At 44.0% G+C, this 408929-nt stretch overlaps 29 protein-coding genes across 32 annotated transcripts; 18 read left to right on the plus strand and 11 right to left on the minus strand.

Moving 5' to 3' along the window:
• Positions 1-1572: 1572 nt before the first annotated feature.
• LOC126559409 (iron-sulfur cluster assembly 1 homolog, mitochondrial) lies at positions 1573-349318 on the minus strand. The gene is made up of 6 exons (XM_050215562.1): positions 349125-349318; positions 348973-349026; positions 348816-348891; positions 348536-348610; positions 348344-348469; positions 1573-1582 (listed from the first exon to the last, which is right to left on the minus strand). The coding sequence occupies exons 1-5, from the start codon at positions 349206-349208 to the stop codon at positions 348366-348368; spliced, it is 393 nt and encodes a 130-aa protein (XP_050071519.1). The 5' UTR covers positions 349209-349318; the 3' UTR covers positions 1573-1582; positions 348344-348365.
• LOC126559437 (uncharacterized) lies at positions 23451-25923 on the plus strand. The gene is made up of 5 exons (XM_050215597.1): positions 23451-23664; positions 24105-24318; positions 24582-24879; positions 25564-25688; positions 25805-25923. Exons 1-5 carry the CDS (start codon positions 23509-23511, stop codon positions 25921-25923), a joined length of 912 nt encoding a protein of 303 aa, XP_050071554.1. The 5' UTR covers positions 23451-23508.
• On the minus strand, positions 87915-98645 carry LOC126556773 (mitogen-activated protein kinase kinase kinase 11-like). Its single transcript, XM_050212259.1, has 10 exons — positions 97884-98645; positions 97647-97809; positions 97400-97566; positions 97154-97329; positions 96035-96232; positions 95806-95953; positions 94299-94481; positions 89585-90140; positions 89167-89513; positions 87915-89094 (listed from the first exon to the last, which is right to left on the minus strand). The coding sequence occupies exons 1-10, from the start codon at positions 98563-98565 to the stop codon at positions 87980-87982; spliced, it is 3735 nt and encodes a 1244-aa protein (XP_050068216.1). The 5' UTR covers positions 98566-98645; the 3' UTR covers positions 87915-87979.
• Positions 100382-126062, plus strand: LOC126556702 (protein PALS1). 3 transcript variants are annotated; one of them, XM_050212141.1, is made up of 16 exons: positions 100382-100615; positions 100761-100940; positions 101055-101112; positions 105979-106109; positions 106255-106914; positions 107088-107212; positions 117886-118016; positions 118097-118890; positions 120218-120421; positions 123547-123727; positions 123813-124027; positions 124091-124384; positions 124444-125329; positions 125399-125530; positions 125605-125786; positions 125870-126062. In XM_050212141.1, the coding sequence occupies exons 1-16, from the start codon at positions 100556-100558 to the stop codon at positions 126047-126049; spliced, it is 4413 nt and encodes a 1470-aa protein (XP_050068098.1). In that variant the 5' UTR covers positions 100382-100555; the 3' UTR covers positions 126050-126062. The 3 variants fall into 3 exon arrangements, with proteins under 3 accessions (XP_050068098.1, XP_050068099.1, XP_050068100.1); XM_050212142.1 differs by lacking the exons at positions 100382-100615; positions 100761-100940; positions 101055-101112; ... (1 more) ...; positions 106255-106914; positions 107088-107212 and adding an exon at positions 113570-113658; XM_050212143.1 differs by lacking the exons at positions 100382-100615; positions 100761-100940; positions 101055-101112; ... (1 more) ...; positions 106255-106914; positions 107088-107212 and adding an exon at positions 113570-113658 and having other exon boundaries at positions 118097-118233.
• On the plus strand, positions 129054-129962 carry LOC126558942 (breast cancer metastasis-suppressor 1-like protein). The gene is made up of 3 exons (XM_050215032.1): positions 129054-129260; positions 129328-129572; positions 129654-129962. Exons 1-3 carry the CDS (start codon positions 129062-129064, stop codon positions 129918-129920), a joined length of 711 nt encoding a protein of 236 aa, XP_050070989.1. The 5' UTR covers positions 129054-129061; the 3' UTR covers positions 129921-129962.
• On the minus strand, positions 130247-130903 carry LOC126559873 (probable 39S ribosomal protein L49, mitochondrial). The gene is made up of 2 exons (XM_050216048.1): positions 130800-130903; positions 130247-130736 (listed from the first exon to the last, which is right to left on the minus strand). The coding sequence occupies exons 1-2, from the start codon at positions 130887-130889 to the stop codon at positions 130269-130271; spliced, it is 558 nt and encodes a 185-aa protein (XP_050072005.1). The 5' UTR covers positions 130890-130903; the 3' UTR covers positions 130247-130268.
• On the minus strand, positions 160653-231965 carry LOC126557500 (uncharacterized). Its single transcript, XM_050213295.1, has 6 exons — positions 231714-231965; positions 230749-230959; positions 229920-230108; positions 229480-229848; positions 228638-229407; positions 160653-160664 (listed from the first exon to the last, which is right to left on the minus strand). Exons 1-5 carry the CDS (start codon positions 231963-231965, stop codon positions 228650-228652), a joined length of 1779 nt encoding a protein of 592 aa, XP_050069252.1. The 3' UTR covers positions 160653-160664; positions 228638-228649.
• LOC126560059 (uncharacterized) lies at positions 207065-219287 on the plus strand. Its single transcript, XM_050216221.1, has 6 exons — positions 207065-210918; positions 211264-211360; positions 214487-214708; positions 214796-215343; positions 215712-215878; positions 216541-219287. Exons 1-6 carry the CDS (start codon positions 207106-207108, stop codon positions 219233-219235), a joined length of 7542 nt encoding a protein of 2513 aa, XP_050072178.1. The 5' UTR covers positions 207065-207105; the 3' UTR covers positions 219236-219287.
• Positions 222549-223727, minus strand: LOC126558255 (E3 ubiquitin-protein ligase Hakai-like). The gene has a single exon (XM_050214232.1). The coding sequence runs from the start codon at positions 223725-223727 to the stop codon at positions 222549-222551; it is 1179 nt and encodes a 392-aa protein (XP_050070189.1).
• LOC126557272 (ATP-binding cassette sub-family B member 10, mitochondrial) lies at positions 224432-227025 on the plus strand. Its single transcript, XM_050212983.1, has 8 exons — positions 224432-224831; positions 224911-225117; positions 225178-225662; positions 225741-225972; positions 226035-226221; positions 226290-226389; positions 226460-226684; positions 226750-227025. Exons 1-8 carry the CDS (start codon positions 224432-224434, stop codon positions 227023-227025), a joined length of 2112 nt encoding a protein of 703 aa, XP_050068940.1.
• LOC126556851 (potassium voltage-gated channel protein eag) lies at positions 259177-278283 on the plus strand. The gene is made up of 17 exons (XM_050212382.1): positions 259177-259412; positions 261853-261973; positions 262222-262334; positions 262882-263013; positions 268715-268821; positions 269437-269580; positions 269650-269746; positions 269833-269987; positions 270081-270272; positions 270658-270816; positions 271586-271658; positions 273674-273873; positions 274970-275120; positions 275315-275624; positions 275699-275903; positions 276878-277159; positions 277312-278283. Exons 1-17 carry the CDS (start codon positions 259334-259336, stop codon positions 278152-278154), a joined length of 3363 nt encoding a protein of 1120 aa, XP_050068339.1. The 5' UTR covers positions 259177-259333; the 3' UTR covers positions 278155-278283.
• On the minus strand, positions 283143-285082 carry LOC126558295 (cathepsin O-like). Its single transcript, XM_050214287.1, has 3 exons — positions 284613-285082; positions 284121-284495; positions 283143-283449 (listed from the first exon to the last, which is right to left on the minus strand). Exons 1-3 carry the CDS (start codon positions 285080-285082, stop codon positions 283143-283145), a joined length of 1152 nt encoding a protein of 383 aa, XP_050070244.1.
• On the minus strand, positions 286092-289355 carry LOC126558246 (tryptophan 2,3-dioxygenase). Its single transcript, XM_050214224.1, has 7 exons — positions 289301-289355; positions 288921-289078; positions 288675-288808; positions 286802-287161; positions 286481-286730; positions 286324-286417; positions 286092-286248 (listed from the first exon to the last, which is right to left on the minus strand). The coding sequence occupies exons 1-7, from the start codon at positions 289327-289329 to the stop codon at positions 286092-286094; spliced, it is 1182 nt and encodes a 393-aa protein (XP_050070181.1). The 5' UTR covers positions 289330-289355.
• Positions 290892-292585, plus strand: LOC126559297 (odorant receptor 13a-like). Its single transcript, XM_050215430.1, has 7 exons — positions 290892-291047; positions 291192-291354; positions 291428-291629; positions 291698-291955; positions 292028-292127; positions 292194-292454; positions 292529-292585. The coding sequence occupies exons 1-7, from the start codon at positions 290892-290894 to the stop codon at positions 292583-292585; spliced, it is 1197 nt and encodes a 398-aa protein (XP_050071387.1).
• Positions 293352-293962, plus strand: LOC126559217 (uncharacterized). Its single transcript, XM_050215343.1, has 2 exons — positions 293352-293503; positions 293570-293962. The coding sequence occupies exons 1-2, from the start codon at positions 293363-293365 to the stop codon at positions 293960-293962; spliced, it is 534 nt and encodes a 177-aa protein (XP_050071300.1). The 5' UTR covers positions 293352-293362.
• Positions 297914-299192, plus strand: LOC126560060 (mucin-5AC-like). Its single transcript, XM_050216222.1, has 2 exons — positions 297914-298393; positions 298461-299192. Exons 1-2 carry the CDS (start codon positions 297914-297916, stop codon positions 299190-299192), a joined length of 1212 nt encoding a protein of 403 aa, XP_050072179.1.
• LOC126557074 (serine/arginine repetitive matrix protein 1) lies at positions 299628-313720 on the minus strand. The gene is made up of 5 exons (XM_050212724.1): positions 313495-313720; positions 313177-313403; positions 302675-303055; positions 302458-302600; positions 299628-301299 (listed from the first exon to the last, which is right to left on the minus strand). The coding sequence occupies exons 1-5, from the start codon at positions 313687-313689 to the stop codon at positions 299663-299665; spliced, it is 2583 nt and encodes an 860-aa protein (XP_050068681.1). The 5' UTR covers positions 313690-313720; the 3' UTR covers positions 299628-299662.
• Positions 331465-332286, plus strand: LOC126560061 (larval cuticle protein A3A). The gene is made up of 3 exons (XM_050216223.1): positions 331465-331488; positions 331599-332033; positions 332120-332286. Exons 1-3 carry the CDS (start codon positions 331465-331467, stop codon positions 332276-332278), a joined length of 618 nt encoding a protein of 205 aa, XP_050072180.1. The 3' UTR covers positions 332279-332286.
• Positions 333613-334220, plus strand: LOC126560062 (uncharacterized). Its single transcript, XM_050216224.1, has 2 exons — positions 333613-333642; positions 333720-334220. The coding sequence occupies exons 1-2, from the start codon at positions 333613-333615 to the stop codon at positions 334218-334220; spliced, it is 531 nt and encodes a 176-aa protein (XP_050072181.1).
• LOC126560063 (uncharacterized) lies at positions 334383-335063 on the minus strand. Its single transcript, XM_050216225.1, has 2 exons — positions 335025-335063; positions 334383-334947 (listed from the first exon to the last, which is right to left on the minus strand). Exons 1-2 carry the CDS (start codon positions 335061-335063, stop codon positions 334384-334386), a joined length of 603 nt encoding a protein of 200 aa, XP_050072182.1. The 3' UTR covers position 334383.
• On the plus strand, positions 335565-336586 carry LOC126560064 (uncharacterized). Its single transcript, XM_050216226.1, has 3 exons — positions 335565-335673; positions 335738-336079; positions 336150-336586. The coding sequence occupies exons 1-3, from the start codon at positions 335565-335567 to the stop codon at positions 336584-336586; spliced, it is 888 nt and encodes a 295-aa protein (XP_050072183.1).
• On the plus strand, positions 337314-339483 carry LOC126558427 (probable isocitrate dehydrogenase [NAD] subunit alpha, mitochondrial). Of its 2 annotated transcripts, XM_050214443.1 has the most exons (4): positions 337324-337435; positions 337804-337944; positions 338338-338502; positions 338604-339483. In XM_050214443.1, the coding sequence occupies exons 1-4, from the start codon at positions 337409-337411 to the stop codon at positions 339474-339476; spliced, it is 1206 nt and encodes a 401-aa protein (XP_050070400.1). In that variant the 5' UTR covers positions 337324-337408; the 3' UTR covers positions 339477-339483. The 2 variants fall into 2 exon arrangements, with proteins under 2 accessions (XP_050070399.1, XP_050070400.1); XM_050214442.1 differs by lacking the exon at positions 337804-337944 and having other exon boundaries at positions 337314-337435.
• On the minus strand, positions 343146-346771 carry LOC126556967 (ras GTPase-activating protein 1). Its single transcript, XM_050212549.1, has 7 exons — positions 346565-346771; positions 346086-346205; positions 345019-346004; positions 344597-344943; positions 343609-344521; positions 343372-343528; positions 343146-343301 (listed from the first exon to the last, which is right to left on the minus strand). Exons 1-7 carry the CDS (start codon positions 346734-346736, stop codon positions 343150-343152), a joined length of 2847 nt encoding a protein of 948 aa, XP_050068506.1. The 5' UTR covers positions 346737-346771; the 3' UTR covers positions 343146-343149.
• Positions 349319-349924: 606 nt separating the features above from the next.
• Positions 349925-352102, plus strand: LOC126558004 (protein prenyltransferase alpha subunit repeat-containing protein 1-A). Its single transcript, XM_050213936.1, has 3 exons — positions 349925-350007; positions 350765-351246; positions 351324-352102. Exons 1-3 carry the CDS (start codon positions 349925-349927, stop codon positions 352097-352099), a joined length of 1341 nt encoding a protein of 446 aa, XP_050069893.1. The 3' UTR covers positions 352100-352102.
• An 11586-nt stretch (positions 352103-363688) lies between these two features.
• LOC126560065 (uncharacterized) lies at positions 363689-379691 on the plus strand. Its single transcript, XM_050216227.1, has 8 exons — positions 363689-364365; positions 370828-371028; positions 371985-372146; positions 377436-377641; positions 378239-378342; positions 378439-378832; positions 378910-379313; positions 379404-379691. Exons 1-8 carry the CDS (start codon positions 363689-363691, stop codon positions 379689-379691), a joined length of 2436 nt encoding a protein of 811 aa, XP_050072184.1.
• A 4252-nt stretch (positions 379692-383943) lies between these two features.
• Positions 383944-384867, plus strand: LOC126560067 (uncharacterized). The gene is made up of 4 exons (XM_050216228.1): positions 383944-384136; positions 384217-384339; positions 384402-384663; positions 384723-384867. Exons 1-4 carry the CDS (start codon positions 383944-383946, stop codon positions 384865-384867), a joined length of 723 nt encoding a protein of 240 aa, XP_050072185.1.
• A 272-nt stretch (positions 384868-385139) lies between these two features.
• LOC126558040 (methyltransferase-like protein 17, mitochondrial) lies at positions 385140-386595 on the plus strand. Its single transcript, XM_050213975.1, has 3 exons — positions 385140-386075; positions 386142-386422; positions 386490-386595. The coding sequence occupies exons 1-3, from the start codon at positions 385140-385142 to the stop codon at positions 386593-386595; spliced, it is 1323 nt and encodes a 440-aa protein (XP_050069932.1).
• Positions 386596-388821: 2226 nt separating this feature from the next.
• LOC126556557 (serine-rich adhesin for platelets-like) lies at positions 388822-398786 on the minus strand. The gene is made up of 7 exons (XM_050211856.1): positions 398213-398786; positions 397779-398140; positions 397627-397713; positions 397452-397552; positions 397053-397359; positions 395156-396983; positions 388822-394977 (listed from the first exon to the last, which is right to left on the minus strand). The coding sequence occupies exons 1-7, from the start codon at positions 398762-398764 to the stop codon at positions 388828-388830; spliced, it is 9387 nt and encodes a 3128-aa protein (XP_050067813.1). The 5' UTR covers positions 398765-398786; the 3' UTR covers positions 388822-388827.
• Positions 398787-401653: 2867 nt separating this feature from the next.
• Positions 401654-406968, plus strand: LOC126557191 (uncharacterized). Its single transcript, XM_050212876.1, has 10 exons — positions 401654-401710; positions 402826-402904; positions 403175-403275; positions 404304-404559; positions 404718-404928; positions 405058-405272; positions 405341-405505; positions 405567-405919; positions 405999-406729; positions 406800-406968. Exons 1-10 carry the CDS (start codon positions 401692-401694, stop codon positions 406953-406955), a joined length of 2286 nt encoding a protein of 761 aa, XP_050068833.1. The 5' UTR covers positions 401654-401691; the 3' UTR covers positions 406956-406968.
• Positions 406969-408929: the final 1961 nt, after the last annotated feature.

The following is a 408929-nucleotide window of genomic DNA, read 5'->3' on the forward strand; positions in this document are numbered from 1 at the left end:
GTACGCGCGCGCATGCAAAGTTCGACGAGAATGAAATGCAATCTAGGGGCAAGCGAAAAACATTCTGGATTCTGGATGTTACTTTCGCTATGTAGAATATGTATGTTGCATTTTGGTGGTAAGATAATCAGATAGATTTGTTCAACTCATTTTCTGATCACTTTTGCTGAAGAGCATAACTTTTTGTTTTTGTTTGAATATGCGATAGGCTTTTGTTAAGCCACTCTGTTAAAGCTTATAGAAATTCGTTGACGAGTTATTATTGGATACATTTACAAAAGAAGCTTAATGTAAGGCCATTGCTGTGTATCGGACTCTTTTTGGCTCGATGTAATCAGCATTGTTACGGAGATTGGTGGATTGAATTCTTCTCCATTACCGGTGCGAGGGTTCGGGATTCACGTTCGATAGCCATATTTGCGTAAGCTGGTTAACGCATCCATTTCATCGAGCTGGTAGAACCACATCATTAAGGAGATAAATGGAATTTTGTCGTGCCGCTGGCTGTAGGTCAAGCTCGACGTTCAGCCAACGGAAAGGAAAATGCGTACAAAACACGGCCAGCCAGTGCCGAAACCGGATCATTGTCGGTTGACCGAAACGACAGAATACAGATTGATGTGAGCGCGGCGGGAACCGATATGGGAAATTGGGCCAAAAAATTATCATTGCTTACCGACGTTTTCGCAGGGCTCATTGTCGTCGGTCGTCGCCGGGAACGAGTTGTGTGGACATAATGGGTGCCCAGGGATGATTCTGTGATTGATTGATCGGTTGATTTATATCGTTTGCAATATTTTTCATGCACATAAATAAGCCGAGCTGTTTGGTTCGGTTTGTCATGTTGATGGGGTGGGTGCCTGTTGGATAGTGCCTTTTTTGCGGGCTTATGAATATGTGCCGAGAAAGGCAAACAGCTTGAAGTTTGGGAAGAATTTGTTTTCATTAAAGATTTACAACTTCGAAAGAAGTTGCTTTGCTTTTTTTTCCTTGAAAGGAGTAAAAAAAAGCATTCCATGTTCCGTGTAAACTGACTTTTTTACTTAAACATTAAATTTAACTTATGCCCAAAAGTATGCAAATTGAAAATTATTTGTTTTACTTCAATGGTTAAATGGTTGACATTTTGGTCATTTAACTAAAGAATATATCAATTTTACTTATCTAATACCAATAAAAAAAAATTTCAAACAAAATGTTTGAAAAAGGGGAAAAATGTTAGTTAAATTTTCACGGTCTACAAGCATACACGACTTGAAATAAAAATTTCACAGACTATAGAATTGTACTCCATCCTATCTATCAATCATTCACACTTACCAATCATGCACGGTTAGCTGTTCAATTTCCGTTCGCTGAGATGAACGTTTCAAAATCACACTAGAAAAATCATAACGGTACGATGCTTTGGTGAAGCAAGCATCCTTAAGGCATCCGGAAATTGTTCACCTTGTGTTCAACCCCCGTAGCAGGAAGTGGAACATAGGAAATAGAACTGCAAAAACATGTTCTCTTTCTTTCCTGCGATCTTCCATTCGCGTCACATTCCAGGAAAGTGAGCTCCATTTTTTTCTGTCTAGCTCTTCTTTAGAACAGGTTTTTTTTTTTGTATTTGCAAGCGATTTTATCCACACTTTACCCACGCCTAAATCTACAAGATTGTGCACGTCATTGCGGTTAATGGTGAAGCCAAGACGATAATCGTGCTGGGAAGTATTCACCGTTTCTGCCTACAAGCCCGTACATTGTTCGGTTAACAATCTTCCAATACAAGACCCGTTATCGTTTAATTTCCTTTTCGGCTTGGATTCATTTCTTCACTGACCTGTTGAGGTAAAACTGGGCTACAAAGTGATAAAGTGAGATCAATATTGCCGGTTTTCCGACGCTGTAAATGTAACCGGATGTAAAAGTAATCGCCCTTGGGGATGGGGAGGAAAATGTGTTTTTTTCCCCTGTTTCTGCTTTCTGCCCTTTCACTAATCCATGCCACATCTCTATCAACTGTGGACCGGTGGACGGAACCGAAGAAAGGCAGCAAAAACAAACCTATTTGTTACAAAATCGTTTTCCTTTCGCCGCAGGTCGCTTAGGGTGCTTTTTCATCGGGTGTCTGATGGATGCCCGAGTCGGTAGCAGAAGCCGGTTCAGGAGGAAGACCGAGAGACGACGACCTGGTGCTAATTAATACCGTCATCTTTGTTTCGTCCCGGGCAGCTTATCCCTTAATGGGTTCATCATTAGATTTGTTTGCCATTGGTGATTGAGACAAATTAGTGATATAAATTTTCGTGATTCTACCAACGTTCCGAGGGGGTAAAGGTTTGTGACCGGTACGACTTATTGATGTTATAAACGGTTTACAAAAACAGTAATTATATACCTGATGTCCGATCAGCATATTAGACCGGGGCACTAGCATATGATGCGGATGGTTTAGTTCTATAAATGAACCAAGCATGGGTACAGTTTTAGGGGAAACAGAACGATACCATCTTGCAGCCTTCGTTTGATCATCGTGTTCCTTCCTGTACAATTTCTGCCCCCGGATCTCGTTTGCAATTGGCTTGATTTCAAATTTTGCTGAAAGGTTTCGAAGGAGATCAACGCTTGAAAGACGACTGCCATAACATTCACCAATATGGCTCATCGGTCTAAGCAAAAACCTATTCATGTGAATTCCGTCACGTCCGGCTGCAAGAGAACCCTGATTGAAGCAGGAAGGACGTGATTCGTAAATTGCCAAGTTCCTGAATTGAGTATTCCAGGGAGGAGGGAGGTTTTTTTCTTCACTCTCATTCGTTTGCTTAAACCATCCCATAGGTTTTGGAGGTATTTATCGCTGTGCAGCCAAACGGATGAGTGATCTTTTGCGTGCGGTTACCTCTGTTTTTAGCCTTTTGCGGTTCCTGCAGGAATGAATGGAGAGATAGTTTGAAACCGAGTATGCCGGCCACGATAAACGATGGACCGTATATGATGAAGGGTCAAACAGGGCAGACAATTAGTTGCATGGATTTTTTTTAATCAGCGCAAAATAAAAATTCATGCTGAATATTTTACAGAACAGGCTATGACTTATCAATGTTCAAATGAAAGGTTCTACCCCTTAGGTAGAACAAACTATTGTGATATGAATTTAATATTTTTAATTTTTGCTCTTCCGTCGATGGAGACGCCCAGTAGAATTACTTCTAATGGCTAATGGTTGTAGCTGGAACGCTACGATGTCATACAAAGTTTACCTAAATTCATTTAATTAAATTTTCAATATCATCTCACATCAAACGCCACTACAAGAATAGTAAAAAGCCGTGAGGCTATGGTGATGCATATTTTATCATCAAGGGACATATTTTTCCAAAGTTAAATCTCAAAATATCAGTCCATCGCTAACTTCCTCCCCATTGCTGTGCTACTGATGTGCTCCGTGTTCTGTAATACCTGCATCACATTATGCTGAGGTTTAGCGTTCCTGTGAAACCACTGGCACCGAATCCGAACATCATCGTTCTACCAGAATTATCTGGAATTATACGATAATTATGTTGTCACAGCCACCGTCACTGATGAGACAACGAGCCGCTTTTTTAACACATAAAGCAACCGATCTTGTGCGAATCTCGTTTGCGTAACAGCACTCGGGTAGGGAGCATTAACACGACTCGAAAACGAAGCAACGGTTGGTGGATATGGATAATGATATCAGTTAACTCTTGGTGTGCCGTTCTGCTCGTTATGTTTCCTCTAGAAAAACTCTTCCTGGAACATGTGTTTATATAATTTGATCTGGTGAAAATTTAACTAAATGTGTGTTTGTTTTAAAGTGCGCATAATATATAAAGGTCTTTTAACTCCTAAACTGTATCTAAAGCTAATGCTGCTACTTACCTTACATCGCAATATTCACACTAGTATTCTGTTGTTCGAATATCAAAGCAAAATGATATGCAATTTCTCAATACTAGAAACCATGTTCCAGGGTTTCCTTTTGATACAAGCCAACGACATCAATAGCCTCCAGCACGTTAGACATATCACGGCAGTAATACGAATCATCCGAGCCACTTCACTAGCAATGCAGCGTAATTCCTTTTGCAATCTCCGTCCCAATTCACGCCCGTTTCAAGAGCTCTTCGCTTGAAATGCACCGTACAAAACACTTCAAACAGCCCGCACTGGTCCGTGAGGACACTGGGACAGATTTGGGATCAGATTTGGGACGCGTTTTGAAAAGCGTATCCAGTAAGTGGCTTAACGTTGACGGGTTCCTGCACCACATATTTATACGGGCAAATGAGTCGATGCTTCATGCTTGATGCAGTTCGTACCGTGGCGATAAACAATTACGGGACACGATGATTGTCAACCGGAAGTAGCTGCACGGCAGCAAAAAGCGGCATTATCTCTTTGAAACGGGTTGCTTTGTGGCACGGAAGCCGCCCTGCAGGGTTGCAGTGACGCGTTTTGCGGTTGCTACGCGACAAATATCTTCTCATTGACACAACAAATACGGTACCACTTCGCTGTGTGGGTGTGTCCGTCCGTCCTGGCGTGTCCTGACAAAAGGGTAAGTCTTTCGAGGATAATGAGCAAAGACGAGCTATTGGGTGATATGATTCTACATACACACACGGGCGGCTGTTTAGTTCAAACACTGAACACATGTCTTGTCAACAAAGCCACTTATGAAGTAACGTCACCCTGCACAATGCTCAATTAGAAGCCCGTTGTGAAGCGGATGGCATACTTTGAGGCGAAATTGTCGACACTGATTATCAAGTGTACAATCTGTATTTCTCATTACAATGTAATGTCTTCCTTCGATAACTATTTAGCCTTGGATACTGTCTGTGAAGTGCAAATCTGTACAGCAAAACTACAATCTACCGGGAAAGGTCCGGAAACTTTTAATATGCCTCAATTTTCCACGGATGCGTTCCCGTGTGAGATTGATTAACATGTTACATTCAATTCAAAATTGCTTGCTGTTTGTAGTCTCATGAAATGCTGGGGTTTGATTAAATCTTTTTGAATGTTCTCATTTGATTAAACTATAAAATAAATATTGTTTCATACATGAGGCTTGCTTGAGGTCAGCTGTTAATGAGAATTTTTAATCAAATTTGTATTTTTTATCACTTCATTCTCGTTCGTTGAGAAGAATATGGCCCATTGACATAGGACTTGGCTTTAGTTAGAATTCTTTTTATTTACATAATGCGTCTGTATATTTACATAACATTATTAATCTGTTTTCTCAAAGTAAACATTAAACAACTGATGTTTTGAACTGCACGGAAGACAACAGACGCTCTTTTCCTTCAACAGAGCGTTATTCGAACCATCGACCTGTGCAAGCTTCGTCGTTACCAACCATTTATTGACTCTGGCCACAAAATCAATCAATGTTCCACCGAAACCATTTTTCCTTCCCACTTCCCATCAAAAGCTTTTAAAGTGATCCTTATGTTTGATTTATGGTCCCATCCCGAACGGAGAGTTCCTATCCTACGAACAGTATTTTTCTGTTGTTCTCTCCACATCCACGTTTTATTGAGATTTTATCGTTTCGAAGTTCACTCGCTTTTGGTTTATTCTTTGGTACGCTCGTTGCTAGCGTCTAAGGTGGAATTAACACTGAAACGATATAAATCTTCGTTCGGATTAAGACACGTTTGATGGTAAATATATAAACTTAGAGAAAAACAAACAACAAGTGGACGCTTCAGTTGTGCTCGATGTGCCGGATCAAACGGACCGAAGGTGCCGCCTTGTGACCTTCTAGCTTACACATTTAATCGGGCACTGAGGCGGAAATGAGCTCAACATTCACCCGGAAAATGGGCAGCGATGCTTCCGAGTGAAGGCGGCATGAAAGAAATACATTACTACGATGCTTTGCAAGTGCTAGCCGATCTTTGAAGTAATGCAAATGCCGTAAGCGTTTGGAATGCGGCTCTCGGCTAGTGGGAGATTACGACGGGAAAGTAAATACGACAAAGAGACAGGCGTGAAAGACATTGCAGTCGTCAACATCTCCATTGTAATCTACCCGCAACGCAACGCGAGCACAATAGAGGCACGATTAGGCAGTACTGAGCATAACGGAACAGAAATAATGCGGCGTAGTTAGGTGGTGTTTTGTAACGGAGATCGTACAGCGTTTGGAAGTAATCAGTCATTCAGTTCACTTTTTTCCATTTTCATCGGGCTCACACCAGTTGAGCAGAACGGGGTTACAAGGAAGGGGAAGAAAAGTCACTGAATAAATCAAAATCATCCAAAAAATATTGTCTTCGTGATAGCCGCGCTCGTTTTTTTGGGTCTTAAGTTAATAAAGACGTAACAAACAAGCGTGAATTTGGCTGTTGTATTTTTATTCTGTTAGCGAATAACTTAAACCTTTTAAAATGTTACCAAATCAAATAGGAAAGGCTCCATAAGATGCTCAATCTCTACAACATTGCGTGTACCAAAGTAGTGCTACAATCAATTATACTTTGCTGTAGGCAATCCGTAACACAAATAACTTAAAATTTCTGCTACTCAAATTCCACTACAGAGTTCGATTTATTCAATTCATTGACATTTTTAGCACCAACATAATGCACCTTTGAACACACACAATGAAGCATCATCTCACCCAAAGAGTTCATACCATTTGATCATTGACCCACACACCACAGGCACTAAAAAAAGTACCTTTCACCTTTTGCTCTTACGCCTTCACCAAAACTACCCGGCGCCAAACATGCAATGTTCAAGAAAGATAAATTCATTTTACGTGAAAATGACGAATTATGGGTAGGCCTTTTTACCGTCTACGGGAGCAAACACGTGAGCCAAACATATCCTACGAAAACTCTGAACAAACTCTCTCCAGCATCATCAGTACAAATCAGATAAAACTTGTGAAATATGGGTCGAAAGCGGGCGAGTTAAAAATAAAACCAAGCTGCAACCTTCCACCAGCGAAAGAAAGGTGTGTGAGTGTGTGTGTGTGTATGCGCCTTTTGGCCATTTCCTGTGCCTATCGCAGGACAACCAAACCAAACCACCGTTCTAGCTCGGGCTGACCGAGATTTGGTGGTGAGCGGACGAAAAATGGTACGGAAAGCACACAAGACAAGAAGCAAATGCGCCGCGTTCCGTTTGCTGGTGCGCGTTCGGGTGAAAAACTTTTTCAATTTTGCTCAAGCCTTGCTACCGTGCGCCCGTTTTAAAGCTTACCAGAAGAAACAGATGAAATATTGTCAACAATTTCCGCCCATAATGGTTTGGCAAAGTTTTGCATATCCTTCAAACAGATGGCACCCGAGGATAAGAGTTGAGAATGCAAATTTTAACCCCTTTTTTCCTTTCCGGGATCGTTTCTTGTGTGTTGGTGGTTGGCCGAGGATCGGGATGGGGTAGGGCAAAAGTTTGGAGCGAATAGATGGTAAGAAACCTTTCGGGAGGATCTAGTGCTGGGTGTAAAATTATCAGGATTGCATGTTTCGGTATGATGTTGTTTCTTTCAAATTTTGTTTAAACTTGAAATTGTATCTTTTTTGTGATATGGAAGAAATAAACGTCTTCTTTGCAGTTTGAAACCACTGAAAATTACTATTTCACATTAAAAACTGAACACTCACTTCAAGAAAGATTCGTTTAAACGCTATTTTCAAGGAAGGCTTGATCGGTCCAAGCGGCCTGTTCTAACTATAAGGCCCCCAGAACTCGTAGTTTGATACTCAGGCAGCGATCCGGGCACTAAATCACCCCATCAATTACCAGTACTAGTACCATCGACCAATTCATCGGACACAATCGCTATCCACAGTGATGGAGATTTTTGCAATGGTCGAACCATACACAATGGCCGATTGCATACTTTCGGGCGGTTTTTTTTTCTTCTCCTTCCTTCATTCTGCTCTTTACAAGCTTCCTTTCACCCGAAGCAAGCGAACGACGGGGTTTGTATCGTTTTGTTGGATGACCGTTGAATTGATTTGACCCGGGACCTTTCGCTCTCCTTCTCTCCCGCCTCCGGAAAAATCCAGCGTAGCCCTTTGCACCGAACATCGAACGACATTTTAACGACCGAACAATTTATTTCCTAGGACCACTTGGCAATGCCCGCATGCACCTTCAGATCCTTTCTTCGGCAAACAATCGCCAGATCCAGAACCCTGAAGCGATTATCCTCAGTCAGGCACCGGGAGCTTCTGGGAGTACCTTTATGCTCCCGTGTAATTGTGCCGGCAAGGCTCCTTGCGGCACGACAGCTTCCACACTCAAGACATTCCACAGTTTTGGCAACTGGTCAGCCATGGCCGCACGGTTCCCGATTGCGCAAGGAGTGAAAAAGATTAAAAATAAATAACTACGAGACTTATTGGTTCGATCAATTTACGGAACAAAACAGGATTATGTCGATAAACCGTTTTTGGGGGGAGTGGTTTGTTGGTGCTTTTGTGTGGGCGATTCACTGTGGTTCATTGTGGTTTTCGGTAAATTTACGACACAGGTGAGGATGAGGGTGGAATAGAGTTTAGTGGATGAAATAATTATCCTCACTTCACAGGGCGATTGTTACCGGGGGTGGCGATGCTTGAAAGGAAAGCGAGCAAGGGCACGATATTAACGAGCAACTGCAAGGTAAGTGTGTTGCTTCAGGTGAGTTATTAGTGATTTAAGAAACTGCATGAAAAGGTTGATATTAACATTAGTGAGAATGCACAGCTGTGTGGACTCCATTTACTCGTAATTGTTTTGGAAAAATGCCAAAGCACTAAACAAGAAAAGGAACTCTTTATTTTATTTGCAAAGTGGTACTTCTTTCATACAGCTGGGCATAGTGTTTGATCTTTCCTCCATTTTATAGACAAACATGACATCTCACAGTCTAAAACACACTGATCACGCGCTCAATCGCCTAACGCTGTGAGATTTATGACGCAATTCCGGTCAAACGTGGGCATTGAACCAGCATCGAACCGGACAAAAGCGTTTTGACCATCGCACTGGAGGGTGTAGTTTTGTCCTGCCCGGTAACCAGCATTCTCCCCATCGTTAGCGACTCGCTGAAACCAACTCCCTGATGGGACACAAAACCGCACGATTTTATAAAGCTGCTAAACCTCAACATCCCCTTTTCGATTCGTACCTTTCCGTAGCAAACGCCCTCCGGGGGTTAAATAAACCGGAGTCAGGGGATGATGTTTTTTGGTGTGCTATTTTTCTACATCTCGTTCTAGTGATGCGAGATAAAAATGATTGCAAACCCAGCGTGTGTGAGTATGTGATGCGGTGCGATGCAATTTGTTTGTCGGGTTATGCCACCCGGATGCAGTTCATCACTTTGGTTGGTGCACTTGTGCTTGGGTATGACTGGATCACCCTTGAGCCACAGAACGCACCGGACATAACTCACGCGCTTGCAACCAAACAGGAAAATGTATTTCTTTCCGTGATAAAAGAACATTAGAGGAAAATGGCTTTCACAAATAAAAGAGAAAAACATAAATTTCATTTTCCCTTTAGATTATTATAACTTTTCCTTGGTGAAAAACTATTTCTAATCTTCTTTACGCTCCAATAATTTTTACGAACTAATTTCGATCGTCATCGTCGCTCCATTCTTTCGGGAAATAACTTGCCCGCTGCTCATTAACCAGACGCATTAATCATAAATTCTGCACACCAGATGAAGCGTAAAAATTGCTTCTCACTTTCACTTTCCCGTGAACCGAAACCCAAATTAAACGACAAACGAAATACCCCTTTTTCGGAGAAACTGTTTAGCCGATGATTAGCTGGCTACTTATTTTCTCAGCCTTATTTCCTTTCGTTGAATAATTTGCCGCCGCCTGAGCGTTCGCTGTTTGGGGCGAGGTTTTGCGAACCGAGCAAATAGAAATGTGCCACTGGAGCCGTTACAATATTCATCATAAATATTTAATGGTTATTTGATGTGATAATGATCATATGGTGTGGGTGGGTTTTCCTTTACATTGCAGCACTAGCGCTCTGGTACGGCTTTGAATGTGGTTTCGATGTGCCGAAAGCACTCACTACTGATGGATGCTTTTTGGCTGTCAGATTGTGAGTTTTCCGGTCAATGGTGTTCCCATTTCTTATGCTTTATCGACATCTAGGGTTCGATTTGTCAGCTGGCCGATAAATATTCATCAGCCGTACGGCAATATTGACAAACGATCGAAATATCATAAAGGTAACAGGTTTTTTTATGTCTATTTTCGTTTTTGTTGCGTGAGGCACACTTTTGTGCTTGAGTTGTGCTGGGAAAAGTTATTCGGTAGGTAGGTTTTCACTTAAGCAGAAACGGTAAATCAATTAGTTAGCAAATATTAATTTTCAAGAGGAAAACAAATCTAAATGGTGTAAATGGTACATTTCAATAAGGGCTTTTATCACCGGAAAGTATGCAAAAAAAATGGCTAAGAATAAATTGTGATGAAAAAAAAAATCATTACCCCTTTGAGTAGCTTAATTAGACTTCAATCCCCTTTTTTCGTCGAATACGATGGAAGAATTCCTAATTGCATACCTTTAGGCACGGGTGCTCATTTTATCAACTCTCATCGGAATTTGAAAGGATAAAGAAACGCTTTTTTCCTTCAAAATGGATCGCATAAAATCGAGAACATAACTAAACTTTTTTCCAAAAATTTACGACTTATGTACTCACAACAAGTGACTGTTGAACGTTTTTGGATACAATCCGAATTCATATCAGCAATGCGAAGGATCACACATCATTTAATTAAAGTTGTTCCCCCTGCCTTTGCAGCACATTTCATTTGCTTTAATCTCAACTCCTTGTACCGGACTTCAGTAGAAAACGAAGCAGAGCACATCGTACATCCGTCCTCAAAACATTCACGATGGCTGCCAATTTTCGGAACCAAACCTCCAAACCCCAGCCGAAAACTTGTCCCAAAGCCCTCCCATTCCTTCCGGGCATGATCCTTTTTGGGAGAAACCCGTTTCGACAAAGTCATTTGTCCTCTCGCATGGTAAATGAAACGGACAGACCGATGCAACCACATCCGTTTTGCTGGCACACATTTCTTGCACACGCCAATCGGATTGAGCTTCGTGCTTCCGATACCAGAAGGACCGAAACCTCGTTCTGCTCTACAGCGCGCCTTAACAGGCCACAGCCTGGTACTGGAAGATGAAATTCTAAGCAAAGGCGAAGAGCACTAAAAAAAAAATAAAGAGACCAGAGAAACAATGAAACGATAACCACACACGCCACACAGCGCACTCTGGCGGTTAGTGGGTCGAAACGAACCGTATCCCAGTGCCTTGCCTGTCTACTGAAGCCGTAGCGCAAAAGGACATGCAAATTCACAAGTTTTCGTATCGTTCTACGCTGTCACACTCGAGAATGTTTGGTGCCTGGCAGCAAGGACAAGCACCCGTTGATGGAATGCACAAAATGTTCGTTTGTTGCTGAGTTACTGGACAAAAGCCCACCGCGGTCGCATGCGATGCTGATCAGTTTTGATGACACGTTAGACACTCATCGCGCATTCTGGAAGTGCCCGCGGCGGTACACTTTTATTCTTTCGGAACTATCGCTACTATCAAGCCAGAATAAAAGTGCACGGCGCACATGTTTGAACGTGATATATTGCCACATTTTGCTGCTCGGGGTAGCAAAAAGGGGGCCGTAGTGAAACATATTTTCGAAACAATGTTTGAGAAGTGTAACATAGTTACGCTACACTACGTTAATAAACATTCCAATTCGGTATTTTATTCCGACTCTGGCAACGAAAACGAAATAAAAACTAGCTTTTTATTGCTGTTAATGAACAGTACTTTGAACGTTGGGTCGTGCTGGTTGCATACTTTCAGGCACTTGTCAAAAAGCAGCGATTTATGCTACATGTCGTTAGGTAATGTTTCTGGCAATATAAACTTCTTATCAGTTTAATGCACACAGTTGTACTAACCCTACATATGTGCACAGCATGATTGTTTGATCTTAATTTTCCTAGCATAACAGCACGTATATGTGATTAAATTATTCTCTTTTAGAGACTCTGCCACAGACTCTTACACCCAGTGACCTCAACCCAAAACATAACCAAAACTATTTCTAAGCATTTATGAAGACAATACGAAGCGTCTCTATCTTTTATTGTGCTTCACCCTTCAATCCGTTCAACAACGCTATTATGACTGCAAGCAGAATATTATGGGACATCGCTTCATAATAAAATGGACATTCTTCTCATGCTTCCCGTCCGGAAGAGTATATTTCCAGCAAATGGAACAAGAACAATGGCGACTGAATAAATTCCAAACGTCCGGCTTCAAGCCTTCATGTTCGCATGCCTGTGCCTCAATGTTTGTCTATAAATCACAATTATATCCGATAACTCTTCCCAAAATATGTGCTTGGTACAACACACTCTCCCTCTCTCACTCTCTTCCTCTCTTTCCCTTGTTCAAGGCGACATGTTTCCAGCGATGAAAATCTGGAAATGTCGCGTGAACTCTCTGCTTTAGAAAAACGACCACTAGCCCCGGCAGCGTGGAACCTTTCAGCATAAAACGATTAGCAGAGAAACTAGAAGCAAATGTGAGATCACATACACACACAAACGAACGCATGCACACACTCTCACAGTAGCGTCGGTGTCATTCCCGGTACTTTGGCCACAAGCTTTTGCGTTTTTTGGGGGGAGTGTTGAAACTATTCTCACGTTTTTCGCTTATCACTGGTCCACTGTTCCACCAGCTGAGGCGCTACCTCCCGGAGAAAAAAAAACTTCCTCCTTTACCAGTGGAAAACACGAAGGAAACCGGATTAGGCGTTGGGAAAACTTGGACCATGGTTCGGGATTTCTGTCCGCTCAGCTCAGCCATCGGAATCCCATTGCAATGGAAACACCTTCCGCGTGGTAGTGGAATAAAATATATGCGAATAAAATCCCATCCCACCAAAACGCCACCACAGCACTGCACAATTGCACAATGAAAAGCGCGTGGACTTTTCGATGGAGGCGCCTGGTGGTTGACCGGAGCCATGGGTAGGTGCGACGGTGTGGGGGTCAGAAATATGGCTTTGATTGTTTTGAAGGATTAGGCTTCTGGTGTGCTCTGTGTGTGTGTGTGCTTGTGCGAGTAGTTTTGGGAAGTTTTGTGTAAATAATTCATGGCTAGTTTTGGTGAGACCAAAGGGAAGAACATCGGTGTTGGGGAGTTTTGGTCAAGTTGCGGTCAGATTTTTGTTTTGTCAAGCTTTAAGTCTAAAGTGGAATTGGAATATCCGAATATGAAATGGAGACTGAAGAGCTGAACAACTGGACCATTAAAAATCACATACCAACAGGGTAAGGCGTCGTGTGATTTTTCATAGTTCTCTCTCTCCCTTTCTCTTTTTCTGGCCAAAATCCATAGCAACAATTCTTTCCGTCTGTGGGTGTATGACATCGCGTGGGAAAAGTTTTCCACTTACCAATGGAGGGTTGAAGACACGAGAGGGCATGTGGGGCAATAAATATTTATGCTGGATGTGGTTCATAGAATCGACATATTTCTAGTTGAAGATGGAGCAAGATAAAGAAATTTTTGTGCATGGAAATGCAATAAAATAAATGATCATCGCAATAACTTTCGCCTAGCTGCACATCTACAGCTACCATTGTTTTCCGACATTGAGTTAGAAATATTTAATTGCTAGTTATCTGGAACGTTGCATGGCAAAAGTTGATTGGAAGTTTCTATAACAACCCTTTTATTGTAACTCGGGATAGTTCATCTTTATTTACTAAACAATGCACTTGATCCGGGCCAAATGTTCAACATGCTCCAATAAACATAAATATTCCCAAGAAAGCCAACGGCAAATGCTTTTACCAACGACATCCAGACTTTTGCCACCACACCATTGAAATTCGTTTTCCAATTAGGAAGTGTTATAACCAAAGCCGCTTTTTGCAAAAGCGTCCGTGCAAAAGTTGAAACTTTCCCAAAACATGCGCTTCGTTACCGTTCTCGATGCTCTGGACTCCGGTGCCTGCCTGCCGGAAGTACCGCGTTCGGTAGGAAATGCGATAAAAATGTGCTGCTTATGTTGCGCTGCTACTGCTGCTGCACTTTGGGTTGGGTGGAAGAAAGGATTCCAGATCGTTGCCTCTGTTTGGACGTTCGCGGCTTCCACAAAACGAAACTGGTTGAAATTTTACCCTGACGCCTGAGGGTTGCATTTGTGCCACAGAATGCACCTGGTCGCATGAAGTGCAGTGATTTTGCTTGAGATGTTTACCAGCTGTAGTATGAAACGGTTCTTGTAGTTTTTTATGTCACTGTATCGCCTCTGTGTTGGTGTGGTGTGGTGGACAACCTAGCGAATAGCAAGGTGTAATGCAGGGTCTCTCGCACACGACCATTTAAACAATTCTACATTTTATGCTTTTTTGTTAGTTGAATGAAAAAGTATTATACTTTTCTTGAAACTTGTGGTATAATTGAAGTCCCAAAAATAAATGTTTTCTGCATTTTTGCACTAAACACCCTTTCCCCTACTAAACATCCTTTCCCCGAAAAACCCTGCAGTCCTTCGTCGGTGGACGAAACCTAAAACAAATAGCGAGAAGATAACCTCAGATCTGCTTTTCACCAATGGCCTTGGCAATAATAGTTTACTGCATCTCATTGTGCTACCAGAGCAATGTATCCAGCAACAGCCGGAAGCCACCCATTCCCATCACTTTCCAAATTCAGTGAAAACTCCACTAGTGGAGATCATTTAGAAGCGTTGGATAAGAAACCAGCATTAAAAACACGGGATCATCCAATAAAGTGAAACGTATACACAATTTTTGAAAATGATGTCAAACATGTAAAGTTTGATGCTTTGCGCCGTGAAACGTTCAGCAGCGGATCGGTAGACGAAGTGCAATAAAAGCTTAAAATGGCTAAAACACAAGGAAATGTCTGCATCACGAGCTGCACGAGATAACAACTATTATTGCTCGAGTGCATGAGACGCTTGGTTTCAGTTTGGTTTTTCTTTTCTTCTTACACTCCCCATGGGCCATACATTTTGTCGAATGACAGTATTTTTTTTTTTTGGTTGCGCCTTGCAAACCATTCCTTCAAATATTTCACCGTGTATGGCCGGTTCGTTACCGTGCGCTATCAACAAGACTTTGCCAATTTAATTCCATTGCAGTCGCTGGGGAGGACACTGTAGCCAATTGTCATCGGACCGTGAAACACGATTGCGAAAGGAACAGCTCAATGTCTGCTTTCCCGACATGTTTCGCGTAGTTTCACGGCGCATAGTGCTCAAATTGCAGGTTCAAAAAGTGACAAAGTTTGTTGGGTTCTAGGAAAAGGTTTTAATTTTGTTTCGATTTACCCACACTTTACCGAGATTCTTTGACTTTGAAAGTTGATTTATCAGTTTAAGGATGCGAAAATGCCAATGTTACTTCAAAGGGTAGCACAGTTTATCCACCATGTACCCATAGTCCTTTGCCAACGAGGTTATTTTCAAGAAGCAGTTCGCTTCTCAAAGCTCTTGTCTGTTGCAATATAATACCTGAGCAGGAAGAAAAACACATCTCTCTTACCGGCCTAGAACAAGGAATGAATTTCAAATACTTTCGTGTCTTGAAGACGAATCGACAATAACAAGGGGCAAGAAGAAAAAAAAGCCACTCGCTAGAGGTCGAACGCTTTGAACGGAAACATCTTGCCGAATCATTGCTGCTGTTGCCAATGATGAAGAAAAAGGTACTTTGGCTCGTTTTTCATCCTTTTCCCTAAGACTTGCTGAACAACGTTGAGCTTTGGTGCAAAAACTCCGAGTCCCGAACAAGCGAATTGGAACATTGGGCAACACATATCGACAGCCTGATGTAACCGGATCCCAACCACCTCCATATATATATGTGTGTGTGTGTGTGTGTCTTCTGTGTCTGATACTGTTTGCCCGTACTACTCGAACATGCTTTTCTTTTGCACATCTTCGATTGGAAAATCGTCGTGGCCTTAAAGCTGAACGGACGCTTTTCTTCGAACACAACTGTGCTAACAGAGTGTCACGTTACATATGTAATAACAATTTACCACACGTTACCTCGTGTGATTCTTGCACACACCATCGAGGCTGGAGGCGTCGTGGATGACGACGAGTGGCATAAATATTCAAACTTACTGCGGTGAATGTATCATACCTTTAATTCAATTCCACCACGTTGAGCGCCAAAGACAACATTTACGAAGACGAACGCAAATTTCGGTTCGAAGGCTTCGGATGTTTGCCGATGTAAATATTGAACGTGTACGGTGGGGTTCTGAGAGTTATTAGAGATGTTCCTGGAAGGTGTCATATGAACGAGTTGCTTTATATACGCTGCGTGAAATACGCACTACAAGGCATTAGGAAGTTTCTCCTGTAGAACTCCTTAAATTACCAAAACCGCTTCCAAGCGATCTCTAGAGTGAGCTCTTATACATGATGATATCAGCATAAAATTATCGCCCATCTCAGTGTCCTCTTTACGGCTATACCAACAGATAGGTAGGCTCTAGGAAGAACACATTCCATCAAAATTCCTTTACCCTTATTCCGATAGACTGCATCACCTCAACTGTCTCCACTCCAGTCGTTGGTGACATTTTGACACTCTCATCGACTTATTGAATGATATCATGTGCTTTTTGTGGATGCTCTTCACGTTCCAAGAAAACAACGTGCAACACAGTTGGTCATCGTGCTGCAAAACGGTTGCTAAAGCACTCAAGCAGGAAAGCAAATGCAATTCTTACTTAACTCAAGGACAACGGAAAGAAATCAGCGAGACTTATGGCCAAGATAAAGGAGTGACCCGTGGGAAAAGACGACCAGAAAGACATGAAGCGATGCATAAATGACAGTTAAGAAGAAGGGATGCTGGATGAGGAGAAACGGAACTCAACAACAACAAGCTGCCATCAGTTACTCAGCGTCCCACAAAAATGCGTCTGAAGGAATGGAATGACTCTTCACCCCATTTGGGATGGGTTTGAGTTCTTGCCGGAGAAACACTCAGAGGATCAGAGGAGGATGTTCATCAGAACTTCCGAACCATGCACACACACACCGATCGCGCAGACTCCACGAGGTCACTCCCTGAGAGCGAGTGAGTGTTCCGGTTTCAGTCCGCGAGATCTACCGGATGCTGGAGAAGTCATCTGGCCGTGAGCACCGACCGTTGTTTGGAGTCGGTTCGGCATGGCCTACAACAGGCAACGCTGGAAGGTCAGTTACGATTGAATCGTTACTGAGAGTGGCCGTTCACGTTGCGTTTCCATAGTGGGTCAACGTTCGCGACATTGCCAGTGTGTTTGATGAGTCCGTTACGGTGGTGTTGTTATTCGTCTTCTTCGGCACAGTGAGTTGATTTACCGATCGGTATGTTTGAGGAAGGATCGTATGCTTATCGACCAATAGGTTCCGTGCTTAGTGACAACGCTCTGCCAAAAGGTCACGGGATCGCTTGGGATTGTAGTTCTGTACCGGTTGATAGTTCGTGATCTCATCGTCATGACGTAAAATCCCTCTTGACCTCTTCGGGGCACCATGGCTCATCCCCATTCGCTTGTAAACGTTGGAATAGAATACTTTCACACCTCATGCAAATGAACAGCCAGGTAACACTCGTGCCCGACGCTCCACAGGGAACCATCAAAACAGTTTTGTGGTAGCTGTATGTATATGTGTGTGGGGCCTACGGTTGAGCTCCAGCGAACAGCCACCATTGCCATTTACATATCCTTTGGGGCTCTTTCGTTTACTTCTATGTGAGCAGGAGTGCGTGTTAAAATGCCAAAAAATGTTAACGATTTTCTTGAAATTCTTGATGAACTAAGCCAGGGTGTTTCATTTTATTCCTTAACGGATCACACCTTAAGCTGAAAATAATAGTACTTTTTGGATAAGAATGTAGTTGGTGGCTTTTCTTGTGAAATTTCAACTCACTAATGGTTTAACAAGTTATGCTAAACCGAAGAAAAATATGATTTCCACACTTTTTTTTATACCTCAAAGAGTTTGGTTTTCCGCATACAAAGAGCGTTTGGTGTCTTACAAGCAATTCAATTTCAAAACTAAATGTGTCTCAAAATCGATTTTGCTCGACAAATTGCTTGTAATCTTCACCAAATTCAATTTCCCATCTTTTTACTACTTCCATCACACTTTGCTGTCGTCTGGTAAGACCATCATATAACCACCATTCAATCCCGCTTGCTTCATTCGACACTTCATTGTATTCTTTTATATTTCACTCACCTTGAAGCACACCCGTAAACCCTCGTAAACCCGATAGCTGGGCCTTAAACCATCGAAGCTTCGAAAGCTTTCCCAGAAGTTTCACCGATTTTAACCGGTAGCACACATGGAACATTGATGCGCAGAGCAGAATGTTTGCTTTGACTGAAACACAAACTGTTTTGCTTGTACGGTCGGAAGTTTGCTTGCCAGCCAGCGAGAGGGAATGTTTTCTTACCAAGGTGTTGGTAAAATACACATCCACACACATACATACAGATACACGCATGTGGGTACAATCAGATGAGGTGAAATATTTAGCCTAATAAGGTGATGCTTTGAAACGTAACAAGCTCATATACGCTGTACTAAAAGCAATAATCTTTTTTGAAATCGATCAATGTTTGGAAAAAGCTAGATGAAACATGCAATTCAAATTGCACTGGAGTATGCATAATACTTGTGCCCTAAAGTATGCAATTCAAAGTTTAATTGAAGACACATCATAACGAGACTACAAATGATTTTACAAGTTTACATTAAATACTTTATTTAAGCATCTTTCTCTGTTCATTTGCCGGCGTTTATCGGAATGATCTTTTTTCTTGGAAAGGTCTTTTTTTTACCTATCCGAATGAACATCACGATTCCTTCGCCAAAGACACACATAAACGAAACGACCCCCTATCGATCGCATTGTTGGCGTTGATCATTTATCATTATCAGCATCCGACGTGTGGATGCAGAGATTCCCTACCGGCCTGCCGGTCAAGCTGTGACAACCAACCTAGCTCGGATGCTACAGAATGCGCACAAAGTATTCCGGCCAATGCTGACGTTAAATATTTCGCTGTAGGTTGTTTCACATTTTCTTCTACCGATTTCTTTCTACCACTAGCACTACCACTTATGGGTTCGATAAAACGTCCCGCATTCAGGGACGAATAATCAAGCCCAGGAGAAGCGAGAACACTAACCGTGCACGGTACGATATTCACGCCATTGTGGATAACAAGAATTTATGGTGGCGATTTATTTATGGAAGTGTGCGCCTTTGTCCCGATCGGGTATCGAGAAACCGCCCCATGAAGTTTGGCGAGTAGAAGGAAACAAATTTTTTGAAAACATTGACTTCCGCTATTTTATTAAAGTTTTGCGCTACCAAGCGGTTACATACACAACGGTTTGCAACTTTTCTCGCAAATTTTTTTCATCTCATTCACACGTCCGCGTCAGGGTGTGTATGTTCGCGCTACCATGCTTCACCACGGGAGGAGAGTGTGGCTCTTTTATCATTTTAATGTGTACCATTTCTTGTGGCATAAGTAACACTAATGCTCGCCAATAAAACAACGACAAGATGACCTACATTGGCGAACCACCCACAGCTTCCGCGACACCGCCGACGAACCGTGCACGCGAACCGTGAAAGGCAAAGGGCAAGCTTCCAAATTGTGAGTAAAAACGCGACCGGAACGGAAGCGAAAAAAAAAACACCCCCGCTAGCAAACCGGTTAAAATAAATGATCTCATCCTGTGACTAAAACTTGTAAACTACAGCTCCGACGTTTCGAGCAATGTGGTTGGAACGGAAAAGAGGAAAAATCCAAACTAAAAGCACAAGAAAAAACACAAAAACAGGAGCAAAGTTACCGTACTGTTTGTCGGTTAAGCAAAATGCATAAAAATGAAAATCCAAATGCGGGTTTCAAAGTAGACTTGCGAGAAAAATCACCTTCCATAGATGTTTTCCGATAGCAAAAAGTTTCAGCAAAGCAATGTATTTACCAATTTCGAGTTAAAGTAACATCTTCTTTAAAAAAATAGTCGCAAGTTGATGCTTCTTTTACACTTTCCAATGAGTTGCTTTATTTGCTGACGAAACGGCTTTGTAATGTATTCGGTCGATTGCTGTAAGTATCTAACAAAAATGTTATCGACACCATTTTATTGCTTGCCCCCGATGATAATTGGTCGATACAAAACGATCGTGCTCCGTGGCGGAACTTTTCTTCCTTAGGGTCATATAACTGTAGCCGAAAGCATTTTGCTGACCTTCTTACACGCTAAATTTTACCATGCAAAGTCGAAAGCAATAATGCTTTTATAGCGCAAATTCACTCCAAATTAACATACAGTTGCTCGACCCCAACGCCCAACATTTCACTTGCTGCTCATTTGCCCAGCATGAATATTCGTTCGGACCTAAACATGGTTGTAAGCGTATAAACAGAAATTGTCTGTGTGTGAGAGAATACATTCTCCATTCGCTAGTAAAGAAGCGGCCCTGAAAGCTGCGAAGAAAAGTTTTTCCCTATTTCCCCCACTCCTTTGTGTTTGCTGAGTGTTGGTTTTTCGTCGGAAAAGTTCCGCTAACATCTAAACTCCATACTCAGCTGTATTGTCCAAGCTTTCCGGGTTTCGCTTACTGCTGAAGCACTAAGGAAATGAAGAAATTTTCAACAAGGCTTAAAATTGCTTCCTGAGGCATTAGTAACTGATTGTCCGAGTGGTGTATCGGGCAATTGGTACGTTCAAACCTTCACGAGCAGAAAAGTCCATCCAACTCCAGAACGAGTTCATTTCCGGTTTCGCTTAACCTTTCTCGTGCGGCTGCTGTATGCCACGCGTATCATATATTATTTTCCATTGATGCAATAATAATCTAAAGAAGGTCATGATTGGGCGCAACCGGTCAAGAGATTCTAATAAAATTGGATCTTGTTTGCCAGGCCGCATGAGACCGACGAAATGTCTGAAAGATTGCTTCCATTAGTAAGGTGGCGCAGGTCCATCAGGGAAGATTGGAAAAGTTTCTCCAATCAAATGAGAAACGCTTTATTTTGTATGAGTGTTGATGTTTCTTTCGATGTTCTGGAACCACTAATGAGCCATCTGGATTGTGTAATAAATGATAAACAAACACATTTTTGCTAGAGTAGGTTGTAAATTCTGAAAAAGTTTAACATTCGAAACAAAAAATTCTTACAGCTCAGCCAACATAGCATCATCGTGTACTGCTTATTGCATACCTTGGGGCATTATCTCTTCAAATACTCCCGTAAATGTTTGCGAAACTGTCTACACCAGCTCGATACAACCTATTGTGAAACATTCTGTCATGTGACGATTCACTAGGCTAGTTTCATAAACTTTCCCTACACGACCATTTCGCCCAAAACCAAAAACACTCTCGGTGCGGTTGTAACTCAAAACCGGTTATCGAGTTGTAGAGAAAACTAAGTTTAATTTGTTCGCCTTTCTCCGGTTCCGCACCCCTAGATGCGGGCCGGCGGGGCAGACTTATGAGTGGATATGCTTCCTAAGTGGCACCAATCCCATACGCATCGTTTAGGGAAACCTAAAACCGTGTCCTTTAACTTCGCACACGTCCAAGAACGAGATGCTGGGATATGTAAACGTACAAGAAGTGGTAGATCAAAATCTGGGCGCCTTGCATCGTTTCAATTTCTGATGCGAGTGGCAAGCATCGGAAGGTTGTACCGTACCCGGGATTATCTGACATGTTCATCGAGAAAACTAATTGGGTTCCAATGGTTGGCAAGTCGAGTTTGGAAAGGCTTGCACTGCTCGGTAAGGCACACTCCACATCCGGCTCCCCAGCCGCTCTCTGTATGCATAAGATCCTGGAGGCTGTTCTTCGTCTGCTCGGTAGCTAATCGTGTCTTTTCATCGTACCTTTGCGAGTGCCACTGCCACTTCCTGGCGGAAGAGAGTTTTAATGGGCGAATGAGTAAGGGCAAGTTTTTGGAGGTTTTTGCCTCGGAGCGTACCGTAGCGTTGAAAATCCCACATAAGCCATTTACAAAGTTTTTTTTTTTTTTTACTGAAACGAGGATCTTTATCTTGTGCGTTTAGACGAACCTTCGGAAGTTGTGACAGTAACGAGGAAATGAGTCCATGTTGTTAAATAAATCATGTCACGCTTCGGTGTTGGGGAGTATAGCACCGAAACATAATTTAAGTGCACACAGACACATCTAACTGGAAGTGGAAGCTCTTTTGATCTCGCAAGTCTTTGTTTTAAATTATTTGTATCATAAAAACATGCGTGGGTTCATTTGTTTCCTCTAAACAATGGGGTTCCGTAGAAAGCATAACCCTTGCTAGAATTCAATAATGCACCAAGACTTCAAACGATGTACAAACGACCCTTCTTCCAAGAAACGCCATCAATGCAAACCATTTTCTCCTAGTCTCGCTTGCTGGACTCGTGGTAAAAGTTAATCTGCGGGATCGTCCAAGAGACACGTGAATTCATTTTGTACGGTCAACTACCTTTTTTTACAACCGCTAGCCATAAGGATCCGCAAACAAACTTAACCCAGGAAGGGCTTCTAGGGCAAATTGCTGCCAGTCTAAGAAGCTATCACTAGACAATGAGAGAGTGTAGTTTCTTTGTATTTTAATGACTCTTAAAAGGCAGATAAAAATGTTTTCTGGTTGTCGTTATCCTTTCTACGTGATATACCCTTAATATATTCTGCACGTGTTATACGCAAAAGGAGCGTACTTCTGTTATTTATAAACCATTTGTTTCAATCCTTAATCTCAGCAACCGGCCTTTTTGGGACATCTCGTGGCATGTCATTGACCCTTTTGGTATTTTCATGATTTAATATCGAAGACGTAAAGTGGAAGACAAGACAGTCCGCTGGTAAACATGATGGCTACATTAGAGGAAAAAGAGCACCTTCTAGTTCAACAAACGCAGGTCTATTTACACTTTGCACAACATAGCCCAGACTGAACCTTGTTGGCGTGGAACAAATGATTTAAACTGTCAAATAATAAAGACTTCGATGTCTTCAGCAGGTAAGGATCAAATAAATTATTGTTAAATTTATCTTATAAATATAAAATTTATATTATATTTTGTTAATTAAATAGCATGCCTCGAAACATCTACTTCAAAAGAACTAAATGTAACCTAAAAGTATGCAATTTGTTCCTCAAAACCAAGCCAATCGTTACTGAAAAGCGCCCTGCTTGGAATAGAATAATTTTCTTTTATTTAACATCTTGTATTCATTTGTACGATCTTATCTATAAAAGAGTTGCCCAAACAGGATCTAATACATTCGCTCATTAACATTTCAAACACCTTCAGGCAAACGCCTGCCCTCTTTACACACTTCTGCTTTACAGTGACAATACCTACCTTACCTGACGTGCGGTGTAGTCGAATTGTTCATTCGATGCCTTATCAAAGCAAGCATCATCACGAGCGTCACTGGGGTCCTTTTTTCGAGGAACCGGTCAACGTGACTTCCGGGGCGGCCTTGCAGGTTGGATATCATTTATCAACGGAGGCCATCCTCAACTGTAGGGTAGGAATGCTTAAAGATAAAACGGTAAGCATCATCGCCATCGCTCCGTCTACCACTCATTATTCATCCGACCATCCGACCTGTCCGCCATTGTCCGGCATCCGGATCCCAAACCCCAATCGCCCAAAAGCAGAAGGAAACAAAGTTATATCTCCCCGAGACGTGCCTACATCTTACCATATGAAATCGTGGCAATATTCTGTTTCTTAGCACCTGACCTATTTGCTCGCTGCTGGTGCTTGGGTTTGGGATCCGATGGTGGGATTTATGCGAAAGAATCAGTTCCAACCAGAGCATCGCTTCGCACGGACGCAGACCTGGTGGACTGGCTAAAATTAATCTTATCCACATGCTCGTACCCTTCTCAATCGTCTGCAATCGGTCGGTTAGTGATGGTGTGTTTTATCTCTTGTCCTTTATTTTCCGACAACGTTTTTGCCCTGTGTTTTCGGCCAATGCTGCAGGTGATGTGGATCCGACGAACCACCGATAAGGTGTCGTTACTCACCGTGGGCAACAATACGTACAGCGGGGACCCAAGGATAAAGGTCAAATTTCAATATCCCAATAATTGGAGGCTACATATCAACCCGTTCAAGTCCGATGACGCTGGCCTGTACATGTGCCAGGTGTCGACGCATCCTCCGCGGGTGTTTGCAACGAATCTCACCGTCTTGGGTAAGTGGAATCACTCGGGCTACCTTCTAATGGCCAAATAGCTCATCGAAAGATTGCTTTGTTTATAAGCATTCAAATGAAATCATCAAAAATTTAACACTAAAATAACCCGCTGGAAGGACCCGAAAACAACATCAATAAATTCCCTGCAAAACAATAAAATATTCATTGTTTAATGAACTCTTTCAGATCACATCTAACTCTTTTTCACACTTTAAACGACTTTCCCTTCTGTTGTCCATATTTTTCCTTCTCCACCAAAGAACCAGCCGTAAGAATAGTGGACGAAATGGGCTACGAGTTCTTCGACCGATACTACAAACTGGGCAGCACGATCGAGATATCGTGCCAAGTGTCGACGTCGTATCTGGCGAGTCTTCCGCCCAACTCCAAGTCCAAGTCCACCGTCGGTCCTCAAGCGAACACATTGGACGAGACGTCGAAGCAAGGCACCAAAACCACCAAAGACGATAACAAACTGTCGGATTCGACGGAAAGAGGATTGATTAGCTGGACCAAGGATGGCGCCGAGTTGCCGAAGGATGTCAAGATGAGTTTTAGGTGAGTTGCGACCAAGTATGTGTGTGCCTGCGATAGTGTTTATGTGAGTAAGGGTGTTAATAGGTTCGTAGGCGCTACCATTTTCCTAGGAGTTGTCGATAATTTGAATGTCTTATCATGTATTCTGATGAATCTCACATGGTTAAGCGATATTATACTTAAATACCACCCATTTTGTATAGATTATTCCGCAAGGGGATTAAGCAAATCATAACGATGATCCATACAAGGCTTTATTTAAAGTACAACGACTTATTGCCTGTTCTCTACTGGATTTATGGGACGTTACTCCGAAAACCAAACCTTCATGCACGTCCATTGCACGGCCATACAATTTGCTACTATTGATAAATGTTCACATCTGCAGTCCCCGTTCCAACTGCCACAAACGAAGCGCATTTCGACCGTACCGACAATATCTCCATCGTGCAGCAACGCGGCATTCGCTTCCGCTCCATTCAATTGCGTATAATTTATCGTCGGTAGCAGCTTCAAATGAAAATTTGTCCACCATTTCCTCGGCAGCAGCATGACGAGGTCACCATCAAAGCGTTTGTCGGTCTCAAAAACGGACCCATCACACGTTGCGTTCCACTATTACGGAACCGTTCGAACGTGTTCTTGTCCAGAGACCCTTTCTAACACAGCCCTTTCCTTCTCTCACGCTTTCCATCTTTTCCACAGTGGCACCAAGCAGTGGCTCATCAGCCGGATATCGATTCTGCAGGCAAATCGTGTCCACAATGGCGTCTACAACTGCACCGTAGCCGGCAAGCAGAGCCGATCGGTCCAAGTACAGGTTCTGAACGGTACGTATGCGTAATAGGATTACTCGCTCAACCTCGGGTTCGTGTACCGATGCGATAATGAAAATTTTATTGTCTTCGGAATCTTGCGAAACGGTTGCGGACTTTTTCAATCACAGGTGAAACTCCGGCCGCTGTTCAGCATAATATTGGGCATCGCAAAGAGGAATTTGTGCTGCTAAGCGTTCGTTTCACGGTGCTGGCCGTGAGCTGGTGCGCGCTGCTGAACCTGACCTGAACCTGGTCAGCCGTCTGATTGTGGCTGTTTTATGTATGCTAAAATAGCTATCAAAGATTTTTAGATAAAGATTTAATTTTGTATTGTTTATTGTGTACAAAAACCTAATAAATGTTATAACCAATGATCAAAGTTGTAATGAATTGGCATACATATCCGAACAAAACTGGAATGTCACATTCAATTTCTAAGAATTAATTGCACGAATTGCCCATTAACCAATACTTTGAATAAATCAGTCTGCTTCCTGTACTCAGAATTTTAATTTCACAAAGTTTTCTCATGAAAATAATTGGAATAGAAAGCGAAGTTTTCAAATTAAAGAGAATTCCCACAACGCTACTAGTGCGATTGATATCTAAACTTCATGTTTTTTGTTCAAGAATCCAACTGCAATAAATTTCATGCGATATTTCTCTTTTCCAAGAAAGTCTATTAAATAATCATCCATTTACAATTCCAGTAAAACATACCGACTGTGTCATCCAAACTATTCGTTCTACTGTCGTCTGTTCAAGCAATCCTTCCCAGCTTCCAACGCAACCATACGGAATGAGCTTGAAGTGGAGTTGGACTTCTTTTATTGTTGCCGTTGTTGATCCTGTGGCTTGCCAAAACCTTCTGCCTGTCGCCTCACTATTTTCCGCTATTTATACCTGTTTCCTTGCCCCAGAGTTGTTTCAACTCTGGCTGTTGTCGGCTGTTTCTTCTAATGGATTGCCGCGTGGATGCTACACTACTCCCCCTCTAATTAGCGGAGCGTAAAATGAACCCTTTTTGATATGTTATCAATGTAATGCGCGGGCTTCAACCTATCGACGGAGATGGATTCATGCCTTCCGTTTTTCTCTATTACAAAATATTTCCTTAATTTTCTTATTACCTCATACGGCCCTTCGTAAGGTGGTTCGAGGCCAGCTCTAACCCTATCAACTCTAACATATACTTTTTTACAGGTCTCCATATTCTTATCTACGTATACTTTAGTGTTCGATTGCCGTGGTGAAGTGGGAGATATTTTGCTAAAAACATTTTTCAAACGCGTTACATAATCATGTGTTTCAGGCATAGGTGCTAACGATGGAGCTAATAAATCTGCTGGTAGCCGTAAATTCTGTCCGTAGACTAACTCGGCAGGAGTACATTTAAGATCTTCTTTGTACGATATTCGTATTCCTAATAGTACTAAGGGTAACTTCTCAGTCCAGCGTTCAGAGGTGTCATTTGCCATCAATGAACCTTTTAATTGTCTGTGAAAACGTTCTACTAATCCATTTGCCTGTGGATGATACGCCGTAGTAGATATATGATGACTACCCAGCAACTTAGCTAATTCCGCGAATAGTTTGGACTGAAACTGCCTACCTCTATCTGTAGTAATGTTTACGGGACATCCAAATCGGGATATGTAATGTTGTACTAACGTTTTAGCTACTGTCTCAGCTGTTATATCGGACATGGGAAACGCTTCCGGCCATCTAGTATACCTATCAATTATGGTTAATATGTACGCCATATTATCGGAAAGTGGAAGCGGCCCAACTATATCGATATGTATGTGATCGAATCTACCTGATGGAAGGTCAAAACGAGACAAAGGTGTGTGCGTATGCCGATTGATTTTAGCTTTCTGACAACTATCACAAGCTTTGGTCCATTCATTAACATTTTTGTTCATACTGGGCCAAAAATATTTTGAAGATATAAGCTTTCTAGTCGCTCGGATTCCGGGATGAGATATGTTATGTTGTTCCCTGAACAGTGAAAATCTAAAATGCTCTGGAATGTAAGGGCGATTATTTCCGGTTGACATCTCAAAATATATCTCTTGATTGTTTATGTTTAATTTATCGATTTTGTATTTTGATGTTGGAGCTTGATTTTTTAAAAGCTTTTCTAATTCCGGGTCAGTCTTTTGACTTACAGCTAGGGAATTGTAATCTAGTCTGCCAATTTCACAATTTTCCCCAATCCGTGATAATGTATCCGCTACAACGTTACTTTCCCCTTTAATATAGCGAATATCGGACGTGAATTGTGAAATATAATCCAAATGTCTGTATTGCCTGGGAGTTTTATCTGCTTTAGAGTGAATAGCTGAAGTGAGAGGCTTATGATCTGTTAGGATAAAGAAATCTCTACCCTCGATGAAGTATCGAAAGTGTTTGATGGCTAAATAAATCGCTAATAACTCTCTATCAAAAGTGGAGTATTTCTGTTCAGCCTCCGACAGTTGTTTAGAAAAGAATGCTAGCGGTTCCCAAGTACCATTATTGTCTTGTTGCAACACAGCTCCGACTGCTATGTTTGAAGCATCCGTAGTTATGTTGTAGTTAGCATTATTATTTGGATGTTTGAGTAAAGTGGCCTGAGCAATACTAGATTTCAATTTTTGAAAAGCTATTTCGCATTCCGGAGACCAATCCCAAGCGATTGACTTTAACTTGGTGTGGATGGCAATGTGTTTGTGCAACGGTTTCATTATTTCGGCGATTCGTGGAATAAACCGATGGTAGTAATTCACCATTCCCACAAAACGTTGTAGCTGCTTTAATGATTTTGGCTGAGGAAAAGTATTGATTGCTTCAACTTTATCCTTGGTTGGGGTAATACCCTTGCCATCAATATGATGCCCTAAAAATTCGAGCTGGGGTACTCCGAATACACATTTGGAATGTTTAAGTTTAACATCGTTCTTCGCCAACCTTTTCAGGACTTCCCTCACATGTGTAATGTGTTCCTCTTGAGAAGTGCTTCCTATTAAAATGTCGTCGATGTAAACGAAAACATAGTCCAAATCTTGAAAAATTGAATTAACGAAACGTTGAAAAGTGGGTCCAGCATTCCTAAGACCAAAAGGCATTCTTAGGAATTCAAAAAGACCAAAAGGTGTGGTTATCGCGGTTTTATACACATCTTCCGGGGCAACAGGAATCAAATGATATGCCTTTATAATGTCTAGTTTGGTAAAGTGTGAACAATTATGCAGATTCATCGCAAAATTTTGGATATGTGGGATTGGGTATCGGTCAGGGATAGTAACCGCGTTCAACTGACGATAGTCCCCACATGGTCTCCAATCACTATTGGTTTTAGCAACCATATGTAAAGGTGATGACACTGGCGATGAAGAAGGACGGCAGATGCCCAGTTCCAGCATATGCTGAAATTCAGCGTGGGCAGCCTTATGCCTAACTGGGTCAAGTCTCCTGGGTTTTGAGATAGGAAGTGTTCCCTTGGTATGAATGTGATGCACCACTTGATGGTTAATTGGTTTGTTGAAATCCGGGGAGTCCAATAGCGAAGGAAACTCCTTCAACAAACCTGTAAACACATCGTTAAAAGCAAATAATTTGGGCGATGGTGTATCAACCTTTGCTATACTTGCTTTTGTGGAGAGATTGGTAAGTGGATCCACCAATCGTTTGTTGCGTAGATCGACCAATAAACCATATCGCTTAAGAAAATCTGCTCCTATTATTGGATGGTTTACTGCAGCAAGCACAAAAGAATGAGGAAAAGATCGTCGCAATCCAAGTGAGACATTTAGAAACTTTACTCCAAACGTTGGAATAGGAGTTCCGTTTGCTGCAACCAAAATATCACTAGACTTTGTTAATACTCCGAAAACTGAATTGGGAATCACTGATACATCGGCACCACTGTCTATGAGAAAAGTGAGTTTAGAAACTTCATCATGAAGAAAAAGTCGGCATGAATATGGGAATTCTCCAACAGATTCGGTATCCGTGGAATTTATTCGTTTCTTGTCAGCCATATTGGCTACAAAACTGCAAGGCTTAACACATTTCGTTGCCGCACTACCATATTTGTTATGATACCAACAAAAAAACTTTTTCCCTTTCATTTGCATTCTTCCTCGCGAGAGACTACGCTTACGGAATTCTTTACGTGGAACTGATCGATCGCGATCGCGTGAGACATGCATTTGCTTAACAAGGTTTTTTAGTTCTGACAATTCACTTCTAAGCTCCGAGATTTCATTCCGACCTGGCTTTAAGGCACACGCACTAACCGATGCTCCCTTCGACGCTTCCCATATTTTATCAGCAATGGGTAATATTTCCGCAATGTTAGTTTTAGCCATGGAAATAATAGCAATTTCTATTGATTTCGGTAAACGCCCTAACCATAAACGAAAAACCAACTTATCTGAGAATTCGGTAGCTCCGGCCAGCTGCATCAGTCGTCGATGAAAATCTGAAGGGCTGCTATCTCCCATCTCGGCGTTGTACAGCAGCTTGGAGATCCGTTGTTCTTCGCTGATCGACAGGCGTTGCAGCAAAGCGTCCTTCAAGAAGGTGTAGCGATTGTTGGTCGGAGGATTTTGGACGATGTCGATCACTTTTTCGAGTATTTCAGGCGACATCGCAGTCAGCAGATGAGCGTATTTGGTGCGCTCTGATTTCGTTCCGGCGTTCTCAAACTGAGCCTCCGCCTGTATGAACCAGGTATTTGGCGAGCTGGTCCAAAATGGCGGCAGTTTGACCGAACTGATGACATCGCGGCTAGTCTGTGGCTGGACGACGGAACTTCTCTCTCTTGGTAGTGGCGTCATCGGCGGCGTGGTGATGGTTGCTTCATCATAACCATCGAGTAGCGGGAAGGTTTGCGTGGGCTGATTTTCGTCGTTGGTTGTCGCCATGGTTTTTATCGGGGTTCTTAGCATCGAAAGAACTTACGTCCCGATTACTTGCTGACGGTGTAGCAGGTATGGCAGGTAGACGGTGTGGTGCTGTGCGAATCAAGCGTCCCAAGGTGTGAGTGACGACACTGGGATAAGACGCCGATCTGGAGTGTGGGAGATGAGCGTTGTCCGTATGCTAGATACGTCTTTACTTGCACACGCGCGTCGTGTTTAGTAGCTCACTTTTGCGCAGGAACTTTCTCACTACACTCTTTGAAAATGTCCACACACTACACAAAATTTCTACACGTTCACACTTCACACGCGTCCACCGAACGACAAAAATTTTCACGTTGCGTCACGAAACTTCACGTGTTTGACTTGGCCGCGGACTGAGAAGGTTGGCAACCGGGTGATATTCTGGAACGATGCTGTCTCCGTTGAAACGTCTCCAGAGGGTGATGATAACCAAGACGGGAAGGACAATGATCAAAAGGAAGCTTGAATTCTAAAAAGAACTCTGAGTAGCGTATAAAGTAGCTCGAGTTCTGAAAAGAACTGTTTTTGCCGCCTGTCTTTGGTTTTTTCTGTTTCCCTTTTGCTCGCTGATTCGTGATCCTCAAACGGCAGCTCCTCTCCGAACACGTACGATCACGTCGGGGTCACCAATGAAGTGGAGTTGGACTTCTTTTATTGTTGCCGTTGTTGATCCTGTGGCTTGCCAAAACCTTCTGCCTGTCGCCTCACTATTTTCCGCTATTTATACCTGTTTCCTTGCCCCAGAGTTGTTTCAACTCTGGCTGTTGTCGGCTGTTTCTTCTAATGGATTGCCGCGTGGATGCTACAAGCTTTCTTTCTACAGATTTTACACATTCAATCTATTTCTGATTCAGAACAGATAAATCCTTCACCTAGCAGTGGGTTCCTGGGAATAAGAGAGCTTTCGTAGCAAGCATGCGAACGTTCGACGACAGATGGATGGCTTTTCTTTCATTGGTTTTTTCTTTCCAAGGCACCGTTCCATTCAAGCTTGCCAGTTACTTTGTGGAATAATTGAAATAGAAAATAAAGCAAACGGACAAAACGAAACGGAACGTGGAAAGAACAATCCCAAATCCTGTAACTAAATGCAACTGTTCTCACCGGTTTTGTGGTATTGCCGTAACTGCTGCTGCAATGTTTCTAGTGCTTTGGAAGCGTTTTTTTTTTTTCTTCTACCCGCAGCGGGCGCTTTTCTTTCCTTCAAAATTGATATATGCAATCTAGCGACGACTTTTCTTAATAGCTTAAGTTTCTTCATTTGCTTCCCCCTCGCATGCCGGAATTCTCTTTGCCCAATCGACCATCGCCACACCACAGTTCTGCAAACCACCGAAGCGTGGTTTAGCTTACAGAAGCGCATTTACTCGACTGGAGCTTTCCTGTAGCCAACGAATGGAGAAGAGCGAATAAAGAATGAACAACCTGCTTCACGACTCCGGTGATCCGGGGTGAAGTGGTTCTGCACATTTCATTTGCGATCGATTTTCAAGCAAATCGGTTGAGTGGGTTTGCATCATTAAATTCAGCATTCGTGCGCCGCGCAAATCTTCCCGGAAAGGTAAACCGGATGAATTGCTCTTTTGCTCGGAAATTGGAATCAGCTGAAAGAAGCTGATAGCCGTAAGTCTTCACTCCTTCACCGATCGCACGGGACGGGAACTAACGGGCCAAACGAGAAAAAAAAAAAGAATCTACAAATGAATATTGTGCATTTTCACGATCTCAAGTCTCGGGTGATTTTATCATCCAGCACATCGCACAAGAAAGCGATACAAGCAAAGAAAAGTTTCCTCTGCCCATTTCTTTTTCCAATTCAATTTTCTTCTGGTTTTGTTCTTTCCTATCCTTTCGTGCTTCATTGTATCACGCTTAAATCAAGCTTTTATCTCCTCACCTTGATCGCCATCGCACTTTGTTTTGCATAATTTTTCATCGATGTCATGCCTCATCAGCGCTCCATTACTGTCCCGGTTCGCCACACTTTCCTCGCTAGCTTCGGATTCTTTCGCACTTTCTTCACGCAAACATTGCGATGTGGGTTTGTCAATGGCGGTGAAAACCCACGAATGGCTGGCACGTGACCGTTTACCACCCGCAACTGCGACCACATTTGAATGTCACAGCAAATGAAGAACAGAACAAGAAAACTGCTTTATTTTCTTCCTTTTCCATCTTATATTACTGTCAGGTGAGCTGTGTCTGAAGTGAGACACAGGAAGGAAGGGAAAAGTTTTTCCCTCACTTTTCTCCCAAACGATCGATTTCCCTGTCTCTACACCCCTAACCCCGGACAGAAACGAAACGGGATGGATGAAAAATTATATCAAGCAAACTTTTTCTCGTTCCTTATCGTCTTTTTTTGCTGCTTTGGGTGCTGATTGCTCTCAAAGAAGGAAAAATATTGATTATTTCGTTTTCTTTCAGTTGTTTTTCTCCATTTCTGGTTCCATTCGAACGGTTTTGCAACTACTTTCCCCATTTTTTCCCTCCGTTATGGCGTTGACAGTGATCGAGATACAGACATAAATATCCAAAGCATTCATCCTTACCCACAGCGGCGTGATTGGATAAAATCTTTTACTTACAATTGTCGTTTAGCTTGTAAATATGATTGATTGAAGGGTTGGGAAAATAGTGCAGCTTTTGTTGTATTGGAATCCTTTCCCAGAAATCCTGCAAAATAGAGATGACAATATTTCTGAAAACGAGTATCGATGTTCGATCGTTGGTCAATATGATGGGCAGATGTGTTGGTTTAGGTACTGTTATGATTTATGTTTGACCAATTTTCTTTATCTGAATGTCTGCAGTACCTGGAAAAAACCTTGTAGAAAACCACGACTTGGATAATCCATTCTTTCGCAAATCTTTTGTCTGTAAAGTTGAGTTGCAGAACTACTATTGCTGAAAAGGAACGTTGCTCAACTGGGCCTTCCAGGTCTACCTTCTCTTTTTTCTTTTCTTTTCTGGAGCCTGAGTTTACAGTGTCGTTTTTCATCATCAACTTAACAAAATCATGGATGAAAAGCATGTGCCCTTCGTACAGTTTGCATCACTTTAGGTTTATGAAAGAAGCCCTTAAAGCTTCTATAGGCTTTACTCACCCATCTTTGTATGCGTATTGTTGCTTCAAATATTCAACCTTGATTGTTGAATGGATTTAAAAGAAGGAAAAAATATGAAAGCATAGTTAAAAGGAAGAACAGCCTAAATAGCCGAGGTGTCTTAACGACAAGGTGTACTCAAGAAGTACTTTGTAACACGAGATCCAGCCTAGTCAAGTATCGTCATACAATGGATGATTTTAAACGCAACACACAAAGCTTCTAGAACGAGTGGTTTTCTACGAACATGCTCATACCGAGGAGAGGTTTGTAGATAATCAAGGATCAACTCAAAAAGAGGAGACCCTGGTGACCCCAGGAAGAGAGGTCAATCTTATTCATCTTTCAAATATGTTCATGAGAGAGTAATTCCAGTTTTTATATGCTCAATTATTTAATCCTTGTTTTGTAACATTTTTTATTAAATTAAATTTATCTCTAGTAAGGCTCCATGCAATAAAAATCTAATTTTGAAACTTTTCTCTTCCCAGTATTCCCTTGAAAGGCAGCTCAGTTATAGTCACTTTTCTATCGCTTAAGCCCACTTTAAGGATTACCAAGCAAAAACTCATCCCTCCCGGTTGCTTTAACACAAACCATACCGACCGCTAAACACGTAACTATTTAATCGCCATCATGCGATAACTCCATTAGAGATACCAGTAACACCCGTAAGCGTTAAATTGCGTTCCGTTAAAACTTTCCTCCCCCCGCCCATGATGTCCGGCAAGGGCCAAATTCTCCGTTGAGCCAGATTGCAAGGGTTCCGGCAGTCCGTTGCAACAAGGATAATTCACCGTAACCGCAGGCATAATTCATCCAGTGCACGTGCACCGATGCAGGCGATAGATTGGTGCTGCGGCAGTGCAACTCACCGTTCGCGAAAAAGCCGCGCGTCCTGCCGGGGCCGGGAGGTCAACTAAAACCCAATCTCTAAATCCACATCCGCAAGGCGCACAAGCACAGCAGTTTCCGGCCAGCTGGTCAAGCACGTCCCGTACTGCAGATGGAGCTTTGGGGGAGCTTTCGGGGACGATGATCTAGTCCAAATTTGTGCACAGATTCACTGGAGGTTTTGTGTTCTGGGCAAGTGTAAGGTTACCCCCAAAATGTCATAAGTTTTTCCTTTCCAAACCGATTCGCGCTTGTATCGCTGTACCGCAAAACGCTCGCCATTGCATACCTTTGGGCGTATTGCGATTGAAAATCAAACCAGCAAAAGGAGCAACACAGCTCACTCACTCACTCACACATCCACCACTAAAATCCCATTGTAATGGGGTGTCATTTGGCGATAACATGCTCTTTTTCAGCATTACCATTAAACAAACCTCACGCTCAGTATGCTCACCTTCATCGGATAATGTGTGCTGTCGCTGCCGACCTAACCAAATGCCCATGCCGTCTCCTTAACCCATCCAATCCCGTCCTGGTGATGCTACATTAATCGCACAATTGCTCAAATTCCACGAAACTGACGCCCTCACACGCGCCTCTCCGCTCCACTCAACCTTATTGCCTTACCCAACGCACCAAAATGGCATTATTCGAGCACGTTAATCACTTGCTAAGTGCTTAATTTGCATACCGCTTAACTACCTGCGAGCCGCAGCCAACGTGCATGAAATGTGCTTCAATCAAGCAGCAGATTATGTGTCATTGTGTGTCCCAGGGAATGCGAAATGCGCCAGTCGAGTGGGTTGTGTGACCGTTGTACGCTTGAAAAGCCGCTCGAAAGCAACCACTACACCGGCCAATCAATTGTGTACGCTCCCGGTGTACTTTAGACGCTTTATTCACGCGTACGGCTACTCGTTGTATCGGAAGGAACACCGTCGGAAGATTGGGATCGCAGTGTTCGATTGCACTTTAGTGCGGGATTGCTGCAATCTAATGATTTATGGTGCAAGTCAAAGCACACGCACACACACATACGTCGATGCATCGCCGTTCATAGACAAACGGAATCCTTAAACAAGCACATTTTGAAGCTAGTGGCAATTGCAGTGACGAAGCTTCGATGACTATCCCGAAACAAAACGCACAAAAACCAAGGCCACGGTTTGCTCAAGCGAGGGTTTGTTTATGTCTTTGCTGTGGAAAATCCGCTTACGTTGGGCTTTGGGAACCCGTTCCCGGTTGGGCCATTTCATTTGTAAAACTCGTGTGAAAATATTTGTACAGGACGTGTGAATTTGCGCTTTTTACACCGTGTGGGAGCTAAAGCGTTGTGAAGGGGAGACCTTGAACCTGTAACAAAATAAAAGATTGAGCTAAAACAATCAATGCAAGTTTGATTTTGTTTTCGAGTAGAAAAAATAATTATTAGAGGAAATTTTAAAGGAAATAAAACAAATTAGCATCATTCGTTGGCTTCATGCCGTTATGGATGAAAATATTGAGTTCTTAAGAATACAGAAGATAAGTTTTCTTCTGCATCTACTGCTTTTTCTTGGTTTTATGAGCTTCCAAGTCATACTGGATGTACAATATCTGCAATCGGACTACCAGACCAGTCGATAGCAAGCAATCTTATCAAATTGCCTAATTTTTACCGTACAATTTATGGACCCTCCTTACCGACGAGTAGCCGATGCTAAACAGTATTTCAACATTATGTTTCTAAATAAACAAGTTTTTATATTTCCCCTGTATTTTTAATGCACAAAAAAAGTATTTCTTCAATCTCCAATTCCATTTCCTTCAACAAATTTACGCAGCAGCACACATTAGCTTCCCAAATTTTTCCTAATTGAAGTTCAATCTCATCAGCGCTTTCCACACGGTGGACCTAATTGAATGAAAATTCCAAAGAAAGCAAAACAAAAAAACGAAAACTCAAACACTCCAATCGAAATTAATCAGCTTCGAGGCAAAAATCGATGCGTCTTGCATTGCGTCATCCGTTCAAGGTGGGACAGCGCCGACATCGCACACATTAACACACGCTCTTCGATGTACTTTCGCGTCAGCAAACTCGTACCGGGCTGGAAGATATCGTCTGAGCTTTTTTTTTTTACTCAAAAACCTAACAAAGAGAAAATCCCCATACAACCGTAAGCGTTTAGTTTTTGCCTCCGAATCAGTTTGCCATAATTTTTACCAGAAGTGTTTCTTTTCTTCCAATCATCCCCGAGTCGTGTTCCGATTTAAGCCTGTTGTCAGCGTTATGAAGAAGCGCATTTGAGAGGAGAAAAAAGAGTCCCAGACGCACACACACACACACACACACACAATCCCCCCGATTAAGTGCCAACGCCCAGCGGAAAAGCATTACCCGAAGGGAAGGAGAAGCCGAAAGAAAAACGGCAATCACACTTCCGCACGGCAAGTCTCTACGCGGTTCACTTTTCTCTCAATAGAGCATGAACCCACCGAGTGCTGTGAAATGTGTGGAAGGTACATTATCTTTTCTGCCCGGATTTTCCACTACCCGCCGTTATTGAAGTGTGTATGCGTGCGTGTGTGCGTGAATGATTTTGTTATCCTTATCGTGATTAATTTTCCAAGCAAACTTTCAAAAGACAGCAACCGTGGGATCATCGTGGTGCGCCGGAAGAAGGAAACCCAAACCTGACCCTTCACTTCAACCTCCACCAGTAAAGCTACCGACGCGCTGGCAGAATATCTGATAATAAGCAAGTGAAAACCCACGAACGGCAACCGAAAAAAGCGAAAAAAGAAGGAAAACAACAAAAAATCACATCACCGACAACGAACCGTAAAGATGAAAAGAAAAATCTCTTAGACGCATGGAGGTGGGCAATCTGGAGCAAACGGGCATGCAAAAAAAAAAAACATTGTGCGCTTCCTTTTTCACTACCGTCCCGACGAAGCAAACCGGCCCAAGGAGGGCAAGACGTGAAACGAGCTAAATTTATCAAGCTGATAGATAACTTATGGTGGCCATGCTGAAAATGAGGATTGCTTGCCTTTGGAATGCTGCTGGTTGCCCTGGGAAGTTTGGAATCCATCGCATCGCCTTTATTAAAGCCTCCATTATCGTGCACTCTCTCCCGCTGTGTGCGTGCCTGTCTATGAGTGTACGTGTGTGTGTGTGCCAGAAGACCAGCACCTTTGCTTGCAGACCACATCGTGCTCCTTTATTGCTTAACCATCTCGACTTTATTGTCCAACTTTTTAATATGATAGATTTAGCATTCTTCGGCAAGACATTGGATGATGCTGGTGGTAGTGGTCGTGCTGCTGACTGCTACTGAAACTGCTAGTAACACACCATGATTGACTCGTTCGTTGGTGAGGATTGCCTTTCAATTTTGTCTTAATCAAGGCGCGTTTTGTCAGCAAAGCAAGTGTCACATTAATGAAATACAGCTCTTTTCTGCATTATTAAACACATTGCCTTCTGTTAGAATGTTTCAAAACAAAGGTAGTTAAAGTGCTAGGAAAAAAGAAATTTTCTTTCTTCTTTAAGAAAACCTTTTTAGAACACTACAAGAAGAAAATCTTCTTGGGAAAGCAAGCAAAAAAAAACAAAACAAACCCAACCAAAGCGTGTGAAAAGTAAGGCTAAGAAATATATGCAGGATAATGTTATACATTTTATGGAAGATTTCAAAATTTACATTTACTTGTCCGCTCCCACAAGAGTGATACTCTTCTGATCTCGTATGAATAATTCAAACCCTTGTCCATCTTCCCTACATCACAAACGGTCACAACGGTCATAATGGTTTCCCACTAGGCGGTGGGTGAGCTGGCAGCCCATAACAGTTCGCAAACAGTAACAAAACCCCTTGACATTGTCACCTCACTCGAAGGTGAGAGCTGGGCAAAAGGTGCGGCCAGCTAGCTGTTTGCTGTCTTGTTCCACATTTGCATGATTTATTTCCCATTATCACAGTCCCATATCATACACCCTGAAGGTGTCGTCCGATGGGAAAGTATCCCAATTTGTTCCCTGACAATGGATTTTTAAAATGCATTTGAGCTTTATTTTACTCAAACAAGAGCCGGAAAAACAATTTTTTGCATTAAACTTGATACTCCTTACTAATGCGCCTAAAGTTATACAATGTACAAAACGATTATTTTTTATTGAACAGATATGTTTATACATTTACTTACGGCGGAAAAAGCCTTCAACGAGCTACTCCTTTACTATTCTTGTCAGTTATCACATCGTTTTCGTATTTTGTGTCTTCAAATGATTGACTGATTGATCTACCAGCCTTATTACAGTGGCAAAGCGTTCAATGTACCCAAACCAGTCATAACTTCGTGTGAAAGTTTGTTACTAGCTTGGCGACCTAAAAGTCCCACAATTTCTCATCAGAAAAATCCAACTGTGCCTGACAATCCTTAAGATGTGGTAAATATGAAAAGAAAGTCTCCTGAAGGTATTCCATCACCATGCCACAAAGGAAGTGAATTTGGCGTCCTTTTATACTCAAACATTCTCGTGTGCCCCACTGTTCCGAGAATGCACACAGAATGCTTGCAAGGTTGTGTATATTTTCATCACACAGCACATTCCCTACCTCCCCGAAGGTCACCCATTTCTGCATTCCACAAATATTTTCCAAGCACTCCGCTTCACCGGCGCCGGGACACGCGCTGCTGCCAGCTCATCCAACATACCGTATAGGTGATGAATGTGTTCGGAGCCTTTCAATAGCAAACATTCACGTGGTTCGTTCACGAGACCGTAATGCTTCGTACTTCATATCTATTACGAATTTTCTCTTTTGCACATCTCCCACACACCCACACGGGGTACATCCCATTCTTGCTCGCTGCAATCATGCCGAGTTCGGTCGACTTTGACTGTACGGCGGGACGAAATCATATCTGTGCTAATTGAAAAAGATGTTTCATCCAACACGCTGGAGAGTCTGCACGCACGGAAAGTTTTATAGGGAAAATTATGAGCATGTTTCGCCCGTTCCCTGCTTGACCAGCTGAGCTTATCACTCAAAATCAGCCCCAGTGTGCTGTATCTTGACGGTTTGATTTATGGCACACTCGGCACAACGGCTCTATCTAATTTACTGTGAAAATACTCCGTCAAATCAAGTGTTTGTGTGCGTGTTTGTGATGCTATGTAATATGCTGGTTTCATCATCATTAAATGAGAAGCGAATGTAGTTTCACTGATACAAAGAAATCTTTGAATTATTGCTTCAATGGTTAACTACTGTATCCACAATAATGATCAAATTTGTGTTCTTAGTTTTGCTATTCACATTGATTGCCATTCACAATGAACATTTGCCCATCAATAGGTCCTCACATGATGGAGGCGCCTGGTACTTCAAACGATACGGGTCCATAAAATCCCTTTGAAGGTTTATACCTTTACGAGAGGGAAAAGTCAAACTAGTGGTTTGTCATAATTGAAGCGACATAAATTATAGCTTCTCCATTAGTAATGATCTCTACTTATTCCTCTCAAAACCCTCTAACCAGGACACATCGCTCAAACGATGAAGCAACGGTATACGACGAAGACTCACATCACTCATCGCTTGTGCACGTTATTCTGGCCACTTGCGTTGTTCTAGACGACGTTTAATTGATTTCTGCACACTCGCCGCGATTGCGTCGAGCTTGTTGAATCAAGCTTTCGCTTTTGCTTGTTTGGTCTCCTTTCAGACGAAAAATGATTCCCCATAATGGTCCAATGAATAAGCGTGAACGAACGAGATATTATCCTCCAATTAATTCCCCTAAGCACCATCACGCCAAAATAAATACCTCCCCGTTATTGTTCATCGATAACGCATGGAGCTAATGTATGGAGCGGGAATGATTTTATTGATGATGTAGAAGCTCGTGGTTAGGAACATTGTGTGTATGTGTGAGTGCAATTCGATTTTCCTATTTATTGATGGTGGCAATTACGATAGAGGTTTAGAGGAAATAGTCCTTTGAATGAGTCAAACAATTCGATTCTACTTGACAAATCATTAAAATCATCACCAACAGCAAGTCAGCTAAACAAACACTATTACTAAATAATTATCACAATTCCACATAAAGCAGCAAGTTATTTTCACTCCTGCTGCTGCAGCACCAATAAGTCATACACAAACGCTGGCAAGGTTGGGCTTGAAGATAACAAAAATTAATTAACAACTTCACCGATCCATCCCGGCTGGTTGTTTATCACGCACACATGCGAACCCAACCCCGGCGTGAGTCACAAAATATTTGTGAAATGTTCGGTGCCACTCACCACTCATGCACCCATTGCAATGCGGCAACCATTTTTGCAGTGCAGCATAAAAAGTAAGTTGGTTTTACTTCCTTTTTAGATTGACGTGACGTGGTAGAATTATTTCCACGACCGTCGTCGTGACTTTTGTATGGAAGCAAGTGCAGTTACCTTCAAATAGAGCAAACTATGCGAGTGAGTGCATATATATATATGTGCGTTCTGTGTAAAAACCGGGTGGTTTCCTTCCCGCTATCACGATGTTTGCAATGAAATCCATGTGAAAAGTTTTCGGTTTTATGCTTGTCGTTGGTAAGTGTAGCTGGAAATTGAAAGTTATGACCATGGTGAAAGTTGGCCAAAAGTGGCAGAGAAAGCGTAGAAGGTGTGGAGGATGTTTTCATTTGTATTTGTGGATTTTTATTCCACACAAAGTTGTGCATTTCAACTTAGAATAAGAAAAAATTAAATTACATAATTTAAAACATTCAACTTTCTAAAAGTTATACTTACAAGCGTAAGTCTTACGGTTTCCAGGCAATTATAACTACAAAACTATGTGTTACTAACTTTCACAGTAAATATTTAGGTTAGCTACCTCACAAACCCTTCATCTCAATTGGTTCACGTTTATGATATTCATCTTGACGTGGATTAAAAAAATGCAAATAGTTTCTCACAGCTCTTCACAATTATCGGAAAACTTAATCCACTCTCTCTCTCTCTCCCTCTCTTCGTTCCTCATGTCTAACTCTCCTATATAACCTCCTTTCATAAAGAAGGACATGCCTTCTCATTTCCTTCAGAACCATTCTTCCTGCTCCATCCGCACGCTTTCTCATCCTTCCGCATCCAGTTTAATTGCTCAATGCTAACGAAATTAATCGTCACCAGTCGGTGAGAAGTTTGCAAGAGGATGCATCCGTTTCCGGGCGCCTTGAAACCTGCCCTATTCATCGTCCACTTGTGCTTCAGCCTTTTCCTCAAACTCCGGCCGGAATTTGGAGAAGATGATTCGACCATTTTCGAGGTAGAGGAGCTGTTGTGGCAAAAACTGAACCACCAGTTAAACCTGAAAACCTTGAACCTCAATGATGATGGGGTGGTTTTCCCAGACCCAGCTGACCGACACCCTTCCAACCTTTGGATGGTTGGCAAGCCCTTCGGGAAAGTTTTTAATTATAATGACTCTTACACTTTTACGAATAGCTCGATGATAATCGTTTCCTTTTTTTGTCCGGTTCTGTTCCCGTGTCTGTTTCACACTCCTGGAGCAAAAGAATAATTCGGTGAGTAATCGGTGGTTCTGGAAGATCTTGCCCTGCGCATTCCGAAGACAACTACTTGACCTAAAGGATTATCAACGATAGAGAGGAGAAAAAAAATAGAGGAAAAAAACTGTTTGAAGCTTAAAATCCGATGTCATGCACGCGTAAGGAAATTTGCATTGCATTTAATTTATCGCACTAATATGAAGCGCACGACAGTGCGATCATACTGAATAAAAAAAAAAAACACTTTCAAGTCAATTTTGTCCTTTTGTTCGTGAATGTGCAAAAACATAAAAGAGTCAAGCGAATATTCCAATTAAAATGTTGTTAATATTTTTCATTTTTATTTGACCTACAATCTTAAAATATCTTTCCATGTTATCTTTTTCTAATTTCCCTTCCAGTGGAATTTATTTTAAATAAAAATTCTTTAGAAACTATTTTTCGTGATGCTTTCAAGGAATGCTGAAACGTAACATCGCTGTATCATTGTTAACTGACTATTTCCCCTCCCCGGCTAAGTCTGGTCCGGTTGCAAGGAACGCGACAAAATGTATTCCGATGCCCTTGCGTACACCCATTCGTCCCTAGCGACCCGGACCTGGACAATCTCGGGCAATTCGCAAACACACAAACCCCTGAATGTCACCAGCACCATCCGTGCCGTTTGTTCTTGTGGCCCGGCAGCAGCAAAGCGCTCGGATAAAGTGTTTGCTCGGTGGATTCATTTTTCATCCGTCCGTTGCAATCTTTATCGCTTGTCATTGTGTAGCTTGATCAAAAATCGCAAGGGCTCTTCTTTTTCTGCATCCTTTTCTTTTCGTTCTGTTTTTGTTCTGCTACTTCTGCGGAAAACAAACGAAAAAATAGGAAACCCCACACAGCATGAGCATCTTTTCTGCGCGGTTTACTTTTACAGCGATTTTCCGTAACAAGCCATCAGTGCCTGTAGACTGATGTAACGGTGTGTGATAAGGTGGAGGTGGGCGTTGGAGGTCTTAAACTAACAACTGCGCGTGGAAGAATCGTGAAATGAATGACCATGCAAAACAAATAACCCGAGGAAATGATAACGAAAACCCAGAAGCGGATAGAATCGAGTGGCAAGATTTTGAAACAACTGTTACAATATTGCGATTGCATGATAAGATGATGAGCATATTCTGGTGGTAAATGTTGCCCTCTCTACTTCTTGGAAGTAACTGTCGAAAACTCATTTTTGTCATTTTTGGGACACTTTGTCTGTGCATTACAATAAACTTGCTCAGTCTTGTGTGCTCGAGTGAGTAAGGCATTTTATAATAAAGTTATTGTTTTGAAGAAATCTCCGGTTATGAAAATACAAACCTTTTGCCAGTCCAATAAATTATGTAAGCACAATAATGTTTGAAAATTCGTTTACGAAGAAGATCCCAAATCTATACGTTTTTAAACCTACATCTAAAAGTGATTTTCAATTAATTTACTTTTCCTCTGTTCAAACATTAAAAGCTATTCAAACCAGACCTTTGGGGACATCCAAAACAAATGAAGACCTAGCGGCGAGTAGATTTTAACAAAAAATAACTCATAGTCTTTTATTTTGAGAAAATTATCTACTCCATGCGATGTTTATAGCCAAAAATTTTATGTAAAAGATAACTACTTAAAAATAATGATAAAGAATTGAGTGTACTTAGTATAAGGCTTTCGGTTTCTGGCTGTCTTTAGTGCTTGATTCACATTCATTAAAAGGGTCACATAAAATCAATTACACTTATCTAAAGAACCACTCTTTCTTAAGTACAGCTTCATACTTTTATGCATCATCATTTACATTACCTAACTACATGTTCTCAGCATCCTCTCTCTTCCACCATTTAAACTTCCTTCTGCCCCATGGCTCCATTTTTAAGGTCATCAAAATGTAATAAAATTCAATACTTCTCCTAAATGGATGAGTGATTTTAATTGCCAGCATAACCGAAAGTCCTTGACGCGTAAACAAATGCTTAGATGCTCGGCAAAACCCCTTGAACTTCACTTTCTTCTAAACAAGCAACGGCACGGTTTGGAACTGCAAATAGCAAACAAACAAAAAAAAAGGAATATTTTGTGGCTTTCTTTCAAGGCCTCACCGAAGGCAATAAAAATCAGTTAAACGATGGTGATTTCATTTCCAGCGCACCAAACCCTTTCAATGTTTTTCGGTAATAGCTCTTGAGAACAGAATTCTTTGTTTCCTTTTGCCGATTGCATCCTTTCACTCACCAAATGCTTCATTTTGCGTCAGCGCTCGAGTCAGTGTGCTTCGGAATTATTTACATAATCTTTCCATATGTTGGGATTCAATTGGAATGTTCAATACATTTGGCCCGTAATAAGCTACACTATCATCGTAGTTGTACCAAAATTGTAATCATTTTGGAAAACATCATTGAGGAAAAAAACCCAAATTTTCGCCAAGATCGATGGGTATCATCAATGAGGGAAAACATGGAAAAAGAAAATTTTTCGTCCTACAACGGCTCGCTCTGATGAGATTTCGCAAACCACGCCTGCTAGCAAAACGTTAATATTTCTTCTAAACAATAAAGCTTCCACTTGCCATCCGAAACGCAATCCATAAATGGTATCAGACTTGGCCCCCCGGCACTACCCGTCCATACACACACACACACTCACTCACACACACACTTGCACACATTTAAACAAATATAAATTATTCATCAGCTACACCCTGCACCGAGTGTGCCCTGCAAAATGACTGCGGCCACATAATGTTTACAGTTTTATTCACCGGCAAGCCATGGCCCAACACAAACTCTCACGCACGCACATACACCCGCCGGCCCCATAGCAAGCGGCAGGACATTTTGGTATTTGACTTCGACTCTGGGCAGAGCATTGCCAGTGCGTCCTGGGCTGAATGGAATGATAAGAAATCCACAAACTTTACGACGAGACATTTTACCACCTACATTTTCGACAATGTTTGCTGCTTGCGTGGTGTATGAAGTGGGGGGTTCTTTTCTTAGAGAAGCAATTTTGCTTTGTCGAAATGTATCAGGAAGAGTTCAGTTACAATATAATGTTAATCGTTTAGACGATTGAAAATGCATGCGAATCGATAAATTGTTCGTTTAAAACAGGAATCATTTAGGTAGAATAAAGCTCACACTGAGCCACGTGCGCCTGAAAGTATGCTTTTTCAAATAACTTGATGTTATTCTATGTTTTATGAGTTATTTTGCAAGTTTCCTGTAGCTATTAAGCTTAGAAAAATCAATTCTTCCTCAAATAATTTTTTTTTACATCACCCTAATAAAAGAAACAGTTTTACTTGCCGGTTTTTACTTCTTATTAATTTTCCAATACAAACTTTTGCGCTGGCCTTGACGCAATCTGTGCCCCACCCTTACATCAGTGTGTCGGTCGTGTACGTTTTCACACCGAGCTGACTGTTTACACCCGTCCAGACGTCTCCACCGTAATATGATAACAATGTCAAGAAACACATCAAATTAAATTTGTGTCCACAGCGGGCTTTCCATCCGCACGGTATGGGTTTCCCACGGTTTTCCGGCAGGGTGGAAATTTATTCTTCAACACACGAAAACAAAACACCACGAAGATGAGCCAATCACAACGGAACGAAATTGGCAGTGAAAACTTTGAAAGCACGCAAACCGGACATGCTGTGATAGCATGATAAGGCAAGCACAAACACACATACAGTAAGCTGCTTCCGGTGACTGATAGGTATTGTTTAAAATGCGTAACAAATTCGAATTTATGTCAACGGAATAACAATAGACGCCTGTTTCGGGCGGTTTTTTGGGAAACAAACAATACAAATCGTAGGATAAATGTTCACAACAATTGTTTGAGATTGAGATTGAGTTTCAGTCAATTTAATCGCTTTTACTGAAGCGATTGCTAATGATAGTGATGGTGTGTCGTACAGTAGGCTAATTTGTGAAACCGTTTTTACCAATAACCAGATCGTTTTAAAACGAAAAAAAGCGCCTATGCTTATGCAATCCACGACAAACATACTAAAAGTCAACTAAAGATTGCATTCGCTTTCACCTGTTTACTCCAATCGATTGAAAACTAGTTGAATATGTAAATATAGTATCAAACCATGCTTAAAAGGCAACAATCATCAAATCCGCTGCTTTACTGCTGCCATCTCATAGGGCTATACTTTGCATAGATGCCACCGGGAGTGATTCGTTCGACGAAAGTCCAGACCAGGTTGATAGGCCTACATCTCTAACCTTACCAAATCTATGGCGCTTGGGTTCCCGGGACTCCCTATGCATAGCCACAATTTATGTTGCGAAGAAACTATCGTTCAAGTTTCACCGTTCGCTACCACCCACCATTCCCGTCAGCGTTTGCTACCTTTGTCCGACCAGGAATCACGCTACTGTTTGGCTTTATCTTCATGTTTTATAGTCTAGTCGAAGCTTTCTTTTTCTCTCACTCTCTCTTCCATCCTCCTCCCTCTCTGACCGCTGCATGTTTCCATTAAGTGCGCTGCGCTGCCCCACGCTACGCAACAGCACGTGGCATCGATAGCTCATATGAGACCCTATGCCTCAGGGTCGCATAATTTCTTAATTATGAAACGACAGCGCCCCGAAAACGATTCTCTGTCGTCGGTGGCAATGAAGTCGGCGACTGTTTTGGGCAGAAAACTCGGTACGCAACTCCCAGCAGTGAGCGAGTAACATCCAGCCAGCGAGAGCCATAAATATGCGGACCGGACAAATATTGGACGTCGGTTTCGTTTGGGCAATTTCGCTTTCCTGGGCGAGCCAGGCGGGAATCAACAACGGTGACAACAGGCGGGTGTGAATAAATTTGGACACCGCTAAAGCTGAGCTACAGTTGAAGCGAGAGAGAAAGAGAGAGAAAGGTAAAAAATACGAGCCTTGGGACATGCACGTGAACGGCGAGGTTTCAGTCTTCGTGAACGCTTCCACTGACGGGAAGCAAAGACAAAATACACTTAATATAAACAAAATTGTAGCACAGGCTTTATTTTGCTCGCGGTGAACAAATGGAAACATTTTACTCAGCTCCAAACATGATACCATCATACCGATCAACAAGCCAAACGTTTGCATTAACCACCAAATTAGCAGCGCTCACCACTCAATCAATGTCGGCCAAACTATTGCTGCCATCGCGAGCCGTGTGGTTCGCGATGTGATCAAGTTTATTTTATCCTTGATGAAGTTTCGCTTTCTTCTTGTGTGTACCCAGGGTACAAACCTGTTTCAAATTATCTTAAATATATCAAAACACTCTTAAAATCGATGATTTTCAATTTGACTTGAAACAAATATTGATCTTAAACACATATATTTTGTTTCCACCAGCAATAAAACAACAAGAATCTCACTACCCAGCTTGCTTGCTTCACTTAATAAGGCTGTCTGCTGGGAACTTTGCCCATTCATCTATCGTTTTCCGAAGCTTTGAGCCGCTGATTGACTTAGAACCGGTGCAAACATCAACAAGACAGCCCCAAAATACCGCAGCTCAGCCACGCCCGCGGGGAAATGGCAAAACGAAACAGGCTCATCGTGATAAGTTTAATTGAAATATCAACCAGAGTAGCAGCAGATGCTTTGCATTTAAAGCTCCTTGCTAATAGGATTTTGACACGGAGTTGACAATCATCTCTCCGGAGGTTTTTGGATGGTGCGTGTCGATGTTGAGTTTTTGGTTTCGCCCGGAAGCAACTAGACTTTTCGCTTATTAATTTTGCCCTATCCTTCTCGTGTAAGGCCTTCCAGCTAGAGCACACAATCAGCGTGATTGCTATTGCCACGGGAGCTGTTGCAAATATCCGAAGGGAACGTATTCATTTGCTAATGCATTCGAATAGCAAACTGATACAGGGTTTTTCTTTTCATTCGCCGAAGCTCGCTATTCATACAGTTCCAAGAGCAAAACATTGCTTTCGTTTCCTCGAACGTTGTGAAACGATTAATAAATGATTATTTAGCATTTTCAGCATGATTTACAGCGCCCGTGCTCTAGCGCCCCGATATGAGCAACCGGAACGGAAATATTATGCAAATGTCGTTATTATTTCGATAACCATCGCACACCACAGTGTGCAATCGTCTTGCCCAATATTTCAATTTTCCCCAGCATAACATTCCGGCATAACGGAAATGAGGCCCAGCTCAAACTCGCCTTGGCATGTAATTCATTACATTCACTTAATTACCATCGGGCATAAATTGTTGTGCTTTTGCCAGAAAATTCCTAAACTTTCGCCCAGCATCAGTTGTACGCTGTGGAACAGGGTTTCGCTTTTGTTTTTCGGTGCCGCACTGTCATACTGGCATGTTCGAACGAATTAATTAAGAAAGTTATTCATGGTGGGGGAAGGAGTTATTCATTTACCCGAATCATGCTTCAGCCAGATAATCGTGCATTTACCCGTTCGGAACAAAAAGAAAATAACGGTTCATGCAAACCGATACAATCCCTTTCGTTTCTTGTTCAGATGTAATTGAAAATCGGTTCAAATTGTAAGACGAACGAATCGAATCTGGTAATTAATCATTTAAAAACGTGAATTCTCTTACTGGCGAGAAAGCCTAAATGTATGCAATCGGCAAAGCTGCTCTTCTTTTACATAGCTCGAAACTTTATAAGCCTTTTCTTCACTAGAATAAAATTCAATTCATATCATAAAGCTTCCCATTTCCCACACAAAAATGGATGTGCAAACAAACTCAATAGCCTATTTAGCAAAAACCCCATCCCAGCAATTACATTAGTATGCCACGTTCTGCAATAGTGCAGTGTTTCCCTTACAGCACGTATCATTGTTTGAACTGGTCAAATAAACAAACTTACAGTGCTGCTGTCCAAAAGTCAAACACAACCAAGAACACACATCCGTGCATCTTTTACCCAAAAACCCGAACGATGACAGAAGACGTCCGTGATAACGATCACAGTCTTTCGGGTGTGCACGGGAAGCCTCGCACCCTGCGGTCTTGACCAGCACGTTGACAACGCTGTCGATTTGGTGCGTGCTATCAAGCGAACACACAGAGCACCCGGATGCACCGGAGGTTACCAAACGAGGTCCGGCATGGCTTGTTGTTCGATGTAAAGCCAGACTTCGAATGACTCTGCACAAGCCACAAGCCACAGCCTTCGTCGCATCGCTTCAACGACTTGCTACCGAACGGCCAAGCTGCAGTCAAGTGTAATGATAAGCAGCATGCATACGGCAGAACTACTGATTTGTTCATGGTGCAGTCAATGCAGGGTACACACACACACACACACACACAGCTCATGCATACCTGCACGCTGCACTGCACGGGCAAGTGTTTGCATTCGCCTTCCGGGCACAATCCTTGGGTTTGGGTTTCAATTTCGAGACGGTAAGTAAAGATGCATCGATGCCTGTTTCAATTGCTTCGCACAACGGGTACGCCCATGTAGCTTCGCTGGGTCTAGTGGGGAAATCTCGAGAGTCTTCGCTCGATACAACATTGTTCTAGCTTTGTTTTCTCACAGGGGGCTTGCAATCCGACACGACACTGGATCTGGATGGCATACATCTTCAAACTCTTTCCGTTTGAAAAATGCCGTACGCTTCAAAGCATAACAGCTCTTAGCAATTTGTCTCGGTACTGGTCGGGCTGGGTTGAAGTGGTTGTGATTCGAGTGAATCGAATCGTACAATATGGTTGAAATGAGCCCGATTACTTCATGCTACAATAATTTTCTACAGGATTAACTAAGCACTAAAGGGGTGGTTCTTAGAGAAGTAATTTCCTATCCCTTTTTCGATTCCTCATAATATATCATCGCGCCAAGATGAAGCAGGGATTAGTAACGGATGCATTGCGTTGTTTGATCACCTTGTTTTCGTTATGGAATTATTTCTGATACAGCTTTAGCGAGCTCTCAATTTTAACCAGCTGTTCTTTATTTCACACTTAAAACTGTCTAATAAAAAGCGTTTCCTTAAAGCGTTTTTATGAAAAAAAGCCGAAATTTATGCAATCTTTGAACACAACAATTTTATCCTTATTTTGCTTTGTAAAACCAATGTTAAATTACACACAACTGTAAGTAAATTGGGCACCATAATAAAGTACAAAATGTAATATTTTTACAGCAAATATTACCTATAAATTTTCGTAATCCTTTACATCACCATTCCACACACAAGTCTCGTTGAGTTTTATGAGGCTTTGTAGGCCATCGTGCACTCATCGAGACAATCGTTAATCCCGACCGATGGAAGCATTTTTTTCACAACCGATATAAACCAACACACAAAAGCCCTGCATCGGGTTAGCTTACAAATGCTCGTCACTAAACCTGTTTCCTTCCTGGGGAAGAAAAAACACTCTAAACCGACAGGCCTTGTCAGAGTGAAGACTAACCTGCATTTTGTCCTTTATTTGCCAGCTCTTTTCTTTCTTTCACCGGCACTCCGTGATTCGTGGTCCGATTTGTTTAGTACCAATTGAGGATGAAAAACGCACACCAAGGGACAAACGCACACACACACACTCACGTCTTATCGTCGTAAAGCAAAAAATGGCGTACACATATGCTTTCGGTGCCGGGTTTTGGCTGTTTTGGAAAGTTTTTATTGTTTGTCGTAATCGGGACATACCATACTTTACGGCATCGATAATCATTGGCCATGATATTTTTTTTTTTTTGTGCTTATTTTTACTTCAGAGTTCCATTGTGCCAGGGAACTGATTTTTGTGAACGAGACCATTTTCCGGCGCACGGTACGGTTCAAGTGCCGCCAAGCCATTTCTTTCGCCCGTTACTGTGGGCGGGCGGGCGTGAGGTTGAAGGTGAAATGAGCATTTTATTTATGGCCAGCCTTGTGCCGCTAATCGTACCCCGTGTGTCGTAAATGTGTTTATGGCGCAATAACAATTAGTTTAAGGTAATTGAATTGTGCCAAATCCTAAAGATCAATTGCGAGACTTGTTATCTGTTAGGAAAGTAGCATAAAATGCGACAAGTGTAACGTTTCACGAGCATATGCACAGTACGTCGCTAGTTGTATGTGGCTTTTTTATAGCAGAAGCATGTTATTGGCAACGCTTTGTCATTTAAGTAGTACTGATTCAGTGTCACATTGTTGCGCCTTCGTGTTGCTCTTGTGTCTACTTGTCTGATACAGCAAATTGAAATAAGGACATAGGATTCGAGTCTCTTGCGTCATAACAGCAAAAGAAAATCAGTTGCATGTGCAATCCGATACGTGCCGAGACTTATACGCGATTCCTTGCTGCTGCAGCTATCTGATACATTCAATCTTGTTAACATTTCTGTGATCGCAAGCCAAAATAAAAAGCACGTATGTTGATTCCATAGTCCATGCCCTATTCAACAGAAAATGTCATAATCTATCGGATATCAAATAGATTACAGTTTTTTTTAATTTAATTTCAATATCAAACGTTACGTGCGACGCCACGATCGTACTTAACTTCGATTTTGTAGTGAAGAGTTAGATTTTGCTTCACTAAACAAGCTCACTTCTTCCCTAATGCAGTCAATCTATTCTTAATAACGCTTAGAGACATACTGTCAGTACAACTAAAAAGCATAAAATCTTCAATTTTATCACTTTTATACGACAGTTTAACGTAGTTTAGTTGAGTCAAATTTCTCGAAAACCATCTGCAAACATGCTGAGTATTGTTTACCACACAGCGAGGAGAGATTTCGTTGAGTTTGCGCTTGGAGCAGCGCATGATCCTTCTACCAACCCATGTTCATCCGAACTGTCCCGTGGATGCAAAAACAAAACACACACTCATGAGATCTTTACACGGGCAGCTCATTTTTATCGTGTCAATTGTTTTCAACTCCACACCCACTCCCACCTTGCCTTGCCCTTCCTTTTTGCATTACAATCGTCCGGTCTCATTTTCCCTCGTATCAGCCTTTCGCCACTTATTCCGCTGGCATTCGATGACAAATAATGACAAGAAATTGCCCACGGCTTTCATGTTCAATTTCACTGATCCCACCGTACAGCGAATGACGCCGGACCCGTGTGGCAGTGGTGCCGGGTTCTACTGGGGCGGAAAAAAAGGAGGAAATCACGTTCAGATCGAAGAGAGGGAGGAGTAGAGCTTTTAATTTTATCGACAGCAATAAAATCAATGCATACAAAACGGACAGTAATGAGCTGTCAGGTATGTGTCCGCTTTAATATGGGAAAATTGTTTCCTTTTTGAATACGTGAGTGTTAGTATTTTTTTTTTCTTTGGAGTTCTATCGTGAAGGTGACCAGTAAACTGTCTTGATAAGCGATGAATGCATTGTAGATTGCATGGATTAAAGATGTTTTGAGAAAAAAATGCTCTTAAGCGCCTTAAATTATGCAATAAGCGCAACTAATTCTTCTCTACAAAATTACACAATTAATTTTGCTCTTCTAAAAAAAAGAAGCGGTTTTAATACATTCAATTCAATACTTCAACTAATCGCTTTACATTACTCTCAAACACAATAAAGCTTTCCTACGTTGATTAAATTCACAGTGTCGATTGTGTTTACTGTCCTCCGAGCTTCTTTTGCCGAACAGCTGGATAAAATATTACAAAACAACATTTGAATATTCAATCTTGCTGGTGGTGAAAGATTGAATGGAACGATTTCATGTCTGCAGTGAGATTAGAAGCATCAAGTCAAGCAAAGCGAAAACTTCACATACACACACACACACACGTCGACCAAAACACCGAATGCAATAAATAAGTGACAGATGGTCTGACTGACTGCAGATCATCCATTCGAAGCTTGTTGAAGTTGTAATGTACGGTACACGGCGGAGCGCTGGAAACTGGACTTGGTGCGGGGCGGGCTGGTACATCTATTCGTAAGCTGGCTGGAACGATAAATTATGCATCCATCGAACATGGGTGTATCGGTGGGGAAAATGTTCCAAACACCAGGAGCATTGTTGTACGCTGGAGTGAAATAACAATTCAACCGACCGAGGAAGAATGGATCCAATTCCATGCCAACGCTTCTTTACATTTTTATTAGTAACACTATTGCTGGAAAATGTGTAGCGATTGAATTGAAACGAGTACTGCTGTATTTTACTGTCTTGCAGTTTGCACCATCGTTTGGGTTTGGTTTGTGCACTTTACTGCATTGACAATGATACATGTTGTGCAATATTATCAATCAAACCAGCTAACCTATTTTGTTTATCTTCTGCGCATGAAAGTAGGTATAATTTCGTATCAAAATCCATTTCATTCATATAGCCTGTTCAGCTATAATTACAAGCGACTATGGATAAGAATGAACAATTTTGTTGAAATTGCCCACATTTCAGCACGAAAGATTATTTATTAAAATAGCACAATTTAAACGTTTACGCATTAAAGTAAGGCAGCAATGTCAATCTTCCATTTCTTAAACGGCTAGGAATCCTGCCTGGAGCAATTCCTAAACGAGAAAAATCAATATGTTTTCATTCAACAACCTGTTCCTTTTAGTAGCGCCTTAAATTCCCAATTCAAAATCTATTAGTAGTAAGAAAGTTTATCGTCAGTATACAAATTATGACATTTCCAGGAAGCTTAGTTTACAAAAATCTTCAACCAAATCTTAAAGTTAGATCTTTTACAGTGTCTAGCCTTCCGCCAGTGTTCGACATCCTGCAAATGATTCATTTGTCGCTACACACTCCATCCTAGCGAACGTCCAAAAGTCCTCCATGTTAATAATTAAAATACGCTCCCACACAACCATCACCGTAGACATACGCAACCAATCCGGACGGTCATCAACAACCCAACAACAGCAAGCGCATCCCGAAGCGGCTAGCGGCATACCGTCACTGTCGGTATCTTTGCAGCCTGAACGACGTTTGTCAATCTCCCACATTGTGCTCGTCTACCGGTGGTGCAGTCTACTGGCTCATCATAACTGATTATACGAGTTCGAAAAGTTATTCGACGACATCAGCTTACTATCTCGGTCGCAGGAAGAATGCTCGTCACTCGTCGTCCGGATGCTGTCAGTCAGACGGCGAATGTAGCTGATGGCTGGGCAAACGAACACGAGTACCGTCTCAGTTTCGAAGCGCCCAGCACGCCGCACTGCCTCCGAACGACATACACAAGCAAGTCGGAAGCGTACTCTGTGCCAGCGTCAGTTTCGAGCACATTTCGATGCCATAGATGACGGAAACCCATTAATCTGAGCCCTTGCACAGATTGTCTAACATCGGATGCGTTCGTTGCTGGAAGAAACTATGCCAATCTCGTCGACGCCACACTCATCGGATTAAAAACACCTGGTACTAGTTGCTTCGAAATGCTGTTAGAGCTGTCAATCAGTCGGAAGGGCAGAGCTTGGTACATCTGTACAACCGATTGTTTCCCACCAACAAGCCGCTGCTCATTTATTGCATGATTTATAGTCTTTTATGCGTTGGTCGGGATAGACGATACGATAGCCGATAGCTTCAATGTTATCATGGTTTTGGGGAAAAAATTGGGGAAAAGGAAATGGATATAAGCATGAAACGTTGTTCGAGTTTAAATTTTTCAATACACAAAAGTTCATCCCAAATGTATGCAATCAATTTGTTTGACACACTCCCTCGAATTCTAACTTAAAATCAAAACCATCCTACAGTCTAGAACACAAATTCATTTTTACTAGCAAACTCCCTCGCCCCCATGTGTTGCAACACATGACGTGCCGGTTTTACACTACAATTCACATTTCATTGCTACCTTATTATTAGCCACTTTCGCCCAACCGTATTGCCCACGCTACTTCTAATCCTAAGGTAACACTTTCTCAACCTTAAGTCTGACAAACAACCAGCAAATAATACATTACGGTGCAATGCAACGTGTGCAAACCCCAACTGATGCTACCGAAACCGATGGGCCACCGGCCACGAAATACACGGAAAGCTGGACGACGCAGAAGTTCACACTGATTCAATTATTCTTCGCCTGTAATCTTTATAATGCTCATAAACGCTTTAACGAGAGCGAAATAACCATTACTTTCCCATTTGCGCACCATATGAGGACGATAATTATGGATCCGGGCACGAGTGTGTACATTCTACTAACGTTGGGCAAAGACCAGTTGGCCCGTAAACCAACCACGGGTCCGATACGAATTCGGTCCTCGGTCTTACGCTTACGGTTTGCAGCCGACAGTAGCAATAAGGCGCAAGCAGAGCGTTCTGCTGTGCTGCGTGCTGGATAAAGCTAACATTGATTACCGATTTCCCTATTTACTAGTTTATGGAGAGTCTTAAACGATGTTCGACATGGTATTACGGTACGGTAAAGTACCGTGAAAAATTATTATCCTCCGTTGGGGAAGATTTGCGATATCTGATTGCGTGTAATAATTGTCATTTGATGTGGATTTACCATCGTTGTAAAGCTCAGAAGTTAGTAAACAATATTAAGGTTCTATGAATAGCGTTCAACCACTCTACGAATGGAACAACTGAAATAGAACCATTAGGAGTATACCACTATAAAATACCATGGAAACAAGACAAACACTTGGTACAATATAATTCCCATTTCTCTTATCCGATTAGAGCAAGTACAACAATAGAAACGAAAACAGAAATCTAACACTCATGATGCCTGGAAAATGAACTCCAACACAATCACAGACACATGTAAAAATAATTTGTAGAATCGCAAAACTTGTTTGCTTGGATTTGGCTTAAATAGGATTAAGCTAAATAAATCTATTGAAGGCTAGATACAAACAACCAAAGGAAAAATAAACATCGGCTTGCGTATTTTTCTTTCTTGGAATTGTTGAATACTAAACACCGCATATAATAAGTAAAATGGGAAATATTTATGCAAGCTGAATTACCAAAGTGTTTAGAATTTTAATAATTGGTCTTTCTATCGACAAAAAACGTTCATCATTTTATCCGGAGCCTTTCTATAACACTTCCACTTTCACTAAACGGCATTTATCAGCCTTAACAAGCCTTTAACAGTGAAGCACAGGAGACTGAGCTTAAAGGATAGTACTAAATGATCGACAATAACCGCAATGTGGTTGTAATGCCTAATAAGTAAGTAAATAAGTAATCCTTCGATTCCATTAGCGAACCCAATCGTAAGCAAAGCATTTTTAGTTTTGCATGCTTACCTAATCCAACAGCTTTATCTCTTGGTTTATCTTCATTAAATTAACCTCTCTGTTTTTCTACTCACAATCCTAAAACCACACAGATCGTATCATCAACCCCACCACAGTAAACAAACTAAAAAAACACACTCCTTTTGACGTAGTTTTTGTCTGCTTTCCATTGCGTTTATATCTTTTCCGTTCCATTTATTTCGTTGCATAGCAAAAGTTGCTCCTAAAACAAAACGAACGGACGGCGAACGCTGAAACTAGCTCGAACAGCCAGACAGCCAGACAGCAAAAAGCGGCCGCATTGTCATATAAATTGATACTATGCTTTAAATGAAGCAAAAGTCACAACTGACCAGACGACCAGGGAGCGAAAGGACTCAGCGGCAGCATCTGCAAAAACAAACACCACACCCGCAACCGTAACCGTAACCTCAATTTCGGTGGTGTTGCAATTCGTTTTTAAAAATATTCCTATGCGCTTCTCAGTGCGAGCCATCTGTTCGGCGTTGTACCGGGCCACTACCGAACCTTGAATGTTCGTTTGCCGGTAGACAACAAAAAAATGCTTACATCGCACTGTACTATTTCTGTTCCTTTTCCCTTTTCTGTCCGATATGTATTGCCTGCTTTCGTTCACATTTCGCGCACATCCAGTTGCCAGTAAAGCAGTAAGCCAGCCGCACAATCTCATGCACCATAAAGATCGTGCGATAGGCTTCAAGCGCCAGAAAGAATACTTTTACGCTTCACGTTTGGAGCGGGCTCGGTACCAACTTCCCCGAACACGCCAGTTCGCCGGTGACAGTTTAAATTTGCATGCAAACAAAGCAAAAATGGCAAACAAAGCGTGCTTACATTTTGCTCGCAATATGAACCGCCCGGTCGAAGCACACGCACCGAAAGGCTTCGTTTGTGCGACTTTCCCAAAACCAAATGCCTAAACCTACGCGTTTTCGCCTGCCGTTATGACAGTTGTTGCATGGGAATGTTGTTTTCTATTCCGGGCCGGTGCTTTTCTCTCACCCCCCTTTCGCACACACATACACACCACGTTCGTTGATCCAATTCGCCAAGCCTCGTCCGGACGTCACTGTCACCCTGGGAAGTGACGCGCCCGGTCGAGGCATCATTTGCACAAGGATAAATTCCACGACACGCACGCCAGCCCGTAACGCACGCAAAAGCCTAACGATGGATAAGCTTTGACGGCGTGCGTTTCGCGAAATGCAAAATCCGAAAATGATGAGCACGCGTGGTTTGAGCCCACGGTTCTACAATAAGTTTAAAACGTAAATAATTTATACTCCTCTGGACGGAGCTTTCGTGTGCGAGTTTGGAAAGCACCCACGATGCGAATCCCGCGCACACACGCACACAACCGGCATGATACGATCAGGAGCGAAAGCGATTGGCACTGGTTTCTGGGGACACTAAGGTTAATTTAAATTCACTCTATAAATTCCGCACCAAACCACCGGTGGACATCGTTTGCGTGCGAAATAATGGACCGACTGCGATGGTTCGCTGCTGGTTCTGCTTCGGCTATGGGCGTATGTGGGATCGTTAAATATTTATCACACTCTGTCACAAGAATGTGACGGACGTTCCTGAAGGAATGCCTACCGCATGAGTAGCGTAAATGGTTCTAGAAAGACGATAACGCACTAGATGGGGGAAGGATCGTGAGTTCGCCACAGGTCTCATTCCGAGACATGCAAATGGACCGCTCGCAGAGAGGAAATGCTTTCATCTTTTGGTATCACTGCGGTTGATTTGATGCAAAACGTTTTTGCTTTTAATTAATTGGTTCATTGGTTAACATGTCAGAAATTACGGTCGATTGTATAGTATAAAAAGGAAGTGAATAGAATAAATTCCGAAAATATATTGTTTACGTTTAAGTCTTGATAATTGCCTACATTCAGGCTCTAAATAATTTACTGAAAATTCGAAACTATTCCAATTCTGATTTTTTTTTTCTTGTCCTTGTTTATGTTTAAGACAAGTTTCCCAGGAGCAGTACTACCAATCATTCACCCGGCAAAATTCTGGACCGTCCTTTAAGGGCAAAGTAAATTCAACAACAACGACAAAAGAATTATTAAGGATTGAGCGAGAATAAAAAATAAGGATAAAAAATTTAAACGAAGAGAAAGAGAGAGAGAGAGAAAAAAAAGAGAGAGAGGGAGAAAGAGAGAGATAGTGGGAAGAGGGGCATGAGGGGATAGAGATGAATACAATGAATGTCAATGCTGTTTCGTATAAGAATTTATGATTCGATGAAAATATTTCAACAGAATTTTCCTGAAAGTATACAATTGTTATAACAATTTTGCATTGTTGTAATTTAGTTTAAAATTTTGCTTTTGATTAACTTGAACAACTATTCCCATCAATTTTTCTATCTTAAAAATTGAAGAAATCTGGGTCAACATTAATAGACGATTAAAGATAGAAATGGTATAAAAATCCTTCCTTTCACCAATATTTAGAACTCCTTACGTACGTAAGACCGCTTCAACACCAAGCTGCTACCAGCACATGGTTCTTAACAAAATTAATAGCAATATTCCAACAGAAAACTTCTTCTCCCAGCTATCATCGTCATTACTTAACTTAATCCATTACCCATCGAAAGTACTGCAACATTCATTGCAACTTATACAGTCACCAATCAGCAAACGATGCATGTTGCAGAACTGTTTACCACGAAGCTTTAAAGCCACTTCACAGAACGGCAACAAGTCCCTCCTTCTTGGAAAAAAGTTTTACAACGCTACAATATTTATAGCATTGCACTTTTTTTTTGCACAAAACAGCAGCAGAACCAACGTAACCTGGCTATTCTGGCTATTCGGGCAATTTATTTTCATAGCCCAAAATCTTTCCACAGCCACTTTAAAAATAACACATGAATGAATGATTTGAATAAACTGTGCAAATCGGTTCAATACTCCTCGACGGGGAATTCTCGCTTCCAGAGCAATTTTGTACTTTGGTAGTTGTACAGGGTTTTTTGTATGCTGCTGCTGTTGCTGCCGTATGTATACTGCTGCAAGTACTTCTTCTGCCACCGATTCGGTTGTGACTATACTGCACAGTCTAGCTGTGTGTGCGTGGATATGTATGAACAGCAGTTTTCGTTCCGTTTGCCTTCAGCTCATTGAATATGAATGTGAAATAATCCGACCGGGAAACTTTACTCCACCAAACGAGTTTCTCGGCTGCTGCAACATCGGTACTTCGGCAATTGTCCCGCTGCGGCCCGTCTGCTGTCCACGGCTTGCACGGTGCCCATACACAAGTAAATAATAGCCGTTGTCGTTTAATTGTTGCCAGCAATAAACCGATGCAATGTGAGCCGAAACATTAGCATCCCCGGAGTGTTTCGAAATATGTACGTGTCCCGCATAGTGGTCGTATGCACTTGGCGCGATTTTCTTGAACGAGCGCCATTTTGCCAGTTTGTGGCACGATACTGGAACGCGTACAGTTTGAAGCTTACATGAAGTACCGTTTTGTGAGGCCGCTGTTGTTTACCCGTGGGACAGACGTGTGAAATATCAACATGTCGGTGATAATTTAATTATTAAATTCGGTCATCAAGCAGCGTTTTACTTTGGGTTTCTTCTATACATTTTACATTGATTTTCAAATGTTGCTTCTTATTATTCAAAAACGAATATCAATCTATAAAACCTTACCAAAAATAATCATTATCTCCTTGGCTTCTCAGCTAGACCCACAACTTTCGGTATACGCCTACAAGTATGCAATGATTTACATAAATTTCCTCATTATCCCTTAAATTACTTGGCGAGTTCGTCTCAATTTGCGCCACGAGCGGAAAAATCATGAAATCCGTCTTTGCACACCGCAATCCCGTTCGGAAATGGTTCCGGAAATATTTATAGCATATTGGCAGACATAGACAACGTCAAAATCAAAATACAACGAAATTGCACCGAGGGGAGCAATGTCAAATATCTTCTGCTACAATGTTCTGTGCGACTGTTTGTCGATCTCATCCACCTTACATTACACACCAAATGGTATCAAGTCAAAGGCTCGCTGCCTTAACGGCAACAAATAAATAATGACGCCCTATTCCTTCACATCCGTCGCTATTCTCCAAACAAAATTTCCTCCTCGAACGAAAACCCCTTGGGTAAACGGCACCTACCCACCCCCAGCTAGCCCATCTAGCCTTCGCCTCTCTTATGCCGCCGCGAATGGCTTGAATAAATCTCGTCCACTTCAAACGCTCGCACCCACGAGCATCTGGACACGCAGTCCGCAAAAGCCCTCACGGGTAGCAATCAACCTTCGCTTCCTTTCGATAATGAATATTTCCTCACCGAGCGCCAAATTGCTCCTCAGACGATACCATAAGCACACACATTCAAACAACTCGGGTGCCGATTTCAATTACATCGCAAATGCCAATGTCCGTGCCAGAAGAAACGATGCCCGGTGAAGAGGCGGTTCGGTCAGCAACGCTCTCAGCAACGTTTGCACATCATTTTATTTCAAACGAAATAATCAACCTTCAAGCTTCCCTGCTGGTTTGCTTCTCAGCTTCTCGTTGCTTTTGAGAACTTTGCTAAAGCCGCCGACCAACAAGACGAACGAGCTGCACGCTTCTATTATTTACATCCAACACTTGCTAATGATTTCTCCTGCCGGCACTCGAGCCGAAAGGCCGAAGGATCGTAGAAGTAATGCCATTGAAATCTTCGCCCGCCAGGCTCACGCTGGCTGGAGGGGTAACTTGACCGGGCAATAAAAATAACAGTGCAACAGTCATCATCACGTACCTTCACCAACCAGAATCTGCCAGTGGCAGATGAAGTACAAGCGTGACGCAACTGGAGACCTTACCGGCCGGTTCGGGCGTGCCAGTAACAAGCAAATGATTGAAGTAAATTGAAGCGATGACTTCAAATGGATTGAAGGACGTGTCTAATCTGCCCGGATCAAACTAAATGCGAGTCTGCTTGGTAATGCCCAATCGGCCACCATTTCGAGACCGGGAAACCGCAGCAGGCATGCTTTACGGCAACGGTAATAGCGTCTTGAAACACGAGCACTCTAAACGGATTACAACAACTCCCGTTAACCTCCGAGTAGTTCACACCGAAGATGCTTCACCGAAACAGACTATAAAGAGGCATCAACAACTGCACGGATTGCATGGTGCACGCATTTCCGGTGAACCTTTTAGCGCCTCAAGCCCAAGGCTTGCGATTTATCCACTCCGCAAGACACGTTTGTATGCGTGTCGCCGTTCGCCTGCCGGATCGGGTGGTATCAGCAAATCCTGCCCGTCGGCCAAGCGTAAGAGGATAATTATCACACAATAGCGTTACACTAAGTGATGCCTGTCCATGTGGACGTGCGGCGTAAGGAATTTGGTCACTAAACATGTAGCCATCCGCAGACACACACACACACACACACAGCATGTACCAGCTCACCAGTGTTGCCGTCAACGCTGCGGTTGCCTAGTTTATTGCTGAACATGCATCACGAAACACCGCAATTGGTTATGGTCGCGATTCGGATGCGGATTGCAGGACAGACGGTTTACGTAGGTAATTCATCATTAATGACTTGACAGCACACAGTCGGTGTATGTGTGCGCTGTGCGCGTGTAGACAGTGTTCGACGAAGACGAGACTCTTGAAATTCGGAACCACCTTGAAGGTGTATATATGCATTGAACGCATTCGATGTTAAATATTGCTTAACGTCGTAATTAGCTGATTTGCATAAGCAAGATTGTTTTGAGGCTGGATGACAGCAAGATCATCATTTGTTTAAATGGTTGTTGTGGTTTCCGTCTTTAATGGTTTGATGGTGCAGTATTTTGAATATACTTAGATCCAACAAATAATTAGAAAAGAGTTGTTTACGCCAAAATTTATGCAATACTTTTTATGCCACGTTAATGAACCTATTTATATAGATAACATACAGAAAGAGCTAAGATTTTTAACAATTATAAGGGAATTTTTACCAACAACCCTAATCTTAAATAAGGCGTACAATTGGCACTTGTAGTTTAAGGAAATATTATTTCTGTATCTAAGTAGTAATAAAGCGTATAGTTTTCTTACACATTCCAGATAATGGTTTAAAGCTTTAAAACTATTTCAAGTTAAGAATCAAAGAATCATTTATTACGCTACAAAGTTTTCAGGTCACTAAGAATAAAAATAGTGATTGCATACTTTCAGGCTTAACATAGTCCCTTTGGCGTCGTGAACCAATACAAATGGTGAATTATGAGCTTTGTAAGTATAACGAGATAGTAAAATCCCAATCAAGCACCCAATCAATGATCAACTTGCTTTCAAGCTTCCATCAATGCCTTCGTTTCGTTCGATTCTTTCTCCGTACTAATACGAAACTCAAACTGATGCAAGGAGCGACGAAAGCTGGCGCAAATTCATACACATACTTACCATACCTCGTTCGATAAGATGCACCCAGTGAAGGATGTTACAGAATTTAATAACAATAAGCATAATACCCGCTTAACTTCCTGCCACACGTCATCATACACTCTCGCCAAAGTTACATCCGCTATCGAAAGAAACGTAAAGTAATCAATTCAACGAAAGCGTCGCTTCCTTCTACCCCACAAACCGGACGCGTTTCAATGCAAAACTCGCTTCTCCGGTGCACCTGCTCGGATCATCATCCAGTGCTCGCTACCAGTTTAAAATATGGCACCAACAAAACGCTAAAAGTTGCATGTCTCGCTAACACCCCAAAGCGCAAGCATGTTTTGCCTTGGCACATTGGAAAATTGTGTCACCCGTGAGCTTTCTCCCCCCTCCTCCCCTCCGGCACGGAAACTTTGCTGTAACAATCTGTTTTTATTCTCATCCCTGCTGCTTTCCTGCAGCACTTTTTTGCTGTTGTTGTTTGTTAAAAAAATTCTTCATCTTTTACAGCGCTTCCAGTCTAACGTGCACAGGATGGTTTGATGCTTCCCATCGCCAGTCTGTGGTTTTGTGTGCTTTCTTCAAGCATTTATTTCTTAGCTAGTGGCTGATGGTTTGTACGGTAACACCGTGGTGAGCAAGCGGAAGAAAAGCGCTCTCAACCCACCTGAAACAAGCACAATCATCATCAACCCGGGAGCTATCGAGCTACACGACAAGACGCATCGTGCAGATTTCGAGTGTTGTTTTGTTTCCATCTGTTAATATGGTTTTGCCACACTGTAACCGAAGGAAAACAAACGCGAAACAATTGCAACGGTTGGGAACGGCCAGACCGTGGTGCTGGTGCGCTTCAACGCGTGAGCAACGTTCGGGCAAAGTGTCGCCTAAGGGGCAAGCGCTTTACTGCTGTCCAACAGCAAACGAACGAAAGAAAAAACGCACCCAAACTGGTTCCAGCTAGCGGGCAATGGAAAAAGACATCAATTATTGCTTGTGTTTGTAATTGGTTTGATTAAGTATGATGAAAAGATGTTTGTCTGTAGCCGTCGTGCTTTAAGGAACATAATAGCCTGAAGCCAAAGCTTGTCACATCCTTGTGTTCGTTCCTTCGACATTATATCTGTGAGCTTTGTTTGTTTTTGATTACGTTTCGCCTAACAGTAAGCAATCTTTATGCTTTAGATTGTGCTTTAACAATCGACCTAGTGTTTTAAGATTTATACACTGAGTAATTTAAACAGCAAATTGCATACCTTTCAGGCGTGAACAAAAACACAACACACGGCTCAACTCCCACTGCCAACAATTATTATTTAACACGCGCAATCATTTAGCGCAGCTGTTCAATTAACCATCAAACACGTTTATCTTTTCTGAATAAACTTTGTGCCGTTTTTTTTTTCTCTTCATTTAGCTCCACCTTGTAGCAGAGCATGAAAGCTTAACATTACATTTGATCTTCCACATTTCGCACAAAACACCGCATCAAACGGAACAACTAGACCGTAGGCGACCGGGGGCCGCCTAAAGTTTACCGCTGAAAATGAGCAGAGTGTAAGAACGAAACCCCCTGCGCTCCTTCACTGGGGGAGGAGGGCCTCTTACATATCTTACATTACAATCTATGCATGCTGCAAAACTTTCTTCCAAATCTTGCCCATCTACGGGGTAAGTTTTAAAGCGAACATCCTTTGCAGAAGCAACCGGAGCATAAAGGTGCAGTGAGACAGAGCGATAGAGTGAAACGGTGTCGGTGTGGAGCAAAACTTTCCAGTTTCCATAGCATTGCTGGCGTGTAAATGGAAAGTTTCTTCGTGGTATGTGTTCTGCTTTTTTCGTACTATTTGCTTTGTTTTTGTTTCGGCGAGTTTTGAACTCGCCTGGTGTGCTTTTCTTTTGTTAGCGCGTTCGGTACTGATTTACCAAAGCATAATATTCCACATTTCTCGTCATGCACACAAACACACTCAGCAATAGTCAAACTATCCTATTTGCTTCAGTGTTAAAGCGCAACGAGGGAAGTAAAGGCGAAAGCAACAACGACAACAAAAAAAACCCTCACCTCCCGTATGAAGATAAGCAAAGAATCGTAACCCAATCCACACCAACCACCGGGTGGGTTTCGCTGTTGGATAATTCAAAATGTCTCGGGCAGGATTTTTCGGTTTCGCATCCTAGCATCGTCGTTCCTGCAGTAGTACGGCGTGCCGTGGAATTTTGCGTAGTTGCCAGAGCTAAATTTCAATTAAATGATAGTTCTTAAGGTGGCTTTAACACGCTAATTTATGCTGACAATGATTGTGCCATTCGCGGAGGCAACAATTTCCATCTTAATTTTTATATCAGCTCTTTTATAGCGCAACGATACAAACGACCGACGCTAAAGGAGAGGCACAAACACCGGCAACGGAGCGAAGCAGATCCCGCTGTATTGTGGTAGACCAACTTTCCAACGAAAGAATGAATAACATAGTTTAGCAAACATATTTTCGCCCTCAGCATAGCGAAATGCGTACTGTGCACTGGGATAAGGAGTTTTGGAATGCATTGCAAAGAAGAAAAACAAATCTACAAATACAGTTTCATGACGGGAAAGGAGTGTGCAAAAGATTTTCGAATGAATAACTCAATTTGCAACAAAATAAAACCACACCGAGTGCGATTTGAATCCCTCACGAGCTAACGGTTCTATGAAATTTTGTCTTAAAATCAAACTTAAATCAAGCTACAAGTGTGTGTGTGTGTGTAGCTTGCAAAATCAATATTGAATAAGCAATCTGCATTTGGAAAACGATTCTGATAGGTTTCGTTACAGTCCACTTCAGACTATAGAAATGGTTTAAAGTCCATTCGCATTCATCCGAGCTGACGAGCAAATCTTGACGTAGGCCGAAGCCTTTGCAGCTGCTGTCTATTTGTCGAAATAGTAGCTGCCCTCCTAGTGGCTGACCTCCTGTAAGCCAGATTTGCATTTTTAGTCAATAGATGTAAATATATTCACATCGATTGTCCATCAGAAGCGTACATCTCATGCGTTCAACGAATAAGCTGTCCAACAACGATTTTCAATACTCATTCCACCCGTAAATTGTATCGGTTTTATAGCTACATACCATTCGACGAGTACAAAGTTTTGTGAAACTTATGTTTGGAATGAACTTTCAGATTTTGAAAGCTACGATTTCATTTCTAAAACAATTTCTGTCATGTGCCAACCATTTTAGCGTGATTTTGAAATTGCATATTGCATAATTTTAGGGATAAATTTTAATACTTTTTTATGAGAATTGATTTTATCACGTTAATTATTCCGTTCTACCAAACCAAGAGTTTTTCATCAGCCACAAGAAATATACTGAATCTTTTCAAACATCCCATCTGTAAAAACAGCAAAAACATGCTTCAATGCATTGTTGGCGTAATCATGAGAACTGTTGCACGTGCACTCTGTTCCAGAAACCCAATATACGCAGAGGATGAAATTTTGACACCCAAACGAGGTAACGGTCAGCGTCGGACCAACGGTTCAATGAAGCCTTGAATATTCACGATCATTCCCGGAAATCTTCATCCCCTAGGAGCACTTGGTTTTGTTGAAATTGAACTTTCAACACAGGTACTCGATTGTTCAAATTTCCTCGAATATCTGCTACCATTTTTTAAAAAGTAGTTTATCAAAACCCAACTTTCAATAACCAAACATACCATTTGATTGGAAAATATTTTTAAACTAACACACATTTTCCAACCAGTTTACACAACGCGAATTGGGCTCTCAAAGTAAAACGACTGCGAAATGGTACTTCTGCTCATCATCACCTCAACCATCGACGCCCATCATCTTCATCGGGAATTTAAATCATTTTGAAAAGCTTCCACCATATTGGCTCGCTGCCAAACCGGATTCACTCAAACCACCCCTTCGGAGACTTTCATCAACTCCCATCAACCATTGTTTTCGGTAGAACAAATTGTGGGAATTGCTCCGACTATTAAATGCATTTCAAGTTCATGAATTTTGCAACGAGTTGAAAAGTGCCATTTCGGGAACCGTCCACTCATCCTCTCCACTTAATCTATATTACACGTACACAGCGCTTCTTCGTACACTACGGATGCAAATTATAGCTTCATTTCAACCACTTTTGAGCTTTTACTGCGTGACGACACGTGCGTTCTGTCAGAAATCCTAGGAGAAATAAGCTAATCAAATTACATTTTATGACCGCACGGACCGCGGAGCAATATTTGCGTGCCAAAACCGTCACCAAATTACCGAAACACGCATCAGGAGTCATTATGTGCAGGAATTACTTCCATCAGCATTATTTATGTTGAAGAAATAAAATGAATAGATCCGATAGTTCAAAGGGTTACAAGAAATGGAGTTTGAGCTTTACCTCAACCGTAGTAATTGAAAATCAATCTTCCTTAATGTTGTGGTCGTTCAATACTATAAAATGGAATAACTGAAACCAGTTGTTTGATTCTTAAAACAAAATCAGGTCGACTAGTTGGTTTTGAAATTTTTCCTTTGTATTATACTATGCCCTTTCTCCTGGCTAATTCAATAAAATGTAAATTAAACTTTTTAAACTAAATTCAGCCTAAAGTTAAGCTAATTTTTAATTAGCCCCTTAACACTGTTCTCGTGTTCAATGAGCTTTACAAAGCTGAAATTGATAAATATTCAGTTTATTTGAAGACTCAAATAATCGTGGGAGATTCTCCTTCCTGTTAACTGACTTTTAACATTCATTAGTATATTTTTACCTTTTTCCTTGTTCAATAGCAATTTCTACGTTTCAAATAGATTCATCGGCTTTCAGATCTATTCGGGATTCTAATTTTGTTTTGCCAATTGCATAGCTTTAGGCTCCTGTGGTATTAAAATTGAATTCATTTAAAAAATACTCATTTTCCATATTTATGGTTCAGTAACTTTATGAAATGATTCTAGCAAAATAACAACACTAAAACGACCTTACATTCTACATTAAACCATCGCAATTAACTGCTTCGGTTCTCCACAGAGTAAACACTATCACAGCTCATCAATCACACCGAAAACCGCTAGAGCAAAACTTTTCCCCCTTCCCAACCGATAACTAATCACACCTTCCTTTTGCCGTACCGTAACCGAATTGCCTCTAATCTTTAAATGCCACACCACAAGTGAAACCACCCAGTTCTACCCAGTCACTCAGTAATTGTCTAATGGAATACCACATAATCGCACCACGAAATCGCGGTACCACCCGAAAGCTACTTTAAAACGGAAAAGAACCCAACCGCTACGATACTGTCGTACAACCGGGCCTTCTCGGGCGCCACAATCCGCCAACCAAGCAACATCAACACCACCACCATCCAGCACCGGTTTACGGCTTTGAGCTGATTAATTTTCTCGAACTCAATTACCTGTAACGAGTTTAAACATTTCCATCACACGGTAATCACATTTACGGTCGGGCGAATAGTGTCGCACATATCATCGACATGCCGGAGACGTCCCCCGACCCGACGCACACCTGCTACCCCAACACACCGTGTGTACCAACGAGGTTCGAACGTACAAAACTACGATCCCGACCGGCTCGTCTCACCGCTCGTACACAACACGCAGCATGGTTCGTCTTCCGTGAACAACGCGAATTTCCCACCATTGCCTGCGGGTGGCAAAACAAATCCTTCGACCCGGTTTTCATTATTCCATTAAAACTTTCGACTGCACTATCGTGTGGGTTTGTGGGTTTTGTGGTTTTGCCTGGGTTTTCCGGGGTTTGTGATGGCCGGTGGGAGCTTTTCGGCAATGGATGCGCTTTACCAGACACACGGTTAACGTGCCGAAGAACGAGTGTTTTTTGCCTCTGTATTCTACTTTCCCTAACTTGGGACGAAGACAACACGCATGGACAGGTTTGCCCCGGCGTGTAATTGCATTAACTGTCATCGGATTTTGAACAGGCGAATGGTGAAAAAAGAAACCTCCAAGCAAGCAATGGAAATGAAAAAGGTCATCACATCCGATTGGCAATCAATAGGCGAAGCTGCACGGAACGCTAAGCGGGATCTGAACCGGACTAAGGATTTTCAAACGCCTTAGCATCCCGAGCTATCTTCTCTAAGCAGACTTTAACGTCCTAAGCCCGTTAATCCTATAAATTAATGTCCTCACAAAAATAAAGACTCTTTTAATGGGAAAATTTCAAACACATAATCCAACCACTGTCGAAAAACGGGAATCTTCAAACAGCCTGCCGTTCGGCAAACGAAACCTCTTATCTGTTAGAGTCGTCGCTTGCGCAAAGCCTTATCCTTGAATTCAGCCTCGCTGCCCGATTCGTTGGCACGGTCGGGTTGGCCGTTCCGAGAAGTGGAAAACACTTTGTGAACCACTAGCACTATCCGGACAATGTTCCCGAGCGTACACGGAGGGCTTGATTTATTAGCATTCCGAGAAATGCTTCTACTCGTTTGGATTGAACGGCGTGAGTTGAAAGCCACTACTAAATCGTCAAAGGAGTGTGCCCCCCGTTCATGTTTGTATTTTAGCTTCTGGGTGAACATTAAACATCGGACAGTCGTTCGATTACAACGACTTCAGGTAAGGCTTGTCTCGATTTTTTTCTAGCGCAAGATAGAGTAAAAATTCATGGAACGATTTTCCATGCAAATTACATACTTTTAGGAGAATGTGTTCAACAAACCTAGAAATCGCCTAAAGCTATGCAATACGAGTTTCTCACATCACTTCTTAGCAGCTTAATTACTACGCTTAATAAGGCAAGCCAGCTGGGTAACTATGAAGGTGAAGTTTAGTTCAAATCTTTACCCTTTTTCTTCATCGGCGCTACTACACTTTCCGTAACTGCTTTTGTTCAGGTGAGCGATTTAAAAGCGTTGTCCTGCCCGGAAGATGCAATGTTCGGAATCATGTTGACATTGCCAGCATAATGCCATTGACCACATGACATTTAGCTCTTCCAACCTCACTACCAACTTTTTGTGCAAGTTCTTTTGCCAATCTCCATGTTTGCCTAGCTCTCTGGTCCCTTCAACCCCAAAAAAAAAGGGGAGGAAATATATTGCGCTGGTATTCTCTTTTGCCAGTTTCAGAGTACCGTAACGAAAAGCGGACGTGAGATCCTTGGGACGGTTGGAATTGGTAGAATCGTTTTCTGTCGTATCCCGGCATTGAATCGTTTTATTCTGCCGTTCTTTTATTATTTCGGTGCTCGAACGATTGTGCTGGTACAAGAAGGTGGTCTTCGTTCGTAGATTGGGTTTGCAACTGTACGCTTGACCATCCGCTGGTTGGAACTGGTTTAAGGTAGTCGTGATGGCGGTGATGGTTAAACACATAATGCAACATTCGTTCTGTGCTATCTTGCTAGCTACAATGAAGCAGCTTCTCTCGTACCAGGTAACAGGGAGCTTTTGGGAAATGGGAAGGAAGGCAATCCGGCATCGATGGATTTTGACATTTTCCGGCCACAAGCGGATTTAGCTCTTCACATTCGATTATGAGACATAGTCCGAACTCTAGGTGCGCTGCTGCTCAATCGAACCTTTTTTCGGGTCTTCTTTTCCCATTTTTACTCGAGCAATAGTCCTAAAAGAAATAAAACAAACTACCGTAAACTCGTGGGATGATACCGGGACTAAAGTCGTAAGAAACTTCAACTGTCAACACCACTTCCAAAAGGTCACTTTTGGAAACGAACTGTGCCTTTCACACACACACTACAAATCATTTACTATCAATCATTTCCTCCGAAAGCTACGATCAAGAAATGAAGCTACTGCACCTGACAGTGTGTTGAATAACCAGACTCGTTAAATATGGCCACCATCATCATTCGTTTTGACAGCGCAGGTTAAACAAAACACATAAAAAGCAGGCACCCTATTTCCATTAAATAAAAAAAAAAACCGCACCGCCGACCGCTGTCGGAAGAGTTCAACGTCAATATTATCATTAATATTGCACAGAGCCGAGTTCCACAAATCGCGACCCGAAAACAAAAAACTTACAACCAATCCACCACGCGTAGGGAGTCCTGTTTTGTTTACCTACAACCTCACTTCCTGCACAATCCAGAATCCAGTGGCCGGAACACAGCGCACACAACAATGCTGTCCGCGAATTTATTATCTTGCCAAACACGTGTGCTTCATCATAAAATATTATACGGTGATAAACATTTTCTATTATTCCGCCGCTCTTTCCTGTCTGTGGCTTGCGAGTCCTGCCCCTTTAGTACCGATTCCCCGTGCACGCCCAGCACAGTAGCCAAGCAAATGTGCACCAATTGTGCACCTGCGGAATCGATCGGGTGTGAACTAAGCCATGAATACTGATTCATTTGCACCCGGGCAGCTGGGTAATGAAGTCGACAATAAGGATCGGTCGGATTGTTGCAGGATCGATCATCAAACACGTGCGTGCGTGCGTGCATGTCAACATGTTGGGAATATGGTCACGGGGATATTGTTTTACGTGTGCCCTAGCAGTGCTCGTATGGAACGTCTCCCTTGTGACACTATCATTAACGGTGGCGAAGGCAAGCACAAGCACAACATAACTTCGACAGCGTTGCTGCTGTCGATGCGAATCGAATGCATTTCATCCGTATCTGTATCTGTATGTCTACTTTCCGGGCTGCATGGGTGGCAGAATACACATCCGAAGGTCATTAGAGCAGCAGTGCACGTTTATAATTGCATTGGCAGCATGACACAACATTATACACCCTTCATCTTGCACGCATGCATCGTTTGCTATCATTTACTGTGTACGTTTAATTGAGTGCTTTTTATGGACATCTTAGTGATGTTATTTTTTTGTTTATAAATGGGTCTAGAAATGTCTTAAGAATTGCTAAAACTTTTGCAGAGCATTCTTTATTTTGAATTATCCAAAGATTTTTCTAAATAAATATTTAGTTGAATGTTTGCACGTCATTAACTCGAGTCGCTGAGCTTAATGGCGTTATTATTGTGTTTTCTTTTACCACAATTATGTTAAACATAAATTCTTTACTGAGTCCAGTAGATCAGCTTACTTTGTCTTCTTAGCTCAACGACCTCCTAGAACACGCCAGCTATCTAACGCCTGATACCACGTAGTGGGGAAACAGTCCGAACGGGATTTTAACCTGGGACATCCTGCCGTGTAAAGACCGGCACCGCTATCGCATAGTTCAGCTTTATAATTCTTAAATTACTTCATATTTTTTCCATAAACGGCTTAAATGGATCTACAAATTGAACTTTGTGCGGCATATTAAGAAATTTTATGTATCAGATCAGCAGTTAAAGATGTGCATCAAATCATGTAATGTGATCTGATTTACAAATTTTCTTTTTCTAATTAGCCTACACGTCGTAGTGAAAAAGCCAGATCAACAATAAAATTGCACGAACCGTGATTCAAGGCTGCATTTCTCCAAGGACGGATGTATCCGAACACCGATACGGTCAGGTCCTTGAGGTTTCCTGACTCCCTGATACCTGACGGGTCAGAATTTGACGATTTAGAGGTCCTCCCCCTCAGCTGATACTATACATCCCAGTCAGCCTCTTTCAAGGTTAAAGCCTCAGGCACGTAAGTATGTTGTCTTTGTTGCTTTGATCTTCAATCTCATTCTAAGGAACTAGCACTCAGAGGACCTATAGTATGACTAGGCGATTTGATGCCTGACTGTTTTGGAATGCACCTGCAGCTGGAACAATAAATATTATTATTATTTTTATTGTTAGTTCTGTTGCCTCGCGGGTTTACAAAAATGACTTATTCGCTAAAACCTAAACCTAACTTTGCTAAGCGCCAGGGAATTAGGATATAAAGGTAGAAGAAAGCTGGGAAGAATGTTTAAGACGGGACCGGAAGTTGGATAAACTTCCGACGAATAGCACACACGAGGGGATCTTTGCGCCCTGCTGAGGTACGACGACTTAGGATCGCAAGAGGGGGACGATTACGAACGACACGGGAAGGGATGTAAAATGGAACACATGATAACAAAGCAGGAGCATCGGTATGACCGAAAAGGAGAGCTGCAATAAAGGTTGATTGGGCCTGGGAACGGCGAGTTTCCAACGAATCCAGCTTCAGCAACTGACGCCTGGACTCGTACTGAGACAGGGGGAGGGAAAGCTCACCAAGTGATTTGCGTATTGCAAACCTGGTGAACGAACGCTGCACCCGCTCAGCTCAATACGCTCATCATGAGTTTTCGCTAGGGGAGACCAAACTACTGAGCAGTACTCCAGAACCGATCTGACCAGCGAGCAGTACACAGCTTTCAGACATAAGGGGTCCGAAAAGTCGCCAAGCGAAGCCAAGAGAAGACAAGCCAAGCGTCTTCCAAGCTCTCCCAACCACGGAATCAATTTGCAGGTTAAAGGAGAGATCTTTGTCCAACTCTGCTTGGACTCTGGTTCTCAAGTCTTCAAAGACTATCAATAGCCGTGACTCGGCTAACAAACTGATTGTCAAGAGCATAAGAGTAGCTGATGGGAGTTCGGGATCGGCTAAAGGAAAGGAACCTTACACTTGTCGGGACAGAGGGTAAGGGAATGACGACCAATTAGAGCACCGCACCAATTAGAGAAACAGTCAAGAATGCCTTGAAGAGACTCGCAATCTTCATCAGAGTAAATAGGGAGAAAGATTTTTAAGTCATCTGCATAGCATAAGAAGCAATCATTGGGAAACGCCCGCAGAGGAGGAAAAATGGTAGGAGAATTCGTTATTATACTTAACATAATACGAACGATCACACAGAAAAGAACGCAACCAGGAGACAAAGAAGTGGCTTATGCCTAATTGGGATAGTTTATGAAGAAGTAAGGAGTGAGGGACGCGGTCACAAGCCGATTTAACCGAGTTGATCGATTTCAGAAAAGCACAAACTGTTTAGAGGAAATACCTCAGCTCTGCGTACGTATCCTTCACGTCGCCCAGTGCTGAATATGTTACCTTTAGAAACCCGCCACACTTATGCCCAGCCTGAGTCATCGCTCCCTTTCTCCTCCATTTCATTGGTGATGCTTTTCTGCTTTTCTCTATTAATGTTTATGTTCCTGTTTCTATAAACTTTGCTCTCGTCCTTTTCTGTACTTCTATTGATCTCTCTTCCGTAAATGTTAAGTGGTAAGTTAGTTGTTAACAAAAAAATAATGGCGTCATGCAGACAAATGAAATGGTAGACGTATAAATAGGAATACATTCCAGTCTTGGCCGATGGGCGATGAAGACAACTATTAGTTTAGTTTTCTTACTATTAAACCAAAGAGCTTAAGATTGTGATATAAATCTTCGGTATTTCTTCTTTAAGTACTTATTTTCCTATTCGATGGAACGTCATTTTCTTTCACCTAACCGTCTCACAAGCACAAGTTTCTCTTTGTCTGAGTTTCTTCGCGGCCACAAAAATTCTCGCTAGCTATCTAATAAAATAAGTAACCGCATAGTCTGCCACAATAGTACGCCATATGTTACCACGCACACGCTAGCATGTCAGTTAGCAACTATTGATGATCTGATTAAGCACACTCTAGTGCCATAATTTCTAAACGGCTGCAGCTGCTATAACTCCCGATAACAACGCACCCGTACAACGTGACTTTATCGCCTTCAGTCACCAAAAAAAAAAAACTCCCTTTTTATGCTTTTCTCAACGGCTGTATTTTCGATCAAGAACGCGATTACTACTTTCCATCATCAAATGTCAACATCGACTCATCGTTTCTTACGTTCGCCGTGTCAAGGAAAAGAAGTTTTCGAACCGCTTATCGAAAGGGAGCATAAAAAGGGGAACAGCAAACGCAAAACGCATCGAACTTTTTGGTTCAGATTTATGGCCACGCGATAAACGATCCTACCCGAGCGCGTACGAATCGACCAACGAGTTGAGTGGTACGATTCACCCACAAGGTTACTGCATTGATGAATTTCACCGTCAGATATATTACCGACATTAAAGCAAAGCCCAGCAAAGACGCGTGTGCGATGTGTACGTTCGGAGGGTTTTATGGGTTACACTCGAGTGCACAAGATAAGGCAAGTAACTACATCGCGGGATGTTGGATGACGAGGCGAACATTGAGAAAATCCCACCCAGTCACAGCATAAGCTTCCATCCATCACCTTTTACACTGTGAGAACGCGTGCTGTGACCTTCTGGAAGAACCGCTAGTGCAACGCTTTACGACCTATGCGCGTTCTGGTTCGATCAAAACGACAGCACGACAGCTTTTAATCAGTCTGTTTTTGCACACGATCTAAACGTAATCCTGAATATTCTATTATATTATTATATATTTGGTAACGACAGTACGGTGAAACGCATCAGGACTTATGGCGCGCGATTGACAGCACATTTTAAAGTGGATAGAGCAGCACCATCTAATCCTAACAGATTAGTGTTTAAGCCATCATTTCAAACGATAAGAGACGTGGGATAACGTGAAGTAAAACAAGATAATACGAGCGTTGGAATATATGTACTCTCCGAAACAAAAACATAATTTCATCCCATGTAGTTATCATTTGAAGAAGCTTTCTCACGCTATAGTAATTTCGATTTGCATTGAATTTTAAAGCCAACAAACCAAACAGCTCATGACTTTTCATCGCGCACTTTCTTCTAGGCTATGCATATAAAATATGCCGACAGCATTTTGACACTACCGGTTGCTGTGAAGCTGAAGAATGCACAGCTCATGTATGATAAAAACCATTTTTCCCACTTTCCATAACGAGAAACGGTTGGTCCATTATTTCGAACAGTTCCACGAAACACTCCAATTGTCTTCTGGCAAACGGGCACGATACGGTTCCGGTCACCAAAAAAAAAAAAACACTAACTGTTGTGACTTACATGGGGAAAATCCTTCCACATAACATTCCTGCATTCGCATTCATTTCAATGAAAATTCACGGAATTGAATTAAAGCATCGGGTGATGGTTTTGCATTCCATTTCGAGCACAATCGTTTGTTTCCCTACCGATGAAGGAGCAAAAAAATCTCAGCCACACATTACGTTAAAGTAATGTGGCTCAAGGTAGGTTTACTTTATCATTTAATACACCTAACACGCACCAAATAATTGATTTACAGCATTAACTTGCACATTCCACCTCGAAATAAATCAAAAAAAGGGGAAACACATTTTGGTGCTAAACTTCCCATTTGAACCATCAAACCAATTCAAACAGCGCTCGGGCGAAATCTTTTCACTATCACTGTCAACATCAACTTTCCGTACCGCAGGTGCCTCGGAAAATCTATCAAAAAATCGAAAACCACACGAAACCTGTACAATCCTTCGTTCGTGGGTTTTTTTTTTTGTTTCTCACCATTTTTTCCCTAAGCTTACGGCACTTTTGCTGGCGCGTTTTCCCTATCCATTCTGATCCAATTCCAATCGAACTTATCCTTCCCACCCTCGAAGGGTTCCAAATTGAGTCGATTAGTATTCCAAATGAACATTTACCATTTTGTGAGTGGGTTTTTCCCGTTTTTTTATTTCTTTCACTCCATTCCCAACCATCAATCTGTTCGAAACGCTCCACTATCGGTTAGTTTTATGAAAGAGAAGGGTCAGCAAAAGGGTAAAATGTACTGGTGCTTCTTGTGAGTGGGCGCTGCTGCACGCTAAATGAACACATCTGCGATTGAAGTGAAATACGTCGTTCGAAGTAGGGCGTCGAAGTGGCGGGGGATCGGCCCGAAACGTCGGTGAAAAGGATTGAACTTTGTATGCACTTTTTTAAAATGGCGAACGAGTTTCGGCATCGGCGCTATGTAAATTAGAACGCCCCAGCGTAACGTACCGTAACGAGTTGCAGTTTTCAAAATCTTTTATTGAATACCATTTTCCTCCCTTTTTTGGGGCCACATTCCTGGCGCATGGAAATGTTTCATTTGGGCAAAGGAAAAAAAAATTAGTAGAACGTTTCGTTCAACTTTAATTATAACCCATCGGTTGCAAGGGCAGAATAGGACATTTTGATTAGTTACATTGCAAACGGTTTCAAATTGGGCACCATTATCTGCACCGTTTCAATCTGGTGTCACGACCATTTTTAGGGTGCACCGTGCTATGTGGTGAATGTTGAATTTCTGCACTGGAGTATCAGAGACACACACAAATGTTTTACGGATTCAGTGAAATAGTGTTCTTCATTTTTCTCCAACGTAACTAATGACAATTCTTCACTCAATGCGTAGCTAATAAAAAATTGCATAGCTTTAGGCGTATCGTTTACTTTTAGTTCATAAAATACAAAAATAAATGTAATGAATCTTCACGCTTTAAGTGGTTTTTATTTCTAATATTTGATCTCTTCTACTTTTATCTGTTCAAACTCGCTTTCTGTGAGCGTTTTGGTGTTGAAATGTAATGAAAACAAGATAATTAAAAAGAAACCATTAACAATTTTTCAATCAAGCAAAGTTAGCAAATAAAAACTTAAATTAAATTTATCTTATTTACGTTGAATCTTTTATAAAAATCATTAAGATGTAGGCTTTTTCTTCTCTGAAATTAAATAATCAACTATTCTCAACTGCATGATAAAATCAAACAGAAAAATATACTTTAACAAATGATATTAAAGTGACTTCTTTAAGAAATTTATACTTAAAAAATACCCTTACAATTACGCTTCGTTTAGCATTATTGCTAATTTATTAGCAATTTTTCTGTTAAAGAAGGATGCCTAATTTATCAATTTATACGTTTTTTTTTTTCAAGAAATTATTTAGATAAGATCTCCACAACATATTAAGCCAGAAGCGTCTATTTCTCTTACAAATTGTTTTATTTCATATGAAATTGCGTGACTGTAGGCGTTTTCTTTTTCAAATTAAAACTATTATAAGGCGATTGCCTTTCAAATTTGTTATCAAACAACGTCATATCAACAAGTTTGAAAACTAAAAATTTAATTGAAGCGAATTACAATCATTCGCGATCAATCAATCATCAATCAATCAGGAGCATTCGAAAAAACCTTTTACTATCACATACTGTTTGATGAAGAACTTTGGATGGCAGAGTTCATAGAATATCATTCAAACCTCCTTTCAACCACATTGATATGATTGATAATTAAAAACGACATCGACAATACCTATTCGTCGATTAACTAGAAATTCCATATCAATTATATGGAAGATCTTTTATCTCTAACATTCGCAGAAATCACAGTATCATTCATAATGATCATAGAGCATGCAAACTAAAAAAACAATCAATTCGCTCGAATAATTTTACATCACATGATAAAACCGTTTCATTTCGTTTGTATGATGAAAAGAAAACAGAACACCTGTGGAAATAAAAAATTCAACTTCAACTTCATTCATGTAATAACGCTAGTTTTTCACTAGCTCGGCACATTTTCCCCCCACAATGACCTTTAACAACCTGTACTGCAAACCCGCTGCTGCCCCGAAACTAATACAAATAGCTCATCATCAGCGCACATCCTCGCTCAGCTTTACCTTCACCCGAAAATAAGTCCGACTTATCAACACTCGCATATCGCCGAACCCTAGCCGTACCTACCTAGCACGGATCATAATTCATAGCGTTTTAGGCATTTCATAAATTAATCTACATCGTTTGTTATCTTTCCATCCAGATGCTTCTGGTGGACGGTTGGTTGGCGGTTCACGCCATTTGTTGTCCGTCTCGTCCGTTCTCACTGTGGACACGGTTCTTCACATCGCCGGTGTAGTGGCTGTGGTTTGCGAAAATATACCCACGCTTGATGTTGATTCGGTGTGGCATATTGCTTCACCGCTGCGCGTCTAAAAATAAGCACATTATACAGACAATTAATAACAGCCAGCTACCGTCCTTTTATTTACGTATTATTGGATGAGCTTTTGGATTGGTGAATATTTAACTCGTTGTTAATTAAAGTGCTTGAGCGTTAGATAAACGCATCAACTTTGAAACCCTTTAATCTCTCCCCACGGGAGTACCGTTTCACTGTAAACTTCGCTTCAAATTACCCATCTGGATGGAGTGTATTTTATTTCGAGTTTTACACCATACAAATCACATATCCCTTTGGCCAGCAGCTTTGTGCAGCAGCAACACCCTATAATTAAGTTGCTCACAATTTCCCCATTACCAGTAGCTATCGACAATTTAACTTCTAGTCAACTTCTCGTCCTTACACACTTCCGCCATCACACCACACCGGGTCGCCTGTCACCATTCAACACAACCACACACTTCAATGTTTTCACAAACAGTTAATAATGTGTTGCCGAACGATGAAACGTTCGCAGGTAAGCTGCTGACTGGGCGAGAAAGTTCCATGGTGTGCGTTGAGTCAATCAGCAACAGTGCAAACAGTGGCGCAAACTTGTCTAACATGGGCAAAGTTTGACGCGTTTCGTATGAACAGCAAATTGTCACCCGAATAATTACCATATGCTCCTTCGTTACCATGGACCGCCCGGCCACCCGTGGGGTGGTTTGTAGCCTTTACCTCGACGACGTTACACAGCACCGATGGAGCTTTTGGCAGCTCGTTTGCATCGGTGTTGCTAATACGTACGTGGCAACAGACGTGTATTGTGCTAGTACATAGGTGGTAACAACTTTTTGTCAACTCAACTTTGCGAAAATAGTTATACTTTCCATTTCGGTAGTTGGTGATGATGATTCGTTGCTTTCGTGCGGTAAACTATAAGAAATGCTTACAGGTGCAATATTGAACATGAATATTTATTCCGTGCGATGATGAATGAAGTGCAGGGGAAAACATTTTGAAAGAGCAAGTCATCAAAAGTCGTTATGTGCCGGTTTTGATGCATTATCAATGAAGAAAGTCATCATAACTTTAACTCGTCAAATAAGTAATATTTTGTTCTGCGAATTGCATACTTTCAGGTAGAGTAATCTACGTAAGCAAGAGTTATGCTTTAAAACTAATTCGAAAGGGACATCTCTATTATGTACATTTTTTGAGTAGCTTCTTTAAAGGTGTAATAGTTAGGAGAGCAGTTGGCAGTATTTGTTTGGCAATTGCTCCATTTATTTTATTATTTTTATATTTTTGAAGATGTTATACTGATATATAAATATTTTTTTTGATGACTGAAGTTTTAAAAAAATATGAATAAAACATTTAACGCTGCATGAGAGAGGTTCTAAATGTAAAACCATGAAAACCTTTCATGATTTTGCCACCTTCACAGGATGTATAAATCGTGCCAGCTTACTGGGGTCCTGCAGATCCCTGTTTCCCCCGATAGTCTTCGCAGGACAGCAATTCCCAGCATTTTTGTGGAAAAGCCATTATAACAGCAACCATTTTTACACTGACGGATCCTCATGAAAGCAGGGCACCAGTTTTGGCGTACATAACACTCTATCCGAAACATACTTCAAACTAGCCAGCCATGGTCGATAGATGTAGCAGAGTTCGCCGTAATCTTTTACGCCTAGTTGATTGTAAGTGTTTGTCCTCCAAACGAATTGGTTATATTCTCCGACAGTTTAAGCGCTGTCGAAGCATTACCTTCTGTAAAGGACCAGACTACTTCGTAAAGGAAACACTAAATGTCTTAAGCTCATTGTTTGATAAATCTTTCTGTATATCTCTTGTTTGGTTGCCTGCCCATTGCGGTATTACAGCCAATGAAAAGGCAGACCAATTGCCTTAAAAGGACGCTTCGGAAGGGTCCTTTTTCGACAGGCTTGTCCTAACTCACGGGTATAAGCGTGCCCCACAGTCTCTCTGAAATTAAAAATCTCAATTTCACAGACAAATTACGAGAAATCAAACCAATTAAAACAAAGATTGTTACATAAAAAGAATAAAATTCTCTTCCTAGAAAAAAATAAACGCCAACAATGCTCTATTGTTCCCATCTCGCGGTACGATAGCAACAATCAAATGTCCTAAAATCAAGCTTTTACTTCAATCTCATTCACAAACGAATTGCATCAAATGCACAATATAGCATTCGTGCCATGACAAACGACGACGAACGACAGTCCACCAGTGTGTATGAACCCGTCAACCCGTTCCTCATGTACACACGGTTTCCACGGTTTTGCCAGTCACACCCAATGTCATCTCCCCAAAAACTTGCCAAACGGAAAGCCAGACACAAAGCAGAGAATCGAAACACACAACACCAACATAACATACAACCCCAATCAGGTCGAATCACGCGGTACAAATTGATTTCCAATAGAACCGTCATCAGGCACAAAACGGCAAAAGCCAAACCGGCGAAAGCGATACCCCCTGAATTGATTCGTGAGCGTTTCGTCCGGTGACGTACGATGGAAGCTTGCGACGGTGGCGGTGGTGTCGGCTGGCGGTGATTGTTGCAGCCCAACCACGGTGAAAAGTCTCCGACCCCTTTTCGGCTGACACGGCTGAGGGCCAAACGCAACAATGGACGGACGTGCTGTGAATGGAAAACGAGAACCGACCTCGGTTCGGGCGCACAGGCCTTTCCTCACCAGATGCCGAACTTCCCAATGAATTGTGGCGTTTCAGGAAGGACTTCGTTTGGCCTTTTTTTTTTTGGTTTGTGCAAGAAATTTAAATACTTTGGTTTACTAGCGGGTAAAGTTGGTTACCATGTTGAGTCGCTCGGGAAAAAAAAGAAAACTTTTGATAAACAAAAAACAATCTGGACAATCTGGACTACGATCGGTTTTTATGGAAGGGCGCTCGAGTTTTGGCTTTAATTTCCTGCAAACAGATCAGCTTTCAAAACGTCACAAAAACGGATTGTAAAATGTAACAACACAATTCACCTACCAAAGATGAGCAGCTAATTAATCTGGCTGCCAGCATCGTTGTACAGCAATTCAATCAATCCTCAAAAGTTTCCATTTTATACGCCTGAGTTGAAAATACGTGGAAAGAATAAAAATATTCGCTTTAACGCCGATGAGAATTAAACCGAAGCCTCTGAAGCAATCAGGGTGCGAGCTCAGGAAAATATGACTTGGCCCGTTAATTGATTCCGACAAAAAGTGTTTGCACTGAAAAACATGCTATTGTTACACAGTTCTACGTAAGCTTAATTGGCAAACAGAAACCGTGTCAGGTATCACTCCAAAAATGGTAGTCTCTTGAGAAGAATTCTTGCTTAAGACATTATTATTGTTGATGAAAACATAAGGATTATCGCCGTTAGAGAGAAGCTTCCAGATAAGAGCATTTGGCAGCTGTTATTTGCGATTTCTTGTGAATCAAACCCAGTTTAATTATCCATCCCGATAAATTCTTCCTACGTAAGGAATTACAGCAAAATGTGCATCCTCTGAAAATGTAAAAACGAATCGTATTTTTCCTGTAATTAACCACAGCACTACGATAACGCACTCTGCAATCCCGAATGCTGCTGTCACAACCAGAGGCTCAGCCACTTCCAGCGAACTTGTGCGTCCAATTTCCTTCGCCTTTACGGTGAAAACCGGACATGCTCAATTATTCAAACATCATCAGCAACCCGGAAAATCGCCCCCGAAACCTGGGGTGGCGCACAATTCGTTACACACATACACGCACACACTCGCAGCAACTTGCCGTGCAAACAGTGAGCCTGATTAATTCATTTAACCCACCATTCTTCCCTACTTCCTACTACGACGCTGAAAACCAAAGTTGCCAAATTCATTTAAAACCCAAACCGAACCGTTCCGAACCGATCCCGATTTTATGTGGAACTGGACCTTTACCTTTGGGCGAGAAGCTTGCCGCTGTAGCTGCACCGAAAACTCGCTTCGAAAGGTAAAGTAAAATTTGATTAGCCGAAATCGAAAGCGAAGCCAAAACGACACAAATTACCAAATCCCCACCGGGACCAACGGGTAGAATCTCGAGTAACGAAATTCAAATTTCAGGGAAGGGACTGGGAAACGAGCGAGGATCCGTTGACGTCTCGGAGCCGTAGAAAGGATAATGTAGGGCACCCCTATTTCTATGGATGAGTCGGACGACAGCTTACCTGCCACGTATCGGAAGGTGGATTCACTTGTGTGAACTGGTTGAGCATTTGTACTAGCAGCACACGGATGTCTGGGAATTGGGGTGAGGGCATGGTGCGAATTAAGCTCTTTAAAATTACACTATAATATTAATTTCATTGGTAGACGGAGAGTCTGGTACGGTATTGGAAATTTAAATTAATTGGATGAAATTATGTTCGCTTTCATTTACTAATTCGAGTTCGAGATGCCGAGCTACGATCAAAAAGATCAATTTTATGCATTTATTTAAATTGAGTTTTAATCGTACAAAGGAGAGAAAAAGTTGAATTTACCCCAACTAAACTCTATCTCGTTTGATATGTTCAGATAATTCATTAATAAAACATTGACATGGTTGCATTCTTGCTTCTAAATGTTTGCTAAAGTAAATTATGCAATAAAATAATATAAAACAAACAAACAACATGGATAAAACACTCGAGGATTGAATTTAATTTCACTCTGTTTTTGGTGATGAGAGCCTTTGCATACTGTTAGGCGTTTTGTTATTTCCATACAAATTTGAATCCTTCACTGATGGTGTGTAAGGATAATGTCTATTAGAGATGGGAAAAATTGGCATAAAAGCGAAACTGGTTGCCCACGATTACACAACAAAATAAAGCCAGTTTCGGTAGGAGCTTGTAGCCGGCAAAAATACTCAAATTCGTAGCCAACAGCTATGAGTGCAAGTATACACCCGGTACCACCAGCAGGGGTGTGTGCAGGACCGCTATATGTGTATTAATTTCCGATACGATTATGAACGACTTTGAACAAAAATCATTCTCAAAAAACATTTCATTTACATTCGTTATTGTAATGCATTTTGTTGTAATAAAAATACATGCAATAAAAATGAACACGTGACGTTCAATAAAAATGAACCTTTTTTTAAATTATAAACCCAGTAAAAACATATAAAATTACCGTCGCGCAGCGAAAGGTGGAGAATACGAAAGGAAAATCATCAAATCAAAGAGAAAAAAAAGCGCATATTTATACCCATGTTGGCCGACTACTATTCCGAATATTCTGGTAGATTCCGATGTTTTCGACAATGATTGATCCATGGCGATTCCGTACGATTCCTGAGGCGATTTCTTCGAAATCGGAACTGGAATCACACGAACTGGAACCGAGCCGGAGTTATGGATGCACTCCAGACAACCCATCCCTATTGGCCATTCATCGAAAATTCCGGCAGGATATTCGATTATGAAAGAGTGCCACAATTGTATTACAGATGACTGTGTCATTCGTTTGAGGTAAGGTTGATTAGCATTCAATTTTAATTCAGTGTACTGCTAATAATGCCCACCTTACGTTGCTATCTTATTTTTAAATTAACCTTAACAGCAATGGGAAAAGCCATTGAAAACATTGTAAAAGATGGTAAGGATATTAGCATAGTGCTTAGGACCAGGACCACTCGAAGCTTACTTTGCACATAAAGCTTTCTATCAGGCAAACAATTTTCCGCCTGAAAGTATGCAATTTTCAGTGTTTTAATGAGTATTTGGAATTCGTTCGACGCGAAATTGCATACATTTAGGCTCGCACCTTACAAGTCATCTAAAACATTACAACTTTGTAATTGATTCCTATAAAACGACCAATAGAAAATCAATTATACAGATCCGTGTGCCGAGTACAAGCTACCATTATTCAACCACTTTGTGAACGGGAACTTGTCCTTTTCCGCGAGTGATTATCCCGCTGTACCGAAGCCCAAAATGCTCCAATCCCTTTTTTAATTCCTCCCAATGATGCTGCTCGCTCCCTACAGACGAGCTACAGTATTTTGTATCATTCGGTCAACTTAATTCGTCGCATTACTGTGCCACAAAAGTGCTCATTAGCTTCCCATTGTAGCTGCAATTCGGTACAACTTTTCCTAAAAACTCATACCATTCCTGCTGCCGAACTAATTAACTCAATATACTTATCGCACTCACCACCGTCCGACGCCCGATGAGGAAATTGTTTGACGAGAGTAATAATTAACATGTTCCCGGATGTGGTGCCCAGGGTTTTTTTTACCCTCGTTTGGCTATTTTATTTGTTTTCATTTTTTCTTGTTTTGTTTTTGATGCTCTTTTTTTGCTCCAAGCTTCTCCCGATTCGGGCGACGACCGTTGCGTAATTTAAGCTCACTCGCCAAGTGACACTTTCCGGTCGACGGAAACCATTCAAAATTTAACAATTTTTTTTTTTGTATTTCTCGATCTCGTTTCAGGCACCGTTTTGCAGAATTTTTACCATCGGATGTAGACGGTTACAACGATGAAACAAGATACCAAAGTGCCAGTAACAAAAACGAGAAAATGGGCAACATTTTGTGTGTACAGCATCATTCTACGCCGGACAAACTGCACTGGTGCTGCACACGGGACGCTGTCACTGTAGACACCACCGTCGTCATAATTTTGGTGCGTTAATTAATTTTCCTCGTTTACACTTCATTAAAAAAATGGCTCAACGTCACCAGTGGCTACGCTACACTCACGTATGCAAATTCGAAACCGTGCGAATAAAAGTCACAACAAAAATGGTTCGCCAATGCCAATGGGTTTAATTGTGGCCTGCGGATGGATACGGAAACCGGGCAGGCCCCAGGAGCTTCCCTGGGTTGTTTAAACATCGATCTGTCAGCAGCCAAATGGATGTGAGCACCGCTTGGATTGTGTGCTCTATCGTATGTGACTAATGATATGAAACCATTCAACCTGAGGTTGAAATAAATGGTGCAAAGTCCGATGTTTCCGTGTTTGTTTCCATTTGATCCACACACTCCGTTCTTAATTTTAAAACGAAGGCATGCAATCGAAAAAAAAACGAAAAAAACTGCTGAGATGCACACCCGAAACAATGTACCCATTCTCAATTATCGACAACGGGCAATGCAGTTATGGAAATGAGATCAGAAAAAATGATTATTTATGAGGTAATTTGTTTGCTTTAATTGATCGCTTTATCTACACTACTTGTGAAGCGATGTCGGAACTGCGCGACATAAATTACAATGCACCCTCATAGCTTGTCTCATTATGTTTGCATGGCAGTATGGATTGATATTATGTTGAATTATGCGAGCGTAGTGAAACAAAACACATTTGATTTATATGCAATCAAAATACAACTGTAAGCCAAGTGACGCGTGTAAGGTGGTAAATTAAATATAAAACATAATTATTACACTCGCGGATGTTATTTTTAAGTCATTGTATATATTCGATTTATTTCCATTTCGCCTCAGTCTGAAATGAAAATACGATTTTTCTACATCGCTTTCCGTTAATTTACATGTACGTCCCAAGGAACTGTTTTGCAAACAGAGCGAAGACAGCTGTGGAAATCGGATTGCATAGCTTTCGGCGTTTTGTTCAAAAATGTGCCGTAAAGCATACAATTTGTGTTTGGAATCTTCTCAAATGTTTCTTTCACACCTTTTCCTCTTTTAATATTTAACCAAAGAGAGTTTTCCTCTCCATTTTCAATCCACGAAGCTCCCCAAAGTTTGGGAGAAACGCATAAACAATTCTCTTGACGCTAAAAACCAAGGAACAAAAGCAAACATATTAAATACTGCAGATTCTATGTCAAAAGCACTTGTTAGTACCGATTTTATACTTTTGTCATATACACGCTTTATACAATTCCTATGATTAATATACAAACACACACTCAATCAGGTGTGTGAGTTTAACGACTAGACTTGTGTTTAATACGGTGTGTTACGCACTCAAACTCACTTTTTACCATTTCGTTTGACTGTTTCGCACTAAAATTGGTCAAACCATTCATGCATTCTCATGTTGGCCATCTGTCCTGCTGCTTCTTGATTGGATATTTGGAATATTATCGCCGACTTTCTCGTTTTCATTCTATCTCCGTTGAGTATTCCTTTTAATGCATTGCAAACTTACTTGACTTGAATTTAACTTCTCCTACTGTCTCCGATAAATACCTTGATTCGTTCAGTTCCCGCACTGATTATACTGTTAAAGTTGTGTTGATTACACAGAGTATTATAGTACTCCTGTTTCTTTTTGTTACAAAGCTGATTATCCGAACTCGACCGGTGCCTTCGATAACATGTGATTGCTAAAGTTTGCTTTGGAGATAATACGTTCTGGTCTACTCTTTATCGTGTTTCCCTTTGCTTTTAGATCAGACTGTAGGCATGCATTTGCAATAACAACTTTTTTTTGTGCACGTTTAAATAGGCTAGATCAGTTATACCATTTTTGCAATACTCTAGAGCAATAAAATTTAATCAAATTATGTTTATACTGTCTCTCTTTTTCAGGGAATGTTTAGTAATTTTGTCACACTTCTATTTAAAACAACCGTAGTTCAAAATAAATGTTTCATTAGGAATATCTTAAGCTACATGACTCGTTTTGGACTCATATAAAATAACTGCATTTTAGCACGAACACAACTTACCTATACTATTCTCGACGCATTTACGCTGTGCCGTATCGGAAAGCCTGAAAGTATGCAATAGCTGTTACTCAATTTCATTTTTTTTAACTTTTGCATAGCTTCAGACGCATACGATCCTGACACAACGTTAAAGCAATCTAGAAATGTTATAAATACAAAAATCATTGAAAAGAGTTACATTATCTCATCAAATGCCAGCATTGCTGCGTTGTGCCACATAGCTACCGACGACTTGGTTTTGTTTGTTTGTTTTAGAACCATTTTGCATTTGTTTCACTTTTTTAGATTAGTTACGAAAAATAAACCCTACTTTACAAATTATCAGTGTATCACAGCCAATTTTATGGGTAACCCTACAGCGAACAAATGTGCAAGTTTTCGCTTCTCTTTGCTTGTGTATTAGATATCCATGCTTGATCGATAGTACGGGTTATATTAGAACCGTTCCTAACAACACTTTGAAACTCTTTTTGTTACACGAGTTATTTCACTCGTCTAAGAAATAACTAAAAATATATATAGATCTGGAATGATGTTGTAGATTACTGGGGTTAAACCATCACGCGATTAATATGTTTTCCCCTTACAAAAGCATTAGCTTCCAAACAGATGTTGACAAGCTCGACAGAGAGTGAGAAGCGTAGCGTGGTCGGTATTAGAGTGCCCACTACACCATGTAAGTTTTCACGTACTGCTAGGATTGGCTCGTATCGCAAGCATTCGATCGTCGTCCTGAAATCGAAGTCGAGGACGCTCCAGAACCGGGTGTGGCTGTCAGCATCGTACTACCAGACGATGAGCTGCGCCGATCCTTCGTACCATGTCCGGAAGAGGATCCAGCTGCACTTCCACCACCCCCCACAAAGCCCGTCGGAGATTGTAAAGGGGAATCTACGTCGAGTACAATTTCCGGTGTGAACCGTACACGGCTTTGAGAGGAAATTGAGGACGAATTGTCCTTCGCGCTCAGGTACGAACTGTCATCGCTAGTAAGGCTGTCGGGAGGCGTTTGATTGGTGGTACTAGCAGTACCACCGTGCGCAACGTAGCCAGCACCAGTTCCACCGTACTTCGTCTGGGAGCTGGCGGATCCTGCTTGCGACTGATGCGTCGGATGAGAATGGGTGTACTTCTTCATGCTGGAGCGAAGTTTCGTCTGTGGTCGGATGAAACTGGTCGCCAGCGATCCACCACCATCGCCATGATCCAAACCTAGCACCGTGTATGGACGCTCTTCCTGTTCGATCCCGCTCATAAACTCACCTGACAGATGTCCACCGTGACTACTTGCAGAAGGGTAATGTGCTTGCAGACTCGTCTGTCTACGGAAGAAATTCGGTATGTTTTCGTACTGATGCATACGACTCGTTGCCTGGAAGGCTGCCGGAGGTTCGTGCATTTTCGACGTGCTCGCAAGTGGTAAACGACCAGGCGTTGGAGTGTCTGTACCACCGCCACTTGCCAGATACATATCTCCAAACTTGTACGTCGCTTCATCTAACAGCCGTGCACTCATCTCGTCTCCCTCCATGTGAAACCCTTGGTTAACGTTGCTACTGAGCATAGTGCTTGAAACGTTCGAGTGTGTCCTTCGATGGCCCGTTGCGCTGATGCCCATCGTCGGAACACGTGTACCCGTTGATCTTAAACTTCCAGCACCAGCCGTCCCTGTAGATCCTTCGTACGCATAATCGTGGTACGAGGCACTGTCGTAATGGTGATCCTCATACACCGGTTCTCCGCCGTACGATTTCGTTTCACGCTCGAACGCAAAGTTAATCGCTGGCCGATATGGAAAGTAATGCGATCCTGTTTTCGCCGAAATTGGTAACAACATTTAGTTAGAAGCTCAATAAGCTGGACATATGCGACACTGCTTACCTAAGTAACTACTAGTAGCACCTCGATTGGTCATGTTAAAGATAGGATTATGCTGCGTATAGCCGTCGTACTCGCCCGGAATGTAGAGACCCGCTCTACTTTCACGTTCCTCCGGCAGGTCACCGTAATCCATGAAGGATGTGGCGCTAGACTTACGCCGAGGTGATGGAGTCGGTGGTTGCGTTCCGGCTCCGACACTGAATGAGGAGCTTGGTCCCGATGGGGTGTAGTTCGATCCGAGCCCGCTCGTTGTTGACATTGTCGAAGGTAGATAGTGTTGTGGTGAGTCGGTGTACTTCAGAGCACGCTCGTCCTGTCGTGGACTCGTCGATTGAGCCGTCATTTTCCTATACAAAGTCAAGCGGCACATCACATGAAATCGGTGTGGTGGTTGACTTCAAACTATCTCCCTACTCACCTTGTCTGCTGTCTCACCGGTTCATGGAACGGTGTACCGCTGTTTTGTGCGTACAGTCTATCCTCTTGTGCTTGAGCAAGCTCCTCCTCATACACTTCCTGACCCATCGCACTATCCAGTGTTGGCGCAGTGGTTAAGGGTGGCATCGACTCTAACCGATGCATACCTTCCAGGTGCAATGAGTGTGGATCATGCGCAGCCTGCAGCTGATAGTGATAAGGACTAGCTGGCTGTGAGTACGATTCGTACTGTTGCAATGGGCCAGGATGTAGCTTTGGATGTACCGGAGTAACGTTCGATACGCGAACATCATACCCGGACGCAACACTGGCCAACATCGACGCCATGTTGTACAGTACCATCTCGATGATCGATGGTTTAGGCTTTCGTTGACCTTCGGAAGCGTATAACGTTGGCATCGGTACGGTGCTCGGTAGGGAACCGAATCGATTAAGACTAGAGCAGAGAGGTGTTACACTCAGCGTGGACATATCCGCACCGGGCCCGGCACCCAGGTTTGCCGTCGTAGCGTACCACGCATCCTCGGAATCGTAATCTGAATTTAAAATAAGGTGATTGTAGCACACCAAACGTTACTATACCGTGAGCCCCTACTATTTGAAATGTGCCGTCCAAAAACGCCCGCTCTCATTTTGAACCCGCTAAACAACACGACGAGACAACGAGGAACATTCTACGACAGGAAGGTGTACACGAAGATATACTAGACTTTTTTTTCAACCGGATTCACGTTCAGCGCTACTTCTAACCAAGCAATAAGAGCAATTTTTGTAGAGTAAAACTAACATTACTTATCTAGCGACAAACACCAAGCTTGAAATAACTGAGTCTGTTTTATTCTAACTACTAATTTAGTAGGCAAGAGATTATTGAGTAGATTTCTTTCAAATAATAAAGCCTATGTTAATTAATTTTTAATAGCGTTAAAGAGGACCACTAACTAATGGTAATTACATTTACCAAGTGAGATAAAAATCATTCTTGTACTTTGTTTAGTGCTCAAGCAAACAATTTTTTTATTTACAAATAATAAAGAAGAACAAACATTGCCAAAACCGTTCGAATAAGCAAGCAAAGCTGTAAAATTTAATGAATTAAAATATAAAACGGAAACACTTTACTAGTAAAACCATCATGAAGCGGTATTTTTATATAAATAACATCAAGCAACGACAAAATAATATAAAAACGTAACAAAAACAGAAACCTACAAAACAAAACAGTCGACTAACGCAAACAATAGTAACGAAAGAAAACAACAACAAAAACACAACTAAAAAGGTTCATTCATCGATATCGATTGAAAGCTTAGGTTTTATTTGTCCAAATAAAAATATTAAAATTATAATCATAAACTGTGATTCGTTCTACACAAACTTATGTACTCAGTTGCTTACCGAAAAAATAAAAAAGAAGGATATGTTTATGAAAATAACGCAATTTATCGTTTTTATCGATCAATATAGACTACCAATATAATAGTAACATACAGTAAGACAATTTACTCCTAGTTCCAATTACTTCAAGCTTACAATTTCATTGTATCACTTAAAAGAAAACAAGACAAGACAAAGAGTAAAACACATTTACGTTCCCTACCGGCAATGGTTCTGTGTGTACGTATTTGTGAGTATGAGTGAGTGTATAAAAGGGTGTCTTTAACGAAGACGAGGCGCCCAAAATTGACGACGCAGTGTTCCATCTTCCCGAGCAACCATGACTTCATGTCGCGCGCACGTGACTAAATTCTTGTATCCATTCTATCGCATAGTTTACTTTCACTGTAAAACATCATTCCGACTACACGTACTTATTCCAGTTTACAATAATTTTGAGCGTATGAAGCGTGTATCGCCACACACCGGGAATCGTATTGATTCGCTATTTTGTCGCTACTGTTCTGTTTCGATTACTGTAAAGGATTGTAGCGAGGTTGTGAAAGTTTCACCATCACCGGGAAGATTTATGCCAGATTTTAAAGCTCTGTTACATGTTGTTTGGATGCTCCAACTCCATCTATTGCCTTAATTCGATTCCTCCACACACTACGATTTCTGGTTAAAATTGATTAATGACAGTGAACGCGTTCTTAACACTACACACCTGGGTAGGACCGGGGGTTATCGTTCCCATATATCCCAAACTGGCACATGCGACATTGTCAGCTGACCTAACAACACCTTCGCACAATTATACCGCCCGAAAATGGGTAAGTGGATGTCTCTTGGGGTTTATTTGTTTAGGTTGTAGGAATGGATTGGAATTTTGTATTAGATTTTATTTGCACGCTTAAAAGCGTTCTACGATTAGTATACAACCGCTGCAGTTAATGATCGTATCGGTTTTTTTTTAACGCATTCACAATTCGATTACCTTTCTCCAACAAACTGTGCAAGTTGTATTGAAATGAGTATCACAAGGACCAAGTTAATAATTAAACCAGGACCAATAAACAGGTTTTTCTTCTTTAATCAGCGTCCCGTACGCGCACAACATAGAATTTCTAGGTACTTTTTTGACCAATATTGACTACCGTACGATCTAAATCGATTAAACCTAGTAAAAGCAAAAACCTAAACAAACATACCAAATTGCATACTTTCACGCAAAAAGTGTTAACGATTGTAAGGAAAGAAGCCAAAAAGCGCCTGGTTTTACACACTTTGCCTACGTCCAAATGCCCATTACCCATGAGCTGTAAAAAAATGATCTACGGATAATGTCGTCCAGTGCGCCATTTTTATGACGTTCCGAAGGGTCCAAACTATTCTCGCTGAAAACCGAAATCATAAAACTAGAAATCTTCTACTGTGAATCTTCTTCTGCTTGGCATAACACGACCTCTAAGGTCACGGCGGCCATCGAATGGCTTACTAGACTTGCCGATACCAAGTAGTTGGATAGTCAGTCCTCACTACGGGGAGAAGATCCGGATGGGATTTGAACCCTGGTCCTGTCGTTTGAAGACCGGCGCCGCTGTCGCCTACACCACAGAGCCGCCCGGCTGTGAATAGAACTTATTGTAACAGAATAGAATATCAATATTCCACCACATTTCATACAAACATCGGCCTACCTCATCGATCAGCGTTCATCAAAAATCGATGAATATATGCAATCAACAATTAAAAACAATCGTCTCCAATGGGGATTGTCCGATTTCGCAATCGGTAAAAAAAAAACCTCAAAACTCGTCTAGTCTGGTGAATATCCTTGGACTATGTTACAATCTTAAATTCTGTCCTGCTGAAGGCGCTCGAAACAGATCATCCTGTCCGAGAACCAAGAAATGCTGTGCGTTGGCAGTAGTAAACTACAACATCAAGACAAAAGCAAAACACACCACCCGGTCATCAGTTCTGCGAATCACTAGGACGACGAATCGAGCCCAGATAGTTCTCGTTGCTCTGCACGATCAGATAGTTATCGGTGCGCCGGATCATGGCGTACGGAGACTCATTCTCGACGCCACCCGTTTCACCATCGATCAGCAGCAGCTGCTGGTCCTGTTCGGTTGTCGTGCTGCTATTGACAGCCGTCGGGCGTCGCAGATAAATACTGTTATTACGGTGCACAAGGCGCCGCTTGTTGGTCGTCTTGTTACTCGCATCGTTACGATCTGTTCCGCCAGCTCTGGAACGCTTGAACGGGAGCAGATTGCTTAGCTTGAGCTTCTTCTTCGTACGACCAAACTTTCGACGCAAACTATCATGCGGACGTCCATCATTGGTGGATGAATCTTCGCCCGCTTCAATCGCACCCGAACTCGGACATTGAGGCCACAGCAGATAGGGACCCGCAATCGATTCATACTCCGAACCGTGCACATCCACATTGGACCGGAACGTAACGACTGAACTTTTGCGTGAGGAAGGCTTCTGCTCGCTCTGTCCTTGTGTGACGAGTGAGGATTCTTCCTCTGGTCGTTCGGCAACGATAACTCCCCCTTCACTACCGCTCAAATCTAAGTTACCGAACGATTCCTGCAACTGTCCCACACTGCGCGTATCCGCAGTGCTGACCGTGCTGCTTCGACTTTCCCCAGCACTATCCCCATCGGTACCAACCCCATTAGCGTCCCGTGCAGCACCGACCAGATAGTTTTCGCGCTTAAACTTTGACCGGGTCCACTCTTGGCCCGCCCAGTACGACGTTAAATTGTCACTCGAGCGGGACCCGGACATCCGGTACGAATCCATCGTATCGCACTGCGAACCGGCGGACGAATGCGTATAATCGAACTCATTCGCATCGCTTTCCTTGCGGGAGAAAATATTCTCTATGCTTTGTTGCAGATTGTTGTAAAATACGCGATCATACTCGACCACGCCATCTTGCGGCGTCGCAGCTTTACACCCGCGACCGGGCCAATCGTCGCAGGCGCCGTCACAGTAGCCGGTACCGAGTACCGACGCTTCCGACTGTGCCCTACCATTGTTATCCGTGTGAATATGATGGGGATGATGAGGATTACTAGGTTGAGCATGATTACTTCTATTGCTACTACAGACACCGTTGTTGCTATCGACAGTACGGGGTACGGTGATGTGGTAGTGTTGGAAGGTATGATGCATACGATTACGATTAATATTGCTATTATTATTATCATTACTAGAACAAGTAGTAGTAGTATTGGTACGGCTATAGTTACGGTTCGCCTCGATGGCGTGCAGACCATCGTCGTGACTTTTACCTAGGATTTCGTGCCGTGACGAGCTGGCGGACAGTGCCGTCGCCCGGCCCTTGTCCAGATTTGGGGCGCTCTTGCTGAACTGTTGCGGTCGGGCGGTCGGTCGCATCGTCGGCAAGTGGCTTCGCTCTCGCTGGTGCAGCGTCGATGGGCCCCAGGTCTTACCCTTGATACCGTCGCCCGGAACTGCTTCACGGTTGGACATTCGTGGCATATTGATTGATCAAACATGATTTCGCATGAGAATACATTTCATCAGAAGAATCGGTTCGGTACACACGCATCAAGCGTACAATGGGTTAGAGGGAAGTGATTAGTTTGATAGCAAATGCACACAGATGCACGCATAATGTGGGCCGTGTGTTATTAGATGGGTTAGTAAATTGTAATTTCAGACATTTTTAGAAGAAACATTCTACTCCCTTAGCATCACGTAAAGATCACCCGGAAGCTAAAAACAACCATCCTGCATGAATTCACCACACATGATGAGGCATTAAGTTATTATAAGTTCTAAAACGGATACAAATAACTCCTTGAATATTCTTCAAAACGGTTCCTGTTGAAAACGGGTCTTACCGGCTAATCAGACAATCTTATCGGAAATGACAGAAATCCTATTCTGCTATTAATCAGCTTGTAAATCAAAAACTTGTACTCAAATGAAAGCAACCAATACATTAAAAAAAACGATACACATACACACACGCGCTCGCGCAAAACGCTTTTCCTAACACAAATTTAAAACGAACGATACGTTTGCAACACAACTAAATAACGCACTTTGGTATTAAAACATGCAAATTAAAACGCGACTGACTACTGTAGAAGTAAGAAAGAACGAATAAAAACGCCTCCGACATATTACGGTACAAGTCAATATTGTATTTCTCCACACGCCTACAAAACGCACGGACACACGCTGTGTTTTCGTTTGTGTACAAAGAAATCTAAGAAACCAAAAAAAAGTCTAATCTATGACGAAAGCGTCGTGAGTAGGCATAAGAAAAAAAAACTGGTGATTTAACTTAGCTAATCCGGAAAGTTAAGATAACAAAACCGGCGGAGCGGGGAGACAACGAGAGATAGTTCAGAGAATCAAACACATCGAGGTGTGTATTTTGTTGAATAACTATAGACGCTCCGCTTTGTAAGCTATCAAAGATATGTCAATAGACGTTACGATTGTGGTTACTGGGCAGATTGTGATAAATAGCGCCACAAATGTTCAAACATGGGATATTTGGAAGGTTTAAGCTTATCATAAGAATTAGAAAGAAAAGTCCGCTAGTTAAGCATTTCTTGCTTTCTCTCATGTCTTTCTCTCCAACATTTTATAGCAACATTCATAGCACAAATAAACTACATTTGCATTGTCCAAATCGACAAGAGAAAGCAAGAGCAATGCACGTTTTTTGGTAGATTAGAAAGAAAAACTCGACAAAGCTAAGGCAAAGGCTGTGTTAGTCATGTTGTAGCATAGCGTAACGAGTCGCATATGTTTACTTACACACAATCGTCCGGAAGCGAGTCGCCGGTGACCCGGGTGGAGTGTCTAAACGCTGACGGTTTTCATCACGTATGGCCGTATGCTGTATCGTGATGGTGTGACGAAAATCCGATGGCAACGAAATTTGTCCCGGTGCTTTTTTAATCAGCTAAAAACACATCCAATCCACCAACAAAAAGATCATTATTAACAGTTAAGCGTTATTTTTTGTACTTCAAACCGTACGCACCTTGATTCTACTTTTGCTAAATTTCCCCTTGCGCTTCTTCGGTGTCGGAGTATTTTGATTGATAAGAATTTTTAGCTCACGGCCCAACAGGTCGATCTCGCGGGCGTGCAACTCCTGTTCGCGTTTGGCTAAAGTTTCTTCCTTACAGCGCTGCTGCTGCTGGACACGCGTCAGTTCTTCCTCTTTGCTGCGTAGTTCCTGCATTCGGGTGGGTAAAAGAATCAATTGTACATGAATTAATAAGGACCGATGCTGCACTACCGCAGGTAAAGCTGAGTGAGCAAGAGCATTGTTGTAAGAAACATTCCATTAGAAGATGAGTAAATATAACACAAAATAAGGAATTTTATCAACTAGGCAAAATACCAACACAAAATAAAAAATCAACAACAAATATGTGGGCAGAGACAAACATTATTTACCACAATCAACGTTTGAACCTACTTATCTGCTTTGTTTGTGTACAAGCATCGACAATTCTATGTAAACGATATCACTTTTTGTTAGCAGTGTACTAGAAAGTGTCGTGGTACATACAAAACACAAGAAAAATACATCGTGAAATCGTTTTTCCACGAAAGCAACCCAAAAAGCACAAGTTTAGCCCAGTAAGGGCACACAGAGCACACAAAGCAATATCTCTAGTTTGCTCTATCATTTAGCTCAATCAAACCATGTCAACATAAACACAAACACAAACAAAAGTGTCAACAAAACTGGACAAATTGTAGCCAAAGAGAGAAGCAGCAAACGCATTATCATCGCACTCGAAAAAACAAAACAAAGCAGAAAACCATAATCATTCAGTGAGAGAGTAAACTAGAGAAAATACGCAGCAAATGGCCGGGAAAAAACGTCTTACCTCCTCGAAAGATTTAAATGCCTAATGCGGAAAGAAAGGCAGCAGAATGGAAGACATTAAATCAAAAAGAGAAACAAGTAATACGCAGGAAAGGAGTTCAAAATTACTACACTTCTAACGAAAACGTAAGTCTCAACTGAAACGTACAACAACTGCAACAATTGCCAAATATCAAACATGATAAATTATACTGATAAACCGGGAACCATAGTAAGGACACAATCAGTAGAAACGGTAACAAACGCACACTCGCTTACCTTTTCCTTTTTACGCAACTCTTGTAACACTTCCGCGATTTCCTTCTTCCAGCCGTCTTGCATCGTATGGAATGATTCGTGAGGCGTTTGAGCAAAACCGGACCTTGCGATAATGTCAAGATCCTTTTCAATCTCCTTAAACGAAGGCCTCCGATGCGGATCGATTTCCCAGCAGGCTAAGAAGTAGAAAATCGTCATATAAAAACGGAAAGTACGGGAGAATTAAATGCCTAGCACGAATCTTACATTTCATCAGCTTTCCCCATGATTCTGGGCAGGTTTTTGGAATTGGTAAGGCGAGTGTATTCACCGCCACACCGTACGCGACGGACAGTGAATCGAAGCCTTTGTAAGGCGTTTCTCCGGTGAGCAATTCCCACAGCAGCACACCGTAGCTCCATACATCGGACGCTCTGTAATAGCGGGAAAAGCAAGTGAAAGCAAGTGACCAAGTGAGGAAATAATAAATGTAGCGCCAATTCTATTTGCTTACTTGGAATATGTGCCCGATTTGATCACTTCCGGTGGCATCCAGGCGAATGTGCCGGCGGCAGACATTCGCGTCGTACGGTACGCTTCCCTTGCCAGCCCGAAATCGGTTATTTTGAGTGTTTTGTTGTGCAGATGACCATTTTGATTCGATTCACTAATTAGCACTGCAAAGAGATAAAGAAATTTAAAGAAACTCCTGCATCTTCCGCCCCTCTCTTTCTCATCCACACACTCTTACCATTGGAGCTTTTCAAATCCCTATGAATGACGGAGATTGGTGCTTCACAGTGCAAATACTTCATACCGCGCGCGATCTGTATCGCCCAGTCCACTAGCACGTTCGGCGGAATTTTTCTCCCGGCCAGTATCTTGTTCAGCGAGCCACCCCGTGCAAACTCCATCACCAGGCAAAGGTTTTTCGGATCCAAACAAACACCCTTCAGTGACACTATGTTCGGGTGCTTTAGGGACCAGAACAGTTTCGCCTCCTGCAGCACATTCTGTCGTGCTACCTCGAATTCTTCCTCCTGGCGTGACGCTTTCACCGCAACTTCCTCCCCGTTCAGATAGGCACGATGAACCTTGCTAAATCCCCCTACACCGATCACCTCCTTCAGCTCGAGCTCGTGAAACTGTATTTCGACCGGTTGCACCTTAAGCACAGCCGGATCTTCGTTTGTGACGAAGTTCGAGGGAAAGATACCCACACGGTCCCCGATCTTGCCCGTCCACCAACCCTCGTCGCCCGAGATACTGCTGTCGGTGGACAGCACGTACACGATTTGGCCCACTCGGAGCGACAGCTCGTCGTCGCCCTGCGCCTGATAGTCGTAACGGGCCGTCCACAGGGGCGACATGGTTGCCCAGTCCTCCCGCTGGTCCCGCTGGCTGCTCGACTCAATCCCCGACCGTATCAACATTCTTTCGGCCCTATACACATACTCCGCCACCGTTTTCAAAACAAAAGATTTTACATCGATCCCGTAGCGCCACTGGACAACGCGCTCGCCTTTGGTTCGACTAGCAACACCCGCGGAGTCGTTTGCGCACTAGTTGACGACACTGCACCACGAAAACGGTCCGTTTACCAGGCAGAAGTTGTAAATTTGTTCATTTTCTCGGAGAACAAATGCAACACTTGCAGACAATTTTCATGTTTTCAGCAACCATGTTTGACAGTGGGCCAGTGTTGCCAGAATCGACCTTTTTGGCGAGACGTGCTGATAGGAAGTTTTTCTCAATTTCATTGTTCCTGCCTGCAAAAAAGGAATATTAATATTATTAATAAAGAAACGTGTGGAACATTGTTTAAGAAAATATAATTTAAGTATCGTTAAGAAAGAAATTTTCTAAAAGATAAACGTTCCGCGAAATAACGCAAAGAAATACTGCTCACTTTCTACTGGCAGCACTGCTATGCTGTGGGTCGTCTGCTTATGTTGGAATTGCGAACAACATGACGTTTGACACGACCTCACACAGGGTGACTCAATGCGGCTAAACTTTTTATTTTTTTTTTCTTGCGTAGCATAAACGATTTCATTTTCATTAATTTATAAATGAACATTTAAAGTTTCTTGCTTATGTTTTCTTATTTACGGTTCAATTCACTTTCAGAACAATGAAAATATCACACACGAGCATTGAGTCTTTTTTTTAGGTGGATTTTCCACAACATTCCTTTCAACCCTTACTTGCTTACATGTGTGTGTTTCACACGCACACTTGCTCACACTGACAGAAGAACTTGCCAGCATCCAAGAATAGCAGCATCCCCCAGCGGTAGATCTTGTGTGTCCTGTACAATCAGGCACAAATGCTGACAACAAGAGAAAACCCACACCGCTCCGAGAGTACTACTCCGAAACACGCTGGGTGGAAAATCAACCAATATGGCTCTCTCTCTCTCTCGTTTGGGGGCTTCTGCACGGTTGAGGTATCTACAACCGTCCGCGCGAGAGATTGTAGAGTATTGATCTGCTGAGCTTTCGGGCGCACAACATCCTTCGAGGTTGATAAGTTTTCTCCGCGTATCTTCGCGTCGGGTGGAAAGGAAGTGTCGAAAGTAGATTTTGTCCGTTCAGGATTTTTTCCTTTCCAGTGGTCGGTCTGTGGTGAACGTTTTCCTAAAGTTATGAAAATTCTCGATTATGGATGGGTGATAAAGCTACAGAGTTAGCGACAGTTGTAGTGTGCAACAGAAAGTTGATCCAATAGTAACAAGGTCAGCAGGGATGAGTTTCGGTTCATTGATGCCACCAGGGCATCCGTTCCGTCCCACTTTAAAGTGACTCAGTACCAAGCCTTTTTAACGTAGCAATACAACCCTCAAGGACGTGTTAAAAGGTGGTCCTCACGGACGATTAATTTCCTTATTCAAAAAAATCCAGAATCCCTGTAAACCCTTCGGCAAGGATCTTGTGTTAATGTTAGAGAAGAATATATACATCTCAATTTACTGCTAGCCTAACAAGAAATCCATCATTTCAACCCGGGTACCAAGTTTTTGTAAAGTGTGTCTCGCACCGTAGGAAAATCCTGCACAGCTTCCCATTTCCAACAAGTGCAAATCTTCATTCCTTGCAAACAAAATCTTTCTACTTCTGTGTATAGGTGTGTGCGTGTGCAGGAACGGGCGGTATTATCAGCAGTGTTCATATGTGTGTGCGTACGCCGAGTGAGTAAAGCGAGCGAGTGAAAAGCTGAAAAAGGGAGAAGAAAAAAAAAGAGTATATATATCAGTGCAGTGGAAATGATTTGTTGATTTTGTGTGTTCCGCCTCGTTTTCCGTCTTCTGCCAATGTTCGAATGCATCCCGGGAGGTTGCATTTTACATCCATGTGAGAAAATCGATAAAGCATTCGCACCGACGAGCTGATACGGAGGCACATGCAAAGCCCGTAACTAAGTATGCAACAAAGGACGACCACGCCAGCTGCTGGTCCACCGGCCGCTTCATCCTCCGGGAAGGTAGGTGAACATTTGAACACAATTTTACCAACTGTTCTTGACACAAAACTCGCCTATCCAGTAGAGTGTATAAATAAATTGAAAAATTTCCCACATTGCTCACAACTTAACGCCATAAATCGCTGCCTCTTTACCAAACTTTCAGCAAGTGGTAGAGCTCAATGGGTACGTGATCATTCTCGTCGAAAGCCGCGATGGCAAAATCAAACTTTACGGCAGTCCGGCCGACAAGGACAACCTGGAAGTGGCGGACGAGATATTGGACGTGAACGAGCGCAAGCTGGAGGATTCGCCCCGTGCAGAGGTTATCAAGCACATACACGAGGTGAGAAGTTCACTGGGGGAAAGTGTGCCGAAAACTATCATATGTGGGGCAAATGTGTTTCCAAACACGGAGCACGGAGCATATACATTAATATTTCAATTTCTTCCCTTGCAGTGCATCCAGTCGTGCATGATAAAGCTGCGCGTCAAGCGGCGAAGTGATTCTCGCTTAGGTAAATTCTAATCTGATGATAGGCGTTTCCTTCTTCTACGCAAAATAGCTTCAGTGTCGTATGGAGACGCTTCGGGGGCGCATGGTTGAAGCATGATACGACCACGTTTCTGCGCTGGTTGGAAATTTCAAATTTCTTATTTGCGCTACTCCTCAATAGAGGGCGCTGCAACAAAACCGATCGCGATCTTCGTTCAGTTTTTCTATGTTGCTTTTCAGCGAATATTAGTTTTCACCTTTTTGGACGTATCACACTAAATTAATTAAGATTAAAAAAATCCCATTTTTATGATAAAAAATCCTAAACGCAAAAACATTATCAATAGGGCGATGTGTGAAGAATACGCTACCAACATGAGAGACAGCCAGACCGAAAGAGATAGAACGATCGAGCATAGAGCGATGAGGCAGTATGTGGAAGAAAACGGGTAGACTCCACCTATACGCACATACCACGATTGGGGGGTGTCTTCCATACGTACGACGAAAACGGGTTTTTCGAGCATATCGCGCGCATCGCGCTGGTGGTGGTTGTAGGCCAACAACAGGTTTTCCACCACGCATACACACACACATGCGCACGCGGATCCACACGAGCACTGTTTGATCGTCATCATCCGCTGACCGCTCCATCCTCGGCTCGGGGGTACACGGAAAAATGGTCCAGCGCTAACACAAACCCCGCCGGGTTGGAAGGGTTGGGGAAAGGGGATCGGGGTTGGTCGGGAGGGACAAAATTGACCAACAGCCTCACTGGTGGGGTTTTGCGGGTACGGCGCAACACAAGCCTGCCCGACTCTCCACACAAACAGTTTCGAACGTCAAAATAGGCACACCCGGGGAGCACGGAAGCGAACGGAAAGGGGTGAACTGATTGGTGGAAGGGCTGGCATGCGAGAGAGGGACAGCAGCGAGCGAAAAGAGCTGAACGTACGCGGAACGCGAACGCGTAACCTCAGCGCGCACACACCGCCAGTCCAGTCGTAGCCGTAGTCGAATACCGTAGTGGACGACGTGTCGAACTCCGGTTTTTTTTTCCGTTGTAAACGCGCCCTCGGTCACAAACGGGTAAAGGTCGGGCGAAAAAGCCTTTCCCCCCAGTGTGTATCCGGTTTGTTGAATCCGTGGCATATCAGCTTACGAAACTGATCCCCAACAATCCTCGAGCATCAAAAGCCAGTAAGCATCGAAATATACCCAGAATGTTCGTGTACGAACGTGCCCAGGAACGTCCGAGTTGTGAGAATACAGAGTAGTGGTTCCTTGCAAAGTGTGGCTGTTATTAGGCTATTCTGCCATTTCAACGTGCGGTAGCGCAATCAACACGCACTGCTACGTGCCTGTGCTTCGATTCGGATATGTGTGTGCAAATGTTTTAACGTGCAGTTGTTCTGGTGGTTCCTTCGCTGATGTTGCTAATGTGTAGCTTGTGTGTCTCGATCATATGCCATTTTTATCACCTCATCTCTTGTGGGATAATTGACAGAATTAATGAGATACAGGGAGAGAGCTCCAAACGCTCTGTACGATCAATTTAGGTCACCTGTAGCAACTTCCATCGAGGCTCTAATCAGTCGAGCCAAGCAAACGACGAATACTAGTGACAGCTCTAGTTCGTATGCAAATTCCTTCATTCCGGTCCATCTGTAGGGTTTGACGTTTTGGACACTGGTAGGTTCAAACTGAATGGGAGGTCCCACGAGTAAAACTACACTGTGTCCATCCAACAAGTGCAAACGTCACATTCATATGCTTGAGGCAAAGATTCTTCGTAGTGCTGGGCTCTAGAGATTCAGCCATATCTTCGCCTGTAATCTTGGAAGATCTTTTACGACCAACCTATCCTCCCCTTTTCCGGGTTGTGGTGGCCTAAACATACTTAAACTCGCACGCACACACACACATCAACAACCCAACACTCGGTGTGGGGTGCGATCGCACACTCTTGCGCACCGTGTCGAGTCATCAATGTCGGGATCGATGTTGCCGTCTTCGTCGGTTGCGGGTCAAGTTGTTGGCGCTTGCTGATGTTGTTGCTGATGCTGCCATCATCTGGCTGCCAACGGAGAGCTGTATAGAGAGAGGGACTGAGACATAGAGCATTTCCCTTCCAAGATAGATAGAGAGCGAGAGACAAAGACACTGGGAGAGCCTCATCGATATTGGGCGTCCCAATTGTGGTATCTCGAGTGGAGCCACAACAACAACAACAACAAATGTGTCGACGTCACATGTCTCTGCTGGCGAAGGGGGGGGGCTAGTTGGGGAAATGTGAAAATTCGTTCCACGTATGGGAGAGATTATTTTTCTCAGTGACGATCAGAGCGATCGGAACCTCGGAAGTCGTACAGGAAGACTTCAACGATCAACAAGCAGGGTAAACACAAAAAAAAAAACAAAAAACAACCAACTCGCAAGAAACGTGTTTACACATACACAAAGTCTTTGCATCAGGGGTGAGTCAGCATGCAAAGAATGCTACCAACGAAGTGCAGCTGTGTGGCACATTGGCGACGACTCGTATTTCGAATATCTGTTGCATGATTAATCCAACCACTAGGTAGTGAGCGTGTGTGTGTGTGTGTGTGTGCGGTGCATCACGAGACCACTCAGCACTGAGAGGTGTGTTGTTAACAGTGCAATACTTGCAGTCGTACCGCTTGCAGTTAGTGCATACAAAATATACACCTCTCTAAAGCTGCGCCCGATCAATCCTTGTGATCAGTATTTAAAGTGTGATGCGTCTTTGATTCTGTTGCGAATTTACGGGTTCCAATTTTTTACGCGTGTCCTCACAGTAAATTTCTTTAAGCGTAGCAGTCCCGAACAGGGAGGGGGAACCAATTGCGAACGTGACGTGCCGTGAAACGTGTACAAAATCCATCATTACGTACCACATGAACCTCCCTCTCCAGGGGGCTTAAAAAGAGGAAAAAAAGGGTGGCTCAGTTGGAGTACCGATCGGCAGCACTTAATGTTTAACGACTGTGTGCGGCCTATGCGCGTGTGTGTTTATGTGTGTCTACGTGTGTGCGCGATGTTGTTATGATCATCATCACGGTTGCATGGAAAGTGAAAATGTTATGAAATAGATGAAATATTTTTCAGGCCACCCTCACCTTCAATGCCGGTCGCGCAAGTTGGTGCTCTGAGAGCGTCTGATGCTCCGTTGTGAGGTTTGGTGTGTCTGTGTATTGTCACACTAGTGAAAGGTGTCATTTAATTACGATCGTTCGATTTTATGCGTTTACCTTGCGCCGAAAAGTGATGGCACCCGTGTACCCGGCACTGCTCGATTAAGTACCATATCAACCCGGTACTGCTGCTACTACTTGTCGGATATAGGTATGATAATTTTACCCTTATTTTAAACACCACTTTAGATGCGTTAATTGGAAAAGGGAAGCGAGCTGTGCCCAGGTGGTCGGAGTAGAAGATAATGATTACATTAAACATTAACCCAACTAACGATTACTGTAAACGTTCATGAGGATACTAAGCGTTGTAACGTATAAACGATTTAGCAACTTGCAGATAACTCACGAACTATTGCTCCAGGCTTCAATGCAATGCCTCATTGTACGGATTGCGGCAACACATTCTACCATCCACTTTACACTACCTCACGCAACATCTCCATTTTGTGGCATGTTCTCCAAGATAGGTGGCTATAAAAATGGCGGAAAAAATTCGATTGCACATCCCAAAACATCCGCACCGAGTAAAACCCTTTTTGTTCGCTATTAATAGTACAAATTGTGGCGAAAAGAATCGAGGTTGGATCGGTCACCTATCGACTAGTACTGGCCAGAAATAGTCAACGTAAAGATGGCAACAAAATGGTTACGGTTGGAAAGAATAGGTTAGCCTGACCGTTACAGCTAATCGATACAAACGACACGGTCACTGTCCCTCAGACGGTTAAGCTGATCGTTCAGGGAAAAAAAGTCAGCCCTCCCCTGTGACACCTTCTTTTCACCGGATGTTGTTAATTGGATTTCCCTTGCCTCTTGACTACAACACGTGGCTTTGTGTACTGTATGAAATCCACCCGAAAAAAAAAAATCTAGGGAAAAAATGCGTCCACCACGCGTATGCATTTTACTGCTCAAGCTTACGCTATAATCTCGACAGCATGTGTAAATCAAAACACCGACCCAATTGATGTTAATGCGATCGATAGTGCATTTGCAGGTCTCCCCCGTGCCGGTTCGGTGTAATTTCTCGGCTTGTTTTACAACCGATGAACGGTTTACCTTGAAACACAAATAAAATGTGTCCCCAATCATGGGTCTAACTTGAGGGCTTGGAGGGGGAAACGAGACACAGGCAAGGCATTCATCAGCATTCGTAGCATCGTGGTTGAATGGGCATATTACAATCTCCGCACCAGCATACTCTTCACAACTTCCCTGGATAAAATGGGGCTCCCACCAATCAAATGGGCCGTTAGGGTATTAAAATAGAACCCGATCGGAATCGGAGAGAAGCCATCTGCCATTTTACTGTGGTGCTCCGGCACCGAGTCCCCGGCGTCCAGAACAAAGGCAGAAGCAGTCGAGTGGAATGTGTCACATATAAATCAGTTACCCTCGGCACACACACACGCCTACGAGATCTGAGGTGGGTCGTTCTGACATCCACACGCGTCAGCAAGGGGGGCGTCACGTATCATATGCGCCAGATAACGGAGCTTCCATACGACACTGATGATAAACGGGCACCAGCCCTCGTGTATCCTCGAACTCCGCGTGTACAACATTCCGCCACAAACTGTCCGAGATATGATGGATTGACCAGTAGTGTATGTATGTGTCTTTTGGTTTACTTTCTTCCTGTCCACTTGTCTGTAACGTGCCGCTAATAGCGGGTGAGCTGGGAAATGCCGTACAGGATGCGTTTGTCATCGCGGTCGAGCAGCAGGCCCGGGAGCGTCTCCAGCGGTTGTCCGCGCTCAAGCGGATTACACCGGTCGACATGTCACAGCTTTCGATCAAAGCAAGTATCACGCCCCATCCGCTCTTAAGAGCGGGTGCCTTCGTCTTCGTACACTGTCGTCCGGTTGTAATCGGGTGTCTGTTTTGTCTTTTGTCTCCCTACTTTTGCTTGCCACCCACCCATCACCCTCAACGCCAAACAACAGCTCAATCAGCAAAGTCAAGCGAAGGGGGGTGCGACACAAGATTTAAGCTTCCTGAAGGAAGCATCCCCAATCTATGTGACGTCGCTCTCGAGTAACAGTGTTACGGGTACCAACACCAGCACGACGGTGACGGCAGGTGTAAAAACTACTTTTACCGCTGGGTCCAACAACAACATCAACAACAATACCATCAACAACAACAGCAGCAGTACGGCCGGTGTGCAGACGCAGCAGAACGCAACCAACAACAATGGCGGCGGCACGAATCTGGCCAGCACTACCGCCACTACCGGCAGCACCACTAGACCCGGAATGCAGGTGAACGTCAGCACGGACGGCAGTGCCAGCGGGTACGCGAACGTACGACAATCGTTCGGCCCAACGGGGACATCCTCCGGGGCGTTCAAGGGACCACCGTCTTCGACCGCTTCCGACGGCCAGCAGCCGGGCCTGGGCACTAACAACAATAACACCCTAGCACTTGGTGCGGCCGGCGTGTCCGGATCCGCGTCCGCTTACCATCTGCACCCCAGTCTTGTAAATAACAACAACCTCACCAGCAATATTGGCAAGCCGCAGGGGCTTGACTCAACCGCCAACAGTTACTATAGTAATCTAACTAACACCTTCCTAGCGAACGGTCATGGTTCCAAGCGAGAGGTAAAAACCGTCTTGCTACACTTTTCTGTAGATCTGTAACCGGTAGGGAATAGGGAACAGAAGCTGGGCGTAGTAGACTCGTATAAAACTAGCGTCCAAAATAGATAGCTTTGGATGCGAATTTGTGAGAGAGCTAAATTGACCTAATTTTTATCCAATTGCAATTTTCTCAGCTGGCTACACTGTCCGAAGGAGAGCTCGAGCCGCAGGACGAACCACAGTACGAGTCGAGCGGAAACATATCGCGCGGTGGTACCGAAGTTCTGCTGGGAGATCAAAATCTTCGCCAGGAAAATCGGTAAGTTGCACGCGTACACTATCTCTCTTGGGATGTTGCTTATCTTTACGCCTATATTTAGGATGCCAATGTTGTTGGGTTATTTGTTGCGCCAGGACCATTGCATAGGGGATTAATGGTGCTTTCGTTTGATTAAACTAGTGCATGGTTTGGGATAAGGATGTCTGAAGTGAATGTTACCCAATTTTTAGTTATTTTATCAGAAATCTTCCCCTACCTTACGACCTGCGAAGTTCATGCCCGGCCATTGTTCTAATTGCTCGCTAGACTTTTTTGCAGCACGTAGTTGGATACTAAGTCCTCACTATAGAAGAACTGTCCAAATATGATTATTCGCCAGACATGTCACGTGAAGACATCAGAATATTTAAATTTCAAAAATAGATCTTCCTCGAAATTTTGTTTTAATAGATATGGAAATAATTTAAAGCTTATGGTAAAAGAGCCTAAGTTCAGAAACCACTGCATTTTATATTTCACATTCAAAAAGCCGAATCAATCTTCACCCATTAGTGTCAATTTCTATTCACTATCGGCTAGCATATTCTTCCGCCCTTAAGGAGTGTACACTTTCCAAGCATCACCCCCCGAGACAAATACTGCCTTAATTGTGATACATCAATCCTTCGCAAAACAATGCCCCAATAATCGTGAATTTTAATGCGAAATCCTTTCCCGTACCTCGTAGGCTGGGATTCCCACTTAACCGATGTGTCAGAGTTATTTGTATACTTCATTTCTCAGACAGTTATACGATTCCTGAATTTACTCCGTACCCATAGTCGTCGTCGTCGTCGTGGGTCGTTGTTGTCTTAAATGGAAATTTAAATGCGAACAACGCACACGTCGATTCGTCGTTTGGTCGTAGGCGGTTTGGCTGAAGATTCCATTGACCGATTTCCGATCCCTTGGGCTTGGGTGAAAAGGATATAAAATGATTACCGCTTGAAGCATCTCCATGCGTCCCATGGGTTGACTTTACACATATTGTAAACCACGTACCAATAATATACACACACAAAAAAACGAATCAAAGACAAGATGTACGACCAAAACTATTTCCTTTCAATCGTCCTCCTTCGACTGTTGTCTATGTCCCGTTCAACGACGCACGACGCATTGGAGACATGACGGGAGAGGGCCCCAAATTAACTTGCCGCATTGTGTCGATGCGGTAACCGCCGTTTGTTGGAGATGGTCTGTTTGGGTGTTTTTGGTGGATTATTTTGCGTGGGAATCGAATTCCATCCACATCGGGGAACGAAGGAAAAGCCCCCGCTGCCGGTAATTGTTTAGTCTGAAAAAAAAAACGCAATGATGCACAACATCTTATTAAACGTCTTCCGCGGCGGGCACTCCCGTCTTTTTCCCGGAGTGCTGTCTGAGAAATGGGAAACGACACGCCAAAAGGTGTCATTGGATTCTCTTTTAAGCGGACAGGAAGCGGACTAGAGGTTTAGGAGCAAGGTGTTGTGGAGTGGTTTGAAAGCAAGTCAACGATGGCGAACCGGGCACAACGTACAAGGAAACAAACCTCTTCACCGAGGATGGATCACTTCACATACTTGACGTGCGGTGCCGGAACCGTTCCATGCGTTCGTCTCGAGTGGTTCTTCAGTCCGGGAGACCGAAGATCTCGAACACGTCACGATACATCATACAGCCCCCGTGCGTGGATATATAGGTGCGGGTAGAGAGCAACTACTCGATCGTCAGCAGCCACATTACTCTGGATCGCACTCGGTCGGAGCAGTCGGGCTCACGGGTAGGGCGCATCAATCATTTGCTGGGAAATAATCACTCACCTCGACTGTGTCGTTGGTTCTTTTCCACCCTCCCAAACCCCCGTCCACCGTTACCTCATTGCTCGTGTCCACGGCTCTTGCAAAGTACCAGCTCTACCGTAAAAAGCCGGCATCTTGGCCGGAGTGACATTTTTAATGCGGTTCGCTTTTTACGCTGAAACCATTCGCAAACAAATTCCCATCTAACCAAGCGTATCAAAGGCCTTTCCTCGTGATGTACGTTTGTGTGTGTACGCCTGTATGTGTACACATATTTCTGACTCGTACCATTCATGCGTTCGAAACGATGTTTGCCGGAGGTTATCTCTTATTCATATCGTCATTCCAGCGGTGGACTCGGAGCATCTCACACTGGCTCGACGAATCTCGCTACTGCACTGTGTGCTACCTGATGCCTATTAATTCCGCTGCTTTACCATACTCCGGCGACCCAATTTTGCCAGCCAAGCAAATTGAGTGTGCTGTGTACATCACCTTCCATCACCGGCACCGAAAAAGGATGTCACACTGGTCACACATCTAACTGTGAAGTCTCAGCATCTAGTGGTCACACATCTCGTAATTATCGTTTGCCGGGCCTAAAACGAAACTACCCAAAAACAAGGAGAAAAAACCCCACCAAAAACCCACACACTTCTAGCAGCTCACAAAACAGCATGTGTTTATTGCTGCCCAAAACCGTTGCTCCCTCCATAGACCGAACCAACCTCCGGTGCTTCGTCGTCTTCTAGGTGGATTAGGTGGTCGTTCCTTCTGTACGGTCGTGTCACAGGCGGGCGTTGTGTGTGATGATGATGTCGTTTGTTTGAATGTTTAATAGCCGCTGGGGCAGATCCTAGGTGACTAAGGATAACGATAAGAGGCCTCACGAGTGAGCTCTGGCCGACCGTGCAATGAGGATAAAGTAAACATTATCCTTCTGTGCCGTTTGCAACTGATGAAAAAAAACGTAGAAAGCAATCCGGCAATGGAATTGGTAAAACTAAATAGAAATACATTGCTCCGATCTCGGGAGACGGATAAGATGTGCCGCCACATTGAATGGAATGGACATGCGGGTGGTTTGAGTACAAAAAAACAAGAAAGCGTATCTTGGTTTTATTTTATATCATTTTTTATGCCAGAAGGGAGTCCCAATAACCCCAAAAACATATTCGCAACAGGGGCTCACAGCATCCTTTAGCCATCTTGACGTTTACAAACCATTGGCTACTTATTTCTGATTCCTCTCCAAAAACGTTCCATTGCTTTGCTGTGGCCTGCGATTGACAAGTGTGTGTAAACCGAGCACAACAGACGGTATCCCTGAGATCCCTTTGCTAGCCAGTACAGGTGTGAGCCACACAGTACGATTATATGCGTATGTGTGTGGGGCTTCCTCTACACGGTCGAAGACGGTGGGTCATATGGCTAGAGATATGATAGCTAGATGAGCATGAAGCCAAGACAAACCCGTCCAAAGGAGAATGGAAGAAAGTTGCCATGTTGCTTCCCTTTCTTGCACGTACACCGAGCCCTAGGCCAGTTGGTTATAAGGTATACAATTACGCTACAAATAACGTACGAACGTATAACATTGCTACCGTTGGATTTAAATTTTTGAAAGTGAATGGCAACTGACGTCTAGATTTTTAGTTGATCGAGCTGTTGAGTAAATGTACTTTTGCGAATTTGAAGCAAAAATGAACATTCTAAGCAGTCTTAGCAGATATAAAGCTCTCCCAAGCGAATAATTTTGACACTGTAAAGCAATCTAGAATATCCAGCATAGTAATAAGGAAGTCTTCATCTCTGCTGTCACTCTGCTCTGCCTTCTTCTACACTTCGTTCACTAACTTTAATCGTTTCCTGTAAGCAACGATTTTTCCAACGTTTCTACAAAACACGAATAGGATTATGAAGTCACATCTCCTTGAAATTGTAAAGATATTATCGTGTTTTTCTACCCAATAAAAAAAAACCCGACAAACTTTTCTTTAACGGCTTACACACCAAGAACATGTATCAAGTTTATGCCACTAATATAACTAGCGGATGATTTTACGGTGCAGGTCACGGTGTTGTCTTTGCCGTCTTCTGCACGTCTGCCCTGTCTGCGCTTCCGATGAGAAGGAACAGGCCGTCCCGCGTCCAACGTCTCGTGGAAGGCTTCGAGAGCCTTCACTTTGAAACGCACCCGTCATTTTACACAAGGGTTCGTACCATCTCTTTCTCTCACCTGTACCACACTCACCGCTTCCCGGGCAGGGAAGCACCGCATACCTGGTGCGGGGGTGAAGATGGCCAGCGTGCTATGACGGGCGTGAAAAGGGAGGGAACACAGGGTAAGGTAAGGGAAACTGGGTGGGGAAAAGCAGGCTCAGCAAACGCCCCGATTGCCGCCGGAACATGCACACAGGCTCACAGACACACGCATACACCTTCTTTTTTCCTTGTCTTCTTCGTTTCGCATGCCTTCCGACCCGTGGAGGGTGTAGCGTTTCACCACACAGCACCAGTCACTCATTCTTCGGCTTGGAACGAAAGTGAACGGTCGTGTGTGTGTTTGGTTTTGAGAGTCAGTAGTGTAGGGCAAAAGAGGACCTTGCGCCTATAGGTTGGTAATCGTTAGTGGAGCCCGCAAACGTGCCCATGCATTTGAAGTCTCGGTAGTGAATTGCCAACTGCCAATGTGGTCAAGTGTCAAATCGCACGTATCGTGCGAAACGATGGTCCCGCGTTTGAAGTAGTGAAGTTCGCGTTTGAAAGTGAAGATACCGAGGACACTACTGTGTGCCCATCCTCGGTAATTGAACGTTTGACAGCGGGTCATTACACAAAGTCGTCTCCGATGTGTGTGTGTGTGTGCTTTGGCTGTCCTGTGGTTAGTGTCCAGTGGCAGAGTAAATAATAACAACTGACTATCTCCTAGTAGATCTCCCCATGCAACCAATATCCCAAGACACTTCCCATCTGATCAGTTCCGATGAAGAAGTGAGGAGAAGGACTAACCTAAAAGCGGGAAACAAATAAATAACCGCGAGCCCCCGTACGGTGTAATTACGAACCGCTGCAAATACCGGTGCTTGACCTGCTCCTTTTGCCCGTCGACGACTATTCGCGAGAGACCGGTTTGCCAGCCCTCCCGATTGCGGGAACCGCCATACGCCCATATGCCCATGCATACATGTGTGTGGACGTTGGAATTTCACTGCATTTCCGCTCCAAGGTGTGTGCCTATCCCTGACCTGTCCACAGCAGTGCAGAAACCCGTAGCCCCAACGGTATTCGCGTGCGGTTCCTATAGCAACTGAACGGGTTTGTTGGATCAATCAAAGCTGCTACAACCATCGTGAGAAGGTTCACTCTACAGCACGCTACCGACGTAAACAAATCTCTTTCAAAACAATAACAAATTTTGCACTTCGATCCCCCCATGCCCTTGGCTGTGACTGTGAACTAGTTAGTAATGTCAATCCAAGCTAGATATATTGGCGTGTTATATTTCGAACATTGGTGCATTGATGGTGGCCAAGAACGTCAGGCGGGTGAAAGTCTGCATGGACGATATGTGATCACCGTTTGGAACGTAAGTGGACGCTGTTGAGGACCTGAACGCTGCCCAACGCTGACTTGGCGCGAAATTGGTCCATTTACGTTTGACAGCGTGATCGGTGAAAACGTTTGACATTGTGATCGTTTCCGCCTGAGTATATAGAGTCTCTCGACACAGGTGTGTGAAGGTGAACTTTGCCGTTGCTAGCATCGGAACGGATCGTCGTTCAATTGTTCAGGTTTTACGTTCGAGGCTTTCCATCGAAATAAGAAATCAATCGCATCAAAGCACGTCTCCGGTGTGATCATCAGTTCTTCCGTTACCATTGAGTTGTGGCCTGGCTTTAGTGAATGTACAAAAAAACGCCTTCCACACACTCTTTCTTGTGGCTTGAGGGTTTGGAATTTCTAGCTCAATCCCTTCTCTCTCTCTATATATATATATATATATATGTATCTCCTTCAAAAACAGTGTCTGTGTACGTACAAGTGTGTCCATTTACGGCGTGGAATGCGTAAGGAAATTGACCAAGAAGAAGCAAATTACGCTAAGCGGTCCGATTGGTAGGGGGTGGAATAGCAACAACAAAAAAGTGCAACGAATTGCAATCAAAACCTACCCCCGCAGAAGAAAGCGACCCAAGTGAGTGAGCGTGGTGCGAGTGTGTGTGTGTATGTCCGTACATGCAAACGAATGTGCAATCATCATATTCGTGTTGCATATACGATAAGTGCAACCAGAGACCACGTTTGTGGAAGAGTAGCAAAACAAAAATTATAATTATAACACAACGAGCGGTGAAACTGCACGCCGCAATTCACAGTGCCACTACACTATACGGCCGAAGAGGCAGATAAAAGCAGTGAAACGAAAACTACAAAATAGTCAAGCAGGCAAATTATCCAGACGGCAACGGAACGGAATCGGAAAAGTGCATCCAGCCATCGCTTAATGCACGTCACTTGCGACGGTAACGACGACAACGACAGCGTGGAACGCATGCAAGTGCAACGCGCACACAAGTGTTACTGTCTGCCTGCCTGCATGTGCGACCTCGTGTGACGGATCCCCGACAAGCGGCACAAAATGAGGATCCTCAAGCATTGGTAATTAACTGACGCCTGGCATACACGCTGTACGTGGTGCCATTTATTTTTTTCACTCCAAAAACTTCTACAAAACAGCGATAGTTCGGAGAGCATGCTTCATGTGCATTGCTCCATTCCTAGCAAAGCATTCCAGGCAGGGGCGATTCTAAGCCGAACAAAGCGCCAAGATGACTTTATGATCGAATCCGATCGGTGGAACGAGTGGAATCCATTATCCCTTCCATAACTACGACAGCCATCTTGTGCCCTTTCATTGTTATGGAGATGGCGTGACTCGTATGAAGCGATCAAGCCAAACAGGGCTCAACAGAAAGGCCTTAGAATGCTACCGGAGATGCTCTTTTAAGAAGATGCTACAAAGTAGGAGCTTCTAGTGAGATGTATCGTAAAGGTCTTTGGAGCCTATCCAGTCGGCTAAGTCGTCGTAAATTAGCTTCTTAGAGTCTTCCCATTGTTCTTGGGTGTCGTTATCCTCTCCGAGGTCACTGATGTCGGTCGGAAACAATCGAGAAGGTGTCACCAAGGGAAAGGATTAAAATATTTGTCGGAAAAAGGGAACAATATTCTGGGATTAGGTGTATGCGGTATTTCACATAACTTTATTGTTGAGGAACGATCTCTGAAGATGGAGGTTCATTTTTGGATGGAACAATGACTCGTATAATTTTCAATTTGATGAACTTCAGACTGACTGTATCAAAAATTTGGTTTTAGAATTTGGGTATTTACAATTAGAATAGAATTTGGGAGCAATTCAATTCAGATCAAATTTATAACTGGGAGTTTTGCTGGTGATCTCGTCAGAATTCAACGCTCGACTAGACTTCTTCCATAACTAGTACATTCAGAGTCAAAGAAAATTATTCTGGAAGACATATTTTCTCTCTTTCATTCTAGAATTTTTCCCAGCCATTCGAATCAAGTGAATTAATGATCGATACTTTCAATGTTTCAAAAGATCCTCGTTGTCGAATCAGGATGTTCATCTTCAATACCTTATGAAAACTCCAATTCTTTTAATCCTAATTGATGGAACCGTTGCCTTAAAAAACTTCAAATCTCACGCCACTTACATGCAATCTCACTGGCTAGCATTTGTACTCACTTGCAACGATGAAGGAACACACCTTTCTTTAACCATTACTAACAAAGACTCAGCTCAGTCCTATATGGTTGTCCTTCAAGGCAAAATCCTGCCCTGAATTCTACCGGTAAACTACACGAATGGAATGTCCGGACACAGACACCGATCCTCTTAATGGGGGAGGTAAATATTATTCCCATGGTTATTCGTCCCTTTTGTGTTTGCCAAAAAAAAAGGGGCGAATAGTACACAGGTAACTCTATACACACCAATCACATACCGTTCCGTTCGGCCTTCCTTGCACTAGGATTAAAGATCCTGCCATCGGTAGAACAAACAAACACAACGCACGCACACACAGGGCACATACTGATTTTGATTGTTTTGGTGTTTTCTTCGAGTCGAGAAATTGATCATGTTGTGGAAGTTTTGGAAAAACTCGGGGAAAGGAAATTGCGCTCTTTCATTCCACGCAGTTCCATTTCTTCTTACATCGTGTGTGTGTGTGTGCGTGTCAAATTGCAAGTTACCCTCCTATCCCGCACGGCTGAAGTCAACTGGGAGCGGTTTCCCAAGTCTATCGTTGTCAGATCATCAAATAAAAAACACACCATGATCTAAGCCTATTACTCCGAGTGCACACAAACACACAAAACCTCAGGGTGCCTATTATGTCGATCGATTGATGATTGATCTCGCGACCGGAAGTGGACGCCCCAATCGTACTACCCCCTCGTGTCCAATGACACTCCTCATTGCGTGATGACTTTTCCTCTCTGTTTCGGGTCTCTGTTTGCAATCTCCTTTCAGACAAACCTCCCTCCAGCCCAGTATTGTGGTGAATTGAATGCAATCCCACCACTCCCAGGGTTGCAACGATATCATGCGCGATCGTACGGATGCGCTCGTGTTCAAAATTTCCGCGTGATCTCGCACACTTCAAAACGGATGACTGCAAAAATACGATACCCTCCCCAACACGGATAGGAGGAAGTGTTCGATCGTGCTGCCGTTTTCCCTCCAATAACGCAAATGTGCGCATGTTTTGCCGCAGTTGTGCTTCCTCCGATCGTCACCGATTTCTGGTCCGCATTCATCCGCAACTAAAAACCCCACACCCTCGTATCTCTTTTTCTTCGTATCTTGTCGTTGTTTAACGTACTTCCGGTGTCCGGACGGGTGTGCACTCGATTCGACTTTCCACATGCTGAAAGGGGTTGAGCCACGGAGCCAATTCTTTGCCTTCACGAGCGCTACAACCTGCTCCGGTTGTAGCCATATTGGACACAACCTGCCTCTGTTGGTAGGCTCCGACAAAATAAAAATCTCGCCCATCGTGTTTCGTTCACATGGAGAGGAAGTCGATAAATTATTTGTGAACCGTGAAATTAATTTTGTCCAGCACCTACCCGTACACCCATCCTCCAATCTCTGTCTCGCATGGTGTGTGGCATTTTTGGAATTAGTTGGCTTCTTGGATGGCGCAAAGACCCGTCGCACACGATCAACCAGCGCAGATAACGCGTAGTGCAATCTTCAAAGTAGGTTCCGACTGTTCGGACAAAAACTGCCTGCTGGACTGGATCTTAATCCACAACCCTGGGACCTTGCGGCATTCCGCTACCGATCGTGCATGTCAAGCAGAACGGTACAAGACAATGGAATAGGTGTATTGCTTTATTATGGAAGACGTCCACCGCTAGCAAGTTGAATAACTTGAGCACGATCGGTCATTTTGTATTTCAGTTGGGCCGAAAATTTGCAGCCAAAATCGCCAGTTCCAGCTGAGCAGTAAGATCATGGTGGCAAGACCATCCAAACCTCCGCCAAGAGAACTTAGTTTTGGGAATTTTTCGTCTCATCCAGAAAACCCAACCACCATAAAACAATAAACAATCATCGCACTAGCGAGAGCTATTCTTCTGGGTCCTCCTGGTAGCACGGGTGGACGATTTGTTCCCATCAGCCGAAGGGAACGCTAGAAGTTCTAATGTCACTCTGGGATCTTTCCGCTACCAGTTTCGAGGTTTTCGGGATGGGAAGGGAACGCAAAAGGGAATCAAGTAGTCTGTTTGTCCACCAGAGCGAGACGGTGCGACACCACGTAAGGTCGACGGAACAAGTCGAGTAAGGAATAATTTAAAATTCCCACACCGTACCCTGCGTGGCGGGACAGGTAATGCAGGAGACAGGTTCATTTTGTATTCCATGGACCTATTACCACGCGAAGGAGGCGCTCACTCGCTCACGATACCTTTTTTCCTGCCTACGGACATGTTTCCGTCCCGAGATCTACGTATTGGTGCGATTCCCTTTGTATGTTCTACACACAGGTCTTACCCTTAGCGTAAGAACAGACAACAAGCGTTCTTAGACGTGCGGTCTTGCGTCTTCTTTGCGCATCTATCGTCCCTACCGAGGCGCAGTAGATTGCCTCATTGACCAAGAATGCGGTTGTTGTGTGGATTTGTAGCGTTGTGGTTTTTTTTTTCACTTTTCTTTCTTACACGTTTCTTTTGCCGTAAGAGTCCATAACAGAGCAAATGTAGATCGAGCGGGAGCATATGATGGAATGGCAGCATTGAGATACAGAAAAAAACAACGCTACAAAACACCGCTTAAGTCCCTTTTTCCGTTGACTCACAAAAAAAAAACAGGGATCGGGAAAAGGGAAGGAATGGAGTCATGCTGCATACCTTACAACATGGATAGGTACATCTCCTCCATGGGTCCTCTGTACCGAAAGTAACAGAACTTTCATTCATCATTTCGACGATTGCAACGATCATCCCTCCAAGTTTTGTTTTCTTTTGCTTGTTATGTCCCATACCAGGCTGGTGTCCATTTTTTCTCACACCAAAGAACTCTTATAGATAAATTAGACGGATATTAACCAGCAAGTGAATAAAGCTCCGTACAATGAATAATGTTTTGAGGAATGCTCAACATGTCGTTATCGTTCTGAGAAGGAGCGGAAATGAACTTTTTGAGAGTTTTTGTTATGTTTATATGACTTCTAGAGATTGAACAGATGTATATGGGGACAACACAGCTTTTAATGCTAGGCAAACGGTGATCCTCATCTTTCTTTGGTTCAAAAACTAATATCGCTTCCTTTGGGTCTTCTTGATCATTCGCAGGCCTCGCAGACGCAGTGGCTCCAGCATCGTGGTGCTGGGCGGTGATGACACCCTGAAGCCCTCCATACCTATTGATGACTATCAGGAGGACTTGGAGATGTACAATATGTTGGCGGCAAACCAGGACAATGGTATGTACATGGCAAGAGATCGCTCGCCGAAATGTTGTGGACCGAATAATCTAATGACTTCCCAACGTTCATAATTTTAGGACCACACCGGGAAATGGCTGTCGATGTACCTGAATCGTTCATAGCCAGAAACAAAACGCCTCCGCGCTATCCACCGCCACGCAGTACGACGGCGGTGACCGGTCCCGCAACACCCGCCACACCCGCGTCCGCCCAGGTAAATCACGTTTCCAACGCAATGCCTCAGGTTGCGAAGCACCACCAGCATCATCATCAACAACAGCAACATCACAACCACCATCATCTTCATCATCATCCTCCACCACCGGCCTCGGTGCACCATCATCACCCGGCGAACGGTGGCGTCGGTGGGGTATCCCTCGAGCTGGAACCGCTCGATTCGTACAGTGATCGGCACCTTTCCTCGCTGGACAGTAGCCAGGAGTACGTAAAGAAGGGGGGAGTCGGCGGTGGCGGTTCCAGCAAGGGTCCCTCGTCGCTCGGTTCGGTAACGAGCGAGTTCGAAACGTCCCTGCACGGGTACGGTGGTTCGCTGCTCGGGAAGCAGCACCACAACTCCACCATCAACACCGCCGGCGGTGTTGATCTGCGTGGTTCGCTCAGCACCGACCGCAGCACGTCGCCATCGTCGTCGGGTGATCTCGGACCGCCCGAGTACGATGATGTTGGGCCGCACCGGGAGCTGCCCGTCGACGTGCCGGATAGCTTTGTCGAGATCGTTAAGGGGCCACCGCGCTATCCGCCGCCCAAGCCCCTGATCATTAAAGACGCTATCCGAAAGAAAGAATCATGCTCATCCAGCGAATCCATTGATAAGCCCAAACCGCAATCACAGTCGCCGGCGCGAAACGAGGTATAATTTTGGTTTTTGTTTTTTTGGTTTGTCCGTTCCGTTTTTCTTTTCTTTTTTCCTTCCATCCATTTCACACACTTCCCACTAGATTTGGGGGTTTTACCGTTGTCGGTTTTTTTTGTGTGTTTATTACTCTTTTTCATTAGTTTACCATGTAAAACTATGTAAACTCGCATAAAGCAAGACACAACCCACACAACACACATTCACACAGGCGCATGCACCCATCTCACGTGTAGTTTTTAACCCATCGTACACGATCGTATGCAATGTCCAAATGGTAGAGTAACCGGACTTGAAGTTAAAGATCATGGGTACGTTTAGTTGCATCCTTAGACACGTAGTGCCACACACGATCAGCTTAATTAGTTTTGATTTTAAGAATTTAGACACCAAAAACATAGAAATAGCTAGCATATTATTGTAGTTCAAAAGTATTAAATTGTCGTAAAATTCCGATAAGAGTAGAAATAGTAAAATACCACTTGAATGTAATTTTTCATGCTTCAAAATAGTTCTATTTTTGTTTTGTTCAATTCTATCTCTATATTGGCTTGGGCAAACCGTTGCCACGATGATACCGACGCCGGTCTTTACACGGGTCCGGATCGAGGATCATATCCCATCGGAATCGTTTCCTTCAAAGACAACCTTTTTTCTATTTCCGTGCTGTACAAGTATCAGTAAGTCTAGCGGCATGACCTTAGGATATGCCGTTGAGCGAAGAGGAAAATTAGCTTGACAACAATCAGGAAACAGATAAGACAGGGTTTTTCATTAATTGCTTGTTCCATCTTGTTTTGAAATGTTAATTTCGATTGGTCTCATTTGCATCAAGAAAGCATACCGACAATCACAACATTATTACACTACGCACAAAATATCCTAAATTTCTTATTTTACATCTGGGTTTAAAGCATTCCCTTCTCACTATCCTCCTTAAGTTTCGCCCGGATTTCTTCCGACATGGATAATGCGATTGCAGAACGAATTACGCCAAGTTATGACACTCCTATACTTCCTCCGCGAAAGAAGTTCCTGCGTGTAGTTCTTTACAGTGCTCTTGAAAGCGAGCTCAATTTCACACGTCCGGGAGTTCTTGGGTGGTTTGTAACGTATTGTGTGAGGGTTTTTCCAACGATCAAGTTTTCGGTACGGAGCCCGGTTTGTTTTTGGTTTGGTGACGAGCAGCACAAGTATTATTTTAGAATATGTAGATAAAAAATCTTTCAAATCACCACAGACCGTACACCTATTGAAGATCAGTTTGATTTTAATCCTAAATTTTGTGACAATTTTGCCCCTCTTTCTTTCTGTCTCGGTGTAGCTTAATGGGTCGACGACGAAACCGGTGCCACCGCCACGGGATCATCTGCGGATAGAGAAGGACGGCCGGCTCACCAATCGCGCACCAGTACCAGCTCCCCAAGTGCCAGATCGTAAGATTGTGCCGAACGCATCACAGCACCAGCATATCGGCCAGGTCCTCGAACCGACACCGGATCAGTTAGATAGCATTAAGAAGTTCCAGGTGAGTGATATCGTGTGGTGCCGCACTGAGGGGGGGGGGGGGGGGGAACACCTGTTTAGCACCTGTCAGCAGCAACGTCGTCGTCGGTTTACGCCATTAAGTCTTCATTAGCACGGTGCCGATCTAATGACATCCGAGGATCGTCTCTTTCGAGAGGGATTTTTCCCGAATATTTGGGCTCGATAATCCAAAAACCCGTGCCCTAGTAAACGCAACCCCTGCACATCGGCTAGAATATACAAACAAAGTCGTCTGCACGCACACTACTACGCACGCTACGCATCGCATACCTGTTTCACCCCTTTTCGGACAGGTGAAATTGTTCACGGCGGCCATATGCGAGAATGTGTGGCTGTGTGGATGCATTATCGTACTGGAACTGGGATGGTGTGCGTGTGACTTCTACCAGGCACACCAGGCGTTCCCATGTCACCGATGCATTACAATAAGCAGCACCTGCATAATTCACCTTCCCAGCCGTGTAAAGTGAGAATGCAATCATCAGCCCAGTTTTGACCGTCGCCTCACTGTGTTTCAACACTCACTCACACACAAACAACACGGAGAACGGAGTGCATGTTTACATTTGCAGTAATCGCATGATTTAAGCTGCTCTGTTTCATCTCTCCATTTTTTTTCTGTTACTAAATTCCCAACTCTTTTGCTCAATTACAATGTTGTGTTTGAAATGGTTACTTTCATTATGTGACAACAAACGACGACAACGATAGCCACTTTTGCCTGAGCTTTATTATGGTTTTTTGTTTGGAAAAACATTGTTTGCCTTTCCCTAGTTTTTCCCCCGTCTTTTTATGTCACTCGGCACGCGTTTCCGGTATTCTTTGTTGTTGTGTTTGTAGCTTTGTTTTTATAAAACTACATTTCGTTGTTACGGTAAAGCAACATCAACAATCTGCCTCCGGGGTGTATCTGTTCCGCGCACGGGGGATGAAATTCAAATTCAATTCACCACCGCCGTATCGTTGGGTTGGTCAATTCCACTTTTCGGGTCCACCGGGTTTTTAGACGACACAACAGTATGCATCAAAACAAACCCTCGCTGACTCGCTTTCCTTGCCTGTATGTGTGTGTGTAGCAGTAGGGTGGATGAGACATAGTGGGGAAAATAAAACGCACAGACCAACCCCCGCGATGGAAATGCGCGACAGTATCACAACAACAGTGCTTGCGTAAAGACATGAAGTACGCGGGAATTGGATCGGCGTAGGATGAATAAAAAAAATTCAATATACACACACAAGTGATAGTTACGGAATGCGCAATGAATTTACGGTGGAAATGCGAGACGCTTAAATCGGAAACGAATTACCCGAAACAACCCTGACTCTTCCAACACCCCCATGTCCCGAGGGGCGTTCAATCGCCCACACTGCTGCTGCTTTGTGTGCGGAAAGTGCTCTCTAGAGTTGGTCGATAAGATGTGACTGTAAAGTGTAGTGTGTGCTGATTCACTGTTGGTTTGATTCTTTACAAGCGAACCCTACAGAAACAATCGAGAGATAGTGGGATGATATCGGGTTACGATCGTAATCGGTTGTCCATAATTGTAACGCGATAAGACATTGGCAGGGCTCTGGAAGTTGTACTAATGAGTGGTCGTTGACTAAGATCGTTCGAGGTGCGAGTTGTCCACAGGCTTACAATTGAGCGTGTGGTAGAATTCCCATTCTTACTCGCACATCCAAACGTAGTACCCTTCCGTTTTTCAGTGTCTATAAGCTTAAGTCCTTCAATTACACGTCCACCATCGATCGATCGAACGAATAGATAATTAAATTACCCATCGTCAACCACTTCTATTGAACCTGTGTCTCCGCCCGCTCAGAACTAGTCAGCTGTTCAGGTATCTTCGGCAAAAGGAAGACTTTGATAAGACAAATTCGCAACGGCAACATGATTTGTGGCAAGAAATTGGACGAAGACATTTTGCTTGTCGGACGACCACTTTGCATGTGGCTGCTGTGTGTGTCGGCAAAAGCAGTGACGCGGTGAGCAGTGAGGTGATGATGTAATTCTATTACCGGACACCGGTTTTTTGTTTTTTTTTTTTTTTGCCTATGATTCGCAGTGTCGCCTGCTTGTCCGCAAGCTCGCTTAGTCCGAGTGCGAGAGTTGCCCGATGAAGACAACCACCGATCGTGAACTTTCCGTCGCGTAACTGTGCAAAACCGATGCTTTGGTGACCTTCTTCTGCCAACTTGAAGCTCTATCGCTGGATTGACTTTGATTCTTCCACGCCACCCTCTTTTTGGCGGAATCCCTTGTCCGGATGTTATGGTGTGTGTTTTGGACGAATTTTGCAAACTGGTTACAGTGGTTACAGCGGCTCCGATATGCCGGATAATTGACTTTCTATTTCGGCACCGATACCCCGTCACAATATGGCGGCCTGATCCCGCCGAGACCAGTGTCGATCCTCCAAACCGTTCCCGTCACCTTACGGATAGAAACACCGATCGGTTTTGCAACTTTCAACCCACACCAAACGCTTCGACAAACCAGTTTGTTGGAGAAATTCCCCGATAAGGTCGCCCAATTCCCGAATCTTGCATTTTGCCGTGGCGTGAGCTTGGCATGGGACTTCAACTCTAGCCGGGGACCGTGTTTTGCGTTGAGAGACGTGGCCGTGGTTGCGCACTGTATCTCTATTGCGAATGTGCAACAGTACAAGGTTGTAACACACGTTCTGACCTTGTCTGAGTAGCTTTTAGTAGCAGCAGTTCGTGAGCTTCGTACGAATTCGAAACGTTAGCGTAAACTTAGTGTTACTCGTGTTCTACTCTCACCAGCCGATCGTATGCAGTAGATTGCGATCGTGCTCGGTTGTGTGTGTGTGCATGTTTCTGGTAGCCATCACGCGAGTTACATCTTTTGATCGAAAATGATCGCCCGTGCCCAACAACCGTCAACAGTCGGGGTGAAGCCGACGAATGGGGTTCCCCTAGCGTCTTCCAACTCAATTTACCTTCAAAGGCAGGCAAGTTCGCGGCACATTATCTAAGCATTACGTGATCACTGGGGACCGTCGTTTGATGATTTTTCTTTGACAAAGTCAACCTCATACTCAAGATTACTATCTCCAATAAACTTGGCTTTCATTGCAGGAGCAACTTCGACGGCGAAGAGAGGACGAGGAACGAATAGCAGCACAGAATGACTTCCTGCGCAACAGTCTGCGTGGTTCGCAGCGGCTTCGTGCTCTGCAGGACAATCCGATCGAAAAACCACCGGTCGGTGTCGACAATGAGGCGTACGCTGATGACGAAGTTGTGGAGAAGATTATCGGTATGTATAGAACACGCGCGACCTCGCTTTACCATCATTACCTGATCGTTGAATCTCTCGACGCTACTCGATCTATTCACACCAGGGTACAGTGAGCTGGTTGCGGCATTGCAGCGACTGCAGGGACACCTCAACAAGCACGGTCTGGCGGCACTCGCTGGCAGAGTGACGGCAGCACAAAGTCTACTGCTTGGTCCCGGGATCGCCCGTGCACTAGCCGTCCGGACGGCAGTCCTCGAACGGCGGCGTCCGAAAGTACCCAACCCGATCTGCCCCAATGCTCAAGCGTTAGCTAAGGACGTAAGTACTGAGGATTCTAAGTCTTGCAGCGTCACAAATTCTAACGACAACTCTCCGTTACAGTGCGTCGAATCGCTGGCTCAGTCCGGCTCGCCAACCGCAATAGAACTGTGTGATCTACTGTCCACGTACGAGATGGAGGGTTTGCTGCTGGCACACGATCGGATCGCTTCGACCACGGATCGGTCGCCGATCGCTTCGTACGGCGGTAGCCCAGTTACCGTCGCCATGCCATCGCTCAGCAACAACAGCATCAACAATAACACCTTGACCAGTGCGGTGAAACCGGCCACTGTCATGCCATCAATTCCAAATAACGCTAGTTTAGTGAACAATAACAATAACAATATCGCTAAGGTGAGGATCATAGCCTAGTTCCTAGAGAACAAGTAGCTAACCCGATTTTTTACTTCCAGAGGGAACCAATGAGTGTGCCTCTCGGTGTGCTGCGTGACGGAAGCCAGGATCACATCAAAATCATCCAAATCGAGAAGTCATCCGAACCGCTCGGTGCCACCATTCGTAACGAGGGCGAAGCGGTCGTGATTGGACGTGTGGTGCGTGGTGGTGCTGCCGAAAAATCTGGCCTCCTTCACGAAGGGGACGAAATTCTCGAAGTGAACGGTATCGAGATGCGTGGCAAGTCGGTGAACGATGTGTGCGCCCTGCTCGGTTCGATGACCGGTACGCTTACGTTCCTGGTAGTGCCGGCCGGTGTACCACAGATACTGCCCGGGCTTGGGATGCGTGATCCACCGGTACTACACGTACGGGCCCACTTCGACTACGACCCGGAGGATGATCTGTACATACCGTGCCGGGAGTTGGGCATTAGCTTCCAGAAGGGTGACGTGCTGCACGTGATTTCTCGCGACGATCCCAACTGGTGGCAGGCGTACCGGGAGGGCGAGGAAGATCAAACGCTTGCCGGACTGATACCGAGCCAATCGTTCCAGCATCAGCGCGAATCGATGAAGCTTGCCATCGCTGGGGAGGTAGGTTTGCGGACGCGCAAAGACATCAACGGTAAGGCGGGCGGTGGTTCGACGCTACTATGCGCACGGAAGGGTCGGAAGAAGAAGAAGAAGGCCAGCAGTGAGCATGGCTATCCACTGTACGCGACCGCCACGGCGGACGATCCCGATCCGGAGGAAATCCTTACGTACGAGGAGGTTGCACTGTACTATCCGAGGGCGTCCCACAAGCGACCGATCGTACTGATCGGGCCACCGAACATTGGGCGGCACGAGCTGCGGCAACGATTGATGGCGGATTCGGAACGATTTGCTGCCGCCATTCCTCGTAAGTTGAAAACGGGGTTTATTTTTCAAGAGCAAAACACTAACATTGAACGGTCTTACCACCAAACAGACACGTCACGAGCTCAGCGAGAAGGTGAAGTACCCGGCCAGGATTACCATTTCATCTCACGCCAACAGTTCGAATCGGACATTCTGGCACGCAAGTTTGTTGAGCACGGTGAATATGAGAAGGCTTACTACGGTATATATCCCAGCTTGAGAAGCTTCCTCCCTAGCAAGCTTAATACTAAGTCCCGCATTCTTTGCGCTTTCTAGGAACATCGCTGGAAGCTATCCGTGCTGTCGTTGCTAGTGGCAAGATATGTGTGCTAAATCTGCATCCCCAGAGTCTGAAGCTGCTTCGCTCGTCCGATTTGAAGCCGTACACCGTACTAGTGGCACCGCCAAGTTTGGAAAAACTGCGCCAAAAGCGGATACGAACTGGAGAGCCTTACAAGGTTAGTATTAGACGTTAAAGTGTTCCACAACAAGCGAAAGTCCTTTTCTAATGATCTTTGTACATATCTTTTCTTCTATTTAGGAAGAGGAACTGAAAGAGATCATTGCCACCGCCCGTGATATGGAGGCTCGCTGGGGTCATCTGTTCGATATGATCATCATCAATAACGATACCGAGCGGGCATACCATCAGCTGCTGGCGGAGATTAATTCCCTCGAGCGAGAACCACAGTGGGTTCCGAGCAGTTGGCTGCACAACTAGTAAGCTAGCTGACTCTGAAGTCCACCTTCAAGAAAAAAAACCCTTAGTAGATGAGATGTGCAGTATTCTTAGAAAGATTGTCGGTAAGCAACTCAAAATTTAAAGAAAGCAAAGATACTGTTGAACAAATTGGAACAGCAGACATCGTGTGTAGTCGGAGCGAATCACACCTAGAGAGGCCTGCCCTAGAGACCCGGATCTATAATCCTCCGCTCTCCAAAACTCAATAGATTCTTATTATACATATGCATATAGAGATACATATACATGTATGGATAAAAACTATACTATACTTTATCGAACTTGTTACGTTATTTCTGTTCTTTTTTTGTAGCTGTGCGCCCGTAAATGCACACGCAAAAACACACGAAACACACAACTTACACTTACGGTTCACGATTACACGGGACGAAGGGACCGTGTTAAGACGGTAGAGAACGACTACTTTATATACTTTTTTACTTTTTACCTAGGAACCAATTACGTGTGTACGTTGTAGTGTTTGTGTGCAATCGGAAGTAAGAATTCGGGTCGGGAAAGTTGAATTAAAAAACACGTTTAAGAATCTGCGATTGAGAAAAGCCCCGGAAGGTTTTTTTCTAAGGTGGTTTTGTTATACTTTAGTGATTTTTTTTTTTTTTTGGATAGGGAAGATATAGGTACCTGTTTATGCGCAGAGTACTACTACTAAAGCTTCCCTATTACTTAATAGTAGTGTACGTTTTGTTTTAGAATAATGAATGTTTTATTTATCTAGAGTTTTATGTGGCGGTGTGTGTATGTGTGGTGCAGAGCGGTGTATGTAGAACTTATGCGTTTAGGAAAGTGTGGTGTAGAAGAGGAACAAGGGGATGTGCAGCAGGGATGCATTAAGTGCACGAAGGAGGACGATACCCGATAAAGTACACAATAAAAAAGCAATTTCTAAATGTCGTAACAATACTACTACTACTACCACTACTATCAGCAGCAGCGTAGTGGTGAGAAATTGGGGAAAAGTTAGGAAACCGAAAAATCTAGGAACAAACAAAAACAAGCAAACCCCCCGAATAATATAAGAAGACAAAACACACAGCAAGAGCAAAAAAAAAACACTCAAAAAACCAATGTAATGTAGTTACGGAAATAAAAATACAAAAACAACAAACCCAACCACACAATGTACGTAGAGAGATATAAACTATACTTGATGAAATGGTTTAATGGGGGAAAGAGAAAATTAAAATAATCAGCAGCAAACAACCCGCCCACCCCCGTTGTGTCAGCGACAAAAACAAGCAGTGGATGATGATTATTAGAAGGTACACAACATGGATAGTGATTCAAAAAAATTTACACGAAAACAAATCAAAATAATTATTAACAAAAAAGAAAAAGAAAACAAAAATGCCTGCTCGGTGTGCCGCCTCAGTGCGCCGATGGCTCGATTCCTAAGAAAAATCTATTCGTGGAGAAAATCCTTCTTCTAGACAGAACAAATAAATTGCAATGAAAACGTGTGTAGTACCAGGCATGTTGTTGCATCGTATGTGATTTGTTTCGGTTTACTTTTATCTGTTTTGAAAAGATGACATTTTTCAGGTTTCCTTTAAGGCAGTTGTCAGATTAATACTTCGGGAGGAACTCTGTGGCCGATCAAGCTGTTTCAAGGCCCTTGGCGGAATAAGTTGTTGGGTTCCATCGCCATGAAAATTGAAGAGTTGGGGGGAGGGGGGTGGGTAGATGCTGATTGGTGGGTATGAGGGATTCTCCTTCAGATGGGCCCCAATTCGAACAACAAGGGCTACTGCGAGCTTCTCAACATGGGACTCTTGTCTTGCTCAGTAAGCCTCGTAACACAAGAGGGCCGGCATCACATAGCAGGTCGATTAGCCAACAAGAAGAAGGCGACTATCAGCAAATCCGTAGCATTGGCCTCTTGCATCTTTGGTAAAGACAAACCAGCAAACCGTCAAACATTTCTTGAAAAGTGCTTAAGTATGCAATAGCAAATTCTCATTCCAGCAGCCCTCAGCCCTTCGCTACTGGCCAAACTGCATGATAGACTTCTCACATCAGTCGGAAAGTTATTTCGATTAGTTATAGTGTACTCACTTTTCTGATTCGCGCTCTTGTCCTGGTGTTAAGTACCTCTTAGCTGCTCACGGTAGAATGAAGTTGTCCGCCAAATTAATATTGCGGCCTTTCTAGCGCCATCACTTCATCGCAATCGGGGTATACCACGACCGGACCCGTAGCTTGGTCCTCTTGCTCCGTTGACAAAAAAAAACTCTCTTCGTAAAATGTGCCATAGAACATTGGTGAGCCATGGCAGGTAGCAAACTTGAGTTTTCATTTTCTCAGGCGAAATGGTTCATAAGCCAGATCTGATTACCGGAATGAGAATAGAAGGATGTTGGCGGGGGGAGGGGTCCTGTGCTGCCTTGTTATTCAAATACTTCCTGCCAGTGGCGTTCAAAGACTCTGCCGGTTCCCTTTATACCGTGGTTTAGCACACCCCATTAGTTGGCTCTTGGCGGTGGCCAAACCGGTCAGTTCTTCGCTACGGGTCAGACCACGGCTTCTTTGTTTAAGAGGATAACCTAGTTGAGCTAATTCAATGTATAATAATCTGTATGGTTCGCAGAGCTCGTCGTCGTTGTAGATTCTTCTCTATTATCCTTTCACGCACTTGGTCAGTTTTAAATATTTATTTAAGCTAAACTTCAGGTAATCACTACTTTTTCCAGTTCTTTTCATATCACAGCCCGACACTTCGGTTATTTTGTTTTGAAACACCAAACAATCCTGTTGTGGCCCAAATGTCCCAAAGCACACGAAAATGACACTTGCCGCCAACTGCCAAAGTGACGTCATCCAGTTGTTTGGTTGGCGTGCTGTCAAAGTGCGCAAGACGTCTGGTAAACAAAGCAGCTTCTCGTGAATCAAGCAGATTTTCATCAAAACAAAAAAACCCGCCAGGAAAGGAGTAAATTACTGGTTTAGAAAGTTTGCAACGGCACCATTCCCATTATGCCTCCAGTAAAAACCGATGGAGATAGTGATGGGGATGGAGATTTGTCCGGTGGTGAGTCGGAGCATTCCGGATCCAGCCAGGGACAGGATCACGATTCCAGTGCAGAGGAAGCGGACGAACCGGATTCGGACGATTCGTCGGAAATGTCCGAAGGCGAATGCGAACGGCGACGTACCAATTGTCAAGATAATCTAAGTATGTATACAATTGGGCGTCCGGAAGCGTTTTCCCGGTCATTAATCCTTCCGTGTCGCATTTTTAGCGAGCCTCGAAAAACAGTTTGGCATCCTGAAGGAACAGCTGTACAAGGAGCGTATGGTGCAGGTAGACCATAAGCTGCAGCAAATCCGGGGTGGCCGGTTGCAGGATTACTTTATACCGTTGCAGCAACTTCAAACCAACATGGACAGCCGGAAGGAGGTGGCCGAAGTGATGAAGAAGTACCGTGTCAATAACATTAAGAACAAGTTTGAATCGGAACTGCAAGCTTGCTACCAGCATTTCGATGTAAGTTAAAGCCTCCAACGCTTACCCGAGTATGTGCCGGAATAATTCATCCATTAATTCGCAACTCCTCTCTACACGCAGAGTGAACAAAATCTCGCCAACGATGTCATTTGCGACGAACTGATGGAGAAGGTGCGCCGATTGGAGGAGGATCGCCACAATGTGGACATATCGTGGGCGGACTGGGGTACAAACACGCGAACGGCAAAGGTACGAGGCCCGGGACGCAAAAAGGCCGTAACCGTGTCCGGACCGTACATCGTGTACATGTTGCGCGAGGAGGAAATTCTCGAGGATTGGACCTCAATTCGGAAAGCACTGAAAAGGTCGACGGCTGCCGCTACCTGATATTCATTACCGTAACAACTTACTCTAATGTACAGTTTCGTCGGATCGCTTTTCTTCCCTCGGCGAATTTTGGTCCCGGGTGTATCTCGCGAAATCGTCAAATCGTTCTAATAGAAATCGTCAAGACTTATGTACCGGATTGTGTGTGTACACTCACTTTTTTTATAATTTCGTAGTTTCGCAGCGACTTGTAATCGTGTAAGGTAAAATATTAAACCTAAGATGTGTAATTAACCCGGTTGTTGCTTTCTTTGCTTTGTCCCAACTTCCCGAAACACTCAAAATAATTCAAATCGTATCGTGCTTCACTACATAACGACGTTTATTAACCATACTGACTAAATGCTCTTACATTCCTTTTTCTAGCAAGAATTTTTCCACGAAACCTACATGGTCACCTTTCAGCTCAATCTGGCCACTCATCTCATTCACCCGCGTGATTATGGGACGGCTTAGCTGCTTCTCGATCAGATAGCGTAGTTCCGCTTCCAGCTGCCAAATATCACCCTCCACGTGACGGATTGCCGTTATCCGACGCTGGCCACGGAAGGCACGGCGCAAGTACACCGGTAGCATGTGATTTTTCGTCCGTAGCACCACGTACTTTAGGTTGGGCTGTGGGCTAGCTGGTTTCCATCCGGATGGGTAGCTTTCCTTCGGTGTTGGTTTCGGTACGGTCCGGGGAGCTAGCAATCGTTCGACGTACTTCCATTCCGGTGGATTCCGTACAACTTCCACTTCGGGATACTGCGCCAAATCACCGACCGGTTCCGACGAGCGAAACGAGGACCATCGAACGGAGGTGGCTGTCACATTCTGGAAGGGAATATTGCATCAATTAACCATCCGGGCGGTAAGTTTGGATTGTTTCTCATTTACTTGCAACTGGTTTGGAAGCTGGTTTACGGAATTAAACGATACAAATCGACTTAAGCTCAATGTTTTGCTGCACACCATGCGAAGCGCCATGATTACGTACGAAAACAAACGATTGACTCGTGTCGGAAAGCTGGCAACCGATGGCTGTCAAATTGTTCGTGTCGGATGGTAAACAAAGGCGTTTTCCTTAGCAGAATGGCAGCTATTCAAATGGGCCGTTACAAGAGCAAGTGCATAGCTGAAATAAAAATAAAATATTATAATTGTTAATTCACTTGTATTTTTGAAAATTATGGTCACAAAATAATTGAAAAACGTTTTTAAATAAAGTTTTCATAATATTAACCATTGTCAAAAAAAAAAAATGTTTACTGTTCCTTCTCCTTCATTGGTAAAGCCAGTTTAACCGCCTTTTTATGCTGTTAATCAGTAATCGCTGCTCTTGCCTGAACCAAATAAGACTTTAATCCTAAATAAGAAAAAACTTACTCCTACACACACCGACAAATCTTTTCACTTAGTCTGTTTTTTATTCCTTGATTACCCTCCCATCCTCCGTTAGAAGGACTTGTACATTTACAACGACTACAATATTTGCCAAGATAGCAATTTATCTTTCCAACAGATTTGACGCTAACCATCAGCACCATTGTTGTGCGGTTGGCATGTCTTCAATTGGTGGACCCACCGAAGAAAGGCAGGGCATAACTGTTTCTTCACCAATTTCGTCACGTTCGCCGCGGAAAGTTTGGTCCAAAGTTTTCCACGCCATCAGCCATTGTCTTCTTCTTTTTCTTTTCTCGTTGTGTCTTCATTCTTAAATAGCCGGATTGTATGTAGCGAGCAGATAAGCATTATGTACTGTCTGTCTCAAGATGTATCCAGCAAGACAGCATGTGTTTGGAAGCTTTGAAGATATTGTGAACAAATTCTCACAACAGCAAGCTTTTGCCCATAGCCGGCTAAAGTGGTGCATATCGGACATTTCTATTTTTCTCCTGCTACATAATACATCCCAAAAGACCTCAAACTTTTCTTTCCTTCCTGTACGACACCCATGTCAAGGACATCGAATGGCCCAAAATATCTGTACATAATGTACTGCAGCAGCAAGCTCCAAAAACCCTCTGGTCGAAGCACGGTTTCCCTTTACACGACAGCAAACGTCGAAAGCTTCATTGCTGTGGTTCTCTATTTCCGAGGCCAACGAGGTGTATCGATTTTTATCGTAAATCGTCGTACGTTTGCACACAGACCCGAAGGGCAGTCCTGACAGTGGATAGACTGCGGTCCGGAGCAACGAAGTCGGTGGCGGCCGTCCTTCATCCACCATCGGAGAACGTGCCAGTGTACGTGCTGTCACGGTGGCAAATCCCTTTATGTATCAGTTATTTTATTATCTTCATCATTAATCAGTAAAAACGAGGATCGGTGACACGGCTGCTGGACGTGCTGGAGCTTCTAATGGAGCACAACACATTAGGTCGAGTGTAATTGAAATCAATAGGCTTGCGATGGCTGCGCAAGCAAACGAGCTTCATCATGCCTGCTGACGGGAGCCTATCCAATCAAATGTCGATTCCGTGCGACAGACGTCACTACAGTGGCGAGAATGGAACATTGAGTTTGTGAACTATGCTTATCTAATTAAGCATCACACGGTGCGTGTGTTTCTCTGTTTCGAGTTGATTGTGCACACCTTATCAGTAAATAGGACAGCTTTAATAGCTGCTGTGTTAGTGGTGGAGTCGCTGGTTGCACATCCACAGAGATCTATTTACAAGACGCAATCAAAAGTTCAAACAGAAACAGATCGATAATGCTGACTAAGCACTTTTGTCATGGGTTTGATTACACTCTTGTTGGAATAAGGAAATATTTACCCAGTGTTGCAGTAAGAAGTACAGAATTTATTAAAGTTTTTGTAAAAAAGAAGGATGTGTTCAATAGGCGAGAAACCTGAGTTTTTTATGTCTTTGTCAAAATGTACGCTAATTATTCTCGCCAAATATTTTACAAATTTATTGTGACGTTTCTTCTCCCTTTTAAAAATCGAGAAAAAGGAGACGCGCAACACCACGTTCGTGTGTATGTAATATCCATCTTTACGACTGCGTCACTCAATTGCGTTTTATGAATACTTTTCTTCGCAACCAACAACGAATGCGCTCCATCGTAACTCGGTAACTCGATCCGTTTAGTATATAGTTCGTTACAGCTAACCAAACACGGAAAGTGATACGCAAAAGTATCCACTCGGATGTCGACGGACCGAAACCATTGAAGAGGGTATGGGGGCATGGAAAAACTAAACAAAAGAAAAGCGATACGTATCTGCTGTTTTGAATAAAAATTGAGACATTTCTGAATGGCGATTTGAAATATTTCTATGAGAGTATCTTTCCTTTTTCTTTATTACATTGTTAAACTACATCGATGTACCTGGAATAATGTTGGATACGCATTTAGTGCAGATAAGACTTAGTGATTGCGACTAGCTGTATCGAGGTCGGTCAGTCGGTCGATATCGTATGATCGTTGGATAAGATTGTCTCAAATCCTTTCCCTTTCACGGGGTCTCCAATACGATATTTCAAGCACAAAGTTCCGGGACCCCTAAATCAAGGGTTCCTATTGTGAGATCCCACCTATGAGGCTCCTGACACGAGGTTTACCGTACAAGCCTCCTCAGGTTGTTGAAGCTCTAGGCGGCTTTAGCAGCCAGCGTGCTTCGAGGTTAGGAGGTTAAGTTCGTATCACGGAAAAGGACTTATTCTGGGAGATGATTAAGGTACAACTACTACAAATAACTATTTTTATGAAAATTTGGTAAATTCCTAAACATAAGAAGCTTTCCTTACAGTAAGTTTGGAAGTTCTTAAATTTTCATTTAGAAATGACTACAACAATATAGAAGTTTCGCACATTTTCAGGTATTTAGGAAGCTTTTTTAATGTCCAATGAAGCGATTTTTTTAGAGACTCATGGAACCGGCTGATGGATTCTGACTATCCACAAACCTTCTCGCGCCTTTCGTTAAGCTATCCCAAAATACCAACGATCGTATACCATTGTAAGCATGCTTTAAAGGCGCTTTAGCGATCAATTGATCAGAAGATCAATCACAACCGAGATTTAGTTATTGGAAAAATTATGATTTTTTTATGGAAGGATTGTCGGTCACTGCTGGAGGGAAACCTTTTTTGTTCGCGGTACACTTACCGTTGGCCGTCAGCAGCGCATTCTCATTGTTTGTCCGTTATTAAGATGTGGAAAGCTTCGCCAAGATATTTGTAAATTCGGGCCTCTGCGAAACACATAAAATCCAACAGAACTCTAGATTTTCCTCATCAGTTTCTCCAAAGCATCAGACAAGATTAACATGTGATCGGTATCTGACCAATATTTGGTTTTCTTTAGAATGGAGAAGTTTTTGTAGATGCAGATTAGCTATTGTGGTCATGAAGTGCCTTACAAACTTCTTCGTTTAAAAACATCGTTGATATTACAAAGCTCCACAAGCAGCTTCTCGACTAGATTGGTCAACGTTGCTCGAAATTGAGAGATAAAGCTATTTATTTAATTTTTTGTGACCATGTTAGGTAGGCCACAGAATCATCCTTAAAACCAGTTAATTTTTGTAATGATATGTGAGTTGTTAAAGTTACATAATTACATTCTGGAGATCGTGATTAAGAGATTAGCTCATGATTGAGAGTTTAAATATTATATATGAGCTATTAAGTTTGACTTTAAGAGGTATCAAAGGACACAGAAGCACCTTTTAGTAAACCTCCCGGCTTTCCAAGCAGCTTAGGCAGATCAAGGCAAGGCACGCAAACCACAAATATTACTTCATGTTACTTAAAAAATACGAAAAATACTGTTCAATTACAATCAGTCTTCAGCAATGTTTTGGCACAATCAAAAACATTCGAATAAATTTATTTAAAAAAATTCAAATGTTTCTCAAATTAAATATTCTCTAAAAACATATTATTTCAAGTACCTACTTGACACAAAATACTTCCTAAAAGCACAACATTATCGAAAAAGTCTCATCTTTAACCAAGAACCTTTCGAATAAGGTTCTTGTGAACTTTCTGATCAACAAAGCTTTAGGATTTAAAGAAATAAAAAACTTTCCCAATCTGTTCTTTCATTGCCTAGAAGAGAGGCTCATAAAACTAGTTTCAGAGCTTATGTCTCCCATACATAAAAAGTATTCTGAGGATTCCCCCAAAAACAAGCTTAAAACCACATTTCGTCTATAAAACAGATTCCTATCTTATTATTATCGACGATCGTAAAGTGAACAGCTTACATCTCTAGTTTTCACAAGGCCATAAAAGGAAAGCTATTTTTTGTTGAATGCGAGCGTTTATGTTGTGCAGATCGAATCAAAAGCACGACTCAATTCGAGCTATATTTTAGTGAATTTAACCTTTGGCAAGCGTGGTCGTATTAACGGATAAGAATTTTCATAAATTTTATATAATTAGCTTTTACGTTTGCTTCCAGTTTGTACAACTTTTCCATAACAAATCTCACGAAAACCTTTAAATTTCCCTTCCCAAAAATCAAAGATACTGAGGAAATCTATCGAAAATAAAACCCAAAGACGACGCAACAAGGTCCTTTCCAGTCTCGGAAACCAAAACCCATTCGCATCCGCGTGCCAGCGAGTGGATAATTTATCTGTTGTTATCCCATCCACCTAAAAAACCCCGTGCACCGACCCTTTTCCCTTTGTATTTATTTGGAAAGTCTTCCCTTCCTTCCGCCGCACAATATCCTTTAATTGCTTTCTTGTTGCTTCGGTACGTAGTAAATAAAGGTGATGCGATCTCGGTACGCAATCGGTTCCTGCTGGGGGAACAAAACCCGGGCCTACGAAATTCATCTTTACCGAGCAAGGGATTCTACTCCTGCAAAACGGGGACCAGACCAGCACGGGTATACTGCGTCATTTGTAGCCCCTTCTGGCAAACCGTAAAACATAACCTATCCGCCGCTTATGTAAAGTTGAACCGTACAACCGCATCATGTCAGTACATAGACTAGATCCACGCTAGACGGGACGGGATGAATTTCTCGCACCCTTTTTTTTTGGCTCGAGGCAAACGCACATTCGACACAGCTTCACAGAAGGGTGGGTGGGCTGCAAGATCCCCTCATAATGTTTTGGGATAAATTTTATGCTAGGGTGTCATCGGGCATCGTCCGTCGTGGTCACTAACACGCGCGCCTTACGAGTTCGATTTTGCCAACCGGGATAAAGAAGGGACTATAGAATGGATTGAATTTGTGCCTGTTTTGCAAGCATTGCACCTAAAGCATCAACCGTTGCAGTATCCGAGAATTCGGAAAGTGTTCACATTTATGTGAACGCTTTCTTTTGTGTGTTGGTTTGAAGAGTGTTCCTCTTATTGGAATGTATAATGTAGAATGCACATACATGTAGATGAATAAATTAGAAATTTCCACTTTGAAGTGTTTCCTTTTTTAAAATTCAAAAGTCTCTTTAGATTATCAATTAACTCCATCTCCGTTACCTCGATACTGTGAGCTAATTAAACGGCTGAAAACCTCAACAGCACTCGCATGAAAGCTCTTCAAGAAGCAATTAAAACTATTCGATTGGTTTTCTTAGAGTGAAAGTTTTGGGTAGCATCGGTAGCTGTTGATCTTCACGACTGACAGGGGGATGGTCACCGTTTGTTTGTGGTTTACAGGAAGCCACAATGTGTCTTTGCGAGGGTAAACTTTGTGTACTAGTTTCCTGGTCCGACTTATATGGGTCGACCTATAGACTTGTGTGATTTCAAGTAGTTTTCACACTCATATCACTCAATACTTATGCATTTCAATGATTTAAACCGCGCAGATTCGTAGCGAGGATCTACTATCCAACCATGAGTAAGTTGTTTAGAAGAAGACTTGGGAAAACTGAAAACGTATCATACCTTCAACAGCATTATCAACTAGATTTCTTTAAGTAGAGCTTGATATGCTTGAATGTGTCCTAATTTGACAGTAGACAATAGTTCTGTTTCTGTTTCAAGGGCGGAGTAAGCGGCCTCCTGGGCCTCTGACAGCTGTTTCGTGTACAGGGCCTCGTACCACGGACCCGTCTTGGGTACCTTGCAGTACTAGATCGTTGCAGGGAATCGTACTCGGGGTCCTTAATGTGCTTGCAGCTTGCGGACTGTATGTAAAAGCCCAGCAGCTCTTTCAGTCACGTAGCCCGGGACCTCGTTTGTCTCTCGTCATCCTTTGGCGCGCTTTTGTCGTTTCCTCAACTCAATCGGTGAGGCATTTGATCCGAGAATGTTAGCGACAATATTGATAGAAAATGATCGTGTCATACCTTACAAGAACTAACAGCACAGAAGAACCCTCATTGAGTACTTTGTGGGCAAAACTGACTTGAGATTGAAGGCTGAACTTTGTTTACTTGTAGGAGAAATTGTACTAAATCACGTGTCAATCTTTGCCACTTAACAGTAAGTATAAGTATAGTTCTATGAGACAACCGATGCAGATATGGAGCGACTCACGAAGATCTAGCTTTGATCTTTGTGTAACTTTAATCTGTAGAAGATGAGATCCCACCATGCAGCATATCATCCTCCAGGTTTTTCATGGAGGATAAACAGACACAGAAGCAACTGAGGTTGTTTAAGGGGCCACTTCAGATTTGCTGATACCAACACATGTTCGTCCACCCCACCAAACGACAAATAATTCAATGTGAAAAAAGTTTTCCCCCCAATTTCCTCCTACCTTAGGTGAAATATCTCCCCAGTTCTGATGATGGTGCGTATGTTGCTCGAAATAATAACATAGACGATACTAATCCGCAAATCTGTGCATTGTTTTCCACTTCAACAGCCTTTCCTACATCACAAGTCAATGAATTTGAACATTTCCTTTCGCTACGCTACGCACCGTCAATATTATTTCTTTGGAGCACTCGAATCCACCCAATTCCTTCGCAATCCACAAGCAGTCAGGGAAAACTTTGTTTTCTGTTACAGTACTCTGGCGGACTCCCGATGAGATGCTTCAAACAGAAAGCGAAAGTATGGAAAAGACTACTTGCAGGAGGTGGAGCGGATTGGTTTAATATGATTTTTGATTAATCTGGAAATCATCTTCAGCGATTGGGAAAGTTTTTTCCCGGGTGTGTATGTTCCTATTCTGTGTTTTTTCTCTCTTTCTCTGTTTACTGAGCTCATCTTCCTTCTGAAGATTCGATCTAAATTTCGATCGTCAAAATCGTATGATGCAGTAGAAGCAAAGAACAACGCAGACGAAACAAAACGACAACATTTACTTTGCTCGGTCTCGGTTTTTATCGGATCACTTGAAAAAGGTAAACACACGACCCAGTCTCGCAGTTGGCGTTTGGAAAGCTGCAAAGCAATATGCACAGCCCAACTAGCGCTGAAGACACAGATACTGGCAGGACCATCCTTCGGGGGAAGGATGGAGGAAGTTTTGGAACTCTCTTTTCCACGCAATAATACGAACTGCAAACATTGATTGCCGACTTATCAGAGGGCTGTTTATTTTTGTACGGCTTTTCCGTTGTCACCGATGGGGCACCCTCGAAGTGGAGAGTTTTGAATGTATTTTTCTTCTGTCGTGTGGTCTTCCGTTCCGGTTTCAGACTCGCTGAAAGCAATCTGTTCTAGTGGGAGAAATTGGGTCTAGGAAAGGAGGAAAATCTTCAAAAGAATCTGTTGCTAGCTAATCAAGCAAATAGAAATTAGAGATAAAGAATCAAGATTGAAGAGAAGCGTGATGGGCAGATTGGTATCAGAATCAATTTAATGTAAAAAGCTTTTTTATTTGTGCAAAGGCGACTGGAACGATTTCAGATGACAAACTGATAATATTAGTTTAACTTTTACTTATAAAAAAGAATTATTTTTTGTTTGAAAATATCTAACATTACAATGCCGAAACAATGTTCCATACCTTCCAACATCATTCGATCGTAACCAAATGGAATTAGCTCACGTCTGCAAATCCGTTCGGTCCATCTTACTTTACAGCCACGCTAAAAACCAACGCTACCGAAAGACAAGCAAAACGAAAACATTTACCATTCAAACGATTTCCGCAGCTTCGCAGAGCACATAAACACCCACAGGCCATGTATCCAATAAGTCACCCATGAATCATTTTGCTCTAGCATTCTCGTGGTGCTTTCACTTTCAACAACCAAATACAATCGACCAAAAAATAAAACTAAAACTTCCCCCCAGTATGTACCTTCACCGGTGGTAGCTACAAAAAAAAAAAATAAAGCCAAAACAAACCTTCGCGCACTTTAAATTTATTGCCCCGTCGAGTATAAATTTACTCCCTCCGGACAAGCGGAGGAACAAAGTCATACGATGAAGAAGAAAAAAAAACACATTGAAATAAACACACATACAAGCACACCCTCTGACATGGCGGGAAATTTGTGGAGGAAAGCGATGTGAGAGTAAAATGTCTGCCCAGGTTTTGTGTACATTCTATTAGCTCGGGCAAGTGTGTCTGCTGGAAGCACCCGAAAGTGGTACGTGATGTGGAATTTGGGTAGCATGCCGGGTAGTAGAACATTGCAGTGCAGTGTTTCTTAATACATTTACTAATTTCAAGGGACGAATCGAAAAGCCTAAATACAGTAAGGACTTAGGGCTTTTAATTTCAGACTTTCGGATTAGCTTTAATAACTCAGCTGTAATACCCTTTCCATGGTCCCAGGAGCACCTGTGATGAGATAGGCACCCGATAATCTAACCACTAAAATCCTTTTAGACTATCGAAATGGAACGAGCAAATTCCTTAGGCTCAGTTTTAGTGATGCCCGTCACATGCTATCCCGTCAAAAGGACCGGAATTATTGCATTAGTAGATGCCGACATTCAACCTGAGCAAATCTCTCCCAAAAACAACTTTTTTTTCACATTCTTAAATTTATGATAACCATCTCCAGAAGAATGTTAAGAACCTCTGCGTTGAAAGCGTTAGAAAAATAATAAATATAAAGAAAGCTACTTCTTTCATCACTGACAAAAAAAAACACCCTAAAGTAAAAGAACTTCAAAGACAGGTAGAATGGATGAAAGGTTTACAAAATGGTGCTACAAGATGCGAACTACAAGCTTCCATTTTTTGGGTGGGCTTTCTTCACCAAGGAATCCACCCTCTTCGTACGCAAGTGCTGATAAACTCCGGTGAAGCTTTCTCGCTTCAAAACCTTCCAAAGCGTTCCAAAAGTATGTTTATCGCCGTTCCCTGATCGTAATGCGTGCCAAGGACATTCGCGGAGATGCGGAGAACTTGTGAGGGTTTTTTTTTGTGTTAGTATCTGTGAACAACTCCTTCCTACCACGAGCAGGTAAACAGTCTGTTATGGACGGTCGCAAGAGCACAGAGCCAAATCCTTGCAATTACGCCAACAGCACGCCACCGTAGCGACAGGATGGAGCAGATCCTTTTGGACACACATCGGCAGGATGGTGCCATAAAATATTCTCTCCGCTGTTCACTCTGGCGTACCACCAGGATGTCGCTATCTGCGGGAGGACTATTCCGGGTGGTTGATTTATCGCTACGGTTCCGAACCTCGAAAGGGACCGTCAGGGGGTTCTAGTAGCAACTAAAAAAAAAAGACGTTGCTCCAATGTTGATGTACATCATATCATACGGAGCGTTCGCTGGTAAAAGTTCAACCTGACCAGCAGGGTCGCCTGTGGTCTGAGTGAGTAAGGGTGCGGTTTGCACATAATTCAGATGACTTTTGTGAACCTGTAATGGTAACGATGACAATATGTTAATTTCTCGGCAAACTTCCGGGGAGCTACTGCCCTACGGTGGGACGGGGCTTTTTACGGGGGGCGAGAGCCAGCGGAAGGTTGTGGAAGGTTTAACGTGGTCATAGAGTTGTTTGCCTGGGGATGATGTGGTTGATTTGATTCGTGATTTCTTTTTATTCTGCTATGTCGTCCTGGAAAGCGTCTGATGCAAATTGTTGGCAAGCTTCGATGAGTTATGTCTTTAGTTGAGACCACAATTAGGAGCCAATCGGCCATGACTGTGCCTCTGTTGGATGTAGAGCATCAAGCCGAGAGTCTCATGCTATCGAAAAGAGTTCACTTAGGAGTAAAAGCGAAAATATTTCACCCTTACGACAAAACACTCTATTGAAGCAAATCATATCAAGCATTCCAGGGTGTAATGAGCTTCAAAGTATATGTAAAAGAGTGCACTGCGAAAAACATCCACATCAACATTGTGCTCCAGTAAAACACTATTAGCATTTCCGCAGCCAAAGCGTAGCGTTGGTTTCTGACTGACGATCGGTACATCGGTCAATGAGCGAGCTGATGGAATGCAAATCGTGTCATTAAAATTCTACCAACGCGGCAAGTACTATCTGATTTTCCTCTCCTCCAAGCTATTCTAACGGTTATACCCTTTCATCGTGAGGGGCTCTGTTTCAGTAGCAGAAGAGCAACAAATTAACTGGATTGCTGTTGTTGACACAATGATTCAGTGTGCTGAAAGTTATGCTGTGATTTAAACTAGCACAAACAGCTGGCTGATGGAATTGATAGGTGTCGGTCAAATGATCGTACAAAATGACTTACATTTTTGGTTGATTGTAGGACCATATATTTATTTATTTTATTTGGTAGTGTTTAAGAACGAAGAAATTTTACGAGAAGGATGGCAGAAGATAAAAATAAGTCGATACCTTGACAACAAGGTGATTTCTATAGCTAAAAACTTGTAATAAATTTTAGACAGAATTCACAACTTGCAGATACATGATGCAGATACATAGTTGCGATTGCAACTACAGTGACTCAAACGAGAATCCAGTATGGCTGTGAACGATTTTCTTGACCAAGGGATTGACAATCATGATTTTTTACTTCACTGGTCTTTGTGAAGAACTTTTTTATAAATCATTCACAAAAACTCAACAAGCAAAATAAACAAAAAAGGGCAGAAGTTTGGGGTGGTCCAGCGGTGAAGCAACAGCGGTGACGCGGCGAGACCAATGCTCAGATCCCATCCGGACCTTTCCTCTGTGGTGAGGACTGACTATCCAACAACGCATTATCGATGAGTCCAGTAAGCCATTCGATTACCGGCTTGGTCAACTAGGTCGTTAAACCAAGCAGAAGTGTAGAAACCCCGATATTTGCAAGAATGTAAAAGAGACTTAAAGCCCCTTTTTTGACGTTAGTCGCAGCAAAGGCCCGTAAGAGTTTTCAATTAATATTCATATATGGCATGTGATGTTAGTCAAGCCTGTTTCTATATCTGACAGTAGATCAAGCCATAACATGCTAATGCTGGCTACTATATGGTGTGATGAACACCAAGGAATATCCACAAGAAAAGAGGTTTTCTTGAGAGCCAGTAGTTAGACTCCATGGCACGATGCTCCAAATAGCCGCTATAGGAAACAGTGAGGACAACATCTGAACCATGCCTGGCAGTAACAACATCCACAACCGAGCTCGCCCGGGATAAGCTCGGGATAAGGATAAGGGATAAGGTGCTTGAATTGAGGGAGAAGGAAATGTCTACCCTTCAAATAGGATATAAGTTTGATGAATTGTTAAGCTAGAATTGACATTAGATTTTAAGGAATACGACCTGGCCGTCATAACGAAATAAAAAAATAAAAAAAGTAGATCGAACAAACCTGAGAAGCTTTACCTCAATTCTGAAGGAGCTTTTGCTTTGTGATATGTAGTTTTGGTCTGATAATGTTGACATCCTCGTCTTCTTCTGCTTAATTTAAGGGCCTCCAAGGCCATGCCGATCATATAATGACTCGCTGGACTTATTGATACCTCGTAATTGAATAGTTTGGGCTCACTGGGAACGAAGGGTCTGGCCCTTGCTTCCGGCCCACCGAACAAATAATTCTGACATATGTGGCTTTAAAATCGATAGAAACTCTTTTCAAAAGAACTATTTCATTCTTCAGTCAACCTGTTTCAATGTTAATTGAAATTGGTTCCCTTTTTTCGACACTAATTTCACGCATTTTGCGCCTCCATTTCGCTTGTCTCCATTGTCATCGCCCTCGAAGCACTAATTCATTCTGCGTACCGAAGCGACGAAAAAAATATGTCTCCTAACACCAGTCACGTTCGTAGCCGATGGCACCATTAAAAACAATCAATTCGAACGATATGCTTTTCTCCCGAGTGCTACAAAGAAAACGCTTCGAGAACTCGACAAAGCGGAACGATTTAAAATGTCTTTTACTTCACTTCACACATACACACGCGCGAAAGGCGAGAAGTAAAGTATTTGTACTGGAATAGATTCCTAGCAGCATCAGCTTAACTCCCCCCGCCCCCCCGCCCCCCTCAACCCTCCATAAGGTTTACTGAAGCGGTGCCATAAAGCGTTGCCTCACTTCGCAATCGCCGACGGAAATGTCATCTAGCAAATGGAAATTGAAAAGCGAATCAGAATGGCCCGAGTGAGGCCACGGTCCGTGTGGACCAGGGTGTAAGCAGCATAAAAATGTAAATAAATTTTGACGAAAGCATCCCGAAACAGCTACACCGCGAAGGGTGTAGCCAGTACGAATCGAAGAAGCACCATTTGCCGACTAACCGAACGGTAGGACTAATGGTCAGCCGTAACAAGCGGCAAAAGGAAGAAGACGCCACGGGTTTAAAGTGGAAAATGGAGATGGTGAAAGAAAAACAAGAAACCTACCCCAAAATGCTTTCCAACTGTAAGGCAAATAAAAAAAAACTGAGATAATATTATGCAAATTGCGTAGAATTGTCGGCCAAAGAAAGAAGTCTCGGCAACAAAAAATGCAAACCCTCAGACCCTCCAGGGGTAAACAGGGTTGAGTTGGGTAAGGGCAGACCGTATTTCCATCCAGCGCCGTAAGACGTTCAAGGGCATTGGGGAGAAAAATACTTTAAAAAGACGCTTGGATCCGGTTATCTTCCAGCAGCGAAGATCCAGTCTGAGTGTCCTTGGCCATGGCTGACGGTGTCAAACCCGAGTGTGCGATCCTTGCAAGAGAAATGGAATATGCTTGAGTTTTTGTACCCCGGGTATCGTGGTCTCTTTGTGCCATTGGGGTGGATCATTTTTTTCGGTCAATTTATATTTTTCCTTCCACAGCGAAGGGTCTAGGCCTGGTGACCATGGCTAGGCCGGGCTCGTTACGGTTGCGAGACAACACGAAATCTGGTAGCGACAGATAAAGCAAACCAAATCTTAATTGCTCATCTGGTACAGTAATTATAATTTTTTTTTTGCCCAACACCACCACCGTCACTTTGGAGGCTGGATAGATGGGGCGCACTTTTGAAAAAAGTGTAAGCTCAAGTGTGCGTCAAGCTGATGATCGGTGGAAATTAGCGGTGACAGTGACAGCCAGCCGACCCGACCGGACCGATAACTAGCCGTAACAAATGGCAATCAAATGAAGCGAATGGGAGCAAATGGTGATTACAACGATGAAGTTGTTTGGCACTTTTTAAATCGATTGTTTTGGTGGTTTTATGGTTGAATTGAATGTCTTTGTCCGTTATGACTATGGGTAATACATATAATTACAGGGATATTATTATTTCATATGCTGCTAAAATCACGAATTAAGAAGCATACTTTTAACTAGCTTTTAGTTTCAAATGATTGAAAGAGCTAGAGAGTGTAGAAACCCCAAGGGCAAGAACTCTATGTGAAAGGAAGTTCCATTCACTTTTGGTGTCAAATCAAAAATATATATAAACCTTAAAGGAACTTCAATAGTGGTTATAGCGACTTCTTGATCAAGAAAGTCTACGAAACTGGCGAACCTCCTGTTAATACTACATGATACTAATTCTCTTCTTTCAATGGCAGCTTTAAATAGCGGATCGAAACGAAATAGCGTCCAGAGGTGGATTTAACTCCTCGGAGGATCTAAGCGAGTTGAAATTTGGGAGCTCCTATCACATTTAACCTGCTGACCGGGAGCAAAGATTCTTTATAAATTCGAGGCTGTTTATTAGCTCGGAGCACTCTGCGGCTGCTCACTCCGCGCACCGGAAGTCTGTACTTTGTTTTTTAGGAATTAAGAAGTCTTTTTTGGACAGTCAACATTCACTGGATATGAAAAAAACTACTCAAGGACTAGACTAGATAAGGGTGGTACAAGCGTATAAGAGATATAAGAACAAAGAACCAGATAAGTGGTTCTTTGTTCTATTCTTTGTTCAATGATCTACCAATGGATCCTCACTGTGTGGAGAATTTTCAGCATTGCGATCGAGAATGTTCTCGATGGTTGTTTTGAAATTTTGTTAATAAATTAACCAGATGGACCGTATTTTCCTTTAATTTTGGAATTTGATGATATTATTTTATAGACAAGTTTGTCAACTGGAAGCTCTAGTAGATGGCAGGACCGGGGTTCAAGTCCCACCAGGATCGTTCCCCCGTAGTGAGGACTGACTATCCAACTACGTGGTATCGGCAAGTCAAGTAAGCCATTCGATGGCCGGCGTGACATTAGAGGTTGTTAAATCAAGAAGAAGAAGAATTCGGTGGTGGAAAACTTTTTCAACCCGTAGATCAAAGAAAAAAAATAAAACAGAATAAAAATAATCGGAGCTTGTTTTGTCTTCATCAACTACGCACTAAAAAAATCCATGTTGTGTTTGTTTTATCTCCTCTTGCTCACCAGCGTGGGCTTTATTTACATTTAAACACCCCAACGAAGCAACGGTCCACACTAACAAATTCATTATAAAAGGCCCAGAAGCCCACGTGTAATCCAACGAACCGTTCATTAAAAATGCAGACTGTTTTCGGATCAACACAACAGCATAATTGTTCCCCGGATCGTACGACTTGCCCCTACCCAACCCGACTTGCCCCTAAACCTGTCCAGCCATCCGAGCCGGACGGGAAAAGCTTTCACTCTGAACTTTCCCCACCCCGAAAATCCCACTGTGCTTTAATAAATAGCCGCTTGATTATCTGCCTAATGGAGCTGGATTTTATTTCGCTCGAAACAGTAAAGCCAACTATTCACATTCAATTTCAATACAAGCGCCAAATGGCGGAACACTTCTACTGTTCTAAGACGCTTGCCAGCAGTCTTCAGAATAGCTCCAGTCGAATTGACTGACAGCAGCTTGGCAGAATGGTTTTTGTTCCAATTTTGCCCTTCCAAAATGGCACCGTCAGCTGTCGCCGTTCGATGATCGTCGTGGTCAAATTGAATGGTGCTGGAATGGGGCTGGAAGGGGGAAGCGCCACATGGATGCCAAAACGACGATTGACTTCAATTGACCAAGACAAATGGATGGAATTTCACCCTGCTTCCCGGTGCCTAAGGGTGAAGTGTTTTATGGTGCCTTATTGTTGGAGATGAATTTTATGATTCGATCTGTTTGGTGGAAGCTGTTGCTACTAGCTTCATTATGGACGGGCGGTTTGGCTTTTTGTTTTCTACTTCGCTTCTGTAGCTGGTGCTGATGGTGGTGATATTGATTTTATTACATCCGAAATGATATTCATGAACAATGATGGGTAAGTGAGCCATCGAAAACTGCAATTTTTCTCCCCACACAATAAGGATTGTGATTGATTTCCAATCAAACGATCTTGCTGGAGTTCTACTTTTCGATATCGTCAAGCGTTTGTCTAGTTTTGGCCTCAGATTAGTGACTAGTAGATGTCTAACAAGTAGCAAAATACGTAGTAATCTAAATATCTAGAAATTCATATTTATTTACAATTGATTATGACGGTCCAATGCCGTATTGTCATCTAGAAATTCATATTGTTGAAAGCAAAGTTTTCCAAGAAACCAAAGAATTGGTTAGAATTAAAATTATAACGGAATAAACTCTGTACTTTTGCAATTGTGAATAACTTTCCATTAATTTGGTATAGCTGAGACGATCCACCAGGAAGGTAGTCAGGTAGATCTGGAGCACAGCAAGCTCGGTGGCTGGATCAAGTCAAACCTATCGAAGATCGAATGCAGCTGAGGATCGGAGGACTACAGCCCCAGAGCGAATTTCCTGCAAACGGATTGGACACCTGGTTTTCTTATCCAGGCGTAGTCGATTCCAACCCAACCAACTCCCAAGAAGAAAAAGAAGAAGAAGAATTTAACCATAGTCTTTGATAATCTGCAGTGTAATGTCCAAGTCAGAGATCCTGGATATTGCCGGATTTTATATTTTATGTGTTTATCGATGTTGAATTCAATCGATAGAGCAAACTAAAAATACCAACTCACTCAACAACTTCCTTGAATTTGATTTTTATGTCCTGTTAGGACCCTCCAAGAGAGATAATTGAGACATTAGTTGTTGAGACGTTTAAAGTGTCAAATCAAAACAGAGCTTAAACAGATTTCTCTTCAAAAATTTGGATAGGACTGGAAAGCTCGTTCAGCATACTGAGAAACCCGAAAGTGATGCTGTTGTGCGAATCGCAAATTCACCGGAAATAATGATTAAATTACATAAAATGAACATCTCCAAAGCCCTCAATACATTCAAGATTGGGTAATTTCTAAGCTCTACTAGGTTTACTAATACGTCACCACAATTCATCATAACTTAAGACAGTTTGCAACACTATTTGAATAATCTTTCACCCTCAAAACCTTTCCTTCTGAAGCACTCCAAATCATTGTAATCGTTCTTACCCCCAAAGGCAAACAATTTTGCGTTTAGGTTTATTTACATAGTGGATTAGTAAAGATATGAACTTTTCGAACCGTGCTGCCTTCTGCTGAAACTGTTCCTCAATCCTTAATCGATCGATACCACATGTTGCATTGCATAATTCAAAGACAAATAGCTTCGTTGGGAGTACCAGCACCAGAACAAGCACTCCCAACCCATGAGAGGAGTAGAAGAAGCTAAATTCCAATATTGAAATTATGAGCTCATACTCTGGTGCAAACATTGCTGTTCGCGAGATGATTTTCGTATGAGAAGTTGTACGAAGGGCGAACGCTGAAATTGCTTCTCCTTCGATGCACGGGTGTGAAAGTAGTTGTTTCGAACGTGTTGTAAAACTGGTCCTAATCCATGTTTCCCTAAGACACGTTCTGCATCAGCCGGTAAAAACGCTAGAGCATCGGCGGAACTACACCTCGGTAAAAGTTTCCGGCAGGAGTTTATTTTACATCACTAGACCTTCATTTCCTTCGCGGTATATAGATGTTTGTGTGTGTGCTCGCAACAATTTTGCCGTTAGTCGTTAGGCTGGTTCTCTTTCTACCGGTTACCATCACCGGATAAGATGGATAGCTTCAATTATGTTACAATCCCGTACGACTTCACCGACAAAGTTCGTCCAAATTCTCGCGACATTCCTTGAATAGCTAATGTCGCGCAAATTTTTGAACCCCTAATTTCACGATCCGCACATTTCGGTGAGTGTTGGTAGTTTTCTTTACATATCCAAAGATCATTTATCTGTGCATTACTTAAAAGTTTATATTTAAGGGTAGATGACGAGAGATGGAGACGCATAATGTTTTACGAAAATTTTGGTATTTAAGATTTATTATTTCGGCTTAAACGAATTTCAACTGTAAGTTATGTGATTTATTGTAAAGAATAAGTCTTCAAGTACAAACAAAGTATACATTTTTCAAAATATTGATTTTACTTGTAATTTAATTCGAAGGTATGACACGGCTTGTAGATATACTTTTGGAAAATCCGTTACCGGAATTTTCCATGTTTTTATGTTTGATATTTCTTTCTCTATGTGTATAATTATTGTGAGATCTCCGAACGTGCAGCACAGTCTCAGTAAGTGAAATAATCACTAAACAATTTCAACGGTAGGGTACCCAAGTTTTACAAGATCGCTGCATCCTTATGACTCCCCATGAGAAAACGGCACGGCATTATTCGTCACGTTGATCGAAAAATTAACCAACAGAACGTTGCTAAAACTTTGTAAAAAAAATATAGCAGCACCAAGGAAGTTGTCATATGAAACTTCGACGGACTTTGACATCCGGGGCACAATTTTCACCCAATCTTTTCAATCCCTTTAGCTTCGTGTACATACAGAGTATGACATGACATCATCGGTCGGACATTTGAGGCGTAGATTCGATTGAAACGCGATGCCAAAAAGATTCATCCGAAGATGGTAGAGGAGTTCTGAGTCCTTCATCAAGGAAGTAGAGGATTTGGGCACGTAATGAGGATGACGGATTAATTTCGTTCTGCACGAGACGTAGAGCATCGTTGGGAGCTCTTTGATTGAATCAGGAAGAGTCCAATTTGATGGAAATCGCATGAATTTGTGGATGGTGATAACCAGCACTAGGCACATCACCAGTCACTATTAACTGCGATCATTATCTGCTAAGCACTAACACTCGTTCTACGATCTCGAGGTGCAAAGCAGCGAAATCCGTAGGAGCAGATCTTATTCAGGGGAATCATATCTACTCCATAAACTACGGATTCCACAAACTCCTGCGATCCAGAAGACTCCAACTAAGGACTTTCTTTGGCGGTGTTTGCGAGTAGGGCGTGTGGCGAAGGAGAATGAACTACGAGCTAGCTGAGCTGTTTGGCCGTGCTCAGAGCCGGTAAATGTATGCCAACGCTACGTGCTCAACCCTGAGCGGGTCAAGAAGAGAAGACTCTGGTAGTTCAAGTTGAGAAGAAGCTCTCAACTTGAACTACCATATAACATCACTCTTTCAAACTGTTTTTACCATGGCTCTGACGATATTACACACAGAGTATATGCACCTAATTTGCTCACCTATTTGGACAAGAATAGATGTGAATCCATGTCCATAAATTTGTATCTTTTTTCTGTTTCTCCTTCTTATCTTATGTACTAGAATAAATTTACTTTGAAGCAATCGAACAGCACAGAATATTTCCAAAATTAACTCCACAAAATGCCTTCTTCACCAATTCCCAATGAAGCTATTCATTTTCACCAACATTCACTGCCTGCAGTCATTACCACGCATTCACTCCACACAGCCAGTGGAAATTTGCACTGTTCTCTCCTTATGTAACGTTAAAGAACCCCCCCCCCCCTTCTCCCCCTCTCCCCAGGGCATAGTAAGGAATTTGCTACGAACTTACTTGTTGTCTGCGACAACGTACACGACACCACACAAGCATTGCCCGCAATGCAGAAAAACACAGAGGACCAACACGCTTCACCTATAACGCACGTACACGCCGTTAGGTTGTCATTCGTTTAGCTGGTGTCCCAAAAGCGCACGAAGACAAACCCCGAGAAGTGTTTCTTTTTTCGCAAGTCTCACTTGCTTAAGCCCACCGTAAATTTCCTTCCGCAGGACTGGTACGTAAAAATAATAAGAAAAGCCCTTCTTTCGTTTGGAGCGGCCGTCATCCGCTGTTCTATTCACTTCCTTCCCTGTGCACCCATTTTTGGGGTGTAATTTAAATTAATTTAATTAACTGTTATAAATATTTCAGCATACAGTCATTTGCGCACGTGCCCGTTTGGCTCACCGTGGGTATGCCAAACGAAACTGGGGAGGGAGAAACAATCATCATGGGTGGTGGCATCAAAATCACAATCTCCATTTCTCCTCACCTGTAGAGGTGGGCAGGGTTGGAAGGACAAGGACGGGGGAACAAATATTTACCCAAACATTCGCCACATTCGCATATCTTTCCGGGTGGCTGTGTACGCGGTTGTGTACATCTTTGCCGCTCGATTTGCAGTTTGGCAACAACGTTTCCGGTAACCGGTGTGAAGCGTCGCGTCGTGCCCTTGTGAGTCGCGAGTTTTTCACCCTTCTTATCCCCTTTTTTGGAGGCCGTTTCATTCCATCCTGTACCGGTGCAGACCGCGCTTTAACCAAGGCCGAGATTAAGTAATGAAAAGTTAATTTAAATAAAGCGACTAATTAGAACAATCGTAGAGCGCCGGTAAAGCGGCTATAGGGGGATGGCAAATGCGACGGCCTCATCACAAACGAAGACAGACTGAAATTTCATTGCCGCGCAAAAACCACGTGGAAATTTCTTAAGTTCGTCTGGCACGCTCTTCATTTTTTTTTTTTTTCGTCAACCGTTTCAACTTCTTAAAAACCCACTCACAGGTTGAGTCAACGGTTTTAAGACACAACGGTGCAGGCGAAAGAGGTGTCTTATCGGCACTGTTCGTCATGTTGCTCGAGGAGCTGGTGAAATAATCATTAAAATTTTAGACCATGATGAAATCAGCAAATGTTTCCCATTTTCCACCCGGTTTGGGTGGCTCGACGTGACGATTTTTGGGTCTGTGTACCATTCATTTCATCGCCAGCTACAACAGATGCTTGGTTAGGTGGGACTGAGCTCAGAGCCAGTCATAAAAAAACGTCAAAGTTCCAGGATGTTTGTACTACGTTGCCGGTGTTTTTCACCGGTGTTTGATAAATGGGTTGAATTTTATTAGTGTCTTTATGATTTCTTCTGTCAGGTGTTTGTTTCCCGAGTCTCTCCAGGTGTATTATTTCATGATACCGATAGTTAGGAATACTTTCCTATCAATAGTTTTGGTTGATTATTATTTCATGGATAACATCACTTCATTTGTTTCATATTTAATGATAGTTACGGCATAGCTTTAATTACTCTTTCCTGTTTTGATTGTCTGTTGAGGCCTTGAGGTAAGTGCAATTCTTAGTTGTACGGCTTTTGCATGGTAGATGGCCGATTGAAACACGAAACCCTTAGAATCGGATTGTAGATCAATTCGACAGTAAAATATTTGCTTTTACGCTGAGAACGATATAGGACAATCGGCATGTAGAATATCAGTTCTAAGTGGGAGAAGAACCTTTCGAATCGCAGGATATTACTGTCTGTCTCTTCGTCTTTATTGCCTGCGGGAAATCTCCGTGGCTAATTCGAATGTACGAAACGGGAGAAAAATCTGACGTCTGTAGTCATCGCGGCATTGCAAAGCGTTGTGTCAGCGCTAAGGTTATTGAGCTCCTAGGTCAGGAACCGAACTGGAACTACTTCAGCACTGCTAAACACGGATTCGTTCCTAGTCGATCAACCACGACCAACCTGGTTTACACGGTTCAAGCATCAAGTACGCCTTCAAGCATCTCTGATCTTTACGAAACCTTCTTCTTGGCTTAACGACCTCTCTTAAGTCATGCCGGCCATCTAAATGGCTCACTAGACTGCCGATACCACGTAGTTGGATAGTCAATCCTCCCTACGGGGGGACGGTCCGGATGGGATTTGAACCCCGGTCCTGCCGTTTGAAGATCGGCGTCGCTGTCGCGCGTACCACCAGGCCCCATCGTAATCGGAATCGTAAAGACCTAACAGGATTAAATTTAAATAAAGTATCGGATACAAACAATCAATTACTTGGACTATCATTCTTATTATGTGTCTAGCATAAGACTTAGTTAGAAATAATGAAAAAAAAAATGCAAAAAATCACAATTTATCTGCTAGCCACAACTTCAGTTTAGCAGATGAGATCTTGTTTTCATTTTATCTACTCAAGAAATCAATGATTCACGATGGGTAATGCATCAAAACATATAAAAGTATTGAGTGTAGCTAACACTATTGTAAAAAATGTTAGTTGTGCTTGTACTAAGCCTTCGGTATCATGTATAAAAAAACGATTCAATAAAATTTTTTGCATACAACTAACTCGTCACCCATAGCACCAACATCTCACAGCACCATTTAACAGCCTCACGTGGCATTTACAAAAATGTTAATGTAATATTTTACCTTCCAAAATGACAAACCGCTTATTCTACCACCGCGCAACATCAGCAGCAACGGCCTTACGCGGCTTCCAAAATGGTGCCAACAATTTGACCCCGACGGCCGTAACCTTGCTTATGCATAGATCATACAACCTGCCAGCAACCTATTTAACGTCCCATTGGAGATAGAAAAATGATGCCAACATTCTCCAAACAGCTGCCGAAAGGGAACGGAAAAAGCCAGGTCTATGGCTATTCTCGTGTTGCCCAGATTATCCCGAGAAAACATATTCAACCGGAACAATGGCGGTGGTACCCCAAACATGCATACTATTTTCATTCGCAGCATCCGTTCTCCGATGTGTTTTCCTTTTGGTTGAGGAAGAAAAACAGGAAGTAAAATAAAATAGAATAGCCAGCCAGCCAGCCAGCGCGTCAGTGCGTCTGATCAAGGAGACAAAATGGAAGCAAACTTTACCCCGCCACGCAAGAAGGCGACTCGGAAGGCGAAACACGGAAAAGAAGCTATTATTTTTCCCGCTTACCATAAACCATCATATGTGGATCGTATGCAAATGTAAGCAAATGTAAGCTTATCCGGAGAAAAAGGCCTCATAAAATTTCATCTTTTTGGAGCATCTCTGCCAGCTCGAAAATAATGTCACGGATGACCAGTGATCACGGGATGTTTTTTACACACTCCCCAGTTGCTGATCCTTTTCCCTCTCTACCACCAACCTATCGCACAGGAGATTGTAATAGCTTCGTTTTGTTTTGTGTCCAAAGTTAAATAAAGTTATCATAAACCCACATAAATTATCTCTGCTTGGTTGACTTTCAAATTCATTCGCCACTTGTTACGACTCTCCGTCGGTGTTCCCGGGATGAAGGTTAGCTTTTCACACACCAAGCATGCCACTGCTTTGGACACGGTCATCGGTGGTCATCTCAACTTTTTTTTTCTCAACACTGACTCCAATGCCCGACCCAGCGGGGCTTGATTTGGGTGCCCAGTACGCAAACACTCTGGTTCTGATTTATAAGCGCCGGACTTTGGGTGGCGAGCAAAAAAAAAAAAAAAAAGGTGTCGGATTGAGGATGTAATGGGCATCCTTCGCCAAGCCAAACATGGTCACTGTAATGGTCACATTATACGTGATTTGCGTGGTTGAAAATCTCGCACACACACTCGTTCACTTACAGGAGAACCTGTAGAGGAAGTCAAATGTATTTGTCTAGGGCCGGACACATGCTGGACGTGAGTTTTTTGCCGAATCCACCTGTCTTGGTTATCTCGATGACCCACGACGATTGGCCCTTCGAGATGGACGGCTTGGGACGGTGTCGGTAAGTCCCGGGACTTCTTTAACCTTGTGCCGTTGCTGAAGCGTACCGAAACGGTTGGGTAAATCGCGCCCTAACCGATGACCCTTTGGATTTCGTGCTCGTTAAACACTCACAGGTTCCGGTTGCGTTATATGGCGAGCTTTGCGTGATCGGAAATTGATTTCGACCAAAATGATTTCCTTGTGAGTTCATCGACGCATCGTCGAACGATGAAAGCTAGTACTTGTACATATGTTTTTCTTAAACCAATTTCAATCTTCAAATATCGATTTCGGAATCGAAATGCATCCTCAAAATCATCAAAATCTATTCCCCAAAAATTTCAAACTCTCCAAATAGAGTCATTCGTAACAAAACACCCGGTCCAGCTCTAGCACCGGAAGTATCGAGTCAACGCAAAAATTATCCCCCAAAACCCATAGTTAACCCTTTTTCGCTAACCCGTCGCTCGCCGTCGAAAGCGTACAAAAAAAAGGGGCAGCTGTGTAGTGCCAGTAGCACTTTTAATTGAGTTTTCCCCGGGTAAGGTCAGGAAATTTTAATTATTTGCTTCGTTTGCCGGTGCGATCCCTCGTGCTCCATCGAAGATCTTCGCTCCGGAAACGGGAAGTGAATTAAGTCGCTAGGGGAGTCGCACTCAAGCCAAGGTGCGGTGAAGTTGGGCGCGGGGGCGAACCGACGGGTGACACTAGAGTTGAAGTTTTCAAATTGTTTTTTATTTTACACTTCTACGTTTCCTTTCTCAGGTTCGTTTCGCGGGAAAAAGTGAAAGTATTGACCGGCGGGGTGTGTTCGGTGTGTGCCATGTCCAAGAACCTGTTGAAACTTTGTATCTCTTTACGGTGGACAAGATGATGGTAAAGATTCTTTTAATTAGAGTTTCTCATCTATTCCTTGGGATGCACCGATGCTTCTAGGTGTAGGAAAAAAAAATCTACGAAGATTAAAATTTGCTAATAGATCACGTTCTATCGTGCGGTCGTGACGCAATAGCGACTTCGTCGGTGGTTCATTCCGATCATGTAGTAAGGTTCGTGCTTAATGGATACACGTTAACTAAATTAGATCCTAATAGAAGCAGTGTTCCTAGTGTAAACGACTGAAGGATATATTTTTACAGAAAAGATTTTATATCACATCACCAAAGGATTGCGCAGATCTTCAGCAATGTTCCTTTTACTCTCGAATGATATCAAAAGAAAATTCACTAATAATTCAAAAGTGAGATGTAACTGTTTCAAAAACGACAATAAGAAGGGAAATACCAAGAATTGTGTCTATGCAGCTGCAGACTTGATCTTCGTTGGCTGATTGAAGGTATCCAAAATCGACACATAGGTCCGGAGGATATCCGAAGTCAGCTTTGCTGAGGTAAACTGGTTAGAGGGTCTGACGTAATGCTTTTACGATTCCCACCGTTTGAAGTTACAGTGATTTAATTTTACGAACTGTATTCCTGACCGCAGCCACTTCTCGCTCCGTCCAAAGAATTCCTATTACTCCACAGTTCCCTTTCAACGCTAAAATGGGCACGTCAAGGTTCTAAACTCCTAAGGAATACAGGATCATGTAGCATCATTTTGACATGAAACATAAAGTCAGCCATTCTTGACTATTCTTCATGGAAAGACGTCTTTCTGTGGCTTATTGGTAACAGATACAAATAGTAGAATTGATATCAACTACTCTTCGAAATTACTTCGTTGCCTACAATCTGTGCATTATCAAAAAATCATCATCAAATCATCATCAAAAAAATCTAAAGCCGATACTAGGTCCCGCCGGTCATCGATTGGTTTACAAGTCTTGGACTTGGAGTTGGCTAGTCAGTCCACTCACCAAAGAGGAACGGTCGGGATGAGCATTGAATCCCCGTCTGCCTCTCCTCTATACACGCATATTTCAAGTAAAAGCTTCTAAGTCACCTGACAGATGAATCAGCCTTCTTATTGGTATGAAATAATTGAAGAATCTTTAGCCTATAGTTCGATTAAAATGTAAGCAAAACTGACTTTATTTAACCCACCTGTTTTTCTGAACAGAAAATGCTGAACTCTTGCAACTCATTAGAATTTTCTGTGATAGATAGCCTTGCTTGGATAGCTCGAACTAATATCATTCGTCCTTCAAACATGCCTCAAAATGAAGATCAAACCTCAAGCACCGTCCAGGATTGCGCTGAAACCCTTCTTACTACCAATTAACACATCAAACCTCAGCCAATTGTTGGGAAAACAAATGCCAAAAGTCAAACACGCACTCGCGTCCGAAAGCAAGCGCGAGAAAATCAAATCATTTCATCTGGTGGTTCAACGCTCCTTAGCGAAACAAACAACCCAGCGAGCATATTCGCGAATTTTGACTCATCGCGAGAAGCTTCCCTACGGCTGGTCAGTACAAAGAGGAGAGCTAACTCAAACTCCAACGCCGCATACACACAACGCCCGTCCAGAAATCCTGTTTCCCCGGGGGGCCAAAGAATATACATCAGCGGCAAGCATGCAACCACGCCACCCTACATCATAATGCGTCTTCTCGTAGGTCTCAGCTTCTCGATTTTCTCTGTGCATCACGCCACACTCTTTGTACGTGGTTGTATGCGTGTATGACGCCCAGTATGCACTGTCTCCGTATGTGTGTATGGTGCGAGCTTGCCGCGTGCTTACTGCGCAATTTGTTCTTCTTTGTGCAATGCTTGCAAATCTTGACGCACGTTCGCGTATTGCCTGGCAGCTGCAACTGCTCCTCTGACCGGCCGTATCGAATGGGAAGCACAAGATCGCGTTCTTTTTCTCGGACGGACTGCACACGGACTGCTCGGGACTGCACCAAAGCGACGATGAATGAGCACACCGTGCTGATGGTTGGTCGCTTTTTTCACCTTGCACTTGCACACACATGGGGATATTTGCAGTGCATCGATGCACTTGGTACAATCGTTTTGTTCACGCGAAAACCGAACATTCGACCGAGGGTTAAATCAGTGCTGGTTGCCAGCTGAAAATTTCCCTGAATTCATCACAATGAGATCATCACAATGAGATTTCGTACGTGGCTTGGCACAAATCAATGCTAATTGGTTTCAAATGGCCAACGGGTGAATTGATGTTTCCTTCTGACACATGCATCACGTGGACAATAATTTAGTTTACGTTGGAAGCAAAAAATCATTTAAGCTACGACATTTTTTAAAATAATTGTTCTTAAACGAAATAAACATCAAAACTCTATCGAAACTGAGGGAAAAACTTGAATTCATAAATCAATTCAAATGAGAGAAAATTCAATTAACATTAAAGCAATGAGGGAGCACCATGCATAACTAATAAACTTATGAACAATCAATACAAATCAATCAACAATCAATACAACAATGTGTTTTTAAATTACTCAAATGCAATACTTCAACAGTAAAGGTTAACAAAACTAATTAAGTAAAAATACTTCAAACATAAAATCAAGCAAAACTAGTAAACTCAATTAAAATATATTAAATAAATTTAATAAAAGAGTACAACAAAAGATTATACATTTAAGATGGAAAATTCAACAAACATTATAGTAGAGGAATCGGACTGAACGAGACAAAGACAATAAATAAAAATTAAAAGTTAATAACCAAACTAACCAATTATTGGACAGGATCGAATTGGAATTGGATCGAACAGGAGCGTATGATCGACTATGCTTCTCCTTAATCTTGGTTTAAAGACCTGCTAGGGGTCTCTAATGGCTATAACAAAGATGAAGTCAGTCTTCTCATTGCGGTGGAAAACTCCAGATGGGATTTGAACGCCCGTCCTGCCGTGTGAAGAACGACTCTGTTATCATATGGGCAACCGGACCGTCCGCTGAACTATTCGTCTATTCTGCTTAGGGTAAAACCATGTCCAGGAAGCTATATGATGACTGGCCGAGAGCTCTCGACGTTGTAGAGCCATGGATGGTCATACAAAGAAAAGGATATCTGGGAGTTCAGAACTCACTGGCTTAAACTTTCATCTGTAACGTTTCTATCCAAAAGGATCCTTCTCATACTTCGAACGCTGTTTTCCACAGACCACTCACCCAATGCTCAACGACTGTCATTCGAAACAAGAGAGCGAGATTTACAAACGGTGATGTAAACCGTTGGCATTATATACATTCCAGTCTCTTTTAGTTGAGTTAAGTGCTATCCTATCCCCTATCCACGTTATCAAGTGCTTAATCGAAATCACCCCAACGGGATCGACACCCCACCCGATCCGGAAATTCTCCAACATATATAAAACGCATACGCGCTTGCATCGAAGCGCATTAGCTCGCACCATAAAGTGTAGTAGCATAATTTCTCATTCACACGCCTCTCACAATGATGCGCTTTATGATGGTGATGCACCAAACTCGTGCACATACACACACACAAACACACAGTGCACAATCCGTGGTGATCGTGAATGCATTCCCCCGGGGGTTCGGAACGACCATTCGAAGAAAATCGAACGCAAAGGGAGCTTCCAATACATAGAAGAGCCCTTCCAAGGTCCAAAATACCCGAAAGAAACTCCAGGAAGTGGTAGATGATCGCACGATGAGCGAACGTAACGTGTGATAAATAGCTCGCGTACAAGGGTCGAACTGATGGAAATGCCAAGTGCATAAATTGACTCGCTGGCGTATGTGTGTGCGTGTCTGTGGGCAATCATTGAACATAAGGGATCTATCGCATCTAACACGAACCGTAAGCGAGAAGAAATAGAGGCACAAGAAGCGCTGGCACCGTTGTACAAGACGGTACAGCGAAGAGAGAATGCAGAAGGAACCCGACAAGGAGAATGAAGGAAAATGCCAAAGAACAAGTTTCCAGCTTTCAAGCCATCTTGCAAAAGGCCCCCTTTGTACGAAGGCAACAAAAGGCCTCGCGAGAGAACCGACCGATAATTCGCGCGCATGAGGTTTTGTGAAGAGTTCTCAAATTTTCTTCCAAATATGTAGAAACAGCTCGAAGTATAGTACAACAACACACAAAAAGATGTTACAGCCATCGTATGAAAAGGCTTTTCGTTTGACGAATACGATATGATCCCGTGGCAGGGTGGGATTTGTTTTGTGGTTTGGCGTTGTGATGTTCGTTAGTACTAAATTGCTTATCTGTACGTGTATAAAAGCATTTCCGTCCGCTTCATTATACCCTGTTGGCCCAAGCTTCCCGGTCGCCCGGTCACCCGGTCGCCCGTCTTCCGTGCTGTCAGTAGATTTTGAAGCCTATCATTCCCGTCCCGGTCTTACTTCCCTTTCTGATCTCTAGCTATCTCGTATCACACTATCTCTCTCTCTCTCTCTCTCTTTCTCTCTCTTTCGTTCGCTCACTCTCCTGTTCGCTTACATTCCTACGCATCGCTTCCGCTGCCCTGGAGAGTGAATATGACGATCTTATTTATAACTTTTTTGCTTACCCATCAACGATTGTGTCGCCTTCGTCGCCTTAATCATTGTAAACACACTACTTTTGTAACGCGCCATTCTCTTCTTGCGCTGTGTTTCTCCCCAGCACCGATCACGATTTGATGAAGCTTATGTAAGTTGTTTAGGGTGAAAAATAAAGATCCAAAATGGGTTGTATTTTCATGATAGGAAATCAAATTTGCGTCCACCTCCTGTAGTATTTAGGGTGTGATACGATCGCGAGAAGGACATGTAACGATCGATCACAGGATTTTTATTGTTGCAATACACACGTCAGATTTGGGGCAATCCGGTAGTAAAGCAATAACGGTGCTAGTCTTTGCACGGCAGGACCGAGGTTCAAATCCTTTCGGAGCCGGTCCGTTCTCCCGTTGTTTTGAGGATTTTACTATCCAAATACGTGGTTAGTATCAGAAACTTCTTAGTATTTTTTAAGCCATTCGATGGCCGGTGTAACCTCACTAGGACGTTAAGAAAAGAAGAAGAGAAAGACACCACCCATCAACCGTCTCTTGGCTTTGTCTACGTTAAATCTGTAGCATTAAAAAAAACGCTTTTCCTTTTCAACGATCATATTGTGTGACCGCGTGTACCTTTGTACACGATTTTCCTTAACCCGGCAGTTTCCCGCGCGCGTAACAAGAGTGTGGCGTGAAAATTAATGACGAATGCGCGATGGAGCTTGGAATGAAGGTAGCAAAGAAAACGACGAGAACCGGATTGGTTTTTATACTTGTTTGTGTGTGTGTGTGTGCGCGCGTCCGTGTGCCGTCAACACACATACATCACCGCCGGTTTTGGCCTACGCGTCGTAGAGCGCTCGGTCGCTGCTTGAACGTTGCTACTTTGCAAAAAAAACCCCTCGACACGATCGGCGTGAGTGCGATCGTGAGATTTTGATAATTTTATTTCTACCACGCAAAACCAACACAACTAGGCACCGGAATTGGGTGGTGCAGAATTCAAAACAATGCTATTTTCCTACGTATTATAATATTAGGAATTAAACAGTTTCTACATTTGGCTTTGGTAAGTGTAAGTTGATTTTAAAGCTATAAAAGATCATTTCAAAGTAAATAAACGAACCATCAGGCAATGGGGAATAAATGATATTTTATTTTATTTTTTGCACCGTGTACCTAGCAAACAAAAATAACCCTGCGTTTCTTTGGACTTCGACTTGGTGAGGACGCGCCTCGATGGTTGAAAACGGCGATACGGTGGCAAAATGATGACGCGCTTAGGCCAGCCTGCCGTTGCTGCTGCTGCTGCTGCCGTCCGTAGTTTTTGCCAAGCGACACCATCGCTCACTACATAAGCCGCAGCAAACGCGACGGCCCAAAACAACAACGACAACAGGCGGCAGCACCGTCGTATCTGCGCTCGCCTTATGTACAGTTCGCCGCCGCCTGCCACCCTCCTTCCGTAGTGCCTTTCAACCCCTTACAACCCTGCACCAATCCACTCCGGTATGCGACGCTTATGTACTGGTTCGTCGTCCATCGCCGGCTTCAAACCACCACCCCCTCCTTCAGCTACCGTGCCCATAAAAGCGACCGTAGCAAACCACTTCGACTGCTGCTGACGTTGACGCTGACGTTTTGTTTCGGGTTTTACTATACATAGGAGCGCTCTGCTGCTGCTGCTGCTGCTGCTCCGTTGCTGCTCTCGGGCCACGATGTTTCGCTCGTTTTTTTGTTGTTGTTGTGTGTGTTGTGTTCGCTCGCTCGCTTGCTTGCTATGCCGCGTTCTTTGCGTCTTTTCCTGCAACACTACTACCCCCTGGCCGTTTCCGTTTGCGTGCGCCAACACCCGGGCTTGCCCCGTTTCCGTTTCGATTCGACCCTGACGCGCCCGTTTGCTCACCGCTCGTACGGCGTGTGTGTGTGTGTGCGTTTCTACAGCTGGATTTTTGTACAACGTCGCACTGGAGTGTAGAGGCCAAGAGACCCATGTTAGTTTTGTGAGCAAATTATAATACAAGCTTGTTTTATTTTCTCGAAAAAGAACCCAAAAACCATTTATCCATTATTTGGAGGCATGGTTTGACGGGCGTTTTTGAAGAAAAAAGGAGCAAAATTGACATTGGCCAGGGTCCAGTTGGGGAGATTTGATGCTTCAAGAGTAGTTGGATAATTAGGATTTACATAAACAATAGTAAATAAGTTCAATTTTTCCGTCTGCATTTACTCGCCCTTTTAACGATAAGAATATTATAAAAAAAATCTAATATAAGGCAAGCCAATAGTATTATGTACTTTTTTCTCTTCTTTCCTGGTTTTACGACCCTACAACAAGTCATGCTGTCTTGTCGATATACCACGTAGTTATAGAGTCAATCTTCAACTACAAGAGAACTGACCGAATGGGTTTTGAACGTTGGGTTTTAACCACCGGGCACCCCAGTTTATTATGTACCTCTAGACAAACTTTATCGATTGGAGGATGATGACTTCAAAACTCCAAATTTTCAAACAGGACCAAGAAAAACAAACCCTATTACGCATACGCTTGTCAGAAGCACCACCGCCTTCCAAACCGCCCGAGGGATGCATTTTTATTTTCCACCTTTTTTGCCCCTGTGCAAGCATGTGCAAATCAATGCCGTTCGAAAAACTGCAAACTGAATTCTACAATAAAGCGGGATCGAACCGACCGCTCGTTCGGCATGGGTGTACATTTTTCCTTACATGTTTGCGCCCTATTTGCTTCGGGCTGATTTACCATTTGAATGGGATTTTTCTTTCTTGTTTGGCCGTTTGGTTATACTTTCTTTTACCTGCGTCCTATTTCTGTCCTCTAAGAAATAATTGTCTCACTCTCTCACATATTTCTCTCATTCCGTGAGTCACTCCTTTGTCATATTTCTGCGTTTTCTGCGGTAGGTTTGTTTTGGCACAGAATGCATGCGTGTCATTTTTAGTTTACCACACAAAGGTTTTATTCCGAAATTGCTATTTCATTCGCAATAATTTCAGTTTGATTAGAGTTTGATAGATTTTTGTTAGTAAAATTAAGGGTTGTGTTTCAATTCAACTTTCCAGACTCTCCGAAAATCGTATCATACGCAGGTTTGAAAGCCGTAGCCAAAGACTAAACTAAACTCTTCAGCAGCTTAGATCATCGTGCCCTGCCGGCATGGTTTCCAGCCGATGAGACAGCATGGAAGAAACCGATTTCGTGTGGTTTATTGATTAGAGTGGCTGAAAACGATGGCAACAGCGACAAACCAACGTATGGCTTTACAAACTTTCGAAAGTTCCAAAACGTGCCGCTCGATGATTTGATGTGATGGAGCTGATGCAAGCTGTGTTGCGTTGCGTTACGAAGATGATAAAAGTTCGATTTATTTGTTTTCTCTTCAAAGCTTGATTTAGGAGGAGGTTCATGGAGTTAAAAATGGCTAATAGACCTCACTCGCGCATCAAGTGATTATTCAAACGCAAGCGACTTCGCTGTCAGAGCAGCTGAAAACACCACTTATTGTACAGAAAATTACACCCGTTGTCAACTTAAATAAAAATACCTTGTGTCCATGTCCCCGCAAAGTGGGAAAAACAGTCAAATGAAAAAAAAAACACGCTCTGGCGGATTTCCGTCACTATGTTGAACCTTTGTACATAACAACAATGCCAACAAAGTTGCCTAACGCTTTTCCAGCTCTCGATTCTCGCTTTTCCATGAAGAACTTGGTGCTTTTTTCCAAGCCACCCCCCCCCCCCCCCCACTGATCCCCGTAGAAAAAGAGACAGAAACAGAGAGAAAGAGAGTTAGAAACCTGCTTTGAAGCTTATCGCTTGGCGGCCTTTATTCGCTGAGACAGGCTGTGGCCCAAACGATCAATAACGGGTCTCTAAGCTCAGGGAAACCTACCCACTCTAAACGCCCTCGACCAGCGGTAAATACAACCACGGGTGGAAAACTTCCAACCAATTCCTTCTCACTATCACCTCCGCCCCCAGTACCACCCGTCTGCCATATTGTCGAGTACATATTGTGATAGTAGAAAAGTAGAACATCAAAATGGGACAAGCTTTGGCCGTTTTCTTTGCATCGCTTTTGACGCTTCAGGGAGGCCATGTTGTAGTGGAGGGAAGAACCCATTAAAAACACACTGACTCTCCCGGGATGGGGGGATATTTTTATGTAGTTGCTTAATGAGTATGTATGATGAGACAAAAAAATGAAAGAAATAAAGCTTGCTAATGAGGAAGTACTTGAGGTAAATCCAACATTGTGCCTCTTTCGAAATGGACGGTTCCATACAATTTAAAAGAGTCATTAAGGAGCTTTCAAAGTTAAATGGTTGTTATGAACGGTTGTCAAAACATCACAAATAAACAAAACTAGTGATCTGAGAAGAAAAATAGCTGTAGAACTGACACAACGAGCTTGGCTGTTATGAGGCAATCTAGGATATATGTACATTGTTTCTCATCGGAGATAAGCACCTAAAATCCACACAGCAGCAAATTATAAAAATAGGTTAGAAAAAATATCAGTTTTAAGTGAAAAATTGTTGAAAAAGCCTATCTGCATTCGAATAGACTTATTACATATTTAGAATGTTTTTAATATAACATACGCAGTGAGCCAGCAACAAAATCGAGAAGCTCATTTGCTCTGGCGAATCGTGCCTACAATAAGTTTCATAAATTCATATAATCCACCAAAATACAGCAATATCTGTACATGCCGTAGTCTACATTATGCAGAGGAAGCCAACTCTATCGCTTTACGTAAGCCAAAGTTGGGACGGCCCGGTGGTAGGGCAAAACGGGATCTTCACATGGCAGAACCGGAATTCAAATCTCATCTCGACCGTTCCTCTGTAGTGAGTGGACTGACTATCCAACTACGTGGTATCAGCAAGTCTAGTAACCCACTTACATTGCCGGCGTGAGCTTAAAAGTCAAGAAGAAGAAGCTAAATTTGCAGTCACAAGGAGTGATTCTAACTCGCCTAATCCCCTCCTCCTTAAGTTTCCTTTTTTCAGTTCAGTTTTATATTCAGTTTTTTTTTATATTCTGCTTAAACCTAATCCAGTCAACCGACTACCCGTGTAGAAAAACCAACTTTAATTGCTTATTCATCCGACTCTAGGAATCCAATTGACTTGAATTTTGTTTTGTGTGAGCAAAATACGGAGATCTTTCTAAGAAAATCTTGTTCGATTTTACTCGAATTGATTAAATCTCTTTTCTAGAACTATTATTCCCAATAATTGTTTTCAAAGCAAATGGAATACCCGTGTAACCAGAAACTTTGAGAGCTTATAACTTTTTAATAAGTAATTCCATATCAATTTCATGTTTTCATGAGAATAGGGATCATATCTCTTGTTTCTTTTGGTGTTAATAAGATTTTTTGATTACAAGCATTTTTGAAGCAACGATGTTTTTAAATTTTCAAGATTTTCGTTAAAAAAAGACATAAGAAATATTTATTTAAGGACAATACGGGGTAGAGCCGTCATACTGACTTACTTATTAACTTATCAGGCGCTACAACCGCTCTGCGGTCTTGGCCTGCCGCAGCAGAATCTAGAACTGCTCACGGTCCCGCGCCGTCGTCACCCAATCCATTATCCCGGCCTTGATGGTCGATGATTCCACGCCATCCTCGAACTTCAATCTAGGCCTACCACGCCTCCTCTGTCCGTGTGGACGATCTAAAAGGACTTTCTGTGCTGGCTCGTCCGGTGCCATGTGTATAACAAAGGCCAGCCCATCGGAGCCTGGCGAACCTAATTCGCTGCACGACGAAGAGGTCGTCATAAAGTTCTTACAACTCGTCGTTGTAGCGGCTCCTCCATTGTCCTTCCACACATACGGAGCCAACGATCCTTCTGAGCATCTTCCTCTCGAACGCGGCTAAGAGTGCTTCGTCTGTTTTGGACGGGGCCCATGTCTCAGAGGCGTATGTGAGTACTGGGACTATAAAGGTACGATGCAGTCCCAGCTTTGACCGTCGCGACTGGTTGTTTTTATCCTAGCGCGCAACTCCCTCTCTATGCAGTTTTCGGTGCTGACTTTTGACCCGAGATAGGTGAAGAAATTTGGACGAGTTCAAATTTGCGATCACCTATCCGTACATCACCCCCACGTAGTTCCGGATTTCTTAGTAGGGCGGCTGATATGTGTAGTGCCACCATCAATTTGGTCTTCGTTAATCTGCAACCTCCGTTATCTGCAACTCGAGGTTTTCTGCCGCCTGCTCGATCCTTTGGTAGTCCTCTGATACCTGGGAGAGCCGTATCAGCGTATGCCAGGATCTGGGTTGACTTATAGAAGATGGTTCCCGAAGTCTCCACCTCCGAGTTACGGATGGCCCTCTCTAGCGCCAAGTTGAATAGGAGACAGACGAACCCATCTCTCTAACGCAGGCCTTTGTTGGTTGCAAAGGACCCTGAGAGTTTTCCATTCACCTTCACCTGGCATGTGACGTTGGTCATGGTCATTCTAACAAGCCTGATCAATTTGGCCGGGATTCCAAATGAGCTCATGGCCTCGTAAAGTTTTACCCTGGCTGTACTATCAAATGCGGCATTGAAATTTATGAAGAGATGATACGTGTACTGCTGTTCAGCCATCTTCTCCAAGATTTGCCGCATGGTGAAGATCTTCATACTAAAATAAATAAAAATACAAAATCTTCTTCTGGGCTTAGCGACTTCTAAGGTCACGACCAGTAACAACATGCTGTAGCTTGTCGAGGAAACTCAATTTCTCATCAAGGAGCACTCCTAAGTCTATAAATATTGCATGTGCTCTACTATGCCAGATGTCTAGCGTATCAAAATCCCAGATTCTGCAGCGATCGTCATAGAATGGAAGAAAAGGTTTGAAGCGGTTCCATAGAAGTATCATAGCAATTCAGCTGAACCAACATTGAATTGTCTCGATTCTTGCTGTCGAGGTATACAAGACGTACAAGACTATGAGCGAATCATTTAACACAGCATTGAAGTCTACAAATTTTACTAATTAGACCCAATGTTCTCATTCCACCAGTATGGACATTGAAAGACAATCCATCGGGAATTATCGGGAAAAGGAGATATGCAATTGTTGGAGTATCAATTACTGAATGTGTCAAGGAGATTTAAATGAAAAAAAAAGAAAAAGAGAGTATTCGTTGGACCACAGCTGGGCAAAAAATACGTTCGCACATTTTAAGTGATATTCTGTGTGTTATGAGTACGAAAAAAAAATAAAAAAAATCACAAAAAACAGTCATGCTAGCTGTGATATCTCAGCGTATAGATACTCAAAATAAAAATAAAAACAGCGGACACGGTAGAAAAACTTTCCACGCACAAGAAAAAGGACGAATGCGTCTTATTGGGATCGCCTTAATCATTGGACTGACCCACTAGGTCGTCTTAATTATTCGCTCCAACTTCCCACTCCCCAATCACGGTGCACACCAAGCGATCGAGCCATCGAGCAAAAACAGCTGGTCCCGCTGTTCCAAAACGATAGCCTCCGATGCGCCTACCAAGAAGTTCGCCGTCTTCGTCATCCGAACGTCACATAAGAACACCCTGCTAATACGTCCCGGCAGCACACAGCACACACGTTCCAATTAAAAATGGATCACTAGCCGTAACGTGAATGACAACGACTGTTAAAATAAAGAGAATAGTTTGAAGATCTTCTTGAAGTTCCCCAAAGTCTGTAGTCTTACTCACAGGAACTTATTCCTTCCCCATCTTTTTCACTTAAACCAAAGTACGCGTACCTTTTTATAAAACTTATCTGACCTAAAAAGAACTCTCTACTATTGAATACATACTGTATAAGCTTACAGCGGTACAAAAATTTTACCAAGAAACCTGTGGGTGTCTCTTTTTTCGATAAGAATATCTCATGCGTCATCATCATACGCAGCAGTATGGAAAATGTTGTTTGTCTTACCGTCATGCATCATGGAAAACTTTTCCAACATGTGTAGAACACGAAATGGCCCAATCTAAAAATAGTATAGAGCTACTGTCTACAGGGAATTATTCTGCAATGATAGTCGTTCCAGAGCTTGATCGAAAAATGGGAACCAAAGCTAAACATTCTTGTTTTCGAAAGAAACTTTTATATAATTAAAATTTTATTACAATTCTTTGAAAAATATGATTCATAAAGAATATTTTTACGCTTCACAAAATCGTTGCACCCAACGTATCTATTCGAAATAAGCAATAACATTTTAATAAACATTTTAATGAAGTATATTAAAAACTTGTATTCGCACCATTTATGGCGGTCGTTAGTCATGTCATCACATCCGCCAAGGTCTTGCCAGTAAAAGCTTCATTAAAATGAAAACTACCATAAAAACTGGTCCCACACATCTCTGCGTGTACTATCCGATCTTGGGTTCCTTTCAGAATTTTCCCAAAACATTTACCCCCCTCGTTCGGAAGTCATATTCCACAGTCTAATGAACAAAAACATTTAAACGATTTTCCACTGAAGGAAACTGCGCTGCATGTGCGTTTCGCTCTCTCTCTTTCTCTTCCGGTTAAACACTTTGTACGTGCAATTATGCGACGTGTCGGCACATGTGTCAGGTGCAGATATGCTCGAATTTTCACCCCTCCAAATACCCCGAACAGGTAGGTAGGTAGGCGACATTACCATTGGTAAAGTTTTCTTATTAAAGCTTCTATTTCCGCCTAATATTGATGAGCGAGAGTATGGGAGTTGCTTGCTTCTTGCGGCATCCCATTCCGAAGCTGTCTGATTTTATGGCCGCCTTGGGGAAGAAGAGTTCTTGCCAGAGAGTATCGTACTAGTTTTGCAACCTGGTCGTAGAACAGACTGTGAACATTCTGCACGGGACAGACGGGATGAGGTTGGGCTGATAGACGAAATCTTCAAAGTTTGGTTTGTAGTGGATTTTCCACGCTTACCACAAGTTCTTGTTGCTATAGGCGTTCTACCGTCCTGGGCAAGGATCTCTTCGCCCCTCCAAGCTACGCGTAAGCTAGGCCCAAGCGAATCGTCTTTGGGATAGGAAAAACTCAAGTTCCATTATTTCAACCCGCACTGTCTGCGTCAGTAGCGTGGTCGGGAAACAATACTGCCGAACGTTTACAGATTAGGGGAACCGTACCCGACACTGCCTCGATATTTCCAACGATACAGCTTCCCAACCCAGCGAGCTCCGTGCTATTACTTGGTAACCGTGGAGTTGTCATCGGTTGGAGATGCCCTTGAACCTGAAGCTTCCCTTTTTTGAGGTGGGTTTTTTTGTGCATGTGCGCCCAACCAAATCTCTGGTCCTGCCAGAATGTCTGAAGTGAAACTGAAGCCACTGGAACGTGTTGCACATCGATTGACGGTACTGGTCGTACTGTCGTTGGTAAAATATTTTCTGCACCAATTCGCACCCTCGGCTTGCGCTGATTTCCGATTTCCGATTAATGTAGAATTCATTAATTTTACTCGCATTGTCGGCTTTTCTCCATCGCCTTGTTCTGGAAGGGCGTTTCTGCTTTCGAACCAAGACTACCGAAACGGTGACATCGTAACGATAATCGATAAGGCCAAACCGGGGAAAGCCAATGCAATAGGAGCATGGGAGATAAACAACCGGAAACAGTTGAACGGACTTTTCTGACAAGAAAATCAAGGTACAAACAGTGGATGGAAAAGGCCGATTATGGACATGAAGAATCGATCCTGATGCATTTTCGGAAATTTATGGACATTTTATTTACATTATAAACAATTTCAGACAAAATAATGGCTTATTTTCACTGTTGATAGTCAAATTGATTACAATGTTCTTACCAAAAAAGCAGTTACTTAAATATAAATATACCCAACAGTAGCTCCATCTTTTCCCACTATGCCCCATTGTCTAAAGGACAAAGCTTGAACAGAGACAAAAACCAAACTGTCGTCTTTAATCCCGTCTCCATCTTCAAATCCTCCAGCAAGAACAAGGGAAGATACATACCGAAAGAGGACACAAAAAACCACGATCCTGCCCCTAAACCCATCCTGCAGAACAAAACCACCGGCACAGACGGCTTAGCACCAGAGAAAAAACAGCATCCAAGCGTTCCACAAGACAGGAAGGAAGGAAGGACACACAGAAAAGAGAAAAAATAGATAGATTCGACAACCGGGACTTATTGATTTTTATTGATCTGCCAGAAAATCCCCTCCGATTGCGTTCTGCGACATTAATTTCGATTATTGAATTTTCTTGTCGTACACTTTGAGACGAATTTCTCTGCCGATCAGAGACCAACGGAAACCGGGCGAGCCGGGGTGCTCAGGTGGGAAGGAACGGGAAGCTTTTCCCTTCCCGCCCACGTCCAATAATTAGTCGTAGTCATTTGAGTTTTACAACTTGACCGTTCTGATGGGTTGCTTCACAAGAGCTGGAGAGGAGCTTGTCAACGAGAATGGATAATTTGAAACTCGCTTAATCGGGCGGATCGGTAACATCGAGAATGATCGATGGCATGTACGTGGGTAACGATCGAACGAGTATGGGAAGGTTAATGGCCTTCCGGGAAATGGGGAAAAGCTCAGAGCGGTTAGTGGAAGGAAGCCGTAAAGACGACGGATGTCAGCGGTTGCAAATTAATTAATTATTGTTGTACTTCCGGGTGTCATAATTGTATTACGCAGCCAAAATCGACCGTACTTTTGTTAACGAGCAAGGATGGGTGGGATTCTGGTTTATGTATTAGGTAATTTTACAATGATAAGAATGGATTTTCTTGGGAATTAATCCCTAACGTCTATAACCTTCTTTATTGTACGCGTTTTAATCATATTTAGGCCTGAAAACCTTAATAAATTTAGACATACAGTAAGACTTTCGGGCATCCTTTCAATTTCGCTCAGTTTGTTATTAAGTATTTAACTCATAAAATAAAAAATTTCATATTTAAAGCTATTTTGTTGACCGAGTACAAAGCTTTAGTGTATGTACAAGCCAATTGCAAGCAAAAAAACCAGCTCAGTGTTAAAAACTTTTTAATCTTTCTATGTGATATTTGGGTGAATCATTCTCATCCTAATACACCATCCTCGGGGATCACCTTCTTGGTGTGGCATGAATCCGGTATCCTCATAAAATACCCTAGTCATCATATACTGCCAGCCTGCAGAACCTGCTAATTGTCTGGTGCTCAATACAGCTAAAAAAAATCGTGGTTTATCCTTCACCTCTACACTCCATGCTCGAACACACTGCCATCCGGTGAATTAGTTTGCGATATACCACACATTTCGTGCGGTCTCGAAGTCTTCTGGATGTCAGCAGACGGTGAAGGTATGTATTCGGATGCACAATGCGTACGATTGTCCCAAGATAGCCGAAACCCTGCAACCAGGTCTTATCACGGGTTGAACTTCCGGCAATCAGGTACTTTGTCTTCGTAATGACAGACATAACCAGAAGGATAAGATGATTAGGTCATATGATGAGGATACCGAACGAATGCTCCACCAGACGATTCGTTCGGCAAGTGGAGTAGAGGAGCACAGCGAGCTCCTTAGCTTGGTGAGGTGGAATCGAACTCGAACAGAGATCGGATGCATTCGTGAACAGCAACCCTAGACTGAGTTTCCTAGCATCAGAATAGCGATCTGGTCATATAATCACGCCGTACTTGCCATACGCCCTGAGCAATCCAAGAAGTAAACTACTGTTTTGTCTAATTCAGCTTACATTTTATCCGTCTAACAGTTTTGCTTCCTTGATGTAACTCGCCCCTGTATAACCTCGCTCTTTGACAACATCGTTGTCCTAGCGAGAACTCCTTTTCATTGTGCTAATATGACAGCACGATGCGCACGATGTTGATTCACCATTACTTTCTTCCTGATTCCTGAGCTTCCTGATATGACTTTATCATACGGTTAGCTCAATTACGCTAGTGTAAATCAATGTTGACAAAAACAGCAGTTTTGGGAATAAGTTCCAATAGTAAACAAAGACTTCACTTTCTATAGGGCAACTTATCTATATAAACCTATATTTTTACTCTCTTAACCTTAAGAATATTTTTTCTTGTAGCACTCTGCGATTTATTCCTTTAACAAGACTTCACATAGAGCAGGCTCTTACATATTCACCGGAGCTTAAATTTTCAATCAACCCAAAGAACAATACCGTTAGAACCAGCATTCCAAAAGGAGAAAAACCCCAACCGGATAAAAATCTGCTCAGTTCAAGGAAGCCGAAACTAGCAAAACAAAAAAAAATCACCACACTCACCGACGCACCGCACCGAAAAAATAAATGGAAAGATTTATGGCTCTCTCGAAACGGATTGTGTTTGTGCTGGCAATATTTATGTTTGCCCCACAAACCGATACCGTTTGGAATTGGCTTTCTAATACGATTCGTTGGGGTTTTTTTTATTTTGCCTTTCCCTTCACAATTACTATTGGAAGTTCTCGCGCATACAGACGCCACAGCCCTGCATTGATGCTGTTTATCGTGATCCTTCCTAGACACTATCTTTGGTACTATATTTTAGCTGGCTGGCTTTCGGCTTAGTCTGCCTTAGTCGGTGCCTTTATACCACTGATTGATATTTTATTACGATCGATTAATCACAGCTTTAACATAAGGTGGGAAGTTCAGCATCGCATTTTTGTTCCTTTTGCGGTACTGCTCAATCTGCCGAAGGAGAAATAAGATGACTGACTCGCGAGAGGGAGCACTTGTGTGTTTTATGTAGTACCTGTCAACGGCAACAATCGAACATGTCCACTAACCGTTTGAACATGTACGAGTTTATTTGGCATACTGTTGTTTGTCGATGAATTAGTAGCTGTCAGTACGAATGGTCATGCACTCGAGTGGTACTCTCTCGATCTGGACATCCTGGACTGTTGACCTCCAGCACTGTTATATTAGCCACCGAAGGATGCTGATATAAATTGACGTACTTTAACGCTCTTCACAGACTGCCATACATTCACCACGAAGCACCCAGGAAACAGAAACATTTGTAATCGAAATGTACCTGCAGACCTTAAAACAAATAAAATCTAATGTAAGAATAAATCACTAGCATACAATCAAAACCACTCCCAGCATGTTATCGGTGCTGAGCAAACACACTTATCCTCAAGCATAAAAGGACACCGATGCTTGGGATGGATTGGGACCACTTTCGGGAGGACAAAAAAGCAATGAATGTAATCGATTTTTTACATGTAGCTATAACACCACCCGGTACACGCTTCCTCCGGCACATGTTTTGATAAATGTGATATATTTATTTGGACCAGCGTCCACCAAGAAAAGCACACCATCCGGTCCGTATCGGATCAGCCGGATCTGCCCCGAGATTCAATCCTGGGAGGGTGTTTCAAAACAGAAAAAAAGGTTAAGCTTCTTGCGAAAGGTACAAAAGGTGTCTCGAGTGCAGATGGTAACACAGCCACTACATTAAGCGTGCCAATGCCACAGGATTCGTGCATTAAGCGACAAAAAGCGGGAGCTAGGGAAAAGGTTTTGTGGATATAAATCGGTGGATATATTTTTATTATTTTAAGTCCCACTCTTCACCGGGCACGTATTTTGCGCCCATTACCTACAATCACATCCCATCCGCCCGAGGTAAGCAAAACACTCATGGCTCGGGAATGAGCAGTAAAAAAAAACAAAACACCGAAGAAGTCACCCAGAGCTCAAACGATCAAACACCGGCCCCATATAGTCAGTGGACGAAAATCGTACGTCCCATCACTGTGAGCATACTGACCGGACTTTTTTATATGACCAGAATGGTACCATACATCCTGTATGTATTGTGTAAATGGCTACCAGACAATGGCGAAGGAACGGTGAAGTCCTTCAGCGACATGTGATTAGGAAACCCTTCATGCGGTACAAGTCTTGCTATCGGAAATCGGTCTGCTGAGGACACGGTGTGTAAGAATGAGCTGCAAAAAGTGGACGAAAGAAGCCATGGCTTTCGCTTCACATTAGATATGACCGTTTGTAAAGAAATGTCATACTAGGGCTGAGGTTTAGGTTTTATTTGACCACGGCGTTTCGATGGAGACGCATGGTGCTGCACACATGCCGTGGGGTTTGGAACGAAATGTATCGCAACGAATGTGATAAACGAGAATGTTTTCTATGTATTTGGGTGGTGTTGATATTTTGAAGTATGATAATTAATAATACGCGTCATATTAATTAGCATTTTGATTATTATTTCAGAAGTTGCTCAATTATTTTAAAACTCACGAAGCTTCTGAAACATTTGAGTTTTGTATTTTGCCTTCAACGCGCAAATAGCGTTAAATTCTGGCACGAATATTCGCATTACCATTGCCATACGAGCTAATTATTCGTCTACCTCGATTATTGGGCATATATGCACGCTGCTAGAAATGTTATTTAAAATAGCAAAACAATTAACTGTATAACTTTTTAACTTGTTTTAATATCTCTATTGGTGTGTTTTAGGTGTGGTCCACTTACCTAAACGATAGTGACACTGATCTTTGCACAGCAGGATCAAACAGGAAGATCTAGCGATCGTTGAGCCAAGCAGAAGGCAAATCGGGTATTTTTCAACATATCCTTTAAAAGTCTAGAGAGGGTCGTTAACGTATTGAATGTAAGGGCAACCGAGCAACCAACAATTGTCCGCATAACAGTACAAAGTGTAAATGATCTCCGCTTCCTTGTGATATGATGAATCGTAGCAGACAGTGACCAAATCTCTGAACATAACTCCAACAGTATCCTGACGGTATGCAACGGTATGCATACTGGACAAGGTGCTGACAAAGAGCCATAAACTCAAACCTCATCACGGTCAGCAAATTCAAAGTGATAGGTTGGTCCTAACTATCACTAAGCTTAGGAGGTTCCGCAGAGCAAAATCCACCAACTGTTTAAGGCTTTCAGGATAAGTCGAATCGTAGACAACATGGAGGTTTTAATACTCCAAGCGTTTTTTGAGAATTGGTAACTAGGGAGAACCACGAAGAGCGTTCTCACTCCACCCAAGTTAACTTAGTTAACATAACTCATAATAACTCATAAATTATCCTTTATGTAGTTCAACCGGAGTTCACACTCTCAATAAAACCAATCTATAGCCCCAATCTGTTTCGTTTAATGACTCCAAATTTGATGATAAACTTTGCCTTGCTTACGAATGTAACAGCCAGTAGCGACAGCCGTTGGAACGGAGCCAACTGGTAACTTAATTTTTGTATCAAACGTTTCTTATTTATCTCTTCGATAGATTTCGCTCATGAAAACTAGAAAACGTAGAAAAATGAGGTTTCTATATTTACATAACTGCAAAACAAATGTTTATTGTCGGTATTGTTATCATACATTCTAACTATCATTACACTTATCATTACGATTCGCGTCCCAGCGACCACCATTTCAACCAAACCCTCGCTAATGTACAAAGTTTCAATCGTTTTTTTCAATTAATTTTTCACGTGATAACGACCCTCAGCCAAAAGTTGCCCCTCTTTCTTCACGGTGGGGTGTTGAGTTGAAAAGTGAGATGCCTTTCGGCGTTGTTTGGCGGTTGCTGCTCGTTAAAAGCTTCATTAGCTACCGGTTTAAGAAAGCTTCAGATGTAAGTCGGGGAGGACATATTGAACCAGACGGCCAAACGACCCGTGGCGACAAACGGCACAATATGGTTAGGAAAAAAGATGGAGCCCTCGAACAAATCTACAAACTGTCCACGCGGAACGACAATACTCGGAAGTTACGGCTCACCGTAGGCATCGCGCGTGTCGTAAAACTCGATTAAATTAACCTTCAGCGAAAATAAAGTTCCAGAACTTGAGGGGAAGATGGTTCCCAAATTTCACTCCTTAAAATATCTTCCACCACTCGTACAACACCAACCAACCAACAACGGCTCACAGATTGGAAATTACAATTAACAATTACGATTAATTGCAAAAGTTTTCGCACTACGGACCCAGCATACCCCGAAGAAGTGCGTCTTGAGTTGAACGTGGACCAAAAAAAAAAGAACAAACAGCATAAGAAGTGCAACAGAAGGAGGAACAACAGATCCTATTTCTTTATCCGACTCGTTACACTGGTTCTGCTGGAAAAGAAAGAACGATCAGACAAAGAAGTTACGGTCGTGTAAAAAGCAGCTTCTGGAAAGTGTATATTTTGAAAATTAATGTCCTACCGGTTTAGCACTTCATTTCGTTTCGCTTTGCATCTATTTCTTTTACACACAGCCGAAAAAGGTCTTACAACCAAATACAATTCCTTTCTACCATTTTCCTATTGTTCTTTGGATGTTTTTACATGTTTATTCCACTTCCTTCAGTATCGCGGACACTTTTTTTGTTGATATTTGCTTAAGAAGTTTCACACCGGGATGCTTCAATAATGCTCCAAAATCATTCAAATAAAGCAAGAATGATGATTTATGTGCCACCTCCATCCATGGCAATGGCAAGTATAAGTAATCACTGTTTAATTTTTAAAAGGAAAAGAAACACGACTCTTAGAGGGAGAAAAAATGTTTCATGACTAATTACTAGGCAGTAGATAACAATAAATTATGACGCATCGGTTGCAAAGTAATACAAAAAAATCAACAGCACATGAAGCCGATGAGCGAACGAATTCTTGAGCTTATGATTAACGTTCTTTGAATTTATGACTGTCAACAAAAATCATGGATTTAAGAGGGGATTTTAAAAACACTTTTTCGTTTTATTTCGTACTATTTTCATGTAAAATTAAATGCGTGTTTGATTCAATAAAGAATAGCCCAAAGGTTTTTGACACTTTCTGTTGTGTTTTTGGTTTAATTCCAAGATTTTTTTACGTAGTTTTGAACATTTTTGCTTCCGTTTCGAGGTCTGTCCTTGCAAAGAAAAACGTTTTGTATGGGATTGGAAGCCAGATTCTGCCAAGAGTCGCCTCCATCACCCGGCCAGCCGCTGTATAACCTATTATAATCATTAGCATGGCTTTAATTTGGCTGCTTCGTGGCAAGATGATGCCTTAGAGATTTTCCACTAAGTTCTTATAGTCGGACAAGCTTAAAACTTTGAATTTTGTCATCATTATTTTGAAATTGTCTTATAAAAAAGCAACTTGTGTGGATATGAGTTTGCTCAGTTATGATTGTGATATTTTATAACATCAAAAATCGCTATTTTCTTTTTCAAACTGCTTAAAGTTATTAAATAAGACAAATAATAAGACAATATAAAATTTAAGTTATTTAGTATCATTTAGCTTCCTATTATCAGAGAACAGTATATTGTTCTCCTTTATGTACCTTCCTTACAACACTATCCTTCAAATCGTAATAAATAAAGCCTTCCCAGCTCACCAATACATCCCTCCACCCAGTGATCGGCCTGCGTCCTGAGTGCGTAGCTACCACACTATCATGTCATTTTCTATCACTTCTCACCACACAATCTGCTGCTTACAGTGTGGAAAATGGTTGTGTAATTAGTAGTTTGCAGCAAAGTAGCATACACGTGTCAAATGAACGTGTCCCCCCAATGGTAGTGATCTCGTCTTTACACAAACTGTCCGCTAAAAGCCTCCTCTTGGCGTGACGTACCCTTTTTTGGGAGATGAGCAGATAATTCGAAGGTTGATCGCTAGTGTTTTCATCTCCCATAAACGGTGGCACATCGGTTCGAAAGAAAAAGTATGGCCACCGCACCACACTCGTGAGTGACTGTATGCGTGCGTACATATGCTTCGTTACCGATGATGACGTTTGGGACGCCACGAAATAGTTACCCGTACGGTGGACACCAACCCAACCCGGACACGAGCTCGAAGCGGAACGTCCAAAGCGCGAAGGAGCGCGTTCAGCGCGAAGGGACGGAAGATGGCGGACGGATGCAGAGGACAGTGCCAGCGCTGTTTGAACCGACGTGACGTGCGTTTGATTCGCGTACACTCTTAGCACGGCACGGCAGCAGTTGCTGGTCGCTGCAGGTTGGTTGGTGTTTGTGTCGTACTTCATTTAGAACGGACATTCGGTAGTGTGTGCGGTTACCAACCAACACGCGGTCTGCGGTCCGGTCGCTCTCGCTCTCCAAGTGCGGTTTCTTGAAGCTACCGACGTGTACGAGCTTACGTGGCACCTATGAAACCCATCGCATCGCGGTGAGTATTTTTACATCGACTTTTAAATACATCAACAGCAAGGTTAGTAGTTTTGCCAAAACATGGGGGTTGCAATTATTATATTAGACGAGAAGGATAGATTTTCCTAAGTAGCGAATCATTGGGCGAATCTGGGCGTAAATGTAATGGGGAAACTTGAATCACCTGATAATCACCACCGGTCCGGTGTGTGTGTGTGCCGGAATTTGTGACTCAACAATTTAATGATATTTTTAGAATCGTAAAGGTACTTTCACTAGATTAATGGTTGTAAATTATTTTTTAATGTGTTGGTCACATCGAAATGGTTGTTGGGAGGGTGCATAAAAAACTCCTCTCTTTTATGATCATTTCCTAGGCGATCGAAATGTATAAAATGTATTACATTGTTTGCAACAAATATTGATTTCATATTCATCCTTGAGCTCTCCGTTAGTTTTCTCTCATTTTCTTTCCTTCTTTCTCTCTCTCTCTCTCTCTCTCTCTCTCTCTCATCAATCCTTTGCGAAACAAACCGCATACAATAACCATCATCATCATCATCATCATCAGACCACGAGTGAAATTGAACCCCTTTGAACCCCTTCTATGGCTGCACGGTCATTTGTTAACCTTCCCCTGTTTGCATGTATTTGTACGTGAAATAATACGTGAAAATGTACTAATTTCGTTTAAGTAGCTTAACAAGCACGGTGCGCATACATACATAAAAACACACACTGTAATCGGAGCTTGTTACACGGCAACACCGATACACTACTGTTGCGATTGTTGTTGGGCTGTGCACAAATACAGCAGCGTTTCCCCCGTTGCTGTATGGACACACTATGGACGCACCTAAGCAACAACGGCTACGATCGGAAGTGATAAGAAAGAACTTGTTCCCGGAGGCCACATCACACCACATCATAGGTGATGTGAAGTGTGGGGCATGCGTGTGCAATGGACAACTGTCACTGCCTGGGAAATGGGAGTAAATGATAAGGTTACAGTCATGTACGTTGATGAGTTTTTTGTTGTTGTAATAATCGCTGATTACGTGGTCTTAACAAAAAAGCTTTGTTTGGATGAAAAAGTTTTATTTCTCTTCCAATTATACATTTGGCGTGTTTCTGATTGGTAATGCAACTGTACGATTAAGCAGAAAATTTAGAGGCGGCCTGGTGGTGTAGGCGACAGCGGCGGCGGTCTTCAAACGGCAGGATTGGGGTTCAAATCCCATCCGGGCCGTCCCCCCGTAGGGAGGAGTGACTAACCAACTACGTGGTATCGGCAGTCTAGTAAGCCATATTTCAATGGCCGGCATGACCTTAGAGGTCGTTAAACCAAGAAGAAGAAGAAGCAGGAAATAAGCTTCAGACTTTAATTAATTCATCAAGCATGTAATTTGTCACCAGACTCGTTGACTGAGACGATAAAGAGGTGCCTGTTTTCACGTTTCACGCTAAGTAAGGATCGAGAACTGACCATCTGGATTGGCGTTTAAATTAAGACAAGTTCTAAAGCCAAAAAAAAAGAAGATGAAGTAAAAAGGGGGTTGGCAATTTTGAAACTATTTTAAGCAATCAACATCGTTTTTTCCTTAAAACGTGATCAATTCAATACTCAATACTGCACGGAATTACATAGAGATATTCTTTTTGGATCAAGAAGAATGGAGCTAAGCAATCCATGCTTCAGCGATCCAAATCATTACGTGCTCGATTTATCAAAGGCATTCATCGAACTTTCCTATAGCTAGAAGCACGGTGAGACCTTCTCTATTCTGTGCAACGGATTGTTCTCAAGATTTTCGTTCCATCAGTTCTGACGATTTTAGTTCTAGCACCGGATCCTCAATACATAAAGGATAATTTCCTCGAATATAGAGCTACATGTGCTTTGTAGAGCTGAGTTAGGACGATATCCGGTGATTTCGAGTCAACTATGACAGTGGTTCCAACCGATTCACTGCTTCATTGTCATGGATGGTCTTTAGTTGTTTTTTTTTCTCTTTGTGGCAGCGGAAATATCCATCTTAATTGATTGTACCAAACGTACAAATGTAGGAGGACAAATTTTATGCCAAGGATAAGGATTGTTTAAAAGGTACTGGCCAAAAGAGGTGACTTTGATAAACATAAAAGCCATGATGTGCTCCAGTCGTATCAGCTCTTAAACCATCACAGAAACTATCAGGAAGCATTCTAGCGAAAATTTCGGCCTTATATTGTAACGGTAGGTATAACCTCTGCATCTAACTGGACTAGTATTCCAGCGGGATAGGCTATAGATCACCATTGAAACCTGGATTAACCCCATTAACTCTTCAAAGAGCAACGGTAGCCGTGAAGCTCAGAAGCCCGACAACCCTTAAGAAGTTGTCACAGCTCGACTGCTCTTATTCTTATTCTGTTTGGCTTATCGTCCTGCTAGGCCATGGCTGCCACATAAGGACTTATGAGGCTTGTAAATTTTCAATGCCATAGCTATAGGCACTCATTAGTAATCAGCAAACATTTGGCGAAAGACTTGAGGAGGTTTTATTTTTCGTGAGAATGGCCTGGCCGTATTGCTTTTGATTTTATTAATACCATGTAGTAAGGTCAGTCCTCACTACGAGGGTACGATCCGCATGGGATTTGAACTCCGGTCCTGCCGTTTGAATACCAGCGTCGCAGTCGTTTATACCACCGAACCGCCCCAACCCATCAGGTAGGAATGCTACAGTATGCTATTGTCTTATATGAAAAAAGGCCTTAACAAATTCAGAGACAGGATATTAAAAAGCCTTTGCATCTCTTCTTACATGAAATACATTCGAAAGTAATTTATAAAAAGGACAGCAAGTCAAAATTATGGTAAAGTGAAGCCTGCAGATTGTCTAGATGTCCCGAGAGGAATGAATAAAATTTTGGGTTCGATTTAGCCTAATCGAACACATTCACTCACACTTTTATTCGTAATAGTAGTTAGTTGGAGAGGAAAAAAAAATAATTGTTGAAAACTAAACCAATCCCTCCCTTCTGCTCTCACTCGATCCTGCTGCATGTTCTGGTCATTAAAAGTAGAAACATTAGGAGGAGATTGATTAAAATACAACAATAAATATTCAATACGGTACCAATTCTACAATTTCTGGTTGGTTAACAATAATAGCGATTTATTTAAAAAATTAAAACAGGAAAACTTAATAAAGGCAATAACATACCTGATGTGAATTTAAATCACAAATAAACCTTCACTAAGCAACAGTATTTCTTTTGACAATAGTAAGCTTTTACGCCATACAGAAAGCTTGTGATAGAGCTATTCCTTGATCAATAGTTGAATTAATTTTTTAAGGTTAGGTTTATCCGACCTTTCATTTAAAGGAACTAGAAAACGGAAAACATGTGAAAAACCAAAATTTAGTTTTATTTTACAATGCTATCTGCATCAAATCAAAGGAAAAATCAAAAGAAACCGAAAAAATAAAACTGTTTTTATCGATTTAAAATGTAAACTTTCGAACAAAAGCAGTGGACCAAACTAATGACTCATCGCATGATATCGTCGTGTCATGTGTATAATCTCTCATCAGGGTGAGCCTCGCCGCTCTGGTTGTGAGTTAATTTATAGTTTTCCTCAGCCAGCCAGCAGCAAAAGTTCCCGTAAAACATTGACACCTAAGGCCGGCTTTGTTTCCGAAATTAGTCGAAATCCGATTACAGCTAAAAACTTTATCCTGTTGTTTCCGGGTCGGCAATAGCTCCGTTGGATCATCATCCTATGGGTTGATAATGGACTGCATTTCGTCGTATGAATTCGAATTTATTTGAGTTATTCTTGATTTTGGTATTAAACAAGCTCTTTCCACTAGTAGTTATTTATGTTGCAAAAGTGATTATTGTTCCTTCAAAATATGTAATTTCGGAATCAATATTTTGGAACAATTTTGTGTGCTCTTAATCGCTTAATGTTTCACGATGAAGCATTAAGCTGAAGAATGTTCCAACGTCGTTTTTTTTTTTTCACTAGCAAATGCCACTGGTGAGGGCGTGAGTAGGTGTCTTATTTATCGTATTATTTTCCTCTATGCCTTTCTACCAATAGCCCAGCAAACGCTGCGTTACAAGCTTGAGTGTAGCAAAAAAGCATAAAAACAGGTTTTTCTATCGCGTTTGCTGAAATGCCGTTCAACAACAGTTCTGCTACTAAAGCATACTCCAACAACAGGTTATTAATGCGCTTCCAATATTATGTGGCCCTATTCTGTTTTAAACGATATATGCTGGCAGAAACAGAAGTACATGAAACGATGCTATTTATTGCTGCAGAAAGGTGGTGAAACCAAATTTCGTGCCCTGCCGTTGCAACGCAAAAATAATTTCGAAAGTCTGTGGCGCAGTAGCGCAGAGGTCAGCGAAAGTCACTAGCCTCGAATGCTCTCTGGGGAGCGCGAGCCAGATCGTGCCGGGCGGACGCCGAGAGCGAGAAATAATTGCAAAGAGTGATGCTATGTACTAGAAAAGAGCATAAAGCAAGCATCGTTTACTGAATCGCTTTACGTGGTTACGTGTTACTTGCTTTGGGCGTCAAATACCAAAATTTGTCCTTTATCTTTTTGTTCATGCTTTCTATGTTGATATTGACAAGTTAATTAATAGTACATATTTTATAACTAACTGTCTGCTAATGTGTTCCATTTAGAGTTATAAAATTATTTAAAAATAAATCATGTAAAATGATATGGAGGGCTACCTCACACTAATGACCTCAATTCTCGAACCAACACACCTGATATGGATTCATTTCCGATTCAAATAACGAGATTTATAGAACTTTTTTTTACTCTGAATAAAGGTTAGTGTTACTGTTTATATATTTTGTATTATGGTTACTTAATAATTGATCATTTCTATTAATTCTTAATATGTCCTTCTATCTGCATTTTGAACATCCTAAAAACGAAGTTTAGCGACGGTCCATTGTTCTAGAAGTTGTGTCATCAGTCATTCACACAGCTCACCTGGGCATCAAATCCCATCCAGACCGTCACCGTACGTACGTAGGACAGACTATCTAACTACGGGTCAAGCCAAGGAAATAAACAAATTTCAGGTCAAGACCTCGCGATAGTCACTAGGAAGAATTTTAGGGAACGAAGTGACTTTTGATGCTGCTTTTACATTACTACAATTTTAGACAAGTCGTGTTTAACTACGAACTATAGGCGATCACGGTGCCGGTCTTTACACAGCAGGACCGGGGTTCAAATCCCATAAGGACCGTACTCTCTGATTCCTCCCAGCTGGCTTAGAAGGCTAAAAAAAATAAATGAAAAATAAATGTCCTAGTCAAAGGTTGTTAATTCAAGAAGGAAGATCTAAAGTGTTATGTTAAAAAAAAAAAAACATTATGGGGCTAAATTTACGCTCATATAATTGCTAAACAAACACAACACATTCTTAAGAATGTTAGGATAGATTTGTTGATAGATAAGTGAACAACGGGGCCGTTCTTCACACGCTAGGATTGGACTCAAAACTCATTCGGACTGTTCCCCCGTAATGAGGACAGATTATCCAACTACTTGATATCAGCAAGTCTTGTAATTCATTCGATGACCGACATATTAGAACGGAAGGAATAATTCCTATAAAGTTTTATAAGCTCGCAGGCATTTTGTTTCATCTCACTTTAATTTGATTTGCCGATTGTTTCTGCTCTTTGATGGTGTTAGCTCTAAGTCATTTGAATGTAAATTTCTAATGTCTTTCGTATGCCGTTTACAAGGCTTCAAAGGGCTGATACTACGTCATGTTTATTGAAAAAAACAAATATTTGACAATTTTTGTAATTGTATAATGTACAAGAAGGAAGAATACTTAAGCAACCAGGCAAGACTAGATCAGTATTCACAATTAAACGAACAGTTTTTTACATAAGGAATAAAATGTTCTATCTATTTTTATATATTTTTTATCTAACTTTATTTCCTTGTATATGTAAAAAGTTTTGCAGAACTTTTCATTTCCATTTTCCCTTGAAATTATTGTTCCCCAAAAAAAAAAAAGTTGAACCACCGCTCCAAAGCATCGCAAAGGATTCCCCCGAATTCCGTATCCAAAAGCATCGAAAGCCGGCAAAAAGGACAAAACACATCGTTTTTACGGGTGCAAATTTGCTCGTTTCGGCTTCGTTCCCATCCGTACGCGAGGGCGAGGGTCTGGAACGGGGTTGCAGGCTTCGACAGCTGGTACGGTGCCACAACCGAACCCGTAAAAAGGGCCACCGCACACATACACCCACAAAGGGAAGCTCACCGTGCATGTGTGCATGTACGCCCGTTTGGCTGTGGTATATGTAGTTGTGCCGGTTTGTGCGAGGATTTGGTGCCCACTGTTGCGAAAGGTTCAGGATGGAAATGGCGCCGGGGTGCAAGCTTGGCGCGCGTGTGTGTGTGTGTGTATGTGTGCGGGAAGCATTTGATTTCCACCAGGCGCAGGGTTATCGAGACGGATCCGGTGGGTGGAAAGGAACCATTTTGGGAAAGGGCGCCCAAAAAGGGTAGGAAGAGGAGCTGTGCGGGGTGGGAGGTGCTCCAGGCTTTTTGTTATTTGTTTGCTAAAGCTGTATTGCACGAGAGCGAGTAAAAAAGGGTACGCAAACAATTTCGTTCCATGAATCTGATGCTTGCTTGTGTGCGTACGGAAGCAACAACCGGTCGTGGTACGTATGGCAAATGCTTGTGTGTGTGTGTGTGCGCGCGTGTGCTGCTCTCGGGATTTTCCTGATGCTGTTGTTGAGCGCGAGCGAAAAATGTATCCGCGCGTCCGCGTTCCCGAGGGTGTGCGGTTGTGTGTGTGTCATCGACAGTTCGCTGAGAGAGTGCGAGAGCGAGCAGGCGAGCGAGAAAATTGCACCGGGAGAGCCATCATATGTTGGCGGACGTGCGAGAGACTGCACACGCACCGTCAACACAATACACAACGAACGATTACTCGGAAAACAGCTTTGGCGTAGTGTTGACGCGCTCTCGGAAACGCGCCTGCCAAAACGGAGTGTGGAGTGTGTGTTTTGCTGCATCAAGAGGTGGCTCGCCATCGTCCATCACGCACAGCACAGTGTTTTGGGGAAGCAGCACCAATCTCTCGGTGAGCACGCACGCTGGCAAAGCAACCAGTGTATAGACGACTACGTCCAAATGGGATATGTACGCGACTGCTGTCACCTACGTTGAGCCGGTGTTGCCCCGTGTGTAACCGCGTGACTGTGTATACGCGTGTGTGTGTGTGTGAGCATAGAGTGAAGGAGGTATGTAGTGCGTGTTCTGAAGCCACCGATATCGCCATTCCTGGTGAAACCGGTCACGGTCTTTAGAAAGCCAGCCCTTACGGTTTGGAAGGGTGGATATGGCGGAGATTGTTGGTGCGTGCGTGCGTGAATTGTTATTTAGGCGAAGGGGGGGGGAAGAGGGTGAGGGTTTGGTTAGTGGGATGTGAAAAAGGAGAGATTCACTCTTTCGCGGTTTGCTTTGATTGTTTTTGCAGCCAAATGTACAAATACACACAGGGAAGCGAGCGAGCCCACGGATTTACTTTGTGGAGGCTTTGTAGCAGTGCGCGATCGCGCTATGTCACAGTGGAGTGCACCGTATTGTTGTTTTTGTTGGGGTGGGCGCTTGTATGGGGAAGAATCTCGGCTGCCTACCGACTTCACGAGCGAAAGTAAGCTTAACCAGCTGCATCAAACTGAACCGATCGCAATCGTCCGTGAAGCCTCGATTTTTCTTCCACAGTCAGAAGATCGAAAAACGCTCCCAACTGCATAAAGGAAATCAACGCGCAAGTTGTGTGCAGCGTCCGAAGCCAATCAAAACATACTACAACCCGAACGAGTCCTGCCCTTGTCCGGTAGTTCGTCGAATCGAGCATTTTCGCGCGGTCGTCCTGTAGTGTTAGGGGAAAATTGGCTCCATTTCCCCACGGTTTCGGGTACGTTTCGGCATTGCTCGCGCGTGGTGGTCGTGTTTTCGCTCCGAGGGTTTTGTTTTTTTTTTTTCGCCCGTACTCGACAGTTCGGGTTCCGTTTCCTGTTCCCGCGTGTGACAGCTTTTTCGCCCGTCGATTGTATCGTGCCGTGGCTCCGTCTCGCTTTTGCGCACACATTTTAGTACGCGTACGGTGCTGTGTCGTGGTAGTATACGTGCGGCGACGTGAGTGATTACTAAGAGTGATTTTAGTATTGTTTTTCTCGAATTGAAGTTTTTTAGCGTGCAAATTTAATTTAGTTCTGTGGTGAATTTTTGTTGCCAACCAGCGTCTGGTTCATCGTGTGGCCGAGAGTGGCCACGTGAAAGAGAAAGTGCGAGATGAAGTGAAAACGGGGTTGCGCTCACGGCAGTCGGATAGAGATGGAGAATAGAGAAACGTGTAGTATATACGGGGCAGCACACCGATTTGTACATAATATCGCACGGTGTGGGGAGTCCCATGATTTTTTTTGTTATTGTGCCGGGTCAAGTGTTTTTGCAAGCGCGTAGTGGTGAAGCTGAAAAAAGAATACCCCCCATATCTACTACTAAAAGTGGCCGTACATAAAACATCATTTTTGTTTTCATTTAACAGGATTTTACAGCAAAGTCGTCGATTTAAATAAGAGGAAGAATAAAGACATTCAGTGAATAGAGCAAAAAGTATAAGTGTTTTTGTTTTGTAAAACTTTTATATAAAAAAACGGGAAGAATTCAATCAAAACAAAAGAGTGTTGATGAGTTTGACAGAATGAATGACAGATGAAAACTTTAAAATTAGCGTCAATTCTATAGCAACGGATAAACTGGAGTGGGGTGGAGCTTTCCAATGGTGGCTTCAAAAAGCTCTCTACAGTGGTGGCGATTTTGCAGTATAATATGACCATATTTGGGCGATACCAGCCCCAAACAAGGATTACTCACAAAGTTACATAGTTTAGTCCGTTGTACGAAGAAGCTCAATTTTTGGTAAGTGATTTTGTTATTTTTATTCATTAAATACTACTACCTTTTGGTATACTAACCAGCATCATAACCATGTATATATTTCTTGTGGGATTTCGATCCATATAATGGACTAGTAGAAGCAATAAGGGGAATGCTGCATATAAATTGTAGAATATTGCAAGCTAGTAAATTCCCATCTCGGCTGTTAAATTTTACAATCATCTCATGTTTAAAAATGCTTTAATAAGAACAGGTAAACAACAAATGTTTGCGTTAGAGTCGTTCATATGTCATTAATTCGATGACATTTTTCATTTTACCGGTTAAAGACTTGTGGCACAGCTCCATCGTCCTGATTTTTTTTTTTTGCATGTTTTTCTAAGCAAAATATTTTGGTTCGACCTTCCGATAAAATCAAATTATAAATTCCTTTTTCTGTGAAATCCCATATAAAATTTGGACAGAACTATACGAAAAAATCGGAAGGATGCAGCAGCTGTGACACAGGCCTAACGGTGGATATTCAAAAGCTCGGCACAAACACCACAGCAAATTGCCACATTCAACAGCCGTTTCACATAGAAAAGTCCACTATATGATTGCAAAGTTCCACAAGATGCTTGCTATAATTCACTATCCATTAGGAAAAAATTCCACTGAGTGCAAAGTTCCATTATATAGATCGAAACCCCGTATTATAAATCGATTACCAAAGTGAGTTTACCAAACTATTCGTTGGTAAATAAAAAAAAACTCTTACTAGGTCGAATGAAACGGATTCAGTAGTTTGACGTTACATACATTTGTACATTTTTCGTTTATTTACTTGCGTCAATGTTATGCTCCACGCTTGCATAAAACTTACCCACCCATACACACACATACACGATCACACAACACGCACATCTGACATGCCGGTTGCATAGATTTCTCTGAACGTCACATCAAGCACAGAGCGAAGCGATTCCGCGTGGCTTAGTGTGTGTATGTTAGGGGATACTAAAAAAGTAACTACAAGCAAGTACACTGCGCCGTTTTCTTCGACAGCTTATTTATTTCTCCCAGCTGTATGTGCCGTCCGCGACTCACCGGGGCTTCGGCACATAAGTGTGAGGCTGTTGTTGTTTTTTTTTTTCAACCTCTATTTCGCCCCGCTTTGATAAACCATTTCAGTGCTGGCACGATTCAAGGCTATGATGGGTGGCGTAGTTGGTTTCGATACTTGACTTTGGTGGGTTTTAAGGCACGTACGAACACTACGGTAGAGCAGGGTTTGGTGGCTATCATATCGCATTGGCGATGAAGGAACATGATAATGATGATGACGAACGATGAAGCTTTCGAGGTGTGCGGAGTTACGTGAAAGCTTTTACCAACTTGTGGAGGCTTGGTTTCCGAATGCTAAAGCTGGCTCATATACTTTTTAAGCATTTGGGCAGTAAACTTAGTCCTTCTAACTCTCAAAGTATACATCCATGTTATTTTCCCTTAACAAAAACAAAATCCTTGATTGAGAAAAGGTTGCCTCACTATTGGCATAAGTAATCAGATTTACCGAGCGACTATGTTTACCACCAATTAGTAATGTAAATACGTGTTCCTCCTTTGGCTCATCTGCCCGACCGAAGCCGGAGGACTTCATCAAAAGAAACGACTTCCGAGAGGAAAAATCTGCCCCCAAAAACCGTCTGTTAATTTGTTCATTTCGAGGCGCAATGTGAAACATGGTCCAAAATCGATATCTTGAGTCAGCCGAGCGAGCAAGAAGAGGCAGCAGCAAAAAAAAAGGCCGGTAGAAAGTGGAAGGAAGTTCTTTCACTGTGTGCATACACAACGTACAGTTTTCGCCAGGCGACGTTACTTCCCACACTTGCTTGCCCCAAACGGTGCACATTTTTTTTTTACCATGTCAACCATGTTTTGGGTGGAAAACATTTTTCCACCCCTTCTTGGTTGAGGTGTGTGTGTGTGTTTGAATTTTTTTAAACTGTGAGGTTTTGTATGACTTTTACTTCAATGGCAGCAGACAAACGTAATTAAAATGTTGCTTTTGTTTAAAATTTTTGGGCGGTTGGTAACAAAAAATGAGCATTGAGGTTTATTACAACCCTCATATGTTTGCCTCCCATTGCTGTCGTTTGGAGTGCAGTTTATTAAGTCGAAAAAAAGCGGAACTCATTTAAGAGGGAGGCGAAAAGCAAGGTTGACAGACGAAGCATTACATGCTGGTAAATATTCAAAACTGAAACGTTATGAATATGAAAGGGTTAAGCGAAATTCGCCTCTTTTGATTCCATTTGGCGTCTCCATTATGTTTTGCAAATGAGGGAAGCTAACAGTTATCAGAAGAAGAACTGGATATGACTTGATATTGGAATTTTTCGAATGGATAGTGGAATATTGCAACCTTATTGTGGCCTATCTTATTGGCCTAGCTTATTGTGGGTTTTAACAGCAGAGCAGAGTGCAAAATTCCTAAGCTTAGTGCCAAATATCCTTTAACTGAATGCAAGTTTTCACTATTTGATTGCTAAGGTCCACAAGAAGCTTCTAATATTCCAATATCTAGTTCATTCCAAACGCAGTATGATTTCAAAAATGCCATCATCCATTTGAAACATAACCATAAGCGATTTTACAATTCCATTTTTTGGATCGAAGCCCTGTTTGCTTCATTATTTCCAATCAAATATCGAAATAAATTTTTAGTTATAACTACAAGATCCGAAAGACTTGACTAAGCCCAATACATTCCATTGTAATTCAATTTTTCCTTCATCGATGTGGATCAGTATTCAAGTCCAACTTGTACTTCAAGTTCGTCTGCTGCTCGATGCTTCCCTAAAATTTCTTTCCCTGGGTGAAAACCCGAATCCAGACGAAACATCTCTTTCCTATACACCATTTGCCACAGGAAGAACGATCGATGAAGATGTTTCCTGCTGCTTCCTTCCGTGCTCCACCGACAGATCGTTGGCAAAAACCGGGAGTTGTAGCATTAAACCATCCCGGGGATTAAGTGGTAACCGATGATAGTACATAAATTTTAAATTATCGACACCTGTTGGAGATGTGTTTTCTCCGGCTGGTGGTGTTCCACGCACGCGAATCCTGTCCGTAAATGAGGCGAAGAATTTACTCAACAACGGGAAGGTTGGTCGTTTTGCACAAGACAAGTTCTAGCACGCACATCGAATTGAATCGGAGAAGCGAGAACGATGTGCTCACGAGCGAAATGAGTTTTTAAACAACTTCTCGATGGTGGATTATGTTGCACGTTGCTATTCGAATTGGGGGATTTGGCATTTGGTTTTGGCAAACGGAAAATCTGGCGTTGGTTTTGTGGTGGGCTAGATAATTCACTTTCAATTAACGGATGTCGAATGAAGCTTGGTGAAATTTATGTGTTAAACATTCGGTGGAATAAAGAAACGTTTTTGCCTCTAGATAAAAACTTTTAAATTTATTCTAACTTTCGTTCTTGAAAACCTAATTTTAGAAAAATCAAATCATAAAAAATAACCTATCCTTAACATAAATCCTAGATCATCCTGAGGCAAGGTTACGGTTCATCACATCACACCGATCGCCGAGCAGCAAACAAAGCCTCATCTGCTTGTCTGCGCTTTCGTTTCGTTATCAGTTTAACAATTTAAGCACATCCAATATTTCATATTTCACCAATCATTAATCATCCCAATCACCGAAACACAACTCCACACCGGGTACCTGTGTTCAGGGATGATGAAAAGGAAAAAAACCGAGGGTCGTTGATTATGCAGTGAAACGACGTATCGTTTCGGTAGGAAAAGCTCCCGATTCTGTAAACGTCGTGGCCGTCATGATTTTCCATCTTCCGTGCGGAACGTGCTTTTAGTGCCGTTTTTTCCCTGAACATTCGATGCACAATCACTTCTTCCATGCTCAACAAGCTCGTTTTTTTCGTGCTTGGAAGATGGCTCCAGTCCAGAGGCCCTCTTTTCTATTTTCTGTAAATTCACCTGCCCAACGTCAATCAGTTCTCAAAGATGATTAATGCTTTTCTTCTGTTCTTCCGTGAGGCGAGGAGAGGTTGCTGAGAACGGTGGGAAAAGTATTGAAAATAGAAAACCAATGATCCTTTCCTTGCCAGGTTTCCCAAGCCGCCAGGCTGAACAAACAAGCAAAGCCGGGTATTACAAGGGGCACCAATTTAGCTTAAAACAGAAGAGGTTCGTCTGCTGTGCAGACGAACGCCCCATCATCAATAAGAATGGGGAAGAATTGGCACAGACAGGATTACATCGTAATGTTTTTTCGAGAAGGAATATTAATTTAAAATGATTGATACCACAATGGGCGATGGCTGGGAAAAGGATTTTTTGGGGAGAGCAAAATGCTTTCAGAAATGAATTTTTCGTCTGATGTTTCGTACGCTCTTTGGAATGAACCTTCTCAAATACATGAAGGATTAATTCAACTACGTCTTTGGGACAAAAAATGTAAACGAACCCGTCTTCCAGTGAAAGGAAAACCCCCCTTTTCCCCATCAGCGATTGGGCGGTGAAAGCGAGTGCGTTAAAAAGGATTACTTTTCCGTTGCGAGCTCGACCGGGTTCCGTTTTGTTGCTGCTCTCGATTCTTCAAAACGTCGGATCAGTGGGAAAAGCTGGAAAGCTGGAGATCTCACCCACGAAAACTAGACGATCGGCTGTGGAAAATAAAACAAAAAAGGAAAAAAAACTGTGCTGCCAAAGGCACACGTCCTGCAAAGTCTACAAAGGCCGATGATGATGATATGGGGAGGGTAAGGATCGAACGAAAGTGAGCGTCTTTTAGTCGTTTGCAGGACATTTTCGCGCGGTGTACGTGAAGGAAGCAGTTGTTTGTCTAGCTTAGCTTTGGCGTAACGCTGAAGGCACGTTTCGAGCCTGTGCAAGGACGACCTTCAGCTTCTTCTGCGGCATTTGTTCGGTTGCGCGCAGACACGATGGGGCCCCCAGATGCCAGTGGCCGGGTAGAAGCGTTTTGTTTACACTTTTAACTATGGGTGGCTGCTTAATCTTCGTTTGCCGAGTTTGGAAATCCGGTCTTCGTGAAGGTGGAATCATGCACAATTTTTCTTCTTTGTTTCATGATGGAATTTTCCATGGACTTTTCTGCAGTGGTTCGCGTTTATATAGTGTGATGGTAGATTATGCAGTGACTTTAATATTTGTCTGAATTTATTTTTTTATTGGATTTAACTTCGCTACCCAAAACATTTTTAATTTCAGGAAATTAAGCAGGAATTTTATCTTAAAAATCGTCAGACAACTGTCAGAAAGATGCCAGACAACGCCAATTAAGTGTATTTGAGAATACTTCTGTTTACAAAGACCTGGTTCGGGGATTAAAAAACCTCGGGTTGGAAATTGAAGAGTTCAAACTTAAAATGAAGGAGTAGCAAATTGAGCTCGTCAGGTATGGTACAGGACGACCCAAACCTTAAAGTCTCTTTAGGTTATCCACGTAGATAGTGGACACGATGTGTGGAGTGGAGACAGGCTAACACCGCTAAGCGATTGTTGCGCAATAGTGCAAATATTAAGGTTAACTGATTTTACTAAAAGCTTCATTAAAAATGATAATATTAATTGATAATATTAATAATATTTTCTGCACTTTTGCATTTAATATTTCTTTAAACATCGATGTCCATTTTTGTGGAAAATTCTATAGATGTTTTCGCTATTTAATTACCATATTTCAATCGCACCATGCTTGCGAGCATCGTGAAACATTTCCTTTCTCTGTCATAGGACAACACCCTCCATATTGTGCGGTGCTGTTGATGACGGTCATCAACTTTCTCTCCTTCTTTGCATATTTCCAACCACGGGGTATAACTTTGCTTCCGACAGGGTCCATCTTTTTTTGTCTTTTGTTGCCGTTTTGCGTGAAGAAAACCTTAAAAAAAACCGGGAAAGCAAAGATCGTGGAGTGTTTCGCTAAATCGACCATGAATTACCTGTTTATTTTCCATCTTTATTAAAAACTTTCCAGTTCCTGCAGGCAGGAGTGAGCGGGGGCGGGTGTGTATTGTCCCAAATCATCTTATCCTTGGTGAGCGTACACCCGACGCCCAATGCTAATGTGCCAGCTTCCCCGGTTTCTTGGGAGGAGTTTTTTTTTCTGGGGCGTCAGTTCTGTTCTGGTGGGAGAGCATCCTTCGCCGACGGTAGTACCTGTTGAGTTAACAAATTGAAAAATGTTATCAAATATTTGCCCAAGCCCCAACTGGTAGCTGTAAAGCACCGCCAGCCCTGCTCTTTTTGTTCGCTTGAAGCAGCAGTATGAGTCGGTCGGACATTAAAAATCCACCACCGCGAATCGAATTATGGGCTTATCGAGCACATTTTGGCTGGTGTGGAGCTGCCTCCCCTTCGATTGAGTGTGAAAAAAACTCTCGAGCGGAACCAAGAAAAAAGTAGCGGGTGAAAAACTTTCCTGGTAGAACAATCCACCGGCCTCGATCGAAGGAAAACGATGGAAATCAATCAATTTAATGGCATTCGAAACATTTACTCTCGGCGAATGGTGGTGTGTGGATGCTTGGCAATGGCTTTTTTTTAGAAAAGGAAGAAAAAGCACCCACTCACATACATCTAATATCGGCATTGGCAAGGACTGCACACTCTATGGGAGAAGGATCGGCAGTGAGGGTAAGTTGGTTTTCTGGCTTTAAATCGACTATGTTTTCCTTTGCTCAATTTCTTCCGCCGACAAGTCTTGAGATAATGGCATCCTTTTGCATTGGTTGGAATGTGTTTTTTCCTGCATTTTTTCCTTTCTTTTTAAGTTCATTGTTCACTTTTTGCATTGGCGTCTCGGACCTAGGACACATCGCACCGGAAAAGTCAACGAAACGGAACAGATAAAGTATCCCCAACGTTTGACTTATCGTTGTTTATCTCGCTCTGTCCTTGATCACTTTTTTTGTCGCTGGGAAACGTTCGCTCCTTGTAAAATGATGCTGGATGTTTGTTAGAGATGTAAATTTCGTGAGAAGAATTTACCATCTTCTTCACGGTGGATGACAGAGCAAAAGCCCCAGCGTACCTCGTTCGGCTCGTTTTCCTTATTACTATTCCACCCCGATTCCAACGCGCTATTGGCAGCAGTTATTCACGATCACGATGTTGTTGATTTTATTTATTTAACAATCTATTTCAATTTATTCGAATTTTGAGCTTCGTTTTCTTTTTCGCGTGCCTCTTTTTTTTTCGCACGACCTTTTTTTTCTCCACAGACAGCGCGTGTCGAATGGTGTCGTTGAAAGGTTTACTTCTTTGCGTGTGATTTGCGTGTGGGAAAAGAAGGGAGTATCATAAATTTGCGTAACACCCCGGCCCCAGACTTCACTGTTGTACGCACTAATCGAAAACAAAAAAGCGTATGGTAAAGTGTATGCGTGCAAGATTTGACAAGACAGTCTATGGTGACGCTCTGGAGCGGAGATGCGTGAAGTTGATGGATATGGGGAGGAAGAAGGTGATGATAAGAGCAGATGGTTGATTTTTGTTGTTGAGCGGTTACGGGTGGCAGGGTTTGGTGTTTCAACATTGTCGCGTTTCTGTTTAATCTTTACCCTTGCTCACTACAGCTACGTGGAGATATTTATTTTAATGATGAGAAATTGAAAATTTATACAAAGCTTTACGATCATCTATAAGCTTTTTGAAGAAACTTTTTCACTATATTAGATAGATGCTGCTCAGAATTTTCCAAAATTAAAGATATCGATTTATGCTGTGGTCAAAAATACTATTCGTGCTGTCAGTTGTTCGGTGTCATTCTCATGACGTAACATGCAGATAACAGTCTTTTAATTAAGTTGAAAAGGCGTATCATCTGTCCCCTACCTGAATTGTGTCTCTACAATTATGTTAGCCTAACTATCACCCGTTAAAATTCTCGGTGTCTCTATGTCTTTGTCCTCCTTTTTGGCTTAACGATCTCTAGACTAATTCTAGATCACTCCAGTCATCGAATGGCTTACTAGACAAAATCCTCACTACGCGCGAACGGTCCGGATTCGATTTTAACCACCTGTTCCTATCGTGTGAGGACCGTTGTCGTCTGACTATATGCCTGGATAGTCCAGTCTGAGTATGAGAAGGACAGTCCGGACGTGATTTTTTTTTTTCGTTTATTTATAGAGGCTTTGAATATTAGAGACTACATTCGACTCTCTACTGTGTCTAAAAGATGGTTTAATCTAATACAAAACTATCGTATATGTGGCTTAAATATTATGGAAAACTTTTGCGATTATGGCATATGGTATCGGATAAGTTTAAACTATTGCTTAAATTTCTTTGTATAAATTACTGATGCGTAAAAATCTAATGAGGCGGTTCCGCTGGAGTTTGTCGGGTGATAGGATTGTCGTTAAATCAGTTTCTAGTTGGCAGCTGGCTCGGTGTGTCGTGTATCCATGGCAATCGGTGAGGATGTGGCGGACGGTGATGTCAACACCACAGAAGCTGCAGAGTGGAGGACTGGATTTTACTAGGAGGTAGGAATGCGTAAGGCGAGTATGACCTTTACGAAGGCGGGAAAGGACTCGTTGGATGTGGCTGGATTCGATATCTTCCCTTGAAGAGGTGTTGTGCTTGATAGGACAGAGTTTGTTGCTGAGTTCTACGTTGTGCCATGTGGAGTTCCAGTGTTGGGAGATGATGGTGTTGGTGTAGCGGATGACATCACGGCGTTAAAAGGTGTTTCATGGTTCGTAAGAACGGAGCCGACCATTGTTGGCAAGTTGGTCGGCTTTCTCGTTTCCTTTGATTCCGGAATGACCCGGAATCCAACAGAAAACGATTGTCGGAGATGCAGGTATGGAGTCTAGGAGCTAGAGCTAGAACACTGGCACTGTCACTGAAGATGACGTTCGGTCGGTCAGTCTGTAGTCCTTCGTCGGCGGCTAGTTGAATTGCTATCGCTTCGGCGGAAAAGATGGATGTGTGATTAGGAAGTTTGATGGCGCAGTTGTCCGTGGTGGATTGGATCCCACAGCCGGCTGAGTTCAGATGAACGGAGCCGTCTGTAAAGATATGATGAAAAGGTTTGTATTTAGTCTGAATTAATTGAGAAAAGGTACTATTGGCGATGTGGCAGTTTTTTGCGGTTCCCCGGAGAGAGCTTTTAAGTTCCCAGTTTATGGCAGGTACGGAATTCCCCGGCGGGTGGATTGGATGATCGGTGGTAGTTGTTGGTTGGTGAGTGTCTGTAGTTCTGCTTTTGCTCTGGTGATGAGTTCAGTTACGTTGAGTCCTTTCCGATTCGAGGATCCGAGCTGCAGCTTCCACTAATCGGTGATGATATGTTCCATAGGAAGGAGGCCGCTATCGCAGAGGAGGGAGTGTCCGCCGGATGTGAATTCATACAGCTCTTTTTGGGCCTGGAATAGACATTCTTTTAGTCAAAAAGTGGTTTACATTACCTGTAATGAAGCGTAATTTTAAATGTTTATCTTCTTTCTACGTTTTCTAAAGTTTCAAAAGTTTTCTAAGAATTACTGATTGGATATGTTCGGATTTGAACCTAATTCTGGATATCGAATTGAAAAAAAAATTGCTTGAAAAATAAAGCCTGTGAGAAAAGTTCAATTTTTATTATGTATCAACCATCAATTTGCCGAAAAGATTCCATACGCACTGACACCGAAACAGGCTGCAGATAGTCGTTGTAGATAGACCTTCATTTCACGGCACCAAATGAAACACATCCCCTACCTTTCGGTCGATCGTAAACCAACACCGCACATATAATCACGAAGCATTCCCAACCACAGAAGCAGCATTCGTGTGAGCCCTTCTGCTTGCTCCTTCCGGTTCCTCCCTGCCCGTTAGAAAGGCGTAAAATACATTTTATCTCCGACAGCATCGGAGACGACCTTTGCACTTGGGCGGGAAGGAAGGTGTATCGCCTACACATCATCATCGTCCTTTTAATCCTTTTCACCTTCACCGGAAGACGATGTGACGGAGCAGCGTGTTGCGCAGCTGCTTGTGTGTCGAGTTGGAGGATCGATCGTTTCCGTGCTTTACCGACGAAACTGTCGCACTGTCGGTTCCGTTTCCGGTGCGCCTGATTGGTGGTCGTTCAAGGTCGAGTGAGAGAAGGATAGCGAGTAGGTACCGGGGTAGGTACAATGTTCCAGTTAGGGATGCTCTTCATTGCCCGAAGCGACGGCAGCGAAAGAAACCCCTTTTCACGGTTTTCCTCGCAGCAGCATTAATGTTGCTAAATTTCCATGATAAAGCTTTTTGCGAAAAGGATTCGCAATGCCCGACCGGAGTAGCATCGTTTTGCGTGCCGGCAAATGCAAACATTCGCTCGACGCCCCGCGTGGGTAATTTCATTCCCTCTCACATAAGCTCCCGCCATAATGGGAAGAGTTTCTGGAGCTATAGTGCTAAGTAAAATCACATTACATACATTACGCTGGTTGCGTCGTGTGGTGTTGGCGGTGATGGGTGCAGAAAAAGGGGTTCTCTAGTACCCAATTCCGTCGTTAATGGTAATGACCCGATAAAGACTTCTCCGTACTCCCTGAAATTGTGTAGGGAACCCACCATGAACCGGAAAGCAGTTATGGTTTAGCGCTCACTATTGATTGAATTCTCGAGTGGTTGTTGGTTGGTTGGGCTAACCCTTAGGCAAAGACTCTAGCCTCATTCCTTGTGTTTTATCGAGAAAAGGAAAGAAATTCTAGATCTAATCCAACCAAAATGCTCACAAATGAGGGCTTTTCCGTTGTTTGGTTTTGTTTGGAGAAAGAACCCGGCGAACTAGAAGGATGCTTATTTATGAGCAATGGCGATTGTTCTGCACGCCTAGAGCTCGTTGTCTATCCAGCAGCAAATGGTGTGAATTTTCATGTTAAAAGACATCTCCCTTTCGAAGGATGGAAGTGCTGTGTTAGGTTAGGTTTGCACTCGGTAGAAATTTGAATTCGTTTGTTACCCACAAGAGGGGTTTGTAGTGGGATTAAAACGTTTTTGGGGGTTGTATAATTTAGAACTAGAATCCTGCTCCCGACCGATGATTTCGGTCCTTTCTGACCCAAAGCGACACGAACGGATGCAACAGAGCGTCAGCTTTAGACCAAAACTATCAAGAGAATCGAACCGGCTAGAACCATAACAGGTTGTCCGTTGAGGACTCTTCTTTTCGGTGGAGTGTGACGTTCATAAATCACTACTCACTCCAGACGCGACGCGATTGTCCCCATCGCACAGGAAGATGAAAGCACGAACGACACTTTCCCTTGTACGGTTTCACTGCTGCAAACCATTTAAAGGAGCACAAAAATTTGACCATGAATTTGTTGCTTTGCCCCGAAAATTTTCCCTCCTTTTGGGTTCTCCGCATTTGGATTCATTTTTGCGAATGAAAAGTTTCTCTCGGTGCGGTTGGTAATAATCGTAAAACTAATTTCTCTCCACTCTTTTCTATTGTCTGGTATGGATAGGGTTGAGAAAAAGGGTGTGAATGTCCCTTTGGGATTGGATGAAAAAAAAAATGACAGGAACTTCCATTGGTTGGCGATATTTTTGTTTTATAAATTACAACTTTGGAAGTGCACCATCTGATGGAGGCCTTATTGTTTGAAAGAGGAAAAATGTAACTTTTCCATGAATGTATGCAAACATTTTTACCCGCAAAAAAATACATTCTAGTATCAAGGAAAGGTTTCTATGGAAAACCAAACAGTAAAAATGGTTGGAATGAGCTGTCGTAAATTAAAATAAAAAGTGTTCCCTACATGCTTTATTCAGCGTGTGCTGGAAATACTGTAATGCAAGGGAAAAACCAATCGCAATCAAATAACAAACCATGCGCACTTCTTTCACTGGAAACAACTTCAGCTTCAACTTGTAAACGTTCGGTTTCGATTGAGTTTCACTTTCATACGAAAGCTTCTCACAGGAGAAAAGTCATAAATCGAACTCTTACTTTTGCCATTTCGATTCGTTTGGTTGTGCGTGGCGTCAGTCTTTTTTTTTTTTTTTTTTGTACAATCGTGTGCTGTAGCATCGTCCTCTCGTTCTTATTTTATGCCTCATTTAAACGGCGTAAAGCAAGCACACTTGTATATACTGCAAACGATAAATTGCAGGGTTTTATCAAATAAATAAAATTTTATCAATTTATTTACTTTTTTTATTTACAATTGAATATGACGGTCCAGTGCCGTATTGTCAACACCACTTGTGTTGAAAAAAAAAAAAATTATATTGATAAGGCATTTCCTCCTTATTCTTTGCCTTATCCCGGGCATACTCGGTTATAAAATTTTATCAAATAAATAAATTTTTTGTATCATTTTACGATGAATTATTTATTCAACTCAGTGAGGACTGACTATCCAACTACGTGGTATCGGCAAATCTAATAAGCCATTAGATGGCCGGTGTCACCTAGAAGGTCGTTAATCCAAGAAGAAGAAGAAGAAAAACTTTATGACTTTAGAAAAACTTTACAGATCAACTGAACCTGTTCAAATTACTATATACCAAGTCAAACCAGAAGAGTATTGTAAAACTTCTTTAAAATCTTGGTGATATGTGTTAATATTTTTCGTAATGATTTATCAAGGAAGAGAGTGCACTTTATTCAAAAATGAAAATAACCAACAATTTATGTCTCATTTGAAAGAATAATCTCTTCGCACGGCAGGCAAGAGGATCAATTTCCATTCGAACCGTTCACTCGCATTGAAGACTAAACCTCTACGTTTACTATCAATAATTCTCGTAAGCCAACAGATGGCCGGCATAACGTACAGGTCTTAAAGATAAGAAGAAGTTCTCTTATTTATTTATCAGGCGCTACAACCGCTTTGCGGTCTTGCCCTGCCCCAGCAGAATCTGGAGCCCACCGGAGCCTTGCGAGCATAATTCGCTGTACGACGGTGAGGTCGTCCTAAAGCTCGTCGTTGTTGTGGCTCCTTCCACACACATTGTCCTTCCACACATACAGGGCCAACGATCCTTCTGAGCATCTTCTTCTCGAACGCGGCTAAGAGGCCCCTTGATCCGACGGCAGCTTGACCCGAGGTAGATGAAGTTTTGGACGACTTCAAAGAAATTCTCAGTCTAGTTTAATATTATAAACATAATTTTCCCTTTCTTCTTTGTGATTCTTTAATGCCTTACTGCTGTTTATAATTATTGTCCTTTCTACATTCTCTAAACTTGCCTGAATATTCGATGAATAAAAACCCTGCATCCTGCCAACAATTCGGCAAGCTAATATCCTATCAAGAAAGTAAATCGATGAAGATTTTTTGTTTCATCCTTTCCATCATCATCACACACATGCACACACTTGTGAACAATTTCCATTGGTCAGCTTTTACAAATATTTTATACCAAACGACCTGCAATGGTGCGCCACGCGCAGTGAAAGTCATTTTGTGGCATGGAAATTCACGCCTGAAAAGAACGGCACACAAACACATCCCATCCCCATGGTATGATAAAAGGGTTGAATTCTTGATCGTACTATCGTGCAGATGAAATCGAAAGGACAATAACCGCCCACCTCCCCCCGGGGACCCGACGGCCCGGCACAACACACAATACCATGGATGCGAATCGTGCCTGTGTCCCCGACCTTGACCCTCTCGAACGGCTGGCTGGCTGGCTGGTTGAGAGCAACCTGCAAATATGTGCGTGTTGCGCGTCTGGAGGACTCCCCTTTCACCGCTTGATTTCCTGCCCGGCTGGTGCGTTGTGCCGTAGGTTAGGAGGTTGCGATGCGACCGAAAACACGAACCCCGGGCAGTGAGGACGGGTGCGCATGTCTCTAGCGAAAAGTGTTCGTACGAACCTTGGGTACGATGAATTCGTTCTCCACCCGTCGAGATGAATCCGTCGTCATAGAGGACGGCTAGAACGAGAGAGAGACCATTTTTCACCCCTTTTCCTATTGCAATCATGGTCGTAGACGGGGAACGTTGGTGTCCGAAGGCTCGGAAGAAATACGCGGTGCGTTGTGTGCATATCCTGGAGCGATTGTTGGAAGCGATTATGTACCAACGGTGCCAGTCGGAAAAAGGGGTATTCATTTTGGGGAAGCGTTATTCTTGATGATGGGTGGTGGGTGTCAGTTTGGTTGGCAACCTGCGAAACTTAATCAAGTTCGCCCATCGTTCTTTGAAGTGTGTGGTTTTAATAAAGTGATGCCTTCCGGGGTTAGGGAAGTTTGTTGGTAGCGTTTGTTGCTAAAGGACGTTTAATTTATAATTCATTACAATGTATGATTAGATGCAATAATAACTCACATGTTAATTGTATATATTTACATGTAATCGTTATTATTAATAAAAAACATTAAGTATTTTAAATGTTTAAGGGAAAAACTTCAAACGGAGATCCATATGTGGGTCCTTGGGCAAAATTGTGTGCTTTTATGAAAGCTCACCTAGTCTTATTGAATTATTGTGCTCGATTGCTTTGGTTAAGAAATCAGTTTCTCAACAAATTTGATAAATCACCATTCATCACCACAATTCATCTTCATTTGGTGGGAATTTGATCCCGCAGGAATTGCTACAATCCAATCCAATTCATACCAAAATCCTCCCCAACACGCGCCGTAACTACATCCGCCGACAATAATCGTGTGGATAGACACGCTGGGGGAGACTGACTCACCCCATCAGCCTAGAGTGACAAAACATTGCCTAGTCTCGGGCGCAAGTGCAACTGTTGTTCTGTGTAATTTATCTTGCCATGTATGGGCCAACCATGGTGAGGGTGTCACAATCTGTTGTTACCACAAAATGGTTTCTCCCATTTTTTTTTTTGCGTTTGAGCCTCACACATATTGCCGAATCGATTTCTTCTCTCGCCTGGGTAGTAAAAAATATTAAAAAAGCTTTCCCTTTTTTTGCTGGTAAAAGAAAATAAAACGAAACAACTCGTCATGCGATGGTGAAACTTTTTCGGGGACATCTGTTTTGGTGCTTATAGGTCCCTCGAAAAAAAGAAATGGAACATCAATAAAAAGAAAGGGACCATAGCCTTTGGTTGGTTGGTGGCTCTGTATCTCAGCAATGCGATCTTTATTGCAAAATCGTTTCAAACATCGTTTCTGTTATCTTAATTGATTCCATCTGCAGTTGGCGCTTGCACATGCGGGAGAGTCTGGAGAAATGTAGTCATTTCGACTGTGGATAGGATGAAGTTATCCTTTCGAAGCGTCATTGATCCTTCTTTTTTTTTTGCTCAATGCAGACCGGAGTGTGAAAACCACATACTGTGCAATCCCTTTTTTAAAGCAAATAAGGACTTTTCTACCCTGTCTCGGGAAAGTCAAGCTTTGGGACAACAAGGAAAACTCGTCCGCAAAACTTTTCGAATACTGTGAAGGAGTGTGTGAGGGAAAATAATGCCAGCAAGCTTGATTTTACGTTTGGATTAAAGGGAGAAGCCATTTAAACATATTTGCTCACCGTTCACTAACATAGCTCTTATTTCTATAAAGTTTTGCAAGAACCGTGAAGCTGCCGTATTGTGTCCTGATGGCAAAAAGGGCTAAAACAAAATTTGTCCAAAACCATGGGCGTACTTTTTCGCTAAAGAAGCCATCTTTTAAGTGAACAATTCTGCCATAATGATGTTGTGGTGGTGTTTCCACGGGGTAGAAAATGGCAGCCATTCCAAGAGTCAGTGCCTTTTCTGGTGGCAACATACGCACGCACCCACCCACACACACACACAGATGCTCTAGCTCTGGTTGGTGTGTTTTATTTGAAATGTTTACCCTTTAGACCAAAACCGAGCCAAACGGTGGACACGAATTCTTTCGGACGTACGCTCATTAACCGACGCGGCGTTTGGTTAATTTGTAAGCAATGAAATTCAAATTTCAGACACGACTGGCACGAGCAACAAAAAAACACTACCCTCGGTATGTAATGGCTGGTTAAGGCAAACAAAATTACAAAACGTACGAGAGCACTGTACACCAGTTTTTCATCCTTTTTTTTTCCTCATAAGCTTTGCTGGTCGTTTGGTGGATGGATAGATGTCCGCAAATAATTTTCCCAGCGTTTGTAGAATTTGTTTTACCGCCACGAGTTTTTCCTTGAAGTGAGCAATCTCGTCTAGCGCTCATAGAATCCTTGGAATCCCAGATATTCTATTCTGTTGCTAGCAGTGCGTCCCGGAACTTGGCCAGCAATTGCACTTTTCAATGTCTTCGTATCAAGAATGAGTGTATGACGGCCTCAACTATGAGGCAAATTTTAAAACATTGTTTTCACTCTCCACTTTCGATGCTTGCAGACTGAGGGAACTTGGGATGGAGCAAAATCTCAAAAATCCCAACGCAAACAGACTAATATTTACCGACATTGGCTGCTCAGCTAGCAAGCAGCAGAGAGCCATCATTCGTGTCTATGCAGCGTGTTTCAGCATGATTAGACCTACCGGCGAAGGAGAAGAAGCAGGAAGCTAACCGAGAACACTTCGACAGGAAATCTGGGTTGTTGTTGTTGAAGAGTTTCAACGGGATTTTCAACATATTAGTATCAACCGATGGTCAGTTTGGTTAAGCGAAAAACACAGTCCTCGCAAGCAAAGAGGAACCACACAACCGTGATGCCTTCCGGAAGCTTTGGCAACTTCCGGTTGCAGGGACGATTAAGGTTCCTAGTGGAACGATTGTTGAGGTTTGCCTTTTTCTCGATGCTAAGCAAACATGGATCGTTGGATCATTGTCTTCTTTTTACCCCACCGGTCTCCTTGATGTCGTGTTATTTTGCTGACAGTGGACAAAGTGGACGCAACATCACACAGTAGAGCAAGTTTTTTGGGGCCGAAGGAAACATGTCGAAATTTTTCCCCCGCTGCTGCTACTTTCCCAATGTTTATTCCTTCCGTTAAAGAACTCTCTTGATGAGGGCAGCTATTTTGGCACTAAATTGGATCCATTCCGATCGTGTTAGTTTTAGGGGTTGTAAGGGAAATTGCGACTTCCGCTCGAATCGGAGTCGTTGTTTTATGTGGAAATAAAACTGGTATAGATTAGCCTATTGAATATGCTGACTTTGATGTAAAAAGCGATTTTAAACACTTCTCTCCCCATCGCCGAGCGGTTCCGGAGGTCGAGGTGACAGCTGCGCCGATTTTCACACGGCAGGACCAGAGTTCAAACCCCATCGGGATCGTTCCCTCGTAGTGAAGACTAACTATCCAACTGTGTGGTTATCAGCAAGTCTAGTACACCATTCGATGACCGGTGTGTTAAGCCAAGAAGAATAATGCTATCCCATTTTTTTTGCCCCCTAAAGCCTCTTTTTGGCAAATTTACTTTGCAAAACAGATGGCAGCTTATTTTCCAAGCTTTCTCACCATAGGCTACCGTCTGTAATTTAACGCGAACCCTCTCTTGATGTGCTTTTTCGCACCCCCTGTTTTGAAGCTGGTGTGAGTGAGTGTGTCGAGTATTTGTGCGCGATCGTGAAATCGAAAGAAGAAGGGTGTAAGTAAGTTTATATGGCGATTAGTTCGAATTTCTGCAGATAAGTTCTTACAATATCTCTTTTACTTTATGCTCTGGAGCATGCAATAAATGTATTGCAAATTTCCTTTACCCCTTTTGTGTAGTTTAGAGAGCAATGTCCCGCGACAGTAAGCAAATACGTTATGCTGCTTTTAGCCCCTTTCGTGCACACATAGTAAAGTTGAAAGCACCAGGCGGCAGCATAAATGCGCGAGACGCCATTCCACTGAGCGATGAGCGCACACACATCAGACAAGCGCATCCGAGAGCGAGCAGATTTAAAGTTACAAAAAAACATAAACCATGCGCAACACATCGGTGTGTGTGTGTGTGTTTAAGGTACCGCAGGGCGTACGTAGAAGCATGCGAACATATCCGGAACCCAGCAGCATTATAGCAACACTTTGTAAGGTTCGAAGCACCGAGAATTCGGTGTTGATAAGCGCACTTTCAGCGCACAGCTCAACGAGAGAGCTGCCGCCTCCGTCAAATGCGTGCGTTGGTTGTGTGCGTGTAGGTGGAATTGTGATCGCTTTGCTGGTGTTGTGCGATCGGCAGTATCGCGAAAGAAGGAAAATTCGGCGACGTGATGGAACTGCGGTGAAAAACTTGCTTGGAAAAGCGCCGCCGTAGAGTCGTCGTACCACGAATAATCGGGACAACACGGGTGCGGCATTACAGAGAGCCAGAGAGACTTAACAGCAAGAGAGAGAGAGAGTAAGGGAGAACAAAATGCAAGAAAATTTATACACAGCACCAAGTGTGTGTGTGTGTGTGGTTTGGTAAAAGTAGAAGATCAGAACAAAGGTAAATTCGCGCAGCATACGTACACGAGAGGCGAAGAAAATTCACAGGCACCGGCTGTGTAACGTGTTTGGTTGGTGTGCGTGCAATCTTTTTATGCTCCGTGTACGACGAGAGCGAAGCGATAGAGAAGAAGAATTTATCAAGAACAACAGATGGGAAAAAGCTGTATTTTCTACGAATCTGGGCGCGTCCGGCGTAGTGTGCGTGAGATCGCGGGAGAGTACGAGCGAACGAAAAACGCCACACGCGCATAAGCAAGCTGCGCCCGTATACCGAAGCGAGCAGGCAGGGTCATAAAGTCGCATTGACAGATTTGCTGTGCTGTGAAAAGTGCCCGTGCGTGTGTGTTTGTAAGCAGGAAAAACGTGTGAAAGAAAAGGCATAAGGGTAGATATTTGACATTTTAAGCTTCAATCGTGCGCGACTTCTCTCGGCGCGGTGGCTTTTTTGCGGAATCGCGCACTCATGTGTGTGCGTGCGATTTCTGCTGGCAAAGAAGCAGAGAGAGAGAGACAGAGAAAGAGAAAAGAGAGTTAACTGTTGCTGTGGGTTGTGCTGCAACGGGGGCACACACAAAACAGGCTGCCCGGATAGAAGAGCAGGTTTAATTCTCAGTCCGTAGCAAACCGCTAGTGTGAGCGCACGCGGTGATATGCGCGCGCGTGTGTTTGTGTGGCATTGTATGTGCGAATCGCGTTTTATGTTTTTATCTCCGCCATCATACCGTCCGACCCACCTTCCTACGCCTCCTAAATGGTACGCACAGAATCGTTGAGACGATCGAGATTCGTGTGTGAGCTGCCCGCTCGTCCGTCGTGACACTGGCGGCTGTGTGTGTGAGCAGTGAGAAAAGGCAGCAGCAGCAGCGAAGTGACAGCATTAAACACGGTGAGAAGCAACAGACAGTCGCAGTGTGAAGTTTGTGCTATCCTTGTGTACTGTTCCTTTCGGGGGTTTTGATTTTTTGTTGTTTATGCTGGCTGGAGAAATGATCGCGAGGGGAAAGCTTTTTTTTGTTTATGGTGCTTTTTGTGCTAATTCATGCTGTTATTGTTATTGTTGTGCTTCCGATTGATTGCGAGTAAGCCCTTCGCGCAAAGGTTATAAACGCACCAAATGCACACTCCACCATCATCATCATCACCATCATCATCATCATCGAGCGTACATCGATTACGTTATCCTGCGAGTTGGTTTCGTTGGAGTTTATTGTTGCAAAAACTTTTTTCATTGATTGTTACTCAAAGTAGCAACATTCTTCCACACGTTGTGCTTAGAAAAAAGCAACAACTTTCACGTTAAACGTTTGACGTTCTTCACTTGGGAAGAAAAGGAGCATTAGCCGAAGCAGTGAGCTAGATATGGGAATGTTTTTGCCCTTTCAGACCAATTTTCGCGATCGCTCATTAGTGTGGATGTATGTGTATGTGCGTTGATTTCGTGGCTCAGGCGGGTCGTTAATGTGTGTGTATGCTTACACGACGATCTGGTGGTTTAAAGTATTATGCGTAGAAGAAAAGCTTATCCGCAAATCATAGTTTTGTCACCTTTGGTGGCTATGCTTCACCCCGTGTCAGAGGTGGCTTAAGTTGGTGTTTAGATACACTCGTCCGTAGCCTACTAGTTCGATTATTGCAATATTTTTTTCGAAAAACTATTATACAATATTACATTTTATGCTGCCGCAATGCCAATGGACTCCTAATTCGGCCAGAATTAACATACAAAGCATAATTGTGGCAGATTCTGCAAATAGCATCAATTTGCATACGTTTTTGCATACTTAAGTGCGCTCAACTTACCGCACGCGCAATGTATGTGTGTGTGCAAGTGCGTATGATTTTTCACTTGTCTAGCAAAAGGAAAATGCGAGCGCCTACTTTTTCCATTTAAATATCCCTCCCTCGGATAGACCGTCTGAAGAACTCATTCAGTCGATCATTTTCCACTTCTGGCAAACGATGCACGAAAGCAGTAGGCGGTGAAGGAAAAGCACTCAAATGCAGCTTTGCACGAAGCTTTTTGCGAGACAAAATGATGAGGAGAGCAATTTCGAAATTTTCCTCTTATTTGATGCTTTGTTTAAATTATTTATTCATGTTTTTGTTTGGTCGCAATTTATCGTACAAGAATTCTTTTTGATTCCATTGCTAATCTTTTTTTATTATTGAATTTGTTTATTTACAGATAAGCCACATCAGCGTTTCTTTGACGCCGGATATTGCCCTCTAATTCCCGCGCTTGCGGGAACCCCATAACCCCGTACCCGGGCGGCACCGTCAACGGTGTTGCGCGCTTGGGGCCGGTCTCAGAACAACGCTATGGCATCCCGTGAAAAGAAGGCCCGCTCCGTGACCGCAGACTCTCCCACACCTTCCCTCGGTAGTGCAAACAGTGGTAGTAATAGTAACATAAGTGCCCAAGCCGGTGGAAACGATTCCGCTCCAACGACTCCAACGTCCACACGCAAAGGAATTGCCGCCGGAACAGGAAACACAAATTCCGCTATTACTGCCAGCGGTGGTACCGCTAGTGGTAGCAGCACATCAACAACACGTGGTTCGTTGAGTCGCCTAAAGTCCAAGCAACAGTTGCTACAGCTGAACGCCGATGAAACAGGCACACTAGAGGAGTCAACTGTCGTTGATACAATCGTAACCACTCCTTCCCGCACAACACGTGGTGGTGGCGTTACGCGGGAAGATTCCGCCGGCAGAGATTCACCCGCTACATTTGCCAACTCGAAGGACAAAGATGACACCACCGCACTGGTGTCGGTGAACGCGACAAAGGACGTGGCAAAATCACCCGCAATCGGTGCACGGCGTACAACAACATCAAAGCCAGTAGAAACAGCTTCCACTACTTCTACAGTGAACGCGCGTAAAAATCGTGTCGTCACGCTGAAGCGTACCGGACTGCTCAAACGCAAAGGGAAAAAGATTATCGGAAAGCCAGTTCTGGGTCGGAAGATGGTCGCCCGCCGCCAGTTGGTGGCAGCGGCCAAATCGACCGGTACACGTGGTGCTGCTGCCGCTGTCAAAAAGGAAGCCACCTCACCTTCGACTTCCACCTCCGTTGCCTCCAAAGAGAAGGAGGAAGAGCTACCCAGTACGCCCAGTCTGCGTAACGGCAAACCACGCAACTCGGACAGTCCGGTGGCAAAGCGCAAATCAGCGTCAGTACTAAAGCAGGACAGCAACAGTAAATCGCTCGACAGTCTGACTGCAATCAAAATGGAACGGAGACGCTCGGGATCGGTGTCGAAATGTTCCGACATTACGGAAGATGGCGATGGAACTGCATCCGGAGCGGACATTAAGCGAGAGCTTTTCGATTATGAATCACGCAGCAAAATGTTGGACAAAATGGCTGAAGCGTTTAATGAGCGTAAATCGGGTGGTGGTGCATCGCCGGTCGTTGGTGGAACGTTGCGGCGAAGCATGCGCCAAAGGAAGAGTACTGCCCGGGATAAGGAGGATTTCATTACGCCCCGCGGAAAGGCGGGTAGTGCGCTGGACATAAAGATCGAACCGGCCGAATCGTTTGAATCGTTGTCGGTTGATGGAGATGGGGAGCTCGCGACGGCGGTGGCTTCGGTAGCCGCCCCACTCACGATCGACACAACGGAGACGGAAGTGTCGCTCGGTACGGAACAGTTGCACAGTGACGGTGCGGCCAGTAGTTTGGCAGGTGCAAGCAGTAGCGGTAGTGGTAGCAGCAGTGGCAGTGGTGTAGTAGCTGGTGCAGGTGGTCGTACTGGGGAGGAGGAACTGGCAGTGGGAAAGGACCCATCGCTCAGTCCGGGCGAGCTGGTTAGTGAAGGTGTGTCGGAGCAGAGCGTAAAGGAGTGCTACAGTGAGCCTGCCTTCCTGGAGAACAATCTGGGCATCGAGAAGGATCCAAAGTTGGGCGAAATCGTACAGGAACGCTTTCGGTGCGACAAGGTTAGTGACGATGTGGACGCAAACGTGGATGAAGCGAAGGAGGAGAAGAATGCTACGGAGGGTGATGTCGCTAGTGATAATGGTGGTGAGGGTGATGATGCTCAGGAGGAACAGGAAGTGCCGACCAGTGCTACGGTCAAACCGGTTGAGGTAGAGGATGTTGAAATGGAAGAGGAGAAGCAGGGTGGCGTGGAGGAGAAAGAAACGCCGAACGATCAGGAGGGTGATATACAGAAGGAAAACGTGACAGAAAGTGTAAGTGATGAGGACAAACTGGAGGATGAAGAGGAGGAGGACAATTGTGTTGTGATAACGGGTGAGATAGAACAGGTTAACAAGAACAAAAGTGAGGAAGAAAAAATGGACACTACGGAAACGGAAGAAAAGGTAGTAGAATGTGCAAAAGAGTTGGAAAATTCCGAGCAGATAGCCACGAAGACAGTGGAGGTAATACAGAAGCTAGAGGAGAACGTTACGATAATTTTGGATGAAACGGAAGAAGTTGAAACTACTCCCCTCGCAAAGGACGTTGTGGTGGAGGAAGTGAAGACTGTCGAGGAACACAATTCTACTCCCACATTGGTAGATGAAGATATGGATCAAACAGCTACGCCAGAGGTGAGCCCGGAAGCCGTTGTTGAAGCATCCGATGTGAAGAAAACAACGGAAAATGAATCGACCGACACTACTGCTGTAGCGACAGTGTCCTGCAAAACAAATGGCGAGAGCAATGGGATTCCATTACAATCAACTCCCAATCAACAAACATCACGGACAGCAGCAGCAGGTCAGCAGAAACCGCCGATAGTTAGTGCGACGACTCCCAAATCCACTACAACCCCCAGCAGCAGCAGCAGCGGTAGCAGTAGTTCCAGCAAAGAAACGAAAGCGAAAAGCCGCACCACGAAAGAGAAAACGAAGGACGACGAAAAAACACGCGAGGAAAAGCTCCGACAGGAGAAGCTTCGGGTGGAAGAGAAGGTGCGCGAGGAAAAACAGCGCGCTGAACGGCTCGAAGCCGAGAAGAGACTGAAGGAGGAACGGTTGCAAAAATCCCGGCTTGAGAATGGTCTGGAAGGGGAGGAAGGCATCAAAAGTGGCGGCAACAGTCCGGCTGCATCATCATCCGGCGGCAGTGTTGCCGAGAAAGAAACCAAGACTGAGCTGAAGACGGCGGCGACGACAGCACTCCTATCGATTAGAGGATTAAATCTTCCAGCGATCACAATCGCCATCACAAAGAAGGACAGCAACAGTAGTGGCAGTAGCTCGGCGGATGAGAAGGAACAGAATACGGTGGTTGGTAATGTTGCAAAATCCGAGCTGGAAATATTGCCGATCAAGGCGGACGGGACGCCAGGGACACTGCCAGCGGTTGTGCTTCTATCGAAGGAGGAAAAACCAGCCAAGGAAGGTGGTGCGATCGCTCCATCGTTGGCCGATTCGGCCGAATCACGGTTGCGGAACATCTCACAGAGTGAAAATGCGGCCGCTGCTGTCTCGGTAAGCGAACCCCCGAAGGATAGCAACAAGTCGTTGAGCATAATCAAAATTGAAAACAGTAACGGATCGCCAGTAACCGTTGGCAGTGGTTCACCGACACCCGCCGCCGGCTGCAGCAACAAGAAGAATGACGCGGCTGAGGAACGAAAAACGGTCCTGCTGGATGAGTCGGATGATGCGGCAAAACGGAAAGAATCCCATCTGAAGCATCTGGGCTTGCTAACCATACAGGCCGCATCGGAAGAAAAGCAACGCCGTGCCGAACAGAAGCCAACGGCTTCGATTGCCTCCGAAGCCCTGCCGGATGGTGCAGGTGGCGGCACCGGAGCTAGCAGTGGAACAGGTGAAAATTGGCTATCATCCGGCACGAATCAAACGGCCGGTGGTCGGTCCAGTACCGGTGGCAATAAATCATCTCGCAGCTCGAAGGATGAATACACGGTTTCAATGAAATCCGTAACGAAGGGCAGCGGTGGCAGTGGGGCACGGGGCGAGAAGCGCAAACAGCAACGGATGCCGTTAAAGATGACGTTCCAGAAGGGCAAAGGGAAGGGAAGCGGTGCGCTAACAACGGGCCGTGACTCGTCGAATGGTTCTGCGGCGTCCAGCAATGGTAGTGGATACGCGACCGACACTGGAAACAACAACGGAGACAACACGTTCTACACCGCGCACATTAACGAGGTGAGCAAACGAGTAGCATTTCTTAGGGGTCTCTCTCTCTCGCTCTGTCTGTCTCTTCTTCTATGGTGGTTGAATGAAATGGCCAGGATTAGTGTTAATGGGGACCAATTTCTTCTAGCAAAAAATCTGTTGGATATTTCTTTCTCCGCAGAAGTAGCAGTAGAATTGTGTTGCCTCCTTTTTTTGCGGAGTTAAGGAATCGATAACATCATCAGGAATTGTGCACCTTGACATGTTGCCTAATCCTCACACCGAGCAAAGGGACAACACCTGTTGCGTTTACGTATCTTTACGTAAAATTGATTTTCTTATCCCACGATTTCTTTCTCTCTTTCTCCCCCGCAGCTGGATCACCATTCGTCCAACTCATCCGATGGACATTCTCATCGAGATTCGGGTGCTGGTTTAGGTCGAAAGGCACACAGTCGTTCTCATACTACCGGTAAGTGGCAATGTTTTTGTAGATCAGAAGGGCGTGTTTGAAACGACATTGTACCATGTTGATTGTTTTTTATGACTTCTAACAACTATTAGAGGGGTTTTTTGGGTCAGAATTCAATGTCAACCTAGGTAGGATTTAGAATAGCTGGTCAGATATGAAGCTCTATGACGCAGAATATTCTTATTGAGTCTGTCGTAAAGATATTTGTGCAGTAAGTCGGAATCTTATTCAGGTTTGATTACCTAAAATGTTCTCGTTTTGAATAAGAATTCAATGGAAGAAAGGCAGGGGAATACTCAGTCTAGGAGACTTGATGTGGGACACTTACTGTCGCTGGTAGGGAACCAAACATTAAAGGGACATGTCCCAGTCTTTGGTTTTAATCTTCGAATAGTTCGATAGGCCTATTCTTAGATGATTCTCATCGCCGCCAGATTCGGTAGATGAAAGACATCGAATAACCATCGGAAAGACATATTTTAGCCCGCGTCGTCTCTTCTTGACGGTCACTTCTTCTGTTGTCCATATTGTGTCCCATTGAGACTTCGACTGTTTTTTCACCGGTCACAGTTTTCTTTTGCTATATTATGCACCGAGTGATTTGGAAATAAAAATCCATTACCATTTGGCCTTTTTAACGGCAACGAGTTTCCCTCAGTTCTTTTACTTAGCACGGTACAATAAAAGGAGAAAAAGCTATCCATTCTTTACAACTCCTTCTCCATCCATTTCCCAAATGAAAATTCAGATAAGGTGTTGCCAAACAAAGAGTATGCCACAAGAGGACACTGGTCAAATGACAATGTTTGGATAGGATTTGTCATACATGCATCTGCTCCTCTCGGCTATCCAACCTGCATCAACAAGTCGCTTACTCATAGAGTATTCTCCCGATTTTTCCTACGCTTACCCTTTGCTAGTGAAAATGGTTAGAGAAACTAACGATGGTTCGTGTCTTGTTTGTTGAAATCTCAACGTCCCCCAACCGGACGTTGGATTCATCTATCGGATTAGGGCTTAAGTAGTAACGATGGTACGGTCTCATACTACAAGTCTCATACTCACAGACTCACCGCACTATTCTCTTTTTCTAAATCAAATTATGATCCTTCGCCTAACGCTAAATTATGAAAATACATATAAACGGGAGGAGCGGGTTTGTAATTGATTTTTTTGTTGCAAGGAAAGGTGAAGCATAAAAGATTAAGGTCCTTTATAAAGAGACGCATTATGTCTAATTAGACAATGGGTAGGATTGTGGGATTTAAATTTGTAACCACTCTGTTGTGTTAGTAGAAGCCGTGAAAATAAGTATGAAAGTTGACTTTGGAGACAATGGAGACGCATGGTGGCTCACACAAGGGCATACATTAATTTATTGGAATACAGCTCAAATCACTTCAGAATGAAGAAAATTACTATTTATATTTTGCTTCGATACAAACCCTTTCACAATTTTTATATTTATATTTGACTTGTTTTACGGTGATTATTAGAGAATTCATCTAATGCTTATATTACAATCCGCATTCGCTCAAACAATGTCAATCAAATCGTTAAAATCTCAGTGTCTAATTAGCATGCTCATAAACTTCTCAACAGTGCGACACTCGATTGAACCATCTGAAGCATGTCAATTAATTTCACATTTTAGCACGAAGAAACGGGAGGATGTGATGATGGTTCCAAAAATTTTAAATTAACAATTGTTTGTCCTCGGCTTTCAATTGGCTTACACCGCTAAGGAGCGTGCCTACATTCACTTCTCCTTCACCTTCACCCATTGAGCGGACAAGTGTGGATAGCGATAATAATTAAAATTGTTGTCATAAAACGAAGATGACTCTCCCGGCGTTGAGAATGTTGTAATGTAATTAAACTGCCGCTTTAACACGACTGCAAGATGGCCCAAATCTTGCCTTGCTTTCCAAAGAACCTTCCCAAAGACAGCAAACAAACGAAGAAGCAGCAAAAACAAAAACAAAAGTTAAAAGGCGCTACACAGTCACTAATTCCCTCTCCAAGGGTTTGTGCTACGTTGTCGAAGGGCAATGAGTTGGGATATTGCTTTTTATTTCAGACTAACCAGACCGGTGTTGTGATATCGAGAAGCTTTGACTGTTTGTATTATGATGAACCATTGATGGCGGACTCCGATGCGCGTTTAGCAAAGATGCCGAAACGAAGACGACGGACGGATCCTGAGACAACAATCATCAACGTTTCCTCCAGTGTTTCCCTCACCGTTCCGGTGAAAATTGAAACGCAGACGAACAATGGAGAAGAATTTGTCGTCTGGTGTATCTGTCTGTCTCTCCCCTCGCCGGGCGGTGGTGGTTCAAGTGTCGTTTGTTTTAGTGGGAAAATCGAAACCTTTCTCGCTCAGGGGATTGCTCAGGCTTCTTCTTTTGGCAAAATAATATAGACAGGGACGAGAAGCAGAATTGCGATGTTTCGGCATTGTTGATCGGATTTGTAAATCATCTGTCCATGTCCTTTGCTTCAGTGTGCAGAGCGAAATTACTGTTCCGCTATCGTTGTTTTTTTTTTTTGTGTGTCTGTGCTATTGAAGCGCAGCTTTGTTTCCTATCAAAATATTGAATTTATAGGATATTAAAAGCTGACCTTTTTGATTTTTGATCACGAGACACGGCGACGGACGACAAGGAAACGGCTAGATGGGTGACTTATTTAAACATTTCAATCGTAAAAACAAGCACAAAAAGTTGCTGCGGAAATATTGTCCACGGGGGTGGGGAACAAAGCTAGGGAGAGGAAGGTGAATTGTAATGAGCGCGACGGACTGGCCTTTTTTGTTCTGGTACTTTGGTGACGGTGAACGGTGAAAAGTAAATGTTGACGAAAAGCAGCGAGGGTCTTTCCGATGATGGGTTCGTCTTTGTTGTAGGTGCGAATTTATGTATATTACTTGAACCCTCTAAAACTGTTTGCGATGATGATGGTGGTGCACGTTGCAACCTTTTTTTTGTTGCAAGAAAAACTAATCACCATTTAACAAAAAAAACGAACTGTTTACCTTTGTTATTACCTCAAGTGTTTTAATGGATTTTAATTATTCGAAATACGTCTCATCGTTTAATGTTCTTCTTCTATTTCTACCATCAGTTGGCGTTAATCCAGTTGAAACGTGTAGCGAAAACGGTGCCTCGAAGGAAGCGATTCAAACATCGATCGTAATCCCGGAGAAAGCTTCCTCGTTCAATGTGCACCCAGAGCGTCTGTGCTGGGACCAGTGTAACTACTGTGGTGGCAAGTTTGGATTGTACGACACACCTTGTCACGTTGCAGCCATCAAGTCCACCGAGCGTCAGCAACGAATTCTGCTCGGTAAGTTATTAGCAATTGCAATTGCAGGAAAGGTCCAATGTGACATTCTAATCCTTATCCGGTATCCTCTCCCATATCTACTCACAGCTACCCTGCCCAAGATCACGCTTGACAGTTGCCTGTGCGATGCTTGCTACCGTCATGTCGATCGCAAAGCAAACTGTCCACCACAGAAGAAGAAATCCACCACCGTATCACAGACGAGCTCGTCGACAACCACCACCACCACCGCATCCGGCATTGTCTCAAACGCCGTCACCAACACCTCCAACACCCAATCGACCGTATCACCGCTAGTACTTAAGGTTACAACTAACAAGGACGGTTCAACGAGCATTGCCACCGAACAGCCAGCAACGCTGGACGATGGATCTACCGCGGGTGGAAAGGCACGGGAAATCTGTGCCGTGAGGCAGTGTAACGCACACGCGATGCAATCGTTGCGCCGCAAGTGGATGGTGAAGATGAGGCGCAAAATTGGCAAACAGTTGGACATCAATCTCGAGCAGGCGGCCAAATCGACCGCCGAATACATCTCCATCTGTAACAAACATTACGAGCAGATAAGCCACCTGATGATATGCGCCATGTGTACGAAACCGCTCCAACGGAACCATGTGTACCATTTGTACAATGTAAGTATTCCGGAAATAAATGACTATAAATTACGGGCGAGAGACCACCTTCTGACTTGCTGGAGACTGTTCCCCCCCGGTGGTGAAGTTGTCAGATTTTAGATGTGCGAAGAATTTGTGTCCCATTGTATTGTGGAGGGAGAGAAGAAGCCGCTTGCCAAACCGTATGTGTGTGTGTGTGTGTACGGTTTGGGGTTTCAGTTTCAGCTTCTTTGTCTCCTAAAGAATGTAGAACGCGACCACCATTATTGATGGTGGGACACAAGAATGCGCACCTCTACCAAATAATTTCGTTACCATGGTCTTTAAAGCGTTGAGCTGTAATATCTTTCTTATCCTTTTGTTTCTGGTCTTCTCATCCCGTACAGAACATTGTACAGCTGGAGCGCTTGATTCAGGATCAGGGCATTTCGTTGAGGCTGAGCAGTTCAGAGCTGGTCGTGTGTAAATTATGTAAATATTATGCTAATTTATTGATTAAGCCCCCGGAAGCGAAAACCAGAGGGGCTCAATTCGTTAAGGATTACAAGAAAAGGTAAGTGTACGTGCGTGTGTGTGAATGGACAAAAGGGTAAAATTGTTCGACCCGGTCATTAGCTTGTCGTTTCCGTGTCCGGTGCAGTGCAGTTGATCATCACTGCAACAACCTAATGGCGAGAGTTTTGTGTGAAACTTAGTGGCAGTTGTGTACAGAAATGAATGTATCTTAGATGTCCAAGTAATGCTTCCATTCGACAGTGTTCCATTTACCATTCGTATTGGTAAAAATTTGATTATTTGGGAAATATTCAGCTTGGTTAAGAATTTCTTTGGCTGTAAATTTTCAACATTTTTCATGAATTTTCCTCAAAATTTAATGTTTCTGAAATGTCGAAAAAAGCTCTTAAATATTATCTAGTAACAGAATTCCAAAATAATGTAAATGAATGAGTCATTATTTTCGTAAAAGTAATTTTTGCTATTACGTAAGATAAAAAATTTCAATTTCTTGAAATATTTGCCATTCATTTCTCTAAGTGTAGCATGAAATTTGATCGAATGGAAGCCGTACTGAGTGCTTACTCTAAATCCGTCCCTTCAGACGATAAATGAATGACCGGGCGTCTCCATTGTGAAGACGAACTTCTTCTACTAGTTGCCATTGAGTGTCCGCCAAACTTATTTGTTTCTTATTTTCCGGTACCATTGTCTTTAAAGATTGTGTAACTACCGTCAGCGGGCGGCAGAAGAGCAGCAACAGCAGCAGCAGCAGCAGCAGCAGCAGCAACAGAAGCATCCATTAGAGCAACTACAGCAAGAGCTTGATGCAATGCGAAGCATAGAACCGACTGCACCGCCCCGGCAACGGGCCTCCCTTCCGGTTACCGACATAGTAATTTCGGACGGTGACGAAGAGGAGGAAATGGCGGAAGAGGATGAAGTGGAAGAGTGTTCTGCACCACAGCAGCAACCACCGGTAGCAGTCGAAGCACGGTATCAAACGTATGGCAATTTGTTCTCCATCGGTGATAGTTCCGTGTCGGTGAGGAGACGCGTCAGCAACCAGAAATCATCCGATGTATCGATTGTCGAGAACAATGTGGCGTCGCAGATGGGTGAGCTGGAAGAGATCAGTATCATACCGACGACAAAGTCACTGACCGTGATGAACCAACAGCATCTGCAGCAACATACAGCGCAAGATGATAACTTCGACATGACGAAGGTGCTCAAATCGAATCCAAACATTTCGATGCGTGAACTGTTCCCGGGCGAAGAGGAGCTGGGCATACACGTGAACATTCCATTCAGCTCGTCGTCGATACGTACGCCGGAAGGCTGGACGAAGGTAACCTCCACGATGCAGTTCGACGATAGTACGCGTGCCCTGTGGGAAGAGTTACAAAAACCGTACGGCAATCAGTCGAGCTTTTTGCGCCATTTGATCCTGTTGGAGAAGTACTTCCGGAACGGGGATTTGGTGCTATCGCCGCAGGCGAAAAACAATGCCACGACATACTCGGAAGCGGTACAAAATCGGTTACGATCGTACGATAATATTCCATCGTCCGTTCCTACGTCACCACCTGCGTTAGCCTCGTTGACGCCGGTTACCGCGAATGCGGCACCGGATAAAACGAGCAGCATATTCCAGCAGTTTAGCAGCGCTACCATTACGATCGTCCCGGCTAACAAGGTTCGCCCAAAGACGGGTACAACCTCCTCCTCTTCTTCTGCTCTCTCAGCGGGTAGCTCGAACGTTAGCAACAATGCGTCGGACATTACTCCCGTATCGCCACCGGCTCCCGTCAGCTTGCTTAAGTCGAATAATCTACACCTAACAAACAATAGCGATCAGGCGGCGAAAAACAGTCTCAAACGGAAACTATCGCACGAAGGAGGTGGACGAACTTCCGGCGGTGGGAACATTTCGTTCGGTAGCTCGACCTCTTCACCCCTGAACAATAGTGGTTCGAATGTGTCGAAGGTGGTAAGGCTAGACGAACCGAAGGCACTGCACTCATCGCCACCCGAGCTTATCAGCATCAACTGTAAGCCAAGCGTAACCATCACCACCATTCCATCGGGACAAGCAGGTCCTCCAACCTCCACTGCAGCACTGACAGCAACTACTCAGAAACAGCTGTCACTGTTGAATCAATCCTCACAGCAATCCTTACTGCAGACGGCAACACCCGTTCTGATGGCGAAGAAATCCGCCCCAGCTACTACCAACACACCCGCCTCGGCCACCAACACGAATGCGGCTGGAAATACGACGCGAGATATCATCCAAATGCCAGAACAACTCACCGAAGCGGAACGTCGTGAATCATCCACACGCCCGTGGAGACCAACGCTACTTCCGATATCGCCTGGCGTTACGGAAAGTCTTAAATCTGGCCCACTGTACCAAACTGCCGATGGACGACTCCTACCGAAATTGGTACAAGTCATGTCCGGCGGTAAACCATATCACATCTCGATCGAAGACTATAACCGGATGTGCATCTTGAGGCGCGAAAAGTTGCTCCAACAGCAACACAACATGATACAGACGGCTAACAAACGGCAATCACAACTGCCACAGCCCAACAAACCCTCCCAGCAGCAAGTCGTCACACCCGTCATACCTCCAGTTCCAGCGCTACGCTTAGCTAGCACGTCGGTGGAAAACACACTTATCAATAATGTGCCCACCACATCCGGGACGAGCACTGCCGCCACCAAGGTGGTACAATTTCCCAACCAACTGTTGGAACAAAACTCACTCATACCACTTTACGGTGGTGGCGGAACAACGAGCAAGATTGGAAATTCGGCACCGAAAAACAGCAGCAGCCTAACCGTAATGGTGACTCCAACGGTCAACAATAATAGCCTTGCCAGTAAAACCGCCACGGTTGTCCCACCGACTATGAAGCCACTCTCCCTGCCCAACAGTACCACCGTGTTCCCGATGATGATATCCGCCAACACAATCTCCCTACCTTCTTTATTCAACTCCTCCTCCACCTCCGTCGCTTCTACGCTGTTTAGCGGTTATGGTGGTTCGACAACGCAAAGTTCATCCTCCTCTACCGCCATGAACAGCAACAGACTTTCTGCTGCGACGACTTCGATTGTACTGGCGCAACCTTCCACTCATCTTACCCAAACCACCAGCAGCAGCAGTACGACGACAATTAATCCGCTCGATCAGCTGCTTAAGGATGGTAATCTGGTGACGCAAGCGCAGCTGCAAGAGTTTGTGGCGGCAACCGCGGCGAACGGTGGTGGGGCGGTTTCACACATGGACAATTCGCCCGACAAGCTGCTGTCGAAAATACCAAAATCGTTAACTGTGATACCACAACAGAAACAAAGATCAATGTCGCGCGTTTCCTCGCATGAGGACCAAAACAGTGCCTAGAGAGAAAGTGTGTGTATGTGTGTGTGTGAGAGAGAGAGAGAGAGAGAGAGAGAGAGAGAGAGAGGGAGATGAAGAAGAAGAAGAGAAAAGTAAGTAATCGGAAACCAACAAACAAACAAAGTAAGAACAAAACACAACCAATTTATAAGGAAAAAAAAACATTACAACAGCAAGCTTAGTCACCTCTATATATAGGATATAACAAAACGAGATGAAATTTAGGGAACTTAACTGCGCGACGACCTGTGGTAGAAGCAAAACTAGAGACCTCTAGCGCAACTATTACCTTGCCTAACTGCCTAAACACCTACCTACCTGCCTCGCTGAGGCAAACGTTGCGATCGTCAGCCAGATATTTGGATTCGGATTTAGGAGATTAAAGTATATATAAGTTAATGCCCGCCACTCAAAAGCCTCCCTCCCAACCCCCAATACCACCGCCTATATGAATTGTGTTTTTTTTTTCATACTCCTCTAGTCATTAATGCTTTTGTTTTTTCAATCCATCAGACTTTTCTGCTTTCTTTTCAACAAAACCTCAACCTTTTTTATCAATTTAAGCAAGAAAACAGTTAGATAAGAGCTTAGAAACAATAATTCATCGTGAAATATTGAAGAACCAACACTGTAAGGAAGGATGCGAAGCAGCAACACTCTTTCACAGTAAATACGCTAAATAACATATCGTCTTTTGAAAAAAAAAGGAAAAATTATCCTTATTCATCGACATGATAGGTGAATCACTGGGAAGCTAGTCCCTGGATCCCTTTAAATATTCTTTTATTGGCATATCTGCGAACCAACCTTTTAATCTTTTGAATTCTGAAAAAAAAACTTGAATTTCTTGTCAACTTTTTTCCCTTTTTCTGTAACAAAAGTAGCGTTATTTACTCACCAGCATAGTGCATAATCAAGATAAAGCTGTACAAAAACTTTCGCGATTGAAACATCATATTCCCATCCCTCAAGAGACATCAATTAACATTCCAATAGTCACAGCAAGATGGGTGAACACCCTAAAGAGTTTCCTCCTACTTCTTTTAAACAATCATATAATGGCCGCTCTGGTGCCAGGTTTGTTTACCTTTTTTTCGATAGTGTGCCGAACAGAAGGGTACATCGTGAACTAAAAATAATTGATTTGAAATAATAATTGATTTGAAAATTAATTATTTGAATTGTAGAATTACCACCGGAAATAACATATAACTATTGAATTGAGTTAAATATGAACAGGAAATTTGTATGCAAACAGAGCGAGAGATTGGCCGATAACAGATTAATAGTGCAACACGAAATGAATATTTGTACAGTTAAGTAGCTTTATAAGCATGTTTTGGAGGTAAAAGAGTGTGAACTTTGGTTAGTTAACATGTTTTTTTTTTTCGGTTCATTTACGCAATCTGGTTATGTATTATATTTCACACACACACCATATTTTATCAAGCTTTATAGTACGTTAGTTTATTGATTATACGGAGAGGCGTCATACGCGAAGAATAAAAAAACACAGTTGTTCGGAACAGTATAATACGCGAATAATTGCATCCCTTTTTAATGGTACGATCTCTTCCTATAAACTGCTCACTTAGGTATGTGTGCGTTTCTGGTTTTATAAGTTTGCATCGTTATATTGTGTGTTTTTTTTTTTCTAAGTAAGAAAAGTTTGATTACATACTCACTTATCACTAATTGACCATTTTCATCCCGCCTAACGAGACGAAAAGCGTACATGGAATGCACATCATGCCAATTAACGAGTTCCCCTTGATACACGAATTCACAACAACACAAATAGTTGTTCTTAGTCGCTAAGCAGCTTACGATATGATGATATACGCGTGTGGGTGCATCTTCCTCTTAACATGGGGAAGAAGTTTGTGTACGATAAGATAGACCCGTAAAGGCGTGGAAAGAAGAATACATATTTTTTACGAAATTCATATATATATATATACACATACACATATATCTCTATACATATACAACAATAATGCAAAACTTATAGTGTAGTTAGTAAGGAACGCGCATACTTAGGAAGTATATTATTGCAACACACACAAAAACTAAAGTCGGACAGAATTGTTTGAAATGTCTTGTGCAGAGAAAGTGGTATATAGAATAAATAATTAACACAGAGCAAGTGAGCAAACAAAGAGCGAGTAACACAAAGTCAACCAAGCTCTAGCACTATTTGAAACAACAAATAAAGTTACGGTAAGAATGGTACAAAAAAGCATACGCCAACAATGTAATTTACCTTATTATAGTATCACAATTATCCGCTAACTTTATTCGTAAAGTTTCGCCCAGCTTAGCATACTATAAATTCATCTGAAACATGGGTTTTTTGCTGAGGCAAAAAGTTTTATTAGGACGATTTATTTAAATGAACTCCCAACAACACTTTTCGCGAGTTTCGCTCTGAGCCCGGAAATCGTGTCATCGTGGTTTGGTGAAAACTTTTCACTACTCATCCTACTGGTTGGTAACAGCTGGGGACTCGATAACAGCTGGTGGGGATAGCCGGTGATTGTAGTATCAGAGCAAATGTCTTGCAAGAACAGCATCTTCTTGTTGAGTGAATTGAGGATGGATGCGAGAGTCTTCAAATAATCGTTAAGGTTTGGGGTTTACTGCTGCTGTTGAGGGAGACGTTTTGTTAAGATGATTTTTGGACACTAATGGGAATAATGGTGCCTAATAGGATGTGTGTGCTGAATTCTCGCGCAGTTCCTTGTCACATCTTCAGATAGACTTGGGTCAGGCGAAATGGTTTTTTTTTCCTGGTTCGACAAGAAGGTAATTCCTACCGGTGGATCCGTGTATCTGCTTCGTTCTCCTGGACATGCCAGGAGAAGCAGTTAACTGTTAAGGGCGGCGCCGGTCTTGAAACGGCAGGACAGGGGTTCAAATCCCATCCGGACCGTCCTCCCGTAGTGAGGACTGACTATCCAACTACGTGGTACCGGCAAGTCAAGTAAGCTATATCTCATGACCTTAAAAGTCGTTAAGCCAAGAAGAAGAAGAATTCTAAAAAATTAACAAAAATTGGACGTAATCTGTAATTTGATTGAATTTTAAAATTGTTATACTTTATTCATGTCAGTTGTGTAGTGTTACTTTTATATTGGATTATAAACATTCGTTTTCACTATAAACTACTTCTGCTCCCTTTTGCAATCTATAAACTTCTTCAGCTAAGCCCTGTGACGCCTATTGGCAGGCTCTATCTGAATATTCAGTCCTGTGCATGGGGTAAAACACGGTCTTAATAGAGATTAGAAATCGCTCCGGATAATGCATCTGCCGTTTAGCGATAGTACTGGTTGGAAGATTGATTCCACAAAGACGACGATCCGGACGACGGTTGCTGCTGCTGCTGCTGTTGCTGGGGTGATGAAGTCTGATGTCCATACGGCGAGTAACCGGTACGGGACAAATGTTGTTGCGCTACGCTAGTGTTCCCGTAACCGTAATATCCTTCGCCCAGCTCAGCCTGCCGCATCATACCAGCCCGTGGTGAATTAAGCTGTTCGCTGGAGTTTTTGCGCTGTGGAGCAACTCCACCGGAGTTCACCTTGTCCGACAGCATCTTACTCATGGGCGACAGTTCCATCGGTTGAACCGGAACCGTTTGATGTCCCGCTGGAATAACAAGCGGTTGCATCGATGTTTGGGCGGGTGTCAGCGGAGTAGGTGGAGCAGGATTTGTCACGTGTCGGTGATTGATGTGTGCCTGCAGATCGCGCTGGGACAGATACGTACGTCGGCAGCCTGTATTGCCGTACCGTGTACCACCGTGTGTACACATGAAAACAGTTCCCAGTCGAGTCTGTTCCACTCGGACCACCTTTTCTTTGCAGCGAGGACAAGCCTTCAGCGTATCGGAACGGGCACACTGCAAACAAAACACATGCTTGCAAGGTATCATCCGCCCATAGATCAGGATCGGATTGTCGCACTGATCGCAACAGTAGATCATCGGATTGAGCACCTTCTCACCGATCAGATTGACCTTATGGTTCCAGTTGAGGCGCAACATCGGTTCCGGTGGGCCACGGCTGATCGTGGTGAAGGTGGGTGCTTCCAGCTGCGAAATGTCTGCCTCCATGTCGATGATGAGCGGAGCGCTGGTTGGAGCCGGAAGAATGCTCGTATCCGGTAATGCCGGTTCCGGATTCTGCTCGGCAGGTTGTTGTGTGGTAGCTGTTGGTGGTGGTGCAACCAGTGCCGGTTCCTTTACCGGTTCCTGCTCGACGCTCCGCCGTTTCCCGGAGGTAGCTGCAGCCGGAGCAGCTGATTTTTCCGGCTGTGCCGTGTTTTCCTTTTCCGGTTCTGGCGATGCGACCTCCTCTTCCTCGTCGGATGAGATTACACGGGTTGCTTTCTTGCCACGGCCACGTCCACGTCCCCGACCACGTCCCCGGGTGCCTCTTGCGCGTCCGCGCCCTCTGCCCGTTCGCTTTGCACCACCATCATCAGAATCCATGATACTGAGCTATTTCTTCTTGTAATTACACAATGATTATTCGGATTGTATTCTTAATTCACTGATAATGTAGCTTACTTCACTAGAAATCGGGATTAAAATCGTTTTACGTCCACAAAAGCACAAAAAGCTCGGAAGAAAATATCACCAGCAACACTGTTTACATGTTTACAGTACCGAGATAAATAAGGGATGACAGCTGAACTGTCAAGTAGGGACATGAGGCGTTGGTGTAGCAAAAAGCTGCTTCAGCATTTGTTTCGGGTCAGCAAAAGGGAGAAAATAATATTTTAGTTGATACTACAAACTGTAAGTGTAAAATGCACAAAACCCTTTTTCACTAAATTTAACTTAACCGCTCACTCTAAATTACGAGTCTCATTATCTGTCTTCAACGATAATTTCAAAATATCCACTACAGTAGAGGAACTGTCAAACCGAGCGGAACTGAAGAGGTAAACAAAACATTTCACCAATGGTGCTCTTTTTATTTTGATCCAATAATCTTGCAAGTCCGCGCTGCAGCTTGCCCTTTCCGTAGCTAGGCCCGTGTCCGGGAGCTGTGAGTAGATTAGTATAATTTTACCATCCTTGCACGATCATATTAACGTTCACACAAAATATAACTCCAGCGATTGTGAAGTTAGTTTTGTGATACATTTCTTTTACCCTCAATTTCCCTCACTTTTCCAGCTCCATTTACTATGTTTATAAATGTGATTAGAGGAAGTGAAAGTAAATTCCGACCGTGTACGTTTCACTCGCTTCGCTTCATCTCTAGCACAAATGGATTCGAAAGGCCGACAGGGAGCACGTTACACAGTTTCCGAAAACGATCGTATACCGTTGGCAGCAGTCACCGGTACGGTGCGGAAGGATTTCGTAATCAACAGCTGATAGCCGGCAACCTATGGTTAGGAGCATCGTCGGGCCACCGCTTTGCTAGCAGCGGTAAAGGGGACGCGAACCAAAATGGTGCAATTAGTGGGAGCTCTGAAAGCAAGGAGGAAGATTCGGTTACGAAACAATCCAAGCTGAAGCTACGTTCGTCTGATGTGAAGCGTCTGCTGGAGTTTGCGAAATCCGAGCAATGGAACATAACAGGTTGATAAACCGAAACCTGTTGATAACTGCAGAAGAAAGCAAATCTACTAACTTCTTTATGATTTACTTTCTTTTCGAGGTGGCATTGGATGTTTGATAATTTCATCCGCAATCACTATGTCGGTCCCGTTTGGGCTTGGAAAAATTTTGGACATCATCTATGCTAGCTCGGCTGAGACCGGTATGGCAAAGGAAAAGTTGGATCAATTTTGTCTACTTCTCGGTGGGATTTTTCTACTCGGTGGACTAGCAAACTTTGGACGCGTTTATCTATTCAGCAATGCTTGTATGTACGACAGCACGATATGACGCAGGTTTTATTTCTTTAATCCCCGTTACTTTTTAGCACTACGAATAACGAAAAACATCCGTGCCAAGGTGTACAGTTCCATGCTAAATCAGGAAGCCGGTTGGTTCGATCGGAAAGGCACGGGCGAGCTGGTAAATCGACTCTCCTCCGACACGTACCTGGTGGGCAATTCGCTCAGCATGAACCTATCCGATGGGTTGCGATCGTCGGCAATGATACTGGCCGGTACGGGGATGATGATTTACACCTCGCCCCATCTGGCACTGGTGGGTATGTGTATCGTGCCTTGTGTTGCCGGTGGAGCGGTCGTTTACGGCCGGTATGTGCGTAACATTACGCGCGAGCTGATGGACAAGTATGCGGAAATTATGAAAGTCGGCGAGGAACGGTTGGGCAATGTAAAGACGGTGAAAGTGTTCTGCAAGGAACGGTTCGAGAAGCAACTGTTTTCGGAACAGCTGCTAGATGCGCTTAATATCGGATACCGGGAGACGAAGGCTCGTGCCACATTTTATGGAATGGTAAGAGAAAAACAGATAAACGATTGGTAAGAAAATTTGCAACATTAATAATTTCAAATAATTTATCTTTGTAAACAGACGGGCTTATCGGGAAATATTATAATTCTTTCCGTGCTTTACTACGGTGGTACGATGGTGAATAATTCGGAAATGACGATAGGAGCGCTAACCTCATTCATCCTGTACGCCGGTTACACTGCCATCTCGATAGGAGGATTAAGCAATTTCTACACGGAACTTAATAAGGGCGTTGGTTCGGCAAGCAGACTGTGGGAAATTATTGACCGGAAGTACACAATTCCGATCGAAGGTATGTAGACGGAGGAATTCTTTGAAATCGCTGTTAAATTATGATTTTTCTGTAAAAAATAGGAGGAATTGAAGTAATCAAACCACCGGAGGGACAGATCCAGTTCAGTAATGTAGTTTTCCACTATCCATCCCGCCCGGATGCACCCATTCTGGACGGTGTAAACTTGACAATCGAACCAGGCACTTCGACTGCCGTTGTAGGGCGCAGTGGGTCTGGCAAGTCTACCATCGCTTCCCTAATGTTGAGGTAAGTCGTTAAGCATCCTCTTTTAATGTACTCCTTCACCTTCTTCATTATTCCTTACGCATTTCTAGGCTTTACGACCCGCAACAAGGCTCTGTACGGTTGGATGGAACTGATCTGCGCGATCTAAATCCATCCTCGTTACGCCGTCACATCGGCGCAGTGAATCAAGTAAATTCCTCCTATCATTTCCTTCTCGTTCGTAAAGGACGCACTAATCGTTTTGCTTTCTGTACCTCAGGAACCAGTTCTGTTTAGTGGCAGCATACGGGAGAACATTCTGTACGGCTTAAATATGGGTGAAAAAATATCGGAAAGTAGCTTCCAGCGTGTCGTACGTGAAGCGCACGTGGATGAATTCGTACGTAACTTCCCAGACGGTCTTAATACGCTCGTCGGTCAGCGCGGTGTAATGCTGAGCGGTGGCCAAAAGCAACGTGTAGCCATTGCACGTGCAATTATTCGGGTGAGTAGAAGCAGCTGGTAATAGCTGATATCTTCCCCTTACTTATGGCACTTTTCCTACGGTAGAACCCAAAAATACTCATACTCGATGAGGCAACTAGCGCACTGGACGCAGTATCGGAAGAACTGATACAGAACGCACTGGAAAAGTTGACCAAAAATCGTACCGTGCTAACGATCGCCCATCGGCTCAGTACGATCCGTAATGCGACCAACATTGCGGTGCTACAGGATGGCCATATCGTAGAGCATGGCAATTACGAGGAACTGATCGCAACTGATGGAGGTGTCTTTAGGGAACTGGTGCAGCGACAAACGTTTAGCTCCGCTGCCGTTAGTTAATAGGTTATTGTTTCCTACCTATCGTTTCTATATGATTTATGAGTAGATGCGATTTATTTACTGCTCGTTTTGTTGTTATATTACCAACTTTTTTTTAAACACATTATTTTCCGATGGTCTTTTGCACGTTGTACGGAGCGTCGTGAGCTAGGATAGGTATTCTTTGTTTAATATTTATTTACTTTGATTTTGTTGAACTTACACATAGTTCTTAGATGATTTCTTGTTACTCTTTAGTCATTTGTTGGATTATATAAGTGGATAGTCCTTGCTCACGCACTGTTTCGTATAGCCGTGTACCGGAAAACAAATGACACTATTAGATAATTAGGTGGAATGGTGAAAATAGGAATAGAGAAATATTGAACAATCAAACTGGATTTGAAAACAAAAGCATTTTTCTATCCTCGGCCTTGGTTTCCGTACCAAAATAGAAGTTGCATCCGATATAGAGTTTTAATTCACATAACCAGTGAATAGTGCAAGTTAAGCACAAAACTGAGCGAGTTGTCGCCGGTTTTCACTACGGAAATGCTGCTGGATGAACTCTCTCAGTTTTGGCCCGATCAGAACGTTCCGCATATCCTGGGATACGTCTGTGAGTCGCCTATCTTTTTTAACATCACCCCATCCCGACTCCTCCCATGGCATGTCTTAAGGGGACTATGTTATGTATTATAGGTGATGCAATGCAGATATGTAAAATTTAACTTGGTTTTTATCACGATAATCTTCTAACAAATATGCCACTTGCTCGATACCTTAGTAAGCCTTTGCTACATAGGAGATTTTTAAATCAGTGAAGGTATCATCAGCTTGTATAGCTTATATGGACTTCTTGAAGACGATCCCAAAAATCTCTACTTCCTCGTACCGGATAGACCTGTTAAACGCCAGATTGAAAAGAAGACAGGAGAGTCCATATTCCAGCTCCCAGTTCTAAGAGAATGCGTCTGATTATACTCTAACATGATGCAGATATAGTTAGTAATTAGCTGAAGATTCTCTTATGCTTGGAAGAATTGGTTGAATTTATCTCAGGCTCGAAAACAGTCCTTCCTACTGCTACGTAGAGTTGATGAAATCCCGCCATCGTTGCCGGCACTTAAAAGCATATGAAAAAGAGTGAAAAAGCGAGGATAATTTCCATTGACAGAGGCTTAAAAAGTTTATCCGTTTATTACAAATCATAAAAAAATGGTTGTTTCTTAAGTTTAGGCCTCCCTGTTCACGTGTACTCTTTCACATTGTGCTCTGTCGGACTCGAAGAAGTTTAAAGAAACGATACGACTACACACACACACACCGAGTTAAAAAAACGCACATTTTATCGTCCTATAACAAAACATACATCAAAGACGGGAAACCATCCACCGGTGGCTTCCGTTTAAATGCCACCGCCACTGTGCACCCTATCAACCTAAAACAGTCTGTCCGTGAGGGAATAGTTACGCTACTAAAACCAATCTTCGGCGCGAGTACGACCCAATCCGTGCTCCACATCCTTTCGAGCTAGCTTGACGGTGATGAGATTTTACAAAGTAGTGGACTGCCCACTGCTTCACATAATAGTAATGTAGGGGCTAATATCGTGGGGGGGTTTTTCTCCTACGCGGAAACTGTCCTAAGAGCAGTGCTCCAGCTTAATCTGCCGCCGCAAGATCTTGCCCGATGCGTTCTTTGGAATACTGTCCAGGAAGGTAACACCTCCATCGAGCCGCTTGTACACGGCCACCTTTTCCGCGATGAACGCCTTCAGCTCGTCTTCCGTTACCCGGGAGCCCGGTTTGGCGACAACGAACGCACGCGGTACCTCACCAGCGACTGGATGCGGCATACCAACGACGGCCGCATCAACGACCGATTCGTGCGAGCGCAACAGCTCCTCCAACTCAGCCGGTGGCACCTGGAAGCCCTTCACCTTGATCAGTTCCTTCAGCCGGTCGGTGATGTAGAACTGCAGATTGTCATCGTAGTGCGCGATATCACCGGTACGCAACCAACCACCCTCGATGATCATATCCTCCGTTGCCTTGCGATTGTTGTGGTAGCCCTTCATCACTTGTGGGCCGCGCACCAACAACTCACCGGACATGTTTGGACCGAGAGCAGTATTGGTGGGATCATTCAAATCGACAATCTTCGCCTGTGTGCGCGGACAGGGTGATCCGACTGAGGCGTAATTTCGAGAACCAAGCGCTCCCATCATCACAACAGGTGCCGTTTCGGTTAATCCGTAACCCTGAATGAATTCGGCGTGTGGAGCTCGGGCTGTGAAACGTTCCGCGTCCGGAGTTCCCATGGGGGCGGCACCGGAAAATACGTTCCGGATCGATTCCGTGTGCTTTGGTTTAACGCCTTCGTGGTGTCCAAGGAAAATGACTACAAATTGGAAAGAGTTTCTAAGTGTTAGCTCACAGAAAAAGGAAAGGTTTTAAGACACTCGGTACTCACTTATCGGGGGTACGAGATGCAGCACCGAGCCCTTGTGTTCGGCAAGAGCATTTAGGAACGTGTCGGGTTTGAAGTTGGGCAACGTTACCAGCTTACAGCCCAGCTGCAGCTTCGAGATCATCGTCACCGTCAACCCGTAAATGTGGAAGAACGGAAGCACACACGGCAGCACATCCTGGAAGGTATCCGTCGTCGGTAACACGACCGTTCCATTGCCAGCCTTCACACCAAGCATCTCACTGTTGGCCACAATGTTCAGATGCGTCAGCTCGACACCTTTCGGGAGACCGGTAGTGCCGGAGGAGTACGGCAGAAAGACGACATCATCTGCCGTGCGGTCATGTTGGCGCAGCTCACTATAGTGAATACCTGAGAATACACACGGACAAGAGGTTAGTACTAGGACACAGGAAAACAGTAGAACATTGTCCTTCTCGTACCTTTCGGGTTCGAAAGCTCGAAAAAGTCGATAGCACCGTCTGGAAGACTTTCGTCGTTAGTGCACCGGATGCAGACGATCGGTATGTCACGTTTGGCCTGCTCGGCTGCCTCTTTTAATACTGCATAGTTGGAAGCCAGCCCGATCAGAATCTTGGCATCACTGTCCACGAGCTGTCGAGAAATTTCCTCTGAAAAATGGACATTGTACAAACGAGATTAGTGTAAATGGACGGGACAGTTGAAAGGCAAAACAGTGATCGATTGCTGAGGACAGCTGAATGTTATCACCCTTGCTTAAGAAACGCTGACATATCATTAGCTGAATCACTCAGACAACCAGATCCCAAAAAAGGCAATATCAACGCTTATCGTGGACAATTGGCATAATTTACCACACACACTCTTTCTCTCTCTCCGGATAGATTGCCAAACAGGTCCCTGGGAAATACGAACCGAATCGTAAAAGCAATCGATACTGGTTCGTGGGCTCAATTTTGCTGACTTGCTACAACAAGCTTACGATAAAGAGAGAACCTCCGACACGATAAGCGATGATTGTGGCCTATTTTCTTTCCGCATTGTGACCGGTGTGTGACAAGAAAGAAGGAAGTGATCGGTTCTCGTTCCGCAAGCTCGCCCCCCTGCCCGATAAGAGCACGACAACATTCAATTAATGATCGATAAGGGCTTACACACCGTGACTAATAATGGCGCCCTGAGGTGGGAACTTGTACTTGATAAACCCTAGAAAGCCACCAGTCAATGGTCCTTCCATCAATCGTACCGTGTGACAACTCAGCATCGATGAAACTCTAACGTGACGCTTACCTGCCGTGTAGATCGGATTAATGGTCGTCACAATCAGACCAGCCTCGATAGCACCGAACGTGACGAGCGGGAACTCTGGAATGTTGGGCAGGCAAATCGCAAGCGTATTGCTGGATGTGAGCTTCAGCTTGCGCTGCAATCGAATCGCAAGAGCCGCACAATGATCGCGCAACGTTCCATAGGTATAGCTACGTCCAGTAATGCCGCAAACCTGCGGATGAAAGCATTGGGAAGAGCATAGGATTAGAAATATTATATCACTAGAAAGGCATGGTTCTTGATAAGCATTCTAAACGGCAAATTGCTGACGTAAAACTAGCTTTTTTCGGGATGTCTAACTAGAGATAGGAGATGTCTGAAGGCAACATTATTGGAGCACCCTAGAATCGTACTAGATTTGTCTACTGAATTCCGAATTCGCAATCGAGCCCCGTCCATTGAGGGTCATTCATTTAACCTACTCGTTCAACTGGTGTCTTGATCCGGTCCATACCGGAAAACTCATTCACTGATAACGCGCTTTCGGTGCGAGTTGTTTCCCATTCCCCAAAAAAAGGAACAAACCTAACTTCACTCAACCCCCCAATTGCCAAGTTGTGGACGAATTTGTGTGCTATCAAAGAAGTGTAAATTACTGTAGATAATGTTTCTCTGGCAGACATTTCGCACTTTGGTCGCGCTCGTCCACTGTAAACACACGAGGGTGCAACAACATCCTGAGAGTACATCAGATAACGCACTCAGACATACACACACCACCACCCTCAGGAAGGTCAGACGAAATCTTAATGATGAACCCCACTGGACAATGCCGCGACGGGATGCAAATAAATTATCTCATAAAACAATTGGCTAACGACTTGACAGCTTCACCAGGCGTACTTTGAACCTGATGCTCATTACAGGACCTCAGGTACCTTCGGAAGGTTGGCGAGGCTGAAGGCTGGCTAAAATCAATGTCTTACCACAGCAGTCTTGTTGGTCCAATTGCTGAACTGATCCCACAGGTACCGGTCCAGCGTAACTTGCGGTATCGGAATGTTATTGCCGTACAGTGAGTTCTGCTCCAACCCATTCTCCGGCGGGAAGATTGTGTCCTCGAGAAATTTCACCTGCCGCATGGTGCTCAGTAGGGCTGCGCGCTGAGGAAAAGCTGCCTGATTTTCCAACAAGCAACCGGCACGGGCCGCAAGTCGTGCACATCGTCCCATCCACATATTTCCGCAGGTACTAGTCTTAGGATGTTGATGACCAAAAGCGGTGCTGATAAGATGATGTGTTTGCTGGAGCTTGTCAAAAAACTTGCCGACTCAGCAGCAGTCAACAAACGATGTGATATGATTTTTTTGGAAGAATGTTTCCGCAGTGGATTTGTTTATGGTGGTTTATTTTGATGTACTCGCACTGCCTAAGTCTGCAAGAAAGAGAAAAGAAGCAAGAAGAAAGTTAACACACAAAATGGCGAACCAGAAAGACAAAACCTTATTAAGATACATTTTTAACCGTGGAACGCTTCACTCCCAGGAAACCACAGCCGTACGTTTAATCATTTAAATCGCACTCGATTGGTGGTGTGCGTGCAGCTTTTGTGTCGTTTGTGCCACATTTGACGGCGGTTGCGTGTGTCACGTGTACGGAGAGAAGATGGAGAAAAATCGAAAAGACATCCAAACCTATTTAAAGTAAATTCACAATAGTTTCTTCCCTTTTTTCAAGACACTCGAGGATATCTGCCCCATGTAGGGCGCGAGCCAGAGCTGCTTGTCCGGAAGCTAAATTTAGCCACCACCAGGGTGGATGTGTCGTGGATGTTTACAAACAAACAGCTTCAATTATTCAATGGGCCAAAGTCAACCTCCTCGAAGAAGGTGTGTGTTTGTGCAAAAAAAAAAAAACGGGAGCCTGAGCTTTCGAAGAAACAAAGACGAATCAACCAACCAAACAAACGACACACGGGCACAGAAAATGAGGTCAAGAAAGGTAGTTTAGTAGCAAAACCAAAGGACCTGGAGATGATGCAAAGGAACAGCTTCTTTTGACATATCTCTTAAACAGTTACCTGCTACTGCCACTGATGGGATGCATCCAACATCTCAGGATTGGCTTATATGCAGCACCTCAGCTGTCGGTTCGGCGTACCGAACGGACCCATCTGTTTGCGGCAAATGTTTACCCTAACCTTGAGGGGCCTTGAGAGATCGTTGTTTTCTCAATCTTGCTCTCGCTCTGCAGCAGCTAATATGGTCCTGGGGCCTTTCAATTTTGGTTGACGTGGCGCGAAAACAAGCGCTCGTTGAATAGGAAAGGGAACAGGTTCGAACGGTTTTCCTATCCTTTTTGCGGTCTTCTTTATTTTTTGTTGAAATGGTAGATAGTTGGGCCATCCCCGTTCAAGAGGAAAATGATGAGGAAGGAATGGGGTGTGTGAAATGAATATTTGAATTTTTAAAACAACTGTTCAGCCACATACATACACACACCTCCAGCAGGAGGCAAAGGATTACACCAGGTTTGTGGACACTAGCCAATCTCATTTACGTTGATGATGTTTACCGGCACTTCATGGACTTCCGAGGCGTTCCTTTAGCATGACCGAGCGGAGGATGACAGGGTCAGAGTGTTCCCGGGGTAAAGTAAACAAAAAAAAAAAAAAAACAGCCCCGAGTCCAGTGTCCAGTGTTAGTGTAGAGAATTACCTATTACACCTGAGGCTTTTGTTTTTCCCCTTTTGTGGAGCAAACGGTGCCTAAATTATGACAGCCTAAAGCTACCGGCGGAAATAAAAGGCGTCAACGTTATCAATCTTCTCACATTTCCATACTTTCACATTCGCTGGTCGCTTTGTAGTAAAAATGTAGTCGTCAAAGATGGAGGGATGAATCCTTGGAAGAACTCTTTCATTTCCTTTAGTGTCACCAGTATCACAGCATCTCATTATCAGTGCTGTCAGGAAAGGTGCCATCTCACTGGCTCACTCGAAAGTGTGTCCACAGCTGGAGGACTCTTGAAAGGCTCGTGCTGAAGTCTTCTTCAATCATGGCACACACTGGAAGTGCACTTCCGAACAGCGCAACAGGGTCCTCCGTTGCAAACGGGATGAACGATCGTGATGGGTAAAGTGGCGAGAAAATACTTTAATTACCCAACATCCAATTACCATCGGGAAGCAGAATGGCGCGTAGCGTACCGTTTTTGTTTGAGTTTCCCCGCGCGAAAAGCTTTGCCGGAAGAATGTGTATCCTTCAACGAGTGAGATTTTTTGTTGTTGTGTTCCATCATAAATTACAATAAAACGTGAGCTTCGGAACGACAGAAAAAAAGAAGAAGCATTCACGGCACGTGCTTAATCGAGCGCGAACGTGGAGAATAGTTTTCGATGAGTAGTAGCGCACCAACCGTGTGCCCACTGTTGAAGGAAAAGGGTGTCCCCATTTGTGTGGTAATGTTGGGGAGATGAGATGTGCTCTGCATGACATTAGGTGTAACCACTACACGGTGGCATGCTTTGCCCGACAGGCCTCGTAAGGACTTAAAAACGTAACTCTTCAAGAAGAAGCGAATGTTTATTTTTTCCCTTCACAACTTAGAATGAACTTAAAGTGCCCCTCAACTAGTGGCGTCGCGTGGCGAACAATGGTACATTCCGTTTCCGTAGATTCATTGTGACAGTGAGGATTATTTTGCGTTCCTCAGAACGATTCACTTTAATGTGCGGTTGTAATGATGAGGTTTGACGTGTCACATAGACACGCATGCGATGCTCGCTTGCCGGCGTTAGATAATCTCAAACAGACATTAGCAGACAGCAAAGTACACTTGCCCACTTGTTGGTTCGTTAGTTTGTTTCTAGAAAAGAACGTTCCAGATGATCGTGGGCTTTTTTGTTTAAAGTTAAAGCTGTTGATGGTTTTTTAACTGATGATCAAGTTTCTCTATCTGGATGAAGAATCTGATTGAAGGTATCTAGTTATTTAGATATCTATCAAACAGTGCCGGTCCCTGTGGAGGCAAAAAGCAAAATGGAAGTTACTTCCACTTTCCACTTTTTCTGGGACCCTCTAAATGTTCAATATTCCTCTGGACAAACAACTTCTTTTAAGGAGAACCGATTGGCTTAGTTTGCTTATGCTATGATCCATCCCTGCTCTCGAGTAGTTGATAGTCTTCTCATTTATAATTGGTCGAGGCTTCTCTTCGCTGATGGCTTACGAGACTTATTAATGCCAACTGGTTGGAGAGTCAGTCCTCAATAAGGAAGAAGAGTCCGGATTTGATTTGAAGCTGAAGTGTGAAGATCGGCACCGCTATCACCCCTGGCTCTGAACATTAACTGAGGCTCTAAACACCGAATAATATAAATGATGATGATTAGATAGAGGACGACCTGGTGGTAGAGAAACCCGTATTGGGGAATGTTTATCCAACTATCAACCAATCTAGTAAGTCCTTAGATGGCCGGCATGACCTAGCCATTTGACAGACGGCGTCGCAAAGTCAAGTGAAACAATTTCGCGTAATGTTTTAGGAGGCTTCAAGCAAAGACAATGGTCAGGTTTGAGTAATTTGCCACATTACACCTCACGAGAAATTCTTTATGATTCCGAATCTTTCCTCAACAACTGGTCCTCACTGTAACATACTTAAAAATCTTCATTTGCTTCATTGAACTTATACCCCAGCTTACCCTCTTATGAAGTGTTCAAGAACCCACCGCAAAAATTACACAATCCCAACTCGGTCACACTTTCAAGCGGACGTTTCACCGAAGCAATTCCACCGAAGTGCAAAGTCCGATTGATCCAATAAAACTGCCCACCACCGCGCTGCCGCATCGAGAGGCGCGCACTAGCAGCGGCCTCAGACTTCCATCAGACCCACTATCGGGATCTTATCGGTACGATCGTCTGTGTATAGGCCTATTCAACTTCACGCAATCAAATTAGATAAGAGCGTACATTATAGGGGGGCATTGTTGGGTGGCCCCCTCGCGTTGAAGTCGCTAATTTGCCGAATAATGTTTAATGATTTCGTGGAGAGCCCTCTGTGAGGGACCTCTAGTGCTAGTGTAGTTAGGGTATTCTGGAAGCTGGCGGAACTAGTTGTTGCGGTCCGGTGACCGCTTATCAATGACAGAAAACAATATTTGCGACCGACATTCTTATCGCGCGCGCGCACGCGCTTGGCAAGAGTTTAGTGCAGACTTGTGGAAATTTCCTTGCTAAACTACCGGACAAAAAATTTTGTTAGAACTCCCAAGCGGAACTAATGAACCAAGAAAAGATCGTCTGTCGTATTTTGTATTTGGAATTATAAACACGATACGACAACAGGTATTTGACGATACTATGGGCCGCTTGATATCCCACCCATCAGTGTGCACCCACCCCCTGGATCATTCTCCCTCTCTCATTGAACGGTCGCTGACACAGATTCGCGCGTTCATCCCCAACACACGCACACACGGCCAAACCACGCACTTAAATATGATTTTTTACCGGTTCCATCCGGCTCGTAGAATGTTGAGGGAACGTGCTGTGGAGCGTGTTGGGCGCTTGAGTCGCGAGCGCTTGAGTTGACACAAATGTTGCAGCAGGAAGCTGCGAGTGGAAACCTGTACCGTGCAGGGTGTTGATCTTTGGCCGATCAAAGTCCACCGTTTCTGTTTCTCTTGCATGCATTTTTATGACGGGAGGTGGGTATTTCTTTATTTTTGTGTGGCTTCAGTTTTCGGTTCTCTGTCTCGCGCTTTTGCCTTCATTCATGAAACCATATTTCGTGTATTATGTGCGTGATGATCATCGCGCGATCGCAACCGCGCTGGTCAAACAAAATGTTTCAAAATAAGTGTTGTTGTGCTGCTTTTGCTTCCCCAAGTTCTCTATCCATCAACAAGTAGAAGGGATGTTTTACCCTATGTGTGTGTGTTATTATTGGACGCCAAGTAGTCGTATTTTACACGATAATTGGAATCTACGGCTTTGCTAGACGTGTACAACCGAATACGAGTAGCTCGTTCCGAGTGGACGGGTTTTAGCAGCCGCAAAGCAAACTGGTTCCAGTGGGCCTATGTGTACAGGCCTTACTTCCGTGTACAGGTTTAAAAAAAGGCTTTATGCGCCCAGACACACTCTAGCTTGCAGCTAATGCAACATTCTTCTCAAAGCGAGATCATTCACCGAATAATGATAATGCACCCAAGGGTTAAGCCTTTATCAGGGTGGCCTTCACAGTGGGCTTCGAGCGGCGTACCAATCCCCAAAACATTGCCATAATTAATGTTCAGAAGAAAAAAGCGATCGCACAATCCGGCTCGATCTCGACATTGGGAGGAAAGCGAAACTCGTGCCGAGTGAAATTTATTGGCCTTGTGTGACGCTCAAACAACACGGGATGGATGAAGGGCTAATTTTAGCCGCCGGCCTATCAAGCGCACACGCTCGCACACTTTGCCCTCTTCATCACTTCATCCCTACCGAACAGCATCTTACGGCAAATCGGGTTGTGAGCCGGCAACGCGGAATGAAGCAAACGGCAGAATGCACAATGCGATCGCCTGTGGTGTGTGAAGAAATGATTATGCGTTTCGTCCAAACGGATTGGCGTAGGTCATGTATGTGCAAATGTGTAGAGAGATATCGACATGATGCCGCCAGTTCTTTTTTATCCAGACGCACGCCCTATAAACATGCGGTGCATACGAAATTTCAGCATCGCCGCACTACGGGCACACATACACACAGAGAGAGTACCACTCACAACACTGTCACAATATGCTGAGCTATTTGCGAAAAACATTGCGTACCTTTCTTATGCTTAAATAGATCACCTGCGACTGATCTGATTATGGAGTCTGCTTCGAACTGTTTAGGTCAGATATGTGAGAAAGTGCACTTTGCTGCTAGTATTGTTCACAAAATAACACCAAATAATACAGCAATACAACAACAAAACACAAGCAACACTCGCGGCTACCACACAATTGCTGCTGTTGGTTTGGAAATGATCACTTGGACGGGTTGTTGCGTATTGAAGCGGTCCGCGGTTGCGGCCCGGTGTAAATATAATGTATTGCCTATTTGCTAAAGCGCCCGATAGACGTGAGTAATGTCTGTTGGGATTTTACGACAACCGATTCGCAAGGGATTGAAGCTTGGTCAAGTTGTTCACAGCTCTTACGACGAAAATATGCTGCTACTAGTGTGACTTTGCCTCATAAAAAATATTCAAAATAGAACATATAAAGCAGAGATAGTTGCAGAATGATGGAACGTAAAATGAAGTCACGGAATACAAAACGAACAATTAAATATTACACCGCATTGACCGGCTTTCATTAGTTTAAATTCGGTAAAGTTGGATCGCCAGAAGCTGTGCCCGCGCTTTACTTAGTGCGCGCACTAAGTCGAGTAACTATGCGTTCTCAATTTAATACAAATTAATTTCATATAATAAAGTCTTTAAAGTGTACGACTCGTCCCAGTATTATTACAGAATTTAGCACAAAAATGTTATAATGTTAAATTTTTTCTATTATTAAATAAAGAATTGTTTTTACTTTTGTTAAAATAATAATTTCAAGATTAAAATTTTCTCCTTAATTTATCTAAAAGAAAGCATTTAACTTTACACAGTATGCTTTACATATTACATTGGCTATCGTGCACAAGCATCTGAACCTAAGAGCGCAAAGGCCACTCTCCGCGTTAATCTTGCGTGTGAGGCTCTCTTAATTGCGCTGATCGTCTCGCGCTCAACGCAACCCCCTTCTATACAGAGTAGAGAAGCTGCGCTAAAGACACAACTACACACGTGTAAATCCAGGGGAAGCAACTGCAAGCTATTTGCATAATGGTTGAATTTTGGGCTTAGTTTTTTTTCAACATTATTGTGTGTACGTACTGTACTGTTATATTCGCTTGAACACACAGTACTATAAGGATTTTTTTGTTTATTTATTTATTTTAAAATTGATTTCCTTTAAAATTAAACAACAATCAGGAAATATGTTGTTCAATACTTGCAGCGTCAAAATATCAAAGTATCATGCCTTGTGCCAGATTCTGTGCTTATCACTGTACCGATACGCACCTTCGCAAACACAACGATACACATACCATGCCTACATTTAGGGGTAAAACTTGTTGATAGAACTGCACAGCAGCATTCTGATTTTCATTCACTCAATTCTTTTTCATCGTAATTTCTTCTATTTACCCTAGTAAATCGTTCTTTCCCACGAGTACGTTAATTTCTCTCACACAAAGCACATACGCGCCACATGTCATTGACGTCGTAATAGAGCCTTCTTTTCTCACCTTAACGATGCTAAAAAGCAAACACAACTGCTCACTCTAAATTCGAACGAAACTGCACAATCGTACACCTTCAATCAGCACTATTTTAACTAGCAACAGTAGATCAGCAGAGTGGACAGATGCAAAAATATGTTTACCATACAACGGGGTGTAAGTGTGACACCTTTCGTTCGCGACGCTTGTTGACAAACAGCTTGCCTGGCAGTTCCTGTGTGCGTTTCGATAGGTGTACGAGAGGTGGCCGGGGTTGGTTCACCCGCGTTTCCTTCAACCGTTCAACCTACTTCGAGCGTAGGGTCGGGCTGGAAAGGATCACACTTGCTGCTTGTCTTGCTTGGAGGAAACGGACATGCGTAGTGAACGTACTCGCGCCAGTGTTTGCGTCTAGCAGTGGTTGTGTGTGATGTGTAATGGGAAGCTTTACAACACCGAGACACCGTTACATTGTGAAGACGGATAGATATCATGTTACTAGAAATATATTTTTTAATTTTTATTTTTACGTAAAAAAATGAAGAAAAGTGGAAAAATAAAATTTTAATTTTGAACATTTACATAGCACACATGAATTTAAGTATCTTATCACAAAATTTATTACAAATTTTTTGTTATGCAAAAACAAAAAAATCTTACTTCCAGAAGTGGTCATTCGGTGATGATTAAAAATCGTTACTTACATATTACATACATTCTATTCCCTTTCGGAACCAGCAGAGCTCGCGTAGCAGAATCTTTTGGCCAAACAAAAGTACCTTCGAGTTCAACACTTGCAGCTTGTAGATGCTTCCTTCCATATTTTCAATGTGGGGATGCATAGGACATAATGCTTGGTGATTAGATGAGGGAAAAAAATCTCATCGATATCAGGATTTTTTCGTCAAAATTTATCTGAGGAAGTTTGATAGAAAAAAGCCAGAAGCCAAGCGGTTTAATATTCTCTCGTCAAATAAAGACTTAATTATTAGAAAATAGACTCTTTTTAAAAGTTTGGATAAACAAAATATTGGGAAATATGTTGGTCTTATAAAATTTTATTTATTTATAATTAATTATGACGGTCCAGTGCCGTATTGTTCTTATAAAATTTTACTTCTATTGTTTTTTTTTTAATGAATAGGTCCAAATAAAATGAGGTGTAACAATTTATACATCTCAAGTACTTTAAAACATGTTTGCGCCCTCAAGTATACAATCCACATGTAGTGAAACTTGTACTTCAGCAATGTGCACTAAGAACAGTTTAATCACCTTGAATCTTACTTCTAATCAGCAGTTTTCATACATAAAAATTGAATTAAATGGACAAAAAACAGTTAAAGAATTACTTTTCAAGAAACACCCTGTGCTGCAAGGCACAAAAGCAACAGAAAGGCAAGGTTTTCCCAACGGCAGAAATGAAATGAAAAGTTCCCATATAGTAGAAACGCGCACACCTGCACACACACGCATAAAACCCCAACTACTAGTGCGATACCTCCTAAAAGCCGAAACGCATCAAACCCACCAAGTGCGCCTGCCCAGTATGACAGGCTTCCGAAGGATGTGAGTTTCGTTTGCGGCAAGGAAAGCCAACCAAGAGTGAAGGAGAAAGCCTCAATCGGAGGTAAGATGTGTCCCGCAGGATGTGGCTGACTCGGTAGGGGGGTGCTAAGGGGGGGGGGGGGGGGGGGTGCGCCCGAAGCGGACAGCAGCAGGTTCGTGTTGTGCAGTCCCGAACGGAAGTCAGTCTACGTTGAGGGCGCAGTGAAGCTGGGTTTTGCGAGAACAACTCTCTACCCGTCCCGTGGTGTGTGGTGCTTGTTGAACCAGAGCGAAGGCTGGTGGTATTATACGGATTTGTAGCAGCAGCAGTGTCCCGAGACCGTAAAAAAAAGTTGTGTCAAAACGTATAAAGCTCTCCACACACAGTTGATTGGTTGTGTTGTTCCGCGTGTTCATTCTGTTGGCGATGCTGAAGACATAATCACATCCGGCGGAAGAGCCAAGGTCTCATTAAAGCGGATTTCAGTGAAGTTCGGTGGTGCGAAAAGTGTTCAAAAATTATCCAAGGTAAAGGTGATAAAGTTGTGGTGTGCGCTTGTCTCTTTGTGACTGTGAAAAGCGTATGGTATGTTGTTGGGTGCGTCCTAACACTGCAGTGTGTAAGAATGAGCCTTCCAAAGGCTTCTTTAACCTCTAAAACCCTAGCTGCCGACGTGTCACGGTGCGCCACAATGGTCATTCTCCTAGGGTTTGTGTGAGTGGGTGCGAGTGTGTGTGTGTGTGTGTACAGAAGCCACTACATTGGGTCAGGTGCTGCGTGTGTGTGTGTGTGCGTGTATGTCCTTTGTGTGTCGCGGCCTTCAACGGGAAAGAAAAACTTTCGCTACGCGGATTTCGTTCCCAGACACACAGCCACACTATCGGTCGATCCTGACAGTCGGCGGTCAAGTTCTCCGGACGGGAATTTACAATCCCACCCAGACCTTCTGTGTGTGTATCTGTGTGGTTGTGAAAAGTAAGTTCCGAAAGCGGGCGGACGGTAATGACACACCCGCACACCCCACACCGGAACCGGAACACCGCACCGGAGCGAGTGAAACGATGATAAATGAAGGCAACACACTCATACACAAAGCGTGTTTGTGCGTGTATACTAAGTGGCTATCGGGTTGCGACTATCGCGACTATCCGTGTGTGTTAGTGAGCTCTGCCCGCATCTACTAGCAGTTATGCCACGCCACGAATTCTTAGTGGTACCTCGATGTGTGGTGTGACAGCTATCAGCACCTCACCGGTTACAGCTACATGTGGAAATTGGGGCGACTCTCAAGGAAGATGACGGGTAGCAAGTTCCTACCTGCTCCGGAGTATCTGGTAGCTTGAGCACCGAGTGTTCTGTGGTGCACTTATCCGCGAACGACCAAACATTTGCGTTCCGAAATTACAATTTCTCTTTGTTTCCTGCCCTAGACTGAGCAGGTCTCCCTTGTTGAGACCACCCAACGGGAGTGCGTGCGTGAGTCGGTGTGTTTTTGTGTGTAGCGTGCTTCTCATTACGCCCAAGGTGATTAGAGTTGGGGGCTCCAAAACTGGAGCTCCGGAGTGGCGTGTGCTCGACGCTACAGAGCAAACGAATGCTTCACCAGCGGATGGTGGAACGTTTCGTGATAAGGTCCTTAAAACAGAAGCAGAGAACTCGAGCAACGGATGCCATCAACTGCATGAAGCCGTCGGTTTGCTTCGTGTGCCTGCGTGATGATGACTTCCGTTTTCTTTTCTTCCAAGGTGCCATAGCTTGGTTGTCGACTGTCGAGTGCGTGTCTGCTGCTGCTAGTCGTTGTTGTGCTATGTGGACCAGAGCCTGTGCGCTCGTTAGAGTGTACGTGTAAAATAAGGCAGATAATCAGATTATAAGCAGCACTGAACGGTCTGAATCTTAATGTGGTTATAAAACGATGGTGGTGGCACACGTTGATGGTGGCAGGTTGGCAAGGCACGTTAGAAGGCGTACAGGTTTTTCCTTCCTTCACAACTTTCTTAGGCTTGTAACGGGCGGAACAAGCCACGAGAATTCGCTACGACACATCCGAGAGTGGTCTTAAATCGTCCGATGCACTACCGAAGGTCTGCCATGACTCGTTCGTTTACTGCAGCTTTAAAGATCCTTGTTTTTCTTCCTGGGCGATTTATCCCCCTCTTCTTATGTCCATTCCCAAAGTCCCAAAGCGTCTTTACACGCCGTACTTCCACAGCAACAATATATATCAAACACCCCTACCGGGAAAGTGCTTTTCTTTGTGAGCTTTTTTTTCTCGCGCACTTTCACACTGCATTCTATATGCCGTGTGTTCTATATCGTCGAGATTTTATGGGCACGTCTTTATGTGTCCATCCCCCTCCCTAAAAAAGCGGATGAAAGTTATTGAGCTTTATGCTCAGCCCAGAGGGTGGTCTGAGTCCTTGGTGGACGTCGACACCGTGGCAACCGCTTGACGGCAGGTGCAGAAACTAGCCGAGATCACTTACCGACCCCGAAAGCCGCGCGTGGGACTGCAGAAGAAATCATTCGCTATGACAAAATTAAACTTTCATTCGCCCTCCGCGCCGTGTCTATCAATTATGAACCGGCTACGCTGACTAGCGCACGAACCCGTCCGTCTCGTGAGATTTCGTGTGTGCGAAGAGCGTTTCAGTTTTTGGGTCACACGAGGTGCGGGCATGTGCTCGGCTTGTTATTTTTTGGGAGTTTTTTTTTCTTTTTTTCACGCGAGGTCAAAATCCCATACCCCGCAATAGGGTTCTGGTGGATGGAATTTGTACAAAGAGGTCACATAGACACCCAGTTCTATCGTTCCGCTTGGAAGCATTTGCTCCCGGTCTAGTAGCTGTGCTGCATTCGCTTCATTGCAGTTACTAAATTTTGAATGGGTCATAATGGTTTTGATTGCCCTGGTGGATTAGTTTTGCACACCAAAACAGGCTCACAACAGTCCAACAGAGTCTGTCGATTTTGACTTCAAAAAAGCCGTCTCCGTGAAGATTGGATTCCCGGCTATATGAATGTGTCCGGTGGGGGTGGGGGATTTTCTTTTTCATTCCTGTGCACCTGTCCACGTTATGTAAAGGGATGGTTTGTTTTACAGCAAAATGGAACGCAAATTACGCTGCTCGAACGTAATCTTGTACATAATTTACGAGTTACATGTGAATGTTGGAAAGCTTACACAAGCGAACGAAGCGATCGAAAGGAAATGGTTTAATGTTTCAGCTTTCCGGGTGCAATTGCTGTGTGCAAGTTGTTTAGATGTCTGCGAAAGCGAGTCAAGAACGTCTAATAAATGCGCTTGTGGGATAAACATTTTGGACTCGTAAAATATAAAGTTTGAGAGAATAATAGTTTCAATACTTTGTTGGAAGCGATTATGTTCTTAATTAAGCAAGTAGGAATTCTTATGCTGTGTAAGCCTATACTTTAAAAGTATTTAATAATTGGAACTCTTTCGTGTTAGGTTAGAGGGTTTTTAAGCGTACCTATTATAGCATTTAAAATGGTTCTAATTACTTCATATTACTGAAGAACATCTGAAGAATTCTAGTCTTCTTTTTCTTGGCTTAAAGACCTCTAAGGTCATGCCGGCCATCGAAAATGGCTTAGTAGACTGCCGATACCACGTAGTTGGTTAGTCAATCCTCACTACGGGGAGACGGCCGCCCCTATCTGAAGAATATTAATATGGAAAAAATCATTAGAAAGAATGCAATTGACATCACAACACTCCTACTGGTGTTCCTACTGGATTCTTTAGCATTCGTTTTGACGATAAAAAAAAATCTTTATGCACACGCTTCCCCGCTTTAGTACTAACATTTTGAGATGTTTTGTCTCGTCATTCATGACAGACCTTCCAAGACTTAGCTTTACCCGTAGCTGTGTAGACGGGGAGATGGTCCTCGAATTCGTTATCCGCTCGTATCGTGTGAGTACACACGTAGTAGTCCCCATAATGTAACTACCGCTGTGCTTTTTCTATAGTAAAAAAAACCCTTTAAAATATCAATTTTACTGAACGAAACCACTTCAAAAAATGTGAAGTTTTGAACTCATATTATAATGTATAATAATATTTTTTTATGCTAGATAGAAAGAGTCTATGTTTCTCAGAATATAGCTGAGATTATCTGTGATGTACACTTAAAGACAAAGATGCCATTCCATGTACAGTCCATATTTAAAGAGTAGCTGGGGGTTGAAAGTGTCTTATACAATATTTAACAGAGAATAATCAAACTCAATGATTTTAGGTAAAAAAGGGACTGAAATTTTCAGATTGAATTTCTAAAGCATTTTATAAGACACATTATAGAAAATATAAGAGGAAACTCCCGTACAAAATAACTATTACAAGTGAATGAAATTAAACGCCTAAAGCTATGCAATTTGTAATATACAAAATCAACTTGCTGATCTGTTGTTTAACGAAACGAGTGCCAGCTTGCTGGTCAACTGTTGTAATCAAATTGATCTCTCTTACCAGCTCAATCAATTCGAAGCCATTCATCCATTCATCGAGATCTAAACATCTTTGATTTGTGTGGTTCAATGCCTCATCGGCAGAAAGAAAAAAAACCGGCGATAAATCATCCAATAAACGAAATCTTCACAAGCATGTGGGGAGCCGACTAGTTTGTTGCCTTCCGTCGACCATCGGGGGCGAAAACAACGGAAAACGTACACTGGTCCCAGTTCAACATAATAGTTGTAATTACCGAAAACCACCCAAATCCATCCGAGCAACCGCCCTGGGATACTGTTAACCCACTCGATGATGTTTCTGACGATGGTGCTCGTGCAGTCTAGCTGAGAATACAAGCACAGCGCTTGGCCTAAAGCTCACACAGGTTGTAACCGGCAGTTTTGGCAGGAATTCTTCTCGTGGCAGGTGCTACGCGTAGGTGTGTGTGTGTGTGTTTGTGACATGGTACAAATGGTCGAAAGCAGCAACGGGTTTTGTACCTTGCGGGATAATGTATGATGCTGGCACACTGGTACTTATGCTAGCAGCATTCCCGTATGGCAAATTAACTGCCTTTTCTTGAGTTTTTGGGCGTTTCGTATGATTCCCCTTTCCTCGCAGCCTTTTTTTTCCCTGCAGGCGCCCAAAGAGAGAATTGAAAGTGACCAAGGTTTTCCTTTTTTCGTTCGTTTCGTTCCCGAACATACGTATTTTATGAAGCTCATCTTTCTACTATTCTGTGGCAGATCTGAACAAGAAGTGGGGCTAAAATTATTTCAGTCCCCTATCAAACACACTCACCAGCAGATTTGCTCGGGTTAGTTCACTGGAATGGGTCACCATATCTTCTGTGCAAAATAGACAGAAAAAAATGGCGTAGAAGATATTATGAGGCCTCTTTTGCATTCGATTGTGACGGTAGTTGGACGGTTATTATAAGTTTTTCATGAAACTTTTTGATGCTTTCATTAGACGATTTCCGAGAGAAAAACGTAACAAAATTCATTCCCTAAACCCTTCAAAGTATTTTCCACTAGACAGTAACGCGAAACAATCACTGTATTCTGGTTGGGAAGGCAAATCGCGAAACAATAAACGAAGCGAAGATAAACAGTGAGCAACTTTCCTGCAGCGCATTACTATAATTTGTCCTATCGGTCGGGCGGACATCATGATACAAATATAATTACGCACAATCAATCATGATGCCGCCGGTCGTGTGTCTGCGTCGTTCGGGGGAGAAATTATTTTCGCTACCGTGTTCCAATTTGCGATAACGGACACACGCGCGCAACATCCCTGACGCGAACGTGGCACGATCCAAACAATGTGCGATACAAGAATGTATCTGCCGTTCGGCGCCATCATCACAAGGACAAAGATCCGGTTACGGCTGGCATGTTTGCCGGACCTCTTCAAAGGTTGGCCAAAACAGTAAAAAACAAATGGCGAAACAAAACCACAGATGCACAGAAAAGAAAGCAGCCCCACACACACACACACACACAAGCAGCAAAACATGAATCGTATACCGGCTTAAGATGCGACGGGAACGGGGGAGTGATTAGGAACGAGAAGGGAGGAAAATGACCGTGTCGGGATCGTTTCGAGATGGTAGCGAGCGATACCCAAAGGGACCGGGGTAGCACTCGAACTAATTTACAAGATACGAAAAAGTTAAGTAATCTTATTTATTGCCATCCCTTGCAAACCGCACGACACAATAACATTCCCTTCAACAACAAAGCTTCCGCCAAGGAGCCGGCGGACGGGATTGGATAGAATGGGCGTGGATGTACACCCTCGGTTTCGAGTAAATTGCGCCGGCCAAAGTCGAGGTCGAGTTGAGGTGCAACTCGATTGCTAGCGGAGCCAGCGACAGCCTTGAACCATCAGCCACCCAATGCTGGAAGACGCAAAATGCTGACGTAAACGAGCGATCAGTCTGTCGCTGCTTTCGCCCACCAAACCGACCCACAGAACATCCTTGTGGCGTTTGGGCGGTGTACGAGAAAACAAAACCAGAAAAGAATGCGCTGCGAAAGATACGATAATGAGACACATACACCCAGCGTCCGATGGGATGTGTTGGGCGCGGATTGTGAACGAAAGGATTAAAGCACTCCTGGTAGTGTTCGAAACGGCTACACCCGGAAGTGTCCGGAGTACATAGAAGGTGAACATGGCATGGAAGAAGGTAAACTAGTTTACTGGATAAAAGTCAAGCGCAACGATTCTCTGAGCAGCAAATAAATCAAGTAAGTGTCACAAAAAGGCAACCCCGGTTAGAGATGAGCCGGAAAAGGTTAGGAAGTTCAGCACCGATAGACGATTGGCTTTGGCCTAGAGGGTAGCAACTGCCGGTGCGCCTGTTTGATTGCCTTTTTATCCGTTCGGAGACAGGGGAAAAAAAAAGAAAGATATCGTGAAGGAGTTGCATCGACATTGAACGGGTACATTGAGATGTGGGATAGAGGAAAGATATAAATTTAAAATAATGTCTCTAACCGGTTGGAAACTGATTTTTCGATGGAGGTGGTCGTATAAGAACGGGTTTAACCGAGTTGGAACATTAATTGAACGAGTGAAAAATGGAAGGAAAAATTTCCTAAGGAAGCTGAAGGGTGTTCAATATCTAATTTATTTCAGTATTCTGTGTTCAGGATGCCTAGAAAAAAATTTAAAAAATCGAAATTATTGTTTTTTTCAATATTTTTATTCAAAAACATATTATTTTTATTTCAGATGATTCGAAAATAGGTTGCTGTAGGAAAAATTACAGGCTTTATCTTTAATTTTGCTAGAAAATGAATAATTCAGCAAACGGCATCACATTAAGGTACAACAGCATCATTATAATTCAGAATTTCGTCAGTACCGCTACATCAGAACCTTCGTAACTCTGTAACTGTACACTCGTTTTGTGTTTAGTTTAGTTTTATCCTTGGTGTCTGTTCTTAAAGAAGCGCAATAACAGTTCCAGTGGACAACGATATCTACAATACTATCAACCGACAACGTTATCCTTCATTTCACCGTACTCGAAGCCCCCTGAAACTCAAAATACCTTACACAATACGCCTAAATGTATGCAATGCTCTTATCTCTTCACAACTCTGCGAACAACCTTGTGCAAGCCAGTAACATCACTCCTGCTCCACCGAACACAGTTTATGATAACCGCCCCGTACATCATCTTCACGGTTCAGATTGTTGCACATTACTCTCCACCGTGCACGCTGCTTACCTGAAGTGGCGAACAGCCATTATGTGGCAGGCTATTAATGTCCATTTTCATAAAACACACGACGCCGACGCTAGCGCGGTGCGCCTCAAAGCATGTTTTTGCGGAGGCTGGCGATGTCCAGCGATGCACTTTTGCTGGCAAAGCTTATGGTACGGTTGGCACGCTGCCAGCTGCCTTTTCACCGTGCTGAAGCGTCCATATGTCGGTGCCGGTCGGGCACGATGAACCGAAACCATTTGAGGAAGGCGCCAGTGACAGTGTTGAAGGCGGTAGTGCAAGGAGGAAGGCGGCATGTTTCTGGTTCGGTCATTAATTGTGGAAACGTCGTGCAGTTCGCAGTTCTGGGCTGCTTTTAGCTACCTTTTAGCAGCTCTTCATTATATGACAGCATGATAAATGTGAGTCGAGCTTCAGTACAAATGAATCTGGTTCCGATCGTCTAAATTGGGAATTTATACCTAAACAAAGGAGTATCGAATTGTGAGCCGGAGTGGAAACTGAACTTTTTAGTACTGTATTAAAATATGTTCTATTCATTTAGTTAAGGCAGCTGGCTCAAAAAAGCTTCTCATTTGGAATAATTAGGCAGCCTAAAAGTATGCAATGGGCGTATTAATGGGCGTATGGGCGGGCCGATCATCGAATTGCTTGCTAGACTTGGTGATACCACGTAGTTGGATAGTCAGTCCTCATTACAGGGGAACGGTTCGGTTGGGATTTGAACTGGTCATGCCAAGTGAAGACCGGTGGCACAACCTCTACCTTCAGACCTCCCCATATAATAGACGTTTTATATAAGTACATTACGCCAAAAATTCTCATCCAATATTTGAAAAAGAACGAATTGCACACCTGCAGCCGTTATTAAGCTTCCGAGAGCCAGCTACTGACGCTAGCAAAAAGCGAAAAATAAACGTTTCCACCAGCCTTAAACAACAGCAATTTCCCTGTTTGACAGTTGTCAAGTTGCGAATTTATTTGTACACAGTAAATCGTTCGGAAAAAGTTTTCTTTTAATTACCATCGAAAGAAAAACTTTTAGCCTGCCTAGCGTACCTTTCGCAGACAGGTCCACGATAATTGATGTTTATTCTTGAGCTCTCGTGACCCTCGACCCTCGGGGAACACTTTCGCACACGAAACATCCCACATCGATTAAAGCTGATCGATCGGAAATGCGCTGAGTTTGTGTGCTGCTTCCTTGCCTTATTGATAGAAAGCAAAAAAAAACCCCCCCGGTTGAAAAAGTTTTGCGCAAAGGCAGTATCTACAAATTTGTTTTCGTTCAGCCTATCTTGCATGAGTGTAGGATAACAAACGAGCGTTCTGTAGAGGGCTTTAAATTTTCGTTTCTGGTACTTTATCTGTTCGTTCGTAGTAAGCATGATGAAATGATTTCACTTAGGAGTAGGGTTTCGTAGAAAAGGTTTCGTTTTTTTCCGGCTCAACAGGATAATTCATTAATAAGCGGCTTTTTCCCAATTCCATACCAAGTTTTCTCTCTCTCTCTCTCTCTCTCTCTCGCTCTCTTATAATTGTATTTCGAGATGATCGTGCGTCAAGGACATAAATAGGTAGCGTGCGTAGTACTGTAGAACCTTACAAGAAAGCAAAGGGGTTCGCGTGCAAAATTCCAATCCGGCAAATTCCCGCTGCTTGATACCGATCTTGCACTAGAGTACGTTCCCGAGAGCGCACCCTGCTGCCGGGGCGTGGTAATCGATAAGCATCAACGCAAAAGTTTCGCCCTGGTGTTGATGGCGCTAGATGGAGCCGCTTTCGGAACGTCGCCCAATACCTTGACCTTTTTCGGAGGCCAGGACCATAGCAGCCGACGAGTGCTGTGTCTCGTGCTGCTGCACCTCACCAGAGGCTGCCGAGAGGCATCATTGGCGAATGAAAGTGGTGAAGGAAACGTTCAATCCCGTATGAGGGTTCGTGGCTTGAAATGAGTCTTAGAACCACCTCATTCGGGTCGTTTTCGATAGTGCAAGACGTTCCACTTATGGCAATCAGCTTCGAAACGAAATTCCCAATGACGTCAGTCACGAGGTGTGTGTGTGTGTGATTCTTCTACTCCTTCAGCAGTAGCCAGCGCGATACAAAAACATCCTTAGCAAAAGCGTTGTGTGAATATAAAAGACAATAAAAAATCAAGCTCCGCGAAACAAAAGCACACCAAAAACCTTTAAAGAAAAAACGGCTGCAAACAAAATGTCGACAAAAACAGTGGCGAAAGTTTAAACTAAGCGCACGTTTGGTTTGTTTCGTGAATTTATCCTTCTTCCCGATCCTTGCCCACCGCCCAAGAAGAGGAGTCTTGTGGACAATGAATTGTTTTTGCATGCAACACGGCTCTCGTGCTGGTCGGTGTAGTCGCGACACGTTATCAAAAAGCAAAGTTTGACAAACGTGTTTCGCGTGCTTTTTCTTAGTCATTTGTAAAATGGGTGTTTTTTCCCCCTAGGGATATAACTTTTTCCTAATAAGATTTAAATAAAGTGTTAAGAAAATTGTTACAAAGATTGATATATCACTGAGGTTTTTAAGATTTACCTCACACTTTGCTACCGCTTGCATACTTTCAGGCGTTTTGCTTCATAAAAATAAGTCAAATTTATTCAACACAACAAAACGCCTGCATGTGTGCAATTACAAAATGAATATTTTCATTTAGAAAAAAGCTTTTTATCACCTGGGATCGGTGACCCAAACCACACACACACTCTCTCTCATTTCGATTTCAATACAAGGGGCCCCAAACGGGTGCGTGCTACACCCGGTCACCATTAAAACATAAACTCGAGTTTTCGGGCTTCAATTTTTATGGTCATTACTTTTGCTTGCTTTCCTGTGAGTTTGTATGAATGAGTGTGTGAGAGTTACGAAATGTAATTGAAATTTATTTCCCTTCCTTCTCGCCCCACACGCCCCTCCCGCATCTACACCAGGCGTCTGTTTAGGAGCTCTCGTTTTTTTTTTTATTAATCCGAAACGAACGAACGAACGACACAGTCTGTCGGTGACTTTTATAATGTCCTACCGTACGGGTACGTAGCTAGAGCCATTAGTAAGGTGCGTGTCGAGCTGTCATTGGTTCGGTCGGTGAACGTAAAAATGACAGCTAAGCTCCCGATGACGCTGTTGTTTTCTAGTCGACATTTTCGGAGCACAACTTTTGGCCTTTTGCTTTGTGTTTTACACGAACCACACAACATATCGTTAACCGGTTTATTTTGTTTTTCTTTTGGAGTTCAGCCGTTGGTGGAAGAATTAGTAAGTTGAAATGAAACTGAAGTCCCAAAAACTGGTTGTTCTTCTGTCCAATTTTCAACTTCAGCCGGTAACGCCAGGCTGTCGACCAGCAGCCGGGTAGCAGACAGTAGAATAAAAAATGACAATGTCACCACAATCCATAATAAAATGGCGCGCCAGTGTGCGTTGTTGGGTGGTTGTGAGTAGATTCTTTCCAATTTGAGTGGAAAAAAGTCAAGAGCAAACATACAGACACGAACGAAAAACGACACGCTTGTTAAGAAGACAGTAACGCGCACAAATAAAACTTGCTGTATTTTGTATCGCTTCGCATCGATTCGTATCTTCACGATCGTCCTAAAGAACTGCTGCGATTAATGTCAGCAGTTTCCCTTGACCAATTGCACCTATCCACACGAACACACACACACACACAAACAGAGAGAGAAAACGGAGATAAAAGAAAGATAAAAAGAGTAAAACAAAAGACAAACAGTAAAGCAATGCGGGGGACGACCGTCTCACGGCGTCTTAAAGCACAGGAAGGCGCCCAACCCACACCAATTTATATGCGAAATGCCATCATTTTGAATGCTGCTGGTGCTGCTGAAATTGGTTTCCTTTGCGTTGAGACAAGCGAAACACTTCCGGCTGTGTGTTTGTGTGGGGTGGGTTGGCGAAAAAAAAAGAGACTCACGCAAGTGTGCGTGCGCATAACAATAAAAGAAAGGAAGACACACACACACACACAAACACAAACACATCTTTCTCTGCCACACAGTACCATTACAAAAAACGGTTATTAGCAAACAAGCCAAACTCTTATTAGCTAACGGTCGCAACACGAACGTTAAAAGGGAAGACATATCTTTATGTGGACACCAGTAGTTGGGACCTGTGGGACAAACGAAACTTACCACGGTGGACGGTGTGCGTTACAGGTTGGAACACATTAAACTACCCTAGGAGGCAACTGGTGGAAGGTTGATATTTGCAACGATTAAACATGTTTGCGGTGTAACAATCGTGCAGCACAGCACCTCAATTGCATTGATATGTTTTGCAAATAAAATTCTCTACATCACGCCAAACACAAAAATAAAACCAGTAAAGTGCTTAAGGAAGATTGAGGAACTTAAAAACAAAACGAAAAAAAAAGATACATTTACACAGGAAATTGACTTTTTCAAACAGTTTCCTGCTGGTGAGTTTACTTTGTATTGCTTTGTGCGTTGATACATCGTGGTTCAATATACGAAAACGACCAGGCGCCTCCATCGCGCCGAACACGTGGTAAGACATTGGGAGTAAATTTTACTTCTTTTATGTTTTCAAATATATGAATGTTTCAACCATTTTGCCAGATGCTGTACAACCAAAGGAGAATCAGATCACACACACTCGAGCAATGTGTGTGTGTGTGTGTGTGGTGTTAACATTAATTTCCTGATGCCGAGTGGCGATAAATCCTTGTGCGTTGCCGATGAGCCGACCGTCATCTTGTACCATCCCGACGAAACTGTTCTCCGGGGCGTTTTCATTTTACAGCTGTGTGAAAGAAACCATTCTTCCTCACCGAATCGGGGAAGCTCGTTCGAAGAAGCAAAAATTATTTATTCATTTATTATTTCGCGCAAACCCCGAAGATTCGTCGATCACGGGAAAAAGCTTCGACAGGCAGGAAGAGTACGCGGAGAATATAATGCGTTATGAAAATGGATTGCTTTGGTGTCGTTCGGCTTGGGTGGATGAGTGAAATTAATTACCGTGGCCGACTGAGGAATGAAGGCGAACCCACACTCACGCCTGTTTGTTGCCATACGCGCCATTTTTATTACAAGATTACACTCCACACTTACCGTGCTGCCCGGTGGGTATCGGTGGTTGAAAATTGGATTAGGACTGATGGCTCAAAAAGGGTGATGGTTGATTCCTGTTCGCGGTTTTTTAGGGTGCCCTGAAGATGGCGCCAAAGCGCCCTACCGACACTTCGTTCCATTTGGCGAAAAGCGAGTAATGAATATAAAATGAGCTTCTACCGTTTGAGAAGAGAAGATGAGTGCTTTCTCCCTGTTTTGTGAAGGACGCATTATTCGGCTCGGTCATTGATCATATCTCACCCCGATGAAAGACTCTAAGCGGGGGAACCCTTTTTTGTATGCCGCTGAAGGGTTGACGGGATGTCTTCTAAAAATAGGCTGCTTAAAATTGTGTGTTTCGAGGTGATAATTTGGCACCGGAAAGTGTCTTCTGCTGGTGGCCATCAAACGTAATAAACCATTCGGTTGGTTCGATTGGGACTCCGGCGGGTCCGAATTAAGCCTTGCTCTGATCATAATGCAATTTCATCTCCGTTTATACCCATTCGGGGCGGGTAGTCGGTCAACCGTACAGCAGCCACACAGACACACTCCCTTCATTAGTAAGGACCGATGAGCTGGAGCATAAAAGAAAGCTATGCTTTTATTTCTTCTTTGACTTTTTATGGCTTTTTCGAGTTTTTCGCCTAATGTTCGCCGACTGTTCGATTATGCACGCGCCTCGAAACAAAAGGTCAACGGTTTTTGCCTGTCACTCCTGCCATTTTGGGGGAAGCTCCGGGTGACAGTAGGGTGGCCTGGTGAATGGGGGTGGTTTTTTCCGTTTCGGTTTCGGATTTTGTAACCCATCGTGCCCGCATACACACCGAAGCACAATCAAGATAATCTGAATATCGATTTTCACAAACCCCAACCATACCAGCACTCACGAAAAAGTTGTACGGATTCATCCCATTTGTACTTTGAAAGAGTGTGCGTGTATTTGTGGTTATAAGCAGAGATCAAGTTTTTTGTTGCCTTAGATTTTTCTCGTGACTCTTTGTCACACGGGAATCGTTTTCAGCTCATCTACTCTTTTTTTATTTTTTGCTGCACTGCTTGTAGTAGGAAGCACCACACATTCTGCACGACGTGACCGTTGTCAGCGACCCCCGGGAACGGGACTGCACAAATTGATGGAGAATGAAATCATCCTATGATGCGATGACGACTCGCCTCCGCCTGGCTGAGAACGCATGAAATAGTCATGAGCTTGGTGGAATGGTCTGATTGAATGCAGAGACTTTGCTGGTGGAAGAAAACATTCCCACCGTCGACGAACCGGGTGGCGCCATTGTTGAACGTGGAAGATTTTGCAGGATTTATCATCGGTAAATAGCCGGAAAACCCGATTCTCGATCCCCTGTGGGAGATGGTGGTGGTATGCGAAGGAACAAGGAGTCTATCATTATACACTCCCGCAACCCCGGCTTCTGTTTTTGGGTGGATGGGTGGCCGACATGGCGACACCGATCGACCGTCAGGCGACAAGCCGAACGGCGACAAACGATTACCATGCCGGACACACAGATACGTATGTGTCGCTCCTTAAGCTGGCAATTAATTTTGCAATTATTGCAAACTCTCATCGTTCCCTTTAGGCGCACTGGCACACAAGCACACACAAGGCGGAGAAGCCTACGGACTTTAGTAAATTTAAGGCTTCCCGTAGTGGATGTCTGATTGGAAGTGATCGAATTGTGAGCATGGGCTTTAACGTTCGCTTTGCAACGTGACATCGGGGCTGGATGCATTCCATTGCAGTGAATGGTATTTGTCTTATGAAAGGATTAACATGTTTATCAAACTCGTACATCTGTTATTAATTCACTGATCGGACAGTTATTGATGGATCAAGATGAGGATGACATAACGTGTGCGGTTGATGAAACTATTAGATAATAGTTTAGCTGAGTGTCTTTTACCTTTTCGCGAACCTTTGTGTCTCATCATAGTCTTAAAATGTTAAAGATTTAATAACAGGAATATTAATGTAACGTTAGTTGATTAAAAAAGACAAAAAGAAACTTCTCTATCCATTTGGACTCTGGGCTGGATAGTTTGGTGCCATTCTCATGACATCACCAGCGCACCAGAGCTTGAATCTGAAGTCTAAATCGTTGTGAAATCACCGTGTCGATCATAGAAGTCATCGTTGTAGCAATACCTCCATGTTCCTTCTACAAACATGGAACCAAGAATTATTCTAGTCATATCCTTCTCGAAAATGTTAAGGAGACTCATCAGTTTTGGGAAGAATTTACGCCTCAGAGGTGTATGTGCGGATTTTGACTCTAAATGTTCTATACATTTACAGGTCTCGAGCTTTAATAAGATCGGTTGGCAGTCAATACTCTTACGTGATCTATGTTGCTTTCTTTGGCTGATTTAAGACCACCGAAAACTTCTTCGAGGTAGATTACGATGGCGCTATAAGCGGTAGCTAATAACAGCAGGATCGCTAGTGATACCAACCTTACTTTAGCGATCCTCAAATCTGATGCGGAACCATAGATGTTAGCAAATATAAATGTATATTAGTAACGGATTAGTGACTTGGATATGTCATCAAGAAATGCTCGATTATTCGATTGTTCCTAAGGCCTTCTTAACAAAGTACCAGTTGATTCGATTAGATTGACAGTTCTTAACAAATATCACAGCGATTCATCCGTCTGATTATAAGAAGCTACTCTAGATTAATCTTTCCTCTAAGAGTTAAGCAGTTAATGTTAATCGATTGCTCATTCCAAAGCTATTTATATTAAGGCACATGTCCAGCTATAAAGGGAAAACTATAGAAAAGTTTTAATAAATTTATTCCATTTTTACACATTACGTGACGCCTTGCTCCAATCCTTAAAAGCACCTTTGCACGTTGCTCCCTTTGCGTTTACAGAACCCTTCATAACTCAATAGCTCCTTCAGATGCATCCCTCTACCCAGCTCACCCATGTACGAACGAAAGGAAGTATATTTAGTCCATCACCCATCACCCACCACAAGTACGCTTTGAATAGTCCAGAGCAAAACGGAACACTCGACAGAGTATACTGTTTTATAAATAACGTAACCCTCTATTTATATCGCATCCTTGCGCTATGGGCGGGAACACAGGATCCATCACATCCTGACATCCCATCCCGACCGCTTTATGATCGCGTATTCTTCCTTAAACACACACATACACACACCGACCGACCTACCAACCCACCCCTAACCCAGACACACAGCTGAGCGGGAGCATTCAGCTTTGGTAAGATGAATAGAGGCGTGGATTTTATGCTCATGCTTGCACATTGCGCACACAAGGGGAGGCAAGCATCTCACATACACGGGACTGAATAATTCAAAAAACGGGCCAAATCCTCGTCCTTTTTTTGCTCCTCATCGCTCCTTTACCACCCGCTATTTACGGCGATCCATTAGAATCAGTTCCAACACTTACTTCATTTTGAGGCTTACCAAGAGCTTTAATGATATAGTTCGGGGCCGAGGCCGATTGTGTGGCGCAGGAAAGACACAGCCATTAAGGGCACATGGAACTATCCTTAAACTTTTCCCTCGGGTGGAAATTATTGCGGCGGGCAAGGTAGTGTGGCGCTTTGGCAATCTATTCCGCCACAGTAAAACTTCAATTAAAGTGTATAGCCTAGTGCTGCGAGGCGTTGATGTTGCTTAGTTTCACTCTCATTCGGTACATTTGCTGTTCCAGAAGGAACCCCAACTGAGCGTTTATGTGCAATCCGCCCCCCTCTGTGTTCGCTTTTCTTCCCTCTTCCAGCTCATAGACATGAGCGAGCAGGTTTGTTCTTGGGCAGGTGAAGGAGCAGAAATTTGCATAAATAAGCCTCAAGGAAAAATTTATGGCGCACTGGGAAGGATTTATGAATGCCTAGTAGTGGCGTGTACTGTTAAAGGACCAAGAACCGAAAAAAGGAACAAGCAGCTATATACACCTGCTCTTTCTCTCTCTCTCCCTTTCGCACTCTCCAAAGCGCCGTGTGCAGAGGCCAGGCGCAAAGCGGGATTGGCCCTGGTAAGTATTTGATTTTCAAATGACCGTGAGTTTACTCGCGGTAAGGTCGCCATGTTATGGCTTTCCGGTCACGGGGCCAGGTCACGCGGAAACCAGAAATGATTGTCCTTTTTCCTTCCTATGAGTGTGTGCATATTTGTGTGTTGTGGTGCGGCCCCGCAACACACCTCCACAAACGCACACACACAGCTCGGTGACCTCAATCAATCACATATGCTCTCATATTAACGGTTTGCATGTGTCGACCGAAGGATTTGTTGGTTGGCCTCAGCCCAGTACAGCGCCATCCCCGAACCCAGAGTTGTCGGAGGTGATAATTCCCGGAAGGTTTCACCGAATCGGGTTTCACTACAAACTTTTGTGAAGAAAAAAAAAGGGGAACACACGTGTGTGTATACCGTGCATACAATGAATGTCAACGAGATTGCTGTTCACTTTTAAGCTCACAGACACGGTGAACGGTGTATGTAAATTCAAATGAAGGACCCTCTAATTAGGTGTCCATTCCAGGCGGAGAGCGTTTTGTGGGGCCTTTTGAAATCGGCGATTGGCGAAAGTTGGCAACCTTGAGACCGTGTGGTAATGTTTATTCAATGTTTACAGCAGCCTTTTGCATACTGCTACTGGTGACACGTCGATGGAGTTGGGGGAACTTTTCGAGATTTTTAATAAAGGATCCGTTAGGGTGAAAGGGGTTTAAAAATGGCAACGGAGCATGACATTGACGTGGGCAAGCAGCGAGTACAAGGCGTTTTGTTCCATTAGAGTTTCGGTGATAGAAATCGTGGCTTGAGGAATACGTCCTAAGGGTGTGAGTGAATTCTTAAGCGTACTTTGCCCGAAAGTATGCAATGTCTTTTGAGATAGTTTTGGCGTAATTTTAGAGGCAAAATCTAAATACTGATACTTTTGCACCATTTTATCTGCAAACAAAAAAACCTCTTAATAATAATGAATATATTTTGTATTATTCTCATCGCAGAAAAAAAAAACAAAGAAGCTTTTTCAGCCAGCAATTGAAGGATAAAAATGGATTAACAAACCCGAAGTGGTCCGATCGTGGTAAAGATAGTGAAGTAGTGCTTATGTGCTTGTGTACGCGAGTCTATCCTATCCTATAGTGTTCGGTGCTCATCGCGTGCATCCTGATTCCTGGATCGCCACTGCCTCTTCCCTCCTTCCATTCACCGTTTGCCTGCCACAAGGCAGCGAGAATATCGATCAGTGTAATGTAAATCCGATGCAAAAGTGCACTATAAATTCAAGCATGTAAGAAAATCCAGCATACCGTTGTTATCGAGAGCATGTGCGTGTGTGTGTGTATGTGTGTGATGGTGTAACGGAAGGTATGATTGCGGAATAATTGCGCTACCCCGTGAAGTCCGAACATGTACGCGTGGGTGAGTGTCCTGTACAGCAGTGCCGCGTGCCCGTTCGCCGTCGGTGGTGCTACCGAACCGACCAGATCGTGGAGTGTCCTCGGTGGAAACGTGTGAGACACATATGCGTGTCTATATGTGTGTGTGTGTTCTAGGAGCGAAATTAAAATATAAGCAGAATTAACGAGCAGTGGAAAAGTGAAGCAAAAACGAACAACAAAATCCTTCAGGCAGCTACAAGCGGCGAAGTTGTAGCGAATCGGGTGAAGCAGTTCCTTTCAACAACGAAGTGTTTGGTGGTGGTGGTGGTGTTGGTGGAGGCGGTGGGAGAGGCAGTATGCTCATCCGCGGTGGATTGGGGTGTGGGCACTGTTGATAAGAATCGATCGAAGTGAATCGAGTGCTCATCGAGTGTGTGTGTGTGTGTGTGTAAAGGCAGCATAGACACGCTGGCAACACTGCATACCACCCGCTGACCGCCATTCCCCTGCCACGATGCCCGGTGGACGGAGGGGGCTCGTTGCTCCCCAGAACACGTTTCTGGAAAACATTATCCGGCGTTCGAACTCGCAGCGTAAGTATCCACCGCACGGCATTTGATTGTTCTCTTTCCCACGGACTTTTCCCCCGTCATCGGTTGTAATGATTTTCAATCGAGGAAGGACAAAACCCTTCCTTCTTCCCATGTCCAGACGAGGGTGAGGTTCGCCTCATAAGCGCCAAAGAGCAGTGTTACAAACGTAAGCAGCAGCAGCAGCAGCAGCAGTAGCAACATTGGTCAATATGTTCGTCCTAAATAAATGGCCACACTTTGTGTAGGTGTGTGTGTGTGTGTGTGTGTTTGCGCGTGGCAATATGTGTGAGAGAGAGAGCGGGCAAATGGTGCGTTGAAGGCCACAAAAGGAATGACAAAAAGGGGTAGAAAAGAAGGGGATGAGGGATGCATGAAACTCAACACCCCGCGAGGAGCTGTGCATGGTTTGCGATCCGGATCCGGACTGGCGACGAAAGCAATCGTGTTTATGGCATCGTATTTGGGGTGTGAGTGGGATGCTACTCTTTGCCTTTCGTCAGCTTTTCTTGTCATCATTCGGGAAAATCAAATCTTTCCCACTCTCCCTTCACCCATCCCCACTCAAAACTGCCCCAAAAAGCAATGATAGTGATACTGCACACTCTGGGGTTCTCTGATAGTACACAAGCGCATCGTTCGATTTTTCCCGCCTGCATTCCAATTTGCCCGGTGCTGCTTTTCCGTCGTGTGCAGGCTCTGTTCCGATTGCACGTGTTTGTTTCTGGTGTGTGTATGTTTGTTTGTTTGTTTAGGTGACGGATTGCCGTTAAGAAGCTCGTAGGATTTCCTGCTGAGTTGAAGCAAATGTTATTTCAGCTTCAACATATACACACACACACAAACACTGGTTCACGCCAAGAATGGCCAAGAGGATGGTAAATTTGGTGTAAAGTTTTTGGTGGAACAAGATGTTCTAAAATTCATCCCGTGTTTTATTCTTCGTTGGATCGAGCAGTGGATTGTGTGAATATGTTGGAAACAGGAAACTGTTGGAATAAGTTTCAAATGTTTGCTTTTCTAATAGGTTTTGTTTTATTGCCCTGTGGTTCCATCGTGGGAGTATAGATGTGCTTTTCATGTATACTTTTAGTAATTTGAGGGAAGTTTTTAGTATGTTCTAGTACTCAAGTATTTTTTAAAAATTTAATTGCATACCTTTTGGCGCTATACATTTGCAACTCGCTAAAGGCATTAGTATATTTTTCTCTAAAGCTTTTATCTCTTAATTGTGGATATTCTTTCAAGACGTATTTCAAGACTTCGTCATTTCACTCATTTCCAACTGATGGATGATTGATAACAAGTCAACAGCATGTTAATGTCACCGTAATTTGTAACTCAAAATTTCAAGAATCCCATCAGAACATTACAGTCTCTCATTCAATTACAAATAAACTGCACACTGCAAGCGAAAAGCTTACTGTAGTACCAGGTGAGCATTGGAGAGGCTTCGGAATTTATACTGTCTGACAGGATGATAATTTCCCGCTCGGAAGCGTACCAACCGTCTTCCAACTTCTAACCAGCAAGCAGGGCAACTCAACATTTTATGAACAATAGCGCTTTTTTCTGGACCCTGAGTTTTGCGAATTGAATGTGGGTGTTCTTTTATTGTTCGCTTTATTTGTATTAACTCTCATGCCTGTTACGTACGCTTCGTTTTTTTTTACTACGAACCATTCCATCATCATCATCATCATCTTTACACAAAAATATCGGGCCAGCGAGCACTGGCGCTTGGGTAGGAAGCTTTCGACGCGTTCTCCTGCTTTTCCAGCATTTCAAGTGGGACGATCCCATCGGCTGAAGGATGCTTGTGTTGAATGTTTTTGCATAAATCAATCAACGTGAAGAATGTGCTCGGCTCGGTACTTCTGGTACGGTTGATTTGGTATGCGCGGTGGGCAATAGTGATAAGGAATTTGCAAACAATCAACCTGCCGAGTGCTCTCTACCGTGTACCGTTGTTACAGTTTTGACAGCCAGCAGCATTTATTAAATAAATGCAATGAAAGTATGAACGCACGAGGGCGTGTTCCGTGGGTGGGTTGGAGATGAAGGATGGATTTTTAATCGTTAAAAGTGAATTAAAATTATGATGAAGGAATGTGGAGTGTTTGGATTTATAATTACATGCCTGTGGAGGGTAGGAAAGCATACACGGATTATGGTAAAATAGGCATTTTAGGAAAAAATTATTCGAACAGTAAGGCAGCTGCGTCTTTACAGTCCGAAAAGCGCCTAAAATGCTGCAATCCATTTGTCGCTTTGTTTAACTGACCGTTACTTACAAAGCGCTCCAAATATGGTACGATTCAGATGAAAATGATTTACGACTGGTTGATTAACATCTCTTTTTCATGCAATTTATCTAACCCTTAACACTTTATTTAGCACAACACAGTCTAACCTAACCCACTTTTTCTTCTTTCTCTTGCAGCGGATAGTTCCTTTCTGTTGGCTAACGCTCAAATCGTTGATTTCCCTATCGTGTACTGCAATGAGGCCTTCTGTAAAATTAGCGGCTATAATCGTGCTGAAGTTATGCAAAAGTCATGCAGGTAAGAGACAACCCTAAGCGAGAGAGAGAGAGAACGAGAAGGAGATTAAAAGTGACCAGAGCAGCAGCAACATCCTTAAAATACTTGCTAATGCTTAATACAGGCCGGTTCTTTGCTGTGTGGGGTGTATTACACAGGTGTATCGTGTTGTGTAGCCGAATGTGTATTGCAGACCATAAATCCGATTTACCACCCATATCTCATTCGCTGGGTTTCCTTCCCACTTGTTTTTTGTATCATCACATTAGGTGCGGCTTCATGTACGGCGAGCTGACAGAAAAGGAGACGGTGGCCCGGGTGGAGTACGCACTGGAACACCAGCAGCACGACCAGTTCGAGGTGCTACTCTACAAGAAAAACAGTACGTATTACTCACACACACACACACACACTAGTAACTACCGATCTTTGGTCAGCGGACAGCACATAGCCGCAGAGCTTAACTCTTGATCCAATTAAGTTCGGTTTTGATCGATATGCGCTGGAGTGTTTGGGATGATTAATGAAGCACCTCCGATGTTTCCTTGGTACTTGTTCGTGCACGGTTAGGCCAGGTGCGCGCCTACCGACCTGTCGTGTCATGGTCGATGACTATTGGGGAGGGGGAAAAAGCATTCCGCCGAACCTTCAAGGTTCGAGTGCGTTTTTCGTCCCAGAATCGATCGGTGTTTCTGGCGTTCGTTGGCGTTCGTCGTTCGCAGTCCTGCCCTACGAAACTGAAAGCCGGTAAATGTTGAGAGACGCGTGTCATTACCACCATTAGCGTCAACTTCTAATGACCATTTTTTGCTCTACCGAACGTCGGCGTGTTGGCGGACACGTTGGTGGTTTACGTGGTGACGACGGCTGTAGGCTGCAAGGCTTTACTAATGCGCCCTATTGCGCTTCTGTTCTTCTTTCCACCGCAGAAACACCGCTATGGCTCCTGCTCCAGGTTGCTCCCATTCGCAACGAACGGGATTTGGTTGTGCTATTTTTGCTGACGTTTCGGGACATTACCGCCCTCAAGCAACCGATCGACAGCGAGGACACGAAAGGTGGTAAGTATTTACAACGGGCGCCAAGGGCGAACGCAGCGGAGGTAGAGTGAAGAGGGAAGGAATGGGGTAAAGAACGGTTTGCTTCTTCATTGGAGCATATCCGTCAATTCCGAAGGGCTTTCTTCAAAATCGAAAGATGAAAAAAAGAAACCATCTACCAACATCATCCATCATGTGAAGCTATCTCCCTTTCACTCTCTCTCTCTTTGTTTGTTTGGAGAATGTTGAAATGGTTTTAAAAAATTGGAAAATATTCTTTTCGTACGACAAACCACGAGACGAAGACTGGACCAACTTTTTCGAAACAAAATTTGTTCTACTTGCACGGGAACCTACCAACTCGTTCCGATAATAATGGACACGAATCTTTCGTGCAGCCAGGCAAAGACTACCACAAAAGAAGCATCTTTTCTAATTGGAGCAAATTTTATCAATCAACGGACGAGCTGGGCTGTTCCATTCTGCTGCATTCTTCTATGTGTGTGTGTGTGTTTTTGTGTTGTTCCTTTAATTTTCATTAGTTTTTAATCGATCGTGTGCTGGGAAAAATGTTTGTCTTTTTGTTCTTTCGAGTTTCTTTCAATCTTTAACGAACGTGCGCTGTACCTAACTACTTTTCCTTTCTTTTCGAACAAACTGTTTCCTCTTCCTGTGCTTCTCGCTTCGGTTATTCTATTCGATATTTTCTCTCTCTCTCTTCTCTTTTTTCTTTGTACGCGAAAGCAGTTCTTGGTAAGTGTTGCATTTTGTGTTTTGTTTTTTTTTTTTTTGTTTTGCCTTTTATTTTACAACTTCCTTACATTGTTTTGAAAGTTGATTATCATGTTTATTTTCCTGGTGTCTTTTTTATCTTGCTGCTTGTTCAACCGCACTATCGTTACTGATATTGTTAAAATGCTTTAGAGCTGTGGAGATTACTCTTATTCCGTTGTGAAATAGTTCTTTGAGCTTTTAACATAAACGACCTTTCGCTTTTAGTCAATGGTTTGCGAAGTATTTTATGCTAATTTCATACAATTTCCCACACAAATTCGAACAACTTTGCCCACACTGTAATTATCTGCAACTTTAATTTCTATTTTAGAACAAATTACTATTTCCATCCAACGCCATTCAATCATGCTACAGCTGACAAACTACTAAAACTTTTAAGCGGTTTCTAAGAAATCCCGCCTCGATTTACATTTACATTTTACACACATAACACAACCGTCAACGTCCTTCTGGAACGAGAAGCCCTTTTTAAGAATTTTCTTTTCCTGCCAGCACATTAAGCATGGCATTAAATTAGCTCGGGCGAATAAATTAATTCGCCCGTCAAACGATTGCCGTACGGACGACGACGGCCAACACAGAGCGTTCGACATTTGAACTTCAACGGTGTCGAACTTGGCGGGCTAAAACTTTACACAAATAGGAAATTGGAGCTGAACCGTTTAAGGGAAACCATTCCGTACTGTGTGTACAGCTTCCGGGTGACTTTCTTGATTTCAGTTAACTTTTGCTTGGTGGAAAACTTACACCGCCACATTTAGCCTTCAACGGGTGGCATTGATTCGTTGAGCAGGAAGTTGAAACTATTCGTCTTGAAGAGGGGTAAAAGTAGGGAATAGGTTTGTATGAAAAGAAGTAAAATTAAGGCGAGCGATGTTTGAAGAACAAAGTTCGGTAAACAGATTTGTTAGAGGTGTCTAAGGGGTGATTTATACAGTCGTGGAAAGACATTTTTGAAACAAAAAATATATCGCCTCTCAATGTCCTCATAGGGCCGTTTCACACAAGTCCAAGGAATTGTTAAAAGCTCCCGAAGATTATTTTTTGCTTATCCTAGAACACTTCCTTGTCGTACTTTAGCTATTATTTACGATAGCCATCAGCATTGCAAGCGATGTTCTAATAGTTTGGTAGTAAGGTGCCTACAACTATGCAATTCGCATTACAAAAAATTATTTTTCACCAATTTCTTGTCCTGTTTTGGATCGTTCTTTCGCACAAACTTTGTTCACAATTCTTGCTTGAAAAATACTCTCCAGAAAGTGAATGAATTCTTCTATGGTATCAATAACATCAACAACAAGCTGCTCAATTGGTCCAGAAACAAAGAACCGAAACTTTGACTTGTGCGCGCTCCGATGCCACGTTACGAATGTTCTTTAGTCACAAATAAACAAAAAAAGCGCACCCATAAACAATAAGTTATTTTCCTTTTCCAGGCAGTTTCCAGCTCAGAGTTACTGGAAGGATCGGATTCTCGCTCTCGTTTGAGCAGTACTAAAAACGAAAATTTTGTAAGCTGCACCGTTAAACTGGTCGTGATTTTGGGCTCCACTTTTGAGTGGCATTATTGTGTTCGCAGTCGTATCCAACCTATATACGATTGTTGCACTCCGCTCCGTTCCGACAAGCAACAAGTTCCCCGACCAAGCCAAGAAGGTAACCGCGTGCGCGTATTGGCAATAAGTCAATATTTGATGGGACTCGGTTTTGTAGCGTCCTAGCGTCGGTACGCTTGATGTGTGTCGACGCTTTAAAACCACTGTCTAAAGTTGAGTGTGTCTGACTGGCACGTGGGTAACCGATGTTCAAATCGATGTAGAATTTAATTCCAGCACCATCACCGCGTGCCGCGGCGGTTGCACGAGCGAGGCATTTCCGCCGCACGGAATGTGCAGCAACAAATAAATCAAATTGTTTTCGGGCTGGCAGCTGACCAATTTATGCACCCGTCGGCTTGGTTTGTTGTCTGTTTGCAAATAAAACAAATTGCATGCCGTGGGGGGATGCCCGATGCAGTTAGTTATAGCGGGTGGAACATCCATCAGCGATAACAATACAAAAGAATTACATTTACATAAAACCATCCTCGCTTAGTCATTCACCTGATCCATATTGTAATGCGTTTTGCATTGATTTAGGCGTTATTTTGAAAATATGTTTTACAACGTCTATTTTTCCATTCGTATTCTGAAAACGCCTAAATGTATGCAATTCATGTACAAAATACTGTCCCTTTCTTCTAAATCCTTTTTATCAAACTCCTTCGCTATCGATGCGGAGGCAAACTATTTCCCATCAGCCATTTGTTGCACAACTCGCATGATTGTGCAAACTAACGCGCTTGGAGTATCAAATGAAAAGAGCGCATTAAAAATGGATGAATTGGTCGATTGGAACCCTTCCTTTCCACGCTGCTAGTAGTGCCTTTCCCGTACACTGTTGCACTTCCGAGCACACGCGTGACGTTTGCACGATTGCATAAGGATATTCCCCCATCAACGCCATCAAGAGGAATTGGGAACCATTTTCCAAGCGACCGCGTACCTCGTACCGATGAGTAAACGGGGTTTCTTTTCCGTTCTCCGAATGATTGGGTGGAAATGGAAATGATGCAACATGCTTCAACACACACACATAGACACATTTCGACGAAGAATCGAACCGTCAAAGCGAAGCAATGGAGAAAAATCGTTAAACTCCATTCACTCACCCCGGAAGCCTGATTTCTTTGTTAATCAAATTTGAATAAGCAATTCTTGATTTCCAACAACGCGCCACAGTTCGATTGGTGTGCGCAGTGAGGGCAGGCTTCGTCGAGTTGCCTTGAATTGCCATGATCAACAGGAAATTGTAACCTATCCAACCACTCTCACCCCCTCTGGCCTAAGAGGGAGAGTGAAGCGGTGTGATGGCGGCCGGAAACAAGAAGAAAAACACCCCTGATTGTTGATGGCATAATAGCGGGGTTTTTGGGGCATCTTCGATCGTTGCTGTATTGAAAGGTGGCCAATAGCAAAAAACGAACAGAAAAAAAGGCACCAATCACTCTCACTCCGATTTTTGTTTTGTTTGCTGCCATTTTGGTTAGTGTGAATGATTCGAATGACGATTCGGCAAACAAAACGTCAAACCGAACGTCAAACGTCTTCGAGGTCTACGCGACCGGAGAAAGCGAGCGGGTGTGATAGTTTGAAGAAAAAAAGGGCAAAACCATTCATCCACCGTCTGTATCGTTCAAATACGACATTATGGAATTATTGAAAGGTTGTCTGAACCCTTCATTATATTTCTTTTTCTCTCGCTCTTCCAAGAAGCGCTTACGACAGACCCTTGAACCTGGTTACGATTGCTCGTTTCCGAGTGACCAACCGAAAGCACGACCAAAGGGAAAACTGAAAGGCCCCAAACACACTTAACGCCATTCGATTGGCGAATCTTTGGCAGCAATTTGCGTGCGTTTCCTTTTTTTCTGGCCCGTGACTTTGACTTCGTGCCACTCCCGTTACATTTTTAATGGAACTGAAGATGATGAGCTTTCACCGTATGACCTTTTCACCGTTTTCAGCTCGCTGCTGTTATGTTTATTGCCAACGCAGCCGTTTTGTATCAGCAACACGATAATGTTTGGAATACAATTACCGGATTATAAGATTATCTTTACATGCGCAAACATCATGGACTTCCCATCTGCAAGGTGGAGCATCGCCGTTTGTGATGGGTTTCTTTGAATCCTTTCGATTTGCAAATGGGGGGCATAACATTAGTACACATGAGGAACGACTTTTAGCCGAAACAGAACAGCTTTGCCCGCTTCTTAGATCGTAGGGTTAGGGCCTGCGGCACGCAGCGGGTTTAAGTGTTGGTGATTGAATTCAAATGAATTTTGATTTTACACACACACACACGCGCGCTGAAAGAATGGATTCGGAAGCGTATCGGAAGTGTGTTTGCGTATAAATTGTGGATGAATAAACATAACCTCGTATAAACATTCGTGTGCGGATGAGAACCCACCGGAAAATGGAGAAAAATATCCCGTGGGAAAAAAGGTCACTTGTAAGAAACACCCTTGGACGCGAAAAACATCTCACAAACGTATATTGGATATCGTTTTTATTCATCTCGCAAAAAGAAAATACTCCATTAATCATTTGCTCTTTTAATGATTTGTTGTTTGTTGGTTTTGTCGCTTAAAGCACTGAGGCTCCGTGTGGGTCAGTAGCTGCTTGGCTAGTGATTTATAGGCTTGACATAAATTGTACAGTAATTACATAAACATAAATTGTATCAACTTTATACCCTGCTGGGATGCTCCTACTTCAATTGTTTTGTTATTTATTACATCGAAACGTGATTTCAGTTGAGATTTGAACTGAATTATGGTATGGATTTTTTAACGCCATTCTGTCACTGTTACATAAATGCTATTTAATTGCAATTAATCTCATGGTGCATTGGCAATTCATTCGCTTTGCGATTAGTAATAGTAGGTCATACGCTATTTTGGAATCAAATCACTCTCACTTTAACTACACTTTGAGTCACGGTAATGGAGAAGCTTAATATCAGTTACTAAGAGATTTGCTTTGTGAATTGCATACCTTTAGGCGTTTTTTTCAAAAGGTGTAATTCACATGATTTTTATCATGCTTTTTCCTTACTTTTATTACAGCATTTTTAATAAAAAAAAACGGCAACGCAAATCATCTTGTAGATAAACAATACGTTTGAAATTGCTTTTTTCGCCAGTTTTCATCCTATCCAACTTTGCTTTAGGTTCAAAGTAATGCTTGGTTTTGTGTTTAACAGTTAAACATAAGAACGTATTCTCTTCACAGCTCTCAACTAATCCATCTTTTCCCATCTGTTTCCCATCGCCATCGTTTTGTCTCTCTCTCTCTCTCTCTCCCTCCCCGTACATCAGGCCTGTCCAAGTTCGCAAAGTTGGCTCGCTCCGTGACCAGAAGCCGTCAATTCAGTGCACACTTGCCTACGCTAAAGGATCCTACTAAGCAATCAAATCTAGCTCATGTAAGTATGTCTTTCCCCTTTTTATTGTCTGTGCCGTGTCGTCATGGCTGCCGTGCACGGAGCGCACGGTCCATCCATCTAATTACATATTAAAACGGCGTAGAAAGGAAGTGCCCCGCGGGAGGACTCAACTTTCATATGCGTCCGCGTGCGTGCAAGGACAGCTCCCTGCTGGGGTGATGATCCGGGAGCATTGGTAGGGGTGTTCAGGGCACAAAAATAACCGAAGCAAAGCTGACCGGTTGTGCACCTAACCTAGCGCTGGCTTTTTCGGGAGGGTGGGTCGTTTACAGCACCGATCTACCAGCGGCCATTATTTATTCAGATGTTTGTTATCATGGCGCTTGGTTTATATTACAATTTTAATTTTAAATCATTCCACACCTTCACTTCGGACTGCCTACCTTCGGAAAAGGTTGATTTGAAAATGGAACGGCTTTGTTGAAAAAAAAAACAAAAGCACAGCAAAGACGCTTCACGTCGCACGATGTTTGTTGACTTCTGCTGGGCCTCTCAACTCACCAACGTGAGATGACTTTAATCGAACTTTGCTCTAATCATTTCTCGGCTGCTTCTTGTTTGTTACTGCTTCTTGCAAATCGCTACACCCCACAGATGATGTCATTAAGTGCCGATGTTATGCCACAGTATCGCCAGGAAGCGCCAAAAACGCCGCCGCATATACTACTGCATTATTGTGCATTCAAAGCAATCTGGGATTGGGTGATATTGTGTTTAACATTTTATACTGCAATTATGGTAAGTGTAAAGTTGTAAGAAGACGTCGGACAAGCACCCTCTAATGCACAATGCGTCCTCAATTGACAGGTACCATACAACGTAGCCTTCAAGAACAAGACGTCGGAGGATGTTTCACTGTTGGTAGTTGACTCGATAGTAGACGTAATATTTTTCATAGACATCGGTACCGTTTCTCGCATCGTCATCGTCGGTATTTGTGTGGGCTGTTCTGTTAATCGCTTACTTTCCTCTCGGGTGTCTATATTCCAGTGCTTAACTTTCACACAACGTTTGTCGGTCCGGGCGGTGAGGTAGTAAGTGACCCGAAGGTGATCCGCATGAACTACCTGAAGTCGTGGTTTATCATCGATCTGCTCAGCTGTCTGCCGTACGACGTGTTCAATGCGTTCGACCACGATGAAGATGTAAATAGACAGATTCCCATCATTCCTGCGGATGACAATTCAAACCCCTGTCACCCTTCGTACATTGTTTCTCGCTCTCTCGTTGTTTCGCAGGGTATCGGATCGTTGTTCAGCGCCCTGAAGGTGGTGCGTCTGTTGCGGCTCGGGCGCGTCGTGCGAAAGCTTGATCGATATCTAGAGTACGGTGCGGCCATGTTGATACTGTTGCTGTGCTTCTACATGCTTGTCGCTCACTGGTTAGCCTGTATCTGGTACTCGATCGGGCGCAGCGATGCTGACAACGGGGTAAGTGCAGCAGGACGACGCACGTTCGGAAAACTGGAAAACAATTAACCAATCAACTGGCACCACCTGTGGCAATTCTCAGCCTCTACCGTTCCGTTCCAGCGTGTTCGGTGTGTGGGAAAGGGAAGTTAGAAAATTAAAAGTGGAAGCTCGCCTTCCTGCCGACCAACCACAAAACTGTTTGTAGGTTTGCAATTGCATGCGAGTTCCGTGTGCGGCTTCACAATGCGCGTACAATGAAATTGCAACGATGCATATACGGCAAATCAAATTCAGCACAAACGTCCCAACCACCACCGCTCGTCGATCGCTAACATTTTACACATATTTGAACATGTAAAGCTAATGTTCGACCCCTCCTGTTCTCGTCCTGCTTCGGCACCAGGTACAGTACAGCTGGCTTTGGAAGCTGGCCAACGTTACCCAGAGCCCGTACTCCTACATCTGGTCGAACGAGTCCAATGCACCGGAGCTGGTGAACGGTCCGTCGAGAAAAACGATGTACGTTACGGCGTTGTACTTCACCATGACATGTATGACATCGGTAAGCAAATTAAACTATTGATCCATCTAAAAAAGCCCCCTGAAACATCCCCTGCTGCTGCTGTCTGCCCCGTTCATCATTGAGGCCCGCATCGTGGGAGACTAGGGAGATCTTAGGATAAAGCATATTACACGGTTACCGTTACCAAACCGTATATATCATCAGCTCGGCTACGGCAGGATTCCACACGGACTCGTCCAGAGATAACTCGGCTGCTGGCTACCGGGTCGGTCGGTTTTGTACGCCAAATTGAATCGTGCACTCCCTTCGGGCACGTGTACGGGCCATCTTGTCATCATCATCGACATCAGTCATTGTGTCTGTGTTCCCGGATCGGGGTTGAAGTTTAACCAATTTGGTTGCCTTCATAGAGCATCTTTTTTTTACCACCATTCTACTAGCGCCGGGCGGCTAGCCTCGGTTCTATTTTCAGCTTCGACGATCCTCGTATCCCTGTTGTGGAGCGCACACAAGTGGGCGATTAGTGGGCACACCCGGATCTAGAGTGTGTATGATTGACATCAGCAACCAAGAGAAGGCTTAGGACCGGTCGGACATTGCAGCATGATTTAATCCTAACTGGTACACTCTTTTCTCTCTTCTCTTTCTTTCCCTGGACCTGACCACACCTCCCATGGAACTACCTTGTGTATAATGACCGATTCTTTGGCCGATCATTGTCAAAATTACCAAACATCCCGGCCCGATCCATCCTCCCACCCTTTACCCTTCACTCGCCGTCGCACACGCACTCCTCCTTCCATCTTAGGTCGGATTCGGAAACGTTGCTGCCGAGACGGACAACGAGAAGGTATTCACTATCTGCATGATGATAATTGCAGGTGCAGTGTTCTACGTTCCGTTGCCACGTCCTGTTGTTTGATTACTGTTTTCACCACGTGTTTGTGTGTGTTTTTCCTCGTTGTTGCTGTGCCAAGCCAAGCCCACTGTGCCTAGTTTATCTGTTGGCTATCTAAAGCACTATCTCTCTCTCTCTCTCTGTGCGTTTGTGTGTATTGCTGCACAGCTTCCTCAACACAGTGTGTGGCTTGTTGTTCCCCAAATCTCGGCAGGGATTAACTGGCTCGGTTATTTTTATCAAAAACACATAGGCTCTCGCTTTTCCCTTTGAATTTGCCGTCAAAGATACAAAAAAAAATGCAGGCAAAAAGTGGTCGACTACCAAAGCTTTTCACACGAAAAAAAAAAAAAAAAATAACGCTAAATAAATAACTCAAAAAATCCAACTTCTAACAAGCTTTCCGCTTCCTGTCCAGTTCCACCGTCTTCCTGTCACCCCTGTTATGTGTTTGGAGTCGGCTTACTTTTTCGCTTTCTCCCTTTTGCTAAGCTAAGCGTTTTATCTACTTTAAAGCTCTGTTCGCCTCTGGTCCGAGTGTCGTATCGCTACGTGTTTCTGCAGTTATATCGTTTGTTTTTTTTTTTTTGTTTGGTTTTGTTCTATTTTGATGTTTTTTTTTTCTATGTTTTCTCTGTTGAAGTAAACATTGTTTAATTTTTTCCAGATGTTATATCTTTTTTAACGAATTTTATTTTAAGTAGATAGAACAGCAAATTTACTAATGTGAAGTTTCATTCAATTCTTCATTGCTTATTTTCATTCAATCATGCTTTACCATAATTATTTCATCCCTAATTTTCTAGCTACAGTTTGCCACTTCTATTACTTTGTTTTTCTTATTATTGAGTTTCTATCATTGGTTGATTTATGTCTAACTTATTATCTCTTTTATTTGTTTTTATCGACTATTAATTTCATTTAAATTACAATATTGCCGATCACTTACTACTTACTAAATCCTTAGATTTTCATCCAACTTTCCTCATCTTCCTTGTTTCTTAATGAAAAAGGCTTTAATTGTTTATTGCTTCTTTTTCTGATTTTGATATTATTTTATAATGGTGTATTTGTTTACAACATTAAAAGCATCTAGTTTCTCTACAAAACTATTTTCAATGAGCAGAACAAAAGCAATATACCCTCACCGTTGTGCGTGATCTTTTTTTTCCCCCCCCACACTTCCATGTGCCATGTCTGTGTGTTTGTGCGTCCAGCGTGTGCGTGTGAAGTGTATCCGTGTGTTAGCACAAGCTCGCTGCACATCGCATTAGCTTTAACTAGATAAAACAGGAAAACGAACCGTGTAGTTTTTGCTAGAAATAACATCACATCGCTCAACCATCCGGCACACACACCGAATCATAAATTCACTGTACCAGCAAACCAGTCGTTTTGTTACGAGTTCGCTCGCCCATCACCTTTTTTCGGTACCTTTGGTGACCTTTAAACTTTGTGTCACGTGCACGCGTGAGTTTCCTCTCGGTTTTCTTCTCATTGCTGTGCTGTACTGTGCTGTGCTGTAGCATAAAATTCTTTATTTGCTCCCACTCGCTCCATCCGTGGGGAGGAGAAGATTTATTATGTTCATCTGGTCTTCCGCTGTGACATTTAAAAGTTTCCAACTACCGTGCGAGATACCAATCCGTTCACCGAGCGTTGGAATGGCAGAGAATTCATCTCTGATTCGCTGTAAAGGCACTTCGCTCCACCTCACTCAAGACTTTTGTTACCATAGTATACATATATACGGTTAATGGTTTATAGTTTGTATTTTGTTTGTATAAGTGTGTGTGTGTGCGTGTACGTCCGTGTGCCCTCCCACGTCCATTCGACATTTCCAATGCTCAATCCTTTCTCATACCGAATTTTGGTCTCTTTTCTACCGTGTCACCTCACCGTGCATGTGTACGTGCGTATGTGTGTATGTGTGTGTGTGACATATCCCTGCAACCCCGTTCCCATTCTTCTGTACACCCAAAAACATAAAACCAATAGCTCTCCTGTACGCGACCATTTTCGGTCACGTTACCACCATCATCCAGCAAATGACTTCGGCCACCGCAAAGTACCACGATATGCTGAACAACGTGCGGGAGTTCATGAAGCTGCACGAGGTACCGAAGGCCCTGAGCGAACGCGTTATGGACTATGTTGTATCAACATGGGCGATGACCAAGGGGCTGGACACGGACAAGGTAAGGGGATACTGTGACGGGGTTCGGATGATGGGCGAACTTTGGTGGCTGACGGGGGCTTTACCCGCGAACCAACCCTCCGTCTCCGCGAGGTGTTGGGTGCAATTTCGATGGAAATCCATTACAAATCCGGTGCGGATCATGACTCTCGCGTAGAAAACGGGGCTGCCTCGCCAATGGGTTTGTCAACTTAACGGAACGATACATCGGTACGGAGTTTGCCGAGTCGAGTTATTAATCCCTTGCGAAGGGTAACACTGGCGTCTGTGCGCTACTGATGATAGGATTTTATATTTATGCCATTATGCCGCGTGTGTGCGTGTATCTCGTTACAAATTAAGTGTAAGGGATAATAAAAATGATTTTCCGAAAAATATTACCTGGTTGATCAGCGGAAATATACCCAGGTGACGAAGCTTTGCAAAACGGTGGTGACTAAACGCATAAATTTATGTGTTTTACCAAGTTCTTAGTTACAATAAACGATGAAATTTAGCTTATTTTACAATCTTTTTGAAATGAAACGCCTAAAAGTATGCAATTACTTCATTTGTGGTAATATTTTTTTCAATATGTCTCATTTGGGAATAATTATTCACTGTATTGCATACTTTTAAGCGCATTCGTATGAATCCTACAAACGAGGAGTGGTATAAAATCGTATCAAATAATGCTTGATCAACTGAAATTAGCCTTGCTGGCTTACTTTTTGTCAACCACTGATGAAACTTTACTATAAGGCAAGTGCTCATCCTAAAACTCCCAACATTTGCTCATAAACCAAACATGTTTGGCCTGGAAGCGAGCATCACCAACAATGAAATGGGTATAAAATATGCAACTCTCGGTCGTATTCCAAACGTAACTCACGTTACAGATGACCACCAAAAAAAGGGGTGGAAATACGCATATATGCGCAACCAACCAAATCCACCAACAACAGTCAGCCCATCATCATCGTCATCATCAACACCATCATCGCCGCAACGCTTTCGGGGCGATAAAATAAAGTTTGCTTTGGCATACACACCGAGACCACTGATTTATGCATGTTTGCTTTTCGTTCCCGCCTGGACCATCGGGGGGGCGGCTTTAGGTTCTAAACTATTGCCCAAAGGACATGAAGGCCGATATCTGCGTCCATCTGAACCGGAAGGTATTTAACGAGCATCCGGCATTTCGATTAGCATCCGACGGATGCCTCCGGGCCCTGGCGATGCACTTCTGCATGTCACACTCTGCACCGGGTGAGTAGTACGGCGGTCGGTCTGCGGATCGATCTGAACCGAATCGTATTGGTCGGATTGATTCTCATTTCCAGCGTTTATTTCCGATTTCCTGGACATGTCGATTCCCTCTCGATCGAGTGACGGGCCGGAAAAATCTAGATAAATAATACGATTGTGGTTTATATTATGCTGCTGCTGCTGCTGTTGCATAGGGGATCTGCTCTATCATACGGGCGAAAGCATCGACAGTCTGTGCTTTATCGTGACGGGCAGTCTGGAGGTGATACAGGACGACGAGGTGGTCGCGATACTGGGCAAGGGCGATGTGTTCGGTGACTCGTTCTGGAAGGATTCGGCTGTGGGGCAAAGTGCGGCTAATGTGCGGGCATTAACTTACTGTGATTTACATGCGATAAAACGAGACAAGCTGCTCGAAGTATTAGATTTTTATCAGGCTTTTGCTAATAGTTTTGCGAGGAATCTAGTTTTAACGTACAACTTAAGACATCGATTAATCTTTAGGTGAGTAGGATAAACAACTATATTACGTGGCGCGTATTCGACAAACGCTACAAGCTTCCTTCCATCCAAAACAGGAAAGTAGCGGACGTTCGGCGTGAGAAAGAGCTAGCGGAGCGACGGAAGAACGAACCACAACTGGGCTCTAGTCAAGATCACCTGGTAAGAAAAATATTTTCAAAATTTAGACGAGCTCAGCAAAATGCACAAGGAACCAAGGACCAAACTGGTTCCGTTCAAAGCGACGTTGAGAAGGGCGACACAGATACAGACAAAGGAAAGGTGAATATTTTACACTAAAACCTCACATCTTTAAAAAAACGGTGTTAAAACATTCCCAAAAAACTCTACAAAACACTAAAAAGTTCGTAACTCCACCTGCCTCCCTCCCTCATCCATTCGAACCATTTCAATTTAGCAACAAACCACTACTACACTAATGTGCTCACGTCTGGTTTAGCTGGTGGTTACGATTAGGTCGTGTAATCCGTGGTTTGCTTGTGATTGGCGTTATCCCTCTATGGTAGTGATTATGGTTAATTGATGTAGTAGAATCCTATTTTTATTATTTATCACCACTTTTTAGAGCCAGTGTGGTATTTTTGAAATAAAATTTTCGTCCTAAAAGTGACAAGTATGGATTTATTGTTCTACGTGCATAACTTAAGGCGCTTTCGTTTTTCCCTTTGAGAAAGGCGCCGGAAAGTATGCAAAACTGCTGTCACTTTTAGTTCGTATTTTAGTCTGGTTGTTAATTTTCGTTCTATGTTGTTCTACGTAGAATCACGTTAGTTAATGCACTTTTAATCAGTTTCGTTTGTTGTTTTGAGTTCGTTGATTCGAAAATGAATCTTTAATCGGTGTTAGACGTTTAACAATAAAACATGGAAGAACACACAAACACATCACACTACATGCTTTAGTAACGGTATTGACTATCATCGTTAACTGTGGTCTGCACGAATGCACGTGCTTTATCGACAAATGCATCGTTTATGCGTGTCTCAGATAATTTTTACATTAAAATTTCACGTAAAAGAATGACATTCCCTACCATCCTTAGTGCGTGCTAAGAACAAGCATACTAACATAGGTGTTGTGATAGAATTATACGTTCGTTGTGCTAGCTGTTTCACCGTACTTCAGCAGCGAATGTCAGCACCTTTTAGAGTACCGATTCCCTTTGCCTTTCCTATCAAGTGACATTTCTCGCGCGAGAGCACACTACAACTACTGCCCTGTGTAATTTCTTCCAGTTGCCGGCCAAGCTGACGTTGACGGAGGACACACGGGCCCTAACAACTGCCGTGCCGTCCCCATCGCCCTCACCCTCTCCGTCGTCCGGACCACCGTCAGCGAAGGGTCCACGAGCGAGCAAGTGGGGCCGGCTGTTGGGGAGCTCCAGCGTTGATTCGGCCAGCGACACAAGCACAAAGGTAGCCGTGTCTAGAAGTTTAAGTGCACGCGAAAGCTTACGTGAAAGTGCACAAGGTAGAGCGAGCTCGAGCTCGAGTAGTAATGGCGGTCAAGGCAACAAGGTAGCTCGTTCCGCGTGTGTCTTTTGTGTGTGTGTGCTGTGGGTGTTTGTGGGTATTGCATGAACATGCACATGAACAACTCGCACTCGCATCAATCCCAACCAGCAGATATCTAACGTGTTTCTTGTCGTGTGTCTCTTCCTACCGCCCAGATATTTCCCAAGACTCCAAAACTATCACCCGGCCCGGGAGCAACACTAGCCCGGCAGGATACGATCGACGAGGGTGGTGAGGCGGACCACACACCAGCAACCCGACCACCGGAACGGCCCATCGTGCATATGGAGCGTGAGGTGAAGCCACCATCGCTCGAACGGCAACCAACCGAGCGGGATCGACTGCTAGACACAGCGACAACGGAACGGGTCCGAGAACGGGAACGGGAACGCGAGCGGGAACGGGAACGGGAGCGGGAACGGGAACGCGAGCGGGAGCGACAGATGGAGCGCAATCTGTCACTGGAGCGGGAGCGTCAGATCGAGATGGCACAGTCCCGATCGACGACCTCCGACACGTACGACACCGGGCTACGGGAGCAGCCGTCTACGCTCGCCCAGCGGGATCTCATTGCGACGGTCCTGGACATGAAGGTCGACGTGCGCCTGGAGATGCAGCGGATGGCACAGCGGATGGGTCGGATCGAGGAGCTGCTGAACGATCTGCTGGCCCGCATCCAGATCGACTCGTCCGGCCAAAGCTCACCGGGCGACATGCCCACGGTAGTGCCGGCGACGCCCGGGCCCAGCACGTCCGGCGCGCTCGTACCGGCCGCGGCACCCAACCCGGGTGCCGGCCCGGGCGCACTAGGCCTTAGTCCGGCGACCGCCGCAGCGATCGGTCCCGGTGGTAACGGGCTTGGGCCGATCCTGTTACGCAAGCGGCGCTCCAAAAGCCGCAAGGCACCGGCTCCACCGAAGCAGAGCCCGGAGCAGACCTGCCTGCTGGACAGCGAGCTCCCGTCCACGTCGGCCACGCGCAAGCGCGAGTTCCTCTAGCCCCGGATACTGTTGCGCCACCAGGCGGACTATCTGCCCGAGCAGTAGCACGCTCCATCCGGCGCTCCTGCACGCTGCGCGCTTCCTCCGCTTTCTCTAGCACGCGTGAAACGTTGATCTGAGAGCGCCCTGGGAGCTTTGACACTCCATTCGGCTTTGACATTTGATTTTCACCGCTAGAGCACACACGATCGAGGCGCCTTAGCTTTCGCACACCGTTAATGGCTTGCGCTATCAGCACCGCAGACCGCACAGCGACAATCGAAGTACCGAAGGACACACACGAGTCCACCGCCACTTACACACACACACACCGCTAGGACCGCTTGCCTTCTTTGCCATCCTTGCGTTCGGTATAGAATTTTCGGTCCTTTCGGTAGAATTCGGCCAAACGTGTATAGATACACACACACATATCTCTTATATATTGTAGGTTTGAGTTGAACGTGGATTAAGTGGATTTGTTGAAGCTAGACTATTTTGTTTTTTGGTTCACCATCCAGACGGCTCTCACGTGCGTGTATAGGTACACGAGTATTTTCCTTCCTAGAGCAAGCAAGTAAAGGATAGCGTATAATAGCACTAGCAATGCTAATAGAAAGAGATTAAGGATAAGAATGGATCGTTTCTAACTAGCTGGGTTTGCAAAACAAAAAAAAGGGCGCGATATAGCACCATTGTAGAGTTTGTAGAGAATCTATTCGAGGTGTGAATTACTAGAATGAGCAGAGAAAGGTTAGAGAAGGTTACCTACTAATATATCTATACACTCGCACCGACTTTTATCGGCTAGAATTTTTATACACCACCTCTCTAGTTCCGTTCGCCCTTTCGATGCCTTTCCTTTTATGCCCGTTCCTTTTTCTAGCTACTTTTCACTTTTAAAATAATGTCGATGGACGGACAGATTGGGCGGATAACATTCTGTCTGCGGTATCCTCTCTTTCTCTATCACTTTTTCCGGATGTATCGGTAGCAAGAAACTGCAGAACTGCATGCATCTTAGTACACAGAATGGCAATCATAGAGCGAGGGCAGACAGGACGGTACGAGACGCCATTAGGATTAGTGACACGGGGTGTCGATTTTTAACATTGGCATACGGGTTAGCAGCAACTGAATCTCAGCTTTCTCGCGCGCTCACTGTTCACAATGTATGGTTTCCAAGGTCGGTACCTCTTGTCCGACGCTTCCCGACGGTACGGGTCAGCTGTTTGCCCAATTGCCTCCCATGATACATACACAACTGTCGGCTGTCGATAACACCGTCATTTGTTTTGCACCAGAACGATTAGGTTGAGTTGGGCGCAGTAACAAAACGGATGGATGGACAAGGCTGGAAGACTGTTAATTTTACACTAGCAAACATCACCCACATGCTTTACACTCTTCGAAGGACGATCATCTTCTACCTTTATATACAAACTAGCAACTGTCAGCCAACTGTCAAGCTACTTGCACACACGAATACAACGGGTTTGACACTTGGCACTCTTAGTAGATCGCGAACAGTGAAGTATACCGTCAGACAGGCAGCTGGAACGAACAGTTTGCGATACCCTTTAGGGAAGTGTCTTTATTGCAATCATTTTTATTAGATGCACACCTTTTTCAAACGATTAAAACAAATATTTACAGTTACGAGAGTGGAATTGATAGTGTTACATTGCGTTGAAGAAGAATGGAATTACAATAATAGAGGTGCGCCACTATCATGCTAGAAAAATTATCGAATGTACAAGCCCGTTGGTAAGCTCGTGATCGTGAATCGCACGTACCGCAGCATGTTCGTTTTTCAATTCTATTTCTGACGCTTTCAATGCTGCAGAGCGATGAATGTGTGTGTGTGTGTGTATCGTTGAGAGATTAGTAAATTAAGAGAAAGTTACGTTCTTTCACTGTTATGAAGCGTAGAATCATACGTAGGATTTCAATTTTACTTACAATTTCTGCATCGAAAATAGAATCAGTTTCCGATTCCGACTGTTGGATGTTAGAATCTAAAAGACGGTTGTCAAAACTGTATATTTAACCTTCTCTAGGAACGTACTCTAGTAGCGACTGCAAACATGATTGGCTCGTGAATGATTGTGATGAAAATCTATTGTTTCGGTCCCAGTAGATGAATACTGCATGATATTCTTTCTTTGCACATACTCAAGCATAAGAAGCTTTAATTCCGCTTTACTTACTGTAAAAAAAATTCTTATAATTTTCACAATGTTCAGAGTTTAAATTAAAATATCTCATTCGGAACAGTCGTTCGGATGATCTCGGTGCTGCTCATAAAGAAGAAAAAAGATAAAAGTAAATAATTTTATTATACGCATACTACTAGGCGTTTAATTTCGCAGTGATGTTTTTATTGATTATCATCGATTGTCATTTTGTGTTTTAAACACTATTTAAGCATATAAACCAACCAATAAAAAAGCATGACAGCATGTACTAACGTAACCATTTTGGTTTTGTTTGGCAAATTGAACAATATTCCCCCTAAATGTAGGCAACGATTGCGATGGTCCTGTGTTACATTACCGTGCACCGACCAGCAGCTAGTTAAAATAGTGTAATTAAACTCAAACCAACAACATTAGCACCTAAGAGAAACAACCGCTCTCTCTCTCTCTCTCCCTTTCTCTCTCACTCTCTCTCTCTCTTTCATTGTATAAAAAGCAAATGGAAATGAAAGGATCAAAGCAAAGCAAGAGCAACAAAACAATAACGCCACGCTAAGGCGACGAATGTACTATAATAACTGTGAGTGTGATTCCACTTCAATGGACGAATTTTAATATTCTCACTCAAACAAACACACACTCACTCGATAATCGCCTTATATAGCAACGGAAGAGCAAATCCATACCATATAATGTAATCGCATCGCAAATTGTATAGAAAAAGGGCTCATTTAAGTATTAGCAGCACGGCAGAGGCGGCATGTTCCGTTTGCTAAGGTTCTCATACACATTAACACACATACGGACACAATCTGCAGACCAACTTTTATAAAGCGATGTTGGGAGTTAGCTGAGGGAAAGGGCCAACACAGTACACAGAAAGAAATGAAGGAAAGGTAGCTGCGAAAGCTTGGCACAGCGAATAATAAATCAAAAACGATAATACTGTAGCAACTACTGTAGCAATTTCAATACACGCCTTCTAGAACATGCATTACACATTCAAACTCACACACACACACAGAGAAAAATTCACCAGCTCACGCACAGTGGTGGAATTCTATTACAATAATGAAACGAATGTGTAAACTTATTTAAACAAAAAAAAGAAACTATTCTTGTTGACGGGTAACTATACTTGAAGCATGTTAGTTGGGGTGGTGGGTCACTATGAAAAAATATCCTATCTGTCCATTAGGTCCTGTTGTATACACACACACGAATACAAAAACCACAAACCTACAAACGTTCCCATCTGAACGTCCTTTTCCTTTTTCCAACCATTTTCCACGATGGGAGTTAAAAAAGCAACTGCTTAACTGCTTGATGATTTACATATACAAATATATATATATACATACATTCATATTTATATACATACATTATCACGAAACATAAGGACGCTCTCATCAAATAAAACGTGAAAAAATGCAAAAAGATGGGTATCGCAATTAAGCAAAACAGAAAACATTGTTTAAATAAGAAGAAGGGAGTGAGAGAGAGAGAAGGAGAGAACATTGTTATGACGTAAATCGTACGCTCAATGATCATAACCATATTCCGTCAACAAAGAAAGGGAAGAAAAAGAAAGAACAAAACTTACCCCCGCAAAAAGACTATGAGACGACACGGGCTAGGGGCACCATGGAAAACAAATTCAAAAGTATTAAACCAACAATAAAAAAAAAAAACCGTAAAGAGTATCATATAAAGCAAAGAGAGAAAACAAAAAGAAATAGAAGCTAAAGAAAACAAAACACTCATCTGTTGCAAACATGAAGCAACTATACTGAAAGTAGTTAGAATGATAATGTTTGTTAATTGCATCAGAGAAAATGAGGAAACGGTTTGCGGAACGAAAACACTACGACGAGTAAGCTAGAGAAGTGCAGTAGGCGCTTGTGTAAGAAAAGGTTTTGTTTTTTTTTTTCATTCTTCACATCCGTTTAGTTCCGTTTGGATGTTTCCACTGGCACTATTGGTGCGGGTATTTTAGACAAATTTATCTCCCGATATACTCTCGTGCGTGATCGAAGCACAAGTAGCAGGTGCAAATTTTATCCTCACATTTCATTCAATCATAGCAGCATCAGAAGCTGCATAATACATCCACAAGAGTAGGTTGTTGCGTTTGTGTGAAGTGAAGTTAGTTGCGTAGTACACCGCACGCCGTTTAGTAGAGTTTAGTACATCCGTTTATAGCTCCTTAGTCCACTGCTTGCACCGCGCCAGCCGGTTGCGTTTGGTCGAACTTCTTTCATTGCGCTTAACCACCACACCATTGGTGCTGAGGGGTGCTGAGTATTATATTAAGTGAAAATTTACAAAACAAGTTCACGCTACGTTTGAAAGTGGGAAAGGTTGTAGTAATACCAGTTGAAAATACTAACGAAACGAAAAATCGGAAACAAGAAACCAAGAGTCAGTCGGTAAAACGGTGACGAACTGAAGAACCTGCACTAAATCACTGTACCGATTAGTAAAGAGAATACATTCCTTACATTAAAACTCCATTCGCAACTAGAAGAGTACTAGAAGAACATATGCAAGAGGAACGCAGGGTTAGTAGCGAAGGAGAGAAAAGGCAAAAACAATTGCTAACATCTATTTGTAAATAGTTGCCGGCATCGGGGAGATGAAACCGAAACGAAACAGTAAACGATAATTGCTATAAACAAACAATGCACACGCTGGGAGCGCTTTTATTCGACGATCGTTGTTTAATGCAAGCATCGGACATCGATCTCTGGTGAGTACTTTTTTCCTTTAGAACAAGCTCTAAAATTAAACCTTAACCATACTAACCCTTCACACCAATTCTATGAACGATACACGATTCGCGATACCGCACAGATTCCGTCCGATCGCTACCTTCACATAGCCACGATCGCCAAACCGTGGTCCCCAGGAGTTCTTCACGATGTAATACGGTACGGTTGCGTTCAGCTCGTAGCCCACGATGGCCACCGCATGGTTGAGCCGTTCATAATCCGAATCACAGTGGAACTGTATGATCCCTCCGAGATAGTACTTCCACGAGATGGCATTTACAGCGGCCACGATCGGTCCTTTCGTTGCGAGATGGCGCAACATTACGTGTTCTTCGTTTTCGAAGCTAGAAGATGGAACAGATTGACTGTTAGATTTTATCTTGAGTTGAAAAATTGTTTTGTTATACTGATTGCATACATTCGGGTAAAATTACAATATGAATTGGATCATTAGTCCATGCTTTACTCATTGCTTAGTTAGAAGCATGTTTACTATTAATTTTCAAACAGTTATCTTCATTTTGATTAGTCAGTAGAAACTCGAATCTAGCAGAAACTTGAACTCCAAAAGTGGTAATTGCCTAATTTTAATGGTCTCGAGATTTATGAAAAAAAAAAGCTTTGAAGCATTCTAGCTATTCGAGCTAAGAAATTAGGAATTCTGTATACGCTCTTTGATGTACTATTTTGGGAAATTAATCCATCACATGAATATATCACACATACCGCCTGAATGTATGCTATTTTCTTTGTAATCCTGATTTATTAGTACCGGTAATCGGTAAAAATCTCGATAGAATTTCTGAGAAAAAGAGAAGGGATGTAAGATCACATTTAACTAATTTTCGGTTCATTAAATCCAACCATTTTTTACTACGTTGAAAACACACTGGGTATCCTAAACGGCATGTGCTGCGCTTTTATACGTTTTCTCGAGTCTGTAGCCGTTTAATCAAATATAGCCTAACTCTTTAATCTACTCATAAAAGCCTGATTCGCTGATTTATCCACTTACCCTTGACACGAGAACCGTTTCACTAAGGTAGCATTCGAAACACTATCCTCTCTCCGTACTCCGTTCCCTAACGGCTTGTCGCTCGTACAATTTCCCTCCTGATCGGCCATATTGCGCTCCGGGCAGGATTCAGCGGCCCCAATCCGATAACTTTCATCCGCCAACCATTCCAACAAACGGCAGGTGTCACCACCATCGCATCCATTGTTTCCATTCGCGGCACACCGCACGACGCGCTCGTGGCACAGCTCGACCAGCTTGCGATCGTTTCGCTTGATCGCCGCCAGTGACGCTATCGTGTCGACCACGCTGATCGCCCAACAAGCTCCACAGCTGCCCTGATTCTTGACCGCTGGGATGACTCCCTTTTCCCGCCTGTACATGCACAAACAACGCAACAACAAAAACAACAACAAAAAAACCTATCAACAAACCGATTGCCCACACACGACCAAACAATGCACACGCTTTACCGATGCTCTCTACACATACCAATCAACCGTCAGTGGTAGATTGTTCGGAACCTTCAGCTCACGGCGCGCCCGCGAAAATATGATGTCGTTCTTCATCTCCGCACTGTGCGACTCGATCACATACTTTTGGTAAGCGCGTGGCGTTCCACCGCTCGCCGGATCGTCTGGAAACAGATCGGCCAGCTGGCGGGCAATAAACTCCCGATCGGTCAGATCGGCATATTGCGTAATGCCGTAGATCGCGGTGTCGTTCGCTTCCCGGCTCCACTCGTTCAGCTGCTTAATTTTGCTCAGCGACGTCCGAAAGATCTGAAACCGGTACGCGTACTCGCGCGCATCACTCCGATAAGGTTTGTCGTACAGGCGGACGAACACGTCAAACTTGCGCCGCGACTCGATCACCGCACTCGGTTTTGTGTTGAACGGGATCATTAGGAAGCAGAGCGTAACGATCAGTATGATCATGAGCATCTCGATCACTTCCGTCATCTTTCGGCATCTATGACTGTACGGGCACGAACGACTACGAACACACTGTACGGTTACACTGCGGAGCACTGCGTACGGTTACACTTGTGCTGATAGACTGAGAAGGTAGACGGTTTTGTTGTGGCATCCGGATCGATCGACTGTCTTATCAGCGCCGTAGTACGCGTGACCCCATGTCGAATGCCGTACCGAAGAGGAGGTTCGTCTTCCTTTAGGAATTGGCGAGGTTCGATGCTATTAGCAGTAATATTGGAAATGAAACGGAACGAGAATTTTGCGGTATTCACCACCGAACCAGATTTGACGACATGGCAGTAATGATTTGATGACAGTCAAAGGTTACGTTTACCGAAATTAAATTCTGAACCAGCTTCAGCGTTTTTCGTCCAGACTAGATGTTTCATTAGCCGTCGGTTAGCTTATCGCTTGCTTGCACAAGCTTTATTGATATACTTTTTGCGCTTTAAGTCCATTCTTTGACAGTTGGTTACAAGACACGCACGTCGGAGAATTGGAGTGTCTGTGGTGATTCATTCTTGAGGCAGGGGTTCTTATCCCTGTAAAAATTTCGTTCCATTTTAAGACTACTTATCAACCATAATTTGGTTGTGCTTATCATTATTTTTATTAGTTATAATTTGATCTACACAAATAAAATCTTTCGACTGTTAGTAAAACGGAGGAAAGTGAATGTAAATTTGAGTTTCATAATGCAACACTCATCGCACCTGACATCTCTTTGCCCTTGAACCATTATCTTATCTGTGCGAAAACGCAGGAAGCAAAAAGATGACAAAAATAACGCTCATCTACCTCCCGATTAGCTCATAAAATTAGTAGGATTTACACGAGTTATGTAAACGTTAGGTGCAATTTAGCCACCGCAAACGAGATTACCACACGGCGAGAGTGAAGATGAAGATGCAAGTGCGCGGAAGTGATGGTGGTGTTGCTTTTGGCGAACTGCAACCATTGCGAATAATCTTGATTCCCGTCTTTGGTGCTTGGCTTAGTGGAGAGAACCATTACGGGCCAAAACGTGCGCCGGTGATCCCCAGGCCATATTGAGAGCTTTCTGCATTTCGTTTGTTAGAGGCGGTATCGACTGGCGAGGTATCAGGAACGTGGACAGGTTGAACAGATCCAGAAACACCTTGTATCGATCACTGGAAGGAAGGGTCAAAATGTTGTTAGCGATGGAGATAGAGTCCTACTACTCTCCGTTATTACTCAAAGCCTACCTTAAAGTCGAACGTAGATACTGATATCCGGACGAACCACCGGTTCCGAGCTGCTGCGAGCCGATCATACGTTGCACCATAATTACATGATTATCTGTAAATGTATAGAATTGCGTTTTAGTAGAGATTTACCTTGGAAAAAGTTCCACACACTCACATCGCCACTTGGTGATCAATGAATCGATATCCATCAGCAACATTAGCAGCTGGTGAGGCTGACTAAACCGTGGCTCGTCACGGTAAAACGTGATCATAATCGCACCCTGGAGAGCTTTGTGCGTAAAGCGACGCTCGCCACGGGCCACCAGCGCATCGTGCACCTGTGCGTCAAAGATCGACTTGTACACCTCCCGACGCTTCCCAATATCCATCAACCGGTACTCACGCACGTGCTCAAATTCTTCCGTCTGTAAAATAAAAAGCAACCGTTGCTGAGCCCAAACTTCTACCTCTACCGAACAAGATCTTAGCAACCTACCATCGCACTTGCTTCCTGCTCACTGAGCAGCTGTTCGACACTCTCCTGAAATTTGCCCCAAAAGTTGAACCCGTCCTCCTCGAGCCCCGGCGTCCGTTCGAGCCACTTCTGCACCAAATCCGCCAACGATGGTTCCGTTTCCGTCGTGGCAATGCGTTCTATCGCACACGGATCGCTTGCAAACACTTCCGTGTACTTTTGGTTGTACTTTACACGGTGCTCCGACTTTACGCCGAGCTTGTTCTCGAGCAGCCGGAACTGGAGACTCTGGAAACCGGAGGCTGGCGAAAGGTAGTCGCGAAAGTCCATAAAGTCGAGCGGTGTCATCGTTTCGAGGATTGGCACTTGATCGACGAGCAGCTGTAATGGCAGAAGAAGAAAGCAATGGGGAGATAATGGGAGGGCCACTCTTGTTCACTATAGCTCAAAAGATCAAAGATGGCTAGTTATGAACAACTCTAAACCGATCCGGTATTTTACTAAAACCGTTTATTTACATTTTTTGGGAACAGATAAGTAAGCAACTACCAGCAGACGGTTTTTTTTTAAATCACAACTCTATCTAATCCTTCCTCGATGAGTCTTGCGCAACTTAATCACTGTCGGCATAAGCCATTTACCACAGTCATTCATTCCGACATTCCAACAGCAAAAAAGTGGACCCTAACCTCACTTTTACATTCTTCATTATCGCCTGCCACAACTCGAATCGGCATCCGGGCGGTACGGTTGCGTAGTATATTACGCGCTATTCCAGGAACCGCACGCACACACACGCAAAAAAAGAAACGCTCTGGCAGCGTGCCAACATTCACATGGCTTCCTGACGATCATGTCTCAACAAAGGCCTCAACAGACATTACCAGCTTTTTTTAATGTTGTTCGCCAATTAACTTCCTTTCGCCGGCTCGTCTAATCGAAAGGCATATCGACAGACGAACGGACCGACCGGCAGGGAGCATAAGCATAGCCGCATCGGAAAACCGTCTCCCAAAACCTCCCCAAACCCCAAACTCGGACATGATTTCAAGTACCGTTTCACTAGCGGCCCCGGTAGCATTATGTTGCGCCACGAGTTTTGAGGCGACACAGAAAACGAGGAAACGAAACCTACCGGGTGAAGCCGCACAAGTGCACACGGGAAAGGTCCTAGCAGGTTTTACTCTCGGATGGCGTTACTCGTACTCACCGCACACCAAACATAAACACCAATGCTCATGATCGTATGCGGGGAAGTACGGATACGGGTCTAATCACCAAAGCAGTTGGCGTCGTGTTTCCGAGCTATAGCGCTCTTTGATGACGGTCATGGCCATGGGGGAGTATTGGCGGGGGTCAGTTTTCGGGATATTGGTCTCTATTTCATGAGGCGCGTGTTATTCGCTTCTTTTTGCAGGTTTCTTTGGGAGGGTTTTCTTTTTCAAAAACGATAGTCGCCCACAATGTTTACAAAATACGCCATTTTTAATCGTAGAGCATCAAAACGGTAGTATGAGTTGGGTAGTAAACAATGTGTCTAAAAATACTAATTGAAGACCCCCGACATTGCTGGAAGGGATGACGAGCTTTCTGGAATTGTTTACATTTTGAGATTAAGAAGTCAATTATAATAGCACGCAATTTAGTTGGACTTGATTTCTAATAGTCTGATAATAATTGGAACCATTCTTGTGTCATGTTATGAAATATTAGTCAGCTTTTTCAGCTTATCGCTTTTTACTAACTGTGACAACGGCGCCAGTCTTCACACGGCAGGACAGGGGTTCAAATCCCATCTGGACTGTTGATGAGCAGTGATTCCAGCAAGTTTAGTCAACCATTTGATGGCCGGCGTGGCTTATTATGCCAATGTTTAGATTTTCACAATTCTTACCTTCAAAATCATCACAATCCGATTGAGACGCTTCAGGATCTCCAACGTGCGTGACTCTTCGATGTGCTCCGTGCTGAAGAGATCTCGAATCGAATCGAGCTCGAAGATGATCTGCTTGAACCACAGCTCGTAGGCTGTGTGTCCATAGAGATACACAGAGAGATAAGCCCGATCACTATGCAATTCTGTCCCACTGTCGCTTTCACACACACACACACACTCAGCTATCCTTTCATCCCTGCTTACCTTGATGCGTCACGATAAACAGATGCTCATCATGCACCGGTTTCTTACCCTCCACGGACAACATGCGCTGTGCGCTCAGCACCTTATCCAGCATCAGGTACTCGCCATACAGCATCCCAGCCTCCGACCCCAGATGATGTCCTCCCTGCACCGAGTCCCTGCATATTCGAGACGAAAAAGCAAAACACAGCTATTAACGGGCTCCACGAGCATCGTAGTCTAATCTCGATGACGTTTTCTATAAATGGGTGAAAGCGGGTTTGCGATCTAAGCATTTCTCTCCGGGTCGTACGGGTCAAAGCGAGCCCTTCACACGTCGCTAATCACATGAACCCATCTTCCTTTATTACTGCACGATTGCACTCGGAGACGAAACTTACACAAAACCACTTCTCATCGGACAACTCATGGTGAAACGCTTGGTTTTCTATCAACGTCACAAGAAACAAGAATGCTCGAAACTGATGGCACTTTCTACTGAGCAAACGAACCGTTCCGTTCGATTGTTCGAAGTCAACTGAAACCCTAACCGGGCGGGCTGCGTGTGGTTAACTTGCTCGCCACAACCACATGGTCGCCCGCGTAAGGGAAGAAGGTGATAAGGATTCGTCGAGGATTCTCGTCAACGGTGACGTCATCGGAGGTCGGGTAGGGGAAAACGTTGGCAAACATAACGTGACTGATCGTACGCACACCATGATAGGGATCTGGCGGTCGAGCTAGATGTTGAGATGAAAATCTTTACCCCGTAGAACCACGTGCAGACACGATACGACTGAGATGGCGTGATAACAGAATCGCTTACCGAGTGGTCTGTGTCTGAGCCTGCCGGGGTGCAAAAATAGCACAGATAAGATACTCGATCACTGTGCAATCTTGCAGGTATCATACGCACTATTGAACGGCACGTAATACACCGCAGTCTATTAATAGCAATGATAATGATCTAGGCAAAAGTGCAGATTGATTCCTGACACCATTCTTATGCTCGTTTGGCTCTTATAGGCTTTATACATCGAAATCATAGATAAGCTACAGTTAACGCAGATAAAACACTAGGTCTGGAAGAAGCTATTGAATAGCTCTCCATTGCGTTATTGCCACACATTTCCGAAACATTTGCGGCTGGTTGAGAATTAGAAAGGGAAAATATAAGTATAATAGTGATATCTTGCTGCTCAATGGCTTTACAATTTATTCAGTCAACTTTGTATTTCATCGTATTAACAAACAGACTATTTATTTTTTTGCTTTATGTCACTAATTTATTTTTTACAATTTTTTTCAAAAGTTAATTATTTAATAAATTTATTATTAAATCAAATTATTAAATTAAATTAAATTATATCAATAATTTATCAGTTTCGTCAATTAATTTATAAATAAGAAAATAAATTATTAAATTAAAATTAAATCAATTTGTGAGTAACACTATAAAACAAGCATTGCCTTATTATTGCAGAACATCGGCTACAAACTACCTCAACGCTACGTAATATCCGATCCGTGTGTTGATTTGAACAGTAGCACATGTTAGATGCAATCGAACTACCGGAACGGCACGTAGTGTAATGTTGAACTATCACCCTGCACTAGGCTTAAACTGCGTGTTATAATGTCGAACATGATTTTTCTACGACAGCATTTTAAACCAATCATGCACCACTTTCACAACATTACAACAAATAAATACTAAATAAGGATGATTAGCTTCCGCATACACAAACACAGCCTGGGAGATGCAGCAACCCTCGTGACCGATGACAACAGGTGTGTCCGGTTTGACGGTGATTAGTTTTCAATTTAAAAACAAACCTCATTAAACATTCATTCATTTTATTCGACAAAAGGACATTCTTCGGGCAATTCTTGCTTATAAAATGGATAAGATGTTAGGGAAACCCCGTTCAAGTATATATTTGTCTTACGGTAGCTGTCTAAGCTGGTTGCTTTTACAAAGAGCATCTTAAAATGGTTCGCTTGGTACTGCACGAGGTGCGCCATGTGCTGATGGCAATGTTTTATATATCCCGGTGTTTAACAGCAAAAATACAAAATTCTAACGCAGATAAATACATCTACTGGTTTTTAACAATGATTCCAATCGCCATGCTGTGCATACCACAGGTAAGCAACGCTCGATTATCCGTGCTCGTGCGTACGCCGTGTAGATATGCAATCCGCATAGCTTCGCTGCGTGTGATTTTGAATCGCAACGACAATACAGGGGTGAGCAACATTAACATATTACTCTCATTCCCAATTATTTAGTTCGCATATTTGCTCGTCGATTCGAAAGGACTCATCGAATTCGTCTCGGTGCTGGTACCGTTCACCGAGATACTGCTAACAAACCTAAAAATGATTATTTGCAACATAAAGCGCCAGAAAATTATCAACCTTATTAACGAAATACAAGCAGAATGGACGGAATGTAAGCGGGCGTGACCTGTTTTGCATAGTTTTTACACTTACCCACACACACTCACACACCCATTTCATCGTAGATCAAAAATCGGACAATCACGAAATACAGTCGCTAATTACGGCCACCGTTAAGAGGACGCGTATTTTTGTCATCGTCTACACAACGGTGTTCGTGATCATTTGCTTGGAGTACGCATCGATGCCGTTGTTTAAGTTTGTGTATCATAATTTATTTTCTAAAAGCCCTTCCAACTTTACCGTTACGATACCGTACTCGTCAAGGTAAGAAAAGGGATAAACACGTTTTACCTCTCTGACCTCCTTTAAATCACTTTATTTTCTTGTTAAAGATTCTTCTACAGTACGGAAATTCATACCAGCTTCTCGTTGACGTATTTCTTCGTCATGGTAGGTGTTTACCTGCTGGCACTTACTCTCAGCGGCTTTGATAGCTTGTTTTCAACGCTCGCCATGCACATTACGACGATGTTTAAGTTTTTGAAGATAGAAATCGACCAGCTGGGCTTGGACATGCGTGCCGGTACAGGTCGTGCGGAAATACGCGACAAGATGAAGCGAATTATATTGAAACACAAAATTAATCTTTCGTACGTTTTTACAATATGTGGAGGAATGTACATTTCATTTAAAATAATGTCTTACATTTTTATTATGTCAAGCCTGATCGAGCAACTAGAGGACGGTTTCAGCTTCTATTTGATGGTGCAATTTCTAACCAGTTCGATTGTTGTTTGCGTTGTGCTGTACGAGTTAACGATTGTACGTATCGTCATGTAATTTACGCCTTTAAAAACAAGTCTAAATATGATTTATTTCAACCCAAAGGTTTTCGGTTGGAATGAGGATACATTCAAGACGCTCACCTATCTGCCGGGTGCCATACTGCAGCTCTTCCTGTTCTGTTGGTACGCTCAGAACATCACAGAAGAGGCGAACCTAGTTGCCGACCATATTTACAACATTCCCTGGTACTTGAGTGACACGCCGCTGCAAAAAACCATTCTCACGTTCATGGTTAAGGCACAGAAACCGACCGGTGTTACGGCGTCAAAATTTTACATGGTCACATTACAGAGCTTTCAGAGGGTGAGTGAGGAAACGGAAAGAAGGTAAAGACTGTTTGTGTGGCAACGTGCGTTTTTTCTCTTTCTTTTTTACAGATTAGTAGTACCTCTTACTCGTACTTCACATTACTGCAAACCATCAACCAGCAATAATAGTACAATAATACATCTTGCTTGCCAAATTATTTATGAACTGTTTCAATAGTTTCTAAACGGTTGAACGGCAAACATTCGCCTTGAGAAAATAAAACTAATTTACGCTGAACAAAAAAAGCCTAAAAGTAGAACTTGCTGCGAAACAACATGAAACATTGAATTGCCTAACATCAAGGCGTATACAATTCACAAAGCGAAAGAATTAGTTAATCTGCCAGTTCAACAATCGCTTTTGTAGCATGAGCTAGTAAAATGTGGTGACACTAATATCTGAGGTTTAATGGCTGGATGCCATTATTTTATTCTCGCTATAATGAACCTTTCTTCTAACCCGAGTCTACTGAATGAAGCCGTGAAGTATGCAACCCTCTAGACAAAATAATCCCGATTAGGCAATTTTCCATAAAATGCTGCTATGTGACCTTCATTACTTTGTTGAAATAATATTCCTAAACAATTATCTAGCAAAATATCTTCACTGACCATTTTAAACATCAACCACCGCAGACAATTACGACCATGCGCAGTGTCGCACGATGCGGAAAACGTACGTATCGCCCTATGACAGTAGAAACGCCAATCAATATACGATACGAGTGACGTTGTCCAGAAAGACAACAGAAGGTTAACTTTAGCGCAGTAGCTGGTCGTTGTAGCATCCCTTTTTTGCACCACAACAAAGCATCCCTCTAGTGGGTGAGTAGTATTAGAACATAGAGTGTGCACCGTAGTAACGCAACCCGTAAACAACGAACAAGAAAGTACAACGAAATCATGGCCGAAGGAACGTACGAATATGAGTGTATGCGGGCGGAACTGCTCGGGTTGGCCCATCCCAGTCGGGAGGAGTTCGAGGAGAAGCAGAAGCTCAGACAGGAGACAGAGGTGGAGGAGCAACTCACCGAACAGTTAAAGGTGTGTTCGAGGGATGACGAATGTTGGACACACTCACTTTACCTTTCCTTTGATGGTCCTTTCCAGGAGGTTGACTTGCAGGAAGAGTCCGTACAGGGCACTTCCGGGAAGATGGACGAGCTGAACAGCATCCTGACAGCGACCCAGCAAAAAATTAACAAGTTTAAAGTGGCCTGCGGTAGCTTGACCAGCCTGCTAAAGCTTCGCCCATCGACACCGAGCAACGAACCGGCCGGTGGATCCGAGGGTAAATCCATCAATGACGCGCTCGATACACTCGACACGATGAAGGATCTGAACGATGCGTCTGATGCGACGGTCACCAAGGCGGCAGCAAAAGATCTCGGCACGAAGGTAACGTCCCAGCTGGACAAGCTTGATTCGTTGCTGTACAAGGCCGATAATGCCACCTATTCGATGAAGCATCAGACGGATCAGATGAAGAAGATTGCCAAGTAAGACACGTGCCGGACGTGGGCAACCAGATGAACACCAGAAACACCAACCGCTCGAATAACGTTTTCGGCTGGCAACGAACCTGGAGCAGAGTGGAATTGGGGAACAGCTCCACCATTCACTCCACAGTCACTCAGTACGCTTACAGAACAAAAACAAAAAACAAAAATGTGTGTGCAAATGTTATCAAAACTACAAACTATCTTACCGAGCCCCGTATACATCGGTATACACCGGGCCTCGCTGGCAATCTTAGGGTTTAAGAAAACCCCTCGGCGATCTTTCGCCACATACAATCGCTAGCAGCTTAGTGGTACTTGTAACGAGTAGTAATCTTTTCTTCCTGTTTCCGTTCGCACTCCACTCAGGAATTGCTCTTTCTCTGTGTGTGTGTGAGTGTGCTTGCGCTTAAGCACTGTTCGATGTTAGTTAAGTAAGAGATGCACTAGGCGTGTTGTATTACACCTCTAAGGAAAACACTAAGCTTTCAAATTTTGCTTTTTTTGCGCGCTTTCTGCTCAAACGGTCGGTCTTCCACAAAACCTAAATTTGTTAGTTGAGCCAAAAGTTAAACGAAAACTTACGAGATTGTCCACTAGACACAAACTCTGTTAATAGGACGCAGATAAGCGTTGCTGGATTTGGCCATTTTGCCGCGTGCGTCTTTGCGGAACCGATTGTGATATGTATACTTATAGTTTGTACAGTCTTTTTTGTGCGTGGTTCGAATGTGTATTTAAGTTTTGACATTTTTGCCTCCGAGTGTAAGCAGCAGCCCATGCAGAAAACCCATGAATGCTTCCAGATAGAGATGATGAGGTGTGTGTGTGTGTTTCCATTTATCTTGTATTATTCAGATATTGGTTTCTTGTGACGTAGGGAGAAACGATCGTTGAAGCACGTAAAGGTTTACAGAGGCAGACAGGGCCGGAGAGGATCTCAAAGAAGCGAAGAAGGAATGTTAACCACCAGCAATAACAATACAAATGTATGAATCTTACAATAATCTTACTGTGTATTAGAAATGGTAAATAAAGGAAGGTACAATTATTCACTTATTGAAGCTAAGCACCAAGATGAGTTAGTAGACCAAATTGTTTCATGAGTGAAGTTTTTAATAGCGGCATGTATCCTAACTGAGAAAACATTAAGACTTCCGGCCAAAGTTGAAAGTATCCTGACTACCGTGCTATACCGTAATCATCAAATAAATGGTACGAATTTAAATAAACGCCAACCAAACTGATGAGGAAACTCTGGTAACTTCTCGAGCCTAGAAGTCTGAACTATAGCCGCAAAACGAAGAAAACTTGGAAATTGTTACATCCCAATTGATATCATCTTTGTCTGAGCAGCAGAAGACTCTAGCCATATATTTCCAACGAATCTATATGTCATTGTTGTACTTTATCGACGCTGACAGCAGAGGGACATTAACCGGAAAAGGATCACTTTTACTTCCTTTCCTGATCATTTGAAGGCTGCGTTCCCCAACAGCTTTGCGATGAGGGATCTACTGTGGTCTTTACTTCTTTGTAGATGATGTGAAACTTATCGATGGACTTATTGAGTATGACTATCGATATCCCTGTAGAATGTTCAATGATTGAAGACAACGTTTAAATAGTCCAACATCAACTTGGTCAATACATTTTTATAAGTGAATTTTGTACTTCTAATATTCTAGCATTATTCTATAACCAAATTGAAGCGGCAGCTAATTGTTAAAATTACGAAAGAGCTGAGTTCATCTCGGGAGAACCTTTTTTTTTAAGACAACTCAATCAAGAGTAGGTATTTTGGTGTTCATTCTGAGTAGTATGTAGTAAGATTTTAAAGATCACTGTGCACAAATTTCGTTCACAACTTTAAGTTGAAACAAAAGACAAAATAATAGCTCTCAATGTCGAGTAACAGCATTCCTACTTTATTTGTCACCGTTTAAGTACGTCCTAATTCCATTTACACTCTTATCCATGACACAAACGCACACTGCTAACACTAGCAAACGTTCTTAGCTTATAGACTTAATAAAAAAACACACCACACACAATCGTCGTCACCACAGTGCGTTGCGAAACATTCAACTTTGCCAGAACTCGGCCACATTCGATAAGATAGTGTTGAACGGTTGAACAGCTCACACGCATCAGCAGAACTGAGTCGAAGTCTAACCGACTGATTCATTGCCACCCTCCCCCCATTGCGTTCACATGTGTGGGCCGCCACCACCGCCACCAGCACCGCCGCTTCCTCCATACCAAACATTGTGATTGTCCTTGCCAGCGCGAATGCTCTGCAGGTGCCGCAGTTCCTTCACTTTCGCATTCCGCAGATACCACAGATAAATGCACACGATGACAGCTAACGCAAACAGCACGATAAAGATGATACCGGTCACCATCCAGGCCGTTTCAGCATCAGTTCCGGCAAATGTGCTCGGAACATCACTTCGTTCCTGTCCCTGGATAACGTGTCCACCGGCAAACGCAGGTAGCACTAGCGCTACGATCGCAAACACGCGTGCCACATCATGCTGATCAATTAAACTGTGTTCCATTTTTGTGTATACTTCACTTGCACAGCTAGACGTAGCTTTATGACCCGATGTGTCCGACCGACTAACAGTACCGATCTACGGACGAAAGTAGATGCCGAAAACTCGCACCACGGTCAAAGGGAAGGATCAAGCGATTAATCCTTGCCAGGGACATAGATGAAATTGATACAGCGATAAGACGACGTGATAAGAGCTCTAGCCTGATACTGTATATACGTACAGTTCCGGCTGAGGTGTTGCATTATCGACACCTCAACCCCACGCTAACGGTGTAAGCACTGAACAGACCGAAACTCGGTGCCCGACGCCGGTACTGTGCGCGATAAGGTGTGAATTCTTATCGGTGCCGAACCGAAGGCAACCTGCATCGTATCGCATATCGCAGTCCGGGCGTTGAGATTTCACTTCCCAACCAATCACTGATATGGTTACGGTCGGCACACGGTAATTGAAAGGTGCCCGGGGGACATCTTCGATGCGAGATGTGATTAATTTAGCACTGATAGAATGATTGATGGGAGCTGTGATTTGAGACAGACGGTATGAGATATGTTAGCAGCCAACAAATTAGTGTGATTGATCGTCACTGTAGTAGTAAAGGTTGGTTACGATTTCGCTGTTGCACAAAAGTCTTAAGCACAGCACTACGTTTGTTATGTATCTAGAGTACCACCCTGGGAGCATTAAACGGCCTCGTATCTGTTTGTTGTTACAATTTGCCAGTTCAGCATCATAACAACAACGGCTTATCCTAAGGATCTTCACCAAAACATTATCGTAAAACCGATACCGATGCACTTCAAACCTGACCAAGTAAATGCTTGAAGTACAGCCGTTATCTACTGATGTCATTGAATATTACTATTGCATTCCAATATGGCTTCAAAATACTAGCTGCATGGATTAGCTCCATCCTCTCAGCTTTTAAATACAGCACTCGAGCAATCGATCGATCAAGGGTCGTAATTGATGTCTTCCCATCCGACGGATTCTCATAGCCCACTATTAATGGTAGATCTTGCAGTACTCTATCGAACTTATTGCAGTTGTGACATACGGTGACGGAGTGGAGTCGGCGCAAGCTTTTGTCTTGCCTGTAGCCGTGTAGCCTGGCTGCTCTGTCTCAAGAACGTACGTAATAAAATGGTTTAAACTATCAATCAAAGCACTAAACATCGAGTGGTGACAGTGAGCTTCGTACGTACCTCGATAACCAACTTATAAAGACGTCACTGGACAAGGATTGTTCACGTACGTCGCTTGATTGACATCTGCAAGATAGACCTGCACGGACGGAACTGCTCCAGGGTGAACCTTATAGCAAGTGGCGCCAGGCGCAGTATTAAGACTAAACTGTTTAAACCGAACAGAGGCTGGTTTGTGGTTTAAGAACTATGCAGATCCTGGTGGTTGTTTCCTTGTGGTGGTGTGTTGGTGTATTTTCGGTCGCGGCCAGTGCCTTTTACGCAAGGAAGGATTTTTCTTCCTGCACTCAAATAGACTTCGACGAGGCAACTCTCTCCTCGCTGCGAAAGTGTGATTACATGCAAGAGTTTATAGTGAAACGTTACGATGAATCGACCCACTTCGAACCGTATCGGCCGGAAACAGTGCACTATCTGTCACATCGCTGGCAAGGATTAACGTGCGGCGAAACGGTGGATACTTACTCGTTCAATGAAGAAACTGAGCTCCGGATGGCTTACAATCTGGTGTTCGATAGTGGCGCTACACTGGAGGTGCGTGTGTTTGATGAAGAACGTATGGATTCGGAAAATAAGCCAACGCTGGTGGAGGTTTGGCATACTACTGCCTCCACCAATGGATGGGGATTCTTCCGCGAGAAGCTCAACAAGACTGTGAAACAGGCTAGGGTAATGAAGAGAATGTAGAAAAGAGGCTCGGAAAAGGTTATGATTTTGGTTTTCATTCTTTCTCTAGATTCAAATTGAAGCAAACATCAATGCTGGCAGTGATTTGGCGATAGAATACTTGACCATATTCAACTACGAGGTAGAAACAGAGGAATGTAGCATTATTGATGAGTTTGCAACGACGACAACTGTCATACCGGCAACGACCGAAACAACAACGATTGCTGCGGAAACAACCACTCAACAACCTGACACAACAACTACGCACGAAACAACGACCACGGAAATGATCACCACCTCCACGACGTTATCAACTGCTGACGACGAGACGACTGCTACTACTGAAACGAGTAAAGAACTTTCGACAATCTCGTCAGAACAAACGAGCACAACGGCTGACACAACTGAAGCCATTGCAGCTACCACTACTACTACTACTACTGTAACCGAGATAATTTCGACGACCTCCACAAATGCACCTCGCGATGACACTTCGATGCAACCGTCCAGCAGCACAACACAATCACTAACTTCCTCGTACTTCACGACAGACAGTTCAATCCCGTCAGTAATCTACTCCACTCCAACCCCTACCGAAACTGCTCCTGTTCCGCCGATCTTGGAACCAACACTAAGCCCAAAGCAATGGCTGTGGATGACACTGACAGCAGTGTTTGCAATACTATTCATACTTGCTGCCAGTGCTGCCATCTATTTGTGCTTTATGAACCAACACTTGCAACGAATAAGTGCTCGCCTACTAGATGAAAATGGTCATTATCCTGGTAAAAAATTCTGATACAAGCGTATTTGACCGTAAGACGCTCTGTTTCAATGTGATAGTTCGGTTTTAATTTAAGAAAAATATATAAATAAAATATCTTTTAAACTTCTAAGTATACCTTCCTTCCGCTTGAAGCTACCTACAAGAGACACACATGAAACGTGAAAACATCAATCACAACTTCTCGGCTATAATGTGGTTTTATTTCTTAAAAATCTTCATATTTTAATAGAACCGCAGCAATGTACATTGTCCACCGAGTGTCCGGTGACTAAAGATATGCTTCAAACCATAAACACTATAAGGCACATTGAAAACCAAAAAAACGCATATAATAAGTCTACGTAACGTCATCTACATCCTACGTGCGGGAGAGTATTTGTTGTTCAGGTTCGAAAGCTCTGCCTAGGGGGAGCGAGAAAGAGTTACCAACCCCGCCGTCTACTATCTCTACTGACTCATCGTTTGAGCTGCTGTCCCACCACCTAGTACGGATTAACGGCCGCCAATCCGACCCGCCCGCTGCTACGTGAAACAGGCGGTGGACGTGGCTCTGCATAGCTGTGGCGATAACCTTTCACCAGATTCGTCAGACTCTTGGCCGGCATCATTCGGCGTCCAGGTTCACGGTCCAGTCCCGGGTAACGCTCTTCTGGCGACAGTTCTCGGTAATCTGCCGGACCTCCCATCCTGGCTCCATGCCCTCCCGACCCGTTCAGGCTGCCGTTCGAGCGTGGATGCCCTCTCGGGGGTTGGAGTTCCTCATCCGAACTCCAACCATTGCTTTCGTGCGAGCTGACGGCTGCCGGTTCCAGCGAACCACGACGTGGTGCCGGCGGATGTTCCACCGCACGCTTACTGTGCAGCAGCCGTTCACGCTCCAGCCGTTCCTGCTCGAGCCGTTCTTGTTCGTGACGTTCGCGTTCCATCTGTTGGAATTTTTCCTTTGCCGTTTGGAAGCGATCCTTGGGTGAGATACGGTGCATGGTCGATTCCGGTGAGCTCGTTCGTATCTCGACTGATTTCTTACGTGGTTCCGGTTTCCACGTGTCCGGTTGCGGTTGCGGTGGTGGTGGTGCTTGTACGTGTTTCGGCTCGTCACGATGATAACGCCGTCCGGGCGATGGTTCCACATCGCCATAACCCGCCGACATTTCCTGTCTCCAGCGTTCCTCGTACTTGTCCGCCATCTTGTAACTGGTGCGCTTCGGCGATTCTTCATGCCCTCCGAAACGTCTTTCCTCGCGATACGATTCCTCTTCCGGTGCCATCGATCGATACATCGGCCGTCTCTCAACGCTATCGTGTGCATCCTCCTGACCGTACCTTATCCGATCGGTTTTGTGCATTGGCGGTGAACGGTGATATGCTTCGCGTTCTACCTTGAAATCCTGTCGCTCACCGAAATGCTCCTGAGCAGGGGCGTACTTGCCCCGTCCCGAAACCGTCGGTGGAATACGTTCCGGTGAGTATTCGCGATAGTCAGCCCGATCGGCGTACGCTACCTGTGTCGGTCCGCGACGGTCGTACTCCTTGCTGGTACGATATTTACTGCCCTCGCTCGCTACATCTCGGTACTTCTGCCGATCGGTCAAATTCTCACGATAACGATCACGATCGTACTCTTCCTCAAAGTAACGTCGCGTGTCTGGCTGAGGCTTCCCGTACTGAAACTCATCATCGCCACGATGTTCGACAACGCGATCCTCGACCGCAGGATATCGTCCACTTCTTCGACCACCATCACGTTCGTCTACGTACTTGTCGTCGATTGTGATTTTCTTCTTGCGTTCTTCCAACCCATACCCGTCCGCTGGTTTGTACGGGTTCCGGTACCTGGGCGTATGGTTCGTGATGATCGGTTTCACTTCCTCTTCGCGAGAGTTGACAGACCCTTGCAGACTGCGATCCTCTTCGCGGCTTGATGATCGCTGATGTCGGGCACGGGTCGGTTCGTCACGCACGTTTGGGTAGAGGTACGTCGTTGGTGGTGGAGCGTCACGGTACTTGCTCATGCGTGTTACCGGCTGATCGTCCAGGTAGCGCTCGACCGGCCGACCGCCAGTATGATGGTGTGAGCCGCCATTCAGTGTTGGTTCTTGATCGTTTACCCATTCGTCCTCTGTATATTTGGGAGAGAAAGGAAAAATAAATTCTAAGTAGAATGATGGTAAGCGAAAAGGGCAGATGTAGCTGTTAGAAGCTGTTCCCCGTAGCGAGGAACTGCCTATCCAACTACAGGATAAGGATAAGTCTTGTAACCCATCCGATTGCCAGCAATGGTAGGGTCCTTTATCCGAAAAAGGAAAATTCCACCAGCAACGTTTTTCGTTCTTAAATAATGATCAACATCCCTTGAGTTCCGCTTCTAAATAAGTTACCCATTTCCACCGGAAATTATTTCTCAAAAATATCTGTAAACACGTCCTAAATAACTCTGAAGTTCAAATTTTCCATTCTTTTTGCCCTCGAGCAGCTACTGAGTTCAATCACTGGGCAGGAAGTTACTTTTTTTTGCTTCAAGCACGTGCTTTTTAATTATGATATCAAACTTTTTTTTTACTCAAGTAACATTCCCGGATCAAGCTCTTTAAAGCTCTTTGCTTTCCTTTATCCCTCCCGTATCAATGTTCCATTGTGCAAACTCAGCTGTTTGCTAGCAAAAATTGCATCATTAGAAAGTGTTGCCATGCGAGTGCATCTAAACAAAGCTCATCCACATCCAGGTGCCGAGGTATCGGCTAAACGATTTGACACTAAACGCAGTTACCTTCCGTTTGTCTGGTGGAAAGTAAACAAATTGATCATGGCACATCACTTCCCAAAAACATTAAGAAAAATCTTCATATTCAGCGGCAAGCGCTGAATCCCGATCCCTCCGGCACAGAGAGTGAAAGTAATCGGGTCTGCTCACTCCGACACCGATTGCCGGTTTAACTTGTTTGGTCTGGTCTGACATATATGTATAGTGCCTCCTCGGGGTAGCTAGTGATGATGCGGTTTCTGCACCAACCGAATGGAATAAATAATACCCTTAAAAAAACAACAACGGAAAACCAGCGCATCGCTTTTCCATTTCTAATTAATTAACCCCGTGAGAAAGTGGCTTAACACGTTTTGCCTTCTTGCGTGTAATTCGCGCAATTACTCACGTCGCTACACCTGTGCCCTCTCCCCGCCCTTGCTCATACCCAGTGCACGTCGCATAAATCAACCGTGGCAGGTGCGAATGAACCCATCAAAGAGGCAACCCCGGACCAGGGGGCAAGTTTTTGCTTACCGCTTGAGCTTTGCGGCTCGTGTCGTTCCGGGCTCGGGGCCAGATCCGATCCAATGCCGGAAGATCCACGGGATGATACGCCGTGCTTCTGGTTTACCCCGGTCGATGGGGTGATGGACCCAGTCAGACATCCGTTGCGAATTCTGTAACGATGGAAGGACATTAGGCAACTTTCCTGTCAAGGATTACTTGCCCAAAGCTTGCCCAAGACACTTACCGTCTTGCTGCTGCATCATTAGAACTGTGCACTGGTTCCTTCTTATGGTCCGGATCTTTCGTCGGCAGCAGTAGCGGTACGCCACCACTAAGCTTCTCCCGCAGTTCAGCTGCCAGCGAATCGTACAGCTTCGACTGACTGATCAGTGGAGACACTGGACCAGAAGTTGGTGAATGTTGCTGCTCCTCGGAACACTCCGACTCGCGTGTGCTGGCCGTGCCCGTATCACTACCGTGCGAAGAGTCCGGAAAGCGACGCGGTGATTCGAACCTTCGTGGCATCCTCTTCCTTCCCGGGCCATCCATAATCGGAAGTGCACCGCCCGGTGCTGGTCCACCGGTACCACACGAACCTCCGGTTAGCTGGGCCGCCAAACCGAGCCTGAAAGTGAAATGAGACAAGACGCTTTTTTTTATTACACTCCATCGAACGAACGGCGACTTTTGGGCGATCTTTGAGGACGTCCCGTTTTTTTTTTCTCTTTTCTTTTTCTTCACACTAAACCAATCATTAACGTGAAATCGCGCTCGAGAGGAACGGAGTCGTAGTACATCTTTGCTCATTTACGTATCTTTTTTGCTTGCTGGTTGTTGTTGTTATTTGTTTGGGCTTGTTTATTAAGCCTCGAGCGATACTTAAGACCCGTACAATTGTGCTTCGAAGCTTCAAATCGTCCACCGCGAGCCAAACTTTTCGGGAGACAAAAATGTGAAAGTAAACAGTCGGCTCGATCAAGTGTCGAGGAAGAAGAAGGCAAACCAAAAAGGGTTACAATCGATGCGATCACTTCAAGTAAGGTGGGAAACAGTGTCAAAAAACCTCCCCAATCCATGTGCGTGTGTGTGTGAAATTTCACCATTCGCCGGATATTTGGAGGATGATTAATATTTTTCGCCCTGTTTGTGCGAGGTTCGCTCTTTAGATAAGTACCGACGAAAAGAGGTTCTCCACTCAAAGGAAGGTTTGCTGATGGAAATAGTCGCCAGTCATGGTTTGATACATTGATGAAGCTCATTCGACACGGCAGCGAGCTGTCCCATACTGCTTTGACATATAGGACTAATGGGCTGGAAGCTCTCGCCAACCGACTCGCTGACTCACGGTTCACAATTTAGCCAAACGAAGACACTTGTTCGTCACGCTGCCAACTGGTGTCGCTGGCTGTTGATGGTGCAACCGTATCAATACCGATGACATCTAGGCCAGCAGACAACATGGTGCGCGAGCGCGCATGATGGGGTTTCAATTTCCTAACCTGGCCTGCCGGATGGATTGAGAAACTATCCAGCGGTGCGACAAAAACCAGATACAGAAGCATCGTCGCAGCATAAGCTCCGATCAGTCCGGTATGGTATGGGGACCGGTACCTGTTGACCTAAATTGCCGACAGCGCAGTAGCCGCATAGCAGAACCAGCGATCACCAAACACGACAGATTCACTTTCGCACTCGATCTTATTATTTTTGCCTTGCACTTGTTGCTGCTGTCCGGGTAAAAGTTGCTCGCAACAACAGACCGAGCCTATATTTGCAGAGAGAATTAAAAAAAAAACAGGGATGTGGCGGAAATGGAACTAACTCACCGAACCACGCACAGCCCCCCGAGGTTGGAGAAGAAAAGGTAAGGTGAGAGTACAGCAACAACAAAAAATGGAAAGTGATAGTTGATCAGGTTAGTGGTGAGCAAAAGCGCATTTACTTTTAATGCGAGCGACGCTGGAATGTGCGATCGCATCTCGGGCTTTCCGTTTTTTTTTTTCGCTTTGCTCTTTCTATATCTCAATGGCCAGTGGGCAAATCAGCGATTGATAAAATCTTTCGTCAATGAAAAGCCGAGAAATGTGTGTGTGTGTGTGTGCTCCGAGTGATCGTGATCGTTGTAAGAGCTCACTCGAAAAAAAAAACAGCTCACAAAAGATACAAGGACACAATGCTGTCGCTGCTGCTAAAACTATGCCTTTGCCCGCTGCGCACGTTCTGAAATATTTCGTTATGCAATTATGGAGTGTAGAGTGCCAAGCCGTCTGTCGTTTCGAGTCTTGCGGGTCGCGCATCACGCCGCCCAGATTGAAACACCGTCCCATAACCGCTACGCACATTCCACGCACGAAATGTCGAACGCAATCGTTCAACATTGGCCGTTTCGAGGCAGCCGACGTTTGACCGACTGTCCGTTCGATTTTTTTCCAATCGGATTAAGTGGACTGTAAATATGTGGTTTAACGAGCAGAGAAGCAAAAAAGGCAAAAAAAATCTATAAATTCTTACAGAAACAAAAACAACAGAGCTCCTAATTGCGCCTAGAAAAGGAAAGACCTCAACGGTGAGTAAAGCGACGAACCCATGGCAAACTAAAGCTTTCATCGCACACGCAACAGTCACAAACTGTCTATCACAATTCAAACGCACTAAATGCAATGCACATGCCGTGTGTTGTTTGTGCTGAATGCAAAATATAAAAACGAACGAACGACGTTTTATTTATGCCGCCAATAAGCCAGCAGCCAAAAGCTGCTGGGTGAACTTTCGATCGTGCACAAAAACGAGGTTCAATCTCGCGAATTCGTAAGTAGCATATAGCTTATGTATAGTGTGATTTACATTTTTATTTTGCCTCACTTTCTTTCGCCTTGCTACGAGAGTTAGGTGGATTATTCGCAGCAAAAAAAAAAAGACGAAACCAAAATATCGCAAAAGAAAGTGAAACTGAGACGATACTGAACTTTGTGCCTTCGGTATTCATTTAGTCGCGGGCTGTTTTTCAGGTGAAGGTGGTTCCATAGTACATTTGGTTGATTGGTTCAAAACGCACCAACCAGATACACACACACGCACAACCGGTGAGAAGGGGGATTCCGCAAAGGAAGCCAAATAAATTTCCAATTTAAGCAACGTTTAATTACGCGAGCCTCACATGAACGGCAAGGCACACGCAAAGGAAGAGAGAAAGTGCGCCGGCATGACCCGGGACTGATGATAGCAAATAGCCATTTTCACCACTCGAAAATCGATACGATAACATTTAGCGAACTCAATTTTTTGATTAGAAAGAAAGAAAAGCCGGCATTTTTCGACCGAAATTTTAGCGTTCATGCCAATGGAGAATCCTACCGCCCCCGGTGGAAAGTGATGTTTTGCTCCCCTTTTTTTTCGTATACAGTTTTGCATAATGCGTTCTCAAATGTGAGATATCGAGCTATAAATCTTCATTATCGAAGGTACACACTTCCTTCGTCCGGATTTTGGTGATGTATTTGGCGATCACACATCCCAGCTGTCAAACCCAACAGTGAGAGCCTTCACGCACACGCGAGAGAACGATCGTGAAACAAAAATCCATTAAAAACACTTTTCGGGGAAGGAAAAAAAAACGACACCAAATCCATTCACTTTTAGCTACATAAATTGCCGGCAAGAGTTAAATCACCGTTCACGATTTCCGACTCTTATTTTGGAGCCTTTTTTTTTTATTTGTTCATTTCCTTGGGGGGATCGTCGTCTAGGCGAACCCTTAAAATCTTACTCGGTCCATACACACACACACTTTACATTACTATTCGCCGCAGTTTACATGCGCGGGGATCGTGCCATTGATCACGTGCTGGATCACGCAGCCACGATCGAGCTTGTGTTATACAAGCGCGCTGCGCAAACAGTCAATTATTTCGTGAGGTTACACCCTCCTAAGCATATGTTCCATGAACTTGAGAGGTTTCTATTTTTTTTAAACCTCGTTGGCGTTGAAGAACAATGAAAAAAGGATCGATTGGTTTAAAGAATAAACCACAAAGAAAATTCAATCATGTTCTAAGGCACAATGGAAAACCAAAATTATATTTCTATCTTTCGGTTCATTGAGTTGCGAGGCATTGGATGTCGGCGAAACAAACGAAAAAAACCAGCTTTCAACCATTGTCGGCACTCGTCACCAGCCACCATTGTAACTGACCTGAATTAATGCCGAAAACGGATTGGATAAGACACAATGGAGTCGTACTGTGACCGTGCAGACTTCTTGTCGCGAAGGGTTGAAAGTTCACGAAACAAGAGCATGAACCTGTCCACATAATTACGGCGCTAAGTAAGGACAAACAGCAGAACCTTCCATCCCTGTTTCTTGAGTCTGGAAATCAGCGGTAAAATACAAGAAACATAAACACGAACCAAACCGTGTGGTGCAGCATTCAATTCATCAACAATCGCTCGTCCCCTTTTGCGCTAAGATCTTGGAGTGGTGAATTAAATGATTGTGCTTCTTTATCACTACCCGGGCCCCAGCTGTGGAGCAGTTGAGTGTCAGATATCATCGCTTAGCAAAAATCTAGAGTCTCACAAGCGAGAGGATCTGGAATGGGAGGAAGCTCGGAGGTAATTTGTAATGCGATCATTTCGAGATATTAAAACAGCCACACAAACCCAAATGCGGCAGCAGCAGCAGCAGCAACAAGTCATTGTGATTGTGCTCATCATTTACACGCCCGGGGTCAGTTTTGACCAACTTCTTCGCACCGAGAAAATTGGTGTTACATTTTTCTTTAATTTTTAACGTTTTTCCTCTGGCGCTTTTGTAATTTGCCGTTCGAGGGCAGTGCTGCATCTATAATGCTGGGCCTGGGAAACAGGTGCAACTGCTTTAATTTGATCAAGATATGCTAATCAGTCTCAGCTCCGATAAGTATAGGGTCCTTTGAAGCAAGAAATTCATTAGCTCTTGGGGGGAGTAAGCCGTTGCTCCACATCTGACGATTGTCTTGTTTTGTCGTTTGGGAAAAAAATGTTGATGATGATGATAATAATAGGCCCTTTTTACTCAATAGATTTTACACACAAAACATTACCCTCGGGCATTGCTTAAGCATTTGATTTTGGTGTGGCGTGTGAGGCTTGTTTTCCAACTAAAAACTCTCCAAATCGTTGTGTTTTTGATTGAAAGTTAATCTGTACTTCCAGCGAACGACGCATACAGGCTTTTCGACAGGATGAAGCCTGTTTGAGGTCATTATTTTTCAATTAGAGCAAAGCTCCGTACGATATTAACAACCGATTCATTGCATTAACATAGGACATTAGCGAATTTTTGTTAATATTGTTGCGATAGTTGTAATACTTTATACTAAGCAATCTGAAAGAAGGATTCTCAGTTATGATTCAGCCATGCAGTAGTACAGCACGTCCGTAATACTGAGCAACAATGAGTCCCAAATGGTTTCTGATACTAATGTGTTCTCTATCTTTGGTAAGTGATGAGTGAACATCAATATTATTACCTAAGTATAAGACACTTAACTCAACAACAGAATTTGACGTACGGCTCATCGGATGTCAGTGATAGTGTCACACCCAATGTTACCGACACAAAGCAATGGAGGAGTATAAAATTCACCCTAACAACGACGGCCAGCACTACGCGTAAGGTTGGGTTAACAACTACTAGAAAGGGTATGGTAAGTATCATACTGTCAGGATTTTTAGTACACTCCGCACTCACAACACTCTTCCTACTACTTTACTCAAGACCACCACAAAGAAGGGTCCAACGAAGGGGACGACTAAACGTGTTGCACAGGTACACTGATTTAACTTACGATGGTGGTGTAGTTCATGTTTGCAACTTAAAGTATTCCTTTTCGCCTTTCAAAATAGCTAGTGGTGGCTCCTGCTGGTCCTACTAGAACTACTGCTAGAACATCAACCACTTCAAAACGTTCTGGGCAGGTATTAATGATTAAACTGAATCTTTTCTTGGATAAGTTGTTAGGTTAGGTATTATGATCGATGTGCTATCTGACTTTCGAAATATTAATTTCTCAAAAAAGCAAACCTCCAAGGGTCCTACTGGCAGAACAACGACAACAATGCGACGTACTACGCAATCTTTTTCGGTATTTATTTTACTGGAATGGAAAAGTATCATCAATTTTAAAAATTATATTTTTATTCGTTTTTTCCCAACAGAAAAGTACCAATGGTGCAGGGGCGAAATCTACGACGACTAGAGAGGTATAATTTTAAGTTTCTTGTCGGTAGACTGAAAAATAATAGTTACACTTTTTTCTTCTATTTTTAGCCACCCCGCACGGTAAGTTGAATTTGATTCAAGTGTGAAGGAAATGTTGGTTTTAATATCTACTTTTTCTATTATTTTAACAGATGCCTCCACTGCCTACAATGAAAGGATACACGGTAAGCTTTTGCATGTTTTATGTCATAATATTCAGCCTTATTGATTGATACTCTTTCTGTATTAGACCGCATCGACAACCAAAGCACGTGGAGTTCCAGAGGTTTGTACTGATAATGCTGGATGACTCACAAGTAGTATTCAATAGCTAATGTTTTCCCCTTTATTACAGAAAATTAAACAAGGAGCCACGGTAAGCAAACGTCTTTCAGTTTGCAGATCATTTGTCAATGCTGTTTTAATGCTTTATTTGTATTTTAGACACGCCGTGGAGGAACAACCACTACAAAACGTACAATACGCACAACTGTTCCAGTTCTTCTGCGGATGGTATGAGAAAGTGATGTTTCATGTACTAACAATACTTACAGTCTATATTGTTGACTGTTCGTCACATTTCAGAATCCTGGTGTAACGGCGCTGTCATCGCTCTTTTCTTTCTTCGGTCAGCCAATGTACTCGCCTCCAATCGCGTATGGATTGCCGCCAGCGACTACTGATGCCTCTCGCAATTTGACCACCACCGTAGATCCTACAAGATCTACAACAGTCGAAACTTCAACGCCATCGACAAACACGACTACGGTGGCAACGGTGGACAACTCGACCACCATCACGACCATCAGCACCACCACCAGCAATGGTACCGTCGAGTATGAAGACGCTCAAGAAGTGATACCAACTCCGCAAGAATATGATTATCCCGAGGAGGGTGAATTGACCACGAGTGCCGTAACTTTGCCACCAGTGACAGAACCAACGCACAACGGAACCTCGACCATCGGACCGAACATGATTCGGAAGCGTCGTAAAAAAACCACCATCAGCAGCGCTACCACACCCATCACAAGTTCGGGTGTTGTACGAATAAAGGTCCGAAGGAAGAAAACAACCATTGCTCCGGTCACCGAAGCCGTGCCGGAGAATGGAGCCTGAGCCTGCTGCTGTGGATGACGAAATCAGCTTTTGTTTCAACACGTACGCACGATAATAAAATTAACCATGCAAATGAGAGTCAGTGGCGAGTCGGCCGTTCTGAGATGCTTTGTTTCAGTAGAAAGACAGCAAAAAATATATTAACCTTGTACCGCGAAGGACAAATCAATTAATGCCCCTTAATGAAACATAATCATTATATTGAAATATTTACTTGGAGTGATGCACGTACATATAATTATTTATAGTTGCAATCGATTCTCACAGATGGCGTTGACAATCTGTCACATCTAAAACAAAGGATCGAATAGTAATTGTGCTATTTTGACAGTTTTATAGTCAAAATAAGTAAAAATGTAAACGGTGACTGATGTCTTGAAGTTGTATTCTTCCGGGTCCCGATCTGGAGCTTGTCACATGTATACATGAACGAGATTTTCCTTACGTCATTCAAGTAGCATTTACGCTTGCTATTTCTAAAGCCTCCCATTGCTTCCAAATCGAACCACACCAAACAGTTACGTGCGTTCGATACCCACAAAAGGATCACTCGAATGAAGCAAGAATGGAGCCGTTGATTAGCGTTGATTAGTAACGAGTTACGAACGTGACAACCAAGAACAGGCCCGTCCTCAATACCGAGCCCCAAATGATTGGGATCGGCTGAAGATCGATAAACTTGCGGCCGTTACATAACAGCCGGTGTGTCCCGCTGTTGTCCCACTATCAACAGAAGCCCTCGTTCGGATCCATCCAAGACCCGAGACCTAATAACCCGGGCCATTCGATGCGCCCGACTATTACGCAACAGTTGTCACCGTCCGAAAACCTGCCGATCGGTGGGTAAATGATGAACATTTTTCTAGATAAAGTTGACTTGCTACTTGGTGGTGTACACCAGGCGATGGGCCCCCCTACCTCGGGTGTGATGTAACAACCTCCCAAGTCTGACCGACTTGGGCGCAGCCATCTTCTTCCCGTGGTGTATCGATTAAAGCCATTTCTCGCGTACTAAAGCGGTACTGTCACGAGGAAAAAAAAGTGTTGTCACCCTAAATCGGTCACATTCCGCACTAAACCTGGGGTCGACTAGGCTGGGTACCGGCTACACACCCATAACCCGGTAAGAGTTTTGCAACGCCACCGTTCACCGTTTAGTGAAAGTCGTCATAAGGATCGGGCTTTTTTGGTTGGGAAACCATGCTGCTAATGGACTGTTTTACGGACACACTACGCGGTACGCAGTAATTAGACAAAACTTCATCCAAAGCAGAATAATTGCTGAAACGTAAGAGTAGTTCCAAAGATCAGTGCACAACACAGCAGATGTGCGCGTTTACGCCGCACTCATCACTCAAACGCCAAATGATCTCCACTCAACAGGGCAGGTGGTTGAAGAAAAACTCGTCTAGCCATGCAGACTACCAAAGGCTTGGCCGTTTACACCCCTCCCACCTCTCTTTACCGCTGCCAACATGTATCGCCGACATGCATAATGCAAGCGCATGTAAAGCTTTGATCGGTTACCCACCAATTGCATCGCAATTTCATAATCGTCCCCAAGCTGCCATACCGGCCATTTTTAGGGGGAGCACCGTACGCACAACACAACGCCCCAGCCCCATAGAAAATGGTCAACCTGGCCGGGGAGACTCGAGGCGAAAAGTTGATCACATTCCTACTGGCTTCTTCGCCGTACGCGGGTGAGGCAGAAACAAAAAAATGGCGCACACATAGAAATAAATCACAAATGGCCGTAAACGTCAAAAAACGTCGGTTTCACCGGGTGGCGCACTACGGCCGGCGGTAAAAGGCGGTCAAAAATTGAACCTCCGCGTAGTGTCTCGCTATCGCCATTCCGAACGATCCCAGCCATTTCTAGATCTTGCCATTTCTCTGCAATTTTATACGCACCCACCCCAAAAAAAAAACCCGCGTTTTGGCGGGTGCGTGCGAAAACTCGGAGCCGGGGGTTTTTTGATTGAAGTGTGCAACACGAGTGCACTATATCAAGCGATTAGCGTCCGACACTAATCCACACGTTTCACCTCATTTAATTACACGTGAGATAATTTTTGCACCTGATCTCTCTCTCAGCCTTTGCCTCAGCTATCTGGCACTGGTTTTGTGTGTCGCCACTTTCTTTCGGGGTGTGTATAGATGTGGCTTCGTTTTATTTTCTCCTCCCGGCACTAGTCTTAGTTTTGGGAAGGGTCCGCACTTTAGGCCCGCTTAGTTTTGACGCGTAACTGACGTGACGATATTTTAAACGAGTGCACGCACCTTAGTGTTGCTGGTTTTCTGTTGTTGATGTGAGGCTTTAGCTCTAATTATTGGCGTCTTATTTTCGCAAACACGGTGCCGTATAGTAGTGCCTACTTTACTAGTACACAAAGTGTGTGCAGGGTTGCGCAATCTTATGCCCGGTAAGGCGTGGATTAACTGCGGAAAAGGTACGGTAATTATTCATTTTTCGGGAACATTTAGCGTTTTTTTGTTGTATTTATGGAGCTGCAAAACTGGATAATTCCTTACGGCTATCAATCAGCTGCGAGATTTGGAGCACACCTAACGCTCGTGGCTAATTTTGTTCGTAATAGTAGTCGTAACAGAGTAGTAATCTGGCAAGAATATGCACGGGCATTGTTTTAGCACTTCCACGTGTAATCTCGCTTCGATTCTAGCAGGAAGATTGGCGAGAAATCAAACCTCCCTGCCAGACACAAGTTGCGCAGTTAATCGAGAGAAGCGTCTAAAGCAATTTCCATACCCGCTAACTAACACCCAAAAAAGGGAGCTTGAACCTATTATTATGTGGTACAATATTTAAAACACGTTCCTTTCTAACAGCTGTGCATAACGCCAGTCCGTTAAGAACAAACGCAATGCATTAAATGCATTTAATCAAGCTAAATTGCGCCTTTAAAAAATGATAAACTAATTTTACCGGTTTCCGGAGTTAGCAATCTCCAAAAACTCGAAACACAAAACCTATTGTTGGAATCGGACACTGGCTACTCATCTTCATACCCCCTCCATCCAGCAACGAACGAATCTAGATCATCAAACTTCCAACAGTGATCAATTCGTCCTCTAACGGCGTTTCGCCGACATTCGTTACGCACGTCAGCCCAGTAATACTGTTATTGTTACGGGGCAAGTGTTTTTCGCCTCAGCAACAAATCAACCGCATTAGGAGCGCGACTAACACAGGGCCGAAATACGTGAAGGAAGCAACGAAATATTCAATCTTGGTATTAAACAAAAAAACCCCCAGCTGGAACCAGATCATCGCCAAACCGTTCCCTTATTGCGTTCTCTTCTTCTTTATTCACGTACGTAAAACGAGTGCGCTGTTACTGTCCAAAACGACACAAAACACTTACCGTGCTTCCAGTTCGGTGAATCGTTTCTGGTTTTCCGGTCTGTTGATCAGCACCTGCAGCTGATCGTGCAGGGCCTGTGCGGTTAGCTCCGAGTCGCACCGATACGCATGAACGTGCAGCGGACATTTGGTGGCCGGATTGTACAGCAGCAGCGTACAGGCGACGATGTCTTCCGTCTGCACCGAGCAAGTGATGGCTCCGTGCGGAATAAAGTGTTTTGCCGATCCCTGTTGTGCCGAAATCAATTGAAAGCAAGACGAAAAAAGACACATAAGAACCTGGTAGACTGATCAACAGTGTCATCCCAATACCACCAACCTGAACAATTTTCAATCCTTTGTGTGAAACCTGCAGCGTAACCTTCAACGGTTCCTGTTCCTTTGATTTTTCCACCATGCGCGGTATCATTGGCAGCAGGGAACGGTTACCGCGCAGTGCTTTCGCTTCCTGGGCACCCAAAAACCAAACGTAATAGGACGCTTTCTGTACATCCTTGCGCAATCGGAGCGCCATCCTGCCGTAGTGAGGTTAACGTATGTCTAGCTAGAGCGTACCAAAGATGTTGTTTTTTTATTACATTATCTGGATACAATCTGTAACAGAAAAGAGAAAGAGAAGCACATAATTAGTTTTGATGACGTTAACTATCTTCAGGTGTCGGTTGCTGAAAAAAAGTTAATTATTTCGCACAACGAAAACAAGTAGTCTACTTTCCGTTTCTAGACCAAAGATTAGTTCCAACGGTGTTTTTTCAAGACATCCATGTCATCCCAATTTGTCAGGTAATGGATATCTGTGTCAGTAAGTCTAATTCTAAGATTACTTCTTGTTTGTGGATCTGACACAGTTTTGGAGCTCATCATCAAAGCAATTAAGATATGTCCGACGAGATTTTAACGTTTACTCCAGGTTGCCTTTCCAATCACAGTACAGCGTCTCGTTTTCCTGATGTTTAAATTATTTGAGTAACGGTTGACAGCTGGATTTGTTTATACTAGCTGCTTGAACTCCTAAAACGGATTACGCAAGGGTTTTCTATATTTTTTCTTTTTTTTTTTATTCATTAAGGACGGCCAGGCCGTATTGCTTGGTTTTCTATGTTTTAAATCACACAAATACTAACTATGCCTTGTCTTTACTTATCTGAAGCGTGATCACACTCAAACAAAAGCTTTTAACCACTACTTTATGTCTATTTAAAGATGCTCAACTGCCACCTACTTCATGATCTAACAAGGCGTAGTTGTGCATGGAGCTGCAAGATACCGATCTTGAACAACCTAAAAACCTTAAACTGTAAAAGTCTACCCACATCACATAATAGGGAGCAACAATCGGGTTCAATCTTCACCCTTATGTGCCTATGCGCCTGCCGCTACGAAATGCATCCAGTGCACCCTTGCACCGAAACGTATCAATCGCTCACGATCGCACCCGGGCAACCGAAAACAATTAGGAAACCAGGTCCAGGTCACGCACCAAATCACTCCGCTCGTCACGGTTCCGGCAATTGTTACTCGACCTCACTTCGGAGGAGCGCCCAAGACTCTAGTAAGTGCGGCGGCGGCGGCTGTCAACTGTCTCATTTGTCGTTGGCAAATTAAAGCACTCCTTCGGTACAGGGAGTATTCGCCAACTTGACACAGCGATTTGAAATGAATAAGGCGAAGCAATAGTAATAAATGGTGGCAGGAAAAAACCCCAAACCGGTGACCTTTATTGCCCACCGAATGGCGAATTGTTCTCGCAGAACCGTGCCCATACTGAATCGTTCTTGTATGTTTCTCTGAGGTACCTGTGCCGACACCACGATGTATGGAGGAACAATTTCCGCCAACGACCGGTAACAACCATGGGAGGACCACTTTGCTCTACAATAATGCAAAGAATTCGTTCCCAAACCGTGTCCGATTCTTGTCGCTGAATGTTCCGTGTATTTTATTGTACGTTTCTAGCAGCACACTGCGACCTCACCGCACAGCCGTAAGCACCAGGGACACGAACGAGCCCCTGGACTGCCTTGAGTTTTTGATCTTGATTTTTAGTCTCCTTTCTGTCTAATGATCTCTCGGGGGCCCTTGCCTCCCCGTAGCTTCAAGTACTCCTCTCGCGTTCTACACAAAATGGCATCCAAACACACGGTGCCAAGATCGCCATTCCGTGGTAGGCGCTTATTTCTTCAGCTGTGCACTTAATTACAGATATCAATCTGCAAAAATGCTTGGGATCACCGCGAAAGCAACTATTCCCCCACCCATTTCAATGCGTCTTTGGCTGCTAGAGGGCATTACAATCTAACCACATAAATCTCATGCTCCAGTCCATTGGTGCAGCGGCATCTTGGAACGGGTTTACGTTTTTTTTTTGTGACCGCCGCTGCTGCCGAGATGCATAGATTTTCTTTATTGTTACGCTTTTCTACATCACTCACCCTCTTCCCATTAGAGCGGGAAGCAATCAGGCAGCAATGGACTCCCGGAACGCGAGCGCTCACATGTACTTGTGGATCACGCGGCCAGCTTTAGTGGGAGGAAATGGTATGTTGGGGAAAAATTATTGAAATATCTCATGATCACCTCACACAGTCGTCTATTAGTGGGCTGGCTGGGCAATAATGGCCCACGCTACACGCCGACACACACACACGTGTAGTGAGGCTCCCTCACATAATAACCCGTAGGTATGCAAAGCATGAGAGAATGACAGTGACTAAAGGGTAGCGAAGGGTTAGAGGGCAGGCAACACGTGTATGCTGCAATCTGCTGTTCATATGTCAGACCCGCTATATGCACCTCGCCATGGCGCATTGTTCGTCTCATTCTCAACACATTGCCCTCCGTAACGGACATTATTAAATTAACAAAAAGTCAGATCAAATGAATGCTCTAGCTAAAGGTTTATGATTGAAAATCTAAAAGAAGAAAATCTATCATAAGCGCGGCCGAAGGTAAAATTTAATGTGGTTTTTGTTGCTTTAAAAAAACCCCTTCATGCACGTTCAAACTTCACACTTTACTAGGTCTGTTATTATTTTCATGCTCGTGTACCGTGAAGGCCGTGGGAGCCTAAAGATTTACACCAATCGAATCGAATTTGTGTCTCAAAAATTCTCCTTCTGGGTCTCTAGCTTAGACGAGGTCAATCAATCGCCTCCTATATGGAGGCTGTAGAACCATGTGGCATGCTTTACAGTTTGTAATTCAATTTAACGCCTTGCTGAAATAAGGCGTTCCGTTCTTGAGTGTTGGGTTTTTCTTCGAATAAGCTTAATTGAATGTTTTTCTGTCTTGGATTTGGAGTAAAAACGCTTGATTAGCTGCATCTTGTCTATTTTACGGAATTATAAAATAATATTTTGTGGTACCCCTTAATTCTGATAGATGGAGCCACTGGGACACCAGGCGGAGCGCAAATGCGTTTTTCAAATAATTTTGTATCCTTTTTTCAACATATTCTCCATCTAACGAAGGTATTCAAAATTATGCCCTCGAGGTCCCAATTCAACCGATATTCGACATTCTTCTTTAACTGGACGTTCTTCCCTTGATAAGATCAGCCTTTTTTCAGGCAGATAATAAGTGCTTGGATATCTTATCTTCTGCTTGCGTCCCTGAAACCAGGTGGGGGTTTTCTAGCCTCTTTTAGATACGCCAAATATTTCAACAACGGACCTTTTCAATCAAAACATTTGAGTACCGCGAAACATCACCCCAAATTGCTAGATTAATCCACTTTAATAACATAACAAATCAGCAACCTTCACAAGATTGCTTCGCGAAAGGGTCTCCAAAGTATTTCTCCCCCTTCGACACCCTCTCTTCCTAGCCAAAACCAAAGTCTCCCCGAAAAGTGATTAAAAACAACGCTCTGAAACGCCATCTACCCCATTTATGGCTCATTTACCGACCGGCCCGACGATCCGGCACAGAAACAAAACGTCAGGCTCGCCGAAGAGAACACCAAAGGAGCCACAGAGTATTTTGCCATTTTTGTCTCGAGTGGAGCGCAACTCAACTCCACTCCACTCCATCGACTCCATACCATTTTGCCCAGCCAAGGTTTTGTCGGTACGAAATCTCGCCGCTCGTTTTTCGAGATCCACTCCAATCATCCGGCAAATTGCATACACGTCCACAAAGCGCGTGTATATTCTGCACCGAACGGAATTCCGAAACCGAAAAACCCTTCTGGCAATGAAATTATGTGCTCCCTTTCGCCGTCAGAAGCAGCGAGCGAGAGGCCTTGGTGCAAAAGCCTCTTGCTTGTGGTGAAAACGGCTTTGTATTTTGCCACATTTGCGCTGCCAATAGAAAATGCTTTGGCAAATGGAACCTAAGTTTCTTGTATATATATATATTTTTTTCCTTTTGCCTTTTGTTAGTGGTGGTCTTGTTGCTGGTATCGTTTTATACCACACCAAAACCACCATCACGTCATCGTGTGCTGCGCAATGATGATGATCATGATGGTCGTTCTCACGATTTCAAAACACTTTTCGCGGCAATACAACACCCTCAGCAAGAATGGGATAGTATACTATCACGCTCGACTCGTTTCGTGTGGCAAAGAAAAATGTATTTCTACCCAACAGCACACCAGGAACAAGAAGCGTAGACAATCCATAAAGGCCACCATCCGTACGCGCTTCAAAAGAGCTTCAAAGGCAGCAAGCGACAAACTCGTAGAAAACCTTATTTTTACCCCGTTTTTTTCTCGTCCAGCTTCACCACACTAATGTTGGGTGAAACACATCGAATCAATTCGTGCACACCACATACACACTACCGTCCGAATCGAACAGCGTGTCACGTGAAGGCAATTTCAATAATCATACAAACCTTAATGGATGCTCACGACAGGGCTGGCCCGAGATCACGCGTACCTCACAGTAGCGAACGTCATTATCAAACCCGTGTGTGACTTTGTACCACAATCAATGTGACTGCGGCAGCAAAACCATATTATTATTACGTTACTTTAGCAGCAGAAGTCCACCAAGGCTCGTGCACGGATTGTTTTTTGATGATCGCATTTCGGTGGCAACGAACAACAAGCAAGGCACGTGATAGAGACATTACGCTGAACCAACGTGGTCACTTATCAGAAGTGTGCTAATTGTTGAACCAAACAAACCCTGCTATAGTAAAATAAACAGAAATCGTTGATCGTTTGTGCCAGGCAAACGGCAAAAAGTCCCCGAAAAATGCATGCGCTGGTGTACGTGAGAATATTTGTTTGATGAAGTGTTTGAGAGTTCGTTCGAAAAGTTTGTTTCCGGGATTTGATATGAGGGATTTGTTTTAGTTGTTGTATAGTTGTTTTTTTAAGGATAAATCATGCTTTGTGTGTGTGTGGAGTCTTCGGCAAGACGTTACTTAATGAATTTGTCAACATTTGAGAGTTTCTCTCTAGTCGCAATGGTAGATTAAAATAGTATAAGCTTTAGCACTCCATTGAGAAGTTCATCATATAAGAAGCCTAGCAGAACTCTATATTTGCGGGTACGGGTTTTCGGGCAGGGTTTTAAGATATTCAAATTCGTCTAAAGCAGCTTAGAATATCTGGTAAACATTGTTGATTGGTAAAAGTCATTCCACACGAAACTCTACTTGCAGCGCAGTTGAGTTTTTGAGGAAAAATGCTGTGATTTTTGACAGCATTTTGACAGAAAATCAAATTTGCACTTCGTCTAGACCGAGTATTAGCACTCAATTCGGAAGATCATTAAAAAAAGAGGCCTCAGAGAATTCTGTTGATAAGTCTGATACGGTTTTTCTGACAAGTTTTTAAGAGCTCCAAATTCGTCTGGTGCTTGGAATATCTGGTGAGCATTATTGATTGGTGAAACATTTAATTTTAATAAATGTCCACGAATGTAGGGGCGGCTCAGTGGTGTAGGCGACAGCGGCGCCGGTCTTCAAACGGCAGGACCGGGGTCCTGCCAAATCCCATCCGAACCGTCTCCCCGTAGTGAGGTCTGACTAACCAACTACGTGGTATCGGCAGTCTAGAAAGCCATTTCGATGTCCGGCATGACCTTAGAGGTCGTTAAGCCAATAATAATAAGAAGAAGAAGAAGAATGTCCACGAACCGCTAGGAAAAACGGAGATCTGATCTGAGAAATTAAATTGTAAAACTGACCGCATTTTGGGAGTCGACTTTATCTGTCAAAATGCATACGTTATCAACAGTTTACCTGCTGTTGATCAATCTGTTGTGCTGTTTCTTCACAGTAGCTGGATAAGGTCAAGACATCTCTCAAAGTAACTTAAACACTAAACGTCCTACTAACGTTTGAATGTCAAAACTTACAGCGTTCACCATGTGTAAGTGTTTCCATGTGATGGATTGGATTTTGTTTTTTTTTTCTATTCTCCTCATAACAGACCATAAAGTAATGTCTAAGTTAATGAGAAAAATATTGGTCGACGACGTTGATCAGTTTTACTTTCTGTTCAGCCTTAAGATTACATTCAAACACACTTCTAATCCGGTATGATGGATTTCACCTTGGGATGCTTGATTTTCACGCGCTTTCAAGAGCTCTTTAAGCTGCTGTACCACGTTTTAGGACAACAGATTTCTTCGGCTCAAAAACAATCAGCTAAACAACCGATCGCCACTAATCAAAGTTCAAACACTCGTCATCGTCATCGTGCAGCCCAGATTGGAAATGGAATCCTTGTAATTTGACACACGAAAACACAACCACAACGACCTCCAAACCGGCGGCAAGCTCATTCGCGCTGGCGCTGGTGTGAAAATTCCAGCCCACTCTTCTTTCACACTAATCCCCTGGCTTCTTCCCGCCACCCCCAGGTGCGATAAAACCACCATCCCGAAGATGTTTACCAGCATCGGATGTTTGAGTATCGGATCGGAAAAGAAAATCTCATTAACCAGCCGGCGAAATAAAATAAAACCTAATCAAATCCGCATCCGCACCTGGTGGTCCCCCGCAACCGAGGAGGATGAAATACAATCTTAAGAAAAACAAACAAAAGAGCTGCTTCCCGGTGTGGTTTTAATTTTTCAATCAACAAACCAAATAGGTTACTCGTTCAAGTGTACCGAGAGTGGAGCCGAGAGTAGAAAGACAAAACCCCCATCCACAACGGAGCGCTTATACGTTTGATTGGGTCAACGATTCGAAGATGGCTCCGTATTTTTATTTGACCCTTTTTTCCTTTTTCTTCCCTATTTATAGGTAGGGAGAAAAACAAAAACAGCAGGGTAAAAAACGCAAACCAAAACTAACTTCAAACTTCCGTTAGCGTTAGCCGGGGTGGAAATTGGGGCTTTCCCAAAGTGGAAACAAACAAATCTCACCACACAAAAAAAAAAACAGAGTTGGGAGAGAGCTCTCTGGAGGATGTGAGAAACCAAGGGAAGGCGTAGTAAGTGTGGGAAGTGGCTGTTACTATGTGAAACGGCGACACACATTCCTTCGGGTCTGCCGTGCTTTATGACAAGCTGTGTTGAGTGCCTGTGTGCTCCCGAGGTGTTGTAAAGTACGCTTTTTTATGAGCAAACTTATAGTTCGATCCAACAGCGCGGCAGCTCCCGATGATGGTACGATAAGCCGTAAGTCAAGCGGTAATTAGCAATCTCGAATGTCCGGTAACCTTTAAGCACGATCCGCACGGTGTGACTACGTGAGCTATCGGGAAGGTTTTCTGTACAATAAAAATCCGAGCCTCAGCACAGAGTCGCTGTATCGATTGGCGATGTGTGATGACACTCGTCGAGCGCTTAACGCTCACGGCATTCGCGGGCCGTCGAGGGTTAGGATGGGCCAATCGGGGTCAATCGTGGCTCAACGACCTCAACCCACGAAAGACCATGTGCGAGACTGGCAAAGAAAAATCGAAAGTACAAGTACCGTGTCCGAAGATGACACCATCTCTGTTCGTGTGGTGATCTTGCTCAACACAACCGGTCCCTGTGAGAAGTGGTGTGTCTCTTCAAGCATGAAGCCCTGTACCGTGTGCTCAACCACCGAAACCTCTGCGCTCAACGTTGATCAAAAACGGCGATCTCGAAAGGCCGGATTCTGAGCATCTTGGGCAATGGATCCGGCTTGAAGTTCACCATGGCTTGGGCAACGCACAGCGCGAAATGAAACCTGTCAGAGAGTGTCAGGTGTACCTGGGCCTTTGCGTTGTGTGCAAGTGCAAGTGAAGATACAATTTGAGGAAATGATAATGATGATGACGTTGATGGGTTGGCCCGAAGGGTGTGCCCCTATACTGCGCTGTTCCCTATTTCATTCAACTTCCCCTTTTATGGTGGTTGTTTGTAAAGCTTCAATTCTTTCTTTTTTTTTCCCCTTCGGGAGAGTTTTCTTTCTTAAGGGTTGGTTAAGGGCTGACAACACGTGGCACCGTACCGAAGAATGAAAGTTGACGAGGTACGAAACGAACGAAATCAGGTGAAGCGAACTTCCACTTCTGCAATGTTCCACTCCAGCGCGCAACAGCAGCACCAGCAACACGGCAAAAGAGTCCCCAAACCGCCGAAGACAGGAGAAAGTCCCACCAAAGGGGTAATCGGGAACGGAAGGCCCAGGCAGGCAGAAGCGTCCGCCCATTTGGTCTTTCTTCCGCAGCGATATATCCGCAAAGAAACGCAACGATTCCAAACTTTCATCGACTCTCACTCCCGCGGCTCGACCTGACTGTTCGAGTGATCGAGTGATCGAGTGTTTTATTGACCGGAACCTGCGAGAAACCAACCGTCCTACCACTATCGCTTCCAATGTTTTCGTTTGCGCTGCTGCCGGTATCCAGCAGTGCCTGCCGCTGGACGCTGAATGTCACATTGCAACTGAATGTCGTCGTTTCTTCGGTCGACCGCGCAGAGACGGGGTGAAAGATGGAGACCATCAAGCACACAATCATTATCATTGTGACATTGGAATTCCGAGCGAATGAATGTCGCAGCGCAACCGCACCAGTCTGCAGCACGGTGTCCCAATGTCGATCCGTATGCATATTTAATTCGCCATCTCTTCTCTTCTTCGCTTCCTAGCGACGACCGTTAATGGGCCGTTTTTCTTCACCGTCAACCGTGACCTTTTCGGGGCGAAAATTATTCCAACTAGCCGCGGAGGTACGGGGCGCGCGCGCGTTAAGCACATTAACGCAAAGTTGCGAGAAAAACAGGAAGGTGAAAGAGGCAGATAAAATCAGCAACAACAGCAATGCGTCAGACGTGAAAAGAAACACACAACAAAAACATATAATAAATTTATAATTCAAAACTTGAAAAGCCTCATCTTTGTTGCAGGGTTTACCGGATATTGCGAGGCCTGAGATGCACAATAGTCTGACGACAACCGGACTCAATAATCACATCATTGTGGCAACACTATTTTACTTTGATTGAAGACTTTTTTCTAACATGAACTTGTTATGTTCTGAAGTCTGTTCAGTTCTTCATGAAATTTCTTCTTGAGCAGAGTCTAGAGTTCTTCTACTTTTAGCTCTACAACCTTTCAAGAGGTCTTGGCCATTGGCTCATATATTAGTTATTTAACTTGAAATGAATGAATCGGATCGGAAATGGTCAGTAATGTACAGCAGCATCCCATCCCATTGATTACTTTGGTATTGAAATCAGACTGTCGGAGTGACAAGAGGGTTATGTGATTGGTGTCAGACTTGGATCATACTATAAGCAAACTAAACAGATGCTTGAGGCCCCAAACCCTCATGTTGCCTCGACTGAGATCGATCTTCATATAAGTAGCTGATTGGTCATGGGAGCCAGGGGTATCTTGAGGATCCAGAATATTGTGAAAGGAACCTCCATGAAAATGAGCACCTGGAAAGGAAACTCTTTACAGAATCTTTACAGATATTTCTTTCCATATCCATCATGAGTAGAAATGGGTTGCAGATAAGAAAAGGCTTAAAATTGTTTTAATAAAATAGACCAAGTTGCTAGTTGTTTCAGGCATTTGCATGGAATATTTCAGAATATATGTTGCTTAAAAGGAGTTCGAGACAAAAGATGGGAAGACGCTATCAAAAAGAGAAAGCAAACATGAAGCCATGTGGACACTTGTATATTGATCCGGTAAACCCTGCACTATAATCACGTGATCTTTGTTTTTTATTTTCCTTATTATCCGTGTACTAACAGGTAACAGCAAGTACAGCAAAAAAAACCCTCAAGAGAGTATCAAGCTCAAGCAAATCAACCACATCGATCGTACACTTTCGAACAAGGTTCAACCCGGTCCGTGATGACTAATTACAAATTATGTCGACCTCGGGTGCGCACACCGCCCGCCCGCAAAGAAAGAAAAAAGGGCGTGAAGGTGTCCACCGGCAGACAATTTGGGTGCTTTCGGTCCGGCAACGTTTTCCGTACAAAGCGGGGACCTTTGTGGTGTAGAAACTGAACCTTCGCTTTGCGCGAAAAAAACACACACACGCAGGATGAAAATGTTTCGCGAATAAAAAACGCAACAGAAAACCGTGGCCCATCGTGTCGATCTACCTGTCGAGAGCCGTTCGGACAAGTTGTAGTTGTCGAACCAGTACTTCCAGTTTCCGCATTGAGCGCGTTTTGTGCTTCTTTGCTCGGCTTCGCTACGTTCAGCACAGCCTTTTGTGTTGTGCGCCAGCCAGGAACAAGTTTGCAAAGAAAGTGGACAGACAGCCCCACAAGCTCGGGTTTTGTGCGGATTTATAAAAATGTACAAGCCTTCCTTCTTTTATTTTGTGCACCCTGTCAATAGCACCAACGAGTTGGAGTTCAATCAAACTAACTGAGCACCCGGATCACTTCCTTCCTTCCCATTGGACATTTAGACATTTCGAGAGTAAAAAAATAGGAAACACACGGACGTTCTTCGTTTTTCATCCCGGTATGGAAACTTGGACCAGGAGGTGGAAAGAAAGCAAACGTGAGTTGGCGCACTGCACCATCTTCGGTAGTCGCTACAGTCCGGACCGGGAAAAAAACTTTGCCAAACAAACGCTTTGCGGAAACTTACTCCAATAGCGAAAGAGAAAAGCAAACGTACAACAAACCCAAAAACATACCACCGTGGTGGTGGTGTGCAGAACTGCAAAGTAGAAAAAAAGGAAAGAAAAGCAAACAAATGGAAAAATGATACGGAATACGTAAAAGATTGTATTGAAAGTGAAACATCAACAACAACAAAAAGAGAAACGATACGAGTAAAAGTAATCGAAGTTTGGAAATGGTACGAGGAATCGCGAAGAGTGCTCGCATGGATGACAACCACACCGGGAACCCGTAGTCGACGGTCGTTCGGTCAAGCGGAATCGTTATGTGCTCGGTGCTGGAAACATGTTCAACCCATATAGACCATAAATGAATGAACCTCTGGCGCGCCTCTACAGCCCCTTTCCCAGGCTGCTTCTTGTAGCTACCCAGCTGACCGTAAAGCAATAATAGCGCAATCTTCTTCTGCTGGTTGCAAAAACAGAAGGAACAGTAGGAAAAACGTAAAACACACAAAACTTCCTTCAATTGGTAAACGCGTGTGTGTGTACATCATCGTGTGCAAAGTCGTTAACAGCTAAAACACCGTACAGAAAGTGTGACCTAAGGAGTGGTAAAAGAAAATCACATTCACCTGGTACCAGGTACCAGCCGCTACTAGCTGTAGCAGGAATAGTAGTAAAAGCGCAAAGGAAAACATGGAACTACTGTACTAAAACCCAGAAGTAGCGAACAAAGTAAGAGAAGAAGCAAGACAAAAAACCCTCTTTACAACACCTTATCTACCGCAGTGCCGTGTGTACATGTGATGTAGTATTGTTAAGCCCATTTTCCCACCCATTTCCCACAATGTGGCGGAGATGAACCTCCGGAGGGCGTAGGGAGGAGGAAAAAACCATTTCCAACTCAACAAAAGCTAGATTCCGACCTCCGTAACGAGGTGATGTGATGTCGCTTTTATTGGCACGCTCTTAATCGGACCGAGCGAACGAGAGGGAGAAAGAAAAAGACTATGAAACTATCTTCCTTAGAGGATGAACCTAGAGGGTGAATGGAACGGTGAGTCGCAAGCACAGTGTAATGGGTTAATTTTTATTTTATCATCTGTGAAAGAAGACAGCAAAATTAGGTAAATCCCGATTGGAGAGAATGCCTTTTCAAAGTGCCATGGTTTTTGGGCGTGGAAAAAATCCGGACCATTTTCATCTTCATTCCCTTTTTTGAGATGGATGTCAGGTGAGGGGAGTTGACTAGGAGCATGGAGGTTGGAGGGCGGGGTACGATAGTTAATTGTAAATTATTTTTTCCCTATCTCTAATACAACGTGCGCAGGTGATTTTATGTTGTACGAGTAAAGGGTTCGTCACTTGCGCCCGCACAAGTCTTTCGATTTTTTCTCTGAAATATATGATAAAGCTGGGACATTGTAGCATAATTGTGCTACCACTCCCAGCTGGGACAGTTTTCGCGACGTGCGAGATGAGATTTTGCACACTCGAACGGATCGGATTTGCGTTGCGATCGCTCGATCGAATTGAGGCCAACCGGAAAAAAATGGGTGCCGTGCACGGGCGCCATTAGGTGCGGTTTCTGCTTTGACACTGTCTCCGTTCGCCGGGAAAATGTGATTAGAAAACTAGAGCGACCGAAGTACCGCTCTTATATTGCCATCATTGCCGGAAGAAGAGTTTTTTCGCTCCAAACAAGTCGCAGATTGAATGTGATTTATGACACTTAGGGTACAGCCGGATATTACTCATTTTGGAATTTGGTTCAATTTCATCCGGGAGGGAAATCATTTCTATTATTCTCAGATATCGCAGAGAAATCTGTCGCCGAATTTCTTGTTCACACTTTCACGCTAAAATGTGCCCATGATCAATAGGCTGCGAAATCGGGCCCACAACAAAAAGCACATCGAGGGGGAATGGGACACATCGGGGAGGATTGAAATTGGCCGTCAATCGTCACCGTTGCACCCCAAAAGTGACAATTATTTGCGCTAAATAGCTTTCCCGCAGTGCTGTGGATGAACCCCACCGCTGTGCCTTTTTTGTGATGACGAGCATCAAAACTTTTTCTTGGCGACCTCGATTTCCGTTTGTGTGAGTGTATTTGCTTTAAAGAAAGAAGCTTCTCCGGTGGTGCGTTGTTAGCCATTTTTATTTTCGGAAGTGTAAGCAATCAAACACTAAACCAAACATGTGTTCTTTCAGCATGTGTTTTTTCTTTCGAGAAGATCGCTGTTCCCAGCAAACAAGCAAACATCTGCTTCTACTGTGTGCGAAAACCGAGAGCTTGTTTATTCGTTTGAAGAATCGTTTCTTTCCCGCTACAGTGAACCAAAGCTTCTAGTAACTGGCAAGTGCGCAAAATACGTTTTATTGCCCTTATTAGCACCTTCGCGTTTCCCTTGGTAGGCTTTTTATTTTATATTTTTCGGGCCGGGAGTTCATAATTCAAATACCGTTGCGATTTGCGTAGTTATAGGCCTTTTGTGTGGGATTCAAACTCCACCAAAAAAATAAAAGAACACGCACTCTCCAGTATGACAGGCAAAACAGGATTCAAGAAAAGAATTGAACTTCTTCACCCGTTCTGGCACATATAACAGTTACGACAGGCAAGATCTATGTCGATGATCGTTTTATTCTACGTTGCTTCTTCATCTCTTTTTTCCACACATTAATTTCCTCACGCTCGCTAATGATGGCGCAGTTGTGCGGTAATAAAAATGAACTCATCTGGTCTTATTCAAAACCCAGGGCAGAACCTTTGATGGACAGGCGGCAAAACACAACGGCAACAATAAGAAAATACCCTTTCTTACAGATGGATGGTTAGACAGAAAAAAAAGGTTCTATTCTTCTTTAATGAACTCGCCCCAAAGCTAGCGCATGTTCGACGCTTGCCAAAACTTCTCCAACTTCAGGGAACTGAGCCAAGGGTGTGGAAGCAAAACATCAGCAACAGCAGAAAATGATGGTGAAGCAACTTATGAATGATTTATAAACTTTCGTTCTTTCTTCGTCTTCGTCGGTTGAGTTGATTCGACTTAATTGGCAACAAACACACGGGTACGATGCGCTTAGCTAATCCACCCGTGGCCAGAAAAAGTTAAGCTGAACCGTTTGTAACCAGCAATGAGCCTGGGCGGTGTGTGTTTGCCGTGTGTTTTGCTAAGAACCACCCAAAGGCCCCGAACGGTTTGTTTAACGAAAACTTCTACTTACTGGGCGCTTCAAACATCGCGTGACGCGTGTTGATGTCATAAGGCGGTTGTTGTTGGATCCGCGATTTGTCGTGCTGACGAGCATGCAGCAACCGAACCAAAAAAAAAGAACACAATACATATGTACATTCACGCGGCTCGGGGCAACGAGCTTTTGCCTTGAAACGAAACGCTTTACGTACAATTACGCCATAAATCAAATCAGCGCACGATTCGGGGCTTGCCGATTCTATCAGCTGTGTGTGTGGGTGTGTGTGTATGTGTGGGTGAGGAAAAATGGAAATGCACGCGTTTACGCGTTTTTTTGCGTGTTAATATGTAACAACAAAAAAACTTACAGCAACATAAAAAAGCAACACAACAAACAACCATGCTAATAATCCGTATTGATTCCGAGTCCGTTTCCCGGTTCGATTCGCTGCCCGGTGTTACATAACTTGCGGGCCCAAATGAACACATGTTCTAGGCTTAAGGTAATTGATTTTTGTTGTACCTGCTGTAGCCCCGTTTTTCTCTCACTCTTTTGCTTCCGTACCACATTCCATTGACGAACATCCCCATCCCCGTTGGGCGAGCACATCGATCAAAACGATCAAGCGCCACAGCGACCAACCGAGGCCTGCGAGGGTGCTTAATTCTTGCACTCATCATTCTCATCTCTATCCACCCGGTCGTGCTGATGCCAACCAAAGTTCCGGGTTTCCGGGTTTTCTTTCCTCGCTTAATCGCTCGTTGAAGTCATTCGTACGGTCGCTCGCCGCCACAGAACGTCGCATTCCAGGGGCCGAAGGGGTTGTGGTGTTGGTCGAATTACGACCAACGGGGACCCCCTAACGGCTGACATCACGACGACGAGTCTCTTCATCATCATGGAAAGAAAAGGAAGATGAAAAGAATCGGGTTGCTGGCACAAGCTGAAAAGCAAACCAAGAAAAGAATGTGCCTGGGTGGAGGGATAGAGAAAGACAGCCCAGGGACAGGAAGAATTGTGTAAGATCAATTAAAGAGCAATCTAACGATTTACCCTTATTCAGAGGTTGGTTGACTCGTAATCGCAGTCACAAACACACACATACACACAAAGCTACATAAAAAGTAATGGTTTTTTTTCCTTCTTTTGATTCCTCTTCTCTCTTTTCCAAAGCAAAGGCCGCCAGTGGAGACAAAAGGGTGAACTCCCCAGGGACGCCCGATTTCCCTATCCGAAAAATCTCCCGCCGCCGCCGCCGCCGCCGTTGGCTTCCCTCTATGAGCTTGGAGAAAGCAAACGGCCGGTTTCGAAAATGGGCCGGGGGTTCATGCAATAATAGCAGCGGTTGGTGTCGATGGTGGACACAAAACTGGGTCTTTCTATGGGGGGGTGACTACGCTATACAACAAAACGCTTTACAGTTACGGACAAGCAAGACGGCACTGGCCACCAAGGGTCAGTCACTGTTGGAACCGGAAAAATGCCTGCTGGATCGGCTGAATGATCTTACCTTCTTGGCTAGAAGCTGCTTAAAATTCTTTGCCCGTTCACGAACGATGTCGGCTGTGAAAGCTTCCACCGCGCTGGAAAGCTTAAAATTCCGATCGCGACCACAGAATCCTAGTCACGGCACCAAGGAGAATGTCAAAGCAAATGGCGCTTGCGGGCACACGGGTTAGAAACGGTGGCTATGTGTGGTTGGATTTGTTTGTGATTGTGTGTTTAGTAGTAAGGTGGGAGTGGGCTGTTAACAGCTACACACAAACACAAAAACACACACGCTGTGCTGCTTTGCATGGGCTGTAAATTCTAACCTTCGTTCGCTTCTTGGCACGAATTACACACGACTTAAGGCACACAACTGGAACGCAGAACAGCAAAATAATAACAACTCGTGAAACAAATACAAAATATACAATCAACACAAACACGTACACACATACACACACCCACACAGGGCCAGAATTAAGCGACACGCGCAACAACTTCTTCAGCTGTGGGTGGGTGGGCAGTTGCACAATTCTTCAATGCAACACCTTGCCGTTGCTAAGGGAAGGAGGCTCAAAACCGGAATAGAGTGCACCACTAGTACCGTGCAGCAGACTAGTCCACACGATGCACTTGGCGCAACATACGACACCAAAATTCTGCACTATGCAAATATGCACCGCATAAACACACAACGGTGCGCACACACTGGCAAACAAGAAGTAAACACCCTCTTTCTCACTCTCTTTCTTAGACAAGAATCCCGCTATGGCAAGGCTGATGGCGGTTTCGCAATGCAATTCCGATGCACATTCACCGTAATTCTTGCACCACACTAACACACATACACATGCGGATACACTCTTTCACCCGTACCCGGGTATGCAGCACCGAATGCACTTTATGTTTTGAGGTTGATCCACCTCAACCACACACACACTTTCTGTTTGGCCAATTGCTTCACTCTTCTGCTAGAAGGCTGACACGGGGTTTGCTCTTTAAAACTGTTTTTCCCTTCACTTGTGAACTGCCAGCAGAAAAAAAAACCAACCCTCAACAGGGGATGAACTGCTGGTGAATTCTGCTCGAACGATCGCAACTACACGACACACTACCACGCTGGTCGACGTTCGTTGGGAGTCTGGTGTCTCGGGCTCGGTCATTGCTGACGGTTGGCGGTAACATATCTTGGGAACGGCCTCGATGGCCTGCCATTTTCCCTCCAAACTCTCCCAGGCCCGGGCAGAACCTGAATCGGAGTGAAACCTAACACCTTCTCTCTCTCTCTCTCTATCTCCTTCTCTGGCGTACGATTTGATCGTATGCATTTGAAGTTGCGCACAGTTGTTGCTGACCTTACACGATCGCTCTTTCTCAATAGCCCGTCTTCTCTCGCGCGCTCTTTCTTATTTCAAGCGACTGCCGAGGGCAGGAGAGCCCGTGTAGTATGCGTGATCGCATCTTAAGACATGTATTTATGACCCTCCCTTCGGTTGCTTCGGGTGCCGCTTTCGACGCTGACACATTCCACCGGAGAAGGAAGGAGAAACAGGTTTACGATGCTTTTGCTGCTCCCAGCTAGATATGGCTAGTTGGTCGTGCTGTCTCGGGCTTAAAATTGTGTAGCATTGCAACTTTAATGCTGCTTTGGCGCTGCTTAAGAGCAGCACTAACTTTTGAAAGCTTTTCAATTACAGAAAGATGATTCAACTAAGGAGATTTTGAGAATTGTTATCAATTTCGTTTCTTGTTAACTTGCGTATGAGGGCTTGTCATGTGACAAGAAATCGAAATCAATGATGGTACATATTTCATGATTATTTCATGATTATTACCCACAAGTCGCATCCCAAAATTTTGAGAAGTATTCAGCGTATTTTAATAATTTTTTAATGCTTTTATTTTTTGTTCAGTGACGGATCTTTCGGAAATTTTAGAAGGCTAATAACTTAGTTAAGTAATTTTAGTCTTTAACCTCAACTCCCAACCGGACCGTTCTCCCTTAGTGCGGACTGACTCGTCTCATAAGCTATAAGATGGCATGACCTAACTGGTCTTAAAGCTAATAAGAAGAAGTATGGCTAATAAAAGACTTAACCCTGATGACTTAAGGACTATTCAAAAATCGTTTCCCTCAATAATATTGCTCGAATCACTATTAGTAGCTCGCTACACTGTGTACATCTCGCTTTCTCGAGCTGTTTCTAAAAGCTCCCACGAAAGCTCTCTCTAAGATTCGCAACAAGCAATGAACCCCTCACACTTCACGCAGTTGTTCAACCGAATTCATCCAACCCGACACACGGTGGGACTTATGCAAGCGGACAAACACCTCTTACCTCTCTCCCCACCGTCAAAGATTTGCCTATTTCACAAAACTCAAACGATCGCGCGTGTTTGCATGCCGAAACCAGGTGGAAAGAGAACCGAACCGAAGCTTTTAACGTTTCAAACCGTGCAAGACGCTACGAAGGCCTTTGGAAAGGTGCGCCCCAATCAGTTCCGAGACGCAACGCAACGCTTGCACTTGTGTCCGTCTGTCCTATCCTTGGCCCTGTGCACTAGACACCTGCCAAGTGAAACGGTGTGGAAGTTGTTTCTGTTCACTTTGCAAACATGTTCCGATTGTCATCCACCGTGGTAAGTTTGAAGGAAATGATCCAAGTTTTTGCATAGGAAATGTGTGTATGTGTGACCGTGTGAGTGTGTTTGTGGTTGTGTTAAACTCGTTCATTTTTTTGTGTCTTTAGTTGCTAGTGCTAGTGGCAGTACTGACGGGAGATTTCTGCCATGCTGCTCGCCGTGATGTGAGAGTTCGGGCCGTGCAGCCTCAGATCGTGGTTGTGGAAGAGTACGAGGAAAAGCTGACAACGCTTCCACCTCCACCGAAACCGTATGCGTTCACGTACTCTGCCGGACGTGCACCAGGACACGTCGACCGTACCCACAGTGAGGTATCCGATGGGAGTGGCGTTGTGCGCGGTTCTTTCTCGTACATCGATCCACGCAATCAAGTCCGCACCGTCGAGTATACGGCCGATTCTAGTGGATTCTATCCAGTGCTGAGCCATCTGCCAAAAACACCCCAACAGACGGAAGCTGTCGCACTGGCGCAACAGAAACATTACGCCCTGTACAACAAAATTGCGCAAGAGCATGCCGACGCACACAGCGGATTGACGGTGGTACGGTCACTAACCGGTTACCGCTTTTTAGGCATCGGCTCGTAAACTACATCCTTTCCCTTTCGATGTGCCGTTTTTTTTTACAGGAACCAAAGCTGCCCAAGGACACGGTTGCGGTGGCGAAAGCAAAAGATCGCCATTTTACACTGTACGAGAAGATTGCCCAAGAGCATGCACGAATCGGAGCGGAACAGGAAGCGCAACGGTTGGCCTTTGAAGCTACCTCGGTGAAATATGAGGAGTGATCAGGGTGCGCGCCACACACTGGAAGCTATTCTGTGCCAGTGACATTCTTGCCGTGGCGTTTTACGCCGAAACGATAAATAAAATGCAAATGTAAATGTGATGATTCATCAATAAATCGATCAACTGTAAACAATCGATCAAAGGCGGCTTCGAGCACAGAATCTATGTAGGAAATGATGGAACTAGTTTTGAAAGAGGTGCGCCACAGCAACGCCACGATGATGTCAGCTGAATTGTTTGCTAAAAAATGACGTAAACAACACAATTAGAAATATTATTTTATAGGAACTCTGATTGAAGACCTGATCTGAAGGACTTCTTCGTGGCCTACTTAGGGTTGAGCAGTCTGGCTCACATGGCCAGTTCTCCAATCCTTTTGCGGGAAACTCGGTCTAGGGCTGTATCAAATCTCCGACAGGTTCACTCCATTTGATACAGCCAATGGGTCGCTGACGAGAGCTTCCCTGGTGGGGCATGAGTCCGGGGCATCCTCATCACGGGCCCCAGCCATCGTATCCTTTCCGCTTTCCGTCAGGATGTCTGCACCACCAAACAGCTCAGCTAGCTGGGTGGTTCATTCTTTCTTCGCCACACACCCTGCTCGCACACACCACCAAAAATAGTTCTTAGTATCCACCGTTCAAAAATGGCGCCCTCTGTCAGTATAGTCCATGACCCGTACCCGTAGAGGACCGATCGTGTCAGTGTTCCCTATTTCGTATGTCATTGGAGTCCTCTGGATCGAAGGAGTCTGTCGAGCCTATAATGGACACGATTTCCACGAACAATGCGTGTTCAAATATCGCAGCCGACATTATTGTCGGAAGTTATGATCGTAACAAGGCAGTAGAACTCCTCTACCATCTCGAGATCGTCGCCTTCAATTCATACTCTGCTTTCTAGTCGGGCTGTATCACGGTCAGAGCATCCATTATTTTGCACATATTTCGTCTTTGACGACGCGTTTCAATGGGGTTTACGCCTCGCATACTGCCGCTGATGTCCTTCCGTCTGGCCCTGAATGTCAAAACCCGCGCTTCCAACAATAATTCCGACAGCATGCTCGATACGCTCACCTTGCACCCCGTTTATAGTGGCCGTCGACAGCCGTACCATCTGCCCAGGGAATCCCTGCTACTGCGTCGTGTTCCATAGTTCGGGGATCTGAAGGTCGTCTCTTATAAATTGTCAAAACAAAGTGTACTTAAAAAGACATTTGGATCACCATTGACGACGTGTTAATGTGAGATCATACCATGTACAATGGGTTCCAGACGGTACCCAGAGGTTAGCATTCAGGAAGCGATGTTTAGTTCTATCGTAACCATTCGTAATGTTGTTTCGATTCCTGCTACTTCTCACGGTAAATCCATCTCTTTACTAACAAGTCAAAAGGGGGTTTCGTACAGTTCTCCGTTGTATTGCTTTCCTTCCATACAGTTTTTAAACGTGTCCTGCGGACAGAATGAATATCCCAACTATCCGGAGGATGAGCCGCCCAAAAATTATCCGGAAGCGTATCCCATTCCAAATTACGATACCAACCCTGCACCTAACCCAGAACAGCCCGCCGTACAACCACATTATCCGGACTACAGCTATGTAGAAACGGTGGAAACTACTACGATCCCTACCACCACTACCACTACCAGGCGGATTGCAAGATCGAGAAGACCTCAAGTGTTTCCACCGACACCAACGGCTCGTCAAACTAGGCCAAATCAAGCGAACAGAGTAGTGCGTTACTATTTCCTGGACGATCAAGGATATGTAGTTCGTTCGGCAGTTAGACGTCGCTATCGAACAGGATCACTGCAGATGAATGGGCTACCTCCGTATTATCGCAATATCCTATCAGGTGCGCGCTCGATAAGAGCAAACGGAGGAGGAGGCCAAACAAGACCGCAACGTGTTGACTACTGGTGGAACTGGTGGAACTGATATCCCTTGCTTTACATGATTACATGATATACATGAAATAAATGATGTTTCTCCCACTAAAAGCTGTACAAGAGTTTATTCGAATGTCCCGGATGTCTCCAAAGCTCATAGCCCAGTGATCGTTTGTGAATGCAACAACACACATGATACCGTGTCCTCTTTATTAACCCATTAGGAAGTTGAGCAACGCTGAAGTTGCGCATACATTGCACGCGTTACTGCTGCCGGTCGCCGACGGCGCATTGATGCCCGTCCCGTACCACGTCTGAAAGACGTTACCGGTTCCCCGTACGTTCGCCGAAGGCATGTCATAATACGTAACAGTGTCCGCATATTCGTCAGGATCACTGTAATCATCGTAGGCATAACCGTCCTCCTCGTAATTGTACTGCGGATCTGTTTCGTAGTAGTAATCTAACTCACGGTTTCCATTACCGCCGGATGGACTGCCGGCCGGTACTGCAACGCCCCTCCTATTCCTAACGGTGGCCGTCTCCTCGACACGCACCACAACACGCGGACGGGTTTGGGACGAACCGGTGATCGAGTCGGGATACATACGGTTAAGCATGGTGGCAAGCCCGGTTAGGTAGTTCCCATTGCCACCGTTTGTGGGTTGGGTCGCGATGGCATTCGCGTATGGTGGCATATTGTACCAGCGACATGCCATACCCGTGTCCCGGTACAGGTTAATGATGGGTATAAATGCATCTCCTTCCAATGTGACCTGGGCAGAAGGTGAGTTGTGGGTGGGAATTAATAGTATTTTTTTAACATGACTTTGACACACCGTCCATACATTACCAGCAATACTAGCAGCACGGTAACAGGCACAGAAAACATGCTCCTCACTACGCTGAACAAACAGCTATAAATTGGACAACACGGTGGCAAGAAGAGATCGTATCTACTAGAACGCTCAACGGATTTGTTAATCTGTTTAAAGTCAAATCAATCCAATTCGGCTAGTGAGCATTATCAAATTAGACCTCCATTAACCTTCAACGGTGTGAAAGAGGACTGTGCTTAAAAATCCCCACCGTTTAGCCGTTCTATCTTATGTTTTGTCACGCTTAATTACTTAAACTATATTTTTAATCTCAGCAAGACTCGGCACACTACGCGAGTGGGTGATTTAATGCAAGTTAATCGAATTTCCGTCTACGAAAAATAGAATAAAGTTTCATACATATAAAAATTTGGATATAATCCAAGCGAAACGCACTTTGCCTGTGTAATCGTTTTATAATAGACCTACTTAAGCTGTACTAATCAGCGTGACCTAACCTTTAAAAAGGCACAACAACCAATGGAACAAATTTTGTTTCGTGTTATTCATTCGAAATGGACAAGATATGGAGAGTTTACTTAGCATGTTTGCTAATGTCAGTTACATTCGGTTCTCATTCCGTGATGGCTGATACCGACGAGTACGAGTACTACTACGAGGAAGGTAAGATTTAGTATTCCATCCTCGACTATTATTATCTTCTTTACTTCTTTCCTTACTCGTGTAGTAAATAAAACTTCCATGACGGAAAACGTTTCTTCAACACCAGACGAGCAGACGACTGTGACTATAGTGCCTATAGCGTTGGAAGAGCAAGTTGTTACGGAGGCATCTACCGTGTCGATGGATTTGGATGGAAACACCGAAAATCCAAACATTACCATGATTTCCGCTGTAACTTCTCAGAACGGCACTGCGATGCAAACGGACTGGTCTACTACTACTGCAGTTGAGGGTGAAAACGTAAACCTTTCGAATGATGTGCGTCGAAATGATGTTAAACCGACGCGATTAAATGGAACTCGTCCAACAAAATTCACCAACATTATTTACAAGACTACCAGAAAGCGTGAGTGCATTCAAGCTACTCATCCCGATCAGTAAGATATTAATAGATTGATTTTTGTGTTGTTTGTTAGCAAAATCCAACAACCCTCCACCAGCTATAGTGCTGAACATCTACACCGGCATGTATGGGATGGATTCACGTGTAAAAAATCGAGCCAGCGGGAACGTTGGTGGGCGCAACAATTACTGGCCCCGGGCACAATCTCCACTCCAGGGTTGGTACGGGATGTACAACTGGATGCCGAAACAATCGTTCACACCAGTACAGCAACGTCCCATCTATCGTGGACGTGGACAGCAAGCTGAATACGATAACACGTACAATGGCTTTAACTATCAGAAGGCAACAAAACCGCGGCGAAACAATCAGCAAAATCGTGGCACTGAGCTGGACCAGCAAGCAAGCATGGCGGTGTTCAATTTCCTGCTGCAAGCACTCGGCCAGCGATCCGGATCTTCCCCACGTATGCAAACGCAAGGTCAGCAAGGATCGCGCAGAAAAACGTGAGGAGTGGTGGGCGATTCGAAGGAAGCAATAAACGATTTACGGCATTACTTCATTGTTGCTGGATGTCGATGCAAATGCTACATAGACCCTTTTTGGTTAGTTTTGATAGTAAGAGCCTCGTCGAGAGGACGGGGTGCTCCGGTGATGATGAGACAAAGGCGTGTGACCCCCCTCTAACAGCCCTTTCCATTCGAATGATAGGTACCCCAACATCCATTTCGCCTAAGGGCTTCTAAAGGGATTGATCCGCCGCTTTTGGTCTAACATTTCTTGCTTACTTTACTTAGTTTTCCCATAACTGGATAGTCAGGTCTGCTTGCGGAGGGATTGTCCGGATATCCTCTAGGTCTGTCCTGCAAGTGAGCGTTCTCCGGTTATCTGTGAGCTCTCTCATTGACAACATGTCTCTTCTCACTATAGTGAGCGGACTCTTCACACAAGATCTAGACGCAAGAGCCCTCGTTTTGCATCATCAGCGAAGAATATTGTACAATATTATTGGGTTTAAAATACTTTCAATGTTTCCCATAATTACTGAGTGTTATACAATACATGTAATATTATAATTTGTAATTAAAACGAATAAAACGCAAACGGGCACTCGATGCAAAAGGTAGTTCTCAACCTACTACCTTAAACACACCGTACAGCTGACAGCTGGCGCCTAACACACCGCAGCAGCGAAAGCGAGACAGCTAGCAGTGGTAGTAGGAAAAAGAAGAACCCTTCTCAACAGATCCGCTGCTCTACTACGGCCGTGTGTGTTTTGTCGTCTGTTGTCCGTTGGTTAAAGCACGCAGTTGGTTCACAGTGAAACGAAGCATGGCGGCACGATTGATAAAGAAAATTGTAAGGAAAACCCATGTGACTGTACTGTAGTCGAGTGTGAAACAATCCCACTATCCTTCATACCGGTGGGGGTGGGGGAGGAGGAAGTTTTATTCCCGCTGGTTCATGCCGGTCGCCTTCGTGGTGTGGAAAACCTTCCCACCCACCCACCAACCCGCGCGTGTGGAAAACACAGTGTGTGTGCAGTGCCCTTACCCCGCTCCCCCGGGGGCAGTCGAAGAAAAGAGTTGCGCAAAGAATCCCCAACACAACCCTTCCTGCCTATGTACAATGACAAAACGAGATGTTCCGGCGGGCAAATCCGGAATTTAACACCCATTTTTCTCACTACCCACACAAATCTTGTCCTACTTGGCTTTTGTTTTTAGTTGGATGGCGAATATGGAACGCTGCTGGCAAAATTTTCCGCCCAACTGAAGGACAATTGGGTCAAGATTTACATAACCTCCTCCTCCTCCTTCACTGCATCATCCACGGCAAACACTAAGCGCAACGAACCGATTGTTCAAGTAAATAATCTTATGCCACTGCTTTTACTACTACTGGGAAGGGTGATGGGTTGGGGAAACACGTACACGCACCTTCCTTACCTTTGCTTTTTCATCCCCGGGTCGAATATTTCCGACCCGTTTTTTATTCAGAAGGATCAGACTCAGAATTCGGGAACTCTTTATCCAGTGAAATGTGAGGGCCCACTAGAATAGTGTGCTATTAGTAGTGGTTGTAGTGATAGTGGTAGTGATAATCAGTCCAACTAAGCCATCTTAAAAGCATTTTTATCCGCCTCGAGCCACCTCACCCGCGTTACGTAACGGAGAACTTCTTAAACGTTGACAATTTTCTTATGTTTTGTCTTTTTTTTTCCTTCTCGTTTCATTTGATCCGTTCGCTCTGTTGGCCAGACGGTCGCTCCGTTCGGTGCCCGTACGTTTGCATCCGGCTCGCGCAAAGTGACACTGATTCCGGGTGATGGTATTGGACCCGAAATTTCTGCCGCCGTGCAGAAGATCTTCTCCGTCGCGAATGTACCGATCGAGTGGGAAACGGTCGACGTTACACCGGTGCGGGTAAGTAATTGGGTCAGCGTACAAGTATCTTATCAAGTGAGCGTGGTCATTAATGTTTTTTTTTCTTTCTCTTTCTTTCTATCTTTGCTCCACGACACCAGAATCCAGATGGCAAGTTTGGCATTCCGCAGGGTGCTATCGATTCGGTGAACCGTAACAAGGTTGGCCTGAAGGGTCCACTGATGACACCGGTCGGTAAGGGACATCGGTCGCTTAACCTGGCCCTCCGCAAAGAGTTCAATCTGTACGCGAACGTGCGTCCGTGTCGCAGTCTCGAAGGTTACAAGACGCTGTACGACAACGTGGACGTGGTGACGATTCGCGAGAACACCGAGGGCGAGTACTCGGGCATTGAGCACGAAATCGTGGACGGTGTGGTGCAGAGTATTAAGCTCATCACGGAGGAAGCCTCGAACCGTGTGGCCGAGTACGCGTTCAAGTATGCCAAAGATAATAACCGCAAGAAGGTGACGGTAGTACACAAGGCTAACATTATGCGTATGTCGGACGGTTTGTTCCTGCGCTGTTGCCGTGATATGGCCCAGAAGTATCCGGAGATTAAGTTCGAGGAGCGATATCTCGATACGGTCTGTCTGAACATGGTCCAGGACCCGAGGAAGTACGATGTGCTGGTAATGCCCAACCTGTATGGTGACATTCTGTCCGATATGTGTGCTGGGCTGGTCGGTGGACTCGGTCTTACACCGTCCGGAAATATGGGTCTGAACGGTGCACTATTTGAGTCTGTGCACGGTACCGCACCGGACATTGCCGGTAAGGATCTGGCCAATCCCACTGCCCTGCTTCTGTCGGCGGTAATGATGCTGCGACATATGGAGTTGAACCAGCACGCGGACAAGATCCAGAACGCGTGCTTCGAGACGATTAAGGAAGCGAAATGGTTAACCGGTGATCTGGGCGGTAAGGCCAAATGCTCCGAGTACACCAACGCCATCTGTGACCGAATTAAGTAAGAGGGGTTGGACCGGAAGCGTGGATGGGGGCATTTCGGTACGTGCAGGACAACGGCGACAAAATAACCTCCCCATCCCACAAATATCCTACCAAGGACCCTTCAAACGCCATAAGAATGCAACCGAGAGAGAAGGAGTGAGAGAAAGAGCGAGAATAGTGGCTGTTTCTAGTGAATTACTAAGCAAAAGGACAGAAAGAGAGTGCGAGAAGGAAAACAGAGAGCAGTAACTAGCGAACTATTTATTTGTAATTTTAAAATGCAAAACAAAATCCTACAAACATTCACTAGCCGACGCAAACATGGACACACAGACCAGAGCGCCATCGGTCCCCCGACGCACAGCGTGTACGTGTCTTTCCGTATAACGGCATTGGCTTCTTCAGATGGGAACCAGTATTAGGATGCGTAACAAAAAACAGTAAAAAACCACCACCACGTCCAAAGACCGACAAAGTATCGAAGCATAGAAACGACATCCGAGCCCGCCTCAAAACTGGACAAAGCAGGAAACAACCAACCAACGTGCGCGCCATGTCACACCAAACCACCACGCTTGCTTAGTTTCCTTTTTTCCGTTATGCGCCTACTACAGACAATAATAAGCATATGCACATGTGTGTTTGTGGGGGAAAAGATACTAAAGAGCGGGATACTGCGTCGTATGTGTGTATGAGTGAAGTTGGAGCGAGTTGAAGTATTTTTCTGTTCCTGTTTTGTTTTACCTCCCTGTTAATTAGTCACTTATGGTAGATGATATGGATTGTGTAATGGCGGCGACACCGATCCCTTCCCGCACGCCGCCTCCCACAACAACTGCGAACGAATTGAATGCTATGAGGTGTCCTCCTTCAGAAAGGAACTGCTAGAACGCCATGTTAGTTAAAAAGAAAATTCAAACGAAAGGAAAGACAGAGAGCAGCAAACACACGCGCGCCACACTGTCGGACGGGATGTGAATGTACGTTCTGAGAAAAAAAAACATCGATTTCATCAAAAATGGAAATAAAATTGTTTCAGAATTAGTTGATTCAAACAAACAATCTCTAGTTAACCTAATCGTGACTGGAAGAAAATAGCTTAACTAGCTGAGCAACTGTTACTTTATCCGATTTTGTAGTTTTTCCTTTATTATCCGGTAGCGTGTTTATATAGTTGGTTCTAAATAATCATATATATATTTTTATGTGTTTGTGTTTCGGGGAAGGGGACAAAGGGGTAGTGTGTATATATTTGCTTTCGATTCATATTAAAATGCGTCCGTTTGAAGAAGAAGAACAGTTAAGCAGGCACACGCTCAATTTGGCCCAAGACTGATCCCTTCATAACACCTAATAATCGAACAATTTATCATGGTAAAAGTTCGCGATTTTTTTTCTTTTCCTCTTAATTGATCACCTGAAGCGGGAATAATAAAATGATGCTTAAAAACTTTAGTATCAAAAGAAACTTATACACTTACAAAAAACACCAAACATATGGAACTTTAGTGGGGTGCAGGAACTTAGTCTTAACTACTACTACGTAGTAGCTTCCACAACTCAGAAGGTTGCATTCGCACAACTACCAAATTAAGTTCACAGTGCTCCAAACGCAAATCCGGACATCGAAAAAGGGCGATTTTCTACGTCCTCAGGACTCAGAATTCTTTACTTGAAAGCAAATGTCCCTGTCTCAGTAACATGTAGTTACCGCATTGTACTACTGCGGAAACCTTTCCTTTTCGTTAGCTCAGCCCATGGTGGTGACTGTCAACTGTTATTTGATTATCTTGACACACGGCTCACAGCACTATCCGCCCTGATAATTGATGTTGCGGAGTATATCTTGCAGGGATCGGTGATATGACCGATTTGATGGGTATCCCATCAATATAGAGGCCACAACTGAATAGTGATCTTGCTTGACTGAAAGGTTTCTGAACTTACGTTTAGAGCACTGTAATTCCACTAGCATACCGGTGCGAAAGCTAGACTCAATCTGTCCGAATGGAACCTTTGACTTGCTGTAGTAGAGATGGTTAAAGTTCTGTAAATATGCGCTTGTTAACATTTTAGCTTTCTAAATTAACTTTCCTGGCCAATCATTATAAATCATTTAATCAAAAATCATTTATAAAAAGAAAGCGCTGATCGTCATGCTTGCACTCAAACAACCCGCGCACACACCACCATCAGCTTCCCTCTTCCAGGAAAGTGTTTTTTTAAACAGTTTTTTTCCTTAAGTGTGTGTTAGCAAAAAACTTTTATGTATAAAATAGATTTTTGGTTTCAAATATTATTATGCGAATGAGATTTGTCCTGCTTCCCGTTTTTTTTTTCTTCTCCTGCTGTGCTCCTGCTGCATCGCTACACTCTACATTGCTGCTACGCTCGATTATTAATTATGTACGCGGGTCGCGCTCTCTACCTTAAAGTTATACTTCTGGTTTGATTTAGCGTTTTTTTTTTCTTTTCGTGTCTTCTAGAACTATCCCTGGATTGTTTATTAATGTTTTCTTATAATCATTAAACTACGCCAAACGGAACTCATCAAGGGGGAGTAGAGAGCGAACTATTAAAGAAATGTTTGACGCGCACGCGAGAAGGATTTGTCTTTTTGTTTAAACTTTGTGCTACCTTCAGCTTGGGATGTATGTGGTGTGTAAGCTTTTAGGGGGAGAGTTAAAAGGGAAGCACCAAACCAACACTAAGGGGGAGGCACCAGCGCCACTATCCGGGGACAGAAAATATTGAAGAGGAAATACAGCAAAAGGACCGAAATAAATCCATTTTTCCGACTAGACTACCTTGTAAAATGAATACCAGAGAGTTCACAGACAGTTTATCCTTGACGTTTACCTAAAGACCAGAGGCAGCAAACACTGCTCCTACACAATATGCAAATATACGAGAAACACTATGCGAAAAATTATGCTCAATTCACTTCTCTAACTTCCCCGGTACACATACTGCTAAGAACTGCCGGCTAATATATAGGGCGCATCAGTACGGGTGTAAGTTGCTAAGTTCTTTTCGTTTCCAAGGTAAGCTTAAATGTGTTGCGTTCTTACACGTGTTCTGACTGTTTCATTTGGTTTAAATTGCGCCATTCGAGATTATCACACACACAGACACACTCTTTGCACTATTCTAGGGAAGGAAAAAAATCAGTCGTTCCGGTGATAGGAAGATAGGGGGACGATGTTGGACGATACGAAGCGAAAAGGAGGAGAAGGAATTATTATTTCGAGTGCCGATAATTTTGTTGTTCACAAGTCCCTTTTTTATCCCTTTTCGATAAGGGAATTTTCGTTTTCACTTTTTTCAGTCATGTTTAAGCCTAAAAGTTAGTTTCTCCTGAGTATACGGGTAATCAATTCACTTACACTGGGATCACTAGCACGTATGTCCGCGTGTTTGTGTGTGTGTGTGTATAGACGAATGAAAGAGAGACAAAAACGACACACAAACGCGCACACGTACTGCTGCCGGGACCAAGGCAAAGAAAAAGGATCATTTGTAGTAGAGTAAATAGGTTTTCGTTGGAGGAGAAAACGTGTAAAACTTGCGATTGGCGAATTTACCCACAGCAAAAAAAAAAAAACTATCCTTGACCGATCCGGATATTCCGTTTGACAGAAAGACCTCATGTCGTTGTTGTTCGTTTCATGTGCTGTTCGATAAAGAAGCTGATTAGCTGATCATTTCGCGATACTTAAGCTTGTGTTTCGAGAGCATCTCCGTCACGGTGACGAGCTTCTTGAGCGCATTGTTCGTCTTGCTCATGGCCTGCAGCTCCGGTAGATACGACACACAGATGTGGTGCAGTGTGGCGAGTTCACGGCCTGGAAGGTGTTACCGAATATAGTAGTAGAAGTAGTAATATCATTTCCGCGTGGACAGAAATGTACTTACCTGCATCAGAACTGGAAAGCGTGGATGAATTGTTTGGCTCCTGCATACAGCCAGGCGGTGGATTAGGATCCGTCACAGAGGACAACTGATCGAGAAAAACGATCATCCGTTCCTTATTCTTTAAGATAAACGGATTAACCACTTCCATATACGGTTCCTGCAGCATGAAAAGAATGAAAATCCGAAAATATTCTAGTAAAAAAAAATTCCCGCAATAGACACACCACTCGTTCTCACCTTGCCACCGAATTCAACCAGATTGGCCAAATTTTGTAAACATTTCGCAACCATGATCAGTGACCTGGTCGCCATTTGGTGTGGCGTTTCATTGACTAGACCGAATTGACGAGGATTGAGCAGGGCGGGACAGAGCAGCCGCAGAAAGATGAACCCGGACACGACGCGGGTCCGCACCAGACGCTCGTTCGGTGACGGCCACTTGGCCACGACCGACTTCTGCAGACAGTTGCAGATGTAGCGCACCGTCCGCGGGCACGCATCAGGTGAGGTGAAGATCGATTGCGTCACCTGATCGAGAATCATCAGCAAAAACTCCGCATTCGAGCACGCATCATCGTTGACGTCCATCTTGGTTGGATTCAGTTCGGCTGATTGTTTGCTATCGAGTATTCGCTGTACCGTATCGGATACGGCTGATTGTAGAAATAGCGTGCATTCGGCACGCATGTACAGATCCATCAGGGTCGTTGCAAGCGATGCTCCACGGAACAGGGTGGAGGTTTCGTTTTCGCGGGCCACTTCCGCCTGACAAAGGATTCGTAGCAGCTCCGTTTCACGCTTCTCGTGCCGGAACACTTTGAGCAGTGAGGTGGCAAGTGGGATACGATCATTGTGACATATCTCGGACAGTGCCCGTACGGCGTTCAGTTCCGATTCGACGAGCAGCTGCTGCAGTGGACTGTATTCTTCGCACGGCATTACGAGATCGTCCAGATAGCGAATGCGCAACCGGATCGAACCCCATTCGCCCATCGGCGTCATGCCGTTGAGCGGGAACCATTCTTCCGTTTCCTGCCCATTCTTCAGACTGCACAGATCGACCGTCAGTTCGGCTACTTCGGAATCTTTGCCACGCTTGCCACGACTTAGTACGGTTATCGTTACCGTAACTACATCCGGTGGAACATCGCTGTAAAGGGAATAAGAGAACATGTAATGTCCAACATCCAGGAAAACAATAAAATACAGAGTGTCCTATACTTACTCCAGTACGAATTCCTCTTCCCATACCGGATCCGGTGCTGTCTTGACACGCGTTTTGCCCACCTTCACCTGGTTGAGCGAGACGACACAGTACGGATGCGGTACCAGCTTGAACGGCAACCGATGCGCTTCCAGTATCTGCAGATTCAGACAGCGCAGTTCACGCAGCCGCGGTACCTTGGATTGCGCTTTGCTGAGCTGCGACACGCAGTGTGACTTCAGTGCCGATATCCACTCGACGTAGCACTCCTGATTGTTGGCACAGAGATAGGTGATGGTAGCGAGACACGGAAGCGCCCGTTCAACTATCTGGAAGCAGTGTTGCCGCTCCCAGAACGATTCATGGCACTGTAAAGGAGGTAAAAAGGAGCAAAACGAATCACTCAAGGTGCTTTCTTAAGGACACCCGGCGCTACACCTTACCTGATACAAATAAGCACACGAAAGATCGATCAAACCCTTCGGTTTCGTTTTCTTCGGACTGTCGTAGAAGCAGAGATGCGTTTCCGAACCTTCAACAAGCAGCGCAAAGAACAGTTGCTTCCACTTGGCCGTCTTATCCGACTTTTTCAGCAGATAGCCATGATGCTTGATGCCCTTCGTCTTTTTCAGCATATTTTGATCGCGACACTCACGCAACGTCGCGTAAATCTTTTCCGCAGCGCTGGCCAAATTCGTTGGCGGATGGTACTCCGGCTGGCTGCCATTAATGACCGGATGCATCAGCGTATGTCCCTCGACGATTTGCTCCTTCCGGTACCGATTGATAACCGCATCAAGACACTCGAACGTACGTCCACCCATCAGATACCGGACACCCTTCTTCTCGATCCGGAACCGCTGAATCTGATTGTTGATGTGAAAGAAGAGCGAATAATCGCCCGGCGAATTATCGCTCGGACGCACCAGAAAGCTTCCCGGACCGGCCTTTACCAACATATCGACCGCTTCGTTTTTGGTGCAGGTCGGATGGAACCAGGGAAACACCGTGTTCGGATCGATCGCTGGATCGAGATCCTCTACCAACTCACGGAAGATCATACCCTGTTCACCGGTGCGATGTGCCGTCACCCACAACCATCCATCGCCCATATCGTTGTGTACGAAGAAAATATCACCCTTCTGAAACGTTAGCTCATCCGTGTCGGGCATCTTGGTGTACGGTAGGATCGCCACGACACGCTTCTTATCGTTGACCGGTTCCGGTGGTGGTACGGGTTGTACGAGCCGTTCGCGCTTTAGCAAATCGCTACACGACGTGTAATAGCCGACCAGATCACTGAGCGAGAAAAATTGCCTTCCACCGATGTAAAAGTCACCGCATACGGCCGTAATGCGGAAATGGTTGATACCAGTGCGACCAAGGTAGCTCAACACGTACGAGCCCGGTTTGCGGTCACTCTCACGAACTGTTTGTGTGTGTTTATGTAGGACGAAAGAAATTATTAGCGATCACGTAAAACTTGCCAGCCTCCTGAGACCGAACTTACCGAGATAACTGCCCAGTTTGGTGGTTGATTTCAGCCGCTGCTCGGCACTGTATCGATCGAGACGCCCATGGTACCATTCACTCTCCGGGGGTGCAGTAATGGCCGGACGGTCGAATGCACCTGTCGGACAAACGGAACACACACACACGAAGATAAAACATGCATTGTATGGAAAATGCGAACAAAATATCCGCACAAAAAAGGAAAGTTTTGCTGTGAACTAGCGTTGAGCTTGATGAATCTTTTGTGTGATCGATTCACTTTCAGAAGCGAATATTAAAATTCAGTTAAACGATTAAGAGACAACAGGGACAGGGGGGCATGGAGTACAACGAATCGTTCGAAATTCATGAACTTTTCGAGATTCACGACTCTTTGGAATAGAGATTGTGAGATTCTAGAGACTCATTCAGCTGAAAGATTAATTTTGATGAATCTGAACCAGATTCACCCAACACCAATGTGCAGCATATGCATACCGTTCAACGTTGCGGGTCCATCGAACTCATCCTGATCGAGTTCCTGAGCGATATCGGCCAGATCAATGCCACCGCCGTCCTCCGAGCCGGTGGACGGTGAACCGAGCTTATCACGATGAAAACCACCACCGAGCGCACCACCGCTGCTACTTAATCGCATCATGTCACCCATTGCTTTTCGTTGTGCGTTGAATTCAATGTTGTTTACTCCCCGTCTCGCTTTCTCTCTCTCTCTCTCTCTCTCTCTCTTCTCTTTTCCTCTGCAATCACTTTTCAACACACCACCCCCAAATATGTACGCGCAAACGGGTGCTTTTTTCACACACGGTTTCCTTTGTTTGCACCGCGCCTCAGCAAGCGCAACGGAACGCAGCAGCTAGTGCATTACACTGGTGCAACACAGCGATGAATTTGCAACCGCACTCTACTGCAGCTGGAAAAAAGTGGGAAAGAAAAAAGATAAAGAAGCTGCTGCCAAGAAACACAGTCCATCATCGACAGGGGATTTGGAAAGGCGACTCTCTCCTCCGTGGGCAATACATAGCGCACCGCACAGAGAAAACACGACCTTCCCGTTCCACTGTCGGTGGTCGGTGGGGGAGGGGGATTGGGAAGTTGATTTGTTTTTCCTGCACACCTGCCGTATAACGATGAAATACTTCTGCATCCGCCACGCACTGATAATTGTGAGAAAAAAAAAAAACTTTTTTGATAATTTTCCCACAATCACTCCAGATCACTTCCGTCCGAAACAGGACGACACCGTTTTTGTCCCAGTGACAGCCCACGTACACGTATCGGACTGCAGCGGGCGTTTGCCTATAACATCGGCCTGCTTCGCTGTCAAACTTCCTGTCAGCGTCCGTTATCAAAGCAGTTCACTTGATTTCAATACTACTCTGTATGGTATGCTACTGAAAAATCACTTATTTCAAGCCACGGACAGTCCGACGCCGATCCGATTGTCCGGGAAACGACGGACCAATATTTTGATAGCAACGCCTGCTGTCGTCCGATACGTGTACATGTTGACTGTGGCATACACACACACACCACCCGAAACAACATACTACTACGGCATGCTTTCTATGCACACATTGCATGCGTAAAACGGTGTTTGATGCGGTGACACGAGTTTCACATCCGTGGAAAGCACACTTTCACAATTTCGGTCACTTTTTCACGCGATTAAAACACGATTTTTCCTCCCCGTGTGTGCACTGCTTCGATAGCTGGCTGCGATGATTAATCCTCCGTCTGAGAAGAGATGGACCCCACCAGAGGCAAAAAAAACCTCTTCTCGCGAGAGAAAATGTCCTTCGTTCTCTTGCTTTCTCGATTGTTTACACACGCGTTGATGGTGGTGGATTGGTTACTATACGAAATGATCAATTTGCAAAGGACGAACCTTTTGGAGCTAGATTTTAAAATTAAAAATATTTTTGCACAATTTGCACCTTATTATGCTCTGATGCAGAAAAATAATCTATTGTTTGCCGTGTCATATTGGAAAAAATTGTATTCAAATTAGAATACCGTCCGATTTTCACTGATCTTTCGGACTGCACTGAAGCAGAAACAAATCCGTGCTCAATTGTCAACACAGCTAATTTATTACACTCAAAATAACGCTACTAAACTAATTGTATTGTTATGTACAGGACACAAAGTGCATTTTCAAACTAGATTTTACGTAACCTAAAATAACAAACCCCAACGACCCGTGGGAATCTGCGCATAGAGCGAAGCAACTTACAAAAGAAAGTCTAGCCTTTGTACCGTGTATTGTTCCGTACATCTCTTACATGCTGAAAGATTCGCCACACCCGCACGTGCCTTTAATGTTGGGATTGTTAAATACAAATTCCGACGAGAGTTCCGATTCAACGTAATCCATTTCTGTGCCTAAAACGAAAAAAAGGAACAATGATGCAATAGTAATTGTTTAAGGTCACAACACACTACATCTACCTAAGAGAGATAATTGTGCCTTCTTGTCGATAAGCACTTTCACACCGTCCTGTATGACTTCCTCATCCATTTTATCTGTAAATAAATAAGAATTACTTTAAAATTCTAACGAAAAAAAATCGCTTCTCTTCTCGCGGGAATGAAATGTCATGTGGGACGGTGTAGCAGAGCATGCATGATGACTATCAGCAATGTGGTTTGTTTTGGTTTTATGTAATCAGCAACCAAAATGCGGTCGTGTTGCTGCTTCAACACGCAGCACACAAAACACTTTACGAACCTTTCGTCGTTGCATAGTCCAGTGTGTAGGACAATCCGTTGCATCCCCGTTGCCGTACACCAACCTTGAGACCAATCTGTAGATATGGAAAAGAGCACAAAATCAGTCCACACTGCGCACTACCACCGGAGGGCGATGCTTTATTTGTACTGCTTACAAATTCGTTTTTGCCTTCTAACAGCTGTTTTATCCTGTTTACTGCTGCCGGAGTCTGTTGTATTGATACAAAAGTAGAAGGAAAACATAGAAATTCTTTTCTGTTGTCGGTTCCAGCCAATGCCAGCGTAAGAATGGATCGATAAATCTTACCAGCGATAGTGCAGCTCTCATCGGAAGCAGCTTCCGATGCTTTACCGCACGCACTGTGGCTGTTGCTACGATTTTCGAAGCCATTTGCCAAGGGAATTTGCTACTTTCGGCACCAAAGAACGCTTATCCTGTGAAAATTAATACATAATGAAGAAGGTTTTCGTGTTTCGTGCACTATTTCACAACTATTTTGATCGCCCCTGCCGCGCCACACGTACCTACCACAGGGAATTTTAAATATCGAATGTAACTTTGTTATGACAGCGGCTGTTGACAGCTGATTCGGGTTTGACAGCTGATTGTTTTGCAAAATTGGTTTGTTTATGTTATTTTGGTGGTCGTGTGGTGGTTTTTAATTATGGCAGTGTTCTTTTGATTTAGTTTGCCAAAGTATTATCCGTCCGATGAGTAAAGTACCAAAAATGTCTCAAAAATTCATTTCAACGTTCTGCCCACAGGCGATATGGAACAACAATAACAAAGCGCGCTCTCTTCTCACTCTCGCTCTCTCGCGAACGATCTGTCACTTTGCGCGAAGAGCGAGAATTGTTTTCTGCCAGCCCAGCCGAGAACCCATCCGCACACACAACGTATATATAAAAAGGCAACACAAGATGTTCATTGATGGTTGATTTTCATCTCGGGACGATCTATTCCCGTCGCGAACCAAGGCAAACGCGCATAAACCCGCGGTGCGGCAAACAACACACCGTTTTCGCTCGTGCTCGTACCGTGCATTCCGCGAACAATAGCGCAAATAATCAGTGTTTTTCCCGACTTCACCCACCGGATCAGCAATAATGGGACAGGATGAGGAGGACACTGCGTTCAGCGAGAAAATTATCAACGAGATCGATGCCGTCTTCATGCGTGATCCGGATCTGTAAGTATCCTGTCGTTCGTACTTCCTTTTTGGGGCTTTATCTCTTCGTACGGCCCTTGGGAGTAGGAGGAAGGGGACAGAGATGGGGACAGCCATCTTCCCCTCGAGACGAAGATCGTGTGTCTTTTTTCATTTTGCAAAGATGATTACGGAAAGTGGACCATCAACGCTAGAGCTGCTGCAGCTACAGCCGCCGCAATTGATCAACGACGGCATTGATCTCGTGCAAGAGGTCAAATAAATTAAGCGAAGAATTAAAAGAAAGGAACGCGAAACCCTCGCGGTACGTGCGAATGATATGTGCGTGTGCCAGAGCAGTTACTTTCGAAGGCTTTTTAGGAACAGCAGTGTCGGCAGCTTTTCCACAACGATCACGATCGCGTTGTCGTCCTTCAAGAGTTTGGCGTTACTTTTCCGCCTCATCCGTTTTTTTTTATCATCACGGCGGAGAAGGTATCCCGTGGCCTTGAGCGATGAATGCTTTTGCTGCTGCTGATAGGTGTTGCTGGTTCTCTGCCACACCGAAACGCGCAATCATGCCAATAGCATGTGAGGGGTTTGTGTTGCACGTCCCCCGTACACTTTTGATTGAAAGTAATTCCGCATAATTGGCGGTAGTAATTTATTTTGATTAAGACGCAACTCCCGAGCCCTCTCTGGAGCTCTGTTGGGGCTTGGCTGCTGTGTAGCTCCGTAAATAACTCTCCCTTTCATTTCCGTCGTACTATATTTGACCACAATTTCTTGTTCTTTTTAGGGCTGGATTTGAAATCATACCGATGCCACTGAATCAAAACAAATCACCAGTGATCCACGTAGAGCACAATCTCGGACTGCAGTCGTGGGCCGTGGAGTGTGTGTACGCCTATACGCATCGTTTGATTCTGAAGTATCGCAACGAGTGGATCTCGTCGACCACGACTCCATTTGGGCTCGGATCAGTCGCTTGGAATGTGTCCGACAAGGGCAAAGTGAGCAGTGGAGGGGGCGGAGGTGGTGGTGGTCTCACAATCGGCAGCAACACCAGTAACGGTGGGAATGTACCGATTATCAAGTACCTAAACTGTGCCATTCTGATCAATCCGGATGTGGCGACTTTTTGGAATCTGCGACGGCAGCTATTTGCAAAGAATCGGTTGGACATCGCGAAGGAGTTCCACTTCTCAACTCTTGTTCTCAGCAAAAAGCCCAAATCGAACGAGGCGTTCGCCTATCGACGATGGTTGTACCTGTTTCAGAGTGAGTAATAATCGCACCACAGTAGAAGAAATGGCACACTCGGGCTAATTGTCACACACTTTTCCCTTACCTTTCAGGTTCTGACGCGATCGATTGGGCGTTCGAGATTAGCTTGTGTGAAAAATGTGCCGACAAGAGCAATACCAATTACCATGCCTGGTGCCACCGGCAGTGGGTCCTGATGAAAGCACCGAACCTGCTCAAGTACGAGGTGTATAGGACGGAAAAGTTTATCCGCAAGCACATCCACGATTACAGCTGCTACAACCATCGGCAGTTTGTGCTGACAAAGATGTTCGAAATGTGCTACTACGACGAGGAGGATGACGGCTCCGAGGAGCTTTCGGAGGCGACCGGAGCCGTTGGTCGTAGCCGCAAGTATAACGCTCTCTGCGCACTGATCGAAATGCTGACCGGCGATGGTGAACCTGAACCCACGGTGGACAATCTGCTACGCTACCTGCTACCTGCCATTACCAAAGAGCACGAACTGAACCAACACCGGGTGCGCACCTTCCTGTACTGTCTCAATCTAGCCGCTTACGATGTACGTCTGTGCGGCGAACTAAGCACCCTGCACAACGTTTCGCAAGCGCTCGAAAATCATCGAAAGTTTATGGTAAAATTTTTGATCGATCGGCTCCGGATTGGGTCGGGCTGGTTACTGAACACAACCGGCACGATCTACGCCAATCCGGGCGGATGTCAACAGCCACTGTCGAAAGTAACGCGGCTCGATGAGGATGCTAGCCAGTTGCTGCAAGCGCTAAAAGCACACGAACTTCACCGAGCGACCGGTGATCCACGGCATGGACAATGGTGCAAACATTTTCTGGGCATTGCGCCGGAATAAGCGTGGAAAAGTGTACAGGATACGCTTCTCGTTCATGTTCCTAGTCAGTGCTGCAATTTTTTTCTGACAAAGTCTCCGGATATCCTCCGGTTGCTGGACTTTCGTTATTCGTTTCCCTCAACGTTCGCTATTGTGATAACGCGATGTTAAGTTTTCGATGAGAGTTTATGATGCTTTTTTAAATCTCCTCACAAGAACACGGTTCTTGTTGGAATCCCATTTTTGCGCAATCATATTTATGAAAAGCGGGGGTAGCAGTGTAGGACTGTCCATCGTGTCGACTGTCCATCACACGCCTTGCCTGTTCTGTCGACGCTGCTTGGTTTAAGCACAAGCATTCGATTTCGTAACGAGTAGTGAATTTTATCTATTTAAACAATCAATAAATCAAATTATTTTTGAGATAAAGAAATGTGGATCGTTTTTCTGTTCTATAAACACTTGTTTCGTTATTTTTTTATATTTTATTATAACTAATGTCGGCCGTTTCGGTTCGAACGTAGTATAGTATCCCAGTATTCGGTTCGGTTCTTTTTTCCAGTCCTTTTCGAATATCCTATTAAACTTCCAGGGTTCCCCAACTCAGATTACCATAGCAGATCCACACCCCCCCCCCCCCTCCCTCTGGTCATCTAAGGGTTTGAATTTTTAAATCGGTTCTTATGCACCGCAGGTTCGTGTTCCGTTCCTTTTGCAAAACCAGTTCCGTTCCGTTCCGTCCCTATTTTTTTCCCGACACTAGCTTTGAGAGCCACCCAACCCGTATAAACACATCTTAAGCATTGGTTCCTCTCGAGAAACGAGCGCGCTCTCTCTCTCTCTCCCAAACAAAAAATATTGCGAGTGTGCAACAGTGTGTGTGCGTGTTGCACTGGCGGAAGTTTTTCCCGAGAGTCTGCTCCGCACGTACGTCCGGTTCTGTTGTCGTCTGTCAAACAAGTTCTGTTGTGACAAGGAGTGTAAAAATCGAACATTTTCAATGAAAATATGTACCCCCGCTAGGGGTATCTACCCGCAACCGGTAATGTGACCCCGTTCCTTACCGACCACAGTGCGTACAAAAACAAAGAGTGCCATCCGGTGTAGTGGGAAACGATTTCCAGTTTTCGACCAGTGAAAAAAGCGAAAAGTGAAAAAAAAACACATCCACCCCCCGTGCCCAGAGCGCCGTGGTGTGGTGTTGGTGTACGGGGAAAAAGAGAAGGGTTCTGGTTAAATCGCGTGCCCCATTTTGCATTTAAAAGAAAACAGTACTGCAGTAAGTATTTATTGCTTTGCGAAAGAAAAAAGTGGTGCGAAAATTAAATGGTGACGCGTAGTGTGGTTGTAGTAGTGCGACAGATCCTTCGTACAGCGAAACGTGCGTCTGTGATTGGTTTTCTAGTGTTGCAACGAGTTAGACAGAGGAGAAGGGTTAAAAACCACAATTTTCCTCCATTGCCATGGTAACCATGCATACCATGGGGATTCGTGAAGTAAAAGGGTTTTGTGCAGACAATTGCAGGTCGATTTTCCATTGGCACTAACGCGTATTGACTTCATCATACACTGCCGAAACGGAGAAAAGAGTTTGACATTGTTTTTCCTACTCTTAGTAGAGTTGTTGTTTACGCCGTTACGCGTTTACCAAGAAACACGCACACTACCACACCAAGAAAAGTGGGGTTGATCGGATGAGCAGGCGGCATGATGTGTGTCTGTCAATGAAAAAGAAAATCGACCGCTATCGAAGCTTTAGCATTAACCCTTAACGGTGGCGAATGATTACATCACATCAGTAAGTGGTATTGGTGTTTCTGTGTGTGAGAGAGATAGCAACTGTAGGTAAAAACAGCACATAAATCCTTGAGGTGCAGATTCTATAGTCTGTGTTTAAAACTCATGCTTGATTTTATAATATTTTATTGCACCTTGGAGGAAGTTGTTGGGCAATTCTGGTTTGATTTACGACTTCATTTTCCGACTAAGTAGCACATTCACATACCCACGCACACAGGTGTACATAGGAATGTTGGCTAAACAGTACGAGAAAGCACACACATGCGTGCTGGTATGCCGGTAATGAAAAAATACATTTTCCCTCTAATATCCTTACTGAACAGGAACAGCCGAAAGAGAGAGAGAGAGGGAGAGTTTTTTGTGGGGGTTGAAAAATCGTCTACTGAGAGAGAGCAAACGCGACGAGAGCGTGCGAAACCGATGATCATGAAAATCATTGTACCATGTCCTCCTCCTTGGTAGTAGGTACACATAATTCGCAGTCTTCCATCTGATATTCTGGAGGTGTGTTGTGTGTGACTGTTTTGGGCGAAGAATCATTTTCCAGCTTCCGGTGCGCTTATCCGGCACTAAAACGAAACCGCTAACGTGGCGCTTGCAATGGTAGAAGAAAACTTGAAGTGAACTAGGCAGGATCCGGATCCAAAAATCCGTGGTGGAAAAGGGCACATCGCTGGCCAAAGCCCTGTGATGCTACCGAGGAAAAACGCGTCGCTCGAAAATCGTTCGATGGTGGTGTGTGATCGATAAGGAGCCGTGTGTCTGTGTGTTTGTTCGTTGACTAAACGGGGTGCTTTCTTTTGCCCATGTGTGTCACACCGGTACCACCATCAGCTGCGTTACAAACGGTTACAATGTGTGGTGGAGCATCCCGCTCGGTCGGTACCTTACTGCCCGCGCCCAGGCGAAACATTCCCGGGAATTGAGACGCGGTGTCCTGGTAGTGGTGGTGGCGGCGGGCGGAAGGGAGAAAAGTTGGAAATTATGTGATGTGATTGCCGGACACGAACGTCGTCTTCGCGTCGTGACACCGGTTCTCTTCGGATCCCTTTTCTTTTCCTGATCTCTCTGATCCGACAAAAAGCTCGCACCGAACACCCAACGAAAAAAAGAAACGTCGGGCCCGGGAAAAATGCTGCGTAAAAATCGTAGCCTTGCCGATCTGAAGGGGTATGTGTGTGTGTTTGTGTGTGAGCGTTCCTTCTGTGCGTGTGTGTTTTTTTTTAAATAAAAATTCTTCCCTTCATACCTTCCAATCATCTCTCAAAAAATGGAAACCTCGGTACACCGTGTTGAAACACCTTCATCATGCTGGAGAAATATCGTTCATTTCTGCTCACGGGGAAGACGTACCGACAAGTTGTCAATGTTCTCCTCCACCGCAGAAACTCACGAGCCTCCGTTTCAGTATTTTTTTTTTACTTGGCTGTAAACATAACGTTCATATTACGTTACATAATTGGAGTTTTTGCACAATTGTTTCATTGATTTTTGCGTGACACCACCCCAACAATTTAACCCCATCCACCCCTAGAGTAGGTGGGCAATTCGCCGCCCCCAGTAGAGAAGGCATAAAGCTGAACACCTCCTCCTAAACGCCCCCAAAAGTATGCAATCCTCATTGGTTCTAGCGATTCTCCTACTTATATTGATAAGCGTCATGCCACGTTTACACCCTCACCCACCATAGTTTGCTTTCCCCAAGACATTCGGGCGGCCTCCTGTGAGGGTAATATGTTAAAATCGGTTGCCAGTTATGTTTGCCGTGAAACACACACACGCGCGCGAGAGCGAATCGCCAGTAAAGAGCGATGTATAGAGCTTTGAGAGGATGCATTTTCTGCTTTCGAATGCTAATAACGCTCGTCTGACCCTGCATAAAAAAGGTGATGGAGACACGCAAATAAAAAAAACCAACAACTTCCCATTTTATGTTCAAAATTCATGCCAATAGAATAATCTTCTTTTAAGTTCTATTTAAGCTGGTGTCTTATGGGGGCATTTATGCATGGCAGAGTTCCAAATTCCTTCCAAATTTTTATCATTAGAAAATTACGACATAACAAAATTGATTTCAAATCCACGACATAAACACACACACAAATACACGTGCATTGTACATTCCTAGTTCAAGTTCTTTCTGAGGATGGTATTACCGAAGAAATTGAACTATTCTTTCATCACTCCCCCATCCAAAAAAAACGCATCGAAAAGAAAAAAGTGGCAATGGTTTGGCTTACCCAATTCCTCTTTTTTTACCCCTTCAACCCTTTACCCTGCCCCGTGCTCCACCCCACCCCATCCACTACTCGTTCCAGATCCCCCCGCAAGGGCTTAGCGAAAACGTTCCATGCCAAGGGCGGAATTGTTGCAGCCGAATGTGCTCGCCTGGACATTGAAGGGTAAGTGTTGCTGGCCACCCCACAGACCCCACTCTACTCTCTCCTTGCTACTGTTATTCTGCTTCCACTTTCTTGATGTTGTGTCGCAAGGAACTGACTGGCTACCAACTTTGAGTATAGCAAAATTGCAGATCGCTTGTTGCCCACGAAGAACGCAAGAACAACCTGCATGTGTGTATGTGTGTGCGTGTATGTAATGCTGAGTAATTGTAAGCAAAAAGCAGTGCCCTTTTTTTGTTTTTTTCCCCCACTTTTTTTCTCGCCGTACTTGTTTTTAGAATAGATAGCAGCCAGGAGCTATTTTGTTGTTTAAACTGTTTCGGAACACTACACAGAAATATACACGGGTGTGCAATAGCAGTGTATAAATGTTTTGCATGAATGGTTTTTCTTTTTTTTTTTTGGATACATCCTAACACTGCGAAAGCACACACACAACACATAAGGATTATCTTTCTTCTCTGCAAAAATTCTCATCCTTGCACACTGTTTCTCATCTTCACCTCGCAGAACCATCCATCTAACGTAAAGCGCTCTACGTCCATGTTATTTTCGTTTTCTTTTCCAATTGACCCGAATAAGTATGTGCGCCTCTCTTTGCTGTATTGGCTGGCAGTGTCTATTTTGTGCTCTAGAATAGATTTGTGGCAATGTAAATAAATATTTTCAATAAATGCTTATATAAAGTCCAACCACTGAAGCATCTCATTGAGCGATGATTTAAATCAATAAAAAAATTCTAGTCCGTGGAGAGGTTCGGTGGTGAGTCGTCAGCGGCAATGTCTTCACACGGCATGATCCGTTCAATTCCCATCCAGACCGTTCTCGCGTAGCAAAGACTGCTCTATCCAACTACGTGCATAAGCAAAGAAAAGGAAGGTCCCCAGTCCGGCGACAGAAGAACAGCAGTGTGACGTACATCACACAGTCGGACTAGGGTTCAAATCCCAACCAGACCTGACTAGCTATCCAGCTACGTTGAATCCATAAATCTCGTAATCCATTATACATAGATGGCCCACAAAGACCCCTTAGCAGCAGGTCGTTTAGCCAAGAAAGAACAAACCAAATATCAATATTTTTAAGTAGTTTTTTTCTTCAAGAGTTTCATAACCTCAAGAAACCTCATAACCTCAGCCAACAGTCGGATAGAAATCCCTGCTTACAGGAGAGAGCTTGGATCCTTGGATCGAGTCATTCAACAGCGTGTAAGAGGTGTCAAGCTCTCATACCTGGACAGGACTCGACGACCTAAGAAGTGACGTTGTTGTCTCAAGTCTCAAGTCCAATTTGAATCAAATTTCACGCATTTTATCCACCGAGAAGCGATTGTCCCACTCTAATGACCGTCGCCCGCCTCACATACGTAACTATCAAAGTTAAAAGACTCAAGACTCCCTGAAGAGTTCCAGCAATAATAAGATCTATTATTAGCAGTATAGAGACAGTTTTTCAGTTGAATAAACACGACTATCTTCGTTGAACTGGCACTTAATAAAAAGGTCGTTCTGATACAAAACTGACCTGAACGCGAAGCTGTTTAAGAAGCGCTCCGATAAACAATATTCAAGCAAGAGTTGTGATGAGATTTGAACTGAAAACGGTGTAGTAGAAGTTCTTCCTAGCAACTTTAGAGATCAATGAGAAGCATGTCTCGAGAAATCGATTAAATGTTGCTATGCTATGTAGAGGACTTCTAGACTAACTCCTTTAGCAGGCGACTAGAAATGTATATTTAAGATCACCAGATGCATTTAGAAAATCACCCAAAACTTCAATGTTGCCTTCTTAGACATTGACTACGAATTGTTTCACTTTCGACTGTTTGTAGAATGACCGACCCACATGTCCAATAAAACGTTATCGCTAGAATATGTGTGTTTGTTTAGATGAAATTTGCTCCATGATAAACACAAGCCAACAAGCAGCAGCCGAAGCAGGACGTTGTGCCATACAAAAATGGATGAGCATCTTAAGCTCCAAACCAACTCTTTTCGCTGCATAAACCGCAGCAACCACAAGCAAACCACCAAAGTGATTTTAAATTTCGTGTCAATAATGCTGCAATAGTCATCCTGTCGCTAAAGGCGGCGAGGACCTCTTGGTTACCCTCCATCTTGAACTTTAGCCAAACTCCCGTACGCCAAAAAGGAATTCAACGTGTTTGTTTCGTTGCGGAATTCATGAATATTGAATTCTAATTCCGTGCTCAAACAAACGGTCAGGTTTGGTCCGTTGATTCAGAGATTCTAATCCTTTTTATACTGTCTCTACCGTCGGGTATAGGTATTCGCAGTATCTTTTGCAACTCTAATCGCCCACAAGGGTCTGAGATTTTTATTGATTTGCAGCAAAAAGACAAAAAAAGCAGCAGAACAACCTTCAGTCAAACAGCTGGCCAAGTGGACCTCTAATAATACCACGTATGTGAGGTGTGAGGCCACTTCCATTGATAAGATAGGGTATTTACTTTGTAACCGTTGCCCGAACGCAAGGAACAGGTGTTTTGTCTGGAGCTGGGTTTTTTTTTTTGCCTATTGCTGCCCCTATAGCAACCAAACCACGAACCCGTGTGTCACACACATCTCAAGTAAGCCGAAACGCAACGTCAAACAACACCTGTGCCTAATTTATCAACCTCCCGGTTGACAGTCTATGCCCCAGGCACGTTGCGCCGACAGTCTGTGCAGTCCATTTCACGCATCCTGTTGACACGGAACTAAGGTCCATATCTTCTTGCTGCGCGCCGTACGCCATTCAAGTAATGCTGGATACAAGTTTATATTTAAAGTTTGACTTCACGACGCTTAACAACGGTGATCTGTGTGTGTGTGAATGTGCATAGGATGTGTAAAGCAAGCCAGTTGCAAAAATTCGCGCGACAATCGTGGGATCGCTCAGTTATTAGGTCCAGAGTTATTAGGTTCAAACCTTGTCCGGATCGTGCATCCAGTAGTGTGAGGACTTGACTATCCAACTGCGTTGTATCCAAATAAGTCTCTCGTAAGCCATTACATGGCCGGCAGAACCCTGAAGGACTTTAAGTCTAGAAGAAGTATAATAAGCGACATCAACGACACACAATTGAAGGATAGGTGATGCTACTGCTACTGCTGGCTGGCTCCCCCATTTTACGCGTGCTTTTGCGAAGGCTCCAACGCATTGGTGAAGTGCAAATGTGCAGTGTGTTGTTGTGCTGTGCCGCGTGCTGTTTGCGCCCGATAATTAGCGGCTTAAATAACGATGATTATTAATCGTCGTATCGCGCCTTATCTTGCACAACTTGCATGCGCTTGTGGGGTCCGGTGTTTGTCGCCGAGGGGTGAGTGAAGTTGGGTGGGGGTAGTTGTTTTAAGGGTGGAAGAAATGGCTGCAACTGACACACACATTGACACACAACGGGGTGCTATTTGCTAAGCATTAGACGCATGTGTGTACGCGCCTACTTTGATCCTACTAACACACGTTTACTGCCGGCTGCTTTTTAGTTTAGTATGTGTGTATATGTGAGAGAAAGAGATCATTTCTGTGCAGGGAAAAAAGGGGATGATGAATTTTGCTCTCTTTCTGCTTGTGCAGAATGTGCGAAAGTTTTCAAAAGAGAGTTTTCAACCCTCAACATGACGTAGGGGATGAAATATGGTCGCTCGAGTATAAAAGGTAGCCGAATTGAAATTAATTCTTTTCTTCGGTGTGGCGTTCAATTTAAACTTATTTTATATATTTCTTTAAAACAAAGTTTAAAATAATATACAAATAAAGCCCCCGCAATAGAACAACCCTTAACGAATCGCTGTGAAAGATCCGCTCTCTTTCTCTCTCAAATCACTCTTTCTCTTGTAACAACCATATGCGCGGAACGATGAAACCAACGCACACCAACGCACTAACCTCAACAAACATCATCCCCCCCTGCCACCCGGATGCTAGCAGGGGTTTGGGGGTTGGAAGGAAGCCCGTAACGTGGCCAATCTGCAGAAGAAAAATAAAAACCTCGGTCGGTCTTTTTCTCCCTCTCTATGGCAAGCAAATTAAAGTTGGTAAACATTTACAATTCGTACCAGGTAAAAGAGAATCCGCATACGACTGGCTCGCTGCAGAGTTGAAGTATGTTCACAACCCTGCCACTACCATCGCGCCAACAACAATTGGGGCTGGCATTTTTCCATCACTTCTGCATTCACGCACCGATCGTCGACGGTGTTAGATGGTGGGCTTTTCGTTTTTCCTTTTCGACCATCTTACACACGAAGAAAGAATCGTTCTCTCGCGCCACAGTTGATCGTGATCGTGGCCCTAAGAACCTGAGGAGCGGGGTTTGCTCATCAGTAAAAGCATATTTTCTCCACTCCACGCGAATGGTTTTGCGAATAAAGTGTCACGTGTAGCTGTGTGTGTGTATGTGTATGGGCGCGTGTGTGGATCATTGTTCCAGTGCATACGGCCGCGGCAACCTCGCGATCACTCACTTGTGGATTAGAGTTTGACAGGCAAAGGAAGGTGCTAACGCCAACGATTTTAAAGCTGTGGTTTAAACGAATTGTGCTGTAAAGAACCAGAAGTGATGGCAGTGTTTAATCGTTACTGAAAAGGTGCGCAAGTTTCGTCGTGTGTGTGTTTGCAGAGAAATTAGCTTTAGCGTTATCGTTTTCTATTTCGTTTGCTTGCAAGCAAATTCCAAACAGAGTCAATTTTTATCAACTCCAAACTGAAGAATGGATGTACCGTGACCGTGTGTGGAAGGTACCTGGAGTGTGTGGCGTGACGCAATTGCGACCGTTTGCGAATAAAAGAAAAACAACACGCGCCTCTGTTTTAATGTGTCGCGCAGGTTTTCCTTGGCGAATTTGCGATGTGTGACCATCGCTACCCTCCTATTAAATATGAGGTGGCGAACACACATCGATGTGCGTTTTGTTTTTGTTGATTCACTACTAGCTTGGGGCCGGCTGCCTTATTTTTAGCATTGCGTAGCCGTCTCCTCCCGTCAGCAAAAATTCAGCATACTTATGCAGTGAAGAAGACGTGGTAACAGCAGCAGCAGAAGGAGTAGGAAGAAAATGCAACAACATTAATATCATGTTCATGCGCAACGCAACGGCCGTTCGTTTCGGGTGTGTGACGACGTGGTGCGCACGTTAATGTGGAGCAGCATCCCACCGAGGGTAACGGGGGTAAACAGGGTAGAGATGACGGTGGAGGTTGCAGTTCACACACACACATACACAAACAAACAGCACATGGTTCGGAAAGAGTTTTTGCAGAGAAAGTGGTTAACAAAATGAGCCTCGGCGATGTGTACAAGTAGAAATGAAGTAGCTGTGTGCCATTTTTATGTCGCTTCGGCCGGATGATGCTGTGTGTGGTGCTGCTGCTGCTGTCAGTCAGAGAATAGCCATTTCCAGGTCGTTTCTGGTCGCCGTCTGGAAAGTGTGCGGAACACGAACGAAACTGGGATTGCTTTTTTGTAGTTGGGTACAATGTTTGCGAAGGCAGATATTGAAAATTTAGACGTTTTTTTGTTTTGCAATCTGCTAGGGTCTTCGTGTGGATTGTGTGTCATTCTAGTGACGTGATCAGGAGAGCAGCAACCATTTTAAATCTTAACCCATAATTTTCTTCTAAATCCTTTTTGACCACCAAAACGTTCTCAGAGGTCACGTCCTGCTATGCTAACAAGGGAATAATAACAACACTAAACTTATTGATGTCACGTAGTTGGATAGATAGTTGAGTCCTCACTATGTCCGAATGGATCTCCTAATGAGTTTTGATCCCTGGCCCTGCCGTGTGAAGACCGGCGCCGCTGTTACCTCTACCACCGGATCGACCCAACTTGACCCATGCTATAACCCCAATAATTACTTTCTGACCACACACCGGTTGCGATTCGTTGCTCGGTACCACGTAACAGTTAATGAAGTTGCTCCTAATTGATCATTAAAACGATCGTACAAGTAGTAATTCATCAGAGTACTAATCCCACCACGAAGGAGCCGCGGGGAAGTAATAAAAGTTCACTACCAAACAAGCGAGTTGATAATTACAACGAGCAGTAAAATAAGGTCGTATGAAAAATGGATAAATAATCCTGGTAATTCAACGGGAAGGCCCCATTACAGGTCCATCCGCACGTCCGGAAAATCCAATGACACATATACCGACGCATTGCGATTATAGGAACCGTCTTATTGCTGTCAAACCTACGGTTGATAATTGTTGCAAATCCATTTAATTGCTAAACGACCGTCCGCCCAAAGGCTTGCTGCTCCCTCTCGGTAGGGGTTGGTTGGCGGCCGGTTTTACCACCCCGAAAGTAAGCCAAACCAAACCGGACGTAGCAATCATCTCGAATGTATGCTCGTATGTGTTACTTGATTGCTGTGGCCATCAGCGCGCTAGTGTTGGTGTGCGTGTGTGTGTGTGTGGGTCGATTGTCTTGCATGCGGAAGAAACAACCCCAGAGAAGAAAGGGTGATAAAAAGCGTGGACGAATGATTAAAACAAGCAACAGCCCCTAACCGGCTGTATGTATATTACTAAGACACAAACACACACAAAGAAAGGGGTGAGGTGATGTTGGTGGTACAATGCAACACGATCAGCTGACAAGCGACGTGTATCAGATCTGCCCAATTAGCGGACGACTAGCAGCAGCAGCAGCAGTGGCGGCGGCGGCTGCCGCTGTCGCAAAAGCGTGCCTTATCAACGATCATCGTGTTGTGGCTGACAAGGTTGGGTTGGAGCGAAAGTTTGGAGTGGCAAATGTTCAAAATGAATGCAACATTTTTAGCAATGAATTCGCACCAGTGATTCATTGGTTGAAAACACTTAATTTGTCGTAAATAGATTAGCTTCGTGCCATTTTTATCAACAAATTTTGTATCGTGAATCATTCCTATTTAATCTCAAACGATCGAAATGTGTTTGCCGTTGCCGGTACTGATGTTTCGTTTCAAAAACAAGGTAAACATTCGGCCTGTAACACATTTATAGAACACCAAGAATTATTATCGTCACAAGAGATGGCTACTTCTGCGTTTTACTGCGTGTAATTTATATCGCAAACACGTTCGTCTGCAAAACGCGATAAATGACGTAGTTACATCTGCGTCATTTTTTTTTGCCGACCGGCAATCCCCGCCCGCGCACTTACGTCTAAACTAAATGTCCTCCTGCTGAGCGCTCGCTGAACGATGAATTCTTTTCCCTGCAGCTTCTAGTAGTACGTGCGCTTCCCACTCGATGAAGAGATGAGCCCGAGTTAGGTGACCAGAAACTGACTTTGCACAACCCGAAAAACTGACTGCGAATGTGCCGTTTCGTGTGTGCGGTGGTGAAGTGTTTTCCTTGTGCGAGTGTGTATTAAGAATTCGTAGCAAAGCAAGTGCATACAGCCATCCCCTAAATGCCGGCCGCTGCGGCGATGGTTTCGATGTCGAGCGAACCGCCCTACTACGATGGGCCGAAAAAGAGCTCCGGCAAATTTCTGACCCACTTTGCGCGCCGACTGCGCATTGGCAAAGGTTCGAAATCGAAACCGTCCGTCGGACTGATCGAGATGGACTCGGAGGAAGATCGGCAGGGTGTCGATGGGGAAGAGATTGTGATACTGCGGCACGGCGGTACCGCACCGGATGAGCTGTTGACGGGGGGTAGTTCCGGTGCTGAGTCGGGCACGATGGTGCTGGTAGTGCCGGGGGCAACCGTTGTGACAGCGCCACCATTTAAGCGTGGTCACTCGTTCCGGCAGAGTCTGAGCTATCTGCTCAAGCGCAACCGGCCAAAGATGACAGAACGGTCCTGTACCAGTGATAGCGATGTGGTGCACGAGCTGGATGAAGATGCGGCGACGGTACGGAAAGCTAAAAGGCCCGTGCTGGATGTGTTTATGCCGGAGCAGGTGCCCGCCAAACGGCACAGCACCGGCGACATCTTTAATGAGGATCTGGACGCGAACATACGGGCACAGGAGCTGGCCGGCAATGGTGGTGGTGGTACTGGACGACATCGGCGCGTACATTCGGATACGACGAGCTATGGGCTGACGGGCAGGACTAGCTCGAAGGTCACCGGACAACCCAAGTGAGTGCTACAATGCTTCCTATCTTGCTACTACTGTGCTTCCTCTCCCCTTCTATTAACCAGCTTTCGTGGTCGTCCTCTGCGAGAAGTGTCTGTTGCGTACCACCGGGAATAGGCAAGGATTATAGTTACGCGATGACCTTTCTTTTTTTGCATAATATACCCTTTTACAGCAATTTGAGACGGTTGGTGGCAATGTTTCACTTAAAGCTGCTTAGCGACTACTACTGTCTCGTTTATCAGTGATTTGACAGGCAAGTAGAGGCTGGTGTGAGGTTCTTACCGCTCGAAACACCCACCGCGTCGGCGTCGATTGGCCCGTGTTGTGGTTCTAAGTGATGTGGCGCATTCTAAAGCACTACACAGCACACACACTGCCTTTATCGCTTTGACCTTTACCTTTGGATCTCGGACGCCATCGAGGAGCGTCATCAATCTTTTGCACAAGTTCTGACGACTCCGAGTGGCATTAGAATTTCTGGAGACGGTTTGTTTTTTGCAGTTTTTTTTGCTATGGAGTGGACCTTCATTGTGACATCGTGTTTCAATCTAACATCTTTACACATTTAATCCATTCTCATCCTGATCTCTATTCTATGTGCAGTTTGTAGTCTACAAAAATCCTCTCTGCATTAGTTGTTGTTTGCATGTTTTTATGTGTCTCAATTTAGTTTAAATTTTTTGTAGTTTTTTGTAGTGACAATGATATCAAATAGCTCTTAAAACTTTACCCTCTACTATGCTGCCACTTTCTAGCTCTCACGCATCAAGCAAAAGCAGTATGCAAATGAGTTTAAACAAACGTCGACACACGTTTGCTCTGGGTACCGATTCTTGCCAAAGGGAGTGCTTACAAAAATAGACTGCCAATGGATTAGGCCAAAGGGAGCGAGTTAACGAGAGGGCGTTAGAGAGTATATACTGAGGACCCGGGACCAAACTTGGGGCGTACCACTACTATGTATATGGTGCCACACCTCATCCTGGTGTGGCCTGGCAAGCATAATGTGATGAATAATCAAAAGAACTTCGTTTGCCCACTTTTCCAGGTCAAGGTTAGTGAGTCAGTTAACCGGTAAGGTAGGCACAATAATCTACGTTCGAGAGAGGGTGATTGATATTGTATTTCTTGGTTTAATTTTGATCTTTCTCTCCCCCATATACTGCTTCACTTGGCGCCCACATTAGGGAGAGTTGGGGGTTTGGATTTTTGTTTTTGCCTCCCGTGGAGTGCCCCAGAACGTGCTTAGTTCATTACCACGACCACCACCAGAGAGGGCACAACCTTTAGCCTTTCCATTCTCAACACGAAACCCCAGTAAACGTTTCGATACGTTTGGAGGGATTTTTCTTGGGGTGGATGTTATGGATAGCGTTTATTTACATTATATGGCGCTTTAACAACTATCACTCCACAGGGTGATGCTTTAAGCGATCAAAACAACAACTCAATTACATTCTGGTGCGTGGTGTGTTCTTAACGGACCCACACTATTTACCTCGTAAACCAGTTCTTAAGAGAGTTCTTGTGCGTGTGTTTATTTTCAACTTTCGACAGGTGTACGCACCATCCGACTCTCAACCCTGTTTTCTGCTTCTTTATCACCGAAAGCCGTTAAGACACGCGGACATTGAGAAACCGGCCAAAGCATTGCAGCATATTTACAGGGGCACACACACGTGCGATTGTTCCGGCTATTCGCACTTCCATCAGTGGTCCTCCTTTTTTTTTTGGGGGGGGGGTTTCGGCTTCCACTTCACGACCACGCTTTCAACAGTTTGGTACGTGAGATGATTGTTTTTGTTACGTCTTGATTTTTCACTAGCATCACTTAGCAAGAAAGTCTCTCCCTTTCTCTCCTAACGGATTTTGCTACGGTCACGGCGACATTATACACTGGAATAATTCATTTTAATTACCAAAAAAGAAAATCGAAACACACAGCCACGAATGACGTGAAAGTTTGCTTGGAGGCGATTATGACAGCAGCAGTGAATTATACTTTTTAATCTCAAGCAACGATAAGAACGCAATAAGGCCGACAGATGTGCAGAATGTCAGAATAACGATTGTCGTAAAAAGTCGCCGTCGCTTGTGACCACATGTACTACGCGATCATTCGACCAATCCGAAATGATCGTGCGTTGTGGTGGTGCTCCAGTTAGATCACCGATCGTTGCCCCGATCGTTCCAAAAAAACCAACGCAGAGTGCTTATTTTTTTCTCTCTCGTGCTGCAAAAAGCAAAGTTTAATTTCCGGTTGTTTGCCAAAAATTGGGATGGAAGTTCATCGCCATTTTAACGGTGTTTTTTTTTTTTTCAAACAGGAACAAAAAAACCATCCCCTGATCACGAATTGTCAACATGGTGGTGGTTGTAGTGGTAGTGCCGGTAGGATGCCGTTGTATGCCTTTGATGATCACATCTTAATGTCTCTCATTTCCTCGTTTTTGTGCCGTTCTGCTCAACTAACAGGTGTTGAACGCATGAAGGAGTGCATTTCATTATTTTTAACGTTTATTCCCGTTTAAAAGCTTTGATCGTGTTACTCTTCAAGACACATCATATAAAAAGACTGTTTAACTGACAACGATAAGGCAATGAATTACTGACGACAACACGTGTAAATGAGCCACTCGGAAAGCAGTAAATTAAACGTGAACTGACAGTAATTTGCCCCCCTTTTTTTGCATATTCTAATGAGGGTTTGGTTTACTACAAATACTTCCGTCGATCGATCACGAGCCACGAGTGCAGTTTATGAGCCTTCTGATACACCCTGTACACTAATGAAGGGTTCGTTGTTCTCTGAGTTCAATTATTTTACTTTTTTCAACATTTTGCGAATTATTATCCTTACAAATTTAATCCAACAGAGTTAATTTACAGGGTTTTGATGCATATAATGGAATAGTAGAATCACTTAGTGGAAAGTTTCGAATGGATTGTTGAATATGGAAAGCTTGTTATGGAATGTGACACTCATATAGTGGAATATTAAAAATAAATTACATTTTTGAATTTAATTAATCGACAATTTGACAGGCTAACTGCCGTGTGACATGATAGGACTAAACTCTCGGCAGACATTCCACAGCATGTTCCACACATACTTTTAAGATTGAGCTACACATTTTCCCCTAACTGAATGCAAGATTCCACTATATGATTGCAAAGATCCACAGGAAACTTAAAATATTACAAAAGTTCCATTATATGGATCGAAACCCTGTATTCACCTTCTCGCAGCCGCAGCGAGAGGTACCCCAATCGACAGGGAAAGAACGGTATGGAAACGGTGGAAAATCCAATTGCTGGGTGTGTATTTTTCTGTTTTTCCGTTGTTTTCCAATCGAAACACACACACACACAGCACCCCAGCAAAAAAAAAGAAGACAAACATTGGAAACAAAACTCGCGATGAGAGCGAGAATATGTGTTGTGGCAGAGACAATGGGAAAGCGCAGATAATGAGAGAAGCAGGCCGAAGAATGCGCGAAAGCACACAGCAAGGGTGTCAGAACGGTGCTACTACCACCATGTGCATGTTTTGCCTGTCTGTCTGTACCATCACTACTACTACTACTACTACTACTACTGCTGCTGTACTTTCTCTACTACTACTACTACTACATTGCCCCATCGTCCATTGGGACGCTATAACAGTAGGTTAGGACCGAGAGATCGTGGACCTCCCCATTGTTAACTGTACCGTCCGGCCGGTCGTTTGCATTCGCTTTCCGGTTGCCGTACGCGGATACGCACGTTTTTCCACGCCCCGGGAGGGTTGTTGTTGTTTCCGGAACCGGTTTAAGTTAGTGTTTAAAGGTGTTGTAAAAAAAAAATAGAGCGCGCAGATTTCGTTAAATAAATTCTTGGACGTTTGAGGACTCCTGGGTGATGTTGGGAGTTACTAGGAAAAGCGCGTAGTGACACGGTGCTCCTGTAAAGAGAGATGTGCAAAAATCACAAAAGTGGCGCATCAAATTTTCACAAAAAAATGTGATGCTATTCTTAACTTTTCGAACTGAAGCCTGATTCGAATCGCAAATGTGGTTCAAGTTAAAATCTGCCATCGTTGCAAATATTTCGTAGCGCGCATAATATCCGGTGGAGAAGTCTCTAGATGGCTAGATCTCCGTGTGCGTTCCCAGAGGTGCATTGTGCAATCGTGACATAACCCTACGCTTCTGATTCGTAGTGTGGGAACTCTGATAAGCTTTTCCGATCTATTATCCAACACGTTTAGCGCAGTTTGGAGGCGTGGAAACTGCCTGGTGTGGTGTGATTTTATTGATAGCAAATATTTTAGTTTTAAGTTTTAAAACCAACAGTCTCTCACACTCTTCTGACAAGTAACTGACACCGAACGAAAAACTTCTATTTAAAATATGCACACGTGCAACAACGGTCTGGCCTGGCCTTGATTGTAAGCCTATGTTTTGCACTGATTGAAAACACCAAAACCAATCAACTATGTTGTGTCTGGCGCTTTGCCTTTTGCCTGCAGTAGGAAGTGGTTGTGCGATGAACATTTTCACCAAAGTTCCTGCTTCCCCGTTTTGCACACAACGATTATCGAACGGAATATTGGGCTTTTTGTCTGCCTTTTCCTTGCCGGATGGTTGACGCTTCCATCGATTTCATAATACGCCATGGATGGATGATCGCCACGTTGCTGGTACTGCTGCTGCATGTGCATCTCTCCATTTGCACAAGTTTTCACCCTGATTGGGAGAACGGGCTTTAATGCTAGGGTGTGTGAATATGGGCGACGAAGTGTCGATCGAAGTGCCGGTCATCGGCACCGCATGGTCGCCAGCATGGCGTCAATACCCCACACGTCTGATGACGATTAAATGTGTAGCAGCAGCAACAATAGAAAAAAAAAACACCCATAATCCACAGTATACGGAAAAGGACCCGTATTTGTTGTGCTGCTTTCAACGCAAAATAGGCTCCACAAGTCGCCGAGCGAGGGTCGATAATGGGAAGGAGGTTATCGCAAAACCGGACATCTTTGCTCGTGCTTTTCTTGCCGATTGAAAGCCTCGAATGCTGTAGCATTGCTGTAGACTAATGGGTTAGGAGAGAGTTGGAATTCGAAGTACTGTATCGTAAAATGGATGACAAAATGTCCGCCACGTTGAAAAGGATGCATTTGTCACTCTCTCAGAAGAAATGATTCCCGTCATCTCGTCTGATGTAGTGATAACCTATTTATCTTTAATTATACATCAAACGTGCAAGGCCGTGAACTAGAATTTTCAATCTTAAAAAAAAACTGCATTGTTGGACATATAGTCTGTGCGGTTGTGGCTATCATAACCGCCGGAACCCACCGACTGATAAGAAACGGAAATTGCTTGTGTTCTATCGTCCAACAATAATCGTGATGTTTGTGTGTGTTGCTGCAGGTGCCTCTGCATGCAAACACGTCGATATAATGATACCAACCTGGGGCTGGTTTCGGGTCATAAAACATCTTGACACCTGGCACTGTTTGCGCTTATCATGTGCCATCTGTTTGGCTGGAACGGCCGGTGGGGAAGTCACCGGAGTTCCTTACGCAAATCCGGTGCTGTGCTGCGGCTCAGTACCACAGTTTGACAAGCGGATATGTGACAATGTTTAGACATTCATGACAGATAGTGGGGAAGAGGTCATTACGATCTCCCTTTGCCCTGGATGAAGGCTGCCTGTCAATAGAAGTATATGTCACTACGTGTTGAATTATAATGAATGTAGTTTTTTTTGTATTCTTTCTATGGCACAACTTCTTCCTTCCGTTGTTTCCCATTCTAGCCGCTCAAGAATACATACCGAGCGCTGCCGCTGCTCCTGCTGCTGAACGGAACAGGTTGGGTGTGCTTAATTATTCAAAGGAGCCGTTCCATAATTCATGGTGCCCGTGAACGCTCGCGAAGGCGTGGGAATAGGTACCTCTTGACTAACCTCCACTAACTCGGTTTTTGGAGTTGTTGAAGAGCCTTAAAGAAAAAAACAGCACACCGTTAAACCCCGTTGGGACACCATTTGGTACGACAGTTTCGCTGTTTGACACAACAAGAATTGGTCCAAATGGCAAACATCAACAAGTAAGCTGTCGGTGTCGTGCTATCGGGACATTCCGAGAGCCTTGTTGTTGGGGTGTGTGGAACGTGAGCAAGCCGTAAATATTCCGCACGATCCAATACTTGGGACTTGGGGGTCATGATGAGATGTGCGCTGAGCGAAGAAGGAACACCGAAACCGGGTTGATCGATCGCGGTAGAGTGTAGTGTCGAGTGTTTTTCGTCGCTTATCGTTCGATAGTAACATTGAGGAGATTGTTTTTCGGTGCTGTGTGTATACAGGGAAAAACTAACCGCACGGGACATGCTGCTGGGTCATGTAAAACGTCGGTTTGAGCGGTGTTATTGAGTGGCCTTAGCGGAAAACGCATAAAAAACACGCCACAGCTGCACGGTCGGGATCATGTTGTGCTTTGTGCAAAGTATTGCTAGCATGAATCACGGTGGCAGTAGCAGCAACTCGTCGATGGTACGGAGCGGCAGCAAACTCGGCTCGTCCGAGGCATCGTCCACGTCGTCGGCATCCTCTTCTTCACCGGCTGGCAAACGGCTGAACAAGGCACGCCGTATGATGCTCCGCAAGTCAAGGTATATGGACCAATCTCACTTTGCTAAAATAAACGAGTTACAAATCAAAGTATAAAAATTCTTTCATATCCAGTGATTACTAACGTCAGCGCTATTACTTAGCGCCTCCACAAACGTGACTGACCCGTGTACTAAGCGTTCCCAAGATTATCGGCGCAAAAATAGTAACCGAAGGTGTCTTCCGAAGGTTGACAAAATTTCGTCATCAAAAGTATATTAACGACCCGCCCTTGTGACTTAGCAGAAGTAACTACGTGAAGTGGAGCACTCCCTGATCGGTCTCAATTTCGCACTGGCTTCACATGTGTCACCTGTGACACACACACTGGGAGGAGTGGGCAGCTGTTTGAACCGGCGTGCTCTAGTTTCACCAACAAGCACGTGGCCACGCAGGACTCAGCAGATGGATGATAGCAGTGGACCAGTGGTTGGGTTATAATCCTATTACACTGCTACGTGTATTCGGTTCGACGCTGGCCCGACGGAACAGCTCGTGCATGGAGCTATTTTTAAAGAAAACTGTATATATCCACCTTGATGACAACCGGGGTGGTGCGTGTAATGTACGCAATGCTGGCGGTGTCGATCGATTAGGCTGCCTCGCACCTCGCCCGGTAAACTTAAAACAACAATATTGGACAGTTCATTGCCGCGTCCCGTTTTGCTAATGTCGGTCTAGGTTATACTTTACGACACAACGCATCCTACGTCGTTTACGATAGACGTTAACTAACAGATGCGGAAAAAAAGAAAAAAGGGTTTCGCCATTTTAAAAATTATATACGTTTCAATGAAGAAGCTCTGCATGCCATTATTATCCTTTATGTGTGTAGTTAGTTTGTGTTGCTTGCTTACATTTTTCAAGCTTTTCTGTCACATTACACTGTAAAAAGCCTTTCGCAAGACTTAACACTGAGGTTCCGTTTTCTTGTTTCTCCATTTTTTTTACCACACAGATCTGCCAACAGTGTTGGGCTAGGGACGCGTCCACTACCACTGTCCTCCACGATAGAACCTCTCAGCAGTGTGGAAACCTCCGGTGGACAGCCGGAGGGTGCGGCCCACCTGAATGTACTCTCACGCAGCCCTAGTCATTCGACGGCCAAGAGCGATCCCAAGTAAGTAATCCACATTGCATACCTTCCGGCGCGAGGAGTGGGGTTTTAATTTTTGTGCGTGTACGGCTTAGAGAAAAAGCGTGCCCCAGCTGGCGAGATGGATGATTCAGTACCAAAATGTGCTCGTCCGAACAAGCGAAATTGAGCCTTCGTTATCTGTTTGAATTAAGGTGTGAATCATTGGTGTTGCGATAAAAGCGCCAATCAGTTTTTCGCACATCAATCGGTACCATTAGAGAACATATGAGTCAACCACGCACCGCTTAGATCGCACCCAAACGTGAAACAAAAACACACATAAAACAGGGTTGCCTGATAAAACTATTTAATTATCAAGCGATAATATTCGTTGTTGCCTGTGTAGAACTTTCCCCTTTTCTTACGCACAAATTTTGCACAAAACGCAACGCATAGGTAATGTTCACCCTCTATCACCCTAGCCAGCCCTGGGTGGCTTTTCCTTATCAATCATTGCACCTCCGGGCTATGTGGCAGCTGGAACAACTCGCACAGGTGTTACTTTGGCGCGACAGGTGTGAGACACACCTTTTCTATCTTGTCCCATTATGTGGCAACACACGCAACTGGAAATAATAAAAGCAAAAAAAAAACGCTACTCTCTATCTCTATCGTCTGCGGGACAGGAAGAAAGGATTACCGCAGTGACCGGAAAACGCGATGTTTGGTACGTTGCAATTTTCTCATCCACGTGAGCAATAACTTGATGACTTATCGGTATGTTTTGGTGCTTTAAACCTCGCCTAGTCATTTATAATCCCAGCTAAGGCACGAGACTTGTTCGTGATGGTGGCCGGCCACAGGCCAGGTGTATTGTTTTGACAAATTTTACACCATTTTTAAAGCTCTTGCGAGCCATATAAACACCGTGCTGATATATGATTCGGTATCTTGATTAGTTGAATATGTTCATCTGTTGTCACAAATTAAAGGCAGCTGCTGCCTTTACTAGAGTACTGTGTTACGTTGTTTTTGCCACAATTAAGGCCCTAGGTATGTCCATCTTTGGCATAACACCACCAACGCTGGTTGCTTATCGGGGCACCGAAATAAAGAAGGTTCCCCCGGTATGGCGATTGGAAATAAAACACTTCCGGGGACCGTGCGGAGTAGGTCAATCGGGGAAGGGTAAAAGGCAAGGCAAAAAGTAAAATGATTTAGCAAAATTTCGCTTCGATCACGAAATGACTTTTACTTTTCGCGCAAACCAAAAGCCCCATAATCATGCCGAATATAGCGAGAGCACGATGACACAAAAAAAAAACCTAGGGGTTGGAATAGGGATTTGGTTTTACTGCCGCTTATCATCGGTGGCCGTCTCGGGAGAAACGTTACCGGCTTATGATCGGCTAGGGAAATGGTCCTCGGATGGACCACAACTGCACGCACGCACACCGGCAGAGGATGCGTTGCGATAATGGGGCATTCGGTATTGATAAGATAATCTTTATCAATCGTTGTGCCCAGCCGGGGTACATTGCAAACCCGGGCGCTAGAGCGAGACAGCATCGCGCCCTTACGGAGGAAACCATCCGGTTTGCTGTGAGGGGTTACGATAGGAATCGAACTTTCTTAACCAGAGTTGCGTGCCCGCTGCAGAGATGACAGTTCAGTTCTCAAGTGGTACCGGGCACAGTCGGTGGCATTAGATATTTGGGCCCTAATTTTTCGACCAAAAAAAGAATCGGCGCACGTTTTCATTAAACCGCGTGATCAGATCGGATCGGATCGAAATCGAGCCGAACACGGATACTATTTTGCAGTCAACATTGCGACGCGTTGTTTGAAAATAGTGTTGGTTATTGTTTATCAACAGTGCGAACTCTGTGTCGTGCGGTGAAAAAGAGAGTTTTATGTGATCGTGTTTTGGCTGAAATTAAACATGGCTCGTGGAAGAGACGGATTCCCACCCAGACAGAACAACGACAATCGGCTTTATTTATGTTGTTAGCTCTCTGCCACCGTCATGACCATCCTTCTTGTTTCGTTTGTGCTGTGATGTTGTGTAGCGGCCAAGCGCAATTCGTTTGCTCGTGAGATCGGGTGTGCGTAAGAGCCTTAATTTACACATCGAAGTGCGTGTGTAGTGATCGCTGAGGGGAAGGGCCGTTGACTAGTGAGCCGCCAGCATGAAATCAAGTTAATATTGATAAACGAGGCTCTTGTGACTGCAGCGTGTCAGTAGTTTTATCTTGTCTCTCGGTACGGCAGTGTACGTGTGGTAAAGTTCTCTTCGTTGTCTACAACAATAAAAAGAAATTAAACCACTAACTTGTTTAAAAAGAAGAAAAAGAAATAAATTAAACGATTGCAATACTTTTCACCACTATGCAACTGTATTTTGAAAACAGCAAACAAACGTCAAAACGAGATGAAACTTCTTTCCATTCTTCGCTGCAATCCGTCATCCGTCTTTGGTGTTGTGTAGTGTGTGCCATGTTTGTTGATGTTGTTGTTGCTGTTGGTGCTGCGGGTGCTGCTCCCATTCTGAACCGATTGATGACGAAGGCCTTCATACGAAGGAGCACTTGTTGTTGATTGAAATCGCTCCCAACCGGCCACGGCACCCGTCTGTTATGAAAGCGCCGATCGGCGTCGACGTGAAATTGACATTTCTTTCATCGTTTGTGAAGGAAAATTGACTGATCCTCGTTTGTGCTTTGTTGTGCTAGCGTGGCTGTTGCAGTGTGTGGTGCATCCAGCCGGTATTTGTTTGCACTTGCCCTGCTCCGGGGTCTGGATATATTAATCGTTTCGAAGTGCGTGCAATTTGTGGTGCAGCAGAGACAAAGGCAGGCTACTGAAACAAGGTGAACTACGTACGATCTCGAGCGTTTTGATACGATTCAAAATAGGCGAGAGAGAAGAAATTGAGTGAGGGACAGTTGGCTAGTTAAGTTGCTAAAAGGAAACCACAAGTTCCCGCGTCTCGCAAGATGCCCCTAACTCCGGCCTATTCGACACCGAACATCGCTGCTGCTACCGACGATGATCCGGATGTCTCGGGAGTCCGGTTGCGCAAGTATAGCGCACTCTATCGGTAAGGTTCTCATCGTAGTTACCATGTACAAGAATAAGCATAAGGACAAGTCTTGTGTGATGCCTTGTTTCTGTCTAGTTTTGGGTATAAATTAAAATTGCCACATTTTCATTATTGGGATTAATGTAGTACTCTGAAATAAAGACTGGATGTTGAGGCAAGATTCGAACTAAGACATCAAATATCGATTGCAATTAGTATAGAAAAACAAGAGAGCCTCGTCCATCCGGCTGCTCTATCCCAGCCATCCGATCGAGTAATGTTAAAAATCGAACAAAAGCAAAAGAGGAAAAATTGTCACCCTCAAATTCCCGGATACGATAAAAATCCCTCAGAACACAATCACTCAATTATCCGATTAGCAATTACAAGCGGAAGAACGGTTTCGGCTAGATTTATTAAAACATTAACTCAGCAAACGGATGTCATCGTCGTCCTTGACTAAAGTGTGATGCATAAACAATAGCGCTACACGAATGCGGCCACAATCAATCATCATGTATATGTTGCGTGTAAGAACAGAGCGTAGTAGAAGAAGATGTTGAGCGTTTGCCAATCCGTTACAGTGATTCGTACGTGTGTGTGTCTCACGTCTTTCGAACCAGAGGCACAACGATCTAATTGAACGTGCGCCACACCATGATGCTTATCTAACTTCTCTTTTTCGTTTGCTATTATTATTTCACCTTAATTCAGATATTCCTTTGATAGGGTGGTTAAATACAGATTACCCATTTGCCCAAAAAAAAAAAAGCACTGCAAAACTTGATGCCCATTTGTGATGATGGAGCTATAAAAAGGTGCGGAAATTGGAGCTCCGATACTTTATCATTGGAACGTCGAAATGATTCGCTTAATCGCTTTAATAGTCATTGTACTGCGTGGATAATGGCTGCATGGAATTGAATGTAATGATGCTTTAGCGTGAATTGTTTGCCAAAGTAAATCTAGCGTAGAGGTAGGTTAGGATAGCATGATGAGGGATGTTTTACATGCTGAAAAGATGTGTTTCAGGTTCTAAATTTCAAATTTCTCAACTCCTTATAAGTATCAATTTGAGTAGAAAACAGAAAAACTATACGACTTATACAATAAAATTGGTGCCGTGACCAGAATGATAGTGGCCGTTATTATCTGCTCAAACTCAAGCCCCAATTTAAAACTCAGTTAAGAGATCTTAGCACGAGTACCAGGCTCTATTAACACCTGTATTTCATAAAATACAAAGCAACTATCAGCGATACGAGCCTAAACGAATCAATTTCTTGCGAATCTAGAAAACTGCGTAAAGGTTTCGATTGGCATTACGCGACACGTGATTTGCTTCCCTTCCCTAATTCGGTACAAACACCCATTATCAGTTAGTTTACATTTTTGCTGGAATTTTAATACCACACTAGATGCTGATAGTGTGTATCAGCGGGATCAGTGCAGTTATCCAGGGGAATGGGCAGAAGTTTTCGGGCGAACGATAAGCGAGCTAAGCTACACTGTTGTATAATCGATTCGAGTGTGCTCTTAAAACGTTTCTAGTGACGCTTTTATAGTTACCTATTATGGTTACAAAGCAGCATTCCACAGAGTGAACTATTGCATGTTTCTGCCACTAAATTGTAGCTCTTTAGCAGTCGCTAAAATAAAGCTTGTAATTATGCCGACATTTAACCATAAAATTGTCCGCTCCGCTGTTGAGGATGTTGAGGACACGCAACACAAGTCGAAAAGGAAAGCTTTCGGGCAATTCCTACGTGCCGAGTGGGAAATACGGACGACCAACCGGACGCCCCTGCAGCAGCTACTAAGCAGATGCAAATGGAATGTAAATTGAATTAGTACCATCTTGTTGCCTGATGACGACGACGGTGTGTTGTATCTTGACACCTTTTATCGCGCGGCATTCACTACACGTGGCTGTTCTGTTCTGTCCAGAGTGTGGCAGTGAATAGAAACAGCTGTTCCCCACACCCGGTTTGGTATGCCAGCGTGATCGGTCTAACGATGCTAACCGGGAACTATCGAGTTGCATCCTTTCTCATCGTTAAATAATGGATGCACCAGTCGGGTGGGTACATCGATCGATTGTAATGTTATTCGCTCGTTGATCTTGACCTCCCGTCGCGTGGCAGTGTCGGAAGTCAATAGGGGCCGCTTTATGTATGGCAATTCAAGCTCAAGGTCATCATTAGTGTTGCATCTAATTGTTCCCTTCGTTCGGTTTCTTTACTACACAGATCGCTCAAATCGCTGTCACCATCGGCACGGTCGTCCACCATCCGCAGCTCTAGTCCACATCCACTGAAATCGTTCAGCAGCACGCGGGATGCCGTCGACAAGCCGGAAAAACACCACAAAAAGAAGGAGGGTGGCATGTCCTGGGAGCAGAAAAAGTTTGCCCAACATTTTGCCCAGGTGCCGGACGATGAGGTCGTGCTGGATTGTAAGTATTTGTTTGTTTTTTTTTTTTTCAATTTTTTTTACCCAATTCCAGTCCAGTTAAATTAAATAAATTTCTCTTATTTGAATCGAACGAACGTCACATAAAGTAGCTCTTTTTTAAGAGGAGAGGACAACTGCTCTATAACATGTGAGAGGTGAGGCCTCCCGATAGCTCCGCGATCACTGAGAGCGTAGTGCTACCTCGTGAGGGAGAAGAGCTCGAAGAGGGCGAAGAGTTACTTCATGAGGGAGAAGAGCTTGAAAAGTGCGAAGAGCTACCTCGTTGAAGAGGGAGAGAGCTACCTCGCAAGGGTAAAAAAGTGCGAAGAACAGCTCCGAGTCCTCAGTTTATTGAGGAGAGGCATCCCGGTAGCTTTCGAACTCACTACCCAACACTAAATCACATCTGTCAAGTTTGGCTGGAGTATCACTAGACTAGAAACTGACATATTTGACATTTATACAAACAAAAGTGACAAAAGTCGCTAAAGTGAACAATATTGCCACAATGGTTTGACGTACGGACGCTTTCTTTTGGGATCTATTTTACTCAATAAAACGAAGCACACCTCACCAAATACTACCCTTTTCGTCACAGATTTCTCCTGCGCCCTTGTTGGAGACATCCTGCTGCAGGGCTATCTGTACATTACGCAGAACTACTTCGCCTTCTACTCGAACGTGTTTGGCTACGTGACAAAGGTAGGTAGCGCAAAAGTTCGTTCCCCTAACATCCATCCTTTGGTTTATCGTTACAACACATAGTTCTAAACGGATCGAATTTTCCCCCTCCCACAGCTACTCATCCCGACCGTTTCCGTGCTGGACATATCGCGTGAGAAGACGGCCTACATGTTCCCGAACGCCGTCGGTGTGAAGACGCGCGACGATCGGCACGTATTCGGTAGCTTCCTCAGCCGGGAAGCGGCCTACTATCTGATGTGCAGCGTGTGGGAAAGGGCCACAACGCCGCACAGTGATTCGCTTGGTAGCATTCAGCATACCAGGTTGGCACCGCTGCACGCCGAAGGTTCCGAGGGTTCGCTGGACGAGGATAGTAGCTGTTACGATGGGATGGAAAGTTCATTCCACGGGAAGGACGAAATGCCCGATCTGCTCGATTCGGGTGATTCGAACGAGAAGCAACTGATGCACGCAACTGAAGGCGCCGGTACGAATCAATCGTCTGATGGTAAGTGGTCGCTCAGCTTACGTTGAAATAAAAATAGGCAATACGAATCAAAAGTATCTTTCCTCTTGCGATTTTAGATTCTACCGTGCTGCAGAAGCAAAAGAAACTTAAAAAGGAATTACTGCTCAAATCGCCCGCAATCGTTAAAAGCCCGGCCATACTCAAGGTGGCCGTCGCAGCCGGCGCACTGGAGGGTTTGAAGGGCGAAAAGACTATTCCGATGCTGGCGGGCGGTTTGATTGGTGATGGGCCGGCCGGTATGGCGAGCGTTGGTGGTACTGGCCGCAGTGTTTACGGTGACGGTGCCGGGCGTAGCAAATTGTCCCTCGTAAAGCAAAAGCTTCGGCACATCCTTCCCTCCGATTTTGGTATTATACACATAGGATTAATATTAGCTGTGCTGATGGCTCTGTTTTCCTGCTTTCTGGCCTACAAGATACACGCTTTGCAGGCCCGTCTCGCTGCGCCACCCATTCGATTGGTAAGGATTATATCGCGCTTTCTGCTCTACTATTATTCGGGGAAAGGAATTCTTCGCTAACAAGATGCCTCCGTTTTGATACTTCATTAGGGTGACGATACAGACTTCTATCTCGATGTGCTCCGGTGGCAGAAGCGTCTGCACAGTAAAAGCAAAGAGGAGGCTCAGATCGTGCTTAACTCGAACCTGGAGCAGATCATCAAGGTGCGCAAGAGTCTGGAAACGCTCTCGCTGCTGATCAAGGACTCGGCTGCGGATGGTAGCGGCGGTGGAGATGATCAGAGTTTGCTCGGTGCCATGATTGCCGCGGACGGTGCCAGCGTGCTGGAGGACAGTGGTAGCATAAATCAACAGTACTTCCACGAGGACGCTACATAGCAGGCTTTACGAAATTAGGAGATGGTGGATGAATACGATAAGTGATTTATGTAAAGGTTTAAAAAAAATTAGATGGAGAAAGAGAGAGAAACAGACAAATGGGAAGGTTGGAGTTGGGATACGTTGCCGGCAACGAGAAAATTAGACTTTTTTTTCTTCTTTCCATTGGGAGGGTAAAATTCGAAAATGCGTCGCCCTCGATGGACGCATGTGTGATTTTGTACATTTAGCAGAACCATGTTTCGTTTGTTGATCTTTAATTTATTATTAATCTTTTCTTTGTGACGTACTACTAGTTTGATAACTAATTTAATCACAGTGCTGAAGGGAGCAGTGAAGCGAATTTTGGTTCACCTTAGGATGAAGGCATGCATTTAACGATAATTGTTTTTATACGTTTAAAAACCAGATAAAATTGGTAAACTGATGTCAGTGTGAGCGTGCGTTCGTGTTTGTCAAGGAATGTCCATCATCAGCAGTAGTAGCTTTTTTTATATACAAATACAATGTATTGCGGGTTGCGGGACAACACTCAACAGAACAGAATTGCCAAAACAACCGCCACCAACAACACAACAACCACCAAAATACACGTTTTCTTCCCCAGTTTTGTCTCCCTTCCCAAGGGAGGAGATCGGCCACCAACCGTCGTAGTGCAGTAGCGCAGTAGAGTGCGAGAGAGCTTAAGACGGAAAGGAAAGCAATGGGACAAGTAGAAATCCATATTTTAGCTTCTAGCTCGAAACAAAGCGAAACAAACATACAACAGTAACCTCCCCAGATGCGGAATAGTGCGGTTTTGGTTTTGCTTTTGCTAAAATCCATTTTTTAAAGAAAACCCATATAAGAAAACCTACCCGCCGCCACCGCCGCCGCCTAAACCGCCAGAACCGTGTGCTTTTTTTTCTTTTATCGTGTTCTTGGTCTTTCGGACGCATTCCGGGCGTCTGCCGTTGTATGGTGTTGCGTTCTTTGCTTCTTTTGGAACCATTTATATCTCGATAGCAATTTGCCTGACACACGTTCGTGTCGATTAGATTTGATACAAAGCGTAGAACAGAAAAACAGCAAAACGTAGTTTGTTAGAAAAATGTGTGCGACAAGCGACACGCGAGGGAGACATTTTTTGCTCAAAACTTGCTGAAAGTTGAAGTCCGTTTTTTTGTGTGTGTTCTCTTCTTTTAAATTAAGCTTCCGTGTTAGATTGTGTTGTAAGTAATGATTCTGCATAAGTTGACTTGTGGAAATTGAAAGTTCCGATACAAAATTCGTCATCAATTATTGGTGCCATAGCTCTGCTCTTATCGGTTTCAGTTCTCGCCCCAAACCTGCTCAACTTGATGGACGATTAACTATAGCGAAGGAATGCAATGCGTAGCCTTTTAAGGGAAAACACTTTGTCACACGTGTGTAAACGGAATGGAAACATGAGCGTGCAATCGAATTGCACCCTGCAACTACTGTTTATTCGAAATGGACTTGCAGAACACTAGAAGGTAGAAGCCGAGCTTCATATCAATTACCGCAAAATGGTCATCAACAAACCCCCTTCCCGCCGGGATCAGAATTATTGCATGGTGTCGAAAGGCGTGTATTCCGAGACACACACGGGACTCATTGGACGTGTTTTTAAATGGCGCACAATAATATTTGGTCGGTGGGGAAACCGGAAACACAGATTACGCGACGTTCAACCATGCAACAAGTCTCCCGGCGATAGAAGGGACGAAATGGGCTAGGCCCACAAGCAAAATTGAAGACTTAATGCCAGGGAAGTGATCAATTAAGCAAACGAAAACGGAAAAGAAATTGGGAAACTGTACTAGGAAAAACAAATGTCTGTGATATGTATGCAAAAGTACATGAAGGAATGGTAACAACAACGGGATCAGTGGAAGAAAAAAGAACTAGAAAGGAAAAATAACGAGAGAGAGAAAGAGAGAGAAATATGTGGAACACAAGCAATGGTAAAAGGGGACATAAAAATCACAGGAGAAAAAATCAATTGACAGGGAACCTTCCGATAGTTGTTTTCTTTTATGTTTCACTTTCCAAAGTACAGTAAAAAGTAAATTCTTTCTGGGTACTATTATCATAAGCGCCTCCCTTAATTCTTATCCTTATGCTGTATTGCTCTGTGTGCTTTTGAAGAGACTATTTTGTTGACTAAGAAAGTGATAGAGTGGTGTTAGAGAGAACTGTTCGTTTTTTCTTTTAAGTTTAGTTCGATTTTCTTTTTTTGTTTGTTGAGATAAGGAGAGAGGGTACGTTACGATGTGTAGAAATTAAAAGAGACATACGAAAACTAATAAACCCGTATCTTGAACTATGAAAAGCACAACATAACGTTGGTGGTTTTTGATGTTTTTTTTTCGGTTGGAAATTGAAAGAAATTTTGCATTTTAAGCTTGGCAATACTGTGTCTGATGTATTTTTCCAAAAGTCCAAGAGTTTCCGAAATTTTATAGAGAAATTGCACTATTCAACTATATCAGATGTATTCTTCTATCCTTCAAAATCAACTCCGGAACAATTGAAAATTGTTGGCGAAATATCCAGAAGAAAAATAGCGAAGAATTTGAATTTGCAAATGAAAATTTATCAGGAAAAGTTTACTTCTACCAGCAGATGCTTTTTCAATGGAACTGAACAGTTTGGACATAGTCATCGATATAGTCTTAACTAGAATTTTTTGGGTACTACAACGTCGAGGGGTCTCCACTTCCTACCACTTCTGACTCTTCGGAACGGGCTTTCCTTGCCAAGATTTTACCCTTAATCTTTATACATTTAAACCGCAATTATCTTATATGAGAGTCCAGCTAAGCTAACCAGACACCTACATTTTGGATGTCGTTAAACTACTCTTAAGCTTGCCGAAACCTTAGATTAACGATCAAAACATCCCGAAACCTTGGGTTTGCCTACTTTTCGAATCGCAACAGAAAAAAGATTTGGATCATTGGAACCGTTTAATCAAAGCAAGCATTGTATTTATTTGACAGCGACATATTACGCAACGCGTATATGCTCCAACTTGTTATATGGTGAGCGAAACACCCACTCCGGCAAAAGGGTGACTAATGCAAGCATTAAAATGAGCCACACGGCATATTTCAGCCAGCAGATACTAAGAAATTAAGTTACTCTTCTCTGAAGATATTGAACCTTGAGACCTGTTATTGGGCTCGAGACTCGTAAGTAGACTTCAGCAGATTTAAGATTGCAATAAAAAGTATCTGCTTCTACTAGATGGAAAACTAGAGTGGATCAACGCGTCAGAATTAAGACCGAAATTAACTACAAATCTTGAAGATTTCATTCATGTCCCTCTCATTTGAACTCGCAATTAAATCTAGAAGACCTTCTCGGACACGTGTTCTGGAACACGAACCTTTGTCATGCGGGTTGCATAATTTTTGTAAAACTTAAAACTCTCACTTTTACTACCTTGAGAAAACTCTTTATGAAACAAGTTGAGCAATGCAATTAGTTTGCCAAAGTGAGAGCCTGTATGCCATGCCGGTTTAACAAGATCATTATTTATATCGACAGGTAATGAAGCTACCCTTATTTCTGCCCAATTACTCATCGAATGCAGGTTACAATTGCATCAATTCAAATCTCGTTAACGTGAAGCATGTGTCATTCTATCTAAGCCCGTATTTGAAAAGCTTTTCTGCCGATTGCAGACATTCCCGGCTGTTGGAATGTTCGGGAAGCAAAACAGTAAGTAAAGTTCCTATACAAAATCCCACTACCTAACGCAAAAATGCATCCATCGCTCCTCCATCGTTCCAGCATGCTTATCAGCAGCCTGCGAGTAGAGTGTGAGTTGCAACTTGGGGTTTGGAATAACATTACAAGCGACGATCCCACTTTCGCCAGCATTCAACTCTTTCGTTGCTTTGTCATAAGGCGTTAGATAAGGGTTAACAAAATGCCTACCTTTGTGTGTGAGTTCCTAAGTGCGTGTGTGTGTGTGTGCTTCCTTCCTTTCAGCTGACCGAATAAAAGCAGACGCACGATCGGAGCAATACAGCATCCCGTCTCGAGCGTCTCGTACGTTTTCAGGTGCGTTTATTTTTTCGTCTACAACAGCTAACCCCAACTCAAGCTCCACAGTGGACAAAAGACAGTTTCACTCGCGACACTACACTCGTCAGTTTCTCTTTTGTCGTTCGGCCGTGCAGAGAGGACCACAAGCTCGTTTCGGAAGTAATTTCACTTTCGTTTGACTGCGTGCGCCAAGATGGTGATGGATCGTATGGCGTGGACGGTGGCGAGTTGTTTAGTACTGCCGGTACTACTGGTGGTCGTCTTGCCGAGCTCAGCAGATGCTGCTGCATTCGTTGAGCAGGGAGGCTCTTCCGGAGCCGCTAAAAACATTTTCCATCACGATTGGGAACCTTCTTCGGCTGTGGAGTTGCGTGCCATTTTACGCTGTAAGTTTGAACTCCAAATTGTCTTGTGCGATGCACGTATAATTAAAACAGGTTTTTCGCACTTCTACAATCCCAAACAGCCCTCGCCAGAACCAAAGAAAAGGAAGCAGAAGGAAAGCAACTTCCCACCTTCTCAGCGGCACCATTCGGATCACCGTCCAGTCCATGCAAATGTCGCCATGGCATCTGTAGCTGCTGTTTGGGTAAGACGACACCTCCTGCCTTGGGAACTTCACCGTATTCTCGTACTCCCCCTTCTCTGTAGGTGTTTTCAGCATGAACGGATGTGCGAATCTAACCTACATTCCGGAGGACTTTGCGTTCGAGTTTCGTATGATATTCAATAATCGCGTGCTGACGAAAAATCGCATCAGTGGCAAGAATCCGAAACCGATCTGCGTACATCCGCCCCGGTTCGATTTCATCGAAGTGTGTGCCAACTTTTACGATGTGTACTTTGTCGGCCGGAACATGCACGTGTGTATGGAGATGAATGGGAACTTCGAGGGTTATGAATTGTTTTCCAGGTGAGAATAACTGTTGTGACTGTGACTTCCTGTAGCTGATAATGTTTCTCTTCTTGTAGATCGTTTAATTGCTTACGGATAGGTGATAAGGGTGTGAAGGTGATGAAGCCGGGAGAGACGATCGGAGGTTCGATTAATCCATCGCTGGAAGCCGAAATCGATTACGGAGATGATATTGAGGACTACGATGAGGCTGTCGTATGAGATGAGCTGGTGTCGCTCTCCACAAGTGCACACTTTCACAATGTCGGTTTAAGTAGAACTGTTTGAAAGAAACAAGACCCACAAAAGAACGTTACTTTTTAGCCGCCCAACTAAACTCGTACACGAGCCCTGCCTGCGTCATTAGCCGCCTGTATTGTCAAATCGAGCAGTGACAGCTCGGGCTGCGTGTGCTGCCGAATGTAAACAAAACGCGCAAATAAACATCAGCACTCAAACCGGTAGTGTTTTTTTCTTTGCTTGCACAACCAGAAATGAGTGTTTTTCTGGCCCATTTTAGGATACAAACCACAAAAAGCTTACAGCTACCATGTACGGCGACGTTTGGCAAGTTCCACTACACTACCAAAGTAAAGTGTGAGCTCGATTCAATCACCGAGAAGGAAATTACGGAACAGGGACTGAAGCCACGCAAACATCGTGGCCGCATCAAATGCAACAACACGGCAATAGGGCCAGAAATACACGACGCAATCATGAAATGCGTCAAGGACTATCCGCTCAAAAGTCTCATTACCGATGGGCAACGGTTAAACAACTGTGTTCGATCACGTAAATGGTTCCCGCTCGATACACCATCGAACCGGGGTGCCGACAGACCGAGCGAACGGATGCCTTCCAGTGCTCGGCGGCAGAATTCTTCCGCCTTTGATATGCACGACGAGTACAGCTGTCTGACGCAGTTAATTGGCCGGGCAGATGCTGAGTACGCGGTGTTGAAGCGTATCTTTACCGAAATCAATCAGCGTGATCCGGAGCTGAAGCCACGCAGTTTTCTTGACTTTGGGGCAGGTGTCGGTACTGGGACGTGGGCCGTTACGGACTTTTGGCGGGAGCATCTGTTTGAGCTACTTTCGGTGGATAAATCGCGCCATATGAATGATCTGGCAGAGCTTGTGTTGCGGCAAGGTGATCCGAACAAAGGCACGATGTTACGGAATGTGTTTTACCGCCAGTTTTTGCCAGCTAATCCGGACCGGAAATATGATATCGTGTTGAGTGCATTTTCGCTGTTTGATCAATCATCCCGGCGCCGGTTGTACGAGCTGGTGGATCAGTTGTACAGCACGTTCGATAAGTATTTGATACTGGTCGAGCAGGGTTCGAATGCGGGCTTCCAGCTGTTGGACGGTGTTCGTAACCACATTCGACGGAATTATGATACGGACGAGAAGCATCTATTTGCACCGGTAAGTGGATGAGCAAGAAGAATTCCACCTCTTTGAATAAAAAAATACCTTTTCCATTAATTTTAGTGTCCTCATACGAAGGCTTGCCCACGGATAGTCAAAGATGATGGAACGCCTTGCAACTTTGAAGCTACTTACACGCGCAGCTTTCCGTCCTCTGATGGACATCAGTATGGAAGTATTCTTTACTCGTATCTGGTTTATAGGAAGGGTCCACCGGACAGTGCACACGCCTTTCCCCGCCTCGTACGTCCAACGGCTGTACGTTCGAAGCATTGCGTTTGTCACGTTTGTTCGACGGATGGAAAGTTGCGTGACGTTGCCTTTACGACGGCAAAACATGGCCAGTAAGTGTTGAGAGAAGAGCTGGTTTTTCGAAAAAATGGTCTATTCTTCCCGTTTTTTTCTTTGCAGAATTGTACACCGGTGCGCCAAAGCTAGTCGATGGGGTGACCTGCTCCCGATGCACATCCAGTGGTTGAATAGCGAGCAAGAAGAAAAAGCTAATGGAGAGACTTGAAATACTGATAAATAAATAGATATAAAATAAAATGTTGATAGTCAAGGTACAATAAGACTTTATAAAGTATTTGCATTAAGTTAGTCTTCTTTCAAAGGAATCTTTCATACTACGAAAGGTAGAACTAATTAGGCGCCTCAAATGTTGTTAACTACTTCAAACTGTAGATAACCTATGAAATTTGCACTCGATCGCCTGCTGATTGCGTTTCACCTTGATACATTGTGAATGAATCGATTCATCTGTAGGTTGTACGATATTATACTCATAACGTGCTCGAACCAATCTACTATCAATAGTAAGATGCAACTGGCACTTATGACCAATCATGTGCTAAGGGAACCTGTAGCAGCAGTCTTGTAAATCGTTCTCGGCTACCCTTTCTCGAAGTAAAACAAAAAGACTATGGGACGTTCTCTAATGACATCCTCATGTCCACCGAAACCAGGCTAATCTAGGATCTTTCGATTGCAGGCGAGTGCAAGCGAAGGATCTTGCAAGATGATAGCGATCCAGCTTGATAGAAAAAGTACCTATTATTCCAACATCTATTCTCCAATGTTTGGTCAATGATTAACTTTCCGTTTCAAAATTATCTACGATAGATTCTTTATAAACTTTTGGAGTATTGTCACCGATCCGCTTCGGGCCGTTGATGGATGCGACCGACCCGGTAGTGTGGATTATTTATCAGTTACATTTCTCGTTCATTCAGCAGAGTATATCGGATGCGACACCAGAACTTTGAAACATTCGTGCAAAATCATCGTGTATTTGTGTAGATTGATTTGTTTGTTTATTATACTTTTTCAAACAACTTGGGCACGAGCACGCGTACGCGTGTGTTTATGATGTATGTGTGTGTACAGGTTTAATTAATCAATTGCTAATATTCCTTTCTAACATACCCGCCCCATATGCTTTTGTAGCAGTTTGTAATTTTAACTCACACTTACACTCAACACTCCAGGTCTCGTGTCACAAAACACACCTCGCTGCGCATCTGGCTAATATAACTCATATAACTTAACTTGGTATTTATACTTGTGTGTGTGTGTGTGTGTGTGTGTTTTTGAGGATGTGGAGATGCCGGTTACTTTCGTTAACAACATCGTCCTTTTGTTACCTACACATATATGACTTAAAAAGCAGCATCTTAGCACAAAACATCCTTACAGAGTCTTACTGCTTCACCCCTTATCCTTAGAGTTCCGATGAAACAGGTCCTCTCACACAAACAACAAAAACTTAAACACTACAACAGCATAATGTGATACCACCACACCACACTCCTCTAATTAACTTATAAACCACTGGAGCGCGCGCAAGAGAGAGAGACGCGAGACGTTGTACGTTATCGAGAGCGATGGCATAATAAAAATCGAGCCTTTTTTTCTCGTTCGTGTCTATGTTTTCTGTGCTTTAAAACCCCGTATTATTCTACATTCCTTTTTTTAATATTTAGATATATATAATATGTATATAGGTATGTATGTATAGGCGCACTAATTCGGGAAGGAGACGACTCCATCGGGGCGAAAAACTAAGTAAAGTACAACCAAAAGTTAGGAAGGAATCGTAAAAATGTAAAAACATAAACCGGTACTGCCTATATCCTCCTCCTTTTCTGTTAATCGAGATGCTGATATTTCTATAGTTTACAAAAACTTCACCCTATAGTGCTTGGATTATTTGTGTTGTGGCACACAAATTGCGTGTGGTTGCGTTCTACTGTCCTTTACATATGCCGCATATCTAAAATGGTGACCTTCCTCCATTATTTGTGTTTTGCTGCTTGTGAGTGCCTTGTGTGTTTGACCAAACCATCTCCTCCACTTTACCTAGTTCTAATCTGTAATCCTACACTTGCCTAAACAATACGGTTGTAGTTATGTGCAGTTAAATTAGCGAGAGATACAACGGACCAGCCGGGCCAGTTGACCGCACCGAAACACACACACACGTGTACAGGTGAAATAAAATATTGAGCTTATTGTAGGTGTGTATGTTCTTTACAATCAAAATAGTGGATGTTGTTCTGCACTACTCTACATAATCATCTCCTGCCCCATTTTCAAACATAATTAAAAAAAGTAATACGAATTCAATGTGCATACATACATACAAGGATGGCAAATAATTTGGGTTGCAATTTTTTTTTTTTTCGTTTTAAGGCGCGCCCCCACTGGGGATCCCTTTCGTGTGTCCTACTGCTAACTCTGCTAACTATGTTCAGCGCCTCATCGGAGGCAGATAGGCCGAGTAGGATGAGTACATTGAGTTCTGCTGAGCTCGCTGGATCGCGCTCGGATCCTGATACTGCGACTGCATGTTCATCACACCCATCTGTACCGGACCGAGCTGTGCCGAGTTCTGGATAAAACCGGCCGCCGGATTGCCAATATAACCGCCCGTACCAGGCGATTGACCAGCCGTCGTCATCCGGTACCCATTCAACGACCCGTACGGTGACATCAGATTCGTACTAATGGCCACATTTGGACTAACGCTGCTGGAACGGTTTGCCGCCGCCGCCATATGTTGGATCTGTGCGGACGATGCAGCAGCTGCATTACGCCGTGCCGCACCAGCTACAGCAGCAGCCGCCGCTGCATTCTGAGCAATCGTTGGCATGTTCATGTTCCCGGTGTAGTACTTGTGATAGTTAATGGTGGACATCTGGGCAGCCGAATGGATCGATACCGGTGGGGTGGATATGTTGCGGACAACGTTCTGAGCTGCCACCATATTACCGCCACCTGCGGCTGGGTTCGTACTAGTTCCGCTCGCTCCACTGCCACCCCCACCACCACCCGGTGGTCCACCTCCGTGCGGATGGGGGGCATGGTGGGCGGAGGGAGGTGGTGTAACCGGGGAGTTACAAATGTCCACGTTTGTGGTGAGTTGTTGTAGTTTCGAGAGGCAAGATATTTGAGGTCCTTGCTGCTGGATTTGTTGCGCCGTCGCTCCACCCTGACACGATTGTGGCTCAAGTTGGGGAGTCGGCGTTGGGGTTGGTGTTGGAGCTGGTGTTGGTGCCTGAGGGATTGGTGTGTGTGAACCGGGATGTGTTACGCCACCCGACTGTTGCTGTTGCTGAACGTAAAAGTTGTTGGCCGAAGATACGGCGCACGAGGACACGGGCGATGCTCCCAGACGCTGGTGCGGACTATGCAGACTTGCCGGTGTGTGGTTGTTGGACATTCGGTGCTGTATGACGCTTCCGTAGGAGGTTGGTGATTGCGGGTAGGGTGGTGCTTGTCCGGAAAGGGCAAGTTGCGCTCCCAGATATCCACCACTCGCCGCAGCTTGATGCATGTTTTGACTGTGTGCTTGATGGTTAAGCGACTGTCCGTACGTTTGGTGCATCTGTTGCTGGAGCGCTAACTGTTGTTGGTGTTGTTGCTGCTGCTGCTGTTGCTGTTGATTCAGCGAAGCTGCCTGCATTGCTGCTTGCTGTTGTTGGTGTTGCTGCTGTTGCTGTTGCTGCTGATGATGGCCAGGACTTACGATCGGTTGTATCACATTGCTTACTACCGGTGGTGTTGTGCGGCTTTGATGACGCTGCTGTTGCGCTCCCGGGGTTGGTGTATTGCGACTGACTTTTGGGGTAGATGCACGCTGTGATCGACCCGTGCCACTATTTCCACCGTGAGGAATCTGCTGCTGAGCAAGATGCTGCTGTTGCGAAGGATGCTGCTTGCCCCGACCGCTACCATTACCTGAGCCTCCGCCAGTTGTGCCACCACCACCACCACCAGCTCCATTGCCACCACTATTGTTAGCTATTATTGTCATCTGCTGGGGTGGATGCTGTGGACTCGTTTCAGGCACGTGCGTATGCATCGCCATGTGCATTTGTGACTGATGCTGCTGCTGCTGCTGCTGCTGCTGCATTTGTTGCTGTTGATGTACCGAACAGTCCGAGTAAGGTCCTCCAATCGATCCACCATGTTGCGAAACCACACTCGGTGGTCGTATCGCATCAGCCGAATTTTGCGATGTCACATCACTCGCTATACTGGCCGGTGATTCCAATCCTAGCTGACTTACGTCGATATCGCACTGTCCGTACTGATGCAAACTTTGAACCGAGTTTGAGGTTGTTGATTCCGGTGTGTACACACCAATGGAATGTTCACCGCTTGGCGTACCCTGCTGCTTCATGTCCGGTTGTGTACCACCGGTTGTACCATCGCCATCCCCATTGCCCATCAGATGCATCGTTTGCTGTTGTACCGAGGCGTGACAGGAGGCAGCAGTTGTTGGGTCATTGACCGCAGGTGATGACTTAGCTGCTCCAGCAACCATACAGGAAGAATCGTTCAGCTTGTTGGTGGAATCGTTTTTACCCTTCTGCATCGATTTGTGCTGCGTGTGTTGTGTGTGTTGTTGCTGCTGATGTTGATAATGTTGATGTTGCTGTTGGTGTTGTTGTTGCTGATGATGTTGCTGTGCTAGCTGATGTGGATGCTGTACAACCTGAGCCGAGGAGAGATGATGGTATTGGTTCACTTTCGCACACAGCAACCCCGTATCGTACGGTGACGGACAAAGTTGCTGTTGTTGTTGTTGCTGCTGTTGGTGTTGTTGTTGCTGTTGCTGCTGTTGTGAAGAATGTTGCGAGAGATGGTGAACGTCCGGAGTACTGTTGTTACCCTTAAACTTGCTACCATCATCAGCAGTTGCAGAGGCGTTCGTGGTGGACGCCTTCGAAGACTTCCCGTGCTTGGTTGCTCCGGAGGACGTTGAGGATGAGGACGATTGTTCGATTGTACTACTAGCGGAAGATCCCTTACGATCGGACTTTACATTGGTTCGCTCTTTCGGCTGATAGGCCGGTGTTGATGCAGCTGCTGGTGGTACTTGCTGATACTGTTGCTCCTGATGCTGGAACGAAGAATACAGATTGGAGGGAAAGCTTCCGTACGCCATGCTGGTCGCTAGATCGAGATGAAACTTGTTCGGTGATTTCTGACTGCTCGTGTCCAGATGCGTAAGGTTGTAACTCTGATAGTATGGATCCAACTGCCAGTACTGCGATGGTGCGTAGCTGGGCAGCTGATTGATACCGGGAAATTGGGAGCTCATCTTGTTCAGATCGATCGTCGTCTTGGGGTCGTGCATCGAATGTTTAGAGGATGAAGTATGTTTATCCGTCCGACACGAGGACGATGTATTGTTCATGCCCATCCCACTCGCAGGACCCATACCAGACCCAGGAGGAACGGACGACATCATCATGCTTCCGGAGTGAACGTTACCGGGTACTCCTATCGAAGGAGATGAGGAGCTCACGGGTAGATTGTTTGCGATGCCAGCACCACCCATGCCACCTTGCATTGAAGATCCGGACGGTGTGCTGATACCCGATCCATCCATCAACAGCGATGACATGGTGGATGATTTAGAGCTCATATGATACTGTTGCTGCTGCTGTTGTTGTTGTTGCTGCTGCTGCTGATGGTGCTGTTGTTGCTGCTGATGCTGCTGTTGATGATGCTGGTGCGGATTTTGCGGATGCTGAGATGAATGCTGTTGTGAGTGTTGCTGTGGATGCTGATGTTGCTGCTGGTGTTGCAGTTGTTGTTGCTGCTGCTGTTGTTGGTGTTGCTGTTGTTGGTGCTGATGAACTTGACTTTCCTGTTGCAAAACTTTGCAATGACTATTGACAGTTGGAGTTGTGTTGTTGCTGTTGGTACTGTTGTTAGCACCCTGAGTACTACCGTACGAACTTGCCGCATTATGCTTCATCGCTTCCTTTCGTGCATTTGCTTCTGAACGCTTGGAAGAAGCTGTGCCAGTAGCACCGGCTGCTACAGAGGACATCGTTGTACTGGAGGTTGATGATGGCGGATGCTCGCCCTTCGTGCTACTTGATCCCGACGATCCCGAAGAGCTAGTGGACGATGATGTAGAACCCGACCGTTTACCCGCCACCGGTTGTTGTTCGCTTGCCGATGAGGACGAAGTTGAGTTACTACGGCTTGTTTTACCACAATCATCTGACACGCTCACTGGAATTATGATGTTGGTGGTGCTGTTGCTAGCAGAAGAACCACTACTTGCAGCAGACAATTTATCTTTTCCTCGCTTTGACTCAGACTTTGATTCTACACCTCCGTATCCTCCCGTCACCGTGCTTGAATCGTTTCGCTTTCCACCAACGTCCATCAGAGAAACAGCAGCACTAGTTACAACAGCTGTAGCGCAGGAAGTTGCCGTGCTTACTACGGAACTGTCGGAAACCTTAGCAGCAGTACTAGTACTGTGCGAGGACACCATTTTGAATGCATCGTTTTTTGCACTCTTTGAAGATCCGGTTGTCACGGGAGTGTTCACTGTTGAAGAGGATGCAGAGCTAGTGGTTTTGGTAGGTGATCTTTCCTTCCGAATGTCTACAGCACCAGGTACGCTTGCTGTTTCATTGCCATTCGTTGAAGAGGAAGCTAAGGAACCGGACACATTTGTATTGTTACTAATTCCAGTGGTTGTGTGCGTGAAGTTAGCCATCTTTACATTGGTGACCTCATCGGTCTGTTTGATTACTGACTGATCCGCTTTATCGCTTGAAATGGGTGCCGAAGTTTTTGCTGGCTGCGGCGGAGTTGCGTCATTGGTGTTCTCCATCGTTTTCATAAACTTTTTCTTGTGCATCGCCATCTCGTGCACCGTTGCAGGAGTCGAAGGTTGCTGGACAGCTGGTACGATCGTCGAAGTTTGTTGGATTATTCCAGTTTCAGTGCTTTTAGCAACCGACTCCTTCGATTCTTCCCTTGTCCGAATAACTTCGGTCACCTTAGATGCGTCCGCTGGTGGATCTTCCTTCACTTTAGCATCTCCCGGAGTGGTGGGGTTACTAGAGATACTATCCACGATTACTTTCGGGCGATTTCGGAGCGGTTCGGCGTGATGTTGTTGTTGCTGCTGGTTGTGATGATGTTTGTCGTAGTTTTCGTTGATCTTCAACACACTGGCCGTATTATTTGCTCCATTAGAAGCACGCTCTACGGATGTTCGATTTGTACTGCTGTCAGCATCATGTATGTGCTTTTGTTTAGGTGAGCGGCATTCCGCACCACCATTTGCCGTCTGACCGGGATCGACCATTGTTCCAACCGTTTTCTGCTCCGGTGTTTTTACATTCGTTCCAGAAGAAGCGATAGTAGCGTTACCAGCAGCGTCGTGCGTATGGTTGCCCACTTCCGAAACATTCGACTGCATCATCATCGGTTCAGTAGTTCCTGTTGTCGAGAGACAGTTTTTTGATTCAGTTATCACAGAGATTTTTTCGTTGATCTCTACACCATTGACAAGTGGTAGCGTCTCGCTTATAACGCTGCCACTACTTCCACTGCTGCCCTGGGGCGGCGTTACTTTCGACGTATCGTTTTTCCCCTGTTCGGGTACTTTTGTTGGGCTTGCTCGAGTGAAAGATTCATTACTGGAAGCCGATCGACTGGTGATGATATCCTTCTTCTCCGGAGTAACAGGATTTGAGGACGGCGCTTGTAGAATGACTCCTTCTTTCTGCTCGGCTTTGATGGCAACATTTTCCTTCCCATGCTCCGAGGAACTTCGATCGGAAAATCCTGTCGGCCGACTGATGACGGAACTTCCACCACCCTCAACAGATGGACGGTTGTTTGTAGAGCTGGATTCTTCCTTTACTACGTCCTCTTTGGAACTGGCAGAAATCACTACGTTGGTAGCTTCTGTTGTATGCTGTTGTGTGGAACTGCTTGTACTTGCCTGCACTTTCGGTAAGGTTGTAGTGCTACTTTCTTGCCCAGTAGACTGAAGGATGTTACTGTCGGTCGCTGGTTCCGTTGTCATTCGTGCAGTCCTCTCTGTACCATCCTCCTTCAGGCGTCTTTCGGTTATTGTCTTGCTCTTCTGACCCTTTCCATTCGGGCTTAGAGAATGATCGCGCGGTGCACGTGGTGACACTTTCGGCGCCATTATTGCAGTGCTCGTACCATTATTTACCACCGCGAGGGCATTATTGTGCGGTGAGCTTTTAGCGGGAGATTTCTTCGGAATGATTGCTGTTGGTGCTGCGGTTGCTGCTGCTGCTGCTGGAGCTACTGATGCTGCCGGAATCGTTGCTGCCGGGGCACTGCGCGTTTCTTCCTCCATTTCATCGTCCGCCTCACCGGATGAGTAGTCTTCGCTCACATCCGCCACCGGTACGATCGCTTTCTTTCCCTGTCGCTTCTTATGGCTACGTCCACCGACGCCAGATGTTGTGGGTGAAGTTTTATGGCGCACCTTACTGCTGCTCGAACCGAGCGCGTTAACAGTGGCTCCCGTTGCTTCCTTCTTCGTGGGTGAAAGCGAACGCGAACCCGCAATCGACGATGAGGACGAGGAGGAAGGTAACTGGGGAAAGAGAAGTAAGTGAAAAAAAATTTGATAAGAATTTTGAAATTAAATTGACTTTGTCTCTTGATTTCATCCGTAGAATTATCGCTGACAATCAATTCGACAATTGACTTTGACCGTACCGTAAGTCGAATCGAAATCTCGTAACTATGATCAGTCTTGTTGAAATACATACCATTTGTAACGCTTTGGACGCTGCTTCTTGCGCTGTGTGATGTTGCTGTTGCTGCTGCTGCTGCTTCTGCCTCACCGATCCAGCCGTTGAGGAGCTGGTTCGAAATGGTTTCGACTTCTCCACAGCCTGTACCGCGATTTCCGCGGGTTCTTCGCTTTCACATACATTCGCTGGACTGTTGGCCAAGCGCTTGGAGTTCCGCATTCCCGTATTACCGCCAGCTCGTTTGTTAGCCATCCCAGCCGACACTACTGGGGATGAGCGTTGATCTGCTGCATTCGTGTCTATGGTACGCCCAAACACGCTACCACCATTTACTGTAGTATCACCGTCTCGGGTGGATGTTTTGAGTGGTCGCGTTCTTTGCTCATTAGCGGGTCGTGTACGTTCCTGTTCAGCCTCCTGCTCAGAGTCGGAAAGTCTCATATTTGACCGTTTTCTTCGCAGACCACCAGCCAGTCTGCCGGAATTGAGAGAGGTATCTTTCAACAGACTGTTATACGCGGCTGTTTTCTCCTCTACCGTTTCTTCCGAATCCAACCGACGACGCTTCCGAAGCCTTTCGGATGTGTTTCCAATTTTGGTAGATTCCTTTTCTTGCACCACAGCTCGTCCCCTTTTTCGTCCTCCAAGCATCGCAGCATTGCTGGTACGGTTGGTTAGGGCAGCTACTACCGTTTCATCCTCATCCGTTTGTTCTTCCACTTTCAGAGCGTGAGATTTGTTATTACCACGCGAAACCGTAGTACTTTCCGACGATGCTGGTGGTGGCGCTGGTGATGAATCCCGTCCACGCTTCTTTCTTTTACCCGATGATTCGCCCTTTCGATGTGACTGTTGGGATGCAGGTCCTGCCGCACTACCACCTTTGACAGTTCGTGATGCTTGGTGTTGATCCTTCTCTTCCCGATCCGATTCTTCCTCAGGTTTCGGACTAACAACGGCCGGGTTCATCCGATCCGCAGCTTCAGGTTCCGCATCATTGTCTGCCCCCGTTATATCTAGCGGAATATTGCTAATATCGAGCTCGGAAAATGATGCCGTATTGGACAGGAACAGTGGCGTCCATCGGAGACATTCTTTTTCGATGGCAAGACGCGCCCGAGACCTTACCATACGCTCGTGTTGCTTGTCTACCAGCCGCCAATCAATGCAGATGAGCGGTTGGTATACCTTAAAGCCGCCGCCACGATCAATCTTCCGGTACTTGATGAAGGACAGCAGCTGCAGCGCAAGGACAATATCCGGTATGACCATGCCCGTTTCCTGCGAGATCTGCTGTATCGAGAGTGGTTCTGAACGGCGCCGAAATTCGTGCAGATAGTTCAGAACGGTCGATTTCCAGTACGCGTAGTACGATACCCGACCAAGATCGGACAGTGGCTTTTCCGGCGTGCCCGGTTGACCTTCCTCCCGGCTCAGCAGGTAGCTGAAGTCGATCAGAAACCGACCGTAACCCTGGCGCTGATACTGTGGCATCGTCATAATGCATGATACGTTGTATTTTTGCTGACAGTGCTTTTCCTTTGAGAAATATCCAACCAAGTGGTAGCCCTTGCGATCGTAGCGCGTTAGCACGTAGAACAGGAACGGTTCCACATCGTAGTATAGGGTTTTGTGATCGAGAAACAGCTTCGCCAGCAGGCACAGATTCTGACAGTAGATTTTGTTCGCATTCCCATCGACCTCGAACACGGACACACCGTCGTGACGGTAGATCTCCGTGCCGGGCGGATTGCGCCAGGAGCATTTGTCCTGATGTCTTTGCAGTACCGCCTTGCTTTTGGTGTACTTTAGGCAAAACTCACAGAGGAAAAGCTTCGGTAGTCTGGCGGGAAGAAGAATACTATTCTTTAGTAAATTAAAACCTTTACCTCATGATGAGGGTGAGACTTACCTAGCATATTCCTGCGGAAAGGGACTTGAATACCACGTTTCGATTTCGTACTTCCCAAACTCGATCGCCGCCGGACAACGGTCCTGCGCTGCCATCAATTTCGATGGCGATTGTTGGAGAATACTGTTGGAGGTTGTCTGATGGCTAGGACGATCGGGTGAGAAGTGTCGGCCACGTTCACCGTTGTTGTTGTTATGCTTGCTAGCTGTCTTCGACACACCGACCACAATCTTTGTCGACTGTTCGCGCACATACTTGTACAGTTCGGCGTCCTGCTGCGTCACACCTTCCGGGAGGGTTTGTTTTTCTACATTTGGAAACGAAACAACAGAAGGGTAATTTTATTTACATCCCATATTCTCGTTGTGGATTCTCGCCGTTGGAGAGGGAGCCGCTTACCTATAGCATCTTCATTGGGTGAATCGTAAGGATTTTTGTAAGGTACTGGTAGACTGATAGCTTCTGTACTCCCCTTTGGATCTTTATCGCCTGTGAGTAATCTGTTCAATGGGAAAAATAAGTATTCGATTAACTTTAACTCTTAAAATACTGTGTGCGTTTAATCTTGAAATACCTTTTTCGCTTCTTTTCGCCCGTTGCTGGTCGCATTATGCTGGACTTCCTATCACTGTCCCTGGATTGGCTTAAGCAATCGGAGCATCTAAAAGCGTAATCAAATACATTTTAAAAGCGTTCTCCATTATGCTCGCCAACAAAAACTCTTACCTCCAAGCGGTTTTGCATTTCTTCATCTCCGTCAGTGGTGGATTAAGACAGGACAGATGGAAATGTTTCTTACAGCTCCAACAATCCAACAAACACACCCCCTTCACACCGTCCTCCTCATCGTCGTCCTGGTTCGCGCACGCATCACACACCTTACACTCCTCACAGTGCCAAACGTTGCCCTTTTCCAGCAGGCGTGATAGTGTCACCGTTCGACTGCTATGTCCCCCATTTCCGTTCGCACAACTGTCGTGCAGCCCTGCTCCACAACTGCTGCAGCTGGTAAGTGTTTCGCACTCATCGTCCGACGCATTACCGTCCGCTTCCTGGCACACCAAACAAATGCTTCCGTCGGTCGAACGCTAAAATGTGCAGAGAAAAAGGGAGCGAATCCATCGTTGTTCTCTACAGAGAGTAGGGACAGAGAAACTTACATCTAAATGCTTGCTGCCACGCTTTTTCGGTGAGGTCGATTTGCGTTTCGTGATCGGTTTAAAGACCGGGCCCGGTTTGTACAATCGGCCTTCCTGCATGATCGTATCCTCCCCGAGCGCGATCCGGATCGCATTGCGGATCACACTTTTGTAGTCCGTATCGGGCGCTATGTGCAGATTGTTCGTTTGCTGGACATAGTTTTCGATCGATTTTTGTGACGAACCATCGAACTCGCCCAGATCGCGGACCGCTTTCGCTACCAGCCGCGATAGGTTGCTCTCGTTCGTGACGTTGATGACACGCCGCTGGGTCGAGGTGGGCGCTTTGTACGAATGGAGTCCCTTGTTGTACACCTTCAGTACCGAGCCGGCCTCGACCGCTTCCTCCAACTTTTCCGCCACTATGTCCTCGTGGAACTTGTGGTGGCTGCCGATGGCCTGACAGATGCGCTGTATGCTGGGTCGCTGCTTCTGGAACCGGATGCGCCGTATCGCCTCCAGGATCCACTCTTTCCATATCTGCGGACTCACGTCATCGGGATTTTCACGCATTTTTATTGCTCGTTTTTTTCTGCTTCTCCTTTTTTTCGTTTACTGCACACAACGGAGAAGAGCGAAAGAAAGATGGAATAGATAAATTAGCAATTTGCGCCGAAATAACGCCAGCAACGCAGGTGCATTGGAAGAATTAATGAATCATTGTAAACATTGCTCGTAAGACCCAACACACGCACACACACACGTATTCACACGTTCGTTCTCGTACAAATCTAGTAACACACGCTCGCACACTCAGACACAACATTCTTCACACCTTTGAAGAAAGAATTCGCGAAAATTAGAATGTGTTTTGTCAAAAAATATATAGCAAAACGGAAACACGATTTGTCCTAAACCGGCAACCGCGATCAGCCAGCACCAGACGGGAAGTGTGTATCAAGAGAATCCCACCAACACTAACGTGCCCAAAAAACCCGTCTTCGCTGATCGGTCGTTTCACTACACACGCGAATTTCTGTCGTTTGCCTTCGCAAAAACGCGCACGGCCAATTACCGTCGCTCGCAAAAATAGATTCTCACCGTGGACGGGCACAGGATGGTGATGGCGATGATGATGATGATGGTTATTACCGATGGCACCAGAGAGCCAAAACAGCATAAACACGTATTAACCGTGACCACCACCGATCTCGCTCGCGTCTCCGCACGTCCGGGCTAGTGTATGCTAATCCTTCCACCGATCGGACACACACATTCCGGAATTTGCACCACACCGCGTACGGCGGCCATTTTGATTATCTTTTTTTACGGAACTAAAACAAATTGTTTTTAATCGTCAACCCGCCTACTGTCTCCCGTGTTGCACTGGTCACACCGTTGCTGGGGCGAAACTTTTCCGTCGTATTTCGGACCATAAACACACTAACCTTTTCCTTCCAGCTTAACACTATCGCACCACCAGCGCGCGTATGCGTGTGTGTGTGTGCGCGCGGGGACGTAATGCTACACACCACACCACCGTACGAACAACAGCAGCAGAACGACTGCTGCTGCTGCCTGCCTGCTGCCACTATATTCTTCTAGCTTATTTACACTCGTTTCCACACCAAGGATACACTGCGGAAGCGCGATTGTGTGTGCGACTTCCGCTCCGGGGTCCCTTTTGCCCGTGGTTCCCGGAACGAGATTGGCCAAACTTAATCTTTCACACTATGCAACGCACCAGAACGCATCCCCAACAGCACGGTACGGCGTTCTGTGGCGTTGTCACATCACTTGGTAACCGGGTCAGCAGGGGCTGCACTCGTGAATATTTATATACATGTTCATCACTTTCTCGCGCCCATTCTTGGCGCTGGTGTGTGTTCGCGTACGTTGCGAGGGACGAAGGTGCGCACAAGGATTCCGACGGATTTTGGATGCGAAGGAGAGCAAAGAACAAGCGAGAAAGAAAAAAAAATGGCCAGATGACGCGGTTCGCTTTGCCGTTTCGATCGCTTGGCAAGCAGGCGTCGACGTCCCGTTTTTCCCCGTTTTGCTACGTACACTCGCGTTACGAATGCGTCACTCGTGCGTTCTAACCCGCTAGGGGCAACTTTCCAAAATCCTTGATAAAATGGTCAATTTCTTCGCTCATTTGCACAAAGTAAAATGAAAATAGGGTGCGTGCAGCATACTCGGACTTTGAAAAACTTCAGCTGCCAGGGTGGTCGGTTTAATGGCGATGGTTTAGGACTTGACAAGTTGCTCTGAATCCCATTTGGAAAACGGAATTTAAATTGCAGGGGAATATACCGTTGTTGGGTTGGATTTGTTCGTCATTCAAAAGCCATTTTCGTCAATTTTCTTCCAGCTGAATGTTTTTCAGCGCATTATAAGTGGAAAAAGTTTTAAACTATACATGAAAACGTTCTTTTTACATAGTCAATCCTATCGAGCTTGAAATCTCCTACTGCTTCTACCGTTTGAAAATAAAAAAAACCCGATGATAACAGTTAGTCATAGTCACTCTACATTGCAACCTTTGTAATATTACCTCAAATCATGAATTGCAGTTATAAAATCATCACAAATAACACAAATTCAATCGAATTGCTGCTAATGCGCATTTCAATCCCATGCATCAAGCTCTCAACTACCTACTATACACGTTTGGTTTGACATTGCGCCACTTGAAATGGGCTGTCAAGCATCGATAATAAACGGGTTTGTTGGTGTGGAAAGTTTGTTTTGTCTGTTGAATTGTTAACGCTGCTCAAGTGTCGTAAGTGTTTTAACTAATTATAAATGAATAATTTAACCCCGACGGTCCGTATTTAGCCCTTTCGATAGCGCCATTCGGCAGCAAGTGTATTCCGATCCGTTCCGGGCCGAAGAGGAGCGTGTGTAGCGGCTTAAAGGCATGCTTATCTGGCGCTGCGTATGACGTCAGTTCTAAAAATACAACAGTTTCGACATCAAGCGGATGGCATGCTGGCTTGCCCCGTACACTCTTCTGGATGGATAGCTTCATTCAACGGCTTAGCATAGCGTAGCAAAGGGGGAACAATTGTATGCTTTTCCCCGAAGACATGAGCCGTGCATCGGTGGATCGAACGTTATTTCTCGCTGGAAGTGTGTGCGCGTTTGTGCTGTAAATCGGACGGTGGTTTCGATTGTTTGAAAGTAGTGCGCGACCATGTCTAGTGTTTGTGGGAAAGTCGTCTAGTAGTCTGGCGGGAGTGATAAGTTCGGTTGTTTTTTTTTTCTGTGTGTCTGTGCAACAACGGTTCACGTGTGCTCCGTGTTACCCTTGCCCCCATCCTTGAACCGTGGTGACATCGTTGGAGCGGACAGCACCATATACAACCCTCACACCCACAACAACGGGGAACAGCAGCATTTTCGGTGTTGTTTGGTGATATCGATTTTCCGCTGGTGCGACTAGGAGGTGGGCTGGCTGGTTAACCTTACACCACCTGGACAAGGTTAAAAGGGTGATGCACAGTTGCTTGAAAAGTACGTAACGTCGTCGTGAGAGGATGTTTGCCTTTTTGCCATATGGTTACATGCTGCACGCGAAATGGATCGGTGCCCCACCATCGCATTCAAGCACCCAGGAACGGAACAAAAACGAACAGAAAAACGCGAATTCTAGGTGACCGTTGAAAGGCATGGCCTTCTGCCGCATCAAACACAATCAACCTGGCTGCTGGCGAGCTGATTGTGCCTTTCACCGTTAATGAACCGTAAAAGTGGCGCGCAAAATGACAAGCCTAAAGATAATGTACTACGCACAAACAAACGCAGGTCGCGCACGGCGATGAAACAGCGCGCGGTTCCGAAACCCGCCACATCGTGACGGATAATCGCGCGGAATGATCTAATGCTGTACGATGACGCGGTTTTGCGCTGACGAAGCCTCTAGTCCCCGAAGCGCGACGGTGATCAATCGTCGTCGTGTGGCCACTTTGCTGTGTGAGGTGACTTGAGGCGATTGTTTCTGCTGCTGCCTCCAATAAGTCAAACTCCAAGCTGTTGTGTTGCTGTCGAATGAGCAAACCATCATCATCATCAGCATCATCGATCTCGTGTTAGGGCACGTTCTCTGTCGATGAGTCAGAGGCCTCCTTTCCTGTTAGTGACGGGGGACTAAATGGCGATTCACGAATATTTCGCATTTATTCGGTTTCGATCCAGCATGTGCCTTGTATGATCATATTTGAGTCAGTACCTTACCTCGTATGTATGCGTGTACAGGAATCAACATTTATGTTTGGTTTTTCAACACCGTAAAAAAGCATAAAAAACGCGTTACCTGCGTAATGCGCTCTCTTTCTCTCTCGCGCATACTCATGCTCACCCACGCCCTCGCGCGGGTTGTTTACGCGACCTCGCAGTGAATCACTTCCGGGCAGCGTGCGCGCCGAAGAGGGTCGGGGGGGGGGGGGGGGGCAAACCGAAACAAATGGGTCTGAGAGTGGTTTGTTCGGGCTTTTTTTTTTTGGTGGGGATGTCTTTTGGAGTGGTCTTACTAATTCGAATGGGGAATGATTTATTGGGTTCCGGGGGGCCTGTGTACGCGGTTCTGCTCTGGATTCAACATCGTTTTCCTTATCGTTTTGTTTTTGCAGCTATCTCCACGGTCATGATGCGCCCCAGCACGCTGGATATAAGAACCAACTATCACGATGGATGCTACACGTTCATGAGGTGAGGTGCTTACATTTATTTCGGCATCATTTGTTTTCGGGGTGGGGAACGTCTCGCGTTGGTACAGTTTGTGTAGTGCTGGTAGAGATTAATTTATGATCGTTAATCCTAGAGATAAGACTGATTAACTTACGAGAAAAAAAACGCGTCTCGTGTTGGTAATCAACACACGTTGTAAACAATTTGAACGAAAAGATATGGAGAAGAACTGCTGATAAAGATAAAACTAAACCGCCTTTTTTGTTGCCGTCGCTTTTCATTCCTTCTCAGGGACACTTTCAGATGCTGGAAAACACGGATAGAGTCGGACAAATGTTCACAAATCACCGAGCTGTTTGCCGATCTGCAGCAGTCCCTGTCGAGGAAGCAAGGTAAATAACTAAACAGCCAAACCGTCTGCATCTGTTCGGTGTTTGCAGGGTTTTTTTTTCTAGGCAACAGTTGAAGAAACTTTCCGTGAATTAATTCGTGGATGCTTTAACTTAAAAAAGATAGCTTTTTCAACTAGTTGTGGGATAAATCCCAATTTCAAATGATATAAAAATACTTCTTTTAAACGAGCAGAACCTCATATGAAACAAGTTCTAAATGTTCCTGAATCCCCATTAATCCCAAGGTAACCCCCATTCCTAGCTTCTTTGACTTTAAGAAACCTATAGCTGGCTAGGTTCTTCTGCAAGATACAGTATCGGACTGGCTAAATGCAAGTGAAGCGATAGCACGAATATATGGCCTTGTATTACAACTTCCATTGCTTTTAACGTTGTTGGTTTGAGCATTGTTGGCATCGGTGATATGTGGTTTGCTGATATATTCTTGCAAATTAGGTTTTTACAATGTTTACTCTCCCGGAAGTATAACAGGAGCTTGTCAAACGAAAACTACATCCCATCAAAATCTGCACATGTACAAATGCCTCTTGTACAGCGATTCATCTCTTTATGTAAAAAAAGTCGTAATGGTGGAAACCCTGTGATTAATTGAAAAATAATGCGTAATCCCTTTGAAGCCATTGTTTGCCAGAGGAACACGATTCTGCGTGTGGGGCGATTGATGAAGTGTGATTTGTTGACATTGACTTTCTGACCTATAAAAAACCCCTGCAAATGTCCTATCTACTGATCCCGCTGTGCACCGACCTGATCATCTTCTATTTATGTCCGTTAATATACTGATCATACAGCTGTATTGCAGCAAAACAACCAATCCGTTGCATTACGATCGGTTGATCATATGAGATTGGCTGTTTCTCTCCCTCTCTAACTCAAATTCGTTTTACTCGGCATTCCTTCGTCACCCACGTAATGTCTTAAATTAAAAGAGAAATCGTTCTGTTTTATTTCCTTTCCTCATCCTCTCATTGCAAATATTAAAAAAAGAAACCCTTTCCCATCCACAGTACGGGATATTGTGTTCACCATGAAGAATGTCACACGAGCTCCCGCCATGCTAGCGATTCCAAACAGCAGGCAAGCGGTCACAACAACCACTTCAACGACAGCATCGCAAGGTCACAGTCAACAGCAGCAACATCACTCACCAACCATGCCACAGTGCCACCACAGGGCGCTCAAACAGGACGACCGGCCATCGCTCGTCGGGCAGTTAACATTCGGTGAATTTACTGCGATAGCATCCTGTACGAAATGTTTTGGGTAGTTGGCCTCCTTTTTTCCACACACCCACTGGACTGGTGTCAGTCTACGTGCGTTTGTGTGACGATCGCAGTATCAGCTGAAATCCACTAACTGGTTTCCTTTTTTCCTGCTTTTCTTTCACGATCCGATACCGTTTCTCGGCCATTGATTTCTAGCCGACAGTCATCGTTTCATGCAATGCGTGCGCGCAACGGAGAGGAACTGGGCAGCGTGCTGGCAAACCACGACGGATCGGCAACGGACGGCGGCGGCGAACCTTCGGCTGGGCCGGAAGTGTTCCTTGGCGGTTCCTGTAACCCCACCACGTGGCGGGCGGACGTTGCCATTCCCGCCCTAGATCGGCTTGGCATTTCCTTTTACAATCCAGTAAGTAAGCAGGCTATGGAGCTGGGCTCACGCCGGAGTAAGCTGCGGATTAAACCAGAGTAATCTCCTGAGTATACTCCAGGTTTGACAAAAGTTAATTCTTTATTTATGTTCGTTTCCCCCTACTAGCAAGTATCCCACTGGACACCAGATCTGATAGAACTCGAGCATCGCGCCAAAGAAAAGGCGAAGGTGCTATTTTTCGTGCTCGACTCCCAGACCCGCTCCACTGCTGGGGCAATAGAGGTGGCACACATCGCCGGGCAGAACTCGAAATATTTATTGCTTGTGCTACTGCCGTACTCCAGCAGACAGAAAATTCTCAATGAAACCCTATCGGAAGAGTAAGTTTGATCGACCCAGGGATTAAAGAAAACCACTCTTTCTTCACCGTCCCCATAAAATCTTCCAGCGAGTATATGGATCTCATGAGTAATCAGCTTATACTGAGGCAGCTGGTGCTGCGCCGCGGACTGCCAGTGTTGGACAGTATTCCTACGGCGCTGGAACAGATTAAGGAAGTGCTGCTCGGCAACTGTTGCCCACAACCACCAGTGAATCTAGCATCACGATTAATGTGTGTATTTATTAGCTGCTTCCAATATCCAACACAAACATATCGGTCAATTCATTTTTAGCTCACTGCGACGAACGTTCGAACGAGTTGCAGCGGATGTTACGGAATCGGCCCGCATCAGTCTGGAACAGTGTCAGCAAGCGCTCTGCAGTCTAGGCTATCCGGAGAACGTTAGCACGCTGGGAAATATACAAAACATTCTGCTATGTTACGAAGAGGTGGCCGGACTCGAGCAGCAAACTGAGCTCATAAGACGGGGCGACGCTGGTCAGGTACTTATCAGCTTCGAGGAGTTCTGCGTGATTGATGCGTGCGTTTCGATACTGATGCTGGATTTTTACGAGCACAACTGCACGTCACCGATCAAGGGTACGAATCTTCAGCAACCTCCAGTGTATCTAACGGATCTGCAAGGTACTACGGCACTATGAAATGGAATTTCAATTCTCCCATATGCCGTGACGCTAAATTATCTCACTTCATTTGTTTTTAGCATGGAATCATACACACCCGGAACTGTCCCCGTTCGAGAACGGTTCCGCCAAAAGTCCTCGGACATTTGTGTTGCCGAAAAATGGCGAAGACACGATGGTGACACTGGCAGCAGTCAACGGAACGATCGATCCCAGTGTGGCTGGACCACCAAGCAGTAGGAGTAGTAGTGGCAGTGAAATCTGCCGTACTCTATCCGTCGATACGGATACGGGCAGCGAAGGGGTCAAACCGCTGTCGCCCCTGTTTAGCGGTTGCTCGCTTCCGGCAGTGATCGACGAACCACGTGCATTTACGTTTGATGGCGATCCTTTTGACGATGAGGAACCATTTCTAGGACGCATCGAAGCCCGGGACGTGTACCTCGGGGGAAGTTGCTGGATGAAAACGAGCTGGCGGCAACGCGTTGCCTTTCCGATGCTGAAACGTCACAATCTCAGCTACTACGTGTCGGCCCTGCATGAAGGGTTTTGCTGTAGCAAACCCGAACCGATCGTCGCCGAGCCGGACGGTCTGCAGCAGCAACAGCAATTCGACCCGCAGTGCACCCTGCGCTATGATGCCGCCATGCTCGATGCTTGCCGTATCGTCATCTTTGCGATAACGAATGAAACACGATCTTTAGCACCCATGACAATGGCCGCGCACTACATCGGTCTAGGTTACAACGTTGTGCTGTGCGTACAAATGCTTTCCTCGAACGACACGGCAACGAACGGGCACAAACCAACAGTGAGTGGCGCGAGAGTGTTCGAATGATAAAAAGCTCATTAAAATCCTCTTAATATTCCACTTTTTGCAGCTATCCTCCTCCGCCATCAAAGACTACAATCGCGGGCGAGCCTATTTGATTGATCTGGCCAAACGGCACGGCATTCCAGTGTTCGAAGGCTTGGAGGAAACGTTCAACAGCGTTATCAACCGGTTAAGAAACTGTACTGTAAGATACTCAACCTAGTGCAACATCAAAACTCCCCGGAATGGCCCGCTTATTGTGATTTAGAGTTTACTTTTATTGCTCCTCGTCTTTTTTTTATCAAACCCAACAATTGAAGAACACATCTTAAACTAATTATACACTCTGGAACACAGAAAACAAACACACACACAGCAAGTGAACCCCATTGATGAGTAAGAAAATAACATAATTTAATAATTCTCAAGCACATAAGCACGTGTCCAAACTCGACGAACCGCCATTCGTTTGTGTAGTCAAATTAAGTGACGAAAGAAAAAAATGTTGCCGGAACGGTAACCTTTTCAATCCACGACGCTGCTGCAACGAAGAAAGCGCAGCAACGGTTCTGAAGTTCACGAGTTCCTGTGAGCGTGTCTGAGGGCCGTGTGCTCGACATGGCATGAAGGTAAGGTCACGTTACTTTTACATCTTTTTCTTTTTTTGGCGACGCTTTTCCCCCAAATAATCCTCCGTGTTCTGACGCGGTCATCAGAGTCGAAACTGGTGCTGTACGGCCCCAGATCGTCCCCCTCCCCCCCCTTTCGATCCATTGAGAATGGTCATGGCGATGGTGATGGGTTTTGTCACCCGTACACACACGTGCAGCAGACGCACGTATGTGAGAATAGATGCACGAAATAGTTCGACAGTGATAGTTGCTGGTAGTGATGAATGGTTTAGAGTATATCAAGGTGGCTCTAGAATTTGGGTCAGACGGTTTTGAACTCTACCGATCCGTCACCGGTGCCAGCCGGCAATGAGCATATGCGATCGTAAACGGAACTTCATGTGGTATGTAGTACGGTTCGGAACACTGGACCGGAAAAAGTCCAGTTGAATAATATTTATTTTGGCAACATCCCAACAATTGTTCCTTGTAGCTGGTAAACCCATTTTCTTTTTTTCACTCTACAACTTATTTCAGAGCGGATTACTATGCACGGGTTTTTGTTGAAAATTACCTCGTATTATTTTCAGGATTTTCCGAGACTAGTTTTTGGAGTCTAGAAGTGTCAGGAGAAAACCCAGTGCAAAAAAATGTAGTGGGACTCAAAATTATGAGAAATTTAAGGATATGTCTTCGGATAAGGAACATGGAATTTGACTATCTCACGCTTTACTTCTGGTGGGACCGGTAAAAAACTGTGTACTATGAGTTAGTCGATTCAGATACTCAGAAATAAGACAATAAGTCACTTTTTAATTTTATTGTTGCTTTTATGCCAACCGTCTAATCACATTGATTTACCACAAATTTGATATACTTTAAGTGGTTTGACAAAAAAAAAAAATAACGCCACGAATTAAATTAAGAAACTTACACAAACAACGTAAAACCCCCGAACCCGTACCGCTAGCAGGATCGATCATAACGTTTACATGCGTACATTTTAGCGTTTTCCTATCCCTACTCCCATCTAGGCACTATTTTTAAAGTATACGTTATTGTCGGATCTGGTCTAGAAGCGTCTAAAAATAGTTTGCTAGGGAAAAGTTCATGAAAACGACTTTGCACCAGGGCAGAGTGACGGCCGTACCCACCAGACACAGCGCTGTCGTTCCTAGTGAAGCGCCGCGTTCCGTCCACACAACGAGATAGTACGATCAAAACTTTTACCATAAAACTTTCCCACTCCCCTTGAAGAAAAGAAAATCCGGAAGAAATCTGCCAGCGCTTTTGTTCCACGAAACGTACTCCTTAGCATGTAGGCTGGCTGGTTCCACCTGTGTACATCTTTAGTGTAAGATACGAATCGAACCATCAAAGTTTTTTTTGGTACAGTGAGTGTATACATAAGCAAGTAGTGAGAAAAGATAGTTCTGAAAGGGCTGCAGTTAGTTCTCCAGATTCCGCACACACCAAGAAAAGCCCCGATCCGTGATCGCGTAGAAGAGGGCAAAGTTTCGTACGCATTTCAAAAATTTGCTGATCCGCCTCGCGTTCGTCCGATTTCGTAATGTGAAGTGTGGTCG

This window comes from Anopheles maculipalpis, chromosome 2RL (assembly GCF_943734695.1).
Source record: "Anopheles maculipalpis chromosome 2RL, idAnoMacuDA_375_x, whole genome shotgun sequence".
NCBI classification, from domain to species: Eukaryota; Metazoa; Arthropoda; class Insecta; order Diptera; family Culicidae; genus Anopheles; species Anopheles maculipalpis.

Bases quoted from the DNA above. Each gene is read 5' to 3' on its own strand.
- LOC126559437 (XM_050215597.1), top strand. From the start codon at position 23,509: ATGCCTTATCAAAGCAAGCATCATCACGAGCGTCACTGGGGTCCTTTT. The intron at 23,665-24,104 runs GTAAGCATCATC...CCAATGCTGCAG, and splicing joins GAATGCTTAAAGATAAAACG to GTGATGTGGATCCGACGAAC. The intron at 25,689-25,804 runs GTACGTATGCGT...TTTCAATCACAG, and splicing joins CCAAGTACAGGTTCTGAACG to GTGAAACTCCGGCCGCTGTT.
- LOC126556773 (XM_050212259.1), bottom strand. From the start codon at position 98,565: ATGTTGATACGGTCGGGGATTGAGTCGAGCAGCCAGCGGGACCAGCGG. The intron at 96,233-97,153 runs GTAAGCGAGTGT...ACCCGAATGCAG, and splicing joins AGTTGCGTAAAAAGGAAAAG to GAACTACGCAGCAAAGAGGA. The intron at 94,482-95,805 runs GTAAGTAAACAT...ACCGTGAAGCAG, and splicing joins TCGCTTCCGGACGATTGTGT to TTCCGGGCGACGGTATCAAG.
- LOC126556702 (XM_050212141.1), top strand. From the start codon at position 100,556: ATGCAACAAAGGACGACCACGCCAGCTGCTGGTCCACCGGCCGCTTCA. The intron at 106,110-106,254 runs GCAAGTATCACG...GCCAAACAACAG, and splicing joins TGTCACAGCTTTCGATCAAA to CTCAATCAGCAAAGTCAAGC. The intron at 123,728-123,812 runs GTATGTATAGAA...TATTCACACCAG, and splicing joins AGTTGTGGAGAAGATTATCG to GGTACAGTGAGCTGGTTGCG.
- LOC126558942 (XM_050215032.1), top strand. From the start codon at position 129,062: ATGCCTCCAGTAAAAACCGATGGAGATAGTGATGGGGATGGAGATTTG. The intron at 129,261-129,327 runs GTATGTATACAA...TCGCATTTTTAG, and splicing joins CAATTGTCAAGATAATCTAA to CGAGCCTCGAAAAACAGTTT. The intron at 129,573-129,653 runs GTAAGTTAAAGC...CTCTACACGCAG, and splicing joins CTTGCTACCAGCATTTCGAT to AGTGAACAAAATCTCGCCAA.
- LOC126559873 (XM_050216048.1), bottom strand. From the start codon at position 130,889: ATGGCGCTTCGCATGGTGTGCAGCAAAACATTGAGCTTAAGTCGATTT. The intron at 130,737-130,799 runs GTAAATGAGAAA...ATTCCCTTCCAG, and splicing joins AGCTTCCAAACCAGTTGCAA to AATGTGACAGCCACCTCCGT.
- LOC126560059 (XM_050216221.1), top strand. From the start codon at position 207,106: ATGGCATCCCGTGAAAAGAAGGCCCGCTCCGTGACCGCAGACTCTCCC. The intron at 210,919-211,263 runs GTGAGCAAACGA...TCTCCCCCGCAG, and splicing joins ACACCGCGCACATTAACGAG to CTGGATCACCATTCGTCCAA. The intron at 211,361-214,486 runs GTAAGTGGCAAT...TTCTACCATCAG, and splicing joins CAGTCGTTCTCATACTACCG to TTGGCGTTAATCCAGTTGAA.
- LOC126558255 (XM_050214232.1), bottom strand. From the start codon at position 223,727: ATGGATTCTGATGATGGTGGTGCAAAGCGAACGGGCAGAGGGCGCGGA.
- LOC126557272 (XM_050212983.1), top strand. From the start codon at position 224,432: ATGTTTATAAATGTGATTAGAGGAAGTGAAAGTAAATTCCGACCGTGT. The intron at 225,118-225,177 runs GTATGTACGACA...GTTACTTTTTAG, and splicing joins TTATCTATTCAGCAATGCTT to CACTACGAATAACGAAAAAC. The intron at 225,973-226,034 runs GTATGTAGACGG...TGTAAAAAATAG, and splicing joins GTACACAATTCCGATCGAAG to GAGGAATTGAAGTAATCAAA.
- LOC126557500 (XM_050213295.1), bottom strand. From the start codon at position 231,965: ATGTGGATGGGACGATGTGCACGACTTGCGGCCCGTGCCGGTTGCTTG. The intron at 230,960-231,713 runs GTAAGACATTGA...TTTCATCCGCAG, and splicing joins GGACCAACAAGACTGCTGTG to GTTTGCGGCATTACTGGACG. The intron at 229,849-229,919 runs GTACGAGAAGGA...GTGTATTCTCAG, and splicing joins CGAGCTTTCGAACCCGAAAG to GTATTCACTATAGTGAGCTG.
- LOC126556851 (XM_050212382.1), top strand. From the start codon at position 259,334: ATGCCCGGTGGACGGAGGGGGCTCGTTGCTCCCCAGAACACGTTTCTG. The intron at 262,335-262,881 runs GTACGTATTACT...TTTCCACCGCAG, and splicing joins GCTACTCTACAAGAAAAACA to AAACACCGCTATGGCTCCTG. The intron at 263,014-268,714 runs GTAAGTATTTAC...CCCGTACATCAG, and splicing joins CAGCGAGGACACGAAAGGTG to GCCTGTCCAAGTTCGCAAAG.
- LOC126558295 (XM_050214287.1), bottom strand. From the start codon at position 285,082: ATGACGGAAGTGATCGAGATGCTCATGATCATACTGATCGTTACGCTC. The intron at 284,496-284,612 runs GTATGTGTAGAG...GTGCATGTACAG, and splicing joins CTACCACTGACGGTTGATTG to GCGGGAAAAGGGAGTCATCC. The intron at 283,450-284,120 runs GTAAGTGGATAA...TCCATCTTCTAG, and splicing joins AAACGGTTCTCGTGTCAAGG to CTTCGAAAACGAAGAACACG.
- LOC126558246 (XM_050214224.1), bottom strand. From the start codon at position 289,329: ATGAGTTGTCCGATGAGAAGTGGTTTTGT. The intron at 286,731-286,801 runs GTAGGTTGCTAA...TTTATTTTACAG, and splicing joins AGCAGGAAGCAAGTGCGATG to ACGGAAGAATTTGAGCACGT. The intron at 286,249-286,323 runs GTAGGCTTTGAG...CCTTCCTTCCAG, and splicing joins TATCTACGTTCGACTTTAAG to TGATCGATACAAGGTGTTTC.
- LOC126559297 (XM_050215430.1), top strand. From the start codon at position 290,892: ATGGTTCGCTTGGTACTGCACGAGGTGCGCCATGTGCTGATGGCAATG. The intron at 291,355-291,427 runs GTAAGCGGGCGT...ATTTCATCGTAG, and splicing joins ACAAGCAGAATGGACGGAAT to ATCAAAAATCGGACAATCAC. The intron at 292,128-292,193 runs GTACGTATCGTC...TTCAACCCAAAG, and splicing joins TGCTGTACGAGTTAACGATT to GTTTTCGGTTGGAATGAGGA.
- LOC126559217 (XM_050215343.1), top strand. From the start codon at position 293,363: ATGGCCGAAGGAACGTACGAATATGAGTGTATGCGGGCGGAACTGCTC. The intron at 293,504-293,569 runs GTGTGTTCGAGG...GGTCCTTTCCAG, and splicing joins AACTCACCGAACAGTTAAAG to GAGGTTGACTTGCAGGAAGA.
- LOC126560060 (XM_050216222.1), top strand. From the start codon at position 297,914: ATGCAGATCCTGGTGGTTGTTTCCTTGTGGTGGTGTGTTGGTGTATTT. The intron at 298,394-298,460 runs GTAATGAAGAGA...TTCTTTCTCTAG, and splicing joins AGACTGTGAAACAGGCTAGG to ATTCAAATTGAAGCAAACAT.
- LOC126557074 (XM_050212724.1), bottom strand. From the start codon at position 313,689: ATGGCGCTCCGATTGCGCAAGGATGTACAGAAAGCGTCCTATTACGTT. The intron at 313,404-313,494 runs GTTGGTGGTATT...TCGGCACAACAG, and splicing joins AAGGATTGAAAATTGTTCAG to GGATCGGCAAAACACTTTAT. The intron at 302,601-302,674 runs GTAAGTGTCTTG...CCATCGTTACAG, and splicing joins AATGATGCAGCAGCAAGACG to AATTCGCAACGGATGTCTGA.
- LOC126560061 (XM_050216223.1), top strand. From the start codon at position 331,465: ATGTTCCGATTGTCATCCACCGTG. The intron at 331,489-331,598 runs GTAAGTTTGAAG...TTGTGTCTTTAG, and splicing joins TCCGATTGTCATCCACCGTG to TTGCTAGTGCTAGTGGCAGT. The intron at 332,034-332,119 runs GTACGGTCACTA...TTTTTTTTACAG, and splicing joins CACACAGCGGATTGACGGTG to GAACCAAAGCTGCCCAAGGA.
- LOC126560062 (XM_050216224.1), top strand. From the start codon at position 333,613: ATGTTGTTTCGATTCCTGCTACTTCTCACG. The intron at 333,643-333,719 runs GTAAATCCATCT...CCTTCCATACAG, and splicing joins GATTCCTGCTACTTCTCACG to TTTTTAAACGTGTCCTGCGG.
- LOC126560063 (XM_050216225.1), bottom strand. From the start codon at position 335,063: ATGTTTTCTGTGCCTGTTACCGTGCTGCTAGTATTGCTG. The intron at 334,948-335,024 runs GTAATGTATGGA...CCTTCTGCCCAG, and splicing joins CCGTGCTGCTAGTATTGCTG to GTCACATTGGAAGGAGATGC.
- LOC126560064 (XM_050216226.1), top strand. From the start codon at position 335,565: ATGGACAAGATATGGAGAGTTTACTTAGCATGTTTGCTAATGTCAGTT. The intron at 335,674-335,737 runs GTAAGATTTAGT...TTACTCGTGTAG, and splicing joins CGAGTACTACTACGAGGAAG to TAAATAAAACTTCCATGACG. The intron at 336,080-336,149 runs GTGAGTGCATTC...GTTGTTTGTTAG, and splicing joins TTACAAGACTACCAGAAAGC to CAAAATCCAACAACCCTCCA.
- LOC126558427 (XM_050214443.1), top strand. From the start codon at position 337,409: ATGGCGGCACGATTGATAAAGAAAATT. The intron at 337,436-337,803 runs GTAAGGAAAACC...TTTTGTTTTTAG, and splicing joins CACGATTGATAAAGAAAATT to TTGGATGGCGAATATGGAAC. The intron at 337,945-338,337 runs GTAAATAATCTT...TCTGTTGGCCAG, and splicing joins GCAACGAACCGATTGTTCAA to ACGGTCGCTCCGTTCGGTGC.
- LOC126556967 (XM_050212549.1), bottom strand. From the start codon at position 346,736: ATGGGTGACATGATGCGATTAAGTAGCAGCGGTGGTGCGCTCGGTGGT. The intron at 346,005-346,085 runs GTAAGTTCGGTC...ACACACAAACAG, and splicing joins CAAACTGGGCAGTTATCTCG to TTCGTGAGAGTGACCGCAAA. The intron at 344,944-345,018 runs GTAAGGTGTAGC...CCTCCTTTACAG, and splicing joins CGTGTGCTTATTTGTATCAG to TGCCATGAATCGTTCTGGGA.
- LOC126559409 (XM_050215562.1), bottom strand. From the start codon at position 349,208: ATGGCTTCGAAAATCGTAGCAACAGCCACAGTGCGTGCGGTAAAGCAT. The intron at 349,027-349,124 runs GTAAGATTTATC...TCAATACAACAG, and splicing joins TGAGAGCTGCACTATCGCTG to ACTCCGGCAGCAGTAAACAG. The intron at 348,470-348,535 runs GTAGATGTAGTG...TTTTCGTTTTAG, and splicing joins GGCACAATTATCTCTCTTAG to GCACAGAAATGGATTACGTT.
- LOC126558004 (XM_050213936.1), top strand. From the start codon at position 349,925: ATGGGACAGGATGAGGAGGACACTGCGTTCAGCGAGAAAATTATCAAC. The intron at 350,008-350,764 runs GTAAGTATCCTG...TGTTCTTTTTAG, and splicing joins TTCATGCGTGATCCGGATCT to GGCTGGATTTGAAATCATAC. The intron at 351,247-351,323 runs GTGAGTAATAAT...CTTACCTTTCAG, and splicing joins ATGGTTGTACCTGTTTCAGA to GTTCTGACGCGATCGATTGG.
- LOC126560065 (XM_050216227.1), top strand. From the start codon at position 363,689: ATGCCGGCCGCTGCGGCGATGGTTTCGATGTCGAGCGAACCGCCCTAC. The intron at 364,366-370,827 runs GTGAGTGCTACA...AACACGCCACAG, and splicing joins AAGGTCACCGGACAACCCAA to CTGCACGGTCGGGATCATGT. The intron at 378,343-378,438 runs GTAGGTAGCGCA...CCCCTCCCACAG, and splicing joins TGTTTGGCTACGTGACAAAG to CTACTCATCCCGACCGTTTC.
- LOC126560067 (XM_050216228.1), top strand. From the start codon at position 383,944: ATGGTGATGGATCGTATGGCGTGGACGGTGGCGAGTTGTTTAGTACTG. The intron at 384,137-384,216 runs GTAAGTTTGAAC...AATCCCAAACAG, and splicing joins GTTGCGTGCCATTTTACGCT to CCCTCGCCAGAACCAAAGAA. The intron at 384,664-384,722 runs GTGAGAATAACT...CTCTTCTTGTAG, and splicing joins GGTTATGAATTGTTTTCCAG to ATCGTTTAATTGCTTACGGA.
- LOC126558040 (XM_050213975.1), top strand. From the start codon at position 385,140: ATGAGTGTTTTTCTGGCCCATTTTAGGATACAAACCACAAAAAGCTTA. The intron at 386,076-386,141 runs GTAAGTGGATGA...CATTAATTTTAG, and splicing joins AGAAGCATCTATTTGCACCG to TGTCCTCATACGAAGGCTTG. The intron at 386,423-386,489 runs GTAAGTGTTGAG...TTTTCTTTGCAG, and splicing joins ACGACGGCAAAACATGGCCA to AATTGTACACCGGTGCGCCA.
- LOC126556557 (XM_050211856.1), bottom strand. From the start codon at position 398,764: ATGCGTGAAAATCCCGATGACGTGAGTCCGCAGATATGGAAAGAGTGG. The intron at 397,553-397,626 runs GTATTTCAAGAT...CCCATTGAACAG, and splicing joins GGCGAAAAGAAGCGAAAAAG to ATTACTCACAGGCGATAAAG. The intron at 396,984-397,052 runs GTAAGTCTCACC...TCTTCCCGCCAG, and splicing joins TTTCCGCAGGAATATGCTAG to ACTACCGAAGCTTTTCCTCT.
- LOC126557191 (XM_050212876.1), top strand. The intron at 404,929-405,057 runs GTAAGTAAGCAG...TCCCCCTACTAG, and splicing joins GCATTTCCTTTTACAATCCA to CAAGTATCCCACTGGACACC. The intron at 405,273-405,340 runs GTAAGTTTGATC...AAAATCTTCCAG, and splicing joins AATGAAACCCTATCGGAAGA to CGAGTATATGGATCTCATGA.